At 44.9% G+C, this 521,848-nt stretch overlaps 19 protein-coding genes and 2 long non-coding RNA genes across 88 annotated transcripts in view; 13 read left to right on the top strand and 8 right to left on the bottom strand.

Moving 5' to 3' along the window:
- The first annotated feature begins 35,644 nt into the window (after nt 1-35,644).
- LOC118509319 (trafficking kinesin-binding protein milt) lies at nt 35,645-117,618 on the top strand. Of its 13 annotated transcripts, none has more exons than XM_036049776.1 (9): nt 35,645-35,780; nt 36,411-37,206; nt 38,369-38,545; nt 49,767-49,935; nt 51,778-51,987; nt 109,718-109,996; nt 112,010-112,210; nt 112,279-113,877; nt 113,998-117,618. In XM_036049776.1, exons 4-9 carry the CDS (start codon nt 49,884-49,886, stop codon nt 114,987-114,989), a joined length of 3,333 nt encoding a protein of 1,110 aa, XP_035905669.1. In that variant the 5' UTR covers nt 35,645-35,780; nt 36,411-37,206; nt 38,369-38,545; nt 49,767-49,883; the 3' UTR covers nt 114,990-117,618. The 13 variants fall into 13 exon arrangements, with proteins under 13 accessions (XP_035905669.1, XP_035905670.1, XP_035905667.1 ...); XM_036049777.1 differs by having other exon boundaries at nt 35,689-35,810; nt 36,490-37,206; XM_036049774.1 differs by having other exon boundaries at nt 35,690-35,810.
- Nucleotides 117,619-119,200: 1,582 nt separating this feature from the next.
- On the top strand, nt 119,201-119,725 carry LOC118509318. Its single transcript, XR_004905858.1, has 2 exons — nt 119,201-119,377; nt 119,458-119,725. It is a non-coding gene; the product is annotated as an uncharacterized LOC118509318 (long non-coding RNA).
- On the bottom strand, nt 119,723-121,687 carry LOC118509317 (phosphoglycerate kinase). The gene is made up of 3 exons (XM_036049770.1): nt 121,432-121,687; nt 121,011-121,359; nt 119,723-120,804 (listed from the first exon to the last, which is right to left on the bottom strand). The coding sequence occupies exons 1-3, from the start codon at nt 121,491-121,493 to the stop codon at nt 119,968-119,970; spliced, it is 1,248 nt and encodes a 415-aa protein (XP_035905663.1). The 5' UTR covers nt 121,494-121,687; the 3' UTR covers nt 119,723-119,967.
- Nucleotides 121,688-123,479: 1,792 nt separating this feature from the next.
- On the bottom strand, nt 123,480-128,900 carry LOC118509328 (protein transport protein Sec24D). The gene is made up of 8 exons (XM_036049788.1): nt 128,688-128,900; nt 128,343-128,520; nt 127,599-128,279; nt 126,125-127,531; nt 125,833-126,001; nt 125,165-125,761; nt 124,906-125,099; nt 123,480-124,814 (listed from the first exon to the last, which is right to left on the bottom strand). The coding sequence occupies exons 2-8, from the start codon at nt 128,463-128,465 to the stop codon at nt 124,671-124,673; spliced, it is 3,315 nt and encodes a 1,104-aa protein (XP_035905681.1). The 5' UTR covers nt 128,466-128,520; nt 128,688-128,900; the 3' UTR covers nt 123,480-124,670.
- A 136-nt stretch (nt 128,901-129,036) lies between these two features.
- LOC118509332 (peroxisomal biogenesis factor 19) lies at nt 129,037-130,669 on the top strand. Its single transcript, XM_036049799.1, has 3 exons — nt 129,037-129,308; nt 129,418-129,547; nt 129,656-130,669. Exons 1-3 carry the CDS (start codon nt 129,242-129,244, stop codon nt 130,362-130,364), a joined length of 906 nt encoding a protein of 301 aa, XP_035905692.1. The 5' UTR covers nt 129,037-129,241; the 3' UTR covers nt 130,365-130,669.
- A 59-nt stretch (nt 130,670-130,728) lies between these two features.
- On the bottom strand, nt 130,729-137,924 carry LOC118509329 (ubiquitin carboxyl-terminal hydrolase 3-like). Its single transcript, XM_036049789.1, has 7 exons — nt 136,635-137,924; nt 134,697-134,844; nt 134,076-134,628; nt 133,461-133,958; nt 133,252-133,394; nt 133,020-133,166; nt 130,729-132,848 (listed from the first exon to the last, which is right to left on the bottom strand). The coding sequence occupies exons 1-7, from the start codon at nt 136,933-136,935 to the stop codon at nt 132,629-132,631; spliced, it is 2,010 nt and encodes a 669-aa protein (XP_035905682.1). The 5' UTR covers nt 136,936-137,924; the 3' UTR covers nt 130,729-132,628.
- A 752-nt stretch (nt 137,925-138,676) lies between these two features.
- Nucleotides 138,677-148,510, top strand: LOC118509331 (galactosylgalactosylxylosylprotein 3-beta-glucuronosyltransferase S). 4 transcript variants are annotated; one of them, XM_036049795.1, is made up of 7 exons: nt 138,677-139,313; nt 139,569-140,188; nt 141,607-141,693; nt 143,927-144,286; nt 144,731-144,993; nt 145,108-145,462; nt 146,123-148,510. In XM_036049795.1, exons 2-7 carry the CDS (start codon nt 140,080-140,082, stop codon nt 146,182-146,184), a joined length of 1,236 nt encoding a protein of 411 aa, XP_035905688.1. In that variant the 5' UTR covers nt 138,677-139,313; nt 139,569-140,079; the 3' UTR covers nt 146,185-148,510. The 4 variants fall into 4 exon arrangements, with proteins under 4 accessions (XP_035905688.1, XP_035905689.1, XP_035905691.1 ...); XM_036049796.1 differs by having other exon boundaries at nt 138,677-140,188; nt 143,930-144,286; XM_036049798.1 differs by lacking the exon at nt 141,607-141,693 and having other exon boundaries at nt 138,677-140,188; nt 143,930-144,286.
- A 458-nt stretch (nt 148,511-148,968) lies between these two features.
- LOC118509326 lies at nt 148,969-166,280 on the top strand. The gene is made up of 21 exons (XM_036049787.1): nt 148,969-149,125; nt 150,145-150,316; nt 151,831-152,507; nt 152,584-152,628; nt 152,718-155,609; nt 155,681-156,057; nt 156,132-156,342; nt 156,405-156,763; nt 156,831-158,832; nt 158,903-159,061; nt 159,131-160,086; nt 160,162-160,578; nt 160,648-161,058; nt 161,128-161,239; nt 161,322-162,173; nt 162,258-163,142; nt 163,217-163,358; nt 163,433-164,232; nt 164,298-164,378; nt 164,456-165,039; nt 165,117-166,280. Exons 2-21 carry the CDS (start codon nt 150,196-150,198, stop codon nt 166,093-166,095), a joined length of 13,062 nt encoding a protein of 4,353 aa, XP_035905680.1. The 5' UTR covers nt 148,969-149,125; nt 150,145-150,195; the 3' UTR covers nt 166,096-166,280.
- An 826-nt stretch (nt 166,281-167,106) lies between these two features.
- On the bottom strand, nt 167,107-179,475 carry LOC118509330 (FERM domain-containing protein 5). 4 transcript variants are annotated; one of them, XM_036049791.1, is made up of 9 exons: nt 179,157-179,475; nt 178,485-179,002; nt 177,192-177,296; nt 176,352-176,394; nt 175,859-176,032; nt 172,458-172,837; nt 172,301-172,389; nt 171,957-172,183; nt 167,107-171,743 (listed from the first exon to the last, which is right to left on the bottom strand). In XM_036049791.1, the coding sequence occupies exons 2-9, from the start codon at nt 178,572-178,574 to the stop codon at nt 171,106-171,108; spliced, it is 1,746 nt and encodes a 581-aa protein (XP_035905684.1). In that variant the 5' UTR covers nt 178,575-179,002; nt 179,157-179,475; the 3' UTR covers nt 167,107-171,105. The 4 variants fall into 4 exon arrangements, with proteins under 4 accessions (XP_035905684.1, XP_035905683.1, XP_035905686.1 ...); XM_036049790.1 differs by having other exon boundaries at nt 178,485-179,475; XM_036049793.1 differs by having other exon boundaries at nt 171,966-172,183; nt 178,485-179,473.
- Nucleotides 172,862-173,734, top strand: LOC118509333. The gene is made up of 2 exons (XM_036049800.1): nt 172,862-173,216; nt 173,275-173,734. The coding sequence occupies exons 1-2, from the start codon at nt 172,989-172,991 to the stop codon at nt 173,617-173,619; spliced, it is 573 nt and encodes a 190-aa protein (XP_035905693.1). The 5' UTR covers nt 172,862-172,988; the 3' UTR covers nt 173,620-173,734.
- LOC118509334 lies at nt 174,984-176,253 on the top strand. Its single transcript, XM_036049801.1, has 3 exons — nt 174,984-175,209; nt 175,279-175,584; nt 175,676-176,253. Exons 1-3 carry the CDS (start codon nt 175,126-175,128, stop codon nt 175,832-175,834), a joined length of 549 nt encoding a protein of 182 aa, XP_035905694.1. The 5' UTR covers nt 174,984-175,125; the 3' UTR covers nt 175,835-176,253.
- Nucleotides 179,476-182,971: 3,496 nt separating the features above from the next.
- LOC118509335 lies at nt 182,972-213,674 on the top strand. 13 transcript variants are annotated; one of them, XM_036049809.1, is made up of 14 exons: nt 182,972-183,843; nt 197,745-197,988; nt 198,058-198,544; nt 198,697-199,925; nt 200,098-200,266; nt 200,342-200,666; nt 201,045-201,116; nt 202,200-202,528; nt 202,669-202,797; nt 203,112-203,165; nt 203,232-203,357; nt 204,492-209,077; nt 211,441-211,746; nt 212,418-213,674. In XM_036049809.1, exons 1-12 carry the CDS (start codon nt 183,830-183,832, stop codon nt 208,313-208,315), a joined length of 7,002 nt encoding a protein of 2,333 aa, XP_035905702.1. In that variant the 5' UTR covers nt 182,972-183,829; the 3' UTR covers nt 208,316-209,077; nt 211,441-211,746; nt 212,418-213,674. The 13 variants fall into 13 exon arrangements, with proteins under 13 accessions (XP_035905702.1, XP_035905703.1, XP_035905705.1 ...); XM_036049812.1 differs by lacking the exon at nt 182,972-183,843 and adding an exon at nt 185,470-185,644; XM_036049811.1 differs by lacking the exon at nt 182,972-183,843 and adding an exon at nt 185,470-185,660.
- A 401-nt stretch (nt 213,675-214,075) lies between these two features.
- LOC118509337 (vascular endothelial growth factor receptor 1-like) lies at nt 214,076-238,676 on the bottom strand. 13 transcript variants are annotated; one of them, XM_036049815.1, is made up of 17 exons: nt 238,511-238,676; nt 226,849-227,306; nt 224,897-225,069; nt 224,436-224,831; nt 223,158-223,302; nt 222,567-222,710; nt 220,603-220,763; nt 220,035-220,539; nt 219,789-219,961; nt 219,307-219,348; nt 218,407-219,139; nt 217,867-218,343; nt 217,632-217,800; nt 215,918-216,147; nt 215,245-215,840; nt 215,022-215,175; nt 214,076-214,957 (listed from the first exon to the last, which is right to left on the bottom strand). In XM_036049815.1, the coding sequence occupies exons 2-17, from the start codon at nt 226,925-226,927 to the stop codon at nt 214,515-214,517; spliced, it is 4,620 nt and encodes a 1,539-aa protein (XP_035905708.1). In that variant the 5' UTR covers nt 226,928-227,306; nt 238,511-238,676; the 3' UTR covers nt 214,076-214,514. The 13 variants fall into 13 exon arrangements, with proteins under 13 accessions (XP_035905708.1, XP_035905717.1, XP_035905709.1 ...); XM_036049824.1 differs by lacking the exon at nt 222,567-222,710 and adding an exon at nt 221,928-221,942; XM_036049816.1 differs by having other exon boundaries at nt 226,849-227,283.
- A 1,093-nt stretch (nt 238,677-239,769) lies between these two features.
- On the top strand, nt 239,770-298,523 carry LOC118509338 (protein daughterless). 8 transcript variants are annotated; one of them, XM_036049834.1, is made up of 12 exons: nt 239,770-240,690; nt 268,794-268,840; nt 288,994-289,293; nt 289,455-289,643; nt 290,099-290,488; nt 291,544-291,609; nt 292,470-292,728; nt 292,821-292,926; nt 293,277-293,393; nt 293,478-293,623; nt 293,702-293,817; nt 294,121-298,523. In XM_036049834.1, the coding sequence occupies exons 1-12, from the start codon at nt 240,606-240,608 to the stop codon at nt 294,160-294,162; spliced, it is 1,863 nt and encodes a 620-aa protein (XP_035905727.1). In that variant the 5' UTR covers nt 239,770-240,605; the 3' UTR covers nt 294,163-298,523. The 8 variants fall into 8 exon arrangements, with proteins under 8 accessions (XP_035905727.1, XP_035905725.1, XP_035905731.1 ...); XM_036049832.1 differs by having other exon boundaries at nt 293,274-293,393; XM_036049838.1 differs by having other exon boundaries at nt 292,467-292,728; nt 292,839-292,926; nt 293,292-293,393.
- LOC118509339 (protein phosphatase 1 regulatory subunit 42-like) lies at nt 297,675-301,976 on the bottom strand. Its single transcript, XM_036049839.1, has 4 exons — nt 301,469-301,976; nt 300,584-300,889; nt 300,253-300,490; nt 297,675-300,186 (listed from the first exon to the last, which is right to left on the bottom strand). Exons 1-4 carry the CDS (start codon nt 301,550-301,552, stop codon nt 299,705-299,707), a joined length of 1,110 nt encoding a protein of 369 aa, XP_035905732.1. The 5' UTR covers nt 301,553-301,976; the 3' UTR covers nt 297,675-299,704.
- Nucleotides 301,977-302,463: 487 nt separating this feature from the next.
- Nucleotides 302,464-304,144, top strand: LOC118514498 (proteasome subunit alpha type-5). Its single transcript, XM_036061430.1, has 4 exons — nt 302,464-302,841; nt 302,989-303,121; nt 303,205-303,617; nt 303,691-304,144. The coding sequence occupies exons 2-4, from the start codon at nt 302,989-302,991 to the stop codon at nt 303,871-303,873; spliced, it is 729 nt and encodes a 242-aa protein (XP_035917323.1). The 5' UTR covers nt 302,464-302,841; the 3' UTR covers nt 303,874-304,144.
- A 15,635-nt stretch (nt 304,145-319,779) lies between these two features.
- On the top strand, nt 319,780-322,506 carry LOC118508947 (skin secretory protein xP2-like). The gene is made up of 2 exons (XM_036048861.1): nt 319,780-320,002; nt 320,506-322,506. Exons 1-2 carry the CDS (start codon nt 319,994-319,996, stop codon nt 321,526-321,528), a joined length of 1,032 nt encoding a protein of 343 aa, XP_035904754.1. The 5' UTR covers nt 319,780-319,993; the 3' UTR covers nt 321,529-322,506.
- Nucleotides 322,507-343,888: 21,382 nt separating this feature from the next.
- LOC118509252 (paired box pox-neuro protein) lies at nt 343,889-387,695 on the top strand. Of its 2 annotated transcripts, none has more exons than XM_036049587.1 (7): nt 343,889-344,344; nt 361,073-361,275; nt 375,574-375,714; nt 375,844-375,923; nt 381,838-382,030; nt 385,949-386,790; nt 386,876-387,695. In XM_036049587.1, the coding sequence occupies exons 1-7, from the start codon at nt 344,301-344,303 to the stop codon at nt 387,257-387,259; spliced, it is 1,887 nt and encodes a 628-aa protein (XP_035905480.1). In that variant the 5' UTR covers nt 343,889-344,300; the 3' UTR covers nt 387,260-387,695. The 2 variants fall into 2 exon arrangements, with proteins under 2 accessions (XP_035905480.1, XP_035905479.1); XM_036049586.1 differs by having other exon boundaries at nt 375,844-375,971.
- Nucleotides 387,696-389,053: 1,358 nt separating this feature from the next.
- LOC118513596 (epidermal growth factor receptor) lies at nt 389,054-479,863 on the bottom strand. 2 transcript variants are annotated; one of them, XM_036059597.1, is made up of 7 exons: nt 421,500-422,803; nt 395,016-395,733; nt 394,430-394,937; nt 394,177-394,348; nt 393,969-394,101; nt 393,591-393,898; nt 389,054-393,512 (listed from the first exon to the last, which is right to left on the bottom strand). In XM_036059597.1, the coding sequence occupies exons 1-7, from the start codon at nt 421,687-421,689 to the stop codon at nt 391,063-391,065; spliced, it is 4,479 nt and encodes a 1,492-aa protein (XP_035915490.1). In that variant the 5' UTR covers nt 421,690-422,803; the 3' UTR covers nt 389,054-391,062. The 2 variants fall into 2 exon arrangements, with proteins under 2 accessions (XP_035915490.1, XP_035915491.1); XM_036059598.1 differs by lacking the exon at nt 421,500-422,803 and adding an exon at nt 478,381-479,863 and having other exon boundaries at nt 389,122-393,512.
- On the top strand, nt 409,234-418,762 carry LOC118513598. Its single transcript, XR_004906493.1, has 3 exons — nt 409,234-409,992; nt 410,071-411,468; nt 411,541-418,762. It is a non-coding gene; the product is annotated as an uncharacterized LOC118513598 (long non-coding RNA).
- Nucleotides 479,864-482,405: 2,542 nt separating the features above from the next.
- LOC118513597 (protein NDRG3) overlaps nt 482,406-521,848 on the bottom strand; it is a 41,915-nt gene continuing 2,472 nt past the window's right edge. For 3 of the 17 annotated variants that reach the window (XM_036059606.1, XM_036059605.1, XM_036059607.1), the window contains exons 2-10: nt 520,240-520,456; nt 494,483-494,676; nt 494,290-494,410; nt 494,054-494,195; nt 493,682-493,861; nt 493,475-493,595; nt 493,102-493,217; nt 492,305-492,389; nt 482,406-486,803 (exon numbers count right to left, since the gene is read on the bottom strand). In XM_036059606.1, the coding sequence (XP_035915499.1) occupies nt 486,400-486,803; nt 492,305-492,389; nt 493,102-493,217; nt 493,475-493,595; nt 493,682-493,861; nt 494,054-494,195; nt 494,290-494,410; nt 494,483-494,676; nt 520,240-520,277 (1,401 nt within the window). In that variant the 5' untranslated portion in view covers nt 520,278-520,456 and the 3' untranslated portion in view covers nt 482,406-486,399. Of the gene's footprint in view, nt 486,949-487,894; nt 489,637-492,304; nt 492,390-493,101; nt 493,218-493,474; nt 493,596-493,681; nt 493,862-494,053; nt 494,196-494,289; nt 494,411-494,482; nt 494,677-500,965; nt 501,062-504,938; nt 505,147-515,936; nt 516,271-517,457; nt 518,175-520,239; nt 520,457-521,848 lie in introns of those variants that run through there. The other 14 variants (XM_036059600.1, XM_036059599.1, XM_036059601.1 and 11 more) reach the window with 14 other exon arrangements.

Raw genomic sequence — 521,848 nt, 5'->3', positions numbered from 1 at the left:
CGGGCACGCGGCAAGGAAAGCAAGGAAGGCACCGGCATCCGGGGAGAACAGATCGAAAACTTTGCCAAACGTTCTAGCGTAGCCCACTAAACCTTCCTACTTTACGACAGGTTCGTGAAACGGTGGATCTCTTTCCAACCATTTTTGATTCGCTTCCGATGTGTATACGCTCGGGGAAAAGCATCGCGAGTTTTTAAGCCCGCGCCATCGGGGCTACACGGACACGGGTACCTGGGTGGGTGGTCTAATTAAACCCAAACTAAGTTAGACGGTATTTGCAGGGTGCCAATAATCGCCGCATTCGCACTTCACTTCGTGTCTCGCAACCCGCCCAACACCGAACGCAACGAGACAGATAGGAAGTTGCCGGTTGGGCTGGGATGTGGAACAAGAGCCGGGCACGTGGGCGGGCACAATCGCACCGACGTTTCGACGACGCCTGAATATATATGATCGCGATAATAAAACGCAAACCGTAAATAATGCCACACCAGAATCCTTTAAGCTAGAGCGCTGGAAATCACTGCATTCCGCGCCCTATCGACAGGCTGATTCGCATCGCATAACGCGTACACCCATCACTATCACTCCGAATCGAAAGTTTGGTGACTCCATTGCAACCATCAATACCGACTGCAAGCGCTTTGCCAAGGTGTCAAGGATGCTGTGAACCGTATCGGACACACATACACAGAGTACGTTCTGCGGTAGGGGCCGTACCTACCGGGTTGTATGATCCAAAATTTACATTTGACAATAACTTATCATTGATACACGAAATTGCATTTGATTTCGTTCGCAAGTCAACCCGGCCAGTCCATGCAAAAAGGCTCCCGTAAACAAACTGCAGGAGCGGAGGACGTAACCCTGTCCATGCACCATGCATACGTACGCCGGAAACATCGATCGGAACCAGGCGTGAAGTGGCGCCCAATGGGTCCACCGAACGCCGTGCCTGGGCGTGTATACACCGGTAGACCGGTGATCTGATGAAGGGTGCTAAATCCACTTGCATTGCATACGGATTTCAATATTTATGGACCGAACAGGGGTAAGTTCTGGTACACTTTTGCCGACACACTCGAAATTGTATCGTGGCGCATGATGTGATCCGAGGCACCGTTGGCAAGCAAGAGTGCCGCATACCGGGATTTGTAGGATTTAGACCGTTCGAACTTTCACACTTGCTTGCTATCACCTTCCCATCAAGCGTCCGGTTCGAACGGTCTCAAAATCAAATTTTCAAACACCGGTTAATTTGGCCGACAGTGTAAATCATTATTTTGGGTCGGTCGAGCGAGCGGGTAGCATTAACGTGCTGGCAGGGCTGGACGGGAAGTGTGATTTTGAAATATAAGCTGGCTAAGGTAGTATTAGCTGCAGTCATTCTAAATTATGACGTTCGATGCTGATCTCATGATGGGGATCGCGTTACAAAATTACCTGAATTTATGTAGCAAATTGAAGTTTGCATATTGCGCTATCACGAGACGTAATTTCATAGTTTTTAACACCAAATTTTGTTAAATCACAGCTAGTAGCTTTTGATGTCTCTAACTAAAGAAACTAGAACGAGAGCCTTCACCCTTCTGCATCTTTGTTCTCGACATTCAAATCTTCTCTTGCTGAAATCTTTTCCGTATCGTGCAACTTTCATGTGGCGTCATATTCAACCTGGATATCCCCCTAAGGGACAACACATCGTCCAAAAAAATAAATCCATATCAATCCAAATCCACTACGTAACCCCTTAACCTCCGAAACGAACCGAAAGAAAGCTGATCTTTGCCTTGCCTTCAAAAGTACCTTTAAAAACACTCACTCTTTTGCTTCGTCTCAACCACGTCAAACATACACTGCGAACTGTTGGCGTTTGCGTAAGTCCCAAGGGACACATGATTTGAGAACCTTTTTTCTAGTACTCCAACTTTCCCCTGAAAGGATCACGATGATAGGGATATAAATTTTGCTTTGACATTTCTTCGCTTCCTTTCCATTTTGCTGACCAACCTTCTTTTCTCCTCATAAACGATACCGTTGCCCGTGAAGCCTCAAATCACTTGGAAGCGCTGTAGTGACACTTCAAACCCAAATGCGAGACTGTGTTGTTTTTTTTTTTGCTTATTCCGGAAGTATCCAGTCTGTTTGATGCTTCCGGAAGATGTCTTCACCCTTAATCCTTGGCTTCATCCGTACGCACATGAAGAAGTGTGAATTATTGATGGATGAATGGGGAATATTATTCGTCACCCTATCTTCCACAGAATGAAGTGTAATTCTCTCGCTCCACACAAACAAACAACCAAGAAAGGGTGGTGGACCCTTTTCACAGTTTAGCCTGTCGCAACACGTACCATAACATCGGTTAGACACATCATGTTTCAACCCTTTCAATCACATAAACCACAGCCGTTACCCAGCGTAAGGAACTTGAACTTGATGAAGTGGCAAATCTTTGGTAGATTTACGCATTTCAAACCATTCGTTGTTGACTTTGTGCATCAAATTTATTTATTCAATGGTGAAGGCTGTTATCCTTACTGAGAAACATTCGTAAGCAGTTTAATTCTGTGGTGGCTTTTTTTTTAAGTTTTTCTTTAAGGGGGCGATTCGGTGGACGAGGTGATAGCAGCGCCAGTCTTTACAGGGCAGGGACTTCTTTTTCTTCTTCTTCTTCTTCTTCTTCTGCTTTCTTGGCTATTGATACTTATTGACTTATAGACACCGCAAAGTTGGATAGTCAAGTCCTCACTATGGAGGAACGGCCCGGATGAGATTTGAACTCAGGTCCTGCCATGTGAAGACCGGCGCTGCAGTCGCATATTCTACCGTGCTGCACACGACAGGACCATGGTTCAAATTCCATCCAATCCACCTCCCCGTACGCAGGACTGATCCTCCAGCCACCAGTAAAAATCCAGTCACATGTATCCAAAAATGACATGCCGCGCCCTTTCTAGGTAGCAGTTTCAAAGAAGATGCTGAAGTTCTTGGATCCTGAATCTATTTTTTCTCATAACAGATAATGGCAGACGTGGACAACTACACTGCAATCACCATATACCGAGCATGCCCGGGATAAGGCAAAATAACAGGGAGGAAATGCCTCGTTAATTTATATGTACTTGTAATCGTCAACACACGCGGTGTTGTCAATACGACGTTAAGCCGTCTAACTAGAAATATAAAGAAATAAGATAATGGTAAACAATGCAACCAAGTTAAAAAAAAGTTGAATACAAGTAAATACGTATAAGTTAAATCTTAAACCAAATTAACATAGAGCTCACTCCAGCAGTGAGTAAAATCGTACAGAGATTTATGCGATGGACCACTTTGTAGTTATGTTTCGTATCGGTACAACCTCATGCACCACGCCCTGTCCTGCCATCCATCGCAATGAATCGCTAAGAAGCTGGATTTGCTCAAGAAAGTAACTTCTCAGCTACTGCTCGTAGCACTTTACATGTAATGCACAACATCCTCACTGGCCACTCTGGCCGGCAGCAAAAACATGCCACAAACATTAGAACGATCGCTTGATCTTTTGCACCGCAACCATACCTGCAACACTGTTCCGGGTTCGGGCACGGCACACAAGACGAATGGGGCATAAATAAATAAAGTAAACAGCCTGCCCTTCAGGTATTTTATCATTTCCAACTTAATTTATAACAAATATATGTAAATTGGTGCACGGGTTTAACGGGGACTCGCCGAGGCTTCCCAAACCCTCCAGACTAATGGGCGTACCGTGCAGCGGCCAGTCAATGGTGCAACCCTTTCGATAGATGCGGAACCAGAACAGCAATACCAATATTTATTGTCTTCACTGGACCAGCATAAATCTAAGATGTATGTTTTTTAGCGGAGAAATATTGCAAACACACACCTATCGGAAAACACAACGTTTGCTGTTGGCGTTCAAGCAGTATTACAATTAAATTAGTAAAAACAATGGTAATGCTTTTGAGTTATTGCTGCATGGAGGATTAGCACATGCACATGCTTTTTTTCATTTAAAAATTATTGATTTTGGTTGCATTTTTGTCCAAAGCTGTTTCAAACTAAACTTTTCCATGTTATCCGGAATACAAGCTACCATCCAAGGAAAAACACTGCCCCACGGTGAGATCGCAACAACCCTTAGCACATGAATATATATATTTCTTTTCCTAAAGCTTTTAATGGTAAATGGCTAATTGATGACCCCTGGCTAGCTAATAAACCCACCACATATCCTCTCATTTTCGTCAGCAACCGATAAAACGATCAGATTCATAAACTCTCATAATGTCACTCTCTAGCCCTACCGTGAAAGTAATGAACTTCTTCAGCATCAAATGCCGAAAGAAAAAGCATCCCACCAATAACAATAGGAATAGGTGGGGGGGAGGGGCGTGGGTCGGTGACTATCGAACGGTCATCAAAGCTCTTAGCCACCTCGGCCTCTAATCAACGAGTTGCTCGCAAACGTTCTCTGCTCCAAATATACCGCACCACGGGAATAATACACCATTACTTCTCATATCGTACATCTTTCTGGGATAAATATTTTGTCCATGTCCAATATCAATAAAGTCTCATTTTCAGTCCGAAATCTTTGGCGTTAGATTGGAAAAAATGGAATCGAATCTAACGGGTCATCTCGCTCAAATCCCGACCATTCATATTACGACTACGTTCGACACCCGAAACTGGAAGAGTGGAAACTATGGCTCAAAACCACCAACTGCTTAGCTGGCCTGTAGATGGCGGCGAGGAAGAATGGTAGGCAAGATGGAAATGGAAGATCAGCCACCCGCCATCCGGCAGCCGTAGCGATGGGTGCAAAACTAGAGAGCCGGTGTGAGGGAGAAGGGATTTCGGACAAGCTTTCGGACCTTCATTTCGGGATAGTTCCTTAGGGGCTGTTCCGAGAAAGTCGTTGCCGGTGTGTCAAGCTCACATTCGATTGCAACACACGTGACCGCCGTAGTTTAGCTTGCTGACCGAATGGTGGCTATCTACGATCTCAACCGTCAGGTTGCCAAAAATGGGACCCCGACCAGGGCATAAAAAATTGGAAACACTCTTGCACGCCACATTCCATCGAACGCCGATGACCAAAGCCATCCAAAAGCCAGCGATACAGAACACACAACAACAACAAAATCACCAACACACATACACACGGAACTTAGCATCATCACCGGCTTGGTTTCGTCCCCAATCACTTTCCCTGCCTGGAAATGCTATTCAATTCCCTTGCCCTTATCCTACCTATTCGCCTGTGCCCAATGGTCTACTTTCAATCCTGCCTGGTCAGCGTCACGGCGTTTCCGCCCCTTGTATCGGGTGAGGAAAAGCCATACCGAACCTTCTTATTTATGAACCGAGCATGTCGATATCCTTGGCACTGGCTTTTCTTAAGGTTCGTTTCTTCCTGAAGTGAAAGTTATGCCTGCACTTGGGGGCTTTGCAAGTCGCCGAAGGGCTAACAACGGTTACGTGGACACAACAGTTTCGATCACCCGGGCCTGCCAGCGAGCAGCTTGGTTAAGGCAGAACTTACGACGACAGTTTTTAATTCGCATTTATAAAATGAAGTGAATATAAAATAATACCACCTTCAATTTTACCGCTGGATTGGCATTATGTTTATGGGGTGGCTGATACCACGCCACTGCACTGTACGGCCCGTAGTTTATCCTCCACCATCTAAAATTGGCAGGATTAAGGTACATGTTTATTTAGCAATCAGGTTCCCGCTTTTCCCGCACAGTGATGGATGCTGATCAAATCTTTCACGCAAAACTTTCGGTAGAAAATCACCCCGTGCGGAATAAAGTATATTTGCCCGGTCCACGTCGACGAAATTCGCCCAAAACGCTTCACGAGATCACAATAATTTACGAAAGTCTTATCGGCCCGGTAACCCTCGGCTGCTTTTGTCAAGAAATTGACTTCCGTCCCTTCAACTCAATGCTCCACACTGCACGCTCCGAGAAACTATCCGATGATAGACAAAGAAGTCGGCACGATCGCGCATCCGAACAAGTCACTTTGCTGGACCATTTCAATAAATTTAAACTGCCGAATTGAGGTCATTATTTAAGCACCTTTTCAAACTTACGACAGCCAACCACTATATTTTATCAATATTTCGATAATTAAATTGATATACGACACTAATTAAGATGGAGGGTAAATTTATAAAGGCTATTTCCTACCTCCATTCGATCCGGGCGCCCTGGAAGGCTGTGCTTCAATTATTTCGAGCGCGACGCGTTTTCGGAAACTCGGTGCCCATCACGAGCGACTGACGGTGGCTATTGATTGTACGTGCTGTATCGAAAGCGGTTGATCAATAATTTTGAAACTTTTTTGTCTGCTCGGTAGAATATAAAGTTTGTTAGATGCAAGGTGTATGCAAACAAGCGAACGATCCAAAATTATTTGTCAATTTATTGTACTAAAGTATTGCTTAAACAACAAGATGACAGACTAAATGGGTAGTCTGTCAATACACTGCTAATTATAACGAATTAGCCTCTTATCTTAGCCCAATCTTTTGCCTTTTCTCATTCCAATTTTTATTTTAAACATCTAGTAGAAGTATTATGTTTGTGTTATGGATTGAAAAATTGTCTCGGTTTGATGTTCTCAAATCAGAAAGTGTGGCTGGACCCAGGAAATCAGAGTGGCTGGACCCAGGATCTTTAACAAAGAATGAATCCTAAACGTAAAAAATAATTATCAATTACTGATTTAAACTGATAACTTCTTGATATTCTTAAAACCAATTTCCATTGATGGCTATTCATTGTAGAAAAATGCAGACATTGTACAAAAATAATTTAAATAACTATGTGTATCCCCAGTGCTGGTGTATTTCTATAGAAAGTACATTGCGCTATCATTTACTCTGCAGTTAGAAAATAATTCCTTCTCCACTAGAATACCGCAATTCTATCGCACAGTTTGATCCGTACTACTGCATTCTACTTACGATTAGCTGCACCTATCAGTAAACGATTACTGTAACTGCTCCCTTAAGAAACATATTTATGAACGCCACCCGTCGCACGCTTGCTACAATCGCTTTCGTCCTATCTACGAACCACCCCACAATCGTAACGCGTAGCAGAGTAGTGAACACGGTCAAGCATACGGTCATCCTTCGGCTAGTGTCACTGGCAGTCGTAGATACATGTGATTGTGAAATCTCGCCCTTACCTCGTGATAACCACCCGCTCTCGAATGGTGTCGGATTGCAGTGATGATGCGACCGGGCACCCGGTTCCGAAATTTGGCATCCTATCAGGAAAGAAAAGATCAAATTAACCTGCTAGCTTAACGTCTGCCGGTCACCATCCCAAATCCCGGCGACAGTGAATGGTAACAGAAAGATTTCGGACCACTGTGCACTGTAGTGCGATACTAGTTTGCTCGATAATTACTGCTACAGGGAACCAAATCCATAGCCACACTACTGTAGTGTACCACAACTCATCAGAACGCGCGGAGGAGCTGAAAAGAGGCGTTAAAGATATAATTGCCACCGGGCAATGAAATGAGGTGTACGTTTGTTAATTTCATTATTTCAAATTAACGATAAAGTAGCGAATATTGCCGACCATTCAGCGAAGTTATCCGCATAGCTAGCCGCTCCTTTCGGTGTGCTGTGCCCCTGAAGGCCTGAACAATCTACGAAATTGTCTCTCATTAAATCATCATACGCTTATGTTTATCTACCATAATGCTACTGATTGTTGTTCAATTGCAAATGCAAGCTAACAGCACAATAAGGTTTTCCAATTTATCCCCCGAGCATGATCCCACGAAGGCTGCAATTCTTCCTGCTTTACAATTCCATTCATGTTATCTCTTTTTGCTACTCTGATACCCTTTAACTGCAGCTCTATTTATATCATCTGCCCTACACCTTGCTCTACCTGACTGCGTCTATGTATCTGATGTATGATAGATTCATTGAACAACCGTATGCAACAGCCCAGCGTCTTCTGCTTTCTTCTTCTGCCCGGCACTGAAAGAAAGCATATCAGTACCGAACGCTTGTCCAGCCAGTGGTAGCTACAGTTACAACAACCGGTTGCTGGCAAGCTGGCATGAAATTTTATTTACAAACTGTATTAAGCGTTAAATTATGTTGCTACAAGTAAATAATGCTCATACGAATTGAGTCGGAGCTGAGCTTGAAACGATAGTCCCGGTTGCTCTGCTCGAGCTCGCAGCAGTGCTGCCCAGTTAGGAGGCCATATTTTTCCGAGTAAGATTCTTCAGTGGTTTACCGGGTACGTGTCTTTCGAGGCACACTGTCGGACGTAGTTTCTGTTTGTGAAGCTGCTGCTTGCACTGCGTGCGTGTTGTGTGATTGTTTAGTTGCGGTTGAGGGTCTTTATGGGACGGTTTCGGCATTGGCCAAGATGTCCGGCTGCTGAGTGCCAGTGAGTGCAAAACCTCAGACGGAAGGTTTCTTGAGAAACTTTATGCTTGTGGATTAAATTGTTAGCTTTGCCAATGCCGTGCGGGGTTTTACAGTAACCAATTAAACACCCAGCACGTTCTAGCCGTAAACATACACAGGGAAGATACAGCTTCGTAAGAGGAACATTTAAAATGCTGTAGCTCATCGGTAGCTTAGAACTGGACCTTAAAATAATAATTTCAATTCGTAAAAATCATTTCCAATTTTAAAACTAGTTGAGTGCTGAGCTACTTACTATTATTTTCACTCTACAACATTGCAGACCTCTTCTAGGCATCAATTTTCAACTAAAAGAGCTTAAAACAATAAAAAGGATCTAGTTCGTTGCTTCCTCCTGCGTCACAAACATCACAGTACAAACTTCTATTGGTTGTTACTGTAATCACTTGCCATATAAGCACTGTCCCTGTTGTAAGCATCCCACCAATCCACACTTTGCCACACCTCCACAACGATGAGCTTGATAATTGACTTTGAGTAGCATTAACCGCACAGTGAAGAACAAAAGCACACACACACACACCAAGCTTACAACGAAGCTCCAAACTCATCTCACCACATGCAATGTTGATTTTAGCCATCCAGCTTCCCAAAACTCCCCAAAAACCATCATGGCGGAGGCCCCACACGTACCAGGGTGGCATACTTTGCTGCTGCTGCTGCTATGATGGTTTCAGGTTTTTCAGCTAATCCAATGCTACTTAACATAAGAAAATTAAAACCTCCGCCCGGTGTGTTTACATACTTGCCTTATATTTAGTAGCGACGGTAGGTTGCAAAACGGATGTGTACCGCACGCTTATTGGCCGCACTCCAACGCCGTACCGAAAAGGTATTAAAACTACCTGTGTACAAATATATGACTGTTGGCGAAACAGATACAATGGAACGGTTTTGCATTCTATTCATGCATTTGCGTTTGAGCCTGGGGTATCAGAGCGGACGATTTAACTCCAAATTATGTTCCATTGTGTTGTGTTGTGAAGAGATTAAAAATCAGTTTAACCGGGCGACAGTCTCGCAAACTTGTTTTGCCATTTGAATTGAATCTACATCCCGTACATCTTTATTTGCATAAAGGAGGGATTCGCTACGTACCCGATCCATTTACGACTAAAACCAATCACTCGCACTGATAACATGTAACCCTGACCACTAAAGTTTAAAAGCTGCTTTAAATACTTTTGCTGTGATCAACATTCTGAGGCCTCTCAAAGAGGAATTAAGTGTAATATCAAAGTATAAATTGAATATTACATAAATATTACAATGATCCTTTCACTCACATTTCTAAGGTCCATCATTACACACGTTATATTCTTCAAACGAAAAATAATTTAATTAAATTCTAAAATCAACGATCAAATGCATTTCCACGCCAAATCTGTAACTGAGATTCGGTGAAGAAAAGCTTCCATTTCGATCATGCCGCATTTGGGTTCGCTACATCCGCCATTAACCTGCACTAATTCTACATCACCATCAACTAGCCGTACAGCGAACAAACTTGCAGGTAACAGCTACCGCAGGTTTGCAACAAACAAGCAAACCAAACAGTGTGTGCAATGCCAGGACACAGTTGAACACATGCACACCGATAGATAATACGGGCTAAATGGGTGGGGGGCATTATGGCGCACACACTATCGCGCTTGCACCCTCTCTCTGCCAACCTCTCCCAACTACTTAGCAATCTTACCCTCCCCATCGTTTTCCCTAACACCCCAACCACACAAGTATAATGAATTCTTTAGCCCGGGCTGCAGGCACCATACATTCATCCCAGTAATAACAATACCGGTGGTGCAAATTTATCTAATAAATAATAATTCCCGGAAAATTATTAGCACACCGTGCGCCGTTCGTTTTGTGCGCCGCCGTTGTGTTTGTTTTTCTTGTAGGAGATTTTTCTCCAATCCCAGCGCTTCACTGCGCTTTGTGCACCCATCTTCCCATCTTCCCCAAAGTGCTCCCCACACGGTGTTGCGAGGAAACCCAGTTTTCCTCCGTCGTTGGACTTGACTTGACTTGAAACCCGGCTCGACGTCGCCTCGTTCTTCCTCCACCGCTGGGTGGCATTATTTGCTGTAGCATTTTCAAATGCATCCAGCGGCCTGTTTGGAAATGAATTTCCGCTGCTCTGTACAGCTTTATTGTGCCGCTTTGCGGAGATGCGATGAAGCAAAGATCATTTCGTTTATTAAAAAGATAAACACGGTAAAGTATAATTATAGTAATTTGAAATTATTCTGCAAATTTATAATGCATTTTTTTTTTGTTGCTTGTACATCCCCTTCACGTGCCCTGGAAGAAATGGGAAAACAGGGGTTGAAGAGCACATCGGGACAGTCTAGGATGCCGAATGGTAGCCGAGTATTCAGATGCGTCTGGAGATGGCTAAAGAAATTTTGATACTGAACGAAATTGTTGCCATGATTGGGGACGAAGTTAAGCTTTGTAATCAAATTGTTTACTGAAGGACAGTGCTGTCGAAAACTTTCGTCGTGAAAATTCGTCTTAAATATCCTAAAGTGATCAAGTTATTCGTTGCTCTCACTCATGAATTATTTAAAGTTCGATGATTGTATTAAGAACATCTGATCTAATTGTAACATGTTTGCCCAAGTATAACATTGGGCCAAATCAAGAGGAATTCAGTAATTAAGTAAGTAAAGTAACTAAGTAAGAATCAGTAAGAATTCGAGATCAAGATGCAAAATCAAATAAAAAGTTGGTCTTGACTTAAGAAAATTAGAAAGAAACTAATCCCCACTAGGGAGCTTTTAGCAAAACAGCACAATATTGGAACACATCGAGATTTAAATTGGTAAATTGTTTTGATTTGAGATTTTTTTCTTTTGTATTCTTCATGTTTAACCTTACAATCTGCTGTTTGTTGCTTCTTTTAAGTTTAATTCTTCTTCTTTCTTGGCCTAACGACCTATTAAAGTCATTTCTGCCATTTCTGGCTTACTAGACTTATTGATGCCGCATAATTGGATAGTCAGTCCTCACTATGGGGCAATGGCTCAGATGGGATTTGAACCCCGGTGCTGCCATGTGAAGAACGGCAACGCTGCCGCAACCCGTTAATTATCTATACATGGATATTTAATTTTTTAATGAAGCCAATTTTCTAATACTTTCTCAACAAAAGGATATAAACGACCTATGCCTTTACTATTATATACAAATTAACTATCATTTCTTTAGTATTCTCACCGTAGTTGGTTAGTTTATTATGATAATTTCATGGTAGCAACAACTGTAGCAATAGTAAGCTTTAAACGATTGCAAAACTATTTCCAGCACTTTTTACATGCTTTTTGACCATTAATTTCATGCATTTATTGTACCGCTCATGTCGCACATTGCCCAAAGCATGTATCCATTGCATATATCTTCATTTGTTTGCATTATGTCAACAGCAAACTTGAGCTATTCATCTTTACCAACCGTAAAAAAGTACTATAAATTGTTGCTAGTAAAGGATTTAAACCGTATTTACATATTTCACTACTTTTCAGAGCTTCAGACACGACCACAAACGCCATTATGATGGAAGGGAAAACTCTCAAAATTTATACCTCTACGCCCGGCACATTTTCAAGTTTTGCAAATGCTCAACCAGAATAGAAAATATAAATAAAACAGCAAAAAAACACAGCACCACAGCCACACTCTCCGGGAACCATGTAGCGCAACAATACTCGCTAAGCATCGATGCTAAAAAGCGCAACTGCAGCTCTTTTGATGACAGATACCCCTTCGGCCACGAACAGTGCCAGTGGCGGGCCGCTGTTTGCTGTGCACCGGATCGCACAGGAACATTGCATATTGAGCAAAATGGGGGTACCATTTGTGGTTTTTCGTGGCCCAAGAACATATCGTTGGCCATTAGCGCGATTTCTGGAACGTTCGCTTTGAGGGAAAGCAGTCGCTGAAACAGTGAAGGGCTGCACTGCTGAAGACTGTGAAGGAAGTGCCTGCAACAGCAGCAGTGAGGGCTCAGGGAGATAGATCTTTTTCCGTGGTTCCTATTACAACGCCACGGTTGCCACGCGTCCCAGCCAACCCTAGAGCGACCTAGAACACACATACAACCGAACGCTACAAACTTCCTTCCACCTATTGAACCCGACACATATCCGCGTGCTTGCCGGTTGGATGAGTATCGCGGAACCTTTCCGAAAATGGTTAGATTTACTGATAAAGTTTTTAAATACATTTTGTATTATTTTTATGATGTATGAACGTTATGTTCGCTCGGCTGTAACAAAGTCGGGGTCGCTGATCGTACTGCTAAGACCACCACAAATACTCTCACTACTGCACACTATTTCCTTACGTCTCCGGCAGCTGCCTTGTCTCGGTGGTGTCCGCAAAGCTCAATGTTTGGACGCATTTGGACGGCCCTGCAAGGACTTCTTCGGTGACCCCAACCGAAGGAACGCGGAGCAAACTGTACACATAAACGGGCGCCGCACCGGAGATGGGTAGGTTCCTACGACTCCTCGCCCTACCCCCCTCCTTATCGTAACAAGGCCCGGGAGAGCTGGTGCGAATCCGGGAGAGAGACACTAAGACCGGAGTAATTTATTACCCCTTTTGCCTTCGTTTGATAAATGCCAGAAAGTGGTTACACACCATGCGGAGACAAAAGGGATCCCGATGCTGATGAACGGCACGAAAGCGAAGAGGAAAACCTCGGGAAAACCTCCCTTCCCCCTCCCGAAAGTACTAACAGCAGCAGCACAAGTGACAGAAACGGACGGATTTTCTTTATTTATGACACATTTTTGCGTTTCCTCTAGCGCCATCAGTCCCGCTTCACCCCCTTCAGCTCTCACCCCAGCCGGGACTGGTCGAACAGGCCAGCGACGAAATCGCTCCCAAAAACAACGGCACAGTTTTTGGAGACAAAGTTTTTAATCCAAAACCTCAGAGCAGCTTTCCATATATTTCGCCTTACGGCATCGTCGGCCGGCCGACCATCATCAACTGGAAACTGTCGTAACTGACCAGGCGTCTCCTTTTCGGCAGTGGAATGACCATCGGGGAAGAAAATACTTACCCGGGCACGGGGATTGATTATTTCCTGGCTATAGGAAACGGATAAGCGGATTTCCAAATTTGTGTGTGTTGGGGTTTTATACCTAACGTTACATCTGAGTCAGTATATTTGATAGTATTATGAATTACACATGGATTAGTAAACAATTTAACTAATTGTCAGAAAACATTGAATGCAATTATTTTACGGATGATGAATGAATGAGAAAATCAAGTTCGACTGTTTTATTGTTATGAAAAAACCCACCGAACTTAAACTTCTTTCTGCTATTGCAACATTTTTTTCACATCAGTTAACTCCACGTGCGTGCTCCACCAAATCTCCATTCGACCGATCAAAGATGTGCACAAGATTGCTGTGCAGAATCTTCAACCGGCTACATAGTAAATGAAGCTATAAGAACGTGTGCATACCTTTCCAGCTCCCAAAGGCAGTATTCCAAAGCATGCTTGCAGCAGAAACCGTCCTGTGCCTGGCCATCTCCCCTATAAGCGACCATCGTAAAAAAGGAAGGAATTTTTATTTCCTTCCCACAGCGTCTTAAGCAGCTCTACCTCGCTCCCCAAAATGGAAGTCCTGCCGCTCCACCATCCATCCATGCTACCAAACCCGAAACTCCGTCACTAAAGGCACTGTTGGCGCTGGCAAAGTAAACCGGTTACACAAAAATGTATGACCATGTGCTCTGAAATTCCACTCGTTCCTGTGGTCACAAATCTTGGATTAACGTGTCCCTAGGTGATGTTCTTGGAGCAAATAATTAGTCTCACTTTCTCTCTCGTGCCGCACACCGTCCGCACCGTCACATCCGGTGGGGGGAATAAAAGCAGGATTCTCCATTCTGTTTGTTCTTCTGGTTCTTGCTCAGTTTATAATAGAGTTCGAGCTTTACCACCACGTCAAAAGTGCAAAGAGGTTTTTTTGTTCTGTTCTACTAGGGCTGCTCTATTTTTGTTCCTCGTCCACTCACATTTTTTTCACTTTGTTTTGTCTTTTTTTTCCTTCATTCTCACACCGATTGGAGCGGGTCATTTTGTTTGCTCGTAGCGCTTCCTCTTTCTGCTTACATACTTTTCAAACTCGAGTGTTTTATAATAATCCTTATATATTACACAAGACTTCCCTCAACTCGTTCCCACCAGTTTCGCTCATTTTTGCACACTTGTCAGCCTCTTGCAGTACCCGCGCCTCAAAAACAGCTCCGTAGCGCGCTCTAGAGTGCCCTGCCTTACTCACCGTGGTCCAACTTCACCAACTCTCAAGTGTCCCCGCAGTGTGACTACTGAAAGAGTAAAGTTTTTTCATAATTTTCTTCATTATCATAAAAATATATGAATTATAGATAAACTAAATGAGCAACTTACTCCGGTGCTTCGCCCTAGCGCCCAAATGCCGTGGAAAACGACCGAATGGCCACGGTCACCCACGGCACCCATTTGGACAGTGGACATTTGGCAACACGGTGTACCACGTTATCGGTAAACCACAAACCCGGGCGCGCACGCAAAGTGAAGCCCGTTACCGCCCATTCGCTTGGTACTTGGTAACACGTAAAAGTGAATAGTTTTCATCCATTCTACGGCGGACGATGGTGAGCGAGAGAGGGAGAAAGCGCGCGACAGAGAAAAAACAACGGAGTGGAAAACCTTCCCAACTATGATTAATTAATAAGATGTGGCAAATTACTCGCACCTCGCTTTGGTGCTACACTTGGCGAAAGATTGATCGGAAGTTTGGTGGCAGGGTAGGACAGAGACCGAGTAGCAAGGAGAGTGCCAAGTTTTCTTTACGCTCAGCACTAATCCTGGGGGCAATTTCTTTATCGCTTGAACCAGCCAAAGTGCATTTAAAGTTTTGTGTTCTGTTATAGCCCTGTCCAGATGGTAATGGAATAAGCTGTAAATTTTTGCGTGAACACAATTAAAAATTAAGGAAAGAAATCGGGCAATCGTGTTAATTTAGGATCAAACTATAAAGATTACAAATTTTCATTTTCTCTGTCAGGATCTCAGGATAAAAGTGATACAGTTGAAACGAATATTAAAATATCATTAGTTAGGTATATGATGACTTAAGCTAAAAAAGTGAGGTTCGCAGCAAGTAATTGTCAAAAATTTGATACATTATGGACCGCAGAAATCAGATTAATTTGACTGAACGGATCACTTCAAGTCAAGAACCCGTATAAGTATGCCACTGACTCACTGACTTATTAAAAATCTCTAGAATGCTAGTCCCACTTAAAGTCCCTATACAAGTCCCTCTTAAAGCTAGATTAGTTTAGTTATTAATAAATAAAAAAAAATTCAATGTCAGAAAGACTAAATTATGAGCTTGCTTCACCACACAATTCTAATATTAATTTTGATAGCTGTTATGATTTAATTTTAAGATTTTGTGGAAATATTTATATTGGATTTAACATCAAAAGTAATTCAAAATCATAAAGCAAAAAAAAGTTTCTGATTTAGATTAATGTAAGCCACCAATGCTTGAACGAAACTTCGTTTATTTCAGACCTTTTATAATTTTTTTTTATCTTCAAGCCACATATTTTCTTATTTGAAATACCTTCAAAATTTAGGACAACTCAAAGCACTGTTGCGTCTTTCATTCAAGCCACATTCTTTTCCTAAAAACAAATATTGCTTCACGCCGAAAATTTCCCTGCTTCCCAAAACATTTTGCAAAACGTATTCAAATACGTTTTCCCGTTATATGTATATAAATTTGTTTACCTCGTAATCCAATCCCATTCAACCAGATGCTGCTACAAACTATGTGGATGTGGCTATCCAACATCCAGCATACACTGGCACAAATCTCGCCCTGGCGTGCATACAAGAAGCATCAGCATCACCGACATTAGTAGTTTGCCAACCCTCCGGTGGACCGACGAGCTTGATAGGAGCTTGAAAGTAGGGGGCTAGAGGGATATGTGGGACCAGGGTGAGAAACCAGCGATAGGGGGGAGTGGCAAGAAAAACATCTCATCTACATTCACGCTCGCTCGGCGAATGAGATGTAAATATTTTTCCCTTCATATCCTTGATAAAATCTAAAGCATATCAGCCATCCTGCCCCCAAACCCGCCACCGATCTCCCCGGTAAAAAGCTGCAGAGAAGCATTAGCTTTGCTTGGCTCTACGTTTCACATTTCTGCTACATATTTTTCACGTTTCTCTTCCATTGGCCTCCCGTTTTCCCCCATTTTCTCTCTCACTCGCTCTCTCGTCCTTATCCGCACGGTTCGCTCGAGATCGTCAGCGTTGCCTGTCCTCTTGAAGATTTTTTATCCCTAAACCATCAACCAACCATCACACATACACACGTACATACAACTTGCACCGAAAGAAGGATGAGAGCACGGGGCCAGAGTACGCTGAAGCAGCTGACATGCACGTTTATTTTCCACTCACCCGGACGAGACTCATCATCACATGGGAAGAACCTTGGCGTTTTCCCATTCTCTGACATGGCTTTGGGGCTACGGAATAAAAAAACACAGCAGCAGCAGCAGCAGCACCAGCAAAAGGTTCCTGTGCCTGACGAAGCTTTGGTGGAGACAGGCAGCACCACCATCAGACACGGGGTGGAAGATTGTCGGTTTGCGCCTTTAGGTGATGGGTGATGGGATCACGGGGACGACCGGGCGGACGAGTGCAGTAAATTTTGAAGTTGGCTTGAAGCTTTTTGCATTTCAAAAACACCACCGTAAAGTGTTCGTCGTCCCGTCGCTGTAGCAAAGCGCGCCTAACCTAAACCTCGCCCTTGCCGGCCCGGGGAAAACCGGACCGACACGGAGGACACGGTGTGGAAAAACACACATATCAAACAACTTGCCCGAGCTTGAAGCGAGACGGTGAAAAGCTCGACGTGGAGTAAAGCAAAAACCAAAAAAAACGACGAACATCCAAGCAATCCAGCACCAACGATCGTTGACGACGAGTGGTGAAAAACGAGGATGCCCTTTTTGTGACGGGTGGGGGGGAGGGAGGAGGAATGGAAAGCTGTGGAAAGTTTGTCGAGGGGGGAGGGGGAACTAAAACACGGTGCAACACGGAGGAACGAGCGAGAGCGAACAGTTGAAAGATTAAATAGAGATAAAAGCTCTCGGAAGTGATGGAAGCACTACTAAGATTGGATAGCAAAATGTATGGAAGAAATCTTGATAGAACACACTCACAAAACCATGCACACACAAACACATGCACCATGGAGCATGAGGAGAGCAGAATCGCAAACGATCGTCAACAACTAACTGTCAGTCGAGATGCGCACGTTGTATGCGCCTTATGCGTTGAAACCGAGCGAACGAACCAGCCAACCAACCACCAACACGGCTTGGACGGCTCATTCCTCTCTGTACGCGACAAACGAACGAAAAACACGTTGCTGATGCTCGTGTGGCAGTATTGGAGTAACAAAACAAAAATACTCATCACGCTGCACCAGAATTCTTGCTCTGTTTTTCTCCATTCCATCCTACTGCTGCTTTTGCTCAAGAACACCCAACATAGACCTAGATAAAGCGATGGAGGGAGTTCCACCGGAGTGTGTGCACCCGTCCGTGCTGGAAGCGAATAAATATTAAAGCAACTGCATTTTAAAACTGAAATTATACATAAAATCAAATATATGGCCGTTTTTTGTTCTGTTTCATTTTCCGGTTTGGCGAAAAAGTTTTGTATTTTATTATTTCGTCTGGATATAGATCTGTGCAGTACTTTGTTGTCTGTAGGAAGTGGTTCTGTTTGTTGGGTGGCATCTGGAAAATGTCTTCCAGCAATCAGTCTTATGACATTACTGTTACTGAACTTCAAAATGCACATGATACAGCTATGGTAATGACTCATCGGGCTAAGCTTTCGTATTTAAACTATGCTTTCGTATACTAACGTTGTCTCACACTACTACAAACACGGCACCTTCAAACACATAGCACACGAACTCGAAACCATCACGTTTCACTCGAACCAAGACGGAACTATCCGGATTCGGCAAACCATTCCTTAAAACCATCTGTACGTTCAGCATCTCTATTAGCCCCCACAGTCACCATACGTGAGCCTCAGCCCCAAATCCACAGCCGGAAGCTCACCCCCTATCCACAGCCAGCCTTCTCCCCCCCCCCCTCTCTCTCTCCCCCCGCGGATGGTACCGAAACGACGATGCATTCCAGCATGCGACAGTCGCATTCGGGACGATTAAGAAATATGTTAAAAGTTTACGGAAAGATTTATTTCCACCCAGTCGCTCGAATCATTTTCGGTGCGCTAATCTTCGGTCCGTTTTCCATCATTCTTCCGCTGCTAGTGGCGTTGCATTTCTCATGCCGCACACCCCTCTCACCCTCCTCTGCCCCACCGTTCTGGACGTTGTCGGGAAAACTATTTCCTTCAATTATATAGCCACCACCACCACCATTACCAGCAGGTTCGTATCGGGTGGTGATTCCGAGAGGGTTTTACGTTTTCGCGGGCGGTGACACTACCCTGGGCCAGGCAAAAACCCGCCCGAAAGCCATATTGATCGACACATACGATGGCACATACAGTCGGATGGAGATTGGTTGCGGAGCGTACACTTTTGGCCACAAGTTCCGCATTCGTATTCGAGGAATCGCATTCCTCGTCCGTAGTCCGCAGGTTCAGGAAGCTGGCTCCTCCCCGAGATTTGGCGGCACAGAGCACAACGAGTGACATTGCATCTGTCGTTCATTTTACAAAACGTACCGTTGGCCGGATCGTTTCCGCCATCAATCCCCGGTTGCCCGTATAGCAGTGAGTTTGTCTGTGAGTGAGGAAAACTAACTTATGATTGGATTTAGATAGTTTCATCGATCGTTGCGAGTGTCCCGGCAGCAAGAGACAGACGGTCGTTCGGAGTTCGGAGCGAAATGAATCACCCACTTGAATATTGGAGACGGTTTCGATGCTGGGTGTGTTTTTCGAATCGATTGCAATGTTTATCTTTGTCAGATGAAATTTATATTAATTTATATTAAGGAGCATAGGATTTTTAGTGCATTTTATTTAATTTTGAAACTATTTTACGAATAGTTATATTATCCCTATTTTTCTATTATTCATTTTAATCAAATATTTGTCTTGCACGTCACAGGCGGACGCTTAATATCTTACTTACTAAATGCCTAATCAGTTCCACTATTCCAACTGATTTAATTTAAAAAAAATTATACAACATGTTCTATATATTTGGATATTTTTTGTCCATTCCAATATTTTCCACAGGATTAATTAATTTATTACTATCTTTCAACACATTTCAACAAAATCATTTCTACGTCCATTCACAGTCTCAACCACCATGTGTATGTCCTCAGCAACTTTTTTTTGCACTGTATCCACATCTTCCATAAAATCTCCCATAATCCATTAAACAGTCTCCATTTTTTTCTCTACACATTGAAGATCCTAATTATCGTTCCCGGGAATCCATTTGCGGGAACGAGTTTTTCCCTTGCCGTCTCGCAGGCGCAGTCGAAAATTTCCGAAATGTCTCATCCAATCCATTCGGTCCGTCTGTCCGTCGGGTTTACGAAAGCACTAGCGGCTAATAAATCCAAAAACAAAACAAAAAAACACCTTCATCACACACATACACATAACAACAACGCCAACAAAAAAAGGCCAAAAATCCTACCCTTTTTATCAGGCACAGTTATTCCACCGGCTGAAACTTCCCCATCCCAGGTGTCACTCCCAAGGGGGTAGAACTCGGAGAGAGAGAGAGAGAGAGCAGTGGTGGCCCGTTTTCCAGTGCGACAGAAATTATGATTATGATTTCTAAAGATGTCGTTTAATTTATGATTTATTGCATTAGCCATCCGAAACGGCCATCGGTTCGAAATGAGCAGGGTTTGACGGGCGCGGGGAGATGTTGCATAAATTTTTGGGTTCCCCGGAAGCGGAGCGAAAGCACCTCCCACACCGAGGGCTAAGGGGTCCGTGGTGACGAGGATCATAGAAGGATTTTCGGGAGCGGAAACATTTCACCGTGCCGGGACCCGTGCTTTACCGGCCACGCTGGGAAAGGGAACACACCATTGAAAATAGGTTCGTCCTATTGGCCGTGGTGTGGTGGGTGGTTTTTGGTTGTGTGTGTGTGTGTGTTTTTTTTTGTTCTATGCACGATTGAAAACTACTCGGTTTACGGGAAAGTGAAGCACGGGAAAGTTGGCAAATAAGTATAAAATACGATCCTTCTCACCACCAAACAAACACATTTCGATGAGGGATGGGCGGGAAGGTGACGAATTTTTGAAATAATCAGGCGATGAGCATTTAAATGAAATCGATGCCTGAGGTAATGTTTTCATAGTATTTAAAAGGGTGGGTTACGGCAAGGGTTGTAATCATTTCCTGCATTTTAAAATTGCCTGTTACATTAATTAATTTTCATAAAAACATGACCCAACATACATAAGAGATTTTTTTTATTTTTGTAGTAAAAATTGACAGTTTCTGAAACAGTTTCATTTTCATTCAAATTACAAATTAAATAATAATTATTTCATTCAAATTTCATTAGATATTATTTATGTTAACTCTCTGTTTCACTCCTCACTACGGGGTAACGGCCCGGCTTTATAAATATAAATTAGTAGATGAAAATTATAAAGTAATTATGATCTGTACTGATTTATGGTATCATAATCAATCTGTATTGAATTTTCAGGCATGTAATAATTTTTAACAAGAAGAAAGGCATCTAGTCAATTGCTGCAGAATGAGTGAATCTTAATCCATTGTGCTGTTTCAATGTGTGTAAGACGCCAATCAACATTTTTTGACAGATTTCTTCTAAAAATTTTGTTTAATCACTTTAGAAACAGCGAACGGGGTCCTCTTCCATAAGACAAGCGATAGACTCCGATGCGTCCTATCAAAGAGTCTGACAAGTCTGACTCATGACAATTAATATATATGAAAGTAATATTAAAAAGATTTTCAAAAATTTAGATCTAGAGTATATGAATTTGACAACATTTATACAAAGCGAAGGACAAATTTAGGCCAGGAGGGGGGATAAAAAGACAAAACTCGAGTCAATTTTAGTTCTGTCGAAAAATCTCGATATGAGCTGAACGTAATGCATGGACGAACGATGAATATTGAACGATGGACGAACGAACGATGAATATTCAAAAGGTTTTTTTCTTCTGTTTATGGCAGAAAAAAAACTCTCATCGAACTTTAATTATTTGTGTAAATTTCACTAAATCAATATATGCTAATTAGTGACATTGCTTTCCCGACGTCACTCTTGCCGAAGAGCACGCACAACGCTTCTACCATCCCACAAGCAATAACTTTCGAAGTAAACAACTAACAATATACATAAAGTTTGATGGGATCCCTCACCGGTACCTGCCGCCACCGGGCAATGCTACACTTTATGATCGTATCTGCTTGATTAGGAAATACATATCGAGCATTCTAAATTTCAACCCCTCAACAAGCGTCAATGAAACCGTGTCCTTAGATTCGTGCCCTTCTTTCGTTGCCGGGTTTGAAGAAGCGTCCAGAAACAACTTTTACTCACAGACAATAACCATTACTCACTAATGGCTTCCCACCGTTCGTTAAGTACTTGCTCTGCTTCTTCTACGTTACGTTCTGTTGCTACTTACACTATTGCTTACAGCTACTTTCCCTGGCCAAGCCACCCATTATCACAGTCACGGAAACAGTCCACCCAACGCTTCTGCTGATTAATAGCAACACAGACACACACATCCACTCACCCACCCACATTTCGAACGTCCGTTAGGTGCGTCCCCCTTAAGACGGAATCTTAAGCCCAAACAACCGGAAAGCGGTGAAATACGCAAACGAACTCACCGCCGCCGCGATCCCGAAACGAACGAACGCAGAAACAAACAGAAACGCCAAACTACCCAGGAGCCAATCAAACTAATATCAACGGTCCAATAAATCTGCCATCATTCAACCAGTAGTCATCGACCCTTCGAGGTTTTCAAGGGGCGGCTATACGCACACACAGCCACACGCACCGGCCAAACATTTCATGCGCAAAAAAAAAATTGGTCCTCATCATTTTCATCCTCGCCATTTCCCGGCCACTTTCGGGGGTTTTTCGCTTTCCCCGCACTTACCATAAGCCAACCCGACTGCCGAGGGGTGGCTGTACGCGATTGGCTGGGGAGGAAGTTCGCAGGCAGCAAAGGGAGCGGACGGCAGCCCACCCAAAAAAAGAAAAGGGCAAATATCAGCGAAAAGGCGGAATCGATCGTCGTCGGACGCGGCATAAAAATAAATATGAAAATCATACCGAAAGGAAATTAGCTTTGCGTTTGAAATTTACGATCGAACCAATTAGAACAAAACACTTTTCTTTTCCCTTTTTTTTGCAAGCCACCCAAGACATTGCCACTTCTGTTTCCTCCCCCCCTCCTTCTGTTTGTCCCCACCACCTGTTCTACTGATGGACATAGGCTTTCGTCTCGCAGTGTTTCCGGGATTTCTCGGTTTTGGGGGGCCAAACGAAGTAGGGGGGCATAAAAGGGGAATTTATGCGCTCGAACGCAAGCGGTGTTCAATTTTCTTGCCCGGCCCGAAACTCCGAAACGAAATCAAGCGAAACCGAAACCACCCGGGCCGGGGCATCATCATTAACGGTAGCCCGGGTGAAAACGGACGAACTACCGCGACCTTCCGTTCCCTCTTCTGCTGCGTCCTTCATCGCGTTAAAGGGATCCCTTTTTTGTTGGTGGCTCGGCCTATTCTACTCCTTTTTGCAAGAAACACCATTTTGCTACGGTTAGTTCATGTTTTCCTTTCCTTATTTTTTGCTGCTGCTTGTTGCTCGATCTCCGATCCAAGAGACCAGGATTCAGTTTAGCTATTTTCCTGCTAAAGTCATCATCTTCATCAACAAACCCACGCCCGGATCCGGAAACATCTCACCGGAGAAAAGCGACCTTCCCGTGGTGGCGGCCACAGGGAGAAAGGCAGAGGAGCTTTTCCCAAAACGTACAACAACAACAGCAGCAGCAGCAAAAAAACACACAAACCAGAAAACCTGAAAAGGAAAACCCCCACGCGGAAAACACGCGCTTACAAGCGTTACCGAACGCCCGCAGGCCATTTTTGACGTGAAATATATTTTTTGAAGCCTTATTGTCGAATTCAAATCAAATCAAAATGAAGAAAAGGAAACTTTGGTTATAATCGTAAATATACCCCCCCAAACGCCGCTTCCGTCCCGCCAGCCAGCCGATCCGTCCCGATTCGAAGGATACGCTTGGGATCTAAGAAATGGGGAAAAAGGGAGCGAGAGAGTTTTTATCCATCCCGAGACGTGTCAGGATCTGTTCTCATAACTTTCCCCCACCGCCCGGACGGTGCCCTACCACGCACCGTACTATCGGCTTATCATGCCACCGGCATGGAGACGCCGTCCATCCGTTTGCCTTTGCACAAAGATTTCCTACGATTCCTCCGGAGTGCGGTGCAGGAAGAACCGGTAAGGGGAAGGCCGGGCCGAAATTCGCCTGAACCTCGCGCAACTTCGAATCGCTCAAAACGGTCCTCGCTTTTCCTCGGAGCTGTATGTTTTTGTCCCTCCGGAAGGATACCAAGGGACCTATAAGTATGTGTGTGCTGTGTATTGGAGATGCTGGGTATGGTGGAATTCGACGCTTGAATGACAAGAAGGAACATAAGGGGGTTTGGAAGCGAAACGAGAAATATTTTCCGAGAGTTTTGTACATAAAATAAATTGTTGTATGCTTGTGATGCAATTTCCCAAGCGCTGATGAAAACCTTTTGGGCTCAAAAATACGTTACGATGCTCTTCACTCCCAGCTGCCCACCAGCTGCTCGGGCGATTAAATCTTCCCCTTTGGCTCATTTCGCGGATTAACTCAAATGTTTATGAAAATGAGGGAAGAAAAAATTCACCAACATCTACCATCGCAACCTCGTTCGCCATTTTCCATCTGCATGCGTTCGTCATGCGGGGAAAAGCGCAAACAAACAATATCCATTCTGAGGTTTTTGCCAGAGTTCTTTCGGAAAGGAAGAAATCGTTGTTCGCCTGCCGAGGGAAAAGCAGCATAATAACACCCGCCTACTATACCAATGAACCAACCACACACACACACACACACACCAGGGAGTGGATGCATCGTACCCGAGAACCCAACTCACCCCCACAACCCAGCTCACAGCAACCACCCATCACAAACTACCCATCACTCAACCGATACACACACCAGAAGAAGGGTTCGCCGTTGCCTCACAATATCTAATAGCAATCCGGCCTTCCTTGTCTGGCGCTGGGCATCAGCATCGCGCATCGCCCAGTAGATGCTCTCTTCCATCGACGATTGCGCTCTTTGCGTCGGGCGAAAACTCTCGAGCATAAACTTTCCGTCATCCGTCCACCGGGCGCTCGCCCGCCGCATCCCGTCCACTTCCTTCCATCAGCGGGAGCTTATTTGACGTGCGGAGAAAGCACCAGCAATCGTCCTGCTATGTACACCCACAGTCTCGCTCGGCAAAAACGAATCGAACGCGCCAAACTCCGAAGGAAAAACGCCAGACTCCAAAACTCCGAAGACGCTCGGAACGCCCGGCATGGCGTCCGACCACAGCACCGTCACGAACACGGCCAAGACGTGATGTGATGTGATGTGATCCGGTTTCCCCCCATCCAGCTACATTCGTTCATGAAAAACAACCCACCCGCCTGTCTACCCGCCTTATCCCCCGTCCCCTCCTCCCGACCCGTTGAACCAATGTTTGCTCACGAAGAGACGATGCGCGGCGCGCGTTTTCCTGCACGCTTTAGTCCTGCATCCATCAAGCAAACACTCCCACCCGGACCAGAAAGGACGAACACTCACACCCGGCCTTTCCCGTTCGTCAGCCAAGGATTTTCCTTGCTCGATTTGCCATACCACCATCCGTCTCGGTTCCCGCCTTCCTTCGTCCCCTTCCCCGCAAGAAAGAGAAAGTCCCATACCGAAGCAACTGAAACAGAAGAGCGAGGGTCTCCAACGTTTGAAGATGAAAATGAAACGGCAAAACAAATAACGAGTCGAGCTGTGTTTGGAACTCGGGTGGCAGGGGGTGGATGAAGGGGGGAGCAGAGGGGCGAAATTTACCGAAGCGCAGTGGCGCAAAATGTATTTTTCCCTATCCATCCAAAATGCGAAACCATCTCATCTCTCAGTCAAAAAAGGACGCTCGGTGCCTCGGTGCCGGAGCCGGGGCCGAGAGTCATCAGCGTAGCTGACAAAAAGCGAACATCATCTTGTCTTTCCATTTCCATCACTTTTCCCCGATGGGACGGTGTGGGGGTGGAAGGGGGATCGGGGGGAGGGGTGGGGGAGCAAGGATACTCCATCCTGCTTCCAAACAATACATTTTACTGTCCTTCTCTCTCTTTTGCACTCTCTCTCTCTCACTCACTTTCTAACGCTATTGCGCGCCTTATACCGCATCAGTTTTTAGCCTTGGTCGTCCCGATCGTTGTCCTTGCTTCTTGTGTGTGTGTGTGTGTGTGTGTGTGTGTGTGTGTGTATGTATCGTGGTTTTGTGCGCTGGTGGCAAGAAATATGAAACCTCGAATGCTCGTGAAGGCGGTACTCTCTCCCCCATCACGCGTTTGACAGTTCTGCGTCACGAGAGAGGAAACAAAACGGTTTGAGTTTAAAATTTTCCACCACAATTTCTCGCTGAGCTTTGGAGGCAAACGCGTCACGACGACACGTGTTTAACCCATTTTAAGGAACCCTGCGAATCCTTTCCTCTATCTATCAACAATAAAAGACAACGAAACAATAAAGGGTGAATTGCACCAAGAAGAGAAAAAAAAACAACATTAGATGAGTTAATATGACAACCAAGTCCCTGGTGTACCACCACCAGAAAAAAGCCGACGCCATCGGATGCTGTTGGCGAAGAAATTACGATGGCGCATGTTTTATCCCTTTAGCACACACGCACACACACGCGCGCACCCTTCAACGACCCTTTCCTTATCGTGACAGGGCCCTAGTCAGCAAACAGGGCCCTACAAAATGCCGTCCGTTTTACGGGGTGAGCCGGTGCTTGTCGTTGTCATTTGCGCGTGAAACCGAGGGGGTGAAACATTTAACATTCATCTTAATGTGTTTGACGACGGTGTGTGGCCACGAAAATCGGCGAGTAAGGGAGAGAGAGAGCGCGCGCACCGAAACTCATCATTCGGAGTCACATTGTTGTCACAAATGGGATTCGTATTCCAATTATCTCAACCAAAGTTTTATGGCGTGCTGGAGAAAAGTCTCGGCCAAAATCGGACCATGGCAAATGGAATTGATTTACAATTGATAGATCAAGATCAGGTCACCAAACGACCGTTTTGTAGTTGTCGTTTGTTGGGAAATTGCCAAAACCGCCCCTTATCTTGCCAGCCGAAAAGGCCATCCACCGCGAACCACAGACGGGCCGAGCACCGAGCGCATCAATCTTCGAACGTAAATTATTATCGTTTTGCAAAAAAAAAACCCAAGCCCATAGTTGGTCCTTCCCAGCCTTTGGAGTTGGGCCTAGCCAGCACCAATTGTCCATTCGCTTCATCACCCCGCAAATCGAATGCCATGAATGTGGGGGGGGAGGGACTGTCCATTACCTTGAAATTTTATACTTCGAAAGCCTTCACCGGTTATGACCCATCAGTCTGCGTGCGCCACCGGGTGGAGGGGAGCGAAAAGGGACCGGGGGGGTGGGGGGTGGCTTTCGAACCGTTTGCCACCCGACGCCCTCTACGGTAATTACCGGCTAATGGTCCGAGAGTTGGTGTTAAATCAAATAAATTACATTTAATGATCATGCCGCTGCCAGCAGAACTAATTTTCGCAACCCTCTCTCAAGGCACCGCTGAGGGAGCAAAGGGAAGAAGAAGGATGAATCTTTCTTTCTCTTTCTCCCTCTCGCTTATACCACCTTTTTTGGTAAAAACCGATTGTCGCTGACACTTCTGACACGGCGGCCAGCCAGAGTTAGATCGGTCCTCTTTTTTAACGGAAAGGATGTCTTGCATGCCTGGAAGAGTGTCGGTGGCTGTGGAAAGGATGCTCCCCAGCATCCAACCCAGAATCATCAATCCGCAATCCGGTGTGAGCCATTCGCACTTTTTCCTCTTCACTCTCTCTCCCTCTCTAGCTCTCTCTCGCTCTCTCTTGCTATCCTTCGAAATACATATTTTATCAGTGGTAAAATCGTGGAAAACTCTACGGCCGGGGTTTTTCGGGTGACGCATGAAACCCGGCCCCGTGAGTTGGAAAACTTTCCATCGGGCGTCAAACGGCAAACCATCCGTGGGCTGCCATCATGTGGCGTTGGGTCGTAAATTTTGAGCCGCCGTCTTATCTTTTAATCAAATAAGAGCGGGCTTTTTCTTCCGGCGGGACCACGTAACCGGCCAGCCGTAGTCAGCTGGCGGTGTCAGATGTATCGAAACGAATATTGAAGTTGATGCCAAAATTTCGTGAAAAGATTAATGTGGTAAAGGATTGTGGACCGTGGCAAAGTTTGGCGCGAATTAGGTTGCTTAAGAATGTGGGCGATTTCTATGTTGGTGCAACTAATTTTACAGGGTTCTTCACCAGTTGGTAAAGCAGCATTATCTAGGGTAATGACATAGCTGGAGAAGTGTTACGACACACAATCACACAATCAACCGATATGTCAAAGCTAGAATACGCATGGGCTTTGCTTACATTACATTGAAATCGCAACACATGTTATCATTGCATCCAATGCCCGACGAATTCAGTGGCCCCGTAGTTCATTGTGCGTTGAGCAAATATTTCACCATTCGTTACGAAGTTTTTTAACGGTTTCTTAGCTACTTTTAATTCGATCGGGTAGTTTTTTGAAGGATTTAAAAATGCAGGGGTTGCAAGATATACTTGCAATGCCACATCGTTTGCACCTTTCTTGATGAAATATATTCTTTTTAACCATTTCTAATCAAAACAATGAGTAAAAGACTCGAGAGGTTATAGCAACGCTTAGTAAAAATATGCAAAGGGATTTTAGTTGTAACCTTAATAAACTTAATTGATTAGCTTGTCTAAGGTTTTTGTTAATCAAGGTACCATATTACGGGTGTGCTCGGTTTGTAAAATTAGTTTTATTCATGGGGAAATGGGTATTTACTTTATATATATTACAGTCACAGTTTCGCTAGAGTAACGTAAGCCCGTGGTTGGAAAACTTGCAATTGCAGCAAGGCTTCTCAATCATGTAATGGAATTTTACATACAGTTCGTGTGTATTTGGTACAGAATATAGTTAATTCTCAACAGACTGCAAAGCTCCACAGCCTCGTTCCTAATTCGCTGCTATGCAATATTTCATTAGATGTTTAAAGGTTCCACACGGTGCTTAAAATATTCCACTATACGTTTGAAACATTCTCTTGAGTGATTCAACAGTTCTATTATATGGATCAAACCCTGTAATCATATTACCACGACAAAATCCTTCGTAAACTATTACTTTAAGATTAGTACTTTTTTTAAGCTCATAAAGGATGAAGCTTTTCTTATCTGGTTTATCTTATCGTTTAAGTATACATCCAGCAGTAACAACAACAAAAAACCCCTCCTGATGATTATATGCTCGGATAGGTGAAGGAATTATGAAAAGCCGCCCGGTGTAAATTGGTCCCCACGCGTGCACATGCTGGATGGAGGCGTCCGAAGCGATAAAGTGCTGAGGCGGAGGCGCATGGCGGAAATTTAAGACCCTCATGTTATTATTCAACAATTATGATCCACCCCTTCATTCCACAGCCCCACACCCCCCCCCCCTCCATTTCTATGTGCAAAAATCGTGCGATCATTAGGGGTGCACGAGAACGGGACAGCTGCCGAAATCTACCTCCGCGTCCGAACATCATCGAAGACGTCTCTTCTTCCGTGTGCCGGTTCGGAGCGCTCAGTCTTCGACCCTCGTCAATCTCGTGCCCCCAATCCCAACCGGTCCCGTCCCCATCACCGGAGACCGAAACCCATCGAAGCCACCAGTCGAGTTTCTCCCTTCGCATTAGACATCATTTCCATCTCAGTCCCTCCGGGTTTATGCTTTTTTCCGTCTAATTTATATTCGAAATTTATGTCCGCTTACAATATCACCAGCGCGCCGGGTCCCACACCACAGCAGGCACAGCGCACCGGTAACAGGACGACGACGAAGACGAGCACGAGGACTAATACAAGCTGCCGTTTCGTTTTCCCTACTCATCACTTCTACCCCCGGCCAGCCGCCACCCGGTCCGCATGCCCTTCTCCGGCCTCCCTCACAAGGGCAGCATCCTCGAAGGCAGCGGCAGTCGGTACGGCCTGCTCTGCTCTTATCACCGGCCGTATTCAGCGAAACGGAAAACCACCCCACCGAGGACACCCCACCCCTCCCAGCCGTCCGGACGAAAAAAAGATGGCGGCTGTCTCTGTTTTCTAACCCGTCAGGCGTCCATCAGGCGCTTTCATTCGTTCGCTCGTCTGTTTTCTCGCGCGCGCGATCGGTTTGACAACGACCGGTTGTTTTTTGCTTCACTTTCACAAGAGAAAAAATAGCTTCGGTCCATTTTCCGCATCCGTGTAGGGAGGGTGGAAAAGAAAGCCTAAAACAAGAAGCGGGGGGGGAAAACCGGGAGCCCATCGTGAAGATCCCGAGCACAAAAGAACACAACAGCCACCAAAATCACCTTTCGCTCGATTTCATTTGTTTTCCCTCCCGTTGCTCCCGTTTGTTTATTTCCCTTTCTCCACCACTTTCCATTGGGTACGGTGGCATTTTTTTTTCTTCAAGATGTACATTTCATCGGAGCGGACCCGGAGGAATGAGGAAGTGCCACCTTTTCCTGAAACTCCCGAAAAGCTCCTGCCAGGGCCTGAAGGCTAGCAGCTGAATTTTCCTTTTCCGTTGACAGTTGTCCCCAAACGCCGAGGCGCGTCCAACCGTCAAACACAAGCAAAAACATGTTTCTCGCGCTCGGTTTCTTGCGTCGGGCGTGACGAACCGTGTACAAATGGGCCGCTGTGCAGTGGCATCCAGCTAAAAAGCATTGTGACAGAGTTGCTTCGATCGACCGGGGGTTGAAGAAGAAATTTCGAGCCCATTTCAAATGCCTACGACAAAGCAAGTGCAAGTGAGTAAACTGTTAACCTCAACTCGTTGCGTACGAGTGAACTGTGTAAATTGCGAGGATGTTCTTGTGCATGTCCAACGTCGATGGACCGTTTACCGTAGGCACTTTAACCGATGGCACAATTTCGTATTTCGAGGGACATATTTTGAATGGCTGTGTTCATGTTTGGTAGATGAGTTGAAAACAATAAACTATTTTATTGATACAACTTCGCTTGAGGTTGTCCTGCTCAATAATAAACAATACTGAACATATTCTTAGCCTTACTAATTTACTCTACGGTTAATTATATTTTTTTAAAGGGAATCAGTTTTGTACGAAAGATGTCTTAGTCATATCAGTTGAGGAAATATTACCGAACTGAATAGTGGTGACTCTGTCCAAAACTGACGAAACCATCTTAGCTGCGTTCGAGAGACAGATGCTTAGAAAGATTTTTGGCCCCGTATGTGTGGAAGGATAATGGAGGAACCGCTACAACGACGAGCTCTACGAACTGTACGATGATCTCACTATCGTGCACACCCGTAAAGTTCTTTTAGGCCGTCCTCACGGAGGCGTGGTAGGCTGAAACTGAGATGGAGTGATAGCATTGATGCGTCCGCTAGAAGGGCCGGGATAATGGATTGGCAGACCACGAAGCGGTTGTAGCGCCGAATAAGTAAGTAAGTAAGTAAGATCTTCATCCATCCATCGATGAGACCCATCAAATGATTACTAAAGCATAAGAGAGCGAATTGAGGTCGTGTGATTAGAATCTTAGCATCTTCTATCTCATATAAACTACAAGAGGTACAAGAAGATATGCTTAGGTTCGGCAACTACATAGATATTAGAGTATTGAATCACCCAGGACACATTCCCCCAAGATGCTACAAGATCGACTTGTCCCATTCGTTGAAGAGATAGCTGGAAGATGTCAGATACGATTCTAAACCAGATAGTCAATCACTGTAAAGCGGAAAAAATAATGCGGAGTTGTTGACAAAGTACCTGAGAGAACACCATGGCCAGGGAAAGCTGTACGGCCATCTTGTACCAGTCAATCTTGATCCTTGGTGATCTGGCGGTACAAGAGCTTGAGTTGAAGATTAGAGCGGCAAACATTGAAATGATGGTGGCCAACACCAGCAGCTTACTGGGGAAGATGATGGTATGAGCAAACTAAACAGATATTTGGAGCTCCGAGCTTTCAAGAAGCCCCTTATGTATCGACAAAGGACCTGGGCCTTCAAGCATTTACTCCGGCCCTTTCAGTAGGCTCAATGTGTTAGGGGCTCCCAACATTCTGCTTAGAGCCTCGTGTTCATGCAAAAGACTTGCCCGGATGGACAACGGATAAATTTTAGACATGGATTTTGTCCGAAACTGTTGTCCAGTTTCAAGGAGAACATTTTTCAGAATCGTTTCGGGCCCCGAATTTAATGATGATGATCGTACCCAAACACCCGCAAAGGCTCTGGATGGCCTAAGTTAGCTTTAAGATATGTTTAAAGGACATTGGACAAACTTATGGAGCTGTACGATGTGAAACAACTGTGTTTCTCCTTCCTCGTCGATCCGTCGTGGTGTTGCTCGTTCGTATCTGCGTCGTCAGCACTTCGGTAACGGTGGAGCCTCGATGGTTGATGGATCGGTTGACAACGGCGGTGTTTCAGTCGGTAAACCATCGTCAGCGAAATTCTTCAGAAGCTTACTGACCTACTCCGATCAGTAGAATGTGTTGTCAATCGTTGGTGGCGTGTAGAACGATTGGCAGTCGATCGTAAGAAGATTCTTTGTCATAGGTGGCTTGCTGGTCTTCTACATCGGTTTGGTCCGGTGGTCGTATCTGGTGCAAGCTGCTAGTACGACACGGCTGGATATGACTAGCTGGGTCGCTGCAGATGGTAACCATTTGAAAATAATTAAGCTCACCAGCCTATCATGTGGGTTGGTCTTGTCATGAGAAAGGCACCGGACGACCAATCCCTTGAAATCTTTTTAGGTCGTCTGATGGCATGTTTTTATCCTTTTTTTTTGTAGAGGCTTTGGGTCTCGGAGACCTCACTTCCATCAAAGTTTTGTGACGTTCTCTATCATTTTTACATTATTTTCTTTTTATTTGTTTAAATCTTTTATTTATAAGTTTTTCTTAAATCTACTAACCCATTCATATGAAGTTTTTCAAGTCTTTTACGAACCGACCAGTTCAATAAACATAACGGACGGTTTCATAACAAATGCTTTTTTTTCAATAAATAAAACAGAAAACATAACGTTATGAATTATGTTTTTCTCTCCAAAACAAAACAGTACACAAACACATGCTAGACAATCATCCTTTGATAAACAGTAACGTGAAGTATCGTGCAGGCCAAAACAGCTTCTAGTACGAACCGTTGCTCCCGAAGATCATCATACTTCCGTCACCCTTTCAAGCCAAACCGCAAGCATCCGCTAGCCCATCCGCCAGCCCATCCGCTCTCCCGTCGAAACGCTCTTTTTTTATGAGCCATGGCAAATTTATTGCAAATAAGTTTTGCTAACGGCTCATCGGTGTGTCACAATTCACACAATGCGTATCACTTCTCGAGCGTCTCGAGCCATCTTCGGCGAACCCTCTTCCAATATTTGATGGAACAAATACCATCAGTCGGGCAGGCATTCGGTTGGACGAAATTCTGCCCATTCCAATGAGGCTTTTTGACGCACGAAACTATTGTCTAGCGAGGGGAGATATCGGTGTCCTCACGGTCTGCGACCAGAACTCATCGTACCATTGGAACGTACCATTCAGCCCTTGGTCGAAGGTGCATTTTGATAAGGTTTTGTGCGCCATAGGTAAGACTGGGATTAATAATGAATATATAAAATAATTGACATTAATCCTTAATATCTGCCTAATATAGGTTTTGAAGAATGTAATTAGAATTTTTATGTATGTGTCAATGCAAAATGTATGTGTTAAAACCAATTATTTAATGCTTTTCCCAATATCATGTTCTAATGTATCTATACTAAAGATTGTTTTCAATTGAACAAAATACGAAAAGGATATTCACACGTACATTAATTTTGTTTGCCGAAAATAAAACTTGCACTGCAGCGCTACTATTGATACAGTGGGCGTTTCTATAACAACTACAGGAATGTGCTATAAACGTAACGGCTGTGGTTTGTGTACTCGCTGATGAAATCTTGCACGCATGAGGTAACGTATTGTATTCACGCTCAACACAAGCGTTACTAATAACTACAGCGTCAAAACGTATAAAACGGGATTTTTTGTAACATAAAAACTCACATACAAGAAATGTAACGTTCATGGTTCTGGTACTCACTAATCTAGGCTTGTACGCATGAAATATTTTGCTGCTTGCAAAGTTGATACAAGCGTTACCAAATACAGCAACGCCACCATGTGCACAGTGAATATTTCTCCAACTAAAACTTATCGTTTCAAATGTTACGCTTGTGGTTCATGTACTCACTAACTTGCGTAGGCACATGGGCATCAACTCGGCATCAAATAACGGGTAGCAGCCAATTTTCACATTACGTTTTAAATGCCGTTCGAACCTATTCCCCACAGCAAAATTAGAATTTAAGTTACCTTAATGTACAGGACCTTTCAGATAATATAAAAAATCTTTCCATCGTGGTACATATAATTTACTATAAAATTTTAAGTCCCGTTTTTGTACGTCGAGACTAGTGTTTTCTTTTAATAAAATTGTCATCTGGCAACTTTGCAAAACTCTCAATAACTAATTACATGCCTTTATAGACTTTTAGCCTTTCTGAGTAAATTTTTGGAATTTTTTTTTGAATTTTTCAAATACTACGAAGGTGATAAGACGTAATACGATGTAGGTTCATTTTTACTAGCGTCTTCTTCTTCTGTGGTGCTACAACCTCTAAAGGTCTCGACAGGGCATTTGTGGATTCCTGTAACTTGATTTTTCTTGCAGCTGAATTATCAGTTATGCGTTCGGGGGAGATAGTCTGGATGGAAATCGATCCTTGGTCCTACCTTGTGAATACCGGTGCCTCATTCCCTTCTGCTTCAATTTGAGATAATATCAAATACAAAAAATTAAATAAAGTAAAATTTTAAAAAAAAATCATTTTCACTTACCAACGTTGTTAGCCTTACGAATGCAGGTAATTCGCTTCAACTCATGTCATTCAAATTATGGTTTATTTAATTGTTTGTAGACCATGGAAAAGAAAACTTCCGCGATTTTTATTGGAAATTACTCACTACTTAATCTATTTTTTAATTCTAACCAAATACGTGTACACTCGTCTTAATATGCCGTACAGCCTTGGCCAAACTGCGATCTCCTCGTTGCCATCACAAATTTGACAGTTAACCAAGGTGTATGTATTGAGAACAAGGTGTATGTATTTAGAAGGTGAATTTTTATCGATTTGACGGGGCGCCATTTTAGTCGAGTTATGTCAGAGTTTGTTTACAAAAACATATGGTATGGGGCTACAAACATGAACAAACAGCCTCGATTCTCAGTCCCTTGAGCAATTTCGCTAGTTTATGGGTCATCTTCGCATATCAAATGTTGTCCCACAGAGGATTGACGATATTTGGTTGCATTTTTCGTCAAAAAATCGCAAGCGATACCACCACCGGCGCCTCCTCCCACGCTTCCATTACTCTTCTCAATTCCCTTCCCTTCGATGATCCAGGAACTGTTATGTCAGGTTGAGAAATGTCAATTTGCTTTGGCCCATACCATTTTGTAAACTAACTCTGACATATTTCGACTAAAAGCGTGGTCTGTCAAATCGACAAAAAATCACCTTCTTAATACATACACCTTGGTTTCGACCAAAACGCGACCCGATTGTGCACTGGGTACGGGAAACAACTCTACCACCCTATATCCATATACCTTGAAGTCAACGTCAAACTGAACGTGTCAAATTCATGAGCTAAATCTTTCCTTGCCCCATACAAAAAAGATAACATGCAATGATCTCCTCTAGTGTACGCGATGTTCCTTGATTCCTCGAAAAGTGAGCAGAAATACTTCTATCCAAAGAACCGTGCGTGTATATAGTACTTACCACGATACAGTGAAACCCTGAAAGAACCCCAGCAAGCTGAAGTAAAGAAAGAAATTATTCCCCGTCGGCCCTGCAGCTAAAATTCGAGGCGCTTGGCGTCGGTGCAGCGCACAGAGCAGATGATTTCATCCGCTCAGCCTCCTTCGGTCGGTGGTATCTCGTTGTTATGGTACCGTGCGCTAGGGCACGGCAGAAGCAACAACCGCCCAATCACTGGTGAAAATAATCGCATTTCGTGAAGCAAAATCACGCACACATTACACACATTCTGCACAATCGATGTGTGTGCGCGTAAATTACGTGAGTGTTTCTCGGTGGCCTCGCCAGCAACGACGACGACGACGGCGACGTCAACGGCAACCGAGCCGAGTGTGAGAAAGTCACTGCAAAAAGTTACCTATCGATTCTTTTTCTGCACATGTTATTGGTTTGTGCCGAAAAGATTCGTTGTTACGCGTTTTACTGATGTGTTACGTCCGTTTTTAGTATAATTAAAGCAGTCTGTTAAACAGGAGACTATCATCATCTTCTTCCGATCGTGTGGTAGCTCTAGAAAGTGTTTGTTAATTTCAATTGCAGTTCTGTTTGTACCAGCAGCGAGCTTTGAATGGTAAATAATCGATCCTCTGTGCTCTCTGTTCGTGAAAATCGTGTGTAGTGAAAAATCGGTAACCCAAAAGTAAGAAGGAAAGCAAAACAAAGTATACGGAGTAACGCGTGTGTGCTCTCTTGTTCGCTGGGTGTGAATGTGTGAGTGTATGTGCCGTTAAAAATTGGTCATAAATGCTCTCACGGTGGTGAAAATTTTCTTCACGAAATTGACGGCAAGAAAAACCACCCCAAGAGCGAGCAGGGAAACCTCGTCAAACAGCAGAAAAATACGAAAAAAAAGTGAAGGGGTTGCTGGCTACCGCACCAGAATCAGGTGGTGGAACGAATCGACGTCAGACACGGGGCACCGAATAGTCAAAAAAGGAGTCACCGTGCTTGGTTTTTCTTTAGCGGAAAGAAAATATAAGCACAACCTATACTAGCCGCCGTCGCCACTAGTCTCGCCTCGTATTTTTCGCAAATATATGTGTGTTGCACGTGTTGTGTGAGAGTGTGGGTGGATTGACCAAGTGAGGTGAGGAAGCGTGGGAAAATCGAGCCAAAACACACATCCTTCAGTGCGTTTCAAAGGATACAGCAACATCACACATATCTCCCGTGTCAGCTGTGTGCGCACATGTGAGAGAGAGAGAGCGAGAAAGCGTGAGTGTGTGTTTTGATAGAAGTTGTCATCTTTCCCCGTCTGTGCCGAAGGAAGCGAATAATAATCCAAGGAAGCCACCGCCGCGCTTGAGGCTGCTGCATCAAAATTGCACTAAATTAGGTAAATGTGCGTGTTGAAAGAATTATTGCTGGAATGTGCACCAGGTTTTTAGTGAAAACAACTATCGAATTTATCGTACAAGCAGCACTCAATTCAGCGGTGTTATTGAGTTTTTTTTTCGTTGGTCGGAGCAGTCGATTATGTCATCCCTCTTTCTGTGTGTAGTAGCAGCGGCGAACAGTTCGATCTTCGAAGCACAAACAACACACGCACGATCGTTTGCCTTGGTACTGTGGTGTGTGTGAGCCGTCGAAATCGATATGAGCAAAAAGATTCAGAAAAAATATATACATTTTACGACACAATTCATTTTTTGTCGTTTTAGTAGAAAATCACGAAATTACAACGCCGAGTACGAAGACGTTTTATTCGATGGGCACTTGCATGGCGTCTTCTAGCAGAATCCTCGGAGCTATATGTACAAGATGTGTCATTTCATTTTTACACCGCGGCTACGAAAACTGCTATCACTGAGCCACTGAGCTGGGCTCTTTGCCGACCGTTTCTTAATTTTCAAAGCATCCGCATTTGACCCTAACCTTGGGCGTTTGTGCTGTGCGTTCTCCCCCTCCTTTTTCGGCGCCATGGTGTTGCTCATTCGAAGTCGGTATACCAGGTGTGAAGTCCAACTCCAAACCGAAGAAGCAGACGGGGAAATCAAGTGTGCGTTTTTTTTACGATGGCAACGATGACCACGACGACGACGACGCTTGCTTTGTTTAATTCATGAAAAACATCACGAAATAAGAAACTACTAAAATCGCACAAAATGGAGCTACGAAACGGCGAATGAACCAGAAGCTCAGGAATAGCTCAAGTTCAAAGTGTGCGAAATGCAGTTTGTTGTTGTGGGCTTCCACGCAAGGTGACGTGTGAAGCAGAACGCCTACGGGTGAGGTGTTATGCCAGGTGCAAGTGCATCTGTGAGTAGGGGAGGTGACTTTCCATCCCATGGGTGACCGACTTTGCGTATCAAATTGCATAATTTTATCGACCGGCAAAGTGGAAACAATTATAGCGATAAAATGAGTTGGGGAAAATGTGTGAACTGTTTCATTTAACGGATAGGTTTACATCATTATTTTATCTAATTGGATCGTTTCTATCACAATTTAAATGACGAAATTTACTAAAACATTTTCTCTTTTTTTCCATTTTTCAGAAAACAGGAACGAAGCGCACAAAAGTGAGCCGATAAAACAGAATAGAAAAAAATGCACAAATCAATCGACTGGAATAATTTACCTCTGTTTCGGTTGTAACTACTGCTGCACAATCATCGCCCATCGTACAATCATCGCACACCAAACCGGCACACATTGCATTTCGTCAGAAAAGGGTACGTACTTCAGCGATAATCTTTTTCCCATGTCTCCAACCGTACCGGCGAATCATCGCCATACGCATGTTTTGAGAGCCGGATAAGACTACGCCAGCGGCGACTTATCACTATGTGGTGGGTGGAAGATAAATGTTATCGTGCACCAAGCTGAAGGAACTTAGTACCCGCTAGTCGGAGCTGATAACTGCAACAAAAGAAAAAAGGTCGTTCAAAGGTGTTTGTGTTTGCAATTAAAATCCGATGCGTCGCAATTATAGCGCAAAAGTTTGTCTATCATCGGTCCCAGTATCAGTCTTTTGCAGTAAATACCTTTTAAGGTTCGATTATGAGAGGGGGGTTCGAACGGTGGGAATCGGCAACCTAACTTCTATCCCATGTTAGGTTGTTTCATTCAAACTAAACATTTCCAAATTAAATGGTAGTAAAAATAGTAAAAAGTAACTGCTCTATTATCAGCAAAGAAAGATTATTATAAGCTATAAGATTAAATAATCTGTAAGAACATAAAGCCAAATTCAATTCAGAGTTTTTGCTTTTTACTGACTTACACACTTGAAAAACACTGGTATAGAATGTTGAAAAATATATATCAAGCTAAAATTGACTTTTTTCAAAAAAATATGCCAAAGCATTATGACCAGGCGCTAAAAGCTGTATTTTTAACCTAGTTTTTAAGAATGGATTAAATGTGTTATGTCGCATACAGTAGTCAGACCCTAGAAAGTAGTTAATCCATTCCCTGTTCGAAAGTAAGATTTATATTTGGAATCGATAACTTGTTTCATTTTACCGAGCAGCGAGTGAAGCTACACGTAGCGACTAAATCCGTCTAGAGTTACGAGCATCGCTTCCAAAACATCGCATCCATTTCCTGTACGGTGCGTTGAGCCCGTTGAGTGGTTTTGATGCATCTTGTAGTACGGTTTCATGGGATTAAAAACTAATAATAAAAGACCTAAAATGCAACACAAACACGTGCCGCTTACAAACGGTTCGAAGGATGAAAATGGATCCGCTCATCTGGTTTCAATTTTCCTCGTTTGCCACTTAATTAGGGCTTTCGTCTTCTGCAACACAATCCGTTCATTTTTGTAGCCGGTGCCGCTGGGCTACCATGTGGAACTGTTACTGTATACTGTTGCCCTAACTGAATGCTTCCGCCTTGCGCTTGTAAGTGTGCTTTTAACCGAAAAGCGTTTCTTCAATGTTGGTTGGCTCAACTTTTCACTTTCAACGATACGGAATATTTTGGGGATCAAATATGTACTATTTTCATTAGAGACAATTTTATGCACCATAAAATATATTCATTTTCATACAAGATGTTTAGCTGATTTACTGACCAGCGCTGTTGTTCCTATCAAAATGTGCATGATTTTTGAAGCGGCTTGTAACTTGCTTGATTTGCTGTTTTATTTTCTAATGCGAGAGGATGTTCATACCAAAAATGCTTCTGTTTCCTGTCATACTTAATTATCATACACTTCATATGCAACATGCAACGATGCATTTGTCGGCAGGAACACAACATTTAACAACGAGCATAAGCAACGCTGTATACTACATGATGCAGCGGAGCCGTAGTCGTTAAGTTGACAGTTAACACCAGGGCCGTGTGGGTTTATTTTCAAAAATAACTTCGCATCGTGAGTGTGACCAACGTTCCGGTTTAATGTTTCAGCTACGTTCAATTAAGTCCCACTCGCATTTCTTCGTGAAAGAATGCTAATGCTCTGCATTCATGCAACTCGTCAAAGTTTGAAGATTTTGGAGATAAATGTGTGTATTTATCGAGAATATCATTATTATTATTGTCTAAAATGTAAAACTTTTGTCAATCTCTATCGTTCATTGTATAGAATAAAAATGCAAACAGACACTGTCTTATGGCACCTTCCGATGCAACCCGGTGTCGGAGTCCGGGAATAGAACCTAGCGAACATGATTCACCTCATCATCGTCCAGAGGTGTACTCTCCCACCGAGTTCCAACGAAGGTTCAGGGAAAGTTCTATTAATAACATCCCCTGAACCAACGCGTGGCGGGCGCTCGTGCATTCTTCGATATCCGTGGTGCATTTTTACCCCATTGGAGCCAATCTGTTCGAGTGGTGTGCAGAATTGGAGTGTATTCTTTTGGAGAAGCTAATAACGCCTTTGAGAGTTGATGGAGCTATTCGAAGTCTTGCTTTTGTGATAGATTCGTCCAGCAAACCATACGCTCTGCGAGAGAATCTCTTCATTTGCAAAGGCTTTTCTAGACAGGCGTGATTTCAACAGAGTGCTCTCACTGGCCCGATCCCTCCGCCCGACTCGATTGTGGAAGCGTTAGCAACGTCCTTCAACTTTGAGAGCGCACTTTTTAACGTCACGAAGATGATAAGAGCTCTATGGGGAGAGGGGCTTGTCTCGTGATCTAAGAAAGTCCAAGCCCTTTAGCTTAGGGCAAATGCGGCCCACACTGCTAGTGATTAAGGTTTGTTATCACTTAATCATAGGACAGCTTGGTCAGTGCTGATTCCATTCGTATGTCGCTTGTGCAATACTCCAAAAGGGATTGCTTTGACGAGTTTGTTTTATTATTTTTTGTATCCTTAATCGTTTGAACATCTCATATAACGCCTTTTAGACTCAAATTTATTATAAGCTGCGGAAGACGAAGCGTTATTTACACTTTTGTCGGTTATATAAGCGAAACCACATGAAGAAATGGAAGCAAATAATGATTATCTATTCATTTCGTTGTCTCGGTTTCCCAACCATCTTGAACGCTATTAGCGATAGACGTGGTTCCATTCTGTCTGGCTAGTTTGCTGCAGACGGCATTTTATTGGGTCCATGCTCTATTCTTGGCTAGGATTAAATTTATGTGTGTAAAAAGACAAGAAGCAATAAATGGACAGTCGCATAAAAATTTCTAGAAAAGAAGGGTGAATAAAACTACTAGGACCATACCGCATTTCCTCCTTCTACGATTTAGCGTCTAGTGCAGAGGTCTTCAATTTGCTTCCAGAAGAGGTCATACTGACATGAGGTTGGTTAGGGAGTTAGTTTTTCTTGAACTTTTATTTGATTTGCTAAACTCTCCACTGCGCAACATTTGCGACCTCTTTCGGTTAGATCTGCAGTCCAACATAAACATCTTCGTAAACGAATTCTGTATACTATCACAAGCTGTACATTATGTCAAAATTAAATATTCACAAAACTGTACAATAAAATGAACTTTAAAAAATGCCTTGAAACGCATCTCTTTCTCTCTCTCTCTCTCTCTCTCTCATTCTCTCTTTCTTTCTCTTTTGGCCCAACGACCTCTTAGGTCATGCCTGCTATTTCTGACTTACAAGACGATACCACCACGTAGTTGGATAGTCAGTCCTCACTACGGGGGAACATTCCCGGATGGGATTTGATCCCGATCCTGCTGTATGAAGACCGGTACCGTAATCGCCTCTACCAACGGGCCGCCCGGTGCATCTTGTCTTGTATTAAAAACGCGACTCGTGATGGTGTATTCTTTAAAAAAAAATTGCCGGGAATCATATTAATCTATTAAATGCGATCCTCGCACTTCATTGACCTTGAGGCTCCTGATATACACGAAAATAAAAGCTATAGGAAATAGTGGTTTAAATTTTGTTTACCGATTTAAATTTAAAATTTACAAATCAAGACATCAATATTTATTTTTATTAATATTTTTGATTTTTTTTATAATCTTGGAAGAACTTCATAATAAGTTATCTATATTTTTAGGAGACATTAAGGTTCTTCAATCACAAAAATCAATCTCTTTTTGCTTCGTTTCCCGGTTTATGTTTCACCTGATTTTTTTTTTTGTAATTCAACATGTTTGGACTCGAGACGTTGTAATGTTTCTGTTATCTAATGACATGTAACTGTTTGGCACACAGTATTGTTTTGATTGAACAAAATGAAAGTAGGTCATAGCTGTTGCATTATGAAGGGTTTGCTAATTATTATAGAAGTATAGAACAAATATATACAATTTTATTGTTTTATAGGTTGTAGTTTAAATTTTAAGATAATTTGTTGAAGGTACATTAAAAATTCAATGTAGAAATAAATAATGTAAGTCTTCTTGCCTTCATTACATACACCTCGTTAAAAAATGAATAATTTTACATCCTCTAAGTCCAAACGTCCAGTACATTCAGTGTTGCTAAATGCAGTTTGAAGCATATGTTCATAATTACAAGCTTTTCGTACAATGCCCATACTTCATCATCACATACGGCCTACCACTTTGCAAATTCGCGGTGACCTCGCATCGTTGGGCCGAAAAAAATCCATACGTTCGGAAAAGTGCATACGTGATTTGGCGCACACGTTTATCTAGGCTCTGGGCAACTGCGGACCGAAGAGCGCGGATGTAACATGTTGGTTGCCCCATGCGGTGGTGCTTGGATGCGAACAGATTGTTGTGGAAGTGGGACAGATACCACGACCAACTGGAAGCAAACGTTTCGAATGTTGTTTGAGGTATTCTTTTTTTTTCTCAGTCGACGCTGTTAGCAGCAAGGCTTGTTATTGTGGACATTATACCGGCAGCTTTGATTCACATGTTTTAAACGAACCGTAGTGATGTATGGTTTGTTGAATTTACAATCTTTATGCTTCTTTTTCTGTAACGGAAACAGGAACTGAGGAGTGTGCCGAGCTAGCTTTCAACAAGCAGCCACCAAAAATTAAGGCTCGTTGTTACCGGCAGCTGCGAGTAGTGCGATACGGGACGATTGAGTCGATATCTCCAGCTCAGTCGCGGTTTGAACGTGTTGGTTCATTGGTTCTGCGCGCGCGTGTGGGCTTACTGCAACGGTGGCTGTTGCTTGCATCAGACGGATTCAATTATTTGTGCAGTGCAAAAGAGTGTTCTGAGACCGCTGAATTGTATAGAAAATTCTGTTCCGTGCATGATGTGTCTCATTAAAAATAATTTCGACACAGTGAGTAATGTTGGTTGTATTGTTTAATGGAGTTTACTCCTTTCAAAGTGATGAAGCCATTTACGAATCTGTTATCGAACGCGTGATCGAATTTCCTTCTAGATGCATCGACAGAGGCACACGTGAATTGCTGATAAAAATGCACGACGTATTTTCACAGTGGCGCTTAGCGTTAAATCGTTTGTATTTAGTCAAAGGTTTTTTTTGCTTCAGTTTTGACAGTTTTTAGTACGCAAGAAGCTATTTGCTGTTTGGCCTTAAAAACGGTAAACGTATGACATTGAACTGTCGTTTGGGAAGTCGCTGCAAACCGACAGCCAATTTAAGACAGCTTTTCTTCGACTGTCAATTTTGGCGAAATGTGTTCATGCTGCTGCAGATTACATGTGTGTGTGTTTGTTTGTTTGTTTTGCCGTTTAAAATGTACTTATTTAGTGTGGTAGTTGATTGGACCAGGTCGGACCATGGTAAAGCGGTTAGAAAGTCCTTGCCTACAAACAATTCGCGCATTTGTAGAATCATTTAAAAATGGTGACGGTTGAAAGCATTTGTTGACATGCTAAATTTAGAAATTACCATTACTTGGAGGTTGTCGATTCTTCTTCTACTTTGGCAGTTCAACCCACGAAAGATCTTAGTTACTTAGTTTATACATCAACAATCATAGTTCCAAAGGCCATAAGCAAGAACGGCGCCGCTACTTCTGGCCCAAGCCAATGTGGTTAGTTAAGCAGACAAATATTATGTACATCCTATTAAGTTATGATTTTTTCCTCATAAACGTGTACTAAATCAATGTGATCGATAAGTCATTTCCAATCTGCCAGTCAGACGCTGGCACAAGAAAAGGATTTTAGAGTGAAATGAGCACACTCTATTTTTTCAACACATACGACCTTTTACTCTTTTGGGCCAAAACCAAGAAAAAAACAACCTTTATCGTCAGAGCAAATTTATGCAACCTCACGCTTTGAGTGTCATATGATGTCGTGCATCATCGACAAATTTATATTTCTTAAGCCCCACCAGTTCTAGACCGTAGCGTTGGCATCCGTTCGCCACCAGACACTAGAGGGATATTAAGGAGCGCGCACGGATGGCAGTTGACCATTGGCTTACTACACTGTAAATGACGTAGGTCCTCACGAGATCATTCTTAACGCCAGCACGAGAGACAATTTGTCAGTTATGTTTTGCTTCTTTTCTGCCAAACACCGCTAGACTGTACTAAACGGGGCGTTAGACAGTTATTTTTAACGATGCATTAACAAATTTTCCCGCAATTTTTGCACCTATTCGGTTTATATTTTTTTCAATCTCTCTCACAAACCAGCTGAAATGTATCGTTAGGTTTGTGATGTAAGCAATAAGCTATGTTCCCGTGGAGGGCTTTTTTTGTTATTGTTCCATAGTTTAGGTACTTTCTTTTCTCGTGTTATGCATGGATCTGCGTTACGAACGATTGAGCCGTGCATTGTTTTGCGGAACATAATTTATTCAGTCGGAGCTTCTGTGTTGGCATTTTTCATTCGTTCTTTCCTTGCATTTTCTTTTGCTTTGCATACTTTTATGTTGCCAAACCACAAAGATTGATGATGTAATCAAGCGAAATAAAGTATTCGGTGTAGGTTTCCGTTTCCTTTAGAAACAGTCTCATTAAACTTTAATGTTCGTGCATAACATCTTTGGAAAGCAGCGTTCATCTTTATCCTAATGATCGATCTCTTAAGCAGTAAAGTTATATTAAAAGTGAAAAATATTTAACTTGTTTTAAAACAATAGTCAAATTATGGGTATGTTTCTTACTTTCTTCCTTTCTTATCGTTATGACGATGATGGGTTTGATGGGTTTGGTGGCCGTTCAGTTGGTCGCGTCTTTTTTACTTTTAGCGATCGTAGAATCCGTTTGCTACTGTTGTTTACACATTGTGAACAGCGCTCGTTACGAACAGAGTTTGTGTTAATTATGAACTCTCGACTATTTTTTCTTCTCATCCGATGGGGAACCCTCCCATACAAAGGTGCAGATTACATTCTTTAGTGTTTTCACGGGAAACTTGCTGCTAGTTTATTCACGCAAAGAGCGAGAGACATCTGGTGCTAGTCACGAATAAGGCTATATCGTGCGGAACCAGTTACCTAACGAACGGTTGACACTGAAACGAACGGTAGCGTTTTCAAGTTCAATTCCTTAGCGAGCATAGGAACAGTGTGGTGGAGAGTAATAAAAGCATTATGGGGATAATGCTTGTGATCTTGAGGGGGTTTTAGATGTTTCACGTGCCTGAGTAATGTGTTAAAATTTATTTCAAACATCTGTAATTGTGACAGTTTATTGTGACCACGATTATTCATTAGGTAATATAAAATGTCTATTTTTCGAAGATGCTTCATATGTTAGACAGAACTTTCCAATCCAACGTGTATGTATATCGATCAACCAACATGCATGACTCAATCCAATTCGAATTCAAGCAAAGCATCTTCACTCACAGATTTATTGCATTGTTTCACACTGCGTACCAAGTACCTTTGCTCACTTATCCTTGCCTTTGGACACTTCCGGCGCGCGCTGGGGTTTTCGCGGTGTTGGTGCTGCCGGCAGATCTATTTTGATTCATCGAAACGTAAACGAGGTGCATCGCAGTCGCGCTAGCGAAACTTCGCGACCAATTGGCGTCGGAGCAAAACACCAGGCAAAGTGATCCTCATGACGAATCGTTTAAACAGCCGCGATCGTCGGCCGCGAAATTGATGTAATTTCCCGACTTGCTTGCGAACAAAGCTACTCTGACGCTATGTGGTAACAAAGGGGAGTCTGTCGGGGCTGCTACGAATGGGATGTGTGGTTGGGAGTTCATGGTTAGAAGGATCGTAAGATACGCTTCGATCTCCCTAGAGCGAGATGATCCACTGAGTTTTTTTTTTTTATTAAACTGCCCAAAACTTTTTTACTAACTGTGCAACTAAGCACTAACAGTTTTTTTAAAATTCATTTGTTTATTTGCATCGTTAGCTTTTATTTTTTCCGCCATATCTTTGGGTCTCTACCACTTGGTGCAAAAGAACACATACTTCGTCTCCAGCACGTTTTGTATCATATATTATTATTTTACTCTAATTTACACATTACCACGAAAATATTTACATTGCCCATTTTCTTTCCCATTTCTTCTGGTCGCCAACAAACACCGTCTCGCAGTAAGGTGCAACACGAAAGCACAAACAAAACAAACCAATCAACCTGTGCCAGAAGCGCTTCTTACCGGCAACGATTTGAGGTTGATCGTGGCTGGTTGCTCTAGCTTCGTTTCGCTACGAACAGTGTTCGATTTTCGCTGGTTAACACTAGCGCACTGGTGCTGTCGAGAAGCTGTGTTACGGCCAACAAAATCGGAACATATTGTGTAACTAACGTGTAACGTTTGTGCGTCGTTGAAGGGGCTCACAATTTGTATCTTCTATTTGCACACTACCCTACCGTGTTTGTTTCTCCAGCACTGCTCGACGGAAAAGATGGCTCGGTGTGATTGTGTGAAGAAAAAACTGCATGTGCGTGCAGTGAGTGAGTTGGGTGATTTCGATTAAATCAAAACCTACCATGGCGCTTACCAATGGTGAACGGATTTATTTGATATGAAAAGTGCATCGCATCAACTTTAATCCGGCATGCTCCAATCAGTCAACGTGCTAGGTTACGTTAAGGCCACACTATGCATCGGATTTATTCGGGAACGGTTCATTTTCACCGCACACAGCCCACCACTATGCGTAAGTTCGGTGCAAATGAAGTCTCGGACTGGATGCACGAAGGAACATCATCCCTGCAAACAATTTCACTACAAGACGTTCTGTTATAATTTGAATGGTGGCGTGTTGTATTTCTTCGACTAATTACGGATCTTTGGATGTGGGTGCAGCATGCGTGCTCTTGTTCTCTATAACGGCGATCACTGTGCATTAGTGCTATGGTTCTCTTCACACTTGTTGATTGCTAATTGTTTGTTTACTATTTACACTGGAAACAATGCTTTGAAATCAGAAACAGTTATAGTTTTTTTTATGGGGAAATAACGTTCCTAGTTTATCGTGCCGTAAAAAAGCGGCTTTGGCTTTCCCCCTTGTGTGTTTTTGATCAGTTATGCATTTGTAACGTTTTATCAATATGATGCTAATTCTAGCTCAAACCTCATGAAGGAATTAAATATTCGTCCTATCTTTTAACGTCGGCTAGTCTATTTCCATGGACTGTACCTGCTAAAAATATGCGTTTTTTTTAATTGTGTTGGATCTTATCGCAGCTTGTCGCTGTCTGCCTGGCGGGTCCGAATGATGTTCAAGATATAGCTTTTGTCGGTATCGGTAAAGATACGTTGACGTGCATGCATGTTTACCCGTTTGCCATCTAATCCATCCGGATCCATGGCATTTCGGGGTTTAATCACCAGTTTATCCAGGGCTTCACAGGACTTCGAGAGTGGTTCAGATTTTGCAGATGATTTTCTCTGTGTAAAACCTATCTTTTTGCAAAGCTTCTATTTTACTAACCCCTTTTAGGTTGTTATATGTGCTTTTCATGCAGAGTCTATCGTCGCGGAGAGCACCGTAAATTATGCACTATAAAACACGTTGCAGCTGCGTGTGTCTGTGTGTGTGGTGCAACGGAAGTCGTCAGAAGTTCGTTAAACTCCTGACCTGACCCAATGTGGTCGCCGTATAAAAATCGATATGCGCCGTCACAGCCAAGGGTCAAGCCTCTGTTCAGACGCGCAAGTCGTCTGTTGTAGAATGAGCCGTTGCATAACCGAAGAACTATTTCAAGTGGTTACGGATGTAGATGATTTATGATTTTTAATTTTATTTTTGGGTACGTCGTCCTTCATTGACTAGATGCAGAAGGGAGGGATTTTAACAGTACAGAGTACAGTTGAGTGGTTCGTTCCGTCGTCGTGTAAGTAGGACGGCAAATGAGTTTGACGCCCAGCCTGCGTTTGTTAACATGGATTTTGGCACCGTATTCTATTGACACATTGCCAATATTTCAAGAGTTTGTTGTACGGGAGCTTAGCTTTGTGGATTGTTTAGTTAGTAGAGGGATGAAAATGCAAATGCTTGCTAACTTTTTGCATAATGCATGTCTTACAGTGATCTTGAAAGATGCGTTCAACTGTTTAACGGCATGAATATTTGACTTGATAATGTATATTGATACGTGTATTGATGTGTGTATTGATGTTTCATCTACGATCAAACATTGGAACTAACGTCTCATAACTTTTAAAGAAATAAATCGCGATCACTTGATTAATCAATCTTTTGAAAAAAGAAAGATAAAAAGAAAGAAAAAAGAAAGATAAAAATCGAACTGATCAATCAATGATAAAGATACAATCAATTTCACTGCGTGAGTTATACAAGAACGCCATCTGATGAATGTATATTCATCAGCCAAAAGCCTAGTCAACTACTGTTGGTTTGTTTATATACACGCGTTGATAATGATGTGGTTAGTGGTGGTCTCATCGTAAATGTTGTGCGATATTTTTAATTCGCATTTCTTTTAATCGTTACGACCGTAGCCAAAAGTTGGCGAAGATCGGCAACGGCTGAAACTGCCGCACGGACGGACTTTGTACTTGAAATCAACCGTAGCACGAATTTAGTAGTTCAATGGCTTGCTGTTATGTAAAGCTCCTCGTTCCCTTCCTGTGCAGATCCACTACAATCCCCCCGCGCACGCAAACGACGCGTAATTATGTCACCCAGCAAGTGATTCGCACACCAGGCCCGCCCATCATCTCGGCCAGCCGAAAGGAAAAGGGAATGATGGGGGATAACCCTGCCCTTTCGTTGTGCTGCGGAAAATTGGCCACTCTAACCTTTTCACTCGCCTCTGAACACGGTGCAACTTAGGCTTACGGTGCTTAACAAGATGGACATAATTTAACATGATGTTAGGGTATGATATCGTGTGAAATGTGCTGGTGGGAAAGTTGTGGGCCACTCTTTTTGGAATCGCGTTAATTCCGCTTAGGGAATAAAGGTTAAAACGCGAATTAACATTGGCAGCAACATGACCTTGACTTTGGGGATACATAATGGGGGAGAAACTTTAAACATTTCTGTTTAATTTTGGGTGCATATTAAGTGTATTGCTCGGAAAACAATTTTAGATGTACTTCTTTCTTTTTTCATTAATTTGATAGTTGCCCAAATAAAACTAATAATTTCCTCTTTGCTTATCTTTTACAGGAACAGTATCAATCCAAACTGGCTGCCTCACAATGTGGGGCCAGGATTCCCCTGAGCCCCAACACTCAGGCGACAATCGAAAAGCATTTGCCAGGGCTGCCAAGCAAGCGATTGCTTATGCAGCAGGCCTCTAAAATCACGGAAAAACGAGACGTTGGATGCATAACGGGTTAGTAATTTTTTCATCGAGAATTGTTTATACGCAATGTGTTGTACGTTGTCACAGACAGTAATATTTTAAAAAGAAGATTTGTTTACTCTATTTCAACTGTATTTTTATGACATGTGTATAAGACATGCCAGTCAACATCTGCAGGTTTTGTTTGGTCAATTTCATGCCATATTATTGCATGTCCCATTCATCACTCTCGCTTGCCTCAAACCGTACTGCGCATGAATTGTGTCCAATTTGGACGATGTGTGGATTGTTCGAACTCATTCAAACGCTTTGCACCATGTGAAAATGTGTGAATGAATTTACACGGTCCGACGGTAAGCAGAATCACCGCTGGCGGTGGCGAAAACGATTAAAGGTGCCGGCACATTGTTTCGACATAACTCGACCGCGAACCAAAATGGAGAGTGGTTATGCTGATGAGGATCGGCAGGTCCACTGGTGCTTGGGCACTGGTTTGTTTGCATGATGTGTTGCAATACATACCGCTTCTCCTCTGGGGAACTCGCCTATAGTGGGCTATGAGCTATGCTATGAGGACGCTCGATGTTGGAAGATTATCTTCCCTCATCGTCTTGTTGTGTATTTCTGAAATCGGTTGGAGAAATTATGATGTTATTTCATAATATCTTGAAATCGTCTGTGCTTGGTTAAGAAGATATGATTGTTATATTGATAATGGTATTAAATCGATCACAGATACATAATAGAAACCCAAAATAGAGGAATATCAAGATATCAACCCAAACTGAAGTAGATAGACTTTGATATGATATGAGATGATTGGATTCGTTCCGATGACCTACGACTAGTGTTCAATTTCACCGTATGTTATGCTCTGATTCCGTTGCCGCTGCTACCGTAGAAAGATGCGGATCAGCGACGATCAGCTGTAGAGACTTGTGTTTTTGCTATGTTTGGTTTGTAGCGAGAGAGAGAGAGAGTTTGTGAAACACCGGCTTCATAATCAACAAAAGCTGGAGACGTTTAGTCAGCCCAAAAGAGCAGTGTTACAGTCAGCGTGCTATCTTATGGTTGGTCATGATTCGAAACAACAGGAAACACACAACTACTTGCAATTGTAGGGCAATATGATAATGTTTTATAGAGAACTTGTGCAAAGATAAGCATCATACTTGAAAAGCGTAGTGAGAAATGATTACGAAGCGAGGCTGACACTTGATAGTCTTTGATATCAAAATCAAGTTTAGTGAATCAACACTTGGTTTTGAGAAAATTGCGTCCTAAAAAAAATTGTGTGAACAAAACTTAGTCGATTTATTATTTTGAAACGTTAAATTAATTTTACAAATATTCAATTTAGTACTGTCGCTTCGAACCTGTTGGTGTGGTGTACGCAAACTCTGCTCTAGATTCCGTTATATGCTAGCACAAAATGCATTCTCTGTCGATTTTGTTGCACCACTTACACGTTTTCGAAATAACTGACTGCACACTCCCTGCTGCTTTGAAACCACGTGATGTGTTAGTTGGTGGCTACCGTAAGATCATATATTTTCAACGTGTTGTTTGTGGAACAACCGTTTTCTAAAAACAGCTGCTGTCCATCAGTGAGTTTTCATCACCTAGTCCGTTCAACGAACAGCGACATCCTGTCCGCGAGTTCCAAATAGATAGTCAAATGCGCAAGCACACAAGTATGCAGGCAAATGCACGTACACATATTTGTAGAAATTCATCTTATCTACCTTCTTGCTTATGTAAATATGTGATTTTTGTTAGTGTAATTATTCATACTTATCATAGTCCGTTGTTACTAATCGATAAACTAGAACAAGTTCTAATGGATGCGTTGATTCGTTTCTTATCCAACAGAAGTATGCAGCACCGACGACTTACCCGAGGTGGAGATTTTCTCCCTACTCGAGGAGCAAATCCCACGATACAAGATCCGGGCGGATACGACCACCACATTCGGTGGCTACGAAAATCAAGACTGGTTCGTGCAGTATCCAGCGCTACCGATACCGACGGAGGGGCTTGGTTTGACGACGGAGCAGACGCGAGAAGCGCTAAACTATTTCCGTAAGTGTTTATTTTTTCACTTTTTTATAAACACACTTCAGAGTTATTTTTGAGGGTTTCGATTTTGCTGGTGTGCTCGCAGTTTTCCGTCCTGTGTGTATCGCCTGTATTCGTATGGGCAAAGACACAAACCGCTGTGGAAACGGTGTGCCTTGCAAGAGCCCTCTGTTAGCTTTCATTGGAACTATAGGCTGAAGAGTTTCTCGAGCTTGCCGCCCGATGGCGCTGCTTTGAAATGTGGCTCGTCGGAAAGAAATCTAGGCTCCGAACGTTCATAGTTTTCGTTTTTTTTTTGTACACCGTAAAACTAAAGTGAGTGTGTTAAGGATTGATTTTTATTTGTTAAAAAATTAAAAAAGCTACCCAAATACACCCAAATACTGCTAATATGAACAAAATATGCAATGAAAAATAGATTTTATATTAGACTTTCTGCGAGCGTCATCATGCACGAGTTCGCAATGTAAAGTGGTTGTGCTGTTTATCTTATCAGTTTGCACTTTGCTGGTAGACACGGTTGCAAAGAGCTGGTGAGTGTAAGATGTGAACTTCTTCTGATAACAAAATGGTCTGCTATTATCAATATTGATTCCGCTCAAAGTTCTCAATCAAAATAAATCGGATGAATTTATTTTTTATGATTGAATACCTGAGCAATGGCGAAGTGATCGAATGCATCTTATTAACTGTGACTGCTAGAGATCATTACTCGCTACTTTTAAAACTATGGAGTCGAAAAGCAAAGATTATTTTTAATAATTTAAATACATTTGTCAGTGCGCGTCCTGGAATATTTCTTTTTCAAAACATAGTCATTGCTATGGCAATTGCTAAGGGAATTTTTCATCATTTATTTACCAAATATATTACTTCGATCTGGGCTTACAACACTGGCCTAGTATGGCTGTAAATGATTTTAGTTTCAGTCAGCTCATTCTGGCTTCCCACCATGTGATGACACTTTAATATAGCAAAGCAAATGTTTCCATTTTGCTTTGGCCATCATTGACAGCTGCTTGACGCTAATGTGCGACACTTCGCACGTTGTTACTTAAATCGATTAAGAAATGACCACATCGCGAAGGTTTTGCGCATTTCTTATAGGTGTTCACAGCCGTCCAAGGTATCGTTTCGTTAGAGCACGCATTTCTTAATAGAAATTCAGCTTCGTTGCTGTTGAACTGCGGAGATTGAAAAGTTGGAGAAAATGAAGTTCACATCAGGACGTGGGAAATTTCAAAAAAGAAGTTTTTATTTTACTTCCAAGTTAACCCCGCACAATCGAGCTATGAAATACACACCACCTCTCTGAAATGGTTAAGAAATAATGCTCTCGATAGAGAAGGTAATTTGGTCGATTATGACAATTCCTCTTTAATGGGTGCCCTAATGGTTCTCGTTATGTTACGCAAAGGGTTGACTATTGTCAGCGGGATGACCTTCACCTACAAGTGAACATTAACTCATTATCGTGCAACGAGCACCTAGTGTCCGCGTCTGCGATGAAATTGAAACCGACTGAAGCAACCAAGCAGCGCGCAACTGAAGAAAGTGCGCGCGTGAGACCAGCTCACACTTTTCCACGTTCGGAATTCCACTGACCCAGTAGCTGCTTTCAGCAGGAAATATTCGTTTAATTTTCACTTGTAGCAAGGATGGTTCGAATCGTTTAGAGTAATTTTCTGCAAGCTTAACTTTCATGGTCAGTTTTTATTCGCTGCTGGTTGATGTTTCAATTTTTCATGCCGCGTTATGATTTTTAAATTAATTCAAGGTATGGTACGTTCCCAACGAATGCTGTTACTTTATGGGGCACGTGTGTTGTTTTGCGCATTTTGTGCGTTTCTAAAACATCGTTTCTATGTTGGTGGACGATAATATTAATTTCGTTCTTAATTTCATAATCTCAAATGTTTGAGATTAGGCTATTATCATATAAATGTTTAATTATTTTTGTATCTTTTAATGTTTTAATTTTCGTAGAGAAGTTTGATTTCAATTTTTCTATATTTTTCCACTATTTTTAACTTAAAATACTCACGAAATGAAAATTTTTCGTTTCTTTTGAAATAGAAGTGCCACTTAACCTAAAACTTAACTGCACTAGCGTTTGACTCCGTTTGGCGATGTAACAATCAATCATCACTTTGCTTTTATGTTTCTAGCATGGATGTGTGAGGAACATGAACGACCTGTCAATTTTTTCACTCAACCTAGTACATTAAATATATGCTTTGTTTCCTATACACTAGAATGCTACAGGAAACATTCAATCCAATCGATAGGCTAATTTCCTTATCGTTTACAGCTTGAACCAAGCCAGCGTGAACAGAGAAAGGAAGCGCGTTTGTACTTTTGCTGCTTTTTGCTATCCTTGTGGTTGCCTCTTCACTGCAACTAAAAAGCAACGTTGATTAATTTCGCATGAAAGAAGGAAATTAAAGTCTAGTAAGTGTCGTAACGTGTTTGCAAGTTCTCCTTTTGTTTTCTTCTCTATGTTACTTGTGAGCCCATTGAATGGCTCAATGACAGCTAATTGAAGGTATCCATGCGTGACCCTAGGGACACCTTGCAGGCGTTCGATCGATGTGAGCTCTAGATGCAAGCTAATTGGCGAGTAAAAGTCTATTCCTAGCTGTACATATTATTTGCACATACAGTCACGTTTCATTGAGAATGCCATTGAGATTTTGGGTTGAATAGATTACTAATAATTGTATTTAATACGGTTTAAGTCAAGAGTGAACAGGAGAGTCATTGAACTAAGTATTGTATTTGAATTGAATGTAACTTTTTGGAACGCTAACATCACACATTGATAGTAATCAAGAGTGTCTATGGAAACAAAAGATTATTCTAATTAAATATTTCAATTATACCTCACGACAAGTCGCAACAAATTCACGAAAAACGTGTACACAGGCTATCACGAGAACGGTAGTCACGTAAGTGAACCGTTTTGGTCATCTAAAATAATTACAGCGTTCAAACGTCTTCATTCAGCGGCTTTCAATCTGTATAACGGATTGTAATAACCTTCATTCATTATTTTTCAACGCGTGACTTTCCCATACGCTTCTTCTGTAGTTCCGAAATGGTTCATAAGTTCCAACCGTCTGATTAGTTTTTTTTGCTCTTTGGATAACTGTATCATTTAGGAATTCAATATTCTACGTGTGATAAAATTTACGCCAAAAAGTATTTGTTCCGGTTCCGATTACGTCGTCGATTGCTAGCGACAGTTTCGTGCAGCAAATGTTTGCATTTGTTATGTATAACCGCTTTTTATCTTCAATAATGTTATTTTAATGAACTGCCTGGGCTTTCCTCCAAATGCACTGAATTTTGTAGTCGATTGTGTCTCGTAATATTGTTGCAAATGCTAAATAGAAAATAATTAGTACATTTTACTTTCAAGAGCACCAGAGTATGAAACACCCCATCGAGTGCAATAATGGATGAAGCGGTTAAATGGATGATTAACTTTTGTGAAATAAATCCCACCGAATGGGTGTAACCACAAAATTGGAAAAATATGGTGGTATAGACTCGACGCAACGCAAGAGAGTACCGCTAAATCCGCCGGACCTTAAGCTTAACGATGCTGAAAGTTTCAATCAAGTCCACCGGTACAGCAGCCAAACGATCCTCCGGTACTGACTGTTGCCTAATTATGTTGGTAAAGTTGTACCACCGGCTCTAGGTGATCATAAGCGATCGTTGTGCCTCGTCATGGTACAAATCCTGTCTGTATTAACCCGGTTTTTCTCTCAGTTCCGACGGACCACGGATGCGTGCAAGATGGATGATGGAAGTTCTGACCAAACCAGATGGGGATTATGATGCACACTTTATTTCCTTTCCTTCAGTTCAGGTCACACGAATTGATGGCTTCATTGGGGAAGAAATTTTCCAGAAAATTGGTAGTAGCGGGAAAATGAAATGTTCCATCCTATGCTTATTACTCTGATCTGATTAATTCATGCAACCCTTCTAACATTGTGTAACAAATCCTGTTAAACTGATGGATATCTACGTACAAGTTAAGCCTTGAATTTTTAGGTCAGCTCATGGAGCGTCGAGAAAAAGGGAACCGGGTACTTTGTTTATCTGTCATAAGACCCTAGAGTTTTTCATTAAACGAAGCAAAATAATTGTAATCAGTTGCGATTTTTTTTGCTGAGTTAAATCATTTGATAACCGTACCTCACGCATTATCACGTACGCCGAAATTCACCTCGAAAACAAAACCCTCCTCGTTTGCGATAAGAAATGCATTCTAGAAACACCATTTCCTGTTGCTTTATCGTTGCAGCTTCGTTTTTTCTTTTTGTGTTTCGTGAATCTGTAAAATTTGCGAAACTTATCACACATGATAAACAAGTACTTTGTCACTGGCCACGAGATTGCTTTGGGGGGAGCATTCAACGTAGGTGAACCTTTGATTGATTTTCCCCCTGGTTGGAAAAGACACATATTACGTACAAACAATGAAGGGAAATCTGGTGCATGGTATGGCTTCTTTGACGCGATTGTGTAATAACTAAAAATAATCGTGTGTTCCACTTAAGGACAGCACAGGTGAGCAATTGGTATTACTATGGATTTGGTCAAACGGTGTCAAAGTGTCTGCTTAAGCAATTGGTTTGTAAGTGAAGCCTGAAGGGCTTCTTGATTGAGTTCAGGAGCGATCGTCGATTCGCTGTCTAGTCTATTTCTTTGTCACACGCGAGCTACGTACGTTATTTCGGTTCTGGAATGTTTTATCGTGGCTGTTTTCCCCCTGTATGTAATAGGAAGAGATGATCAATAGTATAAACAATAGTCAAGTCCATTCCGATCGACCACAACTATCAAATAATAATTGCCAATTCGAGATGAGCGATATTCATCCTTAAATATGTTATATTCTAGTCACCCAACAATTATGCATACACGTATTTGACACTCTTTGAATAAGGTTGAGTCCAGGGCAAACTCAAACCTTCGGTCGTCATGTAAAAACACTTCACATCGTCTGGAAAAGGAACAGAGTTTGTCCCGTGCCACGCTGCTTCGCAAGGTAATGTAACTTTCAAGTTAACTTCGGCAACTCTTGGGCATTTAACAACATTTACATATTGATTACATATTTTTATAATAGAGAAAACACAATGATATCTCGCATCAAATCACAATGATACGCTTTGGTTTATCTCATCACTAATCAACATTGCTCTCAAAAGCTCGCCATGCCATAGAAGATAGGGTTGAAAAGGGAATAACCGACCAAAAAATGGTTGCCTCCCTGTTGCACAATTTTCTTCCACGATCATTTTTAAGGCATTTTTGATATCGAAGAGAATCAAATTGGCTACAATTTGGGGCCAATTATGATTGTCATTTTTTGGGCTACATCCTACTGTAAAGCGGCCAATGTAAATAGTGTTGCGTTGAGAGAAATTCTTCCTTTGAATGTTATCATTCAACGGGGAACAAAAAGCTAACTAAATGGAGCCGCAAGTAATTGATACATTTTGATACTTACCCTTTGCTTAAGTTACGTTTGATGATTCGTTACCACCAACAATTTAGGTTACTGTGGCTGATTCATTTATAAATCTTACTTTTTTGAATGAAACGATGAAGGAGATGTACCATTATAAGTGTATGGTGGAAGGATAAAAGCCTTTAAAAAAAGTTTCTTTGTTTGACTTCACTACCAACAGAGGATGGGATCATCATCTTTATGACACACAGATGCCATACCGCACATGTTGACTTTGCTTGCGCACGGGCGTTGGCCACACTCGAAAAAAACGTGAGGTATCTCTGAATATGAATATGTGCTGCCCCTCCATCATCAGCGTCCAACCTTCGGCGAGTTCGAGCTCTCAACACTTACCTGACTGTCAAACGAGCAGAGCGGTGGTGGCGATCGTTGTTATTCAACATTCGCAACAAACTCGGCAACTTGAAGGTTTGTAATAGCAAAAAATAAACAAAAAACAAACTCGCAAACAAATTGAACCAAACGAAAAGCCTTAAATATAGCGAAAAATCAACACCATCGGGGCGTTGCGTTGCTGTTCCAACAGTATTTTACATTGACTGACAGACAGATGGACGCATGCACGATCAGTACCAGCCATTGGGAAGGAGTGTGAGTGTTGAATATTTCGGTGGGCTAGTTGTCTATTTTTGCCAATTTTTGCGTTGCGATCGCGCCGAACGCGAATGAACGCAAATGGAGTTGTGGTGTTTGCTTTTCGACCTTAAAAACGAACATTCGAATAAGGATCCAATAGCTAGGGGTTATGGTTTTGAATGTTTCATAAACCTATATCTATTATCTATTTTTCGCAGAAGCAAATTATCTTAAAGAAGTTTTTTTTTCTTAACAGTCATCAATATTTGTGCAAACCTATTACTTGATCGCAAAATTCTCCCGTCTACAAATAGAAACTATTAGCGAAGAACAACAGTTTAGACGATTACCTTGTCTTCTTCCTTCTTCACCTGTTCTCTATCACGTGGCCCATAGTTTTTGCCGTTGCACGCAATAGATAATGAACCATATTCCTATCATCAACAATATCTGCGCACGTAGAGAAAGATCATTCTTGCAGGCTCGCTCGAAACCTGTTGATCGATCTGTTGATCTACTGGGCTTGTTTATGCTTGCAGAAACCTGCCGCTACCTATCCTAGGGTTTCATACTGCACTTGCAATGCTACTTTTTGTGCCTAGAAGAAAAAAAAACAATTCCAATATGCCCGCAAAGCCCTTGACCACTGGCGCGAGATCGACACCGTTATAGATTGCATTTTTGCGTTACTGCGCTGCATTTTTATGGCATAATGCGAAGCGGGACGTGTGCTAGGGAAAAGCAGGAATGTAGCAAAAAAACTTGTTTTATCTCTCCACACTACATCGTGCCAGCAGCTCATAAAAAAGAATGTGTTTACACAAGTTATTTGAGAGTGTCCATAAAACGCTAGGTATCTGCTCAGGTAGCATCTGGGACGTTGCACGTAAGATTTAGTGGACTTTCGACCGATTTTGTGCCATCATTATCCCAATACTAGAACGTTTTTCCCTGCCAGATGGGCTATATCAAATGTGTCGATATTATTCGAGCCAGTTTTCTGGGTTTGCCCCTATTTGGCAAAGATATACTCAAGAACGCACCCAGTACAGTGCCGCTGCAAAACTCGATCGTCGTGTGCATATCATAATAACCTATAATACCATTCCATGATGCATACCCGCTGGTAAGTGATCTCTGTTGAAAATGTTATTTTGTTCACGCTTTTAACTTCAAGAAGGGACGAAGGACCGTTACCACAGGAGAAGAGCTGCCGGTAGTAGAAGGGAACATTTTTGCTGTGGAACGCTGCTAAAAACATAGCTTTGGGGCGTGAGTTATGTTGCAAACAATGCATGTTTAATGACGAATTATTATTCTGCATTAGTGCACCGGAAAGCGCTAGCAAGAAGCCGGTTGCAGTTCTTGCCGGGGGAGTGATGATGCATCGCGAAAACCGGCAAAACTAAGAAAACAACTGCTTATGCCGGCTTGCAAGAGAAGCGATGAATCACTGCTTCTGCCTTGACGATCTTCTGATGGAGTTGATGCACACTTATGAATCTATTGAATTGCTGGCAGAGAATTCCACTGGCATCCAAGACCGGTTCTTTCGGAAAGGGGTTTTTGTTGGTTGTTTTTATTAAACACTTTGATATTTTCTGTGCCCGATTCTCTCTGTGCCAATGACTAATATGTCTCGGGCCGGTACTTCAGAAGGCCTCTCCATTAGTGCAAGGGAAATAAAAGAGAGAGAGAGAGTACAGAGAAAACAGCTTACAGAGTCACGCAGGAAATTTAAATGCTGAACACATCACTTTAAGCACACATGTCCATTGGAGTTCCCGCCCTTTCCGCGACAGCATTGAGCTTCTCTCTCTCTCTCTCTCTCTCTCTCTCTCTCTCTCTCTCTCTCTCTCTCTCTCTCTCTCTCTCTCTCTCGCTGCAATGCACGATCATCATTCACATGGCACGTTTGTGTGAGGAAACATTAAATCATAAATTCACCGTATTGTTTCCACTAGCCCTTCCACCCCTGTCGCCATTAGTTCCGGCAACGAAGATACGACAGTGATGGCTAGTTGTGTGGACGTTAACTTTGTGACAGATCGAGAACAACGTTTAGTGTGGCACGCATCGCGAATGGGACATTCGTAGATCTTTAGGGTTGTGCATCTCATTGGTACTTTTGGGAAGCTTTTGTCCAAACAAAGCACTTATTCAAGCCATTGAATTCAAGGTACGCTTCCAAATCTTTTTAACCTAAAAGAAAGTTGTGTATGTTAAAAAAATGGCAAATGATCAAATTTTGTTACCTTGGACTATTTTTGCAGAGCAGTGCAGTGCAATGTGAAAAACGATTTGAAAGTACATTGCGTTTGTGCCAAATTCCTTTCCATGCCCAAATCTCTGTCTTATTCTGCCGCAAACCAATGCTGGCGTTGGTGCAAGGTTGTATTTTGTTTGGATCCGCACTGCAGGAGGTTTTCATGCTTCAAATTCCTGTTACCTCGTGGGCACGCATTCCCTTAGAATTGGGAACCTACAGCAAAACCTCCAAGCTGGTTGGCATCGCCTCAGTCTAGGATGGTTGTCTTTCTCAGGGACCGGTTTTCAGTATGAAAGTTTATTCTTGCACTATCGATCAAAGTGTGTCGTTGGAAGAATCGATCCAAGTAGGATTGTTAATCATGTGCCGTTTGCGTTCATTCGCCTACTGCAATTCTCACGAGATTTTAATCATGCTGTAGGTAGAGACACGATCGAAGTGGTCTAACCCATTCCCTAGTAACAACGTGCCAAAACACAGTACGAATAAAAATGTTCGCATTTATTTGAGCACGTAATGCAGTAGTGGTGGTAAGACCGCTAATCCATTGATAAGAAAGCATTGAAGCAATGTGTATGGTTTATTCATAATGTTAGAGCATATTCTCTCTTGCTAGATGCACTCTCTTGAAAAAATCAAATATAGTGCTCTCTGTTTACAAAACTCGTTAGAACCTTTTCAGTGTATGGCCAAGAACTAACCATAGCTGCACTTGCAGCTACCCTTAACGTTTCTGTACTAAAAGTGCTGCTAATGCTAGCAAAAATTGTCCAAGGAATTTGCATTCTCCATGTCACGATTCCACGTCGAGCCTGGGTGACAGTGAAACACATGTTCCCAACTTCACGAGCACGTTCAACCGTCGTTCGAAATATTGTATGCTACCACCACCAGCCACCAATCTTCTCGATGTTGTGTTGAGTCAGCTGGTACTGGCATTGATACGCTCTCGCCTTATAGCGCTGCTAAATGTTAAACTGCTCATTGCTTCATTAGACGGTATCGAAATCGGAGACGGAACCGCGACAATCCGCGAGAGAGCATCAGGATTGTGATGGTATCAGTGCAAATGGTCGAAGCATTGGCCTTTCCATAGTTTTTATCGTTTAGGTGACCGTTTAACACTTTGACTATGAGTATGTGTAATGTTCATCGGAAGGATGCGTGCGTGAAAGAATGAAAGAGAGCGGCCTCATTCGTTGGAGAAACGAAACTTGTGCCTTTGTGGAGCTGGCCTCACAAATAGCGCCGAGCAGTGAGATAGAGAAAATGAGCGAACAAATCACCATCAGGGCAGGGCAACTGGCCTGAATCGCGGATTCAAGTACGTTTTTCTTATGGTTCTCTATGATTCTTTATGGAGTACATGTTGCAATTTTTTTTTATCAGATAGTCATGCCATAAAATTTATTATTTAAATAAGGTTCAACGTGGTGTACATTTTTATTGCCAAACATTTAAGTTAATGTTTTACTATTTTTTTATTGTAAAACAATATCTTATTTCTCCCACATACCTTAAAAATATTCCAATGAGCCTCGCACGTTTAATTTTGTTTTTTTTTTCTCCAATTTTTTTTTCCGCTGCAAGGTAGGGCAAAATTATTTAATTGTTCTTCTTTTAAATAACTTTTTCAGTTTTGTGGATCATATTTCTATAGTCTTTTGTTGCGTTTTTAAGAAAGATTTTTGTGTTAATTTGATTAAATATTTTTCAAAAACGAAGAGCATATTTCGGTTAATTGTACCGAGTTTAATACGTTTATACATAAATAAACATAATTTTATAATTCAGAGTATCTAACAATTAACTAAAGAAACAAGAAAACATGAAACGGTGTAATCTTCCATTTTCCCATCTGTTTAAAGCATTTCCACGATCACATTGTGCGTTTCCAAATGGTTTGCTCAACCCTGGCCTACTGCGATGAGAGGGAGCGCGTTTGGAATGCGTCGAACCGGGCGCCTTTTTGTTCGCGGTGTTAGTTTGTTTTCTCGTACACTGTCTGACGGTCGGTGCGGTTCGAATCGTGTGAGGTTTAGGTAGAACGCGGTTGTGCCAAAGTACTTAAATTGCTTTAAAATCGACTCACAAAGTGTTTCGTACGCCGCCTTATTTAAGTTGTCCACTTGGTGTAAGTGTTCGTAACCTAGATCTTGGTTTTGTCTTTCCGTAATCCGTGCTACTATATCCCATGTATAGCCACTAGTACGAATTTGCGTAGTGACAGATTAATCAATTATCGCTGACCAATTGTGTGTTTCCGGCACGGTACGCCACCAGTGTGTGGTCAATCCTTCTTTTAGAATGTTAACAGCAAATGCAAAGCCATGTGTGATGGATGTGTTTGTGTATGTGTGTATGAGTGCTGAGGTCAGTCCGTCTGACGTCCGTTCGAAGTTGTGAGAGCGTGAGTCAAAATCGAATCTCCTGAGTGCGTTTGTGCTGTCAGCTGTCTCCACGTCCGCCGCGTGTTGATCCGTCTCCATCGCGCGCCGGCCCAACCATCGTCATGTGATACATAATGTAGTATTTATAGAAATTCTCTGTTAAATCCAATCGGCGGCAGCAGCTCCTTCGGCACGTTCCGAAAGGTTTGTGCTAACTTACGCGCGTTTCGGCTTTCGATTTCGGGGTGCCTTCAAACGCGCTTCCTGTCTGCCGGCGGGAAAGAAAAGCCGGTGGAATTACGAAAAGTGCACTAGAAAATACTTCGTGTCTGTGTGTGTGTGTGTGTGTTTTGTTAGTATGATCGATTGCAAATTGTTGCTCCTCGATCCTCGAATGAAGTAACACGGTTACGTGTGCCACATATCCTTTTCTTTTTCCTCTCGATCGATGCGTGTTTCCGGCGAGATTTTCCCTGCCACTTGATGAGAAAAAAATCGTTGACAAACTCCACGGCACCACAGGGCCCAATTGTGAAGTAACCGACCGCGTACACAAGAAAAGTGCACGGTAGAAGTAAAATTAGAATTTGAGATTGTTTTACTGAAAGGAAGAAAAATAGCGTGGTGACAAAAACCAAGAAAATAGATAGTGAAAATACAGGCGGAAAGTGGAAAAGCATGCCCAGTACGGGTTACCCCCAGTGCGGCCGTACAGAGGTCGAAAAAAGTGTAGTTGTTCAACTGCGTCGCCTTAGCAACAGCGGCGCAATTACGTGATTGGATGCTCCGGATGAATCCTTATTTGAAAAGTTTTGTTTTTTCGGTGTCAAATAGTGTGATAAAGTAGAAGAGGTCTCATCTAATGCTGCACTTTTCCATGGATTAATTGATACTAGTGAAGTAAAGATTTATCAAAATCATCTGTATTCAAATCTTCGCCACACAAATTACGGCAACAGCAGCAGCATCGGTTGGGACCAAGAAGAAAAACAAAGAATAACCTACCAACAGGAACTCTCATCTCTCATTCTATTGGAATGTAGAATCCAAACTGCATCTAGCTCTCTCTGGAGAGTATTGTTTTGCAGTCCATAGTTTTCCAAGGACATGCACTTGCAAGTGCCGTCGTATCTAGTATATGTTTCTCACCTCACAATCTTATCCAATTCCTCTTTGAGCGGTGCGATTGGCATTATCGCAATCGGAAACCAGAGAACATTCGCGGGCCATCCTCCTTACTGCCCCGATCAACCTGCGGACGATGTGTGCGTGTCGATTTTCGTTCGTAGAAAGCGCGTTAACACAAAAGCCAACAGGCGTCATCGTGAACCAAAACCACCCACCAATGTGGTCAGACGGTTTTGTCGTTGTTTTTGGATTTTCAATTTCATTACGTTGGCGAAGCCGAGTTCGGTGACTATTGGTTTTGTTGTTGCCGTGCAGCAACACCTTCCGTTTGTAGCACCCACCACAACAACAGACGTGTGTGGGGAAAGTGGATGGCTGTCTGGGCGTGGGGCAGTGGATTTTTCGAATTCAGAGGACGAAAAAACCGATGGAGAGAAATTTGGCTGCCGGTTGAACTCATCCAACCGATGAGAGGGAAAAAATTGGCCACCACACTCTTTGCTCTTCGTTTTCCCCCGTATTTCCTGCCTTCCTCCACAGCCGGCTCCACTATATGTTGGAGGTAACGTCGGTGGCCTTGGAGTATTCGTAAGTTGCGGTGCGATTTTCCTCCACAACTCAAATCCATCCCAGCGCTATCACGCCTGTGGTCGGATGCAATCGAGCAAAGGAAAAACGACACCTGCATCATGCTTTGCGGGTATGTTGGTTTGTTGCGAGGAGTATACGCGCAAACCGGAGTAAACTACACACCAGACGCGCACACCCACACGCACATTGGTGGGGGTGTTGATGGACCAGTGAAGAAGAAAAAAATCTGTATCATGCAACATAACGATCGCCACATACGACGCCACAGACCTCCCCTTTTGCAGTGGAAAACCTTTTTTTCCGTGTACCATTTCTAGCGAGGGCCACGTGCTTTGAAAATAGAAGCATATCTGCTCACCAACCGCCAATGGGAGGTGTGTGTGTGCGTTAAGCCATTTTCCTTTTTTCACTCTCCGGCTCGATCTCAATTGGTGATCACGTACTACTTTTTCCCTTTTCTTGCATCGTGAATGCACCAGAAATATCAGAGATGGGGAAGGGAAGTGGAGGTTGATAGGAAGGAGAAACCTTGTTTTCTTTTAATCTCCAGACATGGCATCCCACTATCACTGCTGCTCGTGTACCGCGATAAGATTAGGGTATCACTTTTTAAAACCCCTTTTAAGCGGGAAGTCGAGAAGCACGAAGAGAAGAAATTTTAATACTGCCACCAAGCTGAGATAATAAGCTACCCTTGAACGTGTGGGACGACGACGGATCGAGCTTGTTGGGTGGTTACGTTAATTGGTGACGCGTGTTTGTGCATGACCGATGGAACAAAACCAAAATCACACTCCGATCAGCTGCTTATGAGGGGTTTTTGATGAGTAAACAGCGTAAACCTCGCCAGCAAAACCTTTGGTGATATCTTTCCAATATTTTTTGTTTTCTTTTTTGCACTGTATGTTTGCAAAAGTACCACATTGACAAATAGTCAAAGTACCACATTGACAAATATTTTATTTACTGCTTTATCCATTGCCATTATCTAGAGGGCAGCGGATGATGTCACGTTCACTTGAGGTTTTTACGATTTGTTTTTCGTACTTGCCAAATCTAAACATTGACACTGTGTACCTTGAGCTTATAGCTGAAAGTTTCAGTATCTTTACAATTTAAATTTAAATTTTAGTTTTGGGGAGTGTATACTTTAACGCAAACTTCCCTAAAATATCATGATACATTCGGTTAAAAAATTGCTATCTCGAGACAATGTTTTCAAAGTTGGTAGACATCAGTCTACAAACTCCTATGTACGACGACAGGGAATTTATCGGAAATTGACAGAAAAATATAGCCTTTGTCCTAGTTCCAACGGTGCTCTTCGACCACTAGATAGCCGGTCGAATTGTTGTTTTGTATTCGGAAAACGGCCCTTATTTTTTCCGGCTGTTCCAGTTGGTCTGTTAGATTTTAAAAAAAATCATTAATATGTATATGTTTAAAATCTTTGCAGACAACTTAAAGCAAGACATAAATGTTAAACCCGCGTCCGGTCTATCAACAGTAAAAAGGTGTCAACTAATTCATTGACAAAACTTTGATGAGCTGTTCTGCACTAACAAATAAACTAGGTTAAATAAGGGTTAGCGGAGAACGAAATTGACACTTCCATGGGGGTAACTGTGAGGAGAATGTAAGGTCGGTGAAAACGATGTCAATTACATGTTGGACAGAAATTCATTATCATAACCGCTAGCCATTGTCGGTCATGTTTAATAGCTCTTTTTACACTTCATCTAGTCTCCCGTGAACCCACCATGACAATTAGTAAAATAATCATCGCTTCTTTAACGGCAGATAAGCGATGCACATTTTTTGTCGGCCCAAAAGAAACGTAAAGGGCTCTATCAAATGACCACGACGCTCTTCAACATGTCAAACACACCATCATTCGGGTCAGCGAAGAAGAAGCGGTGCTAATGATTCGTTTCGTGGTTAAATAATTTGCACCTCCTTCCGCGAGACAGAAGAAAGTGTTGTCCGAATCATTAGACAGCTATTATTATTCTATTGACTCGTGTTGCTCTTACTGTGACTTTGTCGTGGTTATTTCTTTCGTTCTTCCCATGATGAAACAATAAACATAACCGTTAATGTTGTGCATGCTTCCGCCTTATGTCAAGATGCTGTCGAAGCTTTTGTGACCCATAAATTGAAATAAATGTCGGTCTGAATGGAGTGTAGATTAGGGTAAAGCTGTTCCGGCTTCAGCATTTCCTTGGGCGTATTTCATGTCGCCAAGAATGTCTAATGACTCTGGAACAATAGCGTCTTAAAGAGAAGCATTATTTCACCGTATTTGGTTACCTTTTTCCCAAAGGCGGAAGTAATACCGGGACAGAGTGATATTTACATTCTTGACGATTGAAGTTCCTTCCCATTGCGGCCCAACATGGGTCTCTTTGCTTAGTTGGTCTGTTTGGTTCCTTTGCCATTCACATCAAACAGACAGCATCTTAGACAATCATCGATCCTAAACAAAGTTTGCCTCCAACAAGATGAACTTGAAAATTCCTGACGCAATAGGGGAACCACGTTCGTTCCGTTGGACAAGAATAGTTTTCTCACCCTGAGTAAGTACAGCAAAAGTAAAGGAAGTTTAGGAGAATGGAGTCATGCATTCAATGTTTGTGAATGTGTTAGGATAATGTTTACACAAAACGAGAACAGGCGGGACCAACATCTCACGGGACTAGCAACGATAGGATCGATAGCTATGAATCTATTTTGAGAATTTCCTGCAGACCTGGAATTCGATATAGTGTTTCCGTTAGAAGTGATCGATAGGATTTGGTAAAATTTACAAGAGGGCATCTTAATGCACGTTGGGCCAGGCTTTGTAGGTAATCGTGGTAGGTTATGCATCAAATAAGTTTGAATAAAGCGCAACACACATTTGCGAATTAAGTTAAGAAACGGACTATTGAATTCATTTAATCTGCCCAACTGAACTCACAGTACCGTACCAAGCATAAAGCTAAAACTCCATCCTTAAAATGCATCCAATCCAAAGTCTAGAGCTAACGAGTTTTTCGTGTAGGTGTGGTGCAATAAGTGACCACATAATCCGCCCGTCTCATCCATTTGTAGCCCCATTCATCGTAAATCACGATGCGCTTGAAGCAAAAAATGATCTAGATTAAGTTTGAACCTGTCAGCTTAAATGTTGGCGTTAAATATACGACAGTGACAGTTGCATGAAACATAAACTTCGTCGAAACTCGTCCCATAACGGGCGAAACTCGAATGCACATTGCAGCTTGTGTCGCATTCCGTCACACACGAAGGTATGTGCGATAGAAACATTAACCTAGCGCATGGGCATATTTTATCCACTTAAGTGACGGGAACATAGCCCGGCAACATCTTCCACAAAACTCTTCTTTGGACAAACAAACTCGCGTGCATGCGCGTTCCGCATTTTGAAGCAGATTCGGTTTGCTCTTGCCCGTGTTTTGGGTGTTTTCTTAACGTTCCGTTTCTGCACCCTCCCAAAGAGACGTTTACGGAAACATTAACGTGCCATAAATGAGTGTGAATGTGTGTGTGAAACGGGTGTAACGATTAGAGTATCAAGTGATTACCCCGCCATGATAGCGTTGCGTAGTATTGCCTCCGAATTGTTTCGAACATATCGTCGACTGATAATAATGCGGCTGGTGGCTAATTACAGCTTCCTCATTTGACGTTCGAGATGATCGTGGACGCGTATCGATTGCGGGGATACCCGTTTAGATATGCGTTTATGCGCTGCCACAAAAATCGATGAAACTTTATTTACATCCTTTCGCTACGTCTCATTTTCCTTCCTTCAATCGCACACAACCGGAGTGAGTAGTTGCGATTGCGGAACGGATTGCTAACTGGTTGGCTGCCTTGCCTCCCAGATCGATACGCCCGATGCAATTTGCCTAAAAATGCGCTAGCGTTTTTTCGTGTTGTGTATTCAACGCAAGTTGCACCCGGTGGTCGCCCAATGCCGTCAGCTTAGTAATTAAGTCTTAATTAGGGGAGAGACTTTGGGATTATGGTAGTCCCACGATGATGGCCTCTCTAAATTGACCCAGATTCTTTGCGTAGTCATGCACACTTTTCCTACCCGATCGATCACCACGGCACGATCCGCGATGAAAACCGCATCGATCACGTGGGGGGAGTGTTTTTTTCAGCTTTTCAATTTAGTTTTTGCTTGTTCCAATTGTGTTTTACTTTTACGGCATCGATGCTCAGAGCGCGAGCGGTATTTATTACTACGATGACAGATATTAGACAGATTAATGACAAGCCAGATAAGATATGGCTAGGTACGATTAACCGGGTGCTATAATTAATGTCGTATGGGGCTTTGTAATCGATATTTTTGTCTTTAAATGATAATTATAGTAAATTTTTCACTTCGTTTGGGAAATGCAACACATTTAACATTACTTTGACTTTGACTTTTTATATTGAAAATTTGATTTTTGTTTGTAGTAAGTTTGTAGCAGTAACTGATCTTCAAAGCTCAGAAAGAGTTGCCAAGTCTTGGCTAACTGCAAAAAGATCAATATTTGGTGGCAATATTTTTGTGGAATGCTTATTCTTATCCCAAGGCGGTCCGGTGGCCGATAATAAGGCGATAACGGCGCCGGTCTTCACACGGCAGGACCGAGGTTCAAATCCCATCCAGACCGCCTCCCCGTGCGCTGGGCTGACTGCTTTGCTACGGGTAAAATAAAGTCACAGAAAGCCAGAAATGGCAGGCCTAGACCTCGAGGTTGTTAGTGCCAAAGAAAAAGAAGAAGAAGAAGAAGCTAATGCTTATCTATATTTTGCCATTTGAAGGCATTTTTTTCTTCTGATGCATACTCTAATGTCACAACAGAAGCATAAATGCAACACCATAAATCGATTAAAATGCATTTAGAACGCGTATCGTGATGTATAACAAAACTGTTACCAAATATTTTCTAAAGTTTAACAATGGTGTGCAGTCCTCGTCCAATAGCGTCAAGTCATCGGGAGAATGTGTCCCCTGTTTGTTTGTGGGGGAAGTTTTGTCTATCCAATAGAGGGTTCTAAGCATTGAAGCCCCCTTTGACGACATGCTATCAATTTGGTTGCATAATAACCTGCAGCAAGTTTTGCTAAAAGCGGAATGATACACAATTTGAAGATGATTTGACAAAACGAACGTATCATTAGTTTCCATTTCATCGCTGTATCCTAAGAAAAATAGAGCTAATGTAGAAAGCGTATAGATGGTAAGCTTTTTTTTTCATGTGCCTTTTCTCGGTAGCTCCACTCGTCGGAAATGATCTACCACTGTGTGTCCTGCTCACAAACCAAGGACGAAATAAATTGAATCGAAAGGACACGTCAGGATCAATGACACTTTCCTAGGTGTGTCTACGTATGTTTATGTAAAGCGTGTTTAGCTAACCTAAATCCCTTCGGTAGTGTCCTACTAGCGGAGGAAAAGTGGTCCACCGTCGACCGCTAAAATGTCAACAAACGCGCCAAAGCTCCACCTTCTGCTGGGGCACGAGTATCACATTCGATGGGTGGTTAGCGACTGGGAAAAGAAAACTCGTCTGTGTTGTGTATCGATTTTCTTTGCTTCTTAGCTAGATTTGTGTTACACGCGTTACAGGTGAACACGTCTTACTCTGCCAGCGGTATAATTACTTTGCACCCAACCGGTTAGGCAAAACTCTCGACGACATTGGATACTGTTGGTCAACAGGGGTTTGTACACTGGCACGCAAAAGCATGCAAATTCGAGAAGTAGAAAAAAATATTCACTAAACCGCATCGAAATGTGCGGTTTTGGCTGCTGCCCGCGATCCTACCGGCAGGATTAGTCACAGTTTAATCGCATTCATTGCTGGCGTTTAATTTCGCTACCTCACTGGTGGAAGCAGCATTGCCGTTGTTTTGAGAGCAAATTGAATCGTTTTTCCAGTGCGTATCAAATGTGAGAAATACAGCTTCATTCAAGTGACGATTGCTCGCTCGCACATAATTCGACGAACCTTTAAGGTATTTTTAGGAATATCGAAAGAGTGGCTTTTGTTTGTGGATGTTTTATGATATTGTTTTAATTTTTCACAATAAGATTGTTTAATAAGCGTTATACTACACATCCCAATCGTTTTGACTGTTAATCTACCTTCTTTTCTTTTTAATTTTCGGTCCAATTTTTCCCCAAAACCTGCAAACCTGCCACGGGCCAGTTCAGTTGAGTTTTTTCCCCTGAAATCGTTAAAAATTGAACATGATCATGGAATAATTCAATCATTAATGTTAAACAAAGAAAACTAAAACATCCAGATGCATCGTGCAACTTAGGGCTAAATCTCTATTTTAATCGATCTACTTTTTATAACCTAGTTGGAGCAGTTTGGCGATCGTTTACCTAAAAAAAACCTGGGTTCAACCCAGCTCGTGTAAAAGCGCGTTCAAAAGAAACCTAAACCTTGTCTCGGAGTTTGGGTGCGGTGGTGGAAACTTTTCATTTCATGCCCAACATTTCGACGTCACTAATGACATCGATTAAAGCACGACGATACCCCCATTAACGGGACACTGCTTGTTTTTTGTAGTTTTCGAAAAAAAAACTATATCAAACTTCGCATAGCATCTGGTGGCATGGGCATATGGATACGTTTTCCTAACAGCCGTTGTACCACCCAAGTTTCCCCTCCTCCCCCCCCCCCTCCCAAATTCGAAGCCACTTATGTGTGGGGAAAACGATAGGCTGTACCGCTTGAGAGTGGTGGACGAAAAGGCCAGACGAACACAGGTTATCGGTTCTGGTCGGTTATTATCTGTAACGCGGATAAATTGGGTTCAAAATGGATGTGGATATGGAATAGATCGATTTATCAATATGCAAACACTGTTGTTGCTGTAAATGACAAGGGTTCGTTTTATGGTGGAAGCTAGTATAACATATGTTTAAGAGTATGGTTAACACAATGAAGACATTACAACAGGATTGGGAAAAAAATCCATTCAGTTGCTTCTTATTCACCTCGTTCGGTTTTGTAATCCGTGAACTCTGTGCGACAGCAAGAGCAATGTAATTTAGGTCATACGCAACAAAACCCTCATTTGTTTGCAATATTGTTATTTACAGCACTGTTCTGGTTTTCTTATTGGTAGCTTATGCTCTGCGGAAAAAAACCAGATACCAGCTGTATTATATATTGCAATTGAAAGGACATCGATGGATGTCAGGTTGTCTCAGATGTCTTCATGATGGCACGTGACATTTAACAAGAGGTCAAATTTCACGTATTTTCCAACTAGCATATCTCGCTTGACTATTTTTTACCAGCTAGTTTAAAAGGGAAAAGAAACCTACTAAAAAACCTGGGTTTCCGATTTCAACTTAGCCGGGTTTTGTTTTGAAGCTCATCAAATAAGGTATATCGTGTTTATTATTATGCCAATACAGGTTGTTTTTCCCCTTTTTTGGGTACGTTATTCCATCTGCTTAAGAAATTGCAAAGACATTCATGATCGGGACGGGAACGCGGGACTAAACGAAAGCGTACGAACCCTCGATCGGGGCTCGATCATTATTCTCTTTCCGCGTTTGGCTTGGTTTCCAAAAGATAGTTGTTCTTCCTTGGTGCCTGATGCTGCTGCTGCTGCTGCTGCTGTTTCCTGTCCGAATGCCATCTGTGAATTGCTCATAAGTACCTAACAATCGAGTATTTTTATTGCACCACCAACAAAAGGGATACGGCATCCGTCACGTCACAGGCAGCAGGGAACCTGTTTTGATCGACAAGTGCTCCTGCAGAAAATGCGATACATCTGGATCGCACGTGGGAAAGTGGAGGGAAGAATGAAGCTGGAAGTGCAATGAAGGAAAGTGACCTGACGGCTATAATTATTTCGCGCAACAACAACCCGTGATCAAAAGTGAGTCCTGCCGTAGCCAGTTAGTTGGTCACGAGATTCGATCTGAAGCGGCTGGTAGCTTCTTGCGTTTGGAAGAATGTGATCAATAGGCGTTCGTCAGTGTGTGTGATCTTAAACAATAATGTCTACAGTGCCTGAGGTAGTTGATACTACCGATTCGAGTGTGGTTCGTGGCAGTGTGGCAGCGACTGCGTTTGCCGTCCGAAATGCTACGGTGGATGAGGAGGAAGTTTATAGGAAACTGTTTAGTGGTGGTGAAGCCCAGTGGCAAGACGGGGCAGACGATGCTGGCGGACAAAATGGTAAAGAGTTTCTAAACAGTACGCCACGAGCACGTCAAAAAGACTACCGCAGCTCGACGTCTTCATTGATTGGTGTTGGTGCTAGTGATGATGACTACAAGGGTGGTCTGCTGGCGGATGATTCAGAACCATTATCCATCTCCAGCCGACCGAGCGATTCGAGCCGCGGTTTCCAGAACACATTTACCGTGCTCGAACGACACCTGCAGAACAAGCATTTCCAGTTCCGCCAGCTGCGGCGATTCCTACAGTACAATGAGTCGAACCAGACGCCAGTATTTTGCAACGTGCCGCCATCCTTACACGATAGTTCAAACTACTTAAGAAGTATTAGCGAGGAGAGTGGTAGTACGTCCTCCTCTACCGTCGCTAGTGTTACCTCCGACACGGACGGAACTTCGTCGAGGAGTCAGCATAGGAGATCCTCCGACGTTGGCGGCGATAAATCACTCTTTGCTAACGATGGCAGTGATGAGGAAAACGAAAGGCCCAGCTTTTTGGAGCTGGAGCTGGAAGCATCCGATCGGTTGCGAAGGTTACGCGAGCGGTTGGGCGGTAGTGTGCCGGATCTTCCTCGCTCATCGTGTGAATCCGTCGAATCACCGCTCGTCAAAGCACTGTACGGAGTTAGTTTGGAATCGTTGGCAAAAAATAACGCCGGTCGAGTACATCCCGATCCTTCAGTGTTTATCGAAGAGGAGGACAAACGGAGCCTGGCTGGCGAGTATCCCGACTATCCGTACTATGTCGCACGGGGGTCCAACGGGCTGCCCTATCTAAAAGTGGTACACAACTCCTCCTCCTCCGGTTCGGGGACGACAGGAGGCGAAAAAGGTAGGTCAATCATCGACGACCACGACGGAAGCATTGCCAAGATTATGCTACGGCTCGGCTAGCTCGCGTGGCATAGCGATGCGACGTCACAGTGGAATGGTGTCGGAAGGGGTAGGCTTAAACGGTGTTAATTATGGTTGGAAGACCCTGAGAAACACGTAATGATAATGATACTTGATCTTGCTAAACCTGCGGTCGCATCGTCTTTTTATGCAATTGTCACAAATGTGCAACTCGGCTAGTGAGTTGTCTACTTGCGCTTCTTGTTGTAACCCAGATTCGTGGTTGTCACAGAGCAGATAGCAGAGAATGGGCTGCTTTTCAATGATAGGGTATAGGATACCATTAATAGGAGAATGTTTTGTTGGCTCGATGCCACCGAATGATGCGTTCCAGATTCGCGCAATTTATTTAGAAAAAAAAACTCTTTATTCTATAGTTCCAGTTATTATTAAAATTATTTATATTGCATAAAAGGTTAATGTTTATTTATCTAATTTACCTCTATTCTCCTCTTTCAGGTGAGTAAACCAGTCAAACTAATACATTTACAATGCCTACAAACAGTAAGTAATATTTGGAAACAAAATGTGTATTAACAATCTCAAATTATAGTGAGGGTAAAAGTAAAATTACTTGTAGGCTAATCTATACTAATATTGGGAACATTATGTGACGAACCTTGATCATTTTTTACACTCTCATCAATTTTGTGCAAAACCAATTAGTATAGCAATCACTAACTTTCAGTTTCATATTTTCTGCGGTGTTAAAATCGAAAGCACCTCTTTTTGTTACCTAGCGTTTCAAAAAGATACGCCCATCGAGGAACACCTCATCGTGTGTCCATCAGACAATCCCTTAAGGAGCTATAATTATTCGGCGACTTTTCAGACTCAGGCTAGTACTACATCACACCATTGACTGGCAAGTATATTGCCATCAGTTCTGTCCTATGGCAGGAAAAAGACAGGTCACTTCACGTACGCTATCAATATTTTCATCAAGTTAGTGCCGGCGAAAGCTGTCTTGCCGCGCCTACCTCTAGCTCTGAGGAAAACGGTCAGCTTGACCAATACTAAATAATTGGTCTTCAAATGGTGTAGTACCTTGATTATACCGAATAGTTGACGCTAGATACGCCATCATCAGGTCGTATCTGTATAATATCGTTCATCTTTTTTCCTCGGCGGATGGCAACACCTAGGATGAAATCTCGAAAATCTTACTTTGGATAACATTTCATCAATCCTCTCAGCAAAAGTATATACTTACGTACAGTGGTTTGATCATTGTCTTATCAGTGAGGGCGTTTTACAAAATCTGGTTGATTGACATCCATCAAAATGGGACATCGCCCAATCATTTCACTTTCATTGCAAAGAGAAAGGTGTTGTCGTGGGGAGGCCTTCCGAAGCGTTTATTTTCCAATGTCCAGTGGCCGCTCCCTTGCTTATAATCGCTGGGAAAGAACAGACATATTCACTGCCCTGGGGACACTAAAACAACACGGTGAGGTGGATTCGTACTTGCATGTACGCATGGATGGGATTAAAACCGGTCCCGTTTGCGTAATATCTTCTTTCTTCGAACTGTCAAAACATGACGAATGTCGTGCGTTGCCAAGAAGGTAGCGGTTTTGTTTTTTTATCGCTGAGCTCCGTTGTGCCAAATGTGGCAAATGTGGGAATGCTTCCGTGTGCTGCATCACACTTATCCTCCGCATGTTGCCTCAGACGAAAGTATGTTCCCGCACGTACGCATTCGTGCTACACGCTGCTGCTGCTACTTTGTCAGCCAAAAGACCCGCTGCGGGGCCTTATCGTTCGTGCGATTGGTTAACAATACTGCAAGATTTGGCAGACCATTGACCAGTCGCATGCATTTAATGTCTATGACTGCAAGTTGTTTATCTGGTTGCAAGGGTTTCGTGTCCTTTCACTTGTACGATCTTTCACCCAGGTGTCTACTAAATGATGATGGTGTTCCAACGGCCAAAGCAAATAAAATGATATCCGAGATCTTGGTACACGGATGCTAAGTAAGTGATTTTTATCAACGACACCGTCTTTTCGACGAGAGGCTACGAGATAGACGTCGCGATGCCACATCAACGATTGCAATCGTCGGGAGCCTCTAATTTGTCAAATGATCATCGCTCCCAGCTGGCTAGCTGGCTGGTGTACTTTCTTCTTCCCCAATGGTTGCATTGAGCGGAGAACTCACAACATATAGCACTGCGTTGTGCAGCTAATAAGTAGCGGGCATACAAAAAGGTGAAAGAGGATTAGATAACGTTATCTAAGAAATCGTGACTTCCACCTTGCATCTAATCATATCTAGAGAAACGTATCTCGTCAGTTGTTCAGTTTGTGTTCATGTTTTGAGTACAAATAGAAATAAAATATAAATCCTCACAGTGTACATCATCTACTTTTGTACACAGCTTTCCAAGGCATTAATGTATGTATTCGGATGTTCAATTTTCAATTCTCACAATTTTAACTTGCTTTTAAATGTAACACCGGAAGGAGGCAACTATAACAAGAAAGTAGAAGTGTAATAAAAAGATCTTGTTCCGTTCAAATCATATTTCACTTTCGAAGTCAGTCAAAGTTTTTTTTACGCTAAAACCAAATTTCAACGACTCTCGCCTATCATGCTGGCATGAAATAATAAATACATTTACCAAAAGTGAGCTCATTTGATCATTTGAGCAGATACGAACGAGCTTCACCAAATTTTGGGTAGTGCGGAAAACAAAATTCGGTTTTCCTCAGCCTCCGGTTAGCAGCGGCATCGTTAGACGGTATGGGGCCCCTCGAATGAATCCATTAAGTCGATTCCGTTTTCGGACTGTGTATTTTTTATCATTTTCCCGTCTTGTTTCAAATGTGTGCATTTTTCCTGCCGCCTGTCTTAAGCAACACAAAAGAAGACAAACGGAACCAACATACCGAGCTATTTTATGGATCGAAAAATTGCATCGCCGCTTTGAATAACTTTCACATGATCTTTTTTGCACAAATGCAAAGTTGTGGCCGGAACACTGCGCGTGAAATGGTAACCGATAATGCGTTTTACTGTTTATTGGATTTTCATTTGCTTTTATAATTAATCGGTGTGGAGCAACAGCAGCAGCAGCAGCAGCAGCACAGCCACCATGGCACTCGCCAGGGGATTTTTTATTCGGTTTGAACTCTTGAGACACTTTTGACTTCATAGAAGGCAGCAGTTTATCCTAGATGAAAATATAATAGTATGATTCGTTGTTAGATCTATTTCGATTCTTCTTTTTGTTTTGCATTGCTGTTTTCTTTTTGCACAGCACAAAATAGCTTCCGTATTGTGATAAGCCTTAACGTATTGTTCCTTTGTTGTGCTCGGGCGAGTGATATCGTGCTAAGGAAGCATTAAAAATAGAATCCATGTCATCGATCGTGGGTCCATTTCAGGGTTTGAAACCTTTGTCGCAAGGTAAAGCTAGCCTTGGAACTATGTTTTAGCCTGGCGGCTTCAACCAAACAATTGTCCTTTATATTGCGTTCGAAGTAGTGTTGATTTACCACCTTTTTTGTTTGTGAGAAAGATTGAATTAGTTCTTTGACACGCTCTTCACCATTAAAATATTTGACTAACAAACCAGATTACACGGAATAGCTCAGTAGATGTATTTCTCCTCCTGTTTGGTTTTCTTTCGTGGTTTAAGGCTCTCCAGTGAATAGCGTGACCGAGCTAGCGTGTTTTGGGATAATGTTTTGTAGATGACAATTTAATTTGGCAAGCGCTTGTTTTAGATGCAGATCATTTGAAAAGCGTTAATTATGATATTGTCGTCGTTTGCTTTTTTATTGAAATAAAAAAAAAACAGGGAAAATAAAAACATAATTTTTAAATTCTTTTTGATAGATAGGTATCCGTCAATACACCTATACCGTGCCGTTGCTCATGCTTCACGGATTGCATAAGTAGCCGGGCGCGCAATGCCGGGTTTTTGTTTCGTGTTTCGAAACATGCTAGCTTTCACTACAGTCCGCTCGGGGGCGCTAGTGTCGAAACGAAATCGCTTGAAGCTCAATGTGATCCATAAATAAGTATTAAATCAATTTAATTTATATGTTGTGGGCATTTCATCATGTTTTGAAATAAAATTGGATTTAACTTCAGTTTTATCTCTTACATGAACAGTTTGTTTTACTTTCTATAGCAGTTTTTAGTTCGAAAAATTGAACCTCATCTTCGAAAACTGCTTCGGCTTACGAATGTCAGTCTTCGGGCCACACGTTTACAGGCGGATTGAGTTCTTCGTAAACATTCATAACACTCGATGTGCACAACGTTGAGTTCCGTGATTTTGTGAAGTTTTCTTTGTGATTTTGTCTCCCAATTCGTGTGTTTTTACTGCCAATGATTCGTGATATTCCACATTAAATGGTACGGTAGTAGTTTTGGTACGGTTTCAATCGCTAATACGTAGTTTTTCGCGTTGAAAGTGTGACGCCTTGAGTAGCAAAAGTGACGCATTCACAAGTGGTGTGTAAAATTCCGTGTGTGTTACTGCAATATGCTTTGCCTTTTCAATGTTACCCCCTCTGCTGTGAAGATCGTTCCTTGTTCAGAATAGGGGTCGAGAAACGTGCGTGTGGTATGGTGTGCGAGCGTGTTTGCATGTGAAGTTTGCATTTGATGATATTAATCATCTCTATCAATTGAGAGAATGAACCGTGTCTGTGCGATTCGTCTGGAAGGAAAAAATAGCAATGTCGAATTACGTATTCGGTGCTGCCCCGTAGCACACCGATGAAGTCAACACTCGATCAAGCTCCGATAGTCCAGATGCGTTAAACTTCCTTGCGTAAACCAGCAACAAGGATACGCTTCCATTTCCGACTCTAACGCCAGAGCGAAAAAGGACTCCGCAACGACGCTTGATTTGCTAGCGCAACAGCCTCTAGAGCAGCAGCAACACGGGTGTCCTTCGGTAGTGGTTTTTGGGCGTAATTCTCATCTACATCGTCTATGGTTCGTGTTGTTCGTCGTGTTGCTCAAACATAAGTGTGCGTTATACCACCACCATCATTCACCGCAGACGATTTCGCAAGAAGGTAGCATTTTCATGCGTTGTTTTCCCGACAAATTGTTTCATCATTTTCCTCCTCTCCCATTTATGTGCCCCTACGATAAGTTATTATCATTTTTTTTTAGTTTTATCCATCAGCAGCGCATGATAACAAGCAAGCACAAATGCGTTGTACAACCGCTTGCAATAAGTACCGTGAAACACGAAACGGGAAGGGGGATCCTGTGAGTGACCTGTTCCACTTCCTGCCGGCGGAAGTTGAAGGTCGCCCGGAATGTGGAATCGATTCTGCCCAAGTTGCTGCAGTAACTGGTACAGCAAGCAGGGCAAAGAGCTCTTGGTGCGGAGGAATAACAAATCTATCGATTTCCCGTTTTGTCTTGTTCGCTTCACAGCGAAAAGTACGGTACTGGGGCTAATGAAATTTTAATGCAAATGATGGATCGAATCAAGGAATAGGTCATGTTAAAAAGAAGGTACACGAACTAATGCCATCTTTCAACAAGGGGAAGAAACGGTTTGCGGTAATAGCCACCACTCATGCAAAAACAACTCAGTTTTTTCTTAGACCAACAAAAACTGCCCGTGAATTTCACGCTGATTGCGTACTGGTGTGGAGAATGGTCCGCTTGCTTGTTACCGAGTACCGTGTCCACCAACTCACCCAGCCGTGGTGTTGTTGGTTGAGTGGAGGAAAACATTGTTATTACCACTACACCCATAAATAACAGAGCTGCGAGTGAACAGCCGGATTTTTAGCGGCTCAACCAAAGGAACAGACAGACCGACGATTTGGCCACCTTGTTATGTAACGAGTTCGAGAATGGGATAATTTCTAACCCAACCAGAACGATTGTCCAAAGCTGATGATTACAGTTGGAAATAATATGCGACACTGTTCGGTTGACGTTTCAGCTCATTTACGCTTTTATATAATTAGCAGCAGCTGTACATGTTTGATATTTATCAGCACTTGTGGATAAACTTTCTCACTAAAATCATCTATCGCCTGACTTCATTTGGCGGACGATGAATTAGAGATAGTATGAAATATTTGACTTTAATTTTCTAACTCCGCATTAGGCTATAAAAATCTTTGCAGCCTAGATAAATCATTGCCCACCGCGCAAATTCCGCGTAGGACGCGTGATTTCTTTATTTAATGGCATCTCGGCGCCAAATTTCACTTTAATAGGATCGGATTGATCGAAAGTACTAGTAGGTACCGCCACTGAAGCTGCTGCTGCTGCTCTAAATTACGGATGGAAGGAGGTTTTGGATGGCCATGACGACGAGTGTTGTGAACGTCAGGTTTCATGGTTCCGTGCACAAATTTCGTGAACCAAAAAATCAATTCCTCCACTTCGCATCTTACACTACAAACACAACGCAGACGCATCGATGTATCACCACTACCAAAGTCGGTTACTGAAGGTACTGCGCGAATAAAACCACCCAAGACGCCCCCCGCATACACACTTGCATGGATGAGTAAGCCGTAGGCACCACATCACGAAACGATGGTTTCGCTGTTGCTCATAGTGATGCACTCCAAGCGGCGGCCCCAAACCAATGCAACAATTATGTCATCGACTCCTTTTTTGTTGGATGCCTCTCTCTAAGCTCTATGGTAGCTTTGAACCGAAAAATTAACAATAGTATAGTTCTTTCGAGCTGTTTTCAACAGAAGAAACACACATTAATGCAAAAATTGCCATCAGTTTCTCTGTACATATTTCAAGGTCTCTCTGACGCTGTCTGTCAGTCATGTGATTACGATCGTCGCGTCATTTGGCTGGTGCAGCCCTCGTGACGTGCGCCACATGATGAGCGAAATGGCTTTTAAACACACTTTCGCAGGCTCGTGTAGTGGTAGCATCGGCGCAGAGCTATTTTATCTTAATTCCTCCATCACATCTTTTAGCTTGTTTGTTTACACTAAACAGAAATATCCTACAATTATTTATTTGTAATCGTGCTCAGACACGAGAGGTTGTTGGTGGATTTCATCCCCATTTAACAGCACGCTGTGTGCATTTCCGATAGTGCAGCAAGCTCGGAACGGGTAGGATAGATAAACAGAAGGAATTGCAGCTTGAAATGTAATCTCAGTACCGGATAAACGGTTGGTTAGAGCTAGTAAAACGCTCACACTGGTATGAAATGGTTTGTCGTTTTACGCTTAGACGAGGACAGTTTACTCTCTTACTAGCACGAAATACGATCCATATCGGTTGGTGTCGTGTTTTATTGGAACGCTTTACGGTGCGATAAATTTACCTGCCTTCAGTATGATACTATGATAATCCTACTTTTTTATACCAGCTATCAAAGAAACAAAAGTGAATTTCAAACGGTAGTTTTTGGTTTTAATGTTTATGGTTTCTGCTGAACCTACGACACCGATTCAGTTTAAAATGCCATTAATGCAATTGCAATGTGCGTATCATTTACAGTCACGCTGGCTGCTTTTCTTTCATAAAAACGCTCCTTTGGGACGGTACTTCATCTGATTGTAATTAATAAAAGATATGAAAGTTGGAACCAAACAAGCATGTTTGTTCAATGCTTTGGTGAAATGATGCTCTCTATGTGCGAAAAAGTGCGTATTGTAAGTTTTCATTTGTCATGTCTTACCCTTTGCTCCGATATTAGCTTTCATTCTTTTCTTCGTTTTCACCTTTCCTTAAAAAAAAATTGCTGCCTTGAGTGCTTCATTTTACGATAAATCAAAAACCATGCGTAGGAACTAAAAGGCAAGAAATGCTTTCAGTCGCATCGGAAGAAAATCCCTGCGGGAGATAAAATGGTAAATCGAAATGAGACTTGTTATACCTCCGCCCCACCAGTGGTCAGTCCGTCTTGCCATTCCACAACACTCCGGTGACAGCATCCCTACGACAGAACTGGTCCACATAATAATAACAGCCAAACCACGAGGAGAAAGATGACGATCATTGTGTAATGAATGGAATCGTCAGGATATATAGATGGCGATCGTGAAAACGCAATAAAAGGAACAATCTCTGTCGCAAAGGATTTTTGTGTTGCTTCGTGATCGAACGTTCTTTTTTTGCCTTTGCTGAAACTTACCTCATGTGTCACGTGCAACGCTTGATATTATTGGCTACATGTCATTGAAAGTGAAGCTTTGAGGAAAAAAATGGAAACTTTATGCGCGCTCTCTTGGTGAAAGTGGTATGCCACATTTGCAGTCATTCCTATGGGAGACCATTTTAAAAGAAAGAAAAGAACGTTTGCTATGCTCTTGGGGCAACGGACATAGTTTTGGGTCGGCCTGGCGAGTGGGGAGCTTATGCTGCGATGCGGTGGCGTGTCCGAAACGGAATGGGAACCTGATCTTTCGATCGATTCATTTCACTTTCGATGCTTTTAATTTCTCCCAAGCGTTTGCCCATTTTTTGCAAAAGCAGGCCAATGTTCATTTTGATGTTGTCTGTTGATTAATGCATTTGGAATCGAATTGCAATCGGGGAAGCGTGGTGATTTAAATTAAGTCATTGGAAGGGAAAAGACATGTAACATAAAAATTGGGTTTTGTTCAACGATATAGGATTGACAATCCTTTATTTGAAAGAGAAAAAAACAAATCGATGAGATATTTATGTAAAACATATTACATCACTTTGAATGGGAGACAATCATTGGAATGAAACATTTTAATTTGTTTTGACTAATCTATACGAACACCTTGTATGGAGGTAACGGAGCATAAGCAGTTAATGTGAGTGTTTATTTATTATAAAATTGACAACTTCTACTTTAAGCACAGTATTGTACAACCAAGTTTCAATAACCAAATTACCGTCGTTTAATTTAACTTTGAACTATTGTTAAAGCATTGCAATACAAAATTAAAAAAGAAAGATACATTTCATCAGATCCAAAGAAATGCGCATGTAATCCGCCAAAAGAGTAATTCATCTTGACAGTTACTCAAAATGAAGATCGGCTAAGTTGTGGCGATAAGATAGATGTGACTCTACCTTTAACCTGCTTTCTCTGGTGGCCATTTAAAAAACAGAACTGAAAGGGCAAACGAATAAGACGCACTATGTTTGCTCTGATGCCACCTATAGAAGGCGAAAGTTTGTCCGCAGCATGCGAAGGAAGGGCTCATGCTTTTTGGAGGTTAATTGAAACACCTGCGCTACACGGTCCGGCCAAGACCATCCCCCACAAACTATTCCACCAAGGTACATGGGATGAAATAGTCTCATTATATGGAAATATTCACCCAAGGAAACGAGATTTGGAGAAGATGGAGAATTAATTGGACGGGGTCACAATTTTCGCACCCACGATCATCGTCAACCTGACACTTACCGGGCGCACGCGCAATTAATCGACGGTTTCATTAGGCACGGTGTGACAAACCGCGGCGGAGGACGCGGACGAACAGAAAACAAATATAAGCTACTGTTGTTGGTGATCTCCATCCCATCCCGAGATGCGTTGGCGGTCAGGCAAAATCGCTCATTTATGCGAGCGCCTTCACCATCCATATCACGTCTCATCACACCTGCTGGGAAAGAAACTAGCCCATTGTTCGTGCGATTCAAGAAGCTCTCTTTAACGGCGAGACAAGTTTCGGACAAGTTTTATCCCCTGATGAATAACTGACTGCTTTTTTGTTTGAGTCAGTTGATAGATAAAAATTGCTGATAAACGAGACAAAGGAAATTTCTCTTCGAGAAAGAGGATAAATTAAATCAACGCAAGAGCCTAAGGAGATAGGATCCTAAACTATTTCAGAAAGAACAAATTAAAGGTTTTTCTTCAAATATGTGATATAGCTAAGCTCTGAAATCTAGAGCATGGTACAACCCTAGCAGAAAGCTAATATCTAACACATCTCCATTTAGTCAAACGTCATCTTACGTTGATCGTTCATCCATGATTTCCATCCATCCATCCAAGGGTAAATTGCACACCCTTAAAGTAATAAAACCAGCTCCAAAATGTTACGAACCACATTTTCTGACGACTTGTTTATTGTAGGAGATTGTAGCCTTTAAACTATTTCGCAAGGCAACCCTTCCGAGTGGACGAACGATTAAAAGATAAGCGATAACCAGCCCCGGGGAATCACTCGCAATAACTCCCAAGATGAAACCTTTTTTTTTCGAAACAAGAAATACATTTGTCTTGAATGGACAAAATGTGTCAAAACATCACGCCCCTGGGTTTGCTGGAAATGGCGAGAGTCGAAATTGTTATGACAATTTTGACACCTCTCTTTGCCCCGGATCCCCACAAAATTGCTCAACCAGTAGGCCCTCCGTAACTTGCGCTAGTTTTGTGTGCGAAAAGTTTCCGTCATTATTTGCAAAATAGTTCTAATTGTTCCAAATGGGTAGAGGTAGTTAACGTAGCGATTCGTTTAGATACGTTTTTGGAGTGGAGTTTTGGGAATTTTCGTTACTGTGTATACTCGCTTATCTAGTTTGTACGATTCGGGAGCGGTGAACCAGAAAACATGAGATGAACACACAATCGGGGTCTACGTGATCTCGATCATGCTTTAGTCCATCCGAACGGTTCAAGTCGGTGGACTGAGGACCGCTGATATCAATCTGTGATCATCTCATTCGTGAGACATGTCTGACATTGAGAACTGACTTTCTATGTATTATGATGATTTGGGCTCTCATCCCTAAGCCCCATGAGACGAAATGTTAAGCGATGAACTTCAACCATTACCAAAGTCATGCATTTTGGTTGATAAGGAATATCAATATTAACAGTGTGATTAATTTATTTAACTTGTTAAAATTTAACTTGTTCTGGCTAAGCTACGGTTGCAGTTTGCACCGGCTCTCTGATAAGATGCAAACGTATTTTTCAAAGTGAATCAAATACACAAATGAAATTATATGCTTCACATCTGCCTTCAATTTCAGCTACCGTTTTGCTTAAGCATAGTGCCAGAAATGGCAGGAAACTGTAAATTAATTTCACCTTTATGAAATGGATGCAAAACATTCACCTGCGTCACCAGAAACGGTGTTAGGTCAAACCGGAAAGTAAACTAGGTCGGGTGCCATTTTATTTCCTTTCCTTCAAACTCGTTCCAAGAGGTATCAGGCAGGCTAGTTTGGCAGTGGTGCAAGCGCAGCGAATAAAGATACCCTTCGATTAAAGCAGGTAAGGGTTCTCCCTGTTTCCGGTTGATATTGATTTTCTAATCGGAACAGTAAAGGAATGCGTCTATTTGGGATATTTTATCTAAACCGGGACATAGTAGCAATACATGCAGAAATCTCTTCTCCTGGAATAAAAATGCTTTGAATGGATCGTTAGATAGGTTACGCATGTGATGGACATGAATGAACAAAGAGCAATAAATGGCAAATATCGATCAATGTAAAATTAAACCATCACCACCACGGTCTATGCACCTGTCCCGCTGCTTTCCAGTTGCCAAATGATGTAAGAAGCACTTTCACTTTCAATTTTGAATGTTGTTCACCTCTCACCTGATATAATTCGGTTTGACGTGTCGATTAATTTGCAATGACCATAAACTCATCCGACGGCAGTCAGAGCGCAACAAGAGCACCACAAAGATCATCTATTAGCAAACTCCCCTCGTGATGAAATAACCTATGTTCGTCCCCTTCTTGAGCTTAATCTCTGTCGCTTCTTCGCTTCATCCACGCCGGAGGATAACAAATGGCGCATGATTGATTCGTGTCAAACGTGCTCATCGACTGCAATAAAGCGTCTTGTGCGTCTTAAAGACTCTTGCCCCACGGCCAATAATGAAAACCCGTCAAGCGGAAGCTGAATTTAGGCGTAGGCATCAGGTCGCGCTGCTGGATAATACTATGTGGCTAATTAGGGTGGTGTAGATGCTTCGGAACCTGCTTCCGCTGGCCGATGGGCAAATTTTGCAAGAAAGGAAACAAAACGGGGTTAGTAGGAGTAGTATTAGTATAATACAAGTTGAAACTGACCTCGCCCCAATCGAATCTTGGCACAATCTTTTCTGCGTAAATGGCGTGTGTATATTCAAAGTTGAGGATGTTTGTGGCGGATAAGCCGAAAAGCAAAATGCAACGCCGTACTGGATAATTATGCAATTAAGTGGTCAAATATTTCAAACTAGAAGTAGTCACGACTACGGTTGACTGTATTGCTGCAACACCGAATACCAGACAAATCAGGTTCGTTGAAGGTTCCGTTTGCAGAAAAACGTTTGATGTTTAACCTGGCCCCCGTTTCTTTTCCTCACCTTCTAATGCTTTCCGGCGCCGGTTTTAGCTAATCACGATTTTCCGATTAGTGATGAAATATTCAGATCAACAATGCGAAATGAAAAGTGAAACGGAAAATAGTTTTGCTTTGCATACATTCGTATTAACCATTTGAAATCATTCGAATGTTAGTGAGCAATGGTTGAGGTGGAAGATAATGCAACTGAGTAGGTAGTTGAAATAAAAATGTAGCTCTATCGCCCAATCGTTCTGCTTTATGCAAAGAAGAAACCATAACTTCATGTTTTGTAAACATAACTTAATTTTTTTAAATCTTTTTGTTTATTGTCCTTTCGATCGTTATCATACATACTTGTTTGGTAGAGTGAGATTTGTCCATTTGTGAATGATTGGAGAAATTGTATTTCTTTTTTCCTATGGCAGAAAACTGACGATCAAATTATAATTGATCATTAAACAAATTGTTGCCTCAATCAACAGCACGTTGTTATCAATAGTTTGCTGCTTGGATTGGTTCGTATGCCTGGTGCCGCGAGCCTTGAGAAAGTGTTGTTAGTTTGTTAATGGTGCTAATATTATGGCAATAATATTAAGATATATATAGAAGGATAATATTATGGCCTTTATTTTTCTCTTGCAAAGCATACTATAGCGAAAAAAAAATCCTATCCGAGTCGTGTACTTCGGTAATAGAGACAAAAATAGAATATTAACTCTTTCTATCCCTCGAGATTCGATGCTACTGATGTCTCCGAAATGATTCAAGTGGCCGCTTGCATTTCAATTATATCGTTATACATACGTCTTTACTTCCTAAATGCATAATTCGTCAAACCTCTAACATCAAAGCGCTCCTACCGGCTCGCAACTCATTTATCCGTTTTTCAGTGTGTCACATGTTATTTATTGCGTTTTCCGGTGAACTTAGCTTACAGAAAGCATTGCAGGTATAATGAAAGAGAGAGAGAGAGAGCAGAAGGAGATGAGGTGCTCCCATAAACTGTCTTCACCTAACTGGCCTGTCACTGAAGCTCCCTTTAAAAAAATGATGACCTTCCCCAGTTACACAGCAACTGCAGCTGCACTGGGTTGGGGAAAAGTTTGACAAACAGCACAATGGCCCACAAACTCAACTCGTGTTGCGCTTTTATCGTTGATTCAGATGAGAAGAAAATAATTACTTTCCCCGTGGGTAATTCCGCGCCAGTGTTAGTTTTCATTTTCAGCCGCGAGTTGTCGCTTGCCATTTTGGGTATTAGACACTTTGTTTCTTCACTCACTGATTGGCGAAGGAATTGCTTCCGACTGCGAATTTTAATTTTTACTTCTTTCTCTCTTTGTCAAATGAAGCATAAGTAGATGAAGAGAGTCAACGATTATGAGCTTTTTTAATACATTTTTAAATCATAATATCTTGCAATGCGAAACATGCGTCAAGCATTGTTTGATAAAGAAGTATTAGCCTTAGCAGTTTTACGATACAGTATTAAACCGAGGAGATTAAAGAAAGTGTTCCAAATTGAGTGCACGATTTAACGTAAAAGTGTAGAAAATCAAATCTTATCAGTGTAGTTTATCAACCCTTAAACCCAAAATGTGGCAGCACAATCTTATCTTGGATGACGGTTTAAAGTTATTCGTCTGAGAAATGTTCTTTGCACTTTTTTGACATTAATTATTTGTTTGGAACAGTGAATAACTTAACCGTGAGTGGAGCAGAAAGAAGTTTAGTACATGAAGCAGTGTTTGTATTTAATTGAAATAAGTTAATGATATTACACACACTTTTCAAATATTTGGACGAACACACTTTTCCTTTTACGAAAAAGTCCTTCAAGCATCGGTTAGCGTAAAGTATGATGCATATCAATAATACTGGACACTGTTAGTTTTCGCTCGTATACTTTGTGTTGTCTGGCAACACTGTATTGTGATGCATAATTTCACCGGTAACAACTGCATCACTTTGGGTTGTGCATTTCAGATTCTCTGAGAGCTGTTTTATTAACTGCTCTTGTTTTCTTTCGATCAACTTTTCTTCAAGCTCACCTGAAATGGTGCTTCTCCCCGCGAAACGCATTTGCTATGTTGGATGCTTTCTCTCTATTACCCACTCTCCAGCTCCAGCTCTCTTTCTCTCGATTGGTGCTGCAGTGGATGCATTTCTATTTGTTTTGATTTTCCCACTGGGAAATGTTTTGATCTCTCCCGGCCAACATTCGCTCTCGTTGGAGAGAAGATAGTAATCGTTTCCATCGTGGCCACAAACCAACCAACGCACAACACAACACGAAAGCCTTGTTTTTCTTGGGCTTCTCTTGGGCCTAGTGTGCGGCATTGGCGGCTAGCTCTTCTACATCACAGTCGAGATGAAGGCGCTTGTAGCGAAGGCTTTGGTCACATTAACGGCGCCACCGGCTTCTCAGTTCGTTTGCATCAGTCCAGTGCGTCACAACAACCGGTGTTGGTGAAAAGTTGGATTGGATAATTTACATTGTTTACGTGACAGATTCTTGTGTTGTTTGGTCTTCTCTTGCATTGTTTTAAACAGAAACAAAAATTGATTAACGTTGTGTATACGTTTCATGAAAGTTAGTGTGGTCAGTGAAACACATTTTACGAAATAATTGTGACCGTAAAATTCTGACAAAAAAAAACAGTGAATATTGGAATTGGCAAATCACTGCTATGCTTTCAAGTTTTGTGTGCAATAATGGTTCGTCAGTGTAGTTTTTGTCGCTCAAGTGAGATGTTGAATTGAAGCATTACGATTTGTGCAGTTTTGTGCGTGTGTCGCTGCTGACAAAGAAACCTTATAGATCTAATGCAACGATGAGCCTGAGCAAAATGGAGGAAGTGGGCATAGCCCTGGGACGGGCTAAAGTGTTCCAACCAATCAGTAACATGGATTACTTCATAACCAGTTGAGTACCGACGGCGTTTCGATGAGTATATTTAAGTCCGCAGTAACAACTTAAGGGTTACTAAGCAGGTTTAAAGGGATTCTGGTGTCAGATAGGAAGATTCTCAATTATTTTGTTGGATTTATTGAACCGAATGACGGACTAACGTGATTGCCCTTTGTTCGTAATATATTTATTGGGATGTTTCGTAAGATATTTATTACTCTTGCGTTGACGGTCAAGTGTTAATCGATTAACAAATAACAATTCAATCCATGAACTGAGATATCAGATTCATCTACTTCAATAAAACAAAGTAACACTTTGTCTTTAACATTCATAGTCCAGCATGAATTTAAAGTTCAATTCAATTGCTTTTAATGGCGTTATTCAATAAGCGAAAATTCATAGTACTAAAGCTTAAATTTAGCATTAAGCTTCAATTGTCACTCACTAGTGCTTTAGGATGATGTCTTAAAACTCATTTCTTCGGAATAACTTCAATTCAGTTGTTTGATCCCCTATTCACTTGTTATATCAATGCTGCTGCTGATGATGATGGTTAAACAACGTAATAAAGACGCTTATTTTAATCGACTTTTCGTTGTGCTTTTGTTTGGTTTATCTCCACTCTTTGGTTTGTCTCCTTTGTCTTCAGTTGAATAATTTCTTCATTTTCTGCCACAGTAATTGTTTTATGATAGTTTGATTTATGTGCTTTTCACACCCTTTGTACACTGCTCATTTGAATAATGCTTCCCCCCCAGCTCGGCTACCCACAAAGCAGATAAATTATCAACCATTCCACTCGATGAATTGTTGTTCCCCGTACATGAAATTCCAGTCGAATCAGAAAGAATGGATCATAATACATTGATAGCGTGCGCACTTCAACAACGCACGTGCGCGCATTTTCTTTCATTTCCACAAAACTCGAGCAAATTTCGCTCAAGGGTTTTCATCACCTGGCAACCAATGGGACCTGCATATGTGTACACGTGTGAAAATTAAATGCCCACCTTCTTTCATTTTCACTCTCCTGCGCCCCGTTTTATAGTCCCTCGAGATTGGCACGCGTTACGAGGTAATAAGTCATAGCGATTCTCGTCTAACACCATTGTGATGATGTTTTGATCCGGGGAGAGAAATTATATTGAGTAATTACACACTGCTATTGAAGTAATTGTTAGCAGATTCCGCCTCCAAATCGGGTACGAACGCGTACAATAGACGTGTAACAACACCGCACGCAGTCGAAGATGTATGCAAAAGTTTGATCAAATCTGCGTGAACCTCACGATGACTCGATGTTTTCCGCCGAGGCTCTGAAAAACGTTCGGTCGCGTTATCGGAATTGACCGAAAGTGTTAGTTTCATCGATCGAATCTTTCTTTCCATCTCTTTCTTCTTCCAAGGGTATCATTTATTGCACGAGTGGTTTTTTGATATAACTCAGGTGAACGTTTACAAAGTGCCTTTAGTAGAAAGAGAGCAACCCTCCCCGTGGTGGTCTGGTGGCGTCGATGAAGAAATTTAAATATTTATGAGAAATTGAGGCGTACAACAGCAGAGATCTAACACATGATGGTAAACACGAAGCTACAATGAATTGGAAGGAAGCTGTAATCAACAACATGTGAAATGATAGCAATCCAACAACAGCAACACATTGGGAAGGAAAGTGATAATGCGCGGGGTGTAATGTGTACACGTCTTGCTGTTCGAACCGTTGGGAAAAGGTACGATTTGGTTTAAGGATTTGAACGGGATAAACGAATTCGACATGAACGAAGATGATCTTTCACCCAAAAGTGGTGGAGGACAGGATGACGAACTGGATAAATCTTCCTCGACTCCGTCCGATTTCGAAGTGTTCGAGTACGAGGATATTCGCGAAGAAAGTGCCAGTGGTCAAAGGAATGGACAGTTTGCTAACGGTGTTAGCGGTCATCCCTATCGCAGACGTTTCGGAACAAATGCCAGCGATGAAGAGGATGATGCGTGCGGTACACCGTTGAATCTGGAACTAGCACAGCTCCTGAATCAAGGTATCGTCACGAAAACGAAAGCCAACTTTGGGATTTCAAAGAACATTGAAACGCTCGAACGAAGTACGATCGAGCTCGAAACGCCCGCCTCCTTCGACCAGGAACATGTGCCAAGTGATTCTACAGGGCATCGGTCAGCATTGCCACATTGCTCCACATCCTACAAGCGTGATCCGGATTTGTACTTACGACGCTCGGATGACAATGATTTGGATTCATTCGACAACCAGCACCAACAACAGCTACACGATGAAGAGGATATAGATTTCGTACAACTTAAAAACGATGAACGACAGCAACAGGAAAATGCCGACGCATCGGGACAGTTTTTTGAGGACGATGAGCTGGTGTTTGAATCACACACCGGATGTACGCCCGGATCGGTGGGTGGGAGTGGATTTTTTCGCTACGCCGAGCCGACCACATCCTATCATTCCGCTTGCGGTGGCTACGACAGCGAGCGGATGATGTATGAAGGTATTTGCTTGTCGATCACAGTAGAAATTTTTGTTTTGCAATATCTGCTGCTGCTTTTTCTTGTAAACTTTTTGTTTCTTCATTAGTGATATTTTTTAAAAGTAATCACAAATGAATACGTTTCTCGCGTGTTTGTTCATTTGATGCTTTTATGGTTTGCTTCAGCTTTCCGCAGTACGTAGTTAAACAAGGGTTACCTTTTATAATGCACATTTTAACAGGTCTCACAAAGTAATTGATTTCAATTTTCTCTATCAATAGATACACAAACCATAATTCTGGCAGGATCAACAGCATAAGCTACAATAGCAAATAAGAAAGTTAGCCAATGCAAGCTACGGACAAATGCTCCATGATCTTTTACGTTAGGTACGCTGGTTCGCTTTTGCCAGCTACAGGACGGTTTATCGAATCGATCGATTCCAGCCGTCAATCCATTGCCATGATCACTCCATCCAAGGGTAAGGGCAATCGATCGATCAATGATGATTCATGAAAAATTATCCCGGGGTTCTGTGGTGTGATGCGGTGGCTGCTGCCCCATCGCCTTCGGGTGGTGAACACAGGTATATGGTATAGGCCAAAAGCGGATAGAAAAATCGCTTGAACTTTGCAGTTATGACTAACCAGTCTTGGTTAACTTCTGCCGGCCCAGCTACCATGGGAAACTTGTCCTAAACTAGGCTAGCTGGCTATGGGGACGTATCAATCGATTGGACCCCGTCAACCCCAAACAGTTCCCATTCGGATACCATTGATTGAAGTAAGGAACACATGCACACAAGGTCTTCAACCGTGAAGATTTTCATCGCAAGTTACCGACAAAATAAGTAACCTGTAGCCGGAACGGCCGGAAGAAGAAATGCTTGTCGTGTGCGATGTGGTGAAATGGGGACTTTTTGATCGATTGCGCACATTATCCACAACATGCATCTTTATCAAAACATTAAAGCTGTATATAGAATGGAAAAATGGAAAGGTGCAGCAGCTTTAAAGCTGGGAAGAAAAACCAGTATGTAATAAAATACGGACCGGTTTTGTCGTACAACGAAAATTGCATATGTTGTTGAAAGGATTGCGTGAAGAAGTAGTTTGTTTAGTGGATAAATTTATAGGACAACCATTCCCTGTGGGAGATGCAGCGGGTGTCGACGGGAGATATTTTTACAGCTGTAGAGAAATGGTTTCAACATGAAGAATGTGTTACTGTTGAGCTTTTATTGCTTGATATTTCTACTGCTTCTTCTAGCATGCTATCGTTCTATTGGAAGTATGGTAAGGAACATACTTAATAACAAATGTTATTACAGTTGAACTTCGCGAAACTTTCATGTTTAAACACATTCATTAAACCAGCTTTACTCAGCTTGCAGTGTAAATGCATTGGGAACGTTAGACTTCAATGAGCGATAAAGCGATGACCTCAAATGTCGTAGACGCATTACCACACCTCTAGATATCACGAACCTCCCCTGATCATACAGGTCATCTTCCGCAGTGGTTAATCGAGTACATTACAAGCATGGGAAACGGTCATACGCTGCTGTGGAAGCAACCTAGAAACCTTCATTTACAAAAACCAGGTCAAAAGTTGCTCAGGGCACAGGTGGGCACAGATTATTAAGAACGGTGCCTATTTGGCAACCCTTGGGGGGATGGTGCTCATTGAATATAGTTTTCCGTAACTGCGGTTAACCCTTTTTTATTCAACAAGAACGCCTTGGTCGTATTGCTTGCGGTTTCCCATTCATTGTGATAACATTTCTCTCTCCGTGGAATTATTTTGTGCCATCAGTTTCTGGACTATCGCTATTTATAGTTATATTTTACTGAGCATTGATATGTTTATCAATATTTTCTTCCATGTGCGAAGTATCGAACACATACCATCAGGAAAGTGTGTGCATTCTCAACGAAAATCTAATAATTTCAAATTTCATCAAAGCAATGAACGATGATAAATAGATTAGACAGCTATCTGAGAAAGGCTGTGAAGTGTTGAAAAACAATTGCGCCTTTTACAATCTTAACTCAAGGGAGCACAATCAGACAAACCTCGAAATCAAACACCTACAACAATGTAATGATATGTTTAGAATGGCGGATGAAAGATTATAGCTTCCACTCGGAAAATAATTGCAAGAAACTGTTTTTCCATTGGCCCTTTCGTTGCCTGCAAAGGAAAAGTACTTTCTTTCCAGTAGTTTATTTTGCTCGAAGGCTTTTGGCCACACTCACTGGTGGAACAAATCAGGGGAGGAGGTAGCACAGGATTCGAAATCAAAAGCCTACCATCGCCGATTGCGCGCGTTGGCGTTAAGCTATGCACAGGAGGAAAGTTAAATTAATCACACAAGCGCAAACGGTGGTGACATTGCTTCCACCCACCATTTTTCGCATGGTCGGTAGTGAAGGTTTTTCTTCCTGTACATGGGATGGTACAGTAGGAGCAACTAATCATATTCGATAACGATTCAATTAATATTGCTTGCAGAAGATGAAACCTTTTCAAGCGTACAGTCAGGGATTACACGCACACAATAAATCATCATTCTTCGGTTTCTTCAGCATCTGGTGACATTTTGACTCGACGATAGCCCCTTTCGGGGAAAAATCGTGATCAGCGATTTCCCCGAGGACAGCTGAATTAATGTCTTCCTGTGTTAGCAATTACTATAAACTCGCAAAGCAAGTAAAGACACTTACTAGTAGCGGCTAGACAACATAGTTAGCGTGACTGCCTACCAACGGCTTTGCGTGCTATTTATTTCTTAGCATAGGAATAAAACGAAATATTTCACCCTCAGGAGAACTCCCTCTGTCCCTGTGCACCCAACAGAAGCGCGTAATATTTCTTCGACTGTTTTGATCGCTACGATCACACTTTCCTTTAACAAGCATTCGGCAGCTTGCCTATAAAGAAGCAAGCATAATTGTGTTTAAAAAAAGGCGAAAAAAACATTTTCACGCGGAAGTGCGTAGGCGTCAAACCGAGAGGCACCATCGGACTGCTGATCAACTTTTCCCATCAATTTCTTTAACTTGAGTCCACTCCGTATTGGATTGCCCGTTTCTTCTCTTCATGGGAATAAAACTAGTTTAGCCCTTTAACGAGTGAACAATGTTTTTGTCTTACTGTGTTTTTTTTCGTTTTCTTAAACAATCCTAACTCCTAACTCCCGCACCGATGGTAGCAACTGCGGGTGCGCTGGGTGATCTGCATACTAGCTGCTCGAGTAGAGATGGGTGAAAAAAAGAAAAGGAAAAAAACGAATCAAAACCTATCCTCCCCCACCTATAAGTAGATGAAGCTTAGCACAATGGTCAGTTTGATTTGCATCCAGCCTTTGCTTCTCCTTCGCGCCGACAATTGTTTGAAAGTGTTCATTTCGTATGTTTGTGTGTGTGTGCACCCACAAGCGCGGGGTATATGTGTTTTCGCTCTCAAAGCGCGAAATAAATTGCTGAACAATGTTGTTGTACAACACATTACGCGCCAATGGAAGAGAAAGATCATGGCAGCAGAGACGGGAGGGGGCCCCCTATTGGCAGCGTGTGAACGGAATTGTAAAAAAAGTATAGCAAAACAAGGTAAAGAAAATAATAACGGACACCTTCCCGTGATCGCGAAATTTATTATGCCTTCTCTCCGATCGGCACGGGCATTCTTGCGAGGTGAAGACATTAATGCGTCCGTACTACCGGGTGGTACGCGCCGTACGCGCTGCAACGACTTTATTTTGCCAGGCCAACATGCAAACAAGATGATGCTGGCTTGGGAAAAGTGCTCCAATTTCCTATCGCACCATTAACAATGTTGTATCTCTTGTACCGCGTATCTGTGTATGCCAATTGGAATCGATTGAAGAAATGGTTTAAGTTTTTCCTCTCACACATGTTACGTAAAATAATGAGATGCAGTTTTGAGCAGAGTTGTAGCTTATTCTTGCATCAATGTGCGTTACTAATGCTTGCTTAATGCATGGTATCGCTTGGTATGATTTGTTTGTATATTTAACTTCAAATTTGGCCGACAGAGTTTTAACTTAAGACTGGTCTTATTATCCTAAGCCATCTTGGAAGGTTATCTGTACATCACCAGTTCGTCAGTTCGTCTATACTGATAAAAGTATTTCGCTTGCAATTTCATTCATTTCCTTCTTTGGTGTTTGCCAACTTTAAGTCTACAATCGCTATCACAAGTCTTTTCCATTTCCAAGCTTGTTTTCCTAATTTCCGCTGTAAGCTGTGACTAAAATTGAACATCCCTTCCGTCCGTCTCCTCCGCAACACATATCCATGCAACGTTCTGGCCTGTTTCCACCAGAAAGCAAGTACTTTCCCATTCGATACACAACGATAACGAAAGGTGGCTGCTTTCGCTTATGGTTCATTTTCGAAGCGTGGAAAATAGAAGGGCACACCTTTTGGGCAACGCCCCGAAAAATTAGAAAAAGTACTAGGTGCCGTTGTTTTAGAGCAAACTAGACCTTCGTTCGTTATGTGTGAAACCTTCGCAAAAAGAAGGAAAACACACTGTTCAAAAGAGACACAATTTTAACCTCGCGGTCATCGTCATCTCCTCCGTCGTGACAACGGACGTAAACGCCGCGCGCCTGCCACAGGTCGCCATAATAAGTTCACTTTCGCTGTGCGCGTGCAATGAATTCTTCGCGAAAGCATTGCACTGGATGTGCTGTAAAATATGTTTATCACTATGTTTTGCCTTTATCTTTAGCCGTTTGCCTGTGGAGAGACCGTCGGAATGCGTTCAGCTGCCCAGTCGCCGGCAAAGGAAGGAAGTGAAGCGATCGTGCGATCACGAACTGTGCTGTGCTGCTGTGTCGTCGGTACGATTTTCACGGGATTAAAAGATTGCAATAGAGAGCCCAATGGCAAGCGCCTTTCTTGCGGACAGACGACCTCCGCGATTCGTTTTAATTTCCCGGGTGACCATAGACATCCGAACGGGCTTTCGGATGTCGAAGTGTATCGAACCGCAGAGAAAAATTGCATGCCAAGACATTAAACATTCTGCGGCGCATTGCGAAAAACCATCCAAACAACCACCGCCTCTAGACGTGACTCTATGATTAGGCTCCACGACCATGCGCACGGATTGTCATGCTGCAGCTTGATTATGTTATATGGCAATTGTTCTCATTGCGTAAAATGTGTACGGACCACTTTCTCACGGGAAGATCAACGGTCAGGCGGCGTGTTTTTTTGGGCGGGAGGGGTCATGTTTATGGCAAACGGAAGTAGTGGTACGCAGGTACCGGAGCTAAATCAAATTGGGTGGGTTTTGCACACTCTGGTGAAGTTATCCGAATCGTCGTACCCGAGGGGAGTAAATGTATTTCGGTTTTCCTTTCTTTCTATTCGATTTTTTTAACTTCACATACGTTATTATTTTCGCTCCACTTTTTCCTTCGCCTCCCCACCGGGGGTTAAACAAACTTTTCACAGCTCGTTTTCGCATTAACGTTGCGGTTTAGTATGTTTTCATTGGTTCCAATTTTCTTGCTTCCCTTGAAAAGTCGTAGTGCTGCTGCAGCGGCGTACGTTTTCTCGCGAGTCGTGTGAACAGGAAATTGAACATTTATTTTTAATGATCAAAGCGAAGTGAAGGACGACGTGATCGTGTGGTCAACTAGCCAAGTATGTTGGAAACCAAAAACTCTCTTTGGGGTCTCTTTCGTTCTATTTTGTTCATATGTTCTTTATGCAGAACTCTTGCAGAACTAAATCCACAAAAACGGATATTCTTAGTTCGTTATGAACAGATTTTTTGTTGAATTCTCGATTGAAAAAATCATGAATAGTAAATAACAGTTTTTCACCATTTCTAGATGTTAATATCCGCAAATTAAAACAAAAACACAATTCTCAATGGAACTAATATGTGGTTGCAATAAACACACTCCCATGACGAATCTGCTTCATTTGCGGCGGAGGTACAAGGAACGAATCATCCATGCTTTTCTTGAGGCAAATTTATTTGCACAATTGTGTTCAGCATATTCTCGAGGTTCACGTTCATCACCATGAATTACGTGAGAACCGTGCACACAGAGTAGCGAATTTTTGTGTACTGGCGGGTTAACATCCCCACCGAAATCAAAGCTTGAGCTTTTACTCCATTCACATGTTCTGTTCTGAAAGACTGCAATAAACAAAAACAACTTCCTCGTTTAGCACAACAAAAAAAAAACAAAAAACCCTTTCTTCGCTGTCTTGATGTGTAAACTCCTTTTTGACTGTTCATTTCGCTTCTTCAGCTCAAAAATCAACATTGTTCTTGCGTTGCTTAATGCCCTCCCAAAAAATCAAAGGGCCGGAAAGGTAGTTTTATGAGACCAAGTCCAGGCTATATCCAACGCTCATCTTTCCGCAGTGCTTTTGTATTGTTTATGATGGCAGTTTGTGTTGAATTTACAGCTTTTTCTTTCACTTGAAAGGAAAATAAAAACAAATTGTCTCACGACAGCGCTTTAATTGTGTGGTAATGATCGCTCGTAAAGTGATCCAATTGTATACCGGACGATGGACCGAAGTCATTGACACTTTACACCTGAAGAAGCTGTAATGCAACGTATGTGTCAGAAAGTTAATTGATTTTTTTTATTTTATTTATTTACTGTTTGTGTGAACAGCTTACCATTTTCTAATGCATGACGAAGATTGGTCGAATTGAAGCCACTGTTGAGCAGAACATCCTCTGCAATATTTAACCGATTCCATTTTCATCGATCGTTCCCAACACCGTTATGCATCATCGCATTAGTATTCATGTTCGGAACACGGTGTGTAATGAAATGTGTTGCATGAAAATCAATTTTACGTAAACGTTCATCAACAACGGATAAACAATTAATATGATATTTTTGTCCATCCGTCTGCAATAATCTTCTCAACATGAGTCTCTTCCATTGTCGAACTGTCATCTTGCCATCGGGGTTACGTTAAGCCGCCGCACCGTTCTCTCTCCCTGCATGGGTACCACAACTGATGCTATAATGTGTTGTGAGGAGTAGCCGCCGTTTCCGATTGACTAATTTTAAAGCTAGTTTTATGCATTATTAGCTTTGTTCCTTGGAGAAAACTGCGCCACATTCTCTTCTTATGTTTTCTTTCTGTATGCTGTAAACTGTTCGATTTTCAATTTACTCGAACGAAGAAATTTGTGTCGTAGCATTACCGATGTGTCCCGCCGGTTTGAAACCAATTTCAGTGAAAACCGGTGTTAAGCCCCCCCTCCGCGATGTATGTATGTAGCCAAACAAACGGAACAATTATTGCTGCTTCTCGATGGCTTATATTTTCTTTTCTCGGCACTGCAACCGTCGTCAGTGGAAAGGTACGCATTTTAAACTAAACAAACGCATCGAATCCGTAGAAACGACTGTGACAATTGACATGTAGAGGATGGTACAATGGAAAAAGAAAATTCGAAAAAGAGAAACAGAAGTTCCGCAGCAGTGTCTTTAAAGTAATGCTAATCCGCTGATGCGTGTCATGTAACCGTATTTTTTATATATATGGCTGGTTTAAAGAAAGTCAAGCCAATAAGATCAAAGTTATAGAAAAGCTTAACTGTTTTTCTTAAAGATTAAAACAAACATAATATTTCTAAATATTTAACACATTTATAAGAAAATGTCTTATAAAATAATTAATTTCTAAGAGTTCGCGTGAGCGTGCCCTGTGCTGATATCTCTTTATCCTAAAATGACCTCCACCGAGCAATCGATAGTAACACACTTCGTGCCAGTTGAGTCAGCTGTTGGCAATGCTGCGGATGTAGAATGAGTATCGGCCAGGACATGCGAAGGAGGCAGCCCTAGCACCGAGCGAGAAGTCAGTCACTGTTTGACGTTTCTTGCGTGAGGACGGATATCGCTGCGAGAAACGATAAACAACGCGGAAAAGGATTGTGTAGTCGTGTGCAATAGTGTAACTTATTTCCAAATGATGAATTAAGCTGCTTAAACTTCTACTCTAAAAGTGCCAAAATACTGAGAAGAAGTGTGCTAGCAACATATGAAACTACTGTTCATTGTTTGAAAAGCTGGTGACATTAAGTGGTGCAACACTGCGTATAAACAGTGTGTATTCTTACTCAAACTTCACGTCCGTAAACGGAATACTACGTCAAAATAGCACGTAAATTGTGTAGGGTGTATTTCACATATACAAACTGTTAGTTTAAGTGATATCCCCGCCGTGCTTGCTAGCACGAGGAAATCTCGGAAAATCCCTCGTACAGTTGGTTGCGTACGTGCGTTTCCGGGGTAGCGTTCATCCTCCGCCGTCAGCCAGGAAAATATCGATCGTTTTAACACGACGGAAGAAGTTTCACAAATTTTGCATCACAAAAGGGAAAAGAAGGCGCAAGGAAAGAAGCAGATGCAGGTGCTTTTATGTTGTGAAATCCTCAGCCCACTGTTCTCGGTCCTGTGTGTCTAGAGTTTCGTTTATGTGTAGCACGTGCCATCGCTCTGCTCTATCACCTTCATCTCGAACGAATCTTGTTTGGTTTTAGAGGAAAGAATTGTTTCTTTAGTTTGTTCACAAACAATTATCACATCACCACCTAGCGCATTCTTGCTTGAAGCTTCTTCATCATCATTCGTACTGTGGTGTGGCCCATCTATTGCGCATGTGCCGCCTGTATGCCACTGTGTGTGTATGTGCTTTTCCGTGTTGCTTCCTTTACAAATGTATTGCTTTCATTCACCGTCGTTCCTTGCTTGTGGTAGTATTGGTGTGAACTATTTCGCAATGTTTTAACCCGAGGAATTATAAAATTTGCTTTGTTTCGCTATTTTTCAATAACTTTGCGGAAGTCGCAGGTTGCCAAAAACTCAAAAATCAGTTGTTTGTTATATTATCCAATGCTATGTACGGTACAAACAAACACAGATAAGAACCTACAACAGTTGGGGGAGAGTTTTTGAACCAAAACATTTGGTTGATTGGTTTCTCGAACTCTAATTTATGTATGCAATTCCATATAAATTTGGTATCCTTGCATTCAAGGGGAAAAACTAATTTGCCAGACCATTGGTTGGATAAAAATTAAAATATAATCGCTAAACGTGTTGCAAGAAATGATTACAGTTACATAATCAAAACAAAGTACTTCCATTAAAAAAATAAGACGAAAAAACATTACCCTTTTCTCTGTGTTGTGGCTAGTCCTATTCCATTTCACCTATCAACCGTAGTTCTGCGCAGCATCCGATGCTCACATTTTTGGCAAATCCTCTCCTTCATTTCAACTCTCTTTTTGACGCGAGCACCAAGCCATTTTCAGATGGACGACCCATTCGTTTCATCGTTGTCGTGTGATTTGTCTAACAACCTCGTACAGAATATAAGGTTGCAAACATCAACATTTAACAATCAATTACCAAAGACAAACATAGCGAAAAAACGCATTGTGCCCATATATTCGTCACAGTTGTGTGTGGACACATAATTTCTCTACTTCACTAGAGGAAAACAGAGGGCTGCTACACTACCTTTGGTGTGTTTCTTGGAGTGGTGACGCAAAAAGATTGCAATGCTGTAACAATCTCCAGCGCGAGGTGTGAAGAAAATGTGGTGAAAATTCCACCCCATGAACGCCTGTGAACGGTGTAGGATGATTAAACTGTTAAACATCGTGTGGTGTTTCCTTGCGGAGGGTTTTCCGCACACAGCGCACCGGGTGCTTGAATAAATAGTTTGAGCTGCTCAGACTCAGTTTTTTTGTTTCCTACCTTACTCCGATGTAATTTCCGTTTTTTTCCATCGATAGTGAAAAATAGTTTGATAATTGATCGCTTTTCTTTAAACTCATTTCACCGCATTTCCGGCCGGACAAGACTAAACAGCGCTACTACGCGACGCGATGTCTAGCAATGCGATTTATGCGTGCGCGATTTGCAACGAAAGATCTAATGGGGGGGAAAACGAAAAACATTCGATTGACCAAAACAGCGACGACGAAAGTGAACAATTTTGTTTTGCGTGTGATCTATGGAACGCTTTTGCTACGGTACGTGCCCAATCACGGACAGATAAAAAGTGAAGTGAAAACTATCAATTTTCCGCGGCATTGCCCCGATCACATGAAACTGGGAGGCTGTCAGCGCGATGGACGTTGTTGGCCACCGAAAAAGGCAAATGGGGAGAAAAATGCTGCCCATTTTCCAACCTAACGTTATCATCATTCGCGTGCGCATGAGCCTGTGTATACCTGGGCAGTGTCTGTTTTGAGTGTGTGCAGCTGCGAATCAGTAAAATATCTACATTTTTGCACAAAAATGCCTCCATTCCATGATGGTACAAGAAAATAAATGTAACGGAAGTAGTTGAAGCCAAAACCGAGTAAAGAAAGAAGATGTGGAAAGGGAGAAGGTCAGGTCATGTAAGCATCTTGAACCGCATCATGCATAAGAGAAAATTGCTACAGCGGCCGAAATCAGCTACAGTCATTTACTACCATTGCATCAAATCTATCCCTTTTGGTACAATGGTCGTAGAAGAAGCTCAGCGCGCCAGCAACCTAACAAACCGTTCAGTGCTTTGAAAGACTTCAATTTTCCCGAAATAATTGGACCTCAATTGGGCACTAATATGTGTGGGTTCGTTTTCCGACAAAGCCAGACGTGTCCAGTACATGCGAGCTACGAAGTGACGTTAAGGGGCCTTCTTGATGGAGAGCAGGAGAACAATCTGCGGTAACAAGCTGGACGCGTCTCGCTCTGGGTCATTTACCCTTCTGCCTATTATAGGGACGTAAAAGGGTGCATTTTTCCACGAGTCTCCACATCCAAAACACAGAAACTCCGTGTTGTCATTCGCATACAGCAATTTCGAAACGTCGCCGCATCTTAATCTTTCCCGCGCATCAGACAATACTTGAATTCGTTAACCCGTGTGGAGTGACCAACTGATTTTAAAATATTTAACAGAAATTTTTCACATTGCAAGCTAATTTTAGCGGCGATGCGTTTCTCGCGATGCATTGTAAACGAAAATCCAACCTTTTGTTGCCGGCTGGAAGATGTATTCATCTTCGTTAATGGTAGGTAACTGCGTTTCTGAAAAGGATCCATGATCCGAAACACATTGCTTAAACGCACTGGAAACTGGCAGCTGTTGTTTCGTTTTTTTACCATATTTGGTACGCTGACAACACACATCTTAACATATCAGAAAGTAACATAAACCATTGACGGTAAAGGGAATCAACCACCGTTAACAATTGGCAATGAAAGCTCGCGCACACCCGGTAGCCATATTGTTCCCGTACCACCATTTCGTTGCACCAGCAGACGTTGCTCTTTATTCGTAGAAACAAAAAACACGTGTTCACCACTTGTTCCAACATGATGCACGATTATGTGGTACCTGTGTGACTGAAGCTGGAAGGTCGCCGTACAAAGTGCATCGTACCGGTTTAATGAATGTAGGTTGCAATTTTTTGTTCACTCATCGTTAAAGTTACTCTAGATGCTGTGTTACAGTTAGCTATGCTGCGGGAGATTACACCCACTGTCTCAGGTGTCAATCGTAACGTTGTACCGTTATAGGGATAAGGGCTAATAGAAGAAAAATATAACTAGGACCGTTCACCCTTCAAAGTAATCTCACAGCCAACGTCAGATGCATCTCCTTCCCGCAGCATTTGCATTTTCTCCTATGAACTCTTACGGTGATGTGATTTCTGCTCGGGCTGTGCATTAATTGAACTATAGAAAAAAGGCTTATCAGTATTGTGCATCATTTGCAGACAGTCACTTATCGTCCATGGTCATGACCGTGAGTCTTTTTTAATGCTCATTAGAAATACCTTTGGTATTGAAGCTGTTAAATGTAGAAGCTTGTTCTTTGAGTGTAAGAAAAATTGTACCTATTAAGTAATGGATTCATTCATTTGTTGTGCATCCATCCCGAAGAAACATCAACATTATCCCATACAACTCAGAACAAATGCCACGAAGAAGATGCCCGCATCAAATAATAGACATTCCAATTAGGAACGGAACTTTAAATTGCGCGCATACTTTATCTTGTGCCCTCCGTCGGGGTGTGGGTCATCAACGTGTGTGCGATGCATCATCATTCCGTAACGTGCAGAAACAGATTGCACATTTTCTGCGCTACCTTAACTGCTTCACTCTAACCCGTTATATCAAGCCGCTTTTTCAGCAGTGCAACTTGTTCCGGTCGCTGCGTTAAGAGTTGCTCTTTCTGCGTGCTTTTTAGGCTAATGCATTTTCCTCTCCTCCCCCCCCCTCCCTTTCTTAATCTGTGGCAAATGTTTTATTGTGGAAGAGACAGAAAGTTACAATTCTCCACATCAGCATGAGTAATGTAGGTTGGCGTGATAATTTTGACCGATGGTTGTAAACTTCTTGCTGAAGTTCTAGACGAACAGTGCAGCGTGTTGTTGTTTGCAACGCCGTTTACCGTATTTAGACGCAATGTTTATCATCGTTTACTGATTATCGTTGCCATGCTGCTTGAATGAGATTAAACAGTTAAAATATTATGTTTTCGCTACCAGAACGAAAACTAGACCGTTATGCAGATTCTAGCAAAGAATCGATTTTTTCAAATAAGGGAATCAGAAAGACGAGAGAAACAAGAGTCGCAAATTGTTGCACGTAATAAGCAATCGGCTTCGGAAAGTGGGTTAATCATAATTTGATTATTTATCTACGGTGTTGCTTCGTACGCCAACGGGAAGCTGTTCGATGTTCAAACGGGAATAAAACATTCCTCTGTGTACCGATGCTAATATTTATTTCATACACGATCCAATACTGAGGTTTGATGGACAGAAAAATATGGCTTTATCCTTAGCCAAGATGCGTACGAGTGTACTTTGCGTTCTCAAAAAAAGCATTCTGATCAAATCAGCAGCTTAAGTTACCTTTGACGTTAATGTATGGATTCTCTACAGCATTCCCTAAAAATGTGATCGAAAAAAGGTTGTGCAAAGTTTTAATGAGTACATCACAAAAGAAAACAATTCCTGCGCCGTCATCTTACGAATATTGCCGTGAATGTCGTTGACCATAAACTTCTAGCAAAAACTAAAAAAGAACAGCAATCGCCAAAAATGCTGTCCCGTGCCGTGAATGTGTTTCGTAAGAAGAAGGCTCGAAAATCGGTTGCACACGACGATGATGACCACGGTACAGACACAAACCCAAGTGAAACGGAAACCGAACCGGACGACTGTAGTTGCCGCTCGGAACCGATGCTACCGGGATCCGTCACACCATCCCGGCTGCAGAAGAACAGCTCACCCGTTTCTTCCACCGAATACTTCCAAGATGGTCCGGAGCAGCAGCAACGTAAGGAAGCGAGCTGGATTACACGCCGAAAGAAACATCCTCGCAGAGAGGAGGAGGAGATCAGTGATGATGTTGAAGAGCGTTCCTCTTCGAGCATTGCTTCAACGCTGCTGTCCACTATCCGCCGGGCACGGTCGCGGTCTCGGTCTCGGTCAATCTCGTCATCGTCTTCCACTGCAGCTGGCCGAGGCACACCGAAGCTGCTTCCCACGTCGAAAAGTACGCTAAGTAGCCGTGATGGTGGTTATGGTGGTGTCGCTTCTTCCGCACATATATTGCACGGGGACGAGGAACGTATTGCACCGAATGTTGTTGTGGTCAGTTCTGTCAGCTTCGCATGTGACTCGAAGAAGCAGTGGTGTGGTGGGGCCGGGGAAACGTCCGAGGATCACCTTCGTTCGCCAACCCTATCCACCGGTAGTGGTGGCGCAGGTGGTGTTAAGGTTGAGCGGCAAGGTGATGGAAAACGACAAGGTTTGATGATTTCTTGCACAAAATACTCGTTGATTAATCGTAACTCGAGAGAGAGAGAGAGTGAGAGATTGATTGGTTGAGGTTCTTATTTTTGTTTCTTGCTGTGTTCTTTTCTGTTTGCAAGTGTGTGTTTGTTGTGTGATTTTTGGCTATTTTATTTGTGTTGTGTGCTGTTGTATGCTAGCTATGTGCAATGTTTTCCCATACCTATAGCTCCTTAATAACTATACTACAATTAAACTGTACTTTACCTAATTATTAATCAATTGTTATGTTTGTATTGAAGCTACTACTGCTTGGTATCTTGAAGTTACAATTAAACCAGATTGTTCGTTCATATTCTCATTAAGTGCAATGTCGACTTCCGTCAAGCGCAGGAGAGGCCCTTCACGATCGTCTGTTCATGGCCCTGACAAGAGAGTTAATGAAGAATAATTATTTCTCAGCCGGAAAAAAGAAAAACTAATGCTGCACAACAAACTTTCGCAGTGTCTTTTAACCTTAACAGCACGAAATGCTGTTATCCTGTCTCAATATCTTGTTCCCGTTCAAAATCTGCATTGGTGCCGCTAATTGCACAATTCGTTTACCAAATGCAAACAAGTAGAGGAAATTAAATGTACACCAAGGTTTTCGTTCGAACCGTTTTAGCTGGTGCACCGTACTGAATTTAATAACGTGCACACCCACTCAGCACCTTGTTAAGCGTTTCTTATCTGATTCGAGGGCCCTGCTTCTTCCAGCATTCCTGAGGAGACCCCTGCACTGCATTGCCCGTTGCAAACCTGTTGCCGTAGTTTGCTGATCGAATGGCGTTTGAACTTTTACTCACCTGATTCACAATAAAATATGTAATAGCCCTTACCTTTGCCATCTTGCCAAAGGTTTAGGGCTAGCGGGCCAAGGGATTGGCAAAGACGGCCCCGGTTCACTCATTCACCACGGAGCAAGGTGCCGACAACAAGGTGCGGTTCACTAAGACCCGGTTTTCGATTTCATCGAAAAAAGTATGGGAAAATATTTACTCTCCCTTCAATTCTAATGTCAGCGAATCGAACCTTTCGGCATACCTGCCTGTCCCGGTTCCTGTCCCGGACCTTTCGGCATACCTGCCTGTCCGCATGAATAGAGGAGGGAGGTTTAAGGGTGAAAATCGTTCAGTTCAGTTGCACTAGAAGGCTAACGGCCTTTTCAGCAATATCGGAGGTATTATTTGTGATGTGACTAGCGAGGTAGTATTTTAACACCGCTGGAATTTTGCTCGACAACGAGCGGAGATGAATCTGATCGACTGTTGGAGCTTTTGAGGTTTATTATTTGCTGGAGCCACCGCTTTACCTTAGTCCCACGCTCCGTCCATGGGGTGCAATTCATTGCCGTAAATGTTTATGCTCAAGACGATCGCTTATCGGGAAGATACGATCTTGCTTGTTTTTCTTGCCTGTTATTTACCAAGGCTGAAATTATGCTTTCGTGTTCTTACACACAATTGACTTTTCCCGTTCAAGTGGGTTTGCTGGTTTCTCCACCGTACCAAGTAACACAGAAGAAAGCGAAGGTATTAGAAACAAACCCCTTCAAGAAGGATTCACGGTGCCAAAGGTTTAATTAAAGCCACTCGGAAATGTGTAACCTTGCGAAGGCTTTAAACGTTCCAGGACGCCAATCGATCGTTTTTCCTGGCGAGCTCGCAAAAGGAAAGCGAAAACGGAGCTAACAACCTACCCACCGGTGGTGGAAACGATCGCAATCGAATTAGCCCCGATCGTTCGGAGGAAGAATGATCGAAGTGAAAGGTCGGAACGGTTCCGAAAACCGGAGGCGCCCACAGACCGATGGGGCCAACAGGGAGGTTAATAAGAAGCTTTCGTTTGTTTGTTGTTTCGTAATGTATAATGTGTTGCGATCGGTGGATGATCGTACATCAACAGCGGCAGGCTCGTTTATTAGCTTTTCTTCATCGGTGGCAACCCGCAATTGGGATGCACCATCCATAAGAGATAAGTGCCCACGAGGAAGTGTGCGCGGGCGAGGTCTCCGACACCGTTCAGGTTAAAAGTTTAGCATTTGAGAAAATTAGTTAAAGAAGAATCCCGGTCTAATACGCTGACAAATAAGTAAAAGCATGAATTGATGTAGTGTATGCTCTGAGCTCCTTTTTTCTGGATACTTTTTTCAAAAATTTACTTCGAATTAACACTGCAAGAAGTCATTGCTTATCGAATTACAGTTTGATAGATGACCAGCATGAGTTCTTTCTCACGGCATGGTTAATGATTTCAACTGAAAGCACTGTTTTTTACAGGTTTGAAAAACATCTGCGATAAAATAATTGGACACCGCTACGGGTATACCATTCAAATCTCCGTACGTTGATGCACTTCGATAACGAGCTTCGATTTGGGTTTGTTTGACCTGCGGGAATCTGGCACCAATTTTAGGACAGCGGGATACAACAGCGCTCACGTTTCTTAACAAAAGTGAATGAAGATATTTTAGCTACAATGGCGAAAATGAAACGGGGAGTGCTAGTCACAACAATTGTAGGGATGGCGATGAATGGAAACTTTGTGTTAAACACCACTTTGTTATTTTCCCATTTTCATGACATTTGCCTTTTGATCGGTTCTATAACATCAAAAGCGTGCTTTTTTCGTGCTTTGCTGTACGGGGATCCAAATGCTTTCTTTAAAACATATCAAGTCAATAGTGGTTTGGGTACGAACATTGTTTAAAATTTAAAGCAAAATGCAAATCCACCAAACAAAGTACGTGTCGTACTGTAACAATCTCATTCGGCGTTTGATCGCGCTGCCAGAAAGCGTGAATTTTGCACCTTCCTCTTCCCTTAACAATGCAACCCCTACAACACAACACAGAGTCTGCACGGTCCATCCCAGTGGAGTAATCTTTAAGTAAATAATAGTAGCGAAGAGAGGAACGAATTGTGTTGCATAATGACTTCATTAAAAAGGTGGCACGATCGTCGATGGCAGGGTTGGGGGTACTATTCTTTCCTTTAGGTCACGAAGCCATCAATGTCACATGTACTTTGTACAAGCTAGAGTTTGGCGCTTGATTGGGATTTGCCTCGCTTTGTTTACTTATTTTCGCTTTCTCACTTTTCTTCCACGGTAAAAGAATGGCTCATTTGTCGTGTTGAATTGTCAGGTGTTGCTGCTTAACATCTTATTTGCCATTAGCATTTTATGGCATTGAGAACAAGCACGATTTGTGGGGTGTGTGAAATGGTTTTCTAATTAAACGTAGCTTATGGTTATGGTATAATGATGTTTGCTTTTTTTATTATTTCAATCTCTCCCACGGGATTTATGTGCCAGAGGTGCAGAGTATTGAATTTTAGCAATCAGTACATTTATTTGTAATTCACGCTGATGAATGTACTTCAGTACATCAATTTCCATAACTGTTACTGTGCTCTATGGAGGCTGATCAGTAAAAAAAAAAACGTACAAAACATCATCCCGCTTGTCTATTGTTGCAGTTTCGTTAATTTATTTACTCTGGTTCATAATGTTTCTTTTAATGGATTCGTCACGAGTCTGCTTCTTCTGCCAGCGATTTTGCTGACTCAAAACTGGATCAGCAGCGCGGCCACCGTCTTCTTTCCGATCGAGAAACACCGGACGATTACTTTCCTCTGAATGATTTTGGTGTTTTGGTGGAATTGCGTAATCAAACCATCTTTCAACTGCCCCGTCGTGCGCCCTTTCGTTTTAAACAACTTTTAAGCGCTGTCTCAAGCATCATCGGTAGCCATGAGAAAGATGAAAAATGACCATTTCTTTTCTGCACCAATTCCGCAACATAATTGCTGCTGTTTAGGTGGTGAACATTAAAATAAAACAAAAACTGCCAGTAAAACAAAAACACGAAACCTTCTGAAACGGTAACGAGAGAGGTGTATAATTGGTTGAAAGGAAAGGATATACTCCATTACGGTTCCAGTACTTAAAAACGAACGGCTGCCCCGGAGCAGCCCACTTACAATCGTTATTTAAGGGAGTAGCACAAAACTGTCCTATTCGGAAACTGGATTACGTGTGGGGAAAATTATGGCGCATGGTTTGTGTGTTTGTGTCTGCCTTATTTATTCCATTGCTCATGGCGCAATCCTTTACTAGCGGAAGCGTCCTTCAAGCAGTAACCATAATAATAATTATGCAATATCGTGACCAGAAAGGTGTTTGAACAAATTCAAATGAATGCTGCCTACTGTGGACAAAGGTGTGGATTTGCTAAGCAAAACTGTTCGCGTGTCGCGTGTGCAAAGATCGTGGTTTTTATAGATCAACTGAAAAATACTCACGATCCCCTTCAATTTAATCTGTTTATTATCTGTCCCATATCTAGCACGTCATAGTGACCCTCTTTTGGTAGTAGTTACCATGCGTAGCGTTTATGTTCGTTTTTTTCGTTCGATTATAGCTCGATTCTTGTATTTACTATCAAATATTACTTACTGTCCGGTAGCAACGGTATACGAATGGTTTGACAGTTGGGTTGTTTCAAAGTTGGTGCCAGTTTTGCTAATAATAATGTATGTTTGCTTTGCTTTCCATCCACACAGTCCTATGCGGTAACCGAGTGAGCCAAATGACCCGCGCGTACGACGATATAGATGCCGTAACGCGCCTGCTGGAAGAGAAAGAGAAGGACCTCGAGCTGACGGTACAGATTGGCAAGGAGCTACTAGCGCAGAATACGCAACTCGAGAACCGTGTCGCCGAGCTGGAGCAGGAGTTGAAAACGACGAACGAGAACAGGGCGCAGCTCTCGCACGAGCTGCATCAAAAGATCGAGCTGATCGGGATACTGACGAACGATGCCGACGATACCAGTGAGAATGGTAAGAATTTTTATCCAAAATATATCATCTAATGTCTTATGGGTTTATATTGAATGAACTCAGGATGACTCAGAATGAAGTTACGGAAAATAAAATCCAGTCGAAGGCGAGCGGCTTTTCCAACCGCGATTAGCCTTTAAGGGCGTCTGCCCTTTTCGACCTTTTGACAGCAGAATGGATTTTAAAATTAACAGTTTCGACAGCACACTTTCACTCATGCCACTATCGTGCCAGACAGACGTAGGACGTGGAAAGAGTGTTTTGTAGCATAACAATGCAATTTTTTTCCTGCGCTTGCTGCACCCGTACCCGTATGGTAGCCCGGCTGATGCAATTCTTTGCGTCATTCGCTTTCATAGTAACGAAAAATAATCTTCCGCTAGTCTCAAAGCTGGAATGTGTGTGTGATCAAGCGACGTGAGTGAAAGCTATTGAAGCGGTCGATTAAATCTCACCTGGTGAGCATAATAACCTTCCAATGACAAACTTTCTCCACGAATAGCAGAACGTCCAAAAGGACAATGCGTTGTTCATCTAATCGGTGCTGTAATAAAATATATCGTTAAGTGTTCGCTTAGCAAAGTAAATGTCGTTGCATCATACGTTTGCCATATGATCAAAACCAGCACGATGACGTACACGCGGGACGAGATAAAGTGGCAAAGAACTTGACATCTTCAAACCTGCCTTATCTCGATCGTTCCCCGGTAAGGCAAATGAAAAATGAAATCCTCTTGCTGTGAAAAGAATGGAACCAGAGTGTGTTCCTTCGCATTACCGGCGTTTTTAATTAGGATTGAAACAGACCCAACACTTCGCGTTATCGCGTAAAATAATCACGCAGTGTCTTATCAAGAGGAGTGAACTCCTTTCACTGTCCGCTTTGTTGCAATTAAACGACGGTTTTGCGGCGCAATACGAGGCTCATTTGCACGGAGTTGTGTAGGCTGGGCTCTTGTATGTACACCGACGAATGCATCGAGGGTGGATGCAGCAGTGCAGTGAATACACTCAGTGGCAAGTGTTCTAATTTTAAACCTTCGACACGTAAACGGCAAAACAACTGCTGCGGTAATATTTCCATGTCCTCTCCTCTCTGCGACCCATCAAAACAAAACTTCTGTTCTGTTCGGTAATAGAATTATATCGAGCTAAAAATCGATGGAACCGTGGTGTTTAGTTTGCCCGCCATTCGGTAACGGCTCGTGGCGTGTGGTTTGCCTGCCTTTTTTTGTGCTGTAATCGTGTCCTTCCGCGTACTTCTGGTAGGGACAGCGAAAGCAAGAAGAAACAAACAGAAATCTCCAAAATAACTGAAAATCAATAAAGAAGGCATAGAAAACGGGAGCTGGTTATGAAACCCAAACGCTCTATCGCGTGTGCCAAATGGAACCAACCGTCAGTCGGGAAGGTGTTCTGTTCGCGGTTGGAAACGTCGCTCTTGACACAAGGGAGCTGGTGTGTTCGTACTACGTGTGCCCAATGTTTGTGTGGCCCATCTCCCCAAGGATGATGATGGGTTTCGATTGATAATCGGCCTCGTTCAAAGACTCCCTAAGGTTGAGGTGTTGCTGTGGATGTTTTTACAGTCGAAAGGGGGCACAAGCACCAACAGCCGCGAATCTGCCGTGGTCGAAGAAGCTTCAGGGGCTTGTCTCTAAACAGGAGTAGCAGCAGCCGTACTAGTGCTCTGCCCTGTGAATAAAAGGCGATAAGCACAAGAAACGCACTACTACTGCTCTACCCTACTGCCTATCGATGGCGTTGGTCCGTTCGATGGCGATGCCGTGTTACCAGCGTCCCGCTACTAACAGCTTATCGCTAGCAGCAACAACTGCGACGAAATGCTCTTGCATTCGCTTGTTCTGTACGGGTCGATTTGCTTCACTCAAATTTATGCTCACATGCTCACATTCTTCTCTGGCTGTGAAACAGCACGGGAGAGTAAACTGGCGAAAAGCTTTCGTTCTTTTTTATTCTAATTCGCCAACACGTATGTTCCTTTCTACGCAGTCACACCGACGGCATCGAAGTCGATCAACCTGGAGCTGCTGCAGCGGAAGGTTAAGCAGTTGGAGGACGAAAATAAATCCCTGCGAACCGAAACGGCCCAGCTAGTGAAGGAAACGGACGAGTGCGAGGAGCAGGAACGCAGGCTGATGGCGGATATCGCGAACCAGCTTACCACGGCCAACAGCGAGTTTGATGGTTTGAGTAAGTATTTACCAGCAAAAGCTAGCAATTGTAGTTCAACTCTCATCATACTGCTTTCTCGTGAACAGATTTGGAACTTGAACGACTGAAGGAAGAAAACCGATTGCAGCATGAACAGATCATTAGCCTTACGGGGCGGCTCGCGGAAGCCGAGATACGACTGCACCAGTTGACATCCGAGAACGAGGAGGCGTCCTCGCTGCTAAGCATCACCAAAGAAAACCAAAACCTGCTCGCCGGTGAACTGGCTGAGTTTAAGCTACGCTACCAAGAGGTGCTAAATCTGCTGCAGGAAACGCAGGAGCAACTACGCCGTCAGCGGAAACGCTCGCAACCGCTTGCCCGTAGTTCACTCATTCCAGGCATTACGGGCATGCCTGCCGCACCCGATTCGCTTCAATCGGAGCTGATGGAAACCTCGCTGTACTCGGAGCACAGTCTTGATTCCGGCATTGATTCGGTGCGCGGAGGGCTCGGTGGTGGTGGCGGTGTTGGCGGTAGTTCCATTATGGGCGGTTTGATGTCTGCTACTGGCACACAACAAGTGCCCGCCTATCGGAAGGTATTCGAAACCGTGCGCTCTGCTAGTCGAGCGAATCCGAACGGGTTCAGTGATAGTTTCTCGCAGCTCGGATCGATGACGATGAGCTCTTCCTCGCAGCCACGGATGGCCCCGTACGTGTATCCTGGGCTGGGTGGCACTACTGGCAACAATATGGGTGGCGGTAACGCCGGCATTACAACGATGACGCACTCGTACAAGAGCGGTTCCTCGGTGTACAGCACAATGTACGGTGGAGGTGGCAGCTCGCTCGGTGGACGTTCGTACTCGCGCGAAAGTCTTACGGCCGATTCCGAGGATGGTTATCCGGGCCCGGCACAGACCGGCATTCCGGGTGCACCGGGAGCGAAGGATCTGGAGGCGGCCCTGAAGCGTCTGACTCCGGCCGAAGTGCTCGCTAGGCGTGCTATGTTGCAGCACGCACCACTCGGCACGTACAGCTACGACGAGCAGCCGACGGGTATACCGCTCGGATGCCGCACACCGGACAGTATTATGTCGACCGGTTCTTCGGGACTATCGGGCCTTTCGTCATCGGCAACGGGTAGCGGCAATGGACAGTGGCGTCTTCCGGAGAAGCTGCAGATAGTGAAACCGATCGAGGGTTCACAAACGCTTCATCACTGGTCGCGACTGGCGACACCAACGCTGAGCGGCCTGCTGGAGGAGCGACCCGGCGTTACGATACGGGGAGGCCGCGGGCTGGATGAGCTCGGGCTACAGACCTACTCTCTGTCCGATGTTGAAGAAGACGAAGATACGGAAGATCACCCTGGCAAGCGATTCCAATCGTTTGGCTGCACTTACACCTACACCAACAGCACCGTACTGCATCCGGACGATGGTACCGCGGCCGTTACGTTCAGTTTGCCACCCTCCCAAATGTCCTCCCAGATGGCGTCCGAGTGTCCAACGCGTCAACCGACCGCTCCATCGACACCTCGCTCGAGCCTATCGCGTCGCAATTCGTGCTCGACGTTCAGCGTGAACATGGGACTAGCGTCGATGTTGAACGAACGGGGCATTAAAGCTGTCACACCCAGTGCACTTAACACGCCCGCCGGGCCCAACTTTTCACCCACAGTGACACCATGCAATAGTCCTGGTAAGTTCTACAGTTCCTGGTAGAAACCTATTCAAATGAATGTTTAAAACATGTTAATCTGTTACAATTTAATGTGGCTGTAGAGACGTTGTAATTAATAACTAATTTCCCTATTTCCAGATGGGTCATCCACTCGTTCAATGTCACCAGAACCACCTCTTCTGTCCGGTTTGCTAGCATCGACGGCTGACATTCTGCGCAAGCGGTTCGTTGCCTCGACCAGCAATAATACGGCAGCAGCCCACGGTTCCGCCTCCGATCTCGCCGATCGTCCGTCGCGAATAATATCCCGCAACAAGGTCGCGCTGTCTCGGCTGGAAAAGAAAGCCCTACGCTCCATCAAGATCATGGAAAAGGTTGAAAGTATTGGGCTGGAAAATATTATGCTCCCACCCCAGCATCCACCGGGCATCAGTCCGCTGGCATTGCACGGTACTTCGGCGCTCTACACGGCGGCATCGACCGGTCGTGGTCGTAGCCCGATGGCACAACTGACCAGCCTGAAGCACCTACAGGACCAGCGGCGCAAACAGCAACACCAGCAGGACGATCTCGTTACGATCGATAAGGAAACGATCAAAGCCGTACTAACGAAGGGACTGTCGCATGACAGTCTGAAGAGTATGGCTTCGTCGTCGGGTGCAAGCAGTGGCATCAGTACGGCCATGTCCTCCGATTCGGACAGTTCGTCCGTCGCAAGCTTCGAATCGGAACCGCGAACGAAGGAAACAACGGGTAACTCTACATCGGCCACAGCTTCACCAACGACAGCGGCACGACTGAAGCAGATGCAACGGCAAAAATCGCGCCGCAATCTTCTAAACGGTGCCAACGGAGGCTCCCAGCGGCCGGATCTGGGCACGGTGAACGGCTCTAGCCGTCCCGGTGTACGACCCGATCTCGGCACCGTGGCTGGTAACAAACCGGCAGCAGCCGGCAAGACGTCCAGTAGCGGCAAGGACAGTCGAAAGAACCAGCAGCAGCAATTACCGACGACGACGGCAGCCGCAACTACACAATCTACCGCCAAGGAGGAGAGTCGTTCGCTTGGTCAGAGCGTGTACGGTACGATCAGCTCCCTGCTGTTCGGACGCAAGGGTGGTTTGCTGTAAAGGAGTGTGCGGCTCCTGCCGGAGAGAGACAGTAGACACAAAGGACCAGCAAAATGGGATAGTCCATATCCTGTTTATAGTATCCAGCGAGCCACGTCGTTAATCCACCTTTTTGATTTTAACAACCGATTGTTTCCTATTGCTTAGTGGCGTGTCGCATCGTAACTTAAGTTCAGTTATTTCTACCAAGTTTTAAGTATCGCTCCCGTACATACAAACACTAGCACACACATTAATCACCCACAATGGCCGTTGACGAAAATTAATTCTTCTTTCTTCACTCCAGGGCCTGCCATGGCTATATTTTGTGGTAAAAGCGCGCGCGCAAATCCATTCAAGTTTTTTTTTCTCAATTTTGGGGAAAAAAAGAATTCCTAAAGGAAGATGCCGACCGCCAACGAATGATGTTGCCTTTCTTATCTGTTTTCTCCCCTTCATGATTTGTAAAGCACGAAAAGTGGAGACCCTCGAATACACTGCCGTCGCCACTGTTGCTGTTAGATAGAACAATTTTCAGTATTTTTAAGTTTCATGGTGCTTCTTTCGTTTGTGGCGCTCCGCTCCTGTAGCGAAGAGTATTAGCAGCTTCAAGTAGAATCGAACATTCCGGCGTGTCCTAGAGCTCCATCACGCCACTAAGCCCGTCGCCCGCCCATTATGACGGAATGGTAACTAAGTGTAGAAGTTTGTTAAACTTATGCCATTTAAACATTTCAAGCTTTTTTTTTCCTTTTTTTTGGAAACATCGCCACCTACATCGCACAGCCTGCTTTGTGACTATGTTTCAATCACAGATGGTGGTTTGGTGGTATCCGACTTTTCGTCGCTTGCTCTGATAAAATATAATGGCACATCAAGGGCGTTTTGCTTGCCGCGCATGGTTCACTGAAAACATTTTTTACACATCACACGGCAATAATTAGCAGGAGTGTTGTAGAATTAATTTAACTCTTTTTTATTACCAATTAAAGTATCCTGTTTATTTGTTCTAGTCCAATCAACAACGAATATCCATTTTCACCCTTTTCTACAAAAAAAGGGGTTTACGTTCTAATACACACCCATCTGTGTCTGCCTCCTTGCAATACAATTTCCTCTCCGTCAAGTCGAGTAACATAAAATGCCCAACTAACCCCCTACATCATCCACGTTGGTTCATGTCCCGGTTCCGAACCTTTCCCAGGAAAAGCTCGTGCAAACCCATAGTTGGACATACCGATTGTTAAGAAAAATGTTAACAAGCAGCGCGATAAAGAACAACGTTATTATGTTTGCCATCGGTTCTCAACTCTTTATCTTAAGCTTTTGATTGGCCAACTATTTACCATTCCCTCCATCTGCTGAGGTGAGGCCTAAAGCGAGTGCCGCCGCAGTCTATAATAAAACATCAATTTCTGAAATATATCGCGAAACACGATATAGCTTTCTATAGAACCTAACTATGCAATTTTTAACCTGCTTCTTCTGGCACCGTGCTTGTGTAGAGTGGTAGTATACACAACACCAACCATTAACCGTTAACTGATAAATGGATGGGAGGGAAGTATTGCAAAGGAGTGGGACAAAATAATTTTCAAACAAATGTTGCGCCCTAAAACTAGCGAATTTGAATCGTATCTGTACTTTGCAGGATTTTTTTATGTTCATCACTCTTTTCATCCTTTACTCACTTTACCCACGCACGGTAATGTATGCTGATAATTCATTTTCATTCAAAATAGAGCGAGTGGAGAGAGAGAGAATAATAGAGACAGATCAAGTAGGCCGATCGGTAGTTAGTTTTCCGTATGTTTCTGTTTGTTAGTGGCTGAAGCGAACATACGTAGACTAGATAGAAAACAGGAACGGACAAAGCTAAGCTTGTGCAGAGAGCTTTAACATCTTTCCATGTACAAGGGGGAAGGAAAAAAGAGCTGATTAGAATGCTGTAGAATGTCGCTTCACTATAACCACTATTTTCACTATTTTCTATTGTGTTTACTGCTGAAAAGGAAAATACGCACATCAAAAATCGCGCGGTAAAATGATAACGTGATGAACGGTCGAATATCAGAATGGTTTGTTTGCAAGGTGCTGTGAAACGAGTGGCGACCGACCCCTATCGAAGAAGGCGTGTTACGAACCGAATGCAAAGGCTATGTGATGAGGAAGCATGAATGTTGAATCAACATCTGTTTGTTGTTAAGAGAGCGAAAAAGCAGAGGCCTTTTCAAGTGTTTGTGTTTGTGTAAATAAGAGTGATAATAGTGATGATGGGCAAGGCTATAATACACCCAAGACAAGCAATCCGGGAAAACGTGTCGTGCTCCAAAAACGTTAAAACCCATGGTGGATAAGACGAAAACCTAAAGAAGAAGCAAACATTTTAGCAGAGAACATCTTAAACGAAACAAATTATTTGCTACTGCTATGTAGATAATTATGCAAACTAGTGGAAAACAAGCCGATTCACAAAACCCATATACTATAAAGCTAACAAACGGGGGGAGAAATGCAGCCGTGTGGGCCACTCGTGCACACACGACGACCCCCATTGTTGCAGAATAGCTGTAACGAGAGAATGGTTAAGTATTTATTTTTATATAGAACGAAAATGGCAAAATAAAGATATGAAACAATTAAATGAAAACACACGGCGTATGACGGCGGGTAAAGAAGAAAAGCATTAAACTGACGGGGTTTTGTCGTTGCGCATATGCGTATGGACAAATATTAGCGAATGCTATTTAAAATCTTACATCCAGAGCACAAAAACACGAGCAGTTTGGTTCGAAATGGTAGCGGCGGCAATCACCGTTTTCCTCTTTACGCTGCACCACTTTACCGATATTCAATTATACAGCAACACTAAGATACGAGACTGCTGAAGGCACTAGGGCGATATGGAGGTACGATGCTGCACATAATATTGTTCCTTCGTAATAGCAACAACAGTGGTAGGAGTAAATCCATTTGAAAGAAATTGTACTGTTAATTACATGGATAGATTGTTCAAAGGCAGCAGCAGGGTGGAGTGGAAGGGGTGGGTTGGTGGTGCATACTGCACTAAAGGGAACCTAAAACCAATTCAAAGTCGGTTTAATGTTCTTCCTCATAAATGTGGGAAGCAGAAGTGTTATTACAGTAATATAAATTGGTACAAAGAAAAAAAATCGTTGCGCGCATTTCAAATAAGGAAAGAAATGTACTGTAATTTGTTGTCTGTAATGTACTGTGGAATGCGTTGCTTGCTGCTGATGTAATTTTACTCTGAATGGCCCCCCCTGGAATCTTTTGTGTGCAGCACTGTGGCCTGTCATTTTTATTGCACAGTGGGATTTTTGTATGGTCATAACTCGTTTCATATAAACATTGTGTATTGTTCCTTAATATTGTTACTGGACAGCGAGTAATGCAAGATAATATGCATTGTAAGAAGTGATTTGAAATGCTGTTATTCTTTTTTTTGGTAAAAGACTCGAGAAGGTCCCCCCCTGACAAAATTTGTAAGGCTTTGCAGGATTTACGCCTGAATGTATGCAATCCGCAGTACACTATGCGAAAGATTCACAGTGTGCTTTCAGTGTGGTCAAAAATGGTTGAATAAACCCGAATGAAATATTGCTTATTATTCGATTAAATCCCCCTCCCTCTATCCTGGCTATTTATGTTGGCATACAGGAGCTACGTATTAATTTTTGGTCACGCTAGGAGTGACCATACTGGCTTACAACATACTCGGTTTTCCCGGACTGTAACGGAACATTGATTCGATACTTACTTGTTAACGGGCATAGATTTTCAGAAAAGGAGGAAAAATAAGAATAATAACATTTCAAATCACTTCTTACAATGCATATTATCTTGCTCTACTTTCTGTTTAGTAACAGTATTAAGGAACAATGCACAATGTTTATATCAAACGAGTTATGACCATACAAAAATCCCACTGTGCAATAAAAATGACAGGTCACAGTGCTGCACTCAAAAGATTCTAGGGGCCTTCTCGAATATTATATTCTCTATTCCATTTTAATTAAATTGTTTTTACAAAACAGCGATAAAATAAATATTTGAGATTGCGATTCATTTTACAGCTTCGGTAAATTTAATAAAAAAAAAAAGACAAACCAATTGTAGAATAACAATCTTATCGTTTGTCCCAACTAACAAAACCGATACCATTGATCAGCGATGTGTTTTCGTACCTGGGCCATGTTCTTCTTGCTGTTGTCACACACCACTTCATCCGGTCCCAATCGTACAGCTGTGCCGGTTGTGTAGCTCACGGAAGCTGCTTTTCGGAAGATAGTCGTTTCGGGGAAATGAAAGTACAATCTATCGACCGCGATGGAAGCATTCGATGTTTGAATACTTCCGCAGCGTTAATATCACACCCAGAACATCATGTGAGTATAGTAACGCCATGGTAAACATGGTGCCAGAAGCTAAATCTAACCCTTTCTGTTCTCTCCACCTCTGCACACAGTACATATTAGAAGCCGCTTTACGATGGGTTTAACCTCAACATCGAACAAGAAGGACTGAGATCCAGGGGGAGCTCTAGACACATGCACGTCGTAGGAGGTAGCGTCTGTTTGGTGTTGGATGCACGTATAGAAAATGCGTCCTTAAGTATGTAACAGTATTGTTTCCTGAGAGCTTGTTCCGAACCTGTGGAATGCCTGCAGCCGAATGTTAGCATTAAAATTCTCTCAATTCGTAAAGACACAATAAAACCACGTTGTAACATGTAACACGTATTTGAGTCTAGATAGTTTATTCTTTCAAACGAACAAGGGACGATCGGTTCCAAGTTCGCAACTCCTTTTCTCACGCGTCTCCAAGAGCGGCTCACCGTTCTGATCCGTGTGACGGCATACGTTAAGGACTTTGTTTGACTGTAACACACTCACACACTCTTGCTACAATATGTATGATTATGAATAACGACGACACAGTGACTTGTTTATGCTTATTGAATAATATCCGGCCTGATTTACGCACTGCTGAGGGCATCTACACCCGGCAGCACCTTGCCCTCGAGCAGTTCCAGCGACGCACCGCCACCGGTCGATACGTGCGACACCTGCGATTCGGTGCCCCACTTGGCACAGCACGAAGCCGTATCACCGCCACCAATAATCGACACCGTGCCCGCCTTCGTCGCGGCCACAACGCCATCCATCAGCGACTTCGTACCGTTGGCAAAGTTCGGGAACTCGAACACACCGGGCGGACCGTTCCAGACGATAATCTTGGCACGGGCGATCGGGGCAGCGAATGCTTCGCGCGTCTTCGGCCCAATGTCCAAACCCAGGTGGCCGGCAGGGATGCCACCCTCCACCGTGGCCGTACCGGTGGCCGCATCCTCCGCAAACTTATCGCCCGTCACAAAGTCCACCGGCAGATGCAGCTGCACATTGTTCTTCTTTGCCTTATCGACGAGATTCTGCACGATCTTGGCACCCTCGGCATCGAACAGCGAAGCGCCAATCTCCATGTTGTTCAGCACCTTCAGGAACGTGAACGCCATGCCACCACCGATGATCATCTCGTTCACCTTGTCCAGCAGGTTCTCGATCAGCTGAATCTTGTCAGCCACCTTCGCACCGCCCAGGATGGCCAGGAATGGTCGCGGTGGGTTGTCGAGGGCTTGCGAGAAGTAGCGCAGCTCCTTGTTCAGCAGTAGGCCGGCCGCTCGCTGGCTGTATCCCTCGCCCATCATCGAGCTGTGGGCACGGTGGGCCGTTCCAAACGCATCGTTCACGTACACATCGCCCAACTTGGCCAAACTTTCGCGGAATGTTTTCACCTTATCTTTGTCGGCTTTGACCTACGGCGACGGGACGACAACAATCAATAGCACGAAAAGGAAAGTGGATTATTATGCAACGAATAGGAAACGATCACGGCACACACACAGCCCTATCATAGTAAACAAAGCATCGCTATTTTTGTAACCACGGCACACAACCGTATCGGTTACGATGGTGATAAGCGAACAGGGCGGTGCTATGTTCTATGCTATGCGATGCTTACCTTATTGCCGCTGGCATCGACACCCTTGCCCTCCTCCTCCACGTAAAAGCGGACATTTTCCAACAGAATAACCGAACCGGCCGCTGGGTCCTTGCAGGCCGCTTCCACCTCGGCACCGACGCAATCGTTCAGGAACGTTACATCACGCCCGAGCAGCTTCTTCAGCTCGTCCGCAACCGGGGCGAGCGTGTACTTGGTGTTTTTGTTACCATCCGGACGTCCAAGATGGGACGCCAGCACCACCGATTTTGCTCCCTTCTCGAGCGCAAACTTGATGCTATCGAGGGCGGCAACAATACGCTGATTGCTGGTAATTTTACCCTCCTTGATTGGGACGTTAAAATCGACACTGTGGGACGTGAAAATGGATGGAAAAATTATACACCGTCAACATTGGGGACATATTGCCGAAATTGCTTACCGCATAAACACACGTTTGCCCTTCAGATCGACGTTTTCAATGCTGAGTTTGTTGAGAGCCATTTTTGCGATTGATACTAACTCCGATAGCCTTCCTCTTACAAGACTTATTTCGTCGGGCCAATTCCAACAAGGATGATGGCAAGCAGGACAAGATGATTGTTTCCAAACGTCTGTTTGGTAAAATTTTCCGAGACCGCTCTTGAAATGCTGAATGTCACATCAAGGACATCACACTGGGACCGCTGCTCGGACATGGGCCGTTGCGGATGACATTTCAGCAACAAAAACAAAACAAAATTCAACTTGACAGTAGTGGTACAAGAATAAAACAAGAAAAACCGTTAATTTCATCAAAATTATTCCAAACGTGATCAATTTTTTCTGAACTAATCTCTGCCTTGCGATTGGAATATTGATATCATCTATCACGTTTACAACAAGGGATATAAGCTAGAGTACAGCAACTACAGGGGTATTACGGTATTGAATACCGTCTACAAGATTTTATCCTTAATACTACAAGATCGACTTGTCCCATTAGTTGAAGAGATAGTTGGAAACTATCAGAGAGGATTCCCTGATCTCACCATCGTGCAGTGAATTAGACTCGCCAGGCTCACGTCATGATAATGACACCGGACGACCCAGCCCGTAAAGTCCTTTCACGTCGTCCACACGGACAGAGGAGGCGTGGTAGGTCCACTTTAAAGCATTCGCCACTGTACTGTGCCACTTCACCATTGAATAATGGATTTTTCTTGATTATGACAGGTTTCCAGAGAATCCTCCCAGCATACCTATAAAAAAGCAGTATGTGAGCAAACAATGAAGAACATAGAAACCATTATTCATCGAGCTACCCTGTGCAATCGAGGTGCTTTCACTGCAATCCAATTCGCAGCGCGAATTTCTCGATGATGGCCAGTCTTCAAAGCAGAAATTTTACTGTATATAGGTTCTTCAAAAAAGCTTATCCTTGGATTAGAGCAAACTTTGAAGAAGTCTTCCCAAGGTGAGCAACGTAGGGCGGACAACCTATGTTCCTTGCGATGATTCTAGGTCCAGCTACTTACACTGGGTAACGGGTGCAGTTGCTGTAGAGCGAGTTCAAATCATTCTCGAACCACCACCAGCACCGGACGAAATGGTTTCCTTTAGCGCAAACTAGAGCCACGTCTAGTGCGACCACAATCCGTTGTTTGCTGATCCCTTGAGTGAGGTACTGGTGGATAAAAATAAATGGAATTATTTTGTATTACCAACATAGGGTTAATGCTTACCCTGTCGACCATCAAATCGATGGAAAGCCTCAAGAATAATACAAAAATAAACATGTTATTCTCTCTTTTAGCACACTACGTTTTATCACATAACTTTGCACAAACAATTTCATGATTATCTACAGGAATACACTACCTGCAAATGGGACTGCGGGCCATCTTGGAGAAAATCTTTCCGTCGTTTGCACAGGTTAATGTGATGAACGTTGTTTGCTCACCTCTGCTTCCTATGTATGCTTGGATGTATTTTTTTTTTTTAACAATAAAAATCAAATTTTGTCTAAATAGGTGACAAAATCTGAGGATAGCACTGCGGATTTATTGTTAGAAATAAATCATTATGCTGTAAACAATTATTTTCACATTATTCATCAAGTCTCATAACATTATTCATAATCAGAATCCTTATCAAGATCTGTGTTTCTGACGGTTAAGCAAGAAGCTTTTCCGCTGTTTAGCAGCGGCTCTTAAAACAGCCCTACAGTGCGGTACCAAAATCATGCCGCTCCTGTTTCTGGATGGAAAATCCGCGGGCGAAAGCCACCGGGAGCTGTTGCTCGGTGTAAGGCTGGTGATTTTAACCTAGCAGACAACGAACGTCCTGGCCAGTCGAAAAAAATCGAAGACTGGAACGGGATCGAACACTGGGAGATATGGCTACACGTGGCGCCAGACACTATGTAGAAACGGCTGAAAAACATGAAAAGAAAGTCAAAAAAGGGACGCAACACTGCTGCCTTAAAGAGGAAGCTTTTCGAATGAGTACTTCAGTTAAAGAGATAATTGTATATATATTTCGCTATTTATAATATACCATTGGATTCATAAAGTGATATCAACATACAATCGTTACACGTGTGTCTGTGTGCACCTTTCCGAAAGTATAGCCTTTTTTGGGGGGTGGCCAACAGCTGCTGATGGTAAACGTGGCGGCCATGCATCTTCATCAACCGATCGATCGCTATTCTGCATGCAATTGTAGCCCATTATATGATGGCGTTCGTTTTGAATAATAATGATTAAATCAAATTGCATCCCTATGATAATACCACCCCGTGGGACTAAAAACATAATTAAATATAACAAAAGGATGCAAAAGGCCAGATGGAAGAAGCGTGAACCTGAGGCACCAACATAAGACCGAGCAAATAAATCTGATTGTTCTAAAACTGCGAAAAAGTATTAACAAACAAAGCCGTAGAGGTAACTAATTTATGAAGAAGAAGTACTCAATACAAAACACCAAACCCCTTTTCTCACCGGCTGATGATCGCGCTCGGAACGAACGACGGACTTATACCCTCTACCATCTGCCACCGAAGGCGCGCCGATAACGATTGGCACGGGTGCGATTCTGCGAAACGCTGCCGCGAACTTCCTCTCTTGGAGCGATAACAGTAGGGCTCCTCCGATGGTGCCACACTGGATGGTAATTTACCGCATTGCTTTCCTGCTCTTCCAGCTCTTCGTCTTCCTCCGGTATGGTACCGTCGGGATCCACCTCCTCACCGCCGCCCTCGTCGTCCTCCTCCTCCTCATCCTCGTCGTAGCGGGACGCGATGCGACTCCCGACGTACCCATCGCAGCGTGTTGTACTCATAAATTTTGAACGACTGTTCGGTGGCACCGTACAGCACGTGCCCGCCATTGACCGGTTATGTTGCTGCTGCTGTTCCGGCCCAGCAGTAGTGAGTGGATCCTTTCTGCCGTGCACATCCATGGATGCATTGCCATTTGCTGCATCCTTCGAACGTTCACTGCCGGGATGGATACAGCTGGCCATGGTAGCAGCAGTGTTGCGTGTAGTATTGTAAGTAGCATTAATAGTAGATGTAGCTGTAACGGTTGTGTTGCTACCGTTGCCATTGCCATTGCAGTTGTTATTAAATCTAAACCTTCCTCCGGAGAAAAAACTGCTTGCTATATTGCCGCTGCGGGTGGTGGTGGTGTTGGCCAGCTAGCTCAACATTTGCCGAATCTCTTTGTGCACGTGGCAGAGGAAGTCTACGTAACTGACGGACCCATCGCTGGTGCCACGATCCTCAACCAAAAAGTGGCGCAGCACACTTTCCAGCTTGTCGCGTTGCTTTACAAGCGTTAGCTGCGAAGAAAAAAACACCGTCACATCGATATTAGGACTTAACTAGCTACGCATAGAACAACCAAAGGATCTAGAGTGGGCTTTTACTTACACGCATGCAGCGACGCTTCTGGTTTTGTATTTTTTCTACAATACCCCGTACACGCTTGGAGAGAGGATTATCAAATACTGGCAAACCCGTACGATCGGTGTCAATCTGCTGGGTGCACTGCGCACCGAACACCGACTGCGTGAACTCGGGCGACAGTGACAATCCTAGCCACAAGAACATATGAACACCGTTTTCTGCAATAAACAGTAGGACAGCTTATTAGTGAAAGGAGTTTAACGTCGCATCGCACGTGTCTTACCCAAAATGTAAGCACCGTCCTCGTGCATCTTATCGCCGGTACAACGAATGGCCGCTGGGACGGTATCAGCCTCGACATTCACGTCGTGCAACGGGATCAAGCGCGGATAGAAATAGTGCACCGAGGTGGGCAGATCCATCGTCATCACGTAGTAGATGACGTACGAACGATCATCGATTGAAATGTCCGAACCGCCCGAGAATGCGTCATTCTTCAGCAGGCAGTTCACGTACAGTGGCAACAGTTTCATACCCTCGGGCAAAATTAACTGCCCCGACGAGGTCGGCGAAGCGCAATGCTTCCGGTAGCAGGCGAGCAGCTGTACCGCCCGGTGCACGATCGCATCCTTCACCGCCTTCGGATTGTTGTCCATCAGCTTGGTGAGACCCTGCTTGGCAAAGTACAGCAGCGTTGTGTCGAGGTCGCAGCAGCGGAACAAATCCAACAGCGAGGTGCACATCTTGAGCGTCAGGTTGTGTACGCGTAGCCGGCGGACGCCCGAGCACGAGGTGTACAGTAGGGCTACCTGAATGAATACCAACTCGTCCGTCAGCTTATCGTCGTGCTTGATTTCTACCGAAACGGACTTGTCGCAGTCTGTGAACAGGAAGCAGGAAAGCCAGACGAAAATGATTAATTGATCAATCGATTTACACCCCGGCACTTACCAATGCTGGCAATCTCAATGTCCTTCGTGTTGGTCATAAAGAAGTGACCGTAAAAGTCGGTGGCACGCACACCGGTGGAGGTACGCACGCGCATCACCGCATCGAATGCGATCGGGCGAGAAATGTTTTTCAACAGATCGTTCACCATCCGCCTACCATCGATGTCCGCCTGCGAAAAATCAATAAAATTTTTTTTCCAAAATGTTAGGAAAGGATTCAGCACAGATCTAATTAACCATCTGAAACATTTTTGGGTTTTGGAAACATCTAAGGAAGCTGTGTAGGCGCATACCTGGAAATAGGTGTATTTGTAGACTTCGCCACCAGTCAACCGCGCAACCTGTCCGATCGTAGCCAGATCGATGTACGCATTGTTGAACGCAAACAAATCCACCGAAACGCCGGCACCAACGCAATCCTGCGCCAGCATATTGTACACCGTCGATTGCGGCGTGAGAACCGTTTTTTCCTTATCCGTACCGAGCAGTTTACGGTCGTCGCGTATCTTCAGCTTGCCGGGAGCTTCCGCATTCGGTAGCGACGAATGGAACACGTACAGCTTGCCAACGCATTCGGACGCTTTTAGCGCCTCGAGACCGGCTTGCAGCGCGGGCAGCAGAATTGTTTCCGTTTCGCGCGTATCACCAAACATCTTAGGGATTTGGTCCATCAGTGCATCGATCACGGTGGCCGATTCTTCCGGATCGACCAGGAATCCGTCGAGCAGCGGCATGAACATCTCCTGCAAATCACCCACCACCATCATCTGGGGCTGGGCGAGCGAACTTTTCAGATTGTAAAAGTGCACCGAGCTGTTGTACGTGATAAAGCCGACCTTCATCGATGTACGCTGCGCGTTCACATCGACCGGCAGGTTGCGGATGATGTGCTTCATCTCCGCACACAGCAACTGCACCAGCCCGGACTTGACGTTGTTGTACGACACGTCGATCAGAAACACCATGGCTGGTGGTTTCGGTGGTTTATTGTTGCGACAGTATTCCTTTGTCGCGACAAACTCGTACGTTCCGAGCATTAGCTCCGGCCGCTCGTACTTATCCATCCGCTGACCCGTGTGATCGAGGTGCTGGAAGTAACCCGGGGGCACCTCGGTCGTTGCCTTGCAGAATTGACACTGGAACCGGCGACCACCGTCCAGGAACTGCATCGTCGAGCAGATGTACGCTTTGCAGCGGATGCACCGGATTGGACCCATCTCACCAAAGTCCACGATCGGTATCGGTAGCTCACCCTCGGCCTGGCGTGCGAATGGGGAGATAATGAGCGCAAACGGGACAGCACTTTGCTTCATCATGTCAGCCGTTTGCGGAATGTTGTACATCGTCGAACGGACAAAGCGCGGGTTTGCGTTGCCCTGGTCCTGGGTAACGAACTGGGTCGTCACGAGCGGCGGCAGTTGCCCGGGCTGGCTGGTGGCGAAAATCCCACCACAGCTTTCCTGATTCTCGGCCATCACCTGGATGGGATTGGGCATGGATTCTGGATCGAGGCGCTTCTGCTGTGGCACCGGTGGAGGTGCAGGATAGTGACCTCCCATCATGCCTGGCCCTCCCTGATGGTACTGTGGCTGTTGGTGTTGATGAAGCGGATGCTGCTGTTGCTGCTGCTGGTGCTGTTGCGGCTGGGGCTGACCGGTCATTGGAGCCATCTGATTATATCCCGCTGCAGGCGGCATTTGCTAAGGGGAAAATTATACTCACTCAATTACCGCACACATTTCTACACATTTTTTGATTGTTTCTTACATTATAACCTCTAGGAGGCATTTGACCACCCATCGGGGGCATCTGTCCCGACATCTGTGGAGGATAACCTTGGGGTGGCTGCTGCTGCTGCTGCTGCTGTTGCTGCTGTGGCGGCATTGGCTGTCCCGGCATCGGTGGTCCGGGGAATTGTTGCTGTGGCTGGGCCGCCGAAACACCTCCAGGGGGTGCTCCGTACGGGCCACCGGGCTGTGTTTGCGGTGGCGGAGCTCCACCAGGCTGCTGTTGCTGAAAACCGGCTGACTGAGGTGGATAGGGTTGTCCAGGACGTGGTGGCCCTGACATTGGTGGCACCGAGCCTCCAAACTGCTGACTGGGAGGAGCCATTTGTTGGCCATTTGTTTGACCATATGCTCCAGGTGTTGGTGCCGGAGGTCTAACAGCACCGGGCGGAGGTGGCCCTGCCGGTCCATTGCTCATCATAGGCGGCCCTGGTTGTGGTGGTTGTTGTTGAGCTGGTGGCGGGGCATATCCGCCCGGTACTTGACCGCCGGTCGAAGGTGGCCGTACCATAGGAGGCTGTTGGTTCGAAGGAAAACTCGACGGTGGTGGCGCTCCTACAGTTGGACCATTCACATTCGGCACACCCATTTTCGGAGGACCCTGTTGAGGTAGCGGAGGGCCCGCTATAGACATATTCTGCATCTGGTTGGCCAGTTGATTCTGCAAAAAACAAATCTTTACTAGAGGAGCTTATTTCCTCAACACGTTATCTGTGTTTCTTACATTGGGTTGTGTTCCATTCATGCTTGGCATCGCCACTGGTGGGGGTCCTCCCGCCTGTGGGGCAACTTGTGGTTGTGGCCAGCTTTGCGGCGGATACTGCCCATACGCCAGTTGCGGATTCATGCTTTTAGTTGGTTTGCGTCACCCAACGTTGCTTTACGCCTCAAAAAAGTAACTTCTGCAAAGAATTACAACCAAATATCTGGCATTACTTTTCCTGCTGCATATTGTAGCAGGTTCATTGCGGGAAGAAGGTTTTCTCCAGCCATTTCCAATCACTATCGTACGCGAACACAATTGATGATGGTGAGTTGGATCTTTTGGTTTGCGCATTCCACGACTGACCTGTTCTCCTGTTGCTATTTACCGGTCAATCCCACACTTCTCAAGGAGCACACTACACAATGACAAATGCACTTTTAATCAATTAACATAATTTTGTGTACAAAGTACGCGCAATAGAACGGAAAATCGGTCTTTAGTTGAGCACTAGTTTTCCCGATCGCTTCCCGATATCCACGTACGTAAATGAAAGTGTCTATTTTGATTGTGTCACCACAACTGTCAATGTTGCCACGTAATTTAACGAAGATTTTCCCCCGTCCGTTTACCATACGTAGTCGAGTTCACCGCCTTGTCGTTCGATGATTCGTGTGCTTTTTTTTGCACGATGTTTGCCGAAGTTTGACAGAACGTAGAATGCTACCTCGCTCCGCCACCACATCGCACGGCAAGTGCGTTTCTCTCCGCCCCTTTCTCTTAACTGGCAGTAGCACGGTTCTTCTGGTGCTAATATGCAGTGAATGACGACGGTGAGAAATATACTTATGATTGCCGCTTAACTTGATCTCGTGTCGCAGTATCCACTTCTAACGCCAAAAACCAAAGTCAGAAGAAGCATGGCTGAATCAAAGAAAACTACCGAAGATTCCTCGCGGGACAAAGAGTTAGATGATCTGCTCGACAGTAAGTATCGCAATATTGTATGCCCGGAAAAACACAAGAGGGGCGTGTGTGTGTGTGTGTATGGATTATATAATGAAATCCCGTTTTGCCTGTTTTCTAAATCCCGCAGGTGCGCTAGAAGATTTTAGCAAACATGACCCGAAAAAGCAGAAGGATGCTGCCCCTGCTACGGGAGAACAGAGCGTACAGCAGCACGAAGATCCGCCAACCGAGCAACTTTGGAACGAGGAATTTGTTGAGTACCGTTAGCGTTTCCTTCACCAATCATCGCCATGAACTAGAACGGTGCGGGATTTAATTATATATGCCCCCTTTTCCCATTTTTCTTTCCCTGTGCCGCTGTGCAGTCAGCAGGCGAAAATGTTCGAACAGCATATGGCTGCCCTGTTCGGCGGTGGCGAAAAGGTTGACAGCGAACAGATCATGCTTGGCTTTCAGCGAATCGCGGAAGCAGCCGGAATGGCGATACGCACCGAAGGGGGTACAGCGGCAGCAGCAGAACCGGAAGCTGCACCGGCCACCAACACGCTCGACCCCTCGATTAGCCAAAGTATAAGCGAAGCGTTGAAAGCGATGAGTGAAGGGCGCGAAAACCTGCAGACACCGTTCAGCCCCGAAGACGTTGCCAACATGTTCGGCAACATCGATCTGAACGCAACCGGTGAAAACAATGCATTTCTACCGTTCATGCAAAACATGATGCAGAGCCTGCTGTCGGCCGATGTGTTGCTACCGAGCATGCAGGATCTGGTCGGTAAGTACCCGGCGTGGTTAGCCGAACATGGTGCCAGTCTGCCCAAGGACGAAAAAGAGCGGTACGAGAAGCAGCTGGCACTGATGAAGGAAGTTTGCGCCGAGCTGGAGAAGGAACAGCCGGACGATAGTGCCGAGGTCAAGCAAGAACGGTTTAAGATCGTGCTGGAAAAGATGCAATCGATGCAAGACCTGGGCCAACCGCCAACCGATCTGGTAGGCGATCTGGGGCCGGGAAATCTCAACCTGCCAACACTAGACCCATCCTCGTTTGGTGAGCAGAATCCCTGCCCAATCAGTTAACTCTTAAGGAACCAAAAGAAGGTGCGCGTTGGGACGATGGGGTGATGGCTTGATGACACATTGCAGTCATATTACCGGTATTGCTGTGTGCTTTTGGTATAGCGCATATAGGGCTTGATTGTTAGTTTTTAAATGTTTGCCAAAGGGGCGAGTGTGAACAACAGTCGCCACGCCATGGCGAACCGTAAAAAGGGGGAGATGTAGGGGGGGGGGAGGGTTGTTTGCTTAAACTTTGTTATTTCACAAAAAAATAAATAATAAACGCCACGAGCGGCGTTCACGAAAGCGCAAAACATGACAACCCATCGTCGTCGTCATCATCATTCTTTCCGTTATTTGGTTTGTCTCTGCCATCTCTCGGCTATTTCCTGATTTTGCACGCGTAATATTAGTTTTATTTCAGGTATTTTTCGTCGCTTTCCTTCAGTTTGCTTACTCGTTAGCCGATATTGAAGAGAAAGCCTAGCTTTTGTGAATTAATAGTTGTAAATGTAGTGTAAATCCCGGGCTTAAAGATGCATTGAATTTGTCCAATCATTTGTGTTTGTGGTTTTAGCGTTCTTTGCTCCGATTTTTTTACTCTCCTTTTTTACTTGCTATGTCCTCAGTCCAGTCGGTTGTTATAAAATTTGGTTTGTATCTTTTCCAAATAACAGCAGCAAAACGATCTTGCGTATGTACTTTTTACTTTTTTTCTTTAGAGACCTTTAGGATAATGGTTAGGGCAAAAAAGGGGTTTACCTTTCCGTACTGTTAGTTTTATTCCTGTTTCTGCTGCTTTGATTAATAAATTTGCATGCATTCCTTCGTTCACGCTCGCACTGCACCCTCGAGAATTTGCTTCCAGGACACAACTTCTCATCCTAGAGAGAAGGATATAAATGAACAATGGTTCGCAAATTAATCTCAAGCTCGAGCAAATTAATCGTTGCCGGTTTTGCAGTTGCAGCCATAGTAGCGCGCATAGAATGTAATAAAAGTGAAACTAAATGTAGGTGACCAACAAAAAAAAAAATCTAGACAAAACATCACAATAACTCGGCGGCCTCTTTGAGAATCTTATAAATTATCATGTTTAAAATATATTTATGTTTAGTATTCGCCACCACATTTAGGTAGTGTGCTACGAATCTGCGCGCTTTTCAAGTTTTTTTTTTTGTTTTTTGCCACAACATGCGTGAGATGAAACTATAATTTGATCGTTTTTTTACGGAGTATGGATTCATGTACGCTCTTTACGGGCACGAACAGATTTTATACTACTTCTATTTGCCTTACACGAACTAAAATGCATCTGTTTATCACATATCAAATCCATTAACTTAAAGGAAACGTAAAAACGAAAGCTTGAGGCTGCCTCTGTTATGCTTTTCTTCTGTACCATCCCCGCGTGCAGGACTAAAACTGTTCGTTATTGATTTTTTTACTAATTTGTTTTATGACTCGGATAATGTTTGAAGATGGGGAAAAAAGGGGAAAAAAAACACTGGAGACAGAAAATGGACGAAAGCGCGGAGCTTAAGAGAAAACAACGTTTTATCCATTGTTTTGTTTAAATTTGCTGTATGGAAAAGAAAGGAGAAATATTTAGAGAAGAGATAAAAAAGACCTTTTCACGTGTCTCATTAAAATGACAGTTTACACTAGTTTAATTCACCGTATTATGATCATCGTGCAGCGATACTTTAAACTATTTCTGAAATTCTACAATTATCCATATCTATTATTCTATACATGTTTTTCTTTTCTTCCTCTTCATTCGCCCCTGTTGTATCGTACTTTAATAAATTTTCTTTGTTTTGTATTTTTGTGCAGCAACAAAACATCGGGTTTTTGTTGCTTTTTTCTCTTTGCTTTTTTTAGTACTTACTATCAAAACAACGGCGGAAAACCTAAGCTGATTGCAAAATTGCTACTTCCACTGCCACCAGCGGGGGGGTGCCAGCGGAATGCCTTTCAAAATGGGGGGGGGGGGGGCATAAATGATACCCATAAAACGAACACCGTTTGTACGTATTTTTGATGTGAGAGGGATACCTTTTGAATAGCTTCTGTATACTTTTTACCAAACCGTTGCTGATCACAATCAAACAAAGCTTTATAATCGATCAATCGCGAAAGCGCTAGAGCGGCGTGAACGAAAAAGGAAAAAATGCGTTCACGAAACCGAAGTGTACGAACAAAAGGGCGTATCATCATCAGTCAGATTAACAGTTACGGGGATTTGGAATCAGTCTTCAGAACGGAAACGAACTAACTTAATCTCAGGACGACTGATTGGCTCCCGCTGCTGCACCCGGCGCGGCGGTGCCGATCGCTGTGGACAGTCTGTTGGCATTCGTTGGATCACGCTTAATGTAAAACAGGATGTACGGTTTACATTCCGCCACAGCCGTACTGCTCACCTCCTTCACCGTGTGATCATTGAAGTGCATCCAGACACCATTGTTGATGGCGAAGGATGTGTAATGCCCACAGCTGGAGCTGTGCATAGATTAAGAGCGGAGCATGATGTCAGTAAGATTGTTTGTGCTTTAAATGCACACCAGGATTCCGTTGATAAGGCAGAAGCATCAACAAGCAGAATTGTGTATTGAACTTTGATAAAAGTTGATGATTTTGTCTTTCAAACTGAAACCCCGTAGCAATACGTACCCATTGCCATGGTGGACAATAACGGCGGCTAGGTCGTAGATGTTGCAACTGGAATTGGATCGTCTCGTTTCGGGTCCATTATTTAAAACAAACTGTGACATATCGAGGGCGTTGATGGGGAATGCTATTCTTAAGTCGATCTTTGTTCTGTGGAAAAGGAGAAAAACAATGTCGTCAATGTGGTCAATGTCACCGAACAATACGTATAGGCTGTGCAGTTCTTCGTTTGTACCTGTAGAAATTGTTCCATCGGAACCGTTTTATGTGCAAACACAATACGTTTGGTAATCGACGAATCCAAAAGCGTTTCGTTGATTTCTGCTTGCACTTGCACGAGTTGCAGTAGTACAGCTCAGTTTCTGCTAACTCTTCCACCTAACGGTAACAAAACACACCACCGGTTAAAGTGTTTTTCCATTTCAGTAAGTTGCGTCTACTTACCTCCGTGAAGCTGGACAGACAGTCGGAAATGTGACAAACTGGCGCTCCTCCATTCGCCGCATCCACACCACCAGCCGTACCGTCCGCGACGTGCTCTTTGCTGTAAAACTTTTCCGGAATGTCTAACGATAGGTCGAGGAACGGATCGTGCTTTTTGCTTTCCATGCCACAGATCAGACAGCGCACCTCACTCTGCAGCACACCACCGAACACGTTCGTAACGATGGAATTGCGCCCTTTAGCTTGCAGATGGCTTAACCCGGACACGTTGTATGGGTTTTTGTGTTCGCCCGTTTTCTGCTTGCTCAGCTCCACCGGGAACGACACCTGCTGCAGCTCGGTATGCAGCCGATCGAGCATGTAGCGCAGAAACTCGTGCGCATCGTGCTGCCGGTGTCCACGGAATTGCGGCACCACTTTCCAGATAACCAGAAACAAACACTCAGGTGAAATGGCGCCCTTCGATCCGTCGCCACCTTGGCTAAGGTTTAGCAGTACCTGTAATGAAGTGATTGGCGGGTGGCAAGCGATATGAATAACATCTTTGATATCATCGTGATAAACATTTCAATGCTTCTCCCCAAAAACCCTGTATCACCCTTTAACATAACCTACCTTGCGCAGTTCCTCCACCACAAACACATCGTCCATTGTTTCCTTCATGCTGCGCGAATGGTACGCCTTCTGTTTGTGTTTCATCTCCAGGGCAGGCATCGTGTTGAAGTAGCAGCTAAACTCCTGTATGTTGCTTAACGATTGTAATACTGAGTTCATGAAGCAGGTATTGCCCAGATTGCGCAACCCAACGACCCGCCGCATCGACTTCCGCTTAGCAGTGGTGGCCCCGTTCTCGTTGTTGCTGTCGCTCGATATTGTGCGCTTCCGGGGACGCAGCTTCCGCGCACTTACAATCGCACCAGCCGTCGACACAGGAACGGGCGTTGCCGCTAGTGTCGACGGGGATGGTTCTTCCCAACCGGAATCACTCGACGAGGACGTGCTGCTGGCCGTTTCTTGGGTCGATTTGGAGGAGCTAATTTCTTCCAACGTCGAGGACGTTTCCGAAATCGTGTCCATCTGGTCGCCATTGCCCTCCTTCAGCTCTTGCCGGAGTTCTTCCAGTGCATTATCATTGGTGTCGTTTATCACAAATTCATCGCATTTGTAGCTTTAAAGGTAATTAACCAGAGGAAGGTTAATATGATTATTGTTGTATACAATTTGCCACAAACTTACCAATAGACTGACTGGTTCGACGTGTTCATGCAAATGTTGTGATTTTTGTTCGTATTCGAATGTTTCAATGCATGCCCGTTGTCGTAGCGACCGCATAATACTGCGCCGCATTGTAAGCACATCCAGTTGTCTTTGCTGATGGAGCATTCTGGAAGAAAAGAAAAAAAAACCGGTGAAAATTAAGATAACGCATTGATTTTTTAAATTACTACATCCCTGAAGACGCAGGCTAAGCCGAAAAGAATGTGTTTTTCTTTTTTTCAAATTTACACTGTTAAAATACGTTACGATTGCAATACCTTTCTGAAAATCGATACCACAGACCACACAGTACCGTAACTATACACATAATCCATCGTACCGTGTAGTACGCATTATACTCTCGGCAGCAGCTTCAACTTGCGTTACGCGCTATAAGATGCACGCACACACGCAAACGCTCAGGTAGAGCTAAACCTGTATAACGCGTTTTTTTTTGCGGAAGATAGACTGCTGGGCGGAAGAGAAGGAGGGCGCGCACGGGCGGCGATGGTGATGCGTCGCGGCGTGCGCTTACAAAAGAGATCGAGCAAGTTCATTTCTTTTCCTCCTCTCATTATCAATTCGTTCTGTTAGAGCTTTTCTTCTGCGGCCAAGAGAGCCTTCTTTTCGTGAGGCACACAAGACGGATTCTAGACTGGAGCTACGGGGTAATTATGGATACACACACTGCACTGATTTGGCCATGAATATGTTTGCTATTGCAGCCATGAATGGGATGCAGATGATGATGATGATGATAATGATGATGCAGTGTACCGTGCAGCGGCAGTTGTTGAGCTGTGGTGTTGTGAGTGAACGCTATTCCCTCCTGCAGCAAGTACGTGGCCAAAATTGAATGCCCCGACAATATGGCATTTGAAAAGCGGGCAAGAAGCATATGCGAGCAGGCAGGGAGTTACTGCAGGACGTAAAGAAAAATATCTAAAAATATGCATTTTACATACCCAGCCTTCAGTGCACAGAGAGAATGCATCGGGTCTTCTTCCCTCGCACTGGCGCGTGTAAAGAGTAAAATTAAAACAAACTCGGGACGATGCAAATCAATTCCCATATCCTGCGCGAAACGTCGTTTCTCTACATTTCGCACAAATATAATTGGATTGCCAATCGGGCGAACTAGCTAGCGACCGCTGCAAAGCGCATTATTTCGAGCCTCCTCCCCCCAATTATCTACGACGTATGTGTCCCCAGCTCTTGTGCGAATCCCTGCATTAAAAAAAGGGCTTGACGAATGCAATTGTCGCTTCCCTTTAATCACACAGGTACAAATCGCGTGTAAATGAAGCGGGAAAGAGAGACAAACACATTCTGTGAAGCCTACTTCGGTGGGCGAGAGAAAACGCAGTGCCGGGAGGGAGCAATAAATTTTACGTGTGATGTAATATCGATTTTTTGTTTACTCCTAGCATGCCATGCCTTGAAGGGGGGGGGGGGGGGGGGGGGCATAAGCGCGGGCAGGTTAAGCACCACGGAGAACCAGATGTTGACAAATGCAGAAACATTATGTTTAGAAAAAAAAACTTTTCTGTTTGAAAACTGCACAATAAGGTAACGATGGTGAAGGGCACAATTTGTGTGTTGCTTCTTTATAACGCGCGACAGACAGCACAGCAATAACGCACACAGTTTTACATGGGAGATTTCTTTTACAACACCTAGTCACAAGCGTAGTAGTATAATGGCTTTCTCGGTCCGTTCTGTCGCACTTCGCAATACACCCCCTCTCTTCTATTCTGCTTCGAACCCACCACGGGATGGGGCTGCAATGATTTATCCCCCTGGTCCTGGCTACGGAACACTTTCGTCCCGCCATCATCGTTACCGCGGTACGGTGTAGATAACACAAAGCTTCCCGTGAGCCGTCCGTGTCACTGGGAAGCAGCCGTAATTCATTACCTGTACATTTCCAATGCTTTGACGATGCTACTGCGGCCGATGACGATGACGCATTAGTGGCGACCGTGAGAACTGTGGCTGGACTGGCAGCGACTACTACGTCGGAAAGTGCTACCGCATCGGACACATTCGCGGCGTGGAGCGGATCGCCTACTGTGGTGCGGGTGGTGGTGGTGGTGGTAGTGAGGGGTTCTGCAGCAACGACCGCCGATACGGGCAAAGTGGCGATGCTGCTGTTCTTAGCGGCCCTGATCGATTCCTTTCCGAGACCTACGTTATCGACGATGTGCGGACAATCCATTGCCACAACACCACACGCAAGCAAAACCGCTTGGCTTTGGGTGCGCTCTGCTTCTTCTTATGCTCCTGTGCTCGGGGATGATTTTGTGTGTTGCTAAGGGTTTCGCGACGACAAAGTTGGCTGCTACGAAACGGCTTTGGCAACGGTGGCCTGCTGCTGCTGGGTCGCCCGATGAAACCCCGCCGTGAAGATGCTTCGGTTGTCTCGCGTTATGTGGTCTGTCTCTTCAAGCACTAGAGCGCACACCTTCGCACGGGGTTTTCTCTCGTTTTTTTTGCTATATTTTCACAAGCACCAGCACCAGCCAAAGCAGCTGTAATCGTAGTGCGTGTTTCGGTCACTTCTCGTCATGCGGGAGCGGGACAGAGGAACGAGGAACTATTCTTGTTTTTTTTTTGTTCGTGCATCCGTGTGTTGCAAGGGAACAGGCGAAGGGCTTGCACGGTGGAAAACGATGTAGGGCCCAGCCCGTTGTCTTCGCCGTTGCTCGTCGATTGCAATCTCCTAGCGCCGCTTTTTTGGTGGCGCCTTTAGAACGGAGGATATGCTTTTACTGTTGGGTGCTCTAGCTTGCTAAATTCTTCTTGTTCTTCTTTTCGCACTTTCATCCCCTCACGCTCGCACTGAAGTACTCCTACTGGACTGGACGACAAGGCTGTTTCTCCACCCTTCCGGAACCCCCGAAAACTACCCCTTGCGCCTTTCAATTAGATCCGTATTGGCACACGGAGCACACAAACACCAACACACACACATACACACGGTCCGATATTTATACGGCGGAGGAAGTTATAGCTTCACGGGGCCAAATTTAGTGGTGCGTGCGTATATATTTCCAGCGTCTTCGAAAACGTTCGAAAACTCAGCAGTCGTAAAAAAAGAACAGAGCGAGCAGGGCAATTCGGCAGCACAATTCAAAACCACGCACACTGACAACCCGGAGCAGGGCAGAGTTGCGTCGTGTGCGTACTGTTTGATGGTGTTGTTTTGCTCATATGATGTTCTGAAGGCTAAAGCGCGGTCGACACACAGCACCCAAGCTGGAATGGAAGCGACCAGTCCAATTCACCAGTGTAACGAGGAAAATTAAATGATTTTTATTGTTTCATATTTGTATCAATAATCTTCCTAAAATTCTACAAAAAGCTTCAATTTTGAACAAATATCCCAGAGTCTAACAAACATACCATCAGCTGCTTCAACTTGTATTTGAGGAAGAACCAATGCATTTGTAGAAACTGTGCTTAGCTGGGGGGAATGACTTCCATATTGCGAGTTAAAAGAAAATATTTTATAAGCTTTTTCAATTCAAGATAATTTGTTGCAAGGGTTGCATCAGTTTCAAAATGCAACAATTGGAAATTCGTTTTCGGCTTTATGAACATTTTGTTCAAATATTTTTTGAAAGAAAATTGGGACTTTATGAAATAAGTCACATTCCAGACGTTAAAAAACTCAACAATTTTCTTCTATTTCACTGCGCTTCCGAACAATTCGTCAAAATTAGTTTGTGATTTTGATATTGTTACACTCACTTTACATTTATTAGTTTCTTGCCAGTGCCGTTTAGAAATGTTAGCAGCGTAATATAATCCAGTATAACGATTTTTTTAAACTAAAATGGGTAGATAAAGTACTGAACAGAAGTAAAATTTATTTTAGGGGCCGTTTCGTGATTAGCCGCCGTCATCACGCACTCAGCCGCCCGACGCACCTGTCAGCAGCTCACACCAACACAACTACACATCCCAACTGTCAACTTCCCTGTCTCCCATAAACATGTCGATTACGCACGGTTTAAAAAGATTTTAACTCGAAACTTTCACCCTTGTGAACCGCGAAATAATGTTGTGTTCCGTTCCAATCTTGACTTAACAGCAAATGTTATGGATTTCATTCACATAAATCAAGCAAATGTGTTGTTTTCAAGCGGACGGTTCAAACGTGTAGCTGTGTGCGTGCCAGATATCTAAAAAAGCAAACGCTTGCAGTCATTTCCCGTCACTCTCTCACCTCCTGGGACGATCCGAACGAACAACAGTGCAGTGTGCGAAAAAAAGTATACACAAAAAGAACGACACAGTGGACATACGAAACCAGTACTAGAGAAACAGTGTGTGGAGCGTGTGGCTGTCGCGCGTTGTGCTCCTGTATTGCATTCTCTGGCGCCTCTGTCCGTCCGTGTGTGTTTGTGTGTGTACTACGGACCAGACTGGACGCAGAAACAATAGTTTTTGCTCGAAATCACCAGCCTACGAAGCGGAGCAAGTTGTTGTCTGCTGTGCCTGGTCCGCTCACATTGCCGCCAATAGTGCTGTGTGTGTATGTGAGTCACAGTGTATTCGGTTTCGCTTCTATTGGTTCGAAAGTGAAAAAAGGTGAAAACTTCCGCTCTATTGGTTCCTCGGTGCGTTACACAACACGACGACAACAGTGAAAGTGAGATCCGTCGTAACAACGAAAAATGGTAGCAGAAGCTGTGGGTCAAAACTTTTGATACTTTTTAGGTGCTAAAGTGCGCGAGAATCTTTTTCTACCACAACTACCCCGCACGTATTCAGGTGCGGATAAATTGTGCAAGAATGTCGTTACACTTCCCGTCTTAGTTGGCCGTTCTCGTTAACTTATCGTAGCAGGCAGCAAGCAAACGTGTGGTGTGTGGAATGCTTTAATTAAGCGTGAGGAGCTGAATGAAATCGGTATCCATTTGATTGTGCCCCCACCAACCGGCCAAAGACGTCCGTGAGTGCTATCCAAGAGATAAGCAGCCTCTTATAGTGAAATTGATATTATTACGCAGAATGGATCCACTCGGCGGTCCACTAGCCACCGAAGTTGTGAGTCCCAGATAAGTGTGAAGTGAAGATGGTTTGATTGATTAAAGATATTTTTATCTACAATTTGAGAGGAATTCCCCGCGCTCTAAGTTGTGCTCTGTCGGGCGTGAACGCGAAGAAGAAAGGAAACAAAAAAAAAAAGGTGCATAGATCTGGGTCGTCGCCGCTAAATCCGGTTCATGAGATCCGTGCTTGCCCAATAATTCCGCACAACCACCACCTGGTGGAGTAGTGCAAAGTGTAGCAACAAACCACCGGCATCTGCAAGCTACAGCAGCTGAAAATAACGACTAGACTTCAGACCAAAATGGCAGTGGCAAGATCCTCGTCCGTCCTTCGACAGAAGAAAATTTTCAAAATCGTAGCACCCATCTTTTTGGTCCTGCTCGTTTTTTTCGTACTGCAATACAACACAGGTAAGTGGCGAAAAATGCACAGGCTACTGCGTGGCCGAAAAAAGGGTTGCGTGTTTGTGTGTGGCTACGGATGTGTGTTTGTTTGTTTATTTTATTGTAACATGTTATGTTGTTATCATTGTGATTGCTGCCCGATAAACTTGAGCTAGTGTTAAACCAAAAGGTGAAAAAATGTACTAGATTTTTTTTGGTGTGAAGAATAATTCTTGCAAACTAACAAAAAATTGTAAACATCTCAGCATTGTTGGAAATTTCGATTGGACATCTATTAGCTAATCACAACAAAAATGATGATGGTATTGATTGATGAATGCGCCTGGCCCAATGCCCGATTCCCCCAATTAGGCGGATAAGCGGACAGCTGTAATTGTATCTAATATCTATAACTACCACGCATCTATAACTACTGACAATTCCAAACTTGTTGTGTACAATGTAATGAGATCGAAACTGGCGAAGAAATTATACTGATTATGATTGTTTAACGATGTTCAACCAGGCGGCTCGTGACCCCTTCCGGAAGAACAATAACTCGTAACGGAGCGGGTTCTAGAGGCCACGTGACACAACAGGGTAGCAATACAGAACAATTGGTATTGGGGATATGGTGGTGATGGTTGCGGTGATGGTGGGTGGGTGCCCTTGCTTCTCCTTGCATTGAATTTTGACTTTTCCTCTGGGCGGCAGTTCCTATACAAAATGCTTCTCATTGCTACAGACGCGTACCTTTGGCCGGTTGTGACTAATGCTTTATGTCACCGTGCGTGAATGTTGGTTTTGTTGGACGAAAACGTTGCACACTTAACGGTTGGGAGTTCTGATTGTTATCATGTATCGGTTTCATGCCGTGCCTTCCGTTCAGGTGGGAGTTTGGGAGGGGCGAGATGGAGATTATTTAAGGTGGATAAGATTATAGAATGTACTGAACATGAAAGATAATTATTATGCTATAAAGCTCACTTAAAGCTTCAAGGTCGAATGGTAGATTTTCTTTTCATTTGTTTACCAAAATTAAACCCGTTAATGTGCCGTTCGCTAATCAACGAAGCGTTAGTTGTTCTTGTAATAAATTAATTCCAATGGCCATACCACTTGATTTTGTATGTGTGTGTGTTTTTGCTGTTGTTACAACAAATAATTTACAATAAACAAAAAACCCTCCTTTTTAAAGGCATAATTTGTAACATTTAAACTACTCAAAAACATCAAACTAAAATAAAAAAAAAAATTCTAACGATATAGATTGTACATTTTCATGTTGATGGTTTTGGAACTAAACTTTAAATACTCTACCGTATTTGGTGAATCAGATTAACCAATCGTTCAGTGAGCAAACATAAACAACAATATCTTCCAACAAAATGATAGCCACTTTTCTCGCTACTTATGTTTCCCCTTAACACAATTTTCTTTTCCAGACAAAGAACACGAAACAAGCGAAGAATCGAATGTCCTTACACGGTTAGATCTGCCATGGAGAAGCAAAAAAGGGTTCCCACGCAAAGGTACTAACACATAAGATGATGGGTCATTTAGAGCGTGCGATTGATAAGTGAAGAACGACCGCATTTGTTTCCTTCACCGCGCTGAGCTGTGCGTTCGATCGAGGGTGAAGAAATCCACTTGAGTGTTCCGTAGTTTTGTGTGCACCAAACTGTGGCTGTTGCTGCATGAGGCTTGACGGATGTTATTTTCCAACCATTTCCATCCATATCACTGTAGGTTGTTGTGTGTTTTTTTAGTTAGTCCATTTGCGGCATCCATCTTTCCGGATTGATTAAATGCTGTTTGTGTTAAAAGTTTGGTATTATTCGCTTAAAGATATATTAACCATCCACGGGGAATTATGAACAACAATTTGTTGAATAATGTATTTGGCTCCCTAGTTAATTTGATTATTCGCTTAAATAGCTGTTATTCGTCGCTACGCTATTTACGATATTTTGATTGATTTTCTCATGGACATGGATCGAAACCATGCGGATTCGTCATGCATGTTTAATTACTACATACCCAAGCAAAAACGTATTGTTATTATACATTTATTGCATCATGATCAAGCAATCAATCAATTTATTTAAAAAAAGATAGTTTTTTACCCATTTTCTCTTTCAACGATCCTTTTATTTAATGGAAAACCACCAAATTGAACACTTTATTTTGAATCGTATGGTTCATGTAATGATGAATTAAAAATCTGTTTTTAGTTGATTTGAAGTAGTTCATGATCAAAACGGCCGGGAAAGGGCAGTGGGCGATTTGTATATTTTGTGATTTTAATACCTGAGCGATCGAAGAAGTTGGGAGTTGATACGATCACCAGCAATGGTTGATTGATTTTTATGGTCGATTGAAGAGACTCCCACTTGATGTCAGCAGCGTCCAATAGAATTTTTGGGCAAACCTCTGACGGAAAACCTTATTCAATCGCGAAGTAAGATTGGTAAGATGAGAAAAGTTGCGAGGGAAGAACCCAGGACCTTTGGTGTTCGTGTGGAAAAATAGTTATTTTAAAGGGGTTCAGGAGGATCAGGAAAAATAGTTATTTTAAATAGTTTTTGCCATTTCATGGATAAGTCACCTACAACCACCAACTCATCACTATCATCAAAAATGGGTCGGAAGTAAAAACACACTTTTGTTTTAAACCTCACAATGCTGCTCACTTAAGCACGGTTTACAAAACAATAGAACATTTAAAACTATTGCTAAATAAGCTCACATGAGTCACGTGGGTTGAGAAGTAATGATGCCACATTGTGACTTGTGCTTTGTGTTTAGCATGTGACTGACTTATTACGGTCCATAAACAAGCCAACTGGTGCCCATCAAGATTACATCGAAACGTTGTCCACAAGAGGTAGAAATGTATCTGAAGGTTGTGTGGTTGTGACCAAACCGACCGGGAAGCTAATATTCAATAGGGTGTAATTAAAATGATAAAAACGGCGATAAGATGTTTCTCGACACAGCACCATTTTCCGTGGATGTTTGCTTCAAGAATGTTGGTTTTTTTTTGTTGGGCTGTTAAATAACAACCGCCGCCGCGTCTGGTGAAAATGTTCTGATATATGATCAAAACGTTGTTATCACCATACCATGCTTCGAAAAGGGAACGAAAGTCGCATCTCACATTTGATCATGCGTTTCATACCATGTTTTGATAATTGCGCAACGAGTAATTACATTAGCGAGGGGAAGCATTTTCGGCAATGGGGTAATTAAACTGGTCATAAAATGTTGCTCGCATGGGGTTGCTCTCATAAATAAGTAGTGATGCTGATAAAAATATTGCTGTGAAACCAATTTGTTGTCACAGACTGTCGGCAACATTTTTAATATCTTCTCCTCCAAATTCTTATCAAGCCTACGAAACTACCCGTTCAGTCTCGTAATATCTTTTATTATATTTAGTCCTTGAATATATGCCGATGGATTCATGTCCAAGAAATGGGCTGAAAAGCTTAGTAATAGAAAGGCAATAGCATAGAATGGAACTACAATATATTCTATTGGGAGTTGTATGTTAAAATTTCTAATTTTCTCAACTCTTTGGAATATGGCTTTCAGATTTGGCCCTTTGGTTTAGAGAATACAAAAATTAGCGCGAAAACAGTTGGGTGTGGCCAAAGGAAATTTCACTTCTGGGGTCGTGATTGGAGGGGATTATTTATAAAATTAAGACAACGACCTACAATTTTTGTTTTTTTTTCTACTTGTTTCTCCCAATGTTTGCAGAAGACTACGAAAAGGAATATCCTTTACTGCTGGAAAACGAACAGTTGGTAATTTGCTACGAGAGCAATACTGACCACCGAAAGCCACTGTACGCTTCCACCATCCTGTCTGAGGCGGCAACGGATGAACCAAGCACTACGCAACGGAACCACCAACAGCAGCAAAACCAACCGCAGCAACAGTCCAATGGCTCCGAACCGGTGATATACTTTGTCACGCCGACCTACCCGCGGCGCGAGCAGATCGCGGAAATAATTCGGCTTGGTCAAACGCTGATGCACGTGCCGCGGTTGCACTGGATCGTGGCCGACGACACGAGCAGTTGCAGCGTTACGCTAAACAGTCACATCAGGAAGTTCGGTAAGAATACCCACGGGTAGTTTACATTAACGGGGCGTGAAATGGAACGTTTAGCATCGCGAAACACGTTCCGTCTGGGATTATTTGTAAGTTTGTTTGTATCGTTTGGTTGGTTGATGGGGGAACATAATGTCGTAAAGTCATACACAAGAGCAGAAAATAGATGAATGTTTGTGATTGGGGGACAATTTCCCATTGGAATTGTGGGTTGGGTGTTGGGTGAAAATAATTTCATCTGAACCACCTGGTCTCTGGCAGCACGTGCTATCCTTCTGCTATCGTGCTATATTTCTTTGTGGTAGGAAAGGTCTTGTCTAGTAGATTATTTAGCTTAATTAAGGGAGAAGATATAAAATAACATAGAGCAAACCTATACTACACCATCATTGGTATGCTAACCGCGGTTTTTGCTTTCCTTATCTTTGTTGGTTCACCGACAAACAGGCATACCGTACACGCAACTGGCCAGCCCGATGCCGGAGATGTACCGTGCACGAAAGAACGCTCCCCGTGGCGTCGCCAATCGACGAGCGGCATTAAATTGGATCCGGCGAAATCAGAAGAAAACGGGCGTGCTGTACTTTGGTGATGACGACAACACGTTCGATCTGAAGCTGTTTAGCGAGATTCGGTACACGAAGAAAGTGTCCATGTTCCCGGTGGGACTGATTGGGGACTACGCCATCAGTTCGCCCATCGTGCGAAACGTAAGACAAACGTCGACACCGCTCGCTGGGCAATAAAGCAGCGTGCAACTAATGATACATAACAACCACTTGCTTCCTTTCTTCCTGTGTGTCTGGCAAACACACATTCGACAGGGTCGCGTGGAGGGTTTCTTCGATTCGTGGCCCGCCAAGCGTAAGTGGCCCGTTGATATGGCCGGTTTTGCGGTCAGCCTCGAGTATCTGGCACTCAGCCCGAACGCAACGATGCCCTTCAAGGCCGGCTACGAGGAGGACGAGTTCCTGAAGAGCATCGGCCTGAAGCTGGAGGATATTGAGCCGAAGGCGCGCAACTGCACGGAAATTCTGGTGTGGCACACGCAAACGAAGGGTAGCAAATCGCCAACGGTACGAATCTCGATGGATCGGCAGAAGCTAGATAAGCTGAATCTTGGCGCACTGCTGACTCGGTTGGAAAGTATGGGCGTGAATCATATCAGCGAATCGGAAGGTAAGTGTAAATGTTTACCGAACGCTATCGCACCACGGTTAAGCGGCCGTCGTGTATGAGTGCCGGTTTTACTTTACACCTTATAAAATGTATAGTGGCTCGTGGTGTCTGTGATTGATTCGATTAATTTTGTTTGCAGACACAATATTTGCTTTTTAAATTTAATGATCCCGCACGCTAGTGTAGCAATCAAGATAACCGCGGTTACGATGCGTGGTATTATTGAGTAATGCATATATTATTGATATGTGATACGAACGATTTCTCTGGTCTTTCACATGATAGTAGCAAGGACAGGCTATTTGGATAGGCCGTATTACTAAGGCTTTTAAGCCATTTGATCGACAAAATTCCCCAATCCTGATAATTTACTAATCCTGTGACACCGAGGACTTGGCGAATGATACATTTACAGGATACTTTAAAGTTTGTCACCCTATTCTTTAACATTTCGCTTATGATTTCTCCAATATTTTTGAAATAGTACCGAGAGTTTTTGAATCATTTTTCTAATTATTTTTGGAGTTCCTCAAGTCCTCAATTGTTTTGTGGTTTCTCTTTAACAAATATTTGGGCCGGAATACCTTGTGCCTAAGCCTATTTCACTTTTTAGTGTGTCAGTTCATTTATACAATTTTGTTTTTTTTTTCTACTCCATAGGAACTACAGCTCAGACCATTGTGAATGGCAGTGTCAAACCGCTATCGTTTTGGTTTAGCTAATAAGTGTAATCGTTTCGTCGGCAGTAAGGCTGGCTAGAGCCCACAAGCTTACACCAACACAGTTTCTTTGAATTCTTTTGCCAAGAAACATGAAATTGCGCCTGCAACCTGCATCTTCACTATTGTCCGTTTAGTCTTAAAAATGGGGTTTCTTTTTTAAAAAATGCTATGCAATCGACTCCTGTGCAAAACCAAAAGGGAGCAGCACTAGTAAATATTCTTTAAGTATTCTGTGAGCGATGAATAAGAGAGATAGAATGATGATGGTTGCATTGACTCAAGAATGAATTTTGGTTGCGTTTCTTTGAACAGTTTACGTAGGATAGCACACATGATACGCATCTCGTTCTCCTTTGTCGGTTTTGTAGCTTTTAAAGCATATCGATTAATTTATGCCAAATACTTCGAACAAAAGTCACTACTGAACAGAAAGCGGTCGAGCGCACAATAAAGTCGTAGCATGTATGAAACGATCACATCGTAACGAAGCAGCTAAGAAGTGCTGCAAATTTCGATCGCAAAGCGAAAAGTCGTAAAGGAACAATAACACCGCCAAATGGCTGTAAACTATGGGGCGTTGTTGCGTTGGAATAAGGTTTCTTTGATTTATCTCTGTTAGTACACGTCAGGTTTTTTTTTAACGTTTCCTATTCGGTCAAAATTGCACATATATTTTACTGTCAAATGGACTGTCTTTCTGTTAAAAAAATTTATAGCTTTCGGAGCCATATATTTGATGCCTTCATGGCGCAATCTTAGCGCAATTTGTTTGTTTGCATTTGGAGGTTTGTTTGGGAATAATAATAACAGTTTCATAAATTGTAGCATTCTAACCAAGGTGTATATGGATTACATACACCTTGATTCTAACGCAAAAAACGTGTATAGGCTTGCGTTGCTATTGCCAACCAGTTCAATCTTTTGACAGAAAAATGTATGTGCAATTTTGCATTTGCGCACCGCCGAAACCGAGTTTCCACTGCACTGTATTGCATGGATAGTGGGGATAGCAAAGGAAAATAGAATCGAACTCATGATAAAATTATTATCCAAAGTTGTACTCAACTCGCAAACGCACAAAGGAGTATAAGTTACTGAGCCAGCTGTGTAGGGCACGTAGGGTAAAACAGTTTGTTATTTAAATAAACGTATAGGTGTGTGAATTTTTAACGATATGAAAAAAGAAAACAAGATCAACGGTAAACAAATGCCGGCTTGTGCCGGACGAACTGGACTCTACAGCTTGATATTTGTGTATGAAACATACAAAACAGTGTTTGATTAGGTTGTGTATAGCTAGAATACCATACAATTCGTTTTGAAACCCACTCGATGCACCATTATGCACAGAATCTTTCAATAGGTGGTACCAGCACACCTTATCCCGGCGGATGTGGCGGATACATTCCTTCGTTAGGGGTTTCATTTTAAACAGCAATCCATCTGTTTAGCGAATGCTTCACGTAAAACTAGTCCCGCTGGCTGGCAGAAGACTACGCACAGTAGCACTGTAATAGAGAACAGTCCAAACTCATTGTAAATGAACAGCTAGATAATAGAGCGTTCCGTTTAGCTTAGTTTCCTTGTGATATTAGTTAAGCTTGTTCATTTTTCCACGAGTTCCATACAAATGCATCGATAAAAAAGACACAGTTTTAAGTACTCGATAAATCAAACACTCGTATGATTATGGATGGTGAAAGAGATCAAGAATCTGTACTGTAATGCGTGCCACTCTGGTAGCAGCGGGAAGGGCATGAAGCCCCAGTCCCCAGGAGGAATATTTAACGGTGTAATTTCTTCCATTGTGTAGTGTAGTATGTTTTTCCCGTTTCTCGAAGGATTGGTTTTAGAAGTACAATCAACGCTTTTGCTGCATTGACCAGTGAGGTGAGGTACGGCAGTCGATCGAAATCAACATAACTATCGACAACACATTTCTTATTCTTTTATCTGGACTAATTACATTACAGTGGAGACCGTGCTACATGTACATAAGCAAATGATATTGTTTGTTTGTACGGTATCAATGTCACTCCTTTTCACATTGCTACACTCCTCATTGTGGTGGATATTGATTTCAGTCCATTTTATAATTGATTTCTTCTACTATTGTACTATTGCCACTAGTGCACAAAAGCGAGCAGAACTAGAACAGTGAAACAAATCGAATCGATTGTAAAAGAAGATAGTTGTGAGGATGAACAATGTAAAAGCGAAGTAGTTAGCTGACGGCGGGAAACGTTTTATAATTTTGATATTTAATATCATGTGATGGTGGAAAACTGGAAAAAAAGTAATAAAAGATTGGTAATGAAAAGGAAAATGTGCAACAAAAAAAACGAATTATTTTACAGTTGATCATCTGTTATTATGGTACAATCCAAATCCTGGCACTCCTTCCGGGATGCAGATTTTCGTCGAATTATCAACAACAACAGTTGCGCTGTACATGAAGCAAATATGTTCACATTCCCTGCTGCACACGTTCGCTTCGGGCTATTTCTGTACAGTCCTCTGATAAAGAATCGTCGTCTCGACGGCTCATCGATAGTGAGTCCGTCTCCGTTCCGGGAGAATATGGTTATAATCTGGTTCCTTCGCCCGTGAGAGTGCTCACACGCACGAATCAACAACGAAACGTCTTACCAATCGTTCTACGATTTTTTTCCGTCCATTTTGTGTACGATCATGCAAAGACCTTTGACATGGGCACTGGTGATAAAGAGGAACGCGCATCTTCATCCAGCCGCATCACTATCGGAGCTGATTCCTGAGCCGTTGGGCCTTACATGCTAAAGCATTCTCCTGCACCGTCAGTCTGTTGCCTCGGTCGGTTCGGATCGGTTCGTGATCTTGCTCCAGTGTTTCTACGGTGTTCGGTTCGGTTGTATGGCGCGTGGTGCATCCACTGCAGAGGTGTAATACGCCGTCGCTGATGGTGAGTTGGCGGCTGAGTGATTCGGCCAGCCAGAATATCCGTGCAATTGTTTTGATAAACTGCTGCAAATCAGTGGTGATGTAGTTAGAGTTGTGGTACATCAGTGTACGATCGGCGTGCGAAGATCGTGGGCAATTTAGGATTGTCACGAAAGTGAACCCGGAAAGTTTCCTCGATTACGCAACGTTACCAGGTCCCGTAGGAGAACCATGTGCTTGTCTCGTCCCTCAGGGAAGTGTGAATAAGTGATCGATAGTAGATTCTCTGTAGAGATAGCAGTAGAGCAAGATCGGTACGTTTGCAGCGTATCCAACGATAAAGGTGATCAGTTGGTGATGTGCGCAGTTAACGTGGTACGATCAGTGGTTCCACGTTGGCGCGGTGAATGACATCCCCACCAGTCATGTCGGTGCGCTGAAACGGAAGATGATCCTCTCTCGTTATCAACCAAGTCGCTGATGATTCCGTGAAGGCACCGGAGAAAAATACGAGCAAGAAGATTAAGCGAGATTAAGGGATGGAATGAAAACAAGCGCACAATCGCGGCCTATTGACGTACGCAGCCAAAGTTCAAGTTTACGGTGCTGTCCGGCCGACAATCGGTTTAAAGTGATTCAACTGCACCACGCTGCTGCCGAAGCACGAGGGTTCAAGTTTTGGGCGGATGTATGGTACAAACGGGGAAGGTGGATGATACGTCCTGTCTAAACCCCGCCCGCCTGGCATGGATTCCGGATTTGGGACGTGATCGTGGTGGTATTTTTGCTTCGTTATTAGGTGATAAGACGCACCGGGTGATGATTCCGTGATTGGTTCCTGTGTTTTGTGTGCATATAAATATAGCCACATTTCGGTGCCAGATCTGTGTCACTCGTGACGGAGAGAAGTTTTGGGAAGTGAAATGAGTGATTGATAACGGCCAAAGAAGCACGGCCATTAAACCAATAACCGGCCAATAAGTAAACGAAGAGAGCGTTAAAAATTTGCGCGATTGCGGAAATGTGATCTTATCTTTTCAGAATGGGAAATCATGTGTGTTCAAGGAAAATGAGTGATTGCTGAAGTGTTGTATGTTTTGTGCACCCCGTAGACTAAATCTGTGCGCCAATATGGAGCGACAAAAAAGTGTAGTTCATGGATTAATTTTCCTGCTCGCCCTGACGACCTTTACGGTTGACGGCTATAAACGAAGTAAGTACATATGTTGGAAAAGTAGTTGGTTTTTTTTTAATTAGTTGCCAAAGCTTGTTAGTCATTCGTTTGTTTGTATCGTGTTAATATTCAATTGTTGGTCCAACATAAAATCGTGGATCCTATTCATTCTTATTTGCTAATCATAGTTAGGTCCGAAGAGATCAATTATATGTAGTAAAAAACTATGATTACAAAGAGACATCAGGGTAAATATAAGCATTGATTAATGTTGCAGTATGGTAAAATATAGAATTAGAAAACGCTTTTAAGGACCTTTGGTTACGTTTTTGAATGGAACGCCAGACGTATTTCTGAGTGATCATGTCACAACAGGCAATTGATCCTCAGCCGTACGTCGTTTTGGCTGATGATTTAATGATTTAATATAGAGTCACTAATGCCGTTGTTTTTAATATAAAATGATTATCTAAAAGATCATTAAACGTTAGCACTTCGTTATTCCCTTGCGGAGAACATGAGAGTATACCTATTAACTCATTTTACTCAACATTTTTGGGACATCTGCTGGTACAAGTCCTTGATATCCGTCCTCATCTTTTAGAGAAAGTAGATTTTTTTTCCTCGTGTGAAGAGAAGCAAAAGAGATTGTATTCTAAGATTCTAAAATCCATTCTAAAACACTGAAACAGGGTTGAAGTTGAGCCTTATTATTTAAACCCAAATTGCCTAAAAAATCCAAAACTGTTCAGAACAGTTTTTTTTAATATCTTCAAGCCTAATAATTATTTGTACTACATTGTGCATTATTGTTATTAAAGTTATTATTTAAAGTAACATCATTTGAATGCCTATTTCTCATGGCTGTCATAGAAATAAAAGGGTTTATGCATCATCCGGTCCTCACACGGCAGGACCACGGGGTTCAAATCTCATCTGAGCTGTTCCCCCATAGTTGAGGACTGACTATCCAACTATGCGGTATCAATAACTCTAGTAAGCCAGAAATGGCAGGCAAGACCTAAGAGAGGTCGTAAAGCCAAGAAAGAAGAAGAATCATCTGAACGGGTAACGGCCTTGCCTTAACGCACTCGTCTAGAGCTTGTAGTTGTAGAGATAACATAAACAAAGATAGGCATATTTATAAGGGTATTTTCCACTCGATCGTGGTAGGGAAGTTTCCAATCGATCTTCAAACTGAGTCTTTAACCCAGAAGCATATGTGAGTATTGTGCCGGCTTTTAACACAGAGGTAAATGTGAGTTTTGTACGAAACAATCAAAGATGACAGTCTATTAAGTTTCCACCCTACAGTCTCAAGTACTGTTCAATTACAAATATTTGCAGAGAAGAAAGACATGTCTTTTATCTTGGCATATGCTTTTGGTGCTTTACATTACAATTACAATCGCAAAAAGTCTGGTCGGTTTAGATACGTCTTTGCGTAATGGCTGATTTTTTCTTTTAAGGAACTTTTAACACAGAAATGATATAGACAGAATAGATATAGATAAGCAAAAGATGCTACAAACAACCTCCTTTCATCCTCCCAGATCCCCTTAAAGATCCTCGCATATGCGGACGACCCGTGTGCTCCGAGGCCAACACAAAGTTCCGATACAATGTGGGCACGCTGTACAAGTTTGACTATTCCATGTACGTGAAGACCGCCCTGGTCGGTAGCGGTGATAACATCTCCGAGCTGTACATATCGTCCGTCGTCGAGATGGATTATTATGCGCCCTGCCAGGGTATTCTGCGACTGTTCTCGATCGAAGTGCGGGATCGTCCCGTGCAGGAGACAGAAGAGACGGACTTTGAGTATGGCGAGGAGCCGGCGGGCGACGAAAGTAACACATTGGATCAGGATGAGGCGGGTGGCGTCCATCCCAAAAGTGAAACAATTGCTGAAGAGCTAATGCGTTTCGAGCTTCGTTTTGCGTTCCACGATGGCACGATCAGCGAGATATGCCATGAGGACGATGAGCCAGTTTGGACGCTAAATTTGAAGCGTGGCATCTTGTCGAACCTGCAGAACACGATGCCACGGTTCGACATTGACTTTGAAACGACGGAAACGGATGTGTCGGGCATATGCGATGTGAAGTACAGCACGAACGGTCGCAACGGCACTAGCTTGCTGTTCCGCAAGACGAAGGATATCGTCTCGTGCAAGCGACGGTACAAGACTGTATCGTTTATTCAAACGGTGGCGTATGACTTCCGATCGGTAAGCATTTGAAAAACCGCAAGTAGTGCTTTGTAGGGTTTTAGCTAATGATTGTTTTTTGCTTGATTTTACATAGAATTATGTTGCGTGGCCAATTCTCAACTCTACTAGCTATTGTGATGTAAGTATTGGCAGTGTGGTCTAAATCAGCACACTAGGGTTTGGTACATACCGTTCAACAAACTCACATACGCTGTTTTAACACTCCAGATATCGATTGACCGCTCGATCCATAAAACTGTGTCCTGCTACGAACGGCATCAGCTAGAACCGTTCTCAAATGGCCTGGCCGGTGCAGTGACCGAAACGTTCAGCAAACTGGAGCTTTCCGATGAGGAGGCATACACACAGGAAGGACATCAGGATGAAATCGACATTCAGCGCCGTTCTTCGCTGCTGTACGATCACACACCGTCGATACGCGATAATCACAACGAAAACAAGGCGGCCCGCGAATTGCTGCTGGAACTGTGTGCGCAGGGTTTTCCCAACATTAAGCGCAATTTCCCGGACGTGTTTCTCAAGTTTCTGACTGCGGCTCGCGCTATTTCGCACACCGCCCTGGCCGAGCTGCTAAAGCGCTCGAAGTCAACGTGCGACAACGGACCCAACCACATAATGGAAAGCTTGCCCTACATCGGCACGGCCGCCTCGGTAACGATCATGAAGGATCTGATCGTGAATGGGGCAGTGCGCCATCCACTGTCCAGCCAATGGATGGGCTCGTTCGCCTACCTGACGCGCCCGAACGAGGAAGTGTTGGAGGTAATGATGGAGCTGATCGAGTATGGGAAGGAGTCCGGAAATCAGACCTACCTCCTGTCGGCTACTGCGGTCGTGCACACTTTCTGTAAAATTAATGCGGACTGTGCCGAGATCGATGCAGTACAGTCGATCGTACAGTCGCTGGAAGAGGAGTTGCTCGAAACGCTGCGGGAGGCGGGATCGGAACTGGAGCAGGATCGACGCAGGTACGAGCGGGTGATCGTTCTGCTTATGTCGCTGGGCAACATGGGCGTGGTGAACAAGCGCTTCAACTATGAGCTGCGAACCATCATCGAAGGTGACCAATATCCGACGGCGGTGCGCGTGGAAGCGGTGAACGTATTTCGGCGCAGCGATTGTACCCGCACCAAGGACTACTTCTTGAAGCTGTATTCTTCGTTCCAGCTGGACGTGGAGGTGCGCATCGCCGCGTACCTGCAAGCTATGCGATGTCCCGACTATCTGTCAGTGAAACTGGTCAAGCACGTGCTGAAAACGGAGGAAGTGAATCAAGTTGGTTCGTTCGTGTGGTCGCACCTGACCAACCTCGCTAAAAGTGCCTCACCGGTGCGGGTCGAAGCACAGGGCCTGCTGTCGGAAAATGGCGAGAACTTTGGCAAGAAGTTTGGCCGAGACGTGCGCATGTTTTCGCGCAACTACGAACAGACCCTGTTTTTCGATGAGTATAACTTTGGTTTGACGGTCGACAGTAATGTCATCTTCAGCACCGAATCGTACCTGCCGCGGTCGGTTCGGCTAAACCTTACAACGGATGTGTTTGGGGAGTCGATCAACTTCCTCGAGCTTAACGTGCGGCTGGAGGGCTTAGAAGACTCGGTGCACAAGCTGTTCGGTCCGAACGGCACGTACAGCGCCAAGATGGTTAATGAACAGCTGATGCGGTACATGAAACACTTGCGCCAGTACATACCGGCCAAAGTTTTGGAGCTGTTTGAAGATGACACAGTGGAGAGTGATGGCCTAGACGATGGTGATGGCACGGGGCGTGTAAAACGGGCCGTGACCCAACGCTTGCCAGCACTGATCGCACGGAAAGTGCAGGACGACGTGGATCAGCTCGGGTACCATCTGAAGAGCAACTTCAACAAACCACGTTTCACGGTCGGTGTAAAGATTTTTGGCAATGAACTTAGCTATTACACGGACGGACTGGAACTGTTGACCATAGCGAACCAGCGCAGAATGTTGGGAGATTTGTTTTCCGGCACGGAGCAAGCCTACACGAAATCGTCCGTATTTTTGGACACTTCGTACAATGTGCCGCTCAGTTCGGGATTGCCGCTGTCCCTAAGCCTGATCGGAGCATCGTCGATCGATCTGCGTATGACGGGCATTATTAAAGCGTTCGATTTTACCCGCTTTCTGGCCGACATTGAGGGTCGAATAAAACCCAGCGTAACGGTTGACCTAACGGCTACGATGAAAAGCGACCTGATACATGCCGGTACGGCGATCAAGGTAAAGACCAACCTGTACTCCAGCTCAGCCTGGTCGGCCCATCTAAAGGTACGCGGGAAGGATCAAGCGGTGCTGCAGGTCAGCTTGCCACAGGATCGCAACGACATCTTCAGCATTCGGTCGGAGATGTTTGTGTTGACAGAAAAGCGCGAGCTACGCCAGAGCGGCATCGAGCGTCGCTACTCCAATTCCACCTGCACCTGGCCCTTTATCGATCAGGCGATTGGTTTGAAAATGTGCGCAAACTACAGCCTGCCAGACGTAAGTAACAGCAAAGACATCGAGGTGCCTAGTCTGATTCTGAGCGGACCGATCAACTTTGACGTAAGCCTGGAGAAGGCTGACCTGACCGCGAAGATGTTCGCGCTTAAGTACAGCTGGACCGAGCGGCAAAACCAAACGGTCGTGTCGGTGCTATTTGAGACGCCCAACTCACACATTCCACGCATATTCCGTGCCAATGTTACGCACGAATTGCACCGCAAAACGGCCAGCTTGTCGTTCGTGAACGGGAACATCTCGCACAAGGCGCTTGCGATCTACATCAACAACCCGGACCAGCATCGCCTGGAGGTGTCGTTAAATGTGAACGAGCGTAAGTATCTGGCGTACGGTATGGGTTACAACAAAACCGAAACTCGCAACGGGCGGATGTACTATCCGTCGTTCTATCTGTCGGTAAACAACGAACGGATCGCTGGCATGAGCGGTCAGGTGAGACAGATGGAGAAGAACAACGTTACCCAGTGGGACTACACGATCATGTTCGAGACGAAGCGGGTACGGGCGAAGACCATCGGTTACCTGTCGATTTCGAACGAGGCAACTTACATGCTGCACAACTCAATGGAATATCGGGTAAGTGTTGCGTTCCGCGATTGTACCTTCCATCATCTTTCAACACCGGCTTTCCTTAAATCCTCGTCCAGTTTTCATCGAGCAAACCGCAAAGTTTGGTGATCAACGCGTTGGCAGAAGCGATTAAGAAGGATCTAATGATGTACCGCGGTAACTTTGACCTGCGGTCCAGCGCTTACCCAAAGTTCGATGTAGCGCTCAATGCAACGTTGCTACAGGGAATAGGCCGGTTTGACTTTACCTTGCTGCATAACAATGCACCGGACCTGAGGAGCGAGAAGCACCTGACGACGATTAAAATCATATTCGCCAACGACAACCCGTACCGCAGCCAACTGATACTGGCGGCCAATAATCAGCCACCGGTTGAGAATCCGGCAGGACGGACCAGCCTGTCCTTTGAAGTGACCAACAAACAATCGAAGGTTGACGTGAAGGCAATGGTTGTGTGAGTGTGAACAACGCCGATCGGGTAGGGTGGGAAGTAGAATTTTAATCCGTTGGCCCTCTATTATGTTTTAGGCATGAAAATATGCTGAAGAAGGGAGTGGATCATACGATCCGGATGCTCTTTCGATATGCCCCCGACCGGGACGTAGTTGGGGTGGTGTCTGTTTCCCTGCCACGCTCACAGCTGTTTCGGTTCGAGAGCATGTTTAATCTGACCGTGCCTGGTTTTCATCCCTGTACGGGTTCGTTAAGGGTGATGGAAAAAACCCAGAAAGAGCATAGCGTAAGTAAAGCTTTCGCTTGTACGACATGACTGATGAATGATAGTTCCTTTCGCTTCTGTAGTTTGATTTCAAAGGTATCTGGTTTTCGGCGCACGCACTGAATGTTAGCGGCTGGTACAAGGATCGTAGCTCGAACGTGAAAAGCTACCATCACGCGAAGCTGGCGGCACAGATTGGGCCCAGCTTCCGGGAAGCGTACGGCGAGCTGAAATACATTCAGGATGAGTATGACAACCGTTTGAGCGTGAAGGCGATGTACGATAAGAAACCGTACGGGATCATACTGCAACATACGCAGCAGGTTGAGAACGGAACCAAGAGCTACGCGCAGCTGCAGTGGAAGGATGAGCAGTATTGGTTTTCGGCCCTTTTGAAATCGGTACCGGTCAAACAGCTGGATGTGGAGCTACACATTGACAAGTAACTGAGACGACTCGCTGAGGGTGTCAAATGGAGGGGGATAACAAACGTGAGCTTTCTTTTACAGAGTCCGCGACGTAAGCGTGTCACTTCGAGGTTATTCCACGCCGGCCAAGCGGGAAATCGGTGTCGAGTTCAAGTGGGACGCAAACCGGGATCCAACGCAGCGGGTAGCTCTGTCGGGCGAGTTAAACACCCCGAAGGATCGGGTTTACGATGGCCTGTTTCTACTGTCCTATCCCAACCGGACGTTTAGCGGTACGTTCGATTCGAAGCTTACCGATCTAAGATACTTGGCGAACGCGCGCATTTCATGGAACACTTCCGAAGCGATCGTACTGCATCTGGATGCGCGCAAAGACGACTACATCGTGCCTAAAATGTCGCTGCTGTTCGAATTGAACTCAACCTTCCCGGACTGGCCGCAAAATGTGCTGAACGGTACGTTCGTCTTGCGGGACAACAAATTGATTACGAACCTGGTAGCCAACTGGGCCAAAGACAATCAGCTCGCGCTGGAGCTGATGGGATACTACCTGTCCAACGAAACGATATTTGACTGCGAGCTAGACACGAAGCTCATAAGTACGATCAAACCAGTGCCTACGGTGAAGCTGCACTTGAAGCACAAATACGTGGCCAACAAGTTCGAAACTATATGCTCGGTCAAACATCAACCAGCGAACCAGGCGCCGCAGGTACTGTCCGTCCACTCTAACTGGCAGTACGATGTGGACAAACAGTACACCAACATAACGGGATCGCTGAAGCTGATTAGCCCGTTCGAGAGCTACCGGACCGGTGCTCTGGTGACGAAGATATCTTTCAACGAAAACCGTGCCATAACCGGGGCGGCCGAAGTGCAGCTGGACGATGATCAGTACGCAATGGTGGTGGAGGGCCATGTACGTAATCTGGTCGATTGTATGCTGACGACCAACATCACCTCGTCGAACGTCAACTATCGCAACATCAATGGGCGCTTTGGGGTGAGCGAAAAGCATCGTCATCTGGTGGCGGAGGTTATTACGCCGAAAACTGCACTGGGCATCGAGCTGCTGTACGCCGTCGTCTCCACACAGAACTTTGACGTCAAGTTCCATCTCGCCACCCCGCTAAAGGAGTTCGAGAAGGTGATTCTACGCGGCAAGCTCCAGGCGAATAATATCGATTTCCGTGCCGGTATGAACAACATGGTGCTGGGCTGTACGGGTGTGTGGCGCAAGGCTCATTTGAAAGATTTCGAGTACTCGTATCGTATCTACACGCCGCTGCAAAAGTTCGAGGAGAGTGCGCTGATCGCAAAGGTGGTCATCGACAGCGAGCGGCCCGAGTACTTCGACGTGGAACTGTCGGGCAAGTTTTCGGAGTACAAGCTGGGCTTGAAAGCGATTTCGAAACCGAAGCCGAACCTGATACTGCAGCTGCTCGCACAGACGGCGTCCTCGATGGTCGAGGAGAGTCTGTGGAGTGATGAGACTGCCCTTGAGCTGGACGAGGACGACGAGGAGGAAGAGGAAGAGTACGTCGATGAGGAAGAACAACAGAATTTGCTAAACGTTATCGGTGACATTGAGCTGTACACGATTGTGCTGCCCACGATCGTGGGTACGTTGGAGCTGACGGAGAAGAATTCGCAGTATCTAGCGAACGGTAAGCTTAAGCTGCCGCAAGGCGACATCGACATCCGCGATCGGTTCTATCTGAAGGATTTCCTGAACATGCAAAACAATTTGCGCCTCAAGACACCGTTCCCGGTGGCGAACCAGATAACGTCCGACTTTGTGCTAAAGTATTCGTACGTTGCGACGGACATAACGGTGGGCATGAACGTGAAGTTCGAAAATCGTTCAGAATGGGTCAATACCGGGTTCCGCGTGAACTACAAGTACAGTTTGGATGAGGCGGAGGTGCACAAACATCAAGCGCTGGTAGATCTGATGACGCCGATGAAAAATTTGCAGAAAGTTTTCCTCAACGGATCGCTCGAGCTGGAAGACCACAGCTATAAGGGCAATTTGACTGCGAAAACCATGACCACCGATGCGTCGTTGGCCCTGTCGTTTGAAGTGAGTAGATGGGTCGTGCTCTCCTTGCTTGCCACATCGTTCACATTGTCTATTTGTTTAATCTGTACAGAGCGAAGATGAGTTTATCGACACGTACATGAGCCTTTGGGTGCGAGCCCCACTGATGCCCTACTATGCCTGCCGGGTGTTTTACAAGCAAGATTTCTCCAACACCGAAAACTTGATGGATTTAGGTTTCATGGTCAATGACGGTGATTTGTATAGCAATGTAAGTAGCGACATTAACTCCCTTTCTTCCAAATCCTATTAAATGCGTGCGTCTTTTTACGTTACACAGTTCCGTATGGATGGAAGCTGGTCGTTTGCGAAACCGCACTACATAAAGGGCGCCGGAAAGTATCAATCCAACTTCCTGCCGATTAATCTCATCAACACCGATTTCTTAATCACCCGATCGCCGCTGCCCAAAGCCTACTGCAATGTAAAGTTCTACGACAAGAAAGGTGTGGTGGAAGAGATCCGAGCTAAAGCGGAGCGGAACCGAGAGATGTTCTCCATCGATCTTAGCGTACCGATGGAGGATTATAGGAATCTTTCCATCCACGGACGCCTGCAGCATCGCCAGGGCAGCGAGTACGCCGTATCGGGACAGCTGTTCCGTAACGAGTATGCGTTCCAGTTGGAAGGAACCGCAACGATCGCTGACGACATTCCCTACCGAGCGGATCTTGTGTTCCAACCGCTTACCGCGGAAGGATCGATAGGATCGATACGGTACCGGTGCAGCAGCAACGATTCGCCCGTCACCGAGTTGAACCTCGAGCTTGAAAGTGGGGCCAAGGTAGCGAAACTGGACAGTAGCTTTAAGCTGTCCGCAATGTCGGATTGGTTTGTGACGATGGGTCTAGAGTCATCCGAGCCGAGTCTGAAAAATGTCGATTTGAACATCGGCATAACCCCGGAAGCGAATGGAAAAGCGCTGGGCAAGTTTAAGCTCAATTCTCCCTGGATACAGTATGGCATTGATCAGGCCGATGTCGAGATGATGTTCGATGTGCAACCGATATCTGGCTCGGTTGTTGCACGATACGCTATTCGCGAAGTGTCAGGTGACGCCAGCTGCTTGTGGAACTGGGCACTAAAGTCGGACATGAAGTTCGCACTGGAGAATCGCGTTGTGCGCAACTCGGTGGAACGTTTCTTCCGCACGGGCGTACGGTATGTGAGCCCGGATCTGGAAAACAACCACAACTTTACCTTTGGCGGTGATCTCAACTTGAACAACATTTGGATGTAAGTAATGAAAGATGATTTTAAAAATCGGTCCGCTGAGCAGCTACAAATAATGTACACCTCTCTTGCCCGTAGATTCAGCGCCAACGCTTCGGTAGACTTTATTTCCATCCGTGACGTGTCGGCTGTAATGAAGGTGCTACTGCCGAAACCGGTGGGCGATGTGCACACGCTGGCGTTTGTCATGAACGGCGATTTGCCGTTCATGGATAAGGTGAAAACGTTCAACATGGAAACGTCGTACGAAACGGACGAAAGCCGCAAACGATACGCTTACCAAACGGAGTACAGCGGTATCGGTGATCAGCGAGTGTTGGTGCGCTTTGACTGGGGTCCGGACATTCGCAAAGAAAGGATTCAGACGACGCTGAACATATTCCGGAACGGGGATCATCGTGAGTTGATGGCACGTTTGCGGGGACCGTGGTATCTGGAGGATGCATTTTCCGCTCACGGAACGTTCAACATTGTCGACATGCTGTATCTGTTCAGGTAGGTTAAACGCATTGAAATGGGCGAGCGAAAATGTGACTTCATTTAAGTTTGATTTTTTCCAAACAGTGGTAACATTTCGGTACCGGCCTCGACGAAGGTGGCCAGCGCCAATGTAGCATTCACCAATCTATCCAACATGAAGGGTGACGTTAATTGTACCACCCCGTTCTTGAATGTATCGTGGATACACGGGCAGCTAGAGTTTATTGAAACGCCGCTGGAATCGATACGGTATCTGAAGGGCACGTGGCCGGAATCGAGCGCTATTTTCGATGCCAAGGCAACCTATCGAAACAACAATCTTGACCGCGAGCAGCAGGGAACCATCAAGATCGAAGTACCGCTGCAAACTAGACATTTTGCGGAGGTAAAGTATGGGCTAGCACAGCGACCTTTGATCACGAATGGTCACGCAGAGATTGACTATAATAGCGAAAAAGTGCTGAGCGGACAGTACACTTCAAAGATGGAATCAAGGTAGAGGAGTAGAGGTACAATTTAAGGATGGAATGATCGTCAAGCTGGTTTTTGCTTCCCGTTTTACAGAGCTGGCTTTGATAAGGAAACGATAGACGTGACACTGGAGAACAAGCGCATGCCTGTAGGAGTACATTATGTGCACTCGGTAAGCACGTCCGATCCAACCATACAATCGCTGGTAAGTGTCATTTGTAGGTGATATGCGGATGGCTCCGACGGTTCTTTTATCCCATTTTTTTTTGCATTCACACCTTTCACAGGACATCAAGCGTGCCGAAATATTCCAGCTGCGCAATCAAACAAACTTCAAGATAAGTGGAGAGCTGCACGTGCTGAGCAAGGAGATGGGCAACGAGTACCTCGTGAAAGCCAACCACTCGAACCGGACCGTGGTGCTGACAGCCGATTTCGAAGAGGACAATAATGTGAGCAAAAAGAAATCGAAGCTACAACTATCGCCCACCGTGTGGATTGCTTACGATTTTAAGCTCACCAATCGCTCGCGGGACGATTTGGCATCGCAGAACTTTACGCTGCAAATATCCTACCCGAAGCGTAACATTTCAGCCGACGGGTGGTACTCGTACACCAAGCAAGCATTCGATTCGGACGTAACCTTCTCGTACAGTCCAAATCGTACCGAGAGTGCTGATGAGGAAGGGGAAATTCCGAAGCAACGAACGATGCGCGGCGGGATCGAGTGGCGCGATCTGGACAACAGTACCACCAATGGGCAGCAGATTCGTGTGTCCGTTGGACATCCCAGCTTCCAGCAGGACGTCACGATGGATGCCCATTACGTGACTGATCCGAAGCGCTGGTTCAGCTCGATGGTGGAGCTGCGCTACAATGACGACGATGAGCATCTGGTGGCGATGGGTTTTAATTTGAACGATTTGAAGCCGGTCGTAGGATACTGGAACTATTCGTACCATCTGTTTAGCAGACACGATGCATCGGATTTGGATATGGATTCGATCGGATCGATCGGCTTACGGCCCGGACTGTACGGTGTCAGTTCGAACTCGCATTACAAGCGTGCCTACCTGTCACAGATGCACGGACATATGCTTGGCTCGTTAAACGTGCACCAGAAGGAAATGCTTTATGAGGTATGGCGTCAACCATATTCCCCCCCCCTCTGTGAGGCAGTCGATTGCTTACAATTTTACGTTTTATTTCCATCTCCTCCGCAGCGAATTACGTCCCACAGCAAATATCGCCTGTGGACAAAGGCAGCTGGTGCATATCCGGTGTATCTGATCAATGGCACACTGTTGGATGGCACGGACGTAGACGCCGTCGGCTTTTTCCACCTGGATGTGGACGAAAGATTGGTGCAGATGAAGATAAACGTGACACCGGACGGTTCGGAGAACGTGTACATGTACGGCATTGTGCCTGACTCGCGCAGTGCGTATTTCGATTTCTGGCGCGATTATGATAATGCGCGCGAAGTCGACGTGACGTACTATCTGAAGATGAATCATTCGCGGCTAATTACGGGACACCTGCTGTGGCGACCCCAGATCAAAGCGGACGTACAGAGCTGGATCAAGGATTACGTGAACCGGATGCAGCACGGCATGCTGGAGTATGCCGAGTTTTGGATCAAGCATGTGTACCTAGAGTCGAGGGACACAACGTGGGGCATTTACGAGGCCGCATTGCCCTACGTAGAAGGGTTGTTTGAGGATGTCGCCGGTTTGGCCGTGCTGCAGGACGATCTGGAAGATTTGGAAAGCTTCCTGAACGCGTCGTATGCGGCGGACGATTTTTACATTCGCTCCGCTATTAACTTTACCGTCACGGTGCTGGACGAGCTGGCCATAAGGAATAAGATAACGTCTCTGCCCAAGATTCTGACCGAGCTGTGGCATGTGATGGGCGAATCGGGCCAAGCGTTTGGCAAATCGATCACCTGGTTGCTGGAACACGTGAAGTTATCGTATCAGAAGCTGATCGATATTATTGGCAAAATTTTCCAAGGCGACGGTACCCGGTACCTGGCATCCACGCTCGAAAGCTCACTGGAGCGTTATGATAAGTTCGTAAAGGACATCCATTTGCAGTTTATAAAGGTACAGTTGTATGCGCTGAAGCGCAGGCAGAGTGAGAGCCCGTTTAACGCACCCATTTGGTACCCATTCCACAGCACATTCAAGATATTTGGGATAAGACGATCGTGATGGCAACATCATTCTGGCACCAGCTGCTACAGAACATAGAGCCTACGATAATCCGGCTAGCGCATTACGGTGAATCGTTGGGCTGGTATGTGGGGAATGAAATATTTAGTAAGTTGTACATCGCCACTATCCACTATCGGAAAGGGTCGTTTCTTCAATTCCCCCCTTGTTTATCTTTGTAGCCTTTCTGTACAACAAAACCCAGGAGATTGCAGACTCGCCATACTTCAATACGGTCACCAACTTTACCCAAGATCTCGACAATCTGTACAAGGATCTGGTGACGGAGGACATTATAACGAACTTGAGCAAGTACTCGTCGATAGTGCGTCGCTTCCTGTGGGAAAAGTACATGAAGGTGGTACCGTTCGCACGGGAGCTGCACCACGTAATGGAGGGCCTGAAGGAAGAGATCAAGGAGCTGCGCAAGATCGAGTTTGTACAGTTCTTCCTGCAGCGTTACGAAGAGGCACAAGCAAAGCTGGAATGGCTTGCCGAAGAGTTCCAGATCAACAGGCGGCTGAAGCAAACGTGGCAAATCCTGCGCAACAAGCTAACGCACATAGCGCAGACCGCGCTGCAGACGGAAAATCATTACCGCGAGGCCAAGACCAAGTTCATATTCGATCCCGACCATGGCGTGATTGAGCTGGAACAAAAGTTGCCCATGTCGTGGCACGCGTTCAATGAAACGCCCAAGTTTGAGGAAATTCCGGAGTTTAAGTACATCCACGATATACAGGATCTGTTTGCCGGCAGCAATATGACGGTCTGGACGCTATGGAATCAAGTGTGTGCCCATGCGAGGCCTCAAATGTGGTTGCCACCGTTCAAGAGCGTTGGCTTGCTGATCGGTTCGAGACACTACATGTCGTTCGACAAACGTTTCCTTTCGCTCGAGTTAAACAACTCGAACAGGTGTCGGTATCTGTTGGCGCACGATTACCACCAGCGAACGATAACGCTGCTTTTGGAACCATCGGTAAGTAAGAGGCGGCTTTTGGGCGCTTAAGTACTTACGAATAACACATCTTGCGATCATTACAGGTACAAAGGTATGGGCAACCTTCCCGGCAGATCACTCTCATAACGGAGCAAGACGAGCTGGCGATCGATGTGTTTAACATTGTAAGTATGACAATCGGCATGGTTAGTTAGCAAAATAGTTTTCAACCGTAAAACTTCGAATTTACTTTCACGTACAGTCGGTGAAAATTAACAACAAAGAAGCAACTGCATTGCCCGCAATGATAGGCACCGAGACGGTAGTTTTCCAAGAGTCGGACCTGCTGTACGTCGAGTCACAGCGGGGCTTCCTGCTTGCCTGCAGCCTCCGGTACCATCTCTGCTGGCTGGAGTTGGATGGCTGGTACTTTGGAAAGGTGGCCGGTTTGCTAGGCACCATGAACAACGAACCGTTTGACGATCGAATCACCTCGTCGAATCGATACAGCGAAACGGACGAACAGTTTATCGATAGCTGGGCACTGCCGGGATGCAGTACGCCCATTGCCACAACGAACCACACCAGCAACTTTTACAGTGCTTCGAACGAGCTTAGCCAGCTGTGTGATTCCTTCTTCCGCCATAAGCTATCGTACTTTGCCTCCTGTTTCCCCATCGTGGACGTGACGCCATTCTATGAAATGTGTATGGATTTGGGCAACAATCTTGTGCCGCACAGGAACGATAACTCTACCGATCGCGGTGCCTGTACGGCCGCACTGGCATACATCCAGGCCTGCATGCTCGAGGATACGCTTTTGCGCGTACCGGACAGTTGCATCAGGTGGGTTTCATTAAGTGTTTGTGCGTTACAAAAGGTACCCCCCCTAATTTCTCTCTCTCTCTCTCTCTCTCTCTCAGCTGTTTGCTAATGAATGGTAGTTACGTACCGGAAGGATCCTTCGTGCCGTTGCGCGACGAAGCCGTTCCGAATGCGGCCGACGTTGTGTTCATCATCGAGGCGAAACCTTGCAACGATCAGTTTGTGCAGACCAAGAGCATCAATCTGCTCGTGGACGGTATCTATCGGGAGCTGCAGGATTCCAACATACAGGACACACTGTTCGGTGTGGTGGCGTTCGGTGGTGCGGCACCGTTTGATCGTGCACACAGCGTCGTGGTTGGCAACAGCGTGTTTGAAACGCACGATCGGTTGCAACCGTTCTTCGATCACATCACAATCGGCAACGGTACGAATGAGGACATTTTTGATGCAATCATCAAAGCTTCGAAGCTTATCTTCCGCCCTGGCGCATCGAAAACGTTCATAGTGCTACCGTGTTCGCGCTGTTTTGCGTCCCGTATGAAGCTGGACTATTCTTCGCTTGCCCAACTGCTCGTCGAGAACGACATCAAGCTGCACATACTGGCCGACCATGAACTGTCGTTCCAGAAGTCACGCGTGTCCCGGCTCTTCTACGGCATGGACAGCGGTCTGGCTTACACCAAGAAGGACGTAAAGGAGCTGAAGGGTGATGCGGATCTGCGGCGCCAGATTCAGCTGCCCAAGGCAACGCTCGGCGAGTGTATTGCGCTGGCGCTGGAAACGGACGGGTCCATCTTTGGCGGGCACAAACTGCGCCAGGATCGGTCCAACTCGAACCACACGAAAAAGTTTATCAAGGTGTTTGCGAAACGTATCGCTGCGTCGGCCAAACCGAACAGCTGCCAAACGTGCGAATGCACCGGTCACAATACCGGTGTGGCGTACATGCAGTGCACGCCCTGCTATTACCCTTCACCGTTCTCGATGGACGATGACGATATGACGGACGAGATGTTCCTTTCCGTGATGCAGCCCGATGATGGTGACTTTATGTTCGAAGGTTCCGACGATTAGTTTAGCTGAGACGAAGGTGGCGTGAGAGATGGGAAGATAACGTAGGCTTACAAACATTATACAATTTTATGCAGCTTATTAAACTTATCAGACAGACGAACAAATCAGCTAACAAAATAGAGGAGCTCTCGTTTGTCTGTGAATGCAAAATAAATAAAGACACTTTGCGCGCTTAGGAAAGATTATCTCATTTTATTACTATCAGTTTGGTTACATATAATTGGTTTTTGTTCATCTTCTTGCCTGTGTCTCCACTGCACTGCCGTTTGTAACTGTCGAACCTTTCATCATCCTAAACCCTATCAGATTAAAGTTTTTAAAGTTTTCTTTACCTCTCTCTCTCTCTCTCTCTCTCTCTCTCTCTCTCTCTCTCTCTCTCTCTCTCCGCTTCTGCTGTAACGTCCATTCTTTTGTATCTCAAACACGTTCGTTTCCACTCAACGTTACGTTACCTTGCACTTAACGCTATAGGGAACATGAGAAGCTTGGAAAGTTGTAATGCTCTCACAAGCTGTATACCACGAGCTTCTTACAGTGCTCGTATTATATTGCCTACATTGCTCTATATCTCCGACGATGCACAGTTCCGTCCGTCCGCATTGGCTTGACACGAGGGGAGATGCAATGATGCTCGTTTGATGCGTATTTTGAATGATCATTTGAATTGCTCGCTATCAACTAATGTGTTTTGAATTTGGTGGACTAAAGCATGCTACGCCATTCTAAACTAAACGATCTTATTAGTGTACGAAATTGGTCGATATTAGAAAAATAATACTTGTAGCCAAAAAAACGTAGCACAAGATCGAAGTTGAATGCTTCCCACCCAAAGCAAAACAGAAAGCAACGTTCTATTGGAAAGCGAGAGGTCTATAATCGGCATCCGGCTGACCGTTTACTACAGCTGTTAAAGCTGAACGCATCACACGTTTTTACTTTTTCTTCTATTGTTTTTATCAGGAGTTTAGGAACTCGGCGATCGTTTTTGGTTTTTTTTCGGATCGTAGTATCGTAGTTTTTGGGGAGTGGCATAATTATACTTCTAAGTCTATTTTCTCCATTCTGATATGTTCTACTGCTGCTGCTGCTGCTGCTGCTGCTGCTGCTGCTACTACTGCTTGCATAAAACCAGCTAGTCGGTGGCATCTTGTGGGTGTGTTTCAAAAGCAAGGTAAGAGTGCGGCTTTACAAGTAAAAAACAAGCAAAACAATAATGATTGTCACTAGTTGGAGTTTGTTCGTCCCACTTTTCCTACCTATTGTAACTTATTGTTTCGGGTTAAAATTCGGACAAACGAAACAAGCGCAAAGCTGTTGCATTAAAACCATCTTAAAGCTTCTTTGCCTAACGATACTACTGAACAAAGCTTTAAAAATCACCTACAGTGAGCTTCAGTGGGCGTTAGAATAAAGTGCACAGTTCTTCATTTAGTAAGCTTCTGCCATATATTGCAACACATTAAACACATTTTTTATATGTTTGTATCTTATCCGTTATGTACTGGTAAAAAAGCAACCCACCTTCTTTCTTGGCACGACAACCTCGAGAGGTATCGGCCTGCCGTTTCTGGCTTTCTGTGACTTGAGTTTACCCGTAGTAGCAAGTAGTCAGCCCTGCGTACGGGGAGGCGGTCTGGATGAGATTTGAAACTCGAGCCTGACCACCGGCGCCGTTATCGTCTCGGCCACCGGACCGCCTCATATAAATTTTAATATGAAAAATTCGCTCTTAAATAAGATCTCGCGCAAAGCCCATAAAAACGTTCGCGGAAACGTCCTTTCCATAGAGAAAAGCTCCTAGAATTTTGGAGAACGCTTTATGCGCAGATGAATCTAAATTCGAAGAGAAGGGCTTTTTATTAAAGCTTATCCTTTGTCGCTATGGTTTTTGCCAATTTAAATTGATCTTCTTCTTCTTCGGTGGCACTACAACTTCGAGAGGTCTCGGGCTGCCATTTCTGGCTTTATTTGACTTAATTTTACCCGTAGTACGTACAGGGAAGCGGTCTTGATGGGATTTGAAACCTGGTCCTGTCGTGTAAAGACCTGCGATGACTCGGCCCCGGACCGCGATTTAAATTGATCTTCTGTTCCTTTTTTTTTAATTTTTAAGTGCTTGAATGTTTCATCTTCAAGAGGTCATAAACAATTAGATAAAAAACAAAATATTGTGTTGGCAGCAATTTGAACCACGTAAATGAAGAAATGGGCACATTATTTTGCCGGTCTGGAAATGCAAATGATAAAAAAACCCAAAGGGTACGCAGTTTGGTAACCTGTTTTCGGTAAAAATGGTAAAATGGCAGTTCTTAGTCCGTGCGCCAACAGGACATCCTGCGGACCCCGGACATTCGAACGGTAATGGACGTATCGCTGATAAATTGCGCTTGCTTTGTGTGGTGTCCACCCTTCCCCACACAACAACACAAACACGTGTGTTCCAGCAGCTTGGGGAAGCATGGCTAGTTCCGTGTGTGTGTGTGTGCGCGGTGGTTTGCTAATACCCCAAAAATTACCTAGCTAAAGTTTAATGAATTGCTTAAATGCAGCATTACTATTTACTCCTATCGTACCATCGTACCCTTGTTTTCACACTGTGCACACACTCTATCGTGGCGCGATTACACATTACGCGCCCGCCGTTCGTAGTGCAAGTGTAAGCAAATAAGGCAAGCAAATTTGTTTCCGTCTTTGCTGTATTTGTGTTCTGGTGGTGTAGTTTGGCGGTGTGTGTGTGTTTAAAACTGCAAATCGGCTAAAAGCTTCCACCCTCGGTTCTGCGCCTTTCGCTCACCATATTCTGCAAAACGCCTAAATGTTCGACCAAATACTGCTTTACGTTGGCTTTTGACCACCCGACCGGAGTCCTCCTCTCCGCCAGGATGCTTTTTTCCCGTTCCGCATAATGTATCTTAAGCCCTGGTTTAGCTTCGGTCAGCACACCGAGTCTGACCTGCAGGTATATAGGCAAAAGCAGGTGCTGTTTCATGCCGAAACAGTGCTGGAACGATAGTGCTTCTTGGGCGGACATCATTATACGTAGCGTTTAATACTTAGTTTTCCGCTCCTCGTTTGTTCACCATGTATGTAAAGCAATTTGTGTCTTTTGTTTTAACGGACAAGTTGAGACAAAGAGCTACGATCTGCTGAATCTGCTTAGCGCTTATCTTATCACTGGCCTTAGTTGCTCGTTCGCTATTCAATATCGTTCCGCTAACTTCCTAGGGAATGCTGAAGCTGGCTTAGGAGCTATCCTACGATTCTATGTGGCTAATACTTGTTACCGCAACTGGTCGAGACCCACCCCCCCGGTTTATTCGACGTGAAGCACCTTCCAAGCTAATTAATCGATCAGTTACCATCTTCATCATCGTAGGTACAATGTCATATTCTCCCCAACCAGCACAGTAATTGCATCGTGTAATCGGAAGAAGGTAACGCTCCTGTATCGCTAAGTAAATTTTTCTCTAAGGAAACAATAACATTCCACCTGTTTGCGGTTGGTGAGTCCATGCTGCATTCTTTTCCAAAATGGGGGAGCCGGCAATTGGGTCGGCAATTTCCTTCGTTAGTACTTCTTTACGTTTCAGTATTTGGCGATTTGTCCCTCCTTTCTACTGAATCTATCATCTTCGTTTTCGTGGAGCTTTGCAAAAGCTAAGAAAAGTTGTTTTTTTGTTTGCCATTCTTTGGCTACAATTTTGTTTTTGGTTTGTTCTATTCTGCTGCCGTTCTGCTAGCTCGACTGGCTAAAACGGTCGTTTCGAGAATTAGATCTTTTGCCACAGAAGAATATGGTTAGGCTTTCCAATAGACCCGCTGGCGGCGTGGTTGGCGCTGCGACCGATACTGATGGTGGTCCCAGACAAGAGAGGTACGATGAAGTAGATTTTGTGTGTGTTTCCCTCACTACTAAAACTACTTAATGCTTCGGGCAACGGAGGAATACGAACCGAATTTGCCATTTACAAAATGTACTAACATACTAATGTGTTGGTTTTCCCGTTCGAAGGGATTATGCATTATTAGGGCAATATAATACAAGCGTTTGTAGCACGAACCTAACAATGTGGCATCAAAACAGTGCTTTCAACACAATCAACTCAATACTGCTTCGAGTAGCATAGGTACAAAGTACAATAATTGCTTATAAGCTTGGGGGTGTGTTTTTTTGTATCTTAGAGCAAACCTAAATCACGCCCCCAGCACTAATATCATTCTCTGGCTAATTTAACACTGTTTCAAAAATACAGATACAAGACGGATTTGGAGTTGGTTGGTTCGTTGTTAAGAAGTTGCGAATTACTTTAGAATGTGTAAACACTTCTCCCCGAGAGATTTTGTGTGTTTTGCTTTAGCTTTCATGAATACTTGTTCGGTTAAGCGGAATTAAGCAAACAGAAATACTGATATATCGATACAACTGTGTGCAAAATAGGTGAGGTTTATATGAACCTTTGTTTTAACAAAGCAAGTAACAAATTCAAAGCCTCGGACATCCTGAAATTAAACATTTTCTTTCTACAAAGCACACCGCTTGCATCGTTGAGGGTCTAACGAGAACGAACTACGATTATCCAGCTTTAGAAGGTTTAGAAAATCGTCTTCTAAGTCAAGCAAATGTTTAATTTGAAGATGTCCGCGGAGTTCAATTAAAAATGCTGATTGATTATTGGATAACAAATACTGCGTTTACAAGCGCCAGTTAAAACGCATACTGTTGATAACTAAGGATCTGATCAAGCAAACAAGCTTAGCGGGTATTCGATGTGTTCAGAATGCTGTCCGCTGCTGTGAGCCACTCCGAAGCTCCCTCTACATGGCCCTTGCGGTGGGCAGGGTAAGCGTGAGCGTAATGGGAGTTTCGTTACCGGTTGCACTTGTATCCCGCTCGCGAAAGTACTCTTGCGGCGGGTAGAAGGTGGAAAATCCTTCACCGCCTTGCCCACACACGGTCCGTCCATCGTCGCCGCCGGTACAGGAAGCTTCCGTGCGTCCCGTCAGAATGAATCAAAATATGGCACCAAACTTTTTCGCCAGAAACTCCTTCAGCGGCTGGTAGTACTGGTAGCGCAAACAGATCATCTCCGGCCAGTTGCGCATCGATGCAAACAGCTCGGAGTCGGTTTCGAGGATGTAGATCGCGGACAGGATCAGCACCACCACGACGAACACAAACGACGGTACGAAGGCCTGCACCAGTGAGAACTTTTTCGCATTCTTTGCACTATTGCTCGCGTTCTGCTGCTGGATGATGCTGGCCGCATGGTTCGTAACGCTGTGGATGGCAAGCGCTGGGATGTTGTCGGTCGTGTACGCCTGACGGTGGTGATGGTGCAGCAGGGAATGGTGACCACCGGAGGAGGAGGCCCCATGCCGATGGTGCTGATGATGATGATCGCCGAGCGCGTTTGCACTGTTTGCCGCCGCCGCCGTAAAGCCGGACTCGGACGACGAGTGGTCGAACGAATCGCGGAAGTAGTAGTCGGACAGGTGATCATTACTCTCACCGTTTGTTTTGCGCGCCTCCTCCGATACAGTCTCTAGCGTTGGCAGTGGATTGTCGGTGCAGTACACGGACGACGCCATATGATCGCCGCAACCGCCCAGCGGTTCCGACATGGTCGATCTTGGAAGGCTACTATATCCTGCAGGGGATAAAGCCGGGTGATATACGGGGTAAGCGCCAATCGAGATGCACGCGCAAACAAACAAACGAACACACACACGCACAGGCACACACATACAAACACATGAAATTTGATATGCAAAAGGAGTGGATCAACAAAACAGGATCGAAATAAAATACAAAAAAAGAACACATTAGTTGAATAATGCAGAGGATCTCGGCAGTGACTTACGGGACTTACGGATTTCCGCCAAATCCCCCTGAGGACTCGAGGGCGTCGCTGGGACGCTTTGCGCTTTCCTTTTACTCGGGCTGGTATTGTTGAGCTTCTGCTGACGGAGGGCCTGCAGCGCTTCCGACATCAGCTCTCGCTCGGTGCGGCCCGAGTAGCGAAATTTGGTACCCCAAGAGAAAAATCCACCCCCGGAAACAACGGAGGCGTGTTGGCTAGTTGGAAGACTAGTGTTTTGGGTGGGAGAGCGAGTAGATAAAATAACGACATGATTGTGTAGCAGTGATAAAATACCTTCGTAAAAAGATATGTTACTAGAACTATTGAGAGAAGAGTTCACTTACGTAAAGAACAACATCTGCTCGATGGAACATCGCCACACGTACCGGCAGGCCGCACCAGACGGACACTTAAATCCTACAGTATGCTTTTTCTAAAAGTAAAAAATCAACTATTTAAATGCCCCATTTTGCTTTAAATTATTCCACTTCCGCCACGTACCACTTCTCTCCTGTCCTCTGAGTACGCTAAGTGGATGATGAACATCTTGCCCTCAAAGTTAATTTTGTGAACCTCGGGCCAGCGAAAGTGCTGTGTTCTACGGCCCGCCGCAAACGTGCTGATGCCGGAAAAATTAATTCCCAGGTAAAGCTGTGTACCACGGTGATCCTTCACCGGATGTGGATCGATACCGTACGTTTCTAAGCTGCGCGCGATGCCCACAAACTCATCGTACACTGCGACCGCTTCCTGGCCCGGTTCGCGCTTCTGGTGCAGTTCCATGGCTTTCTTTTCCAGCGGCTCCGACTGTCGCAGGGCAATCTTGAGCGACGACACGTACTCACCGGTGTGTGTTTCCGCATCGTAATCGCCGAGCTCATCTACATAGAACGATAGAAATCATTTAATTAATCGAATAATTTAATTATCAAGGGTGGGTAGAATGATGATTGGTAATTTGGACTGTTCGGAAAAGGCATAAAAACCACACGACACAAGGTACATTTCAGTAAGTGAAGCGCTTTGGACACCATGCAAATCTCTACGGTTATTGTACTGAACGTGGTGAGTTTATTTTTGAACGTTTTGGCTGACGCGGAAACCATAAAGTACTTTAAGGTAGACCGCATGATCAACTGCGAACCTGCCGATCAGTTTCCTCTGGTAATGTTACCGGATTATGGCGTAACCAACCAACCGAATGAGAATTTTTTCAACTGCACACTGCGCATCAGAGAGCGAATTGAGGGTCCTTTGAAGGTAAGTCGGGAATGGTCACAAAATTTGCCACCTTAATTTTATTTTCTCTCGAACACAGTACAATGCAAGCATCCAACGGTGTGAGATGGATCTTTCAAAGTGTGAATTTTTCAATACCATCGAGACGGATGAGTTGTGCGAGTACTTTGAGGACGCTGGGTTTAAGGATCGTTTCCTTAACAGCATTTCGCAACCCCTAACGTGCCCAACTAGGCCGGGAGATTATCAGTTTATCAACACCAAGTGGGATCTGTCAGCGATCGTCAATCTGCCGGGCAGTGCATACCGTTGGAATATCGTTACCCGCGTGTCGCAAGTGTCAACCGGGCGAATAATTTTTTGTACGGAAATGATGGCAAGGATTGTGGTGATTAGAAAGAAGAGTAACAGGATTAAACATTGAGGCGTGTGACCCGGTAATCAACGACCCATCTGGATGGTTCTGCACAGGCGCAGGATTGTTCCAAATTGTATACCAGATTTAAAAACAATAACCCAGAAATATATAAGATTTTCAAAATTGCACATCATGCGTTGGGGTTTGCTAATTTGTTTTGCTGTTATAAGGTGTTTTTTCTTTATAATACAAACTACTGATATACTTAATTTTGAACTTAATGTTTGTTCTGCAACAATCCTCGATACCGCTCACGGTTTAGCGCGGTCGTCTGCCAACCCGTTATCCCGGCCGTTCTAGCGGACGCATCAACGACATCACTCCATCTCAATTTGGGCCTACCACGCCTCCTCTGTCCGTGTGAACAGCCTAAAAGGACTTTACGGGCTGGGTCGTCCGGTGTCATTCTCATGACGTGACCCGCCCCCCGGAGCCTGACGAGTCTAGTTCGCTGCACGATGGTGAGACCATCGTAAAGCTCGTAGAGTTCATCATTGTAGCGGCTCCTCCATTATCCTACCACACATACGGGGCCAAAAATCCTTCTGAGCATCTTCCTCTCGAAGATGCTAAGAGGGCTTCGTCAGTTTTGAACAGAGTCCATGTCTCAGGGGCGTTTTTGGGTGCAGGGATTATAAATGTTCTGTACAGTCCCAGCTTCGTCAGTCGCGACAGGTATTTAGAGTGGAGAAGCTTCCTCAGGCTGTTGCTCATTGGCCTCAGGCTCTGTTAATGGGGTAGGATCCGAGACTTCTTTCGGGGTTACACAGGCTCTCCTACCCAACTCCTACTCCGTCACGTACGTCGGGCGGGGGGGGGGGGGGGGAAACCAGACGTTAAACTAAACTGCCATGAGGCACTCCAGAGGTACCTGGGGGCTTGAGCACAGGGCTAGTCACCCTGCCTCAAGTAACCTTTCGACTACAGACATCAGTTACAATTATGCGATACCCGTTGAAACAGTACAGCCCTCTACTTTATCGGAATTTATCTCTCAAAGTTGTTGTAGGAATTTCTAAATGATTTTCTTGTATATCTAAGACATCTTCTTAGATCATGATATGCAAAAAGAAGGCCACGGCCTTGATGACACAAGTACAAAACGATTCCAAAACATATGTACACCCAATCTTCGACTTGTTCGAATAAGAACAAATTAGTTAGTGTCGACATAAACAAAAATGGAGTTTCTAACAACCATTCCATTTGACCAAACCCAGAATGAACGTACCATATCGTTTTTATGGTTTTGGCTTCAAACGGAAGCCGTAATGGATATTACACACAAAATCTTTTATCTAACCATTAACCGTGGAATCGTGCATTTATTTGCGTGCAATTCATTCCGCATCGCACAGCTCTCGTACATTTTTAAATGATACTACTCGTTGGAGCGTATAATTGACGTGTCTGGTACAGACAATATAAATACGCAGCCACAAATGTGAATGGGCTCATTGTGCTGAATTTACCATTTAGATCTGGTTAAGAATATTGCAATAGAGTGTGGCAATGGGCGGCGGAATGGTTAGATACGGTGCAATGTTAACGTTCATGCTGGTTCAAAGCATATTCTTTCCTGCCGTGATGGCGAAGGTAATGGAATATGGTGTAAAAAGTGTAACCAACTGTGCAGGAAATGAAACGTGCAATTTGTGATTCCAGTTCTACAACGTCTTAACGTACGACAATTGCAAACACATGGAAAACTCGGCCGCAACCTTGAGCCAGGTGAAAGTGTTTGGAAAGCCGAACGCCATCGAGCTGAGCGCGATCTTGGACGTGACGCAAGAGATAGAACCACCCGTCCATCTGCAGCTTTCCGTCAAGCGATGTAACCTTCAAAAGGAAGCCTGCGAAACGTACGAACACATCTCGATGGAAGACATCTGCTCGAAGATCGAAAGCAATCCGATACTGCATAAATACATGGACATCTTTACACCTGCGCTAAGCTGTCCGTTGAAAAAGGTAAACAACCGTGTTTCAGCGCCACAGCATCGGGATGATTGTATATTTTTTTTTCTTCCCCGCTCTCTCAAATAAATCACCATTTTTCCAGGGACGTTACGTAGCGGAAAAGTCGGAGCTAAAGTTGCAGATGCTCGAAATGTTCCCGATCGAGAACGCTTTTTGGCAGATGGAATTTCGTTTCCTGAACAAACACAACCAAACGATGCAGTGCGATTTTGTGGAAATTGCGGTGACGGACAAGCAGTAAGCTTGGCGTCCCGGAAGAACATACCTTGTACTATAAGCGCTCCCAGGGCCGCCGCCTCGCCAGCAGAACAGTACAGACGGCCATGCCGAAGATCACGTTTCAACTGCTGGTACAGCATCAGTTTCCCATTGTTGGTTAGCCGTAGGGGATCGGCCGGATAAAATTTGACACGAAATGAAAGCACGAGCGGATCCACATCTGGCGGGGAAAAATGGGGGAACAATTAGTAAACGCGTCGAGATCTATTTGTTGAATCAAAACGGAACTATTTTCACGGCCAATGAGGAAAATAAAAATAAAAACACGTTAATGGAAAACAGTTTAAAAATATATAAAAAACGCAATATTAAGTATAAAAGAGATTAATTAATTCAGATACGACGTTAATAAGTAAAAGTGATCTAAATGAGTGAAAAATAGATAAACAAAGCTTGTTGAAAAATATGTCTGACATCAACAAAACAGGAAGTAATAAACTTGTTTAAAGAGATATCAGACAAACACACACACACTATACCTTTGACTTGTTTGATTATAGTTTTCGCCAGATCTAGCCAATGCTGTTTGGTTTGTAAGCATAAATTGTGGAGAGCAGATTGAAAGTAACGTTAAACATAATCTTTGCAAACTTCTCGGGGACTTAAAACAAATGTTTGAATAGTTTAGCTTTACGATATGCTTTATCGACTTTATCGAACATTTTTTTGAGACTCACATATGCACTAGAAAGTAGCGAAACTTAGAGAACGGTAGTGAAAAAATACTACCACAGACTACTCAGTGGATTGAATTTTGATCGAACCCTGCATTCATGGACCATTCTTCAAATCTTGAGGGTGTTTAGAAGTGAACTAGGAGCTTAGCCGTGACTGGCCTAAGCTCAAATTTTTCCTATCTATGTTTTAGCTATTTCTGATTTCTTAAGATTACTTGCTGCTGTGGCTTGTATATAGAATGTTTAGGTGAATTACATTTTGAAAAATAGATTTGTCAAAAAAAATCCTATTGGTTCAAGTGTTTCTCTTTCTTCTGAACTGAAAAGATATTGCAATATTAGACAAAGCCCTAGTTTTGCAATAACCTAACCGATCGTCAGGATGTGCCTCACTATAGCCATCTTTTCGATTCAGGGAAAAAAGCTACAATTCGACAAAAAATCCATTGATAATGCTGCATTATTTTGCCTGTTCTTGCAAGATACGATGCAAAAAACGCAACGAACTGTTGTGTGAACGGCTCGACCACCGGGTCCTTTTTTTTCTTTTAATGCATACACATTTACCGGAAACTATCACACCTGTAGCGATTCAAGACATTCGAAGACATCTAATGTCCCCTCCCCTACCCGGATGCTTACCCTCTGTTTTGCGGAGTCGACGAATCGTAGCCCAAAATAATCCTTTTCGGTGATTTCCAGCTGCTCGCAGACGTAGTCCAGGAGAAAACTACCCTTATGGTGTGGCTAAAAATAGAAGACATTCAACATTAAAAACTCAACCATTTGTCCAACCGACCCCAAAAATCGACGGTTACGTTATCGGAAGCGGAAGTGTGCGGTGGGAAGAGGAAATCAAAGGGAAGCAGCAGTTTCCACCATACTGCTGCGTTGGGTGACCAAAAGAAATGGTGAACATCCGTCCCGGGCAAACGTTCTGCTGTGTGCGCGGCGCGTGTGTGTATATATGTTGGATCATGCTGTTTAATGTGAATCGAAGAAGCTAGAAGGCAGCACACGTAAGCATCGGTCGTATCTGGATGGGTGGGTTGGAGCTGGCGAGCCGGGATGGAATTAATATAGCTAATGTATAATTAATGTAAAGTTTACGATAGCCGCGCGACCGGGCGTATTTTTAGATCGGTCATTTTTATCGACGGTTTGTTCGTGTAATGTTCATCGACCACTACACCAGGAAATACGCGCGGCGGTTCGTTCGTGGCAAGCAACACGACAACGAATGACACCCAAGCACTGCGCCGAATATATATCCTGCCCGTCAAGTCAAGCATTGCGGCGGCGACGGCGAGAAAGGGACACTGCGGCTGGGAACGAAGGTTTACTGGAATGTAAACCTCATCCATGAGACCATCGTCATTCACGGGGGACCAGTCCCGTGCGCTCAAAAGTCATAAGTCATGGCACTGCCGCTTACTTGTTCCGTACTCCAGAAGCAAAGCTGGCTGTGCTGGCAGCCAGGATAAAGCACGAGGCAGCAAAGCAACTATCCAACACATGCTCCCCGAACACTTGGAACGGTGCCGGTGAAATTGGCACACTTGAGTAGATGCGCTTCGTGACGAGCGCCAGTGTTCGTTTTTAAACGCCGGAGACCGGAGGTGAGATTGCACGATGATACCGATGCTTTGTTGCATTGGCCATCTAGCTGTTAGGCACGAACCCGCGTCTATGCAAAATCATTATCCTGCAAGCGCCACACTGCGCCGAGGTGGGCCGAGGCGAGGTGGTCAAGAGGCCGTTTAGTCCTTGAACCAGTTGAAATAGATGCGAACAGTAGTCCTTGACATTTTTGGCTCAGTACAGTGGGAAAGGAAAGGAATCGGCCACCGTGGGGTTAGCAAGGATCACGATAAACGCTAGCAAAGCTGCTGCGTCTAATAACACGCTAGAGAGTTGGGGGCCATCGAACCTTACCTGAAATTCACACTCCAGGACATCGAGATCTTCCAGCAGTCGAACGGTGCACTTGTAAACAACATTGCCTTCGCTGCGGCTCTTGAACATAGTAGCCGTTCTCCGGTACCGGAACTGTTGTAGCTGGGCCGAGTGGGATGTTTTGGGTTTCGCCTGCTTCTAAAACGCACGCAATCAGCCGGTAAGGGCCCGCGGGCATACGCGAGCGACGCACGCAAACACTGTCTACCTTCGTCGCACACACGCACACACCACCACCATCCGAGGAGGTTTGCTGAGGCTTGCTTTTTTCTTTCTTCTTGCTGGCACCAGACGAGAGGCGTTTGGCCGAAAAAACTATAATTGACACACGTGTAATATTCTGCAAACCACGAAAGCCACACTACGCTCGGATGTGAGGGCATGGACACACCGCTTTTCTACATGCAAGCAATTCTTATCCACCGAAACGCGACACTCACTCTACCGAACGAGGCTCCCGCTGGCTGACAAGGATGTTGTTGAGGTTGACGATTTTCCTGTTAATAATGCATTCACGGGATGTACGGGATGATGATGGAGCAGTCGGATTTGGCGTCGCACATGACACGCTTCCCATGTAATATAAAAACACTGAGGGCCAGTTCGGGGGTGGCTGTGCACTTTGCGAAAGAACTTTTTGCCCGTACGTACCCCGTAATACTGTTGTGTTACCACACACCACCGAGCTTTACCCGTGCGCCAGTGCGTCCGCTCGTTCTCTAAACAAGGATGCTAGGATTGCTGGAATGTTGCTGGCGTCGATTGCTGGTAATGCACACCAGCCAATCGGCGACACCAAAGTTGTGCAAAGGGACGACGACGGTTCTGAAATCTTTCGGACGTATTTTTCGCTGCTAGCTCGCGTGTGTGCTGCCCTGCTATGTGTGCGCGGTCACGACCGTGGTGTGCGTACACGGGTTCGTTCTAGGTGCGTTTGGTGCAACTGCGAGGAGCTGGCTGGCTGTCAAACTCGCAAGGAGCAATGTTTGCGTGAAAGGACGAGCGTGTGTTGATATCCTGTGCAAGGCAAGGTATCGCCATCATGGCGTTTGTATTTTGACGTTTACCTAAAATCATAACGTGCTACAAGGAATCTTCGGTGTACAAGAATCAGCGTGGAAGAGAAACAAAATGAATTCTGTACTTTATTTCCGAGATGCTTCTGTAAGCTATTAACTAAAACTAGTGCTAAAGGTTGCATATTAAAAACAAACAAAGAAGCGCACACAGCCACAGTTCATGTGCGCTGTCAAAGATGGTGCGTTTTGTACAACCTCTGCTTCGTGGTGTATCAATACATCCTTTGTCCTTGCTGGCTAGTGTGAATGTGTGTTGGTGCGAGTGTTGCGTTCTGTTGTGTTGAAGTGAGCTACAAAACGAGCAACGCTTCGAAGGATATCCCGGAGGAAGACAAGAAGCAACCGTTTCGGAACTATTTGCAACACGTGGCTCTGAATGCATATATGTGTTAAAAAGGTGAGGTATCATAAATTTAATAACCGCCATTCTGTATATGCTTCATGCAGCTATTTAAACACATGACCAGAAGTATGCAATAATTCTCCGCTTGCTATGATGTAAATACGGAAAAGGAGTATTGGTTGTACTTTTTCGGTATAACGACCTCCTGAGTTATTTGGGTGGCAATTCTGGTTTCGTTAACCAGACCAGCCCGTTTTTTCGTTACAGCACAATTTTCGTCTACGTGGTAGAAATAGTCGAGACGAGTGATGGTCCAGTGGAAGAGGTAATTACCGTCAAGGTCATTCACATGGTAGGACCGGGTGTGGAATCCCGTGCACACCGTCTTCCCGTGTTTATATTGAATATCAAGTATTACATAGTGGGTCTTTACAAGGATAATCAGTACTGACCACAACGCATCGGTCGGTATAGTTTATATCGGGCGCAATATCCGCCTGTCAGCTGCGGACATTGTGCTGCTTACTGCTGTTTATTGCTCGCTACAGTTTCCATCTAGTTTAAATTCAATTTTATCAGATGAATCATCATCACAACGCATTCCTGCCTCAACGGTTGAGAAATATGATTATGGTCAGAACGTAAAAATACCTTCACTTTGATTACAGAAATAATCCGATCTTGACATAAATTATACTATCTATCGCAACACGCAAACCCCAACAGAAAGATTGCGCGCCTCATACGCACACGTAGATCCTTCGTAGATCGAGAGTCGAGTACGCAAGATACACGAGCGTTTGTTATCAAATGTCTCTAAGCTAGCGACGGAAGTGGGTTGCAGTGGCAATAGAAAACCACCACAGATCCACCACAAAAAGAAGGAAGCGCTTAGTTTATCAACAATGTGCGTTGCTGCACAAGAAGCGACAAAGTTTAGCCGCATTTTTACACCAAATGATGCGAACGTAAACAAAAAGGATTAAAACGAAAAAGAGGAAAGACAAAAAAACTTAAAGCAAGCAAGGACATTGACCTACGCTGTGTGAAATTAGAAACACATTCACTAGAGTTGTGGTTTTGCTTTGTGTTCATTTTATAACGCTCTGTTTTTGTGAGTTTTCTTCTTTTGCTACGTTTCGGTTTGGTCCGATTCGATTTTAATTAAGTTTTATACAACAAAGTGGCTGAAACCGATGTAGGTCACAAGATGGTAAAGAATTGGGAAAGTCGTTTAAAACTTATAAAATAGTTTAAACATCACTGTTCCATATTGTTTTAAATTTTTTTCTATAAATTGTCTCAAAATCAAAATGCTAAGATATTCAATTTCAGCAATAGAAACGAAACGCGCTCGGACAAGTGGTTGTCACCAGAAGACATTGTAGAGCGCGAGAAAAAGTGTAGGTAGTAAAGTTCGCACTCGCAACAAATAAATTGCACGATCGTTCTAAAACATCCAACCCCTCCCCACCCATCCCACCGAAAGGGGGTTGCGATTCTTTCCTACAACACATAAATCTTCCACACGTTCACACTAAGCTTCACACACACACAAAAACACGCGCGCTCGCGCTTAAGTACGCACGCACCGTTTTGTTGAGGATCGCTTCCGATCTTGTTGTATTTTTCTTTTCCTTTGCGACTTTTTTTTCTGTCTATTTCTTTGGCTCGATGGCAGTGGTCTAGAAGCAGGAATCATCAATTAATTGCACGCGGTGCGCTCGATTTTATCAGGCCTCTCAACGAAACGCCTGCTGGGAACGGGTGCGTCAAGCGGATGGATGGAGTTTTTCGGCGAACGGAAGATCATTTTCATCCACCGAAGGTCATGACAAACGGGTCCATTTAGCTAGCCGGACTTCTAGCTGGCGTGGCAACGTCGAACGTAGCGGGTGATGGAGAGCCAGTTCGTCCACCGCATGCACGCAGGTTGCGCGAAACATTCCCGTTTCGCGCACCGTGTTGCGCATCGTCCAATGCAAAGGTGTCCAACACACGGTAGCGACGAAACAACAGTCCGTGGGTAGACGTGGGTAGCCTGGGGGCGGTTGGGGACGCGCACTTGGATGCGCAAACGCGAAACGGCTTTCCCGAAGTACGGTGCGCCAGTCTGACTGCTTAGACGCACCGAGCCGTGGTAAAAGGGCGATCATCCTCTGAACCTTGCGTGCTATTCCGATCGATGCGAGCGGCGAAGCTGTGGATCTCGAACCGAACCGAAACAGTGAGACAGACATTTTCACTTTCGCAACCATGGGCAAAACCAACGAAAAAAAAAGAGCGACCTGCCAAGACCTGCGTGTGCGTGTGATGGCGATTTGGTAGAGTTTTCCAACTGGCCAAAAATATCACACTCGTCACACACCCCATCGGCAGCATCGTACGCGAAAAGGTTTCCTTCGAACACCTCGGTTTCGGGCCGGTTTTCTAACGCCATCCCATCCCACCGAATCCTCTCGTGCGATCTCCTCCAAGCGTATGAATCTGATTCTAAAATAGGATCAATGCCAAAACTGAACTACACCGCGCCACCAAAAACCGTGGCGTCCGCAGATCGCCATGGTGAGCTTTGGCTTCGCACCCAACTGTCTCCTACCGACCGGCCGCAAACGCACAATCGAAGGGTGTTGGGCCTGTGTCAATGCACGCCACAAACAAGGGACAAACACGACACGATGCCAACCAAAGGTCGGTCACACGGGTTGGGGCGACGAGTAAGGGAGGGGAAAAAGGTGCCAGGGAAAACCTTCGACGGTGTAGGCGCTACCCTGATGGGAAGGAACCGAGGAACCGTTCATTTGACAACGGGCCTATCCTTTGAGGCCGACGGTTGGGGATTACAAGAGTAAAATTGGGAAAACACCCAAATCTGCCCTTCCCCCTCTTTCGAGCTGGCCAAACCTACGAGACTGTTAGGTTGTGTTGGTAGCAACAGTGGTTGGTGTTCTATCGAGAAAAAAGAATAAGCAGCGGGAGGTTGTCACAGGCCGGGCCGGCGGAAGCGGATGCGGCGGAAAACCCACGATCGCGAACGATCGACGATCGTATACTCGGGAAAACTGGCCAGTGTGAGTTGGACGATGGAACGCGTAACGTCTAAGCTCTGTGACTGATAGAACGACCCAGCGCTGAAACACTCTAGCAGCTCTAGTTAGTGGCACTCTGTTTGATATAATCTTAAGTTTTAGTGAGCAAACCCGGAGCCAGCGAGCAGTATCGATACAGGAACTGCTACAACGAGAGGAAAACGGGCTTTTATTTAGTTGGTTTTTGTTGTTGTGATATCCTTGAAGCCTTGTATTGTTTTCCCATGCCTAGTACTAGTGCTCTGTATGTTAGTCTGGTAAATTGTGCGGCAGCTAAGGAGGTTACGATACGATAACCTAGAGTGTGTGCGTTGGAGTGTAGTTGCTGTAGATCCGCAGGAAGAAGCGCAATTATTTGGTGAATCGAAACGGATCCAGCTCGATTGCGGCCGATCGCTTGAAAGTAAGCAGCACTAGCTTCTAGTAACAGTTGTCGAAACGAAACGAAATTATTGTTGAAAAATACATCTACTGTGGGATTAGTTGTGCACCGACGAAGGGAAGTGTCAAGAGCAAAGGGTTCTCTTAGTGTGTGGTTTGGAAAAATTCCGATCAATCTTGGCAAATACGATCGCCAAACAGACTGAGTGTAGTTAAATTGGATGGTGCTTTTGGATCACTGACAGTGCGTGCGTGCGTGTACATGTGAGATAGTGCGTGCGTGTTTTAGTGTGTGAGTGTGTGTTTGAAAAGCTTATCCTTTGAGAAGGATCTCTACTACGAGGAGGAGTGCTGTAGTGCTGGTTAGCAGTAATATCCCGTCACAGCACCATAAACGGCAGCAGTAGCAGCAGTAGCAACACCAATAGCAACATGGACAGATCAAGGTTTGTTGAAAGATACGTTAGATAAGACAATCGGATCGCGAATAACCTCCAATGCCGGCCGCATCCTTCGAGTGGACGATCTTTTCTTCCCAGAACCACTGTAAAGATCGACTTTGGCAGCAGCGTTTTAATGCCAAGGTTGACTAGTTTGGGCAATAGCTTTAGGGTGTACGCCACACGAGTCAATGCAGTACGATCGATTACACGAACCGTTTGTCACGGTCTTCCTTCATGCAGATGCAGGTGTGGATAAAGGAACTGTACCTTGAGAACCATCGAATCCGATGCATTTTGTTAGTGACCAACAGACGAACCGGTGAATCTTTAGTGAATGCTCGTTCTACAAAGTCTCAGGCCGAGCAATCGACAGCGTGCGAAGCTAGAGCACATTAGAACAAGCCTGCAAACGGTGGTTTTGTACGGTCGTCTGACGGTTTGCGGAACGAAGACGGCTCTACTCTAGCCGCTAACCAAATGTCAGCAAGTAGCGTACAGTGTTGGAGACGGCAAAAAACATGCCATTATCATCTACCGCACACCGGTTCGAGAGAAAGAGTAGTCAAACGAATCGGAAAGCCGGCTATATTTAGCACTTTGAGTCGAGGATCACAAGATGTCTGCTGCTCCGTACGATGAGACGCGCACGAATCCGATCGGTGGTGTTTTGTCACCGACCGGGCTGTGCTGGTAGTCTTGGTGGAGTGCTGGTGATGTATAAAAACCATCATCACAGCTCCGACTGTGGGAAAATTATTAAATTAATAATTTGAACGAAAATCCGTTAATCCTGGCTAAGACTTTCGGCTTGTTGAAATTGAAGAACAAAGCATATACACTTCCGGCCCAGTTGAGCCGAGTAGGAGTGGGATTTAAGATTAGTAAATGCCGGGTTGTTCTCGAACAGCTTGATGTTGTGTTTCAGGACTTCAGAGAAATCTGCAGACAGTTCGTTTGCTATCGACTTAAGCAGATGGTAATGAAAAAATAGGCTCAATGTACAAGTATTTTAATTACTAGCGCTTGTGAGTGAGACTCGGCTAAGACGATCAACAGGAAGGGTGACAACCAATTTTCGGCTAAGAGCTACAAGAGCTACGAGTCTTGATTAATTGAAGTCTTAAGATTGAGATGTCCTAAACTGAAATGAATGTATTACGATCACTATACAGCCCAACCTTACTTTAGTGATGTACCGTAAATGGAACCCATTCAACCAACGTCTGTTTGATCGAAATTGATATATCATTTAGTTTTCTGCAGCGCTCAAACTCAACATGATCTGACCAGAAGTCTGAAAAGACGCACTGGATTGTGGTACGCTTTGTTAGTAATTGTCCACTGTGCGTATTTTTTCTCTGATAAAGCAAACCATTCACTATCACATTTCCAAACAAATAACAAACTCTCGTTGTTGTGAATAAATGCATATCCATTACGTCCGCACGATGCGATAGTTTGTTTGTCCTTTCGTCAGATAAGAGTGATCTGTAGAGCGTGAAGAGTGATTTGCTAAGGGCTGCTGACAGATAGCACACACACACGCGAAGCGCTGCAGCTGATAACCATCTTTCCCATCAACATTCTGCGCCGCGGGAAAATAGCCGGAATGCTGGCGGAATGTATCCGATAGTTTCAGGTGGTCCGTCCCTAGAGTGTGTCACGCGTAAAATACGCGCACCGGTCAGTGGCCGGTGATTGTTGGTGCATTCCACGCGGTGTTTCTGACCGGATTGTGGGTATTACTCTGCCTGTCATCATCAGCACACCAAACCGTGCTTCATCCGCAAAGATCAGTGGCCAGGCAGGTTGAGATTCAGGTTGACAGTAAAATTTATTCCTCATGTAAATGTGCTACCTTCTTTGTGCGCTATAAATGCATCGATGAATCATGTGCTTTTAATAAACCGCCACAGTTCATCATCACGAGCGGGAATAGTGAACCGTGTTTCGGAGATTTTTTTTTCTCTATTCGCGTGTCCCATTATAGACACGCTGCACCGAGCGCCATATGGTGCTGGACGGTTTCGTTTCAGTATCGCCATTGGTGGATATCCATTTCGCCCACCTTGTGCAAATCTACGTGGAACACGTGGTAGGAAATTATCGTGCACTGTGATCACCAGGTGACATGTAATTAGGTGCGCAAATTGAACGGTGCGTAGCCTTCCTTAGTTTGCTGCACTAAAGGTAATGGAGTTGGCACACGAACGGATATGATTTATTTCCGAGTGCAAATTAGGTGGGCCGGACATGGGAGCGGTTTCGATGAACGCTCGGTGTTCCGTGGTGGATAAGAAATTGTCCCGATCTCCAAGAAATCAAAGAAACGCTGATAAGGACAGGAAGTTGAATATTTAGTTCTTTATCTAAATAGCTCTCTTCTCCTTTCGAGTAACTGGTTTGTGATTACCTGCTAGTAATGCTGCTGTACGACCTCGACCAAACCACAACAAACTTCGTGCCGACGCTGACCATCCATTTGCTGTGTGGTGAATTGCAGGAAATCACGAGATCAGTGACACTTTCAGCGAACCACCACCACCACCACCAACGCCCCTAAACGTACGCAACTAGCCGCGTGGCCCAACTAACCATCCGCTGGCAGCATGGCGTTTCGATGTGGCAACGCACTTGGGTAGGGATTAAAAATAAGCACCGTCTTTTCCCAAAAACACGCACCAGTCCCATACCCTTGGTGGACTGAGGGCAAAACCAACATACAAAAACGAAAAAAATCCGTGCAGACCGTTCGATGTCCAATTCGGAAGATTGATGGTACCAACAGGTTTTGGCAGATTTTCTTTTTCCCCTGCTCGCACGCACGGCTGTGTCGGCTTGTCAGCTTTCGGACCGTGCGCCGACTTCCGAATCATTGGTTAAGATTTGACTTTTAATACTCCGCGCACCACCGTGGGCAAGATTTACCGCGCGGACAGCCGTGGGCCTGATTCTGTTTGGGACATGGTGCTCGTTTTATTATGAGTTTTCTTCCCTTTCCTCACACAATCAGCATCGGTGTTCTTAAGCCAGATGAGAACGATGTTTTTTCTTTATTTGATAACTTTCATCACTCTTCAAAATTCACTCTTCAACCACCCGAGCAGTCGTTGTGCTGCGTGGGGTGATCGAAAATAGCCATGATTCAATCACATCATCCCGTGCTCTCCATACGGCCATCCCTGGTGCTGATGGTGAGAACATGAAACGCTGCCCACCGCACAGACCAGCTGACACTTTCGATTTTCCCGGAAGTTGTTGAATGGACGACGACGACGACGATCGGTTCGAGGATAATCAAGCGACATCACCGACGGGGACACGGACGCACCGCTTGGCAATAAACAATATTCGCGCCCGTACGTCCGTGACCAAAGCCAAGGGTGCGCTAAGATAGTGAACGGGTAGTACGTAACCACCGCTTGCGCCAGGGCAAGGTGCCGAAGATCTTGGGAAGATGTCGTAAAAATTTCTTGCACCATCCATTACAACAACCTTTGCGTCGAAGGTTTGCCGTTGGTAAGGAGGCGTGCCGTCCGCGTAACGGTTGGGAGGTGCCGGGAATGCCCCGGAGATGGCTGAGGATTTTCCTCACCCATGTTTTTCCCCGATCGTGCGAGCTGAAACTTATGCGCAAAACAGGCTCTCGCACGCACGGAACCTGTGTACGGTGGACACATTTTCCATACGTACGCAGGTGCGGCTAGTTTTGTGGAGTGCTGGTGCGTGCAATGATGGCGTTTGGCAGGTTTTTGTTGTTGTTCGTGACGTTTGCTACGCTGGTTTGTGTTCCGGTGTGTTGGCATTTGGCATATGCCAAATCAGGAAGCGCACATAACCCGATCCTGTGCTGTCTGCCATACTCGGGTTTGGGACAACAACAGCCGCGTCTTCCTACAATCATCATTAGAAAGCTGTCGTTTTGTATGAGAACGAATTTTAAGATGCATTTTTATGATGGATGGAATTAAAATTATTTGATAGACTCCTCAGTGCAACAACTTCCCGGATGACGTAAACTTTCGGATGGACGTGTCGCATTTAATATTTACTAGTCGTTTGACGATCAAAGTTGTTAAAGGATTTATTTGATAAATTTGCTTATATTATTATAGTGACGGCCTGGTTGTGGAGGCGACAACGGCGACGGTCTTCACAAGGCAGGACCCGGTTTCAAATCCCATCCGGACCGTTCCCCCGTTGTGAGGGTTGACTATCCAACTATGCGGTATCTTTAGTGTAAGCCAGAAATATTTGCAGTATCTAGTAAGCCAGAAATGGCAGAAGCCGAAGAAGCCTAATATTATTATTTTCCCTAAATTGAAAATGATCTTCAATGGTTCATTAACGCCGAACGTTAGATTCAGTGTTTACTAAATCAGCCTTCAAGTAACATAATCATGTCCAAAACGAAAGCTAAACGATAAATATTTAGTACGCACCATCTTTTTCCTTTTCTTTTGAGCAATAATGCTTCCTTTACTACTACCATCATTACTTCGCGTTAGATAAGAATAGTTATCGGTATTTTAAATAACATCCATTTTAACGATCGCTAATCGTAAGTTGAGCGCAGTAAATAGTGTCTTTCGTAACCGGTGCCGTACCGTATCTGCCCTGTTACGAGGCGTATGCTTTATGGCAGACAAAAAATCCCATCTTCATGGACGTTTTGTAACTCAACCACACTCGGTGTGCACTCGGTATGGTACGTACCCGGTGGTACATCTGCCCGTTTCCGTATCCGACGCCTGCCCAAACGATCTTCTTTTACACGCCCCGGCCGTATGCATCTTCAATTGCATCTCGGTTAGACCTGTTTTATGGCTCTCGGCGTACTTAACGTTTATCACTTTCTTCGGTTTCCTTTTGCTCCACAATCTCGATGCCTGATTGGAGTTGCGCGTGGGAGAAGGAAAGGTTCGCGGTAAAACAACCGTTTACGAGCCAACACTGACCGGGGCAAGTAGAAATTAATCGATCGCGCCAAGTTCTCTTGGGCAGCGATCGTGTGGTGCATCTCGGTGCCCAAGAGCCTTCGGTAGCGTTGCCCGGTGCTGCGTTACATCTTAAGGTCAGTTCCGAGTGGCTCGCAAACCAGTTCTCGGTTTGGTGCCGTTGGCAGAGCAGGCGAGAAAGAGAGCTCGTTTGGTGCGTTTCGGTGGAAACGGGCGGACCAAACAACGGCAAGAAAAAAATGCATCTCGGCGAATGTCTTCCCTCCAGTGTGTGCAAGTCGACGCACTCGCGCCAGACGCTTTTTACTCACTGACACCCTTGTCTGCGCTGCGGTGCGGGCGCAACTCACAGTTCTCCTGAACAGCTCGCCCCAAATAGACGTGAGGACGGTGGCTCCCGATCGGAACGGTTTTTTTTTCGTTGTTAGCCAAAAGGCTATTATTGTGAAGGTGTCGCTTAAGGGTGGTCCGACAGAGAGTGTGTTGTGAATTTGTCTGCTAAAATTTAGACAGCAAAAAAGTGTGACGCAAATTTTTGTGCTTTCGGTTGCGTACAACACCACATAGCGAACGTTGGTGACCTCCCCGACCAAGGGGTCATTTAGTTGTCAACAGTGTCCTGATGTCATTTGCCACTAATCGATCGCATTTCGTCGCTTCGCTCGGTATCAATCGACAAAGCTGCTGCTGACGTGCAACCGCGTGCAAAGACCATCACGAAACGCAAGTTCTTCTCTTTGGACCGATTCTTCCCACCCACCCCCACACCCCACCTGAAGTGGGTGTGAGGTGTAGCCGGTCGAAGGTAGTGATCGGTGCGCCGTTTGCTGTGTTTCCTGTGCGTGAAATTCAAACCGTAAGCAGTAATAATGGCAACGATTACGACAATTACGAAAAGTGGTGCCGGTCCGGCGCCCGTCGTTCCCACGACGGCCCAGTTCAAGAGCCATGTCTACTCGAAGTACCGCGAGCTGCTCGGTTCGTACAATGACAAGGCGAACGAAATACTGCAGACGTATCCCGCGTACCGTGTCAGGGAGGATGCGGGATTTGCCCTCGGTGGGGAAACGTGAGTAATTCGATTGATTTCCTCTCGCGATGACCCTCGGCTGGAGTGTCGTATTTGTATTTGTATTTGTAATAAGTGATGTTGACAGATTAAATTTTATTATATTAAACTAAAATTTTCAAGTTAAGATAAATATCTATCCTCTGTAGAGTGCTTAGTGTTTACACATTGACCTCTTTTCCCACCCAGATGTGCTATGATTCACAGTGAATGGAATTTCCTGCGATGTGTTTTTGTTGGACATGCGAATTCATTCGTCCGAATGTTTACATAACAGATGTTGAAGACAAAAAAGAGAAGCGTAACCCTAAACCAACTGTATCCTCGAGCGGTAACTACTTGCGCATTTCGTTGTGGACATCAATAACAACGAACGTTTATTGTGTACGCACTAGGGTGATCGCCTTTGCAAGAAGGAATTCATTATGCGATCGTGATTAAGCCAGCATCCATAATCCTATATTTCTCACCTTCAAGTGATCCAAAGCATTTGCTAAAGCTGCTTCTCAATGGAAGCATCATTTTCGGTGTCTTTTTGGTTTGTTCCGGTTCGTTTGATGGTCTCAGCCACAATCTCATCACTTCCGCCATATGTTTCGACGAAGGTCTGTCGAAACACCGACTAGCGCTCCGGTTAGCCTCCTCGCGATGCTGCGCCACGAATTGCGGCCACGTTTCATTGACAGTTCCATTTACGGAGACAGCCAGTGACGACCAAAGCTGGGAGGGGGTGAGCCTTAGAACGTGCATACGCGACACGATGAAGCACCTAGAAAACAGCTTGCGGGACGTCATCGATAGTGGCGCCAGCCCGGTCCGTCTGGTTCTCCACACGGCTGTGATCTATGAGATTTGCTAAAGTGTCCCGCAGTTTTGTCGGTCGGTGTGTCTGTGTGCTTCTGAGTGTGTGGCGTTGTATGACCGGGCGCGTCAGACGTCAGGGCCACGAGCCGTGCGAGCTTGCCTATTCCATGAGCTTAACGGATTTACTTCCTCGAGCTGTGTGCGCTTGTGTGCCCGATTCTGGTCATTGCCAGTCGGCTCCAAGATTCGCAGCTGTGGTGAGTGAGATTATGATGATGAATTACACAAAGCAAGCAAGCAAAATTTAGCGCGACCGCTGGCAGTGAGGTAGTAACAGCTGGACTAGACCAACCATGCGTGCAATATGCACTGCAACAATGTCGTCTTCACTTGCCATCGGAATCGGGACCAGTTTAGTCTTGGTTTACTTTCACACTTTTCCGGCGACGGAAGTGGGACGGAACGCTTTTCCGGTTACAGTAATGCTCGCGATCGCCACCAGTGCCGGTGGATCGGACTCACAAGCAGCGCCTAGAACTTGTTTGAGCGTTCCCAGCGAGCGGGACCGGTTGAATCGGTCGGAGCTAGACTGACCACCCATTTCTTTATCCTGATTTGTGTGTCTGCGCTTTCTGCACGACGCAGTACACGAAGGACCGATCACGCGCCTTTTAAGCTTCAGTGGTCGTGACTTTCGCGTCAACACAGACCAACCGGTCGGCGGTAACGTGGGCGTACGAGTTTGGTGACCACCAGTGTGGACAATGATTCGGAGCGGCTTTAGGGAAGAAGCAGCAACCAGTGATGGCGGATAGTAAGCGGGGAAGCACTTTCGGTGATATATTTTTAAAACCCATGATTTCTTCTAAGTTTTTCGAAAGGTTAAGAAGGGTAGGATGTGTTGTAAAGATGGCAGCCACGTCTTGGACGACACTGACCGACGATACAAGTGCCGGTTCGGGTTAGGGCAGATGGTAATGCAAATGCTTAGATTTCAAGGTTAATCACAGATTGTTTATACTTCACCGAATGTCATGAATGTTCTGTCCGTCCCCTGTTTGTACGCGGAAGCTACGGACGACGCATGGGCCGAGCTTGTACGACCCCGCCGGGAAAGATTGGTTGAACTTGAACGAGCGCAAAAGAATTTGCCATCGGATAGGCGGCGATCTTGCTAACAGGGCAACATAAATAGTGTCACACGGGTCTAAATGAGTGTAAACATTGATGATGGACGATATTTGTGCCGTTGGCTGGTGTTGAGTTGGTTAGATTGTTTTCCTTGGTTGGGAATAAACGGTTACTAGACGTGGGTACGTGTCGCCTTTCCAGGGATCTAAGTACGATAAGATGAGTTGGTCGTATATGTAGGTGTTGGCGTATTAAAATGATTAGAAGGGAATTTACTATAAATTTTACTTTAAAGTTAAATTAGAGACGATCAGTTTTCCCATTAAAAGCACACTTTAAGCGTTCTTATTATTTTGTGGCTATTCATAATTTTAAAACTATATGTAAGTACAAGTTTGATATGAAACCATACTATAGTGGAGTAGCCACGATTTAAAGCTAATTTATTGAAATGGCAAGCAACTACATCTTCTACTGCTTCTTTCTTGGCTTAACGACCTCTTAACCTCTTAGGTCATGCCTGCCATTTCTGGCTTACTAGACTTAATGGTACCGCATAGTTGGATATTCAATCCTCACTATGGGGGAACGACCCAGATGAGATTTGAACCCCGGTCCTGCCGTGAAAAGACTGGCGCCGTTTTCACATCTACCACGGGGCCACCCCATCAGCTACATCATCTCCTCTGTCCATGGGCATGGCTAAGATAGACTTAATGGACTCGGTTGTTCGGTACCATTCTCGTGACATGTCTAGAACACCGTAGTCAGACGAGTCTAATTCACTGCAAAGTAGTGCAAAATTTATCCTTACCTGCATGCATATCAAAATCTTCGGTATTCTTTGTTGCTGTTGATGTTTAATCTATAAAAGTAAATAAACTAAATAATCTTAGTAAACAAAGTTCCGGAAGACTGCAAATCGTACTTGAGATATATCTTCTCTGTGTAAATAAGGGTTTGTCATGGGTCGTCTTGCATTAAATCCTTTGGCAAGCTTCTGCTACATAGGAGTGCCTCAAAGCTATGCTGTCTATGTCATCAATGTATGCCAGGTTCTGAAATGACCTGTTTCTACCAGCTTAAGATGGTACAGACTCTCAATATATAGTACATGTAAATTTACAATGCTCATGTCCCTTGCGCAGCTCTTTGGTGGTAGCAATTCTGATTGGTTAAGTAAATATTAACCACACGATCGATTTCTTTTTTACTGGAAATATTCTGAACGTTAGTCGGACACTGGCAACTCTTATTCTCTCTCTCTCTCTCAGACCTTTCCTCTGGAGCATTCTGGAGCAGTCAGCTCTTATTCTTTACAACTGCTCCATTTTATATATAAAAACATAACTCTTTTAACCAAATGAATCCAAATAAATCGCACCTATCTAACGCCCACCGAAAAACACAATGGAGCATGCACCGTGTGTAACCTTTTCACCGCATGAAACATCGCTTCCAACGCCACCCAACAGAACAATGCCCCGATGCGCACGATTTTCTCTTGTCCATTAAAGTTCTTCAGCACTCACCGGCCGCAACACCTTTGGGAGCGATCTTTCACGCCGAACGATATTTAACTCGTCCCAAATTAGTTACACCCGGTGTCCGCTCTGCTGACTGTTGTTTTGACGCTGTTGCTTTTCGCCCTCTATTCTGCGCGGTTTAAATGCAGAGCCGTTGAAAAATTTAAATCGTACTATAGGAGAATTAAATGCATTCCCATTCCGGGCGGCATGAGTCATGGTTTAAATATTGAACCTGTTTTTCGTCGCGTTTTGTGTTGCCCGTTGTGGTTGGCGGCGGCTTCGTTTCCTTCACCATGTTGTTCCGTTTTTGACGTTGGTCCGGTTTTACACACCCGCCGCCGCATTCGTAGCATCATAGCCACACTAATTTGACCCTTGTTTGGGTGCATTTACACGGTGTTGGTGCAATGCGATAGGGCGAAATTTTGCAGCATGACTAGAAAATGTTATTTGTAGAGTTGGAGAGCTAGTGACGCCTTCATTCCAGCTGACCCGTTAAGGGGCAGAGCCGATTAGTCATCCCACGCAGTTCAAAAGGTCACAATCCATATGCTGAAGCGTTGCTGGCATTGGCCACTTTCGGTGGCTTTCCGCAACTTTCTCTAGCCACGCGGGACTTTAATCATCCCCATAGGGAAGATAATGATATCCTTGGGCGTACAACGAACAAGTTCGGGAAAAAGGGAAGCCGATCAGAAAGCCGGCCATCTAGCCATCTGGCGGTGGTGGCAATTGATAGGTAGTTTGTTTTATTGAGGGAAGGGGTTTATAGGAAATTTCACTTTTCCGCCTACTGGCGGTGAACGAACCAAGTTGGGGGGAAAAAGAGCGATAAAAATCGAAATCATTTCACTCGATCCACACAAAGTTGTACCGCGGACCTCACACCAACTTACTATCGCTATTAAGGTTAGGCAGCTGGCGCAGGCGCACCAAAGCGACATCGCTCGGCCAAGCACACGAGCAAAATGAATTACCACGATCGACAGGGCCGCCATTTGACACCGTTTGGGGTATGTTTCGATGGGAAGGGTTCCCGGTCTTTTTTTTGCGATTCCGTTTGTTGATCTTGTTGTTGAATCTGCTGCATTCATTCATCGGTGGGAATGCAACGGCGGGCGGAGGGTGAAAAAAGGGACGTCTATTTATAACCGTCGTTGGCCCTCACCGTCTGTTAGTCATGGTCCAAACATTTCGCACTCCCGAGAGATCGACGTTTGGACGGGAAATACTGGGCTGGGCATGGCAGTTGGAAAGGGGAATTGATTTAGCTGGCCCGCTGTTAAGGTTAGGGAAACCGGGGAATGGAAAGTTTTTCCCTGGAAAATGAACTTGAACCTCGTGCAGAACGTGCAGAAGGGGAACAGTTCGGTGGGTAAGCCAATTGGTGGAATGGTTTATTTGTGTGGTCGGGTTTGGTTCGCCGTGCTGCCGGTTACTTAAATAGAACTGTTCCTGCTGGCACCTGATGATCGGGCACGGTCGTTAGAATTTCCGCAATGTGTGTGTGTGTTTTTTTTTTGCGCTCCAGTGGGTGGATGGTGCATGGTCATTTCACGTTATGTGATCATCGGTTGTTTTGTGGTACAAAATGGTTAGCTGTTTATTTCGTTACGGATAACATAGTAGCTTACTATTAATTTTATTATTGCTTATATGTCGAAGATCAGATTATGTGGGGTTAGCAGATAATGCATGATCACAAAACGCTAATAGACTAAGCTAGAGGCTGGATTTTTACTCGGTTGATGAATTCAACTGATGAGAGGTAAGGCTTGTAGCCATCCCGCAGATTGTACTGAAGAGTCTAGTAATGAAGGACTATGTCTGGCATGTTGAAGACTCACATAAAAAAGAGTCTGGACAGGTAGCTAACATCTACTTCTATACTCAAGGCGGATTTTCCAAGAATGGAGGGTATCTTCTTCTTCTTCTTCTTAATTGGCACTACAACCTCGAGAGGTCTCGGCCATGAAGCTCGCCAATCCTAATAGTTTGCTACATCGTTTTATCACATGACCAATTATTCTTCCGAAGATAACCTAAAGCTTAGAAGAACACTATTTTGGAGGAAGAGAACACAGGAGGAAGAGATTCAAGGCGTTACATTTAACTCAAAATTTTGCTTAAAAGGGCTCGCGAATTGATATTTGAGCCTCATTTCCCTGCGAGAGTTTGTTTCATGCTGAAACATAATTCCAATATAAAGTTCTTATTTAATAACCTGCAGCAGAAAAGCATCGGAAATTCATTCTTAAACTTTTAACCCTCACGTGCTATTACTCTTAAGTGCTTAACTATTTTTAACCAGTTTTTTAATACTTAAGCCACAAAGTGCTCCATTTAATGATCACTCTAGCGCTTGCCGTCTCGCACTGTTTAATGCGGTCGATATAAAAATATTGCTATTAAAATTGTAACCCATTTGTCACACATTTGTGTTTTTTCCCCGTACTCGATCGCACCTGCGGTTGTTTGCTTCCTTTTTCTTCTCTTAGTTACAAAAAGTATGCTAAGTATCAGAAACAAAATGGCCATTAACCCAAATAAACTCTTTCCCTCTGGGGACACAATCCACAGTTCACTTAGCGACTCTCAATGCAATTTCATTCAGCAAATCGAAATGCATTAGCGAAACGTTCAACGGGAATGCTGTTCAAAACAATCGCCGGCTTTATATTTAGCGTGATGCGATAAATTGTACCACGTCTTGCAGTGTCCACTTCCTGAGCAACTTGACTTGGGAGGGTGGGTGAGAAGGATGCCAGGAACCAGGAAGATGTGCTGATGTGCCGGCGAACGGTTTTGCACCACGTTTTAGTGCATCATAAATTAAGAAACCAGTTCAAACAGTACGCTGTGCTACACTTTTCTGATGTTGTTTGGTTGGTGCATTACTTCCTCCTCACGTTAGAAATGTGTGCAAGAGAAAGCGAAAATTGTCACCAATAAAAGTGTAGTCCAAGGTAACTTTCTTCCTATATATTCCGAGCCCCAAAACCCTGACGTACATACAGGCCGTGATGAGGTACAGCTGCAACGGTGTGAAATCCTCACGAAACAATTCGGAAATGGTTGATCGGTTCAAAAATTGCACTGGCGAGAAATGCTATTTTTATGTTTATCCTTCGGTGCGAGCAGACGAGTGTGGCGCCTCGCGGGAGGAATCGGGGCTGGCGGGCATCCGTAATTTGCCTATGAAAATCACAAACTGAAACACAAAACCACCTCGTGTCGCACGTGTTGAGTGTGGTTTCCCACAAGTGTCAGCCCGGCAGTGGATCGTACCGAATTTGACAACGATGCAGTGTCATGTAAGAAGCGCTGCTGTCTAGCTGCTTCAGGATGGCCACTTGTACGTCCTGCTTGGTGGACATTCGGGTTGTGGGTTTTTTGTTTGCTTTGGTCAAAGGAAAATCTATGTGTCGCCATTATTGCCATGCCCGTTTTTTTTTTGCATTTACACCGATCGCATCTGAACCGATGAAGATGTACGCAGCACTGACCGATATTTCGTTTTGTCACACGCACTGCGGTGCGTTGGTGCGGAACCACTTAACCTAATTGTGCGATGCTGAGCCGATGATAGCTGCAAGGTAACGCTATCCGCAACGCTGAAAGACGTCGTGGGCGCTTCCACTGGCTATGATGGATGATCAGTTATTCAAACTTTTTGTGGTTTTGACGGATGGTTTTGTTCGTCCATCCGTCCCTCCATCAGCCGGGCAGCGGTGTGAAATGTGTGACAAAAATTAATGCAATTTACTATTTGTCGGTTCAACAACACCAGCAGAACAAACATGTCAGCGGGACGATTAAAGCGAAAGACTAACATCCTACGCCTACCACAAAGCTGCTGACGTACCGTTGGTGAGAGTCAGAAACAGAATTAGGCCACGGTGTAATGGACACCTGATGTTGTGTACGAATCTGAGTTAATTTGTGAGTCTAGGTTTGTTAGAGGGCTAAATGAAGAAATTAGAAAGATTTCTTAGAGTAACATGTTGTTCGATAATACAAAAAAAATTTGATGCTTTCTCAACAAGCATTTAATAAACTTCTTTCCAAAATATATAAATAGTACGATCGTCACCACGACTCAAAGCGGGTTGATTTTCCACGTTTTTCCTCATTTTTCATTTCGAAAACAGTCGAATATTTCGTGTCTGCTAAACGGGGTCAATGCAAAGTGTCTGTTTTTCCATTCATTTCTGAGAACTTTTCAAATGGGAAAAACACGTGAAAAATTTTTCCTTCTTGGAGGCCATCGGGTTATGGGATTTTCTGCTAGCGCACATGCTGTGTAAATAAACCGGTGATGTTTATATGTTGATCGTCCGTTTTCCAACCGTGTGTGTGTGCGATTTTTAAATAATTGTTTTGTGACTGTTTTCTTTCCTTCCTGCACATTAGCTACGGTGGACCCCCGCAGTCGACGATCGGCAACTCGGCTCGTCGGTTACAGGCACAGCTGCCGGCAGAACCGCCGGCCTGCGTACAGAATGCCATGATGCGGCGGGATAAACAACCATTCACCTACACACCGGGCGGAATCGACCTGTCCCAGATCAAGTCACCCCGCATGGCGAAACGAATATCCAGAAACGCCAACTCGGAAGGTGTCACCGGTCAGCCCAAAGTGTCTCCATTGGCGCAGGTAATGGTCTACAGCAAGGTTTCGGGCGGAGAACATTTTGATCGTAACAACATTACGCTTGACCCACAGAACAATGGTTCCAATCACAACGGCAACGGCACCAGCAATGGTGGAAGTCAGAGTTCCGTATCACCGGCAGCAACACTCGGTGCAGCAGCTATGGGTATGCCCTTTCAGGTGTTTCCTACAGGACCTCCGGCACCGCCACCACCTCCACCACCAACCGGGCGCGTAGTTCCGTCGAACGGTGGCAACAGATCGATTCCTCCGCCGCCTCCTCCGCCCGGTCCGGGGCCTTCGCAACCGACGGCCGGCAGCTCCGAAGCTCGGAAATCCCCCCGACCTCAGAGCTTCGAGCCACCGCCGATGGGTATGCGGCCTGAAATCAAGATTCCCCCGAATCCGATGGCAGGCCTGCGCAAGGCACCCAGACCGCAACCCAAAAACGATTTTTGGATTGAGGAGTACCGGCGGGAGAAGCAACAGGACGCACCACAAATTCCACGACCAGTGCCACCCAGCTACAGCTACACGAACAGAGATCTAGACGACGAAGGTAATGCGACACGAGCGACGGATCGATGGACTGAGGATCTTTCCTGCGGTCGATCATGAACATGATCACCCCCCTTGTACTGCATCCTTGTGTGTTTGTTACTAACCGTGCACATCTGTTCTATCATTGCATCTTATCTGTTATCATTGCAGTTGCTAAGAACACATTCAATCGCACAGACGAGCTCACTGTCCGCGGTGACCCATTGGCACAGCAGAAACGATCACCAAGCCCATCCAATCTAACTATACCGCTCGAGAACGGTTCGCGCGGATCATCGTCGATCAAAACGCCGCCCGTGTACGGGCAGAGTCCGGTGCCGGCAAACCTTCCACCACCGATCACACCGACCAAGGTGTCACCCCCCAGCACGCAACCTTCGCCATCCACCAAAGACACCCCGCCACCACCGGTGCGCCCCAAACCATCCCTTTCGCCTGTGTCCACGAATCAGTCCACTAACAGCACCACACTACAGTCCGGCGGCAGCGCTGCCAAGGATCAAACCGGCGCAGGCGCCAAGAACACGACCTCGGTTGGGTTTGGTCCAGCTGCTCCACCACCACCACCTCCACCGCCCCTACCCTCGTCAGCACACAAAGAATCACAATCGTCCGCCTCGTCCGGTGTGTCTCCATCCGTTTCATCCACCACATCCACCACTGGTCATCCCACAGCATCCATTTCTCCATCACCCTCGTCGGCCAAACCGGCCACCACACAGAGACCCGCTGCTCAGGCCCTGGGATCACTTTACATACCGCCGATACACGAGGTGTTTGCCAATAGTAAGCAAAGTCTCTTAACTCAAGCGAGTCCACCATGGATGTCATCGCGGCACAATAGCCTCAAGGAGCAGCCCGAATGGGTGCACAAGGACGAGCTAGATTCGGCCGCGGCTAGCAGTAACGGTAGCGCCGGCAGTAACGCACAGCCACAGTCAAACGAACGACAGTCACCGCAGTCACAGCTGCAAGAGCAGTACAAACCACAAACATCAGTGTCGCCGAGGGCGCCCAGCGCCCCGAGGGAGAGTGTTCCATCCACTACTAAATCCGTTGATTCTATCGTCACAGCACCGACCCCTGTGTCGGCTAGACCGTCTCCGTCCGGGCCGTCGCAACAGCTCACACAGACCAACATCAGACCAGCGGCGGCCGATGTGTCCATCCCGGTCCACCAACAGTCTACTCCGGTACAGTCGGCTCAGCATTACGCCCAGCAGGGACAGCAAGCGGCCCGCTCGACTGGGCCCCCGGTGGCCGCAGTGTCGCAGTCCACGGTTACGATGCCCGTAAACCGTGGCTATCCACAACAAGCTCCAGTGTACGCACAGGCGCAACCTGTGTACTCGACTCAGTCGCCGGCAGGACCACAGAAGGTAATTTGCAGTTATCCCGAAAGACATATCTTCTTTTTCCAATTCTAATGCACGGCACTTCTTCGCAAAATAAGACCAAAACATCTGTCACAAAGTTTGGCATCAATCCACCTTATTACTTATTGTGTAGTTAACTTTAATTGACGATTAATATCATTTCCACCGTCGCCAGGAACGTATTATACCGATACAGATTGAAAAGTCTCCGGTGCAGGCACCAGCTGCGGCCCCAAGCTTTGCCCCACCGCCCTACTACAGCCCCAACGCACAGTACGGTCCGGCCAGTGCCAGCAGCAGTATGCAATCGCCGCTCCCGGTTGGATTTGCGACACCGCACAGTGGTACCGACTGACGAACGATTGTACGCCTTCGTATGCTAACCAAACCATCAAAAAATTTCCTCCCTTTCACGACAGGATTCACGACACCGACGGCCATGTTTACCAACCCGAACCATTTCGTGAACCAAGGCTACAACAACATCAGCTACCCACCGACACCGACCGGGCAACCGCAGCCCCATCCGCTGTACCAACATCATCAGCACTATGTGCCACCGCAGACGCCGCCCGTGCTCCACCACCCGATGCATCCGCCTCAGCCGCAGCCTCAGCAGCAGCAGCGCCCGCCGACCCAGCAGCAATCAAATGTGACCAACGTGCGCATCGTACCGATCAAGGTGGAGGGAGGCGAGCACACTGTCCGTGGACCACTGTCCAACACTCCGGCCATCATTCAGAGGTAATTGTACGGTGCAGTTCGGTTTAAGACAGGCGAGCACGGGCTCTAGGAAATCTACCGGTCAAACGGTAGCATTCGCGACTACTCTTCCTGCTACTACTGCTGCAACGACTACCGTACAAATTGTCTTATGATGATCCCTATTTCTTGTCTTTCTTCCCCTCTCGTTTGTTTTGTGTGTGTGTGTGTGCACGCGCCCGTGTATCCCTTTACCCAACACCCTTCTTGATGCTGTCGCTGTTCCGCTACCGGTGATCGCGAACACTTTCCACGCCGGAAAAAAATATCAAAATCCCCCCTCTCCACCCACACACACGCACTCACTTTTCGCGATCCCCGGCGGGTGTTGATGGGCGGGATGTTGTTCGCTGCGCGTAGTGGTGATCGTAGCTACGTCATACACGATATCCCGCTAGAAGCTAAGCTTCGCTTTCTTAAAAATAGACTCAGGTACTCAGGAGCACGCACTGTGATCGATGTTGCATGGCATAGCGCCGCACTGACCGTCAGCGTACGGTGCCCATTCTCATTAGTGACGGCATGCGTTCGTGTTGCTGCATACGACGCAAATCGTACACCAACAGCCGGTGAACCACGGCTCGTCACTTGCTGTGCTAAATCCAGGGCCAAGCATGCGTTCTGCCGTTTCCCATCGCGCCATGAATGTTGTTGCGATTTGTTTTGTTTAGTTTGCAAATGTTTTCATGTTTCGTTACGTGTTCTTGTTTAAACTTTCGTTTAAAAAATTAAAACCTTTACGTTTGTTAATCTATGCGCAGCAAGCATGGCTCAGCAAGTGATTGTGCATCGGTTGGTTTCTAACACGTTTTGCTCGGGTCGATTTGTTTTGGTGCTGCATTTACAACGGCCGTGTTAAAGATTTGTTCAAGAATTAAATTTGGCTGTGGGTGTTTCGCAAATCACGCGGAGGATTTTTAATTGTATACGTGCTCATTTAGATGTCTTTAAACCCTCGGACGGAAGCACTCGGAGTTCATTTTTATGTCCCATCAGCAATATATTTCATTGTCGCCGGTGCTTCCCGTTTGTGTTTGTCAGCTGCTCAACAATTATGTAATTGCAACACAGTACGGGTCGGTTGGGAAATGTAAAGTATGGGGTATGGGTGGGAAAAACCCCATATCATATGACGGCACATTTTGTTTGAGCGTAAGATAAATAGACGCCATTACGCCGCTACACTTCCTCCCTTTGACGGTGTGTGTGTGTGTGCGATTTGATTACTTATGCAATGGACGTAATATATTTTTAACTAGTTTTTGTTTGAGTTCGTTAATCATTCGATGGTTTTGAAACAGGTTTTGATCATATTAAATTTATTTTGAGAGGTTTCCTAACTCTTCGCTGATATTGCAAGCGTTTAGCATTTTGTCTTTCGTTCCTGTTGTTTGATCGATCATCTGTGACTTGAAAAAAATTATCGTTACGTTACAATTTTTTTCGTTCTATTCTTACCAATGTACTGGTACGGTTCGTCAGTGTGTTCACAATGGTGTCTTTCCCATTTTCCAGCGATCCTCGAAGCAGCAGCAACGCTCAGTCATGGAATGGCAACAGCGCACCGAACCAGTCCCGTTCGTTCCGCGTGCTGCAGCAAATCACGGACACGCTGGATGAGGCGGAGGCCGAAAAGAATGGTAAGGATCAGTCCGGCAGCAGTCAGCCTACCGTTGCCGATCAGACCGATGGCACCAAACCGCAGCAACAGCAGCAATCTTACGGACGCTCCGTGGCCGGTCCGACCAATGCGGCTCAGCAGCAAGATATGGCAGAAGGACAGCTGCGTCGATTACAGCTCAGCAACGAAGATAAGGCTCTGATGAATAGAGTAAAAAATCAAGGTACTTACCCTTTCGCCCAAAACCCCGTTTTCCCCTGCCCGTCCCGATGCTAACGTTGGCAATGTGTAACATTTCGTGTTTTATCCCCGAATGTCCGTGTCACCTACCCCAAATGTTCGCCGTGTCGCTCGCACGCTCAGTCGACGGAGAAGTTTATCTCCATAACGAAGAAGATCCTCGCTATCGCGGTGCCGCCATACCGTCCAAAGCGTTCAGGTATCTGCAGAACATGACCGACAGCGGTCAAGCTGCGAACCAAAGCAACAACGGTACGGACATTAGAGTTTTTGATTATTAGTTTTGATGCTGGCCATGTTCGCAATTGTTTATTGTTTATTATTTCGCTTTCTATGGTTTCCGCTTCGTAGTGCTGGTTTTTATGTTGAGTGTTTGTTTATTTATTTATTTGTATATATTTCGGTATTTCATATACTTATTTAGTTTTTCATATTGTACATAGAAGGTTATTATGTTGTCTTAAGGTGTTTGCAATTAAAATTTGTTTATTTGTTTCTTGTTTTTCATTGTCTTCACCACATGTCACATACTTTGCATTTTAATTGATGTTCATGTTTCCCCGTAGGCTCTGGAAATCGTACCCAGCAAATGTTCAACCGAGGAAACTACAACGACTCAGGTAAGATCGCCGACAAGATGGGATCGCCGCCATTTTTTTCACCAACTTATTCCATTTCTCTTGCAGATGCAGATACACAGCAGCAGTATGTGCCACCGAGCGAACAAAAGGTGGAAGAACCAAAGAAGTACACCGGCGGTTCCATCCCGAGCCGTTCGTTCAAGATGCTTCAGGCAATGACGGACGCACCAGGTAAGTCTTCCACAATGCTTCGATCGATTCTACTAAAGTTTTTTCCGTGTCCTGTGAATATGAGGACAAGTCGACCGCCTCCCCAATGCCAACTCCGAATATGTCCGAATGATCAACCCACCCTTCCTGCTGCTGTGGTGACATAAGGATTATCACGCCCACCAGCTTATCTGGGAGTGCGCGATCCGTTATGTCCACACCAGACATCATTCCGACGTTCGATAGCATAAGCGATCTCATCTTCAATAAGAATTGTTTCCCCGCCCTGCCTGGTAGCGCGAGCATCGATCCGTTTCATCCGAATTTCCGAACGCCATTAATGAGTTTCGTTTCGATTAACTGACCCATCTTTCTTCTTTGGTGTTGTTTGATCATCAAACTACAACAGATCACTTTAAATCCCCACGACCCCCACGAACTTACACAGTAACCACAGCGCGTCTAAATGGTGCGCACTGATTTCCCTTTTTATTTTCGTTCTTCATCTTTCTCGTTTGCTTACGAGGTAATATGGTTGGAAAGATACAGTTTTTGGCCTCTGGACTTCTGTACCTTCCTTCTCGCGGTACCCGGTACCACATCGATGATTGATCAATTTAGCATTAGGCTTGTGTTGAAAGTAGTGACGATTGCATATGGTGACGGCCACAGTCTCAGGCGTTTGCAGACCGTGTACGGAGATTGTTCTTTCCCTGGCTTCAATCGGGAGATCTATGTTGAAGAGTGAAGTCTGCCGGATTTGTAGGCAATACTGTGTCTGCGACGCCGAGTCGATTGCTGCGAGCTTTTCTTTGTGGTTTAATTCTTTCTCTTAATTCATTCAGTACACAGTAACCACGCATCAATCGTATTGGCCGGGCAACATAGTCTACATAATGTGCTAATGAAATCCTTTCCATAGCGAACAGTGATTGTGATGAGCAGAACAGCAGTGAACTTTTTCTTTGTTCGTACTTCATCTATTATATAGACTATTTGCTCTTAATGCAAGTAATCTGGCGATGAACCGAAAAAAGCGTCCAAATCAATGCTCAATGCATTCATAATTCATTCATCATAATGTTCTGTCTATTTCTCTCTCTCTCTCTTCTCTCTCTCTCTTTTTCTTTCTTTCATTTTGACGAATCTTCACAGCCGATCCAAATTCCTCCGACAGTGAGGGTCCTAGTGTGAAGCTGCCTCACGGCAGCGGCACAGACATTCGATATTCCCCATATCCCTATCCCCCGCAACCCTACTTCTGTTGTCCTAATCCTAATTGGCACTATTACGATCCCACCACTAACCCTCAGTACTATCCACCCCATCATCCACCACCACCCCACGCTCCCGGTTACTACTATCCGCCGATACCGCCGCCACCGCCCGGTCACTACGATCGGGGCGGCGGATATTACGGCGGGTTTATGTCTCCGCATCACTTTTACTATGCACAGGAGCCGTGTTCTCCGTGCACACCGCCTCCGTACTATCAGCTAAGCCAACCGCAGACTGCCTACTGCGAGGCAATCCCGAGCGAGGCGATCCACTCGTACGTGATCACGACGCCTCCTCCGCGTATCGTCGTTACACCGACACCGGACGATTCGTGCTCCGACAGTGAGCTACAGGCGATCAAAGAACAGTTGGGCGAGCTGCGCGATGTGCCCGGTGAGTTTGCCGGGGTTGAACCGGCCGACTACGGTGGTCCAATCCCTTTGACACGCTCGCAGTCTAGCCTGAAGCGGCTGTCGGAGCGCTTGACTAATTTTAACAACGGGTTCGGCGAGCCAGATGGCATGACCAAATCCCCCGTGCGTTGCTCGCCATGCTCGCCACTGAACGAGCGGTATCGTACGTACGAGGAAAGTACCTCTTCCGTGCCTTCGTCTCAGTCTGAGGCTTCAGACTCGGAAGACGAAGGTACGACCAAGCCCAAGCTGGCGAGCAGGGCTCAGCAGGCGCAAAGCAATGGCCATGCGAAGGATGTCGAAGCGGTCCGTGTCAACGGGGCTTTGTCCAAGGAAAAATCTCCCCAAAAGGAGAAAGACAATGATGATGAGGAAAAAGAAGATGAGGATGAGGAGGAGGAGGAGGAGGAGGAGGAGGAGGATGAAGAAGAAAGTGAGGACGAAGAAACGGTAGAGTACGGTGCGAAGGACATACCACCGGTTGATGAACATTTGCCCCATCAGCTGAGCGTGATCTTCGAGGAGGAAAGTATGTACGGACAGTCGACCGTAGCGAGCAGACGGACAAGCGTTTGCAGCAACAGTTCCACGCTGAGTGACTGCTCATCGACGCTGGCCAATGATCTTGATGACGAGAAGGACGAGGATGGTCAACCGAGCGGCAATCGTACCGACGATGATATTGACCGTCTCGATGAGACAGATATGGAAAAGTCCCTGGTTTCGGTGCGTCTTCCACTGAAGCTCTCGTTCAGTAAATCTCCCAACAATGAGGACATTGCAACGCTGGTCGTTGGAGAAAGCGAAATTACGGGATCGAAGGAAAAGTTGACTGGTGGAAGTCGGACTGATCAGGCGCGTGACGAAGATAGCGGCGATGAGAGTGACACCGAGGAAGAGGACGAGTCGGAGGAAGAAAGTGAGAGCAGCTCGGGCGAGGAAACTGACACTGACGGAGAGGAGAAGAAGCCGGAAGCGACCAGTGTCGTCGAAAATCAGTCAAACGATGCAGATACTGATGTTACCGTAACGATCACTATTCCATCGCTGTCGAGTAAGGTTAAACCGAACGAGCGGGAAAGTTTGAGTCGTCCTGAAACGGTGAAGCATGAGGCACCGGCCAAAGCTCCATTTAAAATCGACTATGAAGAAGCTTCGGAGGTGTCGGTGTCTGTTTCGTTGCCGCTTAAGCCAAAGGGCAGTTCTTCTAGCGATATTACGAAACAATCGGAACAGGAAGCGTCCGCTGACACGAAATCCCAGAAAGAAGATCATGGTAATGACGCCGGTGGAGAAGAAGAGGAAGAGGTGGACTTTTGGAGTCAGATTGGAGATGAAGACGATTACCAGCGACCTGTCCGTTCCTACTCACGCGACATGTGGAGCAGTCGGGAGTTTAGCGTTGATCGGCAGAGTGTGTGGAGTCAGGACGCGGAAGAAGATGAGGAAGCAAGCACTACCGGTACGACCGACTTCTGGAGCGCCGAAAATGGTCCCACAGAAGCGTCCGATCTGTGGAACTTTGGAAAACGAAATTCGCCACTTCCAGCGAGTAGTGATAAGGACAAAACGGGACAAGAAGATAGTAAGGACTCGCTGGAATACTGGCAGAAGGAAAACGAACGACTTGTGAAGGATCTGTACGAACGCAGAGCCAGCGGGATCGGTTGTCAGGGAGTTTCGGCGAGCAGTATCGTAAAGGATGAAAATAATAACAAAACGTGTGTGACAAAGGACACGGTGGGTGGTGTGCAACCGGAACCGCAAAGCGATCGTAAGACTGAAGATCACAGTGAGGAAGAGGCAGAAGATGGTTCGGATTCCGAGAGTGATAATGATAGTGAAGAGTATGAAACGTCCAACACGTCCAAGGAAGATTCAGAAGCAGAACAGGACGTTGGTGAGCCTTTATCGAAGCAGGTGGAAAGTAATGATCCGTTGAAAAAACCGAAAGATGACTCGATAATGCAGTCTGCGAACGGAATTGCTGATATTAAAGCCGTCAGCATGACGCAGGAGGAGACAAATGTTCTCGACAAAATGGAACGAGATAAGAAGTTAACCGTTAAGGAACGGATATCCTTGTTCGAGACGCAGGCTGTAAGTGTTCCTACCCTAGAGGTGACACCGAATTCTCGCGGCACTGTCACCCCTACGATGGGCAACCGTTTGAGGCCTCTATCGCGCCAGCGGCAGCTCTGCGAAGAGTCCGAAGCGGAGGACGATTCCGGCGTTACGTCGGACATGAGCAAACACATCTCAGAGGTGGAGACGGACTCCGAATGCTTCCCGGAGATGCGCAAGATGACACGGTATCAACGTGCGGCCACACATTCCAGGTTATTTAAGCTTTTGCAGGACGAAAGTAACAACGGTGATAGCGAGGACGAAGAGGAAGCTAGTGAAGATAATAGTAAGGAGCAGGAGCAGAACCGAAGCAGCATCAAGCACGAGGCAGCAGCGCGCGAGGAATCTACGATACGTACGAAGGTGGCCACCGGCACGATCGTGAATGGTGGCAGCAGTCGCAAGACACCGGAAGAGTCCAACGGGACGGAGGGAAGGCGCGATCGATTAACGCTCCCGATCAGCCATCAATCGTCGTCGGGCAACGACAGCCTGTCCTCGTCCACCTCCTCAGCGTCTCCTGTATCAGGAACTCTGCAGAACGAAAAACTTGCCGAAGAGCTAGTACAAAGTTTGTTGATGAAGAAGAAGGGCCGCCTGTTCCGGAATCTGCCACTGGAGAAGCTGCACGCCGCGGCGCTGAAGATTTTGCAGGAAGACCTGGAATCGAACGGCACGATCAGCTCGACGGAGGACAACATGGCAACGGTCGATTCGACGCCGGCGTTAACACCGCAAGAGTTTAAAAGCGAGTATCCGACCTCGTACGCCGATTACTACGACACGTGGTGCAGTGATACCGTGCAGCCGAACGGTTGCTACTCGGACACCGGGTCCGACTGTGGGATGGTGAAGATGTTCCGCACAGTGCCGGAACATCAGCTAGCGCTCGCCAAGAAAGATTCGCGCATGAACGCCGGCAACGGCCATTGGTCACCGCGCTGTCCACGGGTATTTAGTAACAAGAACGTTCCCCGGCTGATGGGCGTCCGGGAAGCGGAACTGGTGGAACCGCGAGGCTCACGGCCACCGTCCCGTGCATCCAGCAATCGATCACCGTTCACCGTGATTCCGCCGGCTACTGGGTTGCTTACCGGTGGCAGTCCTATGGACGACTGTCCGAACCGTGCCACCGTGAACCGTCAGTTCAAACTGCAGTAATAGCTGGTCCAGTCTAGTGGGGAAGGTCTTACACACTGCCAATATGAACGTCACACTGCCGGCAAACAGTGCCACTATAGGAACGAAAGATAGTGCGTGTGTCTTTCGGGAGCGCACGGGACAGAAAATGAAGGAAATGAACTGAATTGTATCCGATCGACGCAAACCCTGCTGACGATCGATGTTGTACTATTATGACATCCCACAGTTTGTGCGGAATGTTTGAGGACGCATTTAGCAGCGGCCCTACAACTGTGTACATGATTCTCTGTATATATAGGCAATATTTGAATGTGAAGATAAGCTAAGCTGGAGCTGTGGTTCCTCGGAATACTGCCAACGGGGAAAAAGGTTGTAGCCGATACGGTCCCACTCACACAACACCTAACCCCTTGATCTTCCCCCTTCACTATCCTCGCAATACACAATGTTCGATCCCGTATATCCACGTTCCCTAGCATGTGCACCTTGCCTTGTGTTTGTGCTAGTAGGTCCCCAGTTTGCCTCATTGCTGGACGCGTAAGCCCTGCGAGTATTGGTTTACCCTTTTCCGCTACGACCGGGACACCCGCCCACCTACCAATGACGCTCCATAACGAAATGTTCATCATGTTCAAATGCCCGTTCAAAAGATCGTCCATCAGCCGTTCCGTTAACTGAACTAAAACAGCACAGAAAAAGCCTCTTCAAAAACCAAAAAAAAAAATCAAAATCAGAAAAATCAAATCCAAAATCTTTCCCATCAAGATTTGCGAGAAACAGGTATCTAAAAGCGTGAAATTTATCATGTTATAGAGCATCCATCATTTTAACTCATTTTGTTATGTTTCTTGTTATTTTTTTTCTGTTGTGTCTTGTTTTCTTTCTGGCTCTCTATGGTTGTTTTCTTTGCCCTTCTTTCTTTAATTTGATTGATTAATTACTTGGTTGATTAAATGATTGATTGATTGGTTGATTCTGTGTTACTGAGCCAAACTGCGTGTTCCTGGCTGGTCTGTTCTGTTCCCAAATTTGTTGTGCACTGGTACCGCTTTTGTGGTAGTATTTGAGGTAATATTGTCTAGTGTGACATTTACCATGAGCGAAATGTTCATTAGTTTTCTTTACGGTGAAATGTTATTTTTTCTATTTTTATTTTTTCTGTGAGCTTCTTCACCTTTTTATATATTTAAAAAAATTAAAATCATTTATCGTTATTCTTTTGCATTTTACTACTACTTGTATGCAGTGGCTTCGAACGAAGTTTATTCTCCAATGATGTAGATCTTAAAGAGTTCCTTCACGGACGATCGTGCCTTTTAGAAATATTACCTTGAATACTATTTCCCCTAAAGCGTACAACGCTTCCAAAGCCAAAACATGCATTTGCTAGATAGAAAAGAGACACATGCAAAGATAACTTTAGACCAACCATTCCACCGACGAACGATCGTCTAAAATTATCTTCTACCAGTGAGACGATCCATGTTTGCATAAGTTGTTCGACACGATCGGGTTGCGGTTGTCGCTTGTTTGTGCAAAGCATTCTCTCCATCAGCGATAAACTCGTTGAATCGTTTGTATATTACTTTCTGAGCATAAGTTTTAATACTTTAATGTATGGGTCTCACTGCACTGCGCCAAGTTTGAAAGAGTTTTGTATGTTTTTTTCTGTTTCTCTTCTACTGTGTTGTTGTCCTTGCCCGTTGTGTTTTTGCGTCTAGCATTGTGACCTCTCCAAATTTAATCTCGTGTCTAAAACCAAAACGATCGTTTGCTTCCAAACACTGTGATCGCCGCAAACGGCTCCACAGCAGTTGGAAACGGTTTTCGCAGTGTTACAAACATGGGTTTTTTTGCACTGACAGCACAACGATGCGCTCTACCGTCCTAACAGGATTGCTTCTGTTTTGTTTTTGTCGGTAAGAACAGTTATTAGTGCCTTACCGTGGTTGCCGGTCTGCACAGCAAACATGTTACTATGCTCATAGCTCAGCTCACATATTCCGTACAGAATACAAAATACAATATACACTATCTCTCTACCTCTCTCACTCTCGGTACAAAGCACAGCTGTTTCACGTACAGCAACGTATAGCTCCGGTTGCATCGTAGTGCACCGCACAGACACAATCCTCGTTTGGCTGCATCGAAAATAGAATTGAAAAGGAACGTGAGGAAGAAATATCAGAACACCGCGATCGCGATCCGCGTGGAAGGGAAGGGAATAGGTGTCTACCTGTCGGGCCAAAGTGGGGGAAAAGAATAACTTCACCAAGTCTCGGAATGGGAAACAAGCGCCACTTTTCAACACAAGTAAAGCAAATGTTAAATTGATTGAATCACACATCCACTCACTCGCCAGCGCGCTGATGGAGACGCCTGGTACTCGGCTGGTTCCCTTGATCATGGAACGACCGTTTGACAGTTTACTATCCCGTACCACCATCTCCATCCCCCTGTGACCAGTTTTCGATTTTGACCTCTGCTTAGTGTTAAACCTTTTCAAAGTAATACTTTTTAATGATCTTAACGAAATAATCACTTCACGGTCACTCTAGATGACTTACTGACCCTCTGACCACTGATCGGTTTGATGTTTTATTTTCTTACTAAAGTTTTTTTTTTATTTAAAAAATATTCAATTTCGAATACCTCCTTCACTGTAATATTTAAACGCTGTTGCTAGTCATTATCATTCTAAGCTCAGAAATCGTGAAGATCGGTGACGCTTTCAATTTGAATGCAATAAGTTGAATACCGCAGCGAAAGAAGAAAAAGAATCGAACAAAAAACAAACAGTCTGATCGGATCAATTCTATTTTCCTTGTAGTCAAAACGGTAAAGGTGAAGCAGACAACTAAACGAAAGCAAAGCAAAACCTCCCACATTCGAATGCTAATGATACTAACACCACATCTAATACAATACACACACATACACTAACTGATCGTTTTTGCACATGGCTTTGTTGAAGAGTATGTCATCATAAAGCAAGACGGTTTTAAAACAAAACGCAAATAAGCTACCCCACTCAATGATAAGCTTGCTCCTTTTTACTTAAGATGTCAGCCGATGTTCTTACTTTTGTATGTGTGTGTGTGTTTTCGATTGGTTTTTCTACTCGTTTTTCTTTCCCCTTGCAGACCAACGTAGTGAAGCGAAGAAAAAACAATGACGTGTTTGAAATCTGCACACATATACACACGCACACACATATAAATACTACCATCCCGTGATCGATCCGATCCTACGAACCAGGGAGAAACTGTTGTGCTGTCCGTGATGCTGTTCTCATAGCGCTAATCCCATGTTAATCCTGTACAAATCCATCTTACCATACTGTTGCGCCAATGTTTCTTTACCACCAACAACAAACAAATAGACACACGATCAACGAGCAAAGTGGTGTGAGCGAAGTAGGCGTAAAAAAATGGCGCGTCAGAACTAGTGTGAGTGTGAGTAAAAAGGATACAGCGCGTGATGATGCCTAGCTTGCTTAGTTACCTAGTTGATTGCAAGCAAGCGTTTTGCTGAAACGCTTAAGGATAAAAATTAGCTGCCAAATTGAAGCTCTTAAACGCTTAAAGAAACGAAGCTTTTTTAAATGAAAGATTAGAGTATATTATACGTTTACGGATAAATAGAATATTAATATACGTGATTAACACAATGAAATTCAAATTATTAGGCGCAATGCTGTTACCAAGCCTTAGATAAAAACAAGCCCCAATGCAAGCGTTTCCTTCACCAATTAATTTTGCACACATTGTTTTGTTATGCAAAAAACACAAATAGAAAAATTATGAAAGTTTTATTACACATTGAAAACACGAAGTAAACACGATAAGCGTCCATAAGTGTGTGCCGTTTTCCGTTCATGGTATGTCTGTCATCCTGTCCGCCTGTCTGTTTAACTGCATTTCTGTTGCCGTTCTTGTTGTGAACTGTTGTTTTGTGTTTTGTGTGTGATTTTCTTATACATATATACATGTTTGAAACTCATCATCTGTTTTGTTTTGTTGTTTCAATTATTTTCGTATTAAATAACAGATAAATTAATTTTTTACACATTGAATACTAATTTATATCTTTTTCTGCTTTTCTTTCTCTTCCATTACAGGTCCCGGTGAAACTGATTTCTAAAATAACGCACAACAGGACTAACACACAATTAGAGAAGCAAAGCAAAAACGCACTAGCACTAGAATATAGCGATATCATAGCTATTGGAACCTTCTCTTCTTGTTTTAGTGAATATTTGTTTTTCAATGCAGTTTGTCGTTTTTTAACACTTGTATAATACTGTCGATGGTCTTTGTCTCACATGCAGATACTTCTTTTTGTAACCTACTTTTGAAGTGGTTATTTTTTTTAAATGATTAAAAATCTCTTTCTCCGTTTAAATTCTTTTTCTCAAATTTGTTTTCCTTATCAAACTATCTTGAAGTAATCTACAGTAATAGCAAGAATGTTTACAAAGCATTTTCTAACCCTATGCTCATAAGCTGACGTACGTATAGGGTGTTTGTTTAAGCAGTTTAAAACCAGTGAAACCATGTCTTATTAAATCAGTTGAAAGTCTAACATGCAATGTTAATCAGTGTGCGTGTGTACTAAGCCCATCAGCTAGTGTGCTTCCGTGGCCCTGAGTATCATCATATCTTAGCATTGTGCTTTGAGCATGAGTTGTTCGTGTTAGAGCTACATCATATTTTAGATTTTGTTCCGTTTCATTTCAAAATGTACTCTACTTGTGCCAAGATAGCCAAGTGTAGTGTAGGAATCTATCTATTGGCAAACTATACCTTTTAATCCGTTTTTGTTGTTATTAGTTGTAACCGTAATCCTGTTTCTCGCGTTATCTTGAACTTAATATTTGGTTTGTGATTGATTACTTGAGGTGTGGCTTTACAAGTTTTTGTTCTACAGCGAAATCTACACGAAACAACACAAGGATTGATTGAGTCGATGAATTAGAGAGCGTCTGCGAACCAACAACAATAGTGAGGCGAACGTTTATTAGGCGAAAGTATGATTCAAAATCAAAACTAAACCATTCTCCAAGGATAATCGAACGAATGAGCAAACGGATCGAAACCACAGTCTAAAGTCCCCGCTAATATTAATCTGATGAAAAAAAAAACGAATGAACAAAGCACAAACAAGAATGCAATCAATCAAGCTTACGAGTTATGAAATGTTGAATCCGAGATAGGTAACCACCAACTTGCTAATTGGTGAAACTCTTAAAAAGTATGGTTTTGTTTATCAACGCGTGCACTATAAGTAAGAGCATTGCTTATGATCTGTAAACAAGCACTTAATATGGTTTTATTTTCGCTATTGAACAATAAAGAAGATATAATGTTATTAACGATGTGTATGGTTTTAAATTGATATAATTGCCCGAAACGGGCACATATGTGAGAAAAACTGCATATTTAAATCATTTCATCATTAAATTTTAGTAAAAGTAAGATTAAAAATATAGTTAAAATCTTTCTTTTAACAAAAACGATAAATTTATGAAGAATAAATCGGATAAAAGGAGGCGGGAATGGCATACATTTGTTGAAGCGTTTCGAAACTCAACACAAAAAACGCTTAACCGTGTGTGTTTGGTGAGGTGGTGAATATATGCCCCTAAAAGTATGCAATAACGATGTTTATTTTATTCAACGGCGTTACACAGCAACGTGCTCACGTTGTACGAAGAAAACACTTTAAACAATTACAATTTACAACAAATTGCATTAAAACATTGATATAAGACTCGGATTGAAATACTTGAAAGTATGGGTGTTTATTTTAGTTTTCTGATCTTCGATACAATTACATGGGAGTGTTGCAAATCTTTGCCGTCTCTAGATTCGATATCGTAAAACGATACGCTTACGCTCCTGACATAAATTATGTACACTTACTTACGCTAGCACGCACTGCTGTGTAAAGACCATACAAAAATATTGTGTTTCCTCGTTTACATCCCTAGCTGATGGTTTTCTTTAGGAGAAGTACACGCGTCTCCCAAAATTACGGTTCTTAAGTAGTACTGAGCTCATTCTATATAGCAATCGTTAAGCGAACTCACAATTTTGGCCGGATATGATGAACGAATGGAAGATGAAGAAGTTACAACGTGAACGAGCGATGATGAGTTTGTGGTTCACTTTACACCGAACAAATGCTAGTCATTAGGCATTAGGTTGTAAGAGTACTAGCAGCGTTTCTCGTCGACCATACTTAGCGCAATGTAGCCCGGATTGCTAATCGCTTCCTGTGCGACACCGGCTGATCCAAGCTCGTCGTTCGATGATCGACCAGCAAGCTTGGCATTCTTCACGTTCATGTACTCCGGCTCTGGATTGTGCTTGCTTGTGCGTTCGCGAGGCTTCGGACTGACTGCTTCCGTTTCGGAGTCGGAATTGAACCCGTTGGTGGGGTACGAAAGCCGGCTTCCGTCGAGCATGGGAATTTCTTCCGGCAGGCCACGCTTCTTGTGCCGTTTACTGCCGTTGGGCGGACTAGTATCGAGATTGTTGCGTGTCGTCGGCGAATGGCGATCACTGTTGAACGAAGCGAAATCGAAATTGCTCTCCTCCGACTCGGACTTTGCGCGGGACATCTTTAGGTAGTCTTTATCGCTTCGTATTTCTGAAACTAATAAAGAGAGAGTTAGGATGAATCTCATTGTACTAATAAGAATGATCGTTCAGGTTCTTACTCGGTGGAAGAGGTAAAATGATTCCATTGACATAGTTTGGCGCCGCCGGTGCAGGCTCTTCGGGAGGGCCAAGGTTGGCCAGATAGTCCGTATCGCCTCGCTCCACCTTTTCGGCGTTCATTTGTAGGTATGGCTCATTCAGTTCCAGATAATGCTAAAAAGAGATTCCATGGCAGTAAGAACGCATCCTCCCGCTTAAAAGATCCTCGCGCGCCCAACTTACATCTCGCATCTCATCCGGAAGCATGGCGTTAAATCTGCTCTTCAGATCCTTGAACGATGGTCTCGAGTCGGGCTTCACGTTCCAGCAGTTTAGCATAATGTCATAAATATCTTGATTCGAGTATTGTGGCTTATCCATCCGGTAGCCGTCGCGCAGCTTGTTGTACAGCTCCTGATTGGCTTCCATGCCCGGGTACGGCACTTTGCCCAGCGAAAACAGTTCCCACAGAACGATACCATAGGCCCACACATCCGAGTACGTGCTAAACACGTTGTCGCTGATACACTCGAGCGCGAGCCACTTGAACGGCAGGGGCGCTTCACCCTTCTTCTTGTAGTTGTCACTCTTGTACATCGATCGGGCCAATCCGAAATCACAAATCTTGACCACATTATCATCGCACAGCAAAATGTTGCGCGCTGCCAGATCACCGTGCAGTACCTTGCGCGAGGCTAAATACTCCATTCCGCTGGCGATTTGCGATGCCCAACAGACGAGATCGGTCGTGTTGACGGATCGTGCCGGACCCTTGTAGTCCATGCCGTAGTTCGAACGCCACAAAGGTTCGTTCGAGTTGACCGTGTTCAGCTCTTCCACTGTAAATGATAGCAGAGATTTAGATACTGCGCCAACAGTTCTTGCCAGTGATAAAACGAGACGAAAAGGGACGTACCTTCCACAGATGTCATGGCTGTTACCTCGGTGTTGCAACTGTCCACCATACCCATGTTCTGCAGCCCGGAATGACGCACGTATCCCTTCGAGTTGAGGTGCTTCTTCGGGTCAACGTACTGCGTAGAGCCGCTGTCGATGTGATTATGGTAGAAAGCAGTCGGATGTTGAAGCGGGTGATGGTTTACGTTGTTGGTGGAAAATGAGAGATTTACATATTTCAAGCCCTGACTACATCATCACCATTTACCAGTTGTTGTTATCCATCAGTACAACACGAAACAACACGCAACAAGATACGCCCAAAACCAGCACGGTTGTTAATCACCAGCCATACCACGAGGTAAGACGAGCAAGCGACACACAGAGATGCAACATATTCCAACCACATATCCAGGGTTCGGGGTTAGACAATACGGTTTGCAGAAGATTGCGAGCATTAGCGGTATGAGCACACACACACACACAGACACAGACACATAGTATGAAATAAGAAAGAATGGATAATAGAAGAGTAGAGAAAAAGAATGTTGGTTGAATGTGTTATATTACCCACGAATCGGGAAAGGGTTTCGAATGGATGCTGGATCAGGATTTCGGGAAAACCAATCACCATTCGAAACCCTTTTCGATGGATACCATCCTGTTGCTTGTGTAAGTAGTGTTTTAGGTAAAGTTTTAGTAGCGATAAGAAAGTAACGAATGCATTAAAAAAATGGACTAATTTTAAGGAGCGGCCCCTCGGGACCTCATCGGTTAGGGGGGCTTCGTCGGCGAGGGAAATCCTGTTGTTTCCCTCTAATATCACTATTAGAGAGGATTCAACTGCAATCTGCAACTGACCGACCACTGGATCTGTACTAGGAAAGATCGTCATTGTTATACAAAATCTAAGTCAAATCCTTCCATTTTTACCCATGACAATGTCATGAAGATGCCCTTCTTTGGTAATAAGAATTTTGTGATAAAAAAGATTTTAGACTTCCCTCAATCAGAAGAATTTTTCCAATGATTCGTTGGACCAAAATGGAGCATCAAGAACTCTCAAGTAATCTAAAGAAGCGAAAATTATGCTTATATAATTTTATACGACGGCTATGGATAAGTTAGAATCCTGTTAGGGCTTCTGTACGCAGAACTGGTTATCCAGCTGCTAGTAAAATTATGTCAAGAATAGACAGAAATGACAAGCCAAGACCGATCAAGATGATAGTTCTAGCAGGTTCTAAAGAGGTGAGAGGCTGACTAAGATGACAGTTAACTACACTAAGCTCCCTCAGCAAGAAACGATACTACTTTTTGTGAAGTGGTTCTTTAATGTAAGATCTCAAGAAAATTGGATCCTCCAAAATTTTCAACGCTAGCTATAGTTAGTCTATTTTTTTAATGCAAACGTTAATGTACAAGTGATCCTCGACATATGTTTTTAGTACAGAGCAATAATATACGGAAATAGCGTTGAGTGTGTTAAATTTGTGCTTCGATTAGTACTTTTTAGTGATTTTTTGTTCTATAGAAAACGAATGAATTGAAATAGCATTAGAGCTCCATAGAACATAAATTACTGCTTGTATTAGTACGATAATTAGTACAACGATCGAGAATGGATTACGCGCCATTTCCCAGGTTTAATTCCAATCACAAAATTCAAACTATTAGTCAGTTAGTAAGATGTTTGATGCCAATGCTAAACGTGCGACTCGCTGGCCACTTACCTATTATACTGGTAACCACACTTGGACCACCGCAATTGATTCTTATCGATCGACGAATCGATCTCACCCGTTTCTTGGTTGATTTGGTCGATGAAATAGGGCCGATGCTTTAGCAGGAAGTTTTGTACATTACCAAATCGGCAGTACTCAACGATGACCATCAACTCACCTGTAAGCCCAAGAAAAATAGGTCAGTTAGAATCGCAAAGCCCCTTCAAAGCTCTATTCAACGCACGTTTGGCAATGTTTTTCGTAACTGCGCCCAGCAGATTCACCACGTTCAGATGCTGTCCCAGGTGGACCATAATTTTAAGCTCCGATATGAGTGCCCGCATCACTTCGTTGTCCGTCTGCTTTTTCACCATCTTGACCGCGACCGTAGTTTCGTCCTCGTTTACCATAATGCGGGTAGCGGTAGCTTTCATCACCACACCGAATGCACCCGTGCCCAGCTGTTTGCCCAGCTTCAGTCGATCCTTCGGGAACTCGTACTCCGTGTTGTACGGCAGAAGGTCGGCCTGCTCGTCAAGCGCCAGATCGGGATTGTAAACGCCCAGGTTGCCTTCGTCAAAGTTCACTATGCCCGCTTCCTTCATCGCCTTGACCTCCTTCTTTTTCTTACAGTAGAACAGCGTCACCAGTACGACCGCGAAGATCAGCCCCAGAACCAGGCCAAGGATAACGTAGATCAGTGATTTTCGTACCACCGCAGCTAATCGACAAGATTTAGGGGTTAACGTATTGAAAACTCTATCGAAACACCCTAGCTACTCACTGCGTACATCCACCTTCCAGTACTTCTCGATCGAGCCCATTTTGTTTTCCGCCCGGCACTCGAACGTGCCCAAATCTTCCATCTTCAGATACTCCAGAATAAGCGTCGTCTTGGTCAGCTGCATGCGGTTGCTGTTTTCGTCGGGCTGTACCGGCACCCCGTCCTTCAGCCAAACGATCATCGGATCGGGCGTTCCAACTACATCGCACTCCAGCTTTAACGGATCGTGCAGATCGACCGAAAGACTTTGATTATTCTTGCCCGACACAAGCATCGGAGCGATGGGATCCAGCACTTCCAAGCGGAAGGCTCGCGTTTCGACAGTGTCCAGCATGGTTTTCACCCGGCAGTACAACGTTCCTTCGTGCTCGTGTGTAATGTGCTTAATGTCGAGATGTGCCTGCCACGCGTACAGCTTGTCGGAATAGCTTAACCGTGCACCGTCCGCTTCCTGCAGCTCTTTGTCGTTCAGCACGAGCGCAATGTTTCGCGTGTGGTTGTACACGAGCGCTGAACATGCGATCGTGACATGATCTCCTACCGTGATCGTTTCTTTCGGTTGCTCCTTTTCCAGCGTTATCGAATCGGTTAGGTCGCTGATGAGTAGATCGGCCTGCGTCACTTCACTGCCTTCGGTGTTGATCGCTTTACAGTACACCACGCCCGGCTGCTTGGGGATTAGCGTGTAGATCCGTGACTTGGTTATCTGTGTTTCGCGCTTTCCACCGGGAAGCTGTAAAAGTACACAAAACGTACGCTTTAGTAACAATCGAAAGGGACCACCCGAGGCGGTTGTTTTGTCTACAGGTCTAATGTTTGACATGAAAAGCTGGTAAGTACTACTTATATTAGGACGCAATAGTAGCAGTATAAGAAGGGACTCGAACGATTCTGCCTTACCGATCTTGCTGACGGCTCCGAACCGATATCCGGGCTCGAGGACTAGAGAAACGAGGGTGGAAATGGGTTGTTTTTGATTGTTAGCACAAAGCAAGACACAAGCATAATTTTAACATTATCAACACATAACGTAACATATAGAGCAGCCCTTGGTACAAGATCACCCAAATCGGCCTTCGGTTGGGAATTTGTTTTCCGAATCGGAATAAATTCTACAAATGGCTTACCTTTTCTCGTCTGTAGCTTAGAAGACACGCTTCCGTTCAGTTTTGTTAGAAGATCAATGGTATTACAATGGTTAATGACGTATGCAAATTAGTGGTTTAATCAAAGAAAGGTAGGCGTAAATCACACTCATGCGATCTACTACGAAGCACACGATGTTTGCTTTTTGTTTGTCGAAACCCCAAAATGCACGATTTGGATGTCTTGTAATGAAGAAAAGTTTAACGAAACAAAGCCCGGTGACAGTATCTACTCACGTCCCAATTGGTTTCCTTCGACGAGGGGATGGAACAATTCGTCCACGGATTTCCCAGGCAGGGAAGAAAGGCGAACGATATGTCTGGCCGTGGATACCCGATGCTTCTACACTGGAACGAAACCTCTTCGCCCGGTTTCACAAACTTGCTTTCCATGTGGAGGATTGGTTTAGCTATAATAAAAAAAAATTCCCACCGACAGGTGTTAAACCAACAACGCAATGTGCAGGCATTCGCTCCACTTACCATAAACATGCACCGCCATTCGGTACGATTTTTCTGCATTTCCCGCCATCACAAACACCGTGTAGTTCCCTGTATCGAACACCTTCGGATCGTTTATCCTCAGCTTTACGTGGGTATCGCTGTGGCTCAGCTCGTACTTCCCATCCTGCCCGGCCGTTATCTCATCATCATCCATCAGCCAGTAGTACGATATGGTGGCCGGAAACGACCGATACTCGATCACAATATCGATCGAGGGCGTTTTGCCGTTTGCATTGCGCCGCACATTAATCTCCGACAGGTTGTTCTCCTCGCTCAGCAGCACATAGTCCTGCTGGGAGTCGCGCACCTGCAGCTTGAAGCTGTGATAGTTGCGATGATTTTTGATGTCCTGCACCACGCACCGGTACGTGCCATCGTCGGCAAGGGTTGCCTGTTCGATGATAAGCTCGCGCGTTGCTATTTCCCGGTGTTCCGCTTCTTTGACGGGTTTCAGCTTCAGCGGTCCAATCTTCATTCTCGCGTCCTGAAGGGGAAATGGGTGAATGTTAGTAGTGTGTTGGATTTGATAGAGATTAAGTAAACTTACTGCGACGGCAGGCTTTAAGTTCGGTGGAACCATCCACGTCATATCGAGAGGGACACCGGCGCGGATGTTTAACTTACACACCAAACGGATCCGTTGACCGAGCAGCACATGATCCTTCGTGTCGCTATGGATCGACGGTTTCGTTAAGTACTCGGTTAACGCTAGCAATGGGGATTGGAAGGACATTGGACGAATTAGAACCAAGTCTTTGAAGTCGGCACAGCAACATCACAAACACACATGTGTTAAAACAAAACCACACACGGGAGCAAATTATTATTAAAAACCGGTGAGCATTACTAAGAAAATGGGACGGAGGTATGGAATTTCTAGGAGGGACATGCAAATAATTAGTAAAGAGGCGTGGAGCGTAGTGCAACAAGCTTTCCTAGTCTAAGTGAGGGTATATTACAGTACGGGACGCTTTGTTACTAAGCATGCAACCTTATTGCGAAGCCATAAACATAAAAGTGTCACAAAAAACATGCTATAAAAAATATTTGTTTCACTATCGATAACTATACAAGCAAACCGGTTTCAATGAGCTCCATTGCTTTGAGCGTACAAGAGAATGAGACGATGGCACCAGGAAACCAGGAAAATGAAACTATCGAATCGAATGAACCCACGGCTACGGTACTACAGCTATTGAGGGACGCATCGTTCGAAGAACCTAAAGTAGCCGGAAATAATTGGATTGCAATTACGTTGGATCCCGCCACGAACATAAAACACGCCTTTACGAGCCACAATCGAACGATTACAAATAAACAGGGTATACATGGGTAATAAAACACGGGGCAACTTCGCGGACGAGAACGATCTCGTCCCGAGACTTTGTCTACAAGCATTGAGCATCGGTTGCTATCAGTGGGTGGGGGAAAGGTGATGAGTTAATGCCAATCAACCGATTCTTACGCATCTCCCGCGTATCGAGACGAAGTCGGATTAGTTTTAGTTTTGTGCTGAAAGCTTAAAACAACTCACTCAGAAACAAAAAAAAAGCTAGCTGTGAAATTATGTTCTTCGATTGCATATTATAATAATCTCGTGGTGCGGATTAAAGGTGTGCGGAATTAATGTTTTAAAAAATTCAAACCCGGGACAGACGACAGCAACCAAAACGCAAACCACACAATCACACAACTGGGAAGGGGAAAAGTGTTCTATTGAATCTATTGCCGTGGCCACCCGTACACACCGGACGAAGGTTTTGGCTGATCGTTAGCTGCTAGTAATGTGATGATAGACCGGTGTGTCTAGTGAGTCTAGTGAGCTTATATTAGAGGAAAACGTGTGGCATAATTTAGAAAACCGCCTCATACCTTCTTCTGAATTGTCTGAAACCGCCGCCGCACGGTAGAAAGCACGTTATTGAGCATTGTTTTTCGGTTGTTACGAGATGAGATGAAGAGTATTTTGGGTGGGCCCGGGGGTTGGGATAGAAATAGAACATAATTAATAAATAAACCATCAACTTAGCCGCTGCTGAACGGACAATAATCGTAAGGACCCAACCACCAGGGTAAAAGCATTATGACTCGACCTCTCGAAAGTGTGAGGATAAAAAAGAGAATGGTTCTGTGCTGTCTGAAGATTTTGATAGAAGGTGTAGTGATTCATGCGATTGTCTTGTAACCTATCCTTTTCTTCTTTTGGTAGGTGCTGTAGCGCATTGTTTCTCCTTTTCAACTAAGAGCAATGTGTTCATTGAAACTTGTTCATTTATGTACACGGTCTAGAGATTTGGATTGCATGCAATAAGGAGTCATAGGTTGTGCTGTTCAAGGGGATAACAAAGAAAGGAAAAAAAAAGTTTTACAAGAAACAAGGGAAAAAGTGCTTGAAGAAACACGAGGAGATTGTGTAAGAACAAGCAATCGTATTATACAACGAACGCATCACAACAACATCATACAGCAAGTGGATAGTAGAAGATATAGAGAGAGAGAGAGAGTAATTACGTTCAGAGGTAGAAGTCAATGGAACGTGTGAAGAGTTTGCGCCATGGGCATGAGTGGATGGACGAGGTGTAGTCGGACGATCTTCGGTCGCGTTTGCGTAGGTAACAGAAGTCCCGGCAACCGTTCCGTTGCTAGCATCGTCGTCTGTATAATCGTAACCGTAGGTAAAATTATCAAACAGTGTGCTGTTGCCTTCCGTACTGCTGCCGTACAGCAGCTGATCTTCCGCTGTTCCGATCTCCAGTGTACTGTTTTCGGTGTCATTTTTGAAGTCAATGTCTACGATCGACCGTTTGAATTTAGCCCAACTTTCCTGCAGCGAATCGCGCGCGATCGGTAAACTCTGTTCGTCGGAAGCTATCGGCTGATCAGCAAACAGTACGGAATGCAAAGCAAACACTCGATCCAGCGAGCTGCCGGTTTTCCGATCATCCGAAAACGGGTCGTAGTGTGCAGTAGAGGTAGAGGTAGTAGCATCACCATCACCATCAGCTAAATAGAGTGCGTTGGAAGTTGGAAGCCCCTGGGAACGCTCCCGCGGTTCGCGGAACGTTCGCCTTAGCATACGTATGTCGGTAGTAGGGAACTCACAGTGTTCGTCGATCGCTATTTCGAAGTGTATGCGATGGTGGGGTTTATCCTGCACCTGGCAGTAGTAGGAACCGCCGTCCTCCAGCCTGTTAAAGCTTAGCAGATATCCTTGGGTGTTACTGTACTGATATTCTTCAACCAAATCCTGGAGTAATAGAAAGTAATACAATAAGGTACATGGTGTTTCGGTACATGAGTATTGAGCAAGTCCGAGCGGTCTACTTAACACAGGTGCACACAATGAATAGGAAAAAAGGATGAAGTGGAAGCGCATCGAAAGCGATTGGATAGGGCGTCGATTGGGCCAATGTTTGGGGTGGGTTTAGGTTAAGGTTTTATGTACAACGTCATGAAGCCAGGAGGGATTTGTTTGTACATCTTTTATACATTACCACAACGTTAGGTACAATGTCTACCGCTTAGCAAATCTTTACTTTCCCAGCCCAGACGATCAAACGATCGTGGCTGTAAACCGAGGGAGAATACATATTTCCTGTCTAGCGACAGAGGAGAGCAATGAGCTGGCTTGTTGTTTCAGCAGTTTCCCATCAGCAAATGCATCCGCACAACGCGATCATATGCATAAGCTATTAGCGCAAGGCGGGCGGTCGAACTCGCCCCAACCCGGACCGTCTACAGCGGAAACTGCAAACAGATGGAGACATTGGGGGATCGTATTTTATTTTAAGACTTATGGCATCCAATCCCGTCGAGTGTGGCCGTTATTCTACTCAACCCGTAGGTTGTTGGACGCGGTATGTACAGTTCATTAGTAAAAAAGGGAAGTTTTTTGGTACGGCGTTGATACCGACCACTGGTGTTCCTAGATAATTGTTGCATATTCACAGCGGGATCAAATGGGTGAACGTTAGCAGATCGTTTGTGAACCGAATCGTTCCGTGTTATCTCGGGGATAGGGACGGATTGGTTTGGGTAAGAGATAAATCTGAGAACTCAACGTACGATCGATCGGAACGTACAGCGGCTGATCGACGCTTGGGGTAGCATTCATGGCTCTGCAAATGAATTTAGCGACGCCGGTATCCAACCGTTGATGGCGCACCGTAAAACCATTGGCCGAATCGTATGTAGTATTAAAGTACTGAGGCTAGAAGGAAGAAGCCAGAAGAAGAATTCGATAGAGCAACAGAGTGTGAGAGAGGGAGAGAGAGATAAAGAGAGAGAGAGAGACAGTGACAGAGGAACACAACAGTGCACGACATTTCACAGGATGAGACAGACCGTTTGTAGGATGACCCCAGCGACAGATGCACTCACCCCTTCCAGATCCTTGTACAGTTCCACCGCAATCTTCGGGTGCGTCGGTTTGCACGGAATGACAAAGTCTTGGTACTGTTCGACCCGAAACACGGGCGTATGTACCGGCACCAGCGGATTGTCGGGATCGTCCACGTACACGTACACGGCGGACGCTGCATATTCGGCCACCATTTCGTCCAACATTTCGTCCTCGGCCGTCCTGCTCGGATCTTCCTCTTCCTCTTCCCCATCTTCCCCGTTTCGCGTGCCATGTTTCTCGTCGTACAGCTTGCGATCGACACAGTAGTACCGTCCGACTTGATCGGCGGACGCATCCGTTAGCATCAGCACACTTCCGTACGGTTTGTCCGGATCGTCCGTCTCGAAGTCGTGCGGGAAAACGTTCATCGGTTCCTGCAAGCCAGGGAACAATGCATCAATAAAGGAAATGGTGGACCATCGGAGCCGGTGTGCCTTACCCAATCGTACGATGCGGCATAATGCTTCCACATGATCGGATGGTGCGATTTACAGGTGAAATTCCAGCTAGCACCTTTTGGTAGCGTGATCTCCTCCGTGACGGTATCGATTTCCGGTGCACCGTGCGCATTGTTGCCGTCCTGCTCCCGCACAATGCGGAGATCATCGAGCGCTGTAAAACCCGTGGGAAGAAAGCGTTCGGTCAGCTATTTATTCGAGGTAGCGAGTAATTGAAGTAAACGGTGCGTTCTAGAGTCGCGTGTGTCGGTAGGGAAGAAATGCCTCAAGAATGTGTGCCGCCGCTGTCGCACGATAGACCAGCGATTTGTTTGTAAACATTACCACTGGCGACCGTAAGCGACCGAACGCGGCAGGGGAGAGCAGAAGTTTATCGTTCATTTTTTATCAATCTGTTCTGTTTCCGTTTTCGTCGTCGTCTTGTGGCATGCGTTGGTGACATTATACTGCAGGCACACATGTCGTCTTTCACTCAACACTGCACTGCACCGCTCATTCGGGCACGGCTCGTGGCGACAATTTCTTTAGCAATGGAATGCAGATGGATGGATGGGTCTGTAAAAATCTTGCTCAGTTGTTTCGACCCCAAAAAAGACCGGATTGAAACTGATGCCATGCAGTCAGTCAGGGCGAGCTGCAAAAGCCAATAGCCACGGGACTACGTTCTGCATCGCTCAGCACAGCATTGCTTGAGCTTCTTCGCGTAGCGTGGCCACCTAACCCACAGAGACCACAGACGTATGAAATTCTCCGCGCGGATCAAGTCGATAAGGTTGGCGCTGGTTTATGGCACCGGGCCGCAGCACTTCAGGTGATGTAATTAGGGCAACTAGTGATGCTTTGCCGGCCGGGTAATAGGAGATTAATGAATGTGGTGTGCTTGGATTGCACGGTTGGCTGGATGGAAATTTAAGAACGCGTTCTGCGTTTTCTTTATGGAGCGCCATAATGCGATCGACTAACCGACCTTTCCCGCCTCTTGCGAAAACGAAACTTGTGTGTACGAGTAGGGCGTGAGAGAAGGTTTAGCGTGTGTCGGAGGCGAGCAATTTATGGTGAAGAGTTAAAATAATTGTGTTTGTTGAAATAACGTTGATTTAAAAGGATCGAAAATTAATGATATTTTATGTTGAATTGCCTTATTCTCGCTTATTAAAACAACATCCTTAATTTTAAGAGTATAACTGAGTCCAACATCTTTAGAAAATGGGTCCCATTTTTATCTATTTTATCATTTTTTTAATCAAATTTAGTTCAAATTTTAATCATATTTACAGCTACTCATCGTGAACAAAAGAAAAATATAAAAATAGCTGTTATTTAACTTGAAATATTTAAGAAAGTAATTTTACAAACTAATTTGAGTGAACAGTTGGATGTTGCCAATGGGCCGATGTCTATGGCATTATGAGTTGACCAAATAAATAATGAAATGGTCATATATATAAGAAAAAGGAAAATTCATTAGAAATGACAATTATCTTTCCAAAATAATTTATAAATTATAAGAAATGGTTAAAGAGCAATCCGGCCAATAAGCCGTTCTTATTTATTTATATTTTGAGTTAGACGGCTTGACGCCGTATTGATGATTAAAAAAAAGAAATGATTAAAGCCCAGATAGGCTATTAGTCTATGTGAGCTACTAATAGCCCACATAGACTATTAGAGCTACTGAAGCAACTGGTTTCTAGTTTCGAATCTATTGAAGACTAAATGGAACATTTACTGCTAGAACTAGAATCGTCATCAGCTCATCTCAAAAAGTCTGTCAATGCTTCTACTGTCCTTAGTCCAACTTCGCTCTACGGCCCTGTTTTGATTGGTATAATATTTTAGGATTATATTGCATTTTTTATTCTTTTTGGAACAATGCCAGAAAGTGTTTCATAATATTACCGATATGCGATACCGAAGTAAACACAATACTCACCACTAACAAATGTCACCCGGTGAAGCACGCCCAAGATGACGACGGACGTAACGACTAATATCACAGGTTTGCCCATCATCTTGGTGCTAATTCAATTCACTAATTTTACTGCTCCGGCTCTGCTGGACTCCCTCGTGTACTTCCTCTGGCGGTACTGGACAATTCTGTCTTCTGCACACTGTTTCCGCACACCAACCCAACACCTCATAGTTTCTTCACTCGGTTGCAGAAGCAACGTGTCGCACGCATCTCCTACCAGGGGACGAGTGTTTTTTGTTACCCACTTGAATACAATTGCTCACATTCTTCACTAGCTTAGGGTCTCTGTATGGTCCCAAAGCAAACCTTCACTGCACTTCACTTGCTTGCCGTTTTGGAATTACTCGTCGGAATCGAGGTGCGTTCTGCACCACACGTACGCCCGTTATTGTTACACTTTGGAACGGAGAAGAACTCAACTAAAATTAGCATAAGTAAACGATTTAGACGACCTGTAAACAGTAACAGCACCCGCTCAGAAACGGCGCCAAAGTTCAACGGACGTATATATTGGCGCGTCAATTCGAAAATGCAAACGCAAACACATTTTTGCACCACCAACAGCTGGGTCCACCACACGTGCGTACGCTTCGGTTTTATAGCAGCGCAGTAGGATGCGATAGTCCGCGACCATGTTTGGCAATCAAAGCAGGTCCGAATGATGAGTGTGTGTGTGTGTGCTGCTGCTGTTGTTTTTGTTACCGATCGTCACCACCGATCGACGCCGATAGCACGCACGCAAACAAATGTCCACGGTCCCTTCGCCTCGATACCGCCATCGTCCTTGCACATTTTCTTCTGCACAAGAAGCGCGACAACTTAAAAGATTTGTCAGCACAGACCGTGACACCATTTTTGCGCCAGCCTGCTGGACAGTTCGCTGGACAATCGTGGATGGAAACGGGATACGATGTTGGAACATATGTGGTGCCGGATGGTTTTGTCCGACCGACATGTCGTTGCGTGTCGATAAATTAAATCCCTGTACATGTACGAAGACCAATTGACCGGATCTGCATTGATCCAATCGGTTTGTGTCCTATCGACTTGGGGAAGAAGAGATATTAAATCACTATGGAGAAAGATGTGATTCGGTGCCCAACACCAGTTCGTGTCAGGCCGGGCATGATTCGTTTCCGTCTTCACACCCCGGAAGCTTATTCATAATTAATTGCACACTCTCTGCACGTCTAGAGTACACACCTTTGTCGGGCTCATTGTGTCTGCCGAGTAGCAGTCATTTAATCAACCTTTATAAAGCCATCCCTGGGGGAAATTATTGTGCCAACCGCAAATCATCCTCGGTGGAGCATGTCACCAAGGAAAGCAAACATTACTAGCGACACTAGGAGTGGCCGCTATCCGCAAGGTAATTAAACATTAAGCTGTAGATTGACCAACCTTTTTTTCTGTAATCATGTTACACCCGTTAAGGGCTTGAGGGATTTTTGATTAGATTTTCAATGCTCGCTTTAGTTTAAAAAGTAGAAGCAGTTAAATAAATTTAAGACGAGTTTGATGATGCTGTCCATTTTGTGCTGACCGGTTGACTCACGCACCTTCAACGGTTCATGTGAAAGCATTTAGCTCCGCTCTTGTCCAAACAAAGATTCACACCGCTTCTCGCAGCTCTGTATCCAGGGACAGCTGCTCATCATCATGGTAATAAAAATAAATGAGACAATTAGCACTGGTTTTGTTTGCTGACTGGTGTGTCTCATTTGGGGAATTTCGTATGGAAATGACTACGCTGCAACCTGCTGATAAACTGCACAACAAAGGCCTAGACGAACTGTTTCTGTGACGAAAAGCTGTTTTCTGGTCATACAAACTAACTATTACATGCTGGCTGCGTCCAAAAATCCAACTGGCGCCAGGCGAAATTCGAAATAAACGTTTCGGCGGATGCTTTTTCTGTTGCTTGCCGCTTTAACCCTGTTTTGCATGTATTACTTCGGGCAACTCCTGGCAAGCCAGGAACGGGTTACTTTCAATAAAACTTTACCCGTGTGACCTTTCGATGCAGCCACCGCAGCCCCAACGCAAAACCAAGCCAAGGCCACACGATTATGCATGCGTGTGCGTGCTTACTGTCCTTCAGGGATGAAAGATTGTGCCCTGCTACAAGAATGGAACCAACAAGAACTTTTCCAACGAAAAAAATGTTTATAAAATTAAACTAAATTGTGCATAATTATTTATTAAAGCTTTCCCGCTTTTATTGGGAAGCATTAATTAATAAACATTCGCTCTTAATTGAGATCCGACCCATCTCGGTAGCCGGCCGGCTAATTTGACAACTGGAACTGCATTCCTGCATTGACCGGCTTCGCTTGCACGGTGCCCTCTACAACACGCTGGCCACTACCGTTTGACCTTCTTACCTTGTGACCCTTCTCGTGTACACTAGCCAGCAACGGTCGCACACACTATACAAGGAAAGGATTTATCGATTTTTAGTTTATCCGCATGTCGAATAGTCTGACGCCACACATTACCAACGAGGCGGTAGGCAAAATTAAGTAACATAAAAATGCTCGGCCAATTCTCGACCCGGGAAAATGGATTTCCCATGTAACTGTGTGCTCGGTCAAGTGGCAGCCATCAGCGAAAAGCGAATGGCGTTTGGCGTAATTAGAAAAGCCGGGAAAAATTGTTGTTGACTACACTCCTACGTGCGTAAGTCCAGTGGACGAAACAAGAGTGGTGACAAGCAACAGCAGCTGTAGCAGCAGTCAATTGAATGGTGTACGGTCAACAAAAGCGACAAAAGTCAACTGTTGCACGATGGCAACGCAAACCCCACTAATTTCATCACATGCGTTATTAATCCATTTATCCTCTTGAGAGCGAGCGAGCGGTTTGATGATTAATGGCTGCTTGGTGCCCCATGGCGACAGGGGGTTATTTTTTGGGGAGTTTAGGCTCGATCGCATTGGTGGAATGATTCTGTTTTAGAATTCAATCGCAAATTCAAATGATAGCTAAGAGTCACTTGTTTATCAGTCCCGACAATAATCTGCAGTAGAAGCTTCACTGCACCCGAACTCGGTTGTCTGAACCAATTTTAAGTGCTTTAACAACATACGAATACGTTCAAGTCTTCCCCATAGCACCTCGTGTGTTTATTAGTGGATGGCCTTCCTCGTCAAGATGGTTAACCGCTTTCCATGATGCAGCTTGAACTGAACTGCTCCAACTGACCAACCAAATCCTTCGTTCCAGCTCCACTTTTCCACTTCGAGACGTCCTTAAGACGACCACTCGTTTCGCTCCCCGACAAGCCAGTAAGAAATGGCCCTCCACTTAAATACCGACCGCGTGGCGAACGATAGTATAATGACATCATCACCTCGCGCGGTTAGCGCGTGTTTGGTGTATGACGGGAAGAAATGAATAAACGTGCCGCACATATGGGTGACTGTGTCTATTTTGCCAGCCCCACCAAACCGCCGGGTAAGAATCATCGTTTGCGGTGGTTGTTTGCATGATCGTTAACAGTTGCACATGTGCCACACACAGATATGCCGGTTTGAGTGTGTTTTGTCAACACTTGTGCGTTTACCTACTGACATTTCTATCGCACCCGGAACGGACCAACACCGGGGAAAAAAAGCCCGGAGGAAAGATCTATTTCTTCTACTTGTAGTTGTACTTGTAGCGCACCAACTTACTAGGAACCACTGTTACGGCCTAGTTCTAAACGAACCGTTAATGAAACAAATTGTAGCGCCCATCTTTCCGTAAGGGTGACTGAATTTCTTGGGATACCGATGCCGGGCGGCCGAGGTTAAAGTTCAACTGACGTTAAGTGTGGTCGGCACAGCTGAATGAATCGCGCCGTCACACGGCACTGCTGACCGTTGGCTGGTGCTGAAGAATTCCACCACGTGAATCACCAATTTGTCCGCGTTTCGAAAGACGGGCGAATGTTTAAAAGTTTTAGCACGTCTCACTGATTATATGCCGAAGCGAAAGAGGCGCCCCGGTGAAATGTCGCCAGCGAGATTAATGTTAAAACGAAACTAGGTTACAAGTGGTAGGTGTACGGTGGCCGGTCGGGGTGAGTGATGGTGACATGTCGTCCAAAAACGAATCCTGCAGCAGATCGATGCAGGAGGACGAGATGGCATGCATATTACGCTGCTGCATATTTTAGTTATGCTTAAATTGCAAGCAGATAGGATTTTTATGTATTCAATGAATAAAATTGAATTTGAAATTGAAATTGTAGATGGTTCCGGGTGGGGCCGCCATATGTTCTTCAACATTCTGTTTAAGAAATTTTGTTGATATATTTACCAGAGAGAGAGGGAAAGGGAGAGTGATCTTAGAGAATTTGTGCTATTCTTAATGTACTGTTTAATGAACTCAATGCAAACAATATATGTAGGATTCAGTTAATAGAAAATAAAATAAAACAATACATTTTTATAAAATTTAAATGTTTTTTGATCAGACTAATTTCTTCAGTTGTATAAAAATTCGGATAAGAGTATTGAATATTGGAATCAGCAGATAGGCTAACAAAAACTAATTAGCTGACAGGCGATACAATATTCTATGATCATTCATTCTCATCAATGGATGATTCTTTGGTTGGTATACGATAAGAACCAACCTTACGAGACGTTTGCTTTATTTAATGCCAAAGATGAGGGATATTTTTCTATCCTCTCTGGAATGTATTAAATCATTTTCCCACATTTTAGGTAACCTGGATGGCGTTAGTAACAGTAATTTTGAGATGCTCAGAACGATTTGTGGTCCCGTATGTGTGAAAAGACAATGGAGGGGCCGCTACAATGACGAGCTGTACGATGATCTCACCATCGTACAGCGAATTAGATTCGCCTGGCTCCGGTGGACGTCATGAGAATGACACTGGACGACCCGGTCCATAAATTCCTTTTTGGGCAGTTGGGCAGGCCCGGTTTGTTGCAGCAGCCCAAGACCGCGAAGCGGTTTTAGCCCCGAATAAAGGGTTTTTGCATGGCTAGTATGATAATATCATCTGAGGACATCACAATTAAAGGTAAATACCATTTTCCTGTCATCTGAAGCCGTTTCCATATCAACAAGCTTTGTTTGCCATTCCATCTAAGAAGCCTGCCATAAAAATGGATGCTATTGCCTTATCAACGGAAAAAACCCTGTATTTTAATCATTTGTGGTCTATTATGTGTATATGTATTCCTTGCATTATTTCCTATTATGTATTCCTTCCAAATATTGTCCAATAGCACTAACAAATGATAACATTTTACAACAACATTAATTTTCACTTAAGAGTGTCTCCCAATTGTTTCTACCTATTTTCATATTCACCTATTTAGATTTTTTTTTTAAATCTGATACTATTTCTGCATTCATTGAAAAATCAGCAATGCATATTAAGCAATGCTAAACATTATGCTTATTTTTAAAACAATTATCTCCATCTTTCAATCAACTCCACTGACGGGCTAAGACTGATAGCTTTGAAAGCACCATGTCACAACGCTTCGATTTATAGTGAACTGAACGATCACGGCCGTTATCACTTGCTCCACATTTAGTTGCAAATCGATAGGGTGCGAACGAGTATTACATAGTTTAACAGGGTTTTGCGTAAACATGCTTAAGTAAGAAGGCTTAAGCTGAATGGTTTCATGTTCATTGAGGCTAGCACAAATGTGCGCGAATGGCGTTAGCCAATTCTTATCAGTTTTATATGCTACGTACCGCTAAGGTAAACCATTCCCTCAAACAGTATCGACGACGGTATTATTCACCAGCCAGATAAGGTTAATAACAAACAAAAAAGGGGGGATTTATTTCCTTTCTGGCCACTTACGACGAATGAGCCGTGAGTATTTGTCCAGCAAAAATAACCAAACTTGACACAACCAAGCCGTATGTCTCCCATGGGTGGATCGGTTTTTGCGCAAGTGGAGACCGTTTTTTCTTCTTCTTCCTTACTTGAAGTTTTCTTAGCTCTCCTCGACGCACGTTGCACATCCGATGCGCGCTGCATTACCAATCCCATGGCAGCGTTGCGGTAGCTTAGAGGGAAAAATGGCACAAAATATGAATAAAGACGCAGGGGTTTTGCCATTGCAGGAGGAAAAAAAGCGAAAAAGTAAACAAACAGATAAAAGTGGCCAAACGTAAGCCACCCTTTCGGAAATGACAGCGATAAGCGTACATGGACCGTCGGGCCCTTATCCGCAAACGTGTGTGTGTGTGTGTGTGGGGTTGTTTGGGGCAACGCTTTTAACTTTGGGAATTTTGGATTTTATGCGAACACGAACGCAAGAAACTGGCCACCAGCGTAAAGTGATTCTTGTCATGCGCTTCCACCTAGCTTTCGTAATTCCTGGCGTCCAGTTGTCCCTCGCCAGCTAAAGGGTTTTGATTTTGCATGGGTTTCACATTTAAAGTGTCCACCATTCGTTCCCGTTTTCTGCAACCTACGCGAAGAAGCAACTGTCCAACGCGACAAGTCACCTGTTGGCTCGGCTGTACCTGTTTTGATGACAGCGGGCTGAACGGTAACCTAAACCGGCCGCCATCATCCGGGGGTTTGTTTCGTTTTCGGTGCGGTTTCCGGTTCTCCCGGGCACGCATTGAAACACAATACTGGGGGTTGGGAGTGATCGTGCCTGGCTTTGCTGTTGATGCACTTTTGCTCGCTACCTGCAACCTTTCCGGCTGAGGCGTTTCTGAGCTGCTAGGGTGCGTCAGCCATGACACATTGCCTTTTCGTGCCACAGCGATGAATAGCTCGCGATGATCGCTCTGAGCCTTCCGGATGCTTACTGTACTTGTTTGCTGTTTGCTCCAGCAGCAAGTCTACGGTCAGACGTGCCCGATCACTGGAGCTACCAATTCTCTTCTCTTCGTTTCTGGTTCTGGTTAATATCATCCCGAACCACACCCAACTACAATGTCTGGATGTGTTCCAGCTCGCGCCGCACCGCCTGGAATTTCGGTGTGGCCAAAAAACATTACAAACAAACACACGCACGGCGCTCGTGGTGTTGTTTCAACATAAACAAATCGCACAAACGTTTCGTATCGCGCGGCGTGGAGAAGTTATTAGAGCACTTTCTTAATTTACAAGTCAACCATATACACAAACACTCACTCTTCTGCCTATTGCATTGCATATCTCTCGTCGGGTTAAATATGCACCCAACAACAATTGGTCGGTGGTTCTCGCTTATGATTCGAACCTTCGCTTCACCAGCGGTCCGGAAATTAATCGACGCAAAGCAAGATCAATTGAACGCTATTGACTCTGAAACATCGGGGGCATTCGGTGGTATTGACGTCACGGTTCAGTGTGTGCATTAGTGCGACGCTAAGCGAAACGAAACCCCGTCCTCTCTGGGGCTTTCCCCGATGACAGTTGCCCGATTTATGTTTCATTTTCGAACGATTCTTTTTACTTTCAACAGACGGAGTCCAGCCTCGGTTGAGGTGCGCCACAGTAGTAGCAACATAGCGGGAGGAACAGAACATGTTCATGCTTTTGTGTATGTGTGTGTGTGTGTGTGTGTGAGCACTTTTACAACCCTTGCGTAGTGTACCGCGACTGCAATGTATGTACACAGCCGCCTCGAAGGTACTTCAAGGTATGCCACAAGGTAACTCGATACGATCATCACGATTGCACGCTAGTGCGTTCCGTCGTTCGCTCGGGTGCATGTAGTGGTGATCGCGGTTCGATCGAGGGACAGTCATTTAGCTCACCTTTTAGGCCGTTGGGGTTCGGTGATTCATCCGCTCAGCACGCATGACGTGTGTGATTTTTCGAAACCGGTAGTGGACTTTTGTCTCGTTAGGGCGATCGTTTGGGGGTGGGGTGAGGTCAGGGAAACAATTCCAAAACAACGCTAAGTGATTTAGGCGACTATGCTGGTAGATGTGCTGAGCAGCAAGATACAGGAAAAGGAGCTTAAATTAATATTACAGTGGCCATATGGTAGGAAGATTGTTGCCAAAAATATAATCCAACAAATTGAGAATAATTAATAAGACTTGTTTTGTACATCCAACTGTTTTTAAGGTACTTTAAACCCCATATAATTGTTAAATGAACTATATTCACCCTATCAGAGCAAAAGTATGTTTCTCACAGCCCTGGTAGATCTGACCGATCCTCTGCAGTTGAGGTTACCTATTTTCTTAAAGTGAAGATTTGATGCTAATATTTGACGAAACGATAATATTTTTGTTTGGGTCTATCTGATCATCTCTGACGAACCGATAAGGTTTGATCTACAAACTTAGCAGAAGATCTTGGGAAAACCCAGAATATAATTGGATGAAACAATCCAGTATGATTCACTTTTTGTCATTCTTATGCCATTTTCATAAGCTCGGATTTTCATAGCTCGGATTAATTATATTTTCAGATATTTTGTTTTGTTTTAGCGATGCGATTCGGTAATGCCTGAACGAACCCAAATTGTGATAAAAAGTTCAGATGCTGCCGTTGCTTAGAATGCAAGATAGCATAGACCGAAAAATGGATTAGTTTCAAACTGAAGTACGAGAATGGTTTCATTGTTAAATCCGTCACTGTAGATTGATTGTGTCAGTAAAACCTAGCCATCGAAAATCTAGTTCTTTGCCAACAGAATGGAACAGAAACTTGATTATATGGCGCACGAATAAAATATATGCTCCCTTCAAGGGGGTTTTCCACTAAATGCTCGTTCTCAGTTAAAAAAGAAGGCATTATTAGGACAGGAAAGAATCACAAACAAAAAACAACTAAGAAAACAATAACTTGTTGTATATTAAATAACATCTGCTATGAGCCTTTATCACCACAACATAATACGACGGCACAGCATAACACTTGTGCATCGTGTGTTTGTGTGTGTGTTTCTGTTTTCTCCTGAATCCTTATTCCTATGCTTCAGTTACTGCCTGCTGTCTTATCATACACCATTTCTTCTTGCCTCACTGTACAATTTATCTTGGAGTTTTGTAAAGACTCCAGGAAAGTTTATCGCACCCGATATACGTCCCCTATGAACACATATGCGGGACGGGTTTCCCGTTAGCGTTTGGTCCGGTTGTCGCACTGGTTTGCATTCCACCGGAGTGAGAATAAGCGACAGGCCTCAAGCCGAAAGAAAGAAGAAAACGGTCACCAACAGAACGTTTCTAGAGTGTAGAATGATAATCGGTCGTGCTTGCGCTAGCCCGGAATAGTGCGTCTGTCAAACGTTGGAAACGCTAGAAAGTGTGGACTGGAACTGGAAAAAAACGGGAAGAATAAAACACACAACGTTTGTTCGTACGCGCATGTTTCTCTTCCGTCTCGGCCCTTTACAAGTGGCAGGCAATGGACCTTTCGATCTTTTGGGCCACTTTCATCACTTTCATGCGCTCGGTTCATATTCTTTGCCAGGCCATCGCGCAGCATATCGGCTGGAACGTGGTTTGTTGAGATGTTTAAATATTTACCATTGGTGTTTTGTTGCGTTGCGTTAAACATTTTCACGTGTCAACGTGCGTACGTTGTTAACCAATGCGCTGGGACCAACCCCGGGACGTTTTTGTGTGCTTGTCGTCAAAGGAAATGAGGTTCGGCCGGGGAAAAAGAGCTAGTGCCAAAGACAACCTGGCTCCGTAGGATTAGCTTCCAGCGTTTTGTTTTGCACCGATGATTGCAATGCAAAGTGGAACACCGCCGGACTGCCAAACAAAGTTTGATTTGATTTAAACGCTTTTGAAAGAAGCAAAACTGAAACGTTCGCGTTTCGCGTATCGTAGTTTTGTTGTGCAAACTACTGACTCCTCATTTAAGTATTTGTTGGGGCTGCAAAAGCAGGGAAACTTACGGCTGATACGAAAAATGCACCTGTCGTCAGGGTCGTTTGTTTTATTTTCTGACACACACACACACACACAGTCGTATAACTTGACCGCCCTGGGTGGGTGGAATGGGTGTGAAAAACCATCGTCACACCAAGGCCCCAAGACACGTCGTCTAGAAGTGGCCACGCATTGAAAAATGTTCACTCCACTTAGCTATTTTTTGTTTTTAAGTTTTTACCGATCTCTCCCTTGGCGAATGGCCGGATTAAGTGTTTCAACATTTTGAAGTCTCTTGGGTTGAGAACATCGCGCATACATAATGGCGGGCAATCAACACCTCCACTCGCGTTGGTCGCGAATTCTGGACCCTGTTTTCGGGAGGCGAGCGTTTTTTGTTTTCATATTCTCGACCATTGCCCCTGAAACAGCATCCACCGAAATGTGTGATTCAAAAACCGGTTCACAAACCAAAGACGCTTGAAGACGGTGGTGTGTGCTGGAAAATGGAGAAGAATGAAGCATAACCATTGCGTCACTCTCTGATGACGGCGCGAGGCTGCCCCTTTACCAGAGCTGTTGATCGGAAAGATGATCGACAGCATGCGATCCATTATCGTGCCCGTGTGCTATTTCGCTCCGAAACAACTACCGATAGACACTTTACTACCTTTCCTGAGCATAAGATGTTCACAGCTTTGACCTGACCTGAAAACAAGACACGAAACCACGAATTCGGCAACGGTATACAGGTATTCACGCATACATAAAGACTAGCACCAGAAACCACCTCACACACAGCTACGATCACTGATCACTGGAAACTCCTCTCCAACTTAACGATCAGCACCGTATGCTGATGTTTGCTGGCGGTAGACTTGTTCGGCCGGTCGTACGAAATGCTTGCTTGTAGCAAAGCCGCAGAAGACGACACGATAAATTTGGCGAAATAAACAATTTATCTTTCACTGTGCATCATATTCTTGGTCGTAAGCAGCAACGACAAACCGAAAGCTACGCAAACTCTGTTCCGATCAGCACATTCTTCCAACACGAACCGCGGCATGCACTGGGACTGGGCGGTTAGCCGGACGGACCGGGCCCGGCGGGCGATGGTTTTGCGTTTCGTTTCGGCGAACAACTTCCAATCCCCAAGCTGGCGCTACTAACGCAGCAACAACGCCAACCAAGAAGGCCGCACGATGTAACGATGCGGCGACGATCGGGTTTTTGAGACCCGACCCCCACGGTCACACACATATTCACGGGTAAGATAACATGTTTTTGTTGTTGTTTTTCCCGTGTTCTTTTCGGAACATACGCTCAAAACGCGTCCACTTGTGCGTTTTCGTTCGCAGAGCTGGCCCGTTTGTTTCACATTTTACGTACTCATTAACTTAACTTCAGCCACCACAAGACACACACTCTCATTTATGACAACCGGGAGACGAGAAGCCGTGACGACGACATAAAACATGCCTCACAACTGTATCATTCACGCGCAACACTTGGGTGACACCGCTTGGGTGGACTTTAGAATGCGCCAACAGGCTTGAGATTCGATTCGGGTTCGGGGTGGTGTGAAACATCTCCACCACAATTACACAGATACAACTTAAACGCTGCTGTACTTGGGTTGGGCGACTGGCCCGATGCACCCTGCCGACGAAGCTTCCCAAGTGTCGTGAACACGTGAGCTGGTCGCGTTTAATGCGCACCGAAACGAAACGAGCGCCTGTGAATTGGCGCACAATCTCAGGCACGGAAACGCCACTATCACTACAATTCGATTCAGAGACACACTTACAATCACACAAATGCACTTATGATAAGTGCAGTGCAAAGGGCAGGGAATTAGTACTAATAGTTTGCTTGACCACACAAACGGACACACAAAGGCTGTGCTGTTCTAAGCGCGATGGAGCACACGTACACGTCTTACTGCTTCGGCGGTCGCGAAATGAATGAATGAATGATGCGGTTCGACGTTGAACGTGATTGAAGAATGAATGAACCAGTCGGCCATTGCAGGGAACTCCATAACGTGGTAAAAGTTTTGTGATAGTAATTTAAAAACATTGTGTTTTTGATGAACTTTTGAAACGAATGTACGTTTGTTTTAAGAATTAATTGATCCACTCCTTGTTTATTCTCACAATTTCTTTTATATCTACAACTCCAATGGCAATTTTCAAGCTACATGGAATTTTTTTTTTTTTTTTTTATTCATAAAGAACGGCCTGGCCGTATTGCTACATGGAATTTTTATTGTTATTAAATGAATTTTATTTTGGGTAATTTTTGTGCATATACTATTTAAATTTATTTGTTGACTAAGAAAAAAACATTAATAAACATAACAACGAAACACATTCGCTGCCAATGTATGAACGAACGTAGGACCCAATGAATGAACGAACGAATAGCAGATGAGTTCATTACCATTGGCGCACTTGCGCCAACCAAAGATTCCCATTGGCGGATGAATGCGGTACGCATCAACAAAACGTGCTCTGCGCCCGGAACCTTCATTCCAGTGCTTGCACAGGGTGATTAAATTTTGAATTTGAATGAAACATTTCAAAATTTGAAATTTGGTTCAAAATAAACCCTGGAATGATATTGAAATATTTTCACGGAAAATGTTTTTAAAATCAAATGGACCCCTTTGCCTACATTTACTTTGTACTCTGTAAGAATCAAAAACAATCTATTGTTTCTTCTTTTAATTTGAAATACTGATACCTTTGAAGTTGATTAAACTGGCGTTATTGCTGAAAAATTAACGTAAACGCACTTTTTTGTTGGAAAACATTTTATTAATCATTTATTATTACTCATTTGTTGCATTGGAACAACTCATCGCCATATTGCAGATCGATCCGGAGTACAAGAGTAAAAAAAGGCCACAATTTCAGCATTTATTTTACATCGATTTGGTTTGATCAGCAAATCAATACTCAGATAGTACTGAACCGCATGCTGTAAACAGCGCAATCAAATGTCAAGTCAAACCGACACATCGAACAAAACACAAAGTTTATAAAAGCGAGGGTACAGCGAGAGAGAAAAACATTTCGTTCCCAATCGTCCATCGGTACGCACGTGCGTGCGTGTTGGGTGCGTGCGTATGTGTGTGTTGTGAACTCAACCCTGCCACCTTACTGTCAAAAGGCGTGCGTGAATTCGTGTGCTGTGTGCTTTTCAGTTCTTAGCACGGGGCGTGCATACGTGTGCGTGTGTATTGAGCTGGTCGCGAGCAGTGCACGCATCGATACTTTTCGTCACCAACTGCACTGTGAAAACGATCCGTGATCGTGCTTTAGTGAACGTGTGTGTGTGTGGCCGCTGTGCGTGCGCCAGTGAGAGACGACCGTAAAAGGGAGAAAAACCCGCGCGCCCTCGCTACGAGCCAAAGCAACGGAGCAGGGAGTTAGATTTTCCCGTGTATTTTCATCTTTTCCGCCGCTCGTCGATTGCTCGGATTCATTGGAATACGTAGAGAGTGTGAGATAGAGAGAGAGAGGAAGCGATAAAGAAAGGAAAAGGAAAAGAGATATTTTAGTGAGTGCGAGAGAGAACGGAAGAGCGTAAGCTGTGGTAGTTGTGCGTGCGCGCCCGTTGTGTGCGCAAGGTTTTACTTTTTGATATTATTTTCCCCTGCCCTGTCGTGTCTGCGGAGGAAGAGCGACGGGCGGTGTGAGTGTGTGTGCGTGTGTGTGTTCGCGCTAGAGCAGTGTGTGTTGTGCTGTATGGTGTTGTGTTTCTTCACGAGCGTTGCGCTGCTGCTGCTGCTGCCATCATCATCACATCTCTTCGACGCAAGGAGCGCGGTTTAACCGTGTGTTGTGTTGTGCTGTGTTGTATTGCTCGAATCGGAAACTCTCGCTAAATATCTCAAGATGGCCACGAGCGACGACGAACATTTCCATCTGTACGAGGTGTTTCAGAATTGTTTCAACAAAATCGCCAACAAGCAGCCGCCTGGTAAGTCCTTCACACTCTCTTCCCGTTTCATCATGAACATCCTCATCACCATCATCATCAACAGCATCATCGTCATCGGCATAACCACCACCAATCGCTACGTAAAGCGTCTCGAATCCGTCGTGAACCGTTGGCTGTAGAAGGGCCGGTGCACAAGTGTGCGTGCGGCCGTGCGTGCGTGCGAAAGAAAGGTGGTGTAAATATTGCTGGTGAATACACTGTTTCACTGGTCGGAAAACACACCGTCACAATAGTATGCGTGCGTGTTTTTAATGTCCCCCGTTTGTGTTGGAGGAGTATGAAACGCTTTTGCTTCTCCGTTTTATCGTTTCGCATCCCATCCTGCATAAGGGACGGTTGCTCCCTTGCTAATGCCGAACAGAGGGTGCATTTGCCATTGCACTCACTCTGCTGCGAGCATAAAATGGAAAATGTGCGGGAAGGAAGAAACGGTTTGGAAGTGGAGAGCAGAAAAAACCCTTCTTCATTGTGCGTTGCGTCTCTTTTCTTCTCGATCGAAGCAGTGCGTATATACTCTGTTGCGATTATAAAGCGTGTGCGCGCGCGTGTGTGTGTGTGCGCGCTATAAAGAAAAGCAGCAAATAGGGGTAGGAGTGTATGAATGTGTGTGCGTGTAATGTTACAGTCGATTAGGCTTGACTCTTCTGGCAGTTTTTGAGATGCAAGGCAACCACCACGGTGGAAGAAAAACGAGAAAAAGAAGCTGAATCGTTTTTCTAAAGGCAAATAATCATCCGGAAAAATGATGCTTTTTTTCATTTCGTGTACGTTTTTTTTTGCGATTGCTACGGAATTATTTGTGTGTGCGTGGTGAAAGGACCACAAACGCATTTGTTTTAGATCGTTCATTCTGCCCTGACAAGTTGCTGCTGCTGTCGTGGGCGACTTTGAGTTGGGGCGCTGTTGCGTTTTGTTGCTGTGTCCGCTCGTGTGGAAAAGCAACCCCGACACACACGACCAATGCAAGAGAAGGGTTACTGGGCAGTGGGTATGGCTGTGTGCATTGTTGTTGTTGTTGGAGCGGATTGTGTGGTGCAATCGAGACCGACGATGACGATAGAGCCGCGAAGAACACAAGAAAAACGGCAAACGGAGCAGCTTTGAAAATTGCCATCCAGACGGAAGGGAATCCAGCATCACAGTATGGGTGTGCTGTTGATAAAGTGCGTCGCACAATGAGATGAGCGAGAAACCCAATGAATCCCAAGAGATTCATCTCGAAGATGAGCAGGACCGAGCAAGAGAGCGAGCAGAGAGCATCTGGTTGTGTTATGATACTAACACTGCTGTTGTTCTGTACTACGAACGCTACTAACATTACTAGCACCAAGCCTCTTTGAGGCGCGTTTAAAGGCAACTTTTCTTGTCGAGTCTTTTTATAAATATTTTGGTTGGACGCTGCGTTTATTTGAGCTGCGTTTTACCTCAGATTGACAGCGAAATGATTGCAAAAATGCTTACCGAAAGACAAGGTATTCCGTCCAAAAAGCCACAATTTGGTAGAGATGTTTGTACAATCGGTGCTTCTTTCAGGAGAATGCACGGGCAACCAAAACCAAAGTGAATAGTCATGCAAGGACCTGTCAAATGCATGCGAAATGTACCGGGGACAGCCATATCCTGTGTGAGGGGTATTGTGGGGGTTTTGTGCGAAAATGCGAAGGAAAAGTAATCTTTCACCAGGTCGGACGTTTCCGTATTTCGCTCTTTTTTACACGCGAGAGTGCTGCCAAACACAACGAACTGCGACCGCCGCTGTTACTAGTGGAGCACACCAATGGCTACTTTGTTGTGCTCTGGTAAGACGTAAACTTTGCTTCTTAATGAGTTGTCCGTCCTTGTCAAATGGAGGTGGCTTAAAAAACGAAGGAGTTCGGAGGAAAACATTGAGCGCAGCCCCCAATCCACTAGTTCCGAGTCTCACCTCCCGAGTTGGGGTTGAAGTTGAAGTACTAAGAGTCTCGGTACATATTTCCTTTCGGTACGCAACGCTCGTACTCTGGTGGTTTTATATTACATCGCCTCCTGATGGTACTCTTTGGCTACGAACCTGTGGGAGAAATGGTGCTGCTGGTGGCCACCACACCACGTCCGGTAAACATCACCATCACCGGGCGGCGTCGGCTGCAGCATGTCCCATATTTATGTCTTATTCAATGTCGTCTTGTGCATAATGTGGTATTCCAGCCGAAAGACACTGGCACGGGGTGAAGCTGTCGCGCGCTGTTTGCTTAAATAGTACCCGCAGCTTTTCCACATCACATCACATCGTTCAGTTTCCAAGAGCAGTTCTCCACATCACGGCGGCGCTGGTTGGATATGGTTGGACAGTGCATAAAACATGTGAATGGCATTTACCCCTGCGGTGACTCCTTAGCCAGAGCAAGCGTGCAGCAGTATAGTGCCCGCGAATAAGGCAATCGAAACTGTCAAAAAGTGAGAGTCAACTTTGCGGTTAAGTCCATTGAAGGGGAGCAGCCAGAAGACAGCAATCGCGCTCAAGGCGGGGAGATCCCATACACACACAACATTATTTGCAACGGGAATCGCAAAAAAGTCCATAGAATCCGGGACTCTGGGGATAGGTACTCTGTCTCCCCATCCGTAAGAAACATAAGCTGATAAAAAAAGGGAAGCAAACGTCCAGACAATGGCTATGCAAAACGGGAAAAGCAAGAGAGATTTTCTTGCAGCGCAACATCTCCCCGGCAAAGAAAGACCGCTCTTCTTCTTTTTGTTCTGCGAGAGGAATCAAGATGCCAATGTTGGAGAGTGAAGGTGTGCGTCTTGAGAAAAAGCCGCCTTCTTCGGGCGGGAGAGATGATGGTTTGCTGTTCTGCTGCTGCTGCTGCTGCTAGTTCAATGGCTGCACTGTCTCTTGTTTGTGCTGTGCAATGCGGAACTAGCGCTGGAAACTATGTTGTCAAACAATAGCATCTTTTCTGGGACATTGTTCAACTCGCGTGTATGAGCATTTACAATGGGATGTATGGTATCGTCAGATAGGCTTTTGTGGAAAATCTTGTTTATGTAGGCCAGCGAAACATTTCTTATCATTTTTAAGGTTCGTCTGGTCGAAAGGATGTTGTTTCATAATCGGTTTGATTTTGGTCTAACATAAGATAGAGTAGTAGCTGTAATGAACGGGCTACAAAATATGAATCAAGTCTGAAGGATATATAAATATCAAACTTGTAAGACAATGTAGCAATTCGGTCAGAGCGTCCTTCTTCTAAGCCTGAAAAGATATCTCAAGACATCAAAGAAAAGGGTTGAAGTTTATCTACCAACTAAGGAATGCACTAGGACAAATAGGCAAAGAACTGTTTTTAAGTCCTTTTTCAAGTATCGCCGATTAAGTTCCCTCAGCTGATGGAACAGATTTTTCCTAGAAGATCGGCAACAAAAAATGTTTGAAAGACTGGACGCAAAGAGAATCTTAATGCCGACATAATGCCTCCTTTTCTTGAAGTCATTCTAGTCAAAATTATTTGGTAAGTTGAAAACATATTGGCAAGTCTTCAACATATCTTATTATAATCGTGATCAATATGATCTGGACCGATTAAGAGATCATGAAGAGATATTGAAAAGAAAGTAATCTAGTTATTTATATTGCTTCATGAGTTTCACGTTTTTATGTATGAAAATGCAATAGTTTTTATACAATTACGACAGTATACATTGCAGTGCTGTAGTCTGTCTAGATAAATATTTATATTTCATTAAACGAATGGTTACTACTTCATTCCATGTACGAATGTCAGAAACATGTACACACATAATAGAGCTACGTACAGAGAGTATGTACTCCACACTAGACTTGCTGTATGCGTTTTCCGGTTGAAACAAATCGCCACAGACCATGAATCATGTTGCGATAACAAGAGTGAAAACAAAAAAAAGTGTAATACACAGTCTCCCTAGTCTCCATGTCAGTATAGAAACAAGTCCCAGATTATACAACCAACGCGCGCACTGCCGATTGTGTGTTATAATGTAATGCGCCGTGTTTTATGATAAGTGCTATTTGTTTCTACTGAAAACATGCGTTTTTTTTTGTCGCTTGCCTTTTTTGTTGGTGGAACCCTACCAACTGGATGAATGAAGTGCGCGAATACCGAGCGATACCGAGATGCAAATAATTCATCATTCCCACCGACCGCTCCGGCGCGTGACGATTGTATGGGCAAATTGTCCAAGAAATAGAATTAAAACTGTCACATTTGCCGAAGGATCTATACCGGGGTGTTCCAACAGCTACGAAATGCTTGACCGTGTGGAATATTATTTCGATAACTGGAGCTGCCACAACGGTGGTGCTAACAAACGTGTTTGTCCATACCGTGTGGTTTTGGCTAATGGCGTAATTTTGCCGTTGTTTTTACCGATCACATTTTATATTTATGGGACAATTATAAATGGTACTTGTCACATACGCACATTCGGACGTACGCACACACACGCAGCGCTTGCATATGCTCTCGATCGTTCCTTGGATTTCGCAACGATCAGCGTTACTCGGCGAACGTTTGCTTTGGACCAAAATTCGCATGAAGCAGCAATAGCCGGCCGCGAGTTCCCGTAGCAGCAAAGCCCTGCTGGAAAAGGGTGTTGTGTGTGAGGGTTGAGGTTTTTTTTTTCTTAACATTTCTCGCGTCGTTTTTATACTATGCTAGGACCGTTAATCTTTTTCAAACCCAAAACTCTCTGACTGGCTGTATGTGAATGTGTTTCGTTTAGGGTCCTGTGGGGCAATGATGTGTGTATTATTTTTTCCTCCTCTCTCTCCCCACGCGTGGCTCGACCGCACCACCGTTTGCCGTCCGTTCGGGTTTCTTATCTTGGCGCGTTGTTTTTATTGGCCCACGATGGTAAGCTCCACAGTAATCGAATTACGAAGGAAATGTGGATTTGCCTCACCCGCCCAGCCCAGCGAGGGTCGGAAGCCTCGGCGGATGACATACACACAGCCAGGGAGAGAGGCATATCGATGCAAAGAAATAGAAACATCAACCAATCAGCTTGCCTATCTCTCTATCAGTTAGTCGAACCAGACGCTAAAGATAAACGTTCGATGAACGGCGTTGGGGGAGAATGTTCAGCAGGGGTGATAGGGGACCCCGATGGAGCGAAGTGGTGCACCACACGGCCAGTTTGCTGCAGATTAATGGTTGTCGGTTGCGTCGGAACGCAACAGTCGGCGCTGGGGAAGTTGATTGTCGAGAACCGTCGAACCGGGGCTGTTGCTGCTGTGGAGGTTACCGACGAAGGCCCTTTTTCAACGGCAACGGCTCCTGCGATTAATCGAGAGTCGCGCGATTACGTTGCCGCGCGCACCAAAAACCCTCCTTGGCCGGGGCATCCTGTACAAACCCCCCTCACCCCCTTGCTTGCCCCTTTTTGTTGGTGAGAAACGATTGATAAAAGCCATTGCACAAATAACAGCTCCGGCTCTTCTGGTGAGGTGTCCCATCGAGACCCGTGCCTGTTGCCATTTGCTACTAACGGCACAACGGCGCGTTGATTTATCGTCGAGGGTCCAGAGATAGCCGTCTATATTCTTGGGGGGGCGGGAGGAAGGCTGCATGGGACCTACCCGAGCGAGGATTTGTGGAGCTATAGCCGATCTTCCGAAAACAGCATTGAGAAGTGGTCTAGACTTTACTCCTGCGATACTAATTCTGAGCCGGGATCGATCTACAATGATCAAGTTGGGAGGCACAAGATATGGCGTGGCATTCTCTTATCCAAAACATGAAATAGCAACCCAAAAAAAGACATTACCCTAATATATGCATTGGCAAATGGCAGCATTCTGTTGTATGATCGTTCCAGTAGGGAAAACTAATGGTTACGACCGAAAAGGAATCTCGTTTGGTATGCCTCTTTGGAGGGAAAAGAGCCTTTTGGTACTTGCTTCATTTGTCTTACGATTCGGTACAGCTCAAAGCGAGCGGTTGTGGACAGTGAATCATTTCTCATTTATGTTGTCATGTGGGAAAAATAAAAAAAGCGCACGAAAGTGTCTTTGCTGTGGCGAATTTGCTGGAAGTTATTGGACATACTGAAACGATACTGGCTTTACGGCATTTTCTTTTTTCTATTTCTTCTTAATATTTGTCTCCAGCAAAGCATGCCTTTCAGAATGTTGTTTCGGATTTATGACAAAATCCACTGTCGGTATATTTAATCCTTCACCAGGTGACCTGGTCTGGAGGTGACTTAGAATATTTCTCCCCCAGTTTATCGGATATTTATTTCAAACCTTTGTTGAAATGGATTAGGTTTTTGTGTTGCATTTAAACCAATCCTTACCTTGTCTTATCACACTGCTCCAAGGGTAACGCTATGAACCATTTTATTGGCCAGAGCCGATGACTAAATAGAACTTGACCAAAAATTATTGGATTGTCCACACTTGCTTCCTCTGCACCATTGCACGCAGGAGTGTAAAAGAATGACGAAGTTATCATTCGCTAATCGATAAGGATGTGTGTGTGTGTGTGGGGAAAAATCGGAACACAGATAACAAAGTGACTAAGATCTGCTTCCCGTCGTCACAGTAGTAAAGCACCTCGCCTCAACAACTATTAGGTTAACGATAATAATCAACCGTTTCGATCGATGCGGATTCGATCCGTGTTCGATTTGCGTGGTGTGTTGTGGACTATACAGCCCTTTGCTCGTGCGTCTGTTGGGCGGTTGGCGGTGGGCCAAGGGACACAGGATAACAGAAGGGGTGGCAGGCGTTGGCTGGGGGCGATAGGGTGGTTGAAGCGTGTTTGCGTGCCGTCGAATGTATTCGACAGTTAGTCGGGCTATCAATTATCACTCACCCTAACTCACCGCGTATCCGCGATGCTAGCCCGATGACTTGTGGACATTGGACATTGGTGCTGCTGGTGGAACAACACTACTATTGCGGCTTTTATCAGAGCAGAAGGAAACCAACCACCCAGTCGGTAGGCTATATCATACGAAGAAGGATACTCTGGCCAGTAGGCAATCCCAGAGAGCGTTCTCCTAGACAAAAATAATGAAAAAAGCCATCCGAATAGCCTGGTGAAATAACCTTCGAAGGGGTTGTGCAGCGTGAGGGTGGCAATTATCTATCAGATTAAAGCGAGAGCGAGATAACCAGACAGGAAGGTAGAAGAGGCGTGGTACAGTTTCTTTTTAGCCCTTAACATTAAGCGAAGTATTCACTCTCTCCCTCAGTAAATGATGGCGATTATTATAATTGTATCGCGTATCGTTTTAATTCGATCGATGATAAGAGAGGATCAGCGTGTGAACAGAATGATTTTGTTGTCTGGTGGTGGTTGCCGTTCTACCAGTAGCGCTGTAAATGGATAACTATCTTGCTTGCGTCGTTGGCGTCCTGCGCCTTGCGCAAGTAGTATTCGGGTTTTTTAAAGAATGTAGCATTGTGTGCTTATCGATCGTGTTACGCATGGAATGTGACTTATTATCTATTGGAATCATGTAAAATTGGTTGTGATATGTTCGCTTGATTTAAGGGGAAATAGCCAGAAATAGCTGTGCTGACGATGTCCTATGGTTGTATTATGACCGTAAAAGTTGGAAAAAATTGGAAATAATTTTCGAATGCAGCTTAGGAATATAGAAAAATTATATTAATGTAGGCTTTAACATAGAAAATACTGTCGGAAATAGTCTCCAACTCCAAACATTTTTTAAAACATTAGGTTACTTTTAAAATTGTCGATGGGGCAACTGAATAGTTGGACTCACAAATACAAGCAATAAGTTGAACTGAAGCTTCATTCTAAGCTCTGCTAAACCACTTGCGTGAAAACTGTCTCACCCAACACTTGCGTTCAAACTTCACGATCAATGAGTCACTTTTACATCCGGTCCTACCCTTGGCCAGCAGTATTACGTGGAGGAGAACAGTTAGTTGTTTCGTTTGCTCACTCTCCTCCTTCAGAAAGAGACTAAAAGCTCTCCCTTAAGAAGTGTAGCAAGTGTGTAGCCAGCAAGAACTGCCGTTTAACGCAGAGAAGAGCGTAAATGTTGCGCTCAACTATTTTAACTATTTATTTCTAAGGTCGTCCACTTCCGCTTGAAGCGAGTCATTCACTAATTCCACCCCGTTCAGTTCATTTTGTTACTCCCCACTATAATTCTTTTTCAAAGACAGCTTTTGTTCGGCGTGGTCCATTAGAGAAGTAAAAGGGCGGCAGGCAGGTCGGAATGTCTACGCACTCCTTGTTAGTGCAACAACGATGTTCGGAAGGGTTGCGAACGCTCTTGCTCTCTCTCTCTTTCTCCCGTTAATGGCCGGTGTCATCTCGAAAGTGTTGTTGTTGTGGGGAGGTGTTGTGGCTGCGAACGGGAATCGAACCAACCATCGAAAACGTGCACCACCGATTCGGCTCAGCGTTAATCGCCGGTTCTTGGTGTACGGGTGTTTGCTAATGTTTGTTGTTTTTAACCCGGCCCAGGCCTCGACGGTACCTTCCCCCAGTGGACCACAAACAAAGCTGTATATTGAAGCTGCTGCTCCACCAGACGAACGTTCGTGGCCAATGGTGGGTATGGGTTGTTTAGGTTGCGTGTGCAGCGAATGATCATCATTATAATATTTCTCTCTCGACTCGTGAAAAAGATTCCGCTTCCCATTCCCTGGAAGTCGTCCCACTCACCACGTTGCGAAGAAACGTTCTTGAGTTTCACTTTCTTCGTTTTCCCCGCTCGGAGTCGCAAAACGCTGAATGTCGTTGAAATTAGCACCACGCGCAAGCATCAGCGTTCCGAAAAATGCGTGGGGTTCGAAGCTGGTAGAGTCCGGGAGGAGTAAACGGATTTTTTTTGGTCTATCGAACCGCGAATAACTCGCGCCGCTTGGGCTGGCATGGTGAAAGATCCGGCGGGCAATGCGCGCAGCGCTGTCGTTCATGCGTTTAATTATTGATCCAATGGTTTGCTGGATTGGGGAGATGGCCGGGAGATTACAAGCTACGGTAAGATCGTCCATACACTACTCGGGGGCACCAGAAAGAGATGCGACGATGAGGATCTAGCTAGAGAGGTTAAGCATAAAAAAGTAAGATGTTATGATGATCAGATCATCTTCTAGAAAGAGCTGGTTGCGGGAGAGAGAGACATGGGATAGAGGATCGTGGGGTGGAAGTCACCCAAGCAAGAGTACCATCAGTATCTCCCCTCCTACAGCTTCCCTAGAGTTTGTCTTTGTATCTTACCATCATCGATCGACCGAAGATCGCCGTTCGTTTGCGCCTGCTGCTGTGTGCTGCTCTTTGTATGAGGCCTTTTTCTACTCTTTTCCTTTTAATGATGAACACCACGATGGTTGATCTTTTTTAGCTACATCCACTGTGGACAGTGGATGGAAGTTGGAGGAGCATAGAGCTGGTGGTGGTTGGGTGGTGTGCAAAGCGGGAACAGGAGATCAAAAACATAAATAATGAAATTATGGCTTTTTCTTGGACTGTATTTTTGGAAATCATGCTCCTTTGTTTGTGTCCGCGCTTTGCCTATATAGCGCGCCCGTTGTGTTGCTATAGTGTGTCTAGCGCACGAAGAAGATGATGCTGCCGTGTTAGCACCACCGTGTTGATTGTGGGCATTTTTGCGTCCATCTTTATCCCCGTGGGGATGTGATCGTGAACCACGGTATAGCACAGCGATCCGTGGTCGTCGTGGTGGGGTTTTTATTCTTTATGCATTTGTTGTTTTTTTTTCTCTCTGTTGTGTGTCTTCAGATGCTCCTCGCTGGCCAAAAACTGTGTCGCACTTCCTAAGTCATTTGGCTCATTATTTATTGCGGTATGATTCGTCCGCTCAACACTTTCGCCTTTGGCGGCATTTGGTGACTTGGGAGGGGTGTGATGAGGATGTGCACAAAAGTGTGGAGAAGTATGGAGTGACGAAACGATCATTCTCAATTTTTTTTTTAAATAAATGGAAGATCATCTAGCAATAAAAAGCACAAAAATAACGATGTTTTTTTTTCTTCGTTCGTTCTTGGTGAGGTTTTGCCCATGGAGCGGAAGAGATTGAAATTTTTCTATCCCAAAACTTGTTGGCCGCGGAGGATATTATCTCATGGGTGTGTACGCCCATGGTTTCTCGAAGGCTACTCTAATGTCGGCGCGCAACGTTGTGCGTCTTATGATCCACACCGAAAAAAGGGGATTAGCTGCTGATGGTGGGGTTATGGTGACAGGTTTACGCCAAGTAATGGGACTCGCCGCATTCTGCCGATGGTTGGCTTGGTCGGAGTTGCGTCGGGTTTGGAAAATTTATGTGCGCCGTCTAATGCTTTTGCTGGCCATCAGTTCCATTGATCCTCGGTGCGGGACATGGTACTTTACGATGTGGTTGTTTTTAATGGAAATCCTGCTTTTCACAGCATATCACTTCGGCTCGCCACCCTGCAAGCAAAGAAAGTAGAGGGAAACCTTGTTTTAATTTTTCTATTTCACCCACGGATGCAATTTGCTTGTGAGATTTCCGTTTTCTGCAAACACTCCAGTCCGGTTGTGCGTTAGCCGAACAAGAAGCAAACGGAGAATAATTACGAAAATCCACGTCTATAAAGTAGTTGGATTTAAAATCAATTTCACCGAGGCAAGCGGCACCCGGATGATAGTGTTATTTAATTTCCTGCCATCCAAATGGCGTGTGAAAAGCAATTGGACGCGTGATGATTATCCCATTTTGTACTGTGCTCTGCTTGCCTGCCTGCCAAGACAAGGCATAAAATTGAATTAGACTGGCCCTGTGTGTGCGCACTTCGGGAGTAACAAATTGCGTTCAACATTTTCCTTTGATTTATGCCTCCCCGGTCGTCGTTTGGGCGTTGATGTATGCTGTCGTCATTACGATCACGGCCACCGCATCAGGGTCCGCGACGCTCTTGAGGATCCTCACTAGATCTCGCTAGCGTCTACTGGCGCGAGCTTGAGTCACACTCAGTCAAGCAGAAGGTGCAAGAAAAAAAAGTACTCCAAATAAGACAACGCCAACACGGGATCATTCCAAAGTGTGAAAAACTAATGCGTACGAGTGTGTGTGTGAGTGTGCGCGGTCTATAAGCGAAACGAACATCGTTTTGGGAAAGGAGGAAAATTAGTAATAGTGTAGCAATAATAACAAGCGTTTTTGGTGCGCTTATGGGAGAAATATGGGTTTTTGGGCAGGAGGAGGAAAGCCGAAACGGAAGATGATTTTGAATTACTATTTATGATTTTATATCTTCGTTTTTTCTTGCTTGGGTTGTCCGTCCGTCTGGCACGACGGTACAGTTTATGACGGGGCATAATTCTTCGGCGTAGTTTGTGAACGAAACGACGATCGCTCCTCACCGGGCTGCGCTACTAAGTGTGAGGGAGAGATGTGCCCTTGGGGTAGAGCTGGAAAGTGGATGAGGGCCTCACATTGCTGTGAGAAAAGTGTCCATGAGAGTGGTGCAGGCAGAAGGGCGGGCCAACGATCGAGGAACCTATGCTGCCGCGCCGCTCTTGGCATGATCATAAACATTAAGATGGCAAGTAGAGGCACCGCCGGGACCGGGTTTGTAGAATTATTGGTATGGGAAAAGTTTGAGTTCAAAAAGGAAAAAAAGAGATGGGAAAAAGGTGGAATGATATGGAAATTGTGCATCAACAAAAAATTAGAGAAATGAAAAAGGGCAACACACGATGATATAGTTTATGGGTGGACAGACTCTTTCTTTCCCTTGAGTTGGGTGGCGTAGTCAGAATCTTCGGATGAGACGTTCCTTGCGCCAACTCTTCTGGTCAATAGGTTGATTATGATTTTTGTTTGTATATGAAGCGCATTTTAAGGAGTAATAATCTTCAGGGGTTTAATCGCTCACCGAGCAACACAGCGAGCTTCACTTCGTTTGAATAAAATCTGAACAAAAAGCTTGAGTTTTGATGTTAAAAAATGATGAGGCAATAATTTCTCAGCTCGTTTGTCCATTCCTTTTTTTTCTCTGGCTCGCCGGGAAAGGGTGGGAATGAAGGGAAAAATATGAGCTCACATGCATCAACGCCATAAAGTGAGCAGGAAAACTCCCTCACCCATCCGGTGCTTCATTTCTATTTAGAATCTTGTGTTTCCTTCGTCCAACCTATCCGTTCCTAGAAGATTTTTTGTTGTTCCGGCTTATAACACTAATGGAGAAAGAAAAATAAAACTCAGCAAGTTTCCAACCAAAACCCGCACTCCCGCTAAAGATGAAAAACTCCACTGCATCCAGCACTCAGGAAGGATTGTATGTTATCAAAACCCTCTCAGTAAAACGTTGGAGGTGGGCAGTTATCGTAAGATAATTCCCGAATATCTCGAGAAAAGCGACCAACTTTGTTTGTTGTCGTCATTAGAACTTTCTTTTTCAACCCGGAAAAAATGGGCGTTTTTCCTTGTGCCTTCTGCACATATGTGACTTTCCCGTGAAACGGTAAGGTGACGTTAGTTTAGGATGCCCTTCGGTATTTCCTTTCGGTTAATGGGAGATAGGTTGCCGCAGCAGCATCAGCAGGGGTTAAAGCATTAGGAGACCAAAAACAACAATTTAACTCATTTGCCCGAAGGGGCATTAGTGTGCAGCAGCAAGCAGCACAGCAGGACGCGCACTGCGAGCGTTCGAATCCAATTGCCAATCGATTGCAACACACGGATACACGTATACATACATACCAAGTCGTAGGAGTTGGAGGGTACAATTGTTGGTACGACATATAACTTTATCGAACCTTCCATAACTCCACTAATCGGCATCGGTTGCGAAATTGTTTCGTACAAATCACAGGAATGGAGGCTCTGTGTTTTTTGTTGTTGTTTTCTGCACCGAAGAAGTGGGTCTCGGTTCGACGTAAACGATCCAGTCTTAATCAGCGGTTGGTGGTGGTTGCTTCTCGAACAGCGCGTTTCACCGTCATCGGTGCAGATAGCAATCTTGCCCGCCGCCGGCCCAGTTGTCCTTGCGAGGTCGGTCGGTCGGTTGAGCTCTGGCTGCTTGCTGTCTAGCTGGCTGGAAAAGAAATCATTTCCCGCTGCGAATTAGCCCGGTTGGGTTGAAACATTAGCAAAAGAAGGAGGAGTAAAGAGGAGGAGGAAGAAAGCGAGAAAAAAAAACACAACAGCTTAAATCATAACACCCCCTTCCCGAAGAACGTGTGCGCGCCCGGGAGGCATATTTTCCTTCGGTGGCTGTGTTCGCCCGCGCCGAGGACTTTATTAGATGCTGTGGTTTTTGTTAATTTGTAATTGTCCGCTTTGTTGGGATTTCCCGGCCGCTCGTTTCGGACAGAGTATTATTACTAACGCGCTTCAAACGCGGTGGCGAGTTTGGGTTTGCCAATAATTTTTTTTTATTTACCTGCTGCCCGAAGGCTTTCTGTGGGTGCTCGCTCACTTAACGCAGCATAACTGCAGCACCCACACCATCAACACGATACGGCCGACAAACCGCCTACAACAACGGTGTGCATTCGGTGCTTGTGTGTGTGTTGGTGTGGGAAGGAAGCGGAGAGCTAGCGGATTGCAGGAGAAGGGCCTATGTTGATGAAGGTCGAGCATGATGCGAGCAGAATTCCACCACATCTCGGCGGGCTCTTGCAGTTTTATCTTCCCTTCAGACGGCTTAGCGTTTGACGTGACGTGACTGACTTGGCCCGGTTCGGATGAGGAGAGTGGCCTTGCCGATTTGTCTAACTTCTGTGGCTTTCCTTGCCTGCCTGCCTGCCTGCCGCCTGTCTGGTTTTATGCCTGGGCTCTGCTGAGACGGTATTACTTTGAACGTTGCTCTAGGGGTCTAAAAAAGCAGTTGTTTGGACAGGCCGGATGATAAACGACGGCGCAATGTATAACGGTTCCCCGATGCGGATTTTTGTTGTTGTAGATGCAGACATTTAGATAACCTCTCGAAGGCGTGTGCAGTTGTGCGGGGAATTTGGGTAGCAATCGATTAGTTAAATGTATCTCTTAATTAACCATCAATTGAGCTATGATTGTTCCACGATCTGGAGGTCCTTGAGATGAGATATTGATAGATCGCAGATAGGCCTCAATCTGCATCAAAGTGTTGCGAAATGCATAATGAGAATCTCCTGCCCTAAAATCGAACTTCGAACTTCTAAGGGTTAATGTTAGAATGGAATAAAATCATGGCAAGAGAGATTGCCGGCAGAGTACAGTTGCATTCTTAGCATCATGCTTGAATCCTTCTCTTCTCCTAGCATCATCATAATTAGCTTGCTTATGAATAAATTACTGACGGTGCACACTAATTTGTGTGGTTTTTCGCGGTGCTTCGAGGCTGCTCGCCAGAGATCGATTCGTACGCCCGGCATTCCGCCCGAAAATGGTAATTGAGTCGCTCGAAGACGGGAGCCTATCCGCGAACCTCGCAATTGTCGAACGCAATGCAAAATGCAATCCCCGTTGGGTGCGTGCTGGCATGGGTAAAAGTTGAAATGCATCCATAATTTTAAACACGAGAGAAAATTAAACTGCACAGTCGGAGGAGGGCGAAGGGGGTAGCGGGGCGAGGGTGCATTTAGTGTTTTGGCAAAACAGCAAAATCAGCATGCTCTCCGGAAGCTCTTGAGCACTTGGTTGCATTTAAATAGGGTTTGCCTCCTGCTTGCTTGCTTGTGGCACAATTTATCGTACTTCCTGCCCGCTTCATTCTCACGGTCGCGCAGGGGTTGGGTGCTTTTTCACGTGCAATATTTGTAGAAGCGCTCATATGCACCCACCCGCCGGTTCGCAGTTTGCCCGTGGAAAAGTGTGCGTAGCGTTCGATTGCATCATCACCACCGTCGATGCGCGCGATCGTCCGAATGAACGAAATGAACGTTCGATGATGAGCCTAGAATCCGCTTCGCTTTGCCATTGGATTGGGAAATGGGGATGTGCGTGGCTAGTATTCTTCCTCCTCAATTCGAAGGATCTCAATTCGCGGCAAAGTCAGTCAGTCAGTCAGTTGGGCAGAATTGGGCGAACGCATCTCTCACGCCCCCATTTGTTTTGCTCCTTGCGTCAGCGACCACCGAAGGCCTCCAAAATCACGCTCTGCCAACGACAGATCCCGAACGGAACGAACGGAACAGCTCGTTCCCTGGCCTGTGGGAAACAGCTGCTATTATTTGTGCGCTCCACATGTGTTCTCCGCTTCCCGGTTTGCATCAAGAACGCATTTTATGCTCCTCGCCAGGGGTTGCGCACCAAGCTGGGACTAAACCTAATGTGGGCAACGAAAAGGATTCACCGCGGCTGTATGTTGGGTGGTAGATGATGGGTTCTGTTTATCTTTCGCTGTATTCGTACGCGAGTTTAGTGTGTCGTATTTCGCGATGCAACGAGTGAGTCTCGGCGTATGTGTGTGTGTGCGGTTATAGTTTGTTTGAGGTCATTTGCATCGAACCTTCCCTCCCCCCCCCTCTTCCTATTTTAGCGGTGTGTGTTGACTCGCTGGGCGGTTTCGGTTCCGGGCATGGCTGGAAGATACTCCATCGCGTCTGTCTCGCGTTCCATACTGCGATGATAATTAACTTTGTTGTCACGAATTAGTCCCTCAAGTGTGTATAGCCGCGATGTGTTGTGCTCGCCTTCTCTGGATCTGCATCGACACCACCGGTCCGGTATTTGGTTGTACCATCTCTCTCTCTCTCTGCAACTTCGGTTTCGTTTTTGATTGTTTTTCGAAATGGAAGGTTTGGATTATTATTTGCATGCTTATTGGTGGCCACACGGGCAGCAGTAGAGGCAGCAGAAGTAGAAGCAGCCGCAGTACCATAAACAATTCATTGCGAGGGAATACGCTGCCGCAATAAGGTTAGACATTGTAATAAGGTGGAAATTAGTTTTCCCTAGAATGTGCAAGTTCTACTATGTTGTGTGTTCTCGCCTCTGTTTGCGGTGAGTAAATCGTTAGGATCGCGAATTAGTTGAAAGTTGAAGAATATTTGTTCAAGATTTTGTTTTAAATTCAGGATCTTGTACATGCAAGGTAGTTTGTGGTAAAGATTATTGCTAAATTCTTCTTCTGTCTTTTTTGGCATTGCAATCTGAAGAGGGCTTAGTCTGCTAGCTACATTTGGTTTCCTGGACTTGATGTAACCCTTGGCAGCATACTCACTCAGGACACTGTATATGGATAGTAGAGACGATACCAGACCCTGTCGGAAAAAAACAACTTGAACAAAATTTAAGATCTAATGGTCTAGTAAATTATCGTTAGAAAATGGCGACTTATGTACCCTTAGCTCTTCATAAAAACTGACAAGTTAAACTTACTTTCGTCAAACTATAGTTTTGTTTTGAGTAGATTAAATTTGAGTTATCATAAAGGTATATCTGTTATAATTTGCCTCGGGGTAAGGTTAATTTTTTTGGTTTAAGAGCGGCTAAAATCTGGAACTTTAAAGTCATAGGGTCCTCTTAGACTAGATTTCCTAATTCATGCTTCAATTTCGTGTGTTTTTGTCATCTCAAAATGAGGTCGTATGCCGTAGAATTATTAACATCTTTTAAAGAGTTCTCGTTTGCTAAGGTTCATAAGCCTGCCAGTAACCAAAAGCAAGCAGAAGATCGAATTTCACCCAGTTTCTGAGAGTATGCAGTGTGATTGCATCCGGAAATGTTAACTGTGCATCAGTTGGCATATAATCAGCTATATCCTTGCTTTCTTACTTAAGGTAAATGCCGTTAAAGCGAAAAAGGATTCGAACGGTGAATTACGCTGCAATTATCTGCTGCCGCTCGCTCGATTCCGGTTTGCTCTTCCCCTTTGTACGCTCCACTTTTAACCACTTTTTTTCTTCAGTACGCACTTACTCTTGACAAATGGGAGACAGTGATGCATTGGTTCAACTGGTGAGGGATGTAATAAACGGATGCTTAAAAAAAAAGTGGGCAAAGGCTTCCTCTCGCAAAAGCTGCCCTTTTGCTCCCAATTCTATTTCCTTTCGTTTCGGGGAATGTTTTCCTTTCCTTTGTAGTTCCCCTGTTTTTTTTTAACATTGCTGCATAATTATTACCCGTTATTCGGGGTGGTAATTCATCTCCACGTGTGTTGTGCACTTTCGCGAAAATAACTCGGGAGTGAAAATGGCAAAATGTGGTTGCGGAAATCGGATGCACTTTCGAGGACGAACAACGGTTGTTTTGTTTTTTGCCTCTACCACAACTACTGATACGGCTATAGAGTGATCTTTATTATTGTTGATCTTTCTGTTATTAAACTAGGATGTAGTACATCTCCAGGATAACTCCAGGTCGATGTTTTGTCTCGCAATGACGGTTGGAATATTGGAACCGCACCGCTTTTCGCCCGTTAGTTTCGATCGTATTCGAATGATGAAAACCCACACCAAGGGAAGGACGCGGTACGGCACCACACACGGCCATATCTGCTGCACTGCAATCGGTTCCGGATCGCTGCACACGCGTTCGTCCCCCAGCTCACCCTTTGTATGTGGGATCTTTCTCTCTCGCTTTCCCTGGTGGTTCGCTTGATGCATTTCTTATCCACCCCGCGAAACGACATCGCTTAAAACCCTGAAAAAGGGAGTCGTCGTCCTTTGCGTGAACCTGCTTTCCGGTGCGCGCAACGGTAAAGTTGGCTTTCTAGCCCACCAGCAGCAGCACCCAGCACTGCAGCAAGTTTTTGGGCCCCTATGTGTGTGTGTTTGTATGTAGGTTATGCTCGCGCGGAAACAACATCGCACGACCGTTGGCTTCCGTTGGATCGTTCCGTGTTTGCCGGGAACGAGAGGAATGAAACTTGTGCGCGCCTCTTTGCTTCGGATTTTTATGTTCCCGTTAACGTGTTGTCCCTTTTCCCGGAGCTGCTGGTGGATGGGATGATATTATGGTGCATCCAAACGTTCAACGGTAAGGGTGCGCGAATGATTGTGTGTGAGTGTGGTTTACCGCACACAGAGTTCCTGTTTTTTTCTCCCTCCGGTCGGTTGGTGTAAATGTATGTGTGTGTTGGTGTGATGTCCTGGCCGGTGCGTTTGTGGGTCCAAATCCGGAGTATGGCGATGCAGTATGATGACTCGCACTTCCCTTGGTACCCAGAAAAGAGGAAGTGCAAGGACGATGGCCGGCGGTACGTGTATTGGTGTGCTCGGAATAGCATCGTCTGTTACTGACGATTCGTTCTTGGATGCTTGGATGCTTCTCTCTCGCCTACATCTACGGCCAGGAACGAACCGTCCAGGTCGCATGTCGACTACTGCGGCAATCTTCCGAATGTACGACGCTTATGCGGCGCACAACAAAGCATGGACAATTTTCGGGAACATAAAGCTGAAACAGCAAACTATGATATCCAGAGCACCGTCCAAGCTCAGAAATACGGTTGGTATATTAAAGCTTGCGCGAGTTAGTCACTCGGAATGGGAAAAGAACGGGGATTTCTGTGTATGTTTTGCCTTTCGATCCTTGTCCTGCATCCTGACCGACTGAACGAAACGTCCATGCATATTCGAATATAGACATGTGTGTGTGAGAGTTCGAGCTCTCCTTTTGGGTAGTCCTTTTTTTCGGTGTGCACTGTTCCACAATTTTCGTTTCATTAATTTTTAACTTTTGTTATTGCTCCGGCAAACAGTATCTCCGCCACAATAGGTTCCCTTTTGGTGTGGCTCTTGCTTTGCACGCTCGGGGTCTTTGGTTCTGAGGAGAATGGTTGATGTTATGGGACCCGCGCGTACATGGATGACGGGTCACGACGACGACTGGCAATGCGCAACGGTTGTGTTTTTTTCTCTCTGTACAAAGGGATGCGAGTCCTCGTTTTCTGTGTCGTATTAACCCCATCGTGGGCAGCATGAGTGTGAGGAGAATTTTCGGGTCACTACCATTTCCCCCTGCACGATCATTTTAGGTTTGGAAATCAACTGTGAATTCTCTCAATATCCCTTCTTCATGGCTTTTTTTTGTTCTCATACTGCAACTGGTCATTTGCTTCACCAGAGCCCTGGTTCACGTTCAGCACGAATCAGAAATATCGAACCAAAGCTGCCTGCCTACCCACCGGGGGGACAGCAAACCGCGTGGCGTGTTTATTTTATTTCCTGGAAGATCGGAAATATCGTGCCAACGTTAAGCATTCGATTATTTCGTAAGGGTCAAACCCCGTTATTTGATTACATTTTTGGGGTTGGTTGGTGCACTTCCGGGTCCTAATTCATGAGTTATTTAATTTTCGATTAGACGTTAGAAAGTGGAATTCCTGCTGCAGTAAGAACGCAACCAGATAATGTGTATCGATAATGTGTAAGTATACAAATACTTCCTTTTGGAGTGAGTCGGGCAAGCTCACACCGCCATAGGATATAGGGTCATAGGACAAAAAAAGCTAATTTAAAAGTACATGATGCACCGGCTATCGATAACCCAGCAGTGGCTCACGCGAAGTGGTAACCGCAACATAAATTCGCGGTATGACGCCCGGGAAATTCCCCTCCTCCCGCGTTAGCTCCTCACGTTGTATATCATATCGGTTGATGTTTATGGACCGGGGGATTTTTCTCGAACCGCACCAATAATAATTATGTAGTGGCTTTGCTACTCCCCCAAAAACTGGTGGCAATCGTGTCGCGTTGGGACGCACCACTCGGTAGCTAATAAAACTGATCAGCTAATACCCTCCGAAAACAGCAAAAACAAAAAAACGAAGGCAAAGTAAATGAACCATTGCCCATACACGTCAATCACAAGATAATGGAGGTTTGTTCTTATTTCTATTATCATCGTTTTGGTAGTCGGGTTTTGCTTGCAGTATGGTGCGTAAATTGAAGCTTTGGCCACACCGGGTGGAGCAGGGTGATGTGGATGAGGGAGGGCATGGTTCTTTCTACTTTATTGCAAACCTACCGAGGGGGTGACGCACGCACACACACTGTGCCGGGAACATATGTCGCTCGCGGAAATTGACTGTTACGAAAACCCAAATCGAACGGGATGATAAGCGACCTTCGCCTTTTTTTTTGTTCGCCGGGTTTGGGAGGGAGCACAAGCGGTGGGGATTGAGGTGTGGGGGTGGGGTGGTTTTGCGGCATTGGTTTATGATTCTAATAATCAAATCACCAACTCAGCCAATGTCAAACGCGAAGGTGATATGGTGAGGAGTGGGCCAAGTGGAGTCCACATACGGTTGATAATTTGTAGAAGCAAATAGAGTTTTTGGCAAAGAAAACAACTCTTGTGTTGGGGCCGGTTATCAAAGTGTTCGGTTTGTGCGTATGAAGGGAAGAATTAGACAGGAAATACCACATAATACCCACAAAAATATGTTACAATTCTTTATTTAGACCTTTTTATCAATCTACGGAAATGTTGCCGATCATTGGATGAGTTTAACTAAAATACAATATCGTTGGAGCGTGATTACAGGTTGCCGGGTTTTACAATCGTCATTGATATGAATGGTAGAGGGTTCATCATTCAACTGTTTTTTTCTTCTAGTGTTACCCTTCGCACCTCTCACCATCACCTTCCAGCTGCGTTATCAATCTTCACGATGAGCCTCCTTTCCGGTCGATCGATAACAATCTGCATCGTTCGTTGCCTTCGTTTGCGATTATTTTGAACCATCGGTCCATACGTTCATGCCTTTGGGGCGATTTAATTTCTGCAGCAAGTCGGATGCAGCTTGCCATTGTTACATAATTTAGTGATTGATACCGCCCTTTCTTCGTAACTAGCGGCACTGTACTGTGGGAGGAAAGGGAAGGAAAACATGATCAACATGTGGTGCTGTTTGGTCGTAAAATATCACAACATCACCTTGGGAAAGTAGCTTTGAGAAATATGGACGAGAGCTAATTTTTGTTTCTCGAAGACTTGGTTTGTGTCAGTTTTGGGAAATTGGGAGGAACTATCCGGAAGAGTTGTTCAAATGTTTTATGATGAAGTCAGTCAAACACAACAGTTTCTGGTAATGTTGAAAGGTCTTGTAACTCAATCTTAACCCTTCCATTCCTGGTGATGGATTCCCGGTACGCTTTGTACGATTCTGTTTTTGCCTTCTATGGACTTACAACCAAACTGCGGCACCAAGCACCAGCCACCAGTATATATGCGAATGGTGTAACCGCGAGTGGTACGTACTTCGCAACTTAGTAACCATCACGACGATCGCAAGAGAGATCCCCACGATCAAGGAAAAACGAAACCACGAAATGCGGGTTCAGTCCGTGTGGGACACAAGTACACACACACACACAACTCTCATTACCGTCGACCTCGTTTCTCTGCAGAAGCGCGATACGTCGCTTGGGTGGAAGAGTGCAGATCCTCACAGAAGAAGGACTTTGGTGGTGGGCAACGTGATGCACATGCCTCTTTAGAAGCGACAGATGTTTTATACCGTGCGCGGTGAGAAAGTTCACATGCAATTTTTGTTGGCTGTAGTAAAATGTTCAACCACAAAAAACCAAAACATGTTTTGCTGCCCCTCCGAAATGTGTTTGACTTGCGGTGCATAAACACACATTGCTCACTGTTTTCGGGAGTTTGGGATGTGATTGGGATGTACGGTCAGCTCCTACAGGTTGCAGGTTATTTATCTGGTCTAAAAATACACGCAACTGAAACGCGGTGCAACAGACAGACATACCTTGATGTTAGGTTCCACCACCCTTAACCGTGCGTTTATTGTAGCCGCGAAACTAATATCGATTTTCGAAAAAGGAAACTCAAAACTAAGGGCCCGAATAACAAGGGACTCCTAGCTTGTTCAAGTGCCGGATATGGCAGAGAGCGAAAGGAAGTGATCGTGCAGTTATCCTAATTGTTTGCATGTACATTAACGCATTCTCCCCCGGGCCCGGGGTATGTCGACGCCGTAATGAGTCTCGGCCCTAGAGCAACGCACTCTGTTGCTGCTACTGCGTGTGCTGTTGCGTTTGGTTGACGGAAATTCCACCACTCTAGTCCCTGTTTCCGATCGAGACCATCCACTTCTGTTGCGCAAAGTGGTGTTTAAAAGTTTCGAGTGCGTTCCGGGAGAGTACGCGCGCGCCCGAGCTCACTTCAACTCCACAAGGGGTCGTCTAGGTTCGCCGGGTCGTGTCCGTACGAGCGGCGAGAAACACGCGGTCCATGCTGGTAGTCTGCTTGGCAGGCTCTCAACGGTGGAGGATTAGGATAGGTCACGCGCATCATGAGATTTTCGTCGGCGATCAGAAGCAGGGAGATAAAGCAGAGAAAATCTTTTTCTCTGTGCTGATGTGTTGCGCTCCTGCATTTTGATCCGACCGCCGTTCGCGTGTCATGCCGCTGCACTCATCCTATTACGTACAACCAGCAGGATGTCTCATTTTCACCTTGTTCCATGTTGCGTGCACACGGCACTGCGCGCCGCAAAAGCAAACGTACAAGTGAGTTAGACCCAGCCGATCAAGTGGTGAACACACAGGAGACGATCGTGTTTCGATCGTTCAAACTCGATTTCGACTGATCCAACCGGCGCGCGGCCACCGGATGGATGCGTGATTTAGGTTTTCTCTTCATTCTTTCCTCTATTCTTTGCTGCACTTTCCCATGCCACATCCGGTCCCGCCAAGAACCACGAAAGCGAGCCGAGAACGTGAAAGAACGTGAACGCAACAAACGGAGCATAATCATCGTCGTGTTATTTATGTCGTCCTTGTTAGGTCTTAGGTTTTTGGTTGGGGGGCTTAATTTGTCCTTCTCGGTGTATGTTTGAGCATTCTATCCTTTCCCTTTAGGTCGTACGTACAATTTTTCGGGTCCAACTGATACCGTCGCTGAACGGGCAGATTAATAAGCAGAAATAATAATTAGGCTGAAAGCAAAGTATTTTTGGACGTTGCCGGTGGCAGCGTGCTGCTTTTGAGTGGCGATTTGGGTAATTGCTGTTGGCGTTGACGTATCGGTTGGTTGATGCGTACGGACGTTAGTTAATAGGCCACAACTAATTGGTTGTAAAATTTTTAACGTACATCGTTAATATAGGAAAGGGGTGAGCCCAGGGTGTTCAATAGTTTTGTAAAATGAGTTGTTCATGAAGAAAATGATGGTCTGTTACAATTGTTCTTTTTGCTTGTACATCATTAGTCGTGGTAAAATTGGATCGTTTTATGATTACATCAGGTTGAAGCAGAACAGCTGGAATCTGCTTCACCTTTACAAAACCTTTTCTTTGTTGAAAGGGAATCAAACTTAATTTTCCAAGTTCAAGTTTTAATCGTTTCAGTCAAGGTACGCCTGAATACAATCTATATTAGCTAGAACAGAATCCAGCAAGTGCATCGCATAAACCTTTTAGCATTCAATGTCTTTAATTGAGATATCGTAGACTTATTCTTGATCTAAAGGGAGGTTTTTTCCCCTTCAATTGGCATTAAACCAGGACATTCCCTAGTTCAGTACTTTAAGTTTAGTTGTTTAAGCTACCCTTAAAGCATCCATCCACATGCAACCGATGGACAGTTTATATGATAGACATACGGCAGAAGCAAGCATGGAAATGTGTGTCGGTGTTGTTTATCCTAGGACAACAAACCACTTGCTTCGAGGGCTTCATTTTAGGGGGTTCGGAAGTGCGTTAACCACGCGATATGTAGCAAGGGGAGAAGGAAGCGGTATTTGTTTGCTAATTTGCCCTTAGGATGTGTGCGGCGCCCTTGGGCGTTTGGCGAGCCACCATTACAACACCTCCCAGTGGTTTTTGTGCTTTTGGGAGGATGAAGAAAGTTGACTTTTCTGGGTGCCGTTTTTCGATGCGGGAAAGGACATCCTGATGTTCATTCTAATTCACCAATTTATCCATTAACAGTCAGCGCTCTTGAATGTCTAGGTGGCTTTGGTTTGATGGCTTTGTGTTTTAGAAGTATGCTGGCATGTCACTGTCTGTGTTCAGTTTCTGCTCAACTGAGAACGTTTTTCGCGTGCTGCCGTACCTTTTCACATGTGTTCAGTCATAGTATCGTGCCATGCTGGTTCACATTACCCAGACATAGGGCCGTGCACGTGAAGAAGCAGCAGCAGCATAAAATCGTCGAAACCGAGAACGAGAGCGCGGTACTGCACATGTAAAGCTGGCCAGTTTTTTGGTCCGTGCAACAGTTTTTGTTTATATTTCTCCCACCCCGCGCAAACACGCCGCTGGCCTGTGGTTCCTAGCGGGGTGAGGTTGGGGGATTTATCAATATTTGTTTTGAATGTTTTGAAGCTGCTTGCCGTTTCCTGACCTCGGCACCGACGCCGGCCCGGCCGGCGGAGAAGAAGGGCCCAGGGTTTCGTACGCATGGGGGATACAACATGCAAAGACACGGTCGAATGATTGAGAGATAGAAGAAAGATTGACAGGCTAACTCCTGGCGGCGACCGGTAATATCTGCCTTCGTCACCCCTTGGCTTCCCGAACCGTTGTGGTTTCGTGCCGAGTTGTGTTTGAGGACGACGGCGACGACGACGGGAACTCCGAGCCTCGTGCATGTATGTGTGCATGTTTGTCGTAGGTGTATAAATTGATCCATCCCCCGCATTGGCATTTACCGGCACTACTCGCTTCCTGCTGACTCCATCCAGAGTGGAGTGTTTCGCTTGTGTAGTAGTAGTAGTTGTAGCATTGCTGTTGGTGGTGCGTTTGCATGCATCCCTTGTCAATCAGCGGCGCATATGAGGGGGGAGGTTGGATCTCTCGGTTCGTTCGCGATGGTGTAATAAAACTCTAGGGGTGCTTTCGGTACTGTGCTGCTTGCGTTAAGGTCGGTCGGTACGTTGGAGGGTTTTTTTCCGTTCGTTACGTTTTTTCCCTATGTTACGGTGCCGACTTTAGTTAGGCGGGCCCCCTGAAGCGACGCTGAGAAAAAAAAATGAAACGCATCGTTCTACAACGACAACACCACACACTGGGGCACATTCATCAGGCACACCGGGCGTCAATATTCGGGCATATTTGCAGTCCCGAAATCGTGTGAGGGTGTGTGTGTGTGTGTTTGTGTTTTTTAGGTTTTGTTTTGAAGCGCAACTAGTGGTGATAGCGGAACCGGATCCTGATGATCAGGATAGTGAGGCACTACAAATTGGAGCATGTCAGGTTCATTTGTTTTAGGTTTCCTGTTTTCATAAGACCATTAAAATTGTAATATATTTTAGCAATAACAATTTCAATGAGATTTTTTTGGATGTGTTTTGAAGTTTTGTTGCTTAAATGCTACAACTGCGCCATTCTTAAAATAAGGTACTCTTGAACCTTTAACGAGATATTATGACATTTTCTAAAAATAATAACTATATAAAGTTTATAACATCTTGACATCATAACGATCATGAGATAGCTCCAAAGTTCCTTAGAAAGCGTTACTTTTTTTTAATAGGACCAACATACGCTATCTTCCTGAAAAGAAATCTCCTCAGGTTCAACATCCGCGCACCGCACACCACCACACATCCTTGCGAGTGGTACCACACGCGGTCAATAAACTTTTGACCATCTGCTCCTTAAACTTCACCAATTGCGGGGTAAAAACCCGTTCCTTCTCAGGTCGAAAATTAGGAGTGTTAAATGAATGGAGCCCGAAAATCAATCCCGCCACACGAAGCAGTGCATTAAAATAATGTCCATTTTCAAGAAGATCTTAATCAACAGGTTGGTTGCTGCTCGGCTGCCTTCGCCACATAATATGTCCACACGCGTGTGCCGCCAGTCAATCCAAGTGTAATTTGGGATACGGTTATGCGGTTGCACATTCGCGCGGATGGTTAGAGTTCGCACGCGTTCATGACCACCAATGCACCGATTCCGCGGCTCAGTGATAAATTATGACAAAAGCGCACAAGACACAAGTCTCTGATGCCCAGTTTGTGCTGGCTCCTTTTGAGAAGAGAAGGGATCCAAATGCTGTGTATCAAAATTCAAGGAAGAATATGTATACATGGTTCTTATGTTGGTGTGTATCCTCGGTTATCGTACCTAGCGTACGAAATCGGAACAAAGCGAGCATAAGGAGAGCCTCGGAAGGCAGTGGCCCGAGGCTAAAAAAGCGCGCCGCTTTATGTATAGTCTTCTCCCCTTTCTGTTTTGGGTTTCGATTTTGGAGTTCATCGGCACCGTTCGGGGCATGATCGTGTGTGTGTGTGTGGGTAAAGCAAGAAGGATACGTTCTCCTTTTGAGTGGGGGATATGGTGTAGTGTGAGGTACCTTCGAAGGGTGGTTCGATACCTCTTTCGTTTAAATGAAATGCTCTAACACTAAAAAGGGGTATCGAAGGGAGAGCATCTAAACGATCCTCCACAGAGAATTGTTGTGTATCGGTGGGTTTATGCGGGATTGAAGAAATCGCCAAACTTGTGAAGCTCTCGTTTGGGGTGATTATGTTTTACGCATTATTTTAGCCGGTTTTACAAAATTTCGTTAAAGCCGTGGAAAAAAAACCGCACACACATACACACGCACACGGACACAGAGAGAAAACACAAGAAAAGGTTAATGGTAGACCACAAACCAGTCTTCAACCATGTCCCGGCCGCGTCACATCAAGATCGTCGTCCCCGTCCTCCGCAGCGAGCTGATGAAGAAGCGGGCCACACGAACACGGCACAAAATTTCGTACAGGTGGTACGAGATGCAATTATTAACATATTTATGGTTTCGCTGCAAAATTGCATACAAAAGCGAGAGACGACGGGCGCGAGAACACCAGAAGCTCCAATGGCGGGTGTATAGGTGGTGCACCACCTCAAGATCCTCTTCGCTGCTCATCATGCTGACGCGATCTCTGGACTAAGGAAGATGTTGGAGCGGTAGTACCGGCGAGACTGTTTGGTACAGCGCTGCCCTTCTTTCCTGTGCCGACCGCTATCTTGTGTATACAACCGGAGCGATTCGATCGTGGTGTGTAAAAAGCACCACCATCCCGTTTGATTGTGTGCGGGGCCAGATGTTTCGGAATTGGTTCCTTTTTTTTGTTGTCCGCCCAAGGAGGAAAAACGACCCTCGGCCATGATAGTTGGACGATCTTCTTTTTCGTCATTTTTAAGGTGTTTCTCTCGTTTTTGTTGGTGCGGCAGGGTCTTGCAGATCGATCGGGTTGATTGGGCTTCTATTTTTATTCTTTCTTATACTCCACCGACAAAAGTAACAAAAGTAGAATTTGATTTTTTAAATCACCTTTTTAATTCGCCATAGATCCTACACGATCGATGCTTCGGGGATCCTCGTGTATAATTGTGTTGTCTCTACATTTGTAGAAAATGTACATGATCTCTGATAGTGAGAAAACGAGTAACAGAGCTCTTATTCCTCTGCTACAAACCGAGTCCGGATTCGTTGTCGAACATTGAACCAACCAACCCCCTTAACGAAAGCAGGAAATTCGGGCGCCTTGCCATCATTCACCGTGTCGTTGTTTTTAATGTTTTTGGTCGTAATATTTTTCATTCCGCGCTTCTTGTGTGTTATCATCGTTCCTCTGGCGGCATCGTCCCGTCCGTACTTACACTTCTTCCTTCCCGCAGGATCGGCGCTCTGTGTGCGTTCGTCGCCTGGCCGGTCAATCAAGTCTCCGTTCGGGAAGCGTGTGCCGGCGGTTCTACGCTTTGTGACCATTTTCGTGTCGCAGTCGTAGGCAGCCCAAGAGAGAGTGGTTTTGCAGGTGGTGGCGGTGGTGGGCAGTGATGCGCGATGAAGGGTCTTCTGCACCTTTGTGGTCGCGTGCACATTGGCCGGTTGCGCGTGCGCGCGCGTGTCCATCCATTCACATTTATGCGTGTGTGAGAATGTTTGCGGTGATGCGAGCGGTGTCTTCCTGCGGTGTGTGTGTGTGTGCGAGGTGGAAGGAATCGGAGCACGGCCGGGGACATGTTTATTTATCCTTTCCTTCTTCTCAGCTTTGCGCTTCTTCCCCGAGATAAATGTTCACCGTTCGTCGAAAGGTGTTTTCGCATTGAACGCGATAAAACAAAGCCGAGCGAAAAATACATACAGCAAAATTTTACGAAACAAAAAACATAAAACGTCTTCGTCGTCATTTGAGCTTTTTCCACTAAACGCTTTTTTCTCTTCTCTCTCCCTCTCTTGTTTTCATTGCAGAAAAGGCAGGCTACCAATCACCATATGGCGGCATGGACAATGGCGTGGTAAGTTCTGCTTCAAGGATTTGGAAACTACCTGATTATATGCAAACAACAAACGCACATATCCTTGCGTGGCGTCCCCGGGACAGGTTTCGAGGGATGGTCCTCCCGTGTACGCAGGGAAAGGACCGGTGAACGAGAGTCGTCAACCGAGGCGTAAACCGGGGAGAGACCAGCCGGTTCCTACCGCCGGTGCACGCGCCTTATGTGCTGAGTTTCGGACAGGGGGGAAGCTTTCGGGACGTTGCTGCTCTGGATGCTTACTTTGTAGGTTAAGTGTAGGCTTTCTGCGGAGGATGACACTCTCTTTGCTTGCGCTGCATTCGACAGGTGATACGGCTCTGGTTGCAGCCACGCAAAAAATGGCATTACGATTACACACGTCTACCGAAGAAGGTGCGGTGGGCACCGCGTTGACAGTCCGACGTTAAGGTGGTGCAGGAAGGGAGAAAATCGGGAAAAATCATTTATTTGTGAAGGATGAATCTTTTTCGACAATATGTTTCATTTTGCAATGGCTCTTTAGCTTTGAGAACGATCCTGCTCCTTTATCGTTACGTTTTCTCCTGCTGTACGTTGCTTCTTGGAGGTAACGGAGAGGTTATTACAGGACGTTGAACCGGAAGATTGTCAAAATCAAATATATTGACTGATTGTGACAGTTTGTTTTACCTTTGTTTGCCATTCAAATTTTGTTGGATGGTCAAAAAACATTCAATTGTATTTTTTTCGTTTTAAGCAACAACCTGTTTGAATATAATTTTATTCAGCTTAAATTTGCTATTCAACTGTAAGACAGTCTACATGAAATTTTCAAGCAAAACACCTGTAACAAGGAAGCTGTGTCCTGGCTGGTTTCTTTCATCCCTACACCCTATACAATGGTTAAGACAAATCGTATAAAAAACGACTCGTCCCCGACACGCAAAAAATAGTCTGCCACGAGCCAAACCGTTGACGGCTGCTTCATGGCTAGCCCGTGGCTTTGTTTTAAATCTCTTACACCGGTCGCTCGAAGTGTGCTGGCGAAGCCGGGTGTGCCTGTTGGTTGGTTGTCGCTCGGTTCGGTAGACTGTTCCAAAATATGTGTCTAGTATGACATACAGCCATGGAGCACACACACACACATACGCGCTTACAGTATTACTGCTGAGATAGGCTTTTTAAACAAAGGACTCACAACAAAAACTGTCCCCGGTGTGGTGTCCCTTTATTTTCCACAGCACGAGATTTTGAGAAGAGATTCCAATCGATCCTTGAGTCGGAGTTTTGCATGGGCACGCTTTGAGTTATGTTTGAAAAGATCTGCAAAGAAAAAAACACCCCAAAAAAGACCGTAGTTTGATGCGAAAACTCTCGGAAGAAGCATAGAATTAAGGAAAGCAGCAGCATAAATGAGCTGCATGGTTTTCGATGAAAAAAAAACTAGTTAAAATTTGTTGGTCCTTGTCCATCAAGGGTAAGAATAAAAAAAAGCGAGAAGATGAAAGAGGGAAATGCATGCATAAAGTGCAGCAAATTACACTACACAATAGAGCGAAGGAAATACGAAAGGACACGAACACACGGTGCTTTTGCCGTAAGGGATTTTGCTAAATGGAAAAAAAGGGAGGATATATTTTCGTTTCTTTGGTTTGCAAATTATTTTCTTGGATTAATGGCTGTATGTGTACATATGAGTTTTACGAATTTATTTATTCAAATTAAAAATAATTGCTTATCAACGCTGCAAGATTCTTACTTTTGAGTCAAACTGAATTGCCAAACAGATACACTCTCCGGCGTTTCGAAAAATGACTTGAAGATTTCTTAAATTTTGGTCGTAGTTTTTTGATAATATTTTCCTACGAGCTACCAGATACTGTCCTTACCTCGGCCCTGCTGTAGGTTTTGCTTCAGAAAAAAAGGGAGAAATAATTATAACCTCATCCAAAAAGCAGCCAAAGGACAAGCGAAAGGAGCAAACGATGAGAGGCGCTCTAGTAAAACATGGCCAAGAAAAGCAAGGAATCCTCCTCCGGTCGGAGCCGGTCGGTTCGGTTTCGGTCGGTCATCATCCTCTACCTCTAGACCACGGCCGCCGCTTCCTCCTTACTCCCCTGTCCGTGGCGGCTTGATGTGTTTTGTTGTTGTTGTTGTTGCTCTTCTTGTGTGTGATGCTGCTGTGAAGACTATGGAACTTGATTAAGGAAAGATTCGACCGACGAGCGCACGCCATGCTCGATCGTCTCTTTTCCTCCCCAAAAAAAAAGGAACCTTTCGCAGCGAGAGACGCCAGCTGTCGCCCGTAGCTCTGACACCGTTCTGTGTGCCGCATAGACGCCTGTTGGGCTTTTTGAGCGTGTGTGTGTGGATTTTTTCTCCGCCGCTTTTAAAGTTGGCTGGCTTTTGCTTTTTAAGTTTTTGGTTTGGTCCATCCATCCATCCATCCAGCCATCTATCCATCCAGTTCGGATAGAAGGTTCCTGTGGTTGTCCTTCTGTTGCGTTGGTCCTTCTGGGAGAAAAAAAAACTATATGTATGCGCTTGTGGTGTCGTTTGCCGTGCCCTTCGAAAACGTTTCTCTCAATAAAACCAAAACCCAGGGTGTCTTCACGCCACAACCGGGAATCGTGCGTGAAGAGACATCGCAAGACACGATGGAAGGTGATTTCAGGTATTTAAATCGGATTGCCGCTGTCCGTCCTATGCGTCCAGCGGAAACGTTTGCCCGTGGAGCTGTTGTCTGGCTGGTTTTTCTTTCTCCAAAGCAGGATTGCTCTTCCCTGAAGAAAGGTGGAGATGAATATGGATTGAAATCCCATTTTTTGTGTGTGTTCTTGGTTGCTCTTCCGTACAACGAAATCTAGAGGGAAATGAACGATACATTTCGAACTAACTCAATCCACCCGGGAGGTGTGTAATGAGGATGGAACGGATGGGGGCATTTGAGGAGGAAATCCCTTCCGAAAAGCAGGACCAACCGGAACAGAACCTGTTTGTGTTTCCTACCGTGTGTAACTAACTAACCAAACCAAATACGTACCGAACGGGAACCGGCACAAATCTCCCGTCTGTGTGTGTGTGCGCCTTCCTACCTATGGTACGCTTTTTATTCATACACTTCTTGCTGGTAATGGGCGGATAAACTCAAACTTCCGTCCCGAACCGAAGACGACACATGATCCTTTCCTTTCGATGGATACCCCGGCAAAGTTGATGATGATGATGATGATGCTGATGCGCTCTTGTCTAGTTTCCGTTCTGCTGAGCCTTTTATTACTTCCGGTGGATCGTCATTTTAATGCCGACGAGGACAAGGATCACATTTTCTCAAACCACTCTCTGCACCAAGAGGTTGTTGTTTTGTTTTGTTTGTAGATACTCAACGGCAAGCCGACGGATGTTAAACTGGAATGGATTTAAATGTGATCGTTTTGCAAGGATTCGTGAAAAAGAGGCTGGAACGCAATCGGATCCTACTGGGAATCTATCGCCAGCATTATGATTATCTTTTGGAAGTGTAATAAGGTCGTCGTATTTTTAAAGGGAACGCCGCGACTGCACGTATGACAGATAACGGAAAGGAAATTGTGCTCTACTTCTCTACTCGACATGTCCTTCACCTTTTTCACCAGTGTGGAAGGGTTGTTTTTGCGCGCTTGCCGAATTAAATACCTTTTTGATGAAGGTCGTGTCGCACCCGAACGGTAACTGAAACTTCTTAACTGCTTCTATGATCATATCTTCCATCTGCTTAGCTCCCAGTTTGCTGGGAGCATTGGAGGAAACCGTTAAGCTTTGTATTTCCGACCTAAACGATCGTTTCCCGGGCGATAGAGATCTACCTATATCATAATTCAACCCGCCCCGTCCAAACACTTTCACACTTCGGCGAGGAGGTGGTAATGATTACGTCCATTAATGTTGGACATTAATGTGGACCACTTTTCGCGCGTACCAGCGTTCCGTGCGCGCGATGGCTAAGCATTTTAATAAACCTATCAAGATCGAAGGACACTCCAACCGCGGCCTGGCTGCGTCTTGGCGTCGTGTGTGGAAGCAGGCAGGCAGGCAGGCAGGCAGGGAGTCATGCAATTTACGAAATATATGTGTAAGCCACAGCAAGTCTTTTGTGTGCGGCCAGATATTCTGTTCATAATGTGAAGCTGTACAAATTGTGCATATCGAATCGTAACCGGGACAGAGATTTACACGGCAGCCAAACTTTTCTTACCGTGTCCCAATCGACATGGTATTAATTCGCCCACGGGGGATGGTGGGGAGAAGGAGGGGGGGGGGAACTGCGCAGGCGAATAGGAGGGAGGAGAGTGTGTTAGGAAAACGGGAGGGCGACCCGCAGCGCGCTGCGAGTACAAAGTTGATTGTGCAACCTTAAGCAAATCAGTATCACTAATCCCTCTCCTCTTCCTTTTCCCTGTCCTGCGCCGGTTGTCTTTTGCGAGCTTTCGTTAATGCAGACAGACTTGTGTATGTTTGTGTGTGTGTATGTGGGAGAGAGAGAGAGAAGAACAGAGGTCCCTGCGGGGAAGCCAACAAAGTCTGTCGAACGTCGAGCATGTACGAAGGAACAAGTTGTAAGGGTAGAGCTTTGGTTCCGAAAAGCCTGGAACGAGATAATGCATACACATATTCCTAACACACCAGCAGCGCTGGAGCAAGCCGGGCTTTTGAGCCCCTTTTCCCTGGCTTCCAGCGTGTGTGCATTTTCGCTGTAGTAGGTTTTCCTTCCAATCAGCCGAACGTCGTCACCCTACGCTTTGCTCAATCTATCTTTTTACGGGTTGGAAACTCTCCAGCTTCCGGGAATGCATGGTTGCAAAATTTCTACCCCGTATGTCGGCTGGCGTCACATGCCCCCGGGGCGTTTCGAATTTGTTGTCGAAGTCCTGTTTTGAATGTTGTCTTTCCCCCAAACCGCTGGGAACACCTTTTTGCTGCGGCGAAGTAGCTTGTGTTGTTTCTTGGCCGCCTTACGAGGTAGAATAGAGTCGTAAGTTCGAATAAACCGCTTTGAATGCTAGAGGTTTGGAGAGTATGTAGGAAATATGGTTAGTAGCATGATTGAAGTAAAATTTAATACTGACAGGCAGACAAAGTGCATAGCTAGTTCTATAAAGCTGTTTGAGACGAGATAACTTTAAAGTTTGTTTAGGTCCTAAGGTAATTCAGTGTACAATCTCTGCCTTGAATAACATCAGACTTGATCAAGTGAACCTATCCTAAGCCGTATGATCAGTTTAATGTGCGTCTAGTTAAAACCAAACAGATCATATTTGTTAATCATTTTCTGAACTATATTATTGTATGTTGAAGTATGTTATGTTCCTTGAAACGTGCGTGGGTAATTGTGAATGGTTAGCTGTTCGGTCTACATGCACCCTCGGTGTCGCCTTCCTGATGGATCTCCCCAATTTACACTAATCAAGAATATCCGTCTCGGCTCAAATCTCTCGTTTGAGGAGAGATCCTTCGTCCTGAGTTTTTTCATCATCTCGCTGGGTCTGTTCATTTTTGAAGGCTGTGAAATTTGAGGTCGAAACAAAGGAACAAGCAAAGATGTAGTGCTTGTCCTTTCCGAATCACCCTGTGCTGCTGTGTGTGGTTCGTTTGCGTGAGGTTTCGCGTCGTCCTGTGTGTGATGGGCTCCTACTTTCTCGTGGCACACGCTCAGCCCAACATAACCTCATCTTCTTCCTCGCCCTCTCAACGCCGCCCCAGTAGTACCATCGTTATTTGCAGCGATCACCTCGGGTTTCTTTCCTTCTTGAGCGCTCGATCGTAAGTTTCTCTCTGGCTTAGGTTCGCCTTTCGCTTACGGAAAACATCTGTTAACCTTAAAATGCGGGCCCTTTTTCCTACCTTCGTTCGTGTAGCGCTCGATCGGTTTTTTTTTCTCCTGTGTCTCTCCTGTGCCGTGTTTCTTTCGAGTTGCTTTTTTCGTTGTTTAATTTCCATTTTCGTCCTTTCCGTCATCCACGGCAAGTAAAACGCGATGGTCGTCGCGCACACAGACATGTAGTGCCTATATGTGTGATCGGTTCGAACTCAGCAGCATACGCACACATCGCCATAGCAACACATGATAATCAATCTCCTGTTGGGCCTTCTTTCGCCTGTTCTCTGTCGCACTTGCCAGGTCCGTCCCTATCCCTGTCCTGTTGCATCCTTCGCCCTGTGCGCAGTTTATGTGTTCCGTTCGTTCCTTCTTCGACTTTCCATGCTTCATTACATGGTTCGCTTTGGCTCATCGTACGAAAGTCCGCCCGCAAACTTCTCGTCCACATCCTTTGCACGTCCCGCACAGAACAGTGAAGCAGCAGAAAAAGGAGAGGAACGTAAAAAAGGGAGCTCGCCTTAAGTTTTGTGCTTCTTCAGTTTAGGTTTCTACTTTTTTTTACTCCTTCTGATGTGTATTAATTTCATCAATGTCTAGCCTTCGTCTTCTGCGTCTCCTACATCCAACGGATAATATTTATTGGCCGCTTCGTCCTTCTCAAATCCTTCTGAAATCAGAATTGCTTGTGTGTGTGCGCGTTAAGCCGCGTATCCTTTCTCGTCCAGTTTCGACGACTTTTTTCCTTGTTTTCTTTCGCTCCCTTGGATCCTTTGCATTCGCTCTGAAAGAAAAAGGGTGAAGTGTGCGTGTATGTGCTTTGTAATTTACTTCTTTAATTTCACTCCTTTTTGCTGCGAAACCATTTTTTGTTCGGCCAATCCACGCACTCGCACCGCAAACCGTTCGCGTCTGTTCAGGCCTGCCTGAAGGATTGCGAAGTGCATTCGGGAGACCGCAAAACCTCTCGAATGCTGCGTGCTCTAGTCATGGAGAGGTTTTTTTTGTGTACTGTTGTTCTGTTATTCACATTAGGTGAACTTTGTATATAGTTCTTACTACAGTTCTGGTTTTATTTTTGTTTCCACTACTTGCATGTAGTTTTCTTGGAGTTTTGTTTCAATTATTTTTAATTTTTGGGTGTAAAGTACCCAAGCAACCTTTACTCCTTTTTTACAGATCAGATCATTGCTTATGTTCTCCTCGACGAGCCCATCCCACATTATACTAAACAGTTCATATGCATTTAAATTGCCTTTTTCTTTCTATCTGCCATTATTATTGTTAAACCATTAATGTAGGGCCCCATACGCCCTATGTCGTTGCTCCTTCTCGTCTTGCTAAACGCATCAAAAGGGCACGTTTTGCACGACACGTTAGCCGTCGCCTAGTCCACACAGAGATCGCTGGATGGAAGTCGGTGGATAAGTCCGAAAAACGGCACACACTCGCACGGTTGGAGATTGCAGTACGATTGTGACGGAAATAAAATCGCCCAGCCAAACTCTCCCCCAAAACCAACCAACCAGAGTAGGAGTGCGCCCTCCTCTCGGCCCTCGGTTGTGTGCATTGCGTTGCATGTTGCTTCTCTTACTGCATTGCTGCAGTGACTCCGATGGTAGTAGTTTATATGTGCGGTGCCACTTTTTGTCCACAGCTCCCTTGCTCCAAATTAATTAAAACAATTCCATGCAGTGCCTAGTGGTGGTGCTGTTGTCTCACAGGCGCAGGTACAGTCACACAGGATTGCAGACTTTTTTTAAGGTCTGTTCGTTGCTCATGAAACGTTGCGTTATCGCTCCACAGGCTCACCTAAACGAGCATTAACGGTAGGCTCTACTAGGCAGCGTAGAAGCGGTGTATGTCTGTATGTCCTTTCAATGAAAAAAAGTAGGGCTCTCTCAAAATCCACCTTTTGCTTGGTGGATGTTGAAAGAGGCTCTAAATTTTGGGACGTCTCGTACTGATAGTCATCTGTGTGCTGTTGGTGGGGGCACAGAGGGAGGCAATAAAATGACCTCGCTCCTCAGTCAGCATTTAACAAACCTACATTCGGGTCCTTTAGGAGTGCTAATGGCAGTGGAGTAAACTTTCCGAAATCATCGCACCAATCTACTAAACCATTCGTCTGTGTGGTTAATTTCAGCTGATGCCAACCCATTAGGGAAACATTGGTAGAGGGAGAGAGAGAGAGAAAGGGAGAGCAAAAAAGGTTTTTTGATTGTAGGTGCACTGGACCATAGTCGATCGTTTGATCTTCCTTTTACTCAACACAGCACACGCGACCACCACAGGCAAAGCGTTCTGGAATGATCGTTTAGCATGTGTAAATGCTCTTAATAATCAACGCCACTGGATCTTACCATTAGTGTTGCAACAAAGTAGTTCCAGTTCGAACATTTTTCTTAAATTGCATTTACCGTCATTGCATGATAACTTTTAAGCAAAATTCAAATCCTTCTCCACATGTTTTTTGGGCAAACGAACAATTGTTTTGCAAAATAATTCTCCCTCCCTTTTTCACTATCACGTTCCCCCTGTATGATATTGATTCAATTATTTGACCCATTCCTCATTCGCTCAAATAACCTTAAAATTGCTTCCCCTTGACAGCTTGATGGTAATGATTATGATGATCGGCAACGGTTTTTGATAGAAGGTCGGCGGTGCAGGCGAAGCCAGCCACGACGCCGTAATAGATAATATACATTTGACATGCAGCACCAAATTAATGTCTTCAGTAGTAGGTAACACCGTTAATGTGGCCTGCGTTGTCCCCTTGCTGCAACAGCAGCGTGGTAACCACCGGGCCGGGAATATAGATAGAGCCTGCACTGTGTTGGACCCGCGTGCACTGTTCTGGTGGCTGTTGTCGATTTTTGCCATTTATTATTATTATTTTTATGGCTTTGACTATTTACCGCCGGTTGGGCATCCGAAAAGCATAAACCCCCGACGCGCTGCTGCTGCCGCTGTGGCTCGTGTGGAACGCTCTTTCGCGATTGAAATTTCCACCCTTATCCTAACCTCTCCTCTTCCTATCCCCTTTCTGTTGTTGATGCAGCGAGCGCGCGCGCGCGCCTGTTCGCGAAGCCCTGTGTGTGTGTCCCTATGGGAGACCGTCGTGAAATTGTCACCGTTGTCTAGTTGAAGTGGTCGTGTGTCGCTGTGGGATTAAGAGGTGGGAAAGCTGTTAGGGTTAAGGTAAGGAGGTGGTGGAAGAAACGAACCGAAACACCCTCTGCCACCAGCAACAACCACCGCGCGTCGCGACTCATAGTTTTCCTTTTTTGTTGTGGCCACTAGCCGCGTTCTCTCAGGGTCCCTCTGGACCGGCGTACGGGGGGTTTTCGCGTTTTTTAATGCCGCCGCCAGCATTCATTACATACGCGCGTTTCGCCGTGTGATGCTGATGCTTGGCGCGGTCAATGCTGGGCTGAAATGCTATTGTTGATGGTATTATTTCCCGCCACTCGCGCGCCACTGCCCCGGTTGGAAGGGAAAGAACAAAAAAAGAAGGAAAATAAGGGAACAACATGCCAACACGACGACGCGTGGCCCGAACGAAAACGGGGACGATTGTGCGGTGTGTGCCGTTTGCAAATGAAAGTGTTTTATCTTGTCTCGGTCGCGGCCGGCCGGGCGCTCGCGCGCTCCTGCGAAGGGTGAAAGAATGGCGAGCATCTATTATGCTCAAGTGCTTGGGGCTGGTGGTTGGTGTTGGTGTCGGTAATAGAAATAGTATTAGTAATAGTAGTGTGGTCTTGGCTATAGCTAGCGCAATCCTGCAGCTCTATCGTGTGAACCCTCTACCATCTCTCTTACTCGTTTGTAATACAAAGCGTTTCTGGCATTAAGCTAACACATAAAAGCATAACATCATAGGTCAGGTCACCGTGTCGTTCAAGGGGGGGGGGGGGGGGAGGGAGGGGGGTTGGTACTTGAAGGGATGACAAGAAAGGAAGGAACGCGCGCGCGCGTCAAAGTAAAGCGCGCGCGCTTACGTTAAGATCTCTTTTTCTTATGCTGCTACTAGCCAAGCGTATTAGCCGCTCGTTCCATGTGTTCCACTAACTGAACGTTAGACTTTATGCTGTTTATGCTCTATTTGTGTGAGTGCGTGTGTGTGAATGTGTATTTCTTTATTTATTTTTTGTGTATCGTTTATCCACGGCAATTATTGTGCAGACATTGTCCGAGGGGAGTTCCGCGCACTCTGTTGTGAGTCTCCCGAACGGCAACTCTTTCCTTCCAGACGCTCACAGCACAAACCTGATACACGCCGAAGTATGTCTCCCTCGTATTTGGAAATGGAAATGGAAGTGGGTAAAACAGGCTCATTCTCTCGGGTGGGTCGGTTGGGGAAGAGGTAAAGTGTGCTAGGGCGCGGGTGTTGCGGAATCCTACGAGAGTTATCCATTTTTGGAATGGAAATGTAACGTTTCAATAATTAGATTTAGCCCACAAAAAGAGCTGCTATACTAACACCATCACCATAAACACTACTACTACTACTACGACTGACCTAACGCGAAAACGATCGCGTGATCCGGACACCATCGTGAGGGCACCGTGCGACATAACCGTTTTGAATACCGCACGGTCTTCCCATACTCAATCCTATGGGCCGTGTTCGTTTGATGGATTTTGGAGAACCAACGTCCGAAGGGTTTTACTTATTTTTGTTTAAACGAGACAGCATTTCGCATTGGAAGAGTGCCGAATGGTGGTACTCTTCACGATCAGTGAAGGTAGACTAGAGGCCGTGCTTGAACGGCTAGACAAAAAAATAGAAAACTTTGCGAGTATGTCAGTCGGTCTAAGGTATTAAGTTAAGGTTGTTGTACCAGCGCCACTACTAGAGACATGTCTCCTTTTACCCCAATCTACCACCACCTAGTGTCCACCTACTTCTGGGACATTTTTTGTGTGTGCTTGGAGCGGAAAGACCTCACTGAGATTGGGTCTCGTCGTTCGGGGACATTAGGACATTGCTGCTGGTTTTGCTGTTTTAACCTCGCGGTTGTTAATTGTAGTTGTTCCACGTCGTTGTTACTTCGCAGAGAGGGGCGGTAGGGTACTCGCCGGCAGACCAGACCGTGTCTTAAAATCCCGACCCTCTCCCGTTACCGCCACAGTGGCCGGTTTGGTATGATAAGTTGTCTTGTAATCCACCCACAAGCCACCGTCGTCGTCGTGGTATGCTCTCTATGCTGAGCGGACATGGCTTTTTTGTGCAAGTTTGTTTAGTTCTTGATGCCGGCACGAGAGCTATGTTGGACAGTATTGGGAAGAAAGACAGAAAAAAAGCTGTAACAAGAATTTATGTTGCTGAAGATAAATTTAGAGCCCGCTGCAGCAGTGTGTTCCTTTCGGGGCTCTTTTTTCTGGAAAAATCCTCCCCGGTCTACAGCCGACATTCTTTTCCGCTCCGAGGGCCGATGGAAGGGTTTTTATACGTAGTGAGACGTTCCGAAGCCCAAAGTTGAAGTTGGTGTGGTGGAAGGAATCTTTGGAAGGATACATTCCTGTCGCGCTACTGTAGTTGTGTGGCCGTAGGTCCTGCGCTCAACTTTAACCGATCGTTTCGGGGTGGCGGTGGTGTGTTTATTTTCCTTAGTTAGCTTTACTTTTTGCCGCCCAGGAGAAATCGAACTCGTGTGAGCGCGGTCACGCGTCTGGACGAAATATTCCGATGATGATGATGGTAGTTATCTTATTATTGAATTCTCTATCACAACGGACATGGCAAGCGTGCGTTCCACGAACAGCGCGGCACTGAACGATGTTGGTCGACGCGTGTGTTCGTCGTCTGCACACGCGACACTATATGACAAGAAACACAGAAGCAACGCCAACGGAGGCGTTCTTGTATTTATCTTTGTTTTCTGTTTTGTTTCGTACATTCTTCTCCCAAACGATATCAGCTAGCGAACCACCACCAAAAGCATTCGGACACACAGAATTGCGCAAAGATGATGGAAACAACACCACACATCGCTCTTGGTGCGATTATTTCGGCAAGTTTGAGCCAGCGGAATAGAGAAGCACAGTTCCTAAGTTTAAAGGTTGGTCATGGGTGGTGTGAAAGAACGGCCAAGGTTAAACCTTCGTACCACCAACATGGATGCTGTCTTGTACTGAAGAAAGTGTGTACCAAACAAATAACCAAAAAAAAAGAGCGTCCAATGAAGTGATGCTGTACAGTGAAGGAACGCGCTTCGGTTCTTTAACGCGCTCATCGATAACAACGTGGCCTGCCACTGATGGGCCACCGAAAAGAGCAAAGCCGGGTCTTGTGATGGTTTTGTTTGGTGGCTGCTGTAGGGCGCGCTGGTTTTGCGTTGAATGGTCGGTCCGGTAGTTTTGGGTTCTGTTTGCATGGGGGAAGGCTAGCTATGGGTTTTTTTTTGGCAAATTGCTTAATCGCTCATAATTGTGCGAGAGAAAAGAGCGTCTTGGCTTTTGTTTTAGTCACAAGCAAGCAGTCAAGTTTGGCTGGCTGTTGCTGTTTTTGCTATGAAGCGATTTGTTTCAGAATTTGTCGGGGAAAGGCGTTTTTTGGTTGCTGTCCGGTGTGTGTGTGTGTACTTTAAATGTGTTCAGTTCTTTTACCATCAAACCTCCTGCGCTAATGGTGGTGTCAGGTCGGATTTTCTTTTTTTTCCTCTTTGGTTTAATGCTTCAGGCCAGGAGGGTTTCTTTTAAGACAAGTAACAAGTCCTAGGCGTCGACTATATTTTGCCGGTACCACTTGCCTTCTTTACACATCTCTCAGACACCGGTTAGAACAGTCAAAGGCAGCAGTTGTTTGGAATAGGACGGTATATATCCCGCGGCGAAATTGCTGTTCGAAAGCAGCTTCGATAATGCTGCTTTGGAAGGCGCAGAACTTAATGTAGACATAAATTCACGATCTTTGAGGTTGGTAAATTATCGACCGCAAGGATATGCGTTTTCGTGAGTGGATTAGCTTTTTAAATCCACCGTTTGTGTACTTTAATGAGACGATCGTGTGCATTTTTCTGAAAGCAGATTGGTGCATCCATAAACAGGGTAGTTGTTCGCCCTCCTCAGATGCCGAAGGTTATTGATCTTATCGGAAAGGTGCTGTAGTGCGCGTAATTTAATCTTTCCTCCGGACGAGAAGAAAGCCAAGAATGTGCGTTCGCGATCGTGCGTAGTTTTGGGGGCTTAAGGTAACGAACTTTAATCGTTCCGTGTGTGCCGGCCAAACTCATTTGCACACAAACTCATCCACAAAACTTGGGCCACGGGGTACATTTTCCTCGTCGTTTCTTACGCCGATCAGAACAAGAAAAAAATGCACTAACCAGCACTAGACGCACATAACAACAAATTTATTTTCTTTCCACCAGTCGGCGGAGGCCCCAGATCCACGAACCCAGACAACGCCGGGCAGGGGCAGCGAGATGAAAATAATTTTGGATAATTATCTTAACGTTCGCATTATCGTACTGCTGCTTCTCTCGGGTGCCTATCCCGATGCGCGTGTGTGGGTTGTTGAGTATGTTTGGCGGTTTTCTGGGATCGGCTTTCGGGTGTAGTAAGTAAGTGCGCTTGTGTTGTTGGTCCAGCAGCCTGCTCTCGGGAACTGCTAGACTGGGAATTGGTTTAATGAAACGGTAAAAAGCGATGATGATTCTCGTTCCTCTTCCGGGGGTTGTTCAACCCTTCGTGGTGCTGTAGTGCTTAATCGTACGAGCACAGTGTTTATGAGCTAGGGTACGGCAGCTCAACATCGTGCTTATTCTGCCCGAACCCCGCTACTTGTTTGCAGTTGACAAAACAGAATTAAACTCCAATCCGGTTTCGAAGGACCAAACGGCACACCAGAGAGGAGGGATGCAAGGATATGTTGGTGCGTTTGTGCACGCTTGATTCAATCCAAGCAATCACGAAGGGATCGAAGCGAAAAAAAAGGGATCGCAATCGGTGGTGTGTGCGGTTCGGGGTTTTGTTGGGATGAGATTTAAAGAGCCATCGAGAGATTATATGTGACAGCAGTAGGAAACAGAAGGGTCATTTTGATGAGAATTGGCTTGGGTGTTGCGTTCCAGATTTGAATCTGGTTGCAATATTCGTCACGTCACTTCGATGATGCGTTATTTATTAGAAGCTGGTAATTGAATTTCCCAGAGAGGGTCTGCGAAATTGATCCTTGAACTAGCGCCGTTGGGAATGGTAATTGTGTGGCCTGATATCATGCAGTGAGTGCACGACCGCTCTCGGTCTCGGGTATGAATCTAATTATTTGTGGGCATATTTACTGCATCGTTAAGCTTGTGCCAAAGGAGAGAGGTTCTTTAGTTCTTTACTCGTGCAATAAATTTCACCTTCTTTCAATTGCACTTTTTTAAACTACATCGGTATATCTATTCCAAGAAATCAAAACGTTACCTGAAATGGCTTACAGCCAAACTGTAGCTTGAATGGATTGAATCAACGAAGCCTCCGTGGCTTCATTTTGGGACCCGCTTCTTTCGGATGGGGTTGACAGCCAAGAAGAAGAATATCAAATCGAAATGAATTTTTATTTACACAGACTGGCGAAAAATAAACTTACCGATCTTCGTCTCCCGACCGGGCTGTGTATGTATGTTCTTCACATCCCAATCGGAGCACGGTTCAGAAGCTTGTTTCCAATCTAAGCCACCGAAACCAAACGGGATTTGTTGTCATTTCGGTGTTAAGACATTGTGGTGTAGCTCTTGGAAATGACGTTTTTTTTCTCGGCTGCCTCGGATTATTCAGCAAAGAAGATCCAATTCTTCGAACTACACACATCTCGGTGAAAACATACGAAGACCAACAACAAAAAAAAGTCCACCCTTCCACCGTTGTGCCACCATCGTCGTATTTGCCATCCAAACTGTCAATTTGTCACCCTATCTGTCCCCAGTCTATAGGTAGGGGTTTGGGTTTTCTTCGTTTTTTGTTTGGTGCGAGGAACCCAGCGAGAACCGAAACAAACACGTATAATATGCTCGATTAGTTCAGGGTCGTTTTGAAGCTGGGCACACGTAGTGTTGGTTAGGTGTGGGACAAGGTGAGGAATCGGGTGCAGAGCGGAGCCTGCGATGGAGAAGCATGGTGGCTGACGGGGTGGTCTTTCCTGCTGGCACGGTTCTTAAGCGCTTGAACGCTGGTTTGATGGTGTGTGATGGTCCTATTCTTGACTGGCTCACTGGAAACGTGCACTACTCTACCACATGGGTGTCGATCGATCGGCTGGAGTCTGCTTTGCACAGGGAAATTCGAGTTTATTATGCTAATAAGCGCAATATAATACGCATTTTTTGGTTGTTGAATAATTTCGCCCTCATCCACCGCCGTAGCCGGCAGTCCTCAGTGAAGCTGTCGATTGGGGGCAAACACATATTCGAGGCTATGTACGGAGCAGGAGGAAGGATTTTCTTTCCTAACTCCCGCACGGAAGCTACAGGTACGTGCCCCGGAGTACGAAGCACTCGTAACAGTGAGCTCTTGCACAGTGGGAAAGATTCTCTTTATCCGTCTCTCGGTGAGACTGTGCGGTGCGACAGAATGGAACGAGCAAGGGAGCAAGACATAAATTATTAATATGTAAATGAATCATAAAACCGCCAAAATTTATGGATTTTCTTGGGCTAGGTTGTTCGATTCATTCTGGGCCATTTTTCTGTGCCAAGTCCACCCGTGAGCGGTGTGCCGTGTGCGCACACATACACAACCATCCTCGAACATAATGTTGTTGTGTAGCGTCTGCTGTGGAAGGGAATAAGAGTGGGAAGGGATTTTTTTAAGGGGCAGTTTTTGTTAACTGCTGTCACATCGAGTGTTATCCTTCGAGAGCGTTGGATGAGTTCTACCGATTTACGGCTAACTTGGTTACGCTTCCTAGAGAAAAATTCATCCTCCAGTTATGGTTGGTTGCTTAGCGAGTCTGCTGTCTGTGTCTCGTTTTGGTGTGTTCGGGGCGGGGAGTGATGAACAGAGGCTAAGGATCAGACCAGGCGAGAGAGGGTCCGCCTAAACGTATGCTTGTAAGGATTGGTGAAAGAAAAACTCTGCCCAACTCATGGTTCGATCTCTGACGACGATGCTCTCCTAACCGATGGGAGGAGGGTGGATGGGAGCAGGAAAAACACTTTGTCATCGTAAGCTTTATAGTTCTCTTATTAGAGCAGGAAGAGATGAATGGATTGGCCGTGGAGGAAGCCTACCAGAGAGAAGGTGGCAAAGTGTTGCGTTTTTTTGTAGTGTGGTGCAACAGCGTAGAAAGGAAACACACGAAAGATCGTTGTGTTCGGTTCGGTGTGTGTTTGTGTGTCTGCACTGGGACGGTTCCGCATCCCGGAAAATTCGGAAGCAATGGTGCGTCCCCGGGAATATAACATGGCAAGGGAAAAAAGTCTCGCCTTCAGCATAGAGGGACACCAGTGTTCCTGGTCCTGTTGCTGCTGAAAACGGTGAATGGATAACGCTCTGCACACAAGGAGTTTCTATGCGCCCGTTCCGTCCCATTACGGGAAACGTCCTCAACGAGAGGGATAGATGGTTGGCAGTTTGGTGAACACTTTTCACGGTACAAACGTATAATAACCTTCCCCGAAACAGTCGACCAAAAACCTTGGCCGGGATGGGGGAAAAACGCTGCTTCAATAATACAAAACTCTCGTGATATGGATGGCTGGTTGGTGGTGGGAGGCGCTGGAAAATTTCGGGGTCGTCCATGTCCGAACAAGGGCAACAAGGGGGAACAGGAAGGTGTTAGATATTCGCTATTGAATTATAAATGAACTAATACCATAACACTCTGCAATATCGCCTGTTTGGTGTCCTGCCACCGTTCAGCCCCGACAGGGTTTAGTTTCCGGTCGTATCGTGTATTCAACAAATCGACAATAACAAAAAAATAAAGAAAGAAGTGGAAAGTGTAACCGATAGCAGCGGCAAAAGAAAATACTTCCAGCAGCAGCAGCAGCAGCAGCAAACTGAGGGACGAAAGGGAGGACACTATGGAAAACCCGGTGCTGCCCGGTCTCTGCTCGCTGTCCGCCACCCGTAACCATCGGAAGGGTCCTAGTAACGGGGTGGTTCGTTCCTCTCCCTGACTGGCGAAAGCACACCAGCGAAACGACCAGCGACCGACGGTATGGATGAGTTCGTCATGATTGGAGTAATATTTGAATCTTTGATGGCCCGCTAGAACCGGCTCCGAATCTTGCCTCGGAGATTCACGCGATACGAAACCGTCTTCATCAAGCTCTCCCGCGTTTATGGCTGTTCGTTCATTACTATTTGATCGGATTTTTATCTCAATCCATCGCCGTGCCCCGCTAGGAGAAGGGCTGGTAAGGTAGTAATTCGCAACGGAATGAGTGGGTGCCAGGGGATTCGGTTGTGCATGCGGTGAGAGATAATAATCTTTTCAGCCGTTTTGCTTTTTTAACAGCACCAATATAAACGAAAATGGTTGCGCAGAAATTGGGTGGGTAAAACCGTATCGAAATCAAATATTTCTAAGCAACAAATACACACACACACACGCACACGAAGATAGAAACAAACGCACGGGCAAGATTCGTTTGATTCATCCTGCTGGAACAACAACATAAAACATTGGGGTCTGGTGAACATAATTTGAAATCGATATATGACTTCAAGATGGGAGCGTTGAAGCAGAAGGAAAGAGGAGGATCTCAGTATTATATGTGCTGGGCGAAGTTTTGTCTTGGAAGCTTTTAAATGTCAAAAGCATACGGAAAGTCTTAATAGGAGGCGGCGTGGCGTGGATGAGCATCCAGTCGGGGGGAACAGCAAGAAACGGCTCGCAATCTTCTAATTTAGTGATACAATTAGATTCTCATTTGTAGTAACGTCAAAGAAAGATTTTTTGGGAGCCTTAGATAGAACTGTAAGCAGATAAATTACTTGTTCTGCAAATAACAGTGTAAGTCCACTAGGATGATAAGAAATGAGCTGTAAAATAGCATAAATTTACAATATATCTCTAATATATATCCTACCGTCGTTGGATGGATCGTTTGAAGGATATGACGGGTAGCAAGGCGGACTAAAACTGCCTCCGTTTATAAGACGAGTGATTTAGTACGCAACACTCTCACGCACACGAAAACCTCCCTTTTCTCGGAGTATGATAAACGGTCGTCGATTCCGGATAGCTCCTTCTTTTCGTTCCTACCATTTGTCATCGTTGCCTCTAGCGTTGGTCTGGTGCTGGGATCTATCGGGTTCGCGCGTAGAGCCCACCACCAACGATAGTTTCGCCGTGCTCTGGGCTGTTGTCTAGCAGCGCGGCGGTCACTGTTGCCATCATGTCTGCCTGCCCAAAAAGCTACCTCGATGGGAAGTTTGTGGCTGTGGCTGATCCTCTGCTGCCCAAAGCGACGGCGGGGCGATGTCGGTGGTGTGGCTGGTCCCATTCACGGCACTGTTGCTGTGTGTTGGAGCGAACGAACTGATGGCCTTTTAGCTTTTACTGCTTCGCTAACCCACCATCACCCCCTGCGCCCCAGTCCTTGAGAAAGCGTCTCAAAGTGATACCTCTCTCTCTCTCCCCCTCGCTCCTTCGCTCACTCTCGCCCTCCTGATGTCCGCCTTGCCCGCCGGAGGTTGATGTTTTTCGTGAAAAGTGATTCCGGTTGAGCTGTTGATGATCATGATTAATATCGAAAATTTGTCAAATATGATAATGAGCATCTCCAGATTCGCTTCTCCGGTTTGGCACACAAAACGCTTCACCCACTCCCGCCCCCGGCCAGTGTGAAGGTGGGTGACGATTGTGCATGCAAACATTGTAGAGTATGCTAATCTCCGAGCCATGTTGAGCGTACAGTATCAATGAGAAGAGGTACTGCTGGCAGGGGACGGTTTGTGAAGTTGAGTTTGTCGCTAGACGGGGCAGAGGGTTTGTGGTTCGAATCGTGGCGGATTCCACAAGAGTTTTGTATCGGGTGAGTTCTCCCAGCGTTTCGTACAGTAGTGATAAAAACCTTTAATTCGGTCGGGCGTGGTTGGTTCACGATTGGAGGCGAGACCAAGGGAATCGATGGGGTTTGGGGCGGACAGAACTTCCTAGAACTGGACAGATTCCCGTCCGGCAAGTTCATCTGCGGAAGTATTCAACGAAAAAAAAAAACAGGGCTAACGCACATAACTGGCTCACGAGAACGCGCGTGCTATGGTGTGTGATGGGGCGATGATTATGATGATGATGCCTGTGCTCCGAGGAGTGTCGTCTGCTAGTGTGTAAGTGTTGAGAATGGTTTTAGATGCTTTCGTGATGATGCCATTGTGACCACACGCTCACAAGATGCTCGCTCTTCGTAGCAAAAATAACAACGGGGCAGCTTTGGAGTTGGTTGCAAGCGATGTGTGTTAGCATTCCTCGTTAGGCGGTCGCGAAGAAGCGACTGGTTGGCTGAGCCGTGCGGATAGTCTGGCCGACTGGTTGGCATGGCCGGTTGGTCAAAGTTGGAAAGCAATACCGGTTTGTGATATGCTGAATTTTTATCACCATGCTCGTTTACTCGGGTCTCGTATCGCTTCTTTCTAGCTCGGCAGCTCTCATTCACACATTCGCCACGAACGGAGGGGGGATCATGCTCAGCATCGAAACGAATATAGCGACCCAATAGTTTTACAACGAATCTATTGCGCAGCTTCTTTTCCCTTTTGTATTATTCGGCCGAGTGTATTGGGTAGTTTTTATTCGCGTTAAAAATATGTTTAGCTGGGCTGGAAATTTTCATTTCTAGAAGATGATGAAATTATGACCTTTTCCAGAAGGGAGGACAAACTGATGCTGGGAAGCACGCGCCGAACCTTAACGTTGTGCGATGGGGAAGAAGAAATCCCCAAAGGGAGTGGCGATTTCAAAATCATTGCAAGATGGGGGTAAAAACTCCAAGAACTATAATAAGAGGAATCGCGATAGTATTTCGTTAAATCGCTTGAAAAGTGTGGGATCTGGCGAAAGCTATCCATTAATCAAGCATCGTCCGTTTGCTGCTAGCGCTCAGATAGCTGAAAGGGAATTGGCAGGACTGTGAACTTGCCTGACATGCTTCAACACCGGTCCCTTTAAAGCGCGCGTAGCTCGGCGCATAAATCACCAAAGTTTGATTTCTTGCACGGAAAGCCATTACCTGTTTTTTTTCTGTTCTGTTGTGTGTATATGGTGGAGCGCTTAGATATCCTTTCCGCCCACGGGCAGTGCGAAACGGAATCCATTAAGCATAATTAATTCTAATTCCTCGCTTCTCCTCTTGTCATCCCATTTTATTATTTGCAGTACGCGCCGGAGGAGTACACGCACGAGAGTCCGGTTTCGGGCGGGCAGAGATATACGTCACCGAAAACGGGAGGCGCACTGTATCAACCCGAGCCGTACTACGACTCGCCCGGTGGTTCCTGGTATCCGTCTTCATCGAGCGGAGCGTACGCGCCACATTCCGGCACCGGTGGTTACCACAACGTAGGTCACAGTGCTCATCTCGGCGGTGGAGCTGGTGGTGGACCACAGCACAACCATGACCAGTATGCCATGTCACCGGTCGGCGTTCCGCACATGGATGGCGGCCATCTTTCACAGGTAGAGTATAGTTTGTCCTGCGAGATTATCGCGACAACTTTTGCGGCCAAATTCTTATATTGCATGGATGTTCTGTTTTTCTTCCTTACTTGATGCACACACGCGCACGCACCGGGATTGTACTGTCACTTTCGATACACTCGTCACCTGAAATGATGCAGAATCAAACGCAAACACTTCCACCGATGAGCACGTTCCGAGGCAATAACGCACAAATACCGGCTATTGGTACGCAGGGGCAGAACTCACCCGCAATCTACAACGCAATCGCGGCCGGCCATCACAATCAGCATGCGCAACATAGTCCAATTGTACAAAACGACACCCTGGTCGGCAAGGCACTACAGACGGTTCGTATATACCATACACGGTGTTTTGGATGTGTTTTGTGTGGTGTGACGCATGTTAAAGATCCATTGCCATTGCTTACGCTGAAGTTTCTCGTGATCTCATGTTCATGAGCTTGATTAGTTCATACCGATCGCAACTGCAAAAAGTAGTCTAACTGGCTTATTGTTCTTCATAAAGTACGCTTAAAAAAGCCTAAAGAATATGAAAAACAAGCACATTTCAATCGAGATTGTAGTGGTATGTGGTAATGGATGTATGTGAGCAACAACAAAAAAAGAACAGAAAACTAAACAAAACAGAAAAATGACTGCAAAAGGTGGCCATGTAATGGGCTACAGCCTGAGCGCACCGACAAAAAAAAAACATAATCCTTTTACATGGTCTTGTATTAATTCATTCCACCCGGCGGCTCCCTTTTCTCAACCCTTTTTCTTCACTATTTGTGCACACTCAGATGTACCCAACCGATCAGAGCATAAGCAGTTACGGCTCCAACCCCAACACCCCAGTGAACTCACCTCCACCCCTAACGTCCCAGCAGCAGGCACAGCAGCAAGTTCAGCAGCAACAGTCCCAGCAAACGACACAGCAAAGTATTCATGCCGCCGGTACCGTACCGGGCAGTGCGAGTGGAGCAACCGGTGGTGGTGGTGGTGGTGGTGGTGGTCCCGCTTCCGTCAGCGTTACTTCGGCGGCCACCGCGGCGGCAGTGGCGGCCGCGAGCGGTACCTGGCAGCAGATCAATCCGGTGATCAACAGCAACGGTGGCGGTCCGGCTGTGCTCAACAGCCTATCGAACGGTTCCTACGCTCCCGAGTTAGTGCATCGAGGTCTACCACACATGGTAAATATGTTCTTCTTCTTATTGGCTAATTGCTGCAAGCTTCTATCCTTCTTTCAATGTTTCGTTTTGTGATCATTTATCGTGTTGAAAAGCTCGTTTGATGAAAAGCTATTTGTTGTCACCGGTTTTTGAGACCCAGGAGTCCGAGGGTCACAGTTTACTTTATGCGCCACGCATTATTGTTAGGAATTTTGTATTTCGTTTCCCTATTTTGTTTCATCTTTTGATAATGATGTATCTTTGTACGAAAGATCAACTTTCTCTTTATCTTATCGTTTGTTTCATTGCTTTGTAAACGCTTTGTGCCTGGTATAATAAGTGCAATAGTAACTGGAATTTAATAATATTTCCCTTATTGTACATCAGCATGTGACAGCTTTTATTTATTACATATTTAAATTACTATGCAAAGGTTGTGTATCGCTGTATATCTGATAAGCTTTCTGTAATTTTGTGTCCATGAAGTAATGATGTGAATTATTGTTTTTTTTTATGCTAAAGCACTAAAGCATTCAGAAAACTTCGATACGAAAGCCACCGCAGTGTGTCGGTGATGTATTTACGTTTTCCTAATTGTTAAAATATCCGAGATGTGTTCAAAACGTGTACCGGGAATATTAAAATATCATTTATTACGAAAATAGCTCGGTGATTTTTTTGTTGTGATTTAAAAAGTTATTTTACGGAAATTTGTTTGAAATCCAAAGATAGATATTTGGCTAAATTTATCAAGTTTTGAAAAATTATTGCACAGGGTAGTTCTCTAGTTAAAGACGACATTTTCACACCTTTTGATCGCATCTCGTGGTTTGATTTTGTAATGCTTCTATTCTTCAGTTTCTTTGTCTAATATCGATCCGTTCCGTCTCCTGAAAGCACAATTTCCAGTACAGTGGTCTTGGCACAAAACATCCAGTAAAGCTATACTTTTACCATCTAAATCGCTCTATCGCTCTTTCCCGATTGTTTAATTTTATTTTTTGAATGCGTGTTATTTCAAACAATTTTTTGTTGATGCATGTTTTTTTGTGTTTATTTCGTATTTTTCCCGATAGGCCAATTCCCCCGAGATACTAGACGATGCGATCGTGTCGCTACTACGAGAGCATGAAAGTGTCGCGGTAAGTATATGGTGCCGCTACAGCGCAGCTTCCAGCGGGAGGTTCAAAGTTGAAGAGAGCAATCACAATGTTGTTTAATGTCAAGGCAGAGGGTGTGCGGTATGAGCTAGCACTGTTCGAACCATTTCTGAGCTCCGTTCAACATGAAGATGGACATTTTCTGTGAGAAGAGCAGAGACATATTTTACTAATCCTTTATAGCTTAAACTTCATCTTATAAGGTGTGTCCAGATGTACACGAAAATGGTTCACTTCATTTTGAACAGAGTTCAAAAAAATGGTTCGAATGTTGCTAGTTTTTCTCAAACACCCTGTAATTCCGGCCAGAGAAAGAGGACAGTCTTGTACTACAACCGTTGCACATTGTACCTTTAGCATGTAAATTCCATTGAATAGGTGGAATAATGCGCACATCTCCAGCAACCTCTAATGTTCGTTTATGTTGAAGACGTTTTCTTTCTTCGTACCCCGATTGTCAACTTATTCTTGCATATTTTTATAATTTTCTCTTCCTACATACAATTTGTAGACGTATTATGGTGTGATGTGTATTGTAAAGTTGGTTTTTCATCGTACACTTTTGCCGAACCGGACGATGTTATTGTCCGTATAATGTGGTTGGTTATTTGATAATGCGAATATGCTTTTTTGGTTGTTTTTTTGAATTGCTTTCATTCATCGTATGCCGGTTATTGTTTGTGTTCCATGCTTCCTCCGTTATCATTTGACTCCGCCATATGAGCGCAAGAATTGTGCGACCTGTCTATGCTTGAGGATCTGCATCATTGTACTAATCGTGTCGTTTGGTCCGGTTTCATTTTTGTTTCCCCGCTCATATCTCGTCCGGGGTCCCGCAGCAGGCCTTGCAAGGGTCACGCATGGAGGAACGGCTGGACGATGCCATCAACATACTGCGGAACCATTGCGAACCGCAGGTCGGTGTGTCGCTCTCTTCAATCGATCCCGCCTCCACCGTTTCGCCGTACTCGACCGGCAGTGCGCCGATCATTCCACCTTCCTCTCAGTTGCAGCACGACGCACCGGCCGAACTTTCCACCGTCCCTGTGAAAACGGAACGACTCCCCGGCAGCGGCGGCCCGGCAGTGTCCGTGAACAACAGTAAGTTTCGCTTCGTACCCTCGCGCCGCAATCAAGCACACAAAAATACTCATAGGTGATTTACTATAAACGTTATCATCTAAAAACCCCAGTTTATCATTTATCCTCAGAGAAACGTAAAGAACCTCCAGACTCCGATACCAAACCGAGCAGCTCCGTGCAGGGAACAGCGAAAGGTGCCAAACGGCAGCGCAAGTAGTAAGTGATTCTTTATGGTTTATTCGCGTACGACTGTAGTATTGGTTGGTGGTGGTGTGGGCTACTTACTAGCTAGCACGATGCTGTGTGGATGAGACGTTGTGCTTTTGAATCCACCTTCAGGAGCCAATTACATCGTACACCGTGCTACCTAGCATATGTTTTGTGTTTTACATTTTTGTTTTTTGGTTCAATTCATAACACTGTTGTGTTTTTGTTCTTTTTTCCTTCCCTTTTCCATTTCACTGTGTACCGCGAAACTGTGTTTTCCGACCGGGTTTTATATGTTTTCGTTTGCGCATTCTATCGTTTTGTATTGATACTTTGAACGTTAACATTCGAACTAGTAGTAAAACCTCGCGCAGTTGTTCTAGTGCTGACGACGACGACGATGACGACGATTTGGATCCGCTGGCAAAGGATCGAAAGGAGAGGGAGCGAAGGCAAGCCAACAACGCCCGGGAAAGGTAAGCTGTTTTGCGTGTTTTAGGTTCCTCTTGGCACAAGAAGTTAATATTGTCTTCTTTTTTTTTGAAATTGTCCCCGCGCAGAATACGTATTCGGGATATTAATGAAGCACTGAAGGAATTGGGACGCATGTGCATGTCTCACCTGAAATCAGACAAACCACAGACCAAGCTGGGTATACTGAACATGGCTGTAGAAGTGATAATGACTCTCGAACAACAAGTGCGAGGTAAGTATGGAACAGAGCACGGTAGAAAACAAGGCACACAAAGGGTTCTAATGTTCCGGTTTTGGTTTACAATTTCAGAGCGGAATCTAAACCCTAAAGCGGCATGCTTAAAGCGGCGGGAAGAGGAAAAGGCTGAGGACGGTCCGAAGCTACCACCGCACATCCTACATCAATCAGCCTACCCTACGCTACCTGTAAGTAGTATGAAACAGGAGCACAGGGACTAGAGATGCGATGCTCCTCCTCGCGTAACGGTTCGAGGCGGGATGATGATCATCGGGTCTGCGCTGCATCGATCAACGCCCATGATACTAAAGCTCTGATTTGTTTTCTAATCCTTAATGCTGCCTGCTGCCACTTGTGGAATGATGTGCCAACATTTCAACGCCACCTTCCTCATGACACACGCGGGCTAATACACACATTCAAACACACACACACATCCTCATTCACCAACACAAACGAAACGATGGAATTGCTCGGTGTGTAATATGAAGGGTGCACCGCCAAGTCTACCGCACAGTGGACCACCACAATAGCATACCAATTTTACCTGCTTTATCCGAAGATAACAAACCACAACAACAACAGCAACTACAACTACAACTACAACTACAACACTCTTACAAAATCCCCACAACCAGTCCAATGCAAATAATTAGATGAAAATGGTTTGGGCGTAGGATTGAAGGTGACGGGTTATGACATGGTTAGTTATGTGAATCTGCCATCAACAACTACCGCCAAAGGTGTGTGCGTGCGTGTATGTGGACGGTCAGCAGATAGCGGTAGAGGAAGGAATCGAAAAGTCAAACACAATAGGAAAATGAATGAATTTTAAATCGCGTGTTGAGCACGATACAAGCATACTTGTGTGTACATATGAAACGAAGAATGCGTGGAAAGGTGGCGTGTCCAAGTAGAACAAACCGTTGTACAAAACAACAACAAACAATCACATATTGAGCGCTGCATGTAAGTTCTGGATGCATCACATGGAACATCACAAAGCAAAAAGAAAAGAAAAAAACGGTTCTACGCTCTCTCCCTTGCTCCGGTGGCTGCTGTACTGTTGGACAGTGCGACATATCGGAGTCAGTGTACAGGGGGGGTGGGCTGTATCTTTTTTGTACCAGCTAAGGAACACCCGTAAGAAATACTTAATCGAAACAAAAAAAATCAGCCCAGAAGAAGAAGCTGCATGGGCTGCAATGGGTGTATGTAAAAAATACGTTCGAACTTATTTTTTAAGAAATCCGTACCCCTGTCCACAGTGTGCATGTTTTATAGGCGAAACAGTCTAGGCTAGGACGATTATGCTTGGCACATCACGCGCACACGCATGATACTACTGAAGAAAAAGCCCGGGGACACGAACAGTTCTCTTCAAAAATTAGCTTATACCATTACACATAGTACTTCGGGCAGTAGTGTACACGAGGAAGGGTTTTTTTTTTGTTGTTGTTGCTCTGTTGTTATAAATCTCGGGGCGAGAAGAGCAACATGGAACCCCACAATCAGATTCCTAATAGGCAAGAAGGCAGAACGAGATGGCGACATTGTGAAAAAGCGTTATAGCGGAAAACAGTAATAATATCATTTAGTATTCTCTATATATACAACTTATATATATAAAAAACTATATCAATATAAACAAAACGGAAGGGCAACAAGAGAGAGAGAGAGAGAGAGAGGTTAGGAAACGTGGTAATGTCGTACTTAGGGAAGGGATGAATTTCCATGAAATCAAGCCAAGAAGAATGAAAGCATCACGAAGAGATCATTTTCCTTGCTTACCAGCGCAAGATGCTAGGTATTTAATAGCGACAGAATGATTGAATCATTCAAACCCCGCACTAGTAGATCGAGCGCAATCGGAGAAAGAATTATGCACCGCCACCCGCTACACCACAACAGGGGAAAGAGATAGATAATCAATGCAGTGTGTGTGTGTTTGTGCGTTTGTTTGGCAGTTAACAATCGTCTGATGGTAGGAAAACGAAATTTCATCGTAATTCATCCTTTATTTTATTTCGGTGACCATTATTCTCAGCTGTGTGTCTTGTCGCATATCGCTTACATAGGTGTTCAAGACTTAAACCAGTACTTAGTAAGTGTCCAGTTACCAGTGTACTTATATCGTACTTTTCCATCACGTTTGTTCTTATGTTTTGTGTCTAGTAATAGAGCGTACAATGGAATGGCAGCAAGTTGTTAGTCCAGTTGTTGGGATAAAAACATCGGTTTCGAAATTAACCTTTCCCACCATCAGACGAACCACAGTTAACGAAAAAAAAACAATGCATAGAACGACGAGACAAATCAACAGGCAGGAGTGCTGCTGATCAGTGCTGATAATCAACGACAGTATTTTCCGTTTTTACGGAACTACGGTGTACCGTAGTTTCCGATTCAAATCATGCTATACAAGATCACCATTTACTTTTGTAACGTACATCTGCTTTGATAATCTGACAACCAGTAGCACAACATCGCACTGAACTAGTTTGATAATTATTGTACAACATATGATCCGATTTTAAGTGTGTACCGTAAAGCTATGCGGTGAGATACCCAGCTGAAACAGCGGATTGATTTTTAGAGGGTGGCGCTGAATGATTTTTTTTGCCGTCCCTCTTGGTGTAGGTAGGAAACGAAAATGATTACCTTACGGGAATGTTTTTTTTTAAATCGGCTTCGAGATCAACTCGAGGAGCAACAACGGCACGCTCTGTGGATGTTGTGTACACTAGAAAGGGCGCACCACAACACAGTGTTTACAAAGATGTGATAAAATTATTCGTGAAAACAGACCGTTTACAGTACCAGAGCGAGCGAGCGAGAAAAGAGAGACAGAGCAACAGAGGGAAGAAATAGAATAAGAAAAATACTTCAGGTAAATCAAGTGCATGCAACGATTTCACACATTCACACCATCGACACAAATCAATCAAAAGGGCAGAACTGGCGGCTATGTACACCGTTGTATTAGTATTTTCCGTTTAAGCATCTCGTTTGAGGCTTCTTTTCATTGCCCTTTTCGTTCGAGATGTCAATTTAGCGATTTGGATTTTCTGAAATGTGTCGCGACACACGCCAATTTTTAGTTCGGCAATACAACACTTACCTAATAAACCTCGATGGTTGATTAGCTGCAAACAGGTATTAGTATTATTAACGTCTTTCTTTAACAGCAAACAGCAGCAAGTGTAAAACTGTATCGTTACATCATACAAAATGGCCTCAAAAGCGTGTGTCGCCACACATAAGCAGATGTTCCGACTACAACCTAGGCTACATATTATGCGAGATGCCAACTAGATTTCGGTTAAAAGGGGGGCGAAATTTTTACATTAAAATCGTGCTATTTCTCTTTTCAACCGAAAACTACCATGGCAACGCATAGCAAGCGACCGAGAGGGCTAGAGGGAAGCGAAATCTTTTTGACATCGCGCATCATGTAGCCTGCCCTTACGAAAAGGCGTAACACAGTAACAGTAACCATGAGATTGTAATGAGTTTTACTTCCACCCTGATACTTCTTTCGCTATCTTTAGCTGGTAATTTTTCTATCGGTTAACTTAGGCATGAATCCTTTACCCAACCTACAGTTTTCTTAATTTAGTTTCTTTCTTTTTTTGCTCTTAAGTTCGCTCTTGACCGTTGATTTGCCTACACACACACACAGCCAAATTGTGTGATTCATGTTTTTGTGGATTTTTACACCGGCGAAAAAGCAAGAAAGAAAAACAAACAGTTTTCCCCACAACAACCTTACAAAACCGATTCTTTTTTATTTAGAGAAGCAAACAAACAAAGTGTTGTTATGTTTATTATATATAGTTCTCCAAAACGCGATCGTGACGGGGAAAAGGGCGACGAGCAGCCCCGCTCGATCAGTGTATTTTCTTCCATTTGATTTGGTATTTTGTTTCCAAAGCAAAACCAGAAAAACAAAACATACGTGAAAGCACATAGAAAGAGATAGAGAGAGAGAGAGAATGAGCGCGGCACATTACACCACGTGGGGTGCGTTACAGATTTATTTCGCCATTTGAAAATGTACACCTTCCAATGTTCGTTTTATGTTTATTATGCTATTTTAATTATTTTATTTTACCGCCGTAGTAATGGTAATAATGTTTTAAGTGAACTCTATTGTAGCAAAGGTGCGCGCAAAGAAGGAGGAAAAACAAAACACACTAGGAAAAAAGGGGGGGCAAAACACTCCACACACACACATAAGTGCGTGTGTGCGAATAAGCTAAGCGAAAAGAGTATTTTTACGACAGGAGGAGTACATATTATTTTCTTAATGATGCTTTAGTTGTAGCTGTCCTTTTTTATACATACAAGTGTTGGATACCATTTCCTTATCCCCCCCCCCCCCCAACCCCGGAAACTAGTTGTTAAACTAGCAACAGTTACAATCGTTGTACATTACCGGGCAGCGAGTTACACGAATGGATAAAGGCGTAGAAAACGGAAGAAAGAAGCACTAAGAGCAAGTCCTGCCATGACAATGGCAACCCTTTTTATGGTGTATTCCTTATTTATCATGGATTTAGTTTTGTTTTGTGGTTCGCTGGTTTATACTGTTCCTGTTTTTTTTCGACTCTATTATTTCGCTTTCACTTTGCCAAAAAGCCATGCTACTCTCGCAAGAAGCACACATTTATTCATGCAATCGAACGCAAGTTTTACAACGAAAAACGTTAGGCAAATCAGAAGGAAATGAAAACAATGGCTCTGTGGAAGAAAGTAGATGAACACAAATTTGTGCAAGCCACACTATCAAAGTCAATGCAAAAACACAATTCCTCTCGTTAAAATAAGATCGCGCTCATTAAATCATTGTCAGGTATTTCACTAGCAAATGGAAAGAAGAGGAGAAAAAAAAGCAACAGTATAAGCAACACACAAGCAGCGCAATGCAAATCAAAATGAGCGCATGGAAATCCATGGCAAATCGTAAGGAAGGGCAAAAAGTAGACAAGCAAGCAACATAAAACACAATCATCATTAAAAAAAAAAAAAACGAATGAAATGGCAAAAGGGGTGACAAGCAAAACGAAGGGTAACTGTGGTGGAAATGAATGATGATAACGTACAGTGATGTAATGATAATACCAGCGATGGCTACGTTTTAATGGAAAAATTATATGAAAAAGGAAAAACTGAAAACACACAAGATCACAATCACAGACAGCAACAGCTACACGAAGGAAGAGGTAAAGCAAAACAAACAAACAAAAAATGGAGGAAAAATCATTACAATGTATATTATGTTATTAAAATAAATGTGCCATTTTTCCATAATAATCTCGTGTCCGGGAGAGCTATGTGCTCTGCTGGGCGCTTGTTTTACAACAAGACATTAAATGTATCCGAAAATAGTCGAGCAAACCAATAAACACGCAAAAATGCATCGGAAATGTTTGATGCAATCACGCAACGCCACAGTGGTTCCGTAAGGGGATTAAATTGAAAAGATTAACTTAAGTATTTTTTATATTTTTTTTCAATAAACTACAGGACCGAACTAGGAAGAATACAATAAATCAATTGGTAAAAATCATTGATTTTTTAAATAAAAAAAGACAAGCTGAGTGATTTTTTATACAAACTATTTTACACTTCTAGAGATACTAGGCGTCTCCATCGACAATTTTTCTTGTTTTTTATTTACTCATAGTTAAATAGTCAGCCCTGTCAAGGTCATTCCCAGCTGCGAACCGGGCCCACGGTAATGCGGACCTCTACCGAAACGAATGTAATTTGTTAAATTAAACAGATTTAAAAGAAATAATTAAAAATACGATTATTGCCACATTTGCTCTGCAGGCTCTTAGTGCATTTATTTGGTTGCATTTTATTGGTCTACCACTTTTAACACACATTAATTCTAAACACCACGAACGTGAGGGTTTTTTTTCTTTATTTTCAAACAACACTCGACAGCACACAGCAATCAGGGCCTAATCAATCAATTTAAACACGAAATACTACCGAAACAAATGTAGAAGAATCACGCTCCACACCAAATTAACTCCCCCCCCCCCCCCCCTCTCCTAAAACGTGTTAGTGATCGATCGTGGGCAACGATTGTATCTTTCGATGGGCACGCAACTTATCCTTAAACACCGGCGTGCCCGCCTTAATCTCTTTGCCCTGCAGCATGACGACGGTCGTCGCCGGGTGCAGCTCGTTCGAGCGGAATGCCATCTCGTCACAAAAGTTGGCTGACATCGTTTTCGTGAGCAGCGGCGACTTGACGGGCTTGCGGAGTACTCGCGTGCAGGCCGGCCGTCGTGTCGACACCTGGAACAGCGAGTTGCCCGGGAACTTGTGCGGTAGCACCGCACTGAACGGATCGACGAACCCGCTCGGCGGTCCGATGCTCCGCTCGCTGTTCACGCTATCGAAGGACGCCTTGGAGTTCGTGCCCGTGTCGGCTGTTTTGGGTTTTTCACTGGCCCGCCGTTGCTTCTCCAGCTTGACGGTTTGGAAGTTTTTGATAAAGTTTCGCGTCGACTGCGATATCATCTTGCCGTCCAGCAGCACTGTAACAAAAGCGAACACGTGTTTGAATTGAAAACGGCACAAAGACAGGTTGCATGTGTACTGACGTAGCTTATGCCCGGCGGCTGCCGTGACCTTCTCCCGGTAGTGCACATCGCGCTGGGCCGAACAGCCCTGCAGATCGAGAACACGCAACGAGTACAGTGCACTGATGACGGGCGTTATGTCGTCCGTAGATTTGAAATTGTTCTCCGAGGCGAGCAGAATTTCCAACTTCCACAACGGTTCCAGTGCGTCGATGTTGGCTAGCTTCAACTTTTTTATGTTCAACACCTTCAAATGGTTCTGCGGAGGAAACAGGAGCATCGGATAGAAATGAAGGACACATACGCTGTGGAAATTGCCCCCAAAATCGGATGGCACCGAAGTGTTACTCACCGCCAAAGCGCACAGACATTCCGGGTCAAAGTCGAACCGTACCGCCCCATCCAGCTGCTGCCGTTCGATGTGGAGTTGTTCGAGCTTTTTGAGACTGCCTAAATTTTCCAACCGCGTTATTTTGTTATAGCCCAGGTAGAGTTGCTTCAGGTTTTTTAAACTGTCCAGATTTTCTATTTTGCGCAGATTGTTCCACTGCAGGTACAGGTGCGTGAGGTGCGCGAAGGCGCTCAGCTTCTCAATTTTGCTTATCTGGTTGTTGTGCAGATACAGGACGAGAATATTTTTCGTCGGGTAGATGTTGTTCTGTAATGGAAAATGTTTAAAAGTATGAAAGCATTCCCCATTTGCGCGACGATGCAGCTTTAAATTGACTTCGAACTCCAACAAGTTCAAACAAGTTCAAAGAAAGGGGAAAAAGTTGAGTGAGACTCGCTGGAAAAAAGCTCCAAAAATAGTTGGGTGAAAGTTTCGCCACCGCAAAGCGGAAAACTTTCCACGAATCTAAAGCGGCACACACTAGAAAGGAAACGACGCTTTTGCGCGCCGTTTTCGCGTGAGGCAATGTGCTGATGGGTATGTTGAAAAGCTGACCTTTTCAATTCCACTGGCTGGGTATGACTTGACAGCTAATGTATGTGAGTGGGAAAGGAGTCCTTGGCAGAAAGGATTGGGCCCGGAACTCTATTGGGACCAATGGATGCCGGTGGAGAAAGCAACCAATCATTTGCTCGCACATACAAAAGGGCAGGTTCTGACGAGTATGGTTCGCGAATAATTGATAACCTCATTCTTCATAGGTATGAAATAAATCGATTTTGAGATTGAAAATCGTATTATAAATAATTTGATATAATTTTTGAAACTGCTAAAGGACATACTTACAATCTTGGTCATATTTTTATCGTTCAGATAAAGGTGCGTTAGGTTGGTTTTAGCCTTTTTCGAAAACACTTTATGTTTGGTCATTTTAAGGCGGCTTTCACTTGCTCACGGCCTTAACTGGACACAAACGATTTTAATGAATCAAGTAGCCTTATTTTTTTCCCCCTAGCGTTCAAGATCGCTAGCAACGTGTACTTGCACTTTTCCAAAGGACATACACAACAACCCCCGAGGACCGCTCCGGCAATGCAACGGCACTATTCCCCTTTTTCGCGCACTGAACTCTGGTCCGAAGGTGAAACAGAGGCCTGCCAGAATTCCCCAAATTTGCCTTGAGGTGGTTCTATAATTGGACAAACGATTTTCTAGTTCAAGAGAACACCTTCACTAAAGTGCACCTGGGACGGGCGATTGAGTGCGCTGGTATGAACTGTCGAAGGGAAGAGCGCTAGCAAAAGACTAATTTCCAGCGGCCGAAAAGTAAACAACTGTTATCGAAAGCGGGCAGCTCGCGCTAGTAACGGTTGCTACGTCTAGCGTATTCGACAGGCTTGTTTAATTGACGCCCGACATTGCTTTCCCGAGCGGCGTTGTGCTATTGCGGTGTGCGCGATGGAGGGAGGGAAAATCGAAAGTAGGGTGAGAAGTAGGCGCCTGGTCGTTTTGCACATTGCTTCGGGTGAGAGAGTACCAGGAGAAGGTATCAGGGAATGAAACATGTCCAACTCATAAAATGGATTAATCGAATACACAAGGTAGTAAAATAAAATCCTAAAACTTCACAATAACAAGACCATCGCTGATATTATCAATTGCAAAGTTAGTTCTTCAAACAGCCGAAACAGCAAGATGAGAAGAGATTTTAAAACTGCTCACCACCGTGAGAAGGCTGCTCGAAACTGTAACTGCAGGATCTTTGCTCTCAGCAGCAAGTACTCGAATTCCGTGGTTTTGTTGTGACAGCTCTCTGTTTTGGTTGTCAAAAAGTTGTTTGTCATTTTGGTTGCTGTATGAATGGAGCAGGCTGTACAATAATACCTTTAGCCGCCATTTTAATTTGAGTTTATGAATTTATTTCGGAGGTTAAATGTGCTTTTATGAACTCTTATTTTTTGTAACAGATCTAATTCGGTGGTAATTTGTTTGTGAAATGTTAAAATCTTACTGTGGTGAATTTATTTCCGGAAAAAGTCGTCCTCATCCTCCGACCGTTGTACGTCAGATGTTCTGCATGGTGCAACCTTCCCTACAGCTGTTTGTGTTTCAGTAACTTCGGATTTGTATTGAGTTCGCCGCTGCCGTAGATCGCTTTTACCAAACGTTAAAGAAAGTTATTGCATTTCTCGGCCAGTTAACATAAAATTGTGTGCAAGGTACAAGAGAACTATTTCCTGTTTGTTTGAGCTGTTCGAGGAAATAACAAATACGTCCGATTTGTTTATATTCATTCACGGAGCTTTGCTTTGTCATGTACACATAACCTCAATGAGATTTTGTTTGGTGTTCCGACTCTTCCGTAGATGTTCCTGACCCGCTCCGAGTACGACCGTGGTGTAAACACCTTCTCGCCCGAGGGACGCCTTTTCCAGGTTGAATATGCCATCGAGGCGATCAAATTTGGATCCACGGCGATTGGAATTAGCACACCGGAGGGTAAGGAATGTTCCCGGCAGTTCGGCCCCCGGTGACAGTGATGATGACGGGCGGAATTCTGATCGATGTTTGTTGCCTTCCAGGTGTTGTGATGGCGGTAGAGAAACGTATTACCTCATCGCTGATAGAACCCTCGAAGATGGAAAAGATCGTAGAAGTGGACCGTCACATAGGATGTGCTACCTCGGGCTTGATGGCCGATTCGCGAACGCTGCTCGATCGTGCACGTATCGAGTGCCAGAACCATTGGTTCGTGTACAACGAGCGCATGTCGGTAGAATCTTGTGCACAGGCCGTATCGAACGTGGCCATCCAGTTTGGCGATGGTGACGATACGGACTCGGCCATGAGCCGACCGTTCGGTGTAGCTATACTGTTCGCCGGCATTGAGAATGGTGAGCCGCAGCTTTGGCATATGGACCCGTCCGGGACGTACATTCGGTTCGATGCGAAGGCGATCGGGTCCGGTAGCGAAGGTGCACAACAGAATTTGCAGGTAGGTTTGCTTTAATTAGAGCAGTTTTATCTTGATTTTCCGTTTAACTGACTCGTTCTTGTCCGCTTCCCAGGAGTACTATCTGCCCACGATGACCATCAAGGAAGCGATTAATCTAGCCCTTAGCACACTGAAGCAGGTGATGGAAGAGAAGCTGAACTCAACGAACGTTGAGGTCATGACGATGACACCGAAGGAACTGTTCCGAATGTTCAGCAAGGAGGAAGTGGAAGAGTACATCAACAACATGAGCTAAGCGGGCTGTGTGTGAAGCATATTGCTCCCCGGGATATTTCCACCCACCTTTCTTCGGTCACACACACGGGCACCCTCTTTTTTTTCGTCATGTTATTATCAGCAGACTGGTTTGAGCATCTGGTAGGGCAAGGTATCGCGGTTAACACGTATTTCGGCGGTGTTGAGAAGGAGTTCGAATTTGCTTTCTTTTCGATTAGCAGCTTCTCGACGGAAGCAAAGTAAGACTTGTGCAAGGCAGATAAGAGAATAAAATTTGTTCAAGAAGTGAATGGTTGGTGCAGTTCATTGTGTGTGTGTGTGTGTGTGTGTCTTAAGAAATGTAGCATTTAAGCTTTTCTGGGGGATAGGAAATGAATGTTCTATTGGTTTATTATAGACACACTTTATTGATAGTAAAGCAGGAGAAAATTCATCCTTTGAAAATATTCCACTGGGAAGGAAGCTAATTAAAAGCCCTTTCATTGCCTTTCGATCAAAGAGAGCGAGAAGACCGTTTTCTTAGTCCAACAACCTCATAGGTCATGCCTGCCAGTTCTGGCTTACTAGTCTTATTTGTTACCACCAAGTTGGATAGTCAGTCCTCACTAAAGGGGAACGGTCCAGATGAGGTTTGGAACCCGGTCCTGCCGCGTGAAGACCGGTGCCGCTGTCGCATCAACAATCGGTCCCCCTGTCAACTTTTTTTAAATTAACAAACCTTCCTTATATTAAAACTTAAAAAGCTATCACCGGTTGATGATCTGGCAAGGTCTTACCCCGTCATTTCCGGCTGCCTCCACTTAAATTACCCGTAGCCTGATGGCCAATACAGGGTACGAAGACATAGAAGAAATGAATTAAACACAGTTATAATGTCTCTGCTTAGTCTGCTTCCTTCGCAATAATTACTCCATCTCAAATATTACACTAGCATGAAAAATGAATCAGATGTATGAGTGGGTAGTGATCGTCCGGATTAGTGCAAAAAAGTAATTAGGAAGTTTGTAGCTAAGTGTAAAGGAGTTGTATGAAACGCGTACTCGTTCGTACTTACCCGCGTCCAGCAGGTGAGCTAGCAGAATTCTGTTCAACTGAGTCATCGTGCAGCTAGCGACGGGTCAAACGATCAGAGTTCAAAGTGAGCCATTGGCCATCGCGTCCGGAGGCGAAGCACTGCTTGTTGGTATCGATGGGGTCACTAATAGCGCTCGAACAGCTACGTTCAACTTACGAATGGCTCTGGATCTGGTCATCATTAGTTCACGGGACTTTGGGCCGTTTTTCTTTTATATTATGTACGAAACTCACTCTTTCAGTTTAAGGATGGAGTATGGTACTCCAAAGCGTCAAAGTAAGGGAAAAGATTAATTACAAAATAAGATTTCAAGTTACTTCTGCTCTAGAAGTTGTTTCTTGAAACGTACCAATTTCATGCACGATCGTCATACCCATTCAAAACGCACAAATGCATATCGAACCTCTTCCATCAAATCGGTTTTGTCCGGAGACGAATTTCAGTTGGTTCATGGTTCTTTACCGATCGGATTGCACAAACCACGTGTAGGATTGCGTGTAGTTACTCAATCAAAAGGTTGACATGGGTTCAAACACCATGTCAAAGTTACTCATCTTACTGTTTAGGAGGAGGCGCGTTCGGAAGAAAACAAGTCAGATCTCATTACTGACTGCCGCTCCGCTTCTCCTAAGGAGAGGGCTAAACGATGCACCAGAAGATGTAGAGCAAATGTCAACCTCGAAGGCTGGTGTGCGGGGGGGTGTCCGAGTCCTATTGACACACTAGAAGCGCGGATGGGGACCGACTCCAAAAAAAAAAGGAGCGTGGCACACAAACACGCCAAACGACGTTCGATCCGGTGAACACTTACGTAAAGGTACGGCAAACGGACGGCACTCGAATGGTGGGTTCGGAATAATGTACCGTGAGAAATTGCAGGCGGGCACGATCTTGTCGCGCTGGAAGTTAGTGGAGCATGGAAAATGTGTATGTGCCTGTACGTCCGCGCACGGTGGCACAGAAATGAGTTATGTGGAATGAACGTTCAAACTCGCAATGACTCTTTCTCCGTACGTCTTTTTTATGCGACGTACGACAATTGACCGGTATTGCAGCAAGCAGGACATTGAGACGTATTGAGGTTAAACGGTAGCAAATGCATAATCGCGCAGCAATTTTACGTAATTAAGAGGAAGAAAGAAAGGCGCTCATGCTGTGCTGCGAAATTTGATAATGCCGGTCTGCTTAAGCATCGTGGAGATGTACTCCAACTAGCAAGTTGGTTCTCCAAAGCTTTTGTGCCGATTCCATCGCGATCGTTTTCCGCCGGTCCAGCACCAACGATCGAGCGTGCATATAATTTGTTTCCATAAATATTATTACACCTCCCAATTGTATCCCCACCCCTATTAACGCTAGCCGACAAGCGATTGTCGATGTGTTGCAGCAAACCGTGCAAACTGTGCTGCATCATTGTCGTGTGCTTCAGATGGATGGAAGGCAGTGAGAGGAAGAAAGCACCATGTACTTACACTATTTATTTCCATCCCCTGGAGGCGATTGCTACGCCAAAGAACAATCGACCAACGCAAGACAACGCCAACGATCACGCGGTCGGTGCCGTATGATCGATCGGTAGTATGCGCGCGGTGCAGACGGTCAATTAGTCGCGTTGCGTTTCGCGACTGGTACGAACATCGGTTGTAATGACAATAATGGTGATTTATGCTGAGCGTTCGACCATTTACAACATGGTGCTGGCTCACCGGTCGGTCGGTCGGCACACGTACGGTCGAACAAACGATGCATTTGCGTGTGTTTATGCGAGAACTGCATTCCTAATGTGCTCTGGCAGGCACTCCAAGCGGTTGATGCTGTGTACTGATGTAGGGGGTCTGTTGTTATGAAACGTGTGCGATCTTACTACTGCTGCTGCTGCTGGAGCGTGACGGTGTTCAATGGTGGTGCCGGGCTTTAGAGAGCTTCAATTTAATTATGCAAATGATAAATGATCTCTGATTTATGTCATTATGATTTAAAGTGTTCAGTACTGCAGCTAGCACTCAACCTGCAAGGGGGGGTTGATATTGATTAGTGCGAACGCATTACAGCAGATTTTAGCTAGCGTTTCGGTGGTTTCCTGTTCGACCATACCGTTCCCTAGTTGACCACTCACGATATCGGGTTTAGTTTCAGATTAATTACTACACTCATAAAACAGTAAGTAATGAGCCAGCGCACCTCCTTACCACTTACGATCGGGCAGCAAATTAATAATCTAGATCTTACCTAGAGGATGCTTGTAGGAAGCCATCGTGGGAGCAACCAGCGCTAATTATTAACGGGCTTGGTACACCACGATTGACAAAAGTTCTGGTGCGCTTAAATATGTTGCATTTGCATAAAAACCCTCGCTCCGGAATTACATGCCTCTTTTAATGATCGGAGCAAACGAGTGGTCAGCTAAATCCGGGTTGCTTTACGATTGGATAGTTTGCCATTCTGGTGGCAAGCTACTGCGTTCACTCGTTTGGCCATTTTATGAGCGGTAGTTAATTTACTTTATTTGTGGCCCTTGCTCGCTCTAGAAAGTGATGAGCATTGTTAGACGGGCGCGCTGCTCCTGCACTGGCGTTAAAAAGGGATTTAACGAGAACCGATAGCGTTCGCAATCTGCTGATGATGATTTTGATCAGTAAGACGCTGAAACTTGCAAGAAATTATTAGTTCAAATACATTTTATGTAACTCCAATTTGAAATCAAATTCATGTCCATATTCACTGTCTCTCTCTCTGTCTCTCTCTCTCTCTCTCTCTCTCTCTCTCTCTTCGTGGCCTAATGATCTCTGAACCCCGGCCCTGCCCTATGAAGATAGGCGCCGTAGTCACCTCTACCCATATGTCCATGTCCATATGTACGGACGGTATATTATAGCGTGACTAATTTAATTGGAGTAGCTATGGTCAATACATTTGAGGAACTACAGTTGAAGATCATGTCTGGAGAAGAATGAAGGTTTCTTATAAAAGTCAGATTCCAGCTAGCCTTAAGTGTTGCAGCACCCTTCAAATGCATCCCGTAGCAATGGAGATATCTGAGGCTTTATCACCTGATCACCCTTTTTATTCGAAAAGAACGGCCTGGCCTTATTGTCAAACTTGAAACATCTAAACGTTGAAGAGTATACTGGAGATTTTTTTTTACAAAATTAGTCACAAGCCGTTCATGTCGACAATATCTCCTCATGAACAGCTGACGGTGCTTGAGAAAATTACTTTATTGACAGAGGGCGCGTAGTCGGTAGAATAGCCTCCCTGAAATGAACTTAGAATCTCTATCGGAGGAGCTTATTCGATCATTCTGACCAGCCTAGAACCAGGAAGGACAAAAAAATTGCGATCATGCGATGTTTATTTTGATGATAGTCATGGCTAAAGTCCCACCTTCTTCTTCTTATTGGGCCTGCCATTTATGGCTTTCTTTCACTTAATTTTACCCGTACGAAATTAGTCAGTTCTGCGTATGGGGAGGTGGTCTAGATGGGATTTGAACCCCGGTCCTATCACGTTCGCCTCAGCCACCGGACCGCCCCCAAATCTCAGCTAAGCTTCTGAAAGACATCCTGTGAAGAGTTGATATTTCTGAAGAACCCTTCTTAGATTTAAAAATCGTAAAAAACATAAACCATTGAGCTATTAGACTGTTGAGCTGTGATGGACTTCCTAACCAAGATCCTGGTGTTCAAATTTTAACCACACGTTGACCGCAGCGAATGTCATTTACATCTGCAACTGCACTCCAGTTATAGACCAAACCAGCAACAAAAAAACTAAAACTGCATTTCCTCGAAACAAACCAATTTTCTTTCGCATGTGGTACGCGTATGAAAATCGGCCATCAATCACTGTATCCACCAGGTCCAGCGCATTTCCTATGTAGAGCATACACCAGCCATGCAATAGCTTTTTCCCCATTCCCCTTTTGGAGCCCCTCCGTCCACGGCTGCGGCCGCCTGAGACGAGTCGTTCCCACCTCCCGAACACAATTCATTCGGGGTCCATTCACCCGAAAGGAAATAGACGGGGTGTGATTAATTTACGCTTTCCATTTTCCGTTTAGTTTGGTAATTTTCTTCGATTATCCATGGCCACTTTGGCTTTGGCGCTGGATCGTCAGGGTGGATTAAGGTTTGGTTTTTTTTTCTCTTCGTCGAAGAAACCGAGGGTTTCCATTGCCCTTCGAATGGAATGGAGCAGTCGTCGATGTGGGCTATATGGTTTATGCTTCGGTTGGATTTATTCGAACTGGGCAGATTAATTCAGGGAGAGAGAAGAAGAGAGTGAGTGTTTTCCTTTGGCTAACCATTTCGGACCATTAATTGTTATTATTATGGGCAGGTCCGGTGGTGCACAGCGCACAAACTAGATGCCTGACTATTTACTGCAATTTTTAATTCTGTTCATACTCGATCATACTCGCCAGTCGGTGCAGTTGAACAATTTTAACTCACACTTTGTATAAATCGGTGAAAGAATATTTGTTTCGATGAAAATCTTGCTGAGCTGACCCTACCTCCAATACATACACACTTTTATCGCACAATTTAATAGTTGTACTGTACCTGTTTTAATCCATCTCCTAATGGCATGCTCAGAACAGACATAAAAAGCAATTAAGCCTTTCTTCAGCAGCACCACAAAACCCATGCAAGCGTATGGCACCTTCCAGAAGTCGTCCATTGTGCGCATAAGTTATGCTAACGGCATGTAACGTCTCGCACACACACACACACTTACAGAAACACAGATGATCAATGGGGTTTCTTCGGTTCGGTTTCTTTCTACGGTCCTGCGAAAAGCATCGTTCAGCTTGCGCCACCTAATTGTGCCCCGGTGCCCGCGTGTGTTGCCGTACCGTGGCGTTACCTTTTGCCATTGCGCAAGTACGCGGGCACCATCAACACCACGAAACAAAAATCACACACATCGGCACGATCAGGCCGAAGTTCGGTGTGCTTTATGATCATAATTATTTTAATTAGATTATAAGTCGCTTCCTTGCAGCAGTTGGAAGCACTTGTGGGCTCGGTTTTAGGGGTTTTTCTCCTTCGCCACGACCATTAAACGAATCACCGATTCCGTGGCACGAGGTTGAATTCCCCCTCCCCGTTCTACCCTAAGGAAAGAATAAATCCTTGATGGATGTACCTTTTTTGGTAATTCTTTCCTTCGGTGTCCTTCCTTCCTGCCGCTTTCTCAAAATTGCCTGCCAAAAAGGGAAAGTACTTCCTCGTCGAGCAGGGCGGTCTGCGGCTTCGAAGACCGGACCAAGGTTAGCAGCGTATTACGACGGTTTTTGGCCCAATTAAACGCATTCGTGCCAGTGCATTCGTCGAGTGCAACCGAAAGGTTTGTGGCTTAATTTTGAAAGGTTTTTTTGCTGCTTTTCGTTCGTTTGGCTGACCACCACCGGGAAGGGATTCACGATCGTGAAAGAGAGTGCACAAGAAAGGAATAAGGAGAGGGGGGGGGGGGTGGGGGGTGGTGGATCATTTGCCTGAATGCTGCTTGTTTTCTCATGAATGTTTTAATCCTTGAGTGCAATGAAAGAGAATGCAGTGAGACTGCAGTAATGGTTTAACTGCGTTTAACAACGTTTTTTGCTCGTCTTTTGCTGGAGAAAAGAGTTGATAAACGTGAGTTTTAAATTTACCGACGATACGTTAACGGTTTAGTTAAAAAGTTAACTGTTAATAAAAATTATTTAAGTATGACGTGGATGACCGGGTATCAAACCCTATCCATACCGTCTCCCCATACACAGGACTATCCAGCTTCGGGCAAAATTAAGCCTCAGAAGGCAAGAAATGGCCGGCCGAGCCTTTTAAAGGTGGTAGTGCCAAGAAGGAAGAAGACGAACCTTTTCTACTAATTTCAATTTTGGAAGAAAAGCGTGCCTTATTATAATTATTACCACTAACCTTGCCACGTTCGCACCGAACTCCAAACGCCGCTACCAATGATGGTCACTTTCTATTACGCTCTCAAAGTCAATCCTCTCAGATTAGATCGTTAACCGATCGCTGCCGTTGAATGGTTTTGATTATCCTCCACGCTCGGTGTTGATTTTCCTCGGCCGTCAAGAGAAACAAAGCTGGTGACCCAAAGTAATAAGAATTGCTTTAGCCGTTCGAAAGCGCTGCTGTTGACCGTGTAAGGTGCGGAAAACGATGTGTTTGCTGCCCAACGGAGATGATTTATCACCGATCGGTGGAGGCCACCGTCCGAAAAACCGATCCAGTCGATGCGTTGAGTTTTTCCATTACGGACGCTGACCTTCAACACCACCCTCGGTTGGACACGTAAACCGCCCCGACCAGGCGACATCGGCTTAACCGAAGGCACTAAAAACAAAGCCTCGCTTGCTTCTTCTCCTTCGAAACCGCCAAGTTACGGCGCTACAGACGTCAAACGGTGGGGAAAGTTGTGCAATCCGGGGGTGTGTGTGTGTGTGGGACGAGCGTCACTTTTCGATCGCATACGTCGTAAACCGGCACGGCGTAACGGTGCCGCCGAGCTACCCGCTATTGTATTGCTTGCCCCGAAAATATACGGATCGCTCGCCTAGCAGATTACGCATTGCACCGTGAAGCTTAAAGCGGACACACACCAATCCAACGAACGCGACAGACAGTCACGCACGCATGCACTACGACGATAAGGATGTTACGGCTGGAGGAGAAAGAAAAAACCGCGATCTTGGGGGTCTAAAATTTGGAGCTGGATTGGTCTTAAGAGTGGAAGTGGGATTTTCCCGAAAATACATTGTAAACCCTGCACGATCACTGAAGATCGTACGTGTGACAGCTGTGATACGTGATACGATCGCGCCGTTGCCGTGCAAAATCTATTCCAAAACAAACGACTCATGGTGGCAGCAAGCGACGAACCCGTTTTTTGAAGTATTTTTTATTTTCGCCCGTTACTCTGCGATCATGTTTTCCCCGTTGACTGTCTGGTGGAAAGTAAAAATAGGTTCACATCAATTAAAGGTAAACTGGAGCGTGGCATGGCTGGGGCCCTAACCTACAATCCCACAACTGCACTGCACTCATGAGCGCATTCTTGCACCCGTCCCAGCAGGGCTACATTGTGTATGGCGCTAGAGATTGCAGATTTAAGCCACGCGCCCGATCGCCGCATTAGGGCAATGGCCGAGATCTTCTCAGTGATCCGACCGGTCCGCGTGGTCCGACCGACCGTGGTGGACGTAACAACTGGATTTGTTTACACCTTTTCGCAGGAGCACACAAGGCTCCTCTCGATCGCAAATCTAGTGGGGCTCGATGGCACACACTGCACCGTGTGTGTGTGTGTTTTTGTTGCTGTTGTGTATGATTGAACTGCTTCTGCTTAGCATCATCGACTTCGGGAGACGGCGGGAAACTCGTTCGTTACGTCAGTTCCTTTCAGACTCCCTGGAGCTGAGGCTGGTTAAGGGTTCGGTGGGACTTGCGTCGTCGTAATTCGTCATCAGAGAGCCTATCGGAGGGGGAGAGACTTTGAGGGGACTTTGTTTTTGGTGTTGTTGATTCGTTTTTGCAAGCCGGTGATCGTGGATCAATGGACGGACAATGGGCATAAAATTGCGCGGTGTCGATGTGTGGTCAATCTAGACGGTGTAATAGGGTTATTAGATATAATTATGAATTCTTTACATAAACTTTGATTAATAAAATGGTGTATGTTTGTATAAGGACTGGAGTCTTACGTAAAGGACAGTAAGCTGAAATTTAGTAGAAAGGTTTTGTATATTTAATGAAAATTTTTTTTTTTTGCATTTTCAAATTCTTTCTTATTTTCGGTTTTCAAATTTTGTATTATTATTGTCAATAATTTGTTTAGTTAGCAAATGTTTCTAACTGAATAGTTAATAGTTAATAAAACTTAAAAATAGTCCATGAAGTTTTTTTCAAAATTAATGAAATATACTATAAATTTATGCCATCATGATCTTTGCGAATCCACTGTGATTGGTTAGAAAATCCTGTGGAATTAGTTGATGCCATGTAGTGCTTCGTCTTTTCATCAGGTTGATGCTGCAGGTAGATTGCAGGTGAATGTATCTAATCGTTAGACGTCAGATAAACAAGATTCCCTTTAGCACTTATCGATGCTAGCAAAGGCCGCCAATAAAATATAAAGAATTTAGAATTGACTGCATTGTGTAAGCGGTTTTTATCTGCTAATTGATTATAAAAGTATTTCAATCCACTATCACGAACAAAACATCACAATCAATTCTCCTTAACGCGATCGTACGCTGGGGTTTCGCGTCGGAGCTGCCTCCAGCCAATTGCAGTTGCGCTAATCTGTTACCGAAGAAGCAATCCGACGATTCGACAACCACCACAGTATGATCTCCGGCATCTGCTTTCGGTGCCAGGCCAGGTGGGTTTGTTTCCATCAACTCGCGTGGTGTGCTGCAACAGGCAGTAGGCAGCAGCAGCAGCAGCAGCAGTGCCCAGCCCATTATGCAACACTTTCTTGCTTTCTCCCGTTCCCCTGCGTCCACACAGCCACATTTGCACTACTTTTCACCTCGCCAATTTTCTCCACCAGCTTCCGCCGATCGGGTCGCTTGGCTCGATCAAGTTGCGATTGTGTGTATTGGAACCGTGGTTTGCCTGCTCCCGTCGAAGCCCACGAGGAGTAGGGGCAGTATATAATAACATTGTGTGTGCCCTAGGTGTGCGGTTCGGGTCGATTTGTTCGCACACATACCGTGCATTTGCCAGATTATTCGCTCCCTTGGCAAGGGCTGAAAGTGTGACAGTGTGTATGGGTCTGTGTGTGATTGTGGTGGTGTGATTAGATTGCCGTCGGCGTAACGCTTTGCACTTGAGTAAGGCCGTTCGCATCCCGCACCGTTTGGGATCGTTTGGGGAGGATTTAATTAAAGCGTGCGGGAAACGTTTGCTGGCACGGCTGTTGTTTGACCCTACACGTAATTATCCTATTGATTTTAGCAACAGGTTTGAGATGTTGCAAAAAATGACTGACACCACAAAGAGATAGTTAGTGGCGAGGATGGTTAGCAGGCAACAACAATTGAACAGAGGTGCATTGGGAGTTATATAAAGTTAACGATTATCCTAGTTAGTAAGGAATGGAATTATATTATGTTCAATGGAATGTTTCAAAATAGGTTAGATATAAATATAAAAAGAGAGAAAATTAAAAACTAATGTAATTCCAAAACCTTGAGTAAATAAAACACAAAAGTGGCCGATCATGGCCCGATCCTTTCAGCTTCACTTTGATCGTCATCATAGGTGCGCCATAGGTTTTTTTTCTTCTCGCCGATCCGAGCAATTGATTCGTCATCCACCCCGCAGAAGGTGTGTTTTGATGATTGAGAGACGTTTATTACCATCAAACACGGGCTATCTCGAAAATCGTACCTAGCGCCGTACACAATGTACAACCTAGGCATAGAGCCGAGGTTGCCGATTTTTCTCCTCCACCACTAACCCAACTACTTCTGCTTCTTCTTCGCTGTACAAAAGCATAGCAATTACGGGGCGCAAAAAGGTTTGCACACCGCGCAGAGAGGCTCGATTTTGGGCTTTGGTTGGATGGAACGATGGCCGGGGGTGCACCGTACGATAAGGTTCATTAATCTAATTGCACTTTTTAAATGTGCTGTTTTTTGCTGCTGCAGTTTTGCCTCCACCCAGCTGTTCGCACCTTCGGCGCTGGTTGGTATCGATCGAAAGCAATGTTTACGATGGGCGCCCCGAAAAAGTTTTGTTGGCGAACGAAAGCGGTGGCTATTTAAGGGAGGAGGGCTCAAAACTGGAACTGAGGGAGGGAGGAGGCAGCAAGGATTGCTCAAGTCGTGTCGCTGATGGAACGCTTCTTTCGCCATGTTGTTATGGTGCTGAAGGAACAAAAAACGACGTGTGCGCTGTCTACGAAATCGAAAAGCTTAGCGAAAGGTACGTCCATTTTTGTGCAGTCTGGCACATATTTTGGCATTAGACGCAATGCCGCGTTTGCAGCAGTTTCATTTGGATGCATTATTATTATTGTTACTACTGTTATTGGTTGGTAATTTTGTTTGGGGTAATTTGTTGTTTGAGCAAGGATGGCAAAGGTTTGGCGATTTAGTTTGGTATTAAGAGTGTTTAGAAATGTAACTGATTCTATATGCCTATATGGGTGGAATACACTGTAAGAATAAAATGGAAATCTTGTTTCCTTCAGAAATTCAGCAGAGAAGAAGAGGAGATGAGAAGAAACGATGAAAAGGTATGAAATAGAAATAAGCATCAAAATGCATAAGTTATTATAGTCGTGATTTAAGACTTCTGTTTGCAAGTTACAAATAATGATTTAAGAGAAATTTATCAAAAAACGAAAGAAACCAAAAAAAAAAAACACAACAAAGAAAGAAAGAAAAAAAAATAAAAGAAAGCAAAGAAGTAAGAAAGACAGAAAAAGGAAAAAAATTGTAAATGATGTCAAATCAATATTCTTCTTCTTTTTCTTTTCTTTTTTGGCCAAACGATCACTTAGGTCATGCCTGCCATTTCTGGCTTACTAGATTTAATGATACCACGTAGTTCGATAGTCTGTCCTCACTACTGGGGAACGGTCCGGATGGGATTTGAACTCCGGTCCTGCCGTATGAAGATAGGAAGCTTTGTTGCCTCTGCCACCGGTCCGCCCTAAATCAATATTATATTGTATTAACCACCCCATAGTTCGATAAGTATTAGGTTTTAAGCTTTAAAATACTAAGTTGTAGAGTAGAGCAAAAGAAGGTGAATAAGAATACGAAGGGGAATAAGAAGATGGAGACAAAGAGGAAAAAGGCAGTACAGAATCGAATAAATGAGTAAGAGTTAGAAAAATGTAACAGATAGGAAACATTATTCAATTACCAGGGAAGAATATCTTGTATAAATAAGTAAATTAGGTCATAGAAGACGAAAAATCGATTAAAACAAATAAAATATTAGAAGAACCAAAAGATAAAAAATAGACTATTTTACTAACATAAAATCTTGTTTACTAACTATTATGCCACAAAATCTACCACCTTACATTTTCTGTACCGAACCTGCAGCTACATTCGTTTCCTGTGCTCCATCGCTCGATCTTCCTAATTTATATCGCCCATCGCGCTGATCGAGTTTAGCTTCCCTCCCCGATGAACGCTGTGTACGCATTTCCCTTGAGTACGGTGTGTGCTAATCATTTTTCACCGGAAATTTACAGAGCGGAAATTCGCGCAACGTTGCTGTCGAGATTTCGTCGATAGTTTTAGCAAAACAGACGTGCGCGAGCAGAAGAAAACGAAGTGACGATAGGAGTTTAACGTCCCCCAGCCGACTAGAAATCGATGAAAGTCTTGGGGGAAAAGAAGCGAAAGAAAAACTACGACACTACCGTAATGGTTCGTAGTGTTTAATGAGATTTATTTCAACCATCATGCTACTCGATCGATTGCAGAAATAAGCTGGGGAGATTTGAGCTGGATTTGATCTGGTGCTCGCGAGCAGAAAGATAGGCCGTCCGGCATGGTTGTTGACGAGCCAGTGCTGACCACACTGGCTCATAAATCGCTCGGCTTTCGGGAAGCGGAGAACGATACATACCGGACAGCGGGGACGGAAGGGTCGAGCTCGATTATGTCACCCTTGATCACCCATTTCCCTGCGGCTAAGAAGATCAAGCCCTCGGGCCAGCATTAGAGTGTCGGCAGGAGATCGAAATTGAAGCGTTTCTAGAAGCAGGTTGGAAAAAACGGTGTTTCTCACATTCGACGTGTACGGTGCTGGAACTGAGGTGCGATACGAATAGCCTAAATTGAAGGGAAAATTACCTTTCGACTTTTTGGCTTTCGTTTGCCGTTTTGTGTTTACCAGCCCGAACCGACCAACCGACCGAGCAGGGAATCGAATTTCGGAAACCCCAATGCGATTCGGGTCAAGGCTGTGGGCTGATGGAACCGATCTGTGGACGTCAATCGGGGCGCAAAACGGCCAATCGACCATTGCGCGAGAGTTCGATCCGGGGAGGGTCGGTGTGACCGAGTTGGGAAATCTGTTATTTGCTGACTCCCCGGGGTCGACACCGACGGACCGTACGTGGTTGGTTTGATCACAGGAAACGTGATCGGACGGTTGCGGCCACTGGTAGCAAGAGAAATCTGGTCGGCAGCTTTTTCACACCGCGGAAAACGGAAACTGCATACGAAATGCGACAGTACGAAATGCCACGAGTACGAGTGGTTCAGCGTGATGGCGCACGAGTTTGTCTTTCTTCTTGCAAGACGGGTGACCTTGTAGGATGCTTTTTAATTGCTGTTTTGTTGTGGTTGATTCACCCGCACAAGGATGGACTGAGTAGGAGGATGTTGTTTGAGTGGTTGTGCTTGAAGGTTTCGGTTTGTTTTTGACTGCAACGGAAAGAAAATCATCCGGAAATTTGTAGAAGACCAACAAATGGCAACAAACGTTAGATTACAAGGTCTGCAGTTGTGATTTCTTCTACAATGAAATTGTCGTGAGTGTTTTATATATGTAAAAACTTAGCAACTCTTTGTAAGTTTTACCATGACAAAAACATACGACGCAATGAGCTCATTTGGAATCCCGGTAAAATTCGCCAGTCTTCACATCACAACAACATTAAAGGCCCATATTTCTGCACGAGAGCACCAGATCGAATCGAACTCGAAAATCTATAAGGGTTTTTTTTCTGCAATCGATCGACGGTGGCTGGAAAATTCTTAGGGCCCTTTGCTACTATCAAGCCTATTGCCTTTCTTCTCTTCAAGCTGGCGTCAGAGAGTGAGAGGGAAAGAGCTGACTGGGACTTGGACTTCGAAATTCAGATCTTTATCTTCAACTCAATCCAGATAGGTGATCGCACCTCTGAAGTCGCCCACAGCTTCATCTATCTGGGGTCACAAGTCAGCATCAACAACAATAACTGACTACTTACCGGACATATCACAGTAAGATTAATTTTTTCTACTCAAAATACCTGTCACGAAGGACGAATTTAGGACTGTACAGAACATTTATAATCTCCGTACTCACATACGCCTCTGAGACATAGACTCTGTTCAAAACTGACAAAATCCTCTTTGTCACGTTCGAGAGGAAGAAGCGTAGAAGGATTTTTAGCCCCGTAAGAGTGGAAAGACTATGAAGGAGCTGGTATAATGGCAAGCTTTACGAGCTATACGGTGATCTCACTAGCGTGCTGCGGATAAGACTCACCAGGCTCTGGAGATATGGTCATGTCAAGAGAATGGCACCGGACGACCCAGCCCGTAAAGTCCTTTTAGGCCGTCTACATGGACAGAAGATGTGTGAATGTCGCTAAGTGAGATGAAGGGCGATGGCGTTGATGAATCCGACAGGATGGCCGGGATAATGGATTGGCAAGCGGCGGCCATTATCCCGTAAGTTGAGGAGAAATTCATATTCAGAATCTATATAATTAAAGAAGAGAGTTAAGTGTTAGGCCCTTTTACACCTGATATCATGTTGCTTACAAATTACAGTAAACTATGTTTAAGAAAGAGAGGGAAGCCTAAGGCTAACGATCAATTAAACAAGCAAGATCATACTGCAGATAAGGAAGGAAAATAACTCTATAAGACCGTTTAAACCAAAACAAACATTTGCTATTCTATGATTATATCCTGCATGAGAAACTCACGAAAAGGCGCAACGAAACACGTCACATTTCCATGCCGATGTAATAACGTACATGCTTTCGCTAATCGTTCTGTTTCTGCTGTTCTTACTACAAACCGCACACTGCTTCGTTTGATCGCAGTGGAATATGCCGCTCTCCTGTGAACCATAAAATAAATTCATAACGCAATAATCTGACTGAATAAATATGCGAAGAAAAAAAAAACATGCTCCGGCATCAAAGTCGCACTAGCTTACCATTTCCAGCGCATCGTGCCTGATTTCGGAAACCAAACAATCCGCGCATGGTTGACGCGTCCGCCTTGGGTTGGAAAATATTTTCCGCGATCCGTATGCACGATATTTCCACAAGAACTAAGTTTGCTAAGTGGGCAGCAATTCTATTGTTTCTAACCAGCAACCGGCCGGATTCGATGAGCGCAATAAGAATTCAACTGTGGACATACCGACCGGCGAACGGAGGACGGATGGTTGGTAATCTGTTTAAGCATTCTGAACGCACCCAACCGAGTGCACGGTGATTGCCCACGGAGTTTTCTTTAATCGAAAATAGAGAGAGAGATAGAAAAAAAAAACACGCTTCACTCACACACATCAAGGGCCGGTCTAGCGATTCCATCGACTCATCAAAAGCATAAAATTTAGTGCAATAATAATTTGTGCTTCATCATCACCGAGCTCGATGTTTGTTGCGGGAGCAGCAGATGGTATGGCACATACACGCCGAAGCCACGAAGAAGAAGAGGAAGGTGCATTGGGCTCTACCCTACCAACGAGCGGCCCCTTTCCCCACCATCCTCTAACACCGTCCGTCAGCTCCATCGAGCGCAGGAGGTACGTTCGAGATGTTCCAATGATTGGTGCACGGGCACCGAAGAGTAGTGGCCGAACACGGTGCAGCGGGTGTACCGGGCATATGTATTGCATGTGTAAGAGCGAAAGTTGAGCGGCTTTACGAGGCGGTATATGCCGATGCGGCCGCTCGTTTCCAACCCCATCAAACCCTTCCGCCTGTCCCTCTGTTCCGCCGCGAGCATCGGATTATTGGTTCAGTGCACTGGATGGTGCAAACTTTTCTTCGTTCATCGCTGGAACCCCCCTTCGCTGGAGGGAGGGAGGGTGGCAAGGAGGCGGTTTCGTTTTTCCTTCTGTCCAAGCTTCTTTCTCCGCCAGTGAACGGTCGCACACCACCGGCCGCTTGGTGGGGATTTTCAACCCGAAACGATCGCTTTTCCGACCACGACGGACGGTTCGTGCTCGTGGTGCTGCTGACGATCGAGAGCCCCCTTCTATGGTGCCCGGCGTATATATACCGGTGGTTGGGCCGTTTTCAAATCAGTACCTACTTCGGTCTCGCTTGTTCTATACACTTTTTGCTCACAATGCGAATGGTATGTGCAAAGTCGAACATCTCCCAACGATTTCAAAGGATTACAAGGCGCACCATGGATCTACAAAACCAGTTCAGTGAACGTCAAAAACAATGGATACGAAATGCAAACCGAAAACACAGTGTGTTCAGTGATCGAACAATAGTTTACAAAAAAAAAAAAAAAACAGAGAAAATACAGTTTTGGAAACACTAGTTTGGTGATGGTTTGGAAGTTGAAGAAATTGAAGTGATTCGTACAGAATAGTACGCTGGTACGCTCTGTTTAAAACTGATCGAACAAATTTCCCCTTACAGTGAAAGGGTTTGAAAGTGTTGCTTTTCGTAATCCTGCGTACAGTTCGTGATCACACACACACACCGTGCTCACGGGAACATTCTGGAAACTGCAAGTGATGTTTGACTGAAGTGGTTTTGCAGTGCCCTCCGAAGTGATCCTCGCAAGATGACTGAAGCGATCGCTACTGACCATCTCGTCCGTCTCCCTTCCGTCTTTACTTGCAGATTATTGTTCCTTGTTGTCTTGCCCTTATGGTGGCACTAGTCACATGCGAGGGTACTGCTGCAGAGGACACGAAGGCGGAGGAAACCCAAGTAGAGGCGAAGGAATCGCAGAATGTTGAGAAGCGCGGACTGCACTCCTCCTTTGGCGATTTCGGCCATGACTTCGGTGGACACGATGAACATCACCACCACGAACACATCAAGACGGTCACGATCGAGAAGAAGGTCCCAGTGCCGTACACCGTCGAGAAGCACGTCCCGTACACGGTAGAGAAGAAGGTACCGTACGAGGTGAAGGTCCCGATCCCGCAGCCCTACATCGTCGAGAAGAAGGTCCCGGTCCACTACAAGGAAGTGGTGAAATACCCAGTCCATGTGCCGGCCCCGTACACCGTCGAGAAGAAGGTGCCGTACGAGGTGAAGTATCCCGTCGACAAGCCGTACGAGGTGAAGGTGCACGTTCCCCAGCCCTACACCGTCGAGAAGAAGGTGCCGTACGAGGTGAAGGTCCACGTCCCGGTTCCGTACACCGTCGAGAAGAAGGTGCCGTACGAGGTGAAGGTTGAGGTGCCCGTCCCGAAACCGTACACCGTCATCAAGAAGGTCCCGTACGAGGTGAAGGTCCCGGTCGACAAGCCGTACAAGGTGGAGGTCCCGAAACCGTACCCAGTGGAAGTCCCGAAACCGTACCCGGTCGTCGTCGAGAAGAAGGTTCCGTACGAGGTGAAGGTCCCGGTCGACAAGCCGTACAAGGTGGAGGTCCCAAAACCGTACAAGGTGGAAGTTAAGGTACCGTACCCAGCGCCCTACACCGTCGAAAAGAAGGTGCCGTACACGGTGGAGAAGCCTGTCCCGTATGAGGTGAAGGTACCGATCGATAAGCCGTACCCAGTGTACAAGGAGGTGAAGGTTCCGATCGAGAAGGAGGTCCCGTACCCCGTGAAGGTCCCATACCACGTACCAGTCCATGTTCACAAAGAAGAACACCATGATCATTCGTATGAACATCACGATCTGCACTAAATGCGCTATTCTACCCTTCCCGACCAATTCTAGCGTGGGGCCGAGGTTTCCCGTTTGGTCAACTTGTTGTCTAGTTAGTTGTTGATCGTTCACCGACGACCCGTACGGTCAGGTGAACGCGTTTGCAAAGTAATGGTTCCTGTCGTACTTAACACGTCAAAAAACCCCCGTTCTCCGATTCTCATATAGAAGCCTTTTTGACGCCTCATAATACCTAAGACCGAGACATGTACATGTAGAGATGTTAATTTCATGACGTTTTCATCCATCCATCCATCCACCACCACCACCACACCCCCCTCACGCTCCTGGACGTTGTGGAGTTGTGGTGAGGGCGTTTACTAGCCGCCTGAGTAGAGCAGCAAGGTAGCCGTCACCCGGCAACGCCACACCGTCCTCATTTACGTTTTACGTTTAACGATCGACCAACCGTGCGAGCTTGGCGGTGGGTGGACCTCGGTGATCCTCGCCCAAAGGTGGTACCAACAGCGCTGATGATCCCAGCAAACGGTTCTGAGGATAAATCTCGCGGTCCATCGGGTCGAGGTGTTCTGTGTGTCCGCATGCTCCCAGGCGCTCGCATCGTTGTTTAGTTTTGCATCGTAATGTTTCCTGTTTACCAAAGGCATGATTTTTTTGTTTTTGTTTGATTGATAGTTGTTTTTTTTGCAAAGTTTTGCTGCCACAGAGCAGTGAAAGGAAAAAACTAGTGGATTTGTTTTGTTTGTTTTTTTTTCGATAAGCTACAAGCTTTTTTTTTGTTTTCGTTTGTAAACGTGCGCTGCGAATGCGTGTCAAGTCCAACTTCTAAAAGCTAATAATCCAAAACCCAAGGGAAGATCGAACGAAAGCCAGCAGACTGCAGCTGAGAGATAAAGTTATATAGACCAGGAGCAAAAACACACCAACTCAAGCGAAACCGAGTGTTATCGATCGATGTGATATGTTTGAAATAAAAACAAAATGTTGAAAAAGAAACCCGGTTGATGGTTTTAACTGCTGCAAGAAGCATTAAAGTGGCGAAAGAAAATCATCATTATTACAAGCAAAGCAAAAAAAATTGCCAAATGCATTAGAAAATAGGATCGAGGAAGTCGATCTTACGAGCTGTGTTATCACATTCCGAAAGAAGATTGCATGACTTTTAATTTTCATAAGATCATTATGGAGTTGATTTGATTGGTGGCCAAACGCGGAAGATGAGGATCGATAGTGCTCCGAGTGAAGCAATAATAGTAAACCAATGAAACTTGCACTTCGGCTCAATCTTTTCCTCATTGTGATCCTATTCAGCAACTCACTTTCGTAAGAAGCACAGGCTTTTTTATTTTCCTTACGATACCTTCAGTATGGAAATGATCGAAAGCAGATCAAACAGATCGGGCTGGCGAGAGTATCATTTGGATCGCAACAAAAAAGCCACCTATCGACCACGATTATGTAAGCTTATAAATGGACACACACGGTGCGAAACGTCCGCGACCTACTGACGGCTTCTGCTTTTGCTCTCCATTTCACGGTGGATGAACCACACCATCCAGCCAGCCAGCCAGCCTGTTCCGTTGCATGTCGTGATGAACGAACAGGGAACAGGTCTTGAGTGCACTTGTATTGCAAGCTTATCTTGGCCTAGCTTCGAGCTGTCTTCGGGGGCTTCTCTAGGCTGCGAAAGTAAGCCTTTCGCTTGACTTTCGTGTCCACCTTTCCAAATGCGTCTTCGCGGTGCAATGGGATTCAATGATTGGGATAATGATGATCATAATAATAAACAAAGCAAAACAAGAAAGAGAGCCATAATAAAAGAAGGTGTAAACCACCACCTCGCAAGTGGTACTAACGGGTAGCCTGTAGGGTCTGGGCCGGTAGTGCAGCGCGACGGTGGAAATCATCGCCTGCATCGCATATGTTGTAACCGTGCACGCGACCACATGCCCGTGGAAGACGCTGTGGAGAAAAATGGAAAAAAGAAAAACAAAACACGATCATTACTGTTGTATGCGCCAACGTGGATTACGATCGAGCTTTCCGGGACCCCAAAAAAGCGGTGAGCTTTTCTTGGTGAATTGGAAAAACCGTACCGTACCGAGGTGAGATAATGGGCAAACCAGGGGGAGGGAGTGGGTGTCGTAAATGGAGGATGGCCAGGGTGGGTTTTGAGTGGGTGGATTATACTATGTCTGCTTTGTGTTCACGGCTGCTGGCTTCTCCGTGTGTGCGGCTAATTACGCATTTCTCACATAACATAACGAATGTCGCTGTAATAGGCTGGCCGTTGCTTTTCCTCGGTATCTTTGTTTTCAACTGTTTATTTATTTATTCGCTCTACGCGCTGAAGTTTCTGTGCATTTGTGCACGGCACGTAAGGGAACTGGTGGTATTGGTATGGTTTGAAGGAATTCGTTCAATTAAGCGTGATTCCCTTTTACTTAATTATGATTCGGAGAATTTGACGTGCGGTGGAACATGCATTTGGGTAGCGTGACGTTGTTGAAATTGTTGGAAAAAAATCCATTATTAAATTTTAGGGTAACTGAACTGCGTTATGATTGCATTAGGATGATATCAAACTTTGCTAATGTTTAGGCTCAGTTTATCACTCGTTCAATGAAACGAATTTTGCGAAGTTTTATAAGCTAAAATTATCTAAACATTTTGTTTCTCATTATACATTTATTCAACAACTGGATTTCAAAAATATAATAAGAAAATTAAAAAGGTAAATTCAAAAGAAAAAAAGCATTTTATTTTAATTTAATCTTGAAAACCACTGACACAGTTTAGAGGATTGTGTTGATGAACTAAAAATCCTCAGCTTTGATTTTGAATTGTTTCTCTTGCTTATGAGGCCAAATATTAATGGCTTTGGAGTTACTTTATACTACTATAAAGTTCTAATTTATACCGAATAACAATTATTATTGTTTCGTGCAATCTGAATTACTTCTTAAATGTTGCTATAGACAGGTATAAAATAGTAATTTTAATTGAACGTCAAGATTTGGCACATTTGTACAAGGCACCCGCTGCTCTTTTTGTAGTGAATCTCTACAAACATATCCTCTAAAGATGCGAACAATGAATTATTTATTTACTTATTTATTAATTATTATGGATAGACGCCGTATTGTCACCATCGCATGTGATGGCTGCGAATCATTAAATCAAACAATGAATTATTGATTATTTATTCACGATTCTTATATATTTTTAGTTTGTTATTTTCATATGCACCAATCGAAAGAGAGATTATGCTGGGCCAACACCTCAGCCAGTCCTTGGTTCCATTTGACCTTCACCATCACATTAGAAAGCTGGGATGGCTGTGATGCTAGGTAGGGAATTAGTTATACAAGAACACTTTTAAATAAGTGACCTTAGGAAATCCAAATCACGCATGGACTTATTTTTGGATCCGTCCAAGCGCCAATTCAAGAAAAAGCGAGTTGAATTAAAAATACGAATGAAGAGGAATGATTGAAAGCCCTTACACTGCTTCACAACATTTACAATACTAATAAAGTCAGAAAAACTGACATTACGGTGCAAGCCGTTAAACTTAAGTTATTAATAAATATACATAAATAAAGTTCAAACAATAAGCGATCTGCTTATCAGACGGCACCTTGAGTGAGGAAGGACGTAGGATTCTCCGTTTATGACGATGAGTGAGAGGACAACATTTCGCATTTTTTTCTACATTATACCATCAATTGTAGCTCAGAGACCTTCTTTGCCTAATGAAAGAATGCACCAAACCAATGTTCCCACCACCTATCAATGTCATCAGAACGAGAAATCTGGGTTGAAGTATGATGCCGTATTGGGACAGTACCAATCCAGTGCAAAGGTATAGTCGAGAGCAGTAACGGGTTAAGGTATTTGGAGGCCCCGAGGGGAATGGCAGTTGAGGCCTCTCTAATTTGACATTAGAGTAAAACTACAGGACTTCCCTCGCGGACGAGGCCCCGAGCGGCCGCTCCTTCCGCTCCTAGGTTGATCCGCCACTGGTCGAGAGAGAGAGAGAGAAATTAGGAACAAAACAATCCAGAAGGAAAAACTGCAATACTTACAATTTAATTCAAACAAAAGTAAATTTGAGCAACTATATACGCTTAACGTTCTCTTGCCATATTCGGTAATATGTTTTCATCATTCATGGTACACGTTCGCTTTATGAAGAAGTTATGAAATGAAGTGTTTCTTAATTAATTTTATCGGGCTAATAAACATAATTCCACACGATTTCGAAATAAAAACCCACCTTGATGGGTGCCTCGATCGCCCAACTCGAGCCCTGTCCGTCCTGTTTATGACCCTTCAAATCATCATCCGTCAAATGTTTCCATTTTTTGTTGTGCCGATTTACGTCAGGCTTTAACCTTTTTTTTACGAACATACACCAGTCCGACACTTCTCAACACATGAACATGAAAAAGGTGGAAACATGGTTGTCGGTATGCCGTGAAAAATGGGAAAACCCCTTGGGCCGAATGCAGGCAAGCGAGAAAACGAAGCACGTTTTGCAGCTATGTTTAGTACGGCGGCCACCAGCAAGAATTGAAGAGGAGCAGTGCAGTTGTTTTTTTACCGCTTCGGGAAAACGGTAGCGCGTGTACGGTTCCGACGACTGGGTTGATGCACTCGTTTGTCACCAGGCTGTTTGTTGCTGCATGTCAGTTCCGCCAGAGGAACACAGGCCGGCCCTTCCACGGCACACGCCCTCGACCTAATCCATTTATCGTCATTCTTTACCTAATCCACGATCATCGTCTGCGTGGATCGTGTGCCGGGTCGATGCGTCGCTCTACCTGTAACCATTCGGAACCATTAAGCAAAATTATCCCTCGGGTCTTGGACATGTCAGATAGCAGACAAAAAAAACGCCGCGCCCAAGGAAGAGAGTGAAAACAACGGTACGATAAGAGGAAAAGTTACATCAAAGCGTATCTCCGCATCCGGTGCTTGGTAGGTGTCTTTCTGGCTCGTGGCCAACAGGCAGGTGTCCTGCACGATGAAGACGGTCCATTTCGACTGCACACTTCATTCCCGTAGCATCTTCTTTCAGCTTTCAGAACACGAAACCGTTCCGGGACAATTCTTACGGTTTATTCGGGCGTAATGAAGTTGGTTCGGCTCACTTCCCAAAGTTCGAAAGCGTTCTCCAACAACAGGGGAGAAAATAAAGGAAGCTAAAAATGTGTGATGAGCTAAAGTTTTCCCAACAATTTCCCAACTGGAAAGCTGGTGAGATGGGCCATTCCATTTTAATACGCTTATCTGTTAATCGGCAAGGTGGTGGTGTGCTGAGGGGGCCCAAAAACACACAGCCTCACAGAAAGAGCGAGCGAGTGGTAGTGATGACTTCGAATCCCAAAAATCGAAAATCTCATTATAATTGAGCGCAAATCCCATGTCAAGTCGGGTTTTCCACAATCAAAAAGCCCCCGTTTTCCCAGTTGCTGCTCTCGCCAGGAACACCACCAATACGGTCATGATCGGTTTTTCATTATCAAACGGTACCATCGTCATAAAGCCACCAACCATCATCGTCATCGTCATCCTCTCAACTCCCGTTCACCATTAGTGATTTCGCCAACCTTCGGTGGAAGCGTTCGTTTTCTTTATGGTGTTGGGACCACCCACCCACCATCCGAGTGGCGGATACAATTTTCAATTACGGCCGGAAAAAGTCAACCATTTTCCATTTCGAACCATCTTCTCTCGGGACGGCATCGTTGCGGAAAGAGCGTTCCCGACCGAAGCGAACGGCACGCTTCGGCCATACCAGTCAACCATCGTACCGGATCCTGATTGGTGGGTGTTGGGAGGTGCTAACAATTCTCATCTTCCTTTCCACCCATCACTCGTCGGGAATTCATCAGCCAAAGTTGCGGAATCACTGCGAACCGGCACGAACGCGGCGCGCAGGACACGGCCGCCTTCATTTCGGTAGCATAATAGAATTCAATTATATTTCCAACGTTTTCATTCATTTCGGTTGCGTTATCTGACTGTTGGCAGGATTTTCAATTAAACCGTACTGAACCGTTTCTCACTCACATGCTTACCGTTCCCGTCCCGTCCCAATGCTCCGTTTCGCCCGGCAGTGAGCGTTGGTGTCCTGGTAGTATCATCGGTGTGAAGATGAGCCCGAACGACGGGGTTCGCGGTTGGCGTTGATGGGTAAGTGGCGCTTTGTGCCGCTTTATGCTCGACACAATGGGAATGGTTTCGTCTTCATGGGAGAAATGCTGGCAGTGAGATGAGTTAGGGTAAACCGTGTACCGGGCGGATTATGTATTGACGGGTATGCCCCCGGTTTCGCACACTGATTGCGGTGGTATTTTAGTGTAAGGTTGGATTGCTTAGGTTGGCAATGATGAGAAGATTTATCTCAACTGTTCATTTATGGGTGAGAATTGGTGCTTCGAAGGCAATAAATAAAATACATTTATATGGCGATTAGAGCAGAAGAAGGTCTATTTAAGATATTTGAATTTTTTGTAGAGTTTGAATAACGTTAATTCCTAAAAGTTTAATTGCAATTTATTAAACTAAAATTTATAAATTCTTTGTGAATTTGTACCCAACGATTTGTGTCCACAGTTACGTCTATAATGAGCTTAATCGTAGAACTACGTTCGAAAGACGTGTTATAGTTTTTAATGTTGTCCTAAGAATGTTATTTCAACACTGGCCTTTTAGCAAGGAAATTTCAGTTATGCAGTATGATAAACGGAAATAAAAAATAAAATAGAAAAACTATTCCAAACATTAAACAATGATTTTTTTATTTTTTTCTATAAATTATATTTATAGTACACAGCACAGCAGCTCGGTGGTGGAGGCGACAATGGCGGTGGTCTTCATACAGCAGAACCGTCGTTTTAATCCCATCCGGATCGTTCCCATGCAGTGAGGACTGATTATCCAACTTTGCGATATAATTAAGTCTAGTGAGCTAGAATTGGCAGACATGACTATAGAGGTCGTTAGGCCAAGAAGAGAGAAAGAGAATACTCAGCAATACGGCTAGATCCTTGATATTGAATAAAAAATAGGTAATAGTCTAAGGAAATGAAAGCCTTTTACTTTAAAAAATACTATAGATTAAAAAGATATAAACAAAAAAGGTCAAAGAATTTATAGTACCCAAGAGTCTCATTTAGTTGGGATTTGAACCTCGGTTCTGCCGTATGCAGATCGGCGCTATCGACTCGGCCGTTGGACCGCTCCATAACTCACTCATAGCTAGAAGCTTAAGTAAATAAAAATCTAAAGACAAACGTAATGAAGCAAAATTATTTCATTCTTTATAGATTTAAAAACGTTGCACGTTTTGTTCTCTGTCCTCTGACGCAGGCAAGCATAATTTTCGTGTAATTATTTATTTCCGTTTTAATAAATTTTGCTATCGTTCCCAACAATAAATATAACAACTGAAACCTAGGGAAAGTCAACCCAGATCAGATGTCCGGAAACGCTTTACAACGGTTGGTTCCCGGTGCAGCGATACCACCCGAAACCGTCACCTATTTTGAAACGCCGAAATTATCACTATTACACTCTATTAAACCCGTGTCGCTGGTGTACACTGGCTGGATTCGCTCTGATACGGGAAGAAAATTGTTCCGTTTGACAGGGGGATCGTCCCCGGGAACAGAGCAGAGCATCCACCCCTGCTGTGAATTTCAAGTGCCCGGTCCCCTATCGTTCACCGCAATTCATTCGCACTTTGGTTCGCAATTGCTCATCGACTGGTTTAACAGGATTTATTTGTTTGGGTTGACTTTTACTTCAGTTTAGGGGTGAGATCCGCACAATGCTGTCCAGCGTTCGTCGAAAAGGACATTCGTTTTTATTGCAGTGCAACACTTTTCCCAACAAAGCGAACCGAGGATGCCGTACAGATTGTGGCAGGAAGCATGGAGCAGAGAGCAGCGAAGGGTCGATCGCTGGCAGATAAGGGTATCGGATAATCCATAGCGCAGTTGGCGTTTTGTGCCACGTTACGCGTGTCGTCGAAACGTGCCCAAACCGTGCGGATAGAAAGGGAGAATCGGTAGCGTCAAGTACGCGGGACCAAAATGATGAGCCACCGTCGGATGACAGTAGGAGGCAAATTACATCGATAATCCGATCTCGGAAGCAGCCAAAGTGTCGTTTTTTGAATGGGAGTTTCACTGACGCGCCTCGCTGAGCTGTCAACGCGGACGAACGCGCTGGCCCTTGCCTTGGTTGAGTGACGTGAGAAATTTCTGGGTTGATGTTTGAGCTCACCTCACAAACCGTTTAGCTGGCACAACAAATCATCCCATTATAATGGTCATCCCGCTACCCATCATGATTGGGAAACGTTTTGCAGCTTGTTTTAGAAATTTATGGAAGACCTGCGGCCTGTTCGCAAACATAACGTCTATAAATTTGCCCGGAAGGGAATGCGTTGGCAATCTGTAGACAGTGCTGTCCGTTCAACGGAGTTCAAAGCAACACACTAGAAAAACTGCATTCGGATGACGGTCAGCAAAGCCATAAATCTTAAGACCCTGTTGATAGTATCGAGCAGACTTCATTCCCGGTGCACCTTGTGCGGGGTCCCGGCGCTTGACCACGAGAGATGCAATAAAGCAATTTTCGGAAAATGCTGCAAAACAAACCGACCCATCCGTACGATCGCGGATAAAACAATAAGAACCCAGGAAGGCGTAAGGAAGCGTAGGACAAATGTTAAACAAACTAGCGAACATTGCTACCACACTTGACTTGGTCCCGGTGAGCTTGTCGAGTTGATTAGCTGATTGGTCAGCTAGAAGTTGCCGGCATCGTTCCCGGACTATCAGCTGTTCGATCTTGGACAAACAAGAGACGGGACGATCAACTGCTCATGCCGCCAGGATGGTCGAACCAAAGCATAACGGGCACGAGCCAAAAACCTCACCATTACGAATGTTTCCGGGCAGCAGCGGACAAGGTCAGTGCGACATAAATTTAGAGTTTATTGAATTGTTCTTAATTTTTTCTCGGAACGCCCAGCACCACGGTGTCGGTGCGCCGGAAAGCGTAGTTTCGGTGTATCTTATCGGGGCGGGAAATCAGTTTTCAACGCCTTTAGTTTTGGGCTAAGGTCAGAGTGGTTTGGATGATGTTTTCTAGGGACGCTTCTTATTTCTTGTACGCTCTTGTGTTTTTTTGGGAAGAGCCTGGTGAAAAGTGCTTTTTGTTTCTTTTTAAGCTTTTAGCTTAACATGAGTTTTAGTTAAAAAATTTCAGCAGGTGAAAAGTAGCTAACAAATTGAAGGTAAAATAAGGATTTTGAATCACAAACCAGATTTTTCGGGTAATCAGAGGTAATTTTTAAAAATATTTACGTAGAACTGAAGAAGATTATTAATGGCCGCCTCCAAAATTCACACAGGGACAAAACAGAGTACAATTCACATTGGTATGGAGACATTTCCTTCTCCAAACCCGGGCACCTTATCCCGGGTAAGCTTAGCCAATCGGTTAATAGTTAGTTTGACTGATGTTATGCTATACACTTTTAGTTTTAGGAGCCGATTTGGCCTTTAAAAGCAAAACTTTAAATTGGAATACTGAGAATCTGAGTTGATGTTTTTATTCAATAAGGATGCCTTGGTCATTTTTGCTATCATAGTGCTGAATAAAAAGAAAATTAGATTATTAATAACTTTAAATTGATTATAAGTGACTGCTTATTAAAGAAGACTACATTTATCCTCACAATAAATAGCTACTATCTACGCTTGATTGAACTTGGGCCTGATGCTGGAGACAGACTAATTTTTTTTTCCTACCAAGCCTCCTCTGTCCGTGTGGACGGCCTGAAAAGACTCTACGGGATGGGTCGTCCGGTGTTATTCTCATGACAGGACCAGCCCACCAGAGCCTGACAAGTGTAATTAGCTGCATGATGGTGAGATCAGCGTACAGCTCGTAGAGCTCGTTATTGTAGCGGCTCCTCCATTGTCCTTCCACACATACGGGGCCAAAAATCCTTCTGAGCATCTTCCTCTCGAACGCGGCTAAGAGGGCTTCGTCAGTTTTGGACAGAGTCCATGTCTCAGAGGCGTATGTGAGTACTGGGACTATAAATGTTCAGTACAGTCCCAGCTTCGTTCGTCGCGACAGGTATTTAGAGTGAAGAAGTTTCCTCAGGCTGTAGTATGACCGGTTGGCAGCCAGCACCCTTGCGCGTAACTCAACATCAATGTTGCTGTCGGTGCTGACTTTTGACCTCAGATAGGTGAAGTGTTGGACGACTTTGAAGGTGTGGTCACATATCTGTACATCACCCCTACACAAATCAGTCTTTGTTAGCAGGGCCGCTCCAACCCGAGGTTCTGTGCCGCTCGCTCGCTCCTTTGATAAGCTTCTGCTACATAGGAGAGCCTTACACCAATGATGTCTATGTCATCAGCGTATGCCAGGATCTGGATTGAGTTATAGAAGATGGTCCCCGAAGTTTCCACCTCCGAGTCGCGGATCGCTCTCTCTTGCGCCAGATCGAAATGGAGACAGGCAAGCCCATCTCCCTGGCGCAGGCCCTTGGTGGTAGCAAAGGGCCCTAAGAGTTTTCCTTCCAGACCTTCACCTGGCATGTGATGTTGGCCATTGTCATTCTTACAAGCCTGGTAAGCTTGGTCGGAATTGGAAAAGAGCTCATTGCGTCGTATAGTTTTACCCTGACTATGCTGTCATTTGTGGCTTCAAAGTAATTGAAGATATGGTAGGAGTGGAGCTGCTGCTCCGCCATTTTCTCCAAGATTTGCTGCATCGTGAAGATTTTTTTCTGTATTGATTATTTTGCTATTTTATTGATTCCTATTTAATCACAATTTATTTAACAACACAACACCTCAAAATTCTTCGCATCGAAAATACATTATTTGATGCCATCTCACCGCATCAACTCTTTTAAAGCAACTGCAACAAACGCAAGTTTGTCAACAAAGCCAACCAGACGAAAGGGAATCAAATCAACGTTCGAAAATGAACGCATATGTTCAGCCAATTATCTCGTAATATATTATCACCGGTAACATGATTATTGCTCTTCAACGCTCGGATGCTGAAGATAGTCCTCGCAATCCGACCCCAACAGCATAACAACAGTCCCTCGTACCACGAGAACGATATGGACCCTAACAGATATTTCTGCACTCTGCTCCGTGATCTTTCTCGCCTTTCCTTTTCCATTCTGCAATCGAATTGTAAACCATTCCATACAATTGTGCAAACACACCAGGAGAAAGATATCACATTAATTGTTGCGGTTCAAATGTGCAGTCGCATTTGGGAAAACAAACCCCAGCGACTCATCCAACAACGGATTGCAAAAGAGAGAAAGAAGCATTAATAAAGTCATCGTTTAATCCATCGTTTTGTACCGGTGACTCGTTGTTTTGTGTGTCACAACACAACCACACCGTTTTCCTTCTTTTTTTTTGCTGGGACAATGCGTTTGGGTTGCAAGGTCCACCACAAAACAGACACGGGCTCAAAGACACACAACACCTCGGCCCCTGCATGCCGAACAGATTTAGCCGTATCGTTGTCAGCTATCATAAATTATCAGAAGTTTTCCGAGTGGAAATTATACGACAGACAGGCAAGCAAAAGGGGATAGTTAGGAACTTTGGACCGAGGCGAATATTAGACCTATTTCACTGAATAATATAAACATTTATATTTAACTGCCTCGGCCGCTCGTTTCTCGCTGTCCCGCAGCCCGTGCACAGTCAACCTTTGCTTTATAGATCCTTCCTGCCTCAGCATGGGTCGCTACTCTCTTCGAACCTTCCCTGGGCGGTTCAAAGCGAAGTGGATGGTTGTGGTTTTGTTTGGCTTTTTGCACATAATTGAAAGCGATCAAGGACCAAGGTGCCGGAGTACGAAAAAGGGATCCTTCCCTTTTGTACGATCTGGTGACCTGCTGGTGTCGTGATTGTGCACACAGTCGGGAAGTTTATTATTTTCAGATTTGACATAGTGTGAACAGAAAGATTAATGGGTAATTGAGCAGTGTTCGGGGATGCGTTCCGTGTGGCACTTGGTTGGTTGGTTTCTGCAGGACCATGAACACGCAAGCCACTCAATCTGTTCCACAGCCGGCTAAAGGCTCTCCCTCTGGGTTTTGGTGCGTGCGTGAAGACTCTCTGTTTAGGGTTTCGGTGAATTATGACCAGCTCGCGACGCGGTGGAATGTTTGATGGATGCGATGTGGCCAGCGTTCGCGGTCGGTAGGAGTGGGTCTTTTTTGCATAAATTCTACTCCCGACTCTACTTCCGATTGACCCTATCGCTACAAGTCGCGCGGAAAGTAGACTCCTCGATTGGGTAGAGTTGAAGTCGAATGAATATTGATGATCGCGACGAGCAGAATCATGATGAGTTATGAACGGCACACGGCAGGTTTGTGCATGTGCATGGGTCAATTAGGCAGACCATCGGATGGAATGGAATATACCATATCTCGATTGCGAACCAGAGAAATCCATCATGTGAATTATGCACATCGCGGTGCTTATCTCGATTAGGACGGACCGGCATACTCATCGTGCTGTAAATATTTTCCAGCTGATACAACGGCGCATAGGCGGTGACCACAAACAAGCAAACTTCTTGGTTCGTGGTGTAGATGAAGGATAATGAAGTGAGAATTGTTGAATATTCTATTTGGGCGTTGATGGTGTGGACGCACACCTGATTGGACTGTTGGATGCTAATGGAATAAGATATCAAAAATGGCAAATAAATCTTTTTTGATGGATTAATTTATATTTTAACAGGTGACTGAAGCAGAATGGCTCCAACACGGAAGGTTCATCGTGATGGCTTCAGCATTAGTGAAGTATTAGTGAAGTTGTATGAATGATTGCGGCTCTAGTTTCTTTAGTTTTAAATATTGTTATTGAAGGAAACTCAGTTTCTGTCAAAATATAGGTTAGAAATTGAAAAAAGCTAATAAAACCAGTGTCACATTTATTGACTAATCATGTTTTACATTCAATAAGTATTTTATAAAAATAATGCCTCAGCTTCCCGGAAGTCTCTAGCCACAGCCACATTTTTTTGTTTCGGACACACATGGATCGTAATGAATGTACATGGAGTAGTTTTTTTATAAATACTTCAAATGTGACATTTAACGTTTTGGTTGTCCTTTCACTGTGCTTTAGTGTCTGATGAGAATTAATGCCCGTAAACTCTTAAAAGGTACGGTTGGGATTTGAACCCCAGTCCTGCCGTGTGTGGCGCCGCTGTCGCTTCGGAACACGGACCACCCCAATTCATTAGGACCAGAGGAGGATGAGGTGAGTTGGTGCTGCAATTTAGTTGATTATCATCCCAGCTGCAAACAAGCAAAGCGGCCAGGTTGTTTGTCATGAATAAGAATAAAACCTAGCCACCAACAAGTACAGGGCTATCCAGTCCATAACCTGAACGTTCGTCATTTGGTCTCCATGAAATGAGTCTAATAACATTTAGCGTAGCCTTTCGCTAGATTGTTTGTGTAAGCTGAATCCAAAACTGGGATGATGGATCAAACAGTGTTAGTATATTGGCCCCTCTCATCGAACTAGCGAACAAAAAATGTGTTTAAAGCGGTGGGATTGCGAAACTCTTCAGTTATTCTAAAGATAATGGTCAGCACGGTTAATTATATTTGTCATGTGAGGTCTAAAGCTGAGTGTCTTGTTAAGAAGGATTCCTAAATTTATAAAATATTCAATTAGTTATAGCAAACAATTTGCAATTAACAATATTCATCTTATGCAGGTTATTGTTCACCGTTTATAAAAAAGCAATGATCAAACGTTTATTAGAATAAAGCTTCAAGGCGAGTCTTAATTTTTATTACCAGCTTTTGCTGCGGTCAAACAATTTTCTTGGGCTGACAGCAGCTGTTTAGCTGTTGAGATGTTCAGAAACTAGAACATTGTTGTGTGATACATAGCGGTTATAACTCATAGTAAGAACCATTAGAGTATTCTTAATATTATAAGGATGGTAGCGTGGGGCTCCCTGCTGTACTGTAAATCCAGACTGTAAATCCAATGAAAAAAGAAGAATAATAATAAACACATCCTTAAAACTTTGCTGCAAAGTTGTATAAATTTATTAGCATGAAAAGTCTTCTGGATTCTCATTTGATTTGATATCGTTGATCTCGATCTATTGTTGCTATAACTATAACAGTGTTTAATATTTATTTATTTTTATTTATTAATTTTATTTTATTTGGGCGGTCCTGTGGCCGTGGCGACACCGGCGCCAGTCTTCACACGGCAGGGCCGGTGTTCAAATCCCACCCAGACTGCCTCTCCGTACGGCTGACTACTTTGCTACGTGTAAATTTAAGTCACAGAAAGCGAGAAATGGCAGACCCTCGAGATTGTAGTGCCAAGGAAGAAGATTTTAGATTTTATTTTATTAAAGTGTTTAATATATTGAACAAAACATTTTGTTCTTATTGACTTTAAATAAGTCGGCTAAAATATTAGCAATTGATTTCACAAAATATGTTTTAATATCAACTCGCAATTATAGCAATACGGCCTGGCCGTTCTTTATGACAAAAAAAAAAACCGCAATTATACATGATTGAGCAAACAAACTTCGTCATTAGCGTTTAATTGAACTTCCAGAGTAAATGAAATAGCGTCGTTTCTGGCGGAAACCCGATTCGTCGTGTTCCGTTCCTCCGACGCACGCTAAACGTTTCTTGCGAATCATAATCGTACCGTACAAAGAGTGTCATTAATGGTAGTTTTACAAGCGTTTTAATTTAACCGCCGTTTTGCTGGGATTTAAATGAAAGATGTGGTTGGTGTTTTTCACCTCCACGATGTGGCAAGCTCATTCGAAGCGAAGATCCACAAAAACAAGGGCCGCCCGAAATGTTAAAAGAGTCAAATTGCTTCAATCATACGCGAGCGGCACGAATAAAAATTTGCTCGAGACGTATATCGCTCAGGGGCAACATCGCCCACAAACATCCCTAATCCAAGGTTGCCGCTTGCATTGTAGCGTTTGTGCGTGTTTGGTTTGTACTTAATCAAAAAGTAGTTAGCTTCAAAGCGGTGACCGAATAAAAACGTCCAAGCGCTACCACATTATGAAGGTGGGCCCTCGTATCCACCATCGCACACCCCGGTACTGGCCGGTGTATCCTAATGAATAAAATTACAGTCGAAATGCAGTCTAGAGAATGCGACGAAAACGTTTGCTGTACCATGATGTTTACGTCCAGCTTCACAGCTCGACTGTTCGTCGATGCACGCACAGAATGTATGGATGCAGCAGCATAATGTGAGTTTCTACTGGGATATACGGAGAAGAAAAACAGCGAAAAAGCGATCTTGGCCGTTCATTTATATGCTAATTATCGTCCCCCGCATCATGCCCGGAAGGCTGGCCCGAAATAGCCGAGACTGTATTGGCATGTTTTCGGCAGGCTTCCGTAAGCGTTTCGTCTGGTGGAATGTGGACTACCTTCGGGAGGCAAAATCCGGTTGGTAAAGTCTAGTGCAAAAGATGCGTTGGAGCCGGAATTGTGCTAATGCCGAGTCCTCCTCCACAATGGCCCGAAGCGTTCGTTTGTTTTTAATGCTTTAATATCGCGTCGGTTATGATTTGGAGCAGCAAATCATCGGTCGCTGCATTCTTTGGAGCGACCCGACAGATGATTGCTCATAGGCAGGCGAACATCAGCCTTCTCTGCATGACAATTACGGACAAAACGGTCTGGATGGTTGGGCTGCGTTTTGTTGAAGCCCTTTTTGATTTGGGATGCAGAGGACTCTGGATGTAATCAGAAGCGGGTTCTGGACAATCGTTGAGCTACACTCAGACAGAAGTTCTACTGGAAGTGTGTGTGTGTGTCTGGTGCCGGTAGCGCAAAGATTGAGTCGAGAAGCGATGGTGTGTGACGAAAATAATTGAAGAAAGGCCGAGAAGCAGCAATTTGGACGAGTCGGATTCTGTTCCAGTAGTCTGGGGTAGAATTTTCGTGCTTAACCTATAGATGATCTTCCTGTGCGCAATTTATTCTCGGATGTTTTTCACATTTAAGAGAACATTAATTATGCTTAAATAGCATTTCATTATTGAAAATATTGACGTTTAAACCATGCGTTGGAACGACCAAAGGTTCAAAAGCTTAAATTAAAATTTAACTAACACTGATACGTTTCATTACATTTTATATAAATTGAAAATAAGTTTTAAAAACATATCAAACAACTACCATGAAGATCCCCAACCAAACCAAATTACGCCTGCAGCTATACAAACTCAAAACATACCCCGTGTGGTCGTCACGAAAGCTCCACCGAAAGCTTTCAAGCAAGCGTCTTTGGAGCATAACTTCACCCCAACAACACCGTCCAACAACAACAGCATTAACGGCAGAAGCTTTGCTCAAGCGGTTGCTTAAGTGCTTGCTCTGTTTTTCTTACACAGCTGCCTTGGTGTTAGCCCTCATGTTGGTCCCCATTTCTCCTTTCCTTTTACGGTAGTTTAAGGCAAGGACATTAGCCATAACTGTGACATCAAGTTTGTACAGCAAAAAAAAAAAACAATTTCCGTTGCAATACGAAACGAAAGGTACAGGGCTCAATTTAACCAAGCCTATCCAGTGGCAGAGCTATTACGAGCAGATGAAAATCCAGCAGAATGTTTTGACTCATCCATAACGTATCGTAGCCTATCGTCGGAGGATCGTCTTCAGCAGTCCGGCCAGAGGTCCAAAGGTCCCGGGAAGAAGCGAAAGATCACTCAACATCGATGGAAGGCTCATTTTTGGGTACATTAGGATAATTGCTATGTTGTGCCATTGTTGCCGCCTGCATGTTTGATTCGGTGGGGGAAATAAAACAGCGGAATTGCGAGGACGAGAGCAGTAGAGGCACTGTGCCTCTAAATCCATCGCATCTCCTCACACCACCGTTCGCCGTTACTTTGCGGTCCTCCGGGGGTGCGTTTCGTCAATCAATCAGGCTCCGGCTGCAGGTTGCCGGAATCGGCCCGTTTTTCTGCGTGCTCTGTTGCTTGATCGTTTTCTTCCCCTAGGATGAATTGTGGTGGTAATCTGCGAAGACTTTTCATCGTTCCTTCACATGGTACAATGTGAGCCAGTTTCGTAGCGTTTGGCAATTTGTTACTATCGCCGTGTCGAATTGGAGCAACTTCCGTTCGGATGTGACCATTGGAGGTTGTTTTTTAATGGAAGATTCTGTAAACTGAAGAAGTAAAGGTGACTGTGACGGTAGAAAATCGGAAATGAATGGGTGTTTAGGAATTCCCGCCTTTTGCCACGGATGTGAGCAGGTGAAACGATTTTTATGTGGCTGTTGTTTTGATGAAGGTATTCCTTGAAGGGATTTTCTTTGCAGAAAAATGAGTATTGAAATGAGCTGTATACTATGGAAAAAGAATGTAATAAATAAACCACATATGTTCAGAAAATGTTTGGAAAACAAAGAATGACTTTAAGATTGGTTTGTGATCTTAGAGATCTGACTGGCTATATGGCTTAGATATTAATTAAATTGGTATTAACAATAAACTAGAAATTAAACCGGTGCGGTCCGGTGGCCGAGGCGACAACGGCTCCGGTCTTCACATGGCAGGACCGGGGTTCAAATCGTATCCAGACCGTCTACCCGTGCGCAGGGCAGACTACTTTGCTACGGGTAGAATCAAGTCACAGAGAGCCAGAAATGGCAGGCTGAGACCTCTCGAGGTTGTAGTGCCAAGAAAGAAGAAGAAGTTATTCATCCCAGTCCAGCCTTTGTGGAGTGAGTTCGGTCTTGCTGGCGTTGGGTTCGGAGGTGGTCGGCGAGTTCAGTATCGTGATTAGCTGAGATCCTGCTATTACGGGATGCAGCTCGCCGATAGCTTCTGAGTTCGGTGCTAGCCTGATCGAGCTTTGGCTATCACTGATGGGGTGCTTGAGGAACACTGTTCGCAGGCAATTGTGTGTACTGTCTAGTTTGCTATTTTGATTATTGTTTCAGCCCAGACCCCATAGACGGAAGGACGATGTCCAAATTCCGACCCGCCGCACCTGAACCCCAAATCCAGCCATCTAATCCATAGAAACAGCAATAGAACCGGATCCAGATAACTAACATTTCCATCATACACCTGTGTATCCGACCTGGATACACACCCCGCAACCACCTCACACTCACAACCGAGCAAGCTAAAAGTAGTACTAAAAATATAAATAAATCAATAAATAAATAAATAAATAAATAAATAAATAAATAAATAAATAAATAAATAAATAAGTATTCAGTTTGACTTCCTTTTCAGGGACAGTCAGTTGAATAAAAATTGATTTAAAATCTATAGCATCAAATGCAATAATGAGATTCGTCGTCATCAGCTTAGTGGATGGAGAGCCTACATTAATTTTAAGCTATTCAGAAGATTGTGGAGATGACTAGATGTATGTAATATGTTGTTCATACGCACGACGTTCTGTGCTACATGTAGTTTAAGTGTTTTAACAGGTCTTCATTGAATTATGTACATATTTGTATAGTATTAACTTTTTAGGATAGTTGAGATAACAAAAACTTCAGCCGAGCTCACGCGGGAAATGGTCTCCAAACCAGCGTGAATCGTATTCGTTTTTGTATTCTAATCTTTACCAATACGATCAGGCTGTCCTTCACAAAAAACGTAACTGAAACTTTTTATGTTTTAATTATTTTTATTTTGGTTAGTTTTTCATACTGAAATAACAAAACTAAAAATCATTTCATGAGCTTTAATGAACCATCCTAATCCTGTTAAGTTCTCAAGTTCAGAGACGTACAGGACCTTCAGACATTTTGGTGGAGTTTAATGAATTAATTCAATTAACGGAAGAAGTGGACTTATATATGATTTTTAGTATCAACAAATTAATAAAAGAAACAATCTTACTTAAAGGTGCACCTGGTGTAGCACTTATCCTTTGTTGGCTTTGTTGTGTAATACTCATGTAGCTACTAGAACATCTGTTATGTTTATTAATCTTAGTTTTTCTGTTATTGTATGACCTTTAGGTAATGCGTCAAAGGATTGTACTGACTGTCCTAATCGAAACTGTAAACATATTGGGTACGGTTTTCATATACGAATATAGTTTTTTTTTTCAATAAAGACGAACTGGCTTTATTGCTACGTATAATGTAATTATTGAAGTAAAGTTATGTAAAGTTATGTTTTTGTCACAAACTTACCATGAATTTATTTGCATTAGAAGTACTATGAACTACTCACTTTATTTTATAATTCTTCCTTTTACAATTAGGTTGATATAATCAGTGACGAAATAATGTTCTAGAAAATGGTCCAATTCATTTATTCCCATTAAAGCCATTTTAGTAGATTTTAGTGGAAACATTAACAGGCGAACCGAAAAAGAAATGTAAAAACTCCAAGCTTTGTGGAAGCAAGCTGCACCGCGCGCTATTCATCCTTCTCTAGCAAGCCCGTTTTGTATGCTAAGCTCCGCCCTCTGAGCACCCATTTCAGCTCGCACATCGTAGCATTGCCGCATACATAACCGACACAGACGAACCGCTTCATTTCAACGTCCGTTTAATGCTGGGGGGTACCAAGGACAACATAATCGACTGGAACTCTCTACGGGGCGAGCGTGTCCTGAACGGAATCCCTCCGACCGTTCAAACCGTTTCAAATGCTACTTCCGTGGCCGGGACAGCCACCCTTTTGCTCTGCGACTGCGGACGGAAGTGACATTTATCGAGCAAACGGACCTACCCATCCATGTACCCGGGACGTGCAGGGTTATCGGGCAGCTGAAAGCGTTTTTCACGGGGGCAGAAGTGGTTTTGTGACAGGTCGAAACGCTGTTACATGGTTTCTGTAGAAAGAGGGACGGGAAGAGGAAGTAGGGGCAATTGGAGGTGGAATGGGTCGTGGGAATGTTGGGCCTTTTGCCCATGCACAATTACTTCTAGGTGGTGTATAATACAGGGCGCCGTGGGTGATGCAAGTAAATTATAATTAGATTATTGAATAGAAATGGTAGTTTTTACAGACGTTTTGAACTTTCGAATCGTTTTGAAGTTTTTAAAGTAGTAGTATGATGAAGTCTGGATGGGATCGAAAGGCTGACTACTTTTCTACGGGTAAAATTAAGTCACAGAAAGCCAGAAATGGCAGGCCGAAACCTTTCGAGGTTGCTGTGCCACAGAAGAAGAAGAAGTATGATGAAGTTGAACCATACTTGTTCTTAAAAGTAATTTCGAGCTTCTTTTTACAGAAAATTGCTTGTGGAGTGATGATGTTTAGTTTTCCCAGAATGGAAAACCATTTATCCGAAGAGGCTACATTTGAGTTATAAATGCTATACAAATGTTAGAAAATGGGTAAAGATCGTAACTGGACCTACAAGTTGATTCTACATATCAACTTATTTTTGGGATTTTGACTAACTATGCTTTCATAGTCAAAACTTAAATACAATAAATGGTGTCTGGTCATCAAAATAAAAATGGATTTTTTTATAAGTTGGAAGGGCTTCTCTTTATACTTTATAACGTTAGAACGTTCTAGTTGTCATATTGAGAAAGCTTTTTTAGTTAGTTTAGTTTAGTTTTAGTTATTTAGTTTGGTGGCCGAGGTGATATCGGCGCCGGTCTTCATACGGCAGGAGCGTGGTTCAAATCAGATCCAGACCCCCTATAGTTCGCTGGGCTGACTACTTTGCTACAGTTTTTGTTTTAGTGTAACGATTTGGTCATTTTTTAGTGATTTTTAAGTGAGACGCCTCGTAGACGTATTGTCAACACAAGGCAATTTATCCCTGCCATTTCACCCCTGCGTTTACCTTATCCCGGGCATACTATTTAGTTAGTTTTTGGAATGATTTTAAGTAGTACAAGTATCAGTAAAAAATTGAAAATACAGCCAAAAAGTGGTTTTATACTAAAGCCCAGCACTCTAAAACCGGTTGTGACAGTTAATCGATGGCGACTGGTAACACATTCCAGCTGAGCTGCCTTCTAGTACTATGGAGTAAATAACAATTCAAGAAAATTAAACATGTCCACCCAGTCGAAATGTAGTGCCAGAGACGAATAATTAGAGTAGAGTCGCACTTACTTTTATAATTTTATGAAACTTATTATAGACCAGAAAAATATACATCATTAATAAATTGAATAATTGTATGAATAGGGCTTACTTAAAAAAGGTTATAAAAATGTCGAAAACTGATCCCATTCTCATCTGGTCCAATTTGTTATTCGCTAGAAAAAAAGTTTGTTTTTCCGACAGTTTTAATTAACCTTATCCCGTCCCGGTTGTATCATGTAAACAATAATTTAAAAAAAGAAATGATACAATACTTCCTGCACCAGTTATCGATCAGTGATCGGTTGTGAAATATGTTTTCCTTTTGCTTTCGGAATTGAACGACCCGTGCCAGTCTTTTACTAATTTAATTGCCAGGCATTTGAAGTGTGGGGCAAACAAACCGTCAAAGGAAGGAAGTGTAAAAGATCTGCTGGAAAGACGTCCACCATTTTGGGCAATTATTTCTGCTCCAAATAGTCATCCGAGCAAGCTGGGAAAGCATCGGAGCAGAGATTTCAATCTCCCTCGCCAGCACCAAACCACATCCATAGCTGCGCTAGTTCAACTTAATTCCCATGGTAAAGGAATCGATCCCCTAGCTGTCGAGAGCCGAGAGCCTCTCGGTAAGGAAAATATGGCGAGCAAGTGAAGTTCGTTATCGGAAGCGAGTGGCACAGGCGGTAGCAGTCGATGGGAAACGGTAGTGGAAAAAGGGTCCGGAAAACAAAACGGCCAATTTATCGAAACAACATTAAAATACGCACGCACATCGGTGAAGAATGGAGTGGGGAAAAGGTGCCAGGATGGGGGGGTGAAGCGATTCGGGCACACGTTGCATGTCCGTTTCTATTTGTTATGCTACGCCTGCGCTGGCGCTGGAACCGAAACCGGAACTTGCCACCGTTGTTGCTTCCCGCACGGTCAAGCAATTTGGGAGTGAAGCAGTCTTCATTGGCTACCGTAGGGCCGTCATACTGTTATCCTGCTTTGGCGAAAAGGTGTACAAAGCGGGGTGTCTTACTCACGCACCCTCGCCGAGCCGATTCTCATCCCTTACGCAATGTGCTCGAGCTGGCAGGGCTCGCAAGATCCAACCCCTCGAATCCGAGACGGCCAGGTGTGACTGGTGCGATCTCTTTTTCACCACCACACAGCACCGCACCAGCGGAGGCTTTCGAACGCTGCGAGGATACCGTGGAGTTGCGTTGCCAGCCCCTGACCACTAGTGCCTGGAATGTGGTTGCGAGCGGGCGCGAAACCGACGACGATCGTAGGGCTCCGCTGTTGGACGTGGTACGTGTGTTTTTCCAGTGCGTTACGAGACGTTGCGTTGCGGTGTTTTGGAACTGTGTTCTGATTCGGTTCTAGGCTGTTTGCATTCCGTGCGAAGATTGTGCGTGACGTTATGAACGCTGCGAAACGTTTTGCGTGTACGTGTGGGAACCGTGGTGTTGTTATGTTATGTGATAAAAATCCTTAAGGTGCGGGATTGAAAGATTTATGGTGCTGACTGTGGTGTTAGGTGGAGTGCATTGGAAAAGCTGTGCTGTGTTAAACTGGAAATCCTGCGGAAAAATGTGCTGTTAGTTAAACTGTCAGTTGGTGTAATAGATCAACAGGAAATCGTCTTCATCCATCCAGTTCATCGTATGCTGTGGTCTTTGGTTAGGTTTTCTTATCGCTTCATCATAAGGTACAGTATGGTTTTGTGCTACCTCACATCTAAATGGGAAGTCAGAATATTATTCAAGAACTTTATGATGAAAGTGTTCTGAAGGATTTGCGTTTGATATGGCTACGTTTGAGGCTTTTTAGCTAAAGCAGAATAATTTTAAATTTTACTGTTATTCGTTTCACGATAGTGTTGGGACAAACTAACTCGGATTTAAAGAGATAAAAAAAACTGAGTATAAATTTCATAAACAACGATAACTAATTAAAGTGTGGCTGTGGGAAATGCATACAGTATAAATCGAGAAGGACACTTTTAGCTAAAAGATTTGCTACCGAATTGTCAAAATAAAAGGAAAGTCAATCCCTTTACTGCAACCTTTTTTATTCAAGATTCGTAGACATCAAAAACCTGTTTTGTGTTGTAGTTTTAATAACTTTGATGCTGAATATTCCTTATCAATATTATGCCTTTTTTGCATTTGTAAGTTCATTAGTAACGTATCACTTAAATTGGGTTTTCAATAAGATCGTTTATAAGCTAGTATTTAAATTGGAACAGGCTCACGAAAATGCACCTCAAATTGATAACATGTGTCATAAGAAAAAACGGGATTTCTTAAATTATTTTAATTTTGTCTTAGTATTTGATGCACATCTGGGATAAAGAAAATATAAAAGTATTATTTGTCTCTTCTTGGTCTACCTACCTCTTAAGGTTCTGAAGCTAGCCTGCCATTGCTGGTTTATTAGACTTAATAACAACCATGTAGATGGATAGTTAATTCTCACAACATTTATCTTTGTGGACACATCTTATACTTTCTCGCACTGGCTCTACAGCATCAAGAGGTCCTATCCTCTCTCTACTTAATTTGTGAGTAACTCATAAAGGACAGTCAGTCCTGCACGTGTGGAAAATAGTGCTTAAAATAGTGCTAATCATTATTTTGTTAAAAATCTTTTCCAAATAGTTTTTTTTAAGTCAAATCCATATGAAGTGCAACATCTTTATGACACTATCTTTCTTTTATTTAATTTTATTCATTAAAGAAGGCCTTATCGTATTGCCTTATATTTGTCATTTCATTTCCATTACAATTCTCTCAACTATATTTTGAGATAACTAAAACAAAACGCTTAAGATGACGCTTTTTTAAGATACGCTGGAGGTATTGAGGAGTAGTTGAAAATCATCTGTCAAGCTATGGATCAATCCCTTTTATTATTTTTAAATATTGCAATAATAAGATCCATTTAGGTCTTCTTCTTTGAAGTGAACAGTTCCCGCTTTTTGCAGCGATTAGGCAATATAATAATTCGACTGACCTTTTTGAGACCCTTTTTCTGTATCGTTGTCATCCTTTCGTGACCGAAGAAGTAAGTTCTTCTCGTCCTGTTTATTTGTCCTTTGTGCAATTTGAATGCGATTTGATCGGATTAACTATTACTGGACCTTAGTTATGTGTAGGGTTTAACCAAGGATAAATTTAAATAGTCATTACGTCATTAGTCAGGAGCCAAACATTTGTCAAAATACGGTCAAGCCTTTCCTATTGGATTAAACAAAACAAAAATTTAGAACTCATGGGTCTTATTCTTAAAAAAACAGTTTAAGATCTTTATTTGAAAGATAAATGCAGAACTATGGTGCATATTATAGACACGGAAGGAAAAGGCAACATTGATTACACAGATATAATTAAATTACTGTTTGAAGGTTCTAAAACGATCTTTACAAAAACTCAAATCATTTAAAACTATTTTCAATTTCAATTTAACTTGAATTGCATATAGATCAACAAGTCTTACTTCAGAAAAAAAATCCAACATCAACAAATCAACCACTGGAGGAGAGCTTCCTTGATCTTTTAAATAGATATCTTTACACGCGTACGTGACGCATTCTTAGAATTGTTTAAATTAAGCACCAAAACAATGACTACGTACCTAATGAGCCCATTATGCTACCCTCGGCTCGGGGCTGACGAGCTGCTGAACAAACTAATATCCTGCTCATGTTCTAATTAAGGTGCGAAGTGGTAGTTCCCCCCCACGCAATAAGCTTCCGTTTCGTCAACCTGCTCTATCTTGAGCACTCTTTTGTGCTGGAAAACTTACTTAAATCTCAGGTGAACGGGGCACACAATCGGATCGTGTCGGCTGGCCAAACACTTTTGGCACACGTATCGTTATCTGAATCGTCGATCTGACGCGATAATGTTTCATGCGTTGACGCCGTTCCGTTGGTGGGCGTTATTCCTTTGGGTTGGGCTTTTCGGGTTGGAAATACATCATCATCGCTGCAGAGCGCACATTTATTCGGTACGCGCTCTAAAACGGTTCAGCGTACGAAAATAGTGGCCGGTCGAAAGCGGTGGTCCCCCGCTCACAGGTGAATGTATTCACCTCGCGCGATGAATAAAATATGAAATTATCTTAATTAAAATAATTTTACTGCGTCCAAACGCACCCCCTTAACGTAAGATTTTTGATGGGGTGGGTGATTGTTTGCTGTGAAGTTGAACCATTCATCGCTGCCGAAAATGTCACACCTAGCGCAGTTGGCGCTTTCCGTTCAGCCATTCACTGCTCGCGCAATTGAAGCGTTGGTAAGCGCGGTCGAAAGCGATACGATAATATCTTTCGGCTAGCGTGCAAATCGGCCGTTACATTTAAATGTCTTCACGAGGCGCTCACACTTTGTAAAAGGCTCTTCCTGCCTTGTCGTTTAAATGTTCCGTGATCGTGATTGGGAAATGGGCACCCGAGTTCAGTATGCCAGGATTGTTTTTGTTGCTCTTCCTTCCATTAATCGTAACACACGGGGATACCGGTCCTTTCGCGTGGGGGGTCAGACTGTTCACTTACGGTGCGGTGGAAAACCCGGCAAACGGGGAAAATGCTCGATTTTATCGAATCAAGAAATCACGATTTTAACACTTTTCGAGCGCCGGCCTGAGTGGAACTGAACATTTACTTACCGACGACGACCGGCATTTAAGGGAGGGTTTTCTTATTCTTCCGTGCAGAACGGCATGCTCGTCGGTGTCGGTATCCTTGTTACTCCGTGTAAAGTGGCGCGAGTGCTGCTGGGAGTTAAAAGCCCTTCATTATTACGGTGCTTTAGTTCGCGGTCGAAAATTGCTCTTTTGAGCTTTGAGGGTTTTGTGCAGGGCATGAAAGGACATAAGTGGAAGAAGTGATGGAGTAGGAGGAAAAAAAGGAATCAAGAACCGAAACGACTGTCGTCAACAAAGCTGGACAAAACTTTTGTTGCGATGGTGTCTCGCAAGCACCGTGCAATGGTTCAAACCAGTGTCCAAAAAAAAAACCCTCAAACCTTCCCCCCCGAAAGCCCAGCCGCCTGCACAGCGCAAACAAAAATCGTCCAAAATCGTCTGAAGTCAAAACACAAATTTGCATAATTACGTACGTGTAAACTACACTTGTATTATGCTAATCCGGTGGTTTATAACTTTCGCATGCGCTCGCCACGAACGCAAACCGGAGCCAGCGGAGCGTCATTTCGTGCGCCGAAAATCATCAACTGGCCGCCGGTGGCCAGGGCGCTGTCGGGCATGCAAAACAGCACGGTCCCGAATTATGGTCCGGAAAATCGGCCTCCGACTGGCCAACACCGTCCTTGACCAGCTTTATCTGTTTCGCGGCGGTCGCGTTCCGAAAATTGACGCAGGCAGAAGCGCCACAAGGTACGTCTGCGCGATTTTTCGTGCGTGTCGAAACGGAGCGGGACACGCACGCAGCAAGATCGTAAACTATCTAGAAAATTGGGCTCCCGATTTCGCTTCCTTTCGGCTTTGGGGTGGCGAAGTGGCCGGCGAGTGAGATGGGAGAGCGAGGCTCAACGAAATCCCACCGAGAAAACCGTACCGTTCGCGTTCGACCAATTAGTTTGCTCATTAGCATCCGGGGGACATTATCTGGTCTTTGGTTCACATCGCGCTAACGCTGCTTACAGTGTTACAGTTGGTGACGCTTTCTGGGTGGTGGATCGATCGAAATTGATTGGAGCGTTGACGATATTGGGTCAGCTTGTGTTTCTGTTGTAGTTGCGGAAAAAGGTGCGGAGAACGCGTAGATGGCGCTTTAGGGATACTTTAATTGTTAGCTACAAATTGATATGATTATATAGAGAGCAGCTGAGTTTGAGCAAGGTGAAAGGAATGGGCTGACATTAATTAAAAAATCTATAAAACGGTGAACTTTATTGTAACTCACTAAAGACAATGAAGTAAAGTACAGACTTTTAATGGAAAAACGTCATTAAACAAAATCAAAGCATATGAACGCCCCAATATGCTCTGTTCTATCCAATTCGTCAGTGCAAGGCGCCAATACAGAAAGTCTTTAGAGAAAAAAGGTGAACTTACCTCCGTAAATCATTGAAAAATATTGAGCTCCAAATATTTATGACTGCCCTTTTAATTGTGCCACGAGCCAACAAAATGAGAGCAAAACCGATGACTGAATAGGACAATCGTAAGGATTTACTATTTGGGCGATATTTCCCATTTTCAATAATGCCACTTGTCGCGGAGGACAATCGTTTATCATAAAAGTTTATCCATCTACTCCATCTGGTCCCTGCCAGTTATCATTTCTCCATCTCACAGAAGCTCACTTCCTTTCGCTTCCATCTGTAGGGAACGGAAGCTCATTTAGATGGCAGCGCCTGATTTTCCGTCTGCTTCGCCTATCAATTTTCGCCTAACGATCTTCACACATCGACAAAACGCAGCTCACAAGCTCATGTGATGGAGCATGTCTCCGTCGAGAAATTCCCCCTGCCAAGCCCGGTAACAAACGACCGGTAGCACCTATCGTCCTGTGTGTTCCATCTCATCAAGGTACGAGCGCTGTTCCTAAGCAACGGTGGCACCAGGAACCCGACCAGCTCAACAATGATGGTCTAAGCTTAATCTGACCAGCATCCAGGGTGCGATACGATCGCCGGAACGCTTCCGATGAAAAATGTGGCTATGTAAATTTTCAACAAATAGTTATTATCTATTAATGAGCCGTTGACTGCCGGTGTTCATGGTTCGTGCAGGTCGGACCTTCTGCTTTGATTGCACAAAATAGGTTCGTTTCGGTGAAGCCGACTAGCGAAGCGGTAGAAAGGATGGGCTAGAAAAAGGAGGCAAAACATGGAACATCAGAAGCCTTGGTTTGATGGCAGCTTTCAGATGGTTCGGTTCGAAACTGTCTTGTCACTCGCTCCCGGTCGGCCGGGGGTCTGTTAACGATGTCCGATCGAGATCAGTGCAGAGACTGAGAGTAAGAGAGAGAGAGAGAGCTGGACAGGACGGGGGCGCCAATAAAATTTAGATAAATTTTTATGCGCCTCCAAATTTATTGATTTGGGGAAACAACATGTCAGTCCGTAAAAGATTATGACTTCACTGGAAATTTATATCAATTAAGGTAGCTTGCGCACACGGCTCATCCATGTTTTTTGTTCTGTTTTCTCTCGTCCTCTGCTTGTCCGGCATCCTCAAGAAAAACGGTAGTACGAGAAGCGTATGTTATCGTCCTGGAATCTGTCTTTCGTCAAATTAACGAAATACTAAAGAATGTGTTTTTCGTACGATTTGGTGCGCTTCTGGATTAATCCCACCGTGTGGTTGGCCCTGTTGCTGCTCAGTGCGTTAATTCTTGAATCGCTGTTGCACGGTACTTTTTGTTTGGCAAATGGCAACAACATCACACTGGATCGCTTCAATCGCGAGCATCGCACGGAAGACTCCGAACGGGGAAGGAAACCGTCAATTAGGTTTGCCCCATCAATGCTTACCATGCGTATCCCAAAGGTTCTGCATAATCAACGTTCGATCAGACGGATGAAACGGTCTCTTCGAGGATGGAGAGCGATCTTGGACGTGTCATATTTTTCCTCCCATCGAGCGAACTCTACCAGTGCTTCCAGGCGGAAGGAGGGATTTGTTCGATCGCATGAACACCATGCAAAACAAGTGCTGTCGGTTCCGTGTGCCGTTACACAGTCGGATCGTCCCCGAGGGGAAGATATTATCATAAACTAACCGGTGCTGCGTAGACCCCCCCGGGGGGCAGAACATGTCCACGCCGTGTTGGGTCCTCGTCAGGGCGTACCCGGGCGCCCGGTGGTCATTATAAAGTTTGGAGACAAATTTTTTGGCCATCTCTCACCCGGCCAGCTTTCGGCGGATGGGGAAAACAGGGGATCATTTCGCGATTCGGTGGCCTTCTGGAGTTGAAGCGCAGAGCTCACGCTGGTGATGGTCAGCCGGAATGTTGCGATTTGCTGCTGATGGTGATCGTGTAAATTTCAACCAGCAACTGCTGCCCCGTGAACGTTGTGTGATCGTTTGAATGGGTTTCAATGGTGCGTTTAAATTGGTTAGTTTTCATTCAAGAAGCTCGTCGATAGCTGTTGTTGTGCTTCTGGTAGATCGGTTCGGAATTGAGTGGTAAGAAGAGAGGAGACAACAAATCTCAAAACATTGTTTCTGGCGTTTCTGACGATGCGACAGGTTGTGATTCTCGCACGGGAAACCGTGGTACGGCGATGCGATCGGGATAAACGCAGCTAATGAATTGAATGTGATGAAATCAGATAAGCGTGACTGGGTTCGCGAGATCTCTCATCCCTCTCCCTCCCCCCTCTCCATCCGAAACGAGTCAGGAAGTCAGGATTCGTACGGGGCAAGGTTGTGCAGTGAACCTGACGCGAGTGATGGAAACGTTTACAGGTATGGAGGGGGGGGGGGGGGAAGAGTGTCTCTGGGCTGGTACGTTGGTTGTAATGAAGGTAGTTTACGTCGATCCGTCTCGAATGGCGCTTCAAACTCTGAAATGTCTCGAGTGCGTCCCCGAAAAACCAGAGCGTCCCGGGTGCTGTAAAACAGGATACCATTAAATTATACTGCCGATCGTCGGGCCGGATAAGCGGAGGGCTCGGGAAGCTATGACTTAAGGGTTGTGGGAATCGTGCATACATGAGAGCGAATGCAGTAGCCTGAAGTAATGTGACGCTCAGTGTCAAAGAACAGCAATTAGATAAGGAATGGTTGGAAAAGTTGATGAGGATTTATTAATTTGAGCAATATAGTATTAGGAAATATGGTAGCAATGCATTTATTGATACAAATTCTAAGCTCTAGTTGAGATGTATCGGCTACTTAATATTAGAGTCCAATATATGGTTATTTATTACCTCTAAATTACCTAAGAAGTGAATCCAATTAAAATCCAAAAATTTTGATCATCTTTTGTTAATTTATCACTTACATTAAAACCTTCCAAATTCACAGATATCTGAACTCCTTTTTTAACTGAATTTGGTCAAGGATTTGAGTTAATTACACATCGTTTCAAAACATCTCCCAAAGGGCAAACTAAAAACAAGAAATTTGAGCTAACGAATAAATTTTAAACCTTATCATCTATCCGATCAGCTGTGCATGTGCCTGAGTTGATAAAAAAAAAAACAAACATTCCCATAACACCGTCGCATACATCGCAGCAGCGTGAAGCATTTTTGCAGCTATAAAGCAATCAAGCAACAACTCCATTCGGTTGATTTTAGCGTTTTACGATGCGCTCGGCATACACCGGGCGAACCGATATCCCCCCATATCGCCTCACGCTAATCCCTGTATCGCTGTGCCCGTGTATTATTCGGCAACGGCAACCCGAAACGACCGAACGAAGAGTGTTCCCGCTAGTGACGATTAATTAAAAGACAGCCATCACGCGTCGATCCACCGTAGGTTCGTAGGCGTACCGTCTCCGTAATGAGGTGCATCGAGGACTACCGTTTCAAGGAATGGGTAAACAAATTACTTCAACCCACTCACCCACCCTAACGGCCTCTAGTGCAAGCGCTGCGTTCGACAATCGAGCCGTTAGCTGAACGCCTCCCGGGACCGTTTCGTAGTCCGTTTTTGGAAGCGAAGTTCGTTTTAACGCCACACACGTGAAGTGCGTTTTTCGCGAAAGGTCGTGTCGCGCACGGTGCGTAAGGGGCAGCATTAATCGGGAGCGCATATCGCAAACGCAAAACAAGTGTTTATTACAAATCACTCTTTGAATACATTAATATTTATAAAGACCCCCGTGCGTTGCGTATCGGGTCTCAGGGCAGGTGCGTCTCGGGCAGAACCTGACACGCCAGCGCCAGTCAGCAGTGTATGGTGAGAACGGCTTTTTTCAAGCCATCGGTAGAGAGACGGCAGGCAGGTAACCTTATGATGGTCATCCGCTCTGGTGGCATCACATTATGAGACTGGCCGAGCGACCGGTGCTGTGTACTGAGTGGTTTCCCACAGAGCCCGCAGTCGCGACCACGGGAAGATAGATTCGCGCATTTCCATCGCGAAACCGTCGTCGGGTCGAGCTCAGACGGTTGGCTTAGGTCCTTATTTATCGGCGAAAAGAGCAAACAGTATGTGATATGCGGTGCAACATGCACACACACACATAGGCCGCGCGCGTATCGCGCCACGGTTTGTGCCAGTGTGTCGGCAGCCATTAGGGGTAGCTCATGTCGTTGTCGCGGTGGCGTAGTCTTGGACGCACTCCGTCTGTGCATTTATCGGGCGAAACCCATCGTGCCCCGGTGTCGCGTGAGAAGTGATCCTGTCAATCGCCGACGCGATGGCGACCGTTCAGTTGGGCAAGATCGTGGCAATTAGATTGCAACGGTGTAATTGATTAAAAACAGATTCATGCTGCTGGAAGGTCGGGTGGAAGAGGAGGAAAGTAGTTGGGGTAGGGTTAGCTGGGTAAGAGGAAATGTGTTGCCTTATTCGGGATGACAGCTTAGCACGGCGTGCGTGCGTTTTCGATACATACGATATTGCGTATGTAAAGAATGTGTAGCATACGAGCATGGTTAATGTAAATGGTGTTTGTTCAATGAACTAGAACCATACTCTTGACTATTTCATTGCTTTGCTTAAGCTGTTAAGAGGTGGAATTAAAAGTAAAACTATACATTTGAGTGAATATGTTTCACTCGGTAGCCAAAGACATTTATCGAAATACAAATCGTTATTTATATGAACCCTTATCATCGCAGAGATTCTAAATTAAAATTTGAAGGGTTTTAGGATAATATATTTTGACATAAAAAGAACTGTCCAAAGACTAACCCAAATCAAATTTACACTTAGGAACGAAATTTAATTTATATTTTGTTAATTTGAAATGAAGGAAAATTTCATAGTTTACTACTGAGCCGGTGGCGGATGCGATAATCCATTTTCAGATCGCCTCCCCGTACGTAGAGCTGACTACTTTGCTACGGGTAGAATCAAGCCACAGATAGCCAGAAATGGCAGGCGGAGACCTCTCGAGGTTGTATAGTGCCAAGGAAGAAGAAGAAGAAGTGTAAAGCAAGGTCCTGCAGAGATTTGAATTTGCCAATTTTACCAATTATCATGTTTTGAGATTGTCTAATAAGATATCACTGGTTGTGCTATTTCGTTAACTATTAAAAATTTAAAAGTACCACCAGGCCTCCTCTTAAAGTAGCAATACGACCAGTTCCTCATAAACAAAAAAAAAAAATAAGGCAAACGAGCACATTTAGACAATCTATACATGAGTATCTATTATATTAACATGTTTTTTTAATTTAAATGAAATCCCTCTAATAGCCTATTTTTGCTCTTTTCTACCATCATGAAAAGAGCTTATCTTCAATGGTTTTTGGGTCAAACATTCGAGAAGGAATACAATTTAAGAGTGTGTTGATAAGCCAGCTCAATATGTGTGACTTCGTTTAGATAGAAATCATTAGGCTAAAACGTAGCTTTATTGGCCACTGTCATTATTCATGGCGGACAATAAACTAAAATTGAATTAAGCCACCCAGGTACCATTAAATGATCTCTATTCGAGTGTAGACGGTAGGCTGGTGGCTTAAAACAATTTCCATGCCACAAACATTAGATCCTTGGAAACTGGAAACATTTTATGCTTCTGTGGTAATTTGCTGCGCCACGAAACGGCCGAGCTGTTGCGATTGCGTAGAAAATGATATCAAATTGTGTTCTCGAGCCTTAGTCCGCGTTTCCGCTTCTTGGAGCACTCTTTAAAACCATCAAGGTTTATTTTTTTAATGTCATTGTAATAAAGCAAAAGGGACTTGGTAACAATCCTGTTTTTTTTCTTTCTTCGCTTCAATCACTTCACTGCCGGCCGTCCCATTAGATGTGCTTATAATAATTTAATTTATGTTTCTTTTTGTTTCCTTTTTGTTTTAATAACATTAAAGGATAATTAAACCGAATAACAAGCCCAGTACATAAACGGTTCTCGTTTGCTTTGGCGCTGCGTTTAGTTGGTCTTCTAGCTCGTACACGCGGCGGCGGAACATCGATGCCCGCCGATTGGAAACTGCGTGGTACAGTCTCTTTGTTGACGGTGGTTCCTGGGACACTCGGCGAAGAACATGGTCCAAGAATGAAGTGTTACCATCGTGATTAGTCCGAAAAGTTTGTTTCTGATTTCTTGCCCCCTACCTACCCCGTTCACTTCGTATTGTCCGCGCGGTGTCGTCTTTGGCTGTGGTCATTCAGTTTCCTTGTTTTGTGTGTTTGTTTTATCGTCACCGAGAAGTGATGCGATGCAGGAAGATCTCGCCCTTCCTTGCGGCGTTCGGCGGTGTTCGTCGAGGTCGCGGCCGGAATCGGAAAACAGATAAACATTTACGATTTCTTACGCATTTATATCATTTTATACTGGGATCTCCATTTTCTGTCGCTGTCGGGACCACATCCTCCGGTGTGGTTGCCGAGGTTGACGTTTCTGGACCCGGGCCCGGGTCCGGTTGGGTCGGGTTCGACTGCTGGGTGCAGAAGTTTAATTGTTTTTCCGTCTCCTTGCTCTGGCGTTGTCTGTGGCCAGTTTATTTTCATTCATAAAATTTATGTTTTGTCCCTGCCCGGGATGGACCAGTGTCGCGGTAGTCGTTGAACGCCATCCATCGTTGTTTCGCTTGATTTGTTTGGAACGAACCGGGACACTTGTTCGCTGGTGTGCTGTTTTGGTGGATGGTAATTTGTTGGCTGGACAAACTGCATTCGATCGATTGCTTAGTCACGAGCAATGTTATGAGTGTTGCATGTCCAAAGATTACAGGTGGATTTATGGCAAATGTATGTGCAAACTGGATGTAATGACTTCAACAAGGTGATCAATATCGATTTATGATCAAAGGATCGATCGGAAACGATCATGATTTGTTCCTCGAACGATCTGTATGGATCATAGTTGAGTGACTTGCATACATTGAAGGTCTTTTAATGGTTAGTTTACTTGTAAGACTTCAGTTTGTTAGCCCCTTTTTTGCAATAAATGTTAGAGAAAACTGGTTGAATGTCTGTACCCTTTATTTCTTGCTATATTAGCTCCCAGAAAATGAGTACGTTGGGCTAGCTTCGTATCCAAGTGTCATACAGTCGATTTTGAAAGACACAACACAAACACTTCTGCATGGTCACTGTACAGTCTTCACAGAAGAAGGGCCTGGCACCACATCCACACTGGCTGAATTTTATTTCCCATTTAATTAACGCTTAATTTGGATATGGCCTAGGATGGGTTCTTCCCATTCTTAGCCACGACAGCACCAACAGATTCATGAATGACGGTATCAACGGCCGATGGACACGGGAGATACATTGCAGCGTTGTTTGCACTCGCGGCCACACGATCACCTACGGCAGATAATGAAGGCATCGCAGCTCGCTAGAACAAAGGACACACAAACTGTGCAAATTAAGGCACTCGGAACAAGGGGTTTACGGAAAGCAAAAAAAAAAGTTTAACATTACCGTTACCGCACTGTCAGTTACCAACCTACACGAGATAGCTTTTCGGGTAGCTGTGGAGTTTTATGATTTTCCGTAGAAATGTTAACGTCCATAAAAATTTGCCACCGCTACCAAGTGGATGTGTTTAATTTGCCTGCTGGAATCGCATGGGAGGAAAAGCTCACCGCATGTCCCAGGCATCACCACCCGATGTCCTCCTGCAGTACAGGTAGTTCCAAAGAGAAAGGAGCACCCGAGCAGCAGTGACGAAGGAAATGAAAGGAGAATAATCGCCAAATTAAACGGATGCCACTGTTTGGTTGTTAAATTTCGCGAATGAACGACTGGAAACGGTTTTATCGACAGTTTCGCCCTGGTAGTTGAGCGCGTTGGTTGTCTTGTTTGCGCGAGCTTGAGGGTTTGAACTTTCTCGCAGGTTGACTATGTGAGTGTGACAGCTTTTGGCATGGGAGGGATACATAATGATTCGCAAGTGAGTAAAGTGCACTTTATTTACCATTGGGCTGTCTTTATAATAAAAACTTGTCGATTAAAGGAGTAAAAGGCATTGAAACGCAGTGAAAAAGTATGTGCTGTTGAACAACAATTGTGGACAAAAATTGGTTGACCCTATTTATTTACCAATATTCATTTAAATTTATGCTTTATATGTTTTTTTATTTTTTATATTTCAAATCAAATTTGTTTGGGATTCCTCCTATTCCCGTCCAAGGTTAGCTAATATTGTTAAATTAATTATTTAATAGGAGCAACAACCGTCCCTCGAATTTGACATCCTTTTAACCGCTCATGATAGAGAACAATCGTTTGTTGATCCTTTTTATCGCGACTTCTGCTCAACTTGGACTCATAGCGTCTCTTCTGTCCATGTGACCAGCCCGACAATACTATATGGGCTAAGTCGAGCAGGCAGTGCTTTTCTAATGACATGACCATCCCTTCCATATCTAGCTTCTAGCTAAATTCTTCTAAAGTCTTATTAGCTGAACAATACTTATTGAGGCCATGCTTAGGGAATTACTACTCCTCTTGAGCATCTTCCTCTTGATAATCAGTGATAAAAAGATAATGATAATGAACGCTGTTAAATTATCCCACATAAACTATGAGCTTTAGACATATTAGATTTACTATGGTTGCTGGTTTTATAATAGAAAACTTAACAAGAACACCTAATGCTAACGAACTATAAAAACTGTATCTTTCGAGCCTGTATGTGAAAAATGTTTCATGATAAACGTTTTAGAATCATGCCTATCTACAAATTCCTTCATGATTTCATTCTCGATAATCTTTCACTAGGAATGTTTCCTTTCCTCTTGAAGTTGAAAGTTTTGTTTAAGCCCTCCACAACCGTAGGGGCTGCTAAAAGGTGAACGGTTTCGGCAACGCAGTGTCACTAATCACGCTACATGCTTATCCCTACGCAATTGTCTACACGCAAAACGGATACGGCTCTAGCATGGCTTAATCAGCAGCGAATGTTAGGTCCACAACTCCCCTCCCCCTCGAACCGATTCGTCGGCTTTTCCGGAACGGCACACTTAAAGCAGGACCGCTTTCACCCCCGATGATAAATATTAATGAAGAGACAAAGTTCAACAACCATATCCTCGGAGCCGCGGTGAGCTGATTACTGAGCACGGGCTCGATCGTTCGGGACCGTGGTGGCCACGGTTGACCACGCGTCACCGTGATTCGTAAAACGCGTGACGCAGGACATAAGTTTTGGGGGCCACCACACCGCCGGCTGCGGCTTTCGGCGATCGGTATTTGCATAAACCCAATCATCAGCCCAAGGTAAGGCGGGCTCACGGTGTGTAAACACAGTGAAATCCATGCGTTTCGGTGTCCCCTTTGGCCGCCAGAGTATCCTGCGGGTATGATTAATTAGGCAAAATCAATCATAAAACTCCCGAAAAGAAAGCCCGACACCGGGATGTGCGCCGTTTGGGCGCGCCGTGTCGCAGCGTAAAGATTGTTTGCTTTATACCGGGCCACGAATGGCCCATTCCGAGGTCTCTTAGAGGGTTAAGATTTTATGCCTTTTTCGTATAATCAGTTGGTTTTAATTCGCACAAAAGTTAGCTATTCAAATGACTAGTACGCACAAATGGGCTCGTAAAAAGCTTTCCCTCCATTATTATAGCGTCCGACTCCTGCAGCAGATTGAGTTCTTACAGTACCTTACCGACGGACCAACGGATAAATGCACGGTCACCAAGAAGCACAAGGATGTTTGTTTTTGGTGCCGCTGAGCAAAGGGCCGTGAGGGCACGAGGGTGCGGTATTTCGTTCTTATAATTAAACACCAACGGAACGCGTGAAAGCGTGCCCAATTTGCGATAACGCGCGAATTTGTTTATATTTTCCGCGAAAGTGTAGTGCTGGTGCTGGTCCGACCGAGTTACGTAGGCGTTGCGGAAAATAGCGATTGTATTAATGAGCTACTAAAATGTGTAAGCCAAGCCAAGATGAGGGGAGGGGGGAACGGTAGGCCGGTTCCGGCCGTACCGTGGCGATGCGTGCTGAAATGCTTACGGTGGTGAAGTATTCGCGTCTTCGCACTGGAACGACTCCGCATGACGTGACCATAAAATTATTCGCCAAATCAAGCTCACGCCAGGCAAGAGTTAGGTGTTTTTTTGCTCCTAGCGAAACAAGGAGTGTAGGTATCGTACTGCAAGGTCTTAAAGTAATCAGGATGTGGTTGAGGATGTGGTGGAGGTGTTTGGCTGCGGTCAGACACCAGCGGTAATTATTAACTTAATGAAAGCACGGTAAGGGATAAGAAGGAGAGTAAGAGTATGGGAGCAACGGAGTTGAATATTTAATTTAGAAACTTGTTTGACTGCATTAAACTGCAAATAGTACAAGGGAAAGCTCGTTAGACGATTTCTGCATCTATAATTGCATCTTGAAATTTAATTGTTTGGTTTAAATTTTTAATCTATTTTTGATGGTTTGTATCTGGATCCATGTATCTGGATAACAATTTATTTTCTATAACATTCTCTGTCGAGCTTGGATAAAGGCTTGGATTTTAATTTTTTTTTTAAATTTAAGATTTAAATAAGACATTGCATTTAGCATTTCCTCGGATGTGTTGCTAATTTTTATTCGACTAAGTAACATTAAATTTATAGTTGAAAATTAGAGAAAAATGGGGAGCGATCCTAACGAAAGAGAAGCAATTGCGCTTGTCTTTAATATGGCAGGAACGGCTGTTGTATCCCAACTGGACCATTTAATGCCGTATAGGACTGATTAAATATTTAAGTGATTTTTAATAAGCAATGCGACTGCGACGGCGGTCTTCAAACGCCAGTTCAAATCCCATCTGGGCCGTTCCCCCATGGTGAGGATGGACTATCTAAACACACGTTATTAATAAGTCTAGTTAGCCTGAATTGGTCGACCTAGTAGGTCGTTAGGCTAATAAAGAAGAAAAAGAAGAATATCGTCTTTGACCGATCGGCCAACACCGACTACTTTCGGTGCACTTTGCAACGGTACTGAGCGTGTCGCGTGAATGCGCGTGATCGCGACGCAACGGCGATGCGTATCGGGTTAAGGATTACATAAGTTTTTTATTTATTTATAAAGAACGGCCTGGCCGTATTGCTGGATTACATAATTTATTAAGCAAAGAAAATGTCCAATCATGTATCTAATATGTTATATCCAAAAAAATAAATTTTTGTTCTTTTAGGATCAGCGTTCGTATTGCTAAAATATTGCTAGGGTGAAATACATTAACAGATATGACATTGATTTATTGATTTACAGCCCAAAAAAAGAAATATATTCGCACAAACGCACCCAGAAATACTCTGGAGTTAAAACCACTATAAACTTTAAATGTCGAAAATCGCTCCTATGAAAGAATAATTAAATGTCCAGTAAATACTGGCCATTGCAAATCAACAATTTTATATTTTTCACATACTTTTATGAATGTTGTTTTCAAATTGCACTGTAGTCAATATTGTTTGTTATTTGTTTAAATTTTTGCTAAGAAAACAAATCGTATCATTCGTAGGTATTGCAACATGAAGTCATTTTTTTCTATGATTCAGTTATGCGTATGCTGTACCGCTTCTTTCCTTCTGTTTTCATATGCTTAAACCTTTCTAACGTGTAAGGATCATATCCTCAAGTGAAAGCACCATCAAAGTGGAACGGTGTTTTTATGTCACTCCTTACCGCCGAGGGTAGCCAGGATTTTGGTTTTACTTTCAACGTTTTACGACCCTTATGCATAGGCTTTCTAGGACATTAATACTTCCTCCGGGCGACGGGGCACACGGCACAAGGCTTTTCCATAGTTTTCCCTCACCATCCTGACCGAACAAACTAGTGACTGTGAGAGGGGTCAGGTTGAGCCGGTGTGCACTTTCATCGCCTGTCGGTGCGCTCGGTCGGTGCGTTATGCTAATTTATTCCTCTTAAAAGGCGTTAATTAATGAAATTACAATATTTTCACAGTATAAATCCGAACCGTAAGACCGACTGTGTGGCCGGGGCGTTGAGTGGTTGTTGATGTCGGATTTTCGGCCACTGATGGCGAGACGCAAGCTTTGTAACTTTTGTACCCTATGTTTATGTTATGCCCTTTTTCCTTTTTGTTTTGGGTGTCCACGAGTTGAGGGGTCCTTAACATGGGTTACGTTCTTGTTTTGGGGGTGCACGGTCGATTGTTGATTCACCTGTACCGACCGAAAGGTATGATGGAATGAAGAGGCAAGGAAGAAATCTCACGAGAAAGCGAATTTGGTGTCGCCAGTCCACAGGTCAAGGTGCAGAAACTCATAACGCGTGGGCTTTAGCGTAAATTAAAACAATTCATCCCGGCTTTAAGACGCGCAGTCATAATATAAAACCGTATTTTCTTCCCGTTCCAGGCCGGCGGCAACGACGACGACGACGTCTACCGGTGTGTCAGAGTGCAACATCTTCTGGCCGGGCTGCAGTGCAGCGGCATCCGTGGCGGTCCACCTGAAGTCACCACTGCAAGGCGGCGGGTCAGAACAAGGCGAGACTAAAATATCTGATTTCAAGACGGCAATCAACGCGCCGCCAAGCATCGCTGAAATGCCCCATACCGGTAAGTGGAAATCATCATTAGATTACGGCCATAATTTTCTTAGATTAAGCTCCGATTAAGACCACCGACCGGCCGACGGTTGTAGCATGCGGCCAAAGTCGATCAGTCGCCGTGCAGTACAGTGCACATCATAGCTGTCCGGATCATCGCTACTGTATCTGGAGTGGGCCCAGAGTGGCGGATAATTTCGCACGCTACGCGCACCGTTGAAGGTGGTAGACCTTCGGCCGAAACGGCTCGCGTTGGCCGTGGCGATCGGCCACCACCGACTACTTTCGGTGCACTTTGCAACGGTACTGAGCGTGTCGCGTGAATGCGCGTGATCGCGACGCAACGGCGATGCGTATCGGTTTGCGGTATGCATTTAGCAGGTATTATTGGAAACTGATCACCTGCCGAGTGTGCAAGTGTGCTTTTTTTCGATCTTGAAGGTGGAATCTTGCGCCCGGTTGCCTTATGAGATGCCTCGAGCACGCCATCACCGACCGGTTGCATTAAAAAGCCATCGTACTGCGTTCTAGAAGAAATTACTGGTCTAATTGAAAAATAATACACCCGTCAGGGCTGGTGAGTGAGGTCTGGCGCTTAAGAGTGCCAGCGCGGCCAATGGTTGCCCCAGTGCAGAGGCTGATTATAATGATTACTGAGATAGTTTTGAATGTATTAGCGTATAATGGGGATAAAGTAGAAAAGTTATTGGATTGCGTTTTGACATTGTGAGCTCTATACATCTGTTTGGTTATATTCACAAATGCATCTGTGCTTTATTCCAGGTTTATAAGTTTGTTAATTAATTGAATATTGAATTCTTTTAAATCTAACTTTTTTTATTCAAATGAATCAATGAAAAGAGCCACGTTATGCAGTTAAAGCTTTCTTGATTTTTTATTGAGGTTCCACTTTTAATTGCTAAATTCATTCAAAATATTTACGCTTTTAATATGAGCATTTCTATTATCCTTTTCAATTTACATATCTTGTTCAATTTTGTTTTTCAGTGCGTGATATAACGAAGAATTAGAAGGCCGTTTCTTGGCAGGATCGAACGTTTTCTCAATCGAAATCAATTTGCATAATTGCAAGGCGATCGATTTCGATGAAAGCAATTTTATTGGTATAAAAAATCATGTTGTGTAATATCTTTACAACATTGATCTACCCTTTTCAATCAATCATTTTTTCGACATGATAGAGCGACAAAAATCAATCACAATTATCACCTGCACCGAAGCAAAATAAGTCATTATTTATCGGTTTCGTAAAATCGCTTAATAAAGCGGTACAAATTAATTCAACAAATTCTTCCACCATACAAACCGCACGGTTGTTGCTGGCGTGTTCTGGTTTTCACTGGACCGGAAAACGGTCCTGCTTTGTACAAACCAACCAAATCGATGTGTGGGAATGTGGTCAAAGTTGTTTAGTGACTTGGTTTAGTGACTCCATGACGGACAGACACGGCGCGCGCGTTCGGTTAGAGCGTCAGCTCAGCAAAACCGTTCCCGGAGAAAAATTGTGCAGCCGAAAGTGACGCTGTGAAACGCTTTCTCAAACTGCAACACTTTTGCAAACGGGTTCGGCATAATATTAATATTATTCTCATTCGAACGGCTATCGCATCGTTATTTCTTATTTATTCTTTTTGTGCTTTTGGGATTTTTTGTTTTGTTTGTGGTGTTTGGTTTTGATCGGTTGCATCACGCATCACCAAACATTTTTCACCACAAGGATGCCAGGGGGACTCAAGATGAGCATGATTTGAAACATTTTATCCCAAAAGTCTGCGCTACTGTTTTGTGCATAAATTGATAGTTTTTGCACACGCTTAACACGCCCCGGTGACGGCGGTGACGGCGGCGGCGACGATGGTCTGCGCATGAAAAAGTGGAAGAATTCTGCAACTTTCTGCAGAAACCAGAAGCGAAGCGAACTCGATCGAGTAGATTTGGAGTCTTTTTTTTTGCTCAAGCTTCTGAAATTCCTCCCAGTCAATAGCGCATCGGCCAGTTGGTGTGCATCGATGCACCGGTATTCTCACAGCAGTGGAGGCTGAGAATATCGGAAGGGGGGCTTGGGGGTTTACCGATCGTCAACCGGTAGCGATCTCGCATCGCCACCAGGCTCCTAAGGTGTAGACGAGTGTGATGTTGTTCTCGCCGATTTTCTTCGCTTTTCGTCACTTCGTTGTGGTCAAGACGGTATCGGGTCCGTCGGTGGCGGTGGGACAGAAGCGATCGTTCGAGTTTCGTTCCGTACCGACGCGGAACGGGATAAAATATAAAAATTATATTTACAGATTAGCTAATTTTTTATCTGTCTCATAATACAAGTTGTAATAATTTGAAGAATTTTATGCGCTGAACGAATTCGCAATGGTTTCGAATTCTTCGTGTCCGTCCGAGGTTCGTGGCGGTGGACGATGATAGCTGGTATGCCAGTGGTTAGCGATACGTTTTGGTGCGAGTGCACGGTGCTGCTTCGCACAGTGGAACGAGGGTTGAACCGTTGCAGGACAACATTTTATGAGCTATAAGATGTTTGCATGAAAAGTCCAATGCTGGCAAGGCATTCTAACGTCTTTCTTAAGTTAATGATATTTCCATACAGTTTTACAACTTGGTATCACTCCAAAGGCTTATTTTAGCTTAAATATAACTCAATAGATGGTTGGTCCATCAACAGTACGAAAACAGCACGGGAAACATTTGACTTCACAGCTATCGGGTTGTTAATCATGCGCCAAGTTATCTTATTCTAGGCACAGTTATACTGAATAGGTTACCCATTTTAAGTAAAATATTATTATTGGCAACGATATACCATCTCTGAGAACAGGAATCATTTTGACTTTGTTGAGAATATTATTAATGAGACATTTGATGGAAGTAGCTCGATTGACCACGAGGGTTTCAAAGGCGCATAGGTCCTTTTAAACGTCGTACACGCTTGACAGATGAGAGCCTTTGAACGGCTGGACCTTAAAAAGCCTCAATTTCCAGTTTGAGTACATTTTGACCGATTACACCTAACACCAGAACGCGTTGTGCATAATCCCAACATTGTCCTCTGGGAACCTACACCATATGCAGCGCGTCGGGGTGACGAGCCCGAGTTGATCGAATATCCATCGCGCACAATCCCAGCCAGCCGTAGTGAGTGAGTCCGTCGTGTGAGAGTGATTTCCCATCACTTTAAATTGGATGGTCCCCTGTTTTTGCAGCGTTTGAGCCCGCGTGGGGAAAACATTATTCAGTCCGATAGAGCTCGCGATATAAATCAACCGACCGAATGGCCGATGCTGCCGTGTGCGCGTTGACTGGAAAGGATCGTGTTTTTGTTTCCCATCGCATCGGCTGGCCGATTGAGCCTCCGGTTCGGTGGGGCTACTTTTTGCTACCGTGCCGCATATCACGCGACAGTTTCTTTAGCGCACGACGGCAAGGACATCTTGGCCGAGCAGTGCCCAAGCCCGAATGATCTATGGTATTGGGGTAGCGCTGCGGTGACGATTGGACGATGCTCGGAGGACGAACTTTTTTTTCCGCGTTTCCACCTCATGATGGTGTGATGGTGATGCTGCGGTTTGCTTGTCAGTTTTCACGCGTACAAGCTCGAACGGATCGGGGTTGAACGATGGGGTTGTGCGCTACGCTCTCTTCATTGTCTTTGGAGGCCCTGTTCTTTCTACCTACCTTGACAATTAATTGACTGGGAGAATAGATTTATGCAACCGTCGTCTCGGGAGCGAGAAAATGACGAATGACGGCAAACACTTGGACGAGCGAACGAGGACAGAACAGTTTCCAACGGGGCACCCATACTGTGTCGTGGAAGGGCTGCCTTCTCTGGCAGTTTGGAAAAACATACGCCCATCAAATGATATGGTACCGGTGTGGTTTTGTCAGTTTATGTCCAGCGGTGATTGAAGGCGAATTAATTCATTCTCCAACACTTCCAAGCCGTCCGGAACTGTTGAGACCCCGGGGTGTGGAGCGAGTCTCCGCGAGTGTTCCGCGTGTGTTTTTGAAAGCCTTGAATGAGTACGCGTACGATGTTGCATCCGCTGCTGCTGTTGGATGCTGCCACTGGTGAATTAATTGGCCAGCAACACGTACTAACGAACTCCAGAAGTCCGGGAGTGGATCGTTAAGTACACAGTTTTCGGACGCTCCGACGCCTACAAACGGGCAGAGCCTTCGGTTGGAAGCTTTTTGTCCGTAGCGTTACGTTTCCCAAAACGCTTGTACCATGATTTATGCTCCATTCGCACCGTGGCAAGCGAGGCCAGTAGGAAATCGCTACACGGATTAAGTTTCAGTGCAGCGTGTAGGAGACGGACAAAAAACACGGGGGGCAAACAAAAATGGAAGCTACTACCATTGCCGTGTTTTATATTGAACCAGCCGGCCGACCTGCGGGGTATATACATAGTTTTATTCATTTCGAGCTGCTTCACTAACTACGCACTTGTTTTACTGCTTCATTTGCCACATAACCACGGTGGAAACGCACGGCGAAACAGAGCGCGGCACCATGAATGCATGGAGAAACTTCCTCGGTTCACGGTTCGGTCGTACGCCGTCCACCGCCGTTGGTGCAAAGTGATGTTTTCAGGTGTTGTTACCATTTTATTTTCCTAATTAAGACCGAACCGCTTGCCAGATTCCTGCCGGCGAGGCTGTGCTGTTCGGGAGTGAAGATTTTTTTCTTGCTTGGTTTCCAAGAGCCTACCAAAGAGGCACGGATTAAAAGGCCGATGGAGCCGCCCGGAGGCTTTGGTTTCGTTCGGTGTTAGTTTTCCGGGAAAAGTGCGTCAAAGTGCGTGGTTACGCATGCCGAAGTCACGGAGCCGGGCCATACCGTGGGTCACCAGGCAGGTTGACAGACAGAACAGAAGCGAATCGTTAGTGGTATGGTGCGGGAACTAAAAGGCGAACCTTAATCACTTCCCGCGAAGAGCTGTAACTGTGTTTTTGTCGGAGTAATGGTAGGTGAGCTTGCCGAGGGGGAAGCTACCGGTGACTACCAGTGTTCGAATGATCGAGCAGGTCGTGGATAGAGGTTAGCGTTTTTATGGAAGCCTCGTTTCCGGTGCAAGCTGCGAAGAAGATTAATCTTATTTTGTACCAGAAAACACCTAATTTGTAGAAATAGTTACGCGAAGATGGCTGGACTAGGGGTTTTAAAATGATTGACTATGCTATTGTCTTGTTTATACATGACTGTTACAAAGAGCATGTCTATGGAAGGTAGGGAATTTAATGTAAAAAACACACTAGACTTTAAAGTCCCAGTCTTCTAAGTAAAAGTTCTGTTTTTTCTTAAATTTTTTTTTATTTTCTCACTCTTATTCAGAGCATTGGTGAAGTGTGCAATCATCGTATCGTTCTGGTCATATACTGTTTTAATGGAAAATTTCAAAAAGCAATGTTTGTTTTAACAAGGTACAGCGATTACAATTATTTAACACGGCAACCGTAGCAATTTGTTATAATGAAGCTCCGATAGCTCTTCATTAAGCTGAATACACTTTCTAATGATAATCATTTTTGCGATAAATAATTGATCATTCTCATCAAGATTACCATTGCAAAAGCCTTATCGCACGATCGGATGTCAAAATGCTTCAAAATTGCCAAGCAAACCCCTAACCTGCAACAGTGTGTCGTTCGGTTGGGTGGACATGAATCGAAGCATAGGAATTCTGCTTTTTTGTATGTGTGTGTGATTAGATTCAATCGAGGCAGATGCATCCTGCTTGTGGACACCCGTCTCCCGAATGCATCGTCTAATGCATGCTTAGACGGTACGGCTTTTCCTTCTCAGTCGGGCCCGAAAAGTTGTGCTCCGTTGGAAACATAATCAAAATAATTGATTGCTGTTACGGACGGGACATCAGAGCCAGAGTTTGTCTCGACTGCAATGCCTCTGATGCGGCATGCCGGGGCACGTTCTAGTACGGTTGTCTTTTGCGCCTGGAAGCGTAGTGGCAGGCTGCTGATTAGCGATGCACCGCATCGGTGACGGTGCATTTAGATGTGCCGAAAGCACTGCGCTTAGAAGTCGCTTAGATCAACCGGGAGTCATCCGCCAGGCATTGGGAGCGCAGAAATTATAGCGTTTGTTTGCGTGTAATCGACGAACGAAACGTCGGATAATCATAGGGTCGGATGGAGACCGGGGTCCCTCGGGAAAGAGGGACAGCAATATTTGGACCATTTTGGGGTGGTTCTTTTTTTGTTTTTGCTTCTAATGTCGCGGTGGTGGTGAGTGAAAAATAATAACTCAAATTGAAGGTGGCATCTTGGTCGTCGTGAGATAATTTGAGTTTGTTCTGGAATTTTAACCTAGGCAGTTAGCTTACTGAGAAGTCTTTTTAAGAAGAGATTGTTACAGGTTGCACGGTCTTGAATCAATTAGAACACATCAATCGGTTAGACCCGTCTCCCGATTAGGGTAAGCTTCGTTCCAGATTCTGCCGTCTCCTTGGACTAGTTCGAGAAACAACCACTTCCCGACAGAACTGGCGCGCCAAACGAATGAGATACCTTTTTAACGATCGTTGATGATTTCGGAACGTTTCAGCTTCTGAATTCTCTCAGCGGGTCGGGTTTATGTCCCCGACGGCAAGGCGAAACCCTGGGGAGTGGTCCTTATTCACCTGGTTACCGCGTATGCAGATCGCGCGCCGCGGTTCAGCATCCTTTAATGGGCTTTAGAATCGCCGTACTTTAATTGCGTCGACGCTCGGCTTCGGCGATCGCAGTTGTGAGACTAATTAAACCGCTAAATTCCACCAATTTGGCAATGGCTGGCAATGGGTTTCGGTCGGGCAATGGGGGTATAAAACCGAACCCTATCCCGTTCGCCCATTTCGGCGGCTCGGCTCGGACGCTTACGGACATAAACTAAGTTCTGTACGCGTACAGGATTGAGCGGTAGAAAATTTTGTGCGAACCTTCACAGCAAAAGCCGCCGCCCCGACATGCAGCATCCATCCAGCAGCCAATCAGAAACGGATCGAACCGAGGTCAACCAGGGCAGTGGCTGCCCTGTAGCAGGTTGTCGTAAAACTGGCGGGCTCGGCGAGCTCCTGCTTCTGCCGCCAGATTGAGATTTCGGGCGTCCATGTGGGCCATGTGAGCGTGTGTGCGTGTGTGTTTGTTTTATTTAATTTCCCGTGCCCTTTTTTCGCGGGCGTGCACACATCGCCCGGCCACCGGACATAAATTTATAATGGCAAGCGTAAAAGTTGTCTTCGCCGGCTCGGTGGCTCGGAGAAATGAAAAACGGCTCGCTGCGTGCGCTCCGGCCCAGCCTGACCGTATAAACACACGTTCCGAGGATCAGGTTTATGTTTGCTGCGCCGTGGCCGTGGCATGAAGATGGCGGCTTCTGTGAGTGAACCAGCGAGCGCTGGTTGAAGAAGAGGCGATGGTGAGTTTTTGCTTTGTTTTATGTGTACCCTTTTGACGCGCGACACCCGAGCTACCCGACAGCAGGTAGTCCAGCCGACTGGCAGTGGCCTCAACCGGTCGTCACTCCTCCAGCCAGCCTCGCGGGCTATAAACGGAGAGTTTTATATGAAATGAATGTTAATTTCTTGCCATTTTCAAACCAACTCACCTAGGCTAGCCACCGTTTTCATCCGTGCGGGACCGTGGACTACCAGGCGGCGCCGTCCTGCCTTCCGCCGCGATGACAGTGGCGCTTTGCGCTCACGTTTCGCGGCCACAATCATCGCGGCCATTAGCATCGCCATCTGCAACAACCATCCACGCCCGCCCGTTCGGTCCCGCGCTGGGCGCAGTTGCAGTGACCATAATAATTAACCGGCCCGTCCGATCGGGGTTGCGGCTCATCGCGGCAGTTACGATGGTGGACGACCGAAATGGTAGCGCAAATGGTGCTCTTTTTACATTTGCGTAACGCATCAAGTGTGTTTGATGTTTCGGGATCGGTATGTCAATTGCATGTCGTTGAAATCGATCGTACCGTTGCTTCGTGCGGAGCGAGATGATTCTAATTAGCATGATTTTATCAAACGAAGTGTATGCACTTGGTGAGCCTGCTCGGATCGAATGATCTACGTAATGAAGAGTGATGGTACAATCGATGGGGCAAGACAACCTATCGAAAACTTAAGCATAACTTAACATCAATGGTTGGTGATTAGATTTTATTTTTTAAGATGACTTGCTGCTATATTTTAGAAAGATAGAACAAACTCTGGGAATGTATAAGTGAATTTTGAAATTATTTTATTATTTTTTGTCTATATATCTCGAGTTCAATAACATAGCTTATTGGTGTTAAAACCTCTTAAATAATTGCTATATAGTTTGAAGTCATGAATATTATCAGAATATTTGAATGCCAAGTGAGATCTTTTTTAACGAAACCCGAATCCTATGCATACAAATATTGTTGTATACATTCAATGACTTTAAGTTATTGGTATAATATCTAAACGTGATCTTTGGTAATACTTCAATCTGCTTCAAAAATATTTTTTTATAATATAGAAACAGACTAAATTTAGCTTTGATCTGTAAAGCAATTACCCTTAGCTTCTTAGTCACTTACATCCTCGAAAGCACCTCTGGCATCTTCGACCTACAATGTCTGGCATCTTTGATATGAGTTTAACCCTAGCATCAATTCTATTCATAGATGGAAGGTCCTATAAGAATCTATGCTTGGTGGAAAATCGACGATGAGGAAATTGAACCTTCTATAGGGTATTTGTAATTGAAGTTCACCTGTCATTATATGTCCCCATACCGTATAACCTCGCCCAGATGTGCTCTTGTATTGCGCACCTCAAAATAAGCAATCAAGCATGTGTCTTAATAACTGAATATTTGATGTCACATTTAAAATAGCTTGTCTAAACTGCAATCACCAACTCTCGTCTCGCAAAGTGCATTCTTTGCATCGTTCTGCTACCAAAAGTCACCCCAAGTCTGCACAACTCTTTCGGTGCAGGTTGGTATGCAGTCGTTTTGGAAATGGGCAATCATTTGGCGTTTTGGAATTGGCACCAAATAGAGCAAATAAAATTATAAGTAAAACAAAAAAAGCACAGCTCGACGCCCAATAAAAACAATCAGATCCATCAGTCGTTTCGAAACGCCGTCAGCAGCCAGCCGCGACAGATTGACCAGCTCCCGATCGCCATTCCGTATCCGTTCCACACCGTTCGCATACCATTCATTCATACTGGCCGGTGCCACCTAGGGATGGTTGGAGGACGGGAGGCCGGTTGGCCCGATTGTGGTGGCTGTGGGTTTTTTTTTTCGGGGGGTACTTAAAATTATTTCCTAAATGAGCATAGCGTTCATCTCCGGTGCAGCTCCTTCCGACGGTGCGGGCCAAAAGACCGCTGGTGGCACCTGCAACGGGCCTCCGTGTGCATTCCTTTTGCAGGATCCGATCGAACGAAACGGGCTGGCCCGTAATGAAGCCATATCAGGCGGAGCTGACTGGCCCGATCGGTATGTTTGCTCCGGTGCCGTACACACTCACACCGGTTCCAGTGTGATGGGTCCACGAGGAACGGTGGACGAGCGGCTCGCAAGCCGGCAGAGTCGATATTAAAAAGCATAAACATATTTCCCGGTTTCCGTTCCGTCTCGGTCGCAGGAAACGGAGGACTCTGAGACGAGAGGAAGAGAGAGTGAGAGAGAGAGAGATAGAGGGGAGTCCATTCCAACTAGGGAACTGACGGGAGCGCGGCGTAAGCAAGACATCATAATTATATCCCATCAATCAATTCGCACACCACATATTTCACCATGTGACGGTATTTTGTTGCGCCTCGTAACGGCACCGGCTCGTTATGATTGGGGGTTTTTAAGGCCCCCGTCGCTGAAAATGTGTCATTACACTGATTTCCACGCAATTGTCGATTCGCGCACGGGAGCTCATTCGCCATCGGGGGAGAAAAGAGCGTCTCTTCGACTTCCATCCCATTGGATATTCTTGGAAGACGTTGAGCCTTAATAATTGATTAGGGATGCATCGGAGACGAAGTTTTGACCGTGGTTGATCTTTTAAAATCTCAGCATCTTCGTACAGCAGCTGGGCGATCGTAAAACAACCCAGCAGGAGATCGAATCAAGCGAGTGGAATTGGTACCATTTTTTTTTTCTTTGGTTCGGTTTGCAAAGATTTCCCCATCTTCTTCCTGCTGACTGCAACAAAACTGCATCCCAGCAATGCATCGATGGCGATCGCGGTCGATCTTGCTCATTATCGATGCTGTCATCGGGTTTTGTGCGTACGGCAGCGTTGTTGAGGATGGTTAAATTTTTATCACGCTTCACGATCACCGCGCGCGAATGATACGTGTGCAGCGGACGGTCCCGTTCCTCGTCGGTCTCGCCGGTGGACGATTTGATGGACAGACTCACGGCACTCGGACGAACTGGTATTGGAATATCAGTTTTTTTTGTTTATGTGTGGTTGTTTCTGTTGCCCGTTCTTCTGCTACGTGTTAACCCCGGGAAAAGTTTTTCGCCTGCCCTGCAAAACGTATCGATATGATTTTATGCTTCCAGGGTAGGGTTGCGTTTTGCGACGGTTATGGTTTATATCATGTTTAATTCATACACTTTGCGTCACTCACCGCCGAGCGATCGACACCCGGAGTGGTTGGGTTTTTGAAGGCAAAGGAATTTAAGATAAACTTGAAGGCAAAAACACACACAAAACGACTGGATGCAAGCACGGAGGTGTGTTTGCATGCATGAAGGGTTTTTCTGTTCGCCGAATGGTAATACATTTTAAAGTAGATTGTCCGGACCTGATCTGATGGAAAAGAGGTGAAAATCTTGACACCAAGGTTCTGCTTCGGATCGTTTTGTTTTTCATCGTGTTAGTGCAGCAAAGTTGAGCGCTGGATGGTTGCTGCTCAAAAGAGACTTCTATTAGCATAAGATGGAAATGTTTGTTTAAAATAGAGTTAACATCAAAAGCATCATTAGAACAGCGATGTTATAGCTCGAATGCACGGAATGCTTGCAGCCTGGACGTATGTCTGCATTTAGCAGAACCAGCTGTACATTCCAATCGTTGCGTTTGTAAGGATCACTAATTTGCTCGCGTTTTCAATTTCTAAATCAACCAACCGCCAGAAAGGCTTAAGAGAGTTTTTTTTTTGGAGGGGGAAATAGGTTCTCACTTTGCATAAACATCCCCGGCGGCTATGTTCGTAGACCCGAATTTGTCGTATCAATATTTGATTTATGCTGGTGGCGACCACACCGACCCATACATTTGCAGCACATCTTCCAGCGCGGGTTGCTTAGCGTCATTAGCTACACAGCCTTCAGGCCTGGTAGGTTCACTACCCAAATAGCTGGTACTCAGGCGCGATCGGTTGCACCGTAATTGCGTGGTATGCGACCAGTCAGTATGCAATTGGGCGATTCTCTGGGCCATCTTCAAATTATGCGTCTGTCGCAGGTGTAATCAAGGATCTGTATGTGTGTGTGTGTGTTAAGCGAAAAACAGACACAGACGGCATAACCACACGCTCAGCGCGAGACACTTTGGCACAGAAACCTACATCCTTGCCGAATCCTCCACATTCCAGCTACTCGATCTGAAGGTCAAAATTGGGACTTCTTCTCTTTAAGCTCGTGTGTGTTTTTTTTTGGCTGACCAAAAATCTCTCAACTCAGCTGCTTGCAGAGGAATCGTTCAGTGTGGCGGTTGACGCGAGAGCTCGAAGAGTGTAATTACAATGCATTACGTAGTCGCGTGCCCCTCATTTGTTGTTCGGCGGAAGCATCATGCTGCAGCAGAACAAGGCGTGGTACTTGGAAGTATGGAAAAGATAAACACACATTTGCAAGCTCGAGTGCTCGTGCGATGATAAATTGTTCTGCACTCTCGGTTAAGCACCGACGGTAAAACTAAGGGAACAAGATCAGTACACGCACCGACGGAAGTAGAACTCATGTACCCGCGAAAGCTCTGCTACAAATTTTATCCTAAAAGTCGTTATTCGTAGCCACACTTTAGGAAAGGATACTTTTTGTGCGTATGTTACAATCATCGAGAACCAGGTGCTTGCCATTTCTTGCTTGCATTACGCAGGGTGTTAAAAAGGACATCCCTGCGCGGGCAAGGATCCAGCTGGCCGGGAGCCCGTTCGTTAATGTGTCAGTGCGCCAGTGGTTGATGATCCTTCCTTGCCACAGCTCTAACCCAATTTCGGTTTGATTGAAGTAAATGCACTTTGATGGGAGGTTAGCAATTTTGTCATTAGCTTACGCTGCTGCAGGTGTCTGGTGTTTCTGGTGCGCTTCGGGGTGTGCTTTGGTTGTTGTATCTCTCACTGCAGAAGGAGGCCAGGACGGATGAATGGATGGAACGCTCACACTGTGAGGCACGTGACCGAAGGATGACTTTAATTATTGCACAGCCTATAATTAAGTTGATGTGAGCTGATGGGTTTAAGGCGGGAGATAAGTTGCAATGTTTTGTGGCTCTGGTATGTCCTAGCAATATGCAATGGGGTCCGTAGAAGGTAGGACGGTGGGACTTTTGTTGTGTGGAATTGTAATGTTAATATAAGGATGTTTTTACGTGGTATTAGATTCACACGGAAGGGGAGGTTACATTACAATATATTGTAAGTTTTGTTTTGCTGAGGATATTATGAAGATTTTACCAACCAAAACCATTAAAAACTGTGATTCTTGGATGATATTACTGTAGCTTTTATTTCAAATCCACTAGAACGAACTGTGTACTAACAAATTATTACATGCGAAAATATGTTTGCAACTTGCGCCTTGACGTATTTACTCGTTTCTAGTGAGTTTGTATTTTTTTTTATTGTAATACTAAATGCTGCTGGCTTTCTAACTAACAGAAAGATTTTAAAATGTTTATATTTAATTCTTGTTTGATTTATACACTTTGCAATTCAATTAATTGGGACGGCTCGGTGGTACATGCGATAACGGCGCAGGGGTTTATACAGCAGGACCGAGGATCAAGTCTCATCTGGGCCATTCATCCATAGTGTGAGGACTGACTATCCAACTCTGCGGTACTTTAAGTCTACCTAAGAGGTCTTTGGGCTAAGTAAGAAGAAGAAGAATTTAATTTACATTATAAGTTATGCTTCTTTTATGTTGTATTTGTCTTGTTGTATTTAATTATTAATTTAATGTTGATTCAATATACTTTTTTGCTATATTCAACTTTTGCTATTTGTCCACTGTTGCATCTTTACTTTTTTTGCATTTTCTCTTTCAGTTAGTGTAATATAAATCTAACAATTTTTATCTATATTTTAACAAGAGGGTTTCTCAAAATTCAAGTGAATAAGATTTATAATCGTTACAGTTTTGCTATGTGAAAAATCTAACAGTAAAACTAAGAAGTACCATTTTAACATAAACTGAAAATTTTGAAAATATTAATGAATGTGATTTTTTACCATAAACATACTTGGGTTATACTCTGTACAACCTGTTTTATGTTTCGGTTATTAATAATAAAGAAATCGTCTACACAACGATAGCAAAAGTTGGAATGCCTCTCTGGATTCATCCTGTCCACCTCATTCAAGCCATTTAACACCAAAAACCGGCACCGGAAACTTGCCCGTTGACATTCCGCTCCCGATATCTCGTCACACTGGATCATTCGCAGACAGGCCGCCAAAAAGAACAACGGGAGAAAAAAAGCACCACCCCTCCCCCCCAAACCCACCAAAACACACAATGTCGCGGAATTCCATCCGTCGAGGCATTTCATAACGCAATTATATTTATGACAAAGCACCGATGCAGCGAACGGACGCACGCTGCGAAAATTGCCATTCCGACCAACCATTCCTTGGCGGTGCAAATTTGATCTCATTACCGGTGCCAGGTTTGCGTGAAATTTTGTGGTGTGAAACTTTCGAGCCCGTAGAACGCCCCGTTTGCCGTGGATTGCATAGCGGTTTAATTGGGACGCTCGGGTCGCTCAATTTTCCCCACACTTGGGAATTGGAAAACCCGCCAACCCGAAACCAAATTCCTGACCGACACAAACCAACGTGGCCAGGCGATATTTTTATAGCAAAGCCGTAGCCACAGTGTCCGTGGTGAGTCGAGCGTTCGATCGATTGATATCGACCGCCTGCGAGGGTTTAAGGCTTTTAAAGCTTCCGTGTTTGTTCTGTGTGTCCTATCTTGAGTTATTTGCTCCCTCGGGGTGATAGTTTCCCCCCCTTTGCACGTTATACTAACTTCTATCTATGTGTCTTGCTTTCTTGTTTTTCCGCTGTAGGCCAAGCGGGTGTCAACCAGCTGGGAGGAGTCTTCGTCAACGGTCGACCCCTGCCGGACATTGTCCGACGGCGAATCGTCGAGCTAGCGTTGATGGGCGTCCGACCGTGCGACATTTCCCGGCAGCTTCTCGTGTCTCATGGTAAGTACGCTGTTCCACCTCCTGCAACACCAGCTATCGAGGCCACCCTCTACAGCCAAAGAAAGCTAATTAAATCGATAGATTAACCATTCGCCTCGGGGCGGTTTCTTATTCCTTTTCCTCCTGCAGGATGTGTATCGAAAATTTTGACCCGCTTCTACGAAACAGGATCGATACGGCCCGGTTCCATCGGTGGCAGCAAGACCAAGGTAAGAAGACCGGTACGCCTGCAGCAAGAGGAAACCTTCTTCGCGAGGGTGAGTTATCGGAAATGCGCCATCTTAATTATTCCTGCAACGCAACATACATCGGGGATCGATCCACCGAGCCTTAACCGAGTGCCGTTAATGAACTGTGAAGCAAATGCGGCCGATGGTGGTGTGTTACTGCCTGTAACAGGACACACTTACACTTCCGACCACTTTGTGACACGTCCTTGCTGTGGGGTGGAAAGAAAATACAGAAGAGGGGGATTGGAACAAAATGGATTCCTTTCCAGCCATCCTTCCGGTCCTTGGAAGGAACGTTTATCCAACGCAGAGTTGGAAAGGCTCGGACGACTAATTGCGTGTCGTAAACAACTGAGTCTCGCACTCTCTCTGTCTCTTCATCAGCCCTCTAATTCCATAGCTCTATCACACTTTTTTTGCGTGATCCGTGTAGAGGACGCGTACTTTTTATTGAAACTAGAAATGTTTCCAAACCCCATCATTGGGGGAAACAATAAATGTGTAAAAAAAACGCTAAAGTTATGAAACCGAAATTGAAAGCCCGATCGGAAAGAGGAGATAGCAGAGGGCCGGCTCGTCGAATCGAATAAAGGATAATTATTTATAATGTGAACCAATGTGTCACTGTCATGTTGCGTTCCGTTTTGGCTCCATGTTTTAAAACCAGGGTTAAAGTGCACATGCTGATGGCATGACCGTTGGGAAAGATCTCCATTATGGTAGCACGCTTGCATTTTCGCTTGCTGGCACTATCAAGATGTGAAGCGTAGGGTGTGTACACGAGAGATTCACTCGGGATGAACTTGGGTGAATTATGTTACAGCGGAGTTTTAGAGCAGTTTATGGCATCTTGATGAACTGTTTTAAAATATTTATTCTTTGCTCATGATGAACAACACGATCGTACGATGGGTACTTATAACTAATTGTAATTGTTCTTTATGATGCAATGCATTGTGGCTAGCTTTAAAAAGTATTTATGAGAAATAAACTTTAATTGTTCCTTACAGGACAATACACATACGTGGCAGCTGTTGAACGACACCCTTGATGAGGAGTTATTGAAATGTATTCATTATTTATTTTATTACTGGTAGCATGCACATGCAAGATAGCATTCGGCGTTGGAAGGATTTGTTTGAATAGCTATGATTCGAATGACAAACAGTTACCCATTTTTGGATGCATCACCTTTAACGAGATATTTTCCATGTAGCGTGCTACCGGAAATATTGTTCCCACTTATCACCCACTATCAGCCGGAGGGGAAAGTTTTCTTTTTGGTGCCCCATGGGTTTTGTTTGGCACCATGATACGATTTAGTGAACCCCCCCGGGTGAACACAGTCCACCGCAGTATCGACCACGTTACCCCCTAGGGTTTGGGAAATTGGTTGTCGTGCGCCACCGGTGGTGAGTGGGGTTTGATTGATGATTAGGGTAATAATGTTGACATGCATCTAAATATCCCAACATTATTGAGCACGCTACGCGGGGAATCACGTGTGAGAGTGTATCCTAACAGCGTCCTTAAATTGTGACACTTTTTCAAACGGTTATGAAATATTTGTATGAACTAAGTTTTCTGGTCTTAGAAAAAAATACTATGGCTAATTAGTTGTGTAATTTTATTTTTTCCTGGAACGATTGATTATTTGGGGGAAACCCAATCGATACAGAATACTGGGGAAAACCACCCGATACTGTACCAGACGGAACGTTCCAGTTCACCCTTAACACGTTCCAGTTCAACGATGTGATTTGTTTGAACTTCTGCAGACTGCCAGCACTGATAATGGAGTTTGTTTATCACATTCACGGCTCCCTGCGGAGATGATCGCCCCCGCCCTGTTCCCCTATGGCCGTGGGAAAATTGACACATTTTCCCCAAAATACGCTCCACCTAATGAGTTTCGTTTCGGCTGGCGAGAAGCATCAGAGTGAGCCAGCAGTAATTATAAATCACCGGAAAAGTAATCATTCATTTTTGTGGAGCTTTTCTACACACTGCTCCCCGGACACAGAGCTTATCGACGGGCGAAGCTTATCGTATCGTAGCGCATTTGGCGTCGGAAAGCGGGACATAATTAAACGGTAATGATAATTGGATGTGATGCCTGTTTTTTCGTGCATTTTGCGATGCAACCGAATCAAAGTGTTGATGTGTGCTCGGGGGCAGTGTCTTGCTTGCTGTGCACCGGAACAGCTGCATTTTTGGCCGGTTTTTGGGGGAGCCGGTTTAATTTATGCTAATGCTATAGCTATTTGGCGGGAATCGATGTGTCTGAAGGATGGTTGTGTCGTCCTCGGGGCTGTTGCTGTTGCCACGCCGGTGGTCGTACGATGTCATGTTCACACCATCGTTCGATTTGAGAAACTTTAAAAGTAAAACACCAGCAAAGAAAGGGGAAACAACAAACGGGGAACACAGCATCGGTGACAGGTAGCTCCGGGCAGTGGATTTTGCTCGTTGCCTCTTTCTTTTCGGATCACGGTGACCGATAAGCGTCACCGAGTCATAAAATTCAATTTAAATTTACTAAATCGCACCCCCCCGACGGCCATCTCCACGGACCACACGGTAGCCAGTATCCGGTGTGAGACAAATCCCTTTCCAGGGGAGACGATCCCGATGATATCACGCGATATCTAGCATGTTTGATGTTGCTGTATGATTTATGGCGGTCCCGTGTGTAGCATACCGTTTACATGTTCCATTTCTGGTTTCTGGAATGGATTTTCTCACCGGCTTCGCATCGCATCGCACCGTACGAAAGGGACAGGCGCAGTGACATCGGACCAGCATCCGAACGGTGGGTTGTGGTCGCGGTTCTTCTTGCGCGACTGTTGTTGTCTGTCGTTTGCTCAGGAAAGCATAACTCCTCCTTTTTTCTCAAGGCGTTGCTTCGCTCGCTAGAGGTTGGGTGATTTCTGTTGCGGTTGAATATTGAAAGGTTGAAAACATTTTATTTTTACCGGGAGGATCTTAGAAATTCTTTTGTTTCTTTTATTAAAATTATCCCTTCTTGAGGTAAAGACTTTAATAAGAAAAGGGAGCAAGGGCCTTGCAGTAACGTGGAAATACACCATCTGTTTGAATAAATAATTCAGTTTTAAATAACGAGCCGAGTTAAAGATTTTCAAATAGAGTATTAACACACGCTTATCCCTTTTTACAAACGTCGTAGCTTCACAGGGTTTTCTTAATTATATTTATTTTTAGTTTTTAATTTTTGGTCTTAAATTTCAAATGAAACTCTCTTTATCGGGGCTGTCCGGTGGCAGAGGCGATAACGGCGCTGGTCTTCACACGGCAGGACTGGGGTTCATATCCCATCCAGATAGTCTCCCTGTACGCAGGTCTCTGACTACTTAGGTACGGCTAAAATCAAGTCACAGAAAGCCAGAAATGGCAGGCTTTTTTGAGACCTTCAAGGGTTGTTAGTGCCAAGGAAGAAGAAGAGGAGAGAAGACTCTCTTTATCTAATATAAGCAGCACCATTTATTTTTATTACATTTCATATTTTATCTAAATACTTCAAGAAAAAGTCATTTTTCAACACACAATTCCACAATAAATTCCTCCGTCGCATACTACTTGCTCCACATTGCCCCAGAATGCTAATCAATTCAGTACCGCTCTGTCTGACAGTGTGTCGTGTCGCGATGCTGTTCGGCAGCAAAACGTTGCTTACATTGATGTTGATCGGTATTGATAAAATCACACCCAGCAGTGGCCGATTATGGTTGCCCATAACAAATGATATACTATCATCGCCACAGTCCGTGCCAGCAGATGCCGTGCAATATAATGATCCGAGCGGGACTCTCGGTCGACCATAAACGGTCGATCAGCTGCATGAATCTCACGCCACACCACGCCACGATGAAGGTGTTAATAATCTTGTAAAATATTCATAGACTCCACGATGCCGTGGTGCGGGAATCCGTCCCGAGACCGTCCCCAACGTTTCGTAATGGTTAATCATAAAATAATTTTCACTGTTTTCCGACAAATCTTTGCTGTCTTGAAGCTAGAAAGGCGCCCAGTGAGTGTGGTAGAATGTTACAAAATATGGATGTGGCTGGCCGCGACTGTCGATAATTTTATTTTACGACCGCAAATCGAGTCAAGGCGAACGCGACGCCACAGATAGGGAACACCTGGTGGCCAGGAATAACCCTGATCGATAGGGGTAGATCGATTGCAACGAACAGAACGGCCACATTCTGCATTCCCAGACCATTGGGCGGTGATTGGCAAGCTCTTGCACCCTGAGGGCTGTGCAATAAAACAGGACGAAGGTAACGCAACCGAAACCTTCGGAACACGGACCGATGGAACAATGCGATTGCAATTAAAATTATCGCCAACCCGACATTTGAATACAATGGCATGTTGCAATTTATTCAATTAATCTTTGGGGGCGAAGGAACGGCTAAGCGTTGCCTTTAACGATTTATGTTTTGGAGTAGTTTACCTTGTAGCAATTACCCAGCGTACTGCTGGGACCTTCGTGAGTGTGTGTACTAATTGTAATGGAACGGAGTGGTACTTAGACCCACATTTATAGCACTTTATAGCAAAAAGGTATTTCGTAAAAGGGAATAGAACCGAAACAAGTTTTGCTCTTTTAACGATCGCTTCCTGGCGACATTTAAGAGACCCTCTTGTCCTATCCTATTCGATAGCTTTAATGAAATTCAACATTGTTTACTTATCTCAATGGTTATGATCCTCACGTAAATCTAAAGTTGGTCCAAGAAGGGACGTTTTTTTTTCACTGAACGAACGCCCAGAATCTGTTTTTCTCTATCTTGATTTCTTTTCACCCTTGGAATGTGTTTCAACCCTCCAAAAATGGTTTCGGTTCGATTCCATTAAACGCACTGCTTTGAAGCATTTGATAACGATTAAAAGCCCTGTTCCGTTATTGGAAGTCGTTTCGTTCCTGAAAGTGGGCCGATTGGCGTGAATTACAGTTTCTTCCATAAAATTTCCACTTCTAGCAGCTCTTCTTCGGTCCCCTCGCTTAAGGGCCTTTTTGTAGATTTTAGGGAAAGACTTTAAGATACTAATTTACCTTACCGTAAACTAGTGCCCCTAATCAACTCCATCTCGACGGGGTTAAGCTGTTTTTTCTTCCTCCGGTGGCTTGTTTCAATTTTCCCGACAATAAAGCTCGCTTCGCCCTTTTTGCCAATCTCGTAAAACGGAACGATTTATAACGTCCGGCTGGCGATGCATACCTTGGCGACCATAAATTCCTGCCCGGTGGAACCCCCTTGGCACACACAGGCACACCAAAATCCTTTTCCAAAAAGCATTTGATGACGTTCTTGGAACCAAATAAAAAAATCTCAACCTTTTCGGCACGTTATGGCATTCGGCACGTTACAGGCGTAGATTTATAATTGAAGCATATGATTGATGCTTTCGGCTGGCCAAGCACCCGTCTTCCAGGCGGGTCGACGACAAATTACCACCTCAAATGCGACAAAGTACGATTTATTGGTGCAATTTCGCGGTCAGTACGATATGGTTGCTACATGCTTATGATTTACATAATGGAGTGCAAACTGCCGATGACTTCCCATCCCCAACGGGCGACCCGTTCCCCTTTCCTCGTGTGTTGCGTTGCGCTTGCAGAGGGGGTTTTGTTTTAGCCTCGCTGATAAGCCGTTGAAAGAGCACAAATTTATGGTGGCAATATAATAAATGACCATACCGTGGATCCGGCCGGTGGATCGGTTGAAAGATGCCGTGAAGGCAAAAGCGCGACGTTTATTGCCGAACACACTGCATGCATGTAGCAATTTTCTACTCCTTAACCGTTCCATTGCTAAAGATTTTTGTTTTTTTGCTTGTCCTTCCTTACGATTTGCTTTTTCAGCAAGTGGCCACGCCGACGGTGGTGAAGAAAATTCTACGCTTCAAGCAGGAAAATCCGGGCATGTTTGCATGGGAGATCCGGGATCAGCTGCTTTCCCAGCGGATATGCGACCCCAACACGATACCCTCGGTCAGCTCGGTGAACCGGATACTGCGGAACGGTGGCATGTGGACGGACGACATGACTTCGAACGGTAAGTACTGTTGCGGTGTGAAATTGCATGTGCTGCGTGTTGCATGCGCGATTATAGTACGGTTTTGAGTGTGTGCATCCGAAAGGTGTGAAGTGGCCAATTTGTTGATGGTGATTATGAGGGATGTTAAGGCTACAATGTTGGTAGAGGAATGTTGTAAAAAATTCAATTACAGCACCAGGGAAACAAAGAAACAATTATTAATGAGCAATTCTGGCAGCCTCGGCATTCTTTCAAACAATGCTGTAGTGAGTTTAAATGAACTTCTAGAACAAGCTTTCTATTAATTTAATTTTATAAAATCAAAATAACTTTAGAATGACTTCGAGAAGGATGATTCAAATAAATGATGGCTCGAAGCCTTTAAATCTCTTTTTTCGTTTAGGTTCAATTAACTATTAGGCCACGTCAGCTATCAAGCAGCTTCTTCTTACTCGATTTAAGGACCTCTTAAGGCCATACCTGTCATTCTTGACTTACTATACTCACTGATATCGCATAGTTTGATGGTCAGTCCTCACTATGGGGGAACGGCCCAGTTGATATTTGAACTGCGGTTTAATCGTGTGAAGACCGACGCTGCTGTCACATGTACCAGAATGTCCCTCAAAAGCTTATACAATGTTTTAGAGACCAAGCAAGCATAATGGTGCAAGGTTAAAGCGAAAAGCAAGGTCTGAGCTCAAACTAAGCCATCGAGCGCTTGATGGAACAGTATTGGTTGGAGAACCGTTCGGACAGGACTATCCATTTCAACTAAGCGTTTTCTCATTTTCCAAAACATTGGCAATTTATGTACCTATGTAAACGCCTCAATGTCTCCACCGTACTAGCAGGCATAATTCTTCAATAAGGATCATGGCCGCTAAATACGCCGAAATTTAAGCATCTGAAATCTCCTTACTCAATCCCTAGTGTGAAAAATCCAGTGTGATCCTTCAACAATGAAGGACTATGTCCTCACGGCCCAGGATTCATTGTAAATTAATATAAAATATTATGAGTTTATGAAAACATAAAAACATAAGTAGATTACTGTAAAGTATTATCAGCCGTCATATCCGCAGTTAAATCCTCCAAGATTTTTTTCTCTCGTCCAAAGATAATTCTTGTGAGAAGAAGTTCATTTTAATTTGTTTTAAACATTAAAGCAAAAATTAACAATTTTTTTAAGAGGGGTAATGATTATACGAGTTTGTTTTATTATTATAGACATTTACTTTTGAACTACCTTTACTCTCAAGCTTTAACATCCGTTTCATCTTCGGTAACTGCACTGGATCCCCATAACCAACACGACGCATGTCTCGTATATTAAATAACCTACGGAAAAAGTGCCGCCACTTCCACGATTCCCACGCTTTTCGATTCCAAAAAGGCAACAAAATATTTAAGGCCCCTCTAGCATATCGAGTGCGATTGATCGATAACCTAAAACACCATCAAAAGATCGTTGGTGTGCCTTTTTTTCTGTTTCTTCTTCTTCTTAAATCTTCTGCTAATGATGTAGCGTACCATTTTGCACTCATTACACCTCAGCTGTCAGCTTGCGGTGAGTGAAAGCAAAGCACCTCGATGGCACCGCGTTGACAAGCTGTTTGAAGTCACTTTGACAGGCTCACTAATTTGTGGTGTGTGCGAAAAACCATCACTTAATTTTCTCATTACGCCGTATCAGTGGCAATCAGTGGGGGAAGGCAATTTTAACAACATTATCACACACCCGTTGACCACCCGTTAGCGACCGTTTACCTTAACACGTTTGTGCGAACGGGCGGGCTGGCTGTGGCCGAACATGCACTTGGGATGACAAATTTGTTGACATTAAGACACCTATTAGCAGAAGATTGCGCTTTCTGTGTGTGTGTGTGAGTGTGTGTGTGTTTTTTTAAGAAAGCGCTCTTTTTTGTGGTTAATTAAATTTGCATAATTTATCCCACACCCCATGTCATGTCCGGAATTGAGGGTTCTTAGTGAGGTAGCTCCATTGAGTCTCATTGCAGTCAAAGAACAGTCCATTAGCGCAGACAACCTCATCATCATCTTCATCATCACCGACATGATCATGATGATCATGCGCTTATTTCACTTAAGAAAGGTGTCCTTACGCGCGGCGCACGCCATCTCGGCTGGGTATGAGAGTATGAGTGATGGGCGCAAGGGCGCAATTGATGTGTACTTTTTGTTGGCGTTCACTTACGCCCCGGAGGCGAATGCGTGCGCTCGAGTCCTTTTCCCGGTCCAGACGATAATGGGTACGTACGTAATTGCGGAGAATGTAATCATTCAATGAAGCACACTTTTTCCACATTTTCCCCAACATTGCGCCATGCGCCAGATGCACTTTCGGCAAGAGAGAGGGAGAGTGTTGCGTCTTGTGCATCCTTGAGCGTTGTTTCGATTCTTCCATTCGTTTGGCCCCTTTGAAATTGGCAGCAATTGTGCGAGGTTCGTTGAGGATCGTCTTCAGCTGTGCCGGGCAGAAGACGAGCTGTGCGATCACTGTCGGTTGCAATTTGATAATTGTACCGCGATATGAACCGGTAATGAGAGACCTCTTGACAGACAATCAGTCAGTCGGTCAGTCTGATCACGGTGCAGGACCGTCCGGACGTTATGTTTCGTCCTGGCCGTGTTTCGATGGTAGATTGCGCACTTTATTAGGTCACTTAATCACTACTCGGAAGCAATGTAACTCGTTCTTCGCCGAACGAGGCAATGTTCGGCAGCGAGCTTCCCTAATTGAGCCTTACCCCGTACGGTCGCACCGTTTGACCGTTGTTTGGTTTATGAAGGGAGCGGTTTAGACATGTTTTCTTTGCTTTGCTCGCTCTTTTTCGCCAGCGTTGGCAAACAAACAGCTGTAGTTGTGGTACGGGAGGTTTCTTTGCCTGTCGGGCGCTTGCGCTTGAAGTGCGATGGTGCGAAAAGAAGGCGCGGAAATCGGATCTGTGCGCACACACATCCTTTCATCATGATTTTTATGCAAATTCCGGAGGCACACCGCATGCAGCTCAAGGTGCCAGACGGAATGAATGGTCGGCTGTACGACCAACCGATCGTTAGGCCAAGGTGTGGAAATGGTGTGGTTTGAGGTGTTGCTTCCGAGAGATGTTGTTTTTGCCTCTCTCGTTACTAAGCTGAGCGGAGTGTTTTAAGATTTTGAGAAAATCTAAATTACATACCAGGTTAGATTGGGATCAAACGCCGTGGGTTGGAAGAAGCTTAGGGAAGAGGTCGATTCGATATTTCAAGGTCGAACTTGGATTAGTTGCTTTGAGGGATAGTTATACTAATTTTACAGAAATATTTTAAGGTATTACTTCACGAATTACGGTTGGAACTTACTTCTTGAAAGTCAACCTATGAGACGAACATTTTAAATTTTTTGAGTTGTCTTTTTTGATAAGGAATTTTGAACAATACAGGTTAATCACAAATCACGAAAGAAACAAACAAACCGAAAGACTTCTTCTTCTTCTTCTTTGGCCTAATGACCTCTTGGGTCATATGCCTTTCATTTCTTGCTTACTAGATTTAACGATACCACGTAGTTAGCTATAGACAGTCCTCCCGCAATGAGAACAGTCCGGATGGGATTTGAACCGCAGCCCTGCCGTGTGAAGATCGGCGCTACTATGTTTTATTGTTCAGGATCTTCGTTTAGGCATTTACAGCATTTAGTGCAGTTTATAGTTTTACTATATTGTACAAACACCAAAATAAGGCTTTCGTTTTTATTTATGAATAGAAGAGGGATGAAGTAAAATAAGAGAATGATCTGATTCTCTGAGTTTCTGAATTTCATCTGATCAAATCACATTCCATCCTTCCAGCCCTACCAACAATTGATGATCCAGTAAATAATATAAGGATATTTATTAAAAGCAATTTTTCCTTTTCTTCACTTTTTTTTAGAACAAATGCTCCGCGAATCGTCCCACTCATCATCCGCCTATATGCAGTCCAAAGCGATGTCATCTCACCCGCTCTACAGTCAAACGCTGGAACAACATCAAGCCCTGCTCAATCAGTACCGCTACAGTATGGCCGGCGTGTCCCCAGATCACACCCCGAAACATCCCAACATGCCCCACCATCACACCCCGTACGGTTCCCCGCCGGGAGCTCCAGGTCCGATGGTCCAACGGACCGCGGCTGTCAATATCATTCAGCACGAAAGTCTCCCACCGACCGGAAACTCCAAACCTGCCGAACATCATCACCAACATACGTCACCCCATCAAACGCAACCCCTAGCAGCGGGACACCATCAACACCATCTCGGCAAACCATCACCCTCGGTCAGCATGCCCGACCTGAGCTCCCCAAAAGGTGCCGACTCCAAGAGCGAGCCTTCGTCCTCCACCCGCTCAACCCCCACCAGTGGCACTCCGGTGTCATCGATCGCACCCACCACCGCCCAGATGCCATACCTTCCGAAACATTGGATCTGGAACACGAGCCTATTCTACGCGGCGAACCGTGGAGTGAGCCAGGCCGTACCGGGCTCGGATCCTTCCAATGCTACGTCAGCAGCAGCGGCGGCGGCGGCAGCAGCGGCAGCAGCAGCAGCAGCAGCTGCCTTTCCCCACGGATACTTCACGTACGGTAATCCGTTCGGTGGTGGAGCAGCATTCCAGGGACAAATTGATCCCAGCTTGCGCAGTGACACGACCGCTTCAAATGCATCGTCCTCGCCGGTCCAAATCACCGACGTTAACAGTGACGATTCGTCGGATAACCATGACGAGCTAAGGGTGAGTTGATATTCCACGCGAAAACGCCAAACGCGAGTTTATGAACAATATTTTAAACGTTTTTTTTTTCTCCAAAATGTTCCAGACATCCATTTCGAAGAAGCGCAATCCGTACTCCATCGAGGAGTTGCTGAAGAAACCGGAAAGCAAGAAACAGAAGATTGACGATCGTGTTACCATCACGTGCGTTTCGGATCCGCCCGGTAAAGCTCACTCGGATTCGGTGCTCGACGACAAATACCACTTTCACTGCTCACCGTCCGTATCGCCGTCCAAGTCGTGTCCCTCACCCTCCGCCACACCGGTCACTACGGGGCGCTGCAAATCTTCCTCCGACTACCGGTCATCCTCCTCGCCACAGTCGGTCGGCGAGGACTCTGAAGGCTGCAGCATCGTGTCGGCCGTCGTACGCTCCAAGCTGACCGATACCAATAGTGAAAATAGTATCAACATTGAAATTTGTGATTAACTTCTGTTCGGAGGGAATGGGAAGCTTCCTCTGTGGAAGACTAGAAGCTGTAAATAGCACAATAGAAGGATCGGAACAGAACCAGTGAACTTTTTGCACTAGCAATGGAAGTACTTCTTCTTTCGTTCGACACCATAAAAAGATGGGAGTTTACTCAAGAACAGAACAGTAAAGGACCGTTGCTTAGCAAAAATTAAGATATTATTAGGTCGGCGCGAAGATGAAAGCAATTGTTTGTAGCATAAGTTAATTTATTAACCAACGATTAGGTTTTGATTGTTTTCTAGGGTTTAGTTATCTGTAAGATACCAACCAACACACAAGTATAGACCTGTGCACTCCAACCACGCACACACACTTACACCCGTCGAAAGCTGTATTATTATTATTGTAATGTTTAGCAAAGCAATAAACTAATTGTGACTTTAAGTGAAAAGGAAATTGAGTTTTCAGTGCCTTTATTTCTATGACGATTCACTATTGAGCGCTTTAGCCTGAAGCGTGTACTCCATGAAAGAAACTTCTATTTAGAAGGTGTAATGCAGACCTCCGATTGATTATCTTCGACGTGGATCTTCTTTTTCCTTGGCACTATCAACCTTGAAAGGTCTCGCGCGGTCTGCCATTTTAGGCTTTCTGTGACTTAATTTTACCTGCAGTAAAGTAGTCAGCCCTACGAACGGCGGGAAGGTGGTGTCTGTCTAGATGGGATTTGAGCCCCGGTCCTACCGTGTGAAGAGCAGCACCGTTATCCCCTCGGCCACCGGACCGCCCCCCGACGAAAATCACTTTCAGGAAAAAGCTGTCTGCGTTCGTATGTTTTATAAAAGGCTATGGATAGTTTAATGTCCCTTTTGAAGCCGATCGGTACATAGCCTTTTGAAGGGAGCAATAAATAATTTAAATATTTGACATTAAATAGAATCATTTCTTAAAAAACCTTAAAATCGAACAAAATGTTGGTAATTTCTATTTTCACACTGTATCCCCGGATAATCGGATTTCGATTCAAATCGAATTTGGCTGCGTACTCGGCGGTTTCTCGAAACGCAGCCATTGCAACCTTCCACGTACGCAGCCATTGCAGCTTGTACGCATGGTTTCGAATGGGTAGCACGCAGGCTAAGGAGTAGAATAGGCCCATAAGTTTTCTTCTCTTTAGCCAGCATGCCAGGTGGTTGTATATGCTAAAACACAGGCTACATCAATGAGAAATGGATCTGAAGGAAAAGCTGAATTATCCAGTAAGTTGAGAACTCGTACACAGTTGCAAATAAAGGTCACATCGACCGATATGAATGTATCGTTTGATATGGGTATATTTTTGGGCTCTCTCAAAGCCAATCAGCTTACAAAGCCTGCACTTTACTGAAGAGAGTCCAGAATATTATCGTCCTTGATTATCCAGCCACAACTAACGGTACGCAAAACCTATGGACGTTTTTTTCTGAGCGGTATGATGAATGAGACTTTCTTTTAAAACGTATGGACACATGAACTTATCAACCCAGAAGAGAAGGGAGCGGCCGCTCGGAGCCTGTCCGTTATGGGGGAGCTCAACGCCGATGAGGGAAATTCCGCTTTAAATTAAAGGGGCCTCAACTACCATTCCTTTCAGGACCTTCATAGACCTTTTATCCGCCACTGATAGAGCTCCATGCAAGGCTTTGTAGGTTTTCTAAAGAATCTTTTCCATCCCATCTTCGGTCGCATCGTTTGGTATCGACTAAATGACTAAAACAAAATTCAAATTTCTTTCCAAATCTCCCCGATAAATAAAAACAAACACACGCATTATTATTATTTTAAAATACGTATAATTTAAAACTGTCAACAAGTAAGGACCTTTTTGATACATTTCGCTTCAAACAAAATCACACCAAGCAGCTGGGAGCACATGGCTCGCCGTGTCCCGCACTGTTACTCCACGAGCTAGTTCACATTCATATCCGCAAAACACCGGGAAGCATCTTATATCACTAACAGCCAGCAAACGTGTAAACGAAGACAGTACAAATGGCACGATTTCGTAATAGTATACGCGTCTTTCGTTGATACGTTTTAAAGGAGAGAGGATCTCGTAAAACTGGAAAATCTGTATTGGCTGAGCATTAAAATGTTGCCCTCGTTGTGTGTATCTGTGTTCTTTTTAGAATTGCTTTCGTTGTTCAGTTTGCTCAGTGTTTGCGGTGAATCTTGGCTCGTGCTGGACTACATTCCTTCCGGACACGACATGCGAACCCTACTGCAGGCTGGTGGCAATGTTTCCGCGTTCGCTTGGCATTCGACATGTTTGTTTTGCACTTTACAATTAAACCCCTTCACTCCTTACTGAGCGCCGGCTCCTGCCCGCTCCTAACCCCTATTCATTACGTCAATCTCCCTAACACTCGCCACTAGGCCCTAGGTTCCTTAGCTTTAGCTGTACAATATATTGCTTCCTAAAGGATATACATACGGTTAAATTTGTTTATTCGATCGAATTCCATTGCAGTCGTTATGAAAGGATTGGATGCAGTATAGTATGTACAGTCCTGGATACGATTAAGAATAATAATCTAATAGTACGCAGCCGAATGTTTTGTTATCGTAGTGTTTGCAAATGAGGAGTACACAGGACAGAGACCTTATCTAGCCTCGAAGTAAAACAACGTTTAAAAGTACACTAAAGACGAACGTAGACGTAGGAGCTGCTGGTAGTCGCGATTCTTATGATAGAATCATCGCCTTTCAGTGCCGCTTCCATGGGAACGTTTGTTTAAGTAGCATTCGTAGGCAAGCATATGCGGGTGGGACATTGGATGGGACAGCAGCATGTGCCAGGTAAGATAAGTGTGTTATGTGTTAGCTTCCTTCCAAAAACCATGCGACATTCGTATCATGATGGGTTACGCTACTGGAAATCTATTCATTGCGTTCGTTACAGCTTACTTTAACATGATGGTTTGTAGCGCGCTACTGCCGATCAGGGTGCCCGTGTGCATATCGAACCGTGGTTCGTTCACTCCCCGTGGATCTCAACAAAACCCGCGAGCGATTACGTTTAATAAAACACACACACATGCGTTGTAAAAGTACGAAATTTAAAAGTAGTATCACAGGTATTCCAATGAAATAAAATCATCTCTATCGTTCGCTCTCTCGTCGGGCTTTCCTCGAGGCACGGATGATCTCGCACTAGCTCTAGCGTCTGTTGCACACGCGTTCGAGTTTGCTTCGGCTCGATAACACACAGAAATGGCAGCAAATGTCGCGTAACGGAAATTGTGAGCACATCTTTTTGACTGTTTGTTTGATTTTCCTCTTCAGCCGGTACCAACGACTGAAGTCAAGTTGGACCATTGCAGGACCGTACGCTCCGCTAAATTGCTGCACTTGTTGTTGTACTACGTTCGTATAGGGGCTTAAATGTAATACGGTTGTCTGTTTGCCCGGCGGGCTTAAGTAGCTAGCAGGCTTAGGCACTAGTTCCAACGAGGTGCTTTAAATGCTTACACACCCTAATAGCTATGTATGATATTTGTCCGTATCTCGTCTATGTACAATCAAACCATTCTTCCCCTAAATGCGCTCCTGTATCGGTCCAGGATACCATCCTTGGACTTTTTTATCTGCTACCGAAAGGCACATGCGGTCACTAAATCGCTACTTGCTAAAACAAAATCCTATAAACTTTACACAAAATAAAACAAATCACCCAACTTCGGTTCGTTGTACGGCTAAACGGGGATAGGGAGTTGCTCAGTCCGGTGGCAAGCTAGTGTTGACGTACCCCCACCCGTTTCCTTCACGGTGGGATACGATTAGACAGTCGTTTCATTGCGATGCAACGGGATCAGCTCGCGCTGCAGATCGTTGTAGTACTCGTGCTCGGAGGAGGTCGCTTCCGTTTCCGTCGGCGATAGCGGGATGCCGATCGTTTGCGTCGGTGGCGAGGATTGCTGCTGATGCAGCCCAGCGCCATTCGTTTGCAGCTGCATGATCGAGTCCGACTGCTTTGGACCGACATTGCTGCTGGCATTGCTGAGGGAAGGTGTATGGCTGACTGATGGGTTGGAAGGTCCGTTGGATGCGGACGAATGATGAGACGATTGGGAGAGTTGTTTTTGATGGTGGTGCTGTAACTGCTGCTGTTGCTGTTGCTGCTGCTGCTGCTGCTGCTGATGTTGAAGCTGCTGTTGATACTGATGTTGCAGTACCTGGAGCGGCTGTTGAATCGGTTGCGGTTGAATCTGTGAGTGCTGAGACGCAGTCTGCATGGTCATACCGTGCGGAGAGTTTGGCGGTGGCGTATGCGGTCCCATGGATCCATGCGCAACTCCCGCGATTGCTTGCGTCGAACCCATCAAATACTCGGGATTGTCAACGCTCGCCGGCACACCGATCAGATCCATGTAGCCCGGCGTGGACTGGTTTTGGCTTTGGCAAGTAGGCATCAGGTAGTCGTCTTCGTCCAGCGGCAGATTCAGCCGGATGCCACCGACACCGACCTCCTTGCCGTTGCCGTCCGTTTCGTCGTCCGGCTTGAGCGGATCCTTGCAGTAACGCAGTGACTTTGGCACCTCGTCGGACGGGTCCACCGCCGACGGTCCCGGCAACATGATAGAGGGTCTCGTTTTTGGCTGTAAGTACTCGTCCGTTTCGGCGATCGTGCTCGGCACATCGACGGTTGAAGCGGCGGCCGCTGCTGCTGCCATCGCCACCGGCGCCAGCGTGCGAATAAGGTCCTTCTCGTCCTGGTTCGTGTAGGAAGGCAATCGCATAAACTTATCGCCCGGGATCATCAGATACCGGCCCGGATCGCGAGCCTTTTCGGCGAACGTTTCGGCCAGCTGTTTGAACGTTGGTCTCGCATCGGCATCCAGCACCCAGCAGGACAACAGGATGCAGTACACGTCCAGCGAGCAAATATCCGGCTGTGGCAGTTTGTGACCGATTTCGATCAGTTCCGGAACATCTTTGGCCGGCACATTTTCGTACGGACGAGCGCCGTACGTTAGCAGCTCCCAAATAGTTATCCCGAACGCCCATACGTCACTTTTGCTCGTAAACACACGGTGTCGAATGCATTCCAGGGCAAGCCATTTGATTGGCATCTTGCCGCCCGCCGCTCGGTACTCGTCGGAATCATAGTCCAACAGTTTAGCCAATCCGAAATCGGTAATTTTAACACACGAAGGAGTCTGGACCAGCACGTTACGGGCGGCCAGGTCACGATGCACAAGGCGACGCTCTTCCAGATACGCCATACCGCGAGCAATCTGGGTGGACCAGTTGAGCAGCGCCTTCGAGCCAATCTTGTCCTTGTTGTTACGCACGTAGTCCAGCAAGCAGCCAAGTGGCATTAGCTGCGTGATCAGCATCATTTGTGAGGTCATACAAACGGCCAGCAGCTTCAGCAGGTTCGGGTGCTCTACTGATGCCATGATGTATGCTTCCTCTAGGAACTCTTTGCTCGACTCCGAGCCGGACATCTCCATCAGCACCTTGATCGCGACCGGGATCTTCACGCTCTCGCCCTCCGGCATCCAGACACCTTTGAACACACGGCCGAATGCTCCCATACCGAGGACACCACCACGCCGAATCTCAGCCTCTTTAATGATGCGCAACTTCGTCAGGTTCGGTCCAACGTTCGACGGACGCAGCGGTTCCGAATCTTCACAGCCGGCCAACGCCATCGTCATCTTAACCGCATCCTTCTTGTTCTTGTGTCGGCTGAAGAGCACAAACACCACACCAAATACGATGCACACGAGCACCAGCACAACCACACTGCCCATCACGATCTTCACCTGTGTTTGAGGCTCAATTCGTAGTCCACTCTGAAGCGGATCGGCTGAGCAGTAGGGTCCAAGTTTGCCCGCTTCCTGCGGGAACCGTTTGTAAGGATGAGATGCGGGACAGTTGTTGACACAAGTGAAGGCGGTCGAGTTGTCGTATGGGTCACCGTCGAACAGTTTCAGATTGCGACACTCGTCACAGTTATCGGCACCGAGACCGTGACAACCGCGACATTCCTGGTGGCAAGGTACGCAGATGCGAGTGTCCTCGTTTGCGTAGAAGTCCTGTGGGCATTCGTCTTCACACTGTTCACCCTTCTTGTAGCCGGTACACTCCTGGCAGAACTGTTCGTGGAACCCGTAACCGGTACACTTCTTGCAGCGAGGATGACACTTGCGACAAACCGCTTTCCCGGACAGTTGCTTCAGAGGTCCTTCCTCCTGCAGCACGTAATCGCTATAGTATCCATCTGTGGAGGGGAGATAGAAAATGCGTTAGCTCTTGTCCACGCTAGTTGAGAGTATCTACTCTATGGACGATCTTTTACCTGGACATGGCTCATCCTTCATCAAGCATCGCTCAATCGTGGCATCGCTACCTATAATTGCCTTCTCACACGAAATACAACCATCCTTAGCGATCGTGTCCCGAGGTCCTCGACATCCAACGCACGTTTTGTGACAGTTGATACACGTTCCGTTCATGGCGTGCTTCATGATTGGACATTCCGCAACACAGAAACGACCATCCTTCACGTTCACGCAGGACCCACAGTTGTCCGCATTCGGTCCGTTGCAGAAGTCTTCACATTCGGCGTGACAGTTACCACAGGTCTTTGAGTCCACCTGGTACAATCTGTAGAGGATAAGAATTTCGTAAGAAGCGTTGACTCTAGCACGGAACCGGAAGAGTTCTTGATACATACCTTGGCAAGCTCTTGCAACTGTCCAAACATTTGCCCTTGTACTTGACGTTCTTGCACTCCAAGCACTGTTCCGGTCCTTTGCCCCAACATCCCGCTTTGGAACACTGCTCCGAACACTGCATGCCCTCGGCATCTGTAAAAGAAGGACACTCGTTATATCTTCCCCTTTGGTGCTGCATTATACGAGGTGGCTAAAATTAATACTTACGACACGCGGTAGCATTGCGGTTCTTTTGCACCATCACCTCATGATCAGTACTCTTCTTGATTTCACTCCAATTAATGTCCTCCACGAAGCAAAGGTCGCTATTTTCCAGTATCACAATCGAGCCCGAATTGACGCGCTTGAGTGACTTCAGTTCCAGCGATTTCAGTGATGTCTGCGTGAAGCGAAGTAAAGAATTGGTTAGTTATCTGGCTGTCTTCTAGGGATGTGCTTTGTCCGCATCCTGCATCCTTACCTTCACAATGTACACCGAGGCAAACAGATTCTCCTTCAGCTGACGTCCACCGACAACTTCCAGATTGCGGAAGTAGTTCAGCGTGGTAAAGTTCTCGTGATGAGCCTGTATGTTGATGAAACCCGTAATCTCCTTCACAGTTGAAAACACCTCCAACCGATCGGGATCGATCTTGATGTAGCGGGGACCGAACGAAAAGTTCGTGTACACCTGCTGGAACCCATCGAACGATTGATCGAGAATCTCCAGCGATCCTTCGATGATGGTACAGTCTTTATAGTTTCCGATGTTGTCCGAATGCACTATACCCTCGCCCGGACAGGTCTTTGGACAAACGCCTTTACACGGCACACACTCACTGTTCTGTGGCATCTTTCCCTTCGGACACTTTCGCACGCAAGCACCGTTGTCTTTCAACAGATGCTCGGGACACTTGCGCACACAGGTCGCACCGTAAGCGTATTTACCATCGGGATTCGGTTCCCACAAGTAGTTTGTTGGATTGTAGCTGTTGAATGGGAATCGATCGGTAATTAATCTCAACACTAATCTCCAAGCCAAATAGGACTCAATGCAAAATACTTACATCTGCATCGGTGGACACTCCTGCTTGCAGACACCGTCATCGTAGAAGTTCTTACACGCTAGACAGTCTTGCTGGGTCGGACCGGAACATCCGCCGGCACAGAACAGATGGCAACAATCGCGGGGTTTCGGTCCGAAGCATCTGCCCTGCGAGCACTGGGGCGAGCAGTTCAGCTTGCTAAACCGTTGACAGTTGTGGGCGCCCTCGCCCCAGCATCCCGACTCACACGACGGATGGCAGGGTGGACATTCGCGCTCGGGGGAGGAGAAATTGAACGTGTACTGCATTTTGACCTGCGGGTCGGACACAATCTCGTCCCAGCTGATCGTTTTCATGTGGCACAGATTGTAGTTGTTAAAGAACCCAACCGAGCCGGAAAGAATATCGCGCAGGGCCGGCAGCTCCAGTGTGTTCATGTGCGAAAACGATACAAACAGTCCGTACGCTTCCTCCCATTTGTTCAGCTTGAACGTGGTACGGCCGCGGATGATCTGGAGCCCCGGCAGTATGACGTGGGGCAGATCGATATGACTGATCAGCACGTACCCGGTCACCTCGCGGATGTGCTGGAGAAAGTTGAGGTCGGTGATGTTCGATATCCAGGTGATCTCCAGATTGCCATCCACGTACGTACAGTTGGTGTAGCGGTCGCGCAAATTTTTGTAGTGATACTCGCGATTCGCCGGCACCGACATGCGTCCATTCGTACCGATGCATACTGCGGGAGAGAGCAAAAGAGAGGGAAAAAAATGATAGGTTGTTAGTAAACGGAATCAACCAGCAACCAGCTTCTAATCAATATTTATGAAATTTTGCAGGCAGCACGTGCCAAACAGCACTGCTCGCGATGTGTCCAACATCCATCGCAGCGTTATTGATTCTTATCACTGACAGATGTGACGATGGGCTCGAACGAGAGAAACTTCAATTAGAAACGGCTCCAGTGGGACTATCTAATCTCGAGCGGCAGGTTGCTGCCTGCTGGCCAAACATCTGTATGGACAAATTCATTTCGCGAAGTCTTTCTCAGACCGGACGATCCATCTCGAAGCCACGAGTCTCGGTGGCATAATTTTTTTTCTTCTGTCGCACAATTTTATGTTCACCGATGTTTTATTTATCACCGAAGTTGATTGTGTGTCCCCGCGACGACGGTTTAGTGTGGTCAACCGTAAACGACTTCCCGGCCAGAACAGCTGCTAGCACGGTGTCATAAGCCACGCTGGCTACATACCGCGCGCTCTAGATGACACCGTTGACACTTTAAAGTCCGGCGTCCGACGTGCGTGCGAGAGCGCAGGCCAGAGGACGACCTTTTGCGCCGGGACAGGCGATTGGTGCGACCATTTCGGTACGCCACACACGTTCGACATATGAATAAATAATGAACCGCCTGGACTGGTGGCGCAGACTTAGACACGCCGTTTTATTGACCTTTTTTTTCGCCTGTTTCCCTCGCGCGCCACAAACGTTCTCGGACGCCGGTGCTACACGTACACGGTTGGCGTTGATCAGGATTCCTGTCCGTTCTGTTTTATGGCATCTATCTTTCGCTCGCTTCTCCGATTCGTAGTTTTCTTCTTTAAATTATTTGCAGCTCAAGACTCGTCCGTCGGTCAAGCCGTGCAGTAGAGTACTTTGCCAGTGTCACGTATATGGAGAAGGAAAATAGACCACAATCCCAGTGACTTGCCTTGGGGGGATCTGGAGGACCAATGGGGGAAGACTCCCGTGACACTGTTTGCACGCCCTGGGACCAATGTTCGGCGACATGACAGTTGCACACACACACACACGCGGGCAGTACGACGACAAAAGCGATAAAAAGGAAGGTTCTTCCCTCCATACATGTTTGCCCTGTTGTACGTGGGGAGCCCTGCACAGCGCGATACACCACTGGTTGGGGCTTGAGGATTGGGATAGAACTCTTTTCTCCCATTCCCATTATTTTCTTTCGCGTCGTGTTCGCCGTGGTTTTGCGCCGTGCATGATGTGGTAGGTATGGAACGAACATTCATCACCAGTTTATAGCCTTTCCGAGAGGCTAAGGCTCGACATTGTCCACGCGTACGAACTGATCCGGCTGAACCCTTTAGGTGTGGAGCGTTAGGGAATGGTCCGTTCGTAACATTCTTCGAGCTTTGAGGTCTGGAGCGGTGGTGGAGTCTTGCTGCTTGTTTGTGTGTATGCCATGGTATGGAACCACTCCTTCGGTGGGATACCCAAGCCGCGTGTTGAAATTGTTTGACCAACTGTTAAAAGTCGAGCGCAGCGGAGAGACTGGGGCTTTACGACAGCAAAACTCAGCAACAGAGCAATGATTGTGGACAGCGCAGCAAGCATATTTATAGACACGTACGGCTTAATCCCCAAAGTGCAGGCAGAAAAGGTTGCCCCGAGGTCCGAGCATTTCCCTTGCAAGCATTAAGCGAATATGACCGAGTTCCAACACGCGCATACATGTGTGTGTGTGTTAAACGAGCATTATAGGGGAAGGTTTTACTCTTAAAAGCTTAATAATAAAGCTTTAACACATCAAACAAACACATCAACTGCAAACTTTTTGAGAGTCGAAATTTAAAATCAAAAACCAAACCCCGAACTCATAGTGGAGATTTCAACGCCCACCGCACGGGCGAACCTACCACAACGCCACCGTGTCCGAGCATTTTTGGGGTGGGCGATGGTCAAAAGATGTTCGGCAGCGTAGTCCCCGATTTTTTTTGCCTCTCTCACTGTTCAAATTAAAATTAATCCACACACTCTCGCTTTTTTTTTCTTGTGCGTGTCCTGCTCTTGGTCTCCTACACGCCGTGGCGGGTGAGCCCCACAGTCGTACCTGGCTTGTGTGTGATGTGTATGACCATTTTTAGGCGTTTTTAAAAGCTTTTCAATACCAATCTATCTTTGCTTGGACCATTCATCTCACAGCTCGTTCACCACAACAGCCCTCGTCCTGAACAACTTTTTGTAGCTGTGTTCTCTCCAGCGCTGCCCCGAAATCGATACAGAAAAGCGAACCGTAGCAAAACGAACTCTCCCGGGGACAATAGGCTCCGATTACCCGCTAATCGGATTAGTAGTAAATTTATTGTTGGTTAATTTAAAGTGCTTCACCGGCTAGCAGCAGCCGTACCATAATCAGCGGAAAAACATGCATTTTGAGAAGGCGATAAAATTGATTTAATGCAATACTGTGCAGTCGTTTAAGTCCGGCTCGGGTGGGGAAAAATCTAACCAAGCGCGTTGGCAGGTTGCAGGTCCCGCTCATAAACAACGGACCGTGTGTATTGTGCACGGTCGCGTGTCGTCTCGGCTCACTCCCAAAACCCCCGAAAGAGCTGTCCATAGGTGGATGTGCGTACAAATGTGAGAAGAATTATTATAATAGTTGAATGAAGCGAAGTGTTATGGTAATGGCGTAGGAAATCGAATCTTCGAATCTTCCGTCCCCGAACGAACCGTTTTGTTCGATTAGAATTATGAGCAGTGCGAGTGTTAATGATACTGGGAAGAGCACAAATAGCGTCGATCGATCGACCACCCATACACCCATGATATTAAAATGACAACACATCCAGCGAGTGATGTGGTCGAGATGAAATTTTTCCGTTTTATTTTCCCTCCAAAACTCTCACGACATTTACCCAGTGGAAAGAAAAGTATCCCCGGCGCGCTGGCTGGATAATAGAAGGGTGAGAAAATTTGCGATCGTCACACATACTTTCTCCATGCAGTCCGTGCATAAGTTGACGTTTCCATTTCACTTTGCACTCATCGTGACTCACAACATCTCGCCAGAAGAAAAAGCAAAACAGGCCACGTGAACCGCGTGAGCAAGAACTCGAAGCAGGCGAACAAGCAACATGATCACGATCACGAACGCTCGATGTTTTTTTTTCTTTTCTTTGGTGGTGTTGTTTCGTTTGGAATACATTTTAGAGCGTCTTCGATAAATTCGGGGTGGTCCCCACAACGATCGGAATCGGGTTGTAACCGTAAAACCGTTTACATTGTTTTGTTGTAAGTCTCCTGCTCGAAGTTTTTGATTGCTTTGATTTCTGGCACAGGCTTCGAGGCTTTTTTATCGCTTCTCGTGTAGGATTGATTTTGAATAGGGTTGATATTTTATGCATACGCACACAAGCCAATGTGGAGCCGCATTTCCTTTTTCCACAACTGCTCCGTTAAGAGCGTTAAGCAAAGCGACGCACAGTAAAGCGATTGTTGTCAATCAGCAGCAGTAAAGCTGTAGCGCTGTGATTTATATTAACACAGGAATGTTACCTGCAAGCGATGGTGAAATGAAGCAGTAAGAAGCACAGGGGAAAAAACAGCCATACCTCAATCGTCTTGTCAACTCTCGGAAGATCAATAATTAACGATACCGACCGAAGTCGTTCATTGATTATCACGGGGAGGAAAAAAAAGGGCGAACAGCCTGCAGCTCGCTATTTATGCCACAGCGGTCCGACGACAACAAGTCGCAATTCCGCGCGTACGCATCGGTACCGGGCGCAATTACCGACGACCGGTAGCAGGTTGCATGACAAAATCCACGACGATGGCGCGTGCCCGATTTCGTTGCAGCGACAACCCAAGGGAGTCCAGTGGCGCTGTGAGTCCCTCGGACGACGACGGCGAATAAAAAAAAAAAAACACAAACGAACGAACCATTGCACAGGGATCGGTTGGGGATAATTTTTATAAATTTCTGATAAATTGGATTTCTACGCGAACGGTGCGCGCCGGTCCACATTCGGCCCTGCGGTGCGCGATCAGCGATGCATTATGATAATGGGAGTCCCGTGCATGCCAGCGGCAATCCCTTCGCGTCATTCCATTCCAGCATATTGGGGGAACTAGAGGGGATGGGTAGCTGGGGGAAACGGTGTGATTAGGGACGGGTGAAAGGGACAAGCACGTGTGTGCGTGGTTTGTTTTGCTCGGTTCGACTTATTTCGAATCTCTTGAGTGATTACATAAATTAATATTAATCACACGTCAACTAACGCTCAGAAAGACCCGGTCAACCTGTTCCTTGGCGGTCGGCAATGGGACACACTTTTTTCCACCCGTTCTTCTTCACGGTGATTCTCTGGCCGATTGGTCCCGATTGCTCCGTTGCTAAGTTGCTGATTGCATCCAACTTGCTTGCTTCAACTATCTCTCGCTCTCTGGTTGGTGGTTGGGATGTACTCCCTTGGGGTAGGTGCATCTGTGTCCCTGTTGCGTGGCGATCGGCAAGTAAGTTGAGATTGCTATATCGTTCCGGGATCTTTACAATCGCTGTTGGTCCTTCTTCCGCGTTCTTCTCCCGAACTCCCCCAGCGCGCGCGAACAAGTGAATCAGGCTAAACGAGCACAAAAACGTCAAATAAAAGCGATTTAACGTTGTTTATCCGTATCTGATCACAATCGGAGCTCCATTAGAGATGGGGTAGAGCGATGGATTTAAAAAAAATCCTCACTTACGGTAAACGAAACAAAAAAACGCAACAGGTAAGAGGCGAAAAAAAACTACATTCCTTCCAACTGATCGCCGAACACAATATAATATACGACACGTTCGATAGTAAAATGTGGTAAAAGCGCCCGAAAGCTGCGTCCATACGCACGATACTTTTGTCCCACGCATTCCCCCGCACACACACAAGTTGTAAATGTGGGTGGTGATGGTGGGATTTGGATGCTTTTTGGGCAGCCCCCGCATACAGCACGAGGAGAGTATGATACATATACGGCAGGAGAAGCAAAAAAAAGCCGAACCACAACAGTCCACCCACATGGTCCCTAAGAGGTGGAATAGTGCCACGCGACCCGACCACGTTTCGTTTACGCGCGGACGAAGAAGCAGCACAAGAAGACGAAAAAGTCAACAAAAACCAAACGTTTGGGAAGCTGTTGCGCCAAGGGCCGGGACCAAGCGACGAACCTCCCTCCCCACGGGTGAAACTGTTTACGTATTGTGCAAGCCGGTGGGTTGCATTCCCGTAACGTGCTTTGTTTTTTGAGGTCGCTGGTGTAGTGGTCAGAAATTATACTTTTTTGGGAAAACCTTCCTTCCTGTGGAGAGGGGTGTTGGGTTAGGAGGACACCTCATCACCCGGGCGCATCCGAAAGGCACACGCTGGAAGTGAAAACGCGTGCAGCACCGTTTTCGTGCGTGTTTCGAACGATCGAAGCACATCGGGCGTGTGTCGAGTGGCGGCTTTTAATTGTTAACCGCCCGCCCGCTCGATGAGTGTCCGAAGGTTCAATGGAGACGTTTGTGAAGGACATCACCCCCACAACGATCGTGGTTGTGGGTGAGCAAGCAATTGAGACCTTTAACTGTGTTTCTTTGAAGGTTCTTGCTCGCGCGATGCTAGGGAAAACAGCCGTACAACCCCATAAAAGCCCTTAAAGCGGTTCTATTTGTTCCGATTCACACTTTCTAGAAAAGTATTTCGTGAAGCATTCCAAATGAGCTCGGAAAGTGAGAGAGAAAAAAAGCAAGGCACCGACGAGTTGAACTGTGTTATTTTTATGGCTTGTTCGTGGCCTTAACAAGCTGTGGTTAATGAAGACGAAATGAACAACACCAACGAAAAACGAACAACGACGAAAAAAATAAACACAGTTAGATCGTTCAACCTTAAGAAGGGAGTGAAGAGAGCGACGGCAGAACATCATCCTATGTGCGCTAGAAGTAACGTACGATTTAGTTCTTGTGCTTGGTTGTTCTCGGCCTCCTTTTTTTCTGGAGGGCTTTAGGAATTGAACGGACAATACCTAATCTCACGCGCATACAGACACAGCGATGTGGTAGCTGCGCTCAGTTAAACCATCGCTAAACGTTTTCTGGACGCTTGCGGGTTCCGGACCTGGAATGTGGAAGAAGCAGAGCGAAGATTTTCGGTACGCCGCACGCTCGGACCAAGAACTCGAATAGTGAAGAAACGATCGGTGGTGGAACTGGTGTGGAAGACCGGCCCCGAAAGCATCCACACCGGTTGATGGACAGAACGGTTCGAATGATGGATGGCATATGGAGCTTTCTGAATGTGTTTTGTCCGATGAACCTTGATTTCTGGGCTCCGGCATCTCTCCTTTCCTCATCTCTTTCCCCTCGGGAGGAAGGGTGTTTTTCGGAGGGTTTGTGGAATTTGTGGTGAGCTGATGAGGCTGCTGCTCCTTCCGAGATGAGTTTTTATTCCCTTCGAGACGACGAATGATGATGATAAAAATGAAATAAAACTTTGCTCATATTCTCTCGAACACAGGCATATCGCAACGCATCGCACAGCTTTACAAATTAATGACCTCCAAGAAGACCGGATCGTGAGTTTGGTCTTTTATTGCTTCTTGGTAGTGTGTCCGAGACGTACACACACACAAGCGTATGCGTCATCGTCATGTGAACGGCGTATGTGTGTTGGTACGTTGCTGAATAGCTAATTATTCACGCATGCTACTATGGAGACACATCGATCGATCGCGTGATCGTGTCTGATCGTTGGCATTTTCTTGGTGTGACGACACCATTGCACAAGCGAATATCCGCTCCGTTTCGGTGTGATTTTGATAGTGCACTTTTCTCACGGGGCAAAAAACAAATCGGCCCATCAAACGACACGAGAAAAAAATCAATATTCACCATTTTGTATCGATCGTCAACGAGCGCGAAGGCAGCGCAATAAATTTGAGTATCGTTACGTGTGCGCGTTCATCTCATGAACCACCCGCCTTAGCTGTGGTTGTAACGCACGGTGGTGTTTCGCTGCGTGTGTGTTTGTGTTTTGGGCATATCTTTATGATTCCGTCACGAGAGCGCGTCGATAGCCGCGGGTTTTTAGTCGTTAAAATGCTGCGAACATGCGGCGAAATCTGATCTCCCTGCTCCAACGACAGCACACGAAAGCTGGGGAGAAGTCTTTCGGGCTAATTAAACGCGCTTATTTTATGGACCATCGGTTGGTTTTGTTTTTCGGTGATGGGCTTTTTTCAGAATTTTGTCGCACTGTTGCGGTGCTTGGTGATGATCCGCATCCCCCACCCCGTACGCCGAACAGTTTTGCGGCTGATGAGGTTTAACTACTTGCCTTGTGTATATTGGAAGATTATTAGAGAACCTGACCCACACGGCATCGACACTCTTGCGGAGTGAAGATAATGGAAAGCCAACACCGCAAAACCCTTTCGAACGGTGATACGTTCTTCGCTACTAAAGATTATACTCCGTGGGCCATTAGTCCAAAGTGGTATTAACAGTAATTAATTCTTCTTTCTCTTTCTTCTCGCGGTTTTTCTGTTCTCCAGCCCCAGGAGGATAAACGAGCATTTGTCGATCGTTGATTGGGAAGTGCTTGTGGTGTTTACCTGGTTGATAACAGGTTGAGCGCCCGAACGACATCCACCCGAAACCAACAAAACAGTACGGTCCTCCCAGACAGACGAAGACAACAGCAGAAGCCGTCGTAACGGCGTCAAACCGTTCTCGTTTGCTGTCCAAAACACTTAAATGCCTTTCCATTAATCATGCGTTTTGCTGCCTCGATTATGTGACGATTGAGACAAATTATCGCCCGAGTGTAGGCTGAAATACCTGCCCAGGTTTGTTTTTTTGTTTGTGCGTCCCCGTACTGCACCTGTTCCTCCCGAGGGCGAATGACAAAGTATGCCAACAATGACAACACAAAGAAAGAAAGAGAGAGGGAGAGTGAGTGAGAAAGAAAAATCACACACACAAAACGATTCAAAAACAACATGCAAAGAGAAGAAATTCAATTATTCAGCAGCGTTCCGTGCAGCAACTCCTAGCTCGCCCCGCCATAACTCCACGCCTGAAACATGAAGCGTACGAAGCAGCACCGAAAGAACCGTTAAAGAACATGCTAGGAATGGGCAAACGCGAACGAGACCGACCAAAAGTGCCAAACATGGTCAAACAAACTAAACACGCGGACGACACTAGACGCTAATGCGTTCGATGTTCGTTGTTTTGAGGACGAGTTGCGTGTCAGCTTTTTTTTTGGTTTTGTTTTTCGGAGTTTTTGCGCCATGTTGCGCCAAAGATTCGTATCCGGCTGGTGGAGACGCACCATCACCGACGCATCATCACTGGCCAGTCACGTTCGCCAATTTGCTGCGGTTCGTCATCATCGTCGATTCTTCACATCTCAGCTGTGTCAACTGGCCCTGCCGAGTGTGTGTGTGAGGTGCTGGACGGCCTCTGGGCGCGCATAAAAGTCGTCCAAAAATACGTCCAACTTGACAAAAGACGCACGGTGTCCTGGTACCTGGTTTAAAGGCTCGAAATTTTGGAGAATCGTCAACGGCCAGGGCGCCAGCTTGCGACATCCAGACGGGGGTAGAATCGCACAACAAAACACGGGCCGAAATATTGTTTGCGTCACTTTGATTTACGACCAAATCTCGTACGCTGGAAGGAACCGTTAATGGAACCGACCAGGAATCGCAACGAGAGAGAGAGAGAGGGAGAGGCTGAGGGCAAGAAGAAGAAGAAAAAACAAATAAAAAGCCTCCCGCAAGCGAATGTGTAAATGTGCGGTTCACCGCTAGGCGTGAATTTTAGCAAAAGCATTTGCCAGCACGAACCGCGGCTCGAAAGACATCAACGCGCCGTCAAGCGGGGAACCCTTGACGCAATGGGAAGGAAAGCTTCGGCTCATTTTTCTCGGCCAGAGAGGGTTCTTCTATCTTGTGCGCTCCAAAACGTTAATGATGGTTTGACTTGAACATTTTTTTCCATTTTGCTCTCCCTTCGCTTATATTTCGCTGTGTGATATTCATTATGGTCCGATATCGGCAGCCGATTATTGACATTCACGGTGCCGGGCGGTACCGGGTAAAGTGTCCCGTTGCAGGGTTGCATAATGGACGTGGTCCCCCGGCACACACAATGTAAAAATTGAATACTTTCCATCGGTGATCGGGGGGGTGAATACTTTAATGGTTTGCCGCGTACTAAGCTTACCGGCCAGACGCTTGGAAATGACGCGCTCGCTGTGAAGTGAACGGTTTTTTAAGCAACACGTCAAACATTGATCGTATCTCGTGTCGATCTGCGATCGCTGGACACATGGCTGCTGTAAAGCGTTGGGAGAGCTTCTCTTAGTAGTTTTTTTTTGCGCTGTCAGGGCGAAAGATAAATGATTGTGCGCTTGGCACAAAGGTATGCAAAAGCATTGCGCAAAAGAACACTCGAGGAAGGTGTTTAGTGTGGTGTAGCTTATTCAGACAGGCAAATTCTTTAAACACCAAAATGGCAAATTAGCTTCAGCGTACAAAAACAAGTGCAAAGCGTTTTAAGGAAAATGATTCTAATTCAAATTGCACTTCAGCCAATCCGGTGAGCGTACGAGTTGGGATAAAAATAATAATTTCACTCCAAAATGGAACGAAACAGGTCGATTGCGGTTGCAATTAGCATTGCGTCCCGGGACACAGCTCCATCTTAGTGGGAACGCCAACGTGATTTCGTGTACCTCCTAAGCACTGTCGATGTGTCTTTTCGGTCTGTGCGTTTTGGTGATACTTTCGAACGCGTTTGCGCGATCCAAAATCAATCAATGGACCGCTCTAAAGAAGGTCAAATTATAGACCCAACGCATCACTCAACCCAGCGGGAGAGAGAAAAAAAGGAACTGGCTGCTAAAAGGAATTCAAGGCGAGGGACGTTAAACCGAAAGAAGCGAATGAACCGGTAGTCGTGCGATAGAAGTCGACAAAATAATCTTAGAACTAGGATCGAAAGCGAAAAGCGCTCCCGGCCTTTGAGCTACCTTAGGTCAAACTCGTCGTCGTTCCCTGGACGCAACCGAACCCTATCATTATCGGTTAGCCCGGGTGAAGTGATCTGAAAACGTGTAATTAAATTAAACATATTTTAGACAACTTTCCTGGCAGGCCCTTCTACTGGCGAGTTGGATTATAGGGGCTAAAGGTTGATCGAAGCTCGATTACTGAAGCATTTTCTCGAGGGGTGGAATGTTTTGATTTTAGACTTTTTTCAAGAGTTTTGCTGGTCCAATTAGAAAAAAAAGTGTTGCAAAGGTTTAAATACTTGACTTATTTGCTTCTTTGCTTTAAAGGTTATGCAGGTACAAAGAAATTGAGCAACATTTCGTCCGGCTTATTGTAATTCAGAAAAAAAACCTTCAAGTTGGCCGATTATTTTTCATCTGTCACTCGAGTGCTCCGGAACGCATCGTGGGTTTTTACAAGAAGTTAAAAACGTTTTTGGTCGTGCATTACGTAAATTGAGTGTCCGGTACAGTGCTCAAGGCTAGCTTCACCCACCAAACCATTAAAATGTGAAACATTCTCTTGTCGTTTTTATAGCCTCGTGGGTACCAAAAGAAGTACTGTGTCAAGGAACGCGCTTGCAAACGCCGAGCAGCAGCCAAAGTCAGCCAACGATAACCTTCAGGACTGGTATTTAAACTATGCCCAATCTGCTCATCATGACAAACGACACCGGAAGTGGAACGCAGGCTTCGAAAAAACCAGAAGCTCATCAAAATTCGTCTCGCCGGCCATAAACAGTGGGCCACTTTCTTTTAACCTACTCTGTTATCGATCCCATCCCGTATCGAACTGCCGGGACCAACGGAACATGATAGGTGACGCACAAGAAGAGGACACGGGTCAAGAAAAAAAAAACGGAACGGAATTCAACCAGCGATCGAAGGAAGCCAATTGTCAACGGCCGAACGTCAAAACCGGTCGATTCCGGCAGTCTCGGCGAGGAAAGGAGGAAAACGATCCTCCCAACACAGACCCTATAATAAAGAACAACGGCAATGGCGGAAGCGGAAAACGGAACACATCCTTACGACCGAGGCGAGTCTCCGGGTGCTGATAACAGCAGCAAAGCAAAAGCATTCCTGCACCAGGCACATCCGGTGAGAATTAATGAATGTAGCAACGAGACGAAGAAAACAGTGAAAGAGAGGGAGAGAGGGAAAGAGACACATCAATGGAGCAGCATAAGTGCATGTTGCTCTGGACCGGTGCACCTTTTACTCTGACCGGAAAGATTGACGCGTGTGCGGAAGCGCTAGCGCCAGCTTTATACGTACACTGATTGCAGGTATTGGGGACAATCAGGTCACAACACTGCACGTGCGTGTTTTTTTTTTTGCTTTCGTATCTCCAATACCCCCTGTGGAGCTGTGTCTCTTTATACGAGCCATGCGAAGATGACGTGCTGGATTGCAATTATAGATCGAAAGGGGTGTAGACGTTCGAATTGGTAATTGATGAAGCATCCGTTGTTGCAGCTGCTTGGGCTCTGCACCAGATGGAATCATCTTCAAAGTATGCTCTTTAAATATTATAAGAAATATATGTCCTCACAAGAAAATCTCTGCAACGGTCACGGCACAGAGAGGCAAACAATTTGTGTGGCTTAGAAATAATGAAGCTAATGAAAATTTCATTATGAGTGCATACTTGCACGATTGGTTCACTTTCCGGTCGGCCAATCGGGTCGCGAGCTTAATGTACGCTCCCACCACACATGCGCACCAATCAATTCGCAACCGATTGCGTCAACTCTAGTTCAGCAGAAAAACACAAATTGCGAGTGTCATACGATGATGGCGAACGACGACGACGACGACGACGGCGACAAGAAAAGAGGCTAATTATTTGCTTCGATTTGCAAACAGGCGGAATGCCTACCACCCGCCCGAGGTCTCCCCACAATTGACTTATTATTTTAATACCCATTTTTTGCCTGTTGTTTGAACCCGGACCCGGAATGTTGACTGCCAGGCGATCGCGAGTGGTTTTGGTGATGTGCGATACACTCTCACAAACACGCGCGTACAGGTGCTGGAAGATGCAGATTCATGACGCTTTCCGTGGAAAACAGTACGGCGGGAAGATATCATTATGATCGAGCTATTTTCGAGCAGCTATTTTGTAGGGTTTCCTGTAAAACGAATACCTCAAGCACTTGAGCCGTTAGATCACTCGTAATGGGTGCCTACTGTACGGCTGGGCAGCGTCAAGTGATTGTGTACAATTAGCGAGCCGTTCGATAGCAGGCTACTGAGTCATTTCCTGCCCAGCACGATCGACCGATCGGTATGGCACTTGTGAAAACGACCTTCTGATGTGTGCGTGCGTGATCTTGTGTTTCGTTTTTTTTTTATCACAAATGCTACGTTGCAACGATATTCATTATCGCCAGACGAGACGATCGCGCATTCTTGATCGAATTGCTGTCGCGGTAGTGTTGCAACTATATGCAGGCATTTGAAGAATGCGCACAACCTGCATGAACGCTCACAGATGTATGTGTCAATGATGTTGTTTTGCTCGTTTCTCATTTACATTGCGGCCGTTTGTGGTCTCGGTGCGATGTAATGCACGTAGGACATTTGATTTAACCGAGTTTTGACGATCATTTGTTCTTAGCTAAATATCGATGCCTTGGATTTCCCTATCAATTTTGTGAGCACTTGGTAGGACATAGGGTGGGTGACCGTTCTATTATTCCTACTGGAAGTTTCAGACTTTCTCCAGAAGTGAGAAGTGGTATACAGCTGTTCTAAATAAACTGAAAACACTGTAATAGTTTCTCTGTACTCTATAGGCATCATACAATTGTCCACGACGGCTAGTAGACTTCTTGAAGAAGACTTAAAAAACCATTTAAGTTTGAATGTGCTATTTGCCCATAAAACAATTACACAACATGATGACAATGCTTCACCATTGACGACAGTTTAATCCCAACATTTTCTTCCAGAATAGTTTAACCCCGTCCTCTTGTCTACTTCTCGAAAAAGCAATAAAAAAGCCCGACTGTAGTCCGCCCCAACGCAGTAAACCTTTTATATGTTCCATACGTGCCCGCCAGCAAGTCTGATTGTCTTCCCAATGGCAGACAGCACTATCAAGAGGCCACTTCAAAATGGGATCTAAACCTTCCGAACCGTACGTTCGAGCGGTCGTGAAGGCACCAAATAATAAATAAAACTGAAACGCCTCAAGTATCATCTTTAAATTAGAACAAATCAGTACTTGTGGCTTTTTTTTGTTGCTCCAGCAGAGACACTTTCTCGCATAAGGGTTTTCTTTCACTCCGGCCAAGGGCTTGGAGCAATTAAATTGGTGAGAGGGAGAAACCCCTATCTGCTAAGCTCCACTCGACGCACAGCCACTAATACCACGTTTGCACGTGTCCGTTACGTTTAACGCGTCTTGTGACACTTCTGCGACTTCTTTTCTTCCGTGGGCGACATTGTGTTGTGTACATTGTTCGCTGGTTTGTCGATTACCCACTCATTCTTTTTTTTTTGTACCACGACAGCCCTCCTGTCGTGCTAACTGCATCGTGCGAGCCCTTTGTCGACGAAGAGGAGCTAGCTTTCGCGGGCCCGTGAAGCAGGGAGAATAGTGTTTTCGTGTTCGCCGCAGAACACAGGAAGGCTTTCTTTGCTTTGAAAATAGGCTTTGGGTGTGCGCTAGTGTTGGTTGTAGGTTCATATCAAACAAGCTCTTCAAAAACCCGACCCTTTACACGGGCTTTTTCTCGATTGGAGGCGCACAGCACGATTTGGCCTCAAGGAAACGAAAAACACAGAAAACTGCACCGATGCATGCAGCCATCAAAGCGCAGCGAAACAGGCGGGCGTGAAAAGCGAAATTATACGCGCTCCTCCCACGATCGTCGCTGTTTGATCGATCGACGTTGCGCACGCGGAGTAGTGGTGTTAGTTTTCGTGTCTGTGTGTGTCACTAAGACGACACAGCATAATTCGTATTGTTTTTTCGACCCAGCGTCCCCGTCTGCAACAGCTGCCCGACACTTAAGCTCGCATCGGTAATGCACTCGCAACGGGATGCTTAAATTCGAAGGTGAAAATGATTCAACGAGCCAACACAATCGTTCGTGCGCAACCATAACAAAACGGCGAACCGGTTAACAGCGTGAAATCGAACGCATCGGAATCGACGAGTGAGTTCTGTCTGCAAGCGCCTGCGCGCGTGTGTGTGTGTGTTTTTCGCTCGAAGGTTCTGTTTTCTTACCCACCAGCTTCTTCGTTCGCTTCTTCGTAGGAAGCAGCAGCAACACCGTGGAGTACGATTTCTAATTTCCATAACACCCGTTTATCCCCCCCGGCTGAGATTTGCATCCCCCTACGTGCGACGATCCGTTGGCGTCGTGGTGGTACACACTACTCTTCTACAACACCTTCAAACAAATGGGCAAGAGGAAGCAGATGAGGAGGCCGGGTTCAATGGCGGTACGAAGCGTGGGAGTTTCCCATGGCGTGGTTTCGATTCTCAGACCATCCCCGGGGCCGAACACTATGGCTTGGGAGCGTCCGTCCGCAAAACCGAACCTGTACGTGTTGTTCCGGCCACTAACACACACACACTTCCATATAATCAAACGTGCATAAACATTAGGTTGATAGTAAGGAAAGCGTGGAAGGAAACAAGCATCATGCCTGCAGAACTAGCAGCACATGAGTGATAGTGGGTACGATTGGTTTATATATTATGATAATCAGCTAACCGTACAAGGCTTCGATAATAACCGTTTCATTTTCATTTGATCGTTTGTATGTTTTTGTTGATGTAGTTTTCGGCAAAGGTTCTGCTTTGCGAGTAGCTTGAGCGAGAGAAAAGTGGCAAGCGCATCACAGTAGCGGTGTTTTAGGGGTAGAAATCGTGATCTTTAGATCGGCACAACCAACGATCGGAAAACGCTAGGAGGGTTCGTTTGGCGAAGAAGATAAATTAAAAATCGTTCGCTTGTTGGCGGCAAACGAGTGTTATTGGGTTTGTTTTCTTTAATTTGTGAGCATTATAAATTCACTCGGTGGCCTTATTGGTGCTTTGGCGAGTGTGATACGCGCCTACGACACTACAGATTTGCCTTCATGGAGGTGAAGTTTAGATAGTCCTCAGCTGGGAATAAACAAGAGGACAAGAGAATTTATCTTCCTGTAAACTACATCTATTCTTGTGCAGTTTTTGGCTCCGCTCAGCAATCGATTTTATTTTTCGTGTTTTGTTTTAAAGAAGCTTTGATTCTCATACTCTTCATTTGCCTCTTACCTCAGATACCGAATGGTTGAAGATGTGTATAACGCTGCTTGCTTCAAATTAAATTAACGCTTGTTAAATGTTTTCGACTTTTTCCCAACAACAGGACTAACAAAACTGCCCTTTGTGTTGCAAACGGAGAATAGAGCTGGAAACAAAACACCCAAAAAAAAAGGACACAAATCGGGTCGCTAATAAGCTGCGCAAACCGAAATTTCATGTCGAACCGAAACATTCCGCACGGCAAGAAAAGCGCAAGCGATCGATCGTAAAAGGTAAATTCCAAAGGACACCGCACACACAAAAAGGGCCTCATTAGCGAACCAGAAAAGGGACCATCACTTGAGTGCAGTGGAAGTAAGCCAACCCAAGCTCGATGGTAAGAACAAAACCCACCAACCTCGTCCCGTCCCGATTGATAATATTCCAATAATTTTCTCCCTACATCAAGCGTAAAGCCGAAATGTCACACCGTCCGGACACACAGACATCCGCTGCCTACCGGGCGCTCTTCTGCTGGGCTCAAGTAAATGGTCAAATTTCCTTTCGCTGCGGTGTATCTCACCACGGTGTTCTTCCTGTACCCTGAGCCTGAGCACCGGCCCTGTAATCGGAGCACTTTTGCTGTAGATTCCGGATTCCTTCCCTTTTTTGGGGCAATTGATTTTGTTTTTTTTTTTGTCTTTGTGTACGTGTGTGTGTGTGTGTGGACAGGTTAAGCTGGCAGGTTCGTGAAACCCTCCTGCGCTTCACAACGGTGCTTCGATCCTTGAGACCTTTCGGTGAGCAAAAAAGGCACAAGAAACACACGCACACGAAAAATCAAACCGTTCGAACCGTGGTTTCGTACGCAGGAAACCCACCGAAAACAAGCGCGACGCGCCGATCGGAACTGTCGTCGAAATCGTTCAAACAAAAATGATATTAATTGGAAAGAGATACCAATCCGCTTAGCCAGCCAGCGATGGTCGGGGTGGGATGGAAAAAGCGCGAAGGAAACACAGCAAGCAGCTCGAGGGCTCGAATTTCTTCGCGAAGCAGCGTGGACAGCAGAAACACACAAAACTATTTTCAACGTTTCCCCCCGCGGCTTGGGGGAGCAAACTCACGATCAAATCGATGTCCAACCGGTCGGTCGGAATGGAGCGGAGTGGGGTAGCAAAGAAATTTAAAACCTTCTCTCTTCCCGATTTCATTCCTGGGCCAGCCGGGCCTGGACAGCGGCCGGCCAGCAGATCGGGATTTTTATTGAGCCGCGAGAATTCAATCGAAGTATCCCGCATGCGCTGGACACACCGGAATGGAAATAGATTTGGAACGGCAACGGAACGGAGAATCCGAAACCGATTAACATCATTTAAACATTGCTAAGATAAGTGGTCGGGATGGTGGCATTTTTCGTTCGTTTTTTTTTTTGCTTGTTTCTCTTTAACGCGAACCTAAGCGGCCAACTGTTCCGCGAATGCGTACATGTCCACTGTTGCAGAATTTACCCCTTTGGGAATGTGTGTCCGGATAGTCTTTGGAGAAGAATTCAAACCAGCAATGGGGGCTGCGCGGCCGAAATAAGACACCGAACCAAGGCAAAAAGCTCCCGCCGTCTGGAAGCGAACGTAAAGGAATGCGTACGTCCGTTTAATTCCGTCTGAGGCGAGTTCCAGTGAACTAAAAAGCACAATAACAATTTGGTGCGACTGCGCCATTTTATTTGCAGCATCAATGCGAGCAGATCGGCAAAAATAACGCTCAAAGACAAGGTAAATCGATACTTTTAACATTAGAAACCCCGAATGCTGCAAACACACGAGTTAGCTGACTCACAAGGGCTCTCGAAAATTCGAACACTATCGCTAACGTGCGGCCCGACTTGTGCGCGATGGCAAGCGACGAACCTTCACCGACACGAGCACGACAACAACAACAACAACAAACCCCAAACAAAGCTCATCACGCTCCCAAAGGTCATTCTCGTGATGGTGGCAAGCTCGTCCTCATTGGTGCCGGCTCTTCATACTTTTGCTGCCCGTCGCACTCGCACTTCACCTTCATGCCCACTTCGCGTGCCGCGTCATATTGCTCTGCCTATCGTGATTTATCGATCATTGAACGGAGTGGGCAAAAGGGGAATTGGAAACGGGGTTCTATTGAGCCATTCGTTTCCAGGCGCAAGTACGAAGCTTCTTGCAGCGATGGAACAAAGCAAAAACTTTATTTTCCACCCTTTTGCTTCCTTCTCCACACAGACACACGAGGGTTCTTCTCGCGTGCGCTCCAAATTGCTTTCCAAATGAACAAGTAAATAACGATCATCTCTCTCGGTGCCTAGTTTTTACGGCGGTGTTTCACCCGGTTTTTCCACGATCCTTGGCTGGTGGCTCACGTTTGCGAACACAACCGTCGTTACCGGTCGTTACGAGACGAGCAAATAAAAAGCGCGTCACGTTCCTAGCGCGAGTGCTGCTAGGGTCGACGGATCTAGGCCCTCGGACCTGGACCTACGGCTCCAATCCTGGCGCCGTCGACACAGACGAACGAAAGAGTGATAATAAAAGTGTATCAGTGCTCGATAACTGCCAGGCGTGGATGTAAAAAACTCCACCACAACTCCCACTGCCCTCTGATGTGTCCACCGCACCTGGACGGCAGATCGTGTAATTGCGCCTAGTGCTGTCATAGGCGGCGGGAGAAATATTGTACAGCTGCCTTGCGGTTGTGTGCAACGGGACATGCCCGACCGACGGCATAAACTCGTTCCTGGCGCCTGGATCCGCACAATTAAACGCTGAATTGATTAAAACTTTTTTTTATCTCCAGCTCACCCCACCACGGCAGAAAGAGGGAGACAGACCCCGGGCAGAGCTTACCATCTCTCTCTCTGACGTTCAAAACCGCCCGGCGAAAGGGCTACGAATTTGCAAATGTTTGCGACCTCGCGCTGTACCGAAATGCGATAAGTGTACAAACAACGGAATACCGAGAAGGTATGCCGAGCAGAAACGGGTCAATTAAAACACAAAATGAATCAACCGGTAATTAGCATGAAAAGCGTCCAGAGGCGAAAGGCTCCAAAGTGTCACCTAAAACAAACCACCACCATTTTTCGGAACCTTATCCCGTGGAGGTACTGGCGGCTGCTGGTTGCCCGGGAACGGATTAAATATCGTGACATCGCCCGGCCAGTCCGGCAAATGTGCCGTAAATCTTAAAGCCTTCCCTATGCTCGCTCGCTCACTCCTCCGCTAACCCCTTTGGGCAGGCGATCGTTGAGATCACGCGAAGGTAAACCAGAAGAGAACCCAACCAATGGCATGTTTGTACTTCAACCATTAAAGAAGCGAAGAGGAATCGGACGAAGCACAAAAAAGAGACCTTTCCCAACTGCTGCAAGGGCCATCGTACATCGCGATCAATGCCTCCGCTCGGGTTGGATTTCGAGTCCACCTTCGTCCTGTTTTTTTCTCTCTCTCTCTCCCCGTACGGACGTTTTGGGGTGTTTGGTGGGCTATCTGTGCGCTGTTATCTGGCGGAGTTGAATCTCCACGAAAAAAGCAGGCTCGAGGGATCGTGCGAGCACGAAGTTTTATCGTGATCCCGCCCGGAACATATCTCCTAGGTGCTTTGCGGTGGTGCTGGTGATGCAAGATGAAGTGCATTCTCCTGAGGTAGAAATTTGACCCGACTGTAGGAGATTTATAGTACTACTCTAATTTACGACCTCGGACACTCTCGGAAGGGGGTGCGCGCCGGTGCGAAAGGGACACAGGAATGCGGTTGAATCCAAATTGGAAGGGTCTCGGCCGCACAGTCTGTGGAGATGTTGGTGATGGGTACATTTTGATTCTTCTACTTGCTCTGCTATCCTCGTCGTCTGATGGTTGAGATCTTGCAAAGTCCGGCCATATCCGAAACCCCCGGACAGTTCCGTTTGATAGAGTTACGGGTGCATCACGTCGTTCAGCTTTGATTGGACTTACCTATGGAGGGTGAGAGAGAAAGAAAGTGGAGAAAGAAAAATATTTTGATTAGTCGCTGTTCGAGTTTCAAAGGTTCTGATTATTAAAGATCGTAAACGTTGATGATCTGATAAGGAAAGCTATCGAGCAGGGCGTGATGAAAACAAACTGGTTATTCGATACTGGGCAGGCCCTGTATGGGATGCAAAGGGGAGGCCACCAGGCTGTGTGGCCATAAACCAAACAAATTGTGATTGTTGTTTTTTGTTTATTGTTGTATCTGGAGCATTAGTTACGTTTCGTTCCAGATGTAGTCGGCTGATACGGCATTCGTTGTTAGTGCGCAGAGCACGATCAGACCGACACAGTACGACAGCGCGACTTCATAAACGCTCACATTTCGACACAGCCACTTCCAGGTGAAGTTCATCCAAACTCTCGCCCAAAGCCTGTGGAGCTTCTTACATTCCGAGTCATTGCACCCGAGCGCAACTCTTAGCATGGACCGCAACCCATTCCAGCATCAGCATCACTCCCCGAAAAAACTACAGCCTATCAAACCCTCTTCAAACGGCATTCATCTTGCCAACCACAAAAATTCAAATTAAATCATTTTTCTCCCGTACCCACTTTCTTCCTCGGGTTTCTCCCACTTCAGGCTAGTTAATCAAGTCGAAAGTCGTCTTACACCCTTCACGCGAGCAGAAGACGACTCCCATCACTCCGGGCCTCGCTCGCTCGAACGCCGGAACCTCGAAAACCGCACCTCGCCAGGGACCTGCTGTGCATATATACTTCCATGTGCGCGTTTGAGAGCCCTCCAGCGAACAACCAGTCGATTAATCGAACGAGGATGAGTGTTCTATTCTCGCCCGCTCCAGCGCATGCGCGTCCCCTTCCCCTTTCCCTCGATCCCAGCCGTCAATCTTCGACGGACTCTTCACTCATCTCTTCATTCCGTTCGCATCCGCAATGTTCCGCGGTTCGCAGCTAAACGCTCTCGAAAGGAATAACTATAATGTTGAAAATATTAAAATCATTTCTGATGATCATTTTTATCCGATTTCTGCATCATCATCGTGCCCGTTCTACGCGGGTTCTACGCGGGGGCTTTGTGGTGGAGATGCTGTAGCTCTTCATCATCGCCATGATTGCGCGCCTTGGATCATCTCGGATCATGGGCCCGACGTCAAATGCCACACCGTGCGCCGTCGATCAAGCCCCAGCAGACAAAAGTAGACTCACACACACGCACGCACAGACTCGAACATACCCGGCAGTTGCCATAGTTATGAGGCAGTGCTTTAAGAAACCAACACACTGATGGCCCAGAGGTACCTGAGGGAAGCCCATCATCAAACAGGTAGAAGCACGGAGGATCTCGGTAAGATCTCTTCAGCTGATCATTTCTTTTTTGTCTGAAGAAGGTGTATCGACACACTCTAGCTATGTGTTGGTGTTGGTCGATCTAGCCGTTTTCCACTTTTTCCTGCCCATTCTTCTTCCTGCAAGCCACCGGTAGGGTCAATCATGGAATTGTGGTGGAATGCGGTGGCGGTGGTGGCGTTGCGTCGAACCGTTGCCCACGATGTTGGGTCGGTCCTCTTTTGCCAGCGTCACTTTTACTAAGCGTTTAGAGCTGTGGCAGGGCATAAAAGTGCCTTGGTACCTTTTATCGGGTTTCTCTCTGCATCTGTCCTTCGCACTGGCCTGGCACGTCCACCCTTCCGTCCCGCCTTTATCCGTTCCCTCTTGTCTAGCCGGTGCTGTCTCCCCGGAGGTGGTTTTCAGATTCCCGGGAACGGCCTAGGTCATTTCTTTCTTTTCTGCTATTTTCCAAGAAGTGAGATTCTTGATCATTGCCTCACTTCATCTTATTGCTTGACCCAAGAACGCTGGCCGCTGGAGAGGTCCTAGAGACGAGATTCCTTGTTCTTTGCGTTCGCTGCCTGGTCTTGAGAGTTGCTGAGAGTTCCAGTGGTTTGTGGCGGAGGGGTTGGGAGGATCAAATCCCGGGGTTTGTCTGTTTCCCGAAAACTGATTCTTGTGATCCGATTGCTGATGCTGTGCCGGACCTGTCTCATTTGAAAGTCATTTCTTAGCGAGCCCACGTCACCCGACACGTCCTGTAGGTCAACCCTGTTCGTTACCGAGCGGAGCATCACGAATCGATCGCTCGTATCCAACTGTGAAGGACGCGTTCGATCACGGTCAGCCGTGTCTTCTTCGTCGCCCGATAGGCCCCTACCCTAGCCTAGTGTGAATATGCTTCGACTGTGTTTAATTACTGACGCCAAGCGAGATCTAGCACTGGGCTGTGAAATCTTTACCGTTCGCCTGGCAACAGGCGAACGTGGCAAACCGCGATCGGCCACGACTGTCAAAAGCTTCTAGGAACGCTACACGCAGCCTCCGGGGAAGATTAAGAACGGTGCACGAAACGAGAGGGCTGGGGAGGCTGTAGACAGCACTTGCACTTAGCATATCCAGTAAGGCCCCCTACCGCCCGGAACGAAACAGACACAGCGCACGGGGCAAACACATTCACCAGCGAAAACAGACCTGGCTTCACATCCACACTGCCACCGTCAACGAGCCTTTCAAAACCGGTTCCACGGGCATTCTAATCGTTTCGCCCGTTTCGCTGTTACCCGTGTGCGTGTTCGAGATGGCGAGTACTAGCGAGCGCGCGCCCAATGCCACTAGGCGTAGCGAACACCACGGCGCACCACACGGCCAGACGTGCGAGCAGGAAACAACTTTCCTTAGCGCACACCCGGTTGCAACGGTCGGTCAGTGTGCACTATGTGCAGGCTAGGCTTTTCGCTAGTTCCATTTAAAGGCAACCGAGAGCGCCACTCGTCGTCGGACGTTGTCATCCGTGTCCCGGGTGCATGTCGGATGCGAGATGACAGCGGAACTTTAATTAGAGACGTGCCGTACGGATTGCCACCGGTCACCACTATCACCACTGCTGGAACTGGTGGTTGTAGAGCAAGTGATGATTGAAGTCCCACCGGTGGTGCAGCCGATTCTCCGGTGTACCATTAATAGAACGGTGCAAATATAGGAACTAACAGATTGTACCGATAAAGGTGCGGAGCGCTCTTTCATTAGACACACTCACGCGCTGCGGTGAGATGTAATCTTTGGAACGGGTTGCGAGATGAAATTTATAGTTTGATGTAGTGCTGATGAACATCAATACTTGCTTTTGCTTCAAGTGTACACTTAAACGATCAAGGATAGCAACTCACAAGGTCGAGCAATATGCTAATACACGCTAAGAGATTTTTCCACCAGAAATCACATGATGCAACGCAGATCGATTCTAAGTTGTGGATGTGTTTGTGTGTGTGTGTGTGTGTGTGCTCGGTATGAACCAACACACGTTAACAGGCTCGGAACCACTTGCAAGACGCAACGGGTTCTCGAGAATCGGTGGCGTTAACTTCAAATTGCAATGCCACGGAGTGCAACCTCTCGTGCCCGTGGGGTCATCACCTTGCCCGGGTGTTCGTGATGTGCGCGCTTTTTGTTCATGCTGCATTCGCGCTCATTTCCACGAACTCTAACCGCGGTGCAGTACGGTAAATGCATGCTTTAGAGTCGCACAACTCTCTACCGATGCACTCGAGAAGCTCTTAACGGAACGCTGGAATAATTCTTCCACCATGTACCGATACTTGCTTCGTTGCGGTTTAACACCACATCACCGTGTACTGACATACGGCTTTTGCGTTAAAACGGTGGAGCACCAGGGCCAGGACCGAAACAAATATATCCAACATCGAGCTTTTGTTCGTTCCGCACTGACCGGTCACGTTCCTCACGCGTAGGGTCAACGAAGTCAACTTACGAGGGTTGTGCAGGAAATTGAGTTCAACTTCGGCCGATAGGAAGTAGTGAGGTACTTTAAACCCTATCCCATTTCCGTCCGGTGCCCGGTTGGCCCGAGTCTTTGAGGTACACCGCAAAACATGGTTGCACCAAATTTTCCTACTCAAACTTAGGAAACGCACCTGGGACGCGAAGGGGCGCACACTTGGGGGAAAAGAAAGTGTACCAGCTATTGACGATGTCGCATCGATCAGGCGTTGCGTCACCGTCAACGCCATGGATGATTGATTTCAATGAGTAAGCTGATAGAAGACTCCTCATTAGCCCGCTTGAAACGATGTTCCGGCTGGGCACTGTAGCAGTCGGAAGTGGGCCGATATTGCTTACCCCCCCATACGAAGGTTCGAACTTCAACAACATTATGAACATTATTGACGTTTTCGGTCTGATCGTGATCGTGACGAAGTCGTTAAGGGGAGGGGTGGGGTTGGAGTTCCGGGCTCTTGAAGAAGCCACCCGTCCTATTTCCCCTTCACCTTAATTGGATGAGCCGCGCAGGTCACTCGCCAGAATACATCGCCAGAGCGCACCGAGAAAAGAACGCCCAAAGAAAGTTCGCAACCCGTATGCACGAAACATGAAGCAAACGCGTCCATTAACCTGGGCCACCTTTCGCTCGGTTCGCACTTACTCCCTCGTCTCGGCAAAATCGCGCACGGCCGCCGCCAGTTCCTCAGGTAGATTAATCAGCATTATGCTGCCTTCGGCGTTCGGCGTCTCGCGCAGTGGGCAATCCGCATTCGAAACATTGCCAGCATCCCTGCCAATCGGTCCCCGGCCGACTAAAAGCATCTAGATAAAGATTAATAATAATGTGCTTTTGGGCTGCGACGGGCAAGCGCAAAACGGGGAGCAAGAAGCAGCGGGAATCAGAGTGCCCCAGATTGCCGCTTGCAGATGTGCCGCACCGAGATGTATCCCTGTTCGGACATTCGTGCACGGCGACGAATCCTGGTGGGGAAGCTGCGGGTGGAACGGGGACTCTGTGGCGGCAGCAGCAACAGCAGCAGCAGCAGCAGCAGAAGGTGGTCACGACGTGAAGGCTCGCAACAAAAGCGCCATTGTTACAGGGCCGCGGCCCTGCCCCTAGCTGTCGTTTTGGCGTCTTCACGCAGAGGTCTGCGTGTGTGAGCCTTTAAAGGCTTGGGCGCAAAAGACAGACACAAGCCGTGGTCGTGGCTCGTCGTGGATGCTGGGAGGCTCTTTCTCTCGCGTAATGATGGCCACACAGACACACCACTACAGGCGCAGAGAAAACAGCAAAAGAGACGGCGCAGAGCGGATCCTGCCACGATCACGCCTGCCCAGCAGCTATTTTGAACGTTTTCATCGTGCTTCTTTGCGCCTCATTTCGATCGCTTATTCTGCAGGGGAGCTTTTGCTTCTTGCTCTGCGCTTCGTTTTCGCCCGTTGCTTTGGATGCTGGATTTTTGAAGCTTCCTCCCGTTCTTAAGCTCCACGGTGTATGTGCAAATCATGTTTAATCATAAAGATTATGTTTATTCTAACAAAGGTAGCCACTCGGTCGTTGTTCTGCCTTCCAGCCATTACAGTGCGATGGCTGGTAGAAGGCTAGCCAGAGATGCCACAGGGAAATTATAGGGTCGCGTGAAGCACACTCGACTCCAAAATGGCGCAAGGTCTGGTGCTGGCGTGCGGTACCGCTGGGCATTCGTACCATTCGCGCCCTGGGAAAGGGGAATATTACCGAACCCTATCTTTTTTAAGTTTTCGGGACGTTCCTTGGGGAAGAAGAGTTTCTTTGTTTCATGGAATCGGGTATCGAACGATGGTGAGCATCTAATTCTATATTATCGGAGCTGATGTTGGAGGATTATTTTGAACATGATTTTATGGAAATCTATGCATGCGGCGGACCTTGAATCCAGGACACAGACTCCGATGAATAGCATCGAATTTAAATAATTTGTTATTTGGGGATACGGTTCTTGTTGCGTAAATTGTTGATAGCTGCAGGCAGCTGAAGCTGACGATGAAGTTCAGAGAAGAGAAGATCAGTGGATACAAGTATGCTGTAAGGGAAGTCACGATAGAATTCATTTATAAAGTAGATCGATTGTCTCGAAGCGTCGAACTATACAGCACTGGATAAGAAGTGTCCCATTAGGAACATCTTCATCTGTATCTCGCTGTGGAACGCTCTAGCAATCGATACCATTTCAAAACTAATATCAAAGAGGACGATTGTTATCGACGAATTGGAGGTTCCTCAAAGACGAAAAAAGGGGAGGTAAAGACGTTTCGCTTAAACCGGAATCAAGCGTCGCGTTCGCCAAGGTGTAAATGTTTACCCTGCTTATGCTTCGGGCTGATAAGGGCGCTGCTCCGTACTACCAGCCACCACCATCATCAAAGCATATCGATTGTTCAGGTTCGATGTGTGTCCCACAGTCGAATGCTCGATCGATAACAACCCGGTCCCAGCCAGAGGAAAAGCCCAAAACAAAAAAAAAATGTATGCTAGCAGACGGTAAACATTATGTGAACGTTGTGCGTGTGTGAGTGTTTGCACGCCACCCGAACCACGATAACTTACTTTTTCCCTTCACGAACTCGGACTTTTTCTCCTCGTGATGGCGCAGCTGCATCTGGCGCTCCATTTGCTGCCGCTGGCGGTGCTGCCGGTACATCTCGTACCCGGCCCGGGTCGGTACGGGCAACAGGGCCACGAGCAGCAGTACCGCGAGCAGAACCGTGCCGGCTAAACTCGTGTTGTAGCCCTTCATCGTGTCCACATTCCCGGTGGGGCGGGCGGGTGCAAGGTGAGGAGGTTTTGCTCCACTCTGTTCGCGATCTGTCACCGTTGGCTCATATCGTCGTTCCGCGTTGACTAGAGTGAACAACAGTGAACTACCGAACCGGGTGTACTCCTTATGCTATTGCGATGCTTTAGAAGTTGGGAAAAACTACGCGGTTTTCAACAGACACACTCACAGATAAAAGACACCGAACTGTGTGTCACAACACACGTCCACAACACCAAACAACGCACTCTTGCTTCTTGATTTGCAAACAAACAAACCCCGGATTCTTACAACTTCCTGCACGCGCGGCTCGCGTTACACGATGTGATGCAATTTGACTTGATCGCGCAACTTGTGACCGGAGAGCAAAGATCTCGAACTATTCACACTTGACTATTAAACCTTTTTTGCTTGTTGTTATTCCTGCCCCAACTTTGCTCCCTCGATCGCTTGTGGGTCGCACTTCGAAACACACTACCGTATTTGTCACACACCGAAAACACTCGCACCGAACAACGCTCGGATTTTCGATCCGGGGTTCTCACTCCGAATGAAGTGGTTTGGGCGGTACAAAAACACAAAAATCTTTCATGTAAAGTGGGTGATCCCTTTCCCTCACTTAGTCAACCACTTGACGCGCTTGACAACTGATTCCGCAACAATATTGCACGGTCGAGCGCCAGAACGTGCTCAAGAGCGATGGAAGCCACCCGGTTGTTCGATCGTTAGCGTTGGGCTCTGGCGTTAGCTCGTGCCGTACGGGGCAGATACGGATGCGCATCAACATCCGACAGGAAAACCACACAAACCACACACACCACCGGTAGGCCACTTGTGCTGGACACACGCTTTTCGGGCGTTTAATTCCGGATAAAGAAAATTGACACAACCACACAACACTCTTCCTTCGATCTCGATCACCTTTTTTGCGCAGATGTGTTTCTGTTCCTTTCTTTTTCCGTGCCTATTATCACTCCTCCAACAAAATCACGTCGCTGTGACCAAAAAGCACACGACACCCGCGCAACGAAACGTACGCATGCACGACGCAAAACCTGCGCACTGCTTAGCATCCGAACTCGAAGTGAGAAGCATTCGGCAAGAATACATCACACACCGATCGCTAAGACGCGTACGCCGTGCGCGTGTTTGCCCTCTCGCTCGCACTAGTGCGTTGCGGGCCGCAAGACGCAGAAAAGGGACCGCTCCTTCAAGACGGCACCTTGTTGACGTTGAAAGCCCGCCCGGGTTTTGTTTGTATGCGAAGCTTTAAAGCTTCGCCCAACAGCATAAACCTTTATGCTGCTGGAACCCGTACACAAACCTGTTGTAGGGAGAGCTTTACCGTGTGAAGCTTTCTCTCTCTCTCGCGCGCGCCATCGCGATCGTGTTCTATCTGTGTGTGAGTGTGCTACAGCGAACGAGTATCTTGCAGCATAAACGTGAAGAAAATGGTTTAACAACAATAAAAGAAAAACATTCCGATGACAAACAGCGAGATGAAACAGAATCGCCATTGGGAAAGATCACTGCGCGATGTGTGCGCGTGCGTGTGTGTGTGTGTGTGCGAGAGCAAGAGAGACAAGCGTCGTCCATGTTGTTTATCCGGAGGTTGAATGATGGTGTGCGTGCCCGGGCTACGATCGCCGATCGAAACCTCTCAGGCACGCGGCGCATATGTGTGTGTGTGCGTCTGTGTGTGCAATAGTGTTTTATTGCACACTTCAACAAGGCTTTAAAAATCCAACCCCTAACGGAACGGCGTTACGGCGAGACAACGCACGCGAGGGACCCGAATCCGAATGCCATCGAGGAAAGGTGTGTGTAACAAGATACGGTACGGCAAAATAAAGACCAACCACAAGCAGCATGAAATGCTTCAAACCCCCGGCGTACTGCTAAGAAAGCCCTTTTTTACGCGTACGCTCTCTTTCGTCGTTGCGTATCTGGTCCGGGCCAAACTGGTACTGCTCGATACGACAAGCAGCAATTCGCGATCGGCAGGAATTGCGCCCAAAAACCGACGGTTGACAACCAAAACAATCGCGTGTAAGAAGAGGCATACTGAGAAAGAACTGCACAGCGTTGTTTTTTAAACTTCAACAAAATAATAAACATTTTTCAGTGCTGAGTCAGGTGACACAGGTCGCGACAAAAGTGACCATCTTACGGAAGCACAAATGCACCAACATCTTAAAGGCGAACAAAAAAAAACAAAGAGTTGAAACCATGTTCAACAAGTGTCGAGCAGGTTATTTGAAACGCAAAACATAGGGCACTCTTTGCACAAACATGATGTGTTTGTGTGTTTTTGCAAGACGCTGTCGCTTGGCTAGTAAACGGTCCACAGCGGCGAGTGGCACAATTTTTTAATGGGTTACATATATAAATGTTGTTTGGTTCTAGCGAACGCACAACTTCAACCAAGTAGTAGTTTACCGATTTGCAAAATAGTAAACCTTTTCGGAGTGTTTTAAGCTCAACGTTTTCCCAACAAGTGTGTCAGTTTGTGTACCGAAAAGCTCGCGTTTTTAAATTAAATTTCCATGGTGAAACCTATTTCATCATAACACACCGTCGCCGTTCCTGTCCCTGAGGAGATAATAAAAATAACACCAAATGCCAATCGTCCACAAAAGCTTATGGGAGTGCGAGTGAGATGGATAGCATCTTGTGAAGAGAAAAAAAAGCTGCTGCCAATACCATTATGCTCAGCGGGAAAGCTGCTCCAGAAAGATCTTCAACCCCTGCGCAGCAGCTTTGCATCGGTATGCGTCTGAGTTTGCGTGTGTGTGTGTGTGCGTGTGCTGGAACCCCCGTCGAAGGAAGCTTTTTTGCGCAGCGAAGCTTTCAATCTGGTACCTTGCATGCGTCGTGAGAGATCGAAGATCTCGCGAGAAACCAATACAGCTTCACGCACCTGTAGGACACACACTTCCTTCCCTTGGCGATGTGTCGGTGGTGGATTATGCGAAGCAGTTGGGAAAACAAAAGATATAAAAACATAAAGTCAACATACCAGCACTCACACATACATATGCTTGTGGTGGCTCAGATTACGGCGAACGCGCCCCGGTCCGTCTTTGCACCACGCGGAGCTTGGAAGAGGCTGCAAGATCGTTTTCGAACGGCTCTCGATCGTGAAAGGGGTCCACAGAGAAACAGGTAAATTCGCCCGTCAGCACTGCTGCTCCTCCCTAAGTTCCCTTCGCCCTCACACGCGAGAGAGAGAGAGAGGGCGAAAGCATATCGCCTCAAAATCCGTTCCGTTTAAGCCGCCATCAACTCTTTCTCCGTTTCTCTTTCACTCGTTCTGCCCCGTCTTAAGCTCTGTCAGCTCTTGCAGCATCATCGCGGGCTCTGCTCTGGCTTTGCATCGCGGCTAGCTAAAAGGTGAAAGAGACCCCCCTCAAGGGTTTGCCCAAGCGTCACGACCCTACAGCTCGGCCCGTTCGATTGGAATGTGAGCGTCGTTTCTTCTAGCCTGTTTCCTAGCCACCAACCCAAACGCACCCAGTTACCGTAAACTGAACATCGGTGGGCTTTGGATGCAAAGATCTCTGGACCCAACGACCCCAACATGAGCCCCCAACCAGGACAACAACAACAACAGAAAAAAGTCAGACAACCCAGCGCACTCACTAATAGCCAGCCCCAAAATCTGCGACCTGCGTCACCGACCGAACGAACCCCAAACTGTGTCGACCGATAGTAGCGAAACGCACCGCAAATAAAGCCGTGCGCAGGGTGTGTGTGTTCCGTTCTTCGAATTGTGGCTTCGATTAAAAACAGCACACTGGGCTTGGGCGATGCGGGCCGCGATTTCTTTCGCTGCCAAATATTTACCTCCGAACCGAACCGTTGACGCAGTATTGCTGCTCGGAGCTGCTAATATGCGGTGTGCTAAACGGTTCGCACGTTTGCACGATCGAACAAAATAAAACGGTACGGTAAACAGAACCAGCGCGAAGCCTGCCCTGGGCTTATCGCAAGCCGACTGCGCACCGTAGTAGCTCCCATCTTTGCATATTGGGAAGAATTTTTATTTATCAAGCCGTTTTTTTCGCCCTGTACTGCTGATATTTAAACTCGATATCGTATTTGCGCTGGGCGTTGGATACCATATGCTGCTGTTTACTGTCCTTGATAGTATAGGAATGCGAAGAGTGAGAGCTTGAAAGGCTTTAACAAATATTGATACTACTTTTTTTTAACTTCTATTTGTATTCTACCGGAAGAGAATGTGCACCAGTTTGGTGTATGTGTGTGTTGCAGGATCACGCAATCGTATCGTTGCGCTGTGGGAATAGACTTGCTGGCTCGCTGCGTACCGCTCTTCTAGGATACCTAGATGCGGAACAGCGTTGTAATCTTCTGTTTGCTTCAAGTTACGTTCGACGGCGTGCTAAGTATTGTAAGCACATGCTGCTCATTTCTAGCGTCAAACAATTACACAAATTGTATTCCAATTGGCACCTAGCAATGGTACAGCATGCTCCGTACCACCGTTCAGCTGCTAGCGGTACGAGAACCCATTATCTGGGTTGGAAAAATTTGCACAGTTGTGTTTGCTTTGATAGGCGGATTAGAAAATGAACGCATAGTGGCAAAGATTGTACCGTACTCCATTCCTATCTTTGTAGTTCCACCAGATTAGTGTTGTTAATTCAAAAAAAAAATTCAGGCTCACAATTTTGAACGCTCGTTTTATTCCGTTAAACGGTTCATGTTATCTTAATCCTGCTTCTTTAAAAAATTCGGAGTTTCCAGTGACCGATCAAGCTCCCTAGAGCGCATTAGGTGGACTGAATTTGGACTGAACCTACCACTGAGGTTGATGCAGGTCCTTTCAACTCCGAACGGCCGTCAACCTTGGCTAGATCCACCACTGATTTGATCTCATAATTCTTTCGGAAGTGGTAAGTTTGATATTTGATAGGAGAGACGGAGCTAACCAGGAATCGCCTAAAACACTATGTTGCAGAGTTTCCAGTAAATGAAGTAGGAACAATCGGTAGTATGAATTAGATAAAGGAATACGACAGAACATATTTAGCTGTAATTAAATTTTGGAATTTAGTGCTGTTTAAACCAGTCATTTAAGGCATAATACAACTTAAAAAAGAATACAGCAGATAATGTTACATTAAAGTGTAGAACGGACCCTTACAGAGCACTAGGATTTTGGACAAAACTGATCGTAGAATAACCCTGAAGCTGTGGCTAGCTGTTTAAAATTAGGCAGCTGTGCATAAGTGCAACGATCATTCATTTTAAATATTTAAAACATCCTCAACATGAGCTGGATGTATAGAAATGATATAGAAATCAATTAAAGCAAGGGCAGCCAAGTTGATCGTAGTTGACCAAACTGTATAGCCTAGAGCAGAAGGCTTTCGATGCGAGACTGTGATACTCGCAGCATCTGTAGCTATACTTTTGTTTTGTGATGTAAAGCCTTTTCCCCAAATGGGGTAAAATTCACTGAATTTTGTTTAAAAATTTAAAATATACAAGACAAAAAATAACATTCCGATTATTTGCTCAAACAAAGACACTCTCTCCACCTGTCTCAAATCACACTTAGCACATTTATCCACCCGATCATCTCCACCAAAAAGATTACACGAATTACAGCACACATCTTGCTGCGCATTATTTGTTGTCCTTTCTATGTATTTTTTTATCCATTAAACTGTGAAACAAGTTTCCAAACGGCGAGTGGCGGTTAATATTCTTTGATAATTAAAATTCTTCCGTGTGCCACGTCGCGCGGTACGTAAAACTAAAAATGCGATACTGAAACAAGCACAAGACAACAGCAAGAAGCATCCCCGTCAAGTATGCAAAGTACGAAGCGGTCGAGCTGTGCGAGACATTTACAACCTTGACGGTGTTCGATCCCCGCACGGGAAGCGTAAGGGCTGAGGACGCGAGCCGCGAACCGAGCTGAAGAACAACACTTCAGTGAGCAGTAAATGTGTGAGACGGTGTGTTCGACAAAACAGCCCCGCACAACACAACTCCATCCAATAACCGTGCAAGCTGGAATTCAAAGTTGCCGAAATTCGTACATCTTGCGGACCGTGGCGATGTCCTGGCGTTGAAACCTTACACCAATTTATTAATTTGACGACGGCCATAAAGTATCGAAATTAATATTTTCCCCCAACTATCGGGCGCTTATCTAGTTTTGGGGGTTGGTTGGGTCGTGGTGGGGGATTTTTTTTGCGTGCCCCATCTCGACCTTAACCACCGGTTTACCGAATCAGTGGTCTTGTTTGAAAGCAATTAGAAGGAAGCATGCTGTTTGCTGTTCCAGCTAGCGGCGAATTAAAAGCTAGCCGCCGGATCGCCGGTGTGCAATAATTCACCCCTTGGTGCTTGTTGGGGTGATATGGAGATGTGAAGATAGAATGCATATAATTTTGTTCCCGGCGAACCAGAGAACGCTTTTTTGTTTTGCTCAGCCGTATTTCTCGCACCGCAGATCACCGCCTTTATCACCGTGTAGAGCGTGTTATTTAATCACCTGTCGGTGGAGACCGTTTCGCCAATTGTCCACCAGCCAAATTTCAGGCCCCACATCGAACAGGTTACCAGAATACGATTTTACTTCGCTTTATGTGCGTTGAAGGAACAACCAACAGCGAGGGAAAGAGAGAGAGGGAGAAAGAGAGCTTGGAAACTTTGTGGTGGTCCTGAGCCTTCGAAACAAAAAGCCTCCTCAAACGGTCCGGTCCGTTGAATATGCAAAGCGAAGGAATGGGCAGTTTTGTTGTGCAAAACGATACTGGCAATACATAGTACAGTGTTGGAAAAGTTTTCGCTTCTACCGCTTTTTTAGCTTAATATACATGAAGTGTCTTCTCGGTGCTCTTCCCACCGACGGAACGTGTCGAAAGCATAGCGAATACGATTAAACCACACAAATCACGATCGAAGGCTTCGAAGTGGAGAGCCTTCCTTATGGTTGAAATAAAAGCCACACACACACACATATGAGCCCGCACAACCAAATGCCACCAAATGGTTGTTTTTTGGCAGACATTTTCTAGCTAGGAGATCACCCGAAATGGAATTAATTAGTGGACCATTTGTGGTGGCCAAGGTGGCGGAGAAAGAAATGGCCGCGTCTTCACCCCCAGGCACGGGTTCGGCCCGAGAGGTCGTAAAATTCGGACCATGAATGTGTGTCAGGTGATTGTGGTGCGCTTTATCAGCTTTTGAGTGATTAGTTTAGCCTAATGTTAATTTATGGAAAGTAGAAGATGCGTTCCTTGGGCTAGCATGATAGATTCCTTCAAAACGAAGAGCTTTTGCTAGATGGTAATTAATATGACTTAGTGTATTAGGCGTCGAAAAGCGGCATGAAAAAAAAACTCATCTTACTAATGATTATTATTCAAGCCGTTCTAGCTAGCTAAGGTTTATAATCCCAAACCAAACCGATGGTTGCAACATCGATCAAGCCTCGCAAAGTCCCGCTAAGTATTGTGCCATTCTCAGATTGCTTACAGTGCGCGACAATTCTCACGAGTAGGGCATGCAGGCCGAAATGGCAGTGCCCTTCGCCAAGGTACAGAAAGAAAGGGAACCTCAAACGACCCCGCAGAATGTGCCGACCGGGCAAAAAACAAACGCGCCAGTACTTTCAACCGATGGTGGAGCTCACGCTGTCGGAACAAATTAGTCAACAGTTCAGCGGTCGCGCGCAGGCTCACGATAAGCAAACGCAACTGCGAAAGCTGCGGTCAGGCGTTCCTCCGAGCCTCCGGACCATTTGGAGGATGTTTTTGGATGCGGTTTTTCAGGTTTCTGAGGTCAGAAGAAACAAAAAAAACCACCGAGCCACGAACAGTTTCTGTGTGGAGAATCAATAAAAATTTGTATTGAAGAAAAATACGTGGCGTGGTGGGAGGTGGTCACTTTGGCTAAAATCTACCGACCCGATACGGCGACTAATTCGTTGGAGCTTTTCGAAAAATCAAAAAGGCTCGTATTACACGCCTGTCACTGGGAATCATTTCTCGTACGAACGCTTTTGGGGTCCGTGCTGCCATCGCCATAGCCGATTAGGTTGCTAGCTTTGGAGCAACGCTTTCGAGCTAGCAAGCTATGTTTTTGTTGAGGCACGGTATGGATCTGTGTTTTGCTACTAATCGGAATTCGATGGTAGTGGGTGAGAGAGGTAACATTTTAATTTCTACCACCTTCCCTGCTGCCGCCTGTGTCACCTTAGGGGGGGGAGGAGACACAGTAAACTTTATCGGTTAGAAGTTTCACCTGCCGGTTTGTTTCTAGCAGGGGAAAAATGGCTTTGATCATCGTTTATATGCTTTGCTGCCATGGTACGGAACGGAACGGGCTGGTCTGCACGGTCCGACTCGGCGACCACTACGGCGAAAAAAGGCCAGCTTATGATAATGAGTACAGCAGCATCGAGTCTCACGTTTCACGCGAGCTCGGATGGGTTTTGAGACCAAATGCCTCCCGGAGGTTAGGATTGTTTTTTGTGTGTGTGTGTCCAAAAGTTAATGAGTGCCGACAGTCGGTGGGGTGGCATTTTGAGACATGTGTGTGTTTACCTATGTCTGTGACTACTTGCAAGTTATGGCATTGAAATATAGAATAAAATTCTGAAGATATAAAGCTTGTGGGAGGTTTAAAGTTATTAGGTATTTTTTAAAATAGCACTGATATTGAGAATTTTGTATCACTTCTGTTAGATTCTGGTCACTTAGGTCTAGAGAAGCAGCAGACAAGGTCTAGTAATCAGAGCAGCCTCCTAAACAATTTCAAATATCCTGCCAAATATGGACATTTGCTATGTTAAACTCGTCGTCGACGTCTAAGGCGATGTCATCCATGAGACAATTTTTCAGTATGAGTCTTGTGGAAAATAAATTTTTGATGGAGAATGCATTGATTGTTCTAGAGTCATCCAAAGAACCTCAATAGCAAGCAATAGAAAATTTTTGGGAGGTCCTTAAAGAATATTTCTGGAGCCAAAACAAGAGCTGCAATTGCTCATTAAGGACGTCTAACCTGGTATAAGTATGAAGAGCATTGCTTGTATTTTCCCAAGAATATTTACAAGCTTAAATCACCTAAAGAAGTATACGCTTTTAGAATAATATAAATACAAAGTATAGGAATTAAAATTTAAATAAGCTAAGAAAATCTCCAAACGATCCTTTCATCACGTTGACATCCGCCTTATCTCCAAATCGCCCCTACGTATCAGAAGATGAAAACCTCACCAGCTCCAGTTCGTCCAGATTTTCCAAATACATAACTTTCCAAATTCCTCACCTGCGGAAGAGAGATAGAAAAAAGAGGGAAAAAACGAAGATAAGTCACTTGCTTCAATTGTAACAGCCAAAAATTGCTCCCTTTTACCATCTCCGCGCTAAAAACAAACGGTAAGCTAAATTGAAAGTGTCGAAAGCTAACGCGAGTTTTCGCGCATTTCCATAATTTTCACGTGTGAAATGGGTTTGCTCAGGCAAACGGCAAACGGAACCACCATTTACGCGGGGCACCACCTGAGCCACATGAGCTGATTAACGCTGTCGTAACGCACTTTGACGAGCATGTGATTGCTTTTTGCTTCCTTGGAGCTTTTTCCCCCCGAAAACGTGACCCACCGGAACGAATGTAATGACTTAATCGTCCGCACGCTGGTGGTGGTGGTGGTGTGTGTATGACAGCTTGCCAGGCTGCCGTACAATGTACGAACAGCGCGCATCATTTCGCTTCACTGTTTTCAGCGTGCAGATGGCATCGGTCGAGTCGATTTGCTATTCAAACACGTACCGTCTGCTACCGCCCATCCGTACTGCCCAGGGGTAGCGAAAATGTGTACGTTTGTCGAATTGCTTTTATTGTTCTACGTTCGGGGTGGATATAGCCTCGAAAGCGGGAACGCACATCCCAACAACCTGTTCCTCAAGGCACAAGGATCATCCGAACAGGTGACTTTTATGGAACGCAGGCAACCTGGCCGAGTGCCGAGATTGAATCATAAAAGATGCAAATTCGACATTCTCGACTCAGCCAAGCATCTTCCCATCAGGGTGAAAGACCACCGTCGAAAAGGATCAGCAGCCGTGTGGTATCAACAATGAAGGTTTATCGTTTTACGATACCACCCAACAGCCATTTCGAAGTAATCGTTTCGCAGTGTACCTGTTTGGCAGAAGTTCATTTGTTATTGGCCAACTGCAACTGAGGTATCAATTATCCGTCCACCCTCGGCAGATTGCAGCCGACGGATCCCTTTTTTGTGTTTTGTTTTGTTTACTGCTAAGTAAGCAGAGTGCCACAATCGGCCTGTCTGACAGAAACAAAAACACACATCAACAAAAAATGGAGTCATTTTTACCAGCGATCCTACGCGAGCGCTCAGCTACAGCTGAAACACACCGATTCGTTCGCAACAGGGTGGTAATTTAATCGAGAAATAAAACAAAGCTCTAAACAGAGAAAAGGGAGGAGAAGAAAGGGCCAACAGACTTGTGGCGCGTGAGGCGACAACGGTCCGGTGCTGCAGTCAGCGACGCCAACACCGACGCCATCGCCGGATATTATGAAACTTGTCATATCAGCACTAACTGGCTGCAGTTGGATGGTTTTCTTTTTCTCGAAAGGTGCATTTTCTGCACCTGCAAAGTACGAGCAACGGTCACCAACGGTGGCAACACGAGCATTCCAGCACGGGGATGAGATTTACATCACGTTTTATCGGAATCCGATTTATGTTTTGCCATGTAGCTGGTCGGTGCCTGATTGCGTCGGGCGTTGGGGTTTTTTTTTAGATAAAAAAAACTCGTACTGGTCCGAACCTCCACAAAGCTCTAGAGAAGGGAAAAGGGTGCTCAAAAGTAACGGAAACATTAAGGCACCAGTACGGCGAATTAAGGTCGGGTGCGGGTGATGTTGTGACATGCTGGCAATTTGCCGGTACGGTTCCATTGCATTTGCAGCAAAAATGTTCAGGGGGAGGTGGGTAAATTGTTGTAATGCACCACCGCAATTATGTGATCGTGTGAGTGTGTTTGAGTGTGTTTGTGTTTATGTGAGGATGTAAGCAGAAAGTTCACTGCCAGTGTCCGAACTGCAACTGCGCCACATAATGGAACGTTGGGAATGTTCTTTTTTTTCTAGCGTGTTCAATCAATTTGTGGTAGTACAGGGACAAGCTTGGGGTATTTGATGGTTTTATGGATAAAATTATATAAATTATATTGTTAGAAATATTGTTTTAAACACCATTTTGATTGTTGGAAATGGTATAAAACATGCTAAACATAAACAGAAGCTACATAAAAACACTTTGCATTTAAATAAATTAAACTCGTAAACTTGGGAAAGCTTGACAAGGAAACTAATAGAAGTAATATCATTACTTGTTGCTGTGAGTTGTAAATAACACTTGGTTATAGTTCTTAAACTAGGTTGTAATGCAAAAAGGAAGTAAAAGTTTGATGTTGCCTTTCGAATGTAAAAGCTAAACCACTCTAACTGTAAGCTGTTTTCTATTGCTTTTCCAACTTGTTTGCAGGCATATCCGCTTCCATCTGTTTACCGAAATGTTCGATTGTTCCTGAAAGGACATGAGACTGACATCATCACCAACTGTCAACCTTCCTTTGCCTAGGACTCATGTCTGCAAAGGACTGGGCAGAACATTTAGTGTGTTGTTGGATTGCATGTCTTCTGGACTGCAGGAGTCCTCAGAACCCATTAAACGTCTCATTTTCCATTCCAAAGTGTGTTTAACGTGTCGCTTAGACCAAAGTGCACCTTCTAAGATAGCAGAACTTCTTTATCACTTCTAGTGTAAAAAATGGTATATTGTGTATTCGTATACCTTGTATTGCCCAGAAATGAACCACATTCCATTCCACATGCTTGATAGGATACTTCTCTTAATCATTAGACCCTTCAAAGGTTTTAAGGCACAGCATACCATTAATGAGAGAAAAGATTCTTGCTTTGATTTTCATAAACGATATTACTTCATTAGGCCACTGCCAGTTGGGACATAAACGCACGAATCGTTTTCCCAGTGTCATAACGTTGATTACGCTTAATATCGTAGAATCAATCTTCACCTTCCACCATTCCCGATCCCGATTCTGATTAAATCGTTGTGCTCGTCTGGCCTTGGAAACCTTTGATCCGGAACCTCCTAACAAAACGCTACAACGGATTCGAACGGAAAGGAAGAAGAAGGAAAACCCTTCGTAGAAAGAGGCTTACAATCATGCGCCACTCATATACATATTCTAGGGGAGTTTGATATGGACCTAACCGGTCGACCAGCGTGCGCTTCAAACCAGTTTCCCGGTTTGCCTCCAATCTCGATCGCAAGCCCGATCACTCGAATCCGAAAACTCCCATCCACATTCGCTTGGCATTTCACCTGGCCCGGCAGCGCCCACATGACAGGGAGCTTTCGGGGCAGTCGAAGTTATTTCGAAAATAAATTAAAAGCATTTAATTATGAAACGAAAACAAAACGATAGCAACCCTTCCAACGGCCGTCCGATCATGATCGACAGACCTAACAGCAAACGAAGCCCTTTCGACTGTGGCCCTGTGAACCAGTTGTATTCGAACCAGTTAATTTATAGTTCATGATTTCTCTATTTTCAAGCAGGATAGCTTTTATCGCCACTCTTTCTCGCTTTCGTTCTCACTCCATCCCGAAGGAACCGGACGATCGCAGCATCCATTAGGGCGAGCAGAGTTTCGTCGTCTGGGGCCATTCGCACTCGACCGAAACCATCGCGGTGAGGTCGCGGCCAGTGTTTCGAACTGTACAAACAGTACCCAGGGATGTAAGTTGTCCGCGGACCGAACTGATTGCCCGTCGCTAAATACTAGCCAAAGGCCGGGCGATCGTATGTGGCCGCGCACGCCGAAAATGGGTACAAATATTGAACTTGGCTCAATATTTGCTCGGCTGCGATTAATGGGCAGCAAGCGTAGACTTCCCGTTGGGACATGGTCTTCCCCTTTCGGAATGCCAACGTTCGCGGGAGAGAAGCCGGCTGGAATGCCGGCGTTATTGATAGGATAATATTATGTTTTACTTAAACAATGCACACATACCGACCAGCCACCAGAGAGAGAGAGAGAGCGATCATGGCACAAGATGGAGTTTGCGTGTTGAACGCTTTTGAAGTATTGCCGGGAGGATCGCTATTGCACCGAATAGGGCACCAATTTTTCAAACAACACACACACAAATCCCACCGCCGCTCCAACCGCTTCGATTCGGCAATGATTAATGAGCGATTTGTTTTGCCACGATCGTTCTCGCAGGACAATATAAAGGAGATTCAAACAAACCGATGTACAAATGATGATGTGTGGTTCCCTTTTTTTGCTCTTCAACTTCACTGATCCGCTGTGAGGCATAGATTTGTTGATTTTCTCCATCCATAAAAGAGGGGGGTGAAATATCTTCAGGGCTTGGCCGTGGACATAAGACTGTGGCGTTTCGATGCTGTTAACTAGCCACCATTAAGCCTGGCATGGTGCGCACTATTGAAAGCTCATAAATCCAGTCGATCTGCTCAGCTGGGACAGCCACACCCAGCCAACTTACAGCACACCCGATGTTTGTAATGTAACAAGCACATAAAATGTGCATAAATCTGTTGTTGAACCCCACATTGAAACTCATTAAGCTGTTTTCTTTATCCCGTTTATGACCTTGATAACTGATGAAGCTTACTGAGCGGTTTTCCCTCTCTCTAAAAACCATCTGGAACGTGTTTTTTCTGCTTGCTTATAATAAATGATTAAACTTTTTCCCCCAAACAAATACCATCTCGAAGGCTCCCATGGGTGGAGGCCTTGGAAACCTTCCAAGCACCACCAATTACATTCCAATGAACGATCATTTAACTTGCCCCCAGCCCAAAAGTACAACGAAAAAAAAAACCGAAATCCATCCGATCGAAAGGCTGGGAGAATTTAGGCAGCGTTTTCACGCTTTTCATAAATTTGAACCTACCCAAATCGATGGGTTTTCGATACTTTCACGATCGATGTTCACCGGTAGAGGTGAGAGAGCTTGTGCGTGGCGCGATGGTTCGATTGATTCGATCAATCCTTTCCACGTACGTACGTTTAATGTTTTATTCCATTTTCTTGGGTGTTAGGAATGTTCTGCTGATATTGTTTTCATGGCGTTTTTCTCTACTTATCTCGCCTTTCTCAAGCCCTTTCCATCGCGCCTTTCGTAACATCTGTGTTCATCGCATCTCGTTTAGGACTCGTTTTGTTGGGAAAACGGGGGAAGACGATAAAGAAAACAACGGTAACCTTGAAGGGAAAATCGATTAATCACTCCCGTTTTCTCACTCTTTGCACTCGGGAAGGTGAGGGCTCGATCGGTCAGCTGCGCGCTCAGGTTGTAGGATCACCCTAATATCTTACAAAAAAAAAACTCCCTCCCTCTACGAAGGTGGAAGATGGTCGGGAGAAAAAGAGATTTTCCCGTCGATTGCCGAACTGCAGCGAATGTTGTTATTGAGGTTGTAAATCACGGGGTCAGAGTTTCTGCCACATCGAACCGCTTTAACGTGACGTGAGAGAGTTTCCATTGTGTAGAGGCGAGAAGTCTGCAGGAACCCAGCATAGAACGGATGGTGTGGACGAGAGAAAGAAAAACAAGGGCTCGTTTGGTCAACTTGGCGCTTCTTCTAAGCCTCAGCACTGTGCCATCAGCTAGGGTCGAAAACATCGTCAAGTGGTTCTAGGGGTAAACGGCTGCCGAAGTCGTCAATAAAGATAGCGCGTTCGACACGAAACAAAAGAAGCCTTGGAAATAAAAGGACCATCAGGTTTCTCCACAGTCAACCAGCACCTATCGGCCATCAGGTGTGCGATTGGTCCTGGGGGTGAGTAGTCAGCTTCTCGCCATCTTCCACTCGAAAGTGTGCGATCTCCATCGACACCGAACCGAAGTCTTCCGCACTGGCGTATGTTTGTGCCTTTATTTCGGACGAAGCATTTATTATTAAGTGGAAAGCTTAAAAGCATACAATGCGTGCTTATCAAACATCTCCCGTATGGTGATGGTAGGTCCTCGGTCAGGAAAGCCGAACTTGGCCGCCCTCTGAAATTGTATGGAGGTCGTGTCTATCACCGGTCAATCTTGCTGACTCGTCAGAATAAGCTCCAAAGCGTTTTCGGGGGGTGTCTAGTGTGCGTACGTGTGTGTGCAGTTTTTTTGTTTCATCGGAGGAGGTGGCATCTCATCCCAGGTGGAATTCATTTCGGCGATCTTCGACACTGGCTGGAGCCGTGCGGTTTGACCGATTGCCGAGTAGGAGGGCTAACCGTCAGTCAATCGATCGATAATGAAATTACCGTATTTTCGATTTGCCTTTAAAAGTGCACTAAAAGCCTCGCATGCTAATGATGTTTCGAGCAACAGATAAAACGAGGTAAATGACTCAACCGAATGAAAGTAGGGAGGATTGGGTGGTGCTACAAGCAAACCAGTTTGAAGCAGTGCAAGGATGTGTGGATTACAAATAAGGTTTCTGGGTGTAAAAATTCCTTCCTGTCATCCACTCGAATCCATCCCCGGATCCAAGGGAAAAAATCATTTTCAACTTCTCATCACTAATCCCAGAGATCATCTGCCAAACGCTGAAACGAGTCAAACCTCAATCAAGATCAAGTAATCCATCGCATCCTGGTGAAGCTGCTCCGTTTACCTAGTTGAGTAGCCTGTTTTTTGCCTTTAAAATTGTACAAAAATTCTTCAGCGATGCTTTTTTCTCTTGTTTTATGTTTAAAAATGTTGTACGATCCCTTTTATGAGTAAAGCAAGCAGCCCTAACATCCTTCAGTAAAAAGGATCATCGCTCTATTCAACACCTTTGTCCTTTTTCTTGTGTGCGCTTTTGTCCCTGCTGCCTGCTGCGCAACAGCACCTGATCCTTGCCTTTGTTTGCTCTGCAATGGTATGTGTGAGCGATTTTTTGGTAGGATGTAACGTCCTGATTGTTAGGATCTGTCCTTCCGTGAGACGCCATTTTCTGCTCTTGTTAGCTCGGTTACGGGCTGACTTCCAACTTGAGCTTCGGCCGTCGATTAACGAGTTCAATCGTGTAATTCTGCAACATCACCCTCAATCTTCAAGCCGTCACTTGAAAACCCGATTCTGGAGATCATCTCCAGAAAGAAATATTTACATATTATGCCGCACACAGAAACGAAGTGTATCATTTTTCAAACAAATATTGATCATCACGAACTGCCCGCAAAGACCCCGTATGCCACACTCGCCCAGGTTACGATTGGTACCTCACGAATCTTATTCCAGTGATCATGATGGAGGATTAGAAAATTGGAAAAGCGTTACGCTTCACATTTCGCGCCTATTGTTCGATTGCTAGAATCACACCACACAAACACGATCATTGGGAACGCTGGGGCGAATGCAAAATGGTGGTTTTTGTTGGGGGGCGGTGGCGAAGATCGCTTAAAGTCGTTAACGCCAGTGCCGCGCCAGTCAAACTATCCGAGGGCTGATCGTTTGCTATCGGTGCCAGCGGTGTACAACATATCACACGAATCGGTAAACGGATAACAAAACCCCGACGAGGTGAAGTGCAAAAGCCATTAGCGGGAGATAATTATGAAAAATCATTTATTATACTAAACCCTTCTTACTCCTTTTTCACGCGCTTTCCTCTTCCAACCTCACCAAGCCTTAAAAGGACGTTGGACTTAAAAATGTTACAAATGATTGTGTCTGCCTCTGCCGCTCATCTGCCTTCAACACCATCCCTTCGATTCGGCCGTCTGACGTTGATGAAGTGTGGAAGAGTTGAAATGCTAAGCTTTTTGCGCAGCGCCGCCAAATAAACGTTGCAGCGCAGATTCTTGATTCTCGAAGCGGTTGGCTGATTTCATGCTGTCTTCCATGCCCGGAACAGGTTTCCATGGTACACCACGTCATGCAAGATCGGGCAGACGACGATCGGGACGGCATCAGGATTTTAATTCTAGCGATTGTTTTGTTGGTAAATATTAACTGTCTTTGATGAATAATGTTTGCCGAGGGTTTGCCAGTGTCAATAGAATCGATCGAGGTTGATGATCATTTCTTGATACCAGGATGGATTATAAGATGCGCCAATGGCTGAGTATGAGAGGGAAATATTGAGTGGAACGCAAACTTTTTTTTCTGCCCCAAACAAATTCTGAGGTACCTTTCTCGACCAAGATTCACCACATTTCGTGGTGCACTCAACTCAATTTACACAGTTCAATAAGCTCCGGCCCATATCGCTTTCACATTCCACGCCGTCGATGGCTAAGTGAAGTCGATGAACTGGTCACGATCTTCGGCCTTTGTCGAGCGGGAAGTAGAATCTTTGCTATAACTAACGACCATTAGCCGTCAAAGCTCGTGGTCGGCGATAGTGCTTTGTGCTTTTAGTGAGAATACCACCTCATATCGCTATCAGTGCCAGGCTCCGTTGGAGGTCATCCATCCCCTTAGCTACAACAACAACAGCAACTTCATGCTCGCCGCCAGTCCGTTTTCGTAAGGTCACTCGGCAAACGATATTGGACGTCGTGCCGGGGGACGGTGTTCGTTTTCATCTCGCAGGAATTTGCCTATCACCGCGGCAAGATCTCACCCGTGATCGTGATGATTCTGGTCACGTTCGTAAAGCAGAAGAGTGCAGAATCCTCCAGCCATTTGAAATGTAACACCAACGAAAAATGGGGGCCACTGGGGGCTTCGTGACATAAATCATCATCGAGGATTGTGATCTGGGATATAGATGATTGTTTGGCTAGATTTCGGCAAACCTAGAACTACCACCCGACTGGTAATGTAATTTTGCTCGCGTAATCAGCTATCAGCTTCATTTCTATCATCTGTTTACCATAGCCGATCATAATGCTTTAAAACAGATCTTTCGAGTCCTCGTCGTGATCCTCGTCATGATCCGTTTGTGCCTGCCGTTTCTGCGAAGGTTACGGGAAGGTTTAAGCGGCAACGTTTTTCCAGCACAGCACGAGACTATCAGGACGGTCATCGTGCTCTTTTCCGTTCCCCCTCTCCCGGTCTCTCTCACTCTCTTGTTTAGAAATCGTTCCATCTTTCGGGTACTTGTAATACGTTTCCCATTAGGAATGGTTGTCAAAAATTTTAACGCCATCCCATCTCAAACAGATACCGCCCTTGAAGCGTTTACTGACGCTGGTGCTGGTGTGTTATTCTAGGGCAATTATGTGAGTGTGATGTTTCGTTTTTCTTCTCCCTGAGCACGATCTCTCTAGAGGGTGTCATGTAAGCAACACCTTTCGGAAGCTTTGCCGAATGTTTTTTTTTCCAAAGCCACCGATCGATGCGATCATGCTGTGAAGTGCAGCAGAGACGAACGAGCAAAACATTGTTTATTTTTGTGCTACGCAGAACGTTCCTCGTTTATATCCCGTTGAAATCATTGGTTTGCGAATAAGTAACACTATTCCCACTAAGCGTCTGCACTGACGCAATCCAACTTCAAAGTCTGTGAATGTGTCGCTCCGGTGCCGATTCTAGCGTCGAAAACCATCTCAAAGTCCACCTCACTCTAATCGATTTGATGAGATGCTGAAAACTGATTTATAGGCATCGTGCGGTTGACGCAGCTGTCTGTGTGAGAGTGTCGATTTGCGTTTCACATGACACGGACAGGGTAAACGGTGATGGATTGAAGAAAGGCCGCTCGTGCACACTCAAAGCAGGACAGGGAAAAAAAGCAATGGATGGATGGCTGTTTTGTTTTTTACTCCCAGCTCCGGCTCCGAAAGGGATTTTAAATATCATGACTAATCAATATTTATTATGATGGACAGGACAGGTGGCAAGAAGAAGACGAAGAAGCTCGGACTGTGATTTGAATCGCCAACAGTAAAGGAAAGGAAAAATAGAAAAATACATCCCCAAAACGAGCAGCAGCAGAAGGATTCACCCAAAACAGGAATTGACGAAGCTTCGGCGGCTCATAAAACATTACGATCGGCGCGTTGCGATAACAGGTTAACAGGCCTGAAGAACTTAATACCAAAAACAACGCTCGCAAAGCAGATAGAGATTTATTTCGCGCCGTGCGGAATCCGTGTGGAATCAACTTTCACAAGGTGGCGTTGGTTTGTTCTTCGCCGTTTTTGAAAACTCGTGTTCCTTTTAGCACTTGGGCGATCGGGCGAACCAGTGAAGCTTTAAAACACGCATCAAAAGGACATCGGTTCCGTGCGCAACCGATACGATGCGATGCTGTGTAAATGATCAACTTTACGTCGTTGGTAGGTGTTTTGCGAGTATTGAAGCGGTAGGAAACGAATCAGGTAGCGTAGCATTTGCCCGCAGCAGAAGAGGCAAAAAGCTGACCAGAAGATTATCATCAATCATCCCGACGACGACGACGATCCCATAAATTGTGATTAAAGCGCGAAGCAAGGCACCCTCTTGCAAGACGCGATCGCGAGCGGGAGAGATAGTATGCAGATCGTGTCAGGCCAGGCCAAGGTTCGGCATTCACTTTTCGCGGCGTTCTCTCACTCGCGATGAACGCCAAGCACTACACCGCACGAGTGCTTTATGCTTCTGAGATGGAACGAAATCTGGGATGGTAAAATGCGAAAGTTTGCAACATATAATTTTAGTTTCTTCTCCTGCACCAAACTCCGGCTCTGCCAAAACCGGGGGAAAAAGGGAGCGTGACAACAAAAGCAGAACGGTGCAGAACGACGCCGATCGGACGGAGTGCAAAATCACGTTTCTTAGCGCTTCGATCCGTTCCGTTGCGCCATTCCTGCTCGTTTCGTGCCGGTGTGTGTGTGTTTGCGTGTTTTCGGACCAAAAAACCCTTCCCGAACCTTGGAATCGATTTCCCATAGGCGCTGAAGCGCCAACCAGTCGCAGCAGCTGACGGTCAGCATTATTGTGGAGTTTTGTTTTCTGCCTGCACTTCTTCTGGCCGCCTTCGAAGGAGCAAAACAAGAAAATGCTTTCCGATGGATGTGCAGGAATTTTTCGCGAACTTCCAACCCAAGCCCAACCACACAAATGGCGACATGAAAACACAAAAGCACACCACCGATCAGCGAACAGACCGGGGCAGCAGCATAAATGGAGCGTTTGTTTTATCGGTACCGCATCGTTTATAGTTCACGGCGTTCGATGTGTGCGGCGTGTTTCGATGCATATTATATGGCATCTTCTTGTTTTATTACTTTTGATCGAGCGTTTTTTTTTTGCGAACCGTTTCTGCCGCAAGATAAAAATCCACACTTACTTTACACGATGGCCACGATCGTGCATGCATTGTGTAAATACACGAGCTCCTTTGGGCCGTTTCCGTAGTCTGCTGCCGGCTTAATGAGGTATTGAATGCTAACGATTCCGTGTTGCTGATAAACTTGGTTTTAATGCATTGGTGGCGTTTTATTACATTCTGTTGTACCTTGCACCACTCTTTACAGGCATCGTTCTTGAAGGATTAACAGTATTAATCTTTTGTGCGGTAAGGATTGTTGGGTAAAATATTTTTGATTTAAATTATTGTTGAGGCTCTATAAAACCTTCCGAACTGGTTTCGGCTAAAGTGCCTAACTTTTCTCATTAGGGATCGTGTTTTATTGGTTTTTCTTCATACCTATCATAAGCTTCACACTCCACAAAAACCGGCCATCTGTCCAGGTTTGATTTTGCATAATTTATTGATGGAGGGACACTAACCTCAGCATTCCTGTCCCCCATATCAACGGTATCATATGATACCTAACTCTTCACATGCCTAGATGCTAAGCATGTATCGACTGTACTGTAGCACAATCACAAAACACATTCCGGCCATATCCCGGTTGATGCACTATTTAAGCACGTCAACGTGAAGAGAACGCTCTCGGTGAAGATTTTATGGTTGGTGCCTTGGTTTGCGCCTTGGCGTGTTGTGAATTTATTGCCTAGTTTTAGAACCCGCTCTAACCTGGCTGGAACGGTGATGGGCACAGTTTTCGCTCTTTTTTCCCTCACTTCCGAACCAAACTGGCATTCCATGTTCTGGGTTCAGTTTTTTTCTACCATTTGAGAGCGGTGGGAGAAGGGAATTTGTTTGGCAGCGAGGTATGTGAGGAGATGTTATATGGCAGACTTTTAGTTTGATTTATTTTATTTTCATCTCACCTTTTCTCCTTTTTTCCGATTGCCGAAGGAAAGTCAACCGTTTCGCACTTAACATAGGGAATGAAGCAACTTTCTAGCAGTTGTTGATTGTCTGGTGGTTGTAGAAACTGGTAGAACGGGATTGGTTCAGGACGAAATGGCTTTTGGCAAATGCGTTCGAGGCAACATCAACGATTTGTTGAGGCATGTATGAACTTTTCCTAAATTTAATACTTTCTTGGAGTAAAAAACATTCCTTATCTTTTATGTTTTTTCTTTCGTAACGGATACGCAAACAATTCTCCATGGAACCGCCATTTATACAAAATGTTAATGGCGCCTTGAATCACGATGGTGAGGCCAGCCGCTATCATTGAATTATTGCAACGTGTAATGCGCATTGCATACTTTAAGGCAACCCTTCCATTCGTGTAGCTTGAAGCGTTGCGTAGAACGTGAACGATGTCGAACACACTTCGTAAATCGATTTCAACATTGAGTTGCATAGCTTCAGGCGTAAATTCAGTTTGTTGGTCGAATCCAATCTTTACTCCCAAATGTAGGCAATGTATTGTCGTTCTTGGTTGACGACTTGTGTAACTTGATAGTTTACGCACAAGTTCCGCTTGTACGCAGGGTTTTTCACTGTTCGTTGAGATTCTGTTCGTTGTACAGCACCTTATTTTGGCGTTAAAATGATGAAGAAAGCATTTATATTTATCGCTCAGTGAGCATAGTGGTAACATGTAAGGAACCCTCAGACCTTTACTGTTTTTAAGATTTTTTAAGTCCATTAGATCAGTCATTAGTCCATTAGAATTCTTTTGGACTACCCTTTGAATGACAAGGCCTTTTAAAAGACGAGGCCCGTATATCACTATCAAACTTTCAAACTTTTAAACGAAATCAAACTAGTGAATTTCGTTACTAAGTCTGAAGAAAACGAATTCATCAACACAATATTTCAAACAACTGTTTCCCCATCACGACACATATTTTTCACAGACATTGCAACATTTGAGCTCATTCAAAAATCCTAGCACAAGTGACCCGAAAAACGAAAAACAAACTCATCAATCGGGTTCGGGCATGAATGATCGAAGAACTGCTGACCCGAAAAAACGCTACATTGCAAATAATAACAGCCTTCCGACCTGTGCCAGAGTGTGCGCCGTATTCAATTCGCTCAATGAACTTGTCTTTTGTCCGACCAAGCACAGAAATCGTTGAACCTAGTCGCACATGACAAATCAGCTCTTTTAGACGGTGTTTTTTGGGGATTTTTAGCCGATTGCTTAAGGTGTCGCGTTGTGTCCCATTTGTCTGAAATACGACTGTTGCAATCGACTGATTGAGGTGGCATTGGCACAAACGCAAAACAGATTCTTCACCTGTTTCTTTGTTTTGTACGATAGCATGTTCTTATAAGGAGAAGCAATTCCTGTATGACGCAAACAATCGATGCATTTATCAAAGCTCATCCTCAAAGCCAATCGATGATGAGTTCCAGCAATCGCAATTAGTTAGTGATTAGTTATCCTTCAAACATCTGGCCGATCATCTTCCTGACGCTTCAATGTCTCACTGCTGTACCTTCTTGCTTGTCCGCCGACACGCGCAATAAGTGCGATTTGCCATGCTTTGTTTAACGCGGGGCGAGAATTGTTCCACTTGTTCCCAAAATAAAAAAGGGACGATAATATGCCTCACATATCATGATCGACAGCCATCATCTATAACTCTCCCCGAACGTTGTTGCAACCGGTCGGTGTACAGTTTCCCGCCCGAAGCGTCCATCAACTGTATCAGTAGAGTCTGGGAACTGTGTGACTGCAGCACCCAACACGGCCATGCTGTTACTTAACCTTTTGACAAACGCTAATTAAAATGGAGCGATCTTCACAGAAAACAGCTGCTGCACCCGGAGACGAACAATCGGTCGGTCGATCGCAGCATCTGACGAGCGCTGGACGAACATCTTAATATAGTAGTGAATCGTCCAACAGTCAAACATCTAATCAGTACAGTTGAAACACGAGCTTATCTAACAATCGGCCAATTCTAATAATGGATGATTCATGCATGGTGGACGGCAGACAAATTAGCCCGTGGTATACGGATTCATTTGCACTTTGAAACGACCAACAGTTGTGACTGCATCGAATCACACGTAAAAGTCTTCAGACTCACTCACATTCTATCTCCCATTCCTCCAAACGTGGCCCGATGTGAACAGAAGCTTAAACGATTCCATAGCATCGCCCTGCGACCAACGATTTTCCTGCCGGCCATTATAAATTACGTTGGCAAAGATTTTCATTTTCTAGCATTTTCTCTTTCCGTTTTCTGCCCCGAGAACGTAAAGTTGCGTCAAAACGTTGGTAAGCTTCCAGGCGTTTGCATGCGCAACATCCCTCTGAACAAGGAAATAGTCTCGTTCGCTAATGTCTATGATTTAAATCCATCAGGCCTGCCCGTCAGACGCACGGGAGAACGCTACGGCTTGATTTTTCTCCAAAAAATTTCCCTTCTACTCGCTTTCTTCCTTGCTGGAAGAACACTTTTAAGGTCCATCAGTAACGTGGCCAATCAATCTGAGGGGGAAGCTTCGGCCGGAGAGGTCAATCGCGGAAGCACCATGCTTCAGATCACAGCACAGAAGCACACCACAAGGGGAAGAAACAAGGGAAAAATACAATTCTTTCCACTCGACCCCATTAATCGAGTCGAATGGAGGGAGGGTTTTAGAAGCTGACCGTAGCACGGGCCGAGAATCATCTCGAGACACGTTTGGGCTTCTTTCATTCTAAGAAGCATCACCTTCCACAGCATCAGGAAAATTGTGAAGACAGTAGAAAAAAAACAACCACACGTAACATTCGCGTGCGCTTGTGTGTGAGTGGCTTGGGAAAAGCATCACGGAAAGCGGGTTTTGGTATGTGTCGTCCAGCCCTGGCTGGATGCTGGATGGTTGTCTGTGCCCCGTGGCTGAATCGTGATCGTGCGATCGTGGATACAATCAGCGGGAAGAAGAAACCGGGTAGAAATCATAGGGAGAATAGAATGGTAATTACGGCCCGGAGAAGTACGCGCGAGCCACTACCAATCCGCCATTAAGAGTTACAATGTTTTACGAATCGTTCAAACCGGACAGAGCTCCAGGGCTGGTGGGAGAGGTCTGGAATGAAGGAGTTTTGATGATTTTCTCCGTGCGATCAAACCAACGCACAAGACATCGTGTATGAGCAGGGTCATTGAATGGGAAATTTTGCTGATGACCGGACCGAAATCGAAGGCCCTTTTCGGGACCGGTCACTTACTTACTGAAGTCGGGGAAGCTGAACCGTGATCTTCGAGAACGTTCCACTATGTGTCAACATACCTGTAACGAGCCAAGAGAGTAAAGCGATCGTTAGAACAATTATTTTCACTCCAACAAAACCACAACATGAAATATGCTTTCCTCGACGACTGTAGCTTTGAGCAATAGATTTGATCACGCGATTCACCGCAGCAACAACGGCACGCGCGGCCAACGCTTATGAAAAATGGGCAAACTGGCCCGCATACCAATTCTCGCCAAACTGACCAAATGGTTCAATTTAGTTTGACGCCTTTCCCAAAAGCTAGGCGTTTCAATTTAGTGACGGCTCTATTTTTAATTTGCCGGGCCAGCACACTGTCCGTCTGTCTGTCTGTCCTTTCGGTCAGAACGCGGTCCACAACACGTCTAGCTTCTGTTAGGTCTTGTGTGCAAGCGGCTCATAAATTCTCATCAATAACAAGACGTTCGGAGGCTTTGAGTTTTAGCGGTAGCACAAGAGGTTGCTGGGATGATTCTTAGAACATCCGCGGCCATTGTCACCGTGCTTCTCTTTATGTCCATCCCCATGCTCAAGCTTTGAGAAATGTGCAACACATTTGTCATCGAATTCGATTGATTTTTTGCGTACGCAATCACAGTTAGGCATCCTTTCCCAGCACCGGGCTGGACGATGCAAAAACAGGGGAGCGGTTCCGTTGCGTTTTGATTGCTTTTAATTGATTTCATTTGACGTTCGATGTGGCGTCTGCAGTCTGTTAGTGCTGCAGTCGGTGCAAAACTGCAGCCCGAGCTGCACGAGGTCAGTGCTGGAATGCTATCGGTCAAATAGGTTTCGTAAACTGCGTCAACACATCAACAGGGGAGAAATTCCTTTGCCAAGTGAAGTACAATAAGCAAAAACCTTGGGAACGGTGGTGAGTCTAGATTCGACTACGTAGTCTCGAGGTAAATAAAGTTCTTAGAACAACAAAGTTTCTTCCATTTCGAAGTGTCTTAAACGATGAGATCTCCTAGTATAACTAATGAAGCTCCTTCAACTACAAGTCTACTGGTAGACTCATAGCCGAAAAGTTCCCTTAGGCGAAGAGGACTTGCGGAAGATGGAACTCATTGATTTTAAACAATATTATTTAAAGCATTTTCCAAAACGAACAAAAATATCCATGAAGAATATATTCAAGCAGAACAGTCCTCAAAGTTCGAGAAAATCAAAGATCAATGATAAACCAATAATTACACGATCGTTTCTAAAGCCTTCCAATCATAAACAATACCGACGTATCTCTAAGCATATGTGATCAATCTGGCGTATTTACAACCGCCTCGTACTAGCATGACCATCGTGGACGATCCTCAAATTGGTCAACAAAGTAGAAATAAACGGTGAGCTATTTATTTTACTTGTAATCGTACAAACGCATCGTACTTCCGATTACCAAAACCTAGGATCCTGGACCATTCGAACTGATCTGTTTATTTGTATTGGATGCATATGGTTAGGGCTGCACTTCAGGGTGTGGATTGGAAAATTATGAAATTAAATTATTATTGCTAGTGGCCTCCGCAATCTAAACACCAGCAATGGAGACAGAACACAAACCGTTCGGAAAAGCGGAAGATGCACTTGAGGAACCTTTAGCTGCTTGTAATTACCATTCTCTAGTAAACTGGAAACGATAAAGCTTTGTTAATATTGCTCAAAATAATTCCTTCTCTATACTTAAGTTAAGCTCCAATCACTGTTGAATCGCTAGATGTACCCATAAATTAGCTCTTCCTCAATCTGGCAACTCTATAAGGCATAACATTTGCTTTAGCTTCGCTTCGTTCTGCTTCGCTTCGCAAAAATGTTTTCTAGGCTCTCGGGGTTTGTTTTTTGCTTTGCTTTGCTTTTGCGGCACAACCTTTCACGCACAATCTAATGCAAACAACAAATGGCACACATTTGGGAGCGATTTATGCAACACCACTCGCTGCCTATGTGCGAAATTCGCACAAGTGCTGTGGGAAGGTGATGACGCCGCGTGGAGATCTGCTGGGGGTCTTGTAAAGCAGTGAAAAATGCGCATCCTGCACACACAAACTCACCAAAGACCCAACACGCACACACACACATATATACGAAGCTCAATCGTCACTTCAAGTCCAACGAGAAAAGGCGAAGCAGAAAAAAAAACCCCAGCGGAAGAAGCTGGCTGGCACAACGTTTTTCGGGGACCGACGTCAACCAGTGACTCCACGAATCCCCAACAGCTCGGTATGAGTTACGTGTTTGGAGGGAGGCCGATCACCGCTCAGCAACATATGGGCCCATCTGTGCGGCTTCGGTACGGTCGGTGCTGTTTGCTTCCCAATATGTGCTGGTGGAATTGTAAACAAATAAATAAGTACTAGTGGCTGTACACAACGGTTTTGTTTGGAGCTCGGTGAAACAATGTTTTCCATTGTACGATGGTAGATCGAAAGTAATGAAACATTGCTCGGTGTGTGATAGTACTTGGTGCGGGCTTTTTTTTTTGTTGGAGCGATCGAAAACGACTCAAATTAACGCTTCACAGCGCAGCAAACCAGCAGCGAAACAGGATACATCAGAACCAACATGGAGGCAACATGAAATGCGTGAGAAATCCTTCCAAGATTCGAACAGGATTTATTCGTATTTCGTTTCTGGGCGTGTGTGTGTGTTTTTTGTGCCCTTCTTCAGCCGCATCCTTGGCGATCGTGAAAAGGAAGGATCCTTTTCCTGTACACTTCACCGAAAGTGTGTCCTGCAGCATCCTCCTACTGGTGCGCTTTTTACCATATTCACTCCCAGTTTCGTTCTGTACAACCTTCGATGGGCGCTTGCTTTTTTTGCCCATCCACGCTTGAATGTTTTGACCCTGCATCGGGACGACCTGATGGGTTTGTGTCTACAAAGAGAGTCCTCTTTCGGGGTAACATATGGTGCACGGAACCCGGACCTTGGCCAGCTACAGGACGGGAACGAGGGAACGAAAGAGACCGGCGATCGGAAGATCGAGCGGATAGGACGGTTTTAATGTGTAACGAAACTTGATCTACGATGCTCTCGAGCGTACACTCACACAACACACCGGGAGACGACGAGAAGGGGAAACAAAAAACCCAACGCTCAATCAAGCATATGCGCGATCCTTTCCATAAAGCGTCTTCCCAACGATCGGATGGGAAGCGAACCTTAAGATGCAGATAAAGGCCGTACTTTGAAGATGTGGGTTTGCTTCTGGAAATCTGGAAGCTCGTCAGGAATATTTTATCAAAAGCTGGTACTAAGCAGTATCGCGATCAAGCAGAACTCTTGAGAAGCGTCTATTCCACACCGAAAACTTCTTTTTCTCGCAGCGGAAACTCTCTGGTGAAATATTGTACAACGGTGGAGGAGTTTTAAAACTAGATCGAGATCCGCAATGTAAACCAGAGCCTTATCTACGATCGTGTCTTAGCGCACGCAATATATTAACCACCTTGTGCCTCACTTTTCAGCAACTCTGCCAAATGGCTTCCTGTAGCCAAGATTTCCAAATCAAAGATCATCAGGCCTCTTGAAAGGGTAGAGAAAGAACGTGGTAGAAAAACGTCTCTACGTCTTCCACCTTACGCTACTCCCTTCACTGCCAGTGGAGAAGCCGGTGTAAGACGCTAATTACAGCTTGGCGGAGGTGAATGGAATAAATCGTTTAGTGAAGCAAAACGGATCCCATCGGGTGAGTGAGCGACCTACGATCACCAGCTCCTAAGCTTCCTCCCGGGAGACCGGGGTTGACCCGGTATCCGTACCGTATGCTACCAGTCTTGAGAGGCCGGTACGTTCTGCGCCGAGCGCATTAATCACCCTTGCCGGCTGCCGAGTTTGGGCCGAGGTTCCAACGAGCGGCCCTGAAAGGTTGTGCTCAAGAAACTTCAGGAAGAAGCTAGAAGAAAAAGCAAAACCTCAGCTTCAACAAAAACAAACGCATCGAAGAATGGAGATGAATATCGCAAGATATGAAGCATATCTTTCGATGCACGGCATGATGATGATAGAGTCGGATTTGCTGCTTTGCTTCTGTGTAGCGCAGCAGCGGAAACAATCGTTCGCACACACGTTTATGCCTCTTCCGGACAGCGAAAGGAAATGGACCAAAAAAGGGGTAGTAGGGTGGAAAGCACGGGCTTTGAGGTTTTGGGTGGGGATTAAAGAAAGCCGGACTCGGACCGGAAGATCGGAAGTGATCCATTTGTTGTGGAAGTCGTCCCGCGTCCCGCAACCAGGTTCCCAGGCGTTCTTTCGCTTTCTTTCAAATTCATCCCGAAAGAAGAAAAAAAAACACCCCGGGTCGATGACGATTCTCGGCCGGAGCGCCAGTGAAAGTATCGGCGAAGGAAGACATAAATAATACACATCTATATAAAACAATCGAATGTGAGGAAATGTGCGATTGAAATATGTGGGCAAATATCACGGGCTGCAGAAGATATGAACCACCAGAAGGAGAAGTTGATTGTGTTCTTGAGGTCGTAAATATTGGGACTTCTCGCTAGAACTTGTTGCTGATGCAGTGGAGGCTTCGGATGACCTGCTGGCACAGCAGGTTATTACACTGTCAAATTACCAGGCCTTTTTTGCTACACATTCTCCCATGTTTACTTAACAACAAGTGTACCAACAGCATTTTCCAATCACAAAACCGCAAGCTTGTTCCAGTGCTTGTTTTCTAGCTAGCAACAGCGAAACCACCTTTGGGGCATATATATTATGTCTTCTTTCTCAAAATGCGCGTTTTTTCGACTGTGCGTAGTGTGGTGTGTAGAGATTCGCCACAAAAACCACGATTAAACTACTGCTTCGTTCTGTTCGCTTCTTGGCGCCCGCTTCCCGTCGGGTCTGGGCGAACTCTACCAAGTCAACCAACTTAATAAGCTGAAACCGCGTAAAACGCACCGCGAGCCATTCACCCAAAACCCGTAGCCATCGAAGCCATCAAACACACACACTCACGGGGCGGGAGGACAACAGCTCAGTTTCATTCAAGAGCCCAACGTACACCTCTCGTCGTCGACGAAAAACACGAAACACGCTCACTCACTAAACAAAAAACTGGTTTGCCCGGTTTGACGTTTCATTCATTGGCATATCGGCCTGCTGCTGTTGTTGCTGGTGCCGTTTGCTGGGCTCTGGGCAGGCTGGGTTTGCAGCAAAACTCGCTGCGCCAACAACTTGTTGCATTTTAATTCGACTAATTTTTATGAATGAAGCCACTGGTGCGGTTGGCCACGGCATCGGTACGTTCAGGTGGTGCCCGCCACGATTCACGAAGGCTAACCGGTGTGCACCGAAGGCACAGCAGGCAAGAGAGAAGCCACCAAACTTTTACCCCAGTCACCGTAGCCACATCCGCTTGGGGCTTTCGGGAACAAGGGCATTCCAGCTGCATGGGGATGCTGGTCTGTTTTGTTCGGAATCGTTCGATAGGAATGGGGTGTTATTTGGTGGTTGTAACGTCAGCCTACCAAAGTCTTCTTCGTTTGGAAGGCGGGTTTTGTTTTGTTTTTTTTTTTTTAGTAGAAGATTTTTCCAAACACGCAAAGCCTTTGTTTCTTCGCCGTGTAATGTGTATAAATGCGTATTTGATGCTTCGTGATGTTCTGCTGTTCGCTGGCCGTCATAATCACCATCAGCGTAATCACTGAGCAGCGGACGGGGCACGCACGAGTGTCTGCAGCGCTTGACAGCAGCGAGTTGTGCCTGTGTCAATTTGTGGGCCTAATTACATATGGTAATTTCCAATCGACGCTTTCCCGAAAGAAGCTTGTTTACGAACATTCCCCAAAACGGTACCTATCTCGGGAACGGGAATGGGGATTGTGGTTTAAGTTTTTGGGAGATTATCCTCAGCAACAGGTATAATCTAATAACACACGACACGTTGGTTGTTTGGTTGGTTGAAAGACATCATTCGTCAAGTGCTTCAAATATAAGTTCCAGTCTTAATATCTTCGTGAGACTTTGCGGTCTGATGAATTCCTTGGTCTTTTTAAATACAGTATTACGTTGCCCAATGTTTAAAATTCACTCACATCTTCTTGAAGCATGTCCAGACACTTCCTCCCATACCTCATTGAATCAATGTTAGAAAATCACATGCAAAATATTACACATCCGTCTATTATCATCGTCCGAAACAGCGCATCAATTATTTGCTGTTTAAAATTCCTAACGACAAACCGGCCCGGGGCAACCTTCGATCGATGATCAATGTTTATGTCCGACGTTAATCATCACCCTTCACTCCCAGCTAGTCGCGCATCGCACATACTCCGCATCACGACAGTCTCCACTTATGCATTTACAGTTAAATTAGATCTTCGTTCCCCCGTGTCAGAGGCGTCCTTGCACTGACGATGCACCTGTGTAACGCAAGATCATCAGCACCCTTGCCAAGGAAGATAAATTATAATCATCCAGTGACTTGTTTTTGTTTCTGTTCTGTTCTAGACGTTGTCAATCGATGATGTTGAAACGTGTGAGGTTCCTCGAGCGATGGGGCTTGTATTATGCAATGCTTCCACCGTTCCACACGACCTTTGCTGCGTGTGGTGTACAACCGAGATGTGTCTCAAGCATCGTGCAATCTTCGCAATCCCCGTTCGCCAGTCTAATGATTAATGGACAATTGGTAGATCGATCGAGCCGATCTAAGCTCAGAACAGGTTACAAAAAGCCCCCTGGAACACTCCACGATCGAGTGTGAGAAAAGCAACTATGCATTGTAAGTACGTTCTTTCCACAGCGTCCAATTACTGTTGGCTCTTCTAAAACTGTGTGATTTATTCCTAGTTTCAAAGGTAGTTTAATACAATCCCAAAATGCAACGATCAAAGCGCATTCCAACATTCGTCGTAAAATCGATCACGCATAATCGATACCAATAATTCTCCCTCGAAAGACTGCTTTTCAAAAAACCCAACCCACGCGATCATGTGGTTAGACCCCCGCAGTTTTAATAGCACACACACACACCCACTGTGGCGGTAGCGATAATTGTGTCCATCATTTGTTCCCGCGTTTTAGTTTTCCCACCGGCAAATGGTTATCGATCGTTGAGTGAAACAAGGTGCCGATTCGTGTGCCTGGGAAATGTGGCGTGGCGTCGGGTGGAAATGCTTGCCGACCGAAAACAAACGTCTCTCGTCCGCGTCAACGCACCACTCGTCCCCGACCATTTTCCTCACCACAACCGGGTGCTCGATAAGCAACGAGATGCGGTTGCAAACGAGATGGGGCTGGCGTATCCACCAGCTTCAACCGTTTGAAAGATGCAGGTGTATTTAAACAAACATAAATATTTATGAGCGTTCATTTTCTTAGCGCTGTTGGGCCTACACTGTCGGATTGGGATGGGATGGGGAACGGTAAAGGGGTTTTCCCTAGGGGTGGTTTGTTGTTTGTTGCTCATCTCGATCATTTTCGATCGCTTTGCAAACCACAACGTGTGGGTGATGGTTTGGGTGGGTGTGCGCGCGCGGGAGAGAGAGAGAGAGACAGAAAGGGCGAAAAACAATACATCATCTACTCGTACAATCCACTTTTCGGTTTCTGGTTTGCTAGGGCTGGTTGTTGCTAAATGGAAGTGAGAGAAAATTTGAGCCACTCGCGGTTTGGAAAACTGGCTGGTTGGAATCTCCAAAAGTGACGCCCAGGCGAAAAATACGATTCTGACGAGAAGCATGTCGATGGCGCCTGTGCCGAAAGCGGAAGCAGATTGTTTAAACAACGATGCTGCCCATTACTCAAACATCTCAAGCTCCACGCGTTCTCTGCGTCGATTGAGAGGATGCAATCGATTGTTTATTCTAGCGAGCCGTTTCTCCGTTCCTCCAAGACGCGTTCATAAGCGCTTTTCGTGTCACCCACTCCGGGCGGATTGCCCATAAATTTATGCGATAAAATTTTTCTACTTAAATTCTACCACTCAAAACGTCGGAAGTGCCACTTTTCCGTTTTCCGGCCAGCTCTCCTGGCCGTCCAGAAGATGCTGCTGGTTCATCGCGCTGGCTTTAATTAATCCGCGTACCCGTTAACTAGCCGCGAAGCGGTAAAGAATTCTTCCAACAAAAAAAAAAACCCATAAAAAGCGGATCTCTTAAGAATTCGGCCCCAGCAAAGGTAGGGAGTTCGTCGGCGTTCTTTATCCCAAGGAAGCGAGAGGCAACAAAAAAAAACGTTTCAATTAGTATTTAAATAGGCTGTCGAAATAAGTTTGCGCTTGTGTTGCCGCAGCATCTTCATCATCATCAACGTCGTGATTACGATTCCCTTCTTTAAGAGGGTTCGTTGATCGCGACCGAAGAAAGAAGGCAATGGGGAAAAAGTAACACATTACCTTTACGCTGAAAGTCGAAACAAGAAAAAAACGAGACCGACTCGCACCGGAAGACAGGAACCGGACCTGAAACATGCCGCTTGCAACGATATTGTCCATACGTGCGTTCTTCCGGTCTTTCCTATAGAGCAGAGTGCATAGAACCGTCGGATCATGCTGGATCATGGCGCGAAAGGTCGTCCGAGGATTAGCGTCCACGTTCGTCCACCACCGTCTGGAGCGGAAATATGTTCCCTGTACGCGCTTCCATCACCGGCAAAGTTCATTGACACGCTCGATACCGGTTGTATTCGAGCATCGGAATGGCATAATTGAATTGATGTCACCACCGATTACCGGCCCGAGCCGCTGAGTATGCTCGCCGGAGAAAGGTGCTGTGTCCTTATGCTATGTCCTCCATTTTCTTTGGTGCAATTCTTTCTTCTTCAGCGTGCCAACGGTCTGGTTCTGGATGGATGCGAATTAATTATAAGGTAACTGAGTTGCTCCCGAGCTGTGAGACTCTGGGGACAGTGGTTAATAAATGCACCTCGAGCAGGATGGTGACGAAGAATGGGAAGAATCCTTTAAGGTGCCTTTCTTCCGTGTAACGGAAGCGTTGGCCCATAATGACAGCTTTCCGTGCCCCCGTCACACACCACACCGGCGCCTTCGTTGTCATGGGCCAACCAGCGAGAGCTACAGCAGCCCAGGCGTAGGCCGGCGATCCCAAAACAATCACACAGCGCTTTTGTTTAATCGACTGCGAACGTTTGATACGATCTGGCGCGATCATCATCCGTCGTCTGGGCTGGGCAGCTGTCGGATTGGGCGACTATGATTATTATGGCTTTCCCGCCGCAACGCAACGCGATCGTGGTGGAACTTACTCACGCAAAGATGCGAACGCTGCATTCTAAGCGCTGCATCCGTGGTATCCGACCAATGGGAACGCGGTGGAAAAGCAGGGATTGATTTATGTTAGGAATTAAAGATTAAAAAATGTATAGTTTTGTTGCCACCGCAAGGGGAAAAAACATGCTGAGGCGAATCCCGTTCCGAATGGAATGTGATCATTAGCCGAAAGGCTCCAGTTTCGTTTGATCATCTAGTTTCACTTTAATGTTTTGAAATAAAAAGGGGCATAACACCCAGTTCGTTTTGACAGAGCATCATCGCCTAATGGGGTCTCCATTGGAGGCGACTAAAATGATGGAAATGATTTATATTGGGCATGTTTAAACGCGTTAGAAACGAACAAAACAAATGTTTACATTTGCATGAAATATGGAAAACTATTAAAAAAAAAAACAAAGAGAATAAGTGAAGTTAAGAATAAGTGAAGTTAAGATACAATACGGCGTCAAGCCGTAATCCTAAAAATATAAATAAATAAGTGAAGTTAAGATGCAATCTGGGACATTCTTCAAGAAACCCGAGTCGGGTGAGTAGTCTCACGAATATATCATCAAGATTACCCAAGAAGCAAATCGTCGTTTATATCTTTACGCTTTCGATAGAAAAATTCACACATTACAAATGGAGGACGCTTTACCTTTAAGTCAACAGCGATTAGCAGTTGTTTTACAGCGTTGCACTGTTTTACGACACTCGCTGCATTTATGATTCGAAAAATGTATTTTAAGTGAATTCAACACCACCACTTCCACTGCTTCAGAAACCCTTCCTATGTATTCCACTAACTACAAGCAAAGACATTAAAGGGCCCTACACCCTGTCCAACGGACAGGCCTCTGTCCCCACAGCCCCTTGGTTTGCTTCCATCATTATTGTTATGCTCGGTTTTTTCCCCTTCAGCTCAGGTGTTGACTGTTTACATTGCACACAATTTCTGAGACACAAAGCGATCCGCTCGTCACGTAAACGACATGTACATGTATGCAGGGGGACAACTAGAGAAAACGCCCTCCCCACACAGTAGGAGGAGAGGGCACTACCCCGCACGCTGGGGTTTGAAGTAAACGCATTTTCCAACCGAAGACAATAACATTGGCGTGAAATTAAACGACCGCACGTCGATCGCTTGCCACCGGACCTACACAGCTGGGCCACCACCGATTTATGGTGGTTGGTACCCATCACAAACCCCGTCGCGTGGTGGTGTGGGTTTGGTTTGAATTCATGATACGACCCAAAACATAAGCCTCCCACCATCGTCAAGCCCCATACGATCCCTCCTCCCCCCCCCCCCCTCCTTTTAACGTATCGAATCGGTGGGTTTCATAGGGAAAATCGGGGGCTGAAGTGTTTTGTAAGCTACGCGCGTGAGGTGCCACGGTACAATGATTTCGGACCTCCGCACGTACGACGCCCAAACACATCTAGAACGTGTGTTCGGGCGTGCGTGTGTGTGTGTGCTAGTTTTGCCATTGCCTTGTCCACCTATTTGCGGAGGGATTTTCTTAATTGCTAGCAAACCCCCGTGTCAACCAGCCGAACCGAATCTTGAATTCCCGACCGTTTGATCCGAAAAGGCTCGTTAGAAGTCGTAAACTTCTCGCAGCAATCTTGTAGATGCGTATCGGGCCGAGATGTTAAATATGCGAGCGAGTGTTTTAACGTATTTTTGTGACGCGCTTGTATATTTCCTCCTTCCTTGACATTTACAATGCTCACTCGAGGCTAGCTAGCATGGCTAGTCGTTCGGAGGGAAAAAGGGTTTAGCTTTAACTTTGCTATAACTTTATAGCAGAAAACAAAGTCATGTTAAGATTTATAATATTTAAAACAGAACACAAGATTTTAGTTTCAGATCTCTTTTCAGTTTCAGGTCAACTGTCTTAGCTACCTTTTTAACATAAATAACAGTAAGAAATAGCAATCATTAAGCGTATGAAGAAATTATCCACTGAAAGCACTCTTCAAATAACTTCCCTCTCTCCTTGTGTTGGTCCCACTTATTTACATTTTTATGGCTTTATACGAAAATTTCGCACGCCTCAAATGTGGATGCAAACTGCTCATCCGATCTTTGTGTAAATGCGTGAAGGAAAGCTGCCCACCGTACGGGTGACGGGCTTTGGGCAAACAAAAATCGCATGAAAACTAACATAGCGTGGCGTAAGCGATGGCTTAGGACTGGGCACGAACGAGATCCACCCAAACCTGCGGGAAGTGTCTCGTTTGCGCTTGCGAGGTAATAAGCTGCCCCGTGCACACAATGGGAGCTCAGCATTAAGGCGACTTCCGGAAGCGAGAAGAAAGATGCCATCCCCAAGTCCAACAACCCCATTCACCCCTGTTTGTATGTGTATTTTTTGGCCTGTTTTTTGTTGTGTCTTTTGTTATGCTCGCTTACCCGGTTACTCCCTTCCCCACCGGTTGCCACTGTAGCTCATCATCTAACGCACCGGAGGAGCTGTTGGGTTACTTCTTACCAAAAAAAAATTTAACACCACCCCGAAAAACCCGGTCATTTGCTTCACGCGAGACCGCCGTTCTTGCGCTGCTATTGCTCCTATTCCACTCACGCACACACGCACACACTGGACTCACCTGCGCGAGAGAAGAAAGATAAAACGGGGTAGATATCGTTAGCATATGAAAGTAATGAGCGAAAATTTGAAATAAATTAATTAAAATTATTAGCCATTTGGGCGAGGTACGGGCAGCTTGAACCGAAAACAGCCGGGGTGCCGAATTAATGGTTCGTACTTTTTAGTTTTAATATTCGGCCCACAGTCATTAACCCACCGTAGCATATCAGCAGCAGCCACAAGGGTTTGCGTGGAATGGGGCACTGTAAAACGGCAAGGTGCGAGCTAATTCGTAAATCATTCGTCAGCAGGTCTGAACATGGATCATCAAGCTACCATCCGATGTAGCCGTCAGGTCGACTGAGGCTGGCGAACACATAACGCGTGTGCGTGTGTGTGTGGCCTATCTTGCTACTGGCAGGCCTCCTTGCTGTGAGCAAGACAAGTAAACTGCACCCGGTCAGGTTAGTGACCAACTGATGTGCTGCGTCTCGATATGGGAATGCATCACCCAGCCAAAGCGTCCCGAAAGCTGCCTTAAATGGTTGTCCTGCAGTAGAAAGCTCCCGGTCGAATCGAACTGGCAAGTGGAGTGGAAAATAAAAGCAAACGCCAAGAAGGACTGCGGGACAGTAAAATGTTGTGACAAGAAAATCAGCATACGACAAATATGGGCATAATGAAAGGAACTTGTCAGCTTACTTGGTTCGGTAAGATGGATCGGATTTGCCTCGTAAACGATCAGTGCAAATAGCGAGGATCGTAAAAATAGGAAGCCGTTTTGTGAATTGTTTGCGAACGCCAACGCACCACTTACGGAATTGTCCAGTAAATGGTGTAATGGTTTGTCTTTAAATTCAGGAAATTATAGCCTTGCTAATAAAATTCCTTAAAAAATAAACACCGAAGTACAAGTAGGTTGAGTAAAATATTTTAAAAAAAATCTTGGTTAAAAGAAGGAAGATAAATTACGTTTCGTCGAGGTTTAACGTTAAAAAATGTAGTAGTTACGATTGCTTCAAGGTTAAAGCGCTTTTGTTTGTAAAGCTACAGAAAAAAACCGATTCCGCTATCTTGTTCACCGAGAATGTAAAACATGCCTTGAACTCCTGTTAAAGTTGCCTTTATCACAAATTTCAACGGTCAATTGCGAACATTTCCCATTATCAGCCATTTCCTGTTCGAAAAAAAAATACCCCCCATCACTCCATTCGAATTCCATCGCATCCATTTATTCCCAAGCCAATGTGTGAGCTTGCTGGTTTCGGAGAAAATAAATTGTAACAAATTAAAAAAAGAAAGCAATCATAAATGAAACAAATTGCGCTGCACTCCGAGAAAGGGCAGCTGATGAAAAACGATCATTTACGAGGTGGGCACGAAAATATTTGTCAACCTTGACCATCTGCCTCTACCCGTAACACACGGCAACACGGTAGGTTCGTTAAACGGGTTGAAACGTTCCAAATTCCAGACAAGAGCAAGGTAAGGAAGTGGAGTAAGAATTCCGTTCGTGTCAGCCCTTTTGCTTCGGTGGCTTTGAAGGGTTCAGTGTGGCCCGAGAAAGAAGAGTCAAGTGAAGCTACACCAACGATTAGTATGCGTTTCGGTTGACAGTTGCCCGGTTCATCCACACCGCAACATTCACCGACCGACCGACCGAAAAAAAGCCACCACAGTGGCGTTCCTTTTCTAATTTCTACATCGCCAAGCATTTTCCATCCATCCACCCCGAACGAAAGGAACCCGAGACGGTAAGGAGCTGCGTGCGCCACCCGAGTGCCGGAAATCATATTTTTCTAATGGATCGTAGGCTTTAATTGTTGGTCATAGGCCAACGCTCGGTGGACTCCAAGGGGGCTGCGTAGTGCGCGCCGGCCGGGCAGGCCATCGACGAGGCTGATGCTCCAATTACGCACCATTCCGGACCTCCCAACGTGCTGCCGCAGCGATTTCCGAGCGAGCGCGAAAACGATATTCAAATTTATGGGCTTTCCTTCTGCAGCCGGCCCCAAATTCCACCGGGCCAGTTAGAAAATGGCTAATGTGTCGGCGTTTTCCCTCACATGGTTCGTTCTGGCGGTGGGGTTTGTTTCGAGCGCTGGAGCTGGCGAGCTAAAGATGGGTTTCAGTTGCTGGAGAACGAACCTACCCGTGCATAAATCATAATGCACCCCCCTGCCGAACTAACTAGGCCCTATGAGCTAGGAGCTCGCCGAACCGTTGTGAGCGTTTTTGACAGCTGTTTCCTTTTCGTACGGTGCAAAAGGCTCGTTTGATAGAGGGCAGAAGACAGCAACAAAAAAGCGGCGGAAAACTCAACCATCTTACACTCACACACACACCGAGAACAAGTTCGTCCAAGACCGTTGACCAGCGAGGGAAACGCGTCGCGAAAACACAACAACCCCAGCTGAAAAATTGTAAATTAATTCATTTAGAGACTTCTTTCTCGCCTCGATTGCGCGGTAACGATTTTCTTCGCCTGCTAACGTCTCAGTTTTCGTCTCAATTAAGGCACTGATAATGCGACCGAATACCCTCCACTGGTTCGTCTTGAAATTAATTCTTCCAGCGCCCGGTTTCCTTCCCAAAAACTCGCCCGAAGGAGGCCCACCGAAACGTGCGTGTTTGTTGGATCGTTTGGGCCGGTCGGCTTCAATTTTTCCCAAACAAACAACTCAACGACCGCAGAAGGTACGATGGTGTGTCTGTGGAGGGGATCCTATAATTTTGAGTTTAATATCTGGTGAAGCGATCGGTCATCGTGTGACCGCACTGAACCGTACCGAACTGCCACAGCGCAAAAAAGGGGGCCACAAGAAAAAGGCTCCAGAGCGAGCGATGCGAACGGTGGAGAAATGGTGGAACGCACACGTTCGTGCTACTGTGCAGCAAAGTGCATTCGAGTGCAGTGTGTGCGAAAACGTGAAGGGAAACAGGACCAGACCTTGCCAGAAAAGGAATTACGGGAACGGCGGGTTTTAGCGAGCCTACCGGGGACGGGATGCCGCTAGCGTGTTTCCAAAAAAGGGACCAGAGCAGCCGAGTTGATTGCTTGCGTTCGCATGACGTTTGATTGGCTCCAGTTGGCAGTTTCACCACTGTCACTGCTGCCTTCCTTCGCTGTTTGTTTGCGCCAAAGCACAATGCTCGGAACGGTGATCACGCCAGCCCGATCCAGTGCATCATGGTACGCGACCCGAATCGTCCGAGCTGTTAAGGAAAACTCTCCAAGGAAGCAAGAGAGAAACGCCGATCAGGCCGCAATGCCGCAAGTGCACGAAAGAGAAGCACAAGCAGCGGCAGTAAACAACTTCAAGTGCGTGCTCGGTGGAGAAAATTCCCCGGACGCGGTGTTTTCCACCATTCGCCCATTTGCCGGATCATGATCGTGGCCGAATCATCGTCGCAATTGATCGCTTACTTTGAAACCGATCGCACCACTGATGGACGAGGCTTGAAATGGATTGCCGCATCGGACGCTGCCAGCCAGCGTCATTCACCTGCCCACCTCGGTTGGTGGTTGGTGCCGAACCGATCCGAAATCGATTCGCGGCGTCGTTTTAATCGGTGACAGTCGACTGAACATTAATTGGCTTTGCGTTGCCTGAGCGACATCAACATTCAGAACAGTTTTCTGTAACAGCATTCTTGTTGGCCAGCCCCAAACATTAGCAGTCGATCAGAACGCAGCGACAGTCAGCGCCGATTTGCTAATCTTCCCGGCAAACACCAACTGCGCACCGTGAATGCGCGAGCGCCGCTAAACCATTCCGCTAAACGAGCCCATTTGTATTCTGAAACTAAATCCCGTTCAGATTCGGCCCTGCTGATACGCACGATACGCCCACCAGGGATTGTGTAGCAGCCGGTAACGGGTCTGGCAACGACGTGCCGAGCTGTTGGGATGGCATTTACATTTTTCTCCAATAATGATGCGTGCCAAACAGTGCCCCATTACTAGCCCGCTTGCTGGCCGCACCAGAAACTGCGTGCTGAGAGGCGCGCTAGATGGCGCTGTCAGGGGTTCTACAAGAATTGCGGGTCTTAACCTTTCTTTTCCGAAAAAAAACAACTGAGCGTCGTCGTTGTTGTTGGGATCACTGAGGCGCATCAACACACCATACGGGTTCCAGGCGCAGCTCGGGTTCGGTATGGGATGGGCGCGTGAAACAAGACTCTCGGACCTATCCCTTCATGGAAAAATCATAAGCCACTGTCAAACAGCGCAATGGGAACCGTTCCGACTAGCGTCTTGGCCGTTTATCGTTGCCCGATGCGAGCAGGGTGTGTTTTTCAGATTTTTCTCTCTTTTTACTTGAACCGCAGCGTAGCAAAGACACGATCATTCCATTGCACATCGACAATTCTCCACCGCACCAACATATGTTCGACGCATCTTCAACTGCAGCGACTCACTGCTGTCTTTACAGCAATGCGAATGCAGCTACTCTCGGAATGGAGAAAAATAGTTTCCTCACCCGGTAGAAAGTACGTTCCTTTCCTTGCGAGCTCCTTTCCGAGCGTGCAGTACACACAAAAATAGATCCGCTCCGGACGGTTCCAGGATTCTCTACCGACAAGCCATACACGCTACGCGATTCTTTGGCTACGAATAGCGAAGAACTGGCTTGCACGAGTGGATCGTTATGTGCGCGACGCTTACCGACACGTAAAAAGTAAACGTCCGGGTCGCGTTTCCTTTTACGGGAGAACGCTGAAACGACGATCGGCCGACCGTCGTTAAGTGTTCTGCTTGATTTCTTCGCCGTGAACCGATTTTTCCACACCATTCGCAGGCCACCGGTTTTCCACCAGCAGTGCTGTAGTTGTGGTGCGTCAATGCTGAATTCCGGAACTGAACCCAATTGCAGATGCGCTCCGGCACCAGAACTGTGGGAAAAAAAGTCCGATCCCGCGGGTCTCGCAAGCATCCCGGGCGAGCTGTTCTTGGCGAGCAACAGCCGTGGTACCGTGGACGTGCCGGAGATACCAATTAATCACACAATTTCAGTGATACCGTGAGCGAATTCGTCTCGGGTGGGTGAAATACAAATAGAACGGGTTTCTAATTACATGATCGAACTTCCATCAAATTGTCTATTAGGCGCTTCGTTTTCAATTACCCGCTGCAAGGTGTAGGAAATTGGACTGGCGGTTTCGCTACGGATAGTATGGGCGATCGACGCATTCGAATTGGAGTTAAAAATCGGAGTCATCCTCCTCCCCAATCGCTGAAGGTTAGTGTGTCAGTGCAGGCAAAATTGGCCGAAAACTACACACATACAAATACGCAGCTATTTTCGCCAACCACCAAAAACCATCCATTCTTTACTTCTTTGTCATGACCGTCACACGAAAAAAAAACATTCGCCGCGTTCGCAACAACGCAGTGACAACAAAAAAGGGGAGATCATAATTATATGAGACTCATCATCGTCATCGCGCTAATTATGCTGATTGGTGCGAATCTGGCCTCATGCAGCTAATGATACATTGCAGATTATACAGTGGCACCTAGGAACCCTTCATCGAAAGCCTTCTTGCTTCAGCATCTTCAGCACTAGGGCCGCGACAAGTGCAGCACGGCCGCGTAAGCGCTCACAACGACGTTCTTGCCCTCGGGCAAAGATCACCCCACGAATGGCTGTGATGCGAGGTACCGCGAGGGCACGGAAGGTGTGTAATAACCACATTTAGACTCTCGAAGACATCTCCAGTACGGTGCTGGGAAACGGAGAGCGAAGGAAACACACCTCAGAAGCGGGAGAAGAAAACGCTGAAACCGTCTGGAAGGAGAAATAGTAGTAGCTCCCCGTAGCAAGATGGTCGCCGTAGATAGAGTCGAACCTTGCGCCCACGGTAGTTAACACTAAGTACAATCGTACACTCTCATCCGTGTGTCGTCTTTGCTAGCCTTGCTGCTAGGATCGGTGATCGGTGGTTCTTCCCAGTTAGGTTCTTCTCCGGATTGGTAATGCCTACGTTGACGCTCAGCTCCCCGCCAGAAAAGGTCGATCGGAGTGGAGTGACTGGTTGGCGGTGAGCGAGGCACGATCAAGCCCCAAAGCCGGTCTGGTTTCCTGTTATTTACTGCCTGAAAGGCAAAGATCGATCGATCGATCGATCGATGCGGGCTGCACGATGGGAAGCTGCCATTGTTGGGTGAAGAGACGGAGAAGCACCACAGGAAGCGAACACGTGTATGTGTATGTGAGTGGTTAAAGGTTTGGACCTCAGAAATATCGAGGTACCTTCGATGGAGGAACGAACGGAGATGTGATGAATTTCGTAATGCGGCTCCGGGCGCGTTCAGACAGAAGATGTGTGTGGGTATTAGGCCGCTCGGGAAAAGGAGGCCGTATGTTACTTTCCGTTGTGAAACATCGATTCTACATTGTATTGTTTTGCATAATCGTTGTTGTGGTCCTCGGGTGTTTAGGTTGATAAATTTGTTCTTTATTCTCGTAGGACATGGACACTGAATGCCGACGAAGAAGATCATCGCGATAAGATTGTATACATCTATCGGTTGGACGCTATAGCGCTGCGTGATATTCAATGCTGGAGACGAAATTAAACAATTTTTAAGAAAATAAAACACCAACTCATCTAGTTTTTCATCTTCGCTCCTTTTCTTGTAACAACAAAAAAAAACAGGGTGTGCCCGTAATGTAAACATGTGATGCGCATCTAAAACCCTTCCCAAATCTTCTGCCAGAACGGACGGAATGAGTCATAAGAAATCACCGAAAGCCCACTAAGAACGGAGGAAGCTTTTAATTGAACCGCGAGGCTGCCGTTGATGAAGCTAAGCGAGCGTTTTGTGTAGAGCGAACGCAGGGAAGGAACACTAACGAAGAGTAGGCACACACGAAAAAAAAACACATCTAATCTCCTCCGGCATTCTGGGGCCCTACCTTCGGCCTCTGCTTCTAAATTTGTGAATGAAAACTACCCAGTCATTCAGGATGAACACGACCGCACACCGGTGAGCAGCTCGGCAACAAACGCACATAAAAGAAACCAATACTCCAACGCGCACAATACGCCTCGCGGTCGAAACAACAGTTGCCTACGGTGCGGTGGATCGCCATCCAGCGGGACGTTTTAGAAGTCGATCCTCAAAATAATTAAAACACGCCACAACTAAACATCATACAGAGCGAGAGAGAGAGAGATTGTACTAAACGTGTCTGTAAGTGAACTTTAACATTGGTTTTCTTGGCACCTCGACTCGGCGCTCTTACAAGTACAGCTAATCGAGTCGAATATTTCTCAATTACACGCCGCTACATTACTCATCTCGTTCCGTAAGGCCACCCCACCACGGGCAAAGATGCAATTGTTTGTAATGGATGGATCCGATCCCGCAACCGTCTAGGCTGGCAGACGAATGAACCATCTTCTAAACCGTTCAGCGTTCACTTGCCGCAACGGCTCTTTGCGGTGGCCTCTGATGACGACGACGAGTCAACAACTGTCAGCGGAACATCATGCCGTGTTGTTGAAGGGCGAAAAACCGTATGCCCGATTTGATGGTATCTAGACGCCATATTCACCCGACCCAAAGAAGTGACACAAGAAAGCGTCAACACGACAATCGGCTCCCGCACCGAAGAACCGAGCTGTTGGACCAAATCAATTAAATCAATTGACGGCGATTAAGTTGCCGAAGATGCATTCCACAGCGATGGATCGTTAAAGGCGGTATGAATGAATGAATGGAAGGAAAGGAAACTATAACCAGCGTTGAACTGACGTGTGTGTGTCTGAGGATCTTATGCAGACGATCGTTGTTAATTTGAACAGAATTTCCATTCGTTTAGCATAAACGAGCACGCAAGAAATTGCTTGGAAATGTTTCTAAGTTTCAATGGCAATTGTTCATAGAGGGCACTAAGAGGCCCATAAATTCTGAGCTGATGCCATGCTTGTTTTCCAGTGCTATCAGTTATTAGGCCCATAGCATTATCACAAGAACAAACAAACAAGTAACGCTGTTCATATCGGTATTATAAACTCCCCTAGCAACAAGCTTTATCCAACCTTTGCACTATTTCATGGGGCAAAACAAAGAGATAATGGAACTTCCATCAACTAAACAAGATCCCACTAAACCATTCATGTTTAGCAATACGGCCAGCCCGTTTGTCATACATAAAAAAATATTTTTAAACTATTTTCCATTCAATAAGACGCCTTCTGGTAATCCAAACTACATTGTTATTTACTATCCAGTTTATCATTTTTTATTCACAGCTGATGTGCAATGCTACTGTCCCTGGCAGTGTCCTCCCTGCTATTCGCTCTCATGAAAACACACCCAACCCATAGCAACAGCAACCGGCTGTACCGATCGGCTGGTAACTTCCGAGAAGTGGAAAAATAATTTTGACTCACAACCATGACGAGTGAGCGACAAATCACAGCTCGCCGTACACCCATGCATGCTTCACAGCATTCACATGAGCATGAGATCATTTCCATGCCATCCTAAAAACATATGGGCCAGAAAGCCGCCTGTGAAAGTAATGCAGGTCCTGGGTCGGCAAGAAGCAACTTAACAAAAAAAAATGATGTCTCCTCTCGAACATCTGAAAGCACTTGAATTCGAGCTGGGATCATTTTTTTCGCCCCCCCATTCTCCTCACTTTTTATTGCCATTCACTGCTGTAGCACTGTTACACCCGCACACTGGCTCGACAGGAACGGTACGCACCCCGCAGATGCACCCTTCGGAGCGGGAGCGACAATGTTTTCTGTTTAATGCATTCAAAGAAGCACACCAAAAGCGCACAAAAAACGACCTAAGATGCATTCAATGTCTGACATTTCTCATCAAGCGAATCAACACAGCGGGGCAGGCGGCCCCGAGATACATATTGGCATACTCAACTCGGCTGACCTCCTCGCACCACTCGCTTCGGTTCATAGGGGTCTGCTCCAAAACGATCGGGTCAATCATGCATTAAATAAATCGTGTAGTGTTTCACCTTCATCACCTCGCCACAATCGAACGCTTTCATCGACGGGTTCGGTTTAGTGGGGGATGCGTTGGAAAAGTGTGTCTTAAAAAGTGCTTGCTCCGTAAGCCAACGTATTCCCGATCGTGGCGCTCGGACCATAGATGGGCACACACCACTCACACCCCCTGTCCATAAAACCGGCCTCGAATCTCGTACGATTTGGAAATATCGATTTAATTGGCCATTTTTTACAATTCACAGCCGGCCACACATCATTGTCAGCGCGTCGCGGCGACAGGAAACAAATGGGAAACAAACAGCAATTGAAAGGCTAAATGAATTGTTTGCCTTTCGTCGTACTGCGCTTGTGGTAGACAGTGTACAGAGGGGTGGGGGAATAAAAAAATGTCTACCAACATCCCACCACGTTCGAAAATTAATTTCAACTCCGGTTTTTGGCCTCAATATTGTATCTCTCTTTTCGACTCCTATCCCTTCGAAGAAACTAGCTACCGATCGCACGAGAACAGCGACCCCGCACCGAAGTCATCGGCACAATTAAAGATGCTGTGGGAATGTCTTGGATCGCTTGGTAGGCGCGCAGAGTGCACAAATTTTGCGCGATAAACATTGGAGATCGCCCAGCCTTTTTGTTCCTGCCACACGCCTTATCGCATGATGCCATTCCATCCGGGCATTCTCACGATCGCATCAGACCACTGTCAAGGCTACAATTATCGCGACCACGTTGATGATGGAAAGTTTTCACATCATTACGGTTGAACCATGCTGCACAGAGAGGCTGCGAAGGGATCGGCACCGGGGCAGAGTGCATCGGCAGTAGGATGCATTTTTTAACAGCATTTTCTGTGACATTTTCTCCACATGGGCCGTCGTTTCCAGTGGACGGTTGGGTGAAGGAAACGCGAGGAAGCAGCGTTCCCTTGAGAACCATCTTGAAGGCGCTGCTTAAGCAAGGATCTATCCACCAGCACCAGGGACCAGCGGATGGTAAGAGGAGTGCCCTTGAGCGTTTTGTGATTTATTTATTTCTTTACAAAAAACACAACACACCCTTGAGAATGCTTTTTTTCCACGAAAAACAAAATGAAGATGGGCTCGGTGAGCAACCCCGAAAGCGCTCCGGTTTGAAAGGGTGGAACTATGATGAGGTACTGTTTTCTGTTGTTGGGAAATTAGAATAACAAACAAGAGCGTGCACTTAACGTGAACCCTCGAGGATGCTGCTTCCGAAAGGATTGAGGCCTCAAGGATATGTCCTGTTTTTTTTTTTGTTTAGATTCACCCCAAGAGATCACTCTTGATCACGGGGAGATGTCACTGCTCAATTAATTCCTCATTCATCAGCGATCGGAAGCGAAACACGCAGGATGTGCCAAGTGTTGTTGAACGCAAACGTCGCCCAAGAGAGCATGCCACGGAAGATGGTTTTTTTCTTCTTCGTCATGCCTTTGTCCACACCCTACATCCTTCGCATCTCGAGTATCTTCCGTTGTTTAGTTTTTTGTTCCCCGCACTTTTCATTTGTGTCGAGTCCTTTACTGTTTCGCGGTCGCTTATTATCGGTACCGGAGTTCGGATGCGAGTATCCTGTTCCACCGGAAGGATGTTGAGAGTCGTGTTCAGGCAAAAACGCAAGCCACGCAGTGACTCTGAAACCTTCAAGTCTACGATGGGAGTGTCTCATTTGCCTACACGAGAATTAGAGGGAGCACATACAAGCCAATAGCTTCCAGCAAGCGACCCGCCGTTCGTCGTGCTCGGATATGATGAGAAGGAAATGAGCAACGGAAGTTCAAAGTATGATGAAGCTGTTGTGTTTTCCTTCATTTTTTTCTCTCTCTCTCTCGTTTCAAGTACGTTGCAAAATATTGTTCCAGTGGTGCTCTAGCGGTAACACTCAATGATAGAGACCCCGGTGGGTCAAATGCAACTGCAGGCGGTGGATGTGTCGATTGCTGACGGTCCCGTGTCTCCGGCAAGCAGCCTTTCGTAATCACACAGTAGTAGCAGCGTGTGTGTCTGAAGGCTGTTTTGCTGCTTCTTAGCAGCAAGAACCAGCAACCGGACGTGCATGGGTAATTATCACATATCTTACGAATGCGCTTGCTAGCGTCATCATTCCGCATCCGGCCGGGTCTGCGTGGAGAATTTCTTCCCGAAGGCATCGTGAGAATCGAACGGAAATAAAACTCGATCAAGCAAATGGGGCGACAATTATTGTGATAACTGTAACACTGCTAGCGACACTTCTGGCAGGACACTTCTGTAGGGCACATGGGCAGGAAATGCTTCTGCAATTCCTCATGCCCAAGATGATTTTCTCAAGAAGTTGCGCACGAAAGGTTTAAAAAAAACATCGGATCAGTATGTGCGTACAGTTCATGATGCGCTGTCGTGACATAGATTTTTCTTGAAGAAATATCTGAAGAGCAGACATCTGGTGTCTAAGCTAAATCAAAAGAAATTCTCTACGTGAAGAATTAATGGACAGTACGAAAAAAAAAACGTCCAAATGTCCCGGACAAAACAAACTCATTTTCCAGTCCACGATCAACAACAATGTCCTGCGTGACGGTGAGGAACAACACGAGAACCGATTCGTAACGATTCACCCGCTGTTTTGCACTTGCCGCTCGAATAGAACCTCGGCCAGTGGGCCATTGGAGCCAAGCGGCTCCAAACATTTTCCTTTTCAATCTTTTGACGATCCAGTTGATTAGCTCAACGACACCGGAAGCCGAAACGATTTAACGGTATCGCAGCAACACGCGGAATGCCGCCCCAAAGAGAACACATTCCGCCATTGGAATGGTCTCCCCATTCTCCTTTATGTTACCTGCACAGTCCGTCCCTTATGACACTCTAATGAAAAGCCAAGAAGTCATCAAAAGGCCGAAAAACCAAAGATGGCAAATAAAACAGCTACCAGCCATTACGGGTCCCGCCGGGACAAAAACCACTCGAGGAATGAAGTTATAAAAGTTCGAAATCAAAACCTTTCCCTCCACAGTGTGGGGAAGGTCATGTGGTGAGAGCTGCGCTGTGATGCTTTCACCGTGAAGCTTAATTTTCCGAATTTCATCCCGATGGTCGGTTTTCCGTTGACTGCTGCAGCGGCTCGTTAAACTTTATGGTTGGTCATCACGGCATCTTTCGCTGATTATCGAAGTCGCGAGGAAGGCAGGCGGTAAAATCTCAGCCTCAGATACAAATAAGATGTGGCCGCGTGGTTGGGTCGAGAAGTTTCCCGTGTCTGTTTTAACAGATTTGCTTCGGGTGAATCGGGCTGAAGGAGTTCGCATGCAAAACGGCTCGTGTTGCTTTACATGCTGTAGCTGGGGGCCGTGAAGAACATGCATTCTAAGCAAAAAAGCATACACACACACACGCACACCACTCGTCGAAGGCCAACCGATGTGTGTGAATGGAGATGGGCCAAGATTTATGATCATGCCTTCCACGCGGTGTGTGTGTGTGCCAGCCACATGTGTGTAGCATCGTAATGAATCGCAAAAAAACGACACAAACTGGAAGGCACAAGACACGGTGCGACCTGTTGCTCGTTCACTGACAATCGGGACACCGATGATGCAACAAGCGTTAGATTGTCACCTTTGGCGTTTTGTCGAATCGAGTTACTTTTCTGGATAGGCAAACAAGCGTTAATCATTCGGAACATGAGCGTTCGAAGGCTCCCCGCGTCGGTGCATGCAATCTTCGCAGCATTATCTGACGATCTTACCGAGTCGCTTTGTTAGAAAAGGCAACAAGTGAAACTGTTTTTTAAACTCATGAATGAAAAATTCATTTCAAAGCACAATCTGCTTCTGTAAACCATTCAAACGGTTTGGTGTGTTAGTGTGAGGCTGAGAAATCTGTCGAGTAAATCATTAACATAGAAGCGTTACACTGTGGTTAAAATGTATCGCAAACGTGCTGTATTAAAATTGTTTTTTTTAATTTTTTTTTTTTTTGTGTTTTCTAAGACACATGGCACAAAGAAGCATTTTTGGACTAGAAAAGTATTTTGTGGCCCAGAATAAAAATACTACTTATCACAATAATATAAAATAAACTAATTATTCTAACTGTTAGTCTGACAGTTCATACCCCATTTGTCGTAGAGGCAGTATGTAAACTCGAAGATTGTTTGCGACTATTAAACTACTTAGAATCATTATCTATTTGACAAAAGCACTTAACCATAACAAAATTTATTAATAAAAACTTTAATACAAATAAGCAATGTGTTTGAAAATTAAACATGCCAATATATTTCAAATTATTCACTGGAGCTTATGGAACTCTGTTTCCCAAACAGAAATATCTCCTTCTGTACCGAATCTGACCGGTGGCTTTAAAAATTGAGAAAAAAAATCCCTAAAAGGCCATTCAATTATATTTTTCCAATAGCTTACATGTATCTTTACTAAAAGAAGCTCGATAAAAAATGTTAGGCCATAATACTTTAGATAAAATGTTCATCACTTTTGAACCAAACCAACAATCTATCGGCTCCATCTCCAACCAGCCGGAGGCACCACTTTTCTACCACACTGTACGTGATTAATAAATGTAATAAACCCATCCCAACCGCGGCCGCGGCACATTCAATGCTAAGCCGATGGCGTGGGAGTTGTGATTACAAAATTTATTATTCCCCATCGGATTGCTCCATCGCTCGATGGGACCCACACACACACACACACCAACCACACACCGCGACATTGTGACAAGCGGATTAGCGGAAAACGGGTGTGTAAGTGCGTCTCCATGGTCCGCGCACAGTTTTAAGTTTCTTTCTTCGAACGGTCCGTACCGCAAAGAGCCCGAACCGACCGCGACAACGGTGATGACGGCGACGCACAGCCAACGACGACGACTATGGCAATTTAAAATTCACACTATAAACCGACAACTAGCGCGGTGCTTAGAGTGTGTTGGTGCGGTCCGGGGACAAATTCCTTCCCAAACGGCGATCGCTGGGCCAAGGGTGAACTGGTGGGGCTCACATTTCCAAAACGTTTCCGCGGGCTTTCGCGCAGGGTTCGGCCGCATTGTTTGGGTGACGGTGAAGAAAAACACCGCGAAACGCGACACGGTGCTCGGAACCGTAAGAAACAAAACATTAAAGAAACTAACGCGGTAAGGCGGCACTGGCAAGCTGGCCGTTACTTGCCGACCACAACAAAGAGTGGTCGGTCGGAGAGCGCCCTCTAATGCGTTTGTTTCGGTGTGTAAAATGAGATTTTCCCGAGAAAATTGTCGCTCGTGCTGGATGAAGTGCGTTTTCTTGGGATGAGCACGTGAAGGAGCAGGGGAAAATTGGCGGACAAACTGTGGCTATGGGATTGTGCTAAGTGGCAGTAAAGCTAGTTCTAGCGAATAAAATCCACCAAGATCAAATAAAATAAGCCTAGAATCAAAACTAGGTAGCTTCTCTTGCAACATGTTTCAACATCACTTTCTATTCATAATCAGCTAAAGTAAGCTCAAAAAATGATTCAAAAAAATGGTGAGACCGCTATCGAATCAATTTTAACCGCACGGTGGTGCAATCACTTTAATCTAGCCACACCAGCCACCCAGATTGACCGTAAGACTCCTGCTGCCCGAACTGACAAGTGACAAACATCAAGTCAGTGCTCAGCAGCAACCTTAGCTTGGGTTTTTTCCCCTTCTATATCGTTTTATTTATTTCTCTACTCACATTTATTTACCAACTATAACGCTGAGCGTTTTATCTTGCTAGAAAAAGTCAACAAGTCTGCATCGTCCCGTGATGACTTTAGCAGTGTCTTATCTTATCGAAGTTATCGTGCGCAAGATACATTCCGGCAGTTTCATATGTGTCGAAATGCAGCAACCTGTGCGCTATCTGGTCAAGAGGGCCCCGGACCGAAAGCGCGCCGAGATATGAACTTTGCTTATTAAACAAGTCAAAACAAACGTTGGCCGTGGGGCAACCGCACGGTAAAGAAAGGGCTGGGCTGGGGACAAACTCCCGCCGGGCCAACAAACATCGTCCGAGCCCGGTTAGCCGGGGCTATGTAAATCGAAGTCCGCGATTGAAGGAATGCTTGGAATAGCTGAACACGGAGCGCATTATTAATATGCAGACCATTTTCCTGGAACTTGGGCCCGAAATCTAATTGATTCAAAACGAGTTCGCTTCGTACAAGCCGTGTATAAATATAAATCAGGCGGGGTGTGCGTTGAATGTTCAAAGAGGTTGATAGGAACATACGAAATATGGTATTAAAATATTTATGTCTCAAACCATGCACCTCTAGCTCTGCAGGATCAATTCTCTTGCATTTGAGGCAAGAAGTTTGCATCGCCTTAAGATAAATTCATTGAGCACAAATAGTAGAGCGCGTTGGATGGAGTGGATAGGCAATTGGACCGACAAATAACCCGATGTGTAGCGATGGCGCCTTCCGTCCGGCACCCGAGTATGGCGATCGCATTTTTGGCCCCAAAAATAAATCAGGTCAATCAGAAAAGCTTTCGTTCATTACTTTCGGGTACGAATTGCAGACAATATACGCCGGCAGACCTGTGCTCCATATGGTGCGGGAGCGATCCGATCCAAATATTCGATAGCTATCTAACGCTATTTTACCTTGCGCTAGCAGTGCAGTGTTGCCCCGATACACACCACTCCAAGTTCTACGGCTCGTACGCGCGTTTCGCAACTCCATCATTTAATTATCCTTCGTGCCGTTCCTAGAGCCACAAGCTCGTATGCTTGACCCGCATATCGGGTTGGGGAGAAGCATTGGAAGCCCGATCCGCTAACCGAACCCGTGTGGGAGGACTTGTTTGGATGATGGTGATTTGTATGTGTACGCTGACAATTAATGGCACCAGGTTGGCTGTACGGAAAGCTAGCCGTCCCGCGGTGTCATTCAATGGGTTCGTCGCCTGGTCCGTGGTAAGTTCTTTGTTTCTAACACTCACTGGTTCAAGACCCGACGGCGCGTGCTAGCGCACAAACACTCTAGAATGGTGCGTGGTCGGGGAACGGGTTCTAGCTGCCGGGTTTGGGTCTGTAATAGAAACTGCTAAGAAATTGCAATCGAAAAGCTGCAACTGCGTACCATGAAGTTCGTATGAAAGCCAGCGTATCCACAGAAAGAAAGAAAACGCAAGATATGTGTACGAGCGCTGGCGTCCAATCTTGCAGATAGAGCAATATCTCAGCCTTAAATCATGGCTGCCCCCTCGTTGAATTGTGTCCGGCAAAACATAAACAATCTGCTGGTACGCATACAATCTTGAACAAATCCGAAAAAAACCCCACGTCGGACTGCCACAAATGCCGTGACAATGTTATGCTTGCTTGGACGGGGTTTGTTTGCCATTGGCCCGGAGCATGGCCAGCGTACGCTCAAGGTTCGGGAAGAGAAAATAAAAGTGTTTTTGTGTCTTGGCGATTCCTGAGACTGCCCCTGCACAGTTTGTTTTTGCATACAAACACAGCAGCCTTGTGAACTCCAAATGAGATTGCTCGTGAATTTGTGCAGACGAAACTGAGAGCCTCGAATTAAATACGCACTGCACTGCAACCAGTGTGCCGTGGTCGAGCATATGCATACAAATGCACATATAAAACGGTCAGTACTGACTTGGGTTTCCTTTGTTTTGTGAGTTCTTTTCCCGCGCTTCGTTCATAATCCTTCCGTAGCGCGGCTTTAGCCTGCAGATTTTGCATTTTGATGCCACCGTAGCAGAACAAAACAAAACACAGCCATCATCGTGAGCAACAACAAATACGCCAAGACAGATCAACGGTCAGAACAACGGTGAGGGAGCAACCTGATGGACTAAACGCTTGTGCCTCTTGAATGCCTCCGCGACGTTTCGAGGCTTTATTCGCGCGACAACGGATTTTTACGGCAAGCCAAGGGAACCACCGTAGAACGACGGTAAAGAGGCAATGAAATCTATTTACAAATTGCTAATCTACAATCGTTACCTCCACAGGGAGGAGTTGCTGACAACAAACCCCCCTCAACGTGACATAAGCCTTGTAGCGTGCGGTGATGAATCACTAGCCCGCTGTTGAGATTGTAGTTTAAAAGTTCAAAATTGTTTACAAACTTGTTGTATAAACGAAAATAGACGCTGTGGCTCTTTTTCAAGAATTACTCATTCCACTTATTGATGCGCAAAGCATCACAAAATCATGATGATTGGAGGATTGCTCACTTGCTGTTCCTTTTGCTGCCGATTTCTGAGAAGAGTTCCAAAAACGGTCTATTTGCCAATCTATCTACTGCGCACCGAGAACAACCTCGTAGCGATCCAGCTGCTTGCCGTACGCTCCGGTAGGAAAATCCGATACTTTCCGCTGGCAAACTTTGGTTTCGATCAGACAATGGTAAGCGAAAGGTAACACCGTGCTGGCAGACGATGCGTGCAAAACAAAAGGAAGTGCACCAGTTTTTGCATCTTTTGCCGCTTTTACGTCCATGGGTGTAGGTGCACAGGTTCACATGGCACCGGGCCGAAAGATGGTGGAAAAAAGCAAAGCAGAAAGCTTTACGGCAGCAACGTAAAAACAACACAGTGAGCGAGAGAGGAGAAAACACTGTCGAGTGAGTGAATGAATGATCCACAACTGACACTGCGGTAGGAACAGAAGGAACAGATCTTGCAGAAGGGAGGAAGAGTATGGCTAGCATAAATGCAGCATAAAGTGAAGGAGGAAGCTTGCAACCCCACTGAAGAAACGACCTGCAGCAGAATGAAGAAACAAACAAGAGATCCCAAACTAACGCTCGATCGCAGGTAGAAGGACGGCGAATCAGCGAACCATCGAAGGCACCATGCTGGCACAATAATGTGCGCGTGAGTGTGTGTGTGTGTGTAAAACAATGCGGAAAAAGAGCACTCACCAAACAAAAGCCCTCACTAGCGAGAAGTGAGAATGGAGGGAGAAAAAAAAACATGATCATGCTTCTTACTAGCAGCGAGCAAAAGCTTCTCACCACCCAGCGTTGCATGCTCACCAACACCAACCAATCGTAGGAAGACCCATCCCTCGAGCCCGGGGCTGAACATTACCTGTGGTGGACAACAGACAACCGGGTGAGTCGCTTTTTTTTTCCTCTGATGCACCTAAAAAGGATGCACACACACAAAACACCGATGTGCACCGAGCTGCAGCATGTGTTTTTGGGCAGAATTCCGTTGCTTCCGAAAGTTCCGGAGAAAATAAAACCATTCCCGACCCCTCAAAGTACGCAAAACGCGTTTCGGTTCCTTGCACCCCGAAATCGGATTCCGTGAGCGACTGTGGCGAAATTGCACCGGTGCGTGCACTCGTTTGCAATTGCATTATATAATTGCATACCTGCCGGACACGGAACCCCGGGCCGGACAGAGGGTGAGCAGAATTTCGTCACAGGAAACCCAAGAATCGAAAACTCCCCCCGCACCCGTGCGAGCATTGGATTACGGGCAGGGATTACATCCGAGGGAAAAACAAAACGAAAAAAAAAAATCTCAAACGGATTGCGCACATCAAACAAAGCACCGGGATCATCTTCGGGGATCGCGATTTTCGGAAAGCGCTTTCCGGGGAGGTCGTGGGATCAAGCTCAATTATCCTATTTTCCCGTCACAGAAACGCGGGCCGGCAGTTGCATCAATTGCACCAGGGACGTGGAAGGTCAGTACGAGCGCACACACACAAACAAACACACGTGCACACTGGATGCACCAGTCGGCACCAGAATACATTCCCTGCACACTCGGAGAAAACAACCCTGAGTGCTATCTTATCGGACAACACACGGAGCAGTGAGCAATGAACAAGAACCCATGTCTCGAGTGTTTGAGTGGTTCAAAGACAAGGGTTGTGCCTCACTTCTTGGAAACTGTTTGAAAGCGAGCTTCAAGAAAAATATTTATTCGAACAAATTATTACATTTGTTGATAAAACATTGAGGAGAGCCTCCGACGCCTAGGTGCGTCTTCAAATTCCTCACGCACAATTTGATATGGCCTACTACAAAATCGACCGTTGTTCTCCTTCACGCATGAGTAAGCCTATGATATCCTGGTTAGCAAAAATTCACAAAGAAACTCACAAATTTTCAAAAGAACGATCGTTCGATTGCTCTCGCTTCGTATTTTCAGACGACTGTTACGATCACGCTGTTGTGCCATAGTAAAAGGCGCCCTACCATTGCCACGCAAGCCGTTGTTTGTACGGGTCTGAAACAAAACTAAAAGTAGTGTTTTGTGTGGAAAGAAGCAAAAAACAAAACCATCCACACAGCACAAAACTAAAATCGAACAGCAGCATTTTAACCGAATCTCCTCTCGATCGGCCGCCTGGTTGCTGCTGCTGCTGTTGCTGCTGTGGTGGTGTATAAATAATTTATGACGCAATAAGATTTACTTGATCGGCGAGTGAATCGGCATCGGCACTCTGTGCCTTTCCACCGGGGCGCGCGCACGGTCGCGGAATCGCGTGGGTGCCGTTTACCTTGAAGTGCGCGAATTGGCCGCCCTAACCGCTCTGTACCGCTTGGGGGAAACCAATGGGAAGGTTGTTCCGTTTTTGTGTGTGTGTGTGTGGTTTAGGGAAAAGGTTACTTTTCAACACTTTTTAAGTGTACGATCAACATTGAAAATGCCATCGTAAAGAAAGCAAATCTTTTGTCAGAAAAATAGATCCTATAGTTCAACTATACTTTAATTTTTAGAAGGTCTTATAGATTCATATTTTTTTAGGTATTGATTAATTTAATACAGTTTATAAATATTTTTAACGCTTCATCGAGAAAAATATTTCTAACGAAAAGACGGTTCCAAGACCAACAGTAAAATTTATACACTTCGTTTCCATTGAAATGAACTCCGTCAAGGCATATTTTGACAGTCCAACCAAGTGATTTGTTTGCATATTCCTAAGATTCTCAATGGTATACCATGTGCAAAAATCTCTTTTAAAAAATGAAACTCATGTCCAGGAAATCGATATAACTATCAGATGTTGAAATAGTCATTTGCAAAATTGAAAAATACTGACGAAATTCAAAATCACCCATAAGAAAGAGTGGTGTTATATGACGCATTTTAATCTAAAGTAAACAAGAGCAAAGCATACAATAACATGGCAATAACCAATCAAAATAAATTCTAAATAAAACAAATTTACTTATTTAAACAAACCATCAAATTTTCTCTGTATGAATACCGGATGTGTTCAAACTTGAATAACCGATAGCAATTACTAATTTATCCCGATTGATTGAATCACCAAGCTTACCTCTCATTTCGTTGATCTCGTTTTTGTGCGTAAAGTCCCTCATGTAGCAGCTGCCAGATGAAAACAGCAGGCTCAGCAATAGGGCCGCCGTCGCCACCCGTACACCGTACGCGCCCATCCTTCTCTGCATTTATCACTGCAACTCAACCCTCTAGCACCGGGCGGTTTTCCACTGGCACACACTGCAACAGGTTGTTGTTGTTTTTTTGTTTTCCTTGCTCCCACACTCGCGCACCGCAAGCTGCGTTCTACTCGCGCACAGTCTCAATCTCGGTTTTCTCAGGGAAACCACTTGCTACTCGACGCTGGCATCTACGGCTCGGTAAGGTAGTTGTGGGCTGCCACGTTCCGTAGGCTTTGCTGCTCCATAGCACGCACGGCACCGTCCGTTGGCGTTTGAAACTGTCGTTCGACTTTTTGATGATGCAGTTTTGACTTCAATCGTTGTTTTGTTGGATGGGATTGGATTGTTTTTCCTTTTATTTAGAAACACTTCAAGAGTGGCCAACCTAAAGCGGGGTTTTGGGTTTTCTCACAAATATTTTCCAATCCTTCACTTATTCTAGCCAATACAGCTTTACCACCAACTGGAAACCGTTGCTTTCCACCATTGAGTAACGAACCATTCGCAAAGAAAGGAAAGTTTTCGCATTCGCTCGAAGGATGATTCTGACCTTGGGGAATCGCGCACTCGAACGCACGTAAAACGCAACCTTCCTCACTACACTGAGAAACACTTGTTCACACAATAGTACGCAATCTGCCCACTGCTCACCACTTTCTCACCCGATACAAAGCCAGCTGAAAACGAATCCCCGGCCGTAATCACTCACTTTCGAACGAGATTGCGCGCCGCACTTCAGATATCGGGTCGCACTGATGATGCACCGTTTTAAAGTAACAACACACCGAACTAAACCACCCTAGGAAACGGGGTGAGCCTTATTCAAACAATTCAAATGATTCAAATGATCACTCACTTCACCACGGGGTACACTTTTCCCTTCTTTGATCGCCCGGAGAATTCAGCCAGCCGTGAAAACCCGCGTCAAAACACGATCATCGGAATGAAGGTGCTGCACTGCTCCGGACCGGAAGGTTCGTTGCGGCCCAAGAACACCACCGTACGGTGTAGAGGCATCTTTCACCCACCGTATGCGCTGCACCCAGCCAGGTAAGAGGTGCCTCGGTAACCAGCATGTAGCACCGAAAACTCACACGAGCCTTATGCTCTGCGTGTGTGTGTATGTGCGTGGGTCGCCACTTCGAGAGCTGTGTTTGATGCTGCCGTTTTTCTTAACGTTCACTCGAAATGGTGGAGTTTTGCCTCAACGAATTAAGCTGCTTCAAACGTCCAAAAGTAATAGTAATAGTAACACACGAGCCACCAGTGTTTAACTTTTTTTCCTCTCTCGCCACGAACGACGTTAAGGCCTGCCGTCGATCTTTCGAATTTCAACTTCAAACTGCAACTGAGCTGATGCTCTCGGGTGAGGTGGATGCTAAGCCAACCGGACAGAAACATGTTGTCTCTCTTGAAATGCGTGAGCCATCGAAGGGGCGAGAACGCACCGTTCGCTCTTCTATGCTCTCTCGGAGAATGAAACATTTTCTCACTCTGTTTTTATGCTACAAAGCATAAAAATGGTGGCGGGTTGTACTAGCATGGGCTCTAAAGAGGTTTGTTGTACAATTCACAATGTTTACCAATATACATAGAAGATCAAGGTGAGTATATTATTAAAAATTAAACCCAAAATAACGAAAGAGTTTAATCTTGACTTCAATTTATCAAACAATCCACAAAAAAACGTTGCAAAAGTAATGCAGTATTGCATACCATGTTGGATGCTAGTTATGCTGCACGGTTACGCTTTTTCACAATATTTTCCATTTGAGTACTTCGCTTTGCTTCGTTGACTCTCTCATTTTCTCTCTCTCTCTCTCTTATTGGCTCTCATTCTCTGGTTCAAAGATGCGCTGAGTAAGCAACGGCAAGATCGAACGGGGTGGTTTAGGCATGAAAAACAAGCTTCCACGCATAATTGCTGTGGTGTGGCATTCAACCAATACCAGCAACAGTGCTTGTTGTGCAGGGTTGAGCAACCTTTTCCGCCAAAGATGGTGGAAAATTCATAATGTGAACGAAATTCGCTCAAAAAGAGCTAAGTACCTGCTTGTACTGCACCTGAAAGACTTGGGGGGAAGGCAACTGTAGCAAATGTTGTTTGGTATTTTTAAAAGGATAATGGAAAAGTCATCACTTTGACGAATTCCATGACATCCATCAATGCAGTATTTCTCAATTCATACAGCATGTGAATCGTTTAATTTAAGCAACCTCTTAAGTCTGACTGAGCTTTTTTTAAGGTTGAGATACTTGTTTAACGACACTAAAAAACTTATATTGTACCACAAATGCTGAAAACTGTACAGAAAAACCTTTAATCTCACAGCTTCAACTTACACAGCAAGCAATACGGCCAGGCCGTTCTTTATGAATAAAAAAAAAAAAAAACTTACACAGCAGCTTATAAAGAGCTAGTTAATCAATTCATCGGAAGTGCGATCTGGGTGACGTATTATCGTCATCACTGCATTTCAAACTGGAGTCAGGAGTGCCTGTTCCCTGAAATCCTTAGACATCGCTCAGCCCAGCCCAAGTTGTTCTTCTGAACTTATGGGACATTGGGATCATTAGCTAACACAGCTTGATTACAGTTATAGAACGCTACTACCGCTTCGCGCTCTTAGCCTGCAGTGACAATCCTCGATACTGCCCAAGGTTTAGGGCCGTCGACTACCAATCTATTTTCCCGGCCCTTCTGGCGCGTGCATCAACGCCATCCCTTCATCTCAATTTCGGACCACTCTGCCTCCTCTGTCCTTTCAGATTTTTTGACACAGGTTGATTAAACTACGTAATATGTATAAATCACTGTAACGATATTTATTTGTTTTACATAAACGCCGTATAGTCCAATGCAACGATATATCCAACATCTATTTGTAAAAATAGATAAAAAAACACTTATTAGAAAATAATAAAAAGGTAGCATAAAACCATTAAAAATAAAACAAAACACCACATGATCTTACAATGAGTGCTGCATAAATTAAATTTCCTTCTCCCGAAGTGAAAATAATAAATTGAATGTTTTTATGTCTATAGATTAATAATTCACGATTGAGGATTTAATAAAAAAGCTCAAAAGCAACAATCAATTTATTACAAACTAATTTATAATTCACAGCACATTTATAACATATACAAACATTTGTCCTTAGGCTTAAGTTCAAATAAAGCCAGCCCACTTACGAACACTTTTCGCTACTGAGATAGCTAAAATGTGGGTAGGCTTAAATGTAAAATATTTTTGTAAAACTTCTTCTGTTCTTGCCACTTCTTCATGCCTGCCATTTCTGGCTTACTAGACTTCACGATTAGCTTACTAGTAGTTGGATTAGCAGTCCTCACAAAGTGTTTTAACAATATACATAAATGAATAATGATTATAAAAAGTAAGAAAAAGATATCCCTTTCGGTAGCTCAGTAGCGAAAAATGAGTGCTCGTGTGTGAGGGGATCTTTATTCAGACTTTAGCCCATTCCTTATTCCCTTTTGCATCAGAAATATGAACCATAAAGCCTTAAAAGCACGGAAAAGTTGTACACGCCTGACACAGAACCTTACAACAGTTGGCACAATCCAGCATAGCCAACCAGCAACGTGCTTGATGATAGGTGCAATATGTTTGAAAAAATGACTGCATTACATTGCAAGCAGAAAAAATAGAAACACTAAAATGTTTATTTTAAATTCCATTTTAATAAATCATAAGCATCCTCATACGGCAGAACCAGGGTTCAATTCCCATCCGCATCGTTCCCCCTGAGTGAGAACTGACTTTCCCACTACGTGGTATCATTAAGTCTAATAAGCCAGAAATGGCAGGTAGGATTTACTTACCTTGTAAGGCCGTACAGGTTATCATCGTAGTCTTAATAACTTGACCAGCTCCCCCTTTTTTATTAGTTCTTTTGCCATACTAGAACCGTTAGTTTTATTCATTCTTCGTTTTGTTTTCGCTCATTATGTGTAATCATTTGGTTTGCATTATTGTGACCGGTTTTTTTATTTTCTATTTTCTGCAGGGCGTTTTGTAACACGCTTTTTGGTTTTTGCATGCTTGTTTTGCACTAATCGCGCGTTGCTCGTTTTTTCTTCCAACCATGCCTTAAGTTTGCATCCTGTTTTCGTCCACTTTCATCGCTACTAATGTTCACGTGGCATTGTGTGGTGTTGTGTAGCGTTTAGTGCTTTCTGTCCGTCCTAATGCTTGTTTTACTACTACGGGCAACATGGGCGCTGGGATTTAGTTTTGATGAATTTTGTTTGTTTGTTTGTTTGTTTGTAAGCGTTTGTGTATTTGTTTCGGTATTCTGATGCTCGCCAAACAACGGTTCATTTCGGTTTCACCGGGTAAGCTAGCTAGTGCTGTGCGTAGCAGCTAAGTGTAGTTTAGCAGTTTAGCGCATGGATATAAGTTGCCCCTCAACTCCAATGTCCTGGTTCCCTTGGGTTTGTTACCTTTCTTTCAGTTTTACTTCTTTATCGATCCTTACAAAATGAAAGAGAGTGTGTAAGAAGAAAGCCGAATGCTTCGGGAACAAAACTCAAAACCAATCGTCCCTCGTTCGAAACCTAGCTTTGTTCGTGATGCCTTAGTTTTTTTTCTTTTCTTAATTTGTTAAGCTAAATCGTACCGCAGGCGACAGTTTTCACGTAGAACCTAGTGCGTGCTACTCCAAAGCAAATCTTTCGAAGATGTTGTTGCCGGTGTGAACTGACGTTTCGCAACAAAATGGCCTGATCACCTGCTCTTCATCTCCCACATCCCCTCCCCTTAATAAGACTCTATCATGTTTGTCCAATTTTCCAATAATCAATGATTAGGCACTCAAGTGATAAATGAATCTTGCTATCCTGTTCCCGGAGATCCCGGATGTGTGTGTTTTTTTTACTGCTCATCGTGTTTAACTGGCATTTGAATCTGCATAGCTTTCAATTCCCGCGCACAATTCGTCACTCAGTGGCGAAGCATTGCTTCCGTCCTTGCCGCATGTTACAGCCACATGCTTTGGATTCTGTGTCCGCCTCTCTTATCACAATGATTCTGTCTAAGCCGGATATCTAATAGATCCAGTTTGCAGTTTGCACCATCTGCTGGCGAAAGCTTACTGCTAGTACAGTTTGTGTTTGCGTATTGTAAGAAATACTCTCGTCTATTCGTTTGCGGAAATAAACCCCTCTAAAGCCTCAACTCATCATAAAACATCAAAAGGGTGTTACAAAAGGGTATTATTATTCGGTTAGAAACTAAAATCAAACGATCGCAAGCAATGCATCGCTAGCGCGGATTTATTAACGCATCCGAGACTATCCCGCCATTATCCCGCTTCCTCTATCGACAGTCGACAGGACATATGACATTCGTTTCGACTATAGTCAAAATTAATAGTACATGCACGCTAAATGATTTGCTGCCAGGTTTTGCCACTACTGCATTTATTGTTCCGGTTGTGTCTGCCATTTGGAATGTGGAAATCTAGTTCCCGGACTCTTTGACCGCGTAAGGTCGTTAAGCGTTCTGGCTGCCGGTAAAGGTGTATCACCTTTCTGTTAGGGCGAAGAAAAGAGCCTAGTATGGGCGCAAGCTAGTACATGTAAAGTATCTACAGATAGTGTAGCTGCTATACTATGTCTACGTATTTTTGTTTGCTTACGTGAGCGAAACACGTTTTGTGAGGGACCTTTTTTTTGAAGTGGTGGTAAAATTGAGAGACTTGCTAAACCATAGGATAGTAAATATCAGAAAAGAAACTGTTCCATAAAATTATTGGTTTAAATTAAAATTTTACAATCCGTAAAGAATTTCCAAATATTGCTTCATTTTTACCATCACTTCAATGCTAGCCACGGCTTAGTCCTAGTCCTCACCACTAGCGGTAGCCTCCCGGTCGACTGCATTGCATTTGTGTTTGTAAGAGCATTTCATATGTTTCATAATAACTTACAGCAGTTTAAGTGTCACTGTCAACATCACTACAGAGTAAGAGTTGCCCCGCTACGCGTCACTAGACACTAGGGTATCATTAGCTAAAGTAACAATTTCTTTGATTCGTTTATTCTTCATTTTACACTGCGCGGCAAAACATGCGTGATAAAGATGGTATTGATTAATCAAACATGGTTTCAATAAATGGGTACATTAAATCAAGACTTTAAAGTACACTTTATGCAATAATATGTTGTTTTAATCTACTCTGGTCTCGCACCTTACCAATAATGGCGTGTGAATGTGTTTAAATTATTTTAATTTTCAATAGAAATATGCATTTATTTGCTCGTTTTGCTTATGGCTTTAGCTTCCATGCCTACCTAACTAACAATCAACCGCTCCTTCACAACGGTGGCCACCACAATGGCTACCGCTTGCATCCCATTGCCTAGCTCGTTGCTCGTACGTCTCGTTGCGCTTGTTTTCGTTTGATGGTTTTTTGGTCATCCGTCCAAGAGATCACGCATCAGGAGAAAACAACCGTGTAAGTAAGTAAACTATGGCAGTTTATATGTTTTCGTTCCGTGTAACGTATTCGGGGAGTTCTCAGGGTTCTCTAAACGCATCGACGACATTAAGTGGAATGTGTGAAAAAAAGAACCCCCAATGGGGTCGGCAACACATAGCTTGAAGTTGGGGTAAATGTTGCTGGCTAACAGAAGCAGCTGTACGAGACTTTTCCTGTTCGCATAAGCACACGGACCTGACCTGACGGTTCTCAGATTAGTTTCGATTTTGTTTTTAATCCTTATCATTACGTTAGTTCTTAAGCTACGGGTTTGCTGTCCTCCCGCTCCACTGCATAGCGGTCGGCGTGCGGCAGACGGCGGATATCTAGTGGTTGAGTACGGGACTACTCGTGTATGGTGTGTTTAAGTGTTAGATCTTAGTCCATTTTTAACGATATGCATCTCACGTCACAGCAACTGCCACCCATCTGCGCCTGCTTTCTTGCGGGTCGGTTTTTGGTTTCTGAATCGCTTTTTCAAAGCCCTTTGCCTAGCCTTCGTTTTATACATTTCTTTTTTGCCAAAAAACACCAATTACCATAACATTCCCCCTTCCATTCGACACGCTTGGCGCATCCTTCCTTTGTTCACAGTGTTGCTATTGGCCTGTGGGGTTGTCTGTCTAGACTAGTTTTTTTAAGGGGGTTTTTTCCCGATTTTCTGTTTGCTGGTTTTGGTTTTCGTTTCTACAAAATGTACATCTCTTGATATCGATTTTAGCGTTTTGCGATTTGGTTTGGTTGTACACCGCACGAACATAACCGAAAGACCATAACAGAGAACTCTCAGAGAACATACGTTATGAAAGAGTGATATTTATCGATCATCACGCACTCTCCTCGTTTGGTCGTTTTACATCAATCTGATGAATCCTATCAAAGTAGGCCGTGCCTCTGCACGCTCCATTGAATAATGCAGAATTTTTTGTTTTTCGCACACAAATCACGTGCAGTTTTGCTATTGCTTTGTTATCCTTCGATTCGATCGATTAGAAGATTAAAATGACTTGGTTTCTGATTAGCATTCGTTTTCTTTTTGTTCGAATGTCACAAGCTTCGATTAAAAGCGTTACGTGTATTAGAGTTTGGATATTGGAGTTCGAATTTTTTAATCCTGTTATCGGATCGCTCGACTTAAAATTGCATAGAAAATATTGCATTCAACATAACCTTCTCGATTCGATACCTTCGGTTCGTCCACACCTCGTCCTCGTCCTCACGGTCCACCTCAAACACACTCTCCTGGCACTTTCCGCATCCCGCGCTCTTCTGCTGGTCCAGCGACTGGTCCACCGTTCCCTGCCATTCCGAGTCCCGTTCTGGGGCGCGATCCTCCTCCGGTTCGCTTCTCAGCACCGGTCGGCTTTCCCGACCCGATATGTCTCTTTTCTAGCATGCCACGTTCTCGGGCAGCGGATTCTCGGTTATTCGGATCGCACCGTTCTTCGCCCGCAGTGCGGCACTGTTCTCATAGATGGCGGCACCGGTCGCACTGCCCGCCCCGATGCAGGCACTGCCGGTGCTGGTAATGTTGGCCGTTGCTGTGATGCCGACGCTGTTGCCGTTGCTGCCGGTTTGCAGATCTGCGCTACCGCCACCACCGCCACCGCCGCCCGCCACGTTGCCGTTCAGCTTGTCGAACTCTTGATTGTGGTGATGACACGACACCGGTTCATTGTTGTTAACGTTGTTGTTGTTGTTGTTGTGGCGGTTGATTGCAGTTGATGCAGCAGCAGCAGTAGCAGCAGTAGCAGTGGTAGTATGGTATTTAGCATGCGGTGAAAATGTTGGTGCTGCCTCAACACCATTAGTACGATTAATAGCTGTAGCTGATAAAAGCGAGGTGCGTGTCTTTGATGGGATGATGTTTCGCAAATGAGCTAGTCGTTATAATAGGTTGGTTTTTATATTTTCTCTGTTTTTGGTAGAAAATATACACTGATTACATTTTCAATTAATATGATTCCGCACAAAGTTTCAATGTTTGTTTCTCTAGTGAGGTGGGATGGAATTGCTCTGCTCGTTTTCAATGGCGGGGGGGGGGGGGTCTCAGTACTGTCCTATACCTCCTCTACCGGGGATAGTATGGAAAGAGTATGAAGAGAATGCTAGTTTCTGCTGCGAAGACCTTACGTAGCTAGCCTGGCGGGCTGTCAGGCTCCAGGTAAGGGCAGCCTGCATGCACGTCTGAACTTCACCACTCAGAGACAGACCGACCTTCACAATAGCTTTGCCTCACAATTCGGTGCAGAACAGAGAACTGAGAAACTATTAAATTATATCAAAAGGCGCAAACTATTCAGTACAGGGGATACACATACAAGTATGGCTAGGAATAACAGTTCTTTGAAACCATAAAACACATTCTTATTACAGTAAGGAAAACTTATACCACAAAGCTCATTTACAGTGAAGTACCAAAAAAAACGACAAAAATTATAAAATGATTGTTGTGTATCAGAGATGCGAGATGCGATGGAAATGGCGGAATGATATGACACGATATGAATGATCCGGATTGATCGGTGGTACCGAACCGACTTGCGGTTACCACTAGGACCGAGGGCAACAATGGTCGGTGCCACTACTGCCACGTACTTGTGCAAGAACGCGAGGAGTGCTGACTGATTTCTTCAACGGTAACTGTCATTTTCTTTTCTTACGGTTCAAACAGAAGCAAATTCGAGTTGCCTACGCCATTTGCTGATACTGAGATGTCTCTTGCACTAAGCAGCGTACACATCCAACACACTCGACTTGCGTTGGATGGATGCAACTGATAATAAGACTCTTGTTTCTCGCCCTCTTGAGCTCTAAAGGCAAGTGTTTTCTTTCTTTCAAAGCGGTCATACTCTACCAAATAAAATGCAAGCAACTGAGGCAGTCTGGGGTTTTTTTTTGTTTTGTTTTTTGTTCAATAATTTATTCCACATCGTATTACAATGTACAAATTTTAACGCAACACAAGAAACATACTGCAAAACATTCCATCGAACTTATAACAAACTTAAACGCAAATGGAAACATTAAAAAAAAACAGAATTGAATAAACAAAAATACAAAATGCATTATGCGAACGTAAGAGTGAATGACAAACAAGAAAAAAACGATTGGAAAACTTCAACAACTTTGCGGTTGCAGTAGGATGGGCGCGAGAGAGGGTGCGATAAAAGAACTTAACTAAATCAAATGTAACGTTGAATAGGCGAACGGGCTTTTCGTTCGGTTGCGTGAGTGTGGCATAAGCATTTAAAGCACGGTCGCATTTTACAGACCAGCCGGCGCCTGCGCTTTTGTGGGTGACGGAACTTTCTTCGACACTGTGGAGAGAAAACATTGTTCCACGGTTTGATTTAGCTTGTCTCCCAGCTCTGGAAGTATGCAGATGCAGTATTGCAGAGACGCCGAATGATTATGTTTTTTGTTTTTGGCTTGCGCTAGGCTGAGTGAGTGTAGATTATATAGATATAGTTTGGTAGGTATTGTTCTCTTAGGTGTTCACTACCATCATATTATTGATTGCTGGTTAAACAAAAGCAAAACTAGTGTACAGTAACATAAAAATAGCGATAGCTTTCTACTAGTTTTAATGGTATTGCATTTAATGAGCTAATAGAAAAAAAAGGCACTAGCTGCTGTATGTTGATGTGGTTGTTGTCACCGTTGGTTCTTTTGCATAGAACAGAAGTGAACTGTTTGCATTATCACAAAAGAAAATGTAGAAAAATTCATATTCGATTCGATGGACAACTGACAGGAAAGGGGTGCAACATAAACTGAGACACAATTACTGTGTCTCATTTCCAACACTGCGATCATGACGAACAAATGAATGACTGTATTTCTTAGGCCTTAATTGCTTTGTTCCCATTTCGAACATTCTTACACAACTACAACACTATGATTCTACGCAAAAATAGTGACTTATCCATCTTCTTCTTATAACTACGCAGTGCCCAACGATGGCACAGAAAACGACTCAGTTCTGCTATCGCCAATACAGCGCCACACACAACATGTGAAAAAGTTTGTTCATTCGTTTAATTTAATTGTTGCTACTGCTGATCGCAACATGCCAATAAAATTTGTTCGGGTCCAAAGCTTATCCGCAACATGGCGTAAATAACTGGCTGCATGACGCTCTTAGGCCAATCTTTGGTCCATAAACCGATGTGTTGTTGAGCCAATGTTTGCATGCCTTATGCGCTTAACATTGCAAAGCATCGATACTTTACAGTTTGTTCTTTTCTTACTATTGAATTTGTTTATCATTTGGAAATCATTACCAGCCCCACTATTGTGCCTTCGAGTAGTGATTCATCAAGCGTTACATTGCTCCTGCACCGTACGAACGTTTAATGAACTTTTTTTATCACACCGGTTGACACAAGAGTAGAGCAGGCTGCATTTCTATCGGCTAATGGCAATCAATTTGGTTTAACATCTGCACGAACACGACATCGCCGGCACGCATGGGGAAGCAAGCAAGACTGTTTCGGGGTGGGGAACAGGGAAGACCACTTTGCACACGGAATCCTGCGCGGTGCAGCAATACTACCTACTGGGACAAGCTTTCTATCGTATTCGCGCGGGACAGTTTGCCTAATTTTTGCAAAGCTCCAACGGCTAAAAGTAAACGAATTAGATGGCATGAGATGAGAAAAACAAGTAGATACGGCATAAATCAAAATTGGCGACATGATACGTGCAGCAATATGGACTAAATAATTGTGAGTATGAATATTGTGGTGTGGTTTGTTTAAGGTCCAATTAGTTGTTGAGTAAGAATGTGAATAAACTATGCAAAAACAATTTTAATTCAAAATACACACAACAACAATGTTACAATGGAATAAAGAATGTAACTTTCAGCGCATTACATTACCTGCTTGTGGAAAAGAAAAACACATGAAAAACAAATTCAAAACAGGTGCGTTGATACAATTGATTTGTTGCGAGGTCGCTACTCCAAAACATATGTACAACTCTGATTGTAGTCAAACAATTTATTTTTCTCTATACAAACTGCACGCTTTTTAAGAACAAACGATCTTTTTTTTTAAACTGGGTTCTCAAGAAATTTGTTTCGAAATCATATTAAAGGTAGCGTTTATGATACGTTTGAGATGTTTACAATTTAAATAAGGCACGTATTATAAACACTTTCTATGCACACATACACACCAACTCCACGCACACACACACAAACCGATTTCTTCAAATGCGAACATCGTATTGTATTGAGAGAATTGCTCTAACCGAAACTAAACGACCATAATCTTATAAAAAGGGATGCCCTACACATGCTTAAGTCACACCGGGTTTGATGAAATGATTTGAAGTGTAACAAAAAAACTACAAAAAAAATTACAAAGCACTGATTTACTATTTTTAAAAAGAAAAAAGAATAACTACGGTAAAAATGTGTAGATTTTTCGAGCAAAGAGTTTGAAAAAATATCCACAGAGGAGAGGTATAAAACCCAAAAAAGACAAAACGTAAATCGCAATGAAAAGCTGTAGGCAGGATGATTGTTCAGTATCAACTTGTAAGCTTGTCTGGTTTTTGGGTAATGTACAAAAGCTCAAACAAACTCGTCCTTATCGGCTTTATTGCAAACTTCAATTTATAAATTCTATAAAGTTTAATCCATAGTAACACAGCTCATACAGGGGGTGTCCGTCCTATCGTTTTTGCCTTTCATTTCGTTACTGTCGTTCAGCACATTAATGTGCACACCAACAGCCAAACAGTCTCATTCAAATCCCTACCTGTATGCCACCTGTTTGCTACTCAAAAATCAATCGGGCAACGTAACGATAACTGTCCTTTACTGTACGTCCGGACGTCTACTACTGTTCTGGCGTTCAGTCCACTTAGCTAAGGAGGAGAGCACCATATCAAAACGATCGGTACGAAACGGATTTGAAAACTTATTGTTACGATATTATCCTCCAGTAAGCGTACCGATTGCAGTAAGCAGTAAGTCTTTTAACTGTTTGCCAATGCCAAGTTTCACTAGGTTGGATGATCTATTATAGGCTACGTTGCTGTACGGTAGGCTGGTTTACATTTAACTAGGTTTGATTGCGCCGACATGCCGTCCTTATTGCTGCGTTACGGTTCCATGTATGCTTCAGTTTTTTAGTTTGTTTTGCTTTTAACCTTCTCTCCCGATTTTGACTAGCACGGTACAGGTTTGGAACAAATATTGGAACATATACAGCGATCATATTAATTTATAATGAAACCAATGCTATCGATTTTTTGTTTTCTCCGAAAGTTGCTTCCATTTTAATGCATGATTGGGAGCGAATTGGAGTTTGTGTTTTGATTTGGGAAAGTGGGGCTTCCGTTCATTATCATCATTTCGGTCGTAGAAAATTTGGTATCAAGAGAAACGGGAAAGAGACGATGATGCATGAATCGCATGATGGTGTCGTGTGAATTTAAATGTGTGTCCTGGTGATTTGTGATCTAGCTAGACCGCGCGCAACGTTTCCACTAATCCTGACAAAGGATGATTCCTCTTGTATGATTAACCTTTTTTGAGCAAAAAGTAACGCGCACGAAATGGAGATGAATAGTATGTTTTCAATTCGATAACGACATCCTGTGTAGGCTTTAGCAGCACTTATGTCAGTATGGCAGTGTCTATTGCGTACTGCCTCAACGCGATGCAGCGAAGTATGAAATGATACTACTTTGGTGGTTGCTTCTTCGTGAATGTAGTGTGAATGTAGTTGAAATGTATGTGTATGTGTGTACGAACAGTGTGGCTAATTATCGCCGCTCATTGCTTAGCAAAGCTTCTCTATCATGGCGCGACTTTCCAGAGCACTAAAGCGATCGCGTCCAAGCAACTGGTCCTCCGCTATCCTGCTGCTAGCTTTTCTAGCCCCTGTACTGCGGTGCAATGACGGTGGGGAATTTGTCGGCAAGTGTGCTTGTGTTTAGCGTGTATGTGTGTTTTTGATCCTTTTTTTTTCTTGTGTGTAAAAATTCTTGATCCAAGATAGGCGCGCACGAGGAAAACTATTTCCATTTAAGAATTTTGTTTCGTCGCGGACCGAAAAGTTAAGATCTAGCTTTTTGCGACTAAAACTTCAACTGCCTGCTGCATGGGTTTTGTGTACGCTATCACACAACGTTCGCAAGAGCTTCTAGCCAGTGGGGGGGGAAGATTTGGGCTGGTAGATTTCAAGTTGAAATGTGTGTACTATGCGCGCATATACTGTTACATCACTAGTACGGGGGGGTGTGTGTGTGTTTAGTCGGAAAATTTAGCACTTACCGTAGCCTTCACCCTGCAGGAATAGCCGGAACGCTTCGGCCAACTTGCCCGGTTGCTCCTCCAGTACCAGACCGCAATCAGAAATCTAAAACAGAACCATAACGAAAAAGAGCACGTTAATGAAAGCTGATGCGAAGCAGAAACACTGCACACGCGCAACAAATTTTGCGACATTTCTTCTCCACCGAAGCCGTTTTGTCCCTTAGATCAAAGCTGTGCGAATGGCAGCAGGACACGATGTAATACCGGGTATAATTAAAATAATTATCGGTTGCACATTAACATCCATCCTTGTGCGCCGTTCCGTTCCCGTGATACCAAAAGTTCTTACATTCTCATTACATTAGCGTTTTCGTTTTGCTCTCTGCCCACTAGCTCAAACTCCATTACGAGCGCTCCACTAATAACTAATGAAAAGTGTCATAAGCAAGTGTCTAGCGAATGACGCCGTAAAATTGCTTCACACCTCATCCCTTTCCAGCGATCGCGAACCTTTTTTTAAAGCAACCCGTTACATAATTGTATTACTTTCGATCGATAGTGTTGCTGGGAGCAGGGACACAGGCACAAGACAAAAAAAAAACAACGCCCGCCCATCCAAAGGGCATACGCGAAACGCAACTTCCACACATTAGTTACATTATCGACCAAAAACCACACCCATCAATATGCCGCCCGCGCGGTCCTGACCTTACGCTTCGGACGCATAAACCCCAGGAGTTCCGGGACCGATGTCACATAACGTGCACAGCTACATGAAGGAACGGGGACGAAGCTGTCGATTAAAATGAAATTACCTTCATCCAATTAGTCTTCTCCGGGATTAGTCTACCGTTGAACGTTACTGTATCATCGATGTGGGGCGATAACGCGCCAGTAATATTTAACACTGGCATCTTCAATGATGGGGCAGCTGGCAGCGTTGCAGTAACGATGAAGTATTATAGTGCGTAGCGTGGAATGAAACGAGAAAAATTACATCCATTAAAAACGATCCATTTTCCTGTCGATGGTAGGTACATCATGCAGATGTCGCTCGGTGCGTTCGACACAAAATGCAAAACCTTCTCATGCATTACTATGTCAAAATATATTTACATAAAACTCTTCAAGATGAGTTCTGGAAAAAATAACCGAGAGAGCGAAAAAAAACCTTTCTTTGCAACTTACAAGTTTGTGGTGAACCGGAAGGTGTTCGGGCAATGTTCAAATCCGTACGCTTAATGTATGCATCAATCAGCATGGCCAAGTTAACTGGATTTATCGAACGCTCAAAGTTGCTCTTGTACAGCTGGAGTGGAAAAAAAACGGACGTAGAGTTAGAAAGATTCAAATCCAGTCAAAAGTTGTCCCCGACGACGAAACGGAAGCACTCACCTGAACCAAATCCAGATTACGCTCCTCTGGATTCCGGCCGAAATGATGCCACATCAAATAATCCAACACACCCTGGGTCATGCCCTTGGTACGCAGATTACGCGTATTCAGCAGCTGGTAGCCCCATTCGATCCAACCGGCCGCCGTTGAACTGCAGTTGATAAGGCAGAGTGCTCCAACCTGTCCGAGCGAAAGACAAATCCGTTTTGAACCACACGCGAAGGAATAAACAACGGAAGCAACCAACACAAAAACCAGGAATCGTGTCTTCCTGAGGACTGTACTCATATGCTCCGGACCATCAGAGTGGAAGCCGTCGCATGGAGCATTAGCTCGTTATCAGTCAGCACGCAATGCCATGCACTAACTCACCTTATCCGGATTGGCCAGGGCAAACCGGGCCAGAATGTTTGCTCCAGCTCCGACCCCGAATCCGATGATGGACTTCAAATTAAAGTGTGTCATCACGAACAGCAGCTGCGATCCCAGCTCGTCGAAAGTCGGATAGACATAGCTGGAGAATGGTTTCACAATAGAGAATTTCGGTGTGTGTTGATTAGAACCGTTCTGTTGTCTGTCTGTCCAGTGCAGTTGCAGCAAATACTCACTCTTCCGGAAACGTTGGGGCACCCTCTTCCTGGCCAGGTGCGTTCACATGATACACACAGAAGTTATCCAGCAAGGAACGCATCGTGGGGAAGTTGAAGAAACCGGCAAAGCTCGATGCATCTGAAATGGTGACAAATGAATGCAAATGAGCTCCTTCTTTCTTTGCCCGCTTTTGTCCGAAGTTTTACTCACAGTTCAGTCCCAGATCGTGGTACGTCACAATCGCTGGCTTCGTTGTATCACCCTGCACCGCCACCAGGATGTCACCCTTGTCCGTCGGTACGCGCCGCAGATCGCACGAGCCGACTATCGAGCCTCGCTGGTTTGGGTACTGTAGCTGAACCGAGCGCAGCTCAATGTCATCCATCGGGTCGACCGGCATCGCTCTGCATCGGAATAAAGAGGATCGAAGCGGACGGAATCAGTATCGACCGGTATCTCAGTACGGGTTTTCGGTGCGTAACACAAAGACGAGGTCATATCGTCCGAACCATTGCTTTCAATCACTGATTACGACCATCTTTCTGATGGCCGTTCGATGCTTATGAGCCTCAAACGTCTTAGCCATGTCTTTATACCTTTCCTGTTACACAACTCTTCAAAGGTCCATTATGACTCGTGTAAGCAGATTAATTTCTTCACTATTCTAATGCTGTTCATTTATAAAAAGAAGCATTTTTTCAAATGGCAAATAGATGCGAAATATTCAACAGAACTTCCGTAAACCCAGCTAACACACTAAATGTAATTTTCAACTGTAAAACAGATATTTCTGTTAACTCTCGCTATAGAATTTTCGTATATACAACTTCAGATTTAAAATTAATGCAATTATATGAGAATGAAATGAAAACTTCTAATCTAGTCTATATTCAAGCCAAACTACTTCAAAATTTTCTTCTCCCATCTAGAGACTAACACAGAAAGTTCTAATTTTGTTGAAGAGAAAATAATCAGTTTAATCAGATTGCCAATCTTGCATAACCCTCCCAGACTAGCAAACCCATCGTTTTCACTCCCAATAACGAAACAACCGGGTCTGTGTTGTGTAGAAACTTTTTCCCCGGCCACCAATATTGCAACCAGTTCTTCGTTACGAAAGTTTACGCACAAGACCCATTGCGTGTAAACTTTTCTGCGGCAAATAACACGACAGACGTTTAATTTCGCATGTCGCTGTGAGTTCTTTCCGTCCCCCAAAACGGCGCTCTGCTCTGTCCAGCGGGGTGTGTTTTTTTTTTCGCTTGCCATTCTCGATTCGTAATTTAATTTTTCAATTTGATTTTCCAGCTTCGATTGATTCGTGAGCGGGCATATCATCGCACGCAAATTTTACGTAACCAAGTCAGCATGAAGCCGGGACCGTCTTTTTCTGAACGACGGAACGACAGTCCTGGGGCTGGCCCGTTATGGGCTTTATGCGAAATCATTCTAACGTCAGGTGAAAGCGCCAGACGACTAACGGCTTGCTGTCGTCGCAATGTCAGTTGGTATTCGGCCGGTTTGGGTGGCTACAAACTGCAGCAAAGAAATGGTAGATTTGACCATATTTTGCTATGCCATTTTTTGTTGCGAGACTAGCATATGCATTCAGACACGGAGCGATAGTGTCCTTCAGAATGGTAGTTTCCGATTTTAGCTTCTCCACGTCGAACGGAGAGGCCGGTTCGTTTGAGGATCGTTTTTCATAGCAAAAGGATGATTACTTTTTTTCTTCTTGTCTGCGTTGCTGCTGCTCCCTCAGAACGAATCGCGTGCGGCTCAGGTGGAAATAATCGAACACACAGCCGACATGCTGGCGCGACGGAACGACCACCTCCACTGGTAACTATGGTAGCGAGCATGGAAAAACAAAATTCTGCTCCAGCAGCAGCAACCTTCCAGCCACATGTCGGCGGAAAACTTTTCGATGCTATCTCGTCCAATGTGCACGCTTTATTCCTACTATTTTTTTCATTCGATACGGTCTCCACTTCATACGATTAAACATGGCAATGAATGGGAGGCAGGAAAAAAAAACCCTAGAACCTGAAGCCTTATTTCCTGCCTGTCCACGTAGCTGGAAACACATTTCCCACTCAGTATCGCTCAGTTTATCCTTTTTAAACGCTTTCGAAGCATTTTCTCCCAGCAAATATACAATCACTCGCACTAGCTTTCCGGAAGCATTCAGCTTCAACAATCGTTTTCACCCGATGGAAACCCCATAATAAGCCTACAGAAATCCCACCCATCCTCTGACAGTTTGCGAGTGTGAGGGAACAGATTAGAAGAACTTTTGGCAGTCTGTCATTGTTACGACAAGCGGTCCCGGAGAAACGCTTTCAATGGTACAATTCATCATTGAACCTTTTTCAGCCATGATAAGGGACGTCTTTCCGACCTTTTTGTCTTCTCTCCAGGATTCGGAAGTTAGGGGTTTTCACCACAAACCTGCTGTATCGGACGCGTTAGCATGTGATGAAAATGGGGTTGATTTTCTCGGGAGGGATCGTACATCAAAGCAAAGAGTCAAACACAAAGCGTACAATAATCAGGCTAGTCAAGTCAAGAAATCCATCATCATCCAACACTTCTCGTTTAAGTATATGCTATGTGTTTTCCAGAATCCTTAGTGAGAAAGTTAAATTCTCCAAACATCCTAATTACTTGCGCCTTAGCTTGGAGCTTACCGTTTAAATATAGCCCCGCTTTCTGTCTATCCTGAACTGTATTTGATGGATTAATTAATTCGCTACGCCATAAAAGGACGATTACGTCTATTTCATCCGCGGAACGTACGGTTGACAGAGCGACCTCATCGAAACCGGCTGGTTACGAAGCGTCGTTTCGTCCTCGTTGTCAACGGCAGGAAATAGAAAATTGGAAAGAAATAACTTCCCCGCCGACGGCGTGCCGTCATTCCGTACCGCCAACACAGGATTATTGCATCTCCCGTGTGTGACACGCTTGGTGGAGCCATACATATGCCTTCCGGTTACGGTTCCAATTTTAGCCGATGACTGATGTCACTGATTAAACTTGTTTCGGGATCGTTTTAGTCAATCGAAATGTGGGACCTGTCGACGACAGCTGGCCCAAACGGAAAACAATAGCACTGGCTTTGGGGAACAAATAACCGTCTATTAGGGAGGACTTCATAATGGGAGTTTGACTACAAGAAAAATGTATCTGTGTATTATTAGATCTAATCCTTTACAAGTTTTCTTCTTCTTTTTCCTTGGCTTTACAACCTCGAGAGGTCTCGGCCTGCCAATTTCTGGCTTTCTGAGACTTGATTTTACCCGTAGCAAAGTAGTCAGCCCTACGTACGGGGAGCCGGTCTGGATGGAATTTGAACACCGGTGCTTCAGAGTGAAGACCGACCCAGTTTTCGCCACTGCCACCGGATTTCAAGTAAGATATTAATGTGAAGACTTTAAAATTCTTCATTTTGCATGATTGTATCTGCAACAATCACGTAACTGAGGATGTATCAAAATTAAACACTGCCGGCGAGTTGTATCCTCTTCTCAGCTAATAAGAACCCAGAACAATCGTTTTAATTAACTACGAAAAATCCATAAACTATTATATCATTCTTGAACAAGCTTTATAGCCCTCCGCATAGCGTGTATTACGTATAATCTACCAAAAAGAAAAGAAAATCCCTACACTTTGCTCTTCAACCAGCATTTCTGCACCACACTACCCCGCCAAGTTCTGCTGAGCAAGAGGAACCTTTCTTCTCCGAAAGGATTCCATGCACAGGCTAATGAACATCATCAAACTTATCCGATCTCGGATCACCACCGACCATTTTGCGACGGAGCCAGAATTGATGATTCATCCGTCGCAACTCGGAGTCTCTGGCCCCCGTTCGGATGATGGGGGGCTCCACCGATTGCTTTGTTATAATCCTAAAAGCTTGTTTACTCGTACCGTCACGAACCGCCGCCTTGTACTACGGATCCGTGTTCGTTGGCCGTACCGGATAATACCGGTGTGGGCAAAACTTGTCTGAAGACGCATTTTCGTGAGGTACGGTAGTAGTGTAAATATGTCGATGGTTCCCTATTCGATGCCGGGAAGTCCGAACAACGCCGAAGTACGTAGCTCCAATCCACCCCGATAGCCAACCGCCATTGACCTTGCTTCCTTTTTCGTCCAAAACAAAGCACAAATGGATATTGCTTATCATGCCCAGGCAGCCTTCGGACCATCACGGTTTCGCGGCGAGCTTCTTGCTTTGTCGTTTCTATTAGGATGGTTAAGTACATTGTGTTGCTTCGCTGGAAACATGTGTCATCTCGCGAACACTACCCACTGCGAGGACTACACTTTCTCGAACAACACACCATCTACCCGTCGCGTCGGCCGTACTGCGCCTCTTGCACTTGTGGTGCTAATTTGTGAATCATGTGCTAAATGTGCCAAGAAGCGTCTCAAAATCCCAGCCTATCCTGGACCTGGAACAAGGTTTGAGATTTGCTGCTCCATACGACACCTAGATAGCGACGAATTTCAAAACAAAGACATAAACGTATTACGCGAAAAACCTTCCACCATCACAACAATCAAACCAAACAACCCGGGGAAAAGATCCCTCACCGTGCAAACCGTAAACAGTACGTAAAGGCACAAAAAGTTTTGCCTCGATCAGCAGAAAAGAGTTTGTTTCGGCATCAGCTGGGCAATTCTGGATGACCAGAACAGCAAAACATCGTATATCTTCGAGCTGGATCTAATTAAGGCTCATAAATTCTAGCTGACATATTGTTTTTATTCCACCTTCCTCGTTCTCGATCCTTGTTTTTCCAACACCAGCTAAATCCCTTTGTTGTGCGGGAAAGCTCAAAATCTCCCTATTTCTTCAACCATATTGAACCTGCAAGAGCGAGACGTGTAAAACCTCATGAAGCTTTTCCTGGACTTTTCTAATGCCGCAAGAATTGCTACACAACACCCATACGAGCATATGGCTGTTTGTTGCCGAGGTGAGTTTCGATTACAAAATAACAATACATTATACCCGCTGCAGCCATACATTGGGCATGAGGAAACTATACACAAAACCCTTTATACTTTCCAGAAAATACCCTCATTGCGCCCCGCTTTCCTTAATGGAACACACTCTTTGCACTGAGAGCAGCAACTCCGCCGGCGGAGAACGGCTGCTGGATGGTTGGTGGCGGTTCGGATCCATAGCTTTTATATGCATTATGAACTCCCGCTTTTCCAACTCCAACATAATCAAGTAGCTCGCTTTTCTTCGATATGGATCCAATGTAAAGAAAAGGGTACCCGACGGTGCTCTCACACACACACACACACAAGCACCCTTAATGCATTTTGCCGCTTCACAAAACGAAGGGCGTTGCGATGATGCACCTTTTGCGAGCCGGAAAAGCTTTTGTTCACTTCCACTACATCGATCCATTTTCCGCCCGTTTGTCTACTGGGGTGGCTTTTCTCCGTGGGCCCGCACCAAGTGTACAGTGGCACGAGGTACAGTGGGAAGATGACAATTGCAGGCTGTGCTGTTATGAAAATTGTTGCATAATTGAAGCAACTTCCAGCCAAACCCTGGCTGGCACTGTCAGTTTTTCCTTCATTTCGAGAGCATTTTCAAGCCCCCGGAAGGCAAAAGTGTGTCCCCGAGCTGGGTGTATGTGTGAGTGGTGTGTCCATTATCGACACATTTTACCGAACACACGCATCCTCCTACAGTGCCACCTCGAAACCAGGCAGCCTAATGGAGTCGGCTCGTGTCGCCGGTGAGAAGCGAAGGAAAATGTAATAATAGGCAAACTTCACGGTGATGGTGGTGGAAAATTGTTAATTGCCTTCAGGACCGAACAAGAAAAGTGTGCTTCCTGGAAGGATACTGTGCACGACGACGGCTCAATTTCGTTTCGATTGCACGAATCTGACGAGACGGAGGTTGTTTCAAACACGTTTTGCTGCCCACTTGAGTAGGTAAATAAATCAAATGAACGGTTGGGCTGCAAAAAAAAGCTAGCAATTTGAACAATTTGCACTGTCCGTACTTTATGATTTTTGTCCATTCTTAGTACAATAATTGCGACCTAATGTACCTGGAAATGATCTTTTTTTTTATTTTATTTTGTATTCAGCCCAACTATACAGCTTCATTATTGATCGAAAGTCCCACTACGTTGCTGTACATTTGCATATTCAGCCGAACTTTGAGCAACATGTAAGAGCATAATTGAACTATTATAAGATATAGAATAGTAAATTGTAATATGTTTAGCGTGTATTTATATAAAGTATGACACAGAATGAGAGCACTACGCGCATTACGAGCTTATAGGGAGAGAGCATGATATAAAAGAGTCGTTTTCGTTCGTGTTCGTGAGCTGTAATGGGGAGGGGGAAAGATAGGCTGTAGTTTTGTACATTTTCGTGTTTCGATGCTGTGTTTTGAGTATGGTAAACTTTGTTAACTAATGAAAACAAAAAAAAAAGATTAAATATCCTTTAAACCAAAACTGCAAAACAAACGCAATCAAATCAAACGAAAACGCAATTTTTAATCCCCAGACCCCGGAAGGACCGAAAGCGCAGGCTTCCCGAAACGGGGGTTTGGCGCGTTAATCAAAACGGAACAAAATCGAAACGCAAAACCAAATCAAACAAAATCATAACTTAAATAAAAGGCATCAATCTTACCCAAGCAGGCGAGCTTCCTCGGCAGTGTGTGCTGGTGCGGATGGCATTCTGGCGTTCGCTGATTTGCCGGTTTTGTCGCGATCTCTGAAATTAGTACTAAATCACATGCAGAGGCCAAAAACATACCAAGTAAAACGGAAAACATATAAAATGAAACCGGGGGGAGGTACGGAGAAGAAGAAGAAGAACAAAAAACACACACACAAACACAGAGAGTTAATCGGGAACGGAAACCGAAAATAGCGAAAAAGGAAAAAAATAGAAGGTAAGTGGGAAATGTTAGAAAACAGAGCTTAAAGAACGATTCAAGTGTTGAACAATGGATGGAAAGTAGAGGAACGGATAGAGAGATCGGATATCGGATCGTTTTATAAGAGATAAACATAAGGTAAGAAATACTGAAAACCATTCGTGGAAGGTGAAATTTGGAGGATGTTAATCTGTTCTGGTAGTAGTATATTGTGTAGTATGGTGATGGTGTAGATTCACGGATGTAACGTAGTTTCGGGTTGATTCTTTTCGACTTTTTTTTTGTTGGAACGGCGGGCATTGATTATTGATTGCAAAATAATGGCTGCGGTATTATGAATGGAGATTTAATGACGTGAGTTTGTGAGCGGAGGCTTATGACGACGTTACCCAAAAGTATCGGCAAGGCGTTCAAGATCTTAAAGGACATTGCAAGCAAGCAAAGGCAACGGCAGGCAAATAGTGTGTAATATTTCTTCTACATTTTTTCCATGCTAGAGTTTCCAGTACATTGAACAGAACCGATCAAGACATTCTTTTTCAAACTAAATCAGATGCTGTAGCTACCTAAAGTGTACTCAATTCATTGCTCTTGTTCATTCGCTCCAGTTGAATATGATGTTCCAGTCCATGGAAAGCACGGTATATCCATTTGAGGCAAATTGTTTCGCGAATCGCGAAATATTAAAATTCAATGAACATTCCTAGAATTCATAACAGATTCAAACAAGCTTTCTCCTATTCAAGCGGAAACAATTCGATGGCAACGGTTCGCGCACGCCCCGGGATAAGGTGGGAAAGCAAGTGAAACCCCAGCAGCACTGTTGGTAGCTGTTGTTAACATAAAAATCTGTTCCCCTAGACGATGCACATCCTAATGCCGGAGGGCGTTGAAAGGAAAATAATATTACCAGATATGGAAGATATCGTCGAACAAATTGTTGATTGCTTGAAGCTTACGCTTTTTTGGTGTGCACCATCTACTGAAATGCTTTCAAGCGTACTTTGAACATTTAAAAATTCTTTCACCCATTTGTGCCACATTCGTAAGCCCTTACCGCAAACATTCACCAAAACGCAAAACCGGACACAATGCAAAGCGTTCTGAAGCTAGCAACATAATTGCGCAATTAACAAGTGGTTGCCATCGCGCATAACACGCAGTATCGTGCGGGTTTGGTCAACACAGAGTACCCGGGCGCTAAAGGTGCCCCTTTGCATGAATGTTCTGTGTGTTCAAAAAGAAAACTTAAGCAGATTAAATGAAGCCGGTGAATGAAATTGGATCACACTACAGTTAGCGTTTGGAAGCATGTTTGCCTCCTGGTGAAAACTAAATGCAGCACACAGAGGCAAAAGCACGACAAACGAAAGCTTTCCACACATTTTCGCCATGAAATACTCTCCCAGGGTTCTCGGTGTGTAGCAAATGGGAGATTGCACAAGCACGATAAAGTACCCACATGGCAAACACTTGGCTCGGCTGCCACATCATGTTCGTCAAACATTGCACTACAATTTCGGGCACTCGATGGACGACCAAAAACCGAACACACATAAAGATAAGCTTCCGCCGGCAGTTGCTACACACTGTGCCCTGGTGGTCCGTTCAAGCCGTAAGGGCCGGTAGAATGTCTGGGACGAGCGGTGAGGAGTATTTTTCGGGTGACACCATAATGACTGCGGTGTTTGATAACAAATCTGGCTATCGAACGATGGTGCAGGTCTTCAAGAAATATGTCACCGCCATCAGATCACCGAGCCACCGCTATCGGGGAGGTGATTTGATGTATTTTTATTAGCCAAAAAATATATGACTGTCCTTTGCTTTACACAACCATACTGTAAACATTCTTCATCTCTGGCACTTCTGGCAGCTTCCATTCCCAACACCGTCATGTTTACCAAATGACACATTTTCGGAGCTCATTATTGACAGCATGTCACGCTACGGCGACGACAAACGGTGATCGATCGGCGGTACAACGGTACAAAATCAATATGCTGAAATCGTGCGGAAATTGATTCAAGAACTTCCGGGCAGGAAAGGCAAGAATATATTACACTGTGTGTATTGCAAAGCAAATTCGTACGCTACGTAAGCTCTCCCATAAACGGCGAGCAGTGCTGGGAGCTTTCCCACGAACCGCTCAAAGAATCCAATCGAACGTGCCCTGGTACAGCAACAATTTCGGTGCAAAGACACACAGAAACAATTCCAATTGCCTCAAAACCGTTTTTCTTGCGCTTGTGCTCCCGTTACTCGATTAGTCTTTTGGAGATTGGTTGTAGAAGTTTCCTGCTTTTGTGTCCGAACACGAACATTAAGGGCCGATTTGGATGTATTGGCTTTGCTTGTCTTCCTCCTGGCCGGAATACATTCCGGAAGCAGGCTGACCATCGGATCCATTTCCCAAAGGAGGTAAAATATAATTCTATCGAAAAGAGAGAGCAAAACCTTATTCTTTGCGTATAATACACTGGAAAATTCACCCTCGAATCGATAAAAAGAAAGCTTGCTGCCCTTTTGCGAGAGTTCAATTTGTACATGAATAATGCGCATCGAAGGGAGTTGCGAATTGAATTATTTCTTGGTTGCGTGTTTAATTTAAAGGGAAAGATTCTACAAACATCCTGATATAGTATCTCCGAACTTTAAAGCTAAAACAAGTCACGTTCTGTCATCTTGGCCCTATTCAGTCATACATACTCTTGAACGTTTCTATGCATATTTTATACAAATACTATTCGATTACAATTTTTATAAGATACTCCCTTCCAAGAGTTCCTGATTCACTTAGGACGTCGAAACAAGGTAACCGTAAGTCCTTTCCATGCATTCATCATCAATAGTAAGTTGCCCGTTATTATACCATGTCTATTCCTTCAGGACACTGATCATTAGAGCAACCATCCGATGGAGAAACATAGAAATGACATGAACATTATTCTTACGAATAGCAAAAACCGATTTAAGCAAAAAGCTGTGCAACTATGAACTGCAATCATGCAACAACGTGCTGCAGGGCTTCCCCCTGTAATAATAACCAATCGGTTCTTTCTTCTCATGCAACCAGTTGCACCCGCACACTGCACAATGCAGTACTACTCCGCTGACCTAGTTTTGCCCTCAATGCCTCATTTCGCAGCCCCGCTTCTTGCATTATCCCTGCTTGGAATTGAAGAAATATAATACACTCTACCAAGGTGCCAGCCAGCCGTCCTACAGTTATTATCCTTTGGCACAACTTGCAATGAAATCTGTCACACGATTGCTATCTTTAGAGTACGTGCCGTCAGCGATGATTGGAGCGAGTGTAGTCTTTTCGAAAGGATATATTTATGACGAGTAGAAAAGGAGCCGATTCTGACGTCAGGATGTCATGGAGCGGTATCGCGAACGAACAACAGCACAACGTTGACAATGGAATGCCGGTGAAGGGAACCAACCAACGTTCCCTTTTTTTTAGCGCAAACGGGAACAATGCAAAGGAAAAGCCTTACAAACATACAATGAATCAACGATCAACGCAAGCAAAATCCAGGACGTTTACTAAAAGGCGCGATTCCAGACAAAAACGCTGGAAGCAACTATACTACTGGAAGGGGCAAACCGTGCACAGCTTCAGAGGCAGCAGCAGCAACGACAGCGGCAGCAGTTGGTTAGCAACGAGGAGACAGTGCGTGTGGATGTTGGTGGTAGAGACAGTGCGACTAAGCTTACCTGGCACTAACTATGTACGGTTGGGCTCCGGTCCCATCGCGTTCCAGGAGCGCGTGCTTGTCCTGGGCACCGATGGCCGTCCCGATGACGCGCTTCACCGTTTCCATCACCGATTTCGAGCCGGACTGCGGTTCGGTGGTCGAGTTGTAGATGGAGTTGAGACCACCGCCAAGCGACACGTAACCCCCGTCGGATTGGGGCATCTTGTCTGGAGAGAGTGGAGTGGACCAGTGGCGCAGGACATGTGAAACCGTGTGCCGGGTACACGCAATTTTGTTTGACATTTTTAACCGCCATTATCGGATCATCGGTGTGTTTTTTATGTTGGAGGTGATTGAGATGTGTGTTATTGTCCAGAGGCATCATTTGATGGGTCAGCGACCCCCCAAAAAGCAATTGCGGCGATAAGAATGTTATGGCATGTGGATTATGTATGTATGTGTATGTGTATGAGAGTGTGCATTCAAAACAAGAACCAAAATTGTTGAAGGATAGGAATTTGAGTGAAAAAGCAAAAAAACAGACAAACAAACAAACAATCACACAATCCAAACCAATAAAATCCAGCAAAGGCAAACACGTACGGTCAAACAAGTGGACGACGTCGTTAAGTTCGTAAACCACAGCAGTTAACGTTGGGTAAGTGTATCAGTTGATCAGACCGCGCGGCAAAGTTGTGTATGTTGCAATCAAACAGTGTCATAACAGCCCGCGCCATATAAAACCACGTTGCCAAAAACGCAAGATATAAGGAAAAAGAGAGAAAAGAAAACAAGAGAAAAGAAACAAAACGATATAATCAGAAAAAAATACTGTCACACAAACCAAAACTAAAACAAAAATCCCCCAAAACCAAACAACTAGGTAAACGTAACGTTCGGGATGATGCCACTCGGAAGTGGAAAACTAAAGGGAAACACAAACAACAACAACAAAAACCCAGCACCAGCAATTATAAAGAGATATAACTTAGCAAACCTACACCACATCATAGGCAAGCGAACGTACAACGCAACGGATCCTTAAGAAAGGCACTACTAGGCAAGCAGACATGTTGGTACCACAAACCTTCAAAACCAAAATACGGAATACAAGTATTGCAAGCGAATAAATATGTACAACAGTGGTGGTGAAGCTTCTAGGTCAGCATGATGAGCAGCCTTGCGGATTGTGCTCTAGTGGTGAATGGTGTTGATTAATGAACAGCTTCGAGTGTGATGTACAGACAAAGTTGAGTGTTGTGCTAAGTTTTATCTATGATTAGTACTACGCTAAGGCTACCTCCTATAATGCTCCTCTTCCGCAGATGGAACATTCAAAGCGTATGAAAACGTGGCAAGAAAAGCGTTTCCCATCCCAAACGACAAAATGTCGTAATTTGTGTTGACATTTCCTTTTCATTCGCCTAAATGGCAAGCAATCACACAAACCGCTACATTCTGCTGCTCCACCCCGACACTGGCTCTCTCGCAGTGTGGAGTGTGGAAGGCACATTCGCTTCAATAGGCTCTTTCCACGGTGCCCGGTACAGACCTTATCGAATTATCTTCGGTCAGTCGAACACTCATTTTGTAAAGGCAATAGAAGAGCAGGGAAAAAAAGACTGCTACTACTGCTTTCATGCGAACTTGCTCTCCACGATAATAACTACAAGCAAACAGTGTAAACAGAGTGCGCTACTGCAACTCTACTTCAAGCCAACAACTATTGCACCAACACGTCTCTCTCCACCCCAACGGTCAGTAAAGTGCACAGTGGTGGTGCATCATCGTGATTGTTGACGCACTCGGGCAGCAAACGCGACCCGATAAGGGCGGTTTTGTGGTGTGGTATCACAGCACCCTCCCTCGTGCAATATGGGTGCGTTGTGTCAGATCCACCGGTGGTCCGCGGTAGGGGCACGGGAGCATAAGGTGGGAGGCAGTGGGAGGATTACGCGACAAAGCCTCATCGTGTGCGAGATAGTACACTTGCTTCCCTATCATTATTATCTCTTGGCCGCTGGCAATGGAAACGTCGCAACTGTTGTCGTTATTTTTGCCCGTCCTGCTAAACCGCCCCGCGATTGAGACAGACGACGCAATGGTTGTGGCCATATTTACCATACATCACACTACTTCCACATCGGAACGTAACACAATCATACACACACACACACGTATGCTCACATTTCAAGCCAAGCTTGGGTTGGTCTTATTGCGCAGAAACAATAATTCAACGGGAATTGTATTTATGGCATTCAGCGGTCCAGTCCAGTCGAGGCAGAAAAGTGAAGACAGCACAAACCCAAGAACAGGAAACAGCGTTCCCGTCTATTTACCGTAATTGAGCTGTGCTAGGTTTATCATACGAGTCTGATCATATGTGAGACAGTGAGTCAATCTTCCCTTCACTTAACTGTTCCACAAAAAGAAATGCCATAAGAGAAGGTTCGAGTATGATGAAGTAGGAACTGTAATGGCTATAAAGAACTCCGGATCATTTCGTTTCCTCTTTGCAATTCAAAAGGCGTGGAATAAAAATGGACTTTCTTGAGGTTTGCTATGGTACATGCTTCTCTGCTTCACATCATAAGTCAATGAATTAATTTCCTATATAACCCGAAATTGGCTATTCATAAATCTTGCTCAAGGATAGCCCACAGATATAGTTTTAGGTTTAAGTTCCCAATGCTCAGTTCCAAGTCAAGTTCAGCTATCGAATGCGTCTACCTATATGACTAGGATTTACTAGAATGATGCAATTTAATCGATCAGACGTGAAACCTAAGCGTCCACATCATAACCTTCAGAAAAGAAGCACAAAGCTTGCGATGCGAAAGCCGATCATGTGGCCATCACCTGAGCCGTAACTGACGTAAAAAGTTCCTGCCGATGTGTGTACCGATCTGATCCGTCGAATATTGACTCAACGGACGCCAACAAACTGTAATCGATTAGCATACACGAATGTGTGAAATTGAACATTCATCCAACCCGTTTACGCTTCCGTTTGCTTTATCCATCCGGACATTTGACATTAAAATGTGGACTACAATGAACGCTATTGGCAGGATGTCTAGTATTTGGTGTTCCGATTTATCCGGGGCGCCAAGCAGATATTGTAGTCAACTTTTTACTGCTGTTAACAATTCAATTTCAACCCCGAGCATTTGGGGCGCATGGACGAACAAATTCGATTGATAATTTTATTACCGAACATGAAAGCTATTCAACCGAGGATGATTTCAGAACACAGCGACACACAGAGATCCACACAAAGAAGAGCCAACGAAGCCTTTGTCTTGGCACGGATATTACTTCAAGGGACAAATTGCGTTCTTTGTATAGCGCGTATCGTCACGTTGATTCGTCGTCAGTCGAAAGCATCAGAAGATACGCAGGTCGCTTTATCGCATAAGGAAAGAGTCCACGCTGTGCATAAGATTATCTTGCGCTGATTCAATTTTGATATCTGGTCTTTTAATTTTGTCGCCTTATTCCTCGTCTCTATTGCTTGAAGTTCAGGAAGATAAAAGTGAACGATTTATTGAAGAGAGAGAAAAAAGAAGCTTTCCATCTAGCATCTGGGAAGATTGCAATAATGCAGCGAAAAAAACAAATCTGTTGGTGACAAACAGTACCACCGTAAAGCAAACGCAAACGATCAACCGGAACATTCTTTACTGCAAACGGGCTACGGAGAAGGGGGCGTCACTGAATGAAAATTCTGTTGCTCTCTCGAGCGTACTAATCCGCTTGATTATGTACGCCATTACCACAGCGAGCTTTCCGGAGCCCTTCCTTTCATCCAGGGTGTAAGTGTGTACGATGGGTTATGATGTTTGTGATTTTGTCAAGCATAAACGACCGATCAAAATCCCACCAGCCAGACAGTCTCGGCGACAGCATCAACAGTACTCTTTCTTACACTGCCATGTCGCATAGACCGATCCCCGCACGATCATTGCCACCTCTGCCGTAAAGCGAATTTCGCATCGTTGGTGGCTGCCAACCGCTTTCGAACTGCGTCAACCGTAACGAATAAGTAGGTCTTCCCGAGGCCAACCCAACCTAACCACAGCTACCGCCAAGGATTATGTATGAAGTGCACAAAAGTTGTCTCATCATTTATAGCTTGAGCAAGAAATTTATTCATTAAAACTTATGAATCATTCTACGGTGACCCCGTAAAAACGCGGACGATATCCAACTGCGCTGTGGATTACTTTGGCGAAGTGCTGCAGCCAATCCCTGCTTACAGTCCGCACTGCGAATCGCATCGAGCTAATGGAGTAAAACCCTCGAGCACATTACCGGGCCCGGGGCCGGGAGATTTTGTTTGTGACGCCGTTTGGCTACAGCGACGATGCAGTGCCCACTGCATCCGTCCGGCTAAGGCGGTAGCGTTGATATTGAATTAATAAGCCGTTCGTGGAGACGTGGGTTGAAAAATGGTTCCACCGGGGACCGGTCACACGACACGTCTAGCTCAAGTCGTTCTACTGCAGCTGTCCAGTGCTCTTCAGTACGGGGAGGAAAAATATTGTTTTATGACTCTACCACTTGAGCTGCAGGGAAGCGTTGCTGGAAGAAAATGCCACTCTTTCCGGCAGAGATGGTACAGCTAATGGTGTCACTGTCATGAATAAATATCGACCGGTGTGCGGCCGCTTTGCAGATGTAACACGTAGCCAAACTCTGCTAGCAGGACAAGAAGTCGTTAGGCATCCATAGGCATAACTTTGCATTGATTTATCCCCAGCCAAGAAGCTTCCACTTACGGAGGAACGTTCTCGGCACCGTTCCCTTTCGGACGGTGTGTCAAATGTTGGCCCGAATTGAAATCCGTACCAAACATCAAAGTGGTTGTCGTGTTTACCAAGCGCGTGGTACAGTCGGCCGAGAGCAATAACGGCTGATGACGATCAGAGAAATCAGATCGTAGTGCGCTACACTGCGGCGGAACTACGGGCCAGTCAGTCGGCTCAAGGATAACCGGCGCCCGGGTGGCGAATAGGTGTGAGTGAGTTAGACGGTGCGGTGTGCTTGTGCTACCGCACAGCACAACGTCGTGTTCGAATGCGAGCTGGATTGCATGAAAATTGATACAGCGAACGCCACCACCACTACCATCGCCTTAACTCGCTGGGCGGAAGGTGTGACACTCAAGGGATGCAAAAGTTTGCGCTTGCCTTTGCGTGACGAAACGAACTACACCTTTTCCAACGATCTAGCGGACGACCTGAAGTTGATTAGGGCTATCAAATTTCGTTCCTGCCAGCGAATGACATTCAATATGACAGGCAAAATGAAGATAATTTCGAGCCTTTATGGATACAACTATTGCTGGGCCAAAGATAGAGGGAAGCTCCATTGAATAGTCATTTTCTTTAGACGCCTTGAAACGTCCCCGTACCATGGTTCAAAGCTATTCGATGAAAGTTCGTTTTGAAGCTCTTTCGTACTAAGGGACCCATATTATGAAGCACATCAGTTATCGTATTACACATGACCAACAAAACCAATGCTGCAAATGACATCCGAAAGCCATCCAAAAGCTGCGACTGCGGTTGGTCAAGATAAGCCCGTTCGGGAGCGCTCAGAACAGTCCTTTTGTGACGTGCCGATGACATCACCCTCACTCCTCATTAATTGGTCCTTATGTGCCTAGCGCCCAGCACTCGTTCCCCAAAAACGGGTCCCAAAGCACCATGTCAAAAGCAGTCATCACATCCAGCAATCTAATGACGACTCTGTCCGCCATACTCGATCCATCGCATCACTGTCGTCACATCAACATCCAGGAACGCCGGGCATGACCGGGATTTTAATTTTTAATCTCCTAAGCAGCCCGCTGGGAAATTTGGGTGCCCGCATCCATTCGGGCTAAATTCGTCGCAACTCCGGTTGGGCCGAAAGTTGACGCCGACAGTTGGATAATGCCACGCAATGTTGGTCGCCCGAGCTTCGATCCGACATTAAGGGATACACTCAATCGACGTTGATGAAAGGTTGCCAACTATTTTGTCGTGTCGTGTCATGAACATTAAAAACGGAAGGAAGGCCACCCGCAACTACCCCTCCGCAATCGGTTTTTCCAGTCTCCCAAAAGAATGAAACAAAAAAAACTTTCGAAAATTGGAATGTTGGAAGCGAGATAATTTTGCAAGCCCCCGTGTAGAGGGAAGCTCCGCTCGTCCGCTTCGTTGGTTGTGAAATGAAGTTCGGAACATTCTTCCCAAAGACAATACGTTTTCCACAATTTTCCCAACACACACACACCCACACCAGAATCCACCGGTAGGAGATTTGTGATGAGAACTTTTCGCCGAATCCACGGAGACCCCCGATGTCGGGCTCTTCTGGTGTGAATTACTCGTTCATTTGCCATAACTTTACATCAGACCCCAAAGGCGACCCGTTCCATTGCCAGAGCTTCCGTTCGGGCCACAAAATCGATCGGTTTCTTGGTCACGCGACAACGCTTCGTTTTCAGCGCGCTTAAGCCGCTTTGCAAACGGAAATGTGAAGAAACCCGAACGATTTAGGGGACGCACTGTTGCCTAGCGTTAGATTTTTCGCCACAACTTAGGATAGGAAGTTTTGCGAATCTTCTCCGAACCCTCGAATTCCTCCAGGAGCGTGGTGTGAAATAAAGTTCCGTCTGATATTTCACAGACACAGCCGACTCTGCTCATTGGGGTGGAATATTTTTCGAGGACAAAGGGTTCATGCTCGACCGCAGCATGTAGTCATTTATTCATATCCAACCGTTTACCTTCCCATCGTACCACCACCATCAGAGTGTGGTGGGAAAGTTCGATAAAAGCTCCCAGCCGTCTATACGTATACGTGTGCATCGTTTCATTTTCACACGTATCGGCATCGATCACACGCGTCGCACACGGTCGCTTTAGCCATGTTGCCCTCGATCAATAATGTACATTAACGTTTTCCAAACTAATCCGACGGCAGCATTGTACACTGCCACTACGCACACAATCGCCACCGCCGGTGTCGCGCACACACAACGACCTATTTGCGTTGCGGCAGGTTTTAGTGCAAGCGTTACTAACGGCTGCACTAAAATGCAGCCGCCAATGGCTAAGCATTTGCGGCCGTTAATATGCGTCAAGCTGTGGCTGCACCGACCAAGCAGTGAGTGTCACGTGGCGTACTCGATAAAATTGAGCTCATTGTTTCGTTCTCATTCCTTTCTCTTTCTTTGTTGGTAATTAAACGAGCAGCCATTGTAGGGTGGGTGAACTAGAAGTTCAGGGGTTTTGAGTTGGAAATATAAATATAGAAATATTTATTAACTCTGTTTAACCTTGATCAAGGGTTCAATAGCTCCACAGATAATTTAAATGAGTTGTAGGCATTCCGAATGCTGTAGTATTGCTGCTAAGAGTCATCTTGATAAAATTATCTTATTTCTAAAAAGCTCATTAGATTGGCAATGGATATTCACGAAACTCCAAATATCCGCATGCCAAACCGAACCGTACGACGAGACCACCAAAACGTTTATTAGCACTCAGCGCGTGTAGATCCAGTTCTAAAGAACCTATGGAAAACCGGTTCCAAACAGTCACCACTTAAAAATAGGCAACATTTTAAAAGCTTCTGCATTTTATGGTTCAGCGCGACGCCCAGTCTTGAACCGCATCGGAGCGGAAATGTCCACCGATACTTACATCCGATGCCAAACACGCATCTTTGGCGATGAATACTAATGACTTGCTCCTCGTCCTACCCTACCCAAAAAAAAAGGACACAACATGACTCCAAAATGACCCAACTGTCGGGGTGTCGCCATCTTTCGCTTTACCTTCTTTGTTTTATTTCTCTCCACCTTCAACAGACACGCGTTGCAGACATGTCGGGCGGACTTTCAGTGTTTCGGTGCACACCCAGCCGCTACCGGAATCATGTACTCAAATTCAAACAGTAGAAATACAAACACTAATTCACCACTCAAACATAATAGTCGCTGGGCGATTCTGTTCGCGGTGTTTCAGGTCGTTTAAGACGCACAGACACAGGCAAGCGTACCCAGCCCAAGGTGAAGGTCGCTCGGCGTGGAGACCTCCGTTGCTCCGTTTCTTCAAATGTTCGCCCGTTTTGATGGATTTTATTTCTTCCGAAAGCACATCCATTTCGGTGTAGCAATTTTTTTGTTTGGTTTTGTTTCAACTTTGCCATCCATTCGCGCTTACGTAACGAAAAGTTCCGAAGCACCGACAATCGGCTGCGAAATGTGAGTTGGGATTTGGATTTCTCCTCGGAGGTAGTGTTGGAGCCACTGGCCACTTTCTTTTACTTTGCAACAATTTCCCCTGGTCCAAGGACGGGACGCAAGACGGGTTTGCGAGACAAGGAGTCGAAGGGTGCACCCTAGCATGCCTAATTAACTATCCACAATGCCAACGGCCAATTAATAACAATGCCCACGAATACAATTATGGTACCTTGTTGAAACACGGGAAGAAAAATGTGACCCGGTGCGGTTAGAACAATAGGCTCCATGGGTAAAACATCGAAGGACTTGGCCGGATACCAAGGACGATTCACGTTGCCAGGGTTGAGCAGTGATGATGGGCAAAGTTGCTGGTTTTCGCTGTTGCTGGGCCAGAGCTCGACGCAGTGATGGTGATGAAGTGACGTGCGTTTGAAATATCTGCTTCACTCCATTTCGTGGTGTAATTGTCTCGAACTAATCGAATCTCGAATGTCCGAAAGGTTTCAGCGTAGTTACTGTTGCTGCTCTTGCTGCTGTGGCATGACTTTCGATAATGCTAATTATGTGTGACTTTAGCAGCATCCAGATTTTGCGCACTCTCATTTAATTGATTGCTGTATAAATGAATTCTAGATTTTGATTTAAACGCTGTGCTACAAAAGCTCAGTACTACAGGGGATTGATATTTGTATCCTAATCTTTTTATTTGAATGAACCATCTCGAGGAGTTTTGAGATGCTTTTTTGAGTGAATTTTACCCATAGCTAACGACGGTCCAAACGGGATTCGATATCCTATCTTGTCGTGTGACCTTCGGACTGCCTCAAAATTTACAATTCACTAGTCATAAATCTTATCAAATTAAAAACAATATTTTACATCAAATAGCAAAAGCGAAAGCTAGCTGATAAATAGCTAGAACTGAATGGGAATTCATAGGACATAAAGCTTTCCAGGGCTCCGATGTTTGCCAAAACAGCTTGACGAATCAAGTTGTATTCAGCATAGCGAGAAAATAGCAGGGCGAAATGCAAGCCAAACAAAAACAGGAAACATCAGTTCTATGACAAGCGATCACAATTTTAAACTATTTGCATGCCAAGAACTTGTTATGCTCCATTTTTCACAAACCTCCATCTAGAACAATCGATCGATCGAACAACAATCATGCCTACTTTTTTTTGGAAAATTTTTCAACGGCCCGTACAGCTTAAATAATGGGCCAATATGAACTTTGAGCATTGGACCAACAAAACCAGTAGAAACTGTTGCGGAGTCCAAATAGGCATTTGAGAAAAAACCAGGGCACAAAAAAAAAAGCAATGATCGGTCGGTGTCCTAACTCACCACTTCACTAGTGCCAATAAAGTACACGACATTCTACACTCTTGGCAAACGGCCAGAAGGCACAGTTTGTGTGCCCCGATAAGGGAGCTTAAATTGAAGTGTAAATATTAGCACTGCTCCGTGCAGGTGAAACTGGACCTGGAATGCCCGGTCTCCAAGTACGGCTCCTTTTTTGCTACAACCCAACCTAAAACGGTGGGGGGTTGGAATAAAGTTACGTCACATTGGCCACCGACCCACCAATCGATGCATTGCACTCAAAGGGATCAACCGAGAAGAAAAGCTGTATAGAATCGAAAGGGCAACCAAGCGCGAACTGGACACGAACCAGTGCCGCTTCTCAAATCGCACCTTCCATCGCAGTTTGAACTGATTGTGCGGTACGATGTTATGTAAGCAAAGGACAAACGTGTACCCCCGAGTTGGCTTCCACCGGACTGATGACGGAGGTGACACTCAAATGAGCACCCACCATCATTCCATGCAGTACACAGCCGGCTTCTCTTGTGCTCACTCCGGCAGTCACACAACCATTTAGCAGGTGGATGAGAAGAACATTGGCAGGGAACGGATTTCTTGCGTCAAGTCACCTGTCTTGGAGAATAACAAGCTTGTCCAGGTGTCAAAACGGATATACAGCGTTTTACCATCCGTACCCATGCGGGGCCAAACCATGCGTGCGACTTTTCGCCAGAGAATTCCGTCCGTTGTCCGCGGTGCCTTTTTCCCTTTTTTCGGGGAATTGCTTGCTGCATCGCTTCCGGAAAACAACCTCTCCCCTCCATCACGCACACACGTGCATATACCTCTGCCGGAGGACAGAACCATCGAAATTTATGGTTCGTTAATTTCATTTGTGGTGGTGAAAACCCCGTTTTTCTCTCGCTGCTTCTTACATTCTCACGCTCCCGGCGAAGGATAACACTCTCGCAGTTATGGCGAGAGTGAAAATTCCCAGAGAAAATTCCTTCACCATTTGCCAACTGACAGTAGTAGGCCATGAGCAAATACTGTGTCGATATGTGTTTGTGTGTGTGTGTTTGAGTGTACGTTTTTCCAGTGTGTGTATGTGTGTGTGTGAGTGTGTGCGTTTGCACAAACTTTTCCATTTTTCCCGTCGTGCAATGACGAATCCTTGCGTGCCCAACTGGGACGTTTCGCTTATGTAACATTTTCTGCAAGCCGCAGCAAACCCATCCTCGATGACATCCCAAACAGGAAGTGCTTCCGAAACACGCGAAACTTAGAAGCTATAGCTCCCCCCACCATTTTTAAACCTCGATGAAGCTGCCTGGTTATTCAACTTGTGAGGAGAAACTGACTGGCATGATTCACCAGCCAGCCAGGCTTGTCCAGATAACAAAAGCTAGTAATACACACGACCAAATTTTCTACTCGTTTAAGGTGGTAAAATAGGTTCATAATTACCTTGTGCTTAGATTCGGGGACAAGACGCGGAACAATGAAAAGCCAGTCGTAAGGGCTCTTTTTGCCTTGGGAAGGATTCCGCCTCGCAGGGTTACTTTGCACGAAAACCTTTCACTATCGCGCTAGCCCGTCACGAATCTCGCCAAAAAACCACACGATATCGGGAAACCTTCTTTCCCGAATAATTCGATCAAACGGACACACGGAACCCGAGCACGGAAAACGGTCAAGAACAGCCAGGTGTGTCTTCAAGAACAGTGTCGGCGTCGGAATTTTAGATCGTTGTGTAACGCTTTCTACCCGTTTTCCTACTCAAGACTGGCGAAAGGATACTGACGTTTGCAGCTCCACACAAACTGACATGATATTAAGAAGGGAACAATAAGAAAAAAACGACGGTACGATTACGAATGTTGGATGTACTCTTGCTCAGTTTTCCATTGCCCAGCGCTGGTATACGCTCTTTTTCTCTCGCTCTCGGCATGGCGAAACGTTTGCTCTCCCGCTTCTGCATGTAGGATAATTTTTCTCTCGGAAAAAGGATACACACATCTGACAGCTGTGTCCGAAAAGGTGGCTGTGGTGCGCCTATACCCCGCTGCAACCAACCAACTACCTGTCATTTTTGCTGCTCAGAAGGAACGAAAGTAGGAAAGTCGGGCCATGGAAAAGCCGGAAGGCAGTAAAGCACGGCCGTACCGTGTGACACACTATACATTAGGTACTGGAAAGTTCAGCGCGTCATGGCGCCGACAGTAGCAGCACGTGAGTGTGTGTGCGAGACATGGTTGCGTATGGGTGAGTGTCGATGTTGGTAAGGAGAGATGATTAAATGCACCTCGCTCCCTCGCCGATGCACTATCAAAACAGGACTGCACGTTATGACACAGATTTGGCACCAGCAAGTCTACCCTGACGTCAACGTTACAAGGCCCCACTACCAGGACTCGCTACTAAGAACACGCGCTAGCATACACTACACAAACCGGGGACCCGGACATTAAATTAGCACAAAACAAGCACGAAACAAACTCTTATACAACAGTGCCGTGGTACAAGAACACAAGCGAATGAAATATTGTGTGACAAATAATGGAGGACAACACACTTGGCTTGCGTATTTTTTGTTCTTCTTCTCGGTCCCGGATTTTCCCGGGAAAACGCAAAAGTGAGTGAAAATTACGAAACACGCTGGAAATAGGTGATGGGTGAGATGAGGGTGAGTAAAATCAATAATCAATGCCTACTGCTGCTGGTTTTTCTAGCACGCGTTTCTAACGCGGCGTTCGATTTCGCTGTTTATTAGCTACCCCAAACGTGAGACAAGCCGCGGTACGTCTAGTGTTAGGACACTCTTTCACCTTTTGCTAGGTTTAGATTCAATCTACCGATTAGTACAAGTTACGAGCTAATCACCTGTGTGAGGACCACTATTAGAATAACCATCAACAAACAACAGAAAGGATTACGGGTGGATTTGGAGCGCTAGGAAACGGTAAAGGGATTCACATCCGTACATACCTTCGTTCGTTCTTTGTTGGAGTCTCTCCCTGACGGGGGGTGCTGGAATGTGCACGGCACTAGCACTCAGCCCTTTCTACTGATCAAAACAATCTCTTAACCACCACGAGACACCCCGACACGGGATGACGTTTGGAGCACTTGCGTATTTCGGGGGAAATGAAGCAAACAACAATCCACAGCAGCGCACGCCTGCTTTTGGGGTCGCCGAGGAAATTACACAATCGCACCGCTGCCGAGCTAGAACAGGCCCTTTGCTGGCCAAAAACGCTCCCTTCGCTAGTCTGCGCTGCACTCGCCCTTTGCACGCAGTTCCCGTTGTTTACACTGAAACAGCACGCGACAGAGAAACGGAACACGCCACACAACGGGGGAAGATTTTAATCAAATTGAGCCTTTCTTCACTTTTCAGAAAATGCACTCCAACTGCACCGTCGTCCGCGAAACGTATTATTGCAATTCGCTGCACTTGGACAACATGCGAACAAAACCCTGGCCCAGGTGGTTGGCAATGGAATTTCTCACCGTAGTGTGTTATTTTTTTTCTTTCCTTCCTTCTCGCTCTTTATACGTCAACTTTAGCACTTTCAAGCTAGAGCAGCTCTCGCGCAAGCACGTCCTCACGCAACGGCGGATGAATGAATTGTAGCGATGAAGAAACTGCGAGTTAAATGAATGCGCACGAGGCATGCGGTACGAAGCAGGGCATAGCAAGCGTCCATGTGCGTTGGGCGCAACAGTTCGATTTAATAATTTTAACAGTTTCGATTTGATTGCTGATGAAGATGTTTTGCGTAAAGTGAAGGAAGTTACGATGAAACAAAAATTATAATCATTTACCAACAACCAAACATGTATGAAGATAATATTTTCATTTTTATGCTTTGGCTATCAATGTTTGGTTTCCTTAAAATGTGCACATGGATATACAAAAATGGAATTATTGCTTTTATAATGATCAATAAATTGTATCATTTTCATCACACTATTTTTTATTTTTCATTATGTCATTATTATCAATATTTAATCAATTTATTTTTTAAAGATTCTTTTCGTTGTTCGTTCGAAAAATTGTGTTTTTTATATTCTGTATTATTTATTTCTAATAATTTTACTTTAAATGCTAAATGTAAATGTAAAACAAACATTACGATGCTACTATTTGTTAGCAAATTAGTTTGCATTTTATAAATGAACTGGATTGCCAGCCCCTGTCTCACGTTTTTTCCGAGTGCAGTAAAATATTCATTCATCCAAATGTCAATTCATTCATGCCTCGCCATCAAAACGTGGTCGGTGATTAAAGAACTGAACCTCTCTCAATAAACACACAGCCGAGCGGTCAAATTTGACGTATTTTTAAATCGAAATATCAAATGTGTTGGATAATATTATTGATTTCGCGCAAATAAGATGTTTTATGATGATAGAATAAACATAAAAACAGGTAATAATATTCACACTTTTTTTCACAGTAGTCTAGTAGATTCAAAATTCATATAATAAAATATAAGCGTAACCCCCTGAATTAAAGGAAAATAATCCTAGCACAGCATTTAAGGTTAAATTTCTGGTATGTATTTAATAGCTAACAACAACCACGTATCAGACGAATCAGAAATCGTGCATAGATTATACCATAAAGCAAAACGAAAAAAAAACTATGTGCAGTACCACCCATTAAGAGAAAAGCAATATAATTTACAGAAATAAAAGAAAGGTTTCAGCTTGCCTTACAAATTCGCGAAAATGGAAGGTGCGAAAACTGCACTCATATTTTACTCAACTATTTTCAAAGGGAACATTAGTAGATCGAACGATATTAGTAAGATCTTTTAACAGTATAAAACTATTGTGTTTAAGCATCATACATGAGACGTTCAACGATACAAATATACAAGTTTAATCTAAATCAGTATCGACGATTCATTAAGCCTTGAGAAACTTATTCTACGAGAAAGCGAATTATGATAAAAAAAATCCAACAATTAAGTGAAGTGTGCTGCAACACATTGTGGCGGTGTAAGTTAAACATCACGTAAAAAGCTCTCTGACCATGCGAAGCTTTCAATGAAGCTTTTGACCGATTGTTGACATCAGTGCGCCTAAAGGTAGACTAGCCGCACAACACAACAACATATCAAACACTTCTACACATTTTCGTAGCAGCATTTTTGATGCTCTTAGCGGTTGTAGCGCCTGATAAGTAAGTTTTTGATGCTCTTGGAATTGCTAAACATAAAGGTATACATTTTACTGATTTTTTGACATACAGAATAAATAGGAATCATAAATTGGTTGTTTTTTAATCAATCACGCTTTTTGATATGTAAAATATACAGCTGACATTGAAAATGGTCAGCAACTCCAAAACAATGCGTATCATGGCGCCAGACAACCCTCATAAAAACATCCTTAACGCGCTCAACCCTCCAACCCCAAAACATGTTTATTTTTTATACCTCTGGTTGCATCACACAAGTCATCCTCAGGCCATGTCATCGACAAATTAAAAACTAGTTACGTAGACAGCTCCAAAAAAAAAAAAACACGTCACAGAACCTGTTCCAAATTTTCAATTAATAACCATTTAGCTGCAGCTCTCGTTCGTTAATTCTGCAAACATTAATTACGACTCTCTGCTCTTTGTATTATAATGCTCTCCTTTAAAGAAGGATAAACAACTTGCGCATAAATTGATAGCTCTCTCATTTTGTGTCATACTTTAGGTCGCAAAACAAATTTTGAAGAAAATAGATTAACATAAGCTTCTTGCACTTACGGTGGCGTTTCGATGTGTGTCATTTCCACGGCAGTCATTTTTTCCGGCTTCCTGATGAAGTAATCTCCCAACCGTTTTCCTTGGCTGGTACTGGCACTGCCGTTGATGGTTGCACGATCGGCAGACAATCTGTAACACTGATGCACGTTTACGTTACTGCACAACACACTCGCTACACTTCACTTCGCAGCAGACAACTCTGGTGGTGTACACTGTGCTGATAAACAAAAAAAAACCCGGAGAATTTCACATTAACCTTCAAGCATTGTGCAGCGCTTTGCCTTCGAAAATAAACACAAAAACACGAACACTTGAGGCCGGCGCCGGCTCAATTCGGACACGGTTTTGCACTACATTCACGTGAGCGAGAGACACACTCACTACTGATGGGCATATGTGCACTACACTTCGCAGCTTCAGCTTCACCAAGAACGTGGTGGAAATATTATCAATTTTTGTAGACACTCGATCGCTCACTCAGGACTCCTACCAACAGCGAAACTCGTCCGAGAGAGGGAGGAGAGAAAACATCGCTACATTACCTCATCTTACGAGCCCTCCTTTCTCTGCACGTTCATTAGTGATAAAAGCTAATCATAGGTTGCACGTGTGTCAAGCATCAGAGCGCTCCTCCTGCCCCGATGGCTGTACATGCCCATGAGGGTTTACAAATAGCGCATAGCATTGCGGCAAATCGCGCCAAGCATTCGTACATTTGCTTGATGCAATTGGATCGTTATGCTGATTTCACGTATCACTGAAGTCACAGGCCCGCGGACAGACGAGAAACACGCGCTCAGACATCTGATGGATGAAGGTGATCTCCGGGAGGACGATTCCCCGAGTACGAATAGCGAAACCTGTTTTTAGGAAAAGCCTCTCGTGAAGAGATGGATGGACGGATAGATGAAGGTTGTTTTGCCCGTGTCTGGACCAGCTAGCAGCAACTGCATGACTGGCGGGTCTTGCAGAGCTTCGAGGTCTCCAGAGCGATCGAACGAACGAACGTGTTGATGTGACTCCAACAAAAACAAGAAGACCGTGTGCAACGACTCCACAATGGACGCTTGCATGTTTCGGTTGTGAGGCTTCAAAAACTACCGATTTTGGTCTGAGTTCGTCACTTGCTTCAAATGCTGTGTTTCAACTAGTTGTACAACGTACAGTAACATCGTAGCTAAGGTGTAAGTTGAACCATCAATCATAAAACTCTACACTAACTAATAGCCCTTTCCAGCTACCATGCGGTGCTCAGTAATCTCACAGATTAACAATCCTTTAATGCCTGCCTCTTCATCTCTCCAATGAGGCCCCAACCGACACTACACGGTTCGCATGATGAGTTTCGGGAATCCCGCCGTCTTACGGCAAATCAACCGGTTTTCAAGGTGCAATCCATAAAAACCACGCTCCCCACGATTCCCTTGGCACACACACACACACACACAAAATGCAACGCCTGCATTCGCTCGCTAGCCGCCGTTGTACCTTTGCATTTGTAGAATTTGTCTGAGGTAAGTTCACTTCACTTCGATTGCTGATAAGGCGTACAGTGCTGCATTTCCCGAACAGGAACATTCCACTTCGCACTAACTTTGTCTGCTTCGCC

This window comes from Anopheles stephensi, chromosome 3 (genome assembly GCF_013141755.1).
Source record: "Anopheles stephensi strain Indian chromosome 3, UCI_ANSTEP_V1.0, whole genome shotgun sequence".
NCBI classification, from domain to species: domain Eukaryota; kingdom Metazoa; phylum Arthropoda; class Insecta; order Diptera; family Culicidae; genus Anopheles; species Anopheles stephensi.
The sequence above is the reverse complement of the archived record's forward strand: the minus strand, read 5'-3'. Positions and strand labels throughout refer to the sequence as shown.

Bases quoted from the DNA above. Each gene is read 5' to 3' on its own strand.
- LOC118509319 (XM_036049771.1), top strand. From the start codon at position 72,531: ATGTCTACAGTGCCTGAGGTAGTTGATACTACCGATTCGAGTGTGGTT. The intron at 112,211-112,278 runs GTAAGTATTTAC...TCTCGTGAACAG, and splicing joins CAGCGAGTTTGATGGTTTGA to ATTTGGAACTTGAACGACTG. The intron at 113,878-113,997 runs GTAAGTTCTACA...CCCTATTTCCAG, and splicing joins GACACCATGCAATAGTCCTG to ATGGGTCATCCACTCGTTCA.
- LOC118509317 (XM_036049770.1), bottom strand. From the start codon at position 121,493: ATGGCTCTCAACAAACTCAGCATTGAAAACGTCGATCTGAAGGGCAAA. The intron at 121,360-121,431 runs GTAAGCAATTTC...CACGTCCCACAG, and splicing joins GGCAAACGTGTGTTTATGCG to TGTCGATTTTAACGTCCCAA. The intron at 120,805-121,010 runs GTAAGCATCGCA...CCGTCGCCGTAG, and splicing joins TCGATGCCAGCGGCAATAAG to GTCAAAGCCGACAAAGATAA.
- LOC118509328 (XM_036049788.1), bottom strand. From the start codon at position 128,465: ATGAATCCGCAACTGGCGTATGGGCAGTATCCGCCGCAAAGCTGGCCA. The intron at 128,280-128,342 runs GTAAGAAACACA...TGTTTTTTGCAG, and splicing joins TGAATGGAACACAACCCAAT to AATCAACTGGCCAACCAGAT. The intron at 126,002-126,124 runs GTATGCGCCTAC...GATTTTTCGCAG, and splicing joins ACAAATACACCTATTTCCAG to GCGGACATCGATGGTAGGCG.
- LOC118509332 (XM_036049799.1), top strand. From the start codon at position 129,242: ATGGCTGAATCAAAGAAAACTACCGAAGATTCCTCGCGGGACAAAGAG. The intron at 129,309-129,417 runs GTAAGTATCGCA...TAAATCCCGCAG, and splicing joins GTTAGATGATCTGCTCGACA to GTGCGCTAGAAGATTTTAGC. The intron at 129,548-129,655 runs GTACCGTTAGCG...GCCGCTGTGCAG, and splicing joins TGGAACGAGGAATTTGTTGA to TCAGCAGGCGAAAATGTTCG.
- LOC118509329 (XM_036049789.1), bottom strand. From the start codon at position 136,935: ATGGATTGTCCGCACATCGTCGATAACGTAGGTCTCGGAAAGGAATCG. The intron at 133,167-133,251 runs GTACAAACGAAG...CCTTTTCCACAG, and splicing joins CGATGGAACAATTTCTACAG to AACAAAGATCGACTTAAGAA. The intron at 132,849-133,019 runs GTACGTATTGCT...ATCTATGCACAG, and splicing joins ATTGTCCACCATGGCAATGG to CTCCAGCTGTGGGCATTACA.
- LOC118509331 (XM_036049795.1), top strand. From the start codon at position 140,080: ATGGCAGTGGCAAGATCCTCGTCCGTCCTTCGACAGAAGAAAATTTTC. The intron at 140,189-141,606 runs GTAAGTGGCGAA...TTTCTTTTCCAG, and splicing joins CGTACTGCAATACAACACAG to ACAAAGAACACGAAACAAGC. The intron at 144,287-144,730 runs GTAAGAATACCC...ACCGACAAACAG, and splicing joins CAGTCACATCAGGAAGTTCG to GCATACCGTACACGCAACTG.
- LOC118509326 (XM_036049787.1), top strand. From the start codon at position 150,196: ATGTTTTGTGCACCCCGTAGACTAAATCTGTGCGCCAATATGGAGCGA. The intron at 156,343-156,404 runs GTAAGTAAAGCT...TCGCTTCTGTAG, and splicing joins AAACCCAGAAAGAGCATAGC to TTTGATTTCAAAGGTATCTG. The intron at 160,579-160,647 runs GTAGGTTAAACG...TTTTCCAAACAG, and splicing joins GACATGCTGTATCTGTTCAG to TGGTAACATTTCGGTACCGG.
- LOC118509333 (XM_036049800.1), top strand. From the start codon at position 172,989: ATGCAAATCTCTACGGTTATTGTACTGAACGTGGTGAGTTTATTTTTG. The intron at 173,217-173,274 runs GTAAGTCGGGAA...TCTCGAACACAG, and splicing joins GAATTGAGGGTCCTTTGAAG to TACAATGCAAGCATCCAACG.
- LOC118509334 (XM_036049801.1), top strand. From the start codon at position 175,126: ATGGGCGGCGGAATGGTTAGATACGGTGCAATGTTAACGTTCATGCTG. The intron at 175,210-175,278 runs GTAATGGAATAT...TTGTGATTCCAG, and splicing joins TTCCTGCCGTGATGGCGAAG to TTCTACAACGTCTTAACGTA. The intron at 175,585-175,675 runs GTAAACAACCGT...CCATTTTTCCAG, and splicing joins TAAGCTGTCCGTTGAAAAAG to GGACGTTACGTAGCGGAAAA.
- LOC118509330 (XM_036049790.1), bottom strand. From the start codon at position 178,574: ATGTTCAAGAGCCGCAGCGAAGGCAATGTTGTTTACAAGTGCACCGTT. The intron at 177,297-178,484 runs GTAAGGTTCGAT...TTCTATTTTTAG, and splicing joins TCCTGGAGTGTGAATTTCAG to CCACACCATAAGGGTAGTTT. The intron at 171,744-171,956 runs GTAAGTCACTGC...TATCCCCTGCAG, and splicing joins GGCGGAAATCCGTAAGTCCC to GATATAGTAGCCTTCCAAGA.
- LOC118509335 (XM_036049802.1), top strand. From the start codon at position 189,668: ATGGCAACGATTACGACAATTACGAAAAGTGGTGCCGGTCCGGCGCCC. The intron at 200,667-201,044 runs GTAATTGTACGG...CGCTGCGCGTAG, and splicing joins ACTCCGGCCATCATTCAGAG to TGGTGATCGTAGCTACGTCA. The intron at 202,798-203,111 runs GTACGGACATTA...GTTTCCCCGTAG, and splicing joins TGCGAACCAAAGCAACAACG to GCTCTGGAAATCGTACCCAG.
- LOC118509337 (XM_036049815.1), bottom strand. From the start codon at position 226,927: ATGATGGGCAAACCTGTGATATTAGTCGTTACGTCCGTCGTCATCTTG. The intron at 220,540-220,602 runs GTAAGTTTACTT...TTTCCCCTTCAG, and splicing joins ACTTAAAGCCTGCCGTCGCA to GACGCGAGAATGAAGATTGG. The intron at 219,962-220,034 runs GTAAGTGGAGCG...TTTTTATTATAG, and splicing joins AATGGCGGTGCATGTTTATG to CTAAACCAATCCTCCACATG.
- LOC118509338 (XM_036049830.1), top strand. From the start codon at position 240,606: ATGGCCACGAGCGACGACGAACATTTCCATCTGTACGAGGTGTTTCAG. The intron at 289,644-290,098 runs GTTCGTATATAC...GTGCACACTCAG, and splicing joins TCGGCAAGGCACTACAGACG to ATGTACCCAACCGATCAGAG. The intron at 290,489-291,543 runs GTAAATATGTTC...TTTTCCCGATAG, and splicing joins ATCGAGGTCTACCACACATG to GCCAATTCCCCCGAGATACT.
- LOC118509339 (XM_036049839.1), bottom strand. From the start codon at position 301,552: ATGACCAAACATAAAGTGTTTTCGAAAAAGGCTAAAACCAACCTAACG. The intron at 300,890-301,468 runs GTAAGTATGTCC...TTTCCATTACAG, and splicing joins ATAAAAATATGACCAAGATT to AACAACATCTACCCGACGAA. The intron at 300,187-300,252 runs GTCAGTACACAT...CTTTTGTTACAG, and splicing joins AGCCGCCGGGCATAAGCTAC to TGCTGCTGGACGGCAAGATG.
- LOC118514498 (XM_036061430.1), top strand. From the start codon at position 302,989: ATGTTCCTGACCCGCTCCGAGTACGACCGTGGTGTAAACACCTTCTCG. The intron at 303,122-303,204 runs GTAAGGAATGTT...GTTGCCTTCCAG, and splicing joins TGGAATTAGCACACCGGAGG to GTGTTGTGATGGCGGTAGAG. The intron at 303,618-303,690 runs GTAGGTTTGCTT...TCCGCTTCCCAG, and splicing joins GTGCACAACAGAATTTGCAG to GAGTACTATCTGCCCACGAT.
- LOC118509252 (XM_036049586.1), top strand. From the start codon at position 344,301: ATGCTGTGGTCTTTGGTTAGGTTTTCTTATCGCTTCATCATAAG. The intron at 361,276-375,573 runs GTAAGTGGAAAT...TTTCCGCTGTAG, and splicing joins CGCTGAAATGCCCCATACCG to GCCAAGCGGGTGTCAACCAG. The intron at 382,031-385,948 runs GTAAGTACTGTT...ACTTTTTTTTAG, and splicing joins GGACGACATGACTTCGAACG to AACAAATGCTCCGCGAATCG.
- LOC118513596 (XM_036059597.1), bottom strand. From the start codon at position 421,689: ATGAAGGGCTACAACACGAGTTTAGCCGGCACGGTTCTGCTCGCGGTA. The intron at 395,734-421,499 runs GTAAGTTATCGT...TCTCTCCCGCAG, and splicing joins CGAGTTCGTGAAGGGAAAAA to TATGCATCGGTACGAATGGA. The intron at 394,938-395,015 runs GTAAGTATTTTG...CCCATTCAACAG, and splicing joins GAGTGTCCACCGATGCAGAT to CTACAATCCAACAAACTACT.